This window comes from Moschus berezovskii, chromosome 9, assembly GCF_049115385.1.
Source record: "Moschus berezovskii isolate FMDL1 chromosome 9, NW_MosBer_1.0, whole genome shotgun sequence".
NCBI classification, from domain to species: Eukaryota; Metazoa; Chordata; class Mammalia; order Artiodactyla; family Moschidae; genus Moschus; species Moschus berezovskii.
In genome coordinates, this window is record NC_142468.1 from 89,651,784 (window position 1) to 90,228,499 (window position 576,716).

The window sequence follows — 576,716 nt, forward strand, 5'->3', positions numbered from 1 at the left end:
CCTTATATGCAGATTAAGGTCTCACTGGAAAGTGATTGAGAGTTAGGTTCTCTACCTAAAAAGCTACAGCTTCAAAATCAAAGGAGAAAAATTGGTATAATAAAACAATCACTTCAAGTAATTACCTGAAAGAAGCCAGAGGACCAGATTAAATTAGTGAAGTGTTTTAATTACAGAACATTTGAAAAGAAGCATAGTCCATTACCTTTTAGCATATATGAATAGCAAAGATACCCTGCTATTGGTAAACTAAGTTTGAAAAAAAATCATGTATATGTGTACAATGTGTCCTAAACATAAATTAATCAATATAAATTACTGAGTTTTTACTATTCTAAATGGGAAACTGAAATCTTTGTCAATAAGAGGATTTTTTGAGAATGATTGCCATTTTCAGGAAGTTTTGGGGAAAAGCATATGTTTAACCATAGAGCTATCTTTGAGAGAGAAATGACCCATTGTTTAATATTGAATGTTTGTGATGGTTTGAGAAGCAAACTCAAGTAAACATTTAGAAGCACACTACTGGATGATGATAATTATCTCCTTTTACATATTACCTATTTTATACTGATTTTAATTGCATTGAAATATGTATGTTGTCATATGTGAAACGAATCGCCAGTTCAGGGTCGATGCATGTTACAGGATGCTCGGGGCTGGTGTGTGGGGATGACCCAGAGGGAGGATAAAGGGAGGAGGGAGGTGGGAGGGGGGTTCAGGAAGGGGAACTCAGGTACACCCGGGGCGGATTCAGGTCAATGTATGGCAAAACCAACCAATATTGTAAAATGATTAGCCTCCAATAAAAAAAAAAATTTAAAAAAGAAACTAAATAAATGATGTTCAGTGGCAAATTGTGCTTTCTGCTTAACCACTTTTCACTATCTACTTACATTTACCTTCTGCTGGACACACTGTTGGCTACATATGTGCTGTACTAGAAGCGTCACATAAATTTTTTAATTACACCTTTCCAACAACACCATGTGGAGGAATACTACTACTGTCCTCATTTCACATATGCGAAAACAGAGATTCAGTGAGGGTGTCTCACCCCATGTCTCAGGCTGAATGAAATTTGAGGTTTAAGCTCATTTACCACAAATCCTGGGCTTCCCATTTGGAGCTAGTGGTAAAGAACTGTCTGCCAATGCAGGAGACACAAGAGACACCATTTGGGAAGATACCCTAGAGAAGAGCATGGCAACCCACTCCAGTATTCTTGCCTGGAGAATCCCACGGACAGAGGAGCCTGGAGGGTTACAGTTCATAGGGTTCCAAAGAGTCAGACAAGACTGAAGAGACTTAGTACACATGCAACACAAATTCTATTAATAGCATGTTTTATACAGTAGAAATCAGTCCTGAATATTCATTGGAAGGACTGATGCTGAAGCTGAAGCTTCAATACTTTGGCCATCTGATGTGAAGAACTGACTCACTAGAAAAGACCCTGATGGTGGGAAAGATTGAAGGCAGGAGGAGAAGGGGACGACAGAAGATGAGATGGTTGGATGGCATCACCGACTCGATGGACATGAGTTTGAGCAAGTTATGGGAGTTGGTGAAGGATAGGGAAGCCTGGTGTGCTGCAGTCCATGGGGTTGCAAAGAGTCGGACACAACTGAGCAACTGAACTGAACTGCAATAAAATAGAAAGTTAAGTTGTCCCAGATTGTGTAAGGGACTTACTCTTTTATAACAAACTCTAATGTATTGCTTAAAGCATAGAAAGATAGTTTAACTGACACGTGTTTCTTGCTCATAACATAAACTTGGGCAACTGACAGCATTGTGAAGCATCACAACTACATAATCAAATAAATCAGAAGAGAAAGTAGCATCAGCAGAATTCTATGGGGATGGATCTGTAAGGTGGAGGACTGGTGATAGGTTATGTGTGGGAGAATCTGGAATACAGGAAATCATGCCCCATAGTTTCACTGGAAAGAGGGGTGTTAAGAAATGGGAAAATATTTCCAAGAGGATGTAGACTAACCTCGGAGGAGTTTCAGCTGTATCATTCCAAGAATCGCAAGCATCCTATTTTTCAAGTATAAAAAGATGTATTTTATCCTAATATGTTAGTTATCATCTTCTAGCTTTTAACAATTAATAATCATTTTTATGCATCTGCCACCTTTCTTCTAAAGAGCTCAAAGCACTTTACATTTGTTATCTCATTAATTCCTAAGACTGTCCCTGTGGGGAAGGTAATAAGTATTTTAACATTTAAATGTTTATCTTTAAGAATTTCTCAAGCATACATTAATTATACTTCCAAAAATGTAAATGTTCATTAGTTTTACTGTTCTTCTGGCTTTAATGTGCATAACACATTTGTTCAACTCTTTAAATGTGTTAATCATAGTAAATCTTATTTGGAAAACTAGAAATTAAGTTGCCAAGATAATGTGAGGGTAGAGGTTGCAGGGAGGGAGGAAGCATTTGACTTCACCTTTCTCACTGAAAGAAGTTTGGTCCAATCAGGTGGTAAATGCAGATGAAATGAATGTGCTGTGGCTTCTGTATCTTCTCTGTATCCCATTCTTTCAAAAAAGTGTGCCTCACAAGAGTAAGGGCTGTATCTAAAAGCCTGAGGCAGATTGAGCTACTATTTCTGTCTTTGTTTTTTGCTAATTCTGTGGAACAGAATACTGATGCATTCTATTAAGAGTTACAGAATAAGGACTAGAAACCTGTCTCCCCAGCCCTGCCTTTCTCTGAACTGGCTATACTTTTCTCAACTTTCTAACCAGAAAAATGACCTGCTCCTTTGGGAAGCAGTAGAGATTAATTGACCAATGTTGGGAAAGTGTTGTGAAGATGAAGCATTCTGCATAAATGTTTAAGTATCATTATTACATTGCAACTTCAAATTGAAGTTCTAACTTTGAAATGTAATTATACACTTCCCAAGAAAGCCCTTTCATAACCACATATATAGGTTTATTTTTCACTCTAATAGTCTAACTCATGGTTATGAAACTTTATTGCACTTGATGAAGGGCCCTTGCATTTATTAGTTTTAAACTGCTGGTTTCTGGGGTATTTATGTAAATGAGGGGAAGATACCAAAACAGTAAATAATAAGCATATCACTGCTGCTTAAAAATGTTGGTTAAAAACAAATTTTGTTTTGTTACACGAAAACCCTAAAACATAACATGAAACAATAGAGCTTTGGCATCTATGTGTAAGTGTGTTTTGGTTTGGGGGTTTTATGATGATGGTTCCCCTTCTAAGCATTCCTTTTCCATTCTGTAAATATTTTGTCTCACTTCCACATTTTCCAAAGTTATCATTATACATATCATATATATGTGACTGTATACATATATGGAGAGAAAAAGAAGTGAGTAAAATGCTACATTTTAAGATTTTTTTATTTAACAAAATGTTAAAAAGTATACCAGATGGCTAATTATAGCTCCCAGAAACAAAAGGCCACACCTAAGTTTATTGCAGTTGCCTCATAAGGAATGTTATGATAAAATCATGGTTCCATAAACTTGACAACAAAACAGCAAAATAAACTTCAAATTTAAATTCAAATTTTGATTCATTTAAAAATTCATGCCACTTTGCTTCCCAGTGTGCCTGTGTGCTAAGTTGCCTCAGTCATGTCCAACTGTTTGGGACCCTATGGACTCTAGCCCATCAGGCTCCTCTGTACATGGGATTCTCCAAGCAAGAAAACTGGAGTGGGCTGCTATGCCCTCTTGCAGGGGATCTTCCCAGCCCAGGGACTGAACCCGAGTATCTTCTGTCTCTTGCATTGGCAGGCAGATTCTTCACCACTGGCGCCACCTGGGAAGCCCTTACTTCCCAGCAGAGGACACAAAATACTTCTTTTGCTGCTGCTGCTGCTGCTAAGTCACTTCAGTCGTGTCCGACTCTGTGTGACCCCATAGACGGAAGCCCACCAGGCTCCCCCGTCCCTGGGATTCTCCAGGCAAGAACACTGGAGTGGGTTGCCATTTCCTTCTCCAATGTGTGAAAGTGAAAAGTGAAAGTGAAGTCACTTTCACTTCTTTTGCAGTCATTAAAAAACTCAGAATTTTCTAACAACATATTGTTTATCGCCAGGTTTCCTTCACAATGCCTTTCTACTCATTATCTTGGGTGGTTTTTTTCTCAAGTTGAATATCTATATCCATATTCCTAAGTCAAAAAGTTATATATCATTTGCAACAGCAGTGAAAAATCATAAAGTTCTAAATGTTCAACAGTATTCTTAAAAATTATGGTTAAATAAAGGACCTTTGTTCGGTCATTACAAAAATCGTGTTCCTACACTTAATGTATGATCCAGCCATTCCACTCCAAGTTATTTACCCAGGAGAAAAGGAAGCATATACAAAGACTTACACATGAATGTTCACAGCAGCTTTATCTGTAATAGCCCCAAACTGGAAACAACCCAAACATCAACAAGTGGATAGACAAATAGATTGTGGGATATCCTACAGTAAAATACTACTTAGCAATGAGAAGGAGTGAACTGTGGAAAAACTTTAAGACATGGATGAATCTCAATATAATTTTGCTGAATGAAAAAATTTAATTAAAAAAGTACATATCCATTTACAAAGTATTCTAGAAAATACAAGCTACAGTGTCAAAAAGCAGATCAATAATAGTGCTCAGTGGTGGTAAGTGGGTAGTAGGGAAAGGGAGGATTACTAAGGGGCAGAAGGAAAATTCTGGGGCTTCACTATATTGATTGTGAAAATGACTTCCTAGATGTCAAAACTTATCAAGTTGTACTCCTTTAGTACATGCAGTGTTTGAACGTCAGTTATACCTCAAAAAGCTGTTTTTAAAAAATCATGTATTAGGAGAATACACTATATTGGAAGAAAATGAAATATTTATTACAAAGTAAAAATGCACATTTTAAGAGTCTAAAAACTGTGACTCCAAATTATGACTTCTAAAAAACGTGTGCATATATGTATACACACACACACACACAATACTGTAAGGATAACCCCCCAAATGTTAACAGTGCTTACTTCTTAATGGTGGGGGATTTTCTTTCTGTATTTTCTGTCTTATAATGAACCTGTTTTTAATTAATGGAACAAGTGAAACTATCCATATTTGGGGGAGGTTGGGAAAGCAAAATATGAGTTTCTTCACCATAAGTTCTACTATCCAAAGTGATAATGAACTTAGAGACATGGCCTGGGAATACCATAACCAGCTCACAGCTCCAAGTTCACAAAGCTGTCACCAGATAGTAATAGCATGTTCCCTAGCACCTTGGTAGGGTATTCTAAGCTTAATACCCTTAGTCTGAGTATTCAAAAATTCAAACCATGACTTTTCTGTGATACCTACTCATGTAAACAGAGATGCATAAAAGGACAAATTCTTCTGGCACCTGCACCTGCAAATGTTTGGAGGAACAGATAGTGATTAGGAGGCATTTGTAGTTTCTAAATGGGTATGGAATATATATGGGCTTCCCAGGTGATGCCAGTGGTAAAGATCCCACCTGCCAATGCAGGAAACATAAGAGACTCTGGTTTGATACCTAGGTCAAGAAGATCCCCTGGAGGAGGGCACAGAAATCAACTCCAGTATTCTTGCCTAGAGAATCCCATGGACAGAGAAGCCTGGAAGGCATGGTCCATGGGGTCACAAAGAACTTAGCACAGCACAGAACATGGAATATATATATATAAATATATATATATATATAAATATATATATATATATATATATAAAACACCTGCTGTAGATTTAAATGTCTTAATGGATATTAGTTCCAATTCTTTCTTTGATGGACAAGTAATTTCTCCTGTCTAGTTCTTGGTTTCTGGCATATAAAATAAGAAAGTAGAATTGATATCTAAGCTTCCTCCTAGTTCCAACATTCTATGATTCTATGCCACCATCATTAAACTATCAAGAGAACTACCTTTTATGTATCACACAAGGAGGTGATTTTTTCTTCCAGCTTTCTCTTCCATCTACTGGAAATAATGGATGAGAAATATTTTGCAACTTAGAACAGCCTCTTAAGTTCCATCATCAACTATTCAAGAGATGTGATTTTATTTTTTTTAATTTTATTTATTTATTTTAGGCTGCACTGGGTCTTCCTTACAGTGTGCAGGCTGCTCATTGCAGTGGCTTCTCTTGTTGTGGAGCACAAGTTTCAGAGCACAGGCTCAGTAGTAGTGGCATAGCTGCTTAGTTGCTTAGCAGCATGTAGAATCTTCCAGGCCAAGGATCAGACCTGTGCCTCTTGCACTGGTAGGTGAATTCTTAACCACCACATCACCAGAGAAATCCAAGTGATGTGACATTAAATGACTATAAAATATTCTATAATTTAAAATGGTTCATTGAAATGCTAATGATTTTCTCTTGGAAGGAATTTTTTGATTAAAAATTGTAGCAAGCCAAATATGTGCTTGAGACTGGGATAATGTCTTTCATTTTGGGGGAAAACCATCCCCAAGGGAAAAAATGCAAAAAGGCCAAATGGTTGTCTGAGGAGGCCTTACATTAAATAGACGAGAAAATAAGAGAAGCGAAAGGCAAAGGAAAAAGGGAAAGATATACCTATCTGAATGCAGAGTTCCAAAAAATAGCAAGAAGATATAAGAAAGCCTTCCTTAGTGATCAATGCAAAGAAATAGAGTAAAACAATAGAATGGAAAAGACTAGAGATCTCTTCAAGAAAGTTAAGAGATATCAAGGGAACATTTCATGCAAAGATGGGCTCAATAAAGGACAGAATGGTGTGGACCTAATAGAAGCAGAAGATATTAAGATGAGGTGGCAAGAATACACAGGAGAACTATAAAAAAGACATCTTAACGACCCAAGTAACTGTGATGGTGTGATCACTTACCTAGACCCAGACATCTTGGAGTGTGAAGTTAAGTGGGCCTTAGGAAGCATCACTACAAACAAAACTAGTGGAGGTGATGGAATTCCAGCTGAGCTATTTCAAATCCTAAAAGATGATGCTATTAAAATGCTGCACTCAATATGCCAGCAAATTTGGAAAACTTAGCAGAGACCACAGGAATGGAAAAGGTGAGTTTTCATTGCAATCCCAAAGAAGGGCAACGCCAAAGAATGTTCAAACTACCACACAATTGCACTCTTTTCACATGCTAGCAAGGTAATTCTCAAAATCCTTCAAGCTAGACATCAACAGTACATGAACCAAGAACTTCTAGATTACAAGCTGGATTTAGAAAAGGCAGAGGAACCAGAGATCAAATTGCCAACATCCACTGGATCATAGAAAAAGCTAGAGAATTCCAGAAAAATATCTACTTCTGCTTCATTGACTGTACTAAAGCCTTTGACTGTGTGGATCACAACAAACTGGAAAATTCTTCAAGAGATGGGAATATCAGGCCACCTTACCTGCCTCCTAGAAACCTGTATTCAGGTCAAAAAGCAACAGTTAGAATAGGACATTGAACAACAGACTGGTTCCAAATTGGGAAAGGAGTACGTCAAGGTTGTATATTGTCACCCTGCATATTACCTTATATGCAGAGTACATCATGAGAAACGCTGGACTGGAAGAAGCACAAGCTGGAATTGCTGGGAGAAGTATCAATAACCTCAGATATGCAGATGATACTACCCTTACAGCAGAAAGCGAAGAGGAACTAAAGAGTGTCTTGATGAAGGTGAAAGAGGAGAGTGAAAAAGCTGGCTTAAAACTCAACATTCAAAAAATGAAGATCATGGTATCCGGTCCTATCACTTCATGGCAAATAGTTGGGGAAACAATGGAAACAGTGACAGACTTTATTTTCTTGGATGTGGATGGTGACTGCAGGCATGAAATTAAAAGATGTCTGTTCCTTGGAAGAAAAGCCATGATGAAGCTAGACAGTGTATTAAGAAGCAGAGACATTACTTTGCCTACAAAGTTAAAGCTACGTTTTGCAGTAGTCATGTATGAATGAGACAGAGATGAGTGAGAGTTGGACCATAAAGAAAGGTGAGTGCCAAAGAATTGATGCTTTTGAACTGTGGTATTGGAGAAGACTCTTGAGAGTCCCTGGGACTGCAAGGAGATCAAACCAGTCAATCCTAAAGGAGATCAATCCTGGGTATTCATTGGAAGGACTGATGCTGAAGCTGAAGCTCCAATACTTTGGCCATTTGATGTGAAGAGCCAACTCACTGGAAAAGACTCTGATGCTGGGAAAGACTGAAGAAAGGAGGAGAAGGGGACAGCAGAGGACAAGATGGTTGGATGGCATCACTGATTCAATGGACATGAGTTTGAGCAGGCTCAGGGAGCTGGTGAAGGACAGGGAAACCTGGCGTGCTGTAGTTCATAGGGTCTCAAAGAGTCAGACACGACTGATTGACTGAACAATTACCTAAAGTAATGAAAACCTTTTATTCTGAAAACAGTTTTATCTAAACTGATCTAACGAGTGCCTCCTGTATCAGATCTCTGTGCAAATAGGTGGGACAGAAATGTGAACAGAAGCTTTAAATACCCCTGTATAAACCAGAGCAAATCTTCTTTACATATCTTCTTTGCGTCACCGGTGGCTCAGGCAGTAAAGAATCTGCCTGCAATGCAGGCGACCCGGGGTCAATTCCTGAATCAGGAAGGTCCCCTACAGAAAGCAATAACAGCCCCCTCCAGTATTCTGGCCTGGAAAATCCTATGAACAGAGGAGCCTAGCATGCCACAGTCCACGGAGTTGCAAAGAGACAGACACGACTGAGCAACTAACACTTTCACTTTCACTTTTGCAACAGCGAGACAAATAACTAGAGTTGTGTCTCTGAACTTTTCTTTAACTTGTATCTTGACTTGAAAAGAGGTGGAAGATGTATTTTGTACCATTTTGCTACAAAACAGATTTCCTCCCTTCAGTTCAGTTCAGTTCAGTCGCTCAGTCGTGTCTGACTCTTTGCAACCCCATGAATCAAGCACGCCAGGCCTCCCTATCCATCACCAACTCCCGGAGTTCACTCAAACTCATGTCCATCAAGTCAGTGATGCCATCCAGCCATCTCATTCTCGGTCGTCCCCTTCTCCTCCCGCCCCCAACCTTTCCCAGCATCAGACTCTTTTCCAGTGAGTCAACTCGTCGCATGAGGAGGCCAAAGTATTGGAGTTTCAGCTTTAGCATCAGTCCTTCCAGTGAACACCCAGGATTGATCTCCTTTAGAATGGACTGGTTGGATCTCCTTGAAGTCCAAGGGACTCTAGGGTTGCATAAATGGGCAGCTTTGATACCATATTTTAAAAGATTTCCTAAAATGCACTATTTCCTGGACCACATCCATAAGCAGGCATGCACTGCCTTTCTTGGAAGTTTTCTGACATCCCGGTAGCAAGGCCTGAATAGGGAGCTGAAAGTAGGATGATTCTATATCCCTCTATAAAGCCCATTCTAATTGTTATGACTAAAACATTTCCTTAAACTTCATTGCCAGGACGGAAATCCCTTTGCTTCCTTCCTTCTCATTCATTCCTTCATTCCTTCATTCTACTACCAACTCATAGATTCTTGGCACTAAAACCATGAAGACCAAAACTTATAGATGATGTAAGCTTTTAAAACTACCTATGAGCATTTTTCATAAGATTTGTCTTTCAATATACCTATATTTTTTCTAATTACAGAAACATTTACTCAGGATAAAACAATCAAATAGGATCACATAGCTTCTTCAAAAAAGAAGTAAAAAAAACAAACACAGAACACCTTTTGAAAAACAGAAAAGAACAGGGAAGAAATTTAAAAATCGACAATTATTTCACCACCTGGAGATTAGCAACTGTTAAAGATTTGGTGTGCATGTGCTGTTACTCCTACCTGGGCCGCTCTTTTTCCCATTTCTTCTGCCTGACACTCTCTTTTCCCAGAAATTTCTGGGGCTTCACTCACTGCATTCAGTCTCTGCTCACCTGTCACTAGACCAGAGGAGACCTTCCTGACCACCCTTCCTAATTAGTACTCCCTTACTCTCTATCACCTTCAGTTCAGTTCAGTTCAGTCGCTCAGTCGTGTCCGACTCTCTGCGACCCCATGAATCATAGCACGCCAGGCCTCCCTGTCCATCACCAACTCCCGGAGTTCACTCAAACTCATGTCCATCAAGTCGGTGATGCCATCCAGCCATCTCATTCTCTGTCGTCCCCGTCTCCTCCCGCCCCCAATCCTTCCCAGCATCAGAGTCTTTTCCAGTGAGTCAACTCATCGCATGAGGTGGCCAAAGTATTGGAGTTTCAGTTTCAGCATCAGTCCTTCCAATGAGCACCCAGGATTGAGCTCCTCTAGAATGGACTGGTTGGATCTCCTTCTCTCCTTTATTTTTTTCGAAGAACAATATATTTAATAAAAGATTTGCCTATTTTTAAATTATCTGTCTCACCCAAAGGACTGTAAGTATAAAGATACAGCCCAGCTTCTAGAACAGTACCTATCAGTAGAAAGAGCTGCTCAATTTATATATGTTGATATATACATGAAAAGTGAAAGTGTTGATTGCTTGACTGTGTCTGACTCTTTGCAACCTCACGTACTACAGTCCACCAGGCTCCTCTGTCCATGGAATTTTCCAGGCAAGAATACTGGAATGGGTAGCCAATCCCTTCTCCAGGGGATTTTCCCAACCCAGGGATTGAACTCAGATCTCCTGCATTGCAGGCAGATTCTTCTACTGTATGAGCCACCAGGGAAGCCCATTGATATATACACACATAACTTAATCTTTTATCACATACATATTGAGTTCCTAGGGCTTCCCTGGTAGCTCAGCTGGTAAAGAAGCCACCTGCAACGTAGGAGACCTTGGTTTGATTCGTGGGTCAGGAAGATCCCCTGGAGAAGGGATAGGTTATGACTCCAGTATTCTTGGGCTTCCCTGGTGGCTCCAGTTGGTAAAGAATCTGCCTGCAATGTGGGAGACCTGGGTTGGATCCCTGAGTTGGGAAGATCTCCTGGAGGAGGGCATGGAAACCCTCTCTGGTATTCTTGCCTGGAGAATCTTCATGGACAGAGGAGCCTAGTGGGCTACAGTCCATGTAGTCACAAAGAGTCAGACACAACTAAGCACTGCACAGCATCAAGTTCCTATTACACAGTCTTTTATCTTTGTATGTAATTTTTAAAATAGGTTATATCAGACATATATATATATATATCAGAGATATATGCAGACTGTGTTTTTCACTTAGCAATAAATTACGATGACACATCAGAAATTCTTAGTGTGTGTTAGTCGCTCAGTCATGTCTGACTCTTTGTGAGTGCACAGACTGTAGCCCACCAGGCACCCCTGCCCATGAAATTCTCCAAGCAAGAATACTGGACTGGGTTGCCATTTCCTTCTCCATGGGATCTTCCCGACCCAGGGATCGAACCTAGGTCTCCCACATTGCAAGCAGATTCTTTACCATCTGAGTCACCAAAAATTCTTACCCAATGCCATTCTAATAATGGCTTAAGGATGTTACTAATTCTCTATTGTTAGACCATCAAGCACATGGGCATTTCAGCGCATCCTTCCAATACACATCATGTTACTCTCAACCAGTTAAAATAGTTATAAGTAATATTAACAATGCCTTATAGTCACATGGTACTTTATAGTTCACAATCTATTTTCATATACCATTTGGTCCTTGCAATAAACTCAAGCAAATAGAGCAGAAACTCAGAAAGGTTACATAATTTCCCTAAGGTCATAAAAAAAAAAGAACAGTAATAGGGAGTCCAGATTCAAACCTAGGTCTATCTATCTCTGCAACCTGGGCTCCTCACTTTACATCATCATCCCTGGTTGAAGCCTTCATTTTCCAGATGAGTGATCCATGCTTAGAGAAGGGAGTAATGGAGTATCTCAAAGTTTCTTTAAGATAGAATACAGGTAAAGTAGAACCCAGGTCTCCTGACTCCCTGTCCAAAGCTCTCTCAACTACATGCTGGGTCAACAAATTAGGAAAAAAAAAACCAAATTGCTCCACAGCTACAACGGTGACCAACACATGCTGTTATACTTCTCTGAAGATTACTCCGTATATTTGCTCAGTGCTGCAAAGTGCCAACCCGATGACACTTGCAATCCTGAGCTTATTTGATGTGGTTGGGAAGCAAATGAGATTCCAGTGTCCCTGTTGTGCATAGGTGCTCAATGAGCATTTCCTGCATAGTGGGAAAGTGCCCTATATTTACAGTATTTGATCCAGTTTAACAGCAAGATCTAATGTTAAAATTAGCCTTGTAAAAGTTTTCACCCTAGTTCACATGAAAACAAGATTCTGAGATTATGACTAGCAATTTTTCATGAGTTGATTTATCTAAATAAAACCTATAAGGTTTTGAACCATTAAACATTCGATTTAGAAAAAAAATCTCAGCATACAGAAGAATAAACTGAGAAATGGAACAGATCTGTTTCTTGTTATAATTATGAGCAATATCTCAAACTCAGCATCCTTAGACCACTGAGCTGTGTAGGATAAATGTGCTAATTAATCAATTACTACCCAACAATGTACCCCGTTTATTTACTGAAATGCACCAGAAACGTGTGCAGAACTGGTAATTATTAATCATCTTCAGTAACAAATATGACTCAAGTTCACCTTCATATAATTAATAGAGCATGTAGTTAGTTTTAACATCTTGCTTTATTAGAAACAACAAGAAGGAATAAAAAGAAAGAGCTGAGCTACAGTTGTGGTTCACTGAAGTGCTAGCTTGGACTAAATGTGCCTATGACTCACAGCAGCAGCGTTATTCATACCTGTCCAAACTATGGCCAGATGCTCTCTCCATTAAAAACTAAGTTTGTAAAAACCAAACTTTTTAATGTGAATAAAATTTTAAAATTACAGAAAAGTTGTAAAAGCAGTCCAAAGAATTCTTACATATTCTCTACCCAGGTTCCCCTAATAAAATCCAAGTGTTAGAGCTTGATAACTTGCTTAGAGTTGGGATCTTTGCTTATGGTAGGCAAACGCCTTATTGCATGCCTTTCAAATTTAAAGATATTTCAAAAGTACTGCGATATGCATAGAAATAGTTGTTTAACAAAAAATTCTGCAAGTGATTCCATTATGAAAAATAATTCTTTTTTTTTCTTGAGGATCATAATGTGTGCCTTCAAATTTCCTTTTGAGTCAGACAGACTCCTGGGTATAGACAGGCCATATTTTGGGTCTATAATGCTATTTCCTGTTTACTTACAAATTGTATAACATCTAAAGTGTGTTAGTAACTTTTACATCTGAGTCTAGCATCAGATGATTCTTTTTAATTAAAGTCAAACATGAGGTTTTGAATTCTATCAATGTAGGTTCGGGTCCCAGCTCTGCTACCTGCCTGCCCTGTGACTGGAACAGCTTATTGTAACCTCTAACTTTGGACACTCTATTTCTTCAGTTTGAAGATGAGGAAAATGAAACCCTGATTTGGAATGTTGTTTCAATGAAACAATAAGTAGAAACTTCAATGCATGCTCAGTTGCTCAATAATGTCCGACTCTTTGAAACCCCATGGACTGTAGTCTGCCAGGCTTCTCTGTCCTTGGAATTCTCCAGGCAAGAATTTCTGGAGTGGGTTGCCATTCTCTTCTCCAGAGGAATCTTCCTGACCCAGGGGGTCAAACCTGAGTGTCCCCTGCATTGACAGGTGGATTCCTTACCACCATGCTACCGGAGAAGCCCAGTTGGAAACTACTTAGCATGAAATAAATACTCAGTAACTGGCTAAGTATTATTACACTGACATTATGGCCCTCCGAAGCCACTTTTAGCTTAAAAAAATGAAATATGCACAAGTATGCATACACAAATCAAAAGGTATTTCATATAATGGAAACTGAAAACGTAGATTCACATTTTTTAAGTTTTCCTGAAGGGAAAAACTGATAAAATTTAATGCTGTAGAACTCCAGTATTCTTGCCTGGAAAATTCCATGAACAGGGGAGCCTGGTGGCTACAATCCATGGGGCTGCAAAGAGTTGGACCTGACAGAGCAACTGAGCACATGCATACAGTAAATTAAAGGGCTTACCAGGTGTCTCGTCTCAGTGGTAAAGAATCCTCTGGCCAATGCAGGAGACCTGGAATCAGTCCCTGGGTTGGGCAGATTCCCTGGAGAGGGAAATGGTGACCCACCCCAGTATTCTTGCCCGGAAAATCACAGAGAGAGGAGCCTGAAGGGCTACATTCTATGGGGTCACAAAAGAGTCAGACACGACTTAGTGACTTAAGCAACAACAGTAAATTAAAAACCTGTCCCATCTGAAAATACCAGTGGAATGCCACTTCCAAAACCTAAACTGACAAATCATAAATCAGTGGGTAGACTACTGTATTTCTATGATAAAATGATTCAAGGTCCCTTTAAATGGAGAGCCCCCTCAGGGCATCTCAGTATTTGTTTATAGATCATTAACTACTTGACAGTGAGTCTGGAGAGGGGGCATAAAGACTCACAGCTAAAGTGCTAAGAGTCACTGTCGGTTGAAGATCAGCAATAAAGCCAAAATATCTTAGGAATTTGATATGAAAATCTGATTTCTACTACAAAAATGCTCTATGCTATTCGTGAATAAATCTGTTAGTAGGACGAGGCTCACTTTACGAAGCTGAGACTAATATGGGTTTTATGACAAAGTGAATTTACTGGGTCATGTTTTCAAATGCTTCCCCAAACACTGACTACATATTATAAAGATTGTAACACTGAAAACATGCCCATAAAGTGGACTGTGTTATCTGCCAGCATAAATCATACTTGGTTTCAAAAAGTCACACATATGTCTCCTTGCTACTGGATTCTATCATCCATAGGACAGGAGAATAGCATAGAAATGTTTCCTAATGAGAAGCTTACTGAAAGCTGAGAGACCAGAATTTTGATTCATGTTTCTCATGTATGATGTTAGATAAGTTTCTTTCCTAGTCTGCAGCTTAATTTCTCCAAATACCAAAATTAAAATTAAAACCACTGACCCTGAATACTATGATTTCCTTTCTCCAACGTCCTTCAAACAGACTAATTGTATTCATTTTACCCACTTTCAAAGCCCCCCCCCCAACTTATTCAACGAATAAGAGTGCCTACCATATGCCAAGTTTCTAGGTTCTGGGGTCACAATGGTTAACAAAATACACAAAACCCTCTGGCCTTATAAAGTTTATATTCCAGTGGGGTGGAGGAGGCAGGAAGAACTTGAAAGTAGCTTAGACACAGATACTTTTGGAAGAGATCCCTGTACCCACTTTGTTCACAATAAAATGTCTGACCAGAGTAATTCTTGTCACTCTCTGTAACAGCAGCCCCAGCTGCCAGCCAACTCCTTGAAGGCTTTCAGAACATCAATCAATTCCACAGAAGGACTCAAAAAGATCTAGAAAAAATATAGCAGTTCTTTCCTTTCCTAATGACTCCGGCCATAACTCAGTACCTCCAAGAGAATGATTTTGCATAAAACCAATGTATATTGTCCTTCCCAGGAAGACACAACCATATAGGAATGGAGGCTCAAGCACCGCTTGCCACTGACAGAAATGGAAAAAACGAATGAGCATCCTTCCTGTTGTAGAGAGATCTCATGCACTTCCTCTGGTGCTGAGCTTGGCTTAGAGGGCACTGAACTGTTAGGCAAATTTGGTTCTTGGAGACTCAGGACGGTGGCTCTTTGGAGTATGTTTTTAAATTCCACAACATGCTGGAATATGAACTGGGGCAGCAGCAATTCCACGGTCCTCCTTTTCTTATACAAAAAGTCCTAAAGCTTCAAACTGGAAACTGTAAATGAAATTCTAATTGGAAATATTTCTATCCCTTTTAAGGAATTCCTTCATCTTTTACCAACATGTTAACATATGCACTTAATATCTTGCTTTTAATTCTCCTTCTGAGAATAGTAGTGAATTAAAATCTACATGCCTACCCTACTTTCTTTTAAATCACATTATGAGCGCACACACACACAGAAATATAGTGATCAGGATCTCACAGTATGGTGGTAAAAACAATATAAAGATTCTACATATGTACTACGTCACACTTGGCTCATGTTCACTATATATGGTTTCTGTACATATTTGTTAATAAGTACTAATAGGGCATATTAATAGATAATATTATATACTACAGAACTCATTGTCTTCAAGCTTTTTATTGAAGTATAACATATATGCAGAAAAGGGCACACATCATATGTGTTTAGTAGTTCACAAACTGAATATACCCATTTAACAAGAATCAGATCAAGAAAGAGAATAATCCATAGGTTCATCAACTATAACAAATCTATTACTCTGTTGCTGGTGGTGGTAGTTTAGTCAATAAGTCGTGTCCAATTCTTGCAATCCCATGAACTGTAGCCCGCCAGGCTCCTCTGTCCATGGGATTCTCTAGGCAAGAATATTGGAGTGGGTTGCCATTTCCTTCTCTAGGGGAGCTTCCCAACCCAGGGATAAAACCCAGGTACCCTACATTGCAGGCAGATTCTTTACCAACTGAGCTAACAGGGAAGCCCATTTACTCTGGTGGGGGATGCTAACAATGCGGAAGGCTACGCATGTGAGGCACAGGGAATTTATGAGAAAGATCTGTACCTTCCTCTTAATTTTGTAGTGAGTCTAAAACCACTCTTAAAAAATTGTTTAAAAAAAAGAACTGTAAAAATCAAAGAATGTTTTTTAAAAGACAGAATAATTCCAGTCCTTCAGAAGTCACCTCGTACTCCTCCTAGTAACTGTCTCTGCCCACCAGTAGGGATCGCTACTCTGTCTTCTAACAGAACAGATGAGTTTAGGCCAGTTTTTAGACATCATAGAAATGAAATAAAATAGTTAATACTTTGACACCTGACTTATTTCACTATTCCCTATGTTTGTGAGATTCATGTGCACCACATGTGACTGTAGATGACTCTTGTTGCTGTGTAGTAGCCAATCGTGTGAATGTGCCATAATTTGTTATCTGCTCTACTACTGACACGAATTTGAGTACTTTCCTGGTTGAGTACTACAAATATAAATAGTGCTGCTATGAATATTCTAGTACCTGTCTTTTGAAGAACATATGTACACAAATTCTGTTGGGAATTGCCATGGATTGTTTGTGACCCCATAAACAGTTTTGAAAACATTTAAGCCCTAATATCCAATGTGATAGTATTTGGAGATAAGTCCTCACGTGTGAAGAGGGGATAAAAGTTAGGTGAAGTCATAAAGGTGTGACCCTATAATAGGCCTGGTACCCTAACTGGAAAAGAGTCAGACACAGAGTAGCTCTGCCTACCATGGGAAGAGGGAAACATAAGCCAAGAGGAGAACTCTCAGGGAACCCAACTGGCTGGCACCTGATCCTGGACTTTCCAGTCCCCAGAACTGTGAGAAATAAATTTGTTGTTGGCTAAATCTCATCTGTGGTATTTTGTTATGGCAGCCTGAGCACACTACCTAGGAGTGGTATGGCTGGGTCATAAGGCATGCATTTATTTAACTTTAATTAATAAACTGCCAAAAAACTTTCCAAAGTGGTTGCCAACCATGTATAAAAGTTCTGACTGCTACATATCCTCAGTACTTTCTATCTTTTCTACCTTAGCCCACTCCAGTGGGTGTGCAATATATAAGGTAACATACATTTTATTAATAGTTCCATTTTTCATATGATTAGAGAAACTAAGCCCTTTTCACATTATTGAACATCTAGATGTTCCTCTTTGGGAAGGGTCCATTAAATATTTTGGCCACCTTTCTATTAGATTGTCTTTTTATGATTTGTTCTAGATACCAAATGTTTTGTCAGATATATGTAATGCAAATACTTCTCTCACTCTTTTAATTGCCTTTTTATTTACTCTCTCAATAATGACTTTTAATGAACAGAAATTCTTAATTTTAATATATTCCAAACTATCAACTTTGTAGAACTTATTTTTAACATGTTCTGAACATTTGCAATGTCATAAGTGTCTTTAAAACAAAACAAAACAAAATCCCTTCTTTCTAGGAGCAGTATGATACACCCATGCACATGTTAAAAGCTGTACAAGGTAGCACTATTTATAGATATTTTTCTGGGGTTCTGTCTAAGGGATAGGTCATCTCTCCATACTATGTGGAAAACTAAATATTTGTGCATTTAATGCACTTAATTACTGGATACTAAGCAATTTTTTTAAACACTGACTTAGGTTTTTTAATAACAACTTCTAAGTCCCTTTGAGGGCACTTGAAGAATTAGAACTGAAAATTCATTGCTATGAAGAATTAGAACAGAAAAGAAAATCAAGCATCTGCTCTGAATTGTAGTTTTTTGAGAGATTATCTTATTTCAATTATGGAAGGAGTACTATATAAAGTTAGAAAAGATATGTAGATGTCATGTTCTTCAGCTCTGTATCTTTAGGTTGGGGCAATATTTCATTAAAATACTCTTGAAAACCTAGGTGTGGTACACCATCTATCAGAAATCTTTGGATGAACTTCCTATCTTAGAATAGAAAGAGAGATAATCAAAGAGCCTTGGATCAGAGAAACCTTTACCACTGATGAGGTTTTTCCAGGAGAGTGTCTTCCAACATAAATCCTTCAGTTCCCTAGCTGTTTTACAAGCCTCCATGAGACAATGCAGTGCTACCTATGTAAATTTCCGGTTCTCTTTATCGGTGGTTTTTACTTTATATACTACAGAACATAGGATTTCTCAGACTGAAGTAAGAGGTTCCCCAAATGTTTGATTCAAATTTTATTTTTTTAAATAGATTCTTATACTGTCAAAAGGGAGATGTCACATTTTTTTAACATATTACAAACTCCCCATGCATTAATGTGAAGTTAAGCCATTTCAGCATAGTTCTCAAAATTCATCTCCAGTTGTCATCTTTAGTTGAAGCACATGCCCAAGATTTCAAGGTGAATCACTTAAAAACCACTCTTACTTATACCTACTTCTCCCAAGAGATCAGGATTTTCTTGATAGTAAACAACCAAAACAAACGAGTAAGAAATAAACTGTTATTTTTTAAAAAGAAGAAGAAAAAAATAAACTATCCTCAGTCTACTATAACTGCAACTGTTGTCCATAGCCCTCAACTTGAAAAAATTTTGAGCATAAAACAGCAGGGTCAAGAGTCCACTGGCAGTGGGCCAGCCATGGCATCCCAACCATACTAATTCCCGTTGGTCTTACCTATGTCTCTGCCAGCCAGTCTCCCTTGATTCCTTCTCATTTATAAGCTTGGTTCTGCAGACTTCCTATTTATTATTTTAGCTATCCAACTGCCTTCCAATAAATTCCTTTTCTGCTAAAAGCAAAACAAACAAAGTAAAAACCCAAGACAACAACAAACCAGTCTCATTTTTTAAATTTACCTTTAATATTAAAATTTTGCACTTAATAAATGTTTAGTAATAAAACACAAGTTTTCATCTACTTTATAGGTTGGGGTTCTGACAGATTTTGTTTCAAAAAGAACTCCATCTTTTAAAAATTTAATTTGAATTCCTGTAATGGTTACTGCCTTGAAGGCACTGCCACATGGAGCTCCTGGAAGGAAGTTAGAATTAAACAAATACCACTGTCTTTGTAAGCTTCGGCCTTCAAGAACCAGTCACCTCAAGATCTCCACATCCGATATCAGTTTCAACACAACTTTTCCCAGTCATCTTTTCATTGCCTTTGGTGCTGCCTATTGTAAAAGCAGTAGAAACTAGAGATACAACAGCTCTCTCGTCAGGTGTGGTTCTCAGCATTACAGGGATCTGTGCTTGTTTGTGGGGTGTGTATATGCATGAAGAAGAACTGGACAGATGGGACTTTAAAGGGCCTCCTGAATCAAGCCTTGCCCTGAAAACCTTTGTGCTATTGAGCTTTGGTGTCTGAAAGTTCCCAAGAAAGAGTAAACTGGGTAGTTTCATATTTTTGGTTATTGACTGCACAAACCGATATAATGGAAAAATTGATATATCTGAACAACTGGTATACTGAACAAATTTATAATATTGTGTTAAATGGAAAACAAAATGTTTTCTTCACAACAAATAATGTACTGAAACACATCATCTATAGTTTACATTTGCTAGTTAGAAAGAAGGCCAAAGAAGTGAGATGGCTGAAATCTGAGTAAGTAATATTTCATAGTTTCAGAATTCTCAATAGGAAGAAGGAAACTCTTGCTCAAAATCCTAGGAAACTGTTACTGCTCAGTTATAATTAGTACCTCCTGTATCACTAAGGAGTCTTTTCTCCATTATTTTTATTGAATTTTTGTTACCTCCAAAGTTAATATTGTACCTAGCTATTAAATACAGTTGGTTAAAAATTAAAACTTATCTTTTGTGGGGAAAAAGTTTAGAGAACATATTCAATGTATTTAACATTGAAATGGAGAAGAGATTTAATGTTTAACAAAGACAAAAATATCTCTATATGAACTGAGCAACATCTCCATGGTGAGAAGTACTATATTAAATATAAACCCATTATGTAAAAAGTGTTAAAAATCATGGTACTGAATTTTAAAATGTTAAATATAAACCCATTATAAAAAAAGTTATTTGAAATCATAGTACTGAATAACTTCCCAGATTCTCGTCTTCCAACCATTTCTGTGCAAATCTAACTATATCGTGCCTCCCCATAAAATCTTTTAAAAACTTTTATCTAACAGGGAATCTTATAAAGGTAAGGTTTAAATTATTTGCGTGACTAAAAGGCCCCTGAAATTACTTATCCTACAAGATTTGGTACATGGTTATGGGTGCTCAATCACTGTTTGTTGAAGGAATCAATAAAAACTGGAGAATATAACAGTCGCCACACTATCCTCCACTCCCCTTGAGTTTTCAGCAACAATATTAACAGCAGTGGTTATATGGTGCTTACACATAATTATCTCATTTACATCCAGCACTTTCCAGACACATTTATGTATGCTTTTTTTCCAAACATGAATTTAAGACATGTAAGAGGAAATGCTTCTCTAGAAAACAGATGTATACAAGTTCTTACCCTAAAAAGCTGCAAAACTTGAGAAAGAGTTTTCCTAAAGAACTCCGGGAGTTGGTGATGGACAGGGAGGCCTGACGTGCTGTGATTCATGGGGTCGCACAGAATCGGACACGACTGAGCGACTGAACTGAACTGAAAAGAGGTTAGCAGCAATGAAATTAAAAGATGGTTACTACTTGGAAAATTATGACCAACCTAGAGAGCATATTAAAAAGCAGAGACATTACTTTGCCAACAAAGGTCCATCTAGTCAAGGCTATGGTTTTTCCAGTGGTCATGTATGGATGTGAGAGTTGGACTATAAAGAAAGCTGAGCGTCAAAGAATTGTTGCTTTTGAACTGTCGTGTTAGAGAAGACTCTTGAGAGTCCCTTGGACTGCAAGGAGATCCAACCAGTCCATCCTAAAGGAGATCAGTCCTGAGTGTTCGTTGGAAGGACTGATGTTGAAGCTAAAACTCCAATACTTTGGCCACCTAATGGGAAAAGCTGACTCATTTGAAAAGTCCCTGATGTTGGGAAAGATTGAGGGCAGGAGAAAGGGACGACAGAGGATGAGATGGTTGGATGGCATCACCGACTCGATGGACACGGGTTTGAGTGAACTCCGGGAGTTGGTGATGGACAGGGAGGCCTGGCGTGCTATGATTCACGGGGCCGCAAAGAGTCGGACAGGACTGAGCGACTGAACTGAACTGAAAGAGGTTCGATAATGGGCGACAAGATTATTAGGGCTTAAAACTAAAAGACTCCTGGTCTGGCCGTTTTCCAGGCTCTGAGGGCGATGGTGGTGCACACTGCACGGAGAGATTTAAGGCTTTCAAAAAAACAATTTTCTTTCCTGTTGAAATATCTGGGGCTTATTTTAAAAAACACTAAAGTTTTTTTAAAACACGAAAGTTGAAAAGTGCTCCCCGGCTTTACTGCTGCTGCTGCTGCTAAGTCACTTCAGTCGTGTCCGACTCTGTGTGACCCCATAGACGGAAGCCCACCAGGCTCCCCCGTCCCTGGGATTCTCCAGGCAAGAACACTGGGGTGGGTTGCCATTTCCTTCTCCAATGTGTGAAAGTGAAAAGTGAAAGTGAAGTCGCTCAGTCGTGTCCGACCCTTAGCGACCCCACGGACTGCAGCCTACCAGGCTCCTCCATCCATGGGATTTTTCAGGCAAGAGTACTGGAGTGGCTTGCCATTGCCTTCTCCGCCAATGCAAATCTCGGGACTTGGCTTTTAACTCACTTCCCACAGGACAACTTCTTCAATTGTTTCCTCAGCACCACCAATGAAGGATTTCTTCAGTCCACAACTTGGAAGAGAGACTAGGGCTTGAGTTCTTCCACTCCACTGGGTAAAGTTATTTAATTGTTTTAAAGCTTAATTTTCCTCATACCTGAACTAATAAAACTCACGAATCCCCCCTCACCCCCTCCCTAGGGTTATTAACCACTTTATGAGGTCTTTGGTGACGATTTAACTACCTCAGCGAGCTCACTGCGCCGGCCCTCCTGGCCGCTCCACTCTCTCCCCAGGAAGCCGCGGGACCTTTGTGCGCACGCGCCGCCGCGCCTCGGGGGCTCTCGCGCACTCGCGCGGCGCCCGTAGGGCGTCACGCTACCAGCCCCGGGGGGCGGGCGCGCGCGCGCCTTTGGCCCCGCCCCCAGGGGCGCGCGCCCGTAAGGCGGCCGAGGGGCGGGGACGCGGGCGAGGCCGGTCATGGAGGCCCTACGGAAGGCCCACGAGGTTGTGCTTCGTCTGCTGCTGTGGCGGCCCTGGGCCGCGGGCGCCGCCTCCCGCCCGAAGCCCCGAGCCTCGGAGGTGCTGACGCGGCACCTGCTGCAGCGGCGCCTGCCTCACTGGACCTCCTTTTGCGTGCCCTACAGCGCCGTCCGGAACGACCAGTTCGGCCTCTCGCACTTCAACTGGCCCGTGCAGGGCGCCAACTACCACGTCCTGCGCACCGGCTGCTTCCCCTTCATCAAGTACCACTGCTCCAAGGCTCCCTGGCAGGACTTGGCCGGGCAGGACCGGTTCTTCACTGCGCTCAAGGTCGTCAACCTCGGTGAGTGGCCCAGGGCCGGGGGAACACGTCCCGCCGCCGACGGCCCCACTGTTTGCAAAGCAAGCTGACAGACGTTCTGCCTCCGAGGCCGCGACCCGGTCCCGAGATCGGAGCGCGCTGGCGCGAGGTGACCCTGCCGCGGCCCCGCGCAGGCTCGCCCGGGCGCACGCGCTCGCCACGCTTCGCCCCGTGCTGGGGCGTGTCCCAGACTCTGCCTCCGCGTCCCACCCACTCTGCAGCCTTGCAGGACTGACCCTGGTCCTGGCCTTCTGTACTCCCCTCCCAGCAGCTGCTTGTCAGAGCTAAGTTGTTGCTCCTGGATGGTCCCCCGGAAAGTGGGGCTTATGGACAGGCCTGTACAGTCGGACCCCTCTACATCCGCTCCTGGTGAGAGGGCATTTTATTCTTACTTCCAGCAACTCGTTAATTAGAAGGCGCCTTCCACTGGGCAGTAGGAAGGAGGGTGTAGGGCGCTGAAAATGACTCTGAAGTTTTTATAAAATGCCTGATTATATGGCAGGATTCATTCTCATGAACATCATTTTGTGGGTGCGTGCAGAGTATAAAATCTGGAACTACTTTTTTAAGTTTCTTTGTTCTCTTTACATGAAGTCCCACCAAGTTCGTTTTACTAAAACCACTGAAGGTTTTCATCGGTGGTATTGGCTTCTTCAGATAATAGGCCTAAAAGATATTTAAAAGATTGCCTCCTTAATACTGGTATGTTTTCATGGGAATATTCTAAGTCAGAGTATTTACTCTTGCTGAATGTTTATTATCTTTTGGTTAATGACAGAAGAGGCGTGAACATCGACATGGGTGCATCTTTCATGTTTTATAGGTAAATGAAAAGTAGGCCTCAGGATGTTTGAACCTATTAATAACTGATAATCAAATTAATCCATATTTCAGCAATTCAGAATTTAGCTGTGCAAGCTAACTTACATTACCCAACCAGTTTTTTGAGCCAGAATTAAAGCTGAACACGCGGCCACACTTTTACTATATAGTCTTGACAGTTTCTGAAATTTAAATACATTAGGTGTATTTTTGCTTATAATTACTCACATATGTAAATCATAGGGTTCTGGAGCCATTGCTCCACTCGAACTGTCCTGAGTTCATCCCGTTAAGGAGAAGACTGTTTAGCGATGTGTAATCTTTTAAAATATGCTTTATTATTTGGCTGATGAACTATATAGAGCATGCCCGCTAATTTTGAAGTTGATGTAAAGAAGTTGAAGAGTAGTGATTTAGAAAATTCAATCCAAAATTATTTGGAGAGACTAGAGTGATGACTAGATTCAGGAAGAATACGTTTGTTTTATTGAATAGCATCTTCAGAAACAGAAAAAAGTCATTCTTCCCAAATGTACAGTTAATACACTTTAATAGGTTAGGAAAAGCATAACTGGAGAGTTGTTGGTAAGCTATGTACCCAGTGCCTTTTTTTAAAACAGTTTTCACCATGTAAGAACACCTTACTGATTAGGGCTTAATCTTTTTAGGTAGAAAGAAATCCAAAGAAAATAGGATGCCTAGAACGTTCTCACATAGAAAAGTAGTGAAAGTAGTAAAATCTTTTCAGGAAAGAAACAACAGCTGTAGTTTTTTTTAATGTGTGTGGAAGAGAAAGCTGAATAGTGTTTTAATGGTCTTTATGACCTCTTTAAAATTCTAAAAATTCTGTTTAAAGAGAATAAGAATTTTATATTAAACTGAAAGGAAAACTTTCTGCTCAGGTATTTGCTTTAATACAAATTGGCTTATACTAATAAAATATTTTTTTCTGGATTTTTTATTCACCAGTTTGGTAATGTTTATTTTGTATTATTGTCTTAGGGGAGGGAATTAGATAAATAGGATTCTTTCTTATTTTGTGTTCTGCTATTGTGCCTCTGGATCATCAAGTACGTATTCTATTTAAAAATACTTAGGATTTTAGTCCTCCTCTTCCCTTTCAAATTAGTAATTATCAAAGTAATTCATTTTTCAATTTTGTAAATAATAAAGATTTGTCTTTTACCCATTTGTTCCCTTTCTCGCCTGCCTTCCTTTCAATGGAAGCGACATTTTACTGATGGTGTATCAGTCTGGGTATCCTGCTGGGAAGTAGATTGAGATTTAAGAAAATCAACTTACCATTGGAATGAATGGGTAATTGGAGACTTGCTACAAAGTTCTAATTTTTTTTAAGTGCTTAATTTGACAGTGGTTTACCTACTGTTCAGCTGACTCAAAATGAATTATTATGCAAAGAACTGGGTTTCACATTCATTTTGATGTTATGTTTCAGACATTCTAGAAAAAATTTGATTTTTCATCAAGCCTTATAGATTTTATAACATGTGCTATAAAGAAAATTATGGCATTTTTAACTGTGTTAATTATGTATGTGGCTAATCTTCACATTTAGTGTGTTAGCCTGACTACATTAAATAAGTAGACTGCAGGATAAAAAAAAATAGAGAATTTCTGACTCCCATATCACATCTCAACCCCCTGTCAAACAGCATTAACAGTTCCTAGTTGTTTCTTAGTAAGAGCTAATGTAGTTATTAGTAATCCTTAGTCAGTCCTCCATTTTAGCTGAAAAAATATTGACCATTTGTGTGATTTTTTAAAAATATAAATATTTTACAGGAAACTGATAAATACTGTAAAAACAAACAAAATTTTCAGTGTCACCAGCTATTTCTTAACGAATGTCCTTATCATTGGTTTAAAAGTCATATTTTGTTTATTTTACTATCAATATATTTGGAAAATTAGTAATTATTTCTAGAACCTGTTTTTCTCTCACTCCTTTGATTTTCACCTTTTGAAGTTGTGATAACATATATTAAAGTTTATTTTTTATTTCAACTGCTCCCTCTTCACTCACTTCTACCTGTCTTATTCTTCACTTACTTCTTCCTGTCTTCCTCTTGTTCTCTTGTCCATTCCCCCATACTACACCCCCACTTGCCTTTTTTTTTTTTTTTTGGTTGAATGATTAATAAATAGCTTTATGATGCTAGTTTTTGTGACATTCCTTTGAGGCTTTCAGAGATTTCCTGGGAGGTATTCACAAGGCAAAGAAGGCAGTATGCTGTGAAAGGTTTCACAGGAGTTCCAGGAAACCCTGTGAGTGTAAAAAACTGTGACCCAGTATACTCCTAAAAATAGAGAGGTGCCAGTCTGAATGGGATTTTTTGCCTTTTCTCATTGCCAACTAGTGATGCTTCCCCTGATTAATCTTTGGCATTACAGTGGCTGGAATGCAGCTTCAGGAAATAAGCACAAAGTAGTCCAGTGAACTAATACAAAAAAAACTCTTGCAGAAAAAAATAAGAAAAAAATTTAGCAATATGATTAGTTCTGAACATGTGTTGATTTCCCTAGTAACTAGAAAGAAAGTGATTTTCCAAATTACAACTCTTCTTTTAAATTGACATTTTCTGTCCATTTCCGGCCTATGTATGTTCCACTCATACACGGGAACAGTAAAGTTAATATTTGTGCAAAGCATACAATATTTTTAGTGATTTCATGTGTGTGTGGTTTTATACATATGTTTTTACTGTTATTAATAGTCATTGATTTCAGATAAGTGCCTTACAAAAAATAGGAATTGTGAAAGTTTTTTTTCTTTTCCCCAGCTTACTCTCACGTGCCTGTGAGGGCTTAATGCAACCAGTGACTTGTATATGTTTAGTTCCATGAATCACAAATGGCAGCTTATCACACATGGAAATATTCCAAGGAGAAATATATTCTTGGAGTCTACTCTTAACCTATTTCAAGTAGGTTGAAACAAGGTTTTCAAATCAGTTGTAAAACTATGAATGGGATTATTTCTTTCTCATGCTTGTTGTTATACCAAAATCTTCCTTAGAATTAGGTTTTGCCTTTGATTTTGAAGACAGCTTTTTGACCTAGTTTCTTTTAAATTGTACAAAAATTATTTTAGCCATCAGTATTACTGTCCAACTTATAGCACAATAAGATGATCTAGTAATTTATGCTCAAGGCCAATAATGAAGAGCCTCTACAACTAAATAAATGAATGTGCTCTGTTTGCTTATTTGTGAAAAGACTATAGAATTACTTCGTAATTACTCAGAAGTAATGAATTAATGTTTGTAAAGTACTTGAAGTAGTTTACACCAACCTTATCTATAGTTTTAAAAATCTCTAGATTTCACAATCATAGATGAAATTAACCTCTTAGGTAGAGTCAGTGTTTACTCATATTTTTACAGCTTTATAATTTCTTGATGTTGCTAAAGAGTGCTGTGTGATTTATACCATGACAAATATGAGTACATCATTAATGTTTATTTCACAAATAACATATTCGTTTGTTTTCTAGGTATTCCAACTTTATTATATGGACTTGGCTCCTGGTTATTTGCTAGAGTCACAGAGACTGTGCACACCAGTTATGGACCAATAACAGTTTATTTTCTAAATAAAGAAGATAAAGGTGCCATGTACTGAAAGGGTGCGTTGAAGAACGTAAATATCAATAGATTTTTTTCTCATGTGTATGTGCAATATTTATTTTTGATCCTTTAAAATAAAACTTTGCAAACACCTTTTTCTTCCTACAGTGTGTGGTTCTTTAAGATGAATCATTGCCCTCAAGAGGCAAAGCTTTTCATCTGTTGTAATATATTGCGTACTCTGTTTAGCCAATGGGAAGCACAAACACATAACATTATACCAATTTTTTCCTATAACTAGGTTGAACTAGAGATAAAAAATGATTGTAATTTATAGATTCTTTAGTTGTATATCAACTCTTTGAAAATATAGATACCCACACAAAGAAGGAAGGAGAAAAAAGTCTTTAACACTGGGAAAAGTAGAGAATTTTAGAATATATGATGGAGATAAGATAGCATCATTGGCAAATCTAAAATTGATAAGAATTCTAATTGCAATCTGAAATTTAGACCATTCAACTGCCAGGATTTTAAATGGAAATGTGTTAAAAGCCCTTGGCCATTTTCCTGTACTAGAGGTGTGGGTAAAATGTTGAACCTTCCTTTTACCTAAAGAATCCAATACCACACTATTTTTTTTAATGTAATAACAACTCCATTTAATGCAGATGCAGCAAAATAAATGAAATTAAGACTTATTAAAAGTTAAAATAGCATGCTGATAAAGCTGTAAGAACAATTAAGATCTGGAAAGACCCAGAAAAAATAAATTTGGTAACTGCTTAAAAAAGCAATTAGCTGAAATGGTACATATCCATAGACTTATTGGCCATAGGAAGTGGGCTGAAATTTTAAAGACCTGATGGCAGTTTTGTGTTAGAATTTTATTAAGTTAATTGCATTTTTGAAAGCAAAGTCATTAAAAAAAATTTATCCTTGGGGGTAGTTACAAAATACCCAGACGAATGGTAAATTTCAGAAATTTGGAGTAATTTAGGAAGAACTAAGTAGAACTATTTAATTTCTAAACCAATGGGTGTTTAAGATTTATGATCTCTCCCATAATTACAAACATGCATTATATATCATTTTATGTTAATGTGTTACTGGTGCTCTGCAACATTTACACATTTCTGTAGCAAAATGTTTTATAAAATTCAATCTAGTCAACATTTGGGTGCGTGCTTCTAACAAATCAGGGAAAGTGAATGGAAGTAATTCAGGTGAAGGTACCAGATTAATGGAAGTAACACAGCTGGCTTCCTTAAAGGTAGTCATTTTAAATGAGCTACAGAGAATGAACTGTTCTTCAAATATATGTAGTGTTCACTTGTCTAAAAGCAATTCTAAATAACACCTTAATCAAAGAAGTACTTATAGTCCAGAAGAATATACTTGACACTAGTTAAATGAATGGCTTACACAAAGGAGATAGTGTTACGTTAAGCTTCATTAATAATAAAACTGACTATTAGCATTTTGCAAGGAAGGCTAGAGATTTTCTCTGTAATGGGCAAAGTTAAATAACTATAGCTCATAAGTTTTAAGTCAAATGCTGGTCATTCATTGCTGCTGGTTTCGTCAATACTTGTTGTAAAGGTTTGGTCCCCACACAAGGCTGATAAAATGGTTTTTAATTACTCGACTATAAATACAGCTTTTCAGTAAAGTTGCACTTCTTTTCACACTGGCCTGTTTGATTTCTGATAATTTGTACTGCTGACTCTGCTTACCTGTTTTTCAATAGCTACAATCACAGTGACTTCTTGTCCATACGGTGATAGGTAAGTCTCCTTGGAGAACATCTTTGACAAACTACCCTATTGATCTCTGTAATTCTCTGCTGTTTGCAGCATTAAATAGAGCCTTGATTTCTTGCCTGATGTGCTCACTGTGTAACAATTAAGCAAATGTAATATTTTCTTGTATTACATGAAAATCAATAGACCTCTTGCTCTCATGGAGTTGATCATGGTGAAGGATGAACTCAACAATGGCTAAGGGCATGGTTCAAATATTTAAAGTATCATTCCTTGGATTTATGAAGCCTTATAGTGAACCATTTAGTCTGAAAAATGCTTCTCATTGAACAGCAATGGTTTAAGTTTTATCTTTGAAGTTGAATATTACATCAAAGTATTGTGGCCTAAAAGGGATAAAATATAAATGCTGAAAGTCAGGAGACTGATTCTATTTTTAGTAATAGTGCTGTCTTACTTTTTGATTTCAGGTTAATAACTCCTCCTTTGTGTCTTAGTTTTTTCTACCTGTAATCTGAGAAGGGCAAAATAAACCTTTCTACCTTAAAAGTGTACATTGAATGTGCTCGTAAGCACATGTCAGTTTTACTTCAGAAATGCTGGTTTCATAATCCTCATTCTCATTTTCCATTTATATTTAAAAGGCTTCATCAGTAAAAGGATTTTTAAAATGAGGTGAGTGGAAGGGAGGAGGAGACACATTGAAGGCAGTTTGTGTGAGCCTCTCCGTACATGCTGGCTATATCTGAGATGGCAAGCAGGGTTCAAGTGGACTCTGCCCTTCTGGAGAGCAGTTTTCTTAGGAGGAGTCATGGAAACAGAGACAGCTTTTCTGCATCTACTTTAATGGGACTTTAGTCTTTAAAATAATCCAGGCAAAAGTATTTTTTAAATGAAGATGAAGATTAATTTCGGTTTAAAATCTTGCATCTCTTCTATTGTTCAGTTCAGTCGCTCAGTCGTGTCCGACTGAGCACGCATGCCAGGCCTCCTGTCCATCACCAACTCCCAGAGTTCACTCAAACCCATGTCTGTCGAGTCAGTGATGCCATCCAGCCATCTCATCCTCTGTGGTCCCTTCTCCTCCTGCCCCCAGTCCCTCCCAGCATCAGTCTTTTCCAGTGAGTCAACTCTTAGGTCTGTACAAATCAATGATCAAACGTTGGAAGAAATTTCTAGTAAAAATTCATGGTTCCTGTGTAAGTGGTGAACCACCATAAGGATTCCGTAACAGAAAAAAAAAAAAAGATGCTGTAACAGAGTTGGGGGCAAGAAAGAGGTTACTACTACTACTACTAAAATCCCAAGTTTCTCAGTGCTAATGTCTTCAGTTCAGTTCAGTTGCTCAGTCATGTCCGACTCTTTGCAACCCCATGAAATCGCAGCACACCAGGCCTCCCTGTCCATCACCAACTCCCGGAGTTTACCCAAACTCATGTCCATCGAGTCGATGATGCCATCCAGCCATCTCATTCTCTGTCGTCCCCTTCTCTTCCTGCCCCTAATCCCTCCCAGCATCAGGGTCTTTTCCAATGAGTCAACTCTTTGCATGAGGTGGCCAAAGTATTGGAGTTTCAGCTTCAGCATCAGTCCTTCCAATGAACACCCAGGACTGATCTCCTTTAGGATGGACTGGTTGGACCTCCTTGCAGTCCAAGGGACTCTCAAGAGTCTTCTCCAACACCACAGTTCAAAAGCATCAATTCTTTGGCGATCAGCTTTCTTCACAGTCCAACTCTCACATCCATACATGACCACTGGAAAAACCATAGCCTTGACTAGATGGACCTTTGTTGGCAAAGTAATGAATGTCTCTGCTTTTTAATATGCTATCTAGATTGGTCATAACTTTCCTTCCAAGGAGTAAGTGTCTTTTAACTTCATGGCTGCAGTCAGCATCCGCAGTGATTTTGGAGCCCAAAAAAATAAAGTCTGACACTGTTTCCACTGTTTCCCCATCTATTTCCCATGAAGTGATGGGACCAGATGCCATGATCTTAGTTTTCTGAATGTTGAGCTTTAAGCTAACTTTTTCACTCTCCTCTTTCACTTTCATCAAGAGGCTTTTGAGTTCCTCTTCACTTTCTGCCATAAGGGTAGTGTCATCTGCATATTTGAAGTTATTGATATTTCTCCCAGCATTCTTGATTCCAGCTTGTGCTTCTTCCAGCCCAGCGTTCCTCATGATGTGCTCTGCATATAAGTTAAATAAGCAAGGTGACAATATACAGCCTTGACGTACTCCTTTTCCTATTTGGAACCAGTCTGTTGTTCCATGTCCAGTTCTAACTGTTGCTTCCTGACCTGCATATAGGTTTCTCAAGAAGCAGGTCAGGTGATCTGGTATTCCCGTCTCTTTCAGAATTTTCCACAGTTTATTATGATCCACACAGTCAAAGGCTAATGTCTTAACACACCAAATTGTAAAAATAGTTACAAATTCATATACGTGTATTGTGTTTAGTCGCTCAGTCATGTCTGACTTGTGATCCCACGGACTGTAGCCCACCAGGCTCCTCTGTCCATAGGATTCTCTAGGCAAGGATATTGGAGTGGGTTTCCATTTCCTTCTCCAGGGGATCTTCCCAACCCAGGGATTGAATCCAGGTCTCCCACATTGCAGGTGGATTCTTTACTATCTGAGCTACCAGGGAAGTCCATATTCATCACACATTTGGTCACTAATATTTTCTTATTGTTGGCTTCAGTAGAAAAGGAAACATTTTTAATTATTAAAAGCCATATATATTTCTTTTAAAATACACATTTTATCTTGTGTCATTTCACACAAAACTATAATCACAAAACATCTATAATTTCTTGAAGTAATGTCTTTTAATTCCATTATGAATGAATGTCATTTGAATGAGTGGAGTGACCTAAAGACAAGGATCTGGATTTCATTTCATTTAAAAGCTAATACAGATAACAGAAACCTTATCCTAAAGCTAGTGGATTGGGTATCTTCTTTTTTTCAGCACTTAGCATTCAGACAGTAATGATGTTTGGGGCATCTTAACCTAAACCAGTACTTAGCATTACATCTCACCTGGGTCAACAGTCTAGGGTATCAGAGTTAAACTGTGTTACTGTAAATTAATGGAAAATGTAACTGCACTTTGCTGAAAGATCAATGTCCAATAAAGGCTGCACAATCAAATCTTGTTGCAATGATTGAGGTCTTTAATTGCCTTTCAAAGATAAGGTGGTAATCAACACAGCTTTAACTGATCTTTTTTACTAGTTCAATTACATGCTAATGACTAGTGCCAAGTCAGAATCTTTAACTACTTATACTTATTAAATCTTATTTAGTAATGAAAAATTACTTTAGCTTACCCAATCGATAGAACACACATCTTAATTACTATATTTCACTTTTATACTATTTTATGTGCTTGACAACTGTTTCACAAGCTTTCCCAACAATAAGCAGTGTTATTAGTAGTGAGGACAGGCCATAGGGTCTTTTTCTAACAAAAATTAGAGATCAGATACTAAGGGGAAAATTCTGCTTTAAACAAAGATGTGGATAAAATAGTTCCCAATGATGCAAGCTTAGTCATCCAGTGACTTCTGAAAACTGTCTTGCTAATTGAAAGTACACTTAATACAACTGAGATGAAATAAATCTAGATTGTTTTTACTAAGTGTATTTCTAAGTTCTGTTAGCTTTCTAGTAAGGAAAGGATTTAGTATACAGCCCACTCTAAAAATCTGTTTGGGGGAAGGGTAAATGTTAGAAAAGGCAAATGACTAAATAAATAAATAAACTGAGGATCATCAAAATTAAAATCTTTTGTGTTTTAAAGGACACTATCAAGAAAATAAAAAGCTGACATGGGAGAAAATATTTGCGAATCATATATATGATAAAAGGACTTGTAGCCAGAATATATAAAGAACTCTTCTAACTCAACAACCCAATGAAGAAATAAATTTGGACAGACATTCCTCCAAAGAAAGTATACAAATATTTACTAAGCACGTTAAGAACATTTAACATAAACTATTAGGGAAATGGGAGTCAAAACCACAGTGAGATACCACTTCTTACCCACTGGGATATATATAGATAGAGAGATAAATAGATAGATCCCAGATCTATAATAGATAATAAAAAGTGTTGGCAATAAATGTGGAGAATATGGAACCCTCGTAACTTGTTAGTGGGAAGGTAAAATAGTGCAGTCACTTTGGAAAAGTTTGGCCATTGCTGAAGGAGTGTGAAATTATCATATTACCTGGTAATTATGTTCCTAGGATATATACTCTACAGAGTTGAAAATATATTCACAGAAAAACTTGTACACAAGGGTTCATAGCATTATTCACTAGCAAAGAACTGGAAACAATTCAAATATCAGTAAGTGGATAAAAATAAAATTTGGCATATTCACACAATAGAATATTACATATTCAACCAGAAAAAGGAAAGAAGTACTGAGTCATGCTATAGCACCGACAAAGTTTTCTTGAAAACATTACACTGAGTGAAATAAGCCAATCATGAAAGACCATATATTGTATGATTCCATTTATACGAAATGTCCAGAATTGGCAAATCTGTAGAGACAGATAGTGGATTAGTGATTGCCTCAGTTCAGTTCAGTTCAGTCGCTCAGTCGTGTCTGACTCTTTGCGACCCCATGAATCACAGCACGCCAGGCCTTCCTGTCCATCATCAACTCCCAGAGTTCACTCAAACTCATGTCCATCGAGTCGGTGATGCCATCCAGCCATCTCATTCTCTGTCGTCCCCAGTCTCCTCCTAGGACTGGGGAAATTGAGAGGAAATGGGGAGTAAGTGATAGTGGGCATGGGGATTCTTGGGGGATAATGAAACTGTTCTAATGGCTGCACAATTGTGTAACCATACTCAAAACATTGAATTGTACACTTTCAAAGGAAGAACTGTACAGCATCTGAATTAGCTTTCAATAAAGCCATTAAAAACTAGTAAAGCGGGGAGGGGAAATGGGTAGTTAGTGCTTAATAGGTGTAGAGTTGTAATTTTGTAAGATAAAAAGAGTTCTAAACATAGATGGTAATGATGGTTGCACAGTGATGTGAATGTACTTAACAGTATACGCTTAAAAATGGCTAGTGTGATAAATTCTGTGATGTGTATTTAACCACAAATAAAAATAATTTTTAAAAATTCGTAGTTCAGTTCAGTCATTCAGTCATATCCAACTCTTTGCGACCTCATACCAGGTCCCTGTCCATCCTGAAGTTTGCTCAAACTCATGTCCATCGAGTCGGTGATGCCATACAACCATCTTATCCTCTGTCATCCCCTTCTCCTCCCACCTTCAATCTTTCCCAGCACCAGGTCTGGGTCTTTTCTAAGGAGTCAGTTCTTCGCAAAGTATTGGAATTTCACCTTCAGCATCAGTCCTTCCAATGACTATTCAGGACTGATCTCCTTTAGGATGGACTGGTTTGATCTCCTTGCAGTCCCAGGGACTCTTCAAGAGTCTTCTCCAACACCACAGTTCAATTCTTTGGCACTCATCTTTCTTTATAGTCCAATTCTCACATCCATACATGACCACTAGAAAAACCATAGCTTTGACTAGACAGATGTTTGTTGGCAAAGTAATGTCCCTGCTTTTTAATATCTGTCTAGGTTGGTCATAGTTTTCCTTCCAAGGAGCAAGCGTCTTTTAATTTCATGGCTGCAGTCACCATCTACAGTGACTTTGGAGCCCAAGAAAATAAATTAGTAAAGGATTCAATTAAATTAAATTTTAAAAGATTAGTAAAGGATTCAATACTACTATGATAAACTATGACTGCATAATTTCTATAGAAAATAACTGTATTTAGAAAAATGTTAGAAATTAAAAGAAAAATTAAAAAAACATTTTATATGTTGTATTCTTGGAAATTTAAAAATTTTAGCATAAAACCTAGTTTGAATTAAATAGATGAAATTTCATTTGGGATCATTTTTAGTAGCATTAAGAAAAGGGTATACTTGGTTTGAGTTAATTTAAGAAAAATTCAGGGAGTTCCCTGGTGGTCCAGTGGTTAAGACTCCATGCTTCCACTGCAGGGGGCATGGGTCCCATCTCTGGTCTGGGAACCAAGATTCTGCATGCCTCATGACATGGCTAAAATGTTTTTTAAAAAGATAAGACCAAAGAAAAGTACATAAAATGTTGGTAAATAATCTTTTTAGATCCTAGTTGCTGGATAAAGAATATAAGCTACTACTAAAAAAAAAAAAAAGAATATAAGCTACTACTAGAATGAGGTTTTATATAGTGTTGCTTATAGCTATTTTAGTTGCACTTATATCATTTTAAATACAGTTTATGAACATTGTACTACTCCATTATATTATTAATTTATCTTCAGTGATATTTATAGTATCAATTTAAAAGCTGTAAAACTTCATGAAAAGTAGCCTAAACAAGGATTTTGATAAACCAAAGCTTTCAGATTTAGAAGCAAATCATGTACTTCTTAAGGAAGATTTGAAGTTTTTTGATGTTGATGATGATAGAATTATGAACCTTATAAACTCAGTATTTTTTAGTTAACCTAAATACATAAATCTATTTGAATTCATCTTATGAAAAGAGATATGTCATTAGATATATTATCATTATATGCTTTAGTGATTCATGGACCTTGTTACATACATGCTTTGTAATGTATGAATTATTTAGCAAGAAAAATCACAATAATTTTGTTGTTACTCAAAAATTTATAGGTTGGCAGAAACAATTATGCAGCCCCTGAAGCTGGTATGTTAAGGTAACATCATTAAAGCTACATATGATGATTTTTTTAGTAGTTATTTGACATAACCTTTACTGCTTTCTCTAGAATATATCAGTAATTTTATAACAATCTGTCTGTAAGCAGAACATTGAATTTATTAACCACAGAGTGATTCATTTAATTCTATTTTCATGTAAGTATATAACTTAAAGTCAGATCTAAAATGTTGTCTACTCAAACCCTAAAGCAAAAACAAAAATGTACAAAATAAATATCAGTATTCTAATAAATACTCTTGAATTTAAAACTCCATTTAATGAAAGTAGATATTTTTATTTCAAAAATGTATGTGTTTATGAATTGGATTAAAATAATTCATAAATATAGGAGATTATCTTGCAACCTTTCTTTACACATAGTACTAAGGCTCTGACTATGAGATAAAGGGAAAATTTTAGTTTCTTATGCTTTCAAATATCCAAATTTAAGAAATGAAGGGACCAAGAATTTCAAAGTTTGAAGTAAAATCTAAATAGTGTCACTCATTTTTAGATTACATTAAAACTCAACACTCATCCAGTCATCCTACAAGTCCTTTGCATTGACCACGTTGAAGGCAAACTTTACTAATTGTACCTATCAACAAAATCTAGTAGTTCTGAATCTATACACAGGGTTCATTCAAGTCATACTGAAAAAGATGACTTCTGTATACAGCTGGATGAGAACAATGTGTTACTAAGTTTTGTGTTTCCAGTATTTTTCATATAATGAAGGCTCTATGTCAAATGAACATGTGATGATTCAAAATAAAAAAGAAAATTTGTCTTCTTTTTTGAGAACTTTAAGAAAAGGATACCTCAATTGGAAATCATATGGAGTTTTTTACAAGAATAGTCAACAAGTTTGAAATATTATCTCAGGTGTAATGAACTTACACTGTTCTATGCCTCCTGACATATAAAAGATTGGACTCACATTATCCTTTTGAGGCATCTCAAAAGGCGTGATTGTTTTCTTGTACAGGAATTTTGCTATTTGAAAGTCAGTGAAACATTAAGCAGAAACTACTAGGATGAGTTAGACTTACTCTTTTAAAACAGAACTAAAAGTAGTGTTAGTAATGAGGAGACAAGAAGAATATTTTTATTTATTTGGCAAAAAAAAAGGAACGGGTTACCTCTCGAGGCAGTGAGTCCTGTTATTGTGGATGTTCAGAGAGGCTGCATGACAATTCATTAGGTGAATGTACAGAGAATTCTTGAATTGGGCAGAAGATTAGATTGGTGATTTTGTAAGTTTCCTTTATCTCTGAGATTTTATTATCATTTTTTCAGGCCTGGGTCTGATTTAGCTTGGTTTAATTGCTTTTCCACTATGTGTATAATACATAGAACCTTGTCTTGAAGATGATAAATATGGTTTAATTTACCATATTACCGGTTGAGTAACACTGAGAAAGAGGAGAATGAAAAAGCTGGCTTAAAACTCAACATTCAAAAAACGAAGATCACGGTATCCGGTCCCATCACTTCATGGCAATTAGATGTGGAAACAACGGAAGCAGTGACAGACTTTATTTTCTTGGGCTCCAAAATCACTGTGGACAGTGACTGTAGCCATGAAGTTAAAAGATGCTTGCTGCTTGGAAGAAAAGCTATGACCAACCTAGACAGCATATTAAAAAGCAGAGACATTACTTTGTCTACAAAATTCCGTACAGTCAAAGCTATGGCTTTTCCAGTGGTCAGGTATGGATGTGAGAATTGGACCATAAAAAGGCTAAGAGCCGAAGAATTGATGCTTTTGAACTGTGGTGTTGGAGAAGATTCTTGAGAGTCCTCTGGACTGCAAAGAAATCAAACCAGTCAGTCCGAAAGGAAATCAACCCTGAATATTCATCAGAAGGACTGATGCTAAAGCTGAAGCTCCAATACTTCACCCACCTGATGCAAAAAGCCAACTCATTGGAAAAGACCCTGATGCTGGGAGAGATTGAAGGCAGGAGGAGAAGGGGACAAAAGGGGATGAGATGGTTGGATGGCATCACCGACTCAATAGACATGAGTTTGAGCAAGCTCTGGGAGATGGTGAAGGACAGGGAAGCCTGGCGTGCTGCAGTCCATGGGGTCCCAAAGAGACACGACTGAGCAACTGAACAACGATACTGAGAAAAATTAGAGCCTTCTTAGTATATACAATATACAATATGGAGTTTATCTAACACTTACATATTGTTCATTTGTGCTGGGTCCCAGATCAAGCACTTTACACATATTAACTCCTTTAATCCTCTCATAACAATTCTATGAATTAGGCACTATTTTTATTCCCATTTTTTAAACTGTGGAAACCAAGAAGTCTTACTCAAGACTTACATCAACACACATGATGAGTGTTATTCCAGTTTCTGTAATCTATCTACAGAATCCAAGTTCTTAAGCATTACTCCATACTTTCCTATGATGCACAGAATAACAAAGGGAGATGTTTTAGAGCTTTGCAAGCTCTAAAGCCTCACAAAAATGTGAGATATATTGGTTAATACAAAGAAAATAATATAGATGCCTTTAAACGATCAAAAGAAGGAAATAATAAAACTTACATGATTTTCAGGAACACCAGCCTACTCTACCTTAGGGAAAATGTATTCAGTGGAAATTCAATCCAATGACATTGTAAATTAATAAATTTAATTCATGTTCAGTTCAGCTCAGTTCAGTCGCTCAGTCGTGTCCGACTCTTTGTGACCCCATGAATCACAGCACGCCAGGCCTCCCTGTCCATCACCAACTCCTGGAGTTCACTCAAACTCATGTCTATCGAGTCGGTGATGCCATCCAGCCATCTCATTCTCTGTCGTCCCTGTCTCCTCCCACCCCCAATCCCTCCTAGCATCAGACTCTTTTCCAGTGAGTCAACTCATCGCATGAGGTGGCCAAAGTATTGGAGTTTCAGCTTCAGCATCAGTCCTTCCAATGAAGCATCTAAAATCCATAGTACAATGTTACATCGTAATATGCCAATTACAAATAGTACTTCAAATAGCAAATACTACAGTTTGTCCCAAACTTTAAAAACTATTCATGAACTCAACACTGAACTATTGATGGCTATGAGAATTGTTTCCTAGCCTTTTTGAAAATTTCAACCCATTTCTGTTTAAGGTAATTATTGATAAGTACGATCCCGTAGCCATTTTCTTTATTGCTTTGGGTTCAAGTTTATACACTCTTTCTGTGTATCCTGTCTATAGAAGATCCTTTAGCATTTGTTGGAGAGCTGGTTTGGTGATGCTGAATTCCCTCAGCTTTTGCTTGTCTGTAAAGCTTTTGATTTCTCCTTCATATTTGAATGAGATCCTTGCTGGGTATAGTAATCTGGGCTGTAGGGTATTTTCTTTCATCACTTTAAGTATGTCTTGCCACTCCCTTCTGGCCTGAAGAGTTTCTGTTGAAAGATCAGCTGTTATCCTTATGGGAATCCCCTTATGTGTTATTTGCTGCTTTTCCCTTGCTGCTTTTAATATTTGTTCTTTGTGTTTGATCTTTGTTAATTTGATTAATATGTGTCTTGGAGTATTTCGCCTTGGGTTTATCCTGTTGGGGACTCTCTGGGTTTCTTGGACTTGGGTGATTATTTCTTTCCCCATTTTAGGGAAGTTTTCAACTATTATCTCCTCAAGTATTCTCTCATGGTCTTTCTTTTTGTCTTCTTCTTCTGGGACTCCTATGATTCGAATGTTGGAGCATTTAACATTGTCCCAGAGGTCTCTATTGTCCTCATTTCTTTTAATTCGTTTTTCTTTTTTCCTCTCTGTTTCATTTATTTCTACAATTCTATCTTCTAGTTCGCTTATCCTGTCTTCTGCCTCTGTTATTCTACTGTTTGTTCCCTCCAGAGTGTTTCTGATCTCATCTATTGCATTATTCATTGTATATTAACTCTTTTTTATTTCTTCTAAGTCCTTATTAAATCTTTCTTCCATCTTCTCAATCCTTTTCTCCAGGTTATTTATCTGTAACTCCATTTTGCTTTCAAGATTTTGAATCATTTTCACCATCAAAATTTGAAATTCTTTATCAGGTAAATTCCCTATATCTTCTTCTGTTTGTGTTGGTGGGCAATTATCTTGTTCCTTTACTTGCTGGGTATTTCTCTGCCTCTTCATCTTGCTTATATTGCTTTGCTTGGGGTGGCCTTTCCCTCTTCTTGCAGTTTGTGGAGTTCTCTTTATTACGTAGTTTCGTCGCTGTGTGTGGGGTTGGACGGGTGACTTGTCCGGGTTCCCTGGTTAGGGAAGCATGTGTCGGCATATTACGATGTAACATTGGTCTTCATTTCCATCTTAAAACGCCTAAAAATGCCTAACAGGTTTTTAGATTTGTGAATTTTAGTTGAAATGTATTTTACGATGTTACTAAACCTGCAGAAATATTGAAATATTTCAGAGAACTTATTCACTGTACATTTAATTTATTTTATTTATAAAAGTTATGAACTGTAGAAAGTTTTACTTGTTGGGTCAAATGCTTGTTGCTTCAAATGCTTGTTGCATTTGAAGTGCTAGTTACAAGAAAATCAAATACCTTCAATGTATAAATGCTATTAAGTTTTTAAAGGACTCTGGAGTATAAGTAAGTTTGTTTAAAGAAATTTAGTCTGTTCAACTTGAAAAAAATAAATAAATAAAATTGAAAAAAAAATTAAAAAAATAAAATAAAATAAAAAATAAAAAAAAAAGACTAATGTCCTAAAATAAATAAATAAATAAATAAAATCCATAGTACAGAGACGTCCTTGGTGATCCAATGTTTAAGAACACCTACCAATGCAGTATCTTCCCTGGTGGCGCAGATGGTAAAGAGTCTGCCTGCAATGCGGGAGACCCAAGTTTGATCCCTGGGTTGGGAAGATCCCCTGGAGAAGGAAATGGCAACCCACTCCAGTATTCTTGCCTGGAGGATCCCCATGGACAGAGAAGCCTGGCAGGCTACAGTCCATGGGGTGTCGAAGAGTCAGACATGACCGAGCGACTTCACGTTTATATCACGTTTACCAACACAGGGACACGAGTTTGACCTCTGGTCCGGGAAGATTCCACATGCCAGTAGAGCAACTAACCCCTTGCATCACAACTACTGAGCCAGCACACCTAGAGCTTGTTCTCCACAACAGGAGAGCAGCCCCAGCTTGTTGTAACTAAAGAAAGTCTGCTTGCAGTAATGAAGACACAGTGCAGCCAAAAATAAAATGTCATTAAAAAATACAAAATCCATAGCACATACTTGGTGTTCTACGAACATCTGTTGAACTGTTGTTTCTGCTTCTGCATGGTGCTGAAATTGCTCTCACTGTTCTTTTTCCACTCCTGCCACAACACCAAAGTGTAGACTTTCCCATCACACTTCGGGGCTTGTCTCATCACTCTTGTCCATGCTTCTCCATATTCTTTTCTAAATTAATGGTTATTAGTACTCTTGCCTAGAAAATCGCATCGACAGGGGAGCCTGGTGGGCTGCAGTCCATGGGGTCGCTACTAGTCGGACACGACTGAGCGACTTCACTTTCACTTTTCACTTTCACACATTGGAGAAGGAAATGGCAACCCACTCCAGTGTTCTTGCCTGGAGAATCCCAGGGACGGGGGAGCCTGGTTGGCTGCTGTCTATGGGGTCACACAGAGTCGGACACGACTGAAGTGACTTAGCAGCAGCAGCAACAGCAGCCCTTGCCTGGTGGAGAAGGCGATGGCACCCCACTCCAGTACTCTTGCCTAGAAAATCCCATGGACGGAGGAGCCTGGTAGGCTGCAGTCCGTAGGGTCACTACCAGTCAGACATGACTGAGCGACTTCACTTTCACTTTCACACATTGGAGAAGGCAATGGCAACCCACTCCAGTGTTCTTGCCTGGAGAATCCCAGGGACGGGGGGGCCTGGTGGACTGCCGTCTATGGGGTCACACAGAGTCGGACATGACTGAAGTGACTTAGCAGCAGCAGCAGCAGCCCTTGCCTGGAGAATCCCATGGGCGGAGGAGCCTGGTAGGCTGCAGTCCATGGGGTCGCTAAGAGTCGGACACGACTGAGTGCCGGGAGCCAGCGAGGGAAATCCTACCCGTGGCAAAGGTCAACTGGGGAAGAGGCCTGACGGGCAAAGGCTAATCAGGACTCGAGGAGCCCCCTGGACTTACCTGAGCATCTACCCCAAAGAAAACCGGAATCTGACTGATTTACTATCTTACGCCTCTTACCAAGTCCTCTAATACTTACGGGGGTTTCCCCCCAATCACCTTTCTCTGAAAACATTAATTCAGAGCTGTAGTTTAAAAGTTCTCCTCGGCTTAATAGGAGTGTTCCAATCCAAGCCCCTCTGATAGCTAACTTGCATGACAAGTTTGTCCGGGCTCCTAAAATACAGGAATCTGTTGAAGAAGTTAAAATCACTAGAATAGCACTAGAAAAGATTTCATTGTTGAATCAATGCTTGCTGCAGTTTCCTCTATCTATTGTATCCTTGGAAATATATTAATCCTTTGACTTAACCACATCAGATCTTAAGTTAATAAGTTCCTTTCTTGCAGCTCACTACACCGGTGCCTTATAGGAATGTAACTTTGTTATGTGTCTAGCACCTAACTTTAGGAAAGTCACCTTAAAGAAAAGTCTTTTACTTGCTAACTAACCTATTGTTAGGAGAGAGGGCCATAAACTGTTAGCAGGCCCCCTGGCCAGAAGATGATGTAAACCACCTAAAAACTTTTATCACGAGATATACAAAAATAAGCCCTGATCCTGATAAGGGTCAAGACTGCTGACCCCACGTGATTTTGGTGTGAATCTATACCTCCCTTTCTTTGTTTCTTATGCGCATAACTTAGGATATAAAAGCAGCACTGGAAAATAAAGTTTTGGGCCTTGCTCACTGAAGCTTGGTCTCCCCGTGTCGTTCTTTCTCTTTTTCCATCCTTTTCTCTATTCTCCTTTTTCTGGTTGAGATCCTTGGAGCACTGGGCCCTCTGAGTTTACTTATCTGCCTGGGCTTCTAAGACCCACTCGAGGGGGTGCCCTGGTGGGGTACCTCAAGTGATTCGAGAGGGCGCCTGTGGCCTACGTAAACAGAGCAAGCCCCGTGCTGGGGTTTTATTGGTTTCCAGCGTAAACCAAGGAATCATCAGCCCCTCTCTCTCTCTCTCTCTCTCTCTCTCTCTCTCTCTCTCTAACGCCGACGCCGTTCATCCCGAGGATACCCTGGGTCATATCGGGGCTGGACCCCGATAACTGAGCGACTTCACTTTCACTTTTCACTTTCATGCATTGGAGGAGGAAATGGCAACCCACTCCAGTTTTCTTGCCTGGAGACTCCCAGAGACAGGGGGGCTGCCATCTATGGGGTTGCACAGAGTTGGACACGACTGAAGCGACTTAGCAGCAGCAGCAGCAGCAACCCTATGAGGAAATTGCTGTTTATTTTTAAATTTTCATTGTTATTCTAAATTACATCTTTTTTAAATTAAAATTTCTAAGACATTATTGCAGGTGTGTAGAAATGCAACTTACTTTTAAAAAATTTTATTTTGGAAAAACTTTGGGTTTACTATAGTAAAAAAAAGTGCACTAAAAATGTTGCACTATAGTACAGAGAGTTCCCATACCCAGATCACCCTAATATTATTGTTCAGTTGCTCAGTTGTGTCTGACTCTTTGCAACCCCATGGAATGCAGCACACCAGGCTTCCCTGTCCTTCACTATTTCCTGGAGTTTGCTCAAACTCATGTCCATTGAGTTGGTGCAGCCATCCAACTATCTCATCCTCTGCCATCCCTTTCTCCTCCTGCCTTCAACTTTTCCCATTATCAGGGTCTCTTCCAATGAGTCAGTACTTCGAATCAGGTGACCGAAGTATTGGAGCTTCAGCTTTAGTATCAGTCCTTCCAATGAACATTCAGGGTTGATTTCCTTTAGGATTGATGGGTTTGATCATCTTGCAGTCCAAGGGACTCTCAAGAGTTTTCTCCAGCACCACAGTTCGAAGACATCAGTTCTTCAGTGCTCAGCCTTTTTTACTGTCCAGCTCTCACATCCATATATGACTACTGAAGAAACCATAGCTTTGACTACATGGACCTTTCTAGGCAAAGTAATGTCTCTGTTTTTTAACACACTGTCCAAGTTTGTCCTTGTTTTTCTTCCAAGGATCAAGCATCTTTTATTTTCAAAAGCATCTTTTAATTTCACCATCTGCAGTGATTTTGGAGCCTAAGAAAATAAAGTCTGTCACTGTTTCCATTGTTTTCCCATCTAATTGCCATGAAGTGATGGGACCAGATGCTATGATCTTACTTTTTTGAATGTTGAGTTTTAAGTCTGCTTTTTCACTCTCCTCTTTCATCTTCAACAAGAGGGTCTTTAATTCCTCTTCCCTTTCTGTCATAAAGGAGGTGTCATCTGCATATCTAAGGTCATTGATATTTCTCCCAGCAATCTTGATTCCAGTTTGTGCCTCATCCAGCCCAGTATTTCATATGATGTACTCTGTATATAAGTTAAATAAGCAAGGTGACAATATACAGCCTTGATGTACTCCTTTGCCAATTTGGAACCAGTTCATTGTTCCATGTCCCATTCTAAATGTTGCTTCTTGACCTGCATACATATTTCTCAGGAGGCAGGTAAGGTGGTCTAGTATTTCCATCTTTTTAAGAATTTTTTAGTTTGTTGTGATCTACACAGTCAAAGGCTTTAGTGTAGTCAATGAAGCAGAAGTAGATGTTTTTCTGAAATTCTCTAGCTTTTTCTATGATCCAACAGATGTTGGCAATTTGATCTCTGGTTCCTCTGCCTTTTCTAAAAATCCAGCTTGTACATCTGGAAGTTCTCAGTTCACATACTGTTGAAGACTAGCTTGAAGGATTTTGAGAATTACCTTGCTAGTATGTGAAGAGTGCAATTGTGTGGTAGTTTGAACATTCTTTGGCATTGCCCTTCTTTGGGATTGGAATGAAAACTCACCTTTTCCAGTCCTGTGACCTCTGGTGAGTTTTCCGAATTTGCTGGCATATTGAAGGCAGCACGTTAACAGGATCATCTTTTAGGATTTGAAATAGCTCTGCTGGAATTCCATCACCTCCACTAGCTTTGTTCATAGTGATGCTTCCTAAGGTCCACTTGACTTCACACTCCAGGATGTCTGGCTCTAGGTGAGTTATCACACTGTTGTGATTATCTGGGTCATTAAGACATTAAAACTTTTTTGTAAAATTATTGTATGTATTCTTGCCACCTCTTCTTAATATCTTCTGCTTCCGTTAGGTCCATACCATTTCTGTTAGGTCCATACCCCTGATGTAAGCATTTTACATAATCATTGTACAGTACTGAAAAGTCAATATTGGTATATTACTGTGCTATTAACTAAACTCCAAACTTGATTCCACATCACTGGTTTTTTTTTATTATTTTCCTTTTTTCTGTTCCAGGATTCCATTGAGGATCCCACAATACATTTAATCATCATATCTCCTTAGTCTCCTCAGGTCTGATACTTCCTTTGTTTTTTATGACTTTGAGAGTTTTGAGGATTATTTGTCAGATATTTTGTAGAATGTCCCTCAATTTGGATTTGTCTGATGGTTTTCTCATGATTAGATTGATGTAATGGGTTTCGGGAAGAAGACCCTACAGGTCAAATGCCCTATTTATTGCATCATATCAGAGAGTACATGACATCAAAGATGATGTTAACCTTGATCATTTGGTTTGGATGGTGTCTGCCAGGTTTTTCCACTAGAAAGTTACTCTTTCCATCCTCTATTCTCATCATTTTCCTTTAAATGAAAATCAGCAAATATTGGGAATTCCCTGGTGGTCCACTAGTTAGCACTTGGTGCTGTCACTGCTGGGGCTGAATTTGATCTCTAATCGGGGATGATCTCTAATCGGGGAACTAAGATCCTGTCAGCTCAGTGGTGTGGCTGAGAGTGGGGGAGGGGAGGAGAAAAGAAAAAGGAAAAAGAATCCCCATATCAAGTATTTGAATGTTATATGCCTTGGACAGCAAGGACCAGTCAGTCCTAAAGGAAATCAACCCTGAATATTCATTGGCATGACTGATGCTGAAGCTGAAGCTCCAATACTCTGGCCACCAGATGCGAAGAGCTGACTCTGGAAAAGACCCTGATGCTGGAAAAGACTGAAGGCAGGAGAAGGGGACGACAGAGGAGGAAATGGTTGGATGGCATCACCAACTCACTGGACATTAGTTTGAGCGAACTCTGGGAGATGGTGAAGGACAGGGTTGCCTGGTGTGCTGCAGTCGATGAAGTCACAAAGAGTCGGACATGACTGAGTGACTGAACAATGCAGGGACACTAGGCGCTGAAGGAGGCAAGTGGAATTCTTGAACATAGGAGGCAATCGACATGTTATGAAGTTTGTGGTTCAATGGGAGTCTATAATGTTTGTTGTCTCAGCCTCAGCAATGGTGGTGGTGATGGCAGTGGGAAGGGAAAGGAACAACTGAGGCTCAAGACAGGCAGGAGATACACATGGTAGTTGCATTTATATTAGTCAATCTACTTTGCCTTCAAAACCCACTTATTCACTAATTCATTCAGCAAATATTAAGGTGCCCACTGTATGCCAGGTGCTATTTAGGTACTAGGGACACAGCAGTGATTAAAACATGTACCATTCCCTCCTCTTGCCAAGTTATAGATTAGTGTGGAGACAAACTCAGGAGTGAAACATGTGGCATGGTAGATCGTGATGAGTGTTAGGAGAAAAGTAAACTAGGGAAGGGGACCAGGCATAATGCACACCTGCATGATCGCATCCATGGGTGGGGTGGGCTTGGGGTTGATTTTTAATAGTGAGCGAAAGGAATACCTCAACAAGAAGTAGATTTTTTTAAAAATCATGTATTTATTTGGCTGCACCTGGTCTCAGTTGTAGCACACAGGGTCTTTGATTCTTGCTGCAGCATGTGGGTTCCTTTAGCTGTGACATGCAGGATCTTTAGCTGAGGTATGCAGAACCTTTTCTTTTTTTCAGTTGTGACATGTGGGATCTTTAAATTCTGGCTTGAGGAACCCCTAGTTGCAGCATGTGGGATCCAATTCTCTAACCAAGAATCCAACCTGGGCCCCTTCCCTCTTACATCCCCCACACTGGGACCACAGAGTCCCAGCCACTGGACCACAAGAGAAGTCCCCAAGAAGGTGATTTTTAAGTCAAGATCTGCAAAAGGTGAGGGAGTGAGCCATGTGGATATCTGGATAAAAGCAATGCAGGGAGAGAGAAGGGCAAATGCAAAGGCCCTGAGGTGGGATGCCTGATGTATTCAAGGAACAGTGAGAAGGAGGCTGGTGTGAATGAAGTTTGAGCCCTCTTAAAGCCAGGAGGTGTGGATGGCAGAATGTATACAGTTTTGCAGTTCAAGGAAAGGACTTTAGTTTTTATTCTGTGCAAATTTGGAGGCCATCAGGAGAGTTTTAACCAGAGGAGTGACTTGATCTAACCCTAGTAATTGGGTTGAGAATAGACTGTTGTTAGCAGTGGCAAGAATGGAAACAGAAGTTTAAGAGAGAAATATAGTATGAATACAATACTGGGATAGTATCTGTGAAACATTCAGAAGGGATCAGATTCTGGGTTAAAGATTTGTGATGGATAGCAATGTAAAAAGAGATGGAAAAAAACCCTCTATGAATCAATGTAGTAGTAAAATGTTAATTTTCTTCATTTAAAAAATACTTTATAACAAAAAAAATAACCCAATTAAAAAATGGGAAAAGGACTTGAATAGACACTTGTCCAAAGAAGATATACAAATGGCCAACAAGTATATGAAAACATGAACATCCCTAGTCACTGCTGCTGCTAAGTCGTGTCAGTCGTGTCCGACTCTGTGTGACCCCATAGACGGCAGCCCACCAGGCTCTCCCGTCCCTGGGATTCTCCAGGCAAGAACACTGGAGTGGGTTGCAATTTCCTTCTCCAATGCATGAAAGTGAGAAGTGAAAGTGAAGTCACTCAGTTGTGTCCGACTCTTCGAGACCCTATGGACCGCAGCCTACCAGGCTCTTCCATCCATGGGATTTTCCAGGCAATACTGGAGTGGGGTGCCATTGCCTTCTCTGTCACCAGGGAAATGCAAATCACCCTAGTGAAATATCACCTCATACGCATGAGAACATGGCTTTCAACAAAAATACAGAAAATAACAAGTGTTGGTGAAGATGTGAAGAAATTAGAACCCTTGGGCTACTGGTGGGAATGTAAAATAGTGCAGCCATTGTGGAATATGGCAGCTGCACAAAAAATTAAAAATAGAATTATCATATGATCCAGCAATTCTACTTGTGGGTATATATCCAAAAGAATTGAAAGTACAAATTGAGTTGGTTTTCCCCATAGTACTATGAATAAAAAAGCCATTTTAACAAATTATGAGTTCATAGGAAATCTCTGGTTTTGTGGTCTATTTTTTCAAATAATAGGAAATGAACTTTCAATAAAAAGTGTATGGGGACCTTGAACAAACGATTTATTTTTCACAGACTGATGTGCAGGTGGAAAGGGGCAATTCTTTGACTATCTGGAGGATCTGACTAAATGAATTTCCTCCTAAGCTATTAATTTACAATAACTGAAAAGAGATAATTTATATCATACAATGGACTTTCAAATTAAATATAAAAGGAACACAGGTAGAGAAAATATGCAGAAAAATTGGTATTATATCAAAACTGACAAATATTTAAATGATTTTTTTGGTTGCATTCATCAACTGACTGTGAGAGGGAAATAACACTCCTCACCCGAATTTATACAAACTTCAGTCCCCCAATGTAAAGCGATATGTAGGTTTTTCTTAGAGATAAAGGACGAAACAATTTGTAAGCGAACTTCCATATAGGCGTCATAGATCAACAAAATTGTGCATTTAAAAATCTGAGGCTAACAATTATTTAAAAATAATCAAGGGTTATTGCTACTGCCTGTGATATTACCGATTGTGTAAACATTGCTGTCTAGGTGAAAATTTATGGACTGTCTAGGATATTTTTTGCAACGGTTTAATAGGAAAAGATGATGCCACAACGCCAAATGTCCCTAGGCAGTTTAACCTCTTCACTGAATTTCTTTCCTGTTGCTTTTCAAAAGGGGGCTGTTTGCTATTTTAGGGCAACCGTGGGGTAAAGAACCTCACTGAAAAATCCACACTCACATTGCTCATTTGGGAGACAGATGATCTCTAGATCTGTATCTTGGAAGAAGGAAAAAAGGCAGCCTTGTCCTTGATCATTTGATGCACAAACTCCGCGAATATTTAAGTACACGGGCTGATAAAGCAAAAATTAACGAGAGTTGCAGTTCTATTTTTTCTAGGCTTCTGTACAGGCAAACAGTACTCATTTTTAGTCATCAATCGGCTTTTGGCGGACCCCTGCCCTAGTTCACTTTCCTCCTTCTTTTGTTAGATGCCTTTACCTCGACGACTTTAATCAGGATCGGGAAAGGAAAGCAACGTCTCCGTGGACGGTCGCTTCGCGACCTCTCGGGTCTCGGGACAGAGTATTCCACTTGATACCGTCACTCCAGACGCAGCACCAAGCGCTTGCTCCTCTGGTCCCGCCCCGCGACGCGCGGGGGCGGGGACGGCCGGGAGCTGCCCTCTTCCAACATGGCGTCGCGGGAGGCGGGTCCGCTCTCCGGCTCCCGGGGTTCCGGCGCCGCGCGTTTTGGTTCCGGAGTAACAGTGCCCTCGCCGCTGCCTTCCCCCTCCTGTCGCCGCCGCCGCCGCCGCCGAGACGCTGGCCTCGGATGGCCGCAGCTGAGTCGCGCGCCCCGCGCACTTTGGCTGAGGTGGGGCAGAGGGCTCGTCCCCGGCCTTCCCGGGACGGTCCGCTCGGCTTTCTTTTGGTCCGACGGCCCTGGGACTCCTTCCTAACAGCCCCTCACTGAGTCCCCCCAAGTCGGGGACCCTCAGCTCCCCTTAAGGAGGAGCGGACACCTGCCGCTGTATCTCCCTAAAACGGGGTCCTCTCTTTGCCGTCCCCTCACCCCCACACAGACGGCAGAGAGCTTCACCATCCCGTTTGCCATCTTCTCCAACTCCAGAACCTTCTGACCTCCGCTAGTTCCTCCTGGCTTCTGCCCCTTACCGCGTCCACGCTCAACGGGAGACGTCCCTCAGCCCCCTACAGCCTGGGCCTGGCTCCGAGCCTGCGGGCGGCTTCCGGACCACGTCCTCTCTTCCACCCTCCTGCTCTGACCCTCGGTCCTCTTGTCACCTCTTGGCGCCCCCCACGTCTAACCAGGGGGGAGGGGGCCCCCCTACCAGGATGTGAGCCCCTTTAACCTGTAATGCTGTGGCTGCTCCTTGGCCCCTTCCATGCCATGGAGAACCAAGTGCTGGTGATTCGCATCAAGATTCCCAATAGTGGAGCGGTGGACTGGACAGTGCACTCTGGGCCGCAGCTACTCTTCAGGGATGTGCTGGTGAGTGCTAATCTCAGTGTGTCAGTCCTAAAGAGTTGGGGGAGGCATTTGTGGGGTAGTCAGCGCTGTGATCACCGAATCTTACCCTGGTGGCCTGAGCTAGTGATGTTGCTGGCCTGAGCTAGTGACCATTGCTGTCCTCCATGTGGGGGCAGTTTTATTGCTTCCACAGGCATTGATTAATTGCATGGACTGAAATCTGACAAGTGTTGAGGTCCCTGGGGAAGTAGAGATGAATCAGATTGGACCCCTGCCCTCAAGGAACTCAGCCTGGACTGGGATGAAATTTTTTACACAGAAGCAGCCAACTGAGATACAAAAAGTTGAATCTAGAATGTGGAATGTCCCTGGCCGGATTCCAGGTCTTTCTACTGAGTTCTCTAAACTTGGTAACTAGTGGAAAAGAGAAAGAAGACAAGCCTAACCAATCACGTTTTAGCAAACCTAAAGTGTCCTAAATTTTAAGATAGTGTTTTATGTAAAGAAAGAAGGAGAAGTAAAACGAAGAAAAAATGCAGCCCATTAAACTATGACATGCCATACACTGTACAAAACCCAATTTCAGAGATGTTAAAATAGAGGTGTTATTTCAGAGATGTTAAAATGTACTTTTAAGACTCAGTAAAGCCTTACTTTCATAATAAATATTCAAACTGTATTTCAAATAAAATGGAATGTTAGACTTGGCACTTAGCTTTCTTTACAGTCCAACTCTCACATTCATACATGACTACTGGAAAAACCATAGCTTTGACTAGAAGGACCTTTGTAGGCAAAGTAATGTCTCTGCTTTTTAATATTCTGTCTAGGTTGGTCATAACTTTTCTTCCAAGGAGCACGCATCTTTTAATTCATGGCTGCAGTCACCATCTGCAGTAATTTTGGAGCCCCAAAGAATAAAGTCTGTCACTGTTTCCATTGTTTTCTCATCGTTTCCATTGTTTTCTCATCTAATTGCCATGAAGTGGTGGGACCGGATGCCATGGTCTTTTTTTTTGAATGTTGAGTTTTAAGTTAGCTTTTTCACTCTTCTCTTTCACTTTCATCAAGAGGCTCTTTAGTTTTTCTTTGCTTTCTGCTGTAAGGGTGGTGTCATCTGCCTATCTGAGGTTATTGATATTTCTCCTGGCAATCTTGATTCTAGCTTGTGCTTCATCCAGCCCAGCATTTTGTATGATGTACTCTGCATATAAGTTAAATAAGCAGGGTGACAATATACAGCCTTGACATACTCCTTTCCCAATTCGGAATCAGCCTATTATTCCATGTCCAGTTCTGACTGTTGCTTCTTGACCTCTTCCTTCATGGTAAGGCCCAAACTCCTTGGCATGGTCCTCTGGACCCGTCTTGATTGGCTCATGCCTGCCTGGCACCAGCTTCATCTCTCACTGCACCCACATGAGCATCCTGTCCTCCAGATGTATAGAATTAACCTTGAGTTCTCCAAGGTGCCCAGGCCATGTCCACTTGACCTCTTGCTTTAGCTAGCCCGCTCCTACCTGTCCTTCAGAGTCGAGCTTCACTTTTCCTCTGCGTTGGTCTTGGTCACATGCCCCTCCTCTGTGTACCCACAACTTTGTCCTGGCAAAGTACATGGGTTTTGTGCTAATTTTGTTGGTCCCTTCCACTAGATGATTAAATTCTAGAGGAGAGACTTCTCTGTTTCTGGTGCTACCTCGGACCCTGAAAGATTTGTTTATGAGGGCGCTTCAAAGAGAATGCACACCATTATGGTTTTGTGGACAGCACACTAGGTTTTGAATCAAGAACTTTGGATTTAACTATAACTAGGCAAGTCACTGGGAGAAGGCAATGGCACCCCAGTCCAGTACTCTTGTCTGGGAAATCCCATGGATGGAGGAGCCTGCTAGGCTATAGTCCATGGGGTCGCGAAGAGTCAGACTCGACTGAGCGGTTTCACTTTCACTTTTCACTTTCATTTGCTGGAGAAGGAAGTGGAAACCCACTCCAGTGTTCTTGCCTGGAGAATCCCAGGGACGGGGGAGCCTGGCAGGCTGCCGTCTATGGGGTCGCACGGAGTCGGACACGACTGATGTGGCAGCAGCAGCAGGCAAGTCACTGTTCTTCTCTGAGCCTCAGTTTTCTTGCTTGTAAATTAGGAGGAATGATACCTGCCTCAAAGACTTCTGAAGGTTAACTGAGATTGTGTCTTTGATGAGAAAGACATGAGATTTCTTTGACTTTACTCATTTGAGACAACAGAAGGTATTCTTTTAAGTAGAATGGTGGTTGTTGTTTAGTCAGTGGTGTCCAACCCTTTGCAAACCCATGGACTGTAGCCCTCCAGGCTTCTCTGTCCATGGGATTTCCCAGGCAAGAGTACTGGAGTGAGTTGGCCTATGTTCTCCAAGGTATCATCCCGACCCAGGGATTTAACCTGTATTTTCTCCTGCGTTGGCAGGTGGATTCTTTACCACTGAGCCACCAGTAGAATGAGCCCAAGTAGAATGGTACAGTGTTTGAAACAGACTCTTGAGCCAGGCTGACTGGGTTTAAATCGCAAGCCTTACCGTACTAACTTGAGCAAATGTCTTCTGTGTCTCAGTTTCTTCACTGGTAAAAAGAAAACAAAATAGGGTTGGGGGATAAAAGTAGTGCCAACCTCATAGTTCTAGGGCAGTTGATACCTGTTGATACTTCCAACAACCTAGAGCTTACTAAGTTCTAAGTGTTTTTGTTATAGCAACAGAAGAGATAGGGCCTGGGCATCTCTTAGTTGTACATTGGCTCAAGGATGACTGGCCTAAAAGTAAACCTTGCACAAACAGTTCCACGATTGAGAGCTCAGAGTGCAAGGTGCCTTTACACATGCTAACTCAGATAAGCTCAGGTGGAGCATATTATGTTGGGAAAGCCTGATGCAGGGCTCGTGACAGTGGGTGCTGTGCAGTATATCAAGTTATTTGAACTGCAAGCTCAAATCTTGCAGGACCCCTGGGCTCTCTTTTGTAGGTTTTCCTGCAGCAAGAAACCAACAGTCCGCATCAGCATTTTTGGCTGGGAACCTTAAAATTTTAAGCCAGATGAAACCTGCGCTGTTCCCCTCCATCTGATGTAACTGTCCTCATGTCATTTTTCAAATGAGGACTCGTGAAACCCAGATGAGAAAAATGATAAAGCCACACAGCTGGTTCATGGCAGAACCAGACACGGAAGCCAGAAGCAGTTTGCAGTCACTGAGTCACCTGGAGCGGAGGGTGTTTTGGACTTAGAGTCAGTAGTTGAGGGCACCACTCATAGTTCTACTGAATGGCTGGGACTCCCTGGGCAAGTCGCTGGGCCTCTCTGGTGGCTGTGTCCTTTGTCTGAAATAGTTGGGGACTGGCTGCCTTGTGAAGTAGGCCCAGCTGGTCCTCTCGGGCAGAGGCACCTGGGTTGTCTGTTTTTCAGCTTTCTGTGTGTCCCCTGTTTTTTGGCGACACAGTCCCCAGTTTGGGGACAGTTGTGCAGGAGGTCTGGATTAGTGTGTGGTAGGAGAGCGCATTCCCCCTTTCCTCTGAACCCTCTCTCCCAGGTTCCAGTCTGCATTTCCTCTTATCTGTGAAGTATCTGTCTTAACTGAGCCTGTGATTTCTCCTGCCTTCTAACAACTACTATTTGCTAGTTTATGTCTTTTGTTTGGCCCTTTTATCATACTGTGCGTGCTTGTTCCTTGGTCGTGTCCAACTCTTTCCAACCCTGTGGACTGTAGCCTGCTAAGCTCCTCTGTCCGTGGGATTTCCCAGGCAAGAATGAAAGTGGGTTGCCGTTTTCTTCTCCAGGGGATCTTTCCTGACCCAGGGGTAGGACTCGCGTCTGCTGCATTGCAGGCAGATTCTTTACCAGCTGAGCCATCGGGGGACTGTAAGTACTCTGAATTGTTAGTCCTTTAGGTTTGTCCCTATTTTTGTGACAGATTATAATCTTCCTGACGTCGAGGAGTGAGTCTTATTCTTCTATTGCCTACAGTTTTGTTATCTTTGTGCTCCTGGCATGTTGTGGTTGCTCCCTTATATTTTTGCTTTGCCATTTGTTTGACTGAAGGGAAGGAGAGGAAAATGATCAAGAAATGATCATCATCCAGTTGTGTAAACCCGTGTGCTGTTTTGAAACCTTCTTTGCTGCTGCTGCTGAGTCACTTCAGTCGTGTCCGACTCTGTGTGACCCCATACACGGAAGCCCACCAGGCTCCCCCGTCCCTGGGATTCTCCAGGCAAGAACACTGGAGTTGAAACCTTCTTTAGGTTGGGTAAAATGTTGAGAATAAGACAGGGGCATTTTGAAATTAATCACTTAAAACACAACTGGGAAATATGCATAAAGTTGGATGTGCCTGCTTAGAAAAGACCAGGAGATAGTGTTTTATTTCCAGCTTTTTACCCCTTTGTCATCACGATAGCTCCACTTTATTTGCCTTAACAACAGAACAAGGTGGCTGGTTATGTTCATGTGATTCTCATGATTCTCTCACGATTCTTGCTTTTTCTTTCTCCATGTTGGATGTAAAGTTTGTGTGGCTCCTTGTTTATGTTGATGGGCTAAGGAGGCCGTTGCTGCCCAGCAGTGTGTTCAAATAGTTGTTAGAAATTTGTCATTTGATGGGTATCTGCTATTCTTAAGCAGGAGGGATCCTAAGTTAGTTTGTTAATTCTGTAGGGTTCACACCTCGAGATTGGTTGTCTGAAAGTAAGCAGTTATAACCTAGACTTGGAGAGTTGGGAAGGTGAAGGGTGTTCGCCCTTCTCTCCCCGCTTTTAAACCAATACTGACTAGTTCTCGGTAAATGCATAGAAGGATTAAGTGAACCAGAGATCATCCTCTATTAGTTGTTGTGTGCTGAAATTTGGGGTTTTGTTATGAGCTAAGATTTGTAATGTTCCAGTCACCAGTGACTGTTTTATTTATTTAACAGACACTAATACTGCCTTAACATGTGCTAGACACTGTTGTAAGCACTTTACAAATATTAACTTAGTCCTACAGGATAGGTACGGTTATGATCTCATCTTACACAGAAAGAAATGGAGGCCCAGAGAGATCCAGTCACTCAGTGCCTGAACAGCAGAGCCAAGGTCCAAGCCTAGCAGTTTGGCTCTCCTCTACACTCTAAGGCTTTGCACTGGTTGCCTGTGTATTCCATATGAACTCAGCAGTTTTCATTTACCTGTCAAAAGAAACTTTCTACCTACAAATATCTAGAAAGATTTTTTTCAATACTAAAATCTTTTACAGATACTTCCTCAAAAAGTTGTTTCATTTGCTAAGACTAAAGGAAAAAAAATCTCTTGGCTCTAATGAGTGAGGACTGCCTAAGATAGTTCCTTTTGATCAATTTTATATGCAGAGCTTTACTTAAAACACGCACACATACACAGAGTAGAGACTAGGCTATTATGCAAATTGCCACTGCAGCAAAAGCTTCTAAAGAACTGCGTTTAGAAGGAAGTTGCAGCCACCACACTGCTAAGTGCCCTGCTTGGAAGGGCTGTGGGCGCCCTGCCGAGAAATACTGCTAGCAGCTTTGTCATCTGGTGCCTGGTCCCAGTTGTGGCACAGCCCAGGAGGGACATTGTAGCAGAGCTCCCCAAGAGCAATGAAGTGTGTAGACCGTTTGGGTTGGGCTGGACATCATGGAGGGTCACTTTTCCCAGAGCTGTTTCTCGAAGGTGTTCTGTACCCCTTTAAATAAACCGTCTCTGTAGACTATTTTTCAAGTGTTTTTAACTTTACAGGCTCATTAAAACATTGATACCAAGTTATATGCACTTCTTTTGTAGGCTAAATTAACTACATAATAGATTAACTATTTTGATGTCATTAAATATGTTTTTCAGTTGCACAGAGTAGAAAGTTGATGATTCTTTGTATTAAATGTAGTAGTATAGATTTACATCATCATCATGGAAACTTGTTTTTTGAACTCTTCCTATTATGAGTGCAAGGCATGGTATTGTTATTTATATGTCAAGAACTACATTTGTTGAAGATCTATGGTGTATTAGGTTAGTTCATGTTTATTACATTATTTAATACTTTTTTACATTATCTCCATGGTTCAGTGGTAAAGAATCTGCCTGCCAGTGCGGGTGGTGCAGGAGACATTGGTTCGATCTGTGGGTCAGGAAGACCCCCTGGAGGAAGAAATGGCAACCCACTCCAGTATTCTTGCCTAGAAGATCCCATGAACAGAGGAGCCTGATGGGCTGTAGTTCATGGGGTTGCAAAGAGTAGGACATGACTTAGTGACTGAGCATGAACGCAAGTACCAATAGCATTATAGACCCATACTGGGGGATAATCAAATTCAGGCTCAGAGAGGATGAGTAATTTGTTCCCAGTCACGCAGCTTGTTTAGTGCAGAGCTGAGATTCAGGTTCAGGCCAGTCTGACTCCTGAAACCTCTTTTTCTCCTAACAGTACATTCCTTCTGTAGCTTCCCATAGAAGAAACCATTTTTTTTTTTTTTTTGGTAAATGCACAGCAATGTACTTGTCTATGCTGTTGCTGCTGCTGCTGCTGCTGCTAAGTCACTTCAGTCGTATCCGACTCTGTGTGACACCATAGACGGAAGCCCACCAGGCTACCCCATCCCTGGGATTCTTCAGGCAAGAACCCTGGAGTGGGTTGCCATTTCCTTCTGCAATGTGTGAAAGTGAAAAGTGAAAGTGAAAAGTGAAAGTGAAGTCGCTTAGTTGTGTCCGACCCTTAGTGACCCCACGGACTGCAGCCTACCAGGCTTCTCCATCCATGGGATTTTCCAGGCGAGAGTACTGGAGTGGCTTGCCATTGCCTTCTCCGTCTATGTTGTTGAATCCAGGGTAAAAGCTTACATCATTGATACAGAGTGGAAAGGACTTTTTAATGAGCCCCTCCCCTAGAAAAGGTTTAAACTCTAGAATAGAGATTTAAACTCTGGACCTAGATTGCTGGGCTAAGTGTGATTATGTGCTAATGTTTTTATAGTTTATGCCGACATTTCAAAAATCTTTTCCAGGTTCACATATTTCCTCTAGGATTTGCCACATGTTAGCAGTAAAGAAGATGGCTAATTGTGTTTCTTTATTCTTTCTTTGTTTAGGATGTGATAGGCCAGGTTCTGCCTGAAGCAACAACCACAGCATTTGAATGTAAGTCTGGGTTATATACTTTGACGGTTTCTTTCTGCAGTAATTTTTCAAAGGGTTTATGGGTTGCGTTACTTTAGAAACTGACAAAAGCAGATTATTTATGATCATCATATGGTACATTTAAATATTTATAAATTAATGCAAGTTTAATGATGATACTGAACCGAGTAATATTTTCTTATTTAATCATATCTTGGGTGTACATATTTCTATAATATAGCTTTAATTACCAGCATGACCTTTATCTGCTCTTGCTCCTCACTGTAATAATATTGTAGGACAAAATGAAACGTGTAAACTACCTGTAGGCCAGTGATTATTGATGAAAAGATTTTAATCCTTTGCTACCTTAAAGCAGCCACAGAGTAGAGCAATTCAGTGACTGTTGCGTGGAATAATTCTGCTTCAGTGGGTCTTGGCAAGGCTTTTGGATGGGAACAGCGACACTTCAGGTCTTGAGTTCATTTCCCAAGCCCCCCGCTTAACCAATTGGCTTGGGGCCTGGGGTGGGGGCAGGGTGTACTAGAAAACTGGTTTTGACATAAGCCAGGGGGATGTGAAGGGCTGAGCAGGATGAGAGTTTAGTCAGTAGAACAGGGCCTCTGGTGTTGGGAAGGATAAAGAAAGGTTTGTAACTGTGGCCCCATCTTTTACTAAAGATGTGGTCTGCTTTTCCCTGTGGAAAAATGTACAGTTTCTCCACATGATTGTATCTTTTTTGTTCTTGTTTTCTGAGCAGATGGTTAATGACAGAGAGTACAAGGTCCTCTCTTTTATTTGTGTTCTCTTGGAGACAGTTTGACAATACTTACCAAAATAAAGAATGTTCAAAACCTTTGACTGGACAGATCCACTTTTAGGAAACTCTCCAACAGAAAAACCTACACATGTCTTGAATGCCCTTCAAACAAAGCGTTCATTGTGAAATTTTTTTTTTTTTCTTTAATTTTGGCTGCTCTGTAAGGCTTGTGGGATCTCAGTTCCCTGACCAGGGATTGAACCTGGGCCACAGCAGTGAAAGCATCAAACCCTAACCACTCGGCCACAGGGAATTCCCTGGAATTATTTTTAAAAGCAAAAAATTTAGAGGTAAGCTAAATGCCTAGAATAATTAATTAAGAATTTTAAACATTGACATGGAATATATTTGGGATATACTGTTAATAAGCAGAATACATATGGTATGATCCCATTTTGATTAAATGTAGTATGATCCCATATTTATTCCCTACTTCCACATCCCAACTTCCCAAGCCCTCTGCAGTGCTTTCCAGTGGTTTCTCCTAAAAAGCAGACTTGGGGCTGTAGTGGGGGAAGAGTTGACCGACTGAACACACTTCCTGCTTTATCTCTGTCTTTATTTCTATTTCAGTATTCTCTGTTGAATATTTTTCAGCAATCACTTCATGGTTTTAAAAGCTACTTGAGTCAAACTCTTAAAATAATTAGTAAAGAAGAGTATTGTATTAACCACACTGAAATCCATGTACTACTGAAAAATAGTATGTATATCTGAAATACATGTTAGTGTCGCAAGCTCTTCAGATGCCTTGCGGTAACTCCTTGGGGGTGCCAAGGATTTCATGGATGGTCTGGTAATTAACATTTGGGGTACTTAACTGTTGCCAGATTTTGTGTTAAGAGTGTTTCATGGGTTATCTCATTTAATTTAACCTTCACAAGATCCCCATGAAGTACTTTGAAGGACTGTTATTTGTTCTGTGCTACTTGAGGACATCTCCTCTAAGTAACTTAAGTCTCACAGTTAGTAGGTGATAAAGTGGAATTTCTCATGTGTATATTCTCAGCCACTGTCAAGACTTATTCTAAGAGTTGTCATAATTTTTGATGTTGTGCATTCTGATTGTTTTTAGGTGAGGCAAAAAAGAATCTTACTTTGCTTTTTCTACTTCTCCCTTTCTGTATCCCTCCAAGTGGCTCAATGTACCTGTGCCTTTCTGGCTCAGAGTCAGGGTTCATAGTAGTTTGCTGATTATTTTAGCTATCATTTATTGATGCAGGTCAGGAAGCAACGATTAGAACTGGACATGGAACAACGGACTGGTTCCAAATAGGAAAAGGAGTATGTCAAGGCTGCATATTGTCACCCTGCTTATTAAACTTATATACAGAGTACATCATGAGAAATGCTGGGCTGGAGGAAGCACAAGCTGGAATCCAGATTGCCAGGAGAAATATCAATAACCTCAGATATGCAGTTGACACCACCCTTATGGCAGAAAGTGAAGAACTAAAGAGCCTCTTGATGAAAGTGAAAGAGGAGAGTGAAAGAGTTGGCTTAAAGCTCAACATTCAGAAAACAAAGATCATGGCATTCGGTCCTATCATTTCATGATGGGAAACAGTGGAAACAGTGGCAGACTATTTTTTTGTGCTCCAAAATCACTGCAGATGGTGATTGAAGCCATGAAACTGAAAGATGCTTACTGCTTGGAAGGAAAGTTATGACCAACATAGACAGCGTATTAAAAAAGCAGAGATATTACTTTGCCAACAAAGGTCTGTCTAGTCAAGGCTATGGTTTTTCCAGTAGTCATGTATGGATGTGAGAGTTGGACTATAAAGAAAGCTTAGCACCAAAGAATTGATGCTTTTGAACTGTGGTGTTGGAGAAGACTCTTGAGAGTCCCTTAGACTGCAAGGAGATCCAACCAGTCCATCCTAAAGGAAATCAGTCCTGAGTGTTCATTGGAAAGACTAATGTTGAAGCTGAAACTCCAATACTTGGTCACCTGATGGAAAGAGCTGACTCATTTGAAAAGGCCTCCAAGCTGGGAAAGATTGAGGGCAGGAGGAGAAGGGGACGACAGAGAATGAGATGGTTGGATATCATCACTGACTCAATGGGCATGAGTTTGGGTAAACTCCGGGAGTTGGTGATGGATAGGGAGGCCGGGCATGCTGCAGTCCATGAGCGACTGAATTGAACTGAACTAATTGATGGGCTGCTGTGTGCCAGACAGACAGTGTTCTTGATGATGTACCTGCATTGTTGCTAATCTTTGCCATAATTGTGTAAGGTAGGAAAATTACACTTGTGAGGAAACTGAAACTCAGAGACATAAAGAGATTGTTGAAAGTGATCAGCTAGGAAGTGGTGAAGTGAAAGTCTCTTAGTCGTGTCCGACTCTTTGTAACTTCATGGACTGTCGGCTACCAGGCTCCTCAGCAGACAGTCCATGGAGTTTTTCAGGCAAGAGTACTGGAGTGGGTTGCCATTTCCTTCTCCAGGGGATCTTCCCAACCCAGGGATCGAACCCGGGTCTCCCTTATTGCAGACAGACGCTTTACCATCTGAGTCACAGGGAAGGCCTAGAAAGTAGTAGAGTCCATATCTAAATACAGTTCTATTTTGAGCATGAAACTTGCAGCCTTTGTAACCAAGTATGTTGAAAGCCTGTGAGGGGTGTTAAGTGTGGTTTATGAGTATGATGGAACAACAAGTTCCGTCTTAAATAAGTAAAACTTTGATCAAATAAATATTTATGGTAATATATTTAACACTGAAAAGTATACTTAACACTAACAGAAGAAATGTTTAAACTTCTAGGTTTAACTTCTTAGAGATCTTTACTTTTCCCCCCACAGCAAGGGCAGTGGCTCTATACCCATTAGCTTTTGGACCCGTTTTAGGTGGCAAGAATAAGAACAAAAGTACACAGAAACAAAGTAATGATAGTTCTTCGTTTTATTGTGTTCAGATTGTTGTGGACTTTCCATTATAGACTTAAAATCCTATGCGGGCTTCTTTCATGAGTGTTCTAGGGTAACTTTATTTTCTGTACCAAAGATCCATACTAATGAATGAAATTTATGTGCAAAAAATATTGATGGTTGGAAAGATGTAGTTTATATGCTAATTTGCTGAAATGTTCACTCTCTTTCAGTAGTTTATGGTATGATGGAACAAATCTTGAATAAATAAAACTTTAAAATATTTATGGTAATATATTTAAGGCTGCTTAGTGCAGTGGTTTGGTTACTAATTTGTGTCCAACTCTTTGGGACCCCATGGGCTGTAGCCTGTTGGGCTCCTTTGTCCATGGGATTCCCCAGGCAAGAATATTGAATAGGTTGCCAGTTTCTTCTCCAGGGGATCTTCCTGACACAGGGATCAAACCTAGGTCTCCTCCATTGCAGGTGGTCTCCTGCATCGCAGGTGGATTCTTTACCAACTGAGCCACCAGGGAAGCCCTGCAAAGTATACCCACTGAAAAAGACTCTGATGCTGGGAGGGATTGGGGGCAGGAGAAGGGGACGACAGAGGATGAGATGGCTGAATGGCATCACTGACTCGATGGAGTTGAGTCTGAGTGAATTCCGGGAGTTGGTGATGGACAGGGAGGCCTGGAGTGCTGTGGGGTCGCAAAGAGTCGGACACAACTGAGCGACTGAACTGAACTGAACCTATATAAGAGAGGTGGTATTATATTTAGTGATATAATTAAGTGACGAGAGAAAGGATAGTGTCAAATTTACCTGTTCTACTAAATGCAGAGAAAAAGAGTAAGTGGAAAAGAGAGGAAGCGTTAAGGCTCTCTTACTGAAAGTTCAGTTCTGAGAAATGCCATCTTGATGGTGAAACCCCCAGTCCCCACAGATGTGGTTCATCTCTTGGGGCACTTCACTGGAGCAGGTGATAGGGGTCACGTTTTATTTCACTCTGGCTCTTTTCTTAGTACAGTGGGCCCTGTATATCCACAGGTTCCACATCTGCCAATTGTATGGCACCATTTTATGTAAGAGACTTCATGGTCCATGGATTTTGGTATCCTGTTTGTGATGGAGCGGGAGGGATGTGGTTCTGGAACTAATACCCTTTGCATACTGAGGAACAAGTATACTTTGTGCCTTGTAGAAACACCCTTGTTGAATAAGATGGAATGTATATATGTCCATATTCAAAAGAGAATTGTAAAATGCATGTAACCTAAAGTTAAGTAAACAATTTGCTTTTCTTTTTTTTGATTATTCATGCAGTTATTCAGCCATGGGATATAACTGGTTCAGTTCAGTTCAGTTCAGTTCAGTTGCTCAGTCGTGTCCAACTCTTTGCGACCCCATGAATCACAGCATGCCAGGCCTTCCTGTCCATCACCAACTCCCGGAGTTCACTCAAACTCATGTCATAGAGTCGGTGATGCCATCCAGCCATCTCATTCTCTGTTGTCCCTGTCTCTTCCTGCCCCCAATCCTTCCCAGCATCAGAGTCTTTTCCAGTGAGTCAACTCGTCGCATGAGGTGGCCAAAGTATTGCAGTTTCAGCTTTAGCATCAGTCCTTCCAATGAACACCCAGGATTGATCTCCCTTAGAATGGAATGGTTGGATCTCCTTGCCATACAAGGGACTCTCAAGAGTCTTCTCCAGCACCACAGTTCAAAAGCATCAATTCTTCAGCAGTCAGCTTTCTTCACAGTCCAACTCTCATATCCATACATGACCACTGGAAAAACCATAGCCTTGACTAGGTGGACCTTGGTTGGCAAAGTAATGTCTCTACTTTTTAATATGCTATCTAGGTTGGTCATAACTTTCCTTCCAAGGAGTAAGCGTCTTTTAATTTCATGGCTGCAGTCAGCATCCACAGGGTTGGTGGTAGGCAATTCGGGATCCAAAATCAAATTCCCACACTTGTCCTGAGAGGGCAGAGGGTCTGTAAGTGGCTATATTCTTTCTGATTTCTATTCCTGGGGATAGCGTTTCCAAGGGGATTTAGGGGTGAATGAGGGGACATGACTGAGCGACTGAACTGAACTGAACTAAACTGAGGGGAAGGAGTCCCATTCGTGCCAGACTTACTTTTTGGACTAATGGCCTCAAACCTCTTTTTCTTTTTACCACTTTTAGGTGAAAGTACTACTTTTCAATATATAGTGTCTAGTTTTTTTTTTTTTTTTAAGTTAAGAAGATGATCTTAAAAAAATTTCAGTCAGTATCAAAATAAAGGGAGAAGTCCCCATCCCCAATCCCCTAGTTAGCAGTTTCTTCTGTATCCTTCCAGATATTTCCTTGTATATGATTTATACAATATTGGAGCTAGTTGCCCCTGCCATTATTTAATAGTATATATTTGGTCTCTTTCTAATGTAAACGTATACAAATCAACTTCATTCTTTTGGATACTCTTATGGCTATGACTTAATTTATTTAACCTGTTGATGGACTAGTTTTAAGTTTAAGACGTTTTCAGTTTTTTTAGTAGCATTAGAAAAAAAAAATGCTGTAGTCAACAAGAGCATTGTCTCTTATGACTTTCCACGGTGTAGAAATGGATTTGGAGCTACTGAAACAAAGATTTCCATATTTTATGTTTTAATAGCTGTTTCCATGTTGTCCTCTAGAAGGCAGAGCCAATTTGCACTCCCACCAGCAGTGTTCAAGAATGCCCATTTCTCTCTGCCTTCACCAAATCAACTTTTTAGTTGATGTCAGTTTGAGATGTGAAAAAGATTATTATAATTTTATTTTGTATTTCTTCAATTATAAATGAGCTTGGGCATCTTTTCATTTATATTTTGGTCATTTGTATTTAATTTCTGTGAACTATTTATCACCTTTGCCCATTTTTCTATTTAGGTTATTTGTGTTTTTCTAGTTGACTGAAGAACTTTCCAATATTAAGAAAATTGGTCCTTTGTCTTAGATGTTGTATTTTTGTTTAGTTTATTGCTTTCATTTCAGCTTGTTTTGGTCTTTTTTTCCCTCTTTCTCTCTCTTTTTTTCCCATGGAGAAGTTTAAAATTTTTGCATGGTCTGGTTTGTTATATTTTGACTTCTGGATTTATGTCATGCTTCAAAAGGTCTACCACATTCCAAGATGTTGGAGAAACATTAATTCAGATTCTTTTTTCTTTCTACTTTAATGGGGTTAAATACACACTTTTAGGTATGTACGTAAATATGTATGTTCGTATCTGTATTCATGTGGATTCTTTTTCTTTAATAAAACAACATGTATTTTATTACAAAGGCAGAGGATTTTTTAAAAAATTTTTGTACCATCTCCAGTTTATTTTGGTGCAAGGAGGAGTCAGGTGGTGATCCAACTTTATTTTTCAAGAATTCAGACAGTTGATTCCATGCTGGTTATTGAATAATTTGTCTTTCCCCAGATATGAGAACACTTCTGAGATGAAGCTAAATTCCATAACCATAAAACATCTTGTATGTTTGAGTGTGTGAGCCCTATGTATGCTATAGGAGCTTGACATTCGTAAAGGTCCAAAGATCCCTGCTGATTTTCACATTTTCATTAGCAGATTAATGAGTGCACCAACACATGAGGTGAGGAAAGTCAGCTGTGCCTGCTAATGAGTTTCCTGCGCACATCAGTTACGTGTGTTCCTCTCCCTGGGTCTTCTCTAGACAAGTTACTAGTATAAAATTACAGTTGGGCTGGTGTTGCTGGACAGTAAAAATCTTACTGTTGACTTGATAGGTGTATTTTAAGTCTATATAGACAAATGCTGACTTATACCTATAAATACCATAAGGTCCCACTTTTCTGGGATACTCTGACGTCATATATTCTGATCTATAGCCCTCATATGGGTATCTTCACACTGGTCAAGCCGTGTGTCTGAGTTCTGGTTCAGAAAATATGACTTTAGGATAAATCTTTATTTTGTTTTTAACTGTGACCATTTTATACTCACTCTTCATTGAATAGAATCCTTTTCAGTTGTTTTATAAATTTCTGGGGAAAATGAAGCATTATTTTCTTACACTGTACCATATCGAAGAGCTAACTGTTTGCCTATAAGTAAAACTGGGTAGGTTAATGAAAAATTGTAATTCACATTAGTCTAAAATTCACTGAGTCTAAAAATTAACATGTAAGCTATATACAATGGAATATTTGTTGTCTTTGTTGAATCACTAAGTTGTGTCCAACTCTTTTGCAACCCCATGGACTATAGCCCGCCAGACTTCTCTATCCTGGATTTCCCAGGCAAGAATACTGGAGTGGGTTGCCATTTCCTTCGCCAGGGGATTCTTCCTGACCCTGGGATCAAGCTAATGTCTCTTGCATTGCAGGCAGATTCTTTACCCCTGAGCCACCAGGGAAGCCCACAGTGGAATATTACTTAGCCATAAAAAGAAGCAAAATAATGCCATTTGCAGCAACATGGATGGATGTAGAGATTGTCATACTGAGTGAAGTAAGTCAGACACAGAAAGACAAATATATAATATCAGTTACGTGTGGAATCTAAAAAAGGGGCATACTGCTGCTAAGTCGCTTCAGTCGTGTCCGACTCTGTGTGACCCCATAGACGGCAGCCCACCAGGCTCCCCCGTCCCTGGGATTCTCCAGGCAAGAACACTGGAGTGGGTTGCCATTTCCTTCTCCAATGTGTGAAAGTGAAAAGTGAAAGTGAAGTTGCTCAGTCATGTCTGACTCGTAGCGACCCCATGGACTGCAGCCTACCAGGCTCCTCTGTCCAAGGGATTTTCTAGGCAAGAGTACTGGAGTGGCTTGCCTTTGCTTCTCCGAAGGGGCATGCAGATGAGCTTATTTACAAAGCAGAAGTAGAATCACAAATGTAGAAAACAAATTTATGGTTATCGGGGCAGAGGCGGGTAGTGAGAGGGATAAACTGGAAGATTGAGATTGACGTATATACACTACTATATATAAAATAGGTAACTAACAAGAACCTACTGTATAGCACAGAGAACTCTACTCATTACTCTGTAGTGGCCTATATGGGAAAAGAATCTAAAAAAAGAGTGGTTATGTATTTATGTATAACTGATCACTTTGCTGTATACCTGTAATTCACACAACATTGTAAATCAACTATACTCCAATTAAAAAAAGAAAAACACAGGGGAAAAGACCATCCTGGATGTGGCCTGGAGATACCTTTTAGTGATCCATCAAAATATCTAATAAATGTTTTAAATGGTCCCCATTGCTGGTGGAAAAAAATTAACATGTAAGAGCTAATTGTATATTCTTAGAATTTGAGATGGTATAAAGGGGGCTTTAATTTAATTTAATTCTGAATGCAGAGTTCCAAAGAATAGCAAGGAGAGATAAGAAAGCCTTCCTCAGCGATCAATGCAAAGAAATAGAGGAAAACAACAGAATAGGAAAGACAAGAGATCTTTTCAAGGAAGTTAGAGATATCAAGGGAACATTTCATGCAAAGATGGGCTCGATAAAGGACAGAAATGGCATTGACCTAACAGAAGCAGAAGATATTAAGAAGAGGTGGCAAGAATACACAGAAGAACTGTACAAAAAAGATCTTCACGACGAAGATAATCACAGTGGCGTGATCACTCACCTGGAACCAGACATCTTGGAATGTGAAGTCAAGTGGGCCTTAGAGAGCATCACTACGAACAAAGCTAGTGGAGGTGATGGAATTCCAGTGGAGCTATTTCAAATCCTGAAAGATGATGCTGTGAAAGTGCTGCACTCAATATGCCAGCAAATTTGGAAAACTCAGCAGTGGCCACAGGACTGGAAAAGGTCAGTCTTCATTCCAATCCCAAAGAAAGGCAATGCCAAAGAATGCTCAAACTACTGCACAATGGCACTCATCTCACATGCTAGTAAAGTCATGCTCAAAATTCTCCAAGCCAGGCTTCAGCAATATGTGAACCGTGAACTCCTAGCTGTTCAAGCTGGTTTTAGAAAAGGCAGAGGCACCAGAGATCAAATAGCCAACATCCGCTGGATCATGGAGAAAGCAAGAGAGCTCCAGAAGAGCATCTATTTCTGCTTGATTGACTATGCCAAAGCCTTTGACTGTGTGGATCACAAGAAACTGTGGAACATTCTGAAAGAGATGGGAATCCCAGACCACCTGACCTGCCTCTTGAGAAACCTGTATGCAGGACAGGAAGCAACAGTTAGAACTGGACATGGAACAACAGACTGGTTCCAAATGGGAAAAGGAGTACGTCAAGGCTGTATATTGTCACCTTGCTTATTTAACTTATATGCAGAGTGCATCATGAGGAATGCTGGGCTGGAAGAAGCACAAGCTGGAATCAAGATTGCTGGGAGAAATATCAATAACCTCAGATATGCAGATGACACTACCCTTATGGCAGAAAGTGAAGAGGAACTCAAAAGCCTCTTGATGAAAGTAAAAGAGGAGAGTGAAAAGGCTGGCTTGAAGCTCAACATTCAGATAACAAAGATCATGGCATCTGGTCCCATCACTTCATGGAAAATAGATGGAAAAACAGTGGAAACAGTGTCAGACTTTATTTTTGGGGGCTCCAAAATCACTGCGGATGCTGATTGCAGCCATGAAGTTAAAAGACGCTTACTCCTTGGAAGGAAAGTTATGACCAACCTTGATAATATATTAAAAAGCAGAGACATTACTTTGCCAACAAAGGTCCGTCTAGTCAAGGCTATGGTTTTTCCCGTGGTCGTGTATGGATGTGAGAGTTGGACTGTGAAGAAAGCTGAGTGCCGAAGAATTGATGCTTTTGAACTGTGGTGTTGGAGAAGACTCTTGAGAGTCCCTTGTACTGCAAGGAGATCCAACCAGTCCATTCTAAGGGAGATCGATCCTGGGTGTTCATTGGAAGGACTGATGCTAAAGCTGAAACTGCAATACTTTGGCCACCTCATGCGACGAGTTGACTCACTGGAAAAGACTCTGATGCTGGGAAAGGTTGGGGGCGGGAGGAGAAGGGGACGACGGAGAATGAGATGGCTGGATGGCATCACCGACTCTGTGGACATGAGTTTGAGTGTACTCCGGGAGTTGGTGATGGACTGGAAGGCCTGGCCTCCTGTGATTCATGGGGTCGCGGAGAGTCGGACACGACTGACTGAACTGAACTGAATTTATTGAAATTCTGAAATATCACTATTGCAAAAAGTCCAAAACATTTTTAGTCTTATGAGAGTAGTTGTTAGTGGTAGTAGTAGATATTGGTAGTCTTATTAGTTAGTAGTAGTAGTAGTAAGTACTGGTAGTCTGGCTGTTCTACATGAGAATTTAGAATTTTAAGTCGTTTATCCAAGCACCAGGCTAGTTCCTTAAGGGCAGTAGATAGTGATGCTTGTTTTTGAGGTTTTTTTTTTGCTGCACCCCATGGCTTTCAGGACTTTAGTTCCCCATCCAGGAATTGAACTCATGCCCCCTACAGTGGAAGCACAGAGTATTAATCATTGGACCGCCAGGGAAGTTCCAGTACCACTCACTTTTGAGTCACTAGAAACCCAGCGTAGCACTTGGCACATGGTAAACTCTCAATTTGTGCTTCTGGAATATATGAATGGTTGAAGGAATGAAGTAATAAGGACTCGCCTTCTGTCTTTCATCCATCAGCAAATCCTGTTGACTCTACCTTTAAAATATATCCAGCTTGTAATGACTGCTCAAAATCTCAACTTAGTTTAGGCCACCATCACCTCTTCCCTGGACTAGGACAGTGGTCCCCTGACTTGTCTCCTGTTTCTGCTTTGCTTCCACATAGCCTCTTCCTCAGACTGCAGCCAAAGTGATTCTTTTAGAAATTAAGTGAGATCGCACTCAAGACCTTCCAGGGTTTCTTTCTCACTCAGGAGTGAAGGCCAAGTCCTGCACGGCCCTGCCCTTTCTCATCTGCCCCCAGCTCTACTCCATCATTACTCCTGTGAACTCGGCTCTCTCTCCTCCATCTTATTCTCAATCTGTTCCAGCTACTCTGGCTTTCTTTTCATCTCTCAGGCATGTCAGATATTCTTCTGCCTCTCTGCCTGAAACATTCCTTCCCCAGATATCTGTGTGGTTCACCCCCTCATCCCTTTCAAGTCTTTCTCAAGTAGGATATAACCTCCGTGAGGGCAGGGATTTTCCTTTTTCCACTCTTGTTATCCCCAGTGTCCAGAACATTATGTGACATAATGGGCACTTAGATATTTTTTTTGAAAAGAAAGAGGAAGCAAAGAAGAAGGATTCAGGAGGTGGGAGGCATGGAGCTAAATTGAAACTCATGGATATGAAGATTTGGCCTTAGAAACTATGGCCTCCAGTCCTGACCAGATCTTAGACCCTGAGAAGGGTTCTAAACTTGACAGGTCTTCTGATAATTTCCTGTTGTTGTCTTTTTTAACCTCTATGACTCTGTTTTCATTTCTTTCCTCTTGCCTTAGAAAGATGCCTTTGCTGTAGTTCTAACTGACCCTTCTTACCTGGCACTGAAGTAATATGACATATGACAAATAAAGCACAGTATTGTCTTAAGTTTCTGTGGCTCTTGGCAGAAGCTAAATTATTTCTCTTGAAAGCTGACTTGAGCCCTGCCACTGCAGTGGGTGTAGTATGGCTGAGAGCTCCCCAGAATCTGCTGTTTGTCTGCTGTTTATTCAGTGGGAACTCTGCTTGCCATTCTGACCGCCCCTCACCTGAGGCTGCCTCTCCTCTATCAGGCCTTTATGTTCCTCCTCTTGGTTTCTCTTTTGGATTGCATGTTGCTTCAAAGGAAATCGCTACCAACATATGGCCTGTTATGATTCTCTTTTCCCAAACTCTGCCATTTTGTATATTTGTGACACACTGCAGATTTTGTGAAGATTGCTTCGTAATATTTGTTTACCATCTGCTGCACTCTATTTGGTATCTTGCTAGGATTTTTTTCCTCCATTTTAAGTGACATTAACAGAATCCAGCCAGTACATAGACTTTCTGGTTCTACTTTTGCTTCCCTAATGTGCTGGAAAATCATATTACTATGCTCCAGGCAACTGGAGAAGGCTGGAATTCTCATTGTGAACCAGTGTATCAGGGCACTTCCCTTCCCCCCTTCTTGGTCATATCTAGTAATGCTCTTTTGGTTAGATGGCAAAGAACCTCCATGTGTAAGAGAAAAAGAGTTCAAATTATTTTTTTCTGCTTCTCTTTACTTGGTGCATTGGCTTCCTAGTGTTCTTCAATGTATTTATACCTTTGAGACTCTTTCTTTTAGTAAGTTTTTTATGATTTATTGCTCCAGCTAGTGTACTTTTATAACTAATCCGGTTTGATAGGCCCAGCCAGAGTCTTTGATAGATGGACTGACTATGTGTATTCTACTTTTTATTCAGAGAAGTATTTTAAGTTATTGTCATACTAAATTGCTTGGTATGTAGTTCTACTTCCTTATCTTTTATTAGCTTCTCATTTCTCTCAATTCATTGTCTACTTAAAATTTTTTTCCCAGCTTTATTGAGATATAATTGACACATAACGCTGTGAAAGTTTAGGGTGTATAACATGTTGATTTGATCGTTATATAGAGCAAAATGATTACCACTGTAGTGTTAGCTAACATGTTTATCCTGGTACATAATTAGTGTTTCTTTTTATGGTGAGAACATTTAAGATCTGTTAGCCTTGTTCAAGTATGTAATACAGTATTATTAGCAATAATCACCATACTGTACATTGGATCCTCACACTTTGTTAATCTTATAACTGTAAGTATATACCCTTTGACAAGTATCTTCCTGTTTCCCCACTCTACAACCCCTGGTAACCCTGAATTTCAGTTGTTTAGATTCCACATATAAGTAATATCCTACAGTATTTGTCTTTCTCTAACTTATTTCACTTAGCATAATGCCCTCAGGGTTCATCTATGTTGTCAGAAATGGAAGAACACCCATCTTTTTCATGGCTGAGTAATACTCATGTGTTTGTATTTGTGTGTGTGTGTATGTATGTATGTGTACACATCTTCTTTATCCACCCATACATTGATGGATACTTGAGTTGTTTACATATCTTGGCTATTGTGAGTAATAATACAATGAGTTCAGTTCAGTCGCTCAGTCGTGTCCAACTCTCTGCGACACCATGAACTGCAGCACTCCAGGCCTCCCTGTCCATCACCAACTCCCGGAGTTCACTCAAACTCATGTCCACTGAGTTGGTGATACCATCCAACCATCTCATCCTCTATCATCCCCTTCTCCTCCCACCCTCAATCTTTCTTAGCATCAGGGTCTTTTCAAATGAGTCAGTTATTCGCATCAGGTGGCCAAAGTATTGGAGTTTCAGCTTCAACATCAGTCCTTCCAATGAACACTCAGGACTGAGCTCCTTTATGATGGACTGGTTGGATCTCCTTGCAGTACAAGGGACTCTCAAGAGTCTTCTCCAGCACCACAGTTCAAAAGCATCAATTCTTCGGCACTCAACTTTATAGTTCAACTCTCACATCCATACATGACCACTGGAAAAACCATAGCCTTGACTAGATCTACCTTTGTTGGCAAAGTAATGTCTCTGCTTTTTAATATGCTATGTTGGTCATAACTTTCCTTCCAAGGAGTGAGCGTCTGTTAATTTCATGGCTGCAGTCACCATCTGCAGTGATTTTGGAGCCCCGAAAAATAAAGTCAGCCACTGTTTCCACTGTTTCCCCATCTATTTGCCATGAAGTGATGGGACTGGATGCCATGATCTTAGTTTTCTGACTGTTGAGCTTTAAGCCAACTTTTTCACTCTCTTCTTTCACTTTCATCAAGAGGCTCTTTAGTTCTTCACTTTCTGCCATAAGGGTGGTGTCATCTGCACATCTGAGGTTATTGATATTTCTCCCGGCAGTCTTGATTCCAGCTTGTGCTTCCTCCAGCCCAGCATTTCTCATGATGTACTCTGCATATAAGTTAAATAAGCAGGGTGACAATATATAACCTTTACGTACTCTTTTTCTTATTTGAAACCAGTCTGTTGTTCCATGTCCAGTTCTAACTGTTGCTTCCTGACCTGCATACAGGTTTCTCAAGAGGCAGGTCGGGTGGTCTGGTATTCCCATCTCTTTCAGAATTTTCCACAGTTTATTGTGATCCACACAGTTAAAGGTTTGGCATAGTCATTAAAGCAGAAATAGCTGTTTTTCTGGAACTCTTTTGCTTTTTTGATGATCTAGTGGATGTTGGCAATTTAATCTCTGGTTCCTCTGCCTTTTCTAAAACCCAAGAAAAAGAAATGCAAAAAGGCAAAATGGCTGTCTGAGGAGGCCTTACAAATAGCTGTGAAAAGAAAAGAAGCCAAAAGCAAAGGAGGAAAGGAAAGATATAAGCATCTGAATGCAGAGTTCCGAAGAAGAGCAGGGAGAGATAAGTAAGCCTTCCTTAGCAATCAGTGCAAAGAAATAGAGGAAAACAATAGAATGGGGAAAACTAGAGATCTCTTCAAGAAAATTAGAGATTCCAAGGGAACATTTCATGCAAAGATGGGCTCGATAAAGGACAGAAATGGTATGGACCTAACAGAAACAGAAGATGTTAAAAAGAGGTGGCAAGAATACACAGAAGAGCTATACAAAAAAGATCTTAATAAACCAGATAATCACGATGGTGTGATCACTCACCTAGAGCCAGACATCCTGGAATGTGAAGTCAAGTGGGCCTTAGGAAGCATCACTATGAACAAAGCTAGTGGAGTTGATGGAATTCCAGTTGAGCTATTTCAAATCCTAAGCTGATGCTGTGAAAGTGCTGCACTCATATGTCAGCAAATTTGGAAAACTCAGCAGTGGCCACAGGCCTGGAAAAGGTCAGTTTTCATTCCAAACCCAAAGAAAGGCAATGCCAAAGAATGCTCAAATACAGTGAGTACTGGAGTATAGGTATTTCTGTAAGCTTCTGATTTCATTTCCTTTGGATACAGACCCAGCAGTACAATTGCTGGATCATATATCAGCTGTGATTTTAATTTTTTGAGGAACCACATACTATTTTCATCAGTGGTTGGTTCAGTTTACATTCCTACCGACAGTACACCAGGGTTCTCTTTTCTCTGCATTCTCAGCAACACTTGTTCTCTCTTGTCTTTTTAAAGAAGTGTGAGGGGATACCTCATCTCGGTTTTGATTTGCATATCCCTGATGGTTAGAGATGTGGAGCACCTTTCTGTGTACCCATTGGCCCTTTGTATGTCTTTCTCGAAATTCCTTGTCTTTAGAGAGAAGTGTATTCTCATTTTAAATTTCAAGGCCAATGATTTGCTCTTGGATTGCCATCATGGCTTGGATTTTGCCTTTGGGCCAGAATCATTTATCTTCTCTTAGTGTAATTAGTTTTTCAACTCAGTCTCCTTTCTGACAAGAACAAGGAGTCTTCATTAAAACTACTAATTGCAATTATTAAAGTATGAAGCAGACAGTCCTTCAAAGAGCAATCTGTAAGGGAAAGTAGTTCCTACATAAAATGGAGCCTCTCATTAATCCAGGAGAACTACTAATCACTGTGTCTTATAAACCTGATTTTATCCTCAGGCTTTATTAGAATGCCTCTTTCAAGTTACCTTGTCTCCTTATGAGACAGCACTTTAGGTTTGCATCAAAGCTGCTCTGGCGTTTTGTCCTAAGTTTTTTCTGTCAGCTTAAAGCAAAGCGCCCTTTAGTGTTTCATAGCTGCTTTCTATGGAACTGCTAAGTAAGAGATTATTCTGGTAACTGACTTCCCTCAGTTACCAGATTATTTATGGTAACTGAAATAATCCTTCAGTGATTTCATAGAATTTTAGAATTATAGAATCTTTGGTTTTAAGTAGCCTTAAAGGTTCAAGCCCAGGCTTTGAGATCTTAGAGAATTATTTTTGTTTAGAGAGACTGTGATTAAACAATTTTTTCTGAAATCTGTGCCTTCTCTTTACAAATTATAAAAAGATTCTTCACCTGTTTTTTTAAACTCCAAGTACTTCTTCATTCCATGTGGACAATACCTTATTGAGGTCTCGTGTGTATTGGGATTTGAAGATAGTCTGTCCCTTTGTAGCCACCATCTCTACAGCTAGCTATGGTGTATAGATGAAGTTTACATAAAGCTACTTTGTTCAGACTGAAAGTTTTACCAAGTTCAGGACTTCATCAAGAGCAAATCGTTTTAGTTCACATCCAAACTGAGAATTTAACTTGCTTTTAAAACAAAAAATGTAAAGTGCTTTCATATATGGTGATGTGTGACATTATATTCCTTTATATAATATGTTTTTTTCTCCTTTGTTTCCTGCATTTATGTGACAGCTTTTTGACTTAACCTTGAAAATATTAGTTTCTGGAACCTGTATAGAAACTATCTTTGTTTCCAAAATTAGAGCAGCATTTTTCTCCCAGTTTGACTCTAGCCTGGAAAATGCTAGATTTCTGTGTAGTTCTTTATAAATGTATTCTCCGTAGAAATATGCCTTCTTTGTTACTGAAGGTGACCACTGTGTGCAGTTTATACTTAAGATAGGCAGCTCTTGGTAGGTAATACCAGTGGTGATTGTTGCAGCTCCTAGCTATATAAATATTCAGTGTGACTTGATGATACTGATTTATATCCAGTTGGGGAACTCTACAGGAGTGAACCTGTATCTAGGATCCAGAACAGTTACTTTGGAGGGAAAACCCCAGTGAGAGCTGTTGGCTTGGTCACTGAACAGAACAAATTCAGATGCTGCTTTCCCTTGTACTGTCAGATTGCTATTGGCTGTGAGGGAGAAAATGAAGGTGGCATTGTGCTCTGAAATAGGCTAATTAGGAGAGAAAACAATCTCCCTCTTAGGGTTCCCGTGGCCTGGTCACCAAACAGTGGGCTATCTTAAAAACTGCAGCTGGACGGGAGGGAGGGCCTGCTGAGGTATGGTGGGCTAAGATCCAAGTGCTAAACTGAACTCCCCTGTATTTTCAGTAAGAGTTCTCAGAGCATGTCATGCTAGCTTATTCTCTTTATGGTGAGAGATTTGTCTTTTTCTCCAGGCCTGGGATCAGGTTCTCTGCCTCTGACCCAATCAGCAATTAGATGCCCCAAAGTGACCAAAATAAATAAATAAATAAATAAAATAGTAGCTCGGTTTAGCAAATGCACAACAGCTGAGGCGTCCATCTGAGAGAGAGCCTGTCCCTTCCACGTTGTCCCCTTGGGAGGCTGTGTACGTCTTCCATCAATGTTGCCCTTGTTCAAAATATTTTTGGCATTTTTCTCTCAACTGTACATTTAGAGTCTACCAAGTATTCTGTTTTCCTGTTGACAGATCTTTATCCTCAGAAGGATGAAGTAGCTAGCTAAATATTTAGAAATAACCAGAAGTCATTCTGCCTGACAGATAATATGGATGAGTGAGTGATCAGACGTGGACAGTTTTGTTTGGGACTAAAGACAAGATCTGATATTTTTGCTTGATCTATCTTCAGGTTCTGAAAGCAGTTTTGAAGACATATTTCACAACTATTTTAATTAAGGGAAGGATCAATGAAATCAGTACATTGTTTTGGATGTGGCGCCTTTGATGATCCACTTACTCAGATTTACCCATTTTTGTTCAGTATTTTGTGAAGTCTTATTATCCTCTAGTTTTAAGACCGTTTAAATGATTTCACAGTAGTGCAAATCACCATTTGAAGCTTTCTGTGGTCTTAAAGTACTCAGTATAAGTGAAACAGTCCAGAAAACGAGAGATCAAGTGGGTTATGAGGAGAACTGTATTAGAATTGTTTTGTAAGTTAACCTTACGCTGGACTCTCAGTTCTGTAAAAATGGAATGATAATAATCAAGTCACATTGTCCACATCATAGAATCGTTACGAGGCTTTTAAGGGTGTATGGAGCATAAATCATAGTGCCTTGTGTTATAGTAGTGTTCAGTAAATGATAGCCATTTTTATTATGCTATTATGACATGACAGATTGCCAGGAGAGAGGAAGAATAGAGAAATAGAGGGATAGGGTGCCGTGTGAGAAAGCAAAAAGTACTAATAGTTGAATAAGACTGGCCTTTCTTCAGTTTTTAAAGTTATTCAAGACAAACATGCTCATACTCCAGTTGTATGTACTGTATTTTTAAAATATTTGTTTATTTATTTGGCTGTGCCACGCGACACGTGTGATTTTAGTTCCCCGACCAGGGATTGAACACATGCTCCCTGTAGTGGAAGCTCAGAGTCTTAACCACTAGACTGCCAGGGAAATCCCTATATTTACTTTAACTTAAGTTCATGTCATAAATGACATGAACAATATTTTAATTTTAAGCTGTCCCTAAAATTTATAGTTCTTTATTGAGATTCTGTTGTATTCTGAACAAAAAAACCAAACCAGCAAACTAGTAACATCAGCATCTGCAACATACAGTGTTGAGGATGTGGACATCAAGTTTGTACAAACCAGTTGTATTATGTTTCCAGCTGACATGGTTTTTGTGTATTAAAAAATCTTACCACTTACATTATGTTGCTTTTGAAACAGATGAAGATGAAGATGGTGATCGAATTACAGTGAGAAGTGATGAAGAAATGAAGGCAATGCTGTCATATGTAAGTATACTACTAATGAGGACCTTTCTAAAAATCTTGGTGTAATTGAGAATGCGGTTTCTTGATGTAGTGAAGATGTGAAAGTAAATCACAGTTGCTCTTAACATTTTTCTGTACAATATGTAAAAATTTTAAAGATCTCCTTACGTGAAAGTTAAGGGCATTCTTTTCAAAAGACACTTACTGATCATATCATGAACATTAAGAATAATGCATCTTAATGACTTTTGCATTAGGTATGGTGCAGACTAAATGGACTATCAATTTCCTGTATTTTTTATGCAGTACTTAAAGTAACGGCTCATTAAAAATGAACCCCTGGGCTCTAAAAAATTTTTCAAAATCTACTTTCAACTGGAGATCTCTTTCACCCCTTCCAAACAGACTGTAGTTATAATGTAGCTGCTGGCTTAATGTGGATACATGACTTACAGATGTACTGTCAGTGATTTTATGCACTAACCACCCCACCCTAAAACGAACTACAGGGTTACTTACTGAATCTAAGTGATTTGAATATATCCCCAAATGACTTTTCTTTTGTGTTTCAAATTTCAGTGAAAATTTGCTTTAACATTTGTCTCAGGGCCCAAGTAGATAGACAAGAAAATAGGATACATTTCTAAAAGTTTAATACTAAGTTACTATGGAGAGAAATAGCTTCCCTGAGCCCTGGTTTGTTCTTTTCTCTTATTTCATTTTATTTTTTCTTAATTCATTTTATTTTTTCTGAGCTTGCAGTCTGTGTCCAAAACCTTCTCTAGTGGTCTGGTGAAGAGAGCATTGAACTGGAAGTCAGGAGACCACTGCCCTTCTCTGGCTTCCTGGCCTTAGGCAAAGCACTTAACCTTTCTGTTCAGTAGTCGCCTCATCTGTCAGTTGTGGGTAATACTTGTCCTTTCTCCTGCACAGGGTAATTGTAATGGTCAAATGGGATTTTAGATGTGAAACCCTTTGAAAAGTTAAAAATCCTATACAAATGTAAAGTGGTATTATGGTGGATGATGGAACTGGCACCCTGGCTTTTCAGTGAGTCTCTTATCTTAGCAAATGATTAGGTTGTAGGTTTTTAACCAGGATATTGTTTCATTGTAATGAACACTGTAAAATATCTGTATGGGTTTCCACCAATAGTTTTAATTTAGGGTAGGAGGAAAGAGAACAAGAAGGATGGCACGGTTAACAGCGTGTTGCATTCAGACCAGCACAGAGTAGAAAAGTCAATTTCCCATTGACTTCACATTAACTTATTTGAGAGTCTTTGTGCCCGGAGAATTTAGAGCAGGGCTCATCAGTACCTTGAAAGGCAGAGTAGGATTGTCTGCTGAAAGGTCTAGCACTAATATTGATAGATCAACTACCTCTCCTGAGAATGTGACATGCTTATTTTTAGAAAACACACAAACACAGATGGGTTCTAGTTTTTTCACATGTATCCACTGCAGAGAGAACATTGCTGACATCCATGTACTTTCATTATGTCTGTGACATGACCTCACACAAAATTGTGCTTTCAAAAACGTACTTTTGGGAAGATCTAACAAACTGTGCTCTTTGAGAAGTGTTACTACATGTGATCATAGTGGTAGTCATAATTATTTCCATTTCTAAGTGCCCATTTTACACTAGATGCTTAAGGTATTTAGTTTCCTTTGGTTTTAATAATCACTCAGTAAAGTAGGTATTATCATCCCTCCCTTTCAGACGAGGAAGCTATGGTTAAGAGACATGCCCAAGGTCTTACAGCTATATCAGTATCAGTATGGACTATAAGTTCAGCTTCTCCTTGTGCCAAGGCCCATGCTCCTTCACTGTTTCATACTGCTGCTCTCCCACCCACCTTCTTGCACATTAGTACTGGGAGCTTTCTATGTGTTAAAAAATGAGCTTTTTTTTTTTTTTTTAGTTTTAAAAATTGTAAAAAACAGAGCACATTTTGTAAGATCTTATTGGCTTTATATAATGATTCATGAATTGGGCAACATCCCATCCAGTAGATAGAAAGGCACTCTAAAGACGTGGCAGAGACAGGACAGAAAGTCACTTTAGCCAAGAGCTGATGGTTTCAGGCAAGGTTTCCTTCCTCTGGGGGATAGCAGGGGCCTGTGAGGTGGATGACCTCACTAGCAATGACCAGGAAATTCCAGACTGACTGGTTAAGGTTATATTCCACAGAGAGTTTTATGTAAAACTCACTACATTTTTCTTATGTTCGTTCATTTGCTGTGGATGGTGAAAACTTTTTTCTGTAAACTGGCAGTGGTTCATAGGTGGGTTCTAGGTGATCAGGTCTGAGTTTTCTCATTAATTCACTTGATCTTTATAGATAAGAACCTGAGGCCCCAAGATAGAGCTCCACTCCCCAGACTGTGAATGTTGGAGCAGATTATGTTAAAATGAAAATATCCCTGAGAGAGATAACATGTTTTCAGTTATTTAAAACCTAACTGGATTTCCTTTTGCTCTTATCTCTTGAGGCAGCCTCTACCATCAAATACTCTGTTTATATAGAGTCAGGCTCTGAATAAACTATTAAATAGTGAAGAGTAGAGGAAGCTCTGTCTCAGAAAGCACAAGCAAGATTGGTTGGCTGCCATTTTGCTCTGTCTTGCTTTTTATGGTTGAAATTCCTTTGGGTTACAGTTTTGCCATAAAGAGAACAACTTGGACTTAACCTCACAATAGATTTTGGTTGATAGTCTTCAGTTGCCAACCTGGAATTAAAAACCTGTATTGGCCTTTTATTTTTTAAGTTCAGTTTGGCTCTGAAAAGTTTTGATTCCAGGACTTGGGACCACATGCTGCTGCTGCTAAGTCACTTCAGTCGTGTCCGACTCTGTGTGACCCCATAGACGGAAGCCCACCAGGCTCCCCCGTCCCTGGGATTCTCCAGGCAAGAACACTGGAGTGGGTTGCCATTTCCTTCTCCAATGTGTGAAAGTGAAAAGTGAAAGTATATTTACTGTTAAAAAAAAAAAAAGCTATGCTTTTCATGTGGAATTCAATAAATTTGCAGTCACTTTAGTATTTTTTTAAAAACCATATGGGGAAAGCAAAACTAGACATGTTTTTGCCATAAATCCTTTAATCATTCTTTTTTTAAAAAAAAAGCTACAGTGTCTGAGTTGAAACTTGCAGAATTTTTCCCCCCTTGCATGTAAGCATTTTCTGGCTTTAGGCCAACAGAAGCATAAGTTTGTATCAGTAATTTAAATAGATTTTTGTATTAGACCTGAAAATGTAGCCGTTTTAATTGAAAACTTATCAATTATTTAAATTGCTAGCAGCCCGAGGCTGTTAATTTTATGTGTGCCGTAATAATGGCATACAGTGGTTTTTGGTGCATGTGACACACAGAGTGTCGCATTGTGGTAAGGATTTGTCATGACAGTAGGTTGTATGCCGTTAAATAATAACTAGCACATTAAACCAAAGTCTGTTGTCACACATTAGTACCATTTTATGTGTTATTTAGAAGTTGTATTCTTTTCTTCATTAGATATATTTTTAAGAGATAATGAGAAGAAAACAAAGCTATAATAAATTGTCTTTTAAGAAAATGTAAAGTAATTTGGTCTCCAAGGAGATATTTAATGTATTGAGAGAATTCAGCAGCCAAGTGTTATTACAGCACCATTGTGATCACTCTCTGCGTTTTGTTATGAGTTTGTGTTAATCAACAATCTGTTTTTATAGCGTAGTTTCTTGTAAGTTATGTTGTTAGAATATTCCACTTCTGGGATCATGGCTTTTCCTCTGACACTATTGTATCTTTTTAATTTCTCCATAAAGTATTTTTTTAATTAGAATTTGAAATGCTTTATTAGAAAAAAAATTATACCCAACCTACATATCCTGAAAACTAAATACCTGATCATCGCTAATTATTTAAAGGACCCTGTTAAATACTCCCTTAAAGTAGTTTAAATTTTTTTTTTTGTTCTTGTTTTCCTCTCTGATTTTCTAGAAGGATAGACAATACTCTACTGCTTTTCTCCTTCCATCTCTTTGTATTTGTTGTCTGGTAGTGCTGACCTCATTTCCTTATAGCATGAAATATCAGTGCTGGGCCTTATTTTTGATTCATCATAAGCTTTATTTATCATTGAGACTCAGTTATAGGAGGGGGTTATTTTTAATGTTAACCTCTGCTTTTAGGTGACCTTTCTTCAAGGAACTCAGCAGTACATCTTACTTTTGTAAATGGACCTGTATTTGTTTCTGCTAAATCCTGTGGCTAGTAAAAGGTTTATTACACCTAGTTCTCTTGATACTGAGAGGCTTATATGAGTGGAAAATGGTATTAATAAGAATTATTTTCTTCGTTTTGCCTAATCTCTCTCTCTATACCATTTCTCCACATTGCCAGAAGAATATGGGATGGGTTTAACTGTAACACCTCCCATTATGGCAGACATTGTGTATTATTGGAGTGTAAGTATTCCCTTTAATATACTTGACTGTAGTGTACCTTGTTAGATGTTGGGTACCATGAGGGACAATACTCTTTGACTTCTGTAGCACCTTGTAAATTGGGATATGATTCGCTTTATCCTAGTGTGCATAACTTGGAGTTTGCCTCAGAAATCATAGTTGCTCAGTAGATAGCCAATGGAGATTTGCTGCATGACTCAAGGAACTCATACTGGGACTCTGTAGTAGCCTAGAGGGGTGGGATGGAGAGGGAGGTGGGAGGGAGATTTAAGAGGGAGGTGACATTTATAGACCTATGGCTGATTCATGTTGATGTATGGCAGAAACCAACACAGTTCTGTAAAGCAATATCCTTCAATTAAAACATTAATTTTTTTAAAAAAGAAATCATAGTTGTTCAGGTGGAGTTGGAAGAAACCCTTAGTGGTCTTGTCCAACTGTCTCATTTTACAGATAAGGAAACTGAGGCCCAGCAAGATCAGATTCAGTTTGAGGTTATATTGCTAATAAATGGGAAGGCCTGGACACAGACCTAGGTCCTGGACTCCCAGTCTTCACTCCTGGTTAAGTGATGTTTTTGTTTTGGCATTTATTGAGATCCTACAGAAGACACTTTGCAAATACCACTGTTTTCCTGATAACAAAAAAATAGTGCTGTTTAGTAGAATGTTAGGACTCTGATGCTGGGAGGGATTGGGGGCGGGAGGAGACAGGGACAACAGAGAATGAGATGGCTGGATGGCATCACCAACTCGATGGACATGAGTTTGAGTGAACTCCGGGAGTTGGTGATGGACAGGGAGGCCTGGCGTGCTGTGATTCATGGGGTTGCAAAGAGTCGGACACGACTGAGCGACTGAACTGAACTGAACTGAGTGTACCTGAGTTTGAAAAGGATTGAAAAGAAACAAGTTTCCTTCCTACAGGGCTGAATTTTACCTTAGGATGTGTTTGTTGCCCAGTTAGTTGTTAAACATTTAATAGCCTTAGGGCCTTTACGATTAGGAAGTTTTCTACATAGAGCAGAGATTGGAAGCTCTTTTCCAAACGGTGCTTTTAAACATGCTCCACATTAAGTCGGTCCAGCTTACTTTGTATGCAGCAAAATAGCTTGGTCTTCAGTCCCCTCATTTGTCATGATCCATCCAAACAATTGGTAATACTCAATACTTTCCTGGTAGGGTGGAGAAACGGTGAAAAGAACAAGACAGGAAAACTGAATGCAATAAATAAATGGTGTTGGAAATTATTTAGCTTTTTTTTTTTTTTATTGGAATAGTGTCATGCTCTAAGCTGTAGAGCATGACACTTTGTGACCCTATGGGCTATACAGTCCATAGAATTCTCCAGGCCAGAATATTGAAGTGGGTAGGTAACTTTTCCCTTCTCCAGGGGATCTTCCCAACCCAGGGATCAAACCCAGGTCTCCTGCATTGCAGGCAGATTCTTTACCAGCTGAGTCACAAGGGAAGCCTAAGAATACTGGAGTGGGGAGCCTATCCCTTCTCCAGCGGATCTTCCCAACCCAGGAATCAAGCTGGGGTCTCGTGCATTGCAGGTGGATTCTTTACCAAATGAGCTATCAGGGAAGCCCAAATAAATGCTGTTGGAAATTATTTAGTTTTTTTTTTTAATTGGAATAGTGTCATGCTCCAAGCTATAAGTAAAATTTTTGTATTTTTTTCCCATCCTAGTCAAAAAATGAAACTTTTTTTCAGAGGCAGATTATTTTGACTCTCTATGTTATCTGGGACATATGGATGTCCTTGAAATAGTGATAAGAATGTAGTGGCCCCTTATTTAGCCCCTCTTTGAAATACCTCAGGACATTTTTGATAACAAGAAGCAGAAGCAGATGGAAGTTTGCATCAGATTATTAGGTAGCTTGTGGAAGCAAAGGAAGAGACAGCATAAGCAGGCCTCAGTCAGGGTGACACCAGAGTATTTTCTGGGGCTTTGAACCACCAATATTTTGTCGTTAATATGGCCGTGCTCATGGTTCAGCTCCCTCTCTATAGAGGGCTCCGGATGACCTACAGTTTGGGTCCTCTGGGGTCCTATGTTGAGGCAGCTGACATGAGGGGACTGAAAAATGCAGGACATCAATTAGGCTCTTAGGGGCTGTCGTAGGAGCTTCTCTTCCAGAGAGATGTGGACTGGAAGGAGATGATGGACTTCTAGCAGTCAGGTTGCTGTGGGGCATAACCAAGGTGTTAGGCTCTTATTAGCAGCTCCTAATGAACCCATTCTCTTAGGGCCAGTTTTACTGGAAACAAGAGGGGTGTTTTCTATATATATCTGAAAGGTGAACATAAATTTGCTATAATACAGTAAAGTTAGAGGAATTCAGTAAATTTTCAACTCATGAGTATAATATGTCCCAAAAGGTGTAAATTGTAATTGGAAATTAAAACAAGTTGTCCCTGTTAATATAGGTCTCTCTGTTATATGCTATTTACTCATTCCTCACTGCCTTTTCATTTATTTTTTTAACAACATTTGAGCAATAGGCTGAATCTTTGTTGAACACGATTGGAACTGGCTAAATAAAGTAGTCTACTTGTAAGGGAATGTCCTGTTTGGCATGCTATCTGTATGACCTGATGCTCCTGTTTTATTTAAGTGGTAGGTTCCCTGAAGCTATTTAAACTTCCCCTACTTTGGAAGTATGGCAGAATTGCTACAACTTAGAGATCAGGTGAAAGGCCAGTGTAGACAGTGCCTCAAGCCAACCATGGTGATGACTAGTAAAGCCTCAGCTGAGAGGATCCCACAGGTTTTGGACCCATTGCTGAATACAAGTTTAAATTTCTGCCAACACACATTACCTGAAACTTGGCCAAGTTGAATTTCATCTGCTGTTGGCTATCCAAACTTCAATTCCTATTAAGACCATCTGGAGTTCCCTAACATCCATTACAGTTTTACTGTCCAAAATAAATAGTGTTATCATTAAACTTGGCCAATTTACTGTCTGTTTCATTTTTAAATCACTAATAAATACATTTGTCTGGTAACGTTGATCTATAAAGAGGCCCCAGAGTTGTTCCCTGTTAACCTTTCATTGGAAGACTTTTCATTGTGATTTTCTTTCTCTTCATCTAATCAATCCATGACCATATGTGGACACTTGGTCTAGAGTCATTTAAGAAAGAACATGTGTGCCTTGTAGTCACCTCAAGGCAGAGCAAATGAGTTTTCAGGGATTGAAGCCAGGTAATATAGTTATTAATTTGGTATTCAAAATAGATTAGCTATCATATGTTTTTTTTGACTAAGGAGCTGCTGTATGCTTCTTAAGAGGTGAGCATCATAGAAGGGGTATTTCTTAAATGTAAAGTATAAGAAATAATTGAAAGAAAGTGTAATTGATGACATAGCTGAGTAGTGTTGTAATTGAATTTGTAGCCATCTGACAGAGTTAAGATTGTTGAGTTCTTCACTAGGAAAACTAAATTAAATAACTATGGACTGCAGATAGTTCGTTAGTTTATTAATTATTGCTGTAATTACTGACTCAGCTACATATAATGGGGTATGCTTGCAGTATTGACAAAACAGGAATTTTAAAATTTTATCATTAATAGGGAAAAGCCAGCGTGCTTATTTTTTTATAAGTATATTCTCATATTGTACTGTTTATCTTGTCTGTTAGAAGGCATGCTAAGGAGAGATTAGAAACCTTTCTGTTTTAAATGTATAGAAGTATGATAAATAAATTTGATTTGAGTTGATATGTAAGACTTGCCCCTAAGTTAGAAGACCTGACCAACGAGAATATGTAGTCATCATGTCTGTATTATTTCCTATTGGCCCTCTCCCCTTGAACATATGCAGAGTGGCCATTATGCATATGATTCAGTGCTATACACTCTATGGCTGGATACTCTACTAGCTTCTTAGATTTTTTGGAGACAGGTCTTTTTGAAAATGTGAGGAAAGGTGTTTATTCTTTTCCCAGAAAATTCACACAGTGCAGCATTTCACCTAGGAGTTCAGGAATTTCAAGGATCTCCCAAGGCCCATATAGAGACCAGATTAACACCTCTGGCATAAGACATAATAAAATACATGAGACATGGTCCATGCCCTTGATGAACTTCCAGATGGAGAAACAATGTTCCTTATAGTACCTTTTCACTTGTATTATTATTTATAGTACTGTACTAATTAAGGGGAGTTGAGGGCATTCTGACTCAGCCTTGATAAACAATTAGTTAAATGCTACCTCTGTACTTGGTCTGAAGATTTTGGCAGTTTTGTTTAGTGGTTTCTATGTCACCCTATTGCTATGCCCATTTTTCTTGTATATACTGTTGCTTGGAAGTGGGAGATTCATAGTAACATGGTGCCCTATTTTAAAATATCTTTCAAGTACTTTATAAAAATCTTTCTTATATACCAGCTTCTATGATCGTGATGTTCCTGACACCTCTATGAGGTGAGCAAGGCAGGTATTTTTTTCATACATACAGCTGAGAATACTGAGGCACAAACAAGTTGCTTGCCTTTCTCAAGGTCACATGGCTGGTAAATGTAGAGATGGGACCTGAGGTCAGTCATTGATTTACCCAGTTATTCATAGAATCAGTTTTTTTTTTTTTTGGTTTGGCTGTTCTGGGTCTTTGTTGCTACGTGTGGACTTTCTCTAGTTGCAGAGAGTGGGGGCTACTCCTCATTGCGGTGTGAGATTTACTGTGGTGGCTTCTCTTGTTGCAGAGCACGGGCTCTAGGGTGCATGGGCTTCAGTAGCTGCAGCACATGGAGCTTAGTAGTTGTGGCTCCTGGGCTCTAGAGCACGGGCTCAATAGTGTGGCATATGGGCTTAGTTGCTCTGTGGCATGTGGGATCCTCTCAGATCAGGGATCGAACCTGTGTCTCCTGCACTGGCAGGCAGACTCTACCACTGAGCCACCAGGGAAGCCTCTAGCCAGCTTTTCATACAGTAAATATTTATGGGATGGCAAGTATCTAGCCAAGCCTTTTGCTTGGTGGTAAAGGTGCAGTGAACATATAGTTCACTCCTTCAGGGAGCTCATGGTTCAGTCAGGGAAGTTAACAAAAAAGGAAAGAGTGTGTCATGTGGGAGGATAGGAAAGACTCAGAAATACCAGGCAGAGTGATCAGTGCTCTCATATGCCTAAGCATTTGGTGTTCTTTGAGCTCAGAGGAGGAGCACCTGATCTAGCTTTGGAGACAGATAAGGCTTCCTGAAGAGAGTCGTATCCAGGTGGACTAGCAAGGACAAGAGGACTGGAAAGTGTGTTTGAAGAGAGAGAACAGTGTTTAAAGGCCCAGGTGAAAGGATGCCTGGTGTATTCAGGAGGCACTGCCTGTGACCAGTGTGGTATGGACAGTGCGGGAGGGTTGAGATGAGGTTGCGAAGGCAGGTAGGCTCGATCATGGAGGGGCCTAGCTTGAGGATATGAGCAGTGGGGAAAATGTAGAGTTAGTAAGAAGGTGATGGATTAGACGTGGGGAAGAAGGGAAGGAGTGGTGCGGAGGACTCCCAGATAGCTGGTTTGGGAAGCTAGGTCATGGCGATGTCATTCATCCAGATGGTGGACACGTATGTTGGAAGACAGGCCTACGGCATGAGGGAGGGTGGGAGAGGTGGGGACCTGTTGAATTAAGGGGCCTCTGGACAACTAATTGGGTATGTTCCGAATCTTAGGAGAGAATTCTGGGCTGGAAATAAAGGTTTGTGATTCATCAGCTCCTAATTAGTCTCAATGACTCCTCTGGTAATTGAAACCTTCGAAATGGCTGAAGTTAACTCAAGGAGAGGATAAAATAAAAAAAGGAAGGTTGATGAAAAGCCACGGGAAACTTGAGTATTTAAAGGAGGAATGGGGAGAGAATCACTTACAGGAAACTGAGCAGTGTGGTAAGAGAGGTAGAAGGAAAATGTGGAGGGGTGGTGGAGCCCCTGAAGAAAGAGGAGAAGTCACTAGCCAGCACAAGGATCTGCATTATATTAATACCTGCCTGCCGTCCCCAGTCGCTGACAGGTCAGGTGACATGGCTTCACTCACACAGGTGACAGTGAAGAAGCCAGGCCCTCCACCAGCTCAGCAGTTCAAAAAAAAAAAAAAAAACACGATTATATTTTAATACACAACCAAAATACAAAACACCGTAGTAAATTGATAGCAATAAAATATGGTATTTCATTTGCACTGCATGATGAACAGTTAGCATCCTTAGTCGTAAATGAGAATAACTTACCTTTTGACTCTCAACAAGCAAACAAACATTTTATGTTCTGAGTGCACGGACTAGAATGAAAGGAGTATTTTTCTTGGTTGACTGATAAATCGTTTACTACATTTGTCAAATAGGTGTGATGATATTCCTAGAATAGGATAGGGTTGTGAGAAATTAGATGAATAAATGTAAATATCTAGTATTGTTACCAAGCAAGGACTTATGTGCATGAGGTACAGAATGTTTTTGACAGTGGGTGTTTGTAGTGAAGTGAAGGTTTATTTGCCGGGCACCAAGCCAGGAGAATGGGCAGCTCGTGGTCCAAAGACCTAAACTCCTCCATGGCTTTCAGGTCTGGGTTTTTAAAGACAGTGTGAGGGGTGGGGGTCGTAGGAAGTTGATCAGCTCATGGACCTTCTTCTGCTTGCTTGGAGGTGAGGTTACAGGGTAAGGTTTCAGGAATCTCAACCTTCTGGTTCCAGCCAGTCTGGGTCCAGTGCTTGTGGTCAGCAAGTAGTCACCATCCTCCACCTGTTCACTTTTAAATCTCTCAACCACTAATCATTGCAGTTTACAAATGCCTTCACTAATCTATTGCTGCAGTTTAATTTTGAGTTTCACAGTAACCCTATATAACAGTTTCTATAGAACACAGATATGCATCAGATTGTTAACAACATCCCTTCAGGAGGAACTAAGCAGGCCTATGATTCTGTTGTCCTAATAGTTTACTCCTTGAATCTGCTCTTTGGAACTGAGGGAAGCATAGGAGACTAAAGCCTTTTTCTGCAACAAGAAACAGAGGACACGGAGGGGCTTTTGAACCCAGGAGGGCCCTGAAGGGTCTTACTTAAGTTTCAGTCCCACCTGTTTGTTTGATACTCCTTAATACTGAGGGGAACAGAGGTGGGACAAGAAAGGGAATAAAGTTTTGGATGGAGTAATTAATCATAAACTTGGCAGGGGGGTTGAGGGGCTCTATATCAGTATTGAGCCTAACACACAGTAGGTATTCAGTGAATGGGAGTTATTTCTGGGTGTATCTCTCTTGTTATCTCTTTGTTTTATCTCCTTTCAACAGAGCACTTGTGCCTTGTAAAATTAAACTGTGCTGTTTTGGAACTCAAGTTTTTATGTGACAGATTTCCATGAAGAAAAAAGTGTTGTAATTATTGATTGGATTGTGCTGTTAGAATTAGAATTAGGTTCATAACAAATAGGAATACTGTATGATAAACTTGCAAACAGAACAAAGCCAAAAATTGTACTTGTTATCCCCTTGTTGAATCTGGCCCTCTGTTTCAAATTAATTAGATTTTTGGATAACTATGCTAAACTTTGTCACATCCTTATTAAAATTGTTTAAGGATTTTGAAGAACATCTCAGAGGGACTTTGAAACTAATCTGAGTCTGGTACTGGAGATTCCATTAGCAATCACAAAACTGATTAATCTTTTACTCAGTTAGCTTATTGATTATTGCTGCAATTACTGCATGTAACAGATTCTACAGGAGATACCAGAGAAAACAACATTTTATAACTGCCGCTGACATGTTCAGAATGAATGTAGTCTTTTGTAGTTTTCATACATACCATTTTTGTGTCTTTAAATCCTGGAACACTTCTACTTAGAAAGCGCTGTGCTTAATATTGTTTCACTGTTAAGAGGTTCACTTTTAAATCTCTCAACTACTGATCATTACCGTTTACAAATGCCTTCACTAATTCTATTGCTGCAGTTTAATTTTGAGCTTCACAGTAACACTATATAATAGAGAAGCTATCTTTATTCTCATTCTTAGTTAGAGGAAACTAAGGGTCAGTGAGGTTAAATGACCTCCTAAAGGCTGTGCAGATTAATAAACGGCAGAATTGGTATCAGGCTCCATTTCAGTCAGTATGTATCAGACACCTACTATGTGCCAGGCTTTGTGTTAGGGATAATGAAAGCTGGATAGGATAATAGAGGTTGAGCTAAGAAAGCTTTTTGGATAACTTCAAATTATAGCTCTGTTACTGTTGTCATGATCACTTTGTTACTTTTCTGTCTAAACCATATCATTAATAAATCAGTTCAGTTCAGTTCAGTCGCTCAGTCGTGTCCGACTCTTTGCGACCCCATGAATCACAGCATACCTTGGTGTAAAAGATTTACATTTTGGTTTGGTTGGTTGTCTTTTCATTTTGTTTTTATCTAGTACAAACCTAGTCTTTGTCATTGTTGCTTATTTTCTCACTATCTAGAACAAAATTGGAAAGAATCCCTCTAAAGGGAAAATATATAAAACCGTGAGAGAGGATGAAGATCTAAAAGGAATTTGCTTTATAACTTGTTACGTGCTCTCCTATTTTCTCAGTGTGAGTCTCACAATAATCCTGTGGGTACATACCACCTTTATTTTACAGCTGAGTAAGCTGAGACACCGTGAGCATTTCCTCACTGAGGTCATCAGTTGAAAGCAGCCAGTACTGAGATCCCAGGGCTTGAGTCTCTAACTCGTCTCAATGCCTTGCTTGTCTCTCTGGGCAGCACAGGCCTTGCGGCTCATCAGGACTGCTCCATGCCGGGAGGTACTGTGCATGGCCCACGTTTTATCCTTGTCTGTTGAGGAATGCCATGTGAGCAGTGGCCTAAGCTCCGAGCCCCCTTGGCAGCCACTCAGCCGTCACCAGGCCTGCTCCTGAGAGGTCAGTTGCCTAGAGTGGGCCCATGCCATGAGTTTACCTACTACCCTTTATATAGTTTGTCCTTGAGGGTGAATTACTTTGGTGTGTGGAACACAAGATTCTGTGTTAATATGAACACAGATCAAACCCTGTATTTTAGCAGGAGAAAACGTTCCTTGGATTTGGAAGAATTGTAGAAAGCAAAAAACAAATCCTAACCACTTGCTTTGAAGAAACTGTCAAGTGGCATGCTTATTATCATTACTGTGACTATGTTAATCAGTGTACAAAGAGATGTTTATAGATTGCTAAAAAAATTCCTACAATGGTTATAAAAGTATGTATGGCTTGCCAGTTGATTTGGCGCAGCTCAGAAATGAAAGGGAAACCATTTTTATTTATATATTTTGTGAGGTAAATAAATAAAGTTGGAAAACAGGTCAATTTCATGCATGCAGGGTTTTATAGTAGGAAAAAAATACCTTGCACCTGTTCTGACCCTTTACATGTGAGGTTATTTGTTTTCAAACTTGACCCCAAGCACCAGTTTCAGACAACTATAATTAATTTGTTAGATAAAACATAAGGATATTTTATTTGTTTTGATTTCTAAGGACTGTGGTCAAGTAGTAACTGAAATTACTAACCTATTGTACATAGCAGTTAATTAAAGAGAAGCATTAAGTATAGGAGAACACCATCACTGCTGTTGTCTTGTATCAGTATAAAAAGGCAGTAATTTTTTTGACAGCTACTGATTGGAAAGTTGCTTGCAGCTTTCCAGAAGCAAGAGGGTACATGCCGTGGATCAATAACCAGCAAATTTCCCATTAAAAAGAATACCTGAACAATGTTCCAAATAGCCACTGGCATCTTAATTTTCCATGGAAACCTCAAATACTTGTGTGCTAAGGACAAGTCATTTTCGGACAATTTTTCCAGACTACTTGTTAACAGTTATTGCTGTCCCATAAGGTTGACAGCCTACATGATTGATATTTCATTTACTTGTCATCACTGTTTGAGTAATGGCGAGCACTATATTTCTGTGATGTTAAGGAATATAGTTTCCTGAAAGACATTTTCTTTAGTATGTATTCCAGAGAGTGTATCACATGTTTATGCTGTATGTTTATACACTTTTACATCGTAGAGGGAAAGGATCAGTTTCCTTTATGGTCTGAAAGCTCTCAGAAGGCAGGGTATCCTTCTATTAATCCATAGCTATAAAAAAATCCACTTTCACTTTGTTTTTAGGGTGAAGATTCTTAGACTTGTTAACTTGTGATTCTAAAGATGATATGGAATTTTGTAACTCCCTTTTATTCTAAGGGAAAAATAAACTCAATCTTGTGATAATTTTAGACTACATAAAAGCAATAAGAAGATATATGTACATGTTTTTTAAAAAGAAACTTAAGAATGTCAACAAATAATGATTATCAAAGAGAAATTTTCTGGAAATGTGATAGTTAAAAAGAAAATATGCATGTGTTTTTAAAAAATATTATTTACTTACTTTTGGCCGCGTCAAGTCCTAGTTGCAGCATGTGGGCTCTCCATAGCAACACTCAGGCTTCTCTCTAGTTGAGGTACACGGATTCAGTAGTTGCAGTGTGGGCTTAGTTGCCCGACCTGGGATTGAACCTGCGTCCTTTGCACTGGAAGGCAGATGGACCACCAGGGAAGTCCCTGCATTTGTTTTTAATATAGAAACAAGTACAGAAGGGGAGTTCTGCTCTTTGACAGTCCCTTGAAACACAAAATCAGTGGTTTTCTTTGTTGATATTTTCCACCAGGAACATCATTTTGTTGTTTGTCAAGTGTTAAAAGAAGTCAGGGCACAGAAGCCATCTCCAGGTTAGGTGGAAATATGCTCATCAATTAACATATTAAGGAAAATAAGAGCAGACTGTAATACAGCCTCCTGAATGAATGAATGATGCTATGTGAAAGCTTTTTGAATTTGGGACTTTATTTTTCATGCTCAAATTTTTAAAGTGAAATTTGAACGCTGGGCTGGAAGAAGCACAAGCTGGAATCAAGATTGCCGGGAGAAATATCAATAACCTCAGATATGCAGATGACACCACCCTTATGGCAGAAAGTGAAGAGGAACTCAAAAGCCTCTTGATGAAAGTGAAAGAGGAGAGTGAAAAGGTTGGCTTGAAGCTCAACATTCAGAAAACAAAGATCATGGCTTCTGGTCCCATCACTTCATGCAAAATAGATGGGGAAACAGTGGAAACAGTGTCAGACTTTATTTTTTTGGGCTCCAAAATCACTGCAGATGCTGACTGCAGCCATGAAATTAAAAGACTCTTACTCCTTGGAAGGAAAGTTATGACCAACCTAGATAGCATATTAAAAAGCAGAGATGTTACTTTGCCAACCAAGGTCTGTCTAGTCAAGGCTATGGTTTTTCCCATGGTCATGTATGGATGTGAGAGTTGGACTGTGAAGAAAGCTGAGTGCTGAAGAATTGATGCTTTTGAACTGTGGTGTTGGAGAAAACTCTTGAGAGTCCCTTGTACTGCAAGGAGATCCAACCAGTCCATTCTAAAGGAGATCAATCCTGGGTGTTCATTGGAAGGACTGATGCTGAAGCTGAAGCTCCATTACTTTGGCCACCTCATGTGACGAGTTGACTCACTGTAAAAGACTGATGCTGGGAGGGATTGGGGGCGGGAGGAGAAGGGGACAACAGAGAATGAGATGGCTGAATGGCATCACCGACTTGATGGACATGAGTTTGAGTGAACTTCGGGAGTTGATGATGGACAGGGAGGCCTGGCCTGCTGTGATTCATGGGGTCGCAAAGAGTCGGACACTACTTAGCGACTGAACTGAACTGAAAGTATTTAGAAGATTAAAGCATGAGAGTTATGCTTGCTTGAAATTGGGCTAACTTTTTATCCTGTTAATCCTGTTATCTTTGGATGGGTCATATCTTGTTTGCTTGTTACACAGTCTCTGTGATTTTGATTTCCATTGTCTGTACATTTTATATACAAATATGGATAATGTTTGATTAACTTACTGGCATATAGGTCCAAACTGAATATGAGGCATCTCCATTTTGCTTTGTGAAGTTCAGGGAAAAAGAGCAAAAGGCAATTTGAGAAGTTTCTACTAAAATACTTTGTGTCATTTTTAATATATATCATTTTCAAAACATTTCTAGAGATCCGATACTAACCTAAAGTCTTAATCAGCCATTTTTACTCTTAAAGACAGCGTGAAGGATAACACTATACTGGACTTTCAGTCCTGAGTATCCACTATAGTCAGTTTGATGTGCAAATAGAGAAAAAGAATTCTCTAGGCTGATATATATGTACCAGCAATTTACAAAAGTACTGTGAATTAAACAACCCATAAGTGTCTGTTCCAGTGTTCATACATTACTGAGTAATCTCTTTCTATAATCTCTTTGCAGTATTATTCTACAATAATGGAACAGCAAGTAAATGGACAGTTAATAGAGCCTCTGCAGATATTTCCAAGAGGTAATGTTGAACAAATTCTAATCAACAATGATTATTTCAGCAAACTGTTTCATCAACAGTTATGTTTTCCAAAGGTTTAAATGCACATAACATGATGTTTAGCTCTTAATTTGAAAAAACAAAAGAAGTATTCATTACCATGGGGATTGCAGGCTATATTATAGTTATGGCAGATAAAATATCTAATTTAGTAGAGTAAATTAAACTAACTAGATTGTTTTTTGTTTTTGAAGTGCATACTTACATTCGCTTAAAGAACTCTTTGGGGGTCCACATGGTTTCTAAACCAAGGAAAATGAATGACTTTAATTTTGGATATTTATAAATTGTGGCTCATGATGGTAGCCAGAGCTGCTATTAAGGAGAAAGCTTTCAGCTAGTGTAGAAGCCATGATTTACTAGAGGGTTTTAGGAGAGATATTTTGGTGGAATATTTGGTGCTGGATTTTTGGGGGGATACATCTTCTAAATAATTGAGAATCCTCCTAAATAGGAATTTTATTAAGTCTCAAAAAATATGAGCTAATGAGAGTGAGTCTTGGTGAGTCAAATCATTTGTTTTTCCCTTTAGGTTTGATAGTACTAGCCTTGTAACAGATATGATTGCTCAACTGTATATAAATGTTTCCTCAAAGTTTGAATAATGATGAAAAAGAACAGTTTAATTGTATAAACCATTAAGTCTTTCACCCATTACACATTGCCCTACTTGGAAATCTGTGTTTTCTAACTGATGAAACAGATAAGAAAATTTCTGTGAGTCTTGTAGAAATGGCTTAATTGAAATAATTAGAAGTTAAACTTACCTTCGTTAACTAATACTGTACAAACAATCATGGTCTGAGTTTTCCAATTAAGCATTCTAGACTTTCATTACCTGTAACTCTCTGAAGTTTAAATGGCTCAGTTAACCAGTAGACTGCTATTTGCACTGATGAAGTCTCCAAAGGCAGCTGGCTCGGTCAGCCCACGAGAAGGTCTGGGTTCAAGAGTAATGCTATTCATTTAGCATTAAGGTGGGCAGCCGGCTTAGGAGTATTTAGTAAAGTATTGATAATAACTTATTAAAGAGCTAAGTAAGTAAATAAAACTTGGCCATTGATAACATGTCTGAAACAATTATGATTAATTCAGTTCTGTTGTACCTGAAGACTAAAACTTGAAAAAAAAAAGTTGCCATTTCTATGTATTAGGCCAATAACAGGATGCAAATTATTTCTTAACAAGACAAGAAGATTTGGGGAAATTTCAGAGCTGTTTTTCCATGAGGAATATATTTTTTTTTTTTACTGGCTGAAATCATTTCCGTTAATTGCTTTCCTGCTTTATAACTTTATAGCTTTCTTGTAGCAAACCCTAGTACAGTACCCTGGATTATTATAATTCTAATGCCTTGGGTCTTCATTTCTTTTCCCCCATAATATTTAGTTCTTTTTGTCCAGAATCTTTCCAGGTTCTCTTTGTTTTCTTTTATCTTGTGAACAGTCCCTGTCAGTCTCCCTGTCCATACCATTGTGCCCCTCCCATGATAATAACAGCCATTTTTAGATATCTTCTCTGTTCAAGCACTAATGTTGCTTTGTGTGTTACCATTTCTAGTTCTCTCAAAAGTCCTGCCTATTATTGCTTTCATGTTATAGTTGAGAATATTTAGGTTCAGAGATATTAATTAAGTCTGTTGTTAGTCACCCAATCGTGCCCTACTCTTTCCGATTCCATGGACTGTAGCCTGCCAGGCTCTGTCCATGGAATTCTCCAGGCAAGAATACTGGAGCGGGTTGACATTCCCTTCTCCAGGGGATCTTCCCGACTCAGGGATTGAACCCTGGTCTCTTGCATTGCAGGCAGATTGTTTACCATCTGAGCCAACGGGGAAGCCCACTAAGTAACTCTTGAGACACACAGTTTTTAAGTGGTTAATGTACACTTTGAATAAGAATTTTAAGTTGTAATTTGCTTAAAGTAGGAGGGCTATTTGCTCTTATACAGGTTAAACTATTAGTAGAGTGTTTATGGGGGTAGTTTGGAGAGATAGGTGTGTGGAGAAAAGTATGTTGTAGGGAGGAGATTCTTAAAAGAAAATATGTCAGATATGAGTGTTACATGTAGTCCTAGCACTGAATCTGCTGTTGTTGTTGTCTGTCTTAGTCTGTTAGTCTCCAGTTAACAGAATTAGCCTTCAATGAGCAGAATCTATTAGCTTCCAGTACATTATTAAATATAGTTCTTCCATGCCACATTTAAGTTTTTTAAAGTATGAGACTCAGTCTCCCTGTCTCTGTGGTTTTGTATATACTGTTGTATAACTCTTTTTAGTTTTCTACTTTTTTTACATATTTATCTACATAAAGTATATATTTTATATAATTTTATTTTTGTGTAATTTTATATTATTTAATATATATAAAATTTTATATTAGATTTATATGAATTTGGAATTTATGGAAATTTTTACAGTTAAGAGTGTAGACATTAGGTATGTTACCTGGGTCTGCTGAGTTGATGAGAGGCTCTCAGGCCCCATGTTATAAAGAATCTCTAGACTGAGCACATCAGAGGAACAGGAAAAAATGATTCGTCTGTTCTGACAACAGGTCTTCTCATTCCAAGTGGCACAGTTGTGTTGGATAGTAACTTCCCTGCTCAGGACTGAGTGCTCTTTGTAGTTAAAAGTTACGTTAACTGTTAATAAGCATGAAAATTCACTGGCTTTACAGTAACTTCTGACTCTACAATTTTAGAAAATTAAGGTTACTGTATTTTTTTTAATACTGTTTAGATTTCCAGTTATAAAGATTTAAGAAGTCAATTGAGGAGCAAGGCAGATGGTAAGGTACCAGATAAGAGTTGATGCCTGTCTCTAATTCCTTAGTTAGTCACTTCCTTACTAAATGAAGTTTATAAATGCACTGGTACTTCAGAGGAAATACTCTGAAGTGTTTTCTTAGCAAGTATGAATGGTCCCTAAAGGACCGGGCATCAAGTGTATGTGACTGTTGTTTTGTTCAAAAAGTTAATTTCCATTTTAAGGAAAGAGGATTTGGAGTCTTAATTTTAATGTATTTTAGAAAAACAAAAATGCTTTATTGAGGTTTAGATTTTTTTAAGGAAAATAACATAATAAATTTGAATATGCTTGAAATACACAAAACTAAAGCAACTGATGTGCTTTGTAATTATTACCTACATCATCTCCTTATTTAACAGCTCTATTTCCTGTCAGAAACAGAGGAAATACATGTACATCTGAGAAAGGAGCAAAAAAAAAAAAAATCAGGTTCATCTTTCCCCAAACAATCAATCAAAATCGACGGCCCCTTAGCATATAATATGTAGGACACTGTAGTTTTCAGATGGAAGCAGCCTATAACATGGGCACGAAGCGCTTTATTTTTTTAACATCTGATGAAGAAGTGTTTACTGAATTGGAAAAGTGTAGTACTAATCTGTAACTCAAGATGATGTAGAGAAATTAATGTTATTTTTCCTGGTACTGCTTTATCTTTAGACTTAAATATTAATAAATGTCAAGATTTGTAAGAAATGTGACAAAATTAATGATATCTCTGTATGTTAGCAAATTTGACTACTTATTGCTTTGCAAACTAGTGTTCAAACTTGAACATTTCATAGAATCTCCAGCAATCTTTTTGGCATTAAAAGACCCTCCTGTCTCTCCTCTCCAAAAACCCTAGCTATTTTCATTGTAGAATAAGTGATAGCAGATATACAATGTAATAGAGTGAGGAAAGATTGCAGAAATTTGAATTATGAAAGGAATCGAATCATTTTAGCTCAGTTAACTTGATTTTTATATGTTTTAAGCAGAAATTGGAATTTATATGAGGCAGTGTCAGAAAGCTCTTTGCATTTATAAATGCTCACTCCTGCAAGTTAAAAACCCTGGTTCATAATTCCCACTCTGGGTCTTGGGAGCCACTTTTCAATCATTTCTCTCTGCTAATTTTGGTGTCACCCTCATTTCTTTTTAAACGATTCATTTTGAGCAAATTTGTAAATGGCCCTGATGTGTTCTACAATTTAGTCAATTACTGTTTCAGCCTGCAAGCCTCCTGGGGAACGGAACATACATGGCCTGAAGGTACGAATTTCAATAATTGTTTCAGTAAAGTTAGATGGATTTGTAATGCTGTGTTCCACTTATTGAAATGTCAAATAAAACTGCACTTTCTCAAGCTCTGACAAGCGATCCTTTTTTTTTTTTTTTTAAATGGGATGTGGAGGGGGAGTCATCTGTAGTATTTGTTCAATATGTGTGTGTGTGTGTGTGTGTGTGTGTATGTGTGTATAGGGGATTTGATCCCAAATTTTTGAAAACCTTTTTATTTTTGGAATTGTTTTGTTGGTCTGTGTTTTCAGGATGATCCTGGCTACTGATCTCCACAAAGATTTATTTGAGTGAAAATATAGACTTCGTTTCGGTGATTAATTAAGCACAGAAGCATATTGCACACAGAATACCCCGCTTTTCTTTTGACATGTTTATGCTGGAAACATATATCTATTTAATGTCCTTTCATTGTTCTGCATATTTTAAATTCTAGATTTCTGCTTAAGGCTTTACATTTAAAAGAAAAACTGGCTATTGTATTAGACTCAAGCATTTTATAATTAATTACTTGGACCTCATTTTTCAGTGAATAAGACATTCTGCAATATTCTGCCTGATTTTAGAGCTGGAGGGATATGATCTGAGATTCGCTATTGGCCCTTGGATGTATTCTTAATATACTTTTTTGAACACATTGTTTTTTATATAAAACAAACAGTGAACCGAATTTCTTCTCTAGAATTGAATTCAGTTCTAGACAGTGAATTGAAAATTTCCCATTTATGTCTCCTTTTTTTTCGGCACTATTTAAATATTTGAATAATGGCAGAAGCAAAGTATTATGTAATATACAGGTTGTACATTTTTTGTAACCTATATACTGAATAGACTCCAACCATGGGTCAGTCTAGCAACAAGCTAATTAACCTTCATAGTGAAATGAGAAATTTGTGGCAAATTATAGGTTAATTAGAACTGTGTCCTCAGAACACAGACTGATCAAGGTTCTTTCTTTACTTGTAGGTGAATACCCGGGCTGGACCCTCTCAACACAGCAGCCCAGCAGTCTCAGATTCACTTCCAAGCAATAGGTGAGAGCACACAAGTAAAATGTGCCTGTAAGCATGATTATCTACAGAGCTGAGGGTGGGGAAGAGGCTTGTGGGATGACACCTCTTTTCCATAAGACCACAAAAGTGTGTATGTGGCTAAGAAGAAATCTGACCGGTTAAGTAACCCCAGCTTTGGTATTGACTGAAAAGAAAGGACCTCATAGAGAAAGATAAAATTAAAGAAGTTGAACTGTTAATTTTGGTCTGTGGAGTGGTTTTCCTTCAGTCTCCAGATTACACAGAACCAGAAAATACAGTGTCTTTGACCGTTTCATGCTCTGATGATCTGGTTTGTAGGTTGTATAATACTTATTATTTCTGTCTTACTTGTCCTTCTTTTGGCAGTATGATGTTCCACTGACAGCTTCCCCAGAAAAAGACAAGCAAAGAGTAGGGTAGTGAAATTTAGATTGAGCAGCCATGTTGTTCATTTCTGTTCCTTTGGTTATATAAGAAATTGAGGTGTTTTCGAAGGAAGACAGTTTTCATTAATTCATTCTGATGTTGTCCCAGACTGGGATGGATGCTCAAGACTTGAGCCTCTTCGAAGTGTTCTTCTGACAGGCCTGAGAACTTACTCCTAAAAGATGAAGCTCCTCAAGGAGACTGACCTGCTTAAGCAGAGAGGAATCTCGGTCTTGTTTGTTATACAGTCATTCCGCTGGTAGACAGCTTATTATTGTGCTTGAAGGTGACACTGGAAGGTGGTTGTTCTGTGTGTTTGCATTCACACTGGTGACTGAAAAGCCATCACAGAGCCAGATCACCCTTCCATTGTGTGCTCTGGTCTTCCTGGGTTTAGGGCAGTACTCAGTGTTGACAAAGCCCTCATCTGCTGAGATGTAGCTTAGGCTTCTGCTTTCCCTTCCATGCCCCTCCTTACCCCCTCCACTCAGATCTTGGTTCTTTTGCAGCTGGGCTTTAGTGCAGGTAAAGTCTCTCCTCTTGACTCTTTCTTTGCTCTCCTGTCCCCTCCCCAAAAGTCCTTCCTTGGTTGTTTTCTTATGGCATCAGTAGATCTTACCCACAGCTTTCCTGCTGTGAACACACTACTCTTACAGTGTGTTTCCTCTTTAAACAATTTATTCTGTGTTAAAATACATCCGCTGGATTTTCACCGGTGGATCATCTTTCTCCTGGTCCTGAGGGATAGGTCTTTTAGTCCTCATCCAAGTGCTTGGCCCTGCTCAGCAATGCTTTGCAGCCTTTCTTTTCATGCTTGTTGGGCATGTGAGCCATGGCCCACTGAGTAGAGGCATGGGGACTGAGGGTCACTTGTTACAGTCCACTCAAAGAGGGCAGGGCCTTTAATCATTACCACTACTCCTAGAAAAAATGTTCATACAGACTATGAGCCTTGGGTGAAAGCAAGGATTTTTCCTGGTGTTTTAGGTCAAAGTTCATCATGGTATAAAAAGCTAGATGAAGCTGAGAAAGATGATAAGACAGAAAAGCAGTAGGATAAATTTTCAGTTCTCTCAGATTTGGTTTTAACCAAAACTGAAGTGAATTAGCTTGGCTTTTTAGAGACTATCGTTTATATTCACAAAGTATATATAATCTTTGAGTTGGAAAGAGACTGTCTGATCTAGTGGCTCTCAGCCCTTTGTTGCAGCATCTTCCTTTAGGGATATGACAACTTCCCAGATAGTAATGGTAGTTTACTCCAAGAGAGATTTTTGTTATGGGAGGAGTATAGTTGGAGAAGTCCTACAGGTGATTTTAATGTACCACCCTAGGTTGGCCATGTTCTGTGCCATGTTGGTAACTAATCAAAAGTATTTATTGAGTGAAAGTGAAGTCGCTCAGTCGTGTCTGACTCTTTGCGACCCCGTGGACTGTAGCCCACCAGGCTCATCTGTCCATGGGATTCTCCAAGCAAGAATACTGGAGTGGGTTGCCATTTCCTTCTCCATGTGATTTTCCAGACCCAGGGATCGAACCCAGGTCTCCTGAATTGCAGGCAGATGCTTTAACCTCTGAGCCACCAGTGCCTCCTAGTTATTTGGTGTTGTCCTGCCCACTAGGAATACAGTGTGGTCCTTATCCGCTGAAGTATGCTAATAGGAATATAAGACCACCCTACAGTATGCAAATAATTATACTTTACAATCATTGTTAGGAAGAAAACAAGCAGATTTTAAAGTGAAAGAATTCTGGGCAGGCATGTGTTTAGATTTGAACTGGGTGTCAGGAGTGGGAGGAGGCGGTGACATTCCATTTCGGCCTGAAGGATGAGAAGGACCTTGCCACATCGAGAGCCAGAGAAGGGCATTTCAGCGGGGCGGGAGAGCATCAGTGAAGGTTCCGGGGGTGGTAAAGGAGCTCCATGTGTTTGGAAGGAGGCCAGTTAGGCTGGAACACAGGGAGGGCTAATGGGCTGGGGGAGGGCATGAAGAGGTGGGGAGAGCAGTAGGAGTGATAGGAGAAAAGGAGCTGACAGGAGCCAGATCAACTGGGGCCTGGTGTTTGAGTTTTCCTCTCAGTGTATTGGCAAGCCGTTAGATGACTTTCAGCAGAAGAGCGCCATGGCCAGCACTGTGTTTACAGAAGACTTGCCTGTGGTATGGAGCAGGAGAAGGAGAGGCCCCCATCTAATCCAGCCTTCCTTGGGTTCCTGACTCCCCTCTCCTTGCCAAATGGTCGTCCAGGCGCTTCCTAAACATCCCTGTGGCAATAACGCCCTTTACTGGCTGAAGTACCTATTTTATGTTCATGTAGCAGTGTTCTTGCCTGGAGAATCCCAGGGATGGGGGAGCCCGGTGGGCTTCTGTCTATGGGGTCACACAGAGTCGGACATGACTGAAGTGACAGCAGCAGCAGCAGCCATGTCTCAGAACATTCTTTTTCATGAGCTGAGCTTTGTATCCTTTTAGCAACCACTTGGAAAAGACTCTGATGCTAGGAAAGGTTGGGGGCGGGAGGAGAAGGGGACAACAGAGAATGAGATGGCTGGATGGCATCACCGACTCTGTGGACATGAGTTTGAGTGAACTCCGGGAGTTGGTGATGGACAGGGAGGCCTGATGTGCTGTGATTCATGGGGTCGCGGAGAGTCGGACACGACTGAGCGACTGAACTGAACTGAACTGAACTGTGAAGACTGAGTTTCGCCCTCAGAACAGGGCTGTTCCCTCTTCTAGGTGATGAATCTACCAGTCATCTTCCTGCCAAACAGACTTCTCCTAGATTTCCTGTCTCAGTAAATTCTCCCACATCCACCTGGATGCAAACTCCAGATGACCGGCCAAGCATCCTTCACTGCTTCCTGGGTCTCCCTTAGCCTCATATCGAATCAGTCCCTACATTTGTAGGTTCTGCCTTCCGAATCACTGTGAAGTCTGCCTGCTTGCCAGGATCTCTGTTTCTGCAAAGGTAGATCAGGCTGCTTCGATCATTGCTACAGCCTCCTAATAGCTCCCCACTGCAGTACCTACTCCACGTTGCAGCCAGCGTGATCTTGCTGATGGGTGTTTTGAGACCTTCATTCCCCACTTTACTGATCCATGTAGCCTTTAGTACCAACTGTAGTTTCCACAGAGGTAAGCCATGGACTCCCACATTTGGGTCCTCTGCCCACTCTAGCCCCCTGCCTGCCACTCCCCATACCCCTTCCAGTTGATGCTCCAGCTTTGCTGATGAATACACGGTACCCTTGATGGATCACATTCCCTCTTACTACTGGGCCTTCATATCTGCTGCTGTCTCTCTCCTGCTTTCTTCTTTTAATCCACTTCCTCCTTTGCCTTCATCCTGGCTAACCTTGGTTATCTTTGAGGAACAAAGCTGTTGTCTTCTTCTGAAAACTGTCCCTCATTACTGTCCCACCTCCTAGTCTATGCCAGGTATTGCTTCTATGAATTCCCATTATCTCCCTGTGCTTGCTTTTACTACAGTGGTTAGCACATTGTATTGTAATCACTTCTGTCCCCCAATAAATTCCATACTCTTTGAGGGCAGTGATGGTAGCATATTCATTATTTTTTTAAAAAAGATTATTTTATTGAGATTGATTTACAGTGTTGTATTAATTTCTGTATAGTAAAGTGTTAAGGTATATATATACACACACCCATAGATACTCTTTTTCATATTCTTTTCCATTATGGTTTTCAGTAGATAAAGAACATGTGGTACATATATACAGTGGAATACTACTCAGCCATTGTTGAGCCCTAGTTCCCAGCATGATGGTTCACGCATAGGTGATAGTTAGCCAGTACTGCTTGAATAAATGAGTGGACAGATTCATTTATATTTCCTCTAGGTTTTGTCTCTGAATTAAATTCTCCCAACTCATTCAGCTTTTCTGCTACATTATTTCTAGTCCCCTCACCCTTTCACTCTTCTTTGAATATCTCAGTGTCCCCTTAAAGTAGCATACCCAGCTGACAGTTGTATCACACTTAAATTTTAAAGGATCTTTTAAAGTGATTTTTAGATAGCTCAAGTCACAGTTACCAGATAAAATACTGAGTCAACTGGGGCACAAAGGAATTGCCAGGATATATAAATGTAATTTTTTACCAGATCAAGTTGGTAGCCAGATATTGGCATAATGAATGAAATCAGTTTTTTCCTCTGTCACTCTTAAAGCATGAATTGGTCTTTGCCTTAGGTGGATGACTGTTTATTAAATTGAGCTTACAGGACTTCCCTGGTGGTTCAGTGGCTAAGACTCTGAGCTCCCAGTGCAGGGGGTCTGGGTTCAATCTCTGGTCAGGGAACTAGATCCCATATGCTACAACTCAGAGTTTGCATGTTGCAACTGAAAGATCCCACATGCTGCAAGGAATACCTGGCACAGCCAAATAAATAAAATTGTTTTTTTTAATTGAGTTTACTCATTCACATGGTGTTCCTAGGCCATAATTACTGAGTTCAAGTCCCACTGCCAAGCACAGCCTTTCCCGAACATCTTGGCTTTCTCCTGTAAAATTAGGATGATTAAATTTTCCATCTATCTACTGCTGGTGTTTAGAAGACTGATGAAGTGTATTAAGGAATCACGTTTTGTTTCTTGGATGAAAGGTGTTGTGTAAATGCAATGAATCAAAATGTTATTATTTCAGGTTGCATGACATAATGGAATATCTGTGGAGAAACATTGCCTGGGCATTGTTTGATTATTTCTGTTTTTATAATAATTGCAAATATTAAATTGGGACTATTTATGGGAATTTAAGGATCCAAATGTTTTCCAGAAAAAAAAAAATTGTATTTATGTTAGAGAGACAGACTAGAGTGATCTTGAGCAAGGTCTGTACCTTGGGTTTCTTTATACATAAGAAGTAAATCCCCCCCACACACACCATAGCTAACTCCCACAGGGGTATAGTTATTGTGAGCATTAGATCAGGATACTAAGTAATAGCATTTAGCACAATGCAGTTCACATGCTCATCACTTGGGAAATAGTAGAATCTGTTATTTTCAGCTGGTCTCATTTTAGGCAGTTATTTTATTTTTAAAATATATTTCAGATTTAGTCCTATTCTGCAGAATTCTTAACTGCTGCTTAGTGCATGAATTCTTAGACTTGGGAGGATGTTATTAAAGTTTAGAATCATTGGTTAAAGACACATTTTATAAAGTCTGGGGAATATAGAGACTAGGGGCCCATAGTTTTCATTTAAGAAATTTAAGACGTATTTATTAAGGAAAGTAATTATAACTTGGAATGGTGAGTGTGGTCAAACTTGAAGTCTGAGGTTTTCTCAAATATAACTTATTAAAGGTAACAAATGAATGTGTGTGTGTGTGTGTGTGTGTGTGTACTCCCATATAATAACAGCCAGAATAATGACCACCCTTTATCAGGCACTTAGTATATGTCAAGTCTTTGGGCTCGGCTCAAGGGTGGGAAGGAAATGGAATATATAGAGACATGAGTAAGAGGTGGTCTCTGTTCTCAGGGAGCTTCTAGTCTTGGGAAAGGTTGTGGTGGAAATAAAGACATCTGCAGATAACTCCCAAAGGGAAGAGTTAATTTGGCAGATGGGGAGAGGGTTAGAGTAGATAGATTAAGGATAGAGTTAACAAGCTTTAAATTTCAATTAAAACATTGATGGGAAAAAGTACTATTTTATACACCACTCTACTAGAGTGCATGTGTACAGGTGTAACTCAGGATGAAGCTGGAAGGACTTCATAGCATCCTTTGGCCACTTTCCCTAAGCTCATCCATATAAATTTTTGTATAGTCATGTATGTCCAGAGAAGAACATTTCCATATTTCTTACATAATTCTGGAAACTGACTCTCATGCCTGTAGGAGAAGGAAGGAAAGAGAAGGCAGCGAAAATTGATTTAATGCCTTCTGTGTACAGAACCCAGTGCTAGGCTTTTTGTCATATTTAATCTTCTTGGTTTCTCTATAACATTGATATTTCCCCCGCTTCCCTGGTGGCTCAGAGGGTAAAGCATCTGCATGCAATGCGGGAGACCCTGGTTCGATCCCTGGGTCGGGAAGATCCGCTGGAGAAGGAAATGGTAACCTACTCCAGTACTCTTGCCTGGAAAGTCCCATGGATGGAGAAGCCTGTAGGCTACAGTCTATGGTAGGCTACAGTCTATAGGGTCGCAAAGAGTCGGACACAACTGAGCAACTTCACTTTCTTTTCATAGAAAGAGGAAATTGAGATTTAGAGAGGCTCTAAGTATCTTGTTCCCGGAGAAGGCAATGGCAAGCCACTCCAGTACTCTTGCCTAGAAAATCACATGGACAGAGGAGCCTGATGGGCTGCAGTCCAATGGGGTCACTACTAGTCGGACACGACTGAGCAACTTCACTTTCACTTTTCACTTTCACACATTGGAGAAGGAAATGGCAACCCACTCCAGTGTTCTTGCCTGGAGAATCCCAGGGACGGGGGAGCCTGGTGGGCTTCCGTCTATGGGGTCGCACAGAGTCGGACACGACTGAAGCGACTTAGCAGCAGCAGCAAATATCTTGTTCCAGAGCACACAGTGAGTAAATACTGCGATTATTTCTGCTACACATTTGCTTCTCAGGAAGCTGAATTGTAATTCTTAACTATAATAATAAAAAAAAAAAAACAACTAGAGCTTAATTTATTTTATCTTTTGAAGATCTGTAATCTTTGCTGTGAACATTCTAAGAGTGCATTCTTAAGTGCTTGGGGCTGCTCAACATACAACAGCCACTGAAAGGCTACCCCAAAACAGCAGAACTAATAGCAAGGAGAGGCATCTGAAATAGCCTGTGCAACAGTCTAGCTTCATTATTATAGTAGGCTTCTTTATTGCTCTAGGTTACTACCGGGCTTCGGTCTCTTACTGATGCCCTTGCCATTTGGGTAGTTACTTTAGAAAATATTTCACGTAGGGATAAGGATGTAAAAAGTGTAGTCTATGTCTGCACCTAAAGCAAAAGTGTATTTTGGTCTAGAACGTTCAGTGTTCAGAGGTGATAATGAATTTCCTATTAAAAACTATGCCTTTCCTTTTCAGCTTAAAGAAGTCTTCTGCTGAACTGAAAAAAATATTAGCCAATGGCCAGGTAGGTGTCATTACAGATTAAGATTTTCTGATAGTAGTAACTTAGTGCTGTCTAGTTTTTTTTTAATCCATAAACTTAATAAACAGATAAAGGGTCTGTAAATTTCTTCTTGTCATAAATGAATTACATGGCTTAATTTGATTGGCAGAACAATTTGCAGCACGTTTTTCAAACTGTGCTAATGGGTTTCACTCCCAGCAGATTGAAGTACCATGCATACACCCTGCTGCCAGCTCAGGGTAAAAAAAGTTAATCAGTTCTGAACAAGTGTGTCAACCCATGGGTTGTTGAAATGGCCCTGCGTCCTGAGGTGACTGTTTCTTTCATTATCTTTAGGGAGAAAAAGAAAAACTGTTAACTTTCTCACCTTAGTTCCTTCTTTTGTCCTGAAACTAACACTGGCTTTTTAGAGGAACAGAGTCACAACAGACCTTTGCCATTTAAAATTCCTGGCCTTCAGGAACCCTCAGTTTGTCCAGTTGACTGGTCATCGAAAGCAGAATGATCTACTCCAGTCAGTGAGGGACAAACGGGCCTGCAGGCCAGTTATTTCTCACTAATTTTGATTCAAGTAAATGGACACATCTGAAATAGTATAGTGCTTTTAAACATACTCTGGTAAATTAAGCCACCTACAGGGTCCTCGATTCTTCAATAGCAACATAAATGCGCTTTAATGTTTGTTATAGAGGAAGCCCTTTGATAGCCTTGGAGGCAGGCGCCTGTCCATTGCGATCAAGCCTGCCTATTAGGCTCTATTGACTGAGACATCTGTGTCACCGCAAATAAAAGACTCTTATTGATTTTCTTAACTGCTGTTCACTTCCCGTCCATGTTTCGAAGGCTGAAATCTTAATTATCTCAGATGCTTATTCAGTGCCTTCACATGCTGACCTCTCCAAGCCTCATTGGCATTTCATGAATCAAGTGCTTGTAGTGGAGCATGTCAAGAAGACAAAGCTGGGTCCCCATGCTTGTCCTTTAATATCACCTGTAACTTGGTGGCCTAATCTATGTGTGTGCCTTAAAATGATGACTAAATGGTGGCACTTCTGGAAATCTTATTTATTTAGCATGTAATCTTTTGAATATAGTTAGAAAAAGTAAATTGGTTTGGTTTTGACATCTGATTGTCATCCAGAGTGTGTGAATTCTAGTCCTTAACAGTGTACAGCTAAGGAAAATCTGGTGTTGCATGTAGAATCTTATTGGTCCCCAAATTTTAGATCATGTTTATCTAATAGTACTTTTAACTTTAAGCAGCCAAAGCTTTTGTTTCGGTTGAGGTCCACGTATATATCCCCCTAGTGCCCTGCACGTTTTCAGACACGTGAAACAAAACCTGACTCAAAGCTGAAATGTTGAACCTAGGATATTTATTTATCTCCAACATGTTTGCATTCTAGTTACTAACTGTAACTTATGAGCTACTTGTGTTCTTCAGCTGGAAAACGTATTTCAAAATTGACATAAATTAAGAAGCTTTAACTACATTTGTTCAACCCAGGCATTGGAAAATAACCTGTCATAGAGTCTTTCAAAAATGAAAAACAGTTTATTTCCAGGGCAAAAAAAAAAATAAACATTCTGACATGTCCCTAGTATTCTGAATCTAATGCCATAAATATCTTAGTGCTCTCAGTTAGGAGATTCTCTTTGGTGGAGGATTGTCATGGCAATGATTTTTGACACTTAAAAATTGTTTATTGCTTTCCCTGGGGAATGTGGTAGCCCCACGTTAAACAGCATGGCATTTCCTTACTTTTAAGGATTAGCCATTTTACTTTACTTTTATTCACAAAACAAAGGAACTCCCACCTTTGGAAGTCTTCAAAATACCTCCTCCTCCTGTTAATTCCTCAGTCCTTGGTGCTCTCAGGTAAGTGAAGTGTGAGCGAGACTACATTGCAGTGAGGTAACATGAGCCATTGTGGTGTCAATAAATTTCTGGGCTGAACACTGACACCACTTGCTGTGGAAGATGTAAGTCACATTTAACGATACTTTAACGCTTAAGCGTAGTTTTTTATTTTAGTGGTTTATGCTCTCAAGCATTAATAACGATTTGCCTTTCCACTAGCCTCCACTTAGATTTAATAAGGAATTCATATTAATCATTAAAAGAAAGGGACATGATTCTTCAAGATAATCAAATATTGACAGGTTAGAAATAGCTTTCTGCCTGGGTTCATTGATATAGGTTATGTGATATAAATATTTATTTCTTTTCTGTCACTCAGAGTAAATGCCACCAATTGATTCAGCATTGATATAGTGTCAACAGTTCATAAGAAACATTTGACTGGCTTGTGTTTTCCGATTAGTCTCTGCTCTATAAAGTGGGATTTACTAAATCTCTCCAATTGTCTGCTCATAGAGTGTGACTGCTTTCTGAAACCATTATTGCTTCGGTTTGTGAAGCAAAGGTCTGGTGATAGGACTGGTTTCTGTCAGACCTTTACATATAAAAGTAGGATTAATTGAGCATTTTTGTTTTAATGATTTATAAGCGATAGGTACTGATTCTTCTTAATACAGGCAGACAGTAAACAAAGAATATTTTCTTTGTTGATCCATAATTGAATTCCATTTCATTTTCCTCATTAATTCCATTAATATTATATTAAATCAAACATTTTTTAGGAAGTTTAACATTTAGTCATTGGAATAAAGGCATTGTTTTTCTGTAATCACTTTATGATGGAGGATTCCTTTTTCTTTCCTGCTTGAAAAAAAATCATAAGGTATTTTTGGCATGTTTTGTTGAGCGCTATAAGTCAGTGCCACTGATGTGTTTTCTGGATGTGTTTTTCCCACTTCAGTTGTAGTGCAGTATCATCTGTTTTAACATTGGCCCTTGATTTGAAACTGATTAGAAATGGCCCAGTGGGTCAATTTAAAGGATTAAAAAAGTGCAGTTACTCCAGGGATGTATGACTTTGACCTTTGCATCTCTAAAGTTGTCTTTCCTCTGTTTTTTTTTTTTTTATAATTTGTAGGAGAGAGTGACAGTGTTCTTCTGTTCCTAATAACTCAAGTATAAATGTACTGTGAAGTCAGAAATCTAGAAATAATTCTAATCCTGTTACATGTTTGACTGTTGTTTCGTGAACTTCAGATGCCTTTAAAAAACTTCCTGTGTTTAGGAGAAAAAAAATAGGAGGAAGAAAAATAATATTCAATGTAAAATTAGCTTTGAAAACTGTCTTATTACCAATTACAAAACACTTAGACTCTTACATTTCGATGAGAGAGTGGTGTGTCCAGACTGCATGACAGCTCATCTCCCCACACCAACAAAACCTTCCCGCCTTTCCTGGTGCCCCCCTCTCCCCCTTTCTTTCAGCAGTGTCAGAGCCCAGTGCCACTCATGTCTCTCAGGTCATTTGCCAACATGGCAGTTGACATGTAATTGTAACTCTCAGGGTTTTTTTTCTTCTTCCTCCTTCACATCTGTTATTCTGCCTTTTATTTGCCTTTTTTTTTTTTTTTTCAGTTTGAAACAAGGAAACTAATACTGAAAAGTTATTTGGTATCTTTAATTGTATAAAAACTTTCTTTTACCTCTTATTTGAAGAGTTATGTGATTTCTCTTCTTAAAAACAAACATTGTAGTTGATGAAATTGCTTTTAACTTTTGAGTGACCTTCAGTTGATGATTTTCCTTCCTATGGGCCAGTGACCATTGATGGAGAGGCTGTCCCTCCATACTTACCCGTGAGATCAACTGAGATCGCAGAGCAGAGTATTGTGAAAGACTCAGTTCTCACCTTGGCTAGTTACGTGAGACAAATGAATTGGGTTATAAGCTTAAAATGTTGTAAAAATATGTGATTTTTATGTTATCTGATCTCAACTGTAATATTTAAATACTGTACTTTGTAGGCTTGTAAATCCCACTTTTGTATCATAACGAGCACTGTTCCTATGTTTCATTTTTAAAAAGTTGAATTAATATGCTTTTCTAAACTAAAAAAGCAGATATGTTGTTAGATATTTGTTTATCCCTTTAATGATTGTTTCATATTTAAGATCAATTAAAGTAACCCATTTTGATCAGAGATACACAATTCTTAAAATTTGTTGCAATCAGTTCATAAGCTTGACCCTAATAGTTTTCCTTTTTAAAACTTTTCTGACATGATTAATACTTATATACTCTATAAAAATTAGAAGGTTCCCATAGGCAAAAGGATCTGATATTTTTAAACAGAAAAATCTACCAGTCTATTTACAGTCTAGGCAGATTTCTATATAAAACTTTAAAACATTGTAGAAACACTTAATTTTTTATGGATACTGTTTTTTGAGTGACATAGTTCTAGAACTTATTCTTTAAAACTATTTTTATCTTTATGATATTCTTACAATCTTTCTCATTATCTGAGGGATTCCAAATTCCCACCCTTGCATTTGCCTAAACATTGTACTGGCATGTGTAGGACACTTGGCTGCACACACACCCCCTGCACCCTATATAGCATCCATAACATCCCCGTATCGCTGAAGCTTTCAGCTTAGCCCCTGCCTTTTTTCTGTCTACCACTCCTGGTTAAGTTGGAGTGCTAAGTGGGTGACTGCTCCACTTTTCTTTTCAGCCTAGGGGTTTTAAAGGTAAAAAAAAGACTGATGTTGGGATTATAATGGTTGAAGCTACTTAGAGACCTACCCCTTTGCCTTTTCTGCCTCCAGCAAAATATCACAAAATCAAGCCCCCTCTAAAGTCCTAGGTCTGTCACAGTATGTTATTGGAATGTGTAATATCACTGAGTCTTGATAGTTATGTTTTTCTAAGAGGACACTACTGTTCCTTTTACCTGGAAAGTTCTGATGGTGTGGTATAGATGGAGGGGATGTAATCGGACTGTGACCTCTCTAGGGCCCAGATCCTATAGCTGCATCCAGCTTACCCTTAAGCCTCATTGCTACCAATTCAGAATTTGTGGACATTGAATGAACTTTCTCCTAGAAATTTACTTCAGGCCATTATGAGGATACAAATTGTTCAGCAAGTTACTAGTACAAATTAGGTTGTTGTAGTCATGTTTAGGCTACCTTGAGGAATGTTGTCAAGGAAGTAGCCTATTTGTACCCGCCAATATATACTGATATTTACATATGTGTAATTTATACTGTTTGATCAAGATAAACCCAGTAGCAACTCTGCTAGTTTGTTTAGCATCTCAAGTTACTTTATGTGCAATTTCATACTGCTTTAAAATTTGTCATTTGGTCCAGAATAATGAGATTTTCTTTTCTTCATGCCACATATTTTATGTAGGTTGAAATATGTTTTATTTTCTTTATTAGTGATTTAAAGGAAATGAAGAAAAGAATTTCCCTCAAATAGAAAAATGTTTGCCAATTTTTATGACTCATCTGTCATTTTGCTCTGACCCTAAATATAGTAATTAGCTGGTTGCAAATTACATCAGTTAGATTGCACTACAATTAAATTAGGTGCTGAGATTGGCCTTTATACATTAATCTGTCAATATTCTTTTACAGTTTGGCAGAACGGCTTGGAAAGGAAGCTATTTCTATTACTTCCACTGTATTCCTAATTATCACAGCTCTCTGAAGCTTCAACCTCAGAAATGTATAGAAGAAAAATATTTCTCTTGATAAATGGAGCCTTGTTTTATTCCACTGGTGAAAGTTTAGAGTAGAGGAAAATATTTAAAGCTTTACTATAATGGTCTGAAAGCAAACTATTTTTTTTCCAGGTGATACTGAATTAAAAACTCCATTCATTTTTTGCCCATGCAAGGCAGTGCAATTCCCTGGAAATTGATTTTTTTTTTTTCAGGGCTTAGTATGGCTTTTCCCAAGCTTTAGCTTTTTGGAAAATAACACTTTATTGAATCCACTTAGTGAATAAAGTTGGCAGTTAATTTTTAAGCAACTGGGCCAGTGTGTAGAAAATTACTGAATACCTTAAATAGAATCTGACTAGTCTTAAAGTCATTTGATAAATAATTACTTAGGGAGTTGTTTCAAACTCTAAAACATTATATTGTGGATACTAAAATAATTTCACTTCTATTTGCTATACAAATGAGAGTAGTATTTGTGGTATAACAGTTTTACAGAACCTGGGAAAATGTACATGTTGCTTTATATAATAGATTAGAAAAATGACTTTAGTTTATATGAATCACATGCTTACTTGTTTTTCTTTTATGCATTATAACATTTTACTATATGTGCCTTTTAAAGTGCATTGATTTGGCACTTTTCCATAAGATTTCTACCCAGCTATTGCTGGGTACTAATTTATCATTTCCCCCCAAAAAAGCAGTGTCCACTCTAGGAAAATCATTAACATTATTCAGTTAGTTTGTTTAATGTTAATTAGAGGGTCACTTGAGGAGTTTTCAGGGGCTGATGTATTTACAGATCGTGCATTGGATTACTAGGGGTGTGTGTGTGTGTGTGTGTGTGTCTTGCCAAGTCTGACTTTGGTTATATGCAGTACTGTTTGGCAGTGGTTATTGTAGTGCTGGAGACCGTTCTTATCGGTATCTCTGACCTGACCCTTTTGAGCTATGTTATATCATTCCATTTTGACACCTTTTATCAAACTTTAATGAAATGACCCAGGCAAACAAATTGTCATTAAACTTTCCATCACTTTGTCCCTTGGTATCGTCTTTTATAAATTGGACAGCAAATGTTGTATTGATCTTCTCGTTCTTGCAGCTGAACTTGAAATGACCCAGACTGCTTGTTGTTTATGGCCCAGAGTTGCTTTTCCTTGACATTTCCATCCACAGCATGACACCCTTTTTGTTTTTCTTTCTTTCTTGTGGAGATGAATGAACAAGACATACGGTATCGAGACACTCTTGGTCATGGCAACGGCGGCACGGTCTACAAGTGAGTAGTCAATTTTGTTTAAACTTTCTGTCCGCTTTTGCCAGATATGGGTATCCAAGTTCTCCGTGGCAAAGATGTTTAAATGACCACCAGCACTTAGCTTTTATTTCCACATGTGACTCCAGAATTCTGCAAGGCATCTATTTTCTCAGGAATTGCTTGGAAAAGTGCATTTATATTGCCTTTTTAATATTTCTGAGTCTGCTCTCCCGGGTGAGCATTTAATAGTCCACCATTAGCAAGTGTACCTTTAACTGGCCTGAAGTTTAATGCATTTTTCTTTCACTCTTTTAACACCATTATTTTTTTTTAACTTGCTAGCACCCTATGCTAGTTCCTGCCTGTGTACACCTATGCCCAGTGGAAGACAAACCTTATAAATACCATTGCTTTGCCCTGTGTCAACACTTAGTTATTAAAAAGCCTCTTCCTGTTGTGTTTCCTTCTCTCCTCACCTTACACCCCTGAGAGAATTTCTACACATTGATGAATATGTTAAGTTATAAAATTCTCCCAAATTCTGGTTGCAGTGATCTTAGCCTAAAGGATTGTTCATTTTCATATTAAAAAATGCTAACCATAAAAAATACTTCTCTCGACAGGGAAGTCTTTCTCATGCAGTAGTGCAAAGTTTAAACTACATAATGTAATATCTGGTACTTAATAGTCTGCAATGATGTATGAAAAATATTCCACTAGGAATTAAAAAATCCATATTCTGTAAGAAAGCCCTGAGGGAGTAATAAAGCTTTCCTCCAGAGAGCTGTTTTCCATATATACACTACCCCTGCATCACATTATAATGGTGTTTTTACCTTAGATATTTTACTATTGATATTAATATCTATTTTAAAGTTGTAAAATAATTACTTTATGTTCTTATTGGTTACTGATTTTCTTAGAATTTTGAGTTCTTACTAACCCTGTGAATATAGCTAAAAATTGCCTTGTTGCCCTTGAACATGAAAGGTCACATCCTAAAATTCCAGAATATCCTCAACTCACATGCAGCCTTGGCATAGAATTAGATTTCTCAGGTTAGAAGCTCCTTCAGAGTTATCTGATCCAGTTCCCTCCCTAGGGCTTCGATCCCCTCTGTAGGTAGAGCCAGGAAATGTCCTTTCTCCTAAAGTCCTTTAACATAGTCCTTTAAAAACATACGTTTACATATTTGGATGGTTTTTTCCTATAGATGACTGAGTATGGCGAGTAGTTGGTCTGAATGTTAATTGCTTCCACTATGCTAATTCAGATAATTAAATAATAACACATTTCTTTCACAATCCTTGGGTCTTACCCTCTTGCCCTTAAAATGTGTAATGCCTCATTTGTCTAAAGAATTTGAGGCTACCATCGTCCTTTCCTGGATCTGTACTATCATTCCTTCCCTTACAACCAGTAGTACTACATAAATAGCATTTCTTCATCCTGCTCTTCTCCTCCTCACTCTTATCTGACTTGACTTTTTATCCTATCCTGAAGATTCTTGGGTTCAGGTACCATTAGAAATAAGAAGGACCATGTATACTTGAATTGCTTCTCTTGAGTTCCCTAAAGGGAGCAGTTTTCAGTCTCAGCCTTTCTTCTTCTTAATGCTTTTATGCTAACGTTCAGGTGTAATAAAACAGAAAAGTTTTCTAGCAACTCTTTGAACTCCTTTTACTGGCTTCAAATAGAATCCAAACACATTTCTTTAGACGTCTAACCTACTTATTTGTGCTGTTTCACCAAATGTTTGACTCGCGAGCGTGTTTATATTTTTAAATTGAGGTCTGTTGTGAATTTACTGTCCTGGTTTATTCTAGAGAGGAGAAAACATAAGACCAAACCCCAGCAGATAATTTTTATTGGAAATAATATTCTAGGTGTTAAAATTTTAATCTTTTATCTTAAAACAGGTTTATAAAAAAAGGGGAGAGGGCATACAGGGAAGTAGAAATAACATGCCCATCCAGCAAGGGAAGATTATAACATAAAATTATGTTAGTGTTGCTTTTCTTTAACTGTTATCCTTATTTGTAGTAAAAACAAAAATTGCCATCTCAACCATTTGTAAGTCTATAGTTCAGTGTCATTAAGTACGTTCACATTGTTGTGTAACCATCAGCACTGTCCATCTGCAGAACTTTTTTTGTCTTGCAAATAATTTCCCATTCGCCTGGCTAATGTTTTTAACTAAGAAGCATGGCTAGATGTTTTCTTTTTATTAGAGTCACAGTATCCAAGGGAGGGTGCTTAGCGCGAGTTCTTTAATTTACTAGGACACCACAGTGACATTAGCAACTTCTCCTGGGTTTATTTAGTTGGCTTCCGTTGCTAATGCTCAGAACACATTGTAAGATTCAGCATGTTTTTGACAGTGGTTGTTTATGGAGGATGAATGGCGGTATCATGATCAAGTACTGATCATTTCAGTACTTTATTTTATGTCATAGATTTCTTATGAAAAGAAGACATTTCACTTATTGCCTAGGTGATTCTTAAGGAGAGAGAACATGAAGATATAAAATTACATAAACACTTGTCGTTGATCAGTTCAGTTCAGTCGCTTTGTCATGTCCGACTCTTTGCAACCTCATGGACTGCAGCATGCCAGGCTTCCCTGTCCGTCACCAACTCCCAGAGCCTACTCAAGCTCATGTCCATCACGTCATTGATCATTGATCATTGTCATTGATCACTGGTCTTCATTTCTGTCTGGGCTTCAATTTGTGGTGTTCTCTATTTTTGGCTTTTAGTTCAGCACAAAGAAATGGTATAATCATCAAGAAATGAAAAGCCACTTGGCTGAAGTCTCTATAAAACTGAGTGTTTGATGTGTTATGATTGACTTTCTCCTATACTAAGTTTACCTTAATGGTGTTGACTATAAAAACTGTGATTTTTCAAACAAAAATGATTACATTATAGGCTATGCTACATAAACTAGATGAAGAAAATATTGGAAAATCCACTCATTGGTAACAAAACTGCCTAATGGGCCTATTTATTTTTTTTCTTATAAAGAATAATAAAGCTAATAAATGTGAAGCAAAAGTTGATATTTCAGTCTTATTTGCTCCACTTGAGGAGATGCTGTGAATTTCAAGGGATATGATATTGTGTAACTGCAATATATATTGTTTAATAGTTGATCACATTTTCATCCTTTAAGTTTGGATATTCTCCTCAGTTATACAATATGGAATTCTGGGCCTATATATTTGAAGTAAATGTGGATTCTTTGTATAGCCCCTTGCTGAACTCATGATAGTGATCCAGCCAGGTAATTTTAAATTGTATCTCTTGGATTATTAGTTTGGATGAAATGGATCAATTCTAGGAGAAAATTTTAGGAAAAGTAAATGAATGTACTTTAACCGCTTCATTTCCTAAAGTGCTACAAGTTGCTCCAAAAAATAAATCAGGAACCACACATGTACTGTTACCTTCTGATAGATTCACAATAAATTCTGAAAACTTAGAGGAAGTAGAAAACAGCATGTGTTGTGGTTAAGTATAAGGACTCTGAATTTGAATTCTACATCTGCCACTAACCAGCTTGTGTGACGTTGGGAAAGTTACATAGTTTCTTCTATGTCAGTTACCCTATGCATAAAAGGGGGGTAATACTAATCCCTATCTTATAAAAGTGGGCTTCCCAGGTGGCTCAGTGGTAAAGATTCTGCCTGCCAATGCAGGAGATGCAGGAGACATGGATTTGATCCTTGGGTTGGGAAGATTCCTTGGAGGAGGAAATAGCAACCCACTCCAGTACTTTTGCCTAGAGAATCCCATGGACAGAGGAGTCTGGTGGGTTGTAGTCCATGGGGTCACCAGGAGTTGGACAGGACTTAGCAACTGAGTACACATCTTAAAAATTACTGTGAGGTTAAATTAGATGTTCCATGAAAAAGACTTAGTAGTGTGACTGACACTGAATGTTCATGATACTTACATGAATTTACTACTGTTAATGACAGAAATGAACAATGATAGAAAGAGCATTAATTCCCTCGGCTTCCTGTGCTTACTTGGCCATGGGATTCTTTTTTTGAGAAAGATCTGTAAATATCTCACAGAATTAAAGTTGTATTGAATTAACTTTGAGAAATTCTACAGTATGATACATAATATATTTCTATGTTTCCTTTTGTTCTTTAGTTGCATTATGAATATGGTTCATTATTATATATTATTTCAAAGAGAATGATTTTTCAAAGTTTCAGGGTGTATTCTCTTTTATTGTAGTTTACTTTCAAATTGCTATAAGACAGCTGGTATAATGGCAAGCCTGTTTTACCACTGGTAAAAGCTAGGGCCCACATTCATGTGGCAGAGCCAGCACGCTACACAGCATTTCTTCCTTTCACTCTGTTTTTCCCTGAGGCAGTGTTTTCTCAAGGTCAAGCAGAGTCCATTGCATTTACTAGTATTTTCTAGTGTACCCAGCACAGTCCTAAGGATAGAAGAGATGCTCTGTACGTGTTGGCTGGAATGAGAATGAGGCAAGTGGAGGTTTTTTCCAAGCAGGTTTTAGCAGAGTTCTTTAATTGGATCCTTCCCATATCTAGCTAGTTTTAGAGGCTGCATAATTTTGAGCCTGCGTGATTGTTTTAGAACATTCACCAAGAAGCACAGGGATTTCTAAACTAAAAGCATATGTTTGAATGATTAATTTTCTTTCACATATTAAAAGCTGAGTATTTGGTATCCACTTTGCCAACAAAGATCCATCTAGTCAAGGCTATAGTTTTTCCTGTGGTCATGTATGGATGTGAGAGTTGGACTGTGAAGAAAGCTGAGTGCCGAAGAATTGATGCTTTTGAACTGTGGTGCTGGAGAAGACTCTTGAGAGTCCCTTGGACTGCAAGGAGATCCAACCAGTCCATTCTAAAGGAGATCAGTCCTGGGTGTTCATTGGAAGGACTGATGCTGAAGCTGAAACTCCAATACTTTGGCCACCTCATACGAAGAGTTGACTCACTGGAAAAGACTCTGATGCTGGGAGGGATTGGGGGCAGGAGGAGAAGGGGACGACAGAGAATGAGATGGCTGGATGGCATCACCGACTTGATGGACATGAGTTTGAGTGAACTCCGGAAGTTGGTGATGGACAGGGAGGCCTGGCGTGCTGTGTTTCGTGGGGTCACACAGAGTTGGACACGACTGAAGTGACTTAGCAGCAGCAGCAATTCAACATTCTAGTTACTGTCCTTTTTTCTTGGATAATAAGTCCCGTGGAAATGAAAGTAATTAATAGGCCCAGTTACCTTGAAAACATTCTATGATAATGAGCCAGGAACTCGGGTTTTTTACTGCTTCAGTGCATTGTTTGAAGGAGTCGCATAAGCTTTGGGTCCAAAATTGAGTAGTATCTACCTCTTAGGACTTAGGCCATGCTGAATCAGTTAGCCAACACACACTTAAGGATTGTCTGTTCTCTTTTTCTTTAATGCAGTTATTTAGGCTGAGACTCTTGCTGTCAGCTTTCTGGCCATGTATTCTAATCTCAAGGTATTGGAAAACACTAGTGAATTTTCTAAATCCAGCTGCTTCTTATGGTACAGTTAAGAGTGTAACCTGGGTTTGAGGTAGAATTTTCTCAGTGGTATAATCGGTATCTTATATGCTAACTATGTGGTGTTTCAAAGATTGGATGTATACCATTATTTAGCAATTAATTTGGCCATATCTAGAGACAAGAGAAGAGGGAAGGGTTAATAATTCTCAAAGGTGTTGGTCATTCCTTCTTTCTGTTGTCTTACCTATATTATGAAATATTTGTTGGGCAGTAGGATGGGAATGGTTCTTGGAGATGGTAACTCAGATCATGTGAACTATTAAATTGTATTCTGCCCTTGTGATATGGCTTACAGGCCAACTAAAACATTGCATTTTTGTTTCAGGACTGGAATTGTATCAGCCCATTGCAGTTAACATGATTTATTTCATGAAAATTAGAAGCTGTGGTGGTCAGTTATAGAAAATGAAAAAATACATGAATTGTTGCCTAATTAAATTAAATATTTTAAAACATAGGATTCCTGAAGGGAAAGCACCACCAAAAGGGTCCTTGATGTAAATATTGGGAACCACATAATAAGTACCGAGAAAAACTCTGATTTCCTTTTTCACCAAACAACCCAAAGGTGCCAAATAGAAATGGTCATAGGCCTGACCCCAGTTTCTCTAACAACTGCATCAGTAACCCCACTTCTTTTTGTTTTTCTCCCTGAAGTGCATCTTGTAAATTAAGAGTAATTTTTAAATGGTTTTGATATTGACCCAAGAGCTAGGGGTGATTGTTTGATTTATTTTAACTTTAAATTTCCAATCAAATGAAGTGCCTTTTCCTTGCAGGATCGTATTTTAAACAAGCAAATAAGCCATCATCTTAATGTAAAATTAAATACTTGTATATGGCTGGATTGTATTATAGTATCATGTGACAAGCAAGGACATTAAATATTTTCAGAAAATCAATGAACATTTGTGAAAGGAAATTAATTATGTACACTTCCCTGTCTCAGCATTCACATACAGGCTTGTTTCATACAGTGATGTGCATTGTATTGATTAGAACCTGAAGAATGAACCTGAGCTCCTGACTCTCTGCACCTTTTCCACCTCTGCTGCGCCATCTCCACATTCCTGTAACTTCACACCTGCTCACATTCATTATAGCAATGATGGATTATTGGCATCCAACCAACATGACAGGATGTCACAGGTCGCTGAGCAGAGATTTTCAGACTCTGTTTCCACCCGAATTAACTATTATTGAAATAGTTTATTGAGATTGAAGTATTGATCATTTTCTGCTAACCTTGGCTTAAGGGAAGGAAGAAGGGGCCGGGGTGTTTCTGAAAGACACTAAATTTCATTTTAAAAAATCTCATTTATTTAGCCTTTTCTTCTTCCTTTTTTATAGCCCTTATTGTTTTATTACTTGGAAAAGGGTATCTTGGCTTTATTTTTATGACAGTATAATTATACTTCAGAAATGCACTTGATTACTATGGGTAACAGAATTGTTCTAGTATATTGGTTTGGCCAATATTGCTATACAAACAACTTTTCAGTCAGTTGAGTCTGGTAAAAATCAATACATTATGGTAATATTTCAAGTAAGAATTTGCTGAATCGAAGTATTTCAACTCTCTCTCCTTTCAGGGAAAAATAGTTTTGAAGTAGCAAGACTTCTTTCTAATATTTTATTTTAATAAAAGTGCTTTCTTTATAGAGAAATTTAAAGTCCTCAGCAGAAGTAGTTAAGAACAGATAAGCATTAGCACACTTCTGTTTTTATAGGGTGGAAGAGATCTAGTTTCCATTAAAATCTATTTTCTGGCTGCATTAAGAGCGTATTGCATCCAGGTTTGACTTTGTCTCACAGGGTGTAACTTTTGGATTTTTGTGTCTAGTTCTGGGTACTTACTTTCCAGAGAGATATGAACAGTGCAGAGACCGCTCAGAGGAGCATGGGGAGAATGAACAGGGGTCTGGGGCATGGTGCCTGTCCAGTCTTCCTTCCTTCATTAGTGGGCACCTTTTGAGCATGTGCTGTGTGGAGGGCACTGTGTCAGCTGTTGGGGAGAGCAGGCTCTCATCGGCCTGTGTCCAGATGGAGGGAGACGTCTTGTCAATAGGTAAGTACAGGGCCTCACAGTCTAGGCCATGTGTCTCTGTGGTACACAGGCCCTTGCAGGCCGAGGAAGGAGTGATGACTTTTAGCTCTTTCCTCAGGAGGATTCAGAAAGGGCCTCATGGAGGAACTGTTATTTGAGTTGAAAAGTGATCAGGAGAGTTGGCTGCCTTTTATCTGAATAAGAGAAAATTAAGAGATCCCCTGACAACTGACATAAAGTCTGAAGGGCATTCCTGTAGACAGAGGAGCAGGTTTTTCCGAAGGCCCACCTCAGATTGCTTGTCTTGAATGTCTGTGTGACAGTGCCTTTGGTTAGAGTGAGCCATGTACTCTTCCTGCTATTCTTCCCACCGGCCTGTCCTCCCTAGAGGTCATTTGGATGGATGTCTTTCCAGGGCCAATGCCACTCCTTACCTACTATAGACACTTAGTGTTTTAGGAATTAACCTGCAGAGGCAGTCTTCACGGTCTCAGGATGGACACAAAGTATTGTGCATCACTGGGTGGCTCTGACTTCTACCTTAAGCAGAATGATATGGCTTAGTGTTCAGGACTGCTGAGAAAAGAATTCCCACCTCAACCGGACATGAAATGACTGCAAAGGTTACTCCTGAGTCTAAAGTTCCTGAATGAAATTTAGCATTCAGCTACCATAAAAATCTTAATGTCAAGTATCATTTGGTTTTGTTCTTTTAAATTTTGTCTTATTGTATATTCGTTGAACATATACTCACCAAAAGTCACTCTGTGCCAAAGCCATCCAGTAATGAATAACACAAGTGGCCAGTGCTCCTGGAGCTTGTTCTAGGGGGGCAGACAGACAGCAATCAAGAAAATGAATACCGAAGTAAGATGATATCAGACCTTACAAATGCTGTAAAGAATGCTCAGCAAGGCTTATCTGAGGAAGGGATATTGGAGCTGAGACCTGAAGGACAGGAAGGAGCCAGTCATGGGAGAATATGGGAATCCACAATCCAGGAGAAGGAACTGCTGTGGAGGATGCCCTGAGATGGGTGTGGAGGATGCCCTGAGATGGGTGTGAGGTGTTTTGTCTAGGAGTGTGGTTGGAATTGGAGTAGAGCAAGCTCGGGGGACAGTGGAGAAATGGGAAGGAGCCTGATCATGTGGGATCTTTGAGATCTCGCTAAATCCCGCCAAGAAGCATGGTCGATATACTTGGCCCCTTTTTACTGGTGCGAAAGATAAAGCTTGGAAGGGTTAAGTGGCATGCCTGTGGTCAAATCAAGATTAGAACTCAGTATCAAAACATCGAGTTGTCCACCTCAAATTTCTTCTGACACTACGTCAGTACTTGGGCCGACTTCTCAAGCCACAGTTTTCCTTTTTGTCATCTATACTCTTAAGTTTCTCAATTTTTAACCCAATTTATTTTTCAATGTGAGATCTAAATTAATGTATGATCTTGAAAGTCAGTGATGCACCATCTCTAGTTGTTAATTTTAGAGGCTTTTTAGTAGATGTTAAAACAACCATTACTTCGCTGACAGAATTATGGCAGCATAACTTGTTATTTGGTCTATCCTTTGGGTCTCTTTACTTATCAAAAGCTTTGAATATAATAATTGGATACTGAGATTAATTCTATGGTTGTGCTAGAGGAGTTGGAGCATTTCTTGATTTATAAGACACATTAAATTTTTCTGAACTATTTTGCAGTATCTGATGTGTTAGAAAATCAAAGGCTCTTGGTTGGCATATAGTACAAGCAAATATTTGTATACCATAGCATCTAGGGTATTTACTTAAATTGCTTTTTTGGAAAATAATTCACTGGAAAGTACAAACCTCATTTACTGTGTATAACTTTCTGCCACAGTTTTTTTTTTTTTTTTTTTCATTGCTCTGTCTTTGGTTACCTTGCTATAAGAGACCATGTTCCTGTTAAATTGCTGCCTTACTGTGGTCGAATACACTTAGGTTCTGATTTGTGCACTAAAACTGAATTGGAGGAGCAGGTTACTAAATGAGAGGGGGAAACAGCAATAGAGACTTAAGCTCTGGGTATTAAGCATCAAGTTTTTTTAAAAATTACTTTGATTTTTAAGTGTAACTTTGTATTATGTTATCCTCTTGACCCTAAAATTTCCTTGTTTTTCCTAGTCATTACTACAAAAGAAGGAAAGAAAAAGAATGTACAGTATTATTGCTCAAAGCAGAACTGTGGTTTTTGTTTTGTGAATTCAAATAATGAAGAATGTTCAGACAAAATTAGAACTTGCTTTAGGGCACAATGAATATAGTATTTTAACAAGCTTAGTGTACTTGGAAAATGTACATCGTGTAGGATTCTCAAGCATACTGATTCTAACTACTGACTATAGAAGCAAAATGTAACAATGTACTATAGTTAATAAACAAAGCTCTGATTAAACCATAATTAAGTTTTCTGAAAAGTTATCTAAAAACTATGAATAAAATATATTTTTACATTGTCTGAGCAACCAAATATATAGCCAGTGAAATTTTATAGTTGTAGAGAAAATGATAGGTGGGATAAAATTACAGACTGAATTTTTACTACAACACATGTGCCGAGTTTAGTTTCTGTACACCATTTATTTTTTCTTCCTTTTAACTTTTTCTGGAAGTTAATTTTTTAGTGTTGCAGAGTGTAAGCCTCTGGTAACTGACTGAAAAGGAAAATGAGAAGTTTCTCTGCCTCCCTGGAAGCCTAGTAGAATGTTTTAAGGCCCTGCCTTCGTGTACCCAGGACTCTGTGGATGCTCCAAATCATATGGCTGCATTTCTGTTGCCATCTTGGGCCACCGTCGCATGCCAAGGGTTAACGCCAGCAATGCTGGAATGTAGCTGGGTAGAATAGATGTCACCAACATCGTGTAACCTGTGATGAAATCCTGAAATCAAGGGATTTCTCTGAGAAGTTAAAGCAAGACAAGGGCTAGAACCACCGTTGAAAGTCATGCTTTCTTATTTCTTGATGCTTTCCCAGTGCCCTTTTTAGTAAACAATTACATTTTGATTTTGTGAGGAGCTAAGGTAAGCAAACTATGTGTAAGCCTAAAACTTTCTGATGGCATTTTCTAGCACATATACTACAGCTGTATTTTGTATTTTTAGCATCAGGCACGTGTACCTTTCAGATGATGTGAACAAACAGCTGTCTTCTTTCTTCTCACCTTCCCTGAAATTTGTAATCTTTGAACTAAGTGATTAACCCAGTATTTAAAACATTAATTCCTGTCTCCAGGCTTCAGTCAGTTCCACATATAGTTCTGCAGAAATTGCATCTTTGGGGTTTTTTTCATTGCTCATGATTTTGTGAGTGCTTTTGTGTATGTATTTGAATCGTTGAAGTCTTACAGATGTTTTGGCCTCTGATCTTTACAAACAAGTCTGGTTTCTTCCTCCCATGCAGAGCCCTCTCCCTTTCTCCTCTTGTTAATCTTACTTTAAAAATATATGTGATGTCTTTAAGCCTTAATCTCCTGAATAGATTGGAGAATCCGCTCCTCTTGACTAATCTCAAAGGACTTTGTAAAACAAAATGTTCCTTAATTTTTGGAGAGAATGTTCTAATGCAGTTTATATATTTTTGGAAGTCGCTACAGTTATCTCAAAAAGAAGAGCATGGTGGAATTTGGTTTAGAATCCAAATACTTTATTCTGTTGTCCAAAACATAGAGGCAAAGATTTTTCTTTGCTTAAAGATGACTCTCCCTGGATGGTTTAAGGTATGACGGTAGTTTGAGTGTTGTTCAGTTTTTAGGTTAAAGGAAAAATTCCCTCCTGGTTTGTTTTAACCCTAGTCATGATATGCCAGTTTCATGAAGTCTGTTATGCACAAAAGTGCACAAAATGAAGATAAAGTGCCTCTCTTCAGCCTGACAAAAGCCATTCCTTTGCAGAATGGTAGCTGCAGCGAAAGTAAATAAGTGAATGGACAGCAATCACAGCCTAGTTGATGAAACTGTTCAATTAAAGCACAGGCATTTACATGGTGTAATTTCCCTAAATTGCCAATGAGCCCCTTTAGACACAACCAGTGTTCAAATTGATTTCAGCATTGATTTTGGCTGAAGCTGATAAATTTCTGCTTGTTAGTTAAAGTAATTTTGCAGAAGACTTTGTACTGCAGTATTGAAGTGTTCATTTAGCTGATGGTTAAAAGAGGAGTTATTTACAGAGGCCTCTACTGTTGTTCTGAGATGGGACAATTCCCCAATCATCTTTTACTTTTAATTTTTTAGGCTTCAGTATACCAATCAATAGGTGATTGAAACTGATTAAAACTTATCCAACCAGCTGCCTATGGCAGTTTAATTAGAAGCTGGATGATTCTTAAATTAAAGTTGTCTTATTTTCATTGCATAGCCATCTTCCAGAAGAGTAAGAGACTAACAGTGCTGAAAACTTAAATTTGGCTTTATTAAAGTATCTAGCAACTGTTAAATCACTCAATAGCTGTTCCTGAGGCAACTCAGAAATGTATTCAGAGGCTTTTGCTTTTATAAAGGTTAAAAGTAATAATGTGCTTATTTGCTAGCCAAGAAGATTTTTTTGTGTCAAAGGGATAACCTCTAGGATATTGAGATATGTGAAAGAACCACCATTTGTGATATATATCATATTACACACGCAGGATGAATGTTTGAGCTTTACTTTTTAAATACTGCAGTACAGGATGAAACTAGCCATCATGATGTTCTGTGCATCTCCCTGCTGAAAACCATCCGCTTTGAATTTGTATTTTTTTGTTGTGTGTTGAGGCCTTGATTAAAATCAATCTCCAGTGAAAGAAACCCCACTATTTTCATATAAATACATGTAGACTTTTCACCAGTATTGTGGGCAAGGTTATAGAAGAGAGATTTTTGTTTGTTTGTTTTGTTTTACTCTCCCGGGGAAGCTTCCCCATACTCATTTTCTCTAGTGTGGGACAATTTCTTGAGTTTTTAATGGAAATGGGTTAATATTTCTGTCATAGGGGACAGATTACATCTGGTACTACAGGGAAGAGGGGGATAAATGGCTCACTTTCCAGAGGTGCATTTACTCTTTGACCCACTAGGGTACTATTTAGTGTTCTAGGAGAGGTAATTTAGTAAATTGTACCCCAGTGGCCTGAAAAAGTTAATGCAACTCTGAAAAGTGAGTCATTCAATCGATTTTCCCTATTGCTTTTTAAAAACCAGCACTGACCATATCCAGAGAACCTTGAAGACAACTGGAATTAGAGGATCTAGAAGCGGCCCATTTATGTTCACACAGGCATGTTTGGGACAAGCATTGGATTTGGCTGCAGAGGAATTTGAACCCACAGCCCAGTCCAAAGCTTCAGTCAGTTCAGTTCAGTTCAGTCACTCAGTCGTGTCCGACTCTTTGTGACCCATGGACTGCAGCGCTCCAGGCTTCCCTGTCCATCACCAACTCCTGGAACTTACTCAAACTCGTGTCCATTGAGCGGTGATGCTATCCGACCATCTCATCCTTTGTCATTCCCTTCTTTTTCCTCCTTCAATCTTTCCAAGCCTCAGGGTCTTTTCCAATGAGTCAGTTCTTCGCATCAGGTGGCCAAAGTATTGGAGTTTCAGCTTCAACATCAGTCCTTCCAATGAACACCCAGGACTGATCTCCTTTAGGATTGACTGGTTTGATCTCTTTGCAGTCCAAGGGACTCTCAACAGTCTTCTCCAGCACCACAGTTCAAAAGCATCAATTCTTTGGTCCTCAGCTTTCTTTATAGTCCCAACTCTCACATCCATACATGACTACTGGAAAAACCATAGCTTTGACTAGACGGAACTTTGTTGGCAAGGTAATATCTCTGCTTTTTAATATGCTGTCTAGGTTGGTTATAGCTTTTCTGCCAAGGAACAAGCATCTTTTAATTTCATGGCTGCAGTCACCATCTGCAGTGATTTTGCAGCCCGCAAAAATAAAGTCTCTCACTGTTTCCATTGTTCTCCCATCTGTTTGCCATGAAATGATGGGACTGGATATCAAGATCTTTGTTTTTTGAATGTTGAGTTTTAAGCCAACTTTTTCCAAAAAACGTCCTCCAAAGCTTAGGAGATAAGAATCTTGAAGCAGTCGTTAACCTCACCAAGCTTGGTTGCCTTATCTGTAAAATGGGGCTAATAAGAATATCTGCCTTACACATTTTTGTGCAACTTAAATAGCTTCCTTATATAAAAAACTGTTTATAAACCATAAACCACAATTGAATGTTACTTGTTCATTCAATTCAAGGAGGTTTTTTCATTCAGTTACTTATTTTTCATTCAGTTACTTATTCATTCAATTCAAGGAGGTTTTTTAAAATAGCCATTTCTATATCTCATTTTGGAAAGTGACTATAGCTTTCTACCATGATCAGAGATGATTTTGTAATCAAGCCATTTCAGGAAAGAAGTTTCCCAGCTAGTTAATCCTCAAGATACTCTTGTTTCCCTCCCACATGTGTTTCCTCATTTTTTTCCCATCCTCATCATTAGGCTTTCTCTTGCCTCTGTTTTGCCCATTAACATTCTTTCAGAAGCTTTGATCAAGAGATCACTATGACTATAGCTTGCTTAATCTCAAAGGAACTTGGGCCATGTATTAAGACATTACTCTAGTTGATGTTAAAGGCTTGAATCAGGCTATATAATCTTATGAAAGAAATATGGAGGAAGTGATGACCACATTAACTTTGAGACAGATGTGGGAGTAAAAAGGAGAACCAAAGTAAATAGAAAGAAGAAGAAATCATAAAATGTAGAGTTAAAGTAGCTCTTCTCTGGTTGGAACTCTTTCTAACCCTGCCAAGTTCTCTATATTAAACATTAGGTTGGTTTGTGAGCCCTGTGTATGATCAGCATCTTGAAAGAGTTGTTAATATGTGTGACCTAATAACATGTTTGATTTGATACTTAAACAGTCTGGGGGGCCCTGTTGCTTAACCATAAATCATTTTTCAATCAGTAGTCAGCATTTGTAATGGGTTTTTAGGCAGAAGGAACGTTGCCATAGACTGCTATTTGAACTAGTACAGTTTATATAAAAGCTTTTTACAACTGCTGTTTACTTTGGATTTCCTATTTTAACAGCTAGAGCCTGGCTAATGTGTTTATCTCTTATGGGAGACAACAACTGTCAGTGTTGATTTCCCTGAAACTATTTGAATTTTATTTTTTTCTGTGGATGGCTATTTTGTTATGTGACATATTGGTAAAATGCACCCCCAAAGAAACCTACCAAGAGAATAAATCTCTAAAATGATCAAGCAATAAAACAAAATTTTCATTAACTGAACCATAGCTAGTTTACATTTGGTTCCTGAAAGCGTGTCATTGCATTAAAAGACAACATCCAGGGTTTTTTTTTTTTTTAAATTAATCTCACAAAATAACAAAATATTTTTGTTTTGTTTGTGTATATATGTATTTCTTAAGCCAGAGCTTAACTACTTTTTTCACCATTTTAGTGACTGGCGTGTTTTTTTAAGTTTCCCATTCATTTGGAGAATTTCCAACAATTGATAGTGCTCTATAAATAATTCACAGTAATTGCATCCCGCTTTTCACTAACCTTTTATGCAGTATGCTCTGTGAGAGTGGAACTTCAGTCAATGGCATTTATTCCACATGGTATATGAAAGAATTGCCCTGCCCCCTTCACAGGGCAGTGGCAATGCTGTCATTTTAGTGTTCTTGTGTTGCTATCATGATTAAAAGTCATCATACGTGCAATTACTCTTGAAATCCTGGCTCCAAGAGGCAAGAAAAAGGGAGGAGGCATATTTCCCTAGTCATTTTGATGACTGTTTTACTAACATAGTGACACTTATCACATGTCATATTATAATTTATGCTGAAATATGAAATATTTGCAGTCAGATCATAGGTCAGTCCCCCATTCTTAAATTATATCCTGCCTCACAATTAGAGAAGCACAAGTATTCCCTATTATAAAGTCTTTCTTCTCATAATTGAAAATAATTTGATTAGAAAGTATTTAGAAATTAATATGCAGAATAGTGTCATAGAAATTAGATGCCTACTTTAATTGTATGAGATCGTACAAGCTTTATCAGAAAATATATGATCAGCTCTAGGTTATTTATTTTGTGTACAGGAGTCATCTGGGCCGATTCATATTTTTTCGGTTCTCCTAGAATTTGAAATTCTAAGCATAAATAATTTCAGTAAACATTGTAAAATACAGATGCAATTGATCTAACGCATGACATAAATTCGTGTGGGAGTCCAGATGTTGAAATGTGAACACAGGTTGCTTCTCCCGTATGTCCTGTGTGAATGTAGGACTTTTTAACATTTCATTTTCAAATTTCTCCTTTTCCTTACACACTTTTAAAGATTCTTATAGAAATTCTGTTTAGTTTTTTGGATTAATATATCTTTTAATAAAATCTTATTAGGAACTAGATGAAAGTTAACACACCTCTAACCTGTGTGTATTGTACTAGACCCATCTTCATATAGAAAATAAGACTAGTTGCATTTGTTCCCAAATATTGCTTTTGAAGTCAGTGACGTGTTCTTTTGGATACCTGCCCTGAGCAAGGTACTGCACTTGGCAGTGTCAGAGACGTAACACCAACATTCAGGGCTTTGGGAGTACTGTTCTTTGGGTTTTGTTGCTGGCATACGTTCTGTACCTTCTCATCTCCTTTACTGGTTTCTTCTCAGCTCCCTGATTTCTGGATTTGGAGTTGTTTGGGTCCATTCCTCATACCTCATCTCTATTTAATTTAATTCCTAATTGAGGGACTTCCCTGGTGGTCTACTGGCTATGACTCTGTGCTCCTAGTGCAAGGGGCCTGGATTTGTTCCCTGGTTATGGAACTAGATCCTATATGCTGTAACTGAGAGTTTGCATGCTCAACTAAGAATCCCGTGTGACTCAACTGAAGATTCCACATGTCACAACAAAGATGGAAGATCCCCGTGTGCTTTAACCAAGACGCACGCAGCCAAATGTGTGTGTGTGTGTGTGTGTGTGTGTTAGTTGCTTAGTCGTGTCTGACTCTTTTCAACACCATAGACTGTAGCCCACCAGGCCCCTCTGTTCATGGCATTCTCCAGGCAAGAACACTGGAGTGGGTTGCCATTCCCTTCTCCAAAAGGAACTATAGAAAGAGAGAAAATGAAGTCTCTCAGTTGTGTCTGACTCTTTGCAACCCCATGGACTGTAGCCTACCAGGCTCCTCCATCCATGGAATTTTCCAGGCAAGAGTACTGGAGTGGGTTGCCATTTCCTTCTCCGATGCAGCCAAATAAATAAAAATATTTTAAAAAAATTCCCAAGTGAGATTTTGTAGTTCCATAGCTTTACATACTATCTGTATGTTGATGAAGCCCAAATGTATATCTCCAATCCTGTCCTCTGCCCTGAACTTCAGACTCATATCTAATTACCAGTTGAATGTCTTAGGCATTTCAGAGTTACTCAAAGCAGATGTTTCCTCTAAAATCTGTTCCTTCTTAGTTTTTCTGATCTTTGTAAATGGAAACTTCGTTCTACAGGCTACTCATGACAGAGACTTTCCAGTCATTTTTCTTTTTCTCCCAGACCATCCATTATATTAACCCACAAATCTTGGTGTTTCCTCAAAGCTGTTTGAGCAAGCGGACCACGTCTGACCTACCACCATATTCTAAGCCTCTATTATCTCTTGCCTCCCAGCTACTGTTCTAGTTTCTGTCCTTCAGTTCAGTTCAATTCAGTTCAGTCGCTCAGCCGTGTCCGACTCTTTGCGACCCCATGAATCACAGCAGGCCAGGCCTCCCTGTCCATCACCAACTCCTGGAGTTCACTCAAACTCATGTCCATCAAGTCGGTGATGCCATCCAGCCATCTCATTCTCTGTCGTCCCTGTCTCCTCCCGCCCCCAATCCCTCCCAGCATCAGAGTCTTTTCCAGTGAGTCAACTCGTCGCATGAGGTGGCCAAAGTATTGGAGTTTCAGCTTTAGCATCAGTCCTTCCAATGAACACCCAGGATTGATCTCCTTTAGAATGGACTGGTTCTATCTCCTTGCAGTCCAAGGGACTCTCAAGAGTCTTCTCCAGCACCACAGTTCAAAAGCATCGATTCTTCGGCGATCAGCTTTCTTCACAGTCCAACTCTCACATCCATACATGACCACGGGAAAAACCATAGCCTTGACTAGACGGACCTTTGTTGGCAAAGTAATGTCTCTGCTTTTTAATATGCTGTCTAGGTTGGTCATAACTTTCCTGTCAAGGAGTAAGCGTCTTTTAATATCATGGCTACAGTCAGCATCTGCAGTGATTTTGGAGCCCCAAAAAATAAAGTTTGACACTGTTTCCACTGTTTCCCCATCTATTTCCCATGAAGTGATGGGACCAGATGCCATGATCTTTGTTTTCTGAATGTTGAGCTTCAAGCCAACTTCTTCACTCGCCTCTTTCACTTTCATCAAGAGGCTTTTTAGTTCCTCTTCACTTTCTGCCATAAGGGTGGTGTCATCTGCATATCTGAGGTTATTGATATTTCTCCCAGCAATCCTGATTCTAGCTTGTGCTTCTTCCAGCCCAGCGTTTCTCATGATGTGCTCTGCATAGAAGTTAAATAAGCAAGGTTGTATATTGCTTACAACCTTGACGTACTCCTTTTCCTATTTGGAACCAGTCTGTTCCATGTCCAGTTCTAACTGTTGCTTCCTGACCTGCATACAGGTTTCTCAAGAGACAGGTCAAGTGGTCTGGTATTCCCATCTCTTTCAGAATTTTCCACAGTTTCTTGTGATCCACACAGTCAAAGGCTTTGGCATAGTCAATGAAGCAGAAGTAGATGTTATTCTAAAACTCTCTTGCTTTCTCCATGATCCAGCGGATGTTGGCAATTTGATCTCTGGTTCCTCTGCCTTTTCTAAAACCTGCTTGAACATCTGGAAGTTCACGGTTCACATATTGCTGAAGCCTGGCTTGGAGAATTTTGGGCATGACTTTACTAGCGTGTGAGATGAGTGCAATTGTGCGGTAGTTTGAGCATTCTTTGGGATTGCCTTTCTTTGGAATTGGAATGAAGACTGACCTATTCCAGTCCTGTGGCCACTGCTAAGTGGGTTGCCATTCCCTTCTCCAAAAGGTTTTTGTCCTTAATTTCCTACAAAGAATTCTCTTTACCCAACAGCCAAAATGGTCTTTCTGAATATAAACTCTCCACATGACCCTATGACTTTTTATATCATTCAGAATGATAGTCAAAGATCTCACCATGGTCTAAACGGTACTGAACAATCTGTCTTCCCATTACCTTTCTGACTTTGTCTCCCACACCTAGTCTTCTTGCGTATTCCACTTCCACACACATGTCGAATACACACTTCCACCTTAAGGCCTTGAACTCAACATTCCCTCTGCCCACAGTCCTCTTTTTCTGACTATATTTTAAACGGTATGCTCCTTTACTGCTCACATATAACTGAATAAGAGGTGCATTGCTTAATTTCCTCCTACCTATAATATTTTTCTAAAAATTGCCCCTAATCTTGATCACTGTGTATATCCCTACCTTTAGTCTTTTTTGTTGGACTTCTGCTACGTGACATATTGTGTATTTATTTGATTATTGTTAGTCTTGCCCCACTAGAAAGTAAGCTTCAGGAAAGCAAGAACCTTGTCTGGTTTGTTCTCTACCCCAGCCACAATGCCCACCATTGTGCTTGGCAGTTGGAGATATGCATTATTTATTAAATACGAAAACTAGGTATCTAAGCGGAGAGTGTGTCATATACTCTGGTAGAATTTGGGGATATAGCAGTGAAGAGAATGGACCTTGACCCTGAGTTGAAACTTGCAATAAAATAGAATAAGATACAGACCCTATATTAAGAATTTACAGATTGTTTGGTAACTAGTGTTTACAGTATAGTTAAACGAAGCATATACTAGTGAAGTTACGTAGCACTTTTGAAGAAAAATAGTATTAGTAGCAACAAGTGACATATCATAAAACATCAGAGTAGTTGATGCTAATGGATGAGTTAGCATCAACCACAAGATAGGGAAACATAAACCATAGGATAGGGAATATGATATGTGGAATTTTAGTACATTCTTCTTCTGAATTCCATGTTCAACATTCACAGTATCCTGAAGTAAACTTGTTTCAAATCATTCCCTGTGTATACTCTGTCTGTACTGGAAAGAACACAAGCATTAAATTGAAATAGACCTGAATTTGAATCTTATACATGCCATTCATGAATTCTTATTACCTTAATATCCCCAAGTCTGTTTCTATTATTATCTGTGAAATGTGGCTTATGTTATATACAATATATAGAAATTAGAATAATTCTGTGAACTGTTAGAAATTGTTAGTCCCCCGTTTCATTTTTCTTTCTCCCCTTTCCTGACTACACCATTTACTAATTAACTCACAAATATTTGAGTATCTATGATGTGCTAAGTATTTTGCTAGATACTATATATACATTGTTGAATGAAGTTGATGTGGTCTCTGCTCTCCTGAAGCTAAAAAGTGCAGGATTATATATTTAAGGATGACTAGATAAGAGTCTTCTATTTCTGTTAATAAACACCATAATTTTATGACCTTTACTTGAAATTTTAGGTTTAGCCTCCTCATCCCCATGTGTCATAAACTATATCTGGCCAAAGTCTTCTATCTATGTCCCCTTTTCCACATCTGGTAATACTACCTAGATTCGTATTACCCCTTCTTATGTAGACTATAGTAACATCATGCTAAGTGCTCCTTGGTCTTTCAAGTAGTATTGTGGTAATCTGCAGCCAGAGTAAGAATTTTAAAGTCTTATCATACCTCTTTTCTGTCCAAGAACCTTCAGTGGCATTTATCAGCCAGCAAATTGTGGATAGCAAGCTTGCACCAATAATACTGAAAGCTGAAATACAATGGTATCCTTATAAGATAAAAAGGAAATAACTGCCTCAGTTAAACTGTCATTCAAGAGTGAGGGCAGGGGACTAACCTGGTGGCTAAACTCTGTAGTGTCACTTTTGGGGTGTTCGAATTCAGCCTCTGGTCAGGGAACTAGATCTCACATGCTGCAGCTCAAAAGATCCTGCATGCCTCAACTAAGGCTTGGCACAGCCAAATAAATAAATAGTTTTTTAAGTGCTTTGTGGTTACCTAAATGGGAAGGAAATCCAAAAAAGAGGGGATGTGTGTACATGTATCAGGTCTTCCCAGGTGGCACAGTGCAGGAGACTTCAGAGATATGGGTTCAATAATTAAGTCAGGAAGATCCCCTGGAGGAGGAAATAGCAACCCTCTCCAGTATTCTTGCAAGGATAATTCCACGAACAGAGGAGCCTGGCAGGCTACAGTCTGTAGGGTCGCTAAGAAGTTGGACAACTTAGCAACTAAACAACAATAACAATCCAGTATAGTCGAGGGAGAGAGGTGAAAAGTAAATGAGTAAGGTGGTAGAAATAAATCTATGTGCATCAATAATTGTAGATATATGTTGACTGATGTTGCCAGTTAGTAAACTGGTCAAGTGGAACTTTAAAAAATACAGCTATCTGCTATTTTTGACTATTTTAGAATATATTCCTAAAACATGAAGACAGAGAAAGGTTGAAAGTAAAAGGTTGGGGAAAAGATATTAGGCAAAAACTAATCAATAGAAAGCTAGTGTGGTTATATTAACATAAGACAAAGCTGACTTTAAGGCAAAAAGTTTTGTGGGTTTTTATTTTTTAACTTTAGGGATGAAGATAGAAAGGACTACTATATGATGATAGAAGAAAAAGAATATATAATAGTCTTAAGCTTGTATATAGCTAATAATATAACCTTAAAATACATAAAGCAAAAAAAAAAAGCTTGACAAGGAAAATTTAATAAATCCACAATCATAGTAGAATTGTCTTTCAGTAATCAATGATTACTGAAACAAATAAAAATTAAAGATCTAGAAGACTAACATCATCATTAACAAGCTGATCACATGATCATATAACACTTTTTATCAATCATATTGAGAGGATATACAGGTATAGAAAACTTAAGAACTGATTATATACTAGGGCACAAGGCAAGTCTCACTGAAGTTTGTAACTTACAGATCACTTTTTCTGACTATAATACAATTAGGTTAGAAATTAATAATAATAATCTTAAACCTCTCATTCATTTGAGAATTAAAATGCACACATCTGAATAATTTATGGGTTGTGTAGCACATTATAATGGGACAAAAATATTTGCAACTGAACAGGGAAAAATACCATATGTGAAAACTCATGAGTGCAAGTCATACTTAAAGGATAGTTTTTTATATGTGTGTTAGAAAAGAAAAATTGGATATTAATAGGTTTAGAATCTAAACCAATACTTTTTTAAAAGGGCGGTTTATTCATTCTTTCCACAAATATTTATAAACTTTGCCCAGTACAGTGTTAGGCACTGGAGATACCATATAGAGCAATAACAACAAAATGTCCGTGTTTTCACAGAGCTTGCTTTGTAGTGGTTGGAGACAAATAATAAACTGTGTAGAGTGTTGATGAATTCTGTGAAGAATAAGGAAAGAGAGAATGAGCTGTTCTACATAGGATAGTCAGAGAAGTAACATGGGACCTGAAGGAAGTGATGGAACAAGTCAAGTGGATATTGAAGGAAGAGTGGTCCAGGCTGAGATGTCAGTAGAAAGGGCCTGAGGCAGAAAGATGTTTTGTGGAGCAGAGTGAGTATTGTGAATAAGGGAGATTTGCAGAAGCAGAAAACAGCTTTTCCAGTCTGTTTTAGTGGTTTTACTCTTAAAACACCCAACTACCCTGGAAACTTTCTAGCTTCCTAACGTGTAACAACACCCACTTACTCTGTGCCAGGCCTTGTCCTCCATGCTTTACTTATCTCACTGAACCTCACAAGTCTATAACGTAGGGACCAATTTCCCCTTTTCAGACTTAAGGCTCGAGAGACAAGGTGAGGTTTGATAACAGTCCATGAGCATCAGAACCCAGGCAGTGTCTTAGAGCATACAGCATTCCCTCCTCTCTGTCCCCTGACAGGTTGGCAGTGGTTGCAGAATGCTTCCTTCTTGGGAAAGATTTAGTGTGATGGTCCTAGCCTGATTGAAATAGGGCAGCGCCTTTGTAAGTTTTGAATTATGAGTTTCCCTGCTCTAGAATGCAGTTAAGAGAACTTAAACATTACCACATATTTTTTTTAGTTTCTAGAATATGTGTGTTCTGCCTCAGTTCCAGTCTTGTCTTTGCCATTGACTGTGTATGCTTGGACAAGTTTTTTAACCTGGCTTTTAGATATTTCTACCTTAAAAGGGAGGGATTAGATAAGACAGTACTCAATATTACTGACTTGCTCAATACATTGTCTGAATTTGTACCACCAAAATTAAAGGTTGGTGAATAAACAACTTTTTTGTTTATTCATATGGAACCTATTGTTCCAAGTGGAAAGAGAAAGTATGAAAAGTATAGATGTTCTCTTTTGCTAGTCTCCTTGTTATTTTAAATACTCAAAAAATTTATACCAGGCTACTTATCTTTTACAGTCCTAAAGTGTGTATAGATTGTGTGCTCAATTTTAAGGGCTGGGACTATTCCCAGAAGTTCTGTGCTGGTCACAAAGTGGAATGCTCAAGGACTCAGCACTAAAAGTAACTTATAAGAGTGCTTCCTTCATGCACTCATTAGAACAGGTAATTACTGTGGCAACAGCAAACTAATTTGAAGTGTTAGCTGTTAATTAAAACAATGCAGAGGTACATAGTTGTCTTTAGGTGTAACCAGAGCCTCCATTCAAACTTCATTAATCACTTTACAGTTAATGTGTTGAGGAAGGGCAAGACAATTGAGATGCAGTATCCACTGAAAGTAAACAAATTTCTTGTCTCTGGGTAGAATGCCATTTGCAAAGTTAAGGGACACAATTGACTCCTACCTGGCATTGCCTTTGTCTTCCACTTCTCAAAAATTAAATGTTAATTTGGTACTGTCATTGCACTGTAAACCAAACCACACAGCATTTTTATTGCTCGAAATCAAACCCAAAGTTCCACAGATGAATAAACGTGCATCGTAATTAAATCATCAAGTTTCCCCTTTTAATTCACTTGGAAATAGGAGACCCTTCTTTTGGAATAGATCGGCTTTCTTGATAAGCTAATTAAGTTGCCAAACTGTCCAATGTGGTATCTAGTATGTACTAGATTATTTGCTAATCATTTCCCTCTCACTCCTATTAGTCTATTACATCCAGGTGTTGCTCATTGTCCAGTGTAACAACACTGTTTTGAGTCCTTGTGTATGCATTCAATTATTTATCTTTACATTTCAGTTTTTGTAATATAGAGTGTTTTAAGTGTTGACATTGGAAGACGCTATGATAATTTGAGAAGAAAAATGGTATATGATTATTAAATGTTACGTATTATATTGCCTGGAATAAAGTTGGTAAATTCCTTCAAATCACACTTCAAATTGGCTTAGGCCAACAACTTCTCTGTCACACATTGAGAAAAAATGCAGTGTAAGCTTTTATATATTAATTTATGGCATAAGTTCAGACATATCGTGAATTAAATCATGACATATAGTTTCATACACTGTAAAAGTTTAATGTTAACATAGATAGTAAAGTAAGTGGTAATTTGTTGTAAAACCAGTATAATAAAGGGGTTCCACTTTTGAAAGTGTGTATCACTTTATACAAAGTATAAAATTTTTTTTAATTATTTAAGTTTTATAATTGAATAGTATTTATGTATACTATTGGTAGTATACATAAGGAGGTTGGTGTTTAGAAAAAGTCTTTAGACACTTGTATAGATTAAAGTATTCTCTGGTAAAGTGAACAGTTGATTTTTATAAGCTTGCCTTTCCTTTAATGAGATATATCTGAATTTCTGTACAATTAATTGATAAAATAAAGGCTAAGTTTACCTTTGTAATTGTCTTGACCGTTGTCTACTCAAGTAGGAGAAGCAGAATGAATTTTTTGTAACAGTCCTAAATATGGATATATATACATATTGATATATGTTTTTGCTTAGTCATACCTGAATTTGTAACATTTTATATGTGAAAAATTACAAATACTTGAACCGTTTCTATAAGTCAGTCATTTTAAAAACACTTGTCAATGACTGCACAACTCTGTAAACATATTAAAAATATTGAATTGTACATTTAAAACAAGTGAGTTTTATCATCTATAATTACACCTTAATAAAGCTGTTAAAAAATTTCAGAGCAACCACATGATTATTTCTGCCAAAATAACAGAAAATGGTGTTTTCATTTTTAGTAATGATGGAATATATGTTTTGTTTTTACTTTATGAAATAAGCAATTTTTGTAATAATTCTGTGTGGTAATAGATGTAAACTAGATTTACTGTGGTGATCATTTCAAAGTATATACAAATATTGAATCATTATGTTGTACACCTGAAACTAATATAATACTGCATGTCAATTAAATCTCAATTAAAACAATAAAATAAATGAGAAATGTTTACTGCTAGGTCATTACCCAGTAAAATTTGGGAGCCTGGAAAATGTAGTTTGCAGCTTAGCATGTAAGGATGGGAAATTCCTGAGAAGCTAAATTTCTTTCACCCACACCTTTCCTACCCCAGTTACACCTTAATATTAGTTGGATTAAGAGAAGACCAATTTGATCTTGGCTAATATGTAAAATCTTTTGTGGAGCAAGATTTTAGTTCTTCCAAACTAATATGAACTTGTCTTAAAAAGTGCTTGTTTATGTTATGTGGTTTGTTTTGAAATTTTTATTTAAAGCATACTGTTGCTGGATAGTGGTCAGAATGTGTAGTCAGTGCAGTGCATGGGCACACAGTTCATTTCACACAAAAAGTCTTGATGAGATGTAATGGTATTTTATGTCTGCAAACATAATTCCCTTAGTATTTTTCACAAATGAATGTATTCATATTGCTTGATTTAAATTGTAATTATTTCACTGTGTCTGATCATTTGAACTGGCCTCTGAAGTTTTTTTAGAGTGTAATTTTATTTATTTTAGTTTTGGTTGCGCTGGGTCTTTTTGCTGAGTCGGCTTTTCTCTAGTTATGGCGAGCAGGGGCTACTCTCTAGTTTCAGTGTGTGGGCTTCTCTTTGCAGTGGCTGCTCTTGTTGCAGAGCATGGGCTCTGGAGAGTGCAGGCTTCAATAGCTGCAGCACCTGGCTCAGTGGTTGCGGCTCCCAGGCTCTAGAGCACAGGCTCAATAGTTGTGGCACATGGGTTTGTTGCTTCATGGCACGTGAGATCTTAGATCAGGGATCGAACCCATGTATCCTGCACTGGCAGGCAGGTTCTTTACCACTGAGCCACCAGGGAAGCCTTGTTCTGTAGCTTTCTGAAAAATACTGAGAGATGCTAGCTTGAAGAAAAAGATAACTGTCATACTTGATCCTTGTAACTCTGATTTCTTACATGAATTTATGTCTTAAGCCATGTGTTTTGAGATTATTTTAATGAAATGTAGGGATGCAGTTTATCTGTGTATATAATTGAGATAAACGAAAGGGAAACCTCCCATTTTATGTGGCTCTGTACCGTGCTTAGCAGAGAACATACCACCCCATACCCTGACAGTCTGTTGTAAAGAATCTGGAGCCTGAAGACTTGGGTTTGATGTCTAGTTCTGCCTCTTATTAACTTGTTTGTACCATTGATAAACTGCTTAGCTTCTCTATGCTTCGGAGTTCTGGGCTCTAAAATGTGGATAATAATACCAGAATTATTTTAACACCAGTTATTTTAAGGTAGTACATAATGAATCACTGTGTAAACCATGAACCTCAATAGAAATGTAAATTACCACTGTTATTAGTGTTCTCTGAAAGTATCATATTTCTCTTACTGAGGATGTATTCAGATTTATATTATGTCCTTAGCCATTCTGTAGGTTGTTTAGTAATCCCAAGTGATTTTTTTTTCTTTCCATAGAGCATATCACGTCCCAAGTGGGAAAATACTAGCTGTAAAGGTAAGTGCTAGATAAGTTTTATGAAATTCATGAATTTTTTGATGCTTACTGCTTTCTCTCCCACCGCGACCCCTCTTAGCTTGAATCGTAGATATTGTCAAAGAGGAAATTAAGTGGTTTCAGGTTTGGGTGGTGGCTGGTAGAAGCTCTGTCCCTGGTGGGACCTTCAGAATGCCCGCACTGTGATTTGACTCGTCTCCTGCATTTCTTTCCACGTTCCCTGCTCAGTGCACCACTGCCTTCCTCATCTTACAGTTCAGAAATTTTGTAGTTGTTCACTTCTTTCTTTCTTTCATCTGCCACATCCCGTAAGTCACATGTCCTGTCAGAAATTTCCCCTGAAATGGGTCCGTGTGTCACTTTCTTTCTGTTCTCATCCTCATTGCCTTTGCCTTGTATCAGGCTCACATACCTTGTATTTAGACTTTTATAATAACTTCTTCACTGTGCCTTTCACCTGGCCACTGGAGTTGAGAAGTTGAACCCCAGACCTGATGCATCACTATCTTGGCATCCCTCTTCCCTCAGCCCCAATAGTGTACAATATAAAACCTATGATGTCTGCCTCCCTTCTTTACGGCGTTCTGAGAGACCCTAACACTGCACCATCGAATAAAGTCAAGCTACACGTAACTCAGGGATGTTCTAGGCCATTACCTTAAATGCTTCTCGCTTGTTCCCCTTGTGTTCATAATCCACACTCCATCCCTGCCGTAATCCAAGATCCCAATCCTGCCCATGCTGCCTTGCATTTAATTTCTGGCCTTGGCTGTTGGTGCTTGATTTTCTCATCATTTTTTCTCGGATTTCCCTGTGGAGTCTCTTGAATTGCACCTCTGACTGAACCCTGTATTACAAATTCAAGTCCATAGAACTTCACTTCCAAACTGGGCTTTTAGCTAACAAAATGGTGAGGCCAGCTTCATCCCTCATTCCCCTGAAGATGAGTTAGGCAATCTACAGACAGACCCCTACACACCTTCCAGCTGCACCCTCTGCTTTACCTGCCTGTTGCTCTCTGGAATGCCCAATATCCTCAGTCTCTTAATAATGAGAGCTCTTATTTTTTGAATGACTACTATATGCCTGGTATAATGCTTGATTCTATGTAGCTCTTATCTTTAATTTTTAAATGTTTAAAGTAAGCCTGTTATTTTGGATTTGAGGACACTGAGACTCAGAAAGCTGAACTGTCCAAGGTCACCCAGATGAAAGAGCCAAGACCAAGATTTAAAACAAAATGCATCAACTCCAAAGCACATGTCTTCTGCTACACCATGCAGCCTCTATACATGTTATTAGTACTACCCATCCCTTTGATTTTTATCTATCCTTTCAAGGTCCATCTCCTCCAAGATGCCTTCTTAGCTGTCCATAGTGAGCATGTATTTCTGCGTCTTTTATCTAACCTAGGAAACTAAGAATAAGAGTGATTAAACTGTAGTGTGTTGTATCTTTTAGTAAAGTCAGACCAAAACAGACTTAAGTCTCCTGATTGCTGTGCAATCCAGAGTTGTTCTTCCATACCACACTTTATACAGCACCGAGGATGTGTTATGTGAATTATCAAGTCGAGTTTTAATAATTCAAATAGCTTTTGGTGGGACACTCCAACAGAGCTCCTTCTTGGGACGTTTACTTTGCTATTGCAGCCAAACTAGGTTCACAGAATTGTAGAACTGAAAGAGACCTTAGAGATCATCTATCGTGGCCCCACATTTTAAGAAGGAGGAACCTTGAGTCCAGCCAGTTCCCAGGGTAAGTAGAGATCAGGCTCCACCTCAGTCTTCATGAGTTCACTTGAGTACAGCTCTGTGGTACCAGCTTAGCATTAGTTGTCCTTTCTGTGCCTTCTGAGCTCCATCTTCACTCAGAGAATGCCTCCACCAACTCAGCACTGTTTTCCTTTTTACCTAGTTATTTGTTTATTCCTTTGATGTCAAAACTTTTAGATTGTTGCCAAGGATGTTTTTAAAGATAATCAACTTTAGTTTGTTTATTCCAAGAGAGGGGAGCAATGCTATAAATTACCCCCAAAGCCCCACTATTTGGCCTTTCAACTGTATTATAATTTTTCATAATTTCATACATTTTTAATTATGTTTAACCTAAGTTGATATTAAAATTCTTCTGCATGATTATTTAGTTGGGTATGGCAAGGGACCAACAGTTATCTCTGGAAAGGATTAAAAGGAATTTAAAAGAAAAGACACATTTTTTAAAAGCTGTTAAAATAGAGACCTTCAATAAAGGAAAACAGTAGGGCTTTACAAATATACTGTTCACTAGACCTAACTGTAAAACGGAGCTATAGGACAGGGACTGTATCATGTTCACTTTGTATCCCTTGATTTTATAAAATTAAATGTTAGAACCTCAAGTTGAATGAATGAATGATTTGAGTAGATATAATTATTGTGTTTAAACTTTTGTTTAGCCCCGAACTTCTTGGCAGTGAAGGCAAAAAGCATTTTGTCTATATATTAGTCGTTGTTGTCCAGTTGCTCAGTCATATCTGACTCTTTGAGACCCCATGGACAGCAGCACGCCAGGCTTCCCTGTCCTTCACCATCTCCCAGAGTTTGCTCAAACTCATGTCCATCGAGTCAGTGATGCCATCTAACCAACTCATCCTCTGTCACTCACTTCTCCTCCTGCCTTCAATCTTCCCTAACATCAGAGTCTTTTCCAGGGAGTTGACTCTTCACATCAGGTGACCAAAGTATCGGAGCTTCAGCTTCAGCATCAGTCCTTCCAGTGAATATTCAGGATTGATTTCCTTTAGGACTGACTGGTTTGATCTCCAGGCAGTCCTAAAGGACTACTCATAATCTACGAAAAAAAAGTGTCATTATTTGCTTTAAAACAGGCTGAGATTTTTCATTAAATCTTAGGAGTGTTATTTAGTTTCCAAATATTTGGGGATTTTCCAGATATCTTTCTGTTATTAATTTCTAGTTTAAATCCATACTTCATATAACCGAAATTATTTTAAATTTATTGATATTTATTTTTTGACCCAGAGTGTGAATCTTCGTAAGGGTTCCCTGTGCCCATGAAAAGAATGTGTAGTCTGCTGTATAGGGTGTGGGATGAATATCAATTAGATAAAGTTGGCTGATAGTGTCTTTCCAACTTTCTGTATCTTTACTGACTTTTTATCTATTTGTCCTGTCAGTAAGTAACAGGGTGTTGAAATCTATAGCAATAATTGTATACTTGTCTATTTTTTCCTTGCAGTTCTATCATTTTTTTTACTTCATATTTTTTTGTAGATCTGTTAGGTTACTTAGGGTTTTATAGCCCCTTTATCATTACAAAGTGATCTTCTTTATCCGTGGTAGTATTCCTTACTCTGAAACCTATATTGTCTGATATTAATATAGCAGCTGCACATCAGCTTTATTTTGACTAGTGTTCGCGTGATATAGTCTTTTATTTTTAACCTGTTGTATCTTTATATTTGAGATGGATTTCTTGTAGGCAGCATATAGCTGGGTCTTGTATTTTAATCTAGTCTGATTATCTTTGCTTTTTAATTGAGGTGTTTAGATCATTTACATTTCATGTGATTATGGTTGGATTCGAGTATATTAACTTGCTCTTTGTTTTCTATTTATTATGTGTCTATGTCCTTTAAAAAAAAAACCAGTTGCTTTCAAGTTTATAGTATACATCATTAACTTACTGAGGCCCACCTTCAAGTAATACTGTACCACTTGACCTGTAGGGTGAGAACTCTACAATGGTGTACTTTCATTTCCCTCATCCTGACCTTTGTTACTGTTACTGTGCATTTTACTTACTCGTGTTATAAACCCCAAAATACATTGTTACAGATTTTGCTTTAGATCATAATTTTGAAAGGCATTTTAAATGTAAGAATAGATTTATTTTCTATTTACTCACATTTTTACCATTTCCAGTGTCGCACATTCCCTTGTACACATCCAGGTTTCCATCTGGTATCATTTTGCTTCTGTCTGAATGGCTCCCTTCTTTTGCATTTCTTACAGTGCATGAGTCTCCTGGCAATGAATTCTTTCAGCTGTTGCATGTCTGAGAAGTGTGCATTTGACTTTAATTTTTAGAAAACATTTTCACCAGAGAATTCCAGCTTAATTGTGCTTCACTTTCAGTATTTTAGAGATTTTGCTTTACTGTTTTGTGGCTCACATTGTTTCCAGTGAAAAGTTTACCGTACTGTCATTTAGAAATCTTTATTCCTCAATTCTAATGAATTGACGTCTTCTCTGACTGCTTTTAAGATTTTTTTTAATCACTGTGCATGCCCAGTCACTTCAGACGTGTCCAGCTCTTTGCAACCCCACATACAGTAGCTCTCCAGGCTCCTCTGTCCATGGGATTCTCCAGGGAACAATACTGTAGTCGGTCGCCACGTCATCCTCCAGGGGATCATTCCTACTCAGGGATCTAACCAACATCTCTTACGTCTCCTGCATCGGCAGGCGGGTTCTTTACCACTAGTGCCACCAGGGAAGTCCCTCTTATGCAATTTGATTATGGTGAGTTACTGTGTCATTTTCTTCATGATTCATGTACTTAGGATTTGTTGAGATTTTTCTATTTGTGGATTTTTAACTTTCATTAAACTTGGAAAAATTTTAGCCATTATTTTCTTCACATATTCCCTCACCTTTGGGAACTTAAATTGCATATATATTCATCACTTGAAGTTGTTGTTCAACAACAACTCTTTGCAAACCCCATGGACTACAGCACGCCAGGCTTCCTTGTCCTTCACCATCTCCCAGGGTCTGCTCAAACGTGTCCATTGAGTCAGTGATGTCATTCAGCCATCTCATCCTCTGTCATCCCCTTCTCCTCCTGCCTTCAGTCTTTCCCAGCATCAGGGTCTTTTCAAATAAGTCAGCTCTTTGCATCAGGTGGCCAAAGTATTGGGGTTTCAGCTTCAACATCAGTCCTTCCAATGAACACCCAGGACTGATCTCCTTTAGGATGGACTGGTTGGATCTCCTTGCAGTCCAAGGGATTCTCAAGAGTCTTCTCCAACACCACAGTTCAAAAGCATCAATTCTTTGGTGCTTAGCTTTCTTTATAGTCCAACTCTCACATCCGTACATGACTACTGGAAAAACCATAGCCTTGACTAGACGGACCTTTTTTGGCAAAGTAATGGCTCTGCTTTTTAATATGCTGTCTAGGTTGGTCGTAACGTTCCTTCCAAGGAGTAAGTGTCTTTTAATTTCATGGCTTCAATCAGCATCCGCAGTGATTTTGGAGCCCCCCAAAATGAAGTCTCTCACTGTTTTCACTGTTTCCCCATTTATTTGCCATGAAGTGATGTGGCAGAAAGTGAAGAAGAACTAAAGAGCCTCTTGATGAAAGTGAAAGAGGAGAGTGAGAAAGTTGGCTTAAAGCTCAACATTCAGAAAACGAAGATCATGGCATCTGGCCCCATCACTTTATGGCAAATAGATAGGGAAACAGTGGAAACAGTGGCTGATTTTATTTTTTTAGGCTCTAAAATCACTGCAGATGGTGATTGCAGCCATGAAATTAAAAGATGCTTACTCCTTGGAAGGAACATTATGACCAACCTAGGCAGCAGATTAAAAAGCAGAGACATTACTTTGCCAACAAAGGTCTGTCTAATCAAGGCTGTGGTTTTTCCAGCAGTCATGTATGGATGTGAGAGTTGGACTATAAAGAAAGCTGAGTACTGAAGAATTGATGTTTTTGAACTGTGGTGTTGGAGAAGACTCTTGAGAGTCCCTTGGATTGCAAGGAGATCCAAACAGTCAATCCTAAAGGAAATCAGTCCTGAATGTTCATTGGAAGAACTAATACTGAAGCTGAAACTCCAATACTTTGGCCATCTGTTGTGAAGAGCTGACTCATTTGAAAAGACCCTGATGCTGGGAAAGATTGAAGGCAGGAGGAGAAGGGGACGACAGAGGATGAGATGGTTGAAGGGGCAGACGCGAGAGACGCCCGGCTCCCGGCGGCGCAGACGCGAGAGACGCCCGGCTCCCGGCGGCGCAGACGCGAGAGACGCCCGGCTCCCGGCGGCGCAGACGCGAGAGACGCCCGGCTCCCGGCGGCGCAGACGCGAGAGACGCCCGGCTCCCGGCGGCGCAGACGCGAGAGACGCCCGGCTCCCGGCGGCGCAGACGCGAGAGACGCCCGGCTCCCGGCGGCGCAGACGCGAGAGACGCCCGGCTCCCGGCGGCGCAGACGCGAGAGACGCCCGGCTCCCGGCGGCGCAGACGCGAGAGACGCCCGGCTCCCGGCGGCGCAGACGCGAGAGACGCCCGGCTCCCGGCGCAACCGACCACGTGCAGAATCGTGGCTGAGAGGAGCTGCCCCGTGCCCAGAGTTAGGGCGGTGGCCGAGAGGAGCTGTACCACGTCCAGGAGGCGGTGGCTGCTTGGGCACCAGAGGGCCGGGAGGAGCTGATCCACATTCAAAGCAGGAGGGGCGGCCTTGAGGAGATACCCCTCGTCCAAGGTAAGCTGCAGCGGCTGCGCCTTGCTGGAGCAGCTGGGAAGAGATACTCCACGACCAAGTGGAATATAAGAATCCAGTGTTCTGGGGAGGAAGGAACAAGACGGCGAGACCACTTTCTTCCCCACAAATTCATCAGAAGAACATTTGAACGTGGAGTAAAGTCCACAAAACAACTTCTGAATACTGGCAGAGGACATCAGGCTACCAGAAAAGTAGCCCATTGTCTTCTAAAGGAAAGAGAAGAAATCCAGCTCCACCCACCAGAACACCGTCACATGCTTCCCTAACCAGGGAACCCGGACAAGTCACCTGTCTAACCCCACACACAGCGAAGAAACTACATAATAAAGAGAACTCCACAAACTGCAAGAAGAGGGAAAGGACACCCCAAGCAAAGCAATATAAGCAAGATGAAGAGGCAGAGAAATACCCAGCAAGTAAAGGAACAAGATAATTGCCCACCAACACAAACAAAAGAAGAAGATATAGGGAATCTACCTGATAAAGAATTTCGAATTTTGATGGTGAAAATGATTCAAAATCTTGAAAGCAAAATGGAGTTACAGATAAATAACCTGGAGAAAAGGATTCAGAAGATGGAAGAAAGATTTAATAAGGACTTAGAGGAAATAAAAAAGAGTCAATATACAATGAATAATGCAATAGATGAGATCAGAAACACTCTGGAGGGAACAAACAGTAGAATAACAGAGGCAGAAGACAGGATAAGCGAACTAGAAGATAGAATTGTAGAAATAAATGAAACAGAGAGGAAAAAAGAAAAACGAATTAAAAGAAATGAGGACAATATTAGAGACCTCTGGGACAATGTTAAACGCTCCAACATTCGAATCATAGGAGTCCCAGAAGAAGAAGACAAAAAGAAAGACCATGAGAGAATACTTGAGGAGATAATAGTTGAAAACTTCCCTAAAATAGGGAAAGAAATAATCACCCAAGTCCAAGAAATCCAGAGAGTCCCCAACAGGATAAACCCAAGGCGAAATACTCCAAGACACATATTAATCAAATTAACAAAGATCAAACACAAAGAACAAATATTGAAAGCAGCAAGGGAAAAGCAGCAAATAACACTCAAGGGGATTCCCATAAGGATAACAGCTGATCTTTCAACAGAGACTCTTCAGGCCAGAAGGGAGTGGCAAGATATACTTAAAGCGATGAAAGAAAATAACCTACAGCCCAGATTACTATACCCAGCAAGGATCTCATTCAAATATGAAGGAGAAATCAAAAGCTTTACAGACAAGCAAAAGCTGAGGGAATTCAGCATCACCAAACCAGCTCTCCAACAAATGCTAAAGGATCTTCTATAGACAGGAATCACAGAAAGAGTGTATAAACTTGAACCCAAAGCAGTAAAGAAAATGGCTACGGGATCCTACTTTTCAATAATTACCTTAAATGTAAATGGGTTGAATGCCCCAACCAAAAGACAAAGGCTGGCTGAATGGATACAAAAACAAAACCCCCATATATGTTGTCTACAAGAGACCCACCTCAAAACGAGGGACGCATACAGACTGAAAGTGAAGGGCTGGAAAAAGATAGTCCATGCAAATAGAGACCAAAAGAAAGCAGGAGTAGCAATACTCATATCAGATAAAATAGACTTTAAAACAAAGGCTGTGAAACGAGACAAAGAAGGAAACTACATAATGATCAAAGGATCAATCCAAGAAGAAGATATAACAATTATAAATATTTATGCACCTAACATAGGAGCACCGCAATATGTAAGACAATTACTAACAAGTATGAAAGGGGAAATTAACAATAACACAATAATAGTGGGAGATTTTAACACCCCACTTACATCTATGGATAGATCAACTAAACAGAAAATTAACAAGGAAACACAATCTTTAAATGATATAATAGAAGAGTTAGACCTAATAGATATCTATAGGACATTTCACCCCAAAACAATGAATTTCACCTTTTTCTCAAGCGCACACGGAACCTTTTCCAGGATAGATCACATCCTGGGACATAAATCTAGCCTTGGTAAATTCAAAAAAATTGAAATCATTCCAAGCATCTTTTCTGACCACAATGCAGTAAGATTAGATCTCAATTACAGGAGAATAACTGTTAAAAGTGCCAACATATGGAGACTGAACAACACGCTGCTGAATAATGAACTAATCATAGAAGAAATCAAAAGAGACATCAAAATATGCATAGAAATGAATGAAAATGAAAACACAACAACCCAAAACCTCTGGGACACTGTAAAAGCAGTGCTAAGGGGGAAGTTCATAACAATACAGGCATACCTCAAGAAACAAGAAAAAAGTCAACTAAATAACCTAATTCTACATCTAAAGCAACTAGAAAAGGAAGAAATGAAGAACCCCAGGGTCAGTAGAAGGAAAGAAATCATAAAAATTAGGGCAGAGATAAATGCAAAAGAAACAAAAGAGACCATAGCAAAAATCAACAAAGCCAAAAGCTGGTTCTTTGAGAAGGTGAATAAAATTGACAAACCACTAGCCAGACTCATCAAGAAACAAAGGGAGAAGAACCAAATCAATAAAATTAGAAATGAAAATGGAGAGATCACAACTGACAACACAGAAATACAAAGGATTATTAGAGAATACTATCAGCAATTATATGGCAATAAAATGAATAACCTGGAAGAAATGGACAAATTCCTAGAAAAGTACAACTTTCCAAAACTGAACCAGGAAGAAATAGAAAATCTGAACAAACCCATCACAAGCACGGAAATTGAAACGGTAATCAAAAATCTCCCAGCAAACAAAAGCCCAGGTCCAGACGGCTTCACAGCTGAATTCTACCAAAAATTTAGAGAAGAGCTAACACCTATTCTACTCAAACTCTTCCAGAAAATAGCTGAGGAAGGGAAACTTCCAAACTCATTCTATGAGGCCACCATCACCCTAATCCCAAAACCTGGTAAAGACCCCACAAAAAAAGAAAACTATAGGCCGATATCACTGATGAACATAGATGCAAAAATCCTTAACAAAATTCTAGCAATCAGAATCCAACAACACATTAAGAAGATCATACATCATGACCAAGTGGGCTTTATCCCAGGAATGCAAGGATTCTTCAATATACGCAAATCAATCAACGTAATACACCACATTAACAAACTGAAAAATAAAAATCATATGATTATCTCAATAGATGCAGAGAAAGCCTTCGACAAAATTCAACATCCATTTTTGATAAAAACTCTCCAGAAAGTGGGAATTGAAGGGACATACCTCAACATAATAAAAGCTATATATGACAAACCCACAGCAAACATTATCCTCAATGGTGAAAAACTGAAAGCATTTCCCCTAAAGTCAGGAACAAGACAAGGGTGCCCACTCTCACCACTACTATTCAACATAGTTCTGGAAGTTTTGGCCACAGCAATCAGAGCAGAAAAAGACATAAAAGGAATACAAATTGGAAAAGAAGAAGTAAAGCTTTCACTGTTCGCTGATGACATGATCCTCTACACAGAAAACCCTAAAGACTCTACCAGAAAACTACTAGAGCTAATCAATGATTACAGTAAAGTTGCAGGATATAAAATCAACACACAGAAATCCCTTGCATTCCTATACACTAATAATGAGAAAATAGAAAGAGAAATTAAGGAAACTATTCCATTCACTGTTGCAATGAAAACAATTAAATACTTAGGAATATATCTACCTAAGGAAACAAAAGACTTGTACATAGAAAACTATAAAACACTAGTGAAAGTAATCAAAGAGGACATGAATAGATGGAGAAATATACCGTGTTCGTGGATTGGAAGAATAAATATTGTAAAAATGAGTATACTACCCAAAGTAATTTATACATTCAATGCAATCCCTATCAAGCTACCAACAATATTTTTCACAGAACTAGAACAAATAATCTCACAATTTGTATGGAAATACAAAAAACCTCGAATAGCCAAAGCAATCTTGAGGAAGAAGAATGGAACTGGGGGAATTAACCTGCCGGACTTCAGGCTCTATTACAAAGCCACAGTCATCAAGACAGTATGGTACTGGCATAAAGACAGAAATATAGATCAATGGAACAAAATAGAAAGCCCAGAGATAAACCCACGCTCCTATGGACACCTTATCTTCGACAAAGGAGGCAAGAATATAAAATGGAGAAAAGACAGTCTCTTTAACAAGTGGTGCTGGGAAAACTGGTCAGCCACTTGTAAAAGAATGAAACTAGAACACTTCCTAACACCATACACCAAAATAAACTCAAAATGGATTAAAGATCTAAATGTAAGACCAGAAACTATAAAACTCCTAGAGGAGAACGTAGGCAAAACACTCTCCGACATAAATCACAGCAGGATCCTCCAAGACCCACCTCCCAGAATATTGGAAATAAAAGCAAAAATAAACAAATGGGACCTAATTAAAATCAAAAGCTTCTGCACAGCAAAGGAAACTCTAAGCAAGGTGAGAAGACAACCTTCAGAATGGGAGACAATAATAGCAAATGAAGCAACTGATAAAGGATTAATCTCCAAATTATACAAGCAGCTCCTGCAGCTCAATTCCAGAAAACTAAGTGACCCAATCAAAAAATGGGCCAAAGAACTAAACAGACATTTCTCCAAAGAAGACATAAAGATGGCTAACAAACACATGAAAAAATGCTCAACATCCCTCATCATCAGAGAAATGCAAATCAAAACCACAATGAGATACCATTTCACACCAGTCAGAATGGCTGCTATCCAAAAGTCTACATGCAATAAGTGCTGGAGAGGGTGTGGAGAGAAGGGAACCCTCTTACACTGTTGGTGGGAATGCAAACTAGTACAGCCACTATGGAGAACAGTGTGGAGATTCCTCAGAAAACTGGAAATAGAACTGCCATATGATCCAGCGATCGCACTCCTGGGCATACACACCGAGGAAACCAGAATTGAAAGAGACACATGTACTCCAATGTTCATTGCAGCACTGTTTATAATAGCCAGGACATGGAAGCAACCTAGATGTCCATCTGCAGATGAATGGATAAGAAAGCTTTGGTACATATACACAATGGAGTATTTCTCAGCCATCAAAAAGAATGCATTTGAATCAGTTTTAATGAGGTGGATGAAATTGGAGCCAATTATACAGAGTGAAGTAAGCCAGAAAGAAGAACATCAATACCGTATATTAACGCATATATATGGAATTTAGAAAAATGGTAACCTGAACCCTGTATAAGAGACTGCAAAAGAAACATAGGCATTTAGAACAGTCTTTGGGACTCTGTGGGAGAGGGTGAAGGTGGAATGATTGGAGAGAATGGAATTGTAGCATGTATATTATCATAAGTGACCAGTCCAGGTTCGACGCATAAATTTTCCTCTGTTCATTTCTTTGCATTTGTGCTTTTTTAATAAAATTCTTAAAAAAAAAAAAAAAAAAGAGATGGTTGAAGGGCATCATTGACTCAATGGACATGGGTTTGGGTGGACTCTGAGAGTTGGTGATGGACAGGGAGGTCTGATGCGCTACGGTCCATGGGGTCACAAAGAGTCTGACACGACTGAGTAACTGAACTGAACTGAACTTATGGGACCAGATGCCATGATCTTAGTTTTCTGAATGTTGAACTTTAAGCCAACTTTTTCACTCCTCTTTCACTTTCATTAAGATGCTCCTTAGTTCTTCTTCACTTTCTGCCATAAGGGTGGTGTTATCTGCATATCTGAGGTTATTGATATTTCTCCTGGCAGTCTTGATTCCAGCTTGTGCTTCATCCAGCCCAGCGTTTTCTCATGATGTACTCTGCATATAAGTTAAATAAGCAGGGTGACAATATGCAGCCTTGATGTACTCCTTTTCCTATTTGGAACCAGTCTGTTGTTCCATGTCCAGTTCTCACTGTTGCTTCCTGACCTGCATACAGATTTCTCAAGAAGCAGGTCAAGTGGTCTGGTATTCCCATCTCTTTCAGAATTTTCCAGTGTTTAGTCTAGAGCTAACTTTCCCCGGTCAACTGGAGCAGTAGTCTTCTGAATACTCTATCCCGATGCCTTGGCAAATACAGGTTTTTCATCCTTCCTGGTGGGACCACAAACTCTGCCTAGTGTGAGGTCTGGAGATTGTTTCTTCTGGTTCTTTCTTGGGGTTCTTTCCCTGGCCTCATGTAGTTTCCTGACATCCATGTGCTAATCATTACTCACCTAAAAACTCCAGGTGCCCTCTGCAGCTTTCTGCAGCTGTCTCCTTTTGCTCTTCTGCCAGTGAATTCTAGCTGCCTTGGCCTCCTCAGAACTCCCAGTTCTCTCAGCTTAGGGAGGTGGTTCAGATCCCCTAGGCTCCCCTCCCTGCATGGGTACTAAAAACTCTTGTCTAAGACTCTTGAGAGTCCCTTATACTGCAAGGAGATCCAACCAGTCCATTCTAAAGGAGATCAATCCTGGGTGTTCATTGGAGGGACTGATGCTAAAGCTGAAACTCCAATACTTTGGCCACCTCATGCGACGAGTTGACTCACTGGAAAAGACTCTGATGCTGGGAAAGGTTGGGGGCGGGAGGAGAAGGGGACGACGGAGAATGAGATGGCTGGATGGCATCACTGACCCTGTGGACATGAGTTTGAGTGTACTCCGGGAGTTGGTGATGGACAGGGAGGCCTGGCGTGCTGTGATTCATGGGGTCGCGGAGAGTCGGACACGACTGAGCGACTGAACTGAACTGAACTGAGTTACTAAGCTGGTCATAGGACTCATCTCATTGTTTTTCCACCTCTCAGAGATCACCGTCCTATTTTAGCTGATGTCTAATTTCTGGAAGCCTGTTCATTTTTTCTCTTTTGTTGTTATTATTTTTTTTTTAGTATCTTTTCCATTCTTATCACCATGCTAATCCATACACTTATTTTTGCCTCTTGGCAGACATGTCTCTTGACCAGCTTTTTAATTGTTCTCTAGAAAATAGAAGCTACAGAAGTCCAATAGATGGTACTATCCAATAGTACTATACTAAGCAGGTGTCTGGGCTTCCCAGGTGGTATAGTGGTAAATAATCTGCCGGAGATGCATTGGGTAGGTAAGATCCACTGGAGTATGAAATGGAAACCTGCGCCAGTATTCTTGCCTGGAGAATTCCATGGACAGAGGAACCTGGCAGGCTACAGTCCATGGAGCTGCAAAGAGTCGGACACAAACGAGCATCTGAGCACACACTCACACAAGCAGGTGTCTACTTTGCTGACTCACTGATTAAGAATCCACTTGCCAATGCAGGGGACCCAGGTTCAATCCCTGGGTCAGGAAGACCTCCCGGGCAAGGAAATGGCAGCCCACTCTAGTGTTCTTGCCTGGAGAATCCCATGGACAGAGGAGCCTGGTCAGCTACAGTCCATGGAGTCACAAAAGAGACAAGACTTAGGAACTAAACAACAAAAAACTCTGCTAAGCACTGTACGTACATTTCCGATGTTTAAAGCTCACCGTGACCTTTTGCATTTATTACTATTATGGATCCTCATTTTACAGATGCAGAAGCTGTGGCACAGAATACTTAAATAGCTTAGTCCCGCACCTAATAAGTAATGGTAACAAGCTTTGAACCCAGGGAAGTCTTGCCTCAATCAAGTCCATGCTGTTAGCCTCTGTTCTGTATTTCTGTTCATTTCTTTGGGATTTGGCTTCTTAAAGCATAGCTCTGGTCACATTTCTTCCCTCCTCAAAAGTCTTCAAAAGCTCTGCATTACTTCCAAGTAAACTAAAAGCTCTATGGGATGGAACTCAAGATCTTGCACAATATGTTCTCAGCCTACTTCTAAAGCATTATCTTATGTGTCTGAATTCTGTCCTGCTTTTAAGTTGAATTCATTGCCTTATCTGAACCCAAGTACTTTCTTACTTCAGTACTTTTATTCATGTATTTCTTTCTAATTAGAATGCCTTCACCAGTATAAAGGTCTCCAACCTATCCAAATCCTCAACACCCATCACGGGTCACCTCCGAAGCTTGCTCCTCCTTGAGCTGACTTGAATAGATCCTGTCACATCTGGTAGAGCTATCACTTACCCCCTTCTCCTTCAGGCCTCTCTAGGATTCTCTGAATGTGTCTTTTATGGGTGTCATCACATGGTGACTTCTGGTGTTCTAATAGTATATGTGTACATTTTCCCTAGTACATTGAAATCTCTTTGAAAGTGGGGAACAGGTCTTGTTATCTTCTTGTCTTAGTCATTGATTTATGTAGAACCTTGCATATAGAGTGTAATACAGAGCACTTCATGTCATGACTTGGTGTTCAACACATAATTTGTTGAACAACTAACTGAATAAATAAACTTTAGTCTTTCGTTTGTTCTTTAGTTCATTCATTCATGTTTTAAAGTAATATCCTAAAAGCAAGATCGGTTCACAAGCAAAATATCCCATAGTGTTCTTTGTGTTCATTGCTCTCACCCAGAGTATTTCTTAGCATTTTTTATATTAAGGGCTGAAATGAAAGGTTAAGAGTTAGAAGCACATTTGATCTTTTCCTAAACCCCTCCTGACTTTTGTGTGACTTCAAGCATGTCACTTAAACCTCTTAGTGACCTCAGTTGTGAAACCAGGCTGTCTGGTGTCATAGAGGGATTGCGAAGAGCAGCAAATCACAGTCCTTGTCTAAACAGAATCACCTGCAGGGCTCTGATGCCTGCATAGAATGATGAGGGAAATTTAATTTCCCAAGTCAAATGATCATTTTCACCCATACTTTTAATGTCTTGTGGGATCAATTAGATGAGAGTCCTTGAAAATCTGTTACTTTTCTCTTCCTACTCAGAATATTTCTAGTTTTTGTTCTTGTAAATGTTCTTATTTTTTAGACTTTTTTGCCCAAAGGTTATTGTAGTGTCTAAGCATATTAGTGTTTGCCACTTCAGACTTCAAAGGTGGAAAATATCACTTCAGATATTATAAAAAGCAAGTTGAACTTTGGGAAGAATAGAAGTACCCTGAATTTTTAATTTATATTACTGAATTTAGAAAAAAAAAATTGCCTCAAAGAGAGTACTTTGAAATGTTACTAGTGCTATTTTAAAGATAACTATTTGATGACTGTATCTAAATACGTGTTTCCAACTAGCTTTTGGGGGAGTGACAGTGGTGGGAGAAATGTAGTTAAGCAAGACGATTGCAAACAAGTAGAGCAGAAAACAAATAAAAATACTCTTAGCCATTTTGTAAATAGAACCTTTTTATACTGTTAATGTATTCTGTAAAATCTTTGAAAGAGTAGAGCTTAAAAGATTCCCTTGTACTATATATTTTCTAATTGGGGAAAAACTGCCGTACAGGAAATTTAGCCTTGTATGTAGCATATGCTGATTATCATTCTTTGACTGCTTTGGGTTTCTGCTGCTTTTAAAATAGCATTTAAATGGACCATTTGATTAATCATTTGTATACTGACTGTAATCCTCCCAAATTTCCTTTCTGAGTTGTACATACTGTAAAAGACAATTATGTCGCCACAGATTAAATAAGCGAATTAAAACAGAATAGCGGCTTAATTTGACCTGTGATTTTGCTCTCCTTCCTTTTAGTGGAGCGTGTGCCACTCCAGCAAATAAATGAAGTCATCCATGACAGCTTGTGATGAATTGCCGTATTTATACTGTATATTTTAATAGCCTCACACTAATTTAAATTGAGCACAGAGTAAATTATAATTCAGTCACTTGACTGCTTATATTTAACTTGACAACTCATCCTTATTTGTCCTGGAGGTATAGTGGAGAGCAGTGGAAATGCACTCAGGTATTTCCGTTTCTCCCTTAACCCTTTCTTCAGGAAGTGTTTCATGTTCAAATTCTCTCCAGTTTGAAAAATTGAACTCTTCGTAAAGAGAAGAGAAAATGATCATGAAGACTCGCAGAGTTCATGCTTTCCTTGTTCTTCCAAAAAAAATTTAGTATTTGTCATGCTTTTTTTCCAGTTTTTCCATTTTAGGGTAGATTTTACTTTCCCTCTCAAGTTCCCAGAAATTACTTTATTCACTTTTTTTACCATTATGGAATCTCTACTACTCTGGACTAAAGCAAATTTCAAAAATGATCAAGATCTTTTAGAGCGCAATGGATTGGTCCCACAAATACACTATTACTTGCTACAGTTTAGGCCAGTGTGGCAATTTTATTTATTTTGGTGTTTATGTCTTTGATTTTAAGTTCGGTTATAGAAATCAAACAATTAATTTCCTTCCTGTCTAGCAGTAGCTTCTTATTTAGAGAATTATGGTTGTAAGGTGTGGTATAATTAAGTACCACATCACTCAGTGGGCACCACTTGTTTAAGACCATGTGCTGGGTGCTGGGTACGGAGGGAGGGAACCAGAGAAAAATGCACAAGGCTTAGTTGTTGCCCTTCACAGGCTTACAGCCACTGTACTCTCTAGGCTTCAGTTTTTAGGAGCCAAGGCATTAATGCAAAAGGCAGCATGTGATGGGAGGATAGAGGGTCTGATGAAAGGCTTTAGGGCTGGCCTGATGGAAGTGGGGTGGCATTCAATCTATGTGTAAAGCACAGAAAAGGTATTATGGCCAGTGACCATGGAATGCAGTGAGAAAGCACACCTCGAGTGGAGGGAACCCCTGGACTAAAGACTGAAAGTGGGGGAAAGCACAGGACGTGTGGGCTGGTAGCAGTCGTCTGGTTTTACGTGTAGATTGGATTTGTGGTAAGGAATAGTGGGAGAAGGAACTAGAATAAGAAATTGGAGGTAGATTGTGGAACAATTCCTTGAATATCATGCTAGAATTTCAACTTTATTCCAGACTATGGAAGCCCAATTAAGATAGGTTAATTCCAAGATTTTGGTTAGCCATGTGGAATCATGTTCTTTCTTGACTGGGGGCCTGGAGATGCAGTGTATCTTTACTAGTGATACTGCACACTGAATAAACAGCATTTTTTTTTTTTTGAAACTTTAAATAAAGGATTCTCAACCTTACTGTGGGCTACAAATCAGCTGGCAAGTTTTTAAAAATGCAAAGATATGGGCCCAACCCCAGAGATTCTGATTCCCTTATTCTGGCTAAAGTCTGCGCATCATCAGGCTTTGTTTAAAGTGTCCTTATTATATATAAATACCTTGATATAAAGGTAATTATAATGTAAGGCCAGGGTTGTGCACCATTGCTTTAAGGTAAATGATGCTTTATTCCTTTTAGCAGAATTTTTCAGGCTGGAAGTTTCCCTGTACTTGACATAGAGGGTCAATATTAGCTCTAATATTATATGGTATAGAATTGAAACAACACTAGATGAATTAATTTTGTTGCTAAATTTTATACAGGAGCAAAAATGTAAGTGAATATTGTAACAAATGACTATTGATTGGGAGAAATGTTTAAATGTTTTCTTGGCAGTTTTGCCTTACACTTACAATCTAGTTTGTGAGAGCTTTTATAAATAACCCTGAAGCAAACTCTTGATAGAAACTGCTGTGCCTTCTTGTACTCATTCTACCCTCCCCCAATGGATGTCAGCACTAGAAAATTTGTGTTTTTAGAGATTATCCTTTTCTTTCCTTGCTCTGTCATCAGTTTGCAATTGAAAATTTATGTTTTTTCCTCCAGTATGATTATATATATGTGTGTGTATGTTTATATATATATTCTGCAATTGTAATACTAAATGTAGATCAGTGTTGGATAGTGTATAATTACTGTCTTTGGTAATCCTGAATAAGTTTTTATCTAGAAATGTCTGGAATCAGAAACTCTGCCACAAATCTTTAAAACTATTGTCTAGTTATTTTATTATCATCACTGTTCTTTTTAAGTAAAAAACAATTCCCTTTGAACTGACTTCACGGTAAATGTTAAGTAAAATTTGAATGGTTGATGGTCTTCTTTCTTAAAATAAGTGTTCAAAATAAGCTGGAATTTGTTCTAAGTATGTTTATAAATTATTGTACATTTCTATGTTATGAATTTGACTCAGTGGTTGATATTTTAAGGGAAATCATAAAGCCTTGGAACATACTGGAAAGTGTGTGGTCCTTGGAATCAGGGAGAGGCCCTGATGTTGCCGGACCTCGTGACTCCTCAGAGCTTTGATTTCTTCCTCTTTAGAAAGAAAGGAATTAGGTGAAATAATTTCTGAGGTTCCATCAAACTCAATTTTATAACAGTTGTGGCAAAGAAAGATTACCCAATTGGAAGAGTATAAAAACTTGATGTATTTTAAAAACTCCTTATTTCTCTCATAACTAAAAATCTACTTTAAATATTATTTTTACTTGTCATTCTCTTCTGCTTTGCCCAGTGTCTGAATTACAAGACAATTAATTTTTAATGGTTTCAGGGTCACTCCGGTCTTCCTCGTCTCAAAATAACCAATGTGGCCAAAATAGGGTGTGTAAATTAAGGGTGTTATAACCTAACTGACTTTTGAAGCCATTAATACTGACCTTTGAGACCTGGCTTTTTCCTTGATCCCATCAATCACTTCTATACCACCTCCCCCAATACAAAGTGTTAGACAGATGTGGACACAGTTTGTATTACCAGAGGTTATGGTGGTGGAGAGGAGAAAGGTGGAATGAATAGAGGAAACACCGTAGTTTTTAGTTTTTATATTTCACAGTGAATATGGCTAGATTTAATTTAAAGGTGAATAAACGTGTGAATGTTGATTCCTTTATATGTTTAGGTCATACTACTAGATATTACACTGGAACTTCAGAAGCAAATTATGTCTGAATTGGAAATTCTTTATAAGGTAATTTTTTTTCTTGGTTATTTTTCCTTATAAAGTATGCCTATGGTATTGGCTTGCAGGCTTTTAACTGCTTTTGTCTTATTTTTGTTACAGTGTGATTCATCATATATCATAGGGTTTTATGGTGCATTTTTCGTGGAGAACAGGATTTCAATATGTACTGAATTTATGGATGGTGAGTTTTCCCTTTTATAGTACTTTAAAAGTGATTTTGAGAGTAGAATACTTTAAAACCTGATGTTGATACAGGTATCAAGTAGTATTAAAAATAATTAAAATATACTACCTCCTTTATGCTGTAAAACATCTTAATGTTAAGAGTTCCTAGTGGTAAATATTTATAGTTGAGCTGTAATTTCAAGAATGTAGTTTCATTTACTTTTATTGAAAATTTAAATAGAACAGATTAAATGCTAGTCTAATCAGTGGTTTGATATTTGATTCTTCTATACAATCTGTCTTCACTTGTGAAACAGATGTTCTGTTCTTTTAATGTTTCAATAGCCAAAACAGATTTTCTTTTAAAGAAATCTATTAACCCAATGTCCTATGTCTTTTAGAAAGAAATCGGTTCTTAATTGCAAGATAAGAAATCGTTTTCTAGCACAGCTGTTTAGCCAAGATGTGTTTAGTTTTCTTTGGACTCTAGCCCTTTCCTTCCTTCCTTTATTTTTTATTCATTTCTACTTTGGTAAATCTTTTTTGATCTGACTACTATGGCAAAAATGCAGATTTCTTGGTTCCCTGTCAGTGAAATGATGTCGCCATTGTTATTGTTTACCCATTTGAAATCAGAGCAGTCTTTACATTTCACATATTCAATTTTTTAATGTCCAGCTGATTAAAACTCAACATTTGGAATTCCCTGGTGGTCCAGTGGTTAGGACTCAGTGCTTTCACTGCTGTGACCTGGGTTCAATCCCTGGTCAGAGAACTCAGATCCCTCAAGCCAAGGGATGCAGCCAAATATATATAGTTCATTTAGGGCATTCTCAGTATATTAATAATACAGTTAGTTCATTCCCTATAAGACTTTTTAATTAGCCCACATTGATACCTTGATACTATAAGAATGTGTTCTAAATTTTTTACAGTGGATGTCAAGAGTTAAAAGTCTTACAAACATATTAGTATGACAATTACTCTTCAGGGAGACCAACTAGAAAAAGTGAGTTCACAGAGCCAGCGAGTGTGTGCGTGCTCACTCACTCCGTCGATTCTGACCATTGCAACCCCATGGACTGTGTGTAGCCTGTCAGGCTCCTCTGTCCATGGAATTTTCCAGGCAAGAATACTGGAGCAGATTGCCATTTCCTCCTTCAAGGCTCTTCCTGAACCAGGGATCAAACCCACGTCTCCTGCATCTCCTTGCATTGGCACGTGGGTTCTTTACCACTGAACCACCTGGGGAGCCCTTCATAGAGCCAGTACATGTCATTGTTTTATGGCTTTTTGTCATCCTTTTTTGACTCTTCAATTTGTGTTACATTAAAAAATTATTTATTAAGATGGTATGTTCAAATACTATGAAATTCATCCTTCTAAATGAAGGGTGTGCATTTATGCAGTTCAGTGGTTTTTAGTATATTCACAGGATTATATAATCATTACCACTAATTACAAAACGTTTTTATCACCCCAGAAATAAACTCCCTACCCATTAGTAGTCACTTTGTATATTCTCTTCCTTCGAGTCCCTGGCAACCATTAATCTACTTTCTATCTCTATAAATTTCCCTATTTTGGACATTTCAGATACGTGAAATCATACAGTATGTGGCCATTATGTTTGACTGCTTTCACTTAGCATAATGTTCTCAAGGTTCACCCATGTTACAGCATTTATCAGTACTTCAGGCAATGGCAAGCCACTCCAGTACTCTTGCCTAGAAAATCCCATGGACGGAGGAGCCTGGTAGGCTGCAGTCCGTGGGGTCGCTACAAGTCAGACATGACTGAGCGACTTCATATTCACTTTTCACTTTCACACATTGGAGAAGGAAATGGCAACCCACTCCAGTGTTCTTGCCTGGAGAAGCCCAGGGATGGGGGAGCCTGATGGGCTGCCGTCTCTGGGGTCACACAGAGTCGGACACGACTGAAGTGACTTAGCAGTTAGCAGCATTCCTTTTTTACGACTGCATAATAGTCCATTATGTGGATGTACCATATTTTGTTTACTCTTTCATCCATGGTGAACACTGATGCTCCTTAGAGGGGAAGCTTTCAGTCTTTCATCATCAAGTATGATTTAGCTGTGGGTTTTTGGTAGGTGTCGTTTATCAAATTGTGGAAGTCCCCTTCTCTTCCAAGTTTGTTGGATATTTTTATCATAAATCAGCATTAGATTTTGTCAAGTGCTTTTTCTGTTGAAATGATCATGCGGTTTTTGTCCTTTATTCCATAGTTATAGTGTTTTAATAGATTTTTGCACATTGAACCAATCTTGTATAATCCATTTAATTTGTTGCTGGTTTTAGTTTACTAGTATTTTGCTGAGGATTTTTACATTCATATTCTTAAGTGATATTGATTTGTAGTTTTTTTTGTCATGTCATTGTGTGAGTTTGATACCCAGATATTTCTGTCCTCAAAGAATGAGTGAACAGTGTTCTGTCCTCTTCCATTTTTTGAAAGAGTTTGCTAGAAAGATTGATGTTAATTTTTCTTAAAACATTTGGTGTAATCCACTGGTGAAGCCATCTGGTCCTGGGGTTTTGTTTGTGAGTAGTTCTTATGGTCAGGTGGCATCTGTTGTCTATTATTAGGAGAAGTCCAGTACTTCTGCCCATTGCATCTTGGTACTGGAGTTGCCAAGAAAAACACAATCCAGGCAAGCACTGGACTGAACAATTCTTTAGTCACATAATAAAATGAGAGACAGAGCAAGATCAGCTTCAGTAGTGGGTGTCAGTTCCCCATGGCCAGTAGCAGGTCCCTCCTGGCAGTCTGTGGATGGCAGTTGGCCTGCACATACCCATTTATGTTGCAGCAAAAATAGCCCCCACTCCACCTCACTCCCTTGGAGTCAGAAATGCTAAAAACTGAAGGTATGCCTAAGGTCCATTGAGGCACATGCTTAAACAGGACAAAGAAGTACATATTGAGCCTAAAACAGGGAGAGAGTCCAAAATAAGGAGATAAACCCACCACAGGCTATATGGCCTCTTTATCTCTTAGTAAGCAACTGTTCTAGCCCCAAGGCGCATTGTTATGTGGCCAAGTAGGATTTGTAAGACTGTGTGCATAAGATTGTCTTTTCCAAAAGTTTTTTTTTAATTGTGCTTTAATAACGTATATAATTAACATATTAGCCATTTTAAAGTGTGTATTTCAGCAGCATTAAGTATATGCACATTACTGTGCAACCACTGCCACTATACATCTCTAGAACTCCTTTCCTTTTACAAAACTGAAGCTCTATACCCATGAAAGTATGACTCTCTATGTCCTGTTCCCAGCCCCTGGCAGCAAACATTCTACATTTGTCTCTGAATTGGGCTACTCTGGATACCTCATCTAAGTGGAATCTCATAGTATTTGTCTTTTGGGGACTGGCTTGTTTCACTTTTCATAATGTCCTCAAGATTCACCCAAGTTGGGACATATGTTAAAATTTGCTTCCGGTAATACTGAGTAGTATTGTGATGTAGTTTTTAAAATTACCAACCAATGTCTTTACTAGTTATAGGTTTATTCAGCATTTCTATTTATTCCTGAGGAAGTTTTGGTAGTTTGTGGCTTTCTGAAAGTTTGTTCATTTTATCTAGATTATCTAATTTGTTGGTAAACAATTAGTATGCCTTTATAATCATTTTTATATCTGTAAAGTCAGTATTAATGTTCTCTCTTTCATTCCAGATTTTAGTAATTTGAATCATATCCCTTTTTTCTTCAGGGTAGCTAAGAGTTGATCAGTTTCTTTGTCTTTTTCAAAGAACAAACTCTTGATTTATTTGGTTTTCTCTATTGTTTTTCTGTTGTCATTTACCTCTGGTCTAATATTTATTCATTTTTTCTACTGGCACTGTTTTTAGTTTGCTCTTTTTCTGTATTTTTAAGCTGTGAAGTTAGGATATTGATTTGAAATCTTTCTTATTTAATGTAGGTGTTTACAGCTATACATTTCCCTCTAAGCACTGCTTTAGCTGCACTCTAGAAATTTTGATATTTTGGTTTTGTTTTTTTCATTTTCATTTACCTCAAAGTATTTTCTAATTCCCCACAAAGATAATCCCTTGTGATTTCTTTCTTAGGAGTGTGTCATTTTCCAGTTGAATTTGTCCTTCTGTTGTTGATTTCCAATATTCCATCGAGGTCAGAAAACATACTTTGTGTGATTTCAGTCCTTTGAAACATACTGAGATTTGTCTTATGCTCTAAAACATTGTCCTGGAGAATGTTCAGTGTGCATCTGAAAAATACATTCTGCTGTTGTTGGGTAGAGTGTTCTTCAGATGTCTGTCAGGACTAGTTGGTTTATGGTGTTAAGTATTTATTTCCTTGTTAATCTTTAGTGCGGTTCTTCTATTGTTGAAAATGCGGGGTATTGAGGTGGGGTATTTTGTTGCCTATTTCTCCCTTCAATTTTGTTAATTTATGCATCAAATATTTTGGCATTCTGTTGTTAGATGCATATATGCTGTAATTGTTATATCATCTTGAAGGAGCACCAACTGAACTCTGCCTGTGCAGTGACTATCAGGCAGCTGGTGTTTACTGTAATGGCAGGCTGCTGATTTTCAAGGCTGTACTGAAAGTGGAGAGCAGGCAAGTTAAAATGCCAGTTTGCTGTTCTTACCAAGATTCAAGCATAGTCCTGAACAAATAATTCTGGGGTTGCTACAATCCTTTGGCTAATTTCCAGAGTTCTGAAAAGGTTGATTGTAACAAATTTTGTCTGTTCTTTCATTGCTTTTGCAGAGAAGGGAATTTTCAGAGGACCTTACTATACCCTGCCATTTTCAGTGATATCAACTTTTAATACATTTTAATGCTTTAAATCCTTAACTTAAAATATTCACTTTGTAGTCTATATTTAATACTGTTTCTGAGACTCATCACACTCTAGGCTCTAAAACCCTTCTCCTACTGCTTTTGGCAACTCCCTTTACTCCACGCTAACTGGTCCCTGAACAATTAAATCTCTCACTGAAGTTTTTCCCATATCCTCATCAACTCTTCTGAAACTTGATTCCCCTCCCCGAGATTTTACCTGCCTCTTTCTCGTTCAGAGAGAACAGTGAGCTCTCACAGGTCCTCACTCTTCCACCTGTAACTTAGCCACGGCTGCACATGCCTGATTCACCTCTCACATGAAGAGCTGCTTACGGTAAATCTCTTTACATGTGCTTCCTCTTGGTAGAGTTTCTCCATTAACCACCCTCTCTTTTTTTGAACTTTGATTCTCTCTGTAATACAACAAAGCAGTCCTCAAAAATACGTGGACCAAAAACTGTGCACCATCCTCTGTCAATCCTTCTCTTCCTAGTGCAATAAAACTTCACAGCTTTGTCTCAACCTAGATCTCTCATTTCAGGGTGGAGTTTCATTGTTTATTTTAATCATGTATTGTTTATTTCCAGATATTAATTGAGCATTTTCTTTCAGACACTATTCTAAACCTGGGGGTACAACAGTGAACAAGACTTAATCCCTGTTGGTACAGGACTTAAATTCTAGAAGGGGAGACAGAAGAGAAACATGCAGTATGTCCTCAGAGAGGAGTAAGTGTAGATAGAACCTGAAGCGGGGCAGATGATAACTAATATGGAGAGGAGATGCTCCCTTCGACAGTCAGGGATGGCTTCATTATGGGGGTGGGACTTTCGCAGAGACTTAGTCAGTGAGCCAGCTTAGGGAGGATCTTCAAGGCAGAGGGAGTATCAGGTATAAATGCTCTAAGGTGGGAAGCAAGGTATAATCGGGCCCCACAAGAAAGTCTTGGTGATTTGGGAGGACCTGAGGCCAGACAGGAGGACAGAGAAGTAGGCAGAAGCTAAATTGTGTAGGCCTTATAGGTCCTGGTGAGGAATTTATGTTTTAGCGTGAATTTGTTAGGATGTATTAAAAGGTTTCAAGTAGGGAAGTGATATGATATGCCTTCTCATTAAGTCAAAATTAAGTTCACTCAGAAATACCCAAATATAGCATGTGAAACTTTATATACATGTATTTGAATTATCATCATGGGAGTAAATTGTTTCCCCCACAACCCATGTTGCAAAGAAAGAAAGGACTGTTAATTTTTTTCAACAGGAAGAGGCTAAGAGCTTCTGAAGTTCTTGTTTGTGGCTTCAGATTTCAGTTTTTTTAGTATTAATAATTGTTGTTGTTCAGTCACCCTGTCATGTCTGACTCTTTGTAGCCCCATGGACTGCAGCACGTCAAGCCTCATTGTCTCTCACCATCTCCTGAAGTTAGCCCAAGTTCATGTCCCTTGCATCAGTGATGCTATCCAGCCATCTCATCCTCTGATGCCCCCTTCTCCTTCTGCCCTTGATCTTTCTCAGCATCAGGGACTTTTCCAGTGAGTCAGCTGTTTGCATCAGATGACCAAAATATCGGAGCTTCAGCTTCACCATCAGCCCTTCCAATGAGTTTTCAGAATTGATTTCCCTTAAGATTGACCGGTTTGATCTCCTTACTATCCACGGGACTTTAAGACTGTTCTCCAGCACCACAGTTCGAAGGCATCAATTCTTTGGTGCTCCACCTTCTTTATGGTCCAGCTCTCACAACCATACGTGACCACTGGGAAGATATAGCCTTGACTTTGTCAGCAGAGTAATGTCTCTGCTTTTCAACATACTGTCTAGGGTTGTCATAGCTCGCCTGCCAAGAAGCAATCCTCTTCTGATTTCATGGCTGTGGTCACCATCCTCAGTGATCTTAGAGCCCAAGAAGAGGAAATCTGTCACTGCTTCCACCTTTTCCCCTTCTATTTGCCATGAAGTAATGGGGCCGGGTGCCATGGTCTTAGTTTTTTAATATTTAGTTTTAAACCAGCTCTTTCACTCTCCTCCTTCACCCTCATCAAGACCCTCTTTAGTTCCTGTTTGCTTTCTGCCATTAGAGTGGTAATATCTGCATATCTGAGGTGGTGGTTATTTCTCCTGCCTGTCTTAATTCCAGCTTATAACTCATCGAGCCTGGCATTTCTCATGATGTGCTCAGCATATAGGTTAGACAAACAGGGTGACAGTAGACAGCCCTGTCATACTCCTTTCTCAATCTTGAACCAGTGAGTTGTTCTGTGTAGGGTTCTAATTGTTGCTTCTTGACCCGCATACAGGTTTCTCAGGAGACAGGTAAGATTGTCTGGTATTCTCATCTTTTTAAGAGCTTTCCACAGTTTGTTATGATCCACACAGTCAAAGGCTTTAGCGTAGTCAGTGAAACAGAGGTAGATGTTTTTCCGAAATCCCCATGCTTTCTCTATGATCCAGTGGATGTTCGCAGTTTGATCTCTGGTTTCTTTTCTTTTTCTAAACCCAACTTGGACATCTGGAAATTCTTGCAGGATTCTAAGCATGACCTTACTAGCATGGGCGATGAATGTAATTGTCTGATGGCTAGCACATTCTTTGGTACTGCCCTTCTTGGGAATTGGGATGAGGATTGATCTTTTCCAATCCTGTGGCCACTGCTGGGTTTTCCAGATTTGCTGATATATTGAATACAACACCTTGATGGCATCATCCTTTAGGGTTTTGAATAGTTCTACAGGAATTCCATTTTAATATTTCCTAATTAACAATAATCATGATCATTTTCAGGAAAATGTTGGGATGAATATCACAGTAATGTTGCTTTGTTCATTTGCTACATATCTGTGTTTATTCCACATGCAAGATACTACTTTGTATTGTAGCCCTGTATTAGGATAAGCAGAGACCTTACCCCATGAGTTTTTTTGACTTAATTTCATGAAGATGATAGCCCCAGTTCACCAACAGAACTGTGTAGCAATTGAAATGAGTTTTTTGCTTTTCTACTAGCACTCTTCCTCCTAGTTCTCATGGTGAATAGTAGCATGCAAGAAAATAACTGACTAAGGCTAGGGAATGCAAGAAAGTGACAGGTTACAGTGACTTGGACCAGTGATCTTGAAATCGTGAGGAAAAGGATCAAACCAAACATGCAACAGATAAATGAGTCTCTACATGCCTTGCATATGAGTATTGCAGCTAAGATTAAACTGTCTCTCTGAGTGTATGTCATATAGTCTCATTTCAATGAGACTAAAAAGTTTACATGTGATTCTCAAGCTCTGTGTTGTTATGGGGAAACCTTTTAGATCTTTGGAGTTCTAAGAAGTCCAAGACTCCAGTCTTTCCTGTGTTCTGGCCTCAACGGACTCATGGCTGTGACTAGAACACTCCCCTCTCCAGGACTCAGTTTCTCTCCTCTGTCAAATAAAGTTATTGGACTGATCTTTAATGTCCCTCCAGCACTAATGTTTGATGATTTGATGAGTCTAAGGATTGCCTTTTGGGGATAGATAGAAATGTTAGTAAAACTCAGTAAAAATTCAACTGAAAATCCTCTGCCATTTTTAGCCTGATAAGAATTATTTAATATCATGAGAACTCATGTGGCTTAGTAGGAGCTCTTGAGTCTTTTTTAAAAATATATATATGTATGTATGTATGTATGTATGCATTTGGCTGTGCCAGGTCTTAGTTAGGGGATATGAGATCCCCAGTGTTTGCTGTAGCATTCAAACTCTTAATTGTGGCATGTGGGATCTAATTTCCTGACCTCGAACTCGAGGCCCCTGCATTGGGAGTGTGAAGTCTTAGCCACTGGACCGCTAGGGAAGTCCCAGGACTCTTGATTCTAAGTGGATCTAATGATTATGTCAAAGACAAGATGAATCTGTGATGACAACAAAGCCAGCTATGTAAAGATTTCCCCATATGGATGGCTAAGGAGAGTGGGATATAACTGAGATTAAACAGATATTTACAAAAACCAGTGAATTACCTCAAAATGGGATTCTTTTTTGGCTTGTTCCACTAATAATGGTAATAACCTAATCTTTGCTTTTTTGAATTTAGCTTGTTGACTATTATCCTGTTAGCTAATTAGGCCCTGATTTATAGCCTATCTAAAAGTAAATCTCCTCTTAGGACTTCTTAGTAGTATGTATAGTATATGTGAATAGATTTGCACCTCCTAGTTTTGAGCCACTCAAGCTGTTCACATCATAGGGGACTGGCCTGCTAAACTCTTATTTCTGAGCATTCCAAATACCAACATGTAAAGCTTGGTATTCTTGAGATTTTTTATCCTTGCAACTGCCAGTTCATCTGAGAACATGAAATGTTTTCTGTATCATGTTTTCACTTTTGTTGCATATACAATAAAAATGCCATTTTAGTGAATAAATATGGTTCACCTCATTGCAGAAGTGTCTTTTTCATTCTCTTCCTGGTAACACCCAGAGACAAAGTATAAGGTTTAGTCACACTGTGGTTTTCCAGCTTCTAATCAGAATCTGGAAAAATGCAAGCCAAAGCTGCTGAAAGAAGTGATCATTTTCCTCCTTTAAACAGGATAAATACAAAGCCAGTATCTTTATATATTGAATATATGTAATATTTTTTCCAGGGAAAAATAATTTTTTCTCCAACGTTCAGCTTTAGGAAAACTTCACATAAAAATTTTTGTATTTGCCAAAGAGACTTAACTGTGTTTGAAAAGGATAATATGCTCCGTGTTATTATCTTATGAGGCATACTTACAAATCATCTGGTGGTAAATTGTTAAATGTGAATTTTTAGCCTATAATAGAAACAAAAATGGATTCTTAGATATCTTGGGTAATTCCTTCATGGGGCTGAAAGACTGTAAGACTCACTCTTGACTCAAAGAAACGTACTGCGTGTGGTTAAAATAGTTCTCATATAATCATATCATTAGTAGGAGTAGTGTTTCTTTGCATAACTTCCTGAAATTCTTATACTACTTGTGTAAGATTAAACATTTAATAAGCATACTCAAATTTATACTTCCAAATGAATATTGGTTCCTTTGAAATAGTTTCCTGGGAAAGTTATGCAGTTATTTTAATGATGTTATTGTTGCTGCAAATGGTTTGTGGTCCCTTCTTCTGAAACTGTTTTTAGAGCAACTTAACCTATCTGGTAAAGTTCATAGTGATTTAAATTCACTTATTTATACATCTGACAGATATAGAATATGTACTCTCTGCTCCGTTCCGTTCCGTTGCTCAGTCGTGTCCGACTCTATGCGACCCCGTGGACTGTAGCCTACCAGGCTTCTCCATCCATGGGATTCTCCAGGCAAAAATACTGGAGTGGGTTACCGTTTCCTTCTCCAGGGGATCTTCCTGCTAGTTGTGCTAATTTCTAGTGCTAATTTTTGTTTGATGAAAAAACAAAACAACATGACTCCTGTCTTTATTATGTTTATAATCTAGTGATTTTATTTTTTGGAAACTGCCAAAAGCTCAATTTGGTAAAGGTGAAGGATATTAGTGAATACCATTTTAGTGAAAAATATTATGACTAAGGAGATTTTTTTTAACCCCCTAAAGTAGTTTTCAAAATAGTATTGGAGAATTTCCAAAAAAACAAAAAACTGTTTTGTTCTAAGATAGCTTCTTTGGAATATGTTGATTGCTTGTCATGTTACCTAATTTGAAGGTTAACATACATTTAGATAGATGTTAACATTGTCATTTTACTTTATTAATTTTTATGTGTTTTTTGAACATTATACTCACCTTTTCTGTTTGGTTAATGTGAAAATTCTAAGATAAGGTCCTGGTTTATCTTTGAGAAAACTGTTAACACAAGTGAGATACCTAGATATGATCATCCTATCGATCTTTAGTTTTGTGTATGTATTTAGGTTTACATAAAGTACAGATACTTAGCTGATCCTTCACTACTTTCCTTGTATAAAATGAAAGTGTCTAGTTATGCTTCATCTGGAATTACGATTATATCATAAATAAAATTGGACTAGAAAGCTAATTTTACCCTAGACATCCAATTCATGTTGTAAGTAGAGGAAAAAAAAGTCTCACAGTGGATGTCAGAGGAGGGGCCCTGTTCTGGTAGTTTCATTTGTTGTAATATAACATGTTTGTCTCCACAGGAGGCTCTTTGGATGTATATAGAAAAATTCCAGAGCATGTCCTTGGAAGAATTGCAGTGGCAGTGAGTATATGGCTTTCACTCTATGACATTTGGATGATTTATTTGTGTTCAGTTCAATTGCTCAGTTGTGTCCAACTCTTTGCGACCCCATGAATCGCAGCACACCAGGCCTCCCTGTCCATCACCAACTCCCAGAGTTCACCCAAACTCATGTCCACTGAGTCGGTGATGCCATCCAGCCATCTCATTCTCTGTCGTCCCCTTCTCCTCCTGCCCCCAATCCCTCCCAGCATCAGAGTCTTTTCCAGTGAGTCAACTCTTCGTATGAGGTGGCCAAAGTATTGGAGTTTCAGCTTCAGCATCAGTCCTTCCAGTGAACACCCAGGACCGATCTCCTTTAGAATGGACTGGTTGGATCTCCTTGCAGTCCAAGGGACTCTCAAGAGTCTTCTCCAGCACCACAGTTCAAAAGCATCAATTCTTCGGCACTCAGCTTTCTTCACAGTCCAACTCTCACATCCATACATGACCACTGGAAAAACCATAGCCTTGACTCGATGGACCTTTGTTGGCAAAGTAATGTCTCGGCTTTTTAATATGCTGTTTAGGTTGGTCATAACTTTCCTTCCAAGGAGTAAGCGTCTTTTAGTTTCATGGCTGCAGTCACCATCTGCAGTGATTTTGGAGCCCCCAAAATAAAGTCTGACACTGTTTCCACTGTTTCCCCATCTATTTCCCATGAAGTGATGGGACCAGATGCCATGATCTTAGTTTTCTGAATGTTGAGCTTTAAGCCAACTTTTTCACTCTCCTCTTTCACTTTCATCAAGAGGCTTTTGAGTTCCTCTTCACTTTCTGCCATAAGGGTGGTGTCATTTGCATATCTGAGGTTATCAATATTTCTCCCGGCAATCTTGATTCCAGCTTGTGCTTCTTCCAGCTCATTGTTTCTCATGATGTACTCTGCATATAAGTTAAATAAGCAGGGTGACAATATGCAGTGTTAGTCAGGCATTATTCTCCTTATAGCCTTAGGATTTTTTGTTTTTCTTCAATCCCTACTGACTGTCAGGGTCTTCTTAACTCTCTCATCGTTTTTGTCCTTTCTTCTTTTTGTAGACCAACCTATAATAATGGCATAGAAACATGACAGTTTTGAGGCTTATGGATTTTTTTTTTTTTTTTTTTTGCCACACCACGAGGCTTGCAGAATTTTAGTTTCTGGACCAGGGATTGAACCTGGGCCCCATCAGTAAAAGGGCCGACTCCTTACCACTAGACCGCTGGGGAATTTCCTGCATATTCTGACTTGTGCTAGTTCATGTGTTTGCAGGGATCTTACTACTCTTATTAATCGGTAAAATTTCCACATTCTTCAGAAACAAAGCTGTTTTATTAACATTTTGTAGTTACAGGCACATGATTAGAAAATATGTTTAAAGCCTAAATTATTAAAGTAAAACCATCTGCAAAGAAATACTAGTTTAGTCTTAAAGATTTTTGTATACTTTTTATGTATTTGGTTTTTAATTTTTCACCATCTGTATCTAGGAATTTATTCCTTTTGTAATTAAAAGAAGTTTTCCATTTTTCTATATTCACTAATAAACTAATGAAATATATCAACTAAATTAACATTATTATTTAAACTCCAGATTTCAAATTTGGAGTAACATAGGCTAAACAGTGTCTAGGAGAAGTCATGGGTGGTGTAATAGTAAACAGTTACTAACCTAAAGGCACTCTGATAACTTAAGCAGTTTAATGCAGAACAAAGTGATTATACCATGTACCATTTAATTAAATGGCTGATTTTCGCATTCATTATACATCAAACTGACAACTCAAATCCTTTAATCCAACATGGACCCTTATTTAGTCTTAGTTCATTGTAATTCACAGCTTTCCTTTTTTCTTTCCAATTATTAGTGTGAACTGCCCAGGGTGATGAGAACTTTCTTTTCTGATGCTCTTGCTGCTAAGTAGCTTCTAATCTACATGTTTAGGTAGATGAGTATGAAATTCGAATACTTAAATCACCATTTTAGATGAAAATAAAAATGTTTCATTTCCTCTTTTAATCTCAGGGGGAATGAATGCTTTGTGGCTTTTGGCAGTTCTTGGCTCTAAAGTTTAATAACACGTATAATAAAGGGCAAAAAAAAAAAAAGAGGGATGCCAATTGGAAAAGAAAAAAGTATACTCAATTATCTATCAACTTGGCTAAAATTGGAATCTGCCTTCTTCAGAAGAGAAGCTTGTTCTTCCTGGAGTTCATAAATCTTGCCTCCCTCTAATTGTATAGGGCAGCCACACAAGGCCATTGGTCTTTTCAATTCTCCTGAAGTGGCGAGCCTGTGAAGTGAATGGAGTCAGGAAAAAAAAAAAAAAAATCCAACTACAATACAAGGCTTCCCTATTGGGTAATCGAAAATATGACAGTGGTTTTAGTGAAAAGCGTTTGAAATAAGTGCCAGTTAACCTTCACAGTAACTATAGATTATTGTACATATTTTAAACATGTGCAGGATGAGGTACAGCAAAGTTAAATAGCTTGCCTAGAGTTCTGTAATTAATCAGTAATAATCAGAACCCAGGGCAGTTTAACTCTGGGCCCCATACTCTTTCCCTCCGCTTTCCTAAGAGAATGAGAAAAAAAGAGGAGGAAATGAAATTAAGAACAACATTTAAAAGTAAAAGAGAGAAGTACAAATGAGAGACTATGAGAATAACAATATACACTGCTTCAGATTCTTTTCATGTCTTAGAACCTCATCTCGGCATCTCTCCCTCCCCACAGTAACTTTATTTTCTGAATTCTAACAGTCTGGCATGCTGTACAGGTCCACAGATCCAAGGTTCATTACAGAATAGACCCCTGTCAGCTTTTATAATAAGTTGTTCACATTTTCTCTTGATGGATGCATGGCAAGAGAATATTTTTCCAGAAAAAGAAGTCCATATAAACTGGTTGATTTCAGCCTTCCAACTTGCTCAGTGATTTGTTTTTCACTTTGTTTGAATCTGGCCTTCCTATAAAGAAGAATGCCTTTCTGCCTTTCCCTGCCATCTAACACATTTTATTTTTCCTCTTATTTCTGAAGCAGTGACACTGTGTACTGTGAGTGCTAATGTTGATTGAAGTTGTCCCTGAAACGATGTGCACTTGACATGTCAAGGAGTGCGTGATTGACAGCAGATATAAGTACTTTTAGTGTCAAGGCTTTGTCAAGTCATTGTTGTGAAACTTAGCTTACTGAATACCAATAATACCCTCTAGATTTTCAGTGAACAGATTGCTAGCTCCCTGTACACTTACTTTTCTTCTAAAGGAAAATGTAGTCTATTTTGACAAAGTTGGAAGAATAATATTTTTTTTTAATCTCCAACAAAACTTTTAATTTTAGCAAGTATCATAAAATCAGTATTTGTTTTACTTTTTTCTGCCCAGTAATCTGAATATGGTGGATTGACTTCGCCTAGTATATTTTCTGATTATTCATTTTCTGTGGGACTAATTTTTTAGTGGTGAGCTATCTTTAATGGGAAAGCTTTATAATTTTCAACTAAGCTTATGTTGAGAAATTTAACCTTGTTTCCAGAACTCAGAGGGTGATTACTAAATAAGATGACCTTGTCCTTTTCTTAAAGAAGATATTGTTTTTATTGTTGATGTTATTTTTTATAAGCATTTAAGGAAATATTTTTGTCCTGTTTCTTCCTTCGGTGTTATTGCTATTTTAATAGTTTCTTTTTTTTATTATCTTACTGTTCAGAGTACATGTGTTTTATTGTAATGCCACTTAGACTGAATTCTGGAAGAAATCATTTACTATAGATATGTATTCTGTTCTCTTAAAATAGACAAATATAGAATTGATTATAATACATTAGCAAATTTTTTAGAAGTACATTCCTCTCTGAGAGTAATTAAATATGTTAACTTCTGCTCAGCATTAATTGATATAGATTTTATCTTTTACATTTTTCGTATTTAGAAATTGAGTTTTTCCCTTTATATTTCTATTTTTAATATTGCTCTTAATCTTTTTTGATCAACTAAAATCCTTGCATATTTAGCCCCAACCCTCTTTCCATTATTCTCAAGATATGCAAATTGCCAGTTCTCATCATGGTAGTTTTTCTTATATTCCTGACTCACCAAAAAATGTCTATAATGATGAACATTTAAAAATTCTTGCAGTAAATTTTTAATAATAGTGGTGTGTCCTTTGTATCTGACACCTAGTTATGAATAGTTAGCCTTCAGGTTGTTAAGTTCACACTCATGTGCATACAGGATCAGTGGGTATGAATAAAAACATATGTATCTCCTTTTATAGCAATTTCTATATAAAGACTTTTGAGACTTTTAATGATTAAATTTCCCATATAGAAGGTAGCACTGTCACCCATGGACTTAAGGTCTCAGAAACATCTTCTTTTCGGTATCTTATTCAACTAATTATTCTTAATTCGGGCTATTAAATTTTAAAAATCCAAAATCTAACTCAGATGTTTATATTTTCTCTTTATTTCTTTTACATGCCCTTTCAATATTGTCTACATGATTCCATACATATTCTTGCACCAGCCAGTCAGAGTGGCTTGTGGGATCATCATCTTTGTTGTTTCCTACCCTAATGTCATTTAAAACGTTTTAGGGAAAGTTTTTATTTTGGAATAATTTTAAACTTCCAGAAAACTAGTATTTGGAAATACTAAGAATTCCCAAAGTTGCTTCACCCAAACCCCCCAGTTGTTAACAATTAACCACATTTGCTTAAACACAGGTATGTTTGTGTGTGTGTTAGTTGCTCAGTCGTGTCCAACTCTGTGCAACCCCATGGACTATAGCCCATCAGACTTCTCTGTCCATGCGATTCTCCAGGCAAGAATACTGGAGTGGATTGCAATGCCCTCCTCCAGGGTATCTTCCCAATCCAGGGATTGAACCCAGGTCTCCTGCCTTGCAGGCAGGACCCTTTACCATCTGAGCCACAACATGGGCTTCCCAGGTGGCTCAGTGGGCAAAGTATCTGCCTACAAGACAGAAGACGCAGGTGGACGTGAGTTTGATCCCCAGGTTGGAAAGAACCCCTGGAGAAGAGCATGGCAGCTCACTCCAGTATTCTTGGCTGGAGAATCCCTTGACAGAGAAGCCTGGCAGGCTGTAGTCCATGGGGTCACACAAGAGTCGGACACGATTGAAGTGACTGAGCTCACACTAAGCCTGTGCACCACGACTACTAAACGCACACATGCACACACAGACACACACATATACACACACACATATTTAAAAATATTTTTATTTTATCATTTATTTTGATTTTTGTCTATGCTAGGTCTTTGTTGCAATGCTCAGAGTTTCTCTACTTTCATAAGGTGGGGGCTACTCTCTAGTTGTGGTGCACAGGCTTCTCATTGCGGTGGCTTTTCTTTTCACGGAGCACAGGCTCTAGGGTGCACGGGCTTCAGTGGTTGTGACACATGGGCTCAGCAGCTTGGCGCACAGGCCTAGTTGTCTTGCAGCACGTGGGATCTTCCGAGACCAGACGTTGAATCTGTGTCCCCTGCATTGGTAGGTGAATTCTTAACCTCTGGACCACCAGGGAAGTCCCTATATAGATTATTTTCCTGAAACATTTGAGAATAAGTTGTAAGTATCATGACCTTTTACTCCTAAATACTCCAGGTGTATTTTTCCTAAGAGCAAGTATATTCTCTTATATCACCTCTATATACTGATCAAAATCATAAAATTAGCACTGATACGTCATTATTATCTAACCAACAGTCCTTATTCAGGTTTTGCTACTTGTCTGATCATACCCTTTATAGATCAAAAGAAAATGTTTTCTGGTCCAGCATCCAGTCTAGGATTACACATTATAATAGTTGTCGTGTCTCTCTAGTCTCTGTTACTAGAACAGTGTCTCAGCGTTCCTGTGTCATTCATGACCTCAATGTTTTTGAAAACTACACTGCCCCAACACTCTGATCATATCTTTTTACTTTGGCCTGAGTGCTTTTTCCAGTTTTCCTCACATCAGTGGAATCTGTTGCTCAGAGCCTGGCACTTCAGTAAAGCCCTCCTGACTATTGTCAGGGGAAGCAGCCTTTACTCCATCCATTGCCTGCATTAGTTAAGTTTTTAAAAATGTCTCTCCTTGGTGGGAGGGAGATTCAAGAGGGAGGGGACATAGGTATACCTATGGCTGATTCATATTGATATTTGGCAGAAACCAACACAATATTGTAAAAGCAATTATCCTTCAATTAAATTTGAAAAGGAATGTCTCTCCTTGGTCATAAATGTCATGACTTAATTTTTTTTCATACGCAGAAGTATAGAAAACAAGCGAGAATCTTTGTCCCTTTTTCCTGTCCCTGTCCTTCCCCCCGCCCCGCACACTACCACTGAGAACTTCGGTGTAACTGGGCTTCCAGGTCACTTTATGTGCACACATACTCATTTCTTTCATACCTATCCTCAGAACACTGTGAGCTTATTAAATGAAGGAACCTGTGCCTTGTACATTCAGTATCCCCACAGTGCCCGGCACGAAAGGTGTTCAGTAAATGCTTGTTGGTTAATAGACTTTTGAAGGAAGAAAGTATGGTTGATATGATTGCGTGTTTAAATGTGGAAAATTCCTTATAAAAACCATCATTGACCCGTTTTCTCTTTCTTAAATTTAGGTTGTTAAAGGCCTTACTTATTTGTGGAGTTTAAAGATTTTACATAGAGGTATGTACTGAGCTTACGAGCTCTGACTTATTTGGGGCTAGGGTGGGGAGCTCTCTGGAAACTTTGATTTTTAAAGTGAATTAGAGGATCTCATATTTAAGCCAGGTGATATATTTGATAGTCAGTAAGATGGCTCCTTCATAAATGTTATTTTTTAAAAATTTATTCCTTAACAGCTCTGATATAGATTATATACTTGGTATTATATTTTTGTGAATAATGTTTACGAAACACGTAAAATGGTATTTCACAGTGTTTGGAAATGACAGGATCTTATTTTTCTAAAATCTAGTTAATGAAAAACCTTCGCTTTCCAGCAGTTGCATCCCTTTCTTTTGTTAACATTTCAAATACCCTCATGTACTGTTTCTTAAGAGGCAGCTTCGCAGACCTTGAAAGTGAAACTTTAAGGAATTGGTGAATGCATCAGCAGTTAGTCTCCTAAGTCTATTAACAGAATACATGAAAAGAATTACCAGGTAACTGTTGAATGTTGCAAAAGGAACCTCTTTCTGCACTTTTTAATATTCCCGAAATGTCTGAATTCATTTGTAGCAAATTATTAAGTGAGAAACAGACTATAAAAAAGCAGCTTCAAGTTGGCATAATGTTAGTAACTACTGTTTAAGTTTACACTGTTCAGCCTAGCTTTATGCAGACTTGGAGAATGCACCAGCATACACATTAGATGTGATTAAGGGAAAGTTTTGTTTGTTTTTAAGGTATGAGCTATGAGAGAGAAAACAACTGACGCCTTCCGTTGTAGCATCACATCTGTCACTAAGGGTTTTTTGTTGTGATTCTGGTGGTGGTTTTCATATCCCAGTGATTCCAAATTTTTGTTTAAATTCTCCTTCCTCTTCTGAAGAGGGTATGTAGATATTGACATGTAAAACTTTCAGTTCAGTTCTTGAAGGTGTTTATGGTGATTAAATGGAATCATAAACCAAGTTTTTCTTTAAAGCGGGTCCACTCTATTTCTGAGTCTATAGTTGGTACAAAAGTTCTATGTAGAAAGCGTGAACTAAATGCATCAGTATTATTCTTCCTGGGAATAAATAAACATGTGAATACATCTGGTGGGTGAGAGAAAGTGGAGCATTTTCTCCCCCGGGATTAAAAGAGAACAGTCTCTAATGTAATATGACTTATATTTCTCCCCTGTACTCCTACTGCCTAACACTTGCCAACCCATAAAGTGGTTATAACCATTTTAATAGGAGTTAACACAGTGGTCAATTCTTGTCATTTTATTGATTTTTATGAACATCTGCTATCCTTTTGACAAAGGAACTCAAGGAAGTCATCAGTGCTCAGCAGCAGAACCTTCATTTAAAGGCCTTTGCCATGGAAATGCAAATATTATTAAAGTGACCCTTAGGCTCATCCTGTACTTTGGGCATACAGCATAATTCTGGCTTATAGGGGATTCTCACTAACAATAACTTTCTATGAGGACTCTTAGTAGCACTAAGAACTATAGTAGATAGGGAAATGCTATTCAGTTATTCTGCAGTCATCTTTGTTTTTCTTCTTTAAAACCATTGGTTTTAGCTTCACTTTTTGTCTGGAGGAATAATGGAATTTTTCATTTGAAATGGTGTCTTGATAGACATTTCTAATGGATTTATGTCTGGATATAAAAATAAAGACTAAAGTGTTGGTTAGAGTCTTATACAACCACCCTGTAGTTACTGTGGGCAAGTGTGGTTGACCAGAGCCTCTCAGAGGCAGGTAGCTCCTTCTCCCCAGCTCTGGATGCAGTTTGGGTTGAGAAGGGTTCTTTGATCATTGATGTATGCGGGCGTTAGTGGTTTGATTGATTAAGTTCATAGAGGTTTCAAAAAGGAATCCTAAGCCTGTACTTCTCTTTTCAGTCTGTGCTAGCCAGTCCAGTTCCCACAGAGAGTAGCCACTATAAAATGCCGCTGGTTATGGGTTAAGGTTATTGGTGAGAGGCTGAGTGGGGATTTTGGAGTGGGCCAACTAACCCTCTCAAGGAATTTCCATTTTTTAAATTTACTGGTTTAACTGAAGTACAGTTGATTTATGATGTTGTGTTCAGGTATTCAGTGTGTTGTGTTCAATGTTCAGGTATACGATGTTATGTAGACCACAGCAAGATGATTCATTCATACACAGATTTTACACAAATATACACAGATTTGTACAAAGATATACAGATTCTTTTCCCTTATAGGTTATTACAAAATATTGAGTATAGTTCCCTGTGCTATAGAGTAGTTCCTTGTTGGTTATCTATTTTATATATAGTAATGTGTATATATTCAGTGTTAAATAAGTACCAGTAAGTGAATGCGCGTCTGTGTCTCTTTCGCTGCAAAGACTGATGAATTACAGTGCAGGTGGACAGTTATTCCCCAGTAATTATGGGTACTCAGCTATAGAAACAGTGTGCTGTCGTAGTTTACCTTATTAAATATGTATGTTTAGCTTTTGAGTTTCCTTGTTATTTGTGGAAATTTTACCTTCTGGATTTAAAAGTACATGTTTTTTATTGGAAAGTGGAAGAAGCCAAGTGTCCCTGGAGACTTTTGTAAAGCTTTGTAATGCAGAATTTACTCTAGATTGAGTAGTTGTTAACTTAATATTTTAGAGGTTTTATCCATATTTAATAACTTGGATTTCATAAAAATAAGATTAAAGATGCCTTTATATTTACCAGAAGCTATTTAATTTTCTCCTTGATTAAAAAATTGTAGCTTTCTAGATCAGTTCAATCAGGCAATTAAAGATCAGAGCTTTTAAGTTCAGCTAAGGCAATTAAATAGGTAATATACTTTTTTAATACGCTTATGCTGTATAGGCTTATTGCTGTACCTTCTTAAAAGCGCATATCCTTGTTTTTGCTTTCTCGAAATGAATGGTGAGGGGAGTTCTAGCTGAATATGTTTCATGCTGTCAAATCAAAGACAGTGGTCCTTCTCTGGTGGGGTGTGCGGGGGAGCCTGGTACAAGCGCTGTGAGAAGACAGAGCAAAATGAAGACAGTGAAAGACAAACACAAATAAATAAGCTCAGCTTCCTTTCCTTTGTCTTGTCTGAGTACTTGTGTTCTCCTCTGATAGTTGTTTTCTTCCCTACCAACCGCTGTCCCTAAAAGCCAGGATCCTTATCCTTAGGAACACAAATTTCAAAAGATTAAGAAATGGATTTGTATTCAGTAAGAGGACAAACTGTTTCTCACATTTCAGTGGCTTCCTTGAAGTCTAGTGGTCCTGGATTTGTGACTGTTATAAACAATTATGCATATATAAGTATATAATATATTGTGGAATTTATATTAGAGAAGATAGTTAATGGCTTCCAGACAAGCTGTTGAAAACTGAGCCTTTCCTATAGAGCAAAACCCCATGAGGACTGTAGAGCAGAACGAAGCCTGAGCAACAGCAGTGACAGACCACCCATCCATCCTGTGAGCCTTGTTACTCTGGTGCAGGTCAGTTTGTTTGTGTATTGTGTAAAGGGGAAATTTTTTTAGGAATTGAAGTGTATAAGATCCCTCCAACCCATAGGGGATCATCATATATTATATTCAATCAGGTATTACTGATGTTTATTTTGTTCTTTTCACAATCTAGTTGACGTGATATATATGAAAGTTTTTCTGAACTATCAGATATTAATAGTGCAGGTATGTTTTAATTATATAATAACTATTATTAGAATTAACCACTTTATCCTGTTAATAAGCTTATCTCATTTCCAAATCAATCCAGGGAGAGAGTTTATTCTACTTTGTATTACTAGGTCAAAAATTATGAAAATCTTTTCTTTAAGAAAAGCATGTGATATCACATGAAGACATAATTATTAAAACTGTTTGAAACTTCCACCAAGATTAACTACTGTGGAAAAAACTGTCTTTATTAAAAAGCATTTGTGTGGGGCCTGTAAGCATAGCATGTACTTACTGAGTAAAAACAAAGAAAATGAACAGTGAGAAAGTCTGTTAGGCCAGATCCAACATTACAGCAAACATACATCGCCACTAATGAGGTGAGAGCCCTGCATATTAATAAACCTACAGCTCCAGTCACAGCCATCATTACCCACATCAAACATAAATACCAGATTAACACCTATGCCATTTCTTTGGAAGATGTGAGAATGCCCTGGCAGTAACTGCTCTCTCTTTCCCTGAGGATAAAAAATAGAAATGGAACGGTTATGAGAATAGAACTTGGATTAAGAAAATAAAATTGGCAGTCAGGCTGGGGCAGTCTTACACAGATGGAGAAGTTTATAGAAAGAAAAAAGCCTAGATAGTTGGTGTCCCAGGATATTTTTTGTATATACAATCCTGGTTAGTTTCATTAATTTTCTCTAATATATATATAATATGAAAAAGCTCTCCTATTAGAGAAAAAACATATATATATATATATATATATAGTTGTATTACTCTGAATGTGAATGCTGCCCAAATAGATTTATGTTTGGAGAAACTAAGTCTCGTGGTTTCAATATACATGTTAGAAATTTTATTTTCTATTCCTCTTATTATTTTTTTATAACTCTGGCCTCAGTGCTTATCTTCCAATTGGTGTTGTCATAGACACCAAAGCCAATTTTTAAAATTATTTTTAATTGAAGGATAATTGCTTTACAGAATTTTGCTGTTTTCTGTCAAACCTCAACATGAATCAGCCATAGGTATACATATATCCCCTTCCTCTTGAGCCTCCCTCCCATCTCCCTTCCCATCCCACCCCTCTAAGTTGATACAAAGCCTGTTTGAGTTTACTGAGCCATACGGCAAATTCCCATTGGCTATATGTTTTACATGTGGTAATATATGTTTCCATGTTCCTCTCTCCATACGTCTCACCCTCTCCTTCCCTTTCCCCGTGTCCATAAGTCTGTACTCTATGTCTGTTTCTCCAAAGCCAGTGTTTTTAGTTTGTTCATTGAGCAGCTTTTTATCTCAGCTGTGTTCTAGGCACTTGTCTGTGTAGTTTGAATATATTGATTTACATAAAACAAAAGATTCTGACACTCATGGAACTTATATTCTAGGTTGGGAAGCCATCCATAAATAATGAACATAATAAAAAAATAAATGCAGAGTATGTGGGAGGGTAATTATTAATATAAAGAAAAGAAAAAGTAGATCAAGCTTAGGGGAGGCAAAAGACGGGTTGCAGTGTTCATCACGTAGGCCTCACAGAGATGAGATTGAAGCGAAGGCTTAAAGGAAGAGAGTCACTAGCCGGGAAGGTATACGGGAGAACAGAGCAGAAGACACCAGTGGGATGTGCAGAATGTGTTCATGGAGCAGCAGGGAGGTCAGTGTCACACTGAGGACGTGAGAGAGGGTGCTGTCAGCTGTCGGGCTGTGTCACAGTAACCAGGTAAGTTATAGAGGCTCCGTCGTGAAGATGCGGAGAAGTGGTCAGGTTCTGAATCTCTATGTAAGTGTACAGGTAGAATTTCCTGGCGGCTTACTTAGGGGTTTTCAGAGGAAGAGAGGAGCTAAAGTTGCTTCCCCTTTCACCAATAGCTCAATGTGATAAAAATGTTTCCTGCCACATTTTTTTCCTGCTAAAAGAGAGACTTTCTTTAAAATTAAGGAAAAAACTGGTGATATCAAGTGCTGGCAAAGAATACAGAGTAACTGGGCTCTCATACATTGCTGGTGGGAATATGAAATGGTCCAGCCACTTTGGAAAGCAGTTTGATACTGTCCTCCAAAGTGATTTGGCAGTCCCATGCCACATGGCTTTATGTATAATAGCTCCAAACTGGAAATGACTTAAGTGTCTTTTAACTGGTGAATAAATAGACTGTAGTACATCCCTACATGGAATACTACTCAACAATAATAGGGAAGAAACTGCTGATTCATGCAGTGACACAGATGCATCCTGACTTCCTTATGCTAAGTAAAAGAAGCCAGACTCAAAAGGGCTACCTATTGTGTCATTCCACTTTCATCACATTCTGGAAAAGGCAAAACTATAAGGATGGAAAACACATTGGTGGTTGCCCAAGGGTAGAGGAAGAGCTGTCTATAGAGCTGTGAGGGAATTTGGGGAGATGTTGCAAATGTTCTATATCTTGATTTTGGTGATGGTTATATGACTGTACACGTTTGTTAGAACACTGAAACTTACACATCTAGAGAGGGTGAATTTTACTGTAAGTTATATTGGACCAACCCAATACCTCAGAAATCAAATTTTAAAAAGGAAGAGAAAAAAGGCAGTCTCTTAGTTCTTAGCAGTGCAGTGGAATTTCTACTTTAGAAAGAGGTTTCCCTACCTAAAGAGACAGACCATTCTTTCAAGGGGTCTGGTTGATTCTGTCTTTATTACCATATCTTGTGATGCCTGAAAACTCCTACCTAGGTTTGGTCTAGCAGTTCACTAGCTTAAAATAAAAAAAGAAAGAAACCCTCATGGTTTGCAATGTCAGAAAGAGAGGGGGTGGCAAAAGAAAGAGAGCAGAGGGGAAAGGGAAGGAAAAAAGAAGAAAGTTGCTGTTGTCCTTGGTCAGCAATTTAGAGCATCTGGAAATTGGCAGTTTTAAAAGTTCAATTTCTAAGAGGGAATAGGTTTTATGTAAATTCCCAATCCCGTCCTGCTGACCGATTGCCTCATTGTGTGACCCTGGAACAGCAGGCGACTCCTGTTCTCTAGGCATCAGTTTCCTCATATATATGATGAAAGGATGGCCGGATGGTCATTCAGGTTCTGACAAGCACCAGGATTCTGGATTCTTTGCTTTGTAACAGAAGGAAATATGATATCTTAACAAGGTACAAAGCAAGTGAGGTATGGAGAAGAAAGAAAACAAATTAAAATCCCTGAGAGTAGATTTTTCTATGAAAATTATAATAATAACAATAATGAATATTAATTAGGTGCTTACTCTGTACCAGGCCCTGTTCTAAGTACTTAATGTGTACAAACTATTTTGTGTTCCTTCAAAATGGGGAACTCTGGAAATAACTATTTTAGAACTGCTGCTGCTGCTGCTGCTGCTAAGTCACTTCAGTCGTGTCCGACTCTGTGTGACCCCATAGACGGAAGCCCACCAGGCTCCCCCGTCCCTGGGATTCTCCAGGCAAGAACACTGGAGTGGGTTGCCATTTCCTTCTCCAGTGTGTGAAAGTGAAAAGTGAAAGTGAAGTCACTCAGTCGTGTCCGACCCTTAGCGACCCCAGGGACTGCAGCCTACCAGGCTCCTCCTAAAGAGGCTTAAATGCAAATAATTGAGAATTAAAGCAGTGTGGCTTATCTAAGGATATGGTTGCTTTCTAAATCAAACTGATGGAGTCAAATCAAAAGATAAACTCTTTATGGGGAAAAAGTTTTTAAACTGTAAAGTATATGGAAAATAAAATATCATGAACAAAAAGTTACAGAAAAAAACATATAGAGTCACAACTTAGAAAACAAAGGAATTCTTTTTTAAAAATCTTTTTATTTTGAAATAATTGTAGATCGACAGGAAGTTGCCACGAGAATGTAAAGAAGGTCCCCCTCAAGGGCACCCTTTTAAGGAAGGAATGTGTAAGAGAATTGGAGGCTGATAACATAGAAGAGTGTAGGCAGGTAAATGTTATGTATATTTGCTAATACCTTTTAAGTGAGATCAGTGTAAATTTTAAAACTTAAAGAGTGTTATAAGACTATTTATGTTATATTCCAAGTTATGTTTAATTATATCTTATTAAATGAAAGAAAAGGAATGAGCTGGTAGGAGTAAAACCTCTGAATTCCTTAGGAAATGAACTTTGATGTCAAGGTGGTAATATTAAAAGAATACCTTAGTGTATTTAAAAGTTGGGAATTGTGATGGGAAAAAGTTACGAATGATCATTTGCTGGATTCTTTAGGGAAAGGAACGTTGGAAAACATTACTGGCAATAGGAAACTCACCTGGTTAACTTTCAGTATTATATGAAGAAATGTAACATACACAGATTTTCGTAACCTCTTTTGCAGAGTTTTACACAGTTGGTGCTTACCCATAGGTGAGTTTTATTTTTGCTATCTAGAGGACCAAACACAGGTTTTAAAAAGACTGGTTTGAGTAACCCAAGACATTTTAAAAGAAACCATCCCCAGTTGGTTTTCTGTTGTAGTATGTGATGATGAGAGGCCTGGCATGCGCGGACTCCTTCCCTGGGCTTTGTGACTGCTTAATCAAATGTGTCTAGAAGGAGGCGTTTATGTTAAGCAAGTGCTCGGGGTGGGAGCACAGTTACATCTAGGCTCCTGTTCAAATCCTTTAAATATTATCCTTTAAAGGTATACATGAATCATATGCCAGTGATGTAGTAGATTGTAACTTATGAGCATTGTGTTTTTGGAGGGAAAAAAAAAGGTGAGGCCATTAACTGAGGCAAACAAGCTAGTTCAGTGACTCTGAGTTGTTGGTTCTATGTTGGATATACATAACCTGGCAAGTATCTGTTACTTGCCACACAAATGAGCATCTCTAAAAATTAAGCCTCCTTCCCCACTTTGTCATTCACTATCTTTCTCTTGGGTAATCCCTAGAAATTTCTGTATTTCTGGTAATGATTTTCAAGGCAGGAAACCCCATGTAGCATTACTTTTAAAGTGTTTTTTTAAAGATTGTATGTCTAGGGTATATAAAAAACTATCAAAACTCAACAGCAACCCCCCCCCAAACAATCCCAATATAAAATAAACAAAATATTTGAAGAAACAGTCCATTGAAGAGGATATACAAATGGCAAATAAGCACAGGAGAGGATTTCAGCATCATTAGCTGTTAAGACAATGCAAATTAAAGCCACAGCAAGGTATTACTACACACCTGCCAGAATGTCTAAAATTTTAAAAATAGCGATAACATCAAATGCTGGCAAGGATGCAGAGAAATTAGATCACTAATGCATTGCGATAGGAATGTATAACGATGCAGCCCTGCTGGAAAACAATTTGACATTTCTTAAAAATCTAAACATGCAACTACTGTATGACCCAGCACTTGCACTCCTGGGCATTTATCCCAGAGAAATGAAGACTTACATTCACACAAAAAGCTGGGCACAAATATTTATAGTAGCTTTGTTCAAAACAGCCAAAAACTGGAAACAGCCCTGACATCATTTCTGAATGAATGGTTAAACAAGCTGTGCTCCATTCACACCATGTACTACTACTCAGCAGTAAAAAGGAATGAGCTTTGGATATGCATAACTGGGATGAATCTCCAGAGAATTATGATGAGTAAAAAAAAAAAAAAAAAGAACAAACCTAGTTACAAAAGATTACATACTGTGTGACTCCATTTTTATAAAATTCTTGACAAAATTACAGAAATGGAGAGTAGGTTAGTGGTTTCCAGAGGGTAGAAGGGAGGTGGTGTGGCTGTCAAAGATGTGATGATGGGCACGTTCTCTGTCCTGACGGTATCAGTGTCAATATCTCATTTGTGATATTGTACTATAGATTTTAAAGATGTCACCATTGGGAGGAAATGGGTAGAGGGTAGACAGAATGTCTGTATTCTTTTATTTATAACTACGTGCGAGTCTACAATTATCTCAAATTAAAAAGCTTAATAAGAAAGAATGTGTGGTTGTTCTATGATTGTCTGTGTTGGGGTGGTATACTTAATCAGAGAGGACTGATATTGTGGACTTAGTTTTTCTTACACCCATGCATCTGTGATGGGATTTATCATAGACAGGGTCATCCATTTTAGGACATTTCTAAGAAGGTGAGGACCCAGGGAGATTGTCATGCAAGCCACTTTCCCTTCTTTCTGAAAATGAGTATCAGTGAAAGCCTTAGGGAAGAGAAGTCTGTTCATTACAGGGAGGGATTACAAACAGTCTGAGAGGGTGTTTAGTCCCCTGTAAATACCTGCCCTAAGATCCTTCTGCCTGGCTGAGGATTGGGATTTAAAGTAGATTATGTTGTCTTTGTGTGTTTGACTCAGTTCTTTATGGCACCCAAATATACGCCCCACACCTTAATGGTGAGCCACTGTCCAACAAGCCAACATGACGCCCTCTGTGGTCTGTTGCGTGTCTGAGTGACCAAGCCCTGATCACAGCTTTGTCTTTTAATGAAGTTTTAGGGTTTCTTCGGAGGGAGAGGGAGAACAGCTGTATGCTAGGTAGTTCCTGTTGGCAGAGGGTTGGAGGCCACGGTTAGTTTGTAGCACTGATTGTGTGCTAGTGTGTATTTGTTAGGTGAATAAATTGAACCACAGTTTTCTGGGAATAATTTTTTTCTCCTGCAATGTTTTGTAGTGTAGCTTAATTGGAAGTCATCCTTTGTTCCTCTCTCTGTTACTAAAGTAAGATATTTATCTTCAGATAGAATATTTTGCCAGGAATGCTTAGCAGTTAAACCTTCATGGCTGTCCCTTTCTCCAAAGGCATGATTTAAGGTGATCAGCACCATGGAAATTAAATCCATTCTTTTGCTGTTGGGAAATTAAATTTCTTCTCCATTGGATGCAGTAATTATTACTGTTACTGGTGTTATTTTTTGAGTGCCTTATTTGTACTGTTGTATCAGATCCTTTGCGTGTATCATTTTATTTAAGCTTCTTTATAACCTTGCAAGGAAGGTGTCATTGTCTTCCCATTATCAGATGAAGAAACTGAAGCTTAAAAAGGATAAATAACTGGAGAAAAGTGATAATTGGTTGGTAGCTCTAGATTTAGGGTCAAATCAAGATTTAAGTTCTGCTTCAGCTTCTTAATACAACTCAACTATGTGACCTTGGATCAGTTTTAATCTCTTTGAGATCATAGCACTCTGTCTGGCACATAATAGCTATGTTATAGTTCAGATTACTTCTTATCAAGACAAGCAGCAAGAGGTTAAGCGGGAGAATAGTTAGAACCTTCCTCAGTGTTCTCTCCTGTATCTACTTTATGTGGTAAGTGAAAAAATCTAAAGTAAGCATATGATAAAGATAAACACAGCTATTCAAGGCCCAAACTGGGATAGTAACCTAGCCCACAAATTCAGATGATATTTATCTCATAAACATAATGCTCTTTGCTAGGGTTTAAGAGTTAGGATTGTAAACTCTAGTTGTGTGGCTTTGAGCAAGTAATTTCAATAACTTGAGTCTCAATTTACTCACCTATAAAATGGGGTTAATAATAGACCTATCTCAAGGGTTACGATGAGAATTAAACAAGCTGCAGAATACATATGGTGATAAATGCATTTAGCCCAGTGCTTGGCATATAGCAAGTGCCAGAGAAGTATAATCTGCCCTAATTTTTGTTATGCTTTAGAATAATTTACCACAGTTGGTCTTCTGGACATGCTACTCCAAGTCAAGTCTATAATCAAAGTGTATCTTATAATTTATTTATGTGGTATTCTGTTGCTTCCTTTCCTTCTTCACAAAAAAGATTTTGTAATCATAGGAATCTTATGTCTTGGTGTATCTTAGATTCGTGGGAAGTAGGTAGTTAAGAGCTGGGTGCAGAATATAGTTCCCTTCTGACTCCCAGGAACCTGTTCCTCCATACCTGGTATTTCCCATGCATCAACCAGAGAATGTTGCTGGGTAGGATCTAAGATCCACTGTGTTAGAAGGGAGCCTGTTTTGCTTACTACTAAAAGGAAAGCAGAATTGAGAGGCCTAAGCCTTTTTGTCTCTGGTATGAGTCTTATAAATGCCACGTGTCTCCTGCCTTTATCATATATAAAGAGAGAAAACCAATGTTTGTTGCTTCCATTGAGAACTGAATCATGAGACTCTAGATAATAGCTTCCATTTAGGATGGCTAATTATGCTGCTTAATTTTATTTAAGGCTTTTCCAAGAATATTTGGATGGCCTACCCTTTACTGTGTAGGGGAATGATTAGAATACCTTTTATGTCGCATTGTGGTTTTCTCTTAAGTGTGTTCCTGTTGTGCACAGATGCATTTCTAACGCAGAGTGTCATCAGAGTCTATATTTAATTGTACCTGCTGTTCTCATTCATTAGAATGCAGTCCCCAAGAAATAACTAGATAGATATATTAGTTGTCTTTTCATAAGACAATTAAACATAATAACATAATGAAAGAAGGTTGCTGAAGCACACTGGCATAGTGTTACAAGAGCTTACTAGGAGTGAAGACCTGTAATGTGTCTTCCAGCTCCTGGTAAACTGAGTGGTTTCATAGCATTCAAGCAAAATATTGTAATTGCTTTATAGAGGGAAAAAATTGAAGAGAAGTTTATTTCTGCTTCCACTGTCATCCTACAAGAGAACCACATGCTGTATTTTAAAACTGAGCTCATGTTTCCTTAAGAATTGCATGGAGCCCGTTTCTAAAAGCGTTCAGTGAGACTTCCACATGAAAGCACAGAGCAAACTAAACATTTTAAATATAAGACACAATGGAGACCAGAAGGGAGCAGAAGTCAGACGCATCACCAGAACCAGATATGAATACATCACAGCAAAAAGAGAATCCTCATTTTGCATGAATTTCCTTTTCTGAAAAGAGAAAGCATAGAGTCACGTATGTAAAGTGATTTTCTTTGGAACTAAACTTAAAATTGATGTATAAAGCCCTATATAAAGGGCATTGGATTACTCCAGTCATAGTTCTGTGAAAGGGATTTTATTTATCTGTTTTGAACAGCCCCCTCGGTACCCAGTCGTTTCCTATCGAGGGTTGCCTCCCCCTCTGACCCCTGGTTGTGCTGGGGGTGGGGGCTGGGCAGTGGGCGGAGGAGCCTTTTGTGAAGAGCTGCAGAAAGCACATGCTCCTGTGGGCCTTTATTATCAAGCTTCAGCTTGATGCTGTTTATGTGGGTTGTTTAATGGCTAATTGATGCAGCATGGATAGGTTATAGTTTCCTGCATGAGGCAGTTATGGGTGGCAACATGGGTTTGTCTCAACATGATACCAATTTCCACAGTCAATTTGGTCAATTCAGTGAAGGGGAAAGAAAAAAGAGTCAGTCCAGCCTGAAAATCAGTCAAAGGAGTACTAGAGGTTATTGAGGCAACTATGGTTGGTTGATCAAAATTTTCATGTTTGGACCATTTGTTTTCATATTTTGTATACACAGCCTTAGTCATTTTGGGAAATAATCTTAAATACACAAAATTAACATTTAAAATTTAGTATCTTTTTAAAAATACTTATATCACACTCAGGTCTTCTAGAATGTGTTAGTTTTGAGAGGGAATAACCATTTTACCATTGATATGTAGTATATGATTAGCGTAAATAACTCATGTTTTATAATTTGTTATACATAGAGTAAGAAGGTGACCACAGGGATCACAAAGCACCTGAGAAACTATGGAGAAGTTAAATAATTGTGTTTTGGGGCTGATTTTTAAAACCACTTTATTGTTATGTAACTTATATATCATAAAACTCACCCATTTTAAGTGAGAGGGGTTTTTAATAAGTTAGAGGGTTGTGTTACCATCACTGTAATCCGTTTGAGAACATTCCCCACCATCCTGAAGAAGAATCCACGTGCCCACTTGCGTTCAGTTCCTGTTCCTAGCCCCAACCTCCAGAAACCACTAATGTGTTCTCTGAATTTATAGATTTGCCTTTTTTAGACATTTTACATAAATAGATTTATATAACATGAAGTCTTTTCTATCTCACTTCTTTGATTTAGCATAATCGTTTTGTGGTTTATCCATTTAGCAGCATGGATATGTCAGCAGTTCATTCCTTTTTTAAAAATGTCTTTTTAAAATTGAGGTATAATTGACATACAACATTATATTAGTTTCAGGTGTACAATATACTGATTTAATATTTGTATATATTATGAAGTGATCACCAAAATAAGCCTAGTTAACATCTGTTACCATACATAGAGAATTTTTTTCTTGTGATGAGAACTTTTATGGTTTATTCTCTTAGCAAATTTAAAATGTGTAATACAGTATTATTAAATGTAATCGCTGTGTATTAAATTACATCCCTGTGACATACTTATTTTAAAAACAGATGTTTGTACTTGACTCCCTCGCAAATCCTCTCCCCCGCGCCCCGCTGCAGCAAATACCAGTCTGTTCTCTGTATCTATGAGTTTGTTTTGTTGTTGTTTTTAGATTCTGCTTATAAGTGAGATCACGTGGTACTTGTCTTTTTCTGATTATTTCAGTTAGCATAGTGCCCTTGAGGTCCATTCATGTTGTCTCAAATGACAAGATGTCATTTTTTTATGGCCAAAAAATATCTCATTCTATATACCACACTATATATAGTACATATATATACACCATACTGTATGTATCAGTTTTCTTTATTGATGAACATTTAGGTTGTTTCCCTGTTCAGTTATTATAAATAATGGTGCAGTGAACATGGGGGTGTAGATACCTTTTGGAGTGAGTGTTTTATTTCCTTTGAATAAATACCCAGAGGTAGAATTGGTGGATTTTATGGTGGTTCTGTTTGTAATACTTTGAGGAATCTCCATACTGTTTCCCATAGTAAAAGTGAAAGTGTTAGTCACTCGGTTTTGTCCGACGCTTTGCGATCTCGTGGACTGTAGCCGGCCAGGCTTCTCTGTCCATGGGATTTCCCAGAAAGAATACTGGAGCAGGTAGCCATTCCTTTCTCCAGGGCATCTTCCTGACCCAGGGATCCAACCCACATCTCCTGCACTTCAGGCAGATTCTTTACCATCTGAGCCACCAGGGAAGCCCATTTTCCGTAGTGGATGTACCAATTTACATTTCCATTAGCTGTGACCAGGGTTCCCTTTTCTCGACATCCTTGCCAGCAATTGTTATTTCTTGTCTTTTTGATAATAGCCAGCCAAACAGATATGAGGTGGTATCTTATTGTGGTTTAGATTTGCTTTTCTCTGATGATTAGAGATGTGGAGCACCTTTTCATGTGTCTGTTGGCCATCTGTATGTCTTGTTTAGAAAAATGTCTGTTCAGACCCTCTGTTCCTTTTTCAATCATGTTGACTTTTTTTTTTCTGTTAGGTTGTCTGAACTTTTTATATATTTTAGATGTTAACCCTTAATGAAACGGGGCTTGTCCAATGGCTCAGGGGGTAAAGAATCCACCTGCAATGCAAGAGACGGGAGACAGGAGTTCGATCCCTGGATCAGAAAGATCACCTGGAGGAAGAATTGGCAACCCATTCCAGTGTTCTTGTCTGAAAAATCCCATGGACAGAGGAGTCTGGCGGACTTCACGGTCTAAAGGATCACAAACAGTTGGACACGACTGAGCACACGTGCAGACAGACTTTAATCAGATATCGTGATTTGCAAATATTTTCTCTTATTCATTTGGTTGCTTTTCCAATTTGTTGATGGTTTCCCTTGCCCTGTAAAGCTTTTTAGTTTGATGTAGTACCACTGTGTGGTGTTTTTTTTTTTTTGCTTTTGTTGCCTTTGCTTTTTATTTTTACTTAATTTTTTGGCTGCTATGGGTCTTCGTTGCAGCACATGGCTTTTCCTCTAGTTGCAGTAAGCAAGGATTACTCTCTGTTTGCGGTGTACAGGCTTCTCCTGTGGTGGCTTCTCTTGTTCTGGAGCACAGGCTCTAGGGTGTGCGGGCTTCAGCAGTTGTGTACACAGGCTTAATTGTACCACAACATGTGGAATGTTCCCAGACCAAGGGTTGAACCCGTGTCTCCTGCATTCCAAGACGTGTTGTTTACCATGGGACTACCAGGGAAGTCCCTGTTGCCTTTGCTTTTGATGTCAAATCCAAAAAAAAATCATTGTCAAGACTGATGTCAAGGAACTAACCCCTTCTGTTTTCTTCAAGGGCTTTTATGCCTTCAGGTCCTATATGCAAGTCTTTAATCCATTTTGAGTGAAATTTTGTGTATATTGTAAGGTAGTGGGCCAGTTTCATTTTTTAAAGTGTGGCTGTGCGTTTTTTCCAAACACCATTTATTTAAGAGACTGTCCTTTATTTCTCCTTTGAATAGTCAGATATTTTTGTCTGGTTTTGGCATCAGGATAATGCTGGCCTCACAAAATGAGTTTGGAAGTGTTCCCTTTTATGCTATTTTTCTGAAGAGTTTGAGAAGAATTGGTATTCTTTTTTCTTTGACTGTTTGGTATAGAATTCACTAATGAAGCCATCTGGTTCTTGTCTTTTGTTTGTAGGAAGTTTTAACATTACTGATTCAATCTCCTCACTAGTATTTGGTCTCTTCCAATTTTCTGTTTCTTCATAATTCAATCTTGGAAGTTTGCATGTTTCTAGAAATTTATCCATTTACTAGTAGAAGGATATTTGGATTGTATCCAGTTTGGGATTATTAAGAATAATGATACTGTTCATACACAAGTCTTTATTTGGTTTTGTGTTTTCATTTCTCTTGAGTGGGTGGTATATATCTTTCTTTAAATATTTGTAATCACAATGAATCAGATCACCTAATGCACATCAGTTATGAAAAGAAATAACCATTTTCCATTGATGTATATTGTATGATCAGTGTTAATAATTAACTGATATTTCATACTTTATTAAAGTTAAAATAGGAATGCAATCATAAAGATTATATGGTAAGTTTACATTTAATTTTAAAAGACACTTTGAGGCTGATTTTTATTTAGTTACAGGCTCTTCTAGAAAACCACCTGTGGCATGACACTGATATCCCATTTGTAAGTTCTGCCATTTTTCCAACTTCCTAATAGTTTCCTAATAATCCTCTACATGCGTGTATGCTCAGTCGCTTTAGTCATGTCTGACTCTTTGTGACCCTATGTAGTGTAGCCCGCCAGGCTCCTCTCTCCATGGGGTTCTCCAGGCAAGAATACTGGAATGGGTTGCCATGCCCTCCTCCAGAGAATCTTCCCGACTCATTGATCAAACCTCAGTCTCTAGACTGCTGGATTGGCAAGTGGATTCTTTTCCACTAGTGGCACCTGGGAAGCCCCTAAGAATCCTCTAAGCACTTCAAATGAGCCTGCCTTGGAGTTAATCAAGAAGACTGAAATGGCTAAAATTTATAGAGCAGAATCCTAGAGAGGAAGGAACTGTGCAGAGAAAGAGCTCAGGAAGTTATGTGGAAGTCTCCTTGAGTTTTTGGCCAAGTATCAGCCTCTGCTTTTGTAGGGTGAAATCTTACAAAGCTAGTAGAACTCATATAATGCGTCTGATCTAATATATTAAATGATTCACATCTTGACTTTCTAGGGTAAGAGTTATTGTCATTACTGATTCTACAGAGCAGTAGCTTCCAGTAGGTATAGTGTATGTTTCTCCCATTTATTGTGTTTATTCGATGATTCATTGAGCACCATTTCTTTGACAGGCACTGCTAAGCACACAGTCTCAGTTAATTTTTATAACAAATTTTGTCAATACAGGAAGATCAGATATCACCTTTAATCTATATATCATATACTCACACACACATACTCACTCTCTCATACACAGTTCAGTTCAGTTCAGTCACTCAGTCGTGTCCAACTCTCCGCGACCCCACGAAACACAGCACGCCAGGCCTCCCTGTCCATCACCAACTTCCGGAGTTCACTCAAACTCATGTCCACAGAGTCGGTGATGCCATCCAGCCATCTCATTCTCTGTCGTCCCCTTCTCCTCCCGCCCCCAACCTTTCCCAGCATCAGAGTCTTTTCCAGTGAGTCAACTCGTCGCATGAGGTGGCCAAAGTATTGCAGTTTCAGCTTTAGCATCAGTCCTTCCAATGAACACCCAGGATTGATCTCCTTTAGAATGGACTGGTTGAATCTCCTTGCAGTCCAAGGGACTCTCAAGAGTCTTCTCCAACACCACAGTTCAAAAGCATCAATTCTTCGGCGGCAATCAGCTTTCTTCACAGTCCAACTCTCACATCCATACATGACCACTGGAAAAACCATAGCCTTGACTAGACGGACCTTTGTTGACAAAGTAATGTCTCTGCTTTTTAATATACTACAAGGTTGGTCATAACTTTCCTTCCAAGGAGCAAGCGTCTTTTAATTTCATGGCTGCAATCAGCATCTGCAGTGATTTTGGAGCCCAAAAAAATAAAGTCTGACACTGTTTCCACTGTTTTTCCATCTATTTCCCATGAAGTGATGGGACCAGATGCCATGATCTTTGTTTTCTGAATGCTGAGCTTCAAGCCAACCTTTCCACTCTCCTCTTTCACTTTCATCAAGAGGCTTTTTAGTTCCTCTTCACTTTCTGCCATAAGGGTAGTGTCATCTGCATATCTGAGGTTATTGATATTTCTCCCAGCAATCTTGATTCCAGCTTGTGCTTCTTCCAGCCCAGCGTTCCTCATGATGTACTCTGCATAGAAGTTAAATTAGCAAGGTGACAGTATACAACCTTGACGTACTCCTTTTCCTATTTGGAACCAGTCTGTTGTTCCATGTACAGTTCTGACTGTTGCTTCCTGACCTGCATACAGGTTTCTCAAGAGGCAGGTCAGGTGGTCTGGTATTCCCATCTCTTGAAGAACTTTCCACAGTTTGTTGTGATCCACACAGTCAAAGGCTTTGGCATAGTCAATGAAGCAGAAATAGATGTTTTTCTGGAACTCTCTTGCTTTCTCCATGATCCAACGGATGTTGGCAATTTGATCTCTGGTGCCTCTGCCTTTTCTAAAACCAGTTTGAACAGCTGGGAGTTCACGGTTCACATATTGCTAAAGCCTGGCTTGGAGAATTTTGAGCATGACTTTACTAGCGTGTGAGCTGAGTGCAATTGTGCGGTAGTTTGAGCATTCTTTGGCATTGCCTTTCTTTGGGATTGGAATGAAGACTGACCTTTTCCAGTCCTGTGGCCACTGCTGAGTTTTCTCTCATACACATGTGCCCTCAAATCCTTTTTTGAAATAAATAAGCTATAATAATTAAGAATTTATTTAGTTAGCCTAAATCTGAATTCATGTGATGGAATTTGAAGGAAATTCCAACATAAAAAGATTCCATTTGCTTCAAATTCCATCACATGAATTCAGATTTAGGCTAACTAAATCCTCTGATTTAAGTTTCACTTTATCTGAGTAAAATAATCCACCTTATATCTGAGTCATCAACAAACCTAGTATATAGTCAATGAATTTATCTCTTCCATGTTTTTACTTAAAACATACAGATTCTATAATTCTCAAGAATAGTTCCAAGAATACTAAAATAATTTTTGTCGTTGTTTTGGCTTGTTTTCAGCTTCATTCCAACCCCTAAACAAGAGCACAACAGATTAGGCCAGAAACATTACTTTTAAGAAGACAGTTGTAACTCTGCTTATTTTAATGCAATTTCAAGTTATAGAAAACAAACAACTGAGAGCATACAGCTTTTTATTCAGCTTGCTTAAAAACATCATAGCCTTTCTTCTGTAAGCAAAGCACAAAAAAGATGAGTCTTTAGAGTGACTGATTATAAATGGCAATCATCAGGGCAAATGTAAGTCATTTTGGTTTAATCAGGCCATTAATTATTAGGGTTTATCAATTAGTTTTATTGAAGGCAAAGGAGCTTAAATGAATAGTAGAGCATTGATTTTAACTGAGACATTTTCTCATAGAAAATACAAATGAGATGTGTAGAATGTGAAATTATATACAGGTCCTTTTCATACCACTAAAAAGTAACAAGCTACATCTAACGTAAACCATAAACCTTTAGTGAAAAACCAAATTAACTCTAATTCCTTTGCATTATGCATAAAATAATACGTTTTAGTGTTTCCTAATTTGAGGTTTGCTTTGTGTTGGCCATGAAGTCAACATTATGTCGGATAAAGTGAAATGAAGGTTCAGTGTATAGTTATCCATTGGTGATATCAGGTATTTCCTATCCTCTTTCATTTTAGAAGAATCTCAGTTGTTTTATACAGATAAGGCTGTATAGGAGTCAGTGGAGATTCCTGTTGGCCAGATCCTCTCAGAAAAAGCAGAGGTGACACAGAAAGTACGTGTATTTGCCCACGTGGGCGCTTGTGTATGACAGAGTAAGTATGTGTGTGTATGAGTGTAAGCTATACAAGATTAAAGGTGATATCTGATCTTCCTGTATTGACAAAAGTTGTTATAAAAAATATCTGAGACTGTGTGCTTAGCAGTGCCTGTCAAAGAAATAGTGCTCAATAAATCAACAAATAAATGAAATACATGGGAGAAACATACACTATACATACTGGAAGCTATTGCTCTGTAGAATCAGTAATGACAATGACTCTTACCCTAGAAAGTCAAGATGTGAATCATCTGATATATTAGATCAGGCGCAAATTTCATTATATGAGTTCTACCTGAAGGCAGGCTTCTTCCAGAAAGACTAGTGCTGTTCACAGAAGAAGTAACAATGATCCAATCACACGTGTCTCCTGTCACACTATTTTCCTACTCCTTCAGTGAGATTTCACAGTAAGGTGGGCTTTTTAATGATGATGTGACAAATATTTAAGTTGCAGCAGTTGTCAACCTATGTAGATTATCAGTAGTTATGATGCAGTTCTGTTTAACAATTTGAAGTGAAAAGTGAAAGTCACTCAGTCATGTCTGACTCTTTGCAGCCCCATGGACTGTAGCCCACCAGGCTTCTCTGTCCATGGAATTCTCTAGGCCAGAATACTAGAGTGGGCTGCCCATTTCCTTCTCCAGGGGATGTTCTCAATCCTGAGGTCAAACCCAGGTCTCCTGCATTGGTTCTCTGCAAGTAAGTTAATTACCTGTCATTATCAAGTTTCACACTCTTTAAAGGATTACAATAAAATCACTCAACAACATAATGCAAATATCTGGCATCTAAATAAAAATCAGTGCATGAAAAAAAATTTTTTTCTTCTGATAGTGAATGGAAAACCATAACCAGAAAAATAATCAATCAATAGAAATGAGACTCTCATGAGTTGGATGAACCTAGAGCCAGAGTTATAGAGAGTGAAATAAGTCAGAAAAAGAAAAACAAATATAGTATATTAATGTATGGAATCTAGAAAAATGGTATTGATGAACCTATTTGCAGGGAAGGAACGGAGACGCAGATACAGAGAATGGACTTGTGGACACAGTGGGGGAAGGAGAGAGTGGGATAAATGGGGAAAGTAGTGTCAACCTGTATACATTATCAGGTGTAAGGTGGATAGCTGGTGTGAAGCTGCTGTGTAGCACAGGGAACCCTGTCTGGTGCTCTGTGATGACCGGGAGGGGTGGAATGAGGGCGAGGGGTAGGAGGCTATGGAGGGAGGAATGTATGTATAATTATGATTGATTTGCACTGTTGTATGGCAGAAATCAACACAACATTGTAAAAAAAATTTTTAACTTAAATTTAAAAAATAGGCAAAAAAATAAATTACTAAGGAAGAAAAAGCTAATCAAATGTAGAAGGAAGATACCAGACAGACATCCAAATATCAAAGCTTGGAGCCTGCTTTGTGTGCAGAGTCCAGATCTACTGTGTAAGAGACCTGTTAGTTGTTTATCTGCAGTAATTCAACCCCCATCCACTTTTCTTTCCACACACTCATCTGTGATGCAGAGGCTGGGTCTCTGCAAATCACATTTCAGAGTACCCTTGGACTGGTGGCCCTTTGTTAGGTTTTGCCAGTAGGGGGCAGTAGAGGGAGACTGAGGTGGGAATCAGAACCAGTGGTTTTTGCACCTACCTGGTTTCTGCACCTCCTGCAGCATCACCTCAGCATTGGATCCTGACCCAAGCACCCAGCTTCTATTAGCACATGGAGAACCAGCCCCATATGCTCCCTCACAAATATGACCTGCAACTGGGCAGTGACCTCTTCTTGGAGGTCTGAACACTGACTCTTTAGAACTTCTCTTCTGAGTTCTTAGGACTTCCCTGGTGGCAAAATGGTAAAAAATCCACCTGCAATGCAAAAGACGTAGGTTCGATCCCTGGATCAGGAAGATCCCCTGGAGAAGAAAATGGTGACCCACTCCAGTATTCTTGCCTAGGAAATCCCTTTGACATAGAAGCAGAAATCTCTCTGAGGACACAATAGTTGCTTCCTAAAATTATTACCCTAGTTTCATTTTTCTAGCCCTCCAATTCCTATGTAGCAAATTTCCTATATTAAATTCTTTCTGTTGAAAAAAAAAAAAGAAATGGGACTCTCCCATTAGCAGACAAGGACTTTAGAACAGTTATTGTATTAATAAATATACTCAAGGATTTCAAGGAAAACATGAGCATTATGGGGAGAGAAATGGGAGACAAACTCGAAGGGAACTTCTAGATATGAAAAATAAAACACCTGAAGTAAAAATTTCACTTGGAGTAATTAACAATAGGTTAGAAATTGCAGATCTCGATGTTAGAAACATAGAAATTATCTAAAATTACTGCAAAGAAAAAAAAGACTTTAAAAAAATGAGCAACCAACTCAGTGACCTCTGAGACAGTATCACAAAGTCTAGGATATAAATGAAGTCTCAGAAGGAAAGGAAAAAGAAAAAGGAGCAAAAAATCATTTGAATAAGTAATGCTTCCCAAACTTTCCAAATTTGATGAAACCCATAAATCCAGAGATCTGAGAAGCCTAACAAACTTAACCAGGACATATACAAGACCATAGCAAAATACATCAAAATAAAAACTTTAAAGCCAGTGTTTTTTTTTAATCTTTAAAATATTCAGAGTAAAAGTAATACATTAAAGATTGGAACGGAAAATGAGAGTGACAGCAGACTTCTTTTCCGAAGCTATGCAAGCCAGAAGACAATGGAAACACATCATTAACACACTGAGGAAATGAAAATCCTTTAAATCCAGAATTCTAAGTCCAGTAAATATATTCTTCCAAAATAACAGTTAAATGAAGGCTTTTTAAGGCAAACAAAGAAGAGAGAATCCATTGCCAATAGACGATCATTATAAAAAAATGTTAGAGGAAGTTATTTAGGCAAAAGGAAAATGATACCACATTGATAGTTAGGTCTACACAAAGAAATAAATAGTACCAGGAATGATATACCTGTGGATATATAAAAGGCCTTTGCTTTTAAATTTTTTAAAAATATGATTATTTAAAGCAAAAATAAAGACTGTATTGTGGCATGTCCTCTATGACGTGCAGAGGAAAAATAGGTAATAATATCACAAAGGATGGGAGGGAAGAAATGGAAACATACTGTTCTAATATTCTTACATTATCAATTAAATGCCCCAGTGTCATTTGAAAGTAGACTCTGAAATGTTAAAGAAACATTGTAATCCCTAGAACAGCCATTAAAACAAAAAACAAACCTTCCAATGGGCTGGCAAACTTTAGCCCACAGGTCAAATTTAGCTCACTACCTGTTTTGGTCACCAAGGATTATTGGAGCACAGCCATGCTCACTTATTTACATATTGCCTGTAATTGCTTCTGCCCTACAGTGGCAAAACTGAGTATTGGCCTCAACACCTGAAATGTAGTCCTTTACAGAAAAGGCCTACCAACTTCTGGCTTAGAAACCCATAGTAGAGAACAGTGGAATGCTAAAAAGAGCCAAACTAATCCAGAAGAAGACAATAAAAGAAAGGAACAAAGAACAGATGAGACAAATAGTAAGACAGTAGAGCTGAACTCAACCATATGACCAATTACATTAAGTTTGAATGGTCTAAATACTACAGTTTATAGCAAAAATGTCAGCTTGGTCAAAAAAGTAAGACCTAGTTGATACTGTGTGCGAGATAACTTCCTTAGATGTTAGTGACAGAGAGGTGTTATCCAAACACTAATCATCGACTTTTTAAAGCAAAATTATTACAGGGTTTATGATATATATTGAAAAGGAAAAAATCACCTAAAAATAAAAAATCAGTCAGCAGTTGCCAGAGGTCAGGGTGGAATTGACTGTAAAGAGCACAGGGAATTTTGGGGGGTGATATAAATGTTTCATATCTTGATTGAAGTATAGTGTATGGATGGTGTAGTTATATGGATGTATACATTTGTCAAACTCATTAAACTATATATTCAAAATGACTGCAATAAAATTTATTTTTAATGAATAAAATTGATTTAAAAAGCAAAGTTAATAAAATTTCTTTTCAGATATTCTGAATTTGCCAGCAGTTAAATCAGAAGGAAATATAGTAGGTATGTTGATCTTTTCTAAATGCTGACATGAAGACCAGACTGTTTTAGATTGATTTCTGAATCAGTAGATCTGAGGATTAAACACACAGGCAACACACATATATGTGTATATGCATATATGTATATACACACGGACAGCACACATATGTATATACACACATATATACACACAGACTGGAGAAGGAAATGGCAACCCACTCCAATATTCTTGCCTGGAAAATCCCATGGACAGAGAAGCCTGGTGGGCTACAGTTCATGGGGTCACAAAGAGTCAAACACAACTGAAGTGACATAGCATACATACATAGATCTGAGGTGGAACCAAAAAAAAATTTTTTTTAATATACAGCCAAGCTTGGAAACTCTCTAGTTACTTTATTCTCATTGTTTTTTTATAGGAAGCGAATACCATTTAGAGTATACATAAGCAGTGATATTATCCTGAAATCTCATATATACTATTTTTGGTCAAAATATATACCACAGATCTTACTCATGCTTCTCTCCACAGTGCCTGCTATCATATCTGGCACATGCTAAGGCATCAGTAAATATTTGTTGAATGAGTATTTTTGAATGCTTATAGGTTCTTTCAGAATGAACAATATCATTCACAAATATATTCATTAATAGTGAAATATATTTATTCTGAAATAAATGCCATCGGATGGGAAAAGATGGGGCTCCATCTCAGTCCAAATTCATGCTTCTCCAGGTACACATATTTGCCCATTTATTTAGTGGAAATATTCATTCATGATTTGTTCAATAGATACCATTTCTTATCCATATCAGGCACCATTCTAAACATAGAATTGAACATAACAGATCACGTCTCTGCATTCATGGAGCTTTCCTTCAAGAAGGGAAGACTGAGACAGAATAGATTTACGTGTACTTATATAAGGTGTTGATGATGGTAAGTGTTAAGAGGAGCATTGAAATAGGGAAGAGGGAAAATGAATCTCTGAGGTTGGAAGTATTGCTCTTCGTGGTGGATAGTTGAGTAAGACTTCTCTTATAAGGGTAACATTTGAGCAGAAACCTGGAAGAAGAAAAAAATGCAAAGGCTCAGGCCATGCCTGCTTATGTATGTGGGAGCAAAGTATTCCGGTGATATGGAACCACAGAGCAGGAACACGCCTGAGAAGACAGCCAGTGAGACGAAGCAGAGCAGGCAGGGAGAGTCGGAAGGATGAGAGCACAGGGGTCATGGGGGCAGCTCAGAGAAGGCTTCAGAAATCATAAGGGCTGCATTTTGCATTGAGTTGGGAGACCCCTGGAGGTTTTAGGCAGAGAGATGACATGGTCTTATTTAGGTTTCAGGGTTGTTTTTGTTTTTTTTTTTTTTTTAATTTTTTCTATTTTTCGGCCATGCCATGTCGTATGCGGGATCTTAGTTGCCCAACCAGGGATTGAACCTGCACCCCCTGCAGTGGAAGCACAGCATCTTAACCACTGGACTACCAGGGAAGTCCCTGATTTAGGTTTTAAAAGAATCATTTTAGTGGCGCTGTTCATGACAGGCTGTAGAGCAAGTGTGAAAGTGAGGAGACCAGTTCATTGGCCTTATTGGGGAATGAGTACATATAGTCTGGCAAATATGCCTCTTCATAAACATTGAATAGGTTTTATCATTCTGCTTACTGGACTTTGTAAATTACTTTCTTTCAACTAGTATTTTACCTAAATACAGCTTGAATTTACTGCAGTAGCAACAGAAATTATTCCTAAACATAAAGAAATATAACACTTTTTATGACTTGGTTGATTGCCAGTAGATAATAATAATACTGTATACTTATAGAGTGTTTGACAGTTTAAAAGCTATTTTACATTCATTATTTCATCTAATCCCCACAATTTTTTAAGATGCAGTAACTTTTATTATCTCCCTACAGAGGTGAAAGCTAAAACGTCACATCCCTAGTCCAAAGTCACATTTGGCAGGGTCCAGAAGACTAAAATCCAAGTCTCATGTCTCCACTGAGTCAGGCTTCTGTCTCCTCACCTGAATCCACTGATTTTGTTTAAAGGGATCTATTATGGTCCAATGTTGCTGGGGAGGGGAACACTTAAACTAACAAATTTAGTGTATTGTTTAGGAAGCCATCAACCACTGAGCAAGATGTTATGCTCACACAGTTCAGTTCAGTTCAGTCACTCAGTCGTGTCCGACTCTTTGCGACCCCATGAATTGCAGCATGCCAGGCCTTCCTGTCCATCACCAACTCCCGGAGTTCACTCAAACTCATGTCCATCGAGTCGGTGATGCCATCCAGCCATCTCATTCTCTGTCGTCCCCTTCTCCTCCCGCCCCCAATCCCTCCCAGCATCAGAGTCTTTTCCAGTGAGTCAACTCTTCACATGAGGTGGCCAAAGTATTGGAGTTTCGGCTTTAGCATCAGTCCTTCCAATGAACACCCAGGATTGATCTCCTTTAGAATGGACTGGTTGGCTCTCTTTGCAGTCCAAGGGACTCTCAAGAGTCTTCTCCAACACCACAGTTCAAAAGCATCAATTCTTCGGCGATCAGCTTTCTTCACAGTCCAACTCTCACATCCATACATGACCACTGGAAAAACCATAGCTTTGACTAGACGGACCTTGGTGGCAAAGTAATGTCTCTGCTTTTTAATATGCTATCTAGGTTGGTCATAACTTTCCTTCCAAGGAGTAAGTGTCTTTTAATTTCCTGGCTGCAATCAGCATCTGCAGTGATTTTGGAGCCCGATTCATGGGGTCGCAAAGAGTCAGACACAACTGAGTGACTGAACTGAACTGAAAATAGTGTCTGACACTGTTTCCACTGTTTCCCCATCTATTTCCCATGAAGTGATGGGACCAGATGCCATGATCTTTGTTTTCTGAATGTTGAGCTTTAAGCCAGCTTTTTCACTCTCCTCTTTCACTTTCATCAAGAGGCTTTTTAGTTCCTCTTCACTTTCCATAACGGTGGTGTCATCTGCATATCTGAGGTTATTGATATTTCTCCTGGCAATCTTGATTCCAGCTTGGGCTTCTTCCAGATATATAAAAAAATGTGTAAAGACATTCTTCCCTTGTGAACTTATTACTTGGTGATACCTTTAACAGTAAATATGGTAAGTAATTACTGGTTAAAAAAAAAAGCTGTCACATGCTTAGTTCTAAATGGTACAGACAATAAATGCCTTAGCAATTCAAAGGAAGCAGTGATTTTGGTGGCCAAGTAGATACGTTAACAGGGAAATGGAATACTTCAGTTGAAGGATGGACAAGATTCAGTCAAAAAATATCAAGTAAGGATTTCTAAACCCAGGGAGGTTGAGGTCTGGGACACAGCATGAATGATGGCATGGTAGTGGTATTTTAGAGATTTTTTTCTTTTGAGACAATGGCTAGACCACGCTAGTTGGAATACAGAAGTTGTTTTAGGATGGCTGTATGCCTGCTACTTTCATACACAAACTATTTCTGAAAACTAAACTGAAAGGTAAATGTACAAAATCAGGCAGTAGGCATATATGTAAGTTAAAAAAAGATATTGGAGAGCTGAAAATGCCATCCAGTTCTTATTTACACCTTGCCTTTCAGAACATAATCTAGAAATTTGGCTGTTTTACTATCTTCTCTCTCTTGGTCCACTTAAGTCAAATGTGTCTGATTAAAGCTAAGGATTTGTTCATCTTACCATACCTTGTGATTTCCAGGGAGCCCCTTCTTCCAGGAGCTCAGAATATTTGTTTATTAACTGTCTCCATCAGATATGTGGCTTAAGAGTGGTTTAAGGGTGCTGTGTTGTGCCTAGTTGCTCAGTTGTGTCCAACTCTTTGTGATTCCATGGACTGCAGTCTGTCAGGCTCTTCTGACCATGGGATTCTCCGGGCAAGAATACTGGAGTGGGTTGCTGTGCCCTTCTCCAGGGGATCTTCCCGACACAGGAAAAGGACCAGGATCTCCTGCATTGCAGCTAGATTCTTTGCCAACTGAGCTACCAGAGAAGCCCAGTGTAAGGGTATCAGTATATGAAAAAGCAAATTGTCCAAAAGAAAAATATTTAAACTCAAGGGCCTTTAGTGAGAATTAAATTTGGAAAATAAGACCAGGCTTTGTAGAGCCTAACATTTCTTCCAGTTCAGCAGACATTTATTGAGTGTCTACTGTGGCTGTCTATGATGTGTATTTTTTGTGCGGACTACTGAGCCTGCACATGTAAGACTACTTACATGCAGAGTACATCCTGAGGAACACTGGGCTGGAAGAAGCACAAGCTGGAATCAAGATTGCTGGGAGAGATAGCAATAACCTCAGATATGCAGATGACACCACCCTATGGCAGAAAGTGAAGAGGAACTAAAGAGCCTCTTGATGAAAGTGAAAGAGGAGAGTGAAAAGGTTGGCTTGAAGCTCAACATTCAGAAAATGAAGATCATGGCATCCGGTCCCGTCACTTCATGGCAAATAGATGGAGAAACAGTGGAAACAGTGGCAAACTTTATTTTTTTGGGCTCCAAAATCACTGCAGATGCTGATTGCAGCCATGAAATTAAAAGATGCTTACTCCTTGGGAGAAAAATTATGACCAACCTAGATAGCAAATTAAAAAGCAGAGACGTTACTTTGCCAACAAAGGTCTGTCTAGTCAAGGCTATGGTTTTCCCGGTAGTCATGTATGGATGTGAGTTGGACTATAAAGAAAGCTGAAGCTGAGTGGAGAAGAATTGATGCTTTTGCACCATGGTGTTGGAGAAGACTCTTGAGAGTCCCTTGGACTGCAAGGAGATCCAACCTGTCCATCCTAAAGGAAATCAGTCCTGAATGTTCATTGGAAGGACTGATGTTGAAGCTGAAACTCCAATACTTTGGCCACCTGATGCAAAGAGCTGACTCATTTGAAAAGACCCTGATGCTGGGAAAGATTGAAGACGGGAGGAGAAGGGGATGACAGAGGATGAGATGGTTGGATGGCATCACTGACTCAATGGAGATGAGTTTGAGTAAACTCCAGGAGTCGGTGATGGACAGGGAGGCCTGGCGTGCTGCAGTCCATGGAGTCGCAAAGAGTCGGACACGACTGAGTGACTGAACTGAACTGAACTGAGTTCAAACTGCTTTCAAATGAAAGCACAACCCTATTCTTAGGGAATTCATGTTGGGGTTGGCGGGGGAGGTCAGGGAATATTTTTCTTCCTCCTTAGGAGAGAAGTTATTCAGTGAAAGTGTATTTAATATGATGGTGGTATAAGGTTTATGTTGAAATTGGGGAAAACTGGAAGCAGAGAGGCAAGTTGGTTAAAAAAGCTTATACATGCCTACGCATACTGACCTGTTTTCAGAGAGAAAGCCCGCCTACAAGAAGTATATAGTGTGTCTTATTTGAAAGGGCATGCTACAGAGGCATAATCTACAGCTCACCCCTGATCACTGAAACATAATCATTAACAAAATAATGCTATGTGTTCATGGTTTCCGTTAATTTTTTCTCATCTATTCAGCAAATATTTATTAAACATTTCCTGTATGACTGGCCTTCTTCAAGAACTGGTATCTAGAAGTCAGTAAAAGAGTCAAAGTCCCTGCCTTCATGGAGTGTACATTCTAGTGTCAGTCAGGCAACACTGAACAAGCACACGTATGAGAAGATGCCTGTCACATGGGAGGTAGGGTTCAGTAATTGTTGGTTACTGAGTTTGAACCTGAAGTTTAAGTTAAGTACCTGCTCTTGGCAAGATATTTTTTTGGGGGTACCCTTTTGCAGATTGGAGGGCAGCGTGTGATTAACTTACAGTTTTTTTTAGATGTTACATAGAAATTCTGAGTCTTTTGTTCAGTCTTGGAGTAATTATGGTCATATTCTATTGAATACAGCAAGCTGTCTGTTCCAAACCACTTTTGCTGCTGAAGATGAAATGTTGAAACAGGTGCTGTCCTGTACCAACAAAAGTGCTGTGGTCTCATCCTGCTTGGATGGTTTTTGTTGGCTCCTTGAATCCCTGAAAAGGCTTATTGTTAGCAATGACGATGCTTCACAGAAACCCTTTGTGTCTATTTAGCAGACTGCCTTGGCAAAAGCTATGTCAGTTCTTTTGTTAACTTTAAAAACTCAAAATGATATAAGGGACGAGAGGGGTAAATAAAAGACTGGTAAGTGCACGCATGCACACACATACATACATCTTTTAGGTCAATTTTTAAGGATTATCTGAAGTATGGTTTGTATGTAAAACCAGGAAAAAGCAGTACTGCATTCACGCTTTCATTGTTTCAATCAGATATAACCTGTTACCAGCAAACATTTTGAATGATTTTTTCTTTACTGGCTTCTCTTTGGCCTTACTTTTTAGGTGGGAGACGCAGTTTCACATTAAAAGCAAAGCTAAGCCTTTTTGTACAAATTTTTTGCAAGAAGGCTACATTTTCTTATCTACTTTTTCTGAAAGCTGGAGTAGGATGTTAGGTGTGTTTACTGTTGTTGGAAGCCAAGATTTTATTTGACTTTCACATGAAATAAATAAACTCTTGCTTCTGCAGAAACCAGAAATGGTTGGAAGTGAGGGAGTTAGGACCTTACATTTTGCCTCCAGATAAAATGCTTTGCATTAAATTTGTGATTAGAATTCTAGGTTGAACAGATGATGTCATTTCTGCAGTATGGTTTGGTGTGCATGTGCTTTTCTTAGAACAAGCTTGGTAGATATTGAATTAGTTACATGGGTTTTTCTGGTTCCTTTTTAGATGTGAAGCCCTCCAATATGTTAGTAAACACGAAAGGCCAAGTCAAGCTGTGTGATTTTGGAGTTAGCACTCAGGTAGGTCTCTTTTTCCTCCCGTTCTGTTCTCATCTCTGTATCATCTACTTCCTATTTTCATACTCTCTCTGGATTGAAAAATCACCTAGCTGCCAGACAAACAGAACTCTGCATCTTCTCGTCGGCTGGGATTGTGTTATTCATTTTTAATCTCTGAGCGAGTTGCCTTCATCAGAATATGATTGTTCATTGTTTAATGACAGTAAAAACTGCTGATATTGTAATTACTACTTACGAATAGCAAACTTCATTGATATGCAGCTTTGATATGAAAGCGTTTTGGCCAGACAAAAGGGAGGGCAGAGTGGGAGCTGTGCCTGGGGAGCCCAACTGGCCCACAATAAAAATTAATATTGGGAGCAACAATGGTGGAGGGCCATTACAATGTGCAGCACAAATTTTAATTAATTTCCATTTTGGGCCTCCCCTGAGAACCCCGGAGATAGTGACCCATGAGCGTGCTGTGATGTTGATTTGAATTGCAGCCACCTTTACTCCCAGCCAAACACGAAGACCAAAGCGAAGGTCATCGTTGTATTATGAGTTGTCAAAGTCTGTTATCCCTCCAGCGTATTTAGTGTTCGTTTCATTCTGGTAACGCATGGGGCTTCATTCACATCTTGAGCCATCTGACTAAAAAATGAGTGTGTTCAAATTCTACTTCAAATTGACTTTTTATATCAGGCGGGTTTGGGGTACTAAAGCGATAAGCATCCTGCTTAAGTGAATTGTTGAAGGTTATCTGCTATAAGCTGTAAAGCTGTGCTTGTTTAAATTGGAAATCACATTCAAAAGAAAAGAGATTTAATCATTTTTAATGCCTTTGTAGATAAATTTGTTCCCTTTTACATAATTTTTAGTTGATTTATAGAAATGATGATTGTAGGTTAAATGAGGAATAATTGCCCATTTTATTTCCACATTATCTTTATATTGTTCTAACAGACTGTTTTGTCTCATAGCTGGTGAATTCTATAGCCAAGACGTATGTTGGAACAAATGCTTATATGGCGGTAAGTAAACTTATGCAAAAATAACATTTAAAAGCAACATCTTTATGTACTTGGTAATGTACAGTTCTTAAATTAAATCCACAGCTTTAACCTAACAGATCATAAATTACAAAGTCAATCCAGTCATGATTCGATTTTTAAGTCTTCCTAAAAGATGTGAGGGTTTATATGGGAGCTACCAACTTCTCTCACTTTGTTGACTTAACTGGTTGGTTCGAGTATAAAATTGTTTTGAAGTCTGATCCTACAGAAAAACTGCATCTTACAGCACATTAGCTACTTTGCCTCACTGCTTATTTAATTAACCTTAAAGTATATCAAAATGTCAGTCAATAAGATCAACTGTTTTTTCCAGGAATAAGCATGCTTCTACACCAGATGAAAATTAAATTATTAATTAAAAATAAAATTATTACTTATGGGTCTATGAATGTAAGGATTTAGCAGACATTTTACTGTCAAACATGTATGTCTGTCTTCTGTTTGAGTTCATGTCTGTTAAAAGATAACTTATGAGTCCCTCTGAAACAAATTTACCAGGAATAAGAAGTAGAAGCATAGAACTATTCCAGATACCAGTGTGGGTTTGACCTTTTTCTTTTGCCTGCCTTTTAAGTAAGGCAAGTTATCTGTGTTCATAAAATTGCTTTTATTTATTGGTTTCCACTTTCACTTCAAGAGTAGGGTGCTGGGAAACGACAAGCAGGAAGCTTATTTAGTATTTTGGAGCAACGTTTTGTTTTTATATCTTAGGTTTAGTTTTTTGATGAGGGTTCTAGATTTATTCAGGTAGTCAGTTTCACTCCAAGGTGTCTTTATATGAGTTAAACAAATTATGTATGGAACCTTGGATCTTATTCTCAGTGTTCTTTGTTCATATGTTATTTTGTTAAAAGGGTGTTAATATGGATAGAACCCTGGATCTTATTCTCAGAGCAATACAAAGCATTTTTTAAATCGTGATACCAAAACAGTTAATTTTTGCCTTGCATTGTTTTTAAAGAAAATTCATTTTTTCTCATTTTTCTGGGTAATGTGATAAAAAATTAATCTCTGAAGTCGTCACACCTAGTTTTTAATATGTATTTATTTAGCTGGATCAGGTCTTAGTTGCAATGCATGGGTTTTCCCCATGGCATGTGGGGTCTTAGTTCCCCAGCCAGGGATCAAACCTGCGTCGGAAGGCAGGTTCTTAACCACTGGACCACCAGAGAAGTCCCCATACCTGTTTCTTATAAAACTTAATCACCCTCTTGGCTCTGCCTGCTTAGTTGAGATTGAGCCACCTTTATAATTAACAAAGCCATGCCAAATGTCATGTCAGTGTTTGAAAAAATATGGAACACTCTGATTAACAAACAATTAATGAAATAACTTTTCCACTCTCCATCGTGTTCTTAGTAGCGTTAGCTCTAATAATTAAATTGCGATATGTTTGAATGTACAAATCCAGGTTACAGTTGTATTTCCCAGGTACACATTGAAGAAATGACTTTTTTTTTTCCTTTTTGTGTATGGATATATGTGATGAATCCATCTCTTAATTGAAAATTTGAAGATTAAAATTATGAAACATTAGCTCATATTGGCAAAACTAAAATTGCTTTGCTTCTTGGGCAAGGGAATTCTAGTTATCCACTTTCTAGTTCAAGCTGTAAAAGGTGTAAGATACCTAGAAAGCAAGGAATGTGAAACACAGATCATGAGCTTGGCTCAATTCAACAGACTTTTGTTGACCATGACTTACCTAACTGCTGTGAAGTCAGAGGTTGGGAGTGGGGAAGGTGGAAGTAACATTTATTCTGACGCAGATGTTAACCCCTGCCTGAGGTGTTGTGACGCTATATTAGAGTGCTAGCAACTGAGGGACTGAGTGACGAGTGCACAAAACCTCCCAGAATATGTTTTTCCACTTCTTATTAATAAGTATTTCAAAGTAAATAATTTCAAGAAGTTTCATTGGAAGATGGCCACTCCTGTTTATTTCTGTGTTGTCTATGGCTGCTGGAGCACTGCAGTGGCAGAGTGGGATAGTTTTGACAGTTGCAGCAGAGACCATATGGCCCACAAAGTGAAAAATAACTGTCTGGCCCTTTGCAAGAAAAGTTTGCCAACCTTTGGTCTATGCCAGTAAAAGCTATTTCTGAAACTGAGTACCTTTAATTAATCAATCTGTAATTACTGAGCGCCTTCCATGCAGTTAGCCAGGTATGGTGGTACCACTCTGTAATCCACATAAGACTTGGGCAAAATAGGAAATATGGCATTATATGTGGCCATGTCATGTGTGACATAATAAAGCCTTCAGTTTTACCATGCATACCTTTAGAGAATAAGAAGGCATTTAATATATGAATTTGATGATTCAAATAGTATGTGAAAAGGGCACTTATAAAAGAGAGAGATCACTTTGGGAGGATAAACAAAGAGAATTAGAGGGTGGAGTGACATGAGTGGGGCTGGGAGGTATAGAGGACAAATAATAAATTGTGAGTATCTACAATTAGAGGTCATCTAATATAATGCACTCATTTTGCATCTGTTTCTCTCACTTTATATTCATACCTGTTTCAGTACAGTGATAATAAAGACGATAGTAATAGTGAACACTTAATTAGAACCATGCACTAATCACCCTTTTAAAGCTTCACATATCAGTTCAGTTCAGTCGCTCAGTCATGTCTGACTCTTTGCAACCCCATGGACTGCAGTGCACCAGGCTTCCCTGTCCATCACCAACTCCCGGAGCTTGCTCAAGCTCATGTTCATTGAGTTGGTGATGCCATCCAACCATCTCATCCTCTGGTGTCCCCTTCTCCTCCTGCCTTCAGTCTTTCCCAGCATCAGGGTCTTTTCCAATGAATCAATTCTTCGCATCTGGTGGCCAAAGTATTGGAGCTTCAGCTTCAGCATCAGTCCTTTCAATGAATATTCAGGACTGATCTCCTTTAGGATTGACTGGTTGGATCTCCTTGCAGTCCAAGGAACTCTCAAGAGTCTTCTCCAACACCATATTTCAAAAGCATCAATTCTTTTTTGCTCAACTTTCTTTATGGTCCAACTCTCACATCCATACATGACTATTAGAAAATCCATAGGTTTGACTCTATGGACCTTTGTCAGCAAAATAATGTCTCTGCTTTTTAATATGCTGTCTGGATTGGTCGTAGCTTTTCTTCCAAGGAGCAAATGTCTTTTAGTTTCATAGCTGCAGTCACCATCTGCAGTGATTTTGGAGCCCAAGAAAAGAAAGTCTATCACTGTTTCCATTGTTTCCCCATCTATTGGCCATGAAGTGATGGGGCCAGATGCCATGATCTTAGTTTTTTGATTGTTGAGTTTTAAGCCAGCTTTTTCATTCTTCTCTTTCACCTTCATCAAGAGGCTCTTTAGTTCTGCTTCACTTTCTACCATAAGAGTGGTGTCATCTGCATATCTGAGGTTATTGATATTTCTCTCAACAATCTTGATTCCAGCTTGTGCTTCATTCAGCCCAGCATTTTGCATGATATACTCTACATATGTTAAACAAACAGGGTGACAATATACAGCCTTGATGTATTCCTTTCCCAATTTTGAACCAGTCTGTTGTTCCATGTCCGTTTCTAATTATTGCTTCTTGACCTGCATACACATTTCTCAGGAGGCAGGTAAGGTGGTCTGGTATTCCCATATCTTGAAGAATTTTACACAGTTTGTTTTGATCCACACAGTCAAAGACTTTTAGCAAAGTCAGTGAAGCAGAAGTAGGTATTTTTCTGGAATTCCCTTACGTTTTCTATGTTCCAGGGGATGTTGACAAGTTGATCTCTGGTTCCTCTGCCTTTTCTAAATCCAGTTCGAACATCTGGAAGTTCCTGGTTCACGTACTGTTGAAGCAGAGCTCAGAGAATTTTGAGCATTACTTTGCTAGAGTGTGAGATGACTGAACTCTTTAAATCCTCACAACAACCCTATGAGGTAGATAAATATTGTTCTTTTACAGATGACGACAACAAGGGATAGTGAAGCCAAGTGACTTAACCAATTTCCTACAGCTAATAAGTAGCAGAGTGAGGAGTCAGACTTACATAATGTCCGCTTCCAGGGACTGAACTCTTAACTGCTGTGCCTCTCACTCTATCCAAATTACGTGTCTCTCCAAAACCCTAGATTAGTATATTCAGGGTTTATTCTGGTTTATTCTCTGTATCCAGTCCTTCACATGGTGCTAAATGAATGAATCAGTTCATGAAACCTGCATTCCAAAAATGATTTGTTCACTAATTATAAGCAGACAATTTAAGTTTTTGTATTAAGTATCTTACTTGTGGGATAAAGTATAGAAGACCCTCAAATGACTCAGATACAACCCACTAGACTGATCAAATATTGAAAAGAAAAGAAATAGCCTTGCATGTGTGAACAGTCTCACTTTATTCTCCTATAATCTGAAATGTTAGGTATAAGAAAATTGTAATTAGGACAAAGATAGGGAAGCTTTTCTAAGATTATAAAGTCATTAGAACAAACAAGCAAACAAACAATAACAATTTATGGGCATGTTAAATAGTGGTCCTTGTAGGAGACTTGGAAAGTCATTTGGTCCCACTTCCTCGATGACCTGGAAAATGAAGTGGCATGTTCAAGTACACATTACATCTTAGGGGCAGGCAGGTAATTAGGTTTAATGGACATTTTAATCCAAAGCAAGAAATATTTTCAGCTATATTTTAACAGGATTTCTTCCAGAAGGATTACAAATGGGGTCCAGAAGGTTTTTGGGGTTTATATTAAATCATTTCTTGAAAATTCTAATTACTAGAACTTTTACTCTTGTTTTAAAAATAGAAGTCTCTGAAACTTTAACCTACTATTGAGTCATTGTAATTTATTATAATTTTCTAAAATCAGATATAAAATTTTGACATTATTACTATGAATTCCTAAAGTTTTGAAATTAAGAAATTTTATGCAAATACTTGTTCTTTGGGATCAGAAAGTCAGTCTAAATAACTGTTGCTATCTTCTGAACATTTTTCCACCTGGACTCTTCCCATTCTTGGAAAGTGTCTTTCCCCAGACTGTAACCTGTGCCATCCCATGGTCCGGCCTGGTTGGCCATGCTCATGCAGTGATGGTAGTGATGGCGGTGACGATTGGGAGGAGGCCAGCATTTACTCAGCTTCCCACGTGGCATGTACTGAGTTGAGCACATTACATGGATTTATTTAGTCTTCAGACCACTCCATTAGGTGTACATGTTGTCTTTATTTTACAGGTAAAGAAACCAAAGGTGAAGTAACTTTAGCCCAGAATCTCAGAGCTGTCCAAGTAGTGATGGTCACGATTTAACTAGGACACCAGCTTCTAGTTTCTGGTGGTAGCACATTAGGTTATTTGGACCAACTGTTCTGCTGAAAAATGCTAATTAAAATACTTTTAAAAACCGTCTCAGATGCACTGAAGAGCTAAAAAGACAACTGGGGACTCCCAGGTTGGTTTTCAGAAGGAAACCTGCAACAGAGGGGAAAATAGAATGTTAGAGTACCAAAGCTACTTATTCCTGAGGATATTTTCCTGTATTGCTGAGGATATTTGCCTGTGTTGCAGCTGTGAATGATAAGGGGGCTCCCTTAAGGCAGAGGGTCTCAGGGGATGTCTTCCCCATACTATGCTGGAAGCTTGAAGAGCCCCCTACCCCACCAAGTGCAAAAGCAAACAAACAAACCAGATCCAAAGCTGCTCTTCCCCATCCCAGGGAACAAAAGAGCAACAGGAAGAAAAAGAAAAGGGAAAAGTTGTGGCCACAGACTAACTCTGGCACAAATTTGTACCCTGGATGTTTATATATGTGACCTGAGTTAGAAAAGGAGCTTCATGTTGAGAATGTTGTTTGAAGTAGACCCATCAACCTGAGGCCTCAGAAAACCTCTGCAAAATTTTTTTTTCATGAACAAAAACTGAAAAGCAAACAAAACCAGGCCCACAAAGAAACAGAGCAAACTAAAGAACCAGTAGGAAAAAAGGTTGCAAACAGACTTTAGATCACAAATTTTAAAAGTGACATAGTTGATTTGAGAAAGTCCAAAACAAAACCACTAGATAAAAATGAAAAACTCACACTGGAAGATAGATTGAGTTAGAGCAGTGTGACTGCAGAACCCTGTCTAACCTGAATGTTCTACTGCCACATGGTGATCTTGCCAGATTTAAAAAAAAAAAAAAAACCATTGTTTACTGTGTGTATATATATATATATATATATATATTTTTTTTTTTTTTTTTTAAACATACTGTTGTTTTTCAGTCGCTCAGTCATGTCCAGCTTTTTGCGACCCCATGGACTACGGGACGCCAGGCTTTCTGTTCTTCACCGTCTCTTAGAGCTTGCTCAGATTTGTGTCTGTTAAGTCCGTGATGCCATCCAGTCATCCTGTTGTCCCCTTCTCCTCCTGCCCTCAATCTTTCCCAGCTTCAGGGTCTTTTCTAGTGAGTCAGCTCTTTGCAACAGGTGGCCAAAGTATTGGAGCTTCAACTTCAGCCTCAGTCCTTCCAATGAATATTCAGGATTGATTTCCTTTAGGATTGACTGGTTTGAACTCCTTGCAGTTATTACATACTAACCTAAAGTTTTGTGCATACTTTGTTAATTTTCTGAGTAGCCTAACCCTATGTAGAAATTCCTTCATGGGAAGAAGTAAGGGATGTTATGTACCAGGTGTCGTCCTGCTTTTGACAAGTAAACCCTAGGTCTTGTGTTATGAGAGAATGTAAGTCGCTCAATTGTGTCTGACTCTTTGCGATCCCATGGACGGTAGCACGCCAGGCTCCTCTGTCCATGGAATTCTCCAGGCAAGAATACTGGAGTGGGTAGCCATTCCCTTCTCCAGGGGATCTTCCCAACTCAGGGATGGAATCTAGGTCTCCTGCATTGCAGGAAGATTCTTTACTATCTGAGCCATCACGGAAGCCTGTCTTTTGTTATAAGTAGAGACGGTTCTGGAATGAGTTAACTAAATCTGGGTCCTAGGTTAATGCCCAGTCACTGCAGTAAGTGGAAGGGTGGAGTGTGCATGCCATCTTGGAGCAGTGCTCTTTTCAGATCTTCTGGTTTTTAAATCATTACCGCTCCTTAGTGTTCTCATTAAGAACAGACCAGAGTTTTCCCTCTACACTTAAACTTCAGTGCAGTGCTTCAGATAAGAGTCATATTTTTCCTTTTATTAAGCTTTCCATACTGGTGACAAATGTCATGTCAGAAAGTAACCCAGCTTTTGCTTTTTAACTGAAAAATACTCACAGATCTCTCAGTAGTGTGGTACCTGGCTGTTGGGCTTTGTTTTGTTTTGTTTTGGAGGGAAGAGGACAGAGTGGGCCATCTTGGCTTCAAGTATGAGAACAGATTTGAGTTGTGCAGTCTTAGGCCATCAAGTCCTGGCTCCGTAAATTCAGAATGTATTGGGACTCATCTTGTACCCAAGTTAGTTTCAGCAGCCTGGACACATTTTTCCAGTCCCTACTACTGTACGAATTCTTGAGGACAGACCTGTGGAACCAGCTACCTGCTCTGTGCCAGGCATGGTACTGGATATGAGATAAGAACCCTCCTTGCCTCTTAGAAAGAGACTATCAACTGGATGGATTACAACTCAGTGCAATAAATTAATGTGAAAGATATGAAGAGCATTTTAAAGAAGTACAGAGGCAGGAATTCATAATTCAACCTGAGGAGTGGAGGAAGTTTTCACCTAAAAAGGGTGGCCCTTGAACAGGGCCCTTGGAAGGGCGCTTTCTGTGCACTAAGCAGAGATGAGAAAGGCGGATCGTCCCCTCTGTAGGAAACAAAGACATGCTTAGTGACCGGGACTGAGTTTACTGAAGATTCACCCAGAGAAATAACTTTCTAAAATGAAGGTCTCCCAGAGCCACCTCCAGAGATTGTGATATTGGAAATTCATTTGTAATAAGTACCTCGGGCAGTTCTATGATGATGAGTCCAAGGCTGTATTTTGAGAAATACTGACCAGGTCAAGACTAGTGTGTGGCTCTTCTGACTTATAGTTCGGAGGGGCTGTTTGACACACAGAAAAGAACCTCGGTTTTGCAGTCAGACGTACCTGGTTTGAATCCTGGCTGTGTACTTAAATAATACATTTAGTACTTAATCCATATCTCTACACTTTGGCAAGTCATTTAATCTTACTAAACCTCAGTTTTTACATCTGTGAAATGAGGGGAATAATATTTGTCAGGTTGTATGAAGTGTAGAGGATACAGAGTATCTAGCCCAGTGTCTGGGACAAACTAGGTGGTCATTCAGTGGTAGCTATTATTATCCTTTCCCAGTGGGTACAAATTAAACCTCTCTGTGCCTCATTTGCCTTATCTGTTAAATGGGGATGATAAATAGTACCAGTCTAGTATGGATATTTACGAATCTGAAGTGAAATATGCATGAAGAGCACTTAGAACAATGCCTGGCACATGGAAATTCTTCAATAAATGCACAGAGTAATGACGTCATTGATGATGATGATGGCATTACTCCTATAACTGGCTGGCTGGTTCCATATGGATGCTTTTTATTATGAATTGATCTTGCTAGAATTGGATAATGGGTTCATTCAGATATGACCATGGAACTTGAAAAGTGATGGTAGCGGGAATTAGAACATAAAAGAAAAAGTATGAGGGAATTGGAATGACCATGTCTGTTAGCAGCTTGGAGAAATGGTCACATGACTCTCAGCCCTTGGGAAGAATTATTCTTGGTAGGAAAGGTATTTTACAAATTAAATAAATAAAGGAAGGGAAATAAGACAATCCATCCTGCTACCTCAGGGTAGGGCTTTGTGTGATTTTATGAAAAATGGTCCCAGGAGAAGACAGTAAATATATTGAGATAGCCTGGTAGGTGGGAGTGGGAAGTAGGTTACACAGTTCGGGTCCCCACTGAGCCAACTCACCTGAGAGTATCCGGCCCATATCTTCCGTACCCCTGGTGTATCCCCTGCTGGTGAGTGGTGAATGCCCATTTCTTCCATCTGCAGAGGACCAGACTCACCCTGACTTCAGTTACTACTAAGGGTGGCTCGTGCAGGCTTTTGAAGGATGATGGCTTTGGTGTCTTCCAGGAACTCCAGGGATGGTACCAAGAATGGAGTATGGTACTGGGGGCCAAGAGGTATGGGTCATGATCCTAGCCCTGCCATTACTAGCTCTGTAACCTTAAGCAACCATTCCATCTCAGTGAGACCTCAGTTTCTCTAATTCATTTGTTCCTCTGCTCGTTCAAAAGACTTCTGTGAAGTACCTTCCGGAATGCCAAATCCTGGAGGGACAGAGAAACTACGCAGCAGCCACATCAGTATGGAATTAGTCCTGTTGAACTAGAGAGTGTGCAGCTAATTGTTAGAACAAGTATTTTCTACATATCTTGAATGGAGGACCAAGAGTCCCAAAAGGACCTTTCAAACTGTTCCTTGGTTTATATCAAAAAGAAGCCCGATAAATGGGATAAAATGTTGAGCAGTAGGTGAATCTGGGCAAAGGAAATATGGGTTTTCTTTGTACTAGTCTTAATCTTAAATATTTCCTACAAGTTTAATATTATACAAATAAAAAGTTTTAAATAGCAGAATTCCTAGTGATTCAGACCCACCTCTCAAGATGCAAATACGTGATAATATTATATAATGTCCTGTAATTTGTCACTCGACAACTAAGACCACTGGATTTGGTTTGAGTTCAAGTCTCAGCTCATTTACTAGGTTAGGACTTTGCCTAATATCTCATGAATGTGAGCCTTCATTTTCTTTATCTTAAAATAAAGATAACAAAGTTTCCTTCACAGGAACTTTTTGAGGATTCAATAAGATTATATCTAATATATCTGTATTACCTATACAATTCTATGGATTATCTATATAATACACATACATATAATATTGTCTTTCTGTTCCTAATGTGCTGTGCAGATATTGGTGACTCTGCCTTAGCTGAGCTCACTTGAGCATATGTGTTTCCTGGAGTAGCTTACATCAACTCACAAGCTCCCTTGTGTTTTCTTTCAGCCTGAAAGAATTTCAGGGGAGCAGTATGGAATTCATTCTGATGTCTGGAGCTTAGGAATCTCTTTCATGGAGGTATGTTGATTGCAAATAGATGTTCTTATGTATATCTGTACCGATATATTCTATTAGGAGAAATGAAGATTTGAAAAAAAAAAAAAAATTCCAGTGTGTTATGTGTATATGTAAACAGAGGTTAATCAGTAGTCCTTATTTTGATACCTTACATGACTATTCTAAAGTGCTTTTTCTCACAGATCACCTGTGCAAAACTTACCTGGAGTGCTTCTTAAGAATACAGGTTCCTGGACTCCCATCAAAAAACCAGTTAAATTCACATCTCTAAGAATTAGTATTATTAATATGTTCCCAGTTTGATCCTTACGCACACTAAATGTGGAGAACCTGTGTTTTGAAAAGAGAAATTCCAGGAAAAGTATGTGTGATAGCAGCCTTGTTGGAAAGCATATATGACTTCTAGAGGTGATTACCTTATTACAGAGTACAGCCCTACTCATTTGGATGTATAATTTCTATATGTTTGCTTAGAAAAAAGCCACCTTATTCCAGTTAGAATCATATCATGTGTTGCGGGACAGAGTATGAAATGATTTAAAGGAGGATAGGGATATGTATGTATCACAGTTTTAATGTATTTACTCTTTACAGCTGTATTTAGAATGGACTTTATTTTAGTATGCTACGTGTACCCCAACTAGAACTTTGTGCTATGGTTTCTGTACAGTGATTGTTGATCTATAAGGAAATGCATAGAATTTGTATTAGATGGAGACCTGGCTCAGCATGAATTACAGCAGTATAGAACATAGATATCCACCAGAACTCTTTAAAAAAGTAAAAAGAACTTAAATAAGATCATGGATAGAGTTGCAGTCACAATTCCATCACTTTTTTTTTTAGTCAAATGCTTTTTCTGTGATTTTTGCAATGCATGAATGCAGTTGAATTTCTAAGGCGATATCTTCAGAGTCAATTCACCTGCACTGTAGAAAGAAAGCAAAAATATTCAGTGCTTATTGAACCATATTTTTCTGCTTCTTCATGAAAGGGACTCTAAGAAGAAATACAGTATATATGCAACAGCTGAGAGATTGGCAGTCCTGGTGGACAGATGCTCAGGACTGAGTCTCTCAACAGAATCCTGAAGGGCATGTCCAGTTAGCCTGATTCAGGGGAAACTAGTACCTTTGATTTGTGGAGCTCAGCTCTAGCTGTTATATAATTACCCTCTGTATATTTTAAATCATTGTCATTGAGTATATTTATATTTGATAAAAGACCAGATATAGTATGGAACATTTGAGAAGTCTCACGGTATAAAGATAAGAGTCCTAGACTGGGAATGAAAGACCTGGGATGCAGTTCTCGCTTTGCTACTGCTTTTCTGGGTGGCCCTGTGCAAGCCCCTGTGCTTAACTTTGGGCCTCAGTTTCTTCTGTTAAATAATGATCTCTAAGCCCCTTTCCAAACTAACATTTTATGACTCTAAGCAGTCTTCCCTTGACTTTCTTTAACTTTCTGCAACAACTCTAGAATTGTGTGACTTAAAAACATGCAGAGGCATAACAGTACTGTCAAACAGGGTAACTAACAGATTTAAGATTTACAGCACACCGTTCCTTCCTTTCGTATTCATTTCTTCATCCCATGTGTTGAGCTCCTGCTGTGTCTAATAGATAGGCAATGGGGATATAGTAATGAAGGACACTCCATTCTTGATTCTCATGAAGTTGTGTTTGGTGAGAGGGGTGGAGTGTTTGGGACAGGAAACAGAAGGATAACTTGAGTATATAATTTGTCAGGTGGTGGTAAATCCTATGGGAAAAAATGAAGTGGAGTCCTCCTTTCCGATAAAACAGCCTTTGAGCTCAGGCTTGAATGGTGTGGAAAGAGGGGGCCATCAGGCAGCAGCAAATGATACGAGAGACCTGGGTTGCTTGAGTGGAGTTAGCAAGGAAAAAACACATTCAGAGTGGTAGCCAGGGGCCACATCATATACAGCCTTATAAGCCATGGTCAGGATTTTAGATGTTACTCTGAGAGTAAATTAGCTAAAATATGTTTCACAAGATAGCTGGGTGCTCTATGGAGCACAGACTCTAGAGGGACAATCATGGAAACAGACTAGTTAAGATAGGTAGGTAGATAGGTACTTGATAAATAGAACATATTTATGTTGCATATTGAAATATATGTCTGCCAGCATTTTGCTGAGTGCTCAGGATACAAAGATTAATAAAAAGAGACTCTGTTGTATAGGAAGGGAGATTGCCATTGAGGTATTTGGGATTTTGTCGATCATGTTCATTTATCCTGGAGGTAAACTATTAAATAGTCTCTACAAGACTGAAGAAAACAGACTTGTTGAATTTATAAGATTACGGTGTAAGAAACTGTGAAGAAGTGTCAGCAGGGAGTGTGAGACACCTGGAGGCCCGAAGGAGTGCCTTGGCTCATGTGGTAAAGTGGGGAGTAGGAGAGGACCACTGGTCAAGAGTGAGGGCTGAAAAGAGTTCAGTGGTTTGCTGCTCCCTGCTGAGGAGCCAGATGTTAGAAGGAGGAAGAGATGGCCTTAGAGGATGCAAAGTGCTGTGTGATGATGATCATCACGAAGAGTTGTTGAGCACCTCTGTGTGTGGGGTACTTAACTAAATGCTTGTGAAAGGAACTATGTGACCATAGTCTCTGTATTCTGGGAGCTTGTGACCCAGCAGATAGGCAATGAGAACAAAAGACCAAACACAGGTGGGAATTAAGTTTTTAGAAGAGTAAGGCCCTGGCATGCGTTTTATGGATTTCCCTGGTGACTCAGTGATAAAGAATCCAACTGCCAATGCAGAAGATGCAGGTTCAATCCCTGGGTTGGGAAGATCCCCTGAAGAAGGAAATGACCACCCACTCCAGTATTCTTGCCTGGGAAATCCCATGGACAGAGGAACCTGGCAGGCTACAGTCCATGGGGTCACAAAACAGTTGGGCCATGACTTAGCGACCAAACAGCAATAATGTGTTTTATACCAGATTCATTTGGGGTACAAAAATATGTGATGGGAAATAGGAGTCAGAGGCTTTGAGTCCATAGATGAGAAACTGTGTGTGAGTCAATAAGGAAGAGAACCCCAACGTTCTTTTTTTTTTTTTTAAGGAACAGATGTGATAAGAACGTTACCTGAAGGGGTTGGGAAGTCAGCCCAAAAAAGGCACTTAAGGACCAATTTCTTTGTTTTCATCATGGTGTGCCAGGAATAGATGTGGTAAATCCTGTTCAGAATCACTGTAGATGGAGAGAAGTATGACTCTCAACAGCATTTTAAAATTCTGAGTATAAAATTGTGTCCTGAAACATAGTTAACATCTTCAAAGAGTAATTGCTTCTCTTCTGTTTATCCTCACCTTTAAAAACAAGGTTCCCTTACTATACGTGCACTGTGGAGAGTAGACACTTTAATTCATTCAATAATCGTTGTTAAGCACTTACCATGTAGTGAACCTTGAAGAGTGGAGCACACTAAGATGAGGAAGGCCTGCCTGTGATAGAGAAGACAGACACTTAAAGCCCAGAGCAGTGTGACAGTCATTAGTGAAAATGAAGTACTCTGAGCCACAGAGGTTCAGGCGGGGAGAGCAAGACAGGTTTCTCCAAGGAGCTGACAGTTGAGCTTGGTTGTCTTAAAGGGAGTTGCCCCTTGGAGATGGAGGAGCCCTTCCTCATCCCCCAGCACACTCTAAGATGGGATCTTTGTAAACCTTTCAGGAGAGAGCAGATGTCCAAGTATGCAGGGTCTACCTACTTGTGTGGATACCTTCCTCAAAATGTTTTGAGTCAATCAGTTTATTCCCCCACAGTACCAGGTGGTGAAGAAACAATGGGGGAGGACTCCCCTGGCGGTGCAGTGGATACGAATCCACCTGCCAGTGCAGGAGACATGGGTTCGATCCCTGGTTTGGAAAGATTCCACACACTGCAGAGCAACTAAGCCCATGTACCACAACTACTGAGCCTGTGTGCCACAACTACTGAGCCAGAACGCCACAGCCACGGAGCCCTGGGCTGGAACTGCTGAAGCCTGCGCACCTGGAGCCTGTGCATCGCAGCAAGAGAAACCACCACAGAGAGGAAGCTGTGAAGAGTGGCCCCTGCTCACCACAGCTGGAGAAAGCCCATGCCAAGCAGCAGAGACGCAGCACAGCCAAACATAAATAAAAATTTAAAAAGAAGCAGTGGGATAAGAGTGTGGGAACCTGAGCAAAGGAATTTTCCTGAAATTACACAAGAAGCAAATAGAGACAAAATGGGATCCAGAATTTTCTTTCCCTTCTACTTCTACCTAGCACCCTCCCGTAAATTCCATGAAATCCCTGAGGTTTTTGGTGATGCAGGAGTCAAAAGGCTGCCTTCACTGCTTTAAACTGCTAAAACACAGGTTCACCCTTGCCTGCCTTGCTGCCCTTCCCTTGTTAATGTGCTGCCACAGTCCCCATGGGGAGTCATAACAAGGCCTTTCGCTACACTCTTCTATACAAGATGATGCTACATGCCACTAAGTGTGCCATTTAAAAAGTAACAGGTACGTTTTGCCTTAAGATATCAGACTATCTTTTATCCAGAAGCAACACTGCCCCCGTCTTCTCTCAGTTCAGTATCCCTCTTTCTGTGAGATAAAATGGGTCTTCTCCAGGATTTTGTTAGCTGCATATAGTATTTGGAGCTGGCTGAAGTAAGGTAAAGGATGGAAGTTATCCTTAAGAAGGGAAAAAATGAGATTATTCAGCTTGACTAGAGCATGGTGGTTTTACTAAGATATGAAGATTTCAGCCCCTTTCTGTGTTTTTCTGATTTTCAACTCAGACCTTGAAATCCTCATGTGAATTATAGAACAAAATGGAGGTCATTGGCATGTAAGGGGTTTATAATGGGGAAAAGAACCCACATGGAATTAACTGCTCTTCTTCCTTGAGCCTTTATGACAACAATCAGCGTGAAAATGAAAAAACAAAAAGAAGTGAGACCACTAACAGGCGTACAAAATGTCTAAACTAGGACAAGCTGGGAAGATTGATCCTGCTCTAGAATACTTGTTTGACTCTTATAGAGAGATCGCACCGATTCAGTTGACCAGGTGATTTTTAGGACTGTTCGCCCTTCTTGCTGCTCTTTAAAGACTTCAGGGCTACACTGTAAAATGAAAAAGAGTGTGTACATAGTAAAAACTGATGGTCTTCATTCCTAGGGCCAGGGAGCAGCTAAAACGTTTTAGGGCAGGGTTTCTTCATTTCACAGGCTGTGCAGTGCCCCTCTCTCCTCCCACGGAACGAATGGCTTGAGAGCCCCACAGTTCTTTCTCACTAGTTAGTTACCCCATTCATACTCTTTTTTCTTAATTTATTTATTTTAATTGGAGGCTAATTACTTTACAGTATTGTGGTTTTTGCCATACATTGATTTGAATCAGCCATGGGTGTACATGTGTTCCCCATCCTGCACGCCACCCCGCCCCCCGCCATTCATACTCTGTGTCACTCAAATCACAACACAAATCTGTAGGAGGGATGTAAGCAGTCCTCTTTGGAAAAGCTGAATTTTTCAGCTGGTCCTAATTGGGTCAAAAAATGAGTCAGCACATGCCCTCCTCTATCCTTGCGTTTTTAGCACCCAGGACGGCGCACACACATCTGAAAAGGCACCAGGTCAATCGTCAGGGTTCTTACCCTCACTGATTATGCTATCCAAGTACGTGTCTGGTTTGTGATTCTCTTTGGCAGGCTATTGTAAACTCACTAGGGTGGGGGTGGATAGTCTGACAGGCTTTTCCGTAGGGGTCAGACAGAGCCGCATCTTCAGCGCCTGCATTTTGCTCTTTTCACTTGGGTCCTCCTTGCTCCTTCTGCCTTTGTTCACCTCCTCTCTCCAGCGGTCTCTTGAGTCCAAAGCACAGATCAGCCTGGCTCAATGTGCTTGGTTAATTGGAGTGTCATCCCGCCCTCTGAGACCCCTCTTCAGCATGATCATTGTTTTACTGAAGTGGTCTGAGTGATGTGTTAAATGATGAAAGCAAGGTCCATGGCTTAAAAAAATGTCTCTAGATAGGTGAAGAGCACATTCAGAGAGTCACACAAGGTCATTGTCATCAAAGTAGCACCGTCTTCTGAAGATTTGATGGGTTGCACTGTTCTGACAGAGTTAGAGTTTTTCTTGTGAGCTTCAAAATCACTTTAACCATGTTAAAAATATTCAAGGAGCACTATGCCATTCAGTCTATGTGGAGTATCATTTTCCTCTTCTCCCCAAGATACAATTTAAATACCCATCCTTTATGACACCAACTCATCTCTCCAGCTAAAAGTAATTTCTTCTTCTGACCTTCATCTACATCTTCCTTGTGGCGTGTGCATTTTTCACTTTGTATTATATTAATTTATTGCTATGTCATAGATCCTTATGACAGAATTTAAACTCGATTCTCTCGTAATCTCCTGCCCTCTCTAGCACAATTTCACTGCCCTTGTGGTTACTCAGGAAATCTTTGGGGCTCAATTTTTTCTTACTTTTGTAATGGTTTTAAAGTAGTTTCTGAAAATAAAGATCAGAGTTGAAGTTTGATGAAATCTTTAATGTAAGCACTCACGAACATTTGCTGAATGGATCACAAGTGTTTTGAGTGTGAAGACGAGTTTTGACTCAAACCTAGATTCAAATTCCACTTCAGCCAGTATAAACTATAGATCCTAGGGTAAATCAGTTAATCTCTTGGGGCCTTTAGATGGAAGCTCCATTTCAGAGCTTGTGAAAAGGTCACAATGAGAAAATTAAGCCATTATCCCTTCTCTTTAAGAGGAATTACCTTTTGAAATGTTCACATATGGTTCAAAAAGCCTACAAATTAGGGTTAAGGGCTTTCCTGGTGGCTCAGATGGTAAAGAATCTGCCTGCAATGTGGGATACCCAGGTTCGATCCCTGGGTCGGGCAGATGCCTTGGAGAAGAGTATGGCTACCTACTCCAGTATTCCTGCCTGGAGAATTCCAGGTATGAATGGTCAGAGGAGCCTGGCATTGAAGCACAAGTGTTATCTTCCACTCTCACCGCAAACTCCACTGAAAATGGTCATAAAGAGATTTTTTTAAAGCTTTATTACCATGAAGAAAGGGAAAGGAGACAACTGCAACCAAATTGTGAGTGTGGGACAGCAGATGGTCAACAGTAAACAACTTAAGGGAACCGAGAGTACTGTAATCTGAAGCCAGCAGTAAAGCCAAAAAGAAGCACCTGATTTACTTTAAGCCACCGAGAAGGCTCAGGAATTGGTGGTACCAGGTATCTGAAACTTAAGAGTGGAGGTGAGGCCAGAGAAGAGAATTGTTTTAGTCTGTCTGAGAAACAGTTAAGCTGCTTGACGAATAGTTACGCAGTCTGTTCTGACTCAGCTATTCTTTCCTTAACTCAGTCACCCTCCCAAACCCTAATACACAAGAGGAGTTTGTATGTTAGGGGAGGAGTAAGTAGAGGAATTTCTCTGAGAATAAAATAAGTGATACCTGGCACTCTAGGAGGCTGAGTCTCATTCCTGATACAGAGGCATTAATGAAAGTTTAGATTCTAAATGTGGAGACTCCCAGCCATCCTACCACACCCTGTTTCTGGGACACTGTCAGCCAAGATTACCTTTCAGGTAGAATATCGGAAGAGACCTTCTTGAGGAAAATGTGACCAAGAGGTCTTAAAGATCCAGGTACTGGGAGTTGCCTGTGGAAACAGTCCAGCTAAATGGCGTTACCTAAGCCTATCCTGGGTGTTCATTGGAAGGACTGATGCTAAAGCTGAAACTGCAGTACTTTGGCCACCTCATGCGACGAGTTGACTCACTGGAAAAGACTCTGATGCTGGGAAAGGTTGGGGACGGGAGGAGAAGGGGACGACCGAGAATGAGATGGCTGGATGGCATCACCGACTCTGTGGACATGAGTTTGAGTGAACTCCGGGAGTTGGTGATGGACAGGGAGGCCTGGCATGCTGTGATTCATGGGGTCGCGGAGAGTCGGACACGACTGAGCGACTGAACTGAACTGAACTGAAGCCTACAGGCTCCACCCATAAGTGCAGAGTTTCAGTCAGAATTTACTCTTATTAAAATTTTACTCTTAGCAAAACGTTTGAGGAAGGATTTTAAGGTAAAAACAGACCTAAAATAACTAAAAAAGAAAAAAATGTTGGAGAACTTAAAAACTGCAGAGGAGAAACATTCAAATGAACTATATAATGTTCTCAGAGGGATAGGAGAAATTATGGCATCCGGGAAAAAAGAACAGGCTGCAGTAACAAAGGAACTTTCAGATGACAACAACAAATAAGAGAGAATTGAAAATTAGAGAACCAGGTTAGGCAATCTAACATGAAAAACAGAAGTTTCAGGAAGGAGGAACAGAGAAAACAAAGGGGAGGAAATCATCAAAATAAATATTTTGATTTTAATTTTATAATGTGAAAGAAATATTTATATGTCATTTGAGATGGACTTCTTAATATTCCTACAGGAGAAAAAAAAAGCCCTAACTTCTAAAAAAATGACATATGTCAGTGCTTTCACCCAGAGAAAGTGAATTTTTGTCAGAGAATCGTAAATTATTGAATTCTCTGTAGACATCTATAATAGAATTTTCCCAAGGGAAATTTAGCATAAAATGTACAAATAGTTGATTGTAACTACCTTGTCTTGTGGAGTTCTGAAAAGCTGTTAACACATCTTATTTTTAAAATTTTGCCTTTATCCATACTGTTGAATGGATATCAGATGAGTCTCATTAGGTGTCAAGAGAATGAACTGTGATTTTCTATGTTTATGAGCAAACACATGAAGTATATTGAGCTATGTAAAGTGAAAATAGAGAATATTGAAAAAGTGACACAGATCACTCCACCCAGTACTATTGACAGAAGTTTCTGGAGAAGTGTGATGAAGAGTATGTTGTTTTCTTTCTCTGATATATTTTCAGATATTAAGGCTATCATCCTCACTCTTGAATTGTTAAGAGTTCACATTTTGCATTAGCCAGAAATGCTGGCATTACCACTTATAATCAATGTTATCTTGGCCAAGTCATTTTGTTACTCCAAGTATCAGTCTCTTCTTATCTGTGGAACAAAGATAACATTAGTATTAATAAACATTAATGAACATTCATTAATAAATTAATAATTAATATAGCATTAATTAACTTACATTTTAATATATTAACATAACATTAATAAATTTTATTGAACACTTGTTATGTGCCAAATACTTTACTGGGTGCTGGGGACACACTGATTAATAAAACAATGCATGTTCGTGTACATGAACCAACAATGTGATTAGGAGACAGGTGATAAACAATAATAAACATATATATATATATATATTTTAAGAAGGCACTTTGAGAAGTAAGCTTCTTTTTGAAATAACATCTAGGCAGTGACTATTTACCAGGTGAAAAGAATTATGGAGCATTATCTATACTCAGCCCCTGCCTCTAAATATACTGAAGAACCTACCTCTCCCCAGCTTTCGAAACAAACAAACAAAAAAAACAGAAACGTAACTTTGTCTAGTCAGTCTTTAGCTGCAGCTTTGTTTGCTTTTCTAGCCCATGGTGATTGTGAACCTGGTCTGAGGGGTAACGGATGGCTCTGGATGCCCTCTGAGCAGCTGCTGTCAGCTTCTCTCAACCATAACAGCTTAGCCTGTGGTGTGCTCCACAGATAACCAGTTTTTCCTCCTCTTCCTTTTTATAACCATTGTCAAGAACACGTGTGGACGTTGACTCTTACTATAATATGTTGTCTGCTGCTCCATCTAGTGAAATATCTTACCTGTTGATCTAAGTTTCTGCTGAAAACCATCAGAAAGCAGAAGGGTTAAAGCTGAAGGGTCCTAGGATAAAGGAAATTTCTGTGGGAGATTGTGTAGGAAAGTGGGTAGAAGTGTGGTTCTGGAATTCTTGTCATGGGCCTCTTTCCCTTCCATTGAAGAATATTGAGGAAAAGAGCATGTAACAGTTTCTGTCACTCATGCCCCTGCTCACTCGCACTCCCCTGTCTGTAATTCTGTCTTAAGTTGATTTTTTTCTATAGTCATCTTTTTGTCTGAAATTGTATATAACTTATTGCAAAAAGAAGCTGTTGAAATGACCTTTGGCAGATGATGGATTGACTGGTTCAGTCCTTTGCAGGGTCTGTGAAGGGATCCAGCTGTCTCAGATTACCGTGCCTAAATGTGCATTTTCCAAGGTTGTCAGCGATGGTAGTGCATGGGAAACTGGCAGACAAAGTGAAGTGTTTCCCACCAAATGAGGCATTGTTGAGCTTGCTTTGTGCTCAGAGCTATCGTGAGCAACCATGAGATTGACAGAACAAGATGGAACAGGTGCTAGCAATCCCAGCTAAGCATTTTGTTATTTTGATGGATTTCAGACTGTTTTTAAAGTTTTTTCAACAGCACATGTCCAAATCATGTATAAACACAAGCACACACAATTTGGACTTTTAAAACATTTGAATCAAGTCTTGATATGAAAAACAAAGAAATAAAGAAAAGACAAAGCAGTTGTTTAACAACTCATTTTCCAGTGTTTGAAGAATTGTCAGTAGAGGATAGGCGATCTGCTACTTTATGACTGGCAGGCCGAACTTTCTGAAGCTAACAAAAAAACAAAAAGTCCACGGTTTTCTATTAGTATAAAGAAGAATTCTCTGGGACTTCCCTGGCGGTCCAGGGGTTAAGACTTCACCTTCCAGTGCAGGGGGTACGATTACGATCCCACGTATTGAACTCCCACAAGCTGAAATCCCACACATACCTTGTAGTTAGAAAATCAAACGAAAACAAAAAAACAGGAGCAATATTGTAATACATTCAGTAAAGATTTTAAAAATAGTCCACATCAAAAAAAAAAGAAATTTCTAATGAATAGATCCCTGCACCCTTGCTATTCAACAGTGCTGCTGTCCCTTTAGAAGTAAAAAATGACCCATCCCTAAAAGCATTTAAGTAGTGACTGAAGACTTGTCTCAGGTTTGGGTTTTTTTTTAAGAAGTGTTTTGTAGAAGAGCCAAGTATGAAGTTAGACAAGATGCAGTCCTTTATCCATTTAGTCACTTAGCAAATTTTTGTTGAGTGCCATTATGTGGTAGGCACTGTGATGGTCACTGGGGACACTGCTGAGAAGGAAAGGGACAAATCCCTGCTTTCACAGAGCCTGCATTATAAATATATACTATACTTGACCATAGTAACTTTTTAGACAGAAATAACATCGTACAATAGGGGTAACTGAGTAGTGAGGGGTTACTTTAGAGGTGAGATCTAAAATATTAAAGGATAAGATCTAAAAGATAGCAAGAGTAGAAGGGGTTCTAGTGACATGTGTCAACTCTGAAATTCTCTGAGTGTGATAATTTGAGGAACTGCTGCTGCTACCTTTGAGATACCCAGCAGTAACAACCACTGCTCATAGAGTTCTATCAATACTCAAATCCATTGACCTGGAATTGACTTAAAAATCCTCTCAAAGATCCTCTAGTCTGCTTTACATGCTTTGATCTGACCTGAGTAATAATAACTTTTTTAGCATTTATTTAGAAAAATATTTTACACACCTTATCTTGCATTTAGAGACCACAGTGTCTTTTAACTATTTAGAAGAGAGGCATTAGAACTTGTTACGTCAGACCCCTCCTCCTATCAGTGAGGAAGCTCGGATCCTTGCTGGATTCCAGGGAGGGACTGCGCCTGCAAGTACAGCAAAAGCTAGGACTGGGCAGAAGAGGCCCTGCAGCTGGGAACTCTGATGTGAAGGGAAGTGCGCTTTCCTCTGTTGCTCACTGTTGACATCTTCTTGCTCAGTGTCGTTCTGGAAGGATATTAACACTTTATGTGTATGTAACACCAGTCCATTCTAAAGGAGATCAATCCTGGGTATTCATTGGAAGGACTGATGCTAAAGCTGAAACTGCAATACTTTGGCCACCTCATGCGACTACTTAACTCACTGGAAAAGACTCTGATGCTAGGAAAGGTTGGGGGCGAGAGGAGAAGGGGACGACCGAGAATGAGATGGCTGGATGGCATCACCGACTCTGTGGACATGAGTTTGAGTGAACTCCGGGAGTTGGTGATGGACAGGGAGGCCTGGCGTGCTGTGATTCATGGGGTTGTGGAGAGTCAGACACAACTGAGCGACTGAACTGAACTGAAACTGAACACTTAACAAAGCCATCTGATATTCATTATCTCATTTAAACTTCTTCCCACTGTGGTGGGAAGTGACCAAAAAATCAGCAATTTAAGGTATCCAAGATCATTCTACCAACTTTGATCTGTAAGCATCAAAGTTCCTACTTGGCAAATAAGGAAACTGAGATCTAGAGAAATTAAAGGACTTTTCCAGAAAGGCTAGATGATTAGACCAGGCAGCAGCAGTTAAGTATCCTAACTCTGGATGAAAGTCTGCTTCTTCCAGTAAGCTGTAGAAAAGAAGTAGATCTGTAGTTTTGAAGAAAGGAGTGAGAAATGGTAAATGTAAATGAGCAGGAAATTAGGTAAAGGGAAAGACTGGTTTATTGTGACTCAACTCATCACTGCTTTTCACAGGATTACTACTAACACTACCCTATAGTCGGGTCAGCTTTATTGTATTTTGAAATGTATTAATATGATTGCTGTTGTTTTTCAGAAACCAAGGCCTAGTTTATTTTTCTTAAAGAAATACAAAAATTAACCTAATCGCCAGTATGCCTGCTGAAATAAAGTAGAAGTGGGTAGGTAAGAGTTCCATCTAATAAGCAAACATTTATGTAGTACTGCCCTGTGTTACAGAGAAGTCAATGGCAAGCCACTCCAGTACTCTTGCCTAGAAAATCCCATGGATGGAGGAGCCTGGTAGGCTGCAGACCATGGAGTCGCTAAGGGTCGGACACAACTGAGCGACTTCACTTTCACTTTTCACTTTCACACATTGGAGAAGGAAATGGCAACCCACTCCAGTGTTCTTGCCTGGAGAATCCCAGGGACGGGGGAGCCTGGTGGGCTGCCGTCTATGGGGTTGCACAGAGTCAGACATGACTGAAGTGACTTAGCAGCAGCAGCAGCCCTGTGTTAGCAGTAGGGATAGAAAAACTTTGTCCTTAGGAGATCCTTGACTCTGAGGGGGAAAGATCAATAAAAGTGCAATGGAAAATGCATAGGGGGCTTCCCTGGTGGCTCAGTGGTAGAGAATCTGCCTGCCAGTGCAGGAGACATGGGTTCGATCCCTGAACTGGGAGGATCCCGTATGCAACAGAGCAATTAGGCCTGTGAGCCGCAACTGTTTAGCCTGTGCTCTAGTGTACTCCAGTACTCTTGCCTGGAAAATCCCATGGTCAGAGGAGCCTGGTAGGCTGCAGCCCATGGGGTCGCTAAGAGTTGGACACGACTGAGCGACTTCACTTTCACTTTTCACTTTCATGCACTGGAGAAGGAAATGGCAACCCACTCCAGTGTTCTTGCCTGGAGAATCCCAGGGATGGGGGAGCCTGGTGGGCTGCCATCTATGGGGTCACAGAGTCGGACACGACTTAAAGCGACTTAGCAGCAGCAGCAGCAGCTAGAGCTTGTGAGCCTCAACTGTGGAAGGCCGAGTACCCTAGAGCCCGTGATCCGCAACGAGAGAAGCTACCACAACTAGAGAGTAGCCTCCGGTTGCCTCAACTACAGAAAAGCATGTGCAGCAACAAGAGTCTAGCACAGCCAAAGATGGATAAATAAATAAAATTCTTTGTAAAAAGTAAAGTGCTCAGGACTGGGCAAATGAGCAGGAGAGCTGACATCAATGTCAAGGATAGCATTTCAGTTATCTATTACTCTTAATAAACTACCCAGTATTAGTAGCTTAAAATAACAGTCATTAATTTTTTCTCAGGATTCTGTGAGTCAGGAATCCTAGTAGGGCTCAGCATTCCATGTAGCATCCTCTCATGAGGGTGCAGTCCAGTGGTGCTTAAGAATGGAAGATTCAGGATGCCTTCACTTGCATGCGTGGAATCTTGGTGTGGGGACGGCCACTCCATCTCTCTCTCTCCCCTTCTTGCCTCCTCGCTCCCTTTCTCAAGGAGCAGCAACACACAGAGAGGCCGCAAGTGTGAGCGTATCTCCTGATTATGACTCTTTGAAATGCCTAGAAATACAAGTGTGGCTTAGATTGAGTTTCATAGACTGTACCCCAGCACTGATGTTTTCTCAGGGTACCCATAGCTACCTGACTCCAGTGAGCAGTTTAGAGGTGGAGGACACCCCAATTCAAGCAAGGTCTCTAGGGACTGTTATCAGGATTAAAGCTACCCACTGTTAGAAGACACAGGTCAGCATTATATGAACATACTGAAAAAGTGTCATTTCTTAATTCTTACTGTAAAGATGAGAATGTTTGTTGAATTCATAAGCACATGAAATGTTTTGGGGGGCAGTTAACTCTAATCTTTTTTCCTTCTTGTAACCCTTTAGTCTTTAATAAGAAGTAAGTCAGCTGAATTCATCATAATGCTGAAATATATGAAAATGATTATTCTAACCAGTGATGTACGTCTAAGAGTGCCTTGCTGGTTAAAACGTGGTTGTTTCTACCATTAATTCTGCTGCTGTTGCTAAGTCGCTTCAGTCGTGTCCGACTCTGTGCGATCAGATAGACAGCAGCCCACCAGGCTCCCCCGCCCCTGGGATTCTCCAGGCAAGAACACTGGAGTGGGTTGCCATTTCCTTCTCCGATGCATGAAAGTGAAAAGTGAAAGTGAAGTCGCTCAGTCGTGTCCGACTCTTAGCGACCCCATGGACTGCAGCCCACCAGACTCCTCCTTCCATGGGATTTTCCAGGCAAGAGTACTGGAGTGGGTTGCCATTGCCTTTTCCACCATTAATGCTACAATACTCTAATAAACATAGTATACATATTTCTCAGTATTAGAGGAAGCCTCAGTAAAGCTATCAACCACTAATACTGAGAAGTTTGTATACCGTGTTTATTAAAGTATTGTAGGGTTAATGGTAGAAACATCCATGCACCACCAAGCTGACTGAGCTCTAGGAGACGTCACCGTCAGGGGGCTTATCATTATCAGCAAATGCTCATGGTTAGCCTAATGCAAAATCCTATTTCTGATGTCACGGAGGATGTATGAAAGTTTATGACTTAGAGTTTGCCCTTAAACAAGTGAAACTTACCAGGCATTAGGTATATAGGAAGATGTTACCTGGTGGGATGTGATACACTGCCCAGTGAATAGTATGGACAGACAGGGTATGGATTTTGTCCTCCAAATTATTTTCTGGGACTAACTCCCAACGGAGGAGGAGGAATAATTTGAAACAAGTTCTGAAAGGGTAGGTAGCTTGGCATCATCTGTTCATCTGTAACCCTATCTCAGATTCCACACATGAAAACCACTCTCATTATTGCATCTTGAATTGTTCAAAATTTTGAAGAACATCTGTTTTTCTATTAGAAAAGTAAAATGTTTGCTTTCATCCATCATGACTGAACTTTATCTCTCTTTAATTCGGAGTCTCTCACTGAATTTCTTCTCAATGCACAGAACACCATCAAAAAAGACCTTTGCAGTTGTTTTTAAGAGACTTAGAGATTCAGTTATATACTCAGATATCTTAATTAGCATTGCTCTGAGTGAAGCTACTGATGGAAATCAACTTGAAACAATTAGATTGTCTTCAAAGCCTTAAAGTGGGTCTGTTTAAATGGAGGGTTGGGGGGTGCCTTTTATTTTAAATCAATTTGCTGGCTCATATTTACTATGGCCTAGTTGAAGTTATATATTGCATTTAAACCACAGTGTTCAACTGAAAGATTAGTCAGGCAGAGTTTTTGGTCTACTCTGATGCTGGGAAAGGTTGGGGGCGGGAGGAGAAGGGGGCGACAGAGAATGAGATGGCTGGATGGCATCACCGACTCTATGGACGTGAATTTGAGTGAACTCCAGGAGTTGGTGATGGACAGGGAGGCCTGGCGTGCTGTGATTCATGGGGTCGCGGAGAGTCGGACATGACTGAGCGACTGAACTGAACTGATAGTATAGTATAGACAGACAGATTGTATGTGTGTTTATACATGTGTGTGTATGTCACACACGTGTATTCATATATACATATATAGGCATAGTCACACAGAACTTCTTTTATAAGGGAAAAGGGAAGAAAATGACATGAGTAAAATAGAGAATCATGTGTTTTAGGACAGTAAGGTTAGAAAGACCAAGGACCATTTAAAGATTCAAAACAATAGCGTTTAGCTTGAAATCTACTTTTTATCATCCTTACCCAGCCATCAGAATGAAGAAAGACAGTGTCCAGCTGCAGCAGTAGTTTGGTAGCAGGAGAATTAGAAGTAAAGGTACTAGTGCCTGAGGGGTGGGTCATGAATTAATAATTGCTATGTGGCGGATGAGCCCCGTCAGAAGAGCTGAAAATGAGGAAGTTGCCTTGCAGAGCGCTATCAATCACTCAGTGACCATAACTTCCAGTAATTAGTGTATTTTATGGGCCTTTGCTTCAGTGGCTCGAAAGCACATATGCTCCAGTCACAGCTAAACTTTGCCAGAGTAATATTCCAGGATGATTTATCCTCCTGCTGCACTGGGATATAACCCTATATTAGGTGAAGATTGTGAACTAAGCTGCAATAAAGTGTAAGTTTAGGTACAGTTTGCCCAGGTTGAGACCTCAATGTATCATGCTTTTCAGCATTCATGGTTAGACTACAGCAAGCAATCATTTTTTACAGTAAAACAAATAAAACAATTAAAGGAATAGCATTAAGATATTGTACTTGTGAATTACTGTTGCTCTGGCCCCATTTAAGTGTCCACTGTTATAAACCCATTTGTAATTTAAAAAGAAAAAAAAATCCACTGAATTAGAAACATTTATTTGTAATGCTGTCTTTTCTCCATTATTACTAGTAATCAGTGGAATAAAATGGAGGACCTTCTGAATGATGGATAAACATTTGATTTATTTCTTTGTGCTGCTGTGTTTGGGATCCTTAAGTTAAAACAAATTTACTTTTTATCAGTGGGCTCTGGTGAGGATGAGTCATTCCTTATAAAATATTGGGACATGTTAAGAAGAACTCCTGATGGGAACCTCACAGTTAGGCTCTTTCTACACAAAGGAAACATTATTTGTGAACCCTCCAGAGCACCTGGCACTTTTTGAACAGGCGTCAGGAGTTATTTGCCACGGCTCACCCACTGCACTGGGAGTCTCATGGGGCCTTTGCCATTGCCAAAACATCTGTAGAGTCCAGAGTTCCCAGTAATTTAACAAGCTTTGCCACCAACCTCCAGTATGACCTTGGGCAAATTAATTAAGCTTCCTATGCCTCCATTGGAGAAGGAAATGGCAACCCACTCCAGTACTCTTGCCTGGAAAATCCCATGGACAGAGAAGCCTGGTAGGCTACAGTCTATGGGGTCACAAAGAGTCGGACACGACTGATTGACTTCACTATTCACTATGCCTCCATTGAGCCATAATTCTGTTTGTGTTAAAGAAATCCTTGGAATGATAGGAAAGCACTATGCGAAAAGTATAAATTGAATAGGGAAAGCATATGCATGGTCCCACTGTGTTCTTTTTAGGCTGAAATGTTTCTACACCACTTTTCAATGTAAAGTGATGGTTGTTCTTAAATTTCCTGAAATAGACACCAGTCATAAGCCCATTTCACCAAACATGGGTGGAAAAGTGTTCACAATTTGATGCTTTCATTCCATTTGTTATTCCATCTTTAATTTGCAATGTAGTATAATGCCATACAAGTTAAAACAATAATAGTGAAACAAACTAATTGTCTTTAATTAAAGGGAGTTAGGTTTTTATTTTAATATATTTGATGTAGTGAGAACTGATGATGTGGAGGGTCCCAAAGGTTATCAGGGCATATTTCTGTTGGGCCTGATGTGTTAGTAATAGCCCTCTTCCTCATAGTTCTAGACATGAGCAAATATGTCACTTCATCAGTCTCTGTTACTCGCACTTATGCCCCTCCGCAGGGGTTGCAGATTCCACAAGTTATCAGCTAATGGCGTTATACATTAAAAATTGAAGCTTTCCTCACTCCAAGGCCCTTCAAGGCTTTGTTCTTAAGCCCTAGACACTTTGGAGTGCAGCTGCAAACTATAGGCAGAAGATTAAATTAATTTGTAACTCTTTTTTTTTTTGGTATACTGTATTAGTAAATCCTCCACATTTAATTGAAACCCTCCTTCAAGACGCTTTGTGTTTCTGTGTTCTTTGTTGTCACTTTAACCTCCCAAGCACTGTAGCACTGGTAAATTGCTCCTATATCCTTCGGATTGTTTTTAAACCATTCAGTAAGAGGACAGCGAAATTGATACATGGAAAGAAAAGTAAAATCTTAGGGTAGGTTTTGAGGTATTTAATATTTATTATGGTCCTTTGCCAGCATAGTTTCAGATGATTTAAACTCTCTTTCTAGGACTGTGTAAATTGGTCTTGGGATGAAATCTCACCTAGGGAATTTTATGTAATCCAAAAGTTAAGTCTGATTTTTTTTAAAGTTTCCCTGTGTTTGAATGTTCCAAAGTGGCTGCTGCGATCCTGTAAAATGAGGGTTTAACTGCAGTGTATGGTCTAAAGGCAAAATCCTTCTTCGGAAATTTAACTGTGTAAGATGTGCACAGGTAATTCACAAATTTTAGAACATTTCAGACTATAAAGTCCTCCTTCAGCTACATCACTGGCTATGTTGAAAATGCTTATTTTCAATTTGCAGTTTTGTTGAGAAACATAGAATATATCTACATGAAGAATTTATAAAACTCCAATGCTCTTTGACATAACTGTAAATTTAAAACAAGTCCCCCACTGTTGATATTCTAAGTTGGAAAGTTGGTCACCAAAAACATACCCTGACTTTATGTCCTGCACTGGCTTTCTGGCTACAGTGTATGTTTTCTCTTTATCCTTTATGACTTCATGACAGTAGTGATCTTTACTGTTAACAGAAGCCGTTGTTGTTGCTTTATAAATAAATATCTTCTGCCCTGACTTTTTGTTGAAATGCAAAAGTTTCTATCATGCAGTTGTTATGTATCTGGCAATTGTTTAATCACACCCACACATATATTATGTAAATCGTAAAATCCAACTTATTCAAATAATGCTAACTCAGTAGTATTTCATAGATTATGGACAAATTAAAGGTCGGTAAGATGACGCTAAGGAGCAGTCCTAGTTTTACAGTGAAATGTTAGTAGTTTACTGTTATTTAAGTGTATTCCTAACTGGTAAATGTTTTCAGTGTTTAGCAGTTTACTGAATCTTAAGTATTTGGAATTAAAATGCACTTTTTAGTTTAATGTTAAATAGAATCCTGTCCCTCCCCCATCTCTGCCTCCACTCCTCCAAAATAAATAAAGCTTTTCCAGATCTTTTACAATATGAGCTGTTCCCCTCCTGGGAATGAAAAGGATGTTAGAGTCATCTGATGAATTGCTGGCACGTACATGGATCCACATTTTTCAATATACTTTTTTTTAACTGGACTTAAGCTGCCTAAATTTAAATGCTTCTTTTGTAAAGATGATAAAGAGAGCAATGACTTCTATTGGCTTAGCCCTAATCTGTTTGCTTTGTTGTGATTCTTTTTTTTCTTCTTTAACTGTTAACCTATTTATAAATCTAAATCTACATACAAAGGTCATTGGTTGGCTGAACTTAAACCATTTTACTCAGTAAATTTAATTAAGAAAATACAGTGCAACTCATAAGCAAATGAGTTTTTTCCTAGTTTTAAACCAAACCACCCTCTTGAGTGCTGATTGCCTTGCCCGACCCCTGGTGATACAGAAACAGGCAAAATTAAAAAGGACATTAAAGCTTCATTAAATCTGAAACACATTTAGTACAGTGACATATCTGCAGGCCATTTCAGAGAAGATTACATACTCTCTTTTGTAAGTTTCCTAATTTATAATACCTTGACAATAAAAACTGGGGAAATGCAAGTAGATTAATAGACCAGTAGGGGTAAAAGATACAGAATGGCCCCAGGTCTGTCTCTCTGAAAGAGTCACTCATAGCATATGTGCTCCCTCTTCCCCATAAGGTTTCAGTGTTCAGTTTGAGTTCTGACAGCCTCAACCTTATCTGCTAAGAGCCCTTTTCGTTTTTTACCTTCTCCTAATTGAAGTTGATAAAAAGATTCTAGGGCCTGGCTGTATATTTCCTTCTGTTTTGTCACAAGACAAATAGTACAGAACATAAACATTGCAGCTGCATTAAACCTAAAAGGACAGAGACTTACGTGGAAGTCAGCTCCCTCTCCCTGAGCCTTAGAATGGCTGCTTTTGGTGCCACCCTTACAGTGCCACTGCCAGTTTTCACTGATGCAGAATTGGAATCCTTGGCTTGCCACTGGAACAGCCCAGTGGCAACATGGTGAAAGAGGAGATGATTGTTGTGCATCTCTGGTCAAGAACTAGGAACCATTCTCTGCCCTCTGATTCGGAAGAGGTCAGATCTGGAGGATGCCTTAGAAGCAGTCCTCCCAGGAATGTAGTTGACAAGTAAGACTGAGCTTCCACAGGATATCAGGAAAGTACACACAAGTAGAGCCAGTCCCAAGGATGATGAGTTTGCTTGTTCAAGCACTGCCACCTGTTCCCAAGCAGGCTGGTACAGAGGCTCCCAGCTGAATTTTCTCTCTGTTCTCTTGCATGGAGGTCTCTGACAGAGTAAATCAATGACATCAGTCAGCCTTATTACCTTTTATCACTCATGAGAAGGGAGCCAAGTTGGTGCGTGCACATGCCTAAGTCAGCTATAGTCTCACCTCTCCATAGGACAGTGATGTCTTAAGAATTTGAGGTTTTGTGTTGAAGTGGGAAAAGTTCACATTTTTCATCTTATCCCATTTTTTTTAAAGCCTTCCATTTATCATTGCTTAGTTCTTTTATCTGCAAGAACCAATGGCTAGTGTTGACACTGGCCAGCTAGTCTAGACCTTAGCTGTATGTATGGTGGGCAAGTTTCTTCTGCTGGTAAGCCAGGTAGACAGAAGTCTTCCGTAGGCCCTAATAACATGTTCAGCATATACCAGGGTGAATGGTGCAGCACCTGTGGAAGGACTTCAGATCGAATGTTCTAAATGTTTTCTAGTAGTTGTTAAGCTGTCAGCTTTTTCAGATGAGAGACCCTCCTTTTGCTACTTTTTTAAGTCCAAATGAAAGAGTGTGCAAAGCTCATAATCTGCAGATGGGTGTGGTGATAGATGACAGCCTTTGGTGAGCTGTCACTGCCTGTCAGTTCAGTACAGAATGGGGCAAATGCCTAGCCCACTCATTTCTGCCACGGAAGACCAGAGTGGCTCCTCCTGAATCAATGTACACATTCTCATTGGCCAGAAACACACTGTATTTACAAAATGTAAGTCAAATTGATGGTCATTGTTCTGTGCAAGGTACAGTGGAGGCAGTGGAGAGCTGAGTCGCTTCCCTTCCTAACTAAATAGCAGTATGTAGACAGACATAATCATCCAAACTGTGAAAAGGAGTTTAACATTCACACTCTTTTTTCCTTCACTTTATACTTGAATGGATTAACAACGTCCACCAGATGAAACAATGATAGTGTAACTTTATATCTTGAAAATCTGAGAACTTTGAATATATAAGAAATGAATGCAAGGTAACAAAACTTACCAAGTATTCCAAAGCATATATATATATATATATATATACATCCAAATGAGTGCTGACCCTTTCCAAGTAGTCACCTTTTGTGGTCATATAGGTCAATAGGTTTATTCCTATTACGTTGCTAAAGCACGCACTGGTTTTAGAACTTTAAAAATTAACCTCAGCACCTTCATGTCTATCCTTATTAAGGAACAAAATATTTATTCTTTGAAGTTGGCTTTGGGTTTGTTGACTAAGGCCATTCAAACCTTAGCCAACAAATAATTTACATGATCAAAAAGCAGAGGGGTATAATTTTAAGTTCAGGATAAGATGCAGTTCTAATAAAATGAAGTCATTCTCCTGTTACTTGAAATGATTCTAAACATAGTTTCTGAGGAGTTCAAAAATGTTTGAGCAGTGTCAGTGTCTTTGAAATAAATATACAGCTTCTCAAGATATAGAAAGGTAGCGTGATACGTTGGAAAGAATCCTGGATTAGGTTGCAGGTCTTGGGGTCAGTCCCTACACTTATTAACCACATGGAAATGTCTTCAGTGGGACTCTGGAGTTCTAGTCTGGAAAATGGATTGATGTTTCTTGGATCCATTCCAGCTTCAAAGTCCCCTGTTGTAGCAATTCTATTAAATAGTTACAGATACATATAAAGGATTTTGAGCTTGAAGATGGGCCACATTATGAAGTTGCCAAATTTAGCCACTATTTTCTTTAAATAAAATAGTATAGTCTTATACTATAGTCTTATAGTATGTTTGGTAAATTTGATCTTATCATTGTGTATTAATCCTGTTCCTGGTTGAATCATTTTGTTTCCACAGGTGAGAATTCAAAGACCAAAGTTAAGTAAGTCGCATAGAAACACACAGCAGTTTACAAATCAAGCAAAATTGGAAGCTCTAAGGCTTCATTTTCCAAATTTCAGACCTATTGTTCCAGCTCCACGATCGTGAAATGCCATTTTCCCACTAGTAATAGCTCTTTTCTTTTAACTATAAATAGATGGGGAAAAAATGAAAATAGTGGCAAAATTTCCTTTTTCATATGGCCCATTCCCCATTTCCTACAACCCTTTTTATAATTCTTATAACTGAAAATTCTACAGAACAGTCGGCTCAAATCAATTAAATGTTGCCATTTTAACAAGAGAAAAAAACCAACAGTCTCCTATGATTTTACCTCTCTGTCTAGAAGAAGCTGTTATACACTTGTAAATGTGAATAATGCCTGTACAACTGAGAATATTCCTAAGAGAAACGACATAAAGATAGTGTTTAGTTGTTAAAATTAGAATATTTTATCAGGGACTACAATGTTGTCCAATGTAAATGTTCATTCTAAATACAACTCTCAATGTAATTACAACAATAATTTAGTTTGTGCATCTGAGGTTGTGAGCTTTGTATATTTGCTGGATACAGTTCTGAAATTTAGTACTTGTCTGTCTTAAGGAGATCTGCCCTGCATGCAAATCTATAACTAGACAAATATTATTTCCTTTCCCAGCTTGCTCTTGGGAGGTTTCCATATCCTCAGGTAAGATTGTTCATTACTGCCGTTTGCCACTGTGACATTCATTCCTATGTATGAAGGTACAGGGAGCAATTGTGAACATTTGAGCCACATACAAATAAATCTGTCCTGTTAAATTGAAAAGTGATATCTTAAAGGAGTCATTTAGAAGTCTCTATTGATTTTTGATTTTTTTTAAACTCCAGGTTTTTTTTCCTCTTTGTTAAAGGTTGGAAGCCATCATCATGCTCTTCCTTTGTGTGACACTGGTGATGTTTCCCTCATCCCAGCCCAGCACCGTGTGTTCATACAGAGGCTGGAAGAGAGGCATAGCCTTTTCTTGATACAGTGTTTGAGTTTTTGGATTCAATTGGTTATTTGAATTAAAGGATGGATATGAAGGGTGAAAGTATCTGATCTAGGTCATTATTTTTGCTAAGCAAATAGGTGGACCCCCACTTTTACATGGATGTGATTTTGAGCATTTGGTTTTTTTTTTAATTTGTCCTTTCTATTTACATTTCTAAGAAAATAAGCTGTCCATTATGTTACCATTGCTGATGATAATCTCTGTGGTAATTTCTTTAAGATTTTTATTGTAGAAGGGTGTTAGCACTTAAAATATTAAGCTATTCTGTGGTTTGAAAATGGTTCCCCAACGTGTGGGGAGAAAGAAGTGAAATGTCTAGAGGGATGAAAAATGAATCATTTGACTGTTTTCCTCTGGTTGATGCTCACTGTTTTTCTGGCATCTTGGTCTGTATAGGCCAAAGTGCCTGGAGGCATGTCTGATTTAAAGGTGGTGTTGGTCTCTGCTCTTTAAGCATCTATTAACTTGCTATTATTATGCAAATAAGTGTTGTATTACACATACTAATTTATGCATGGTTAGATTATGCAGATGCATCACAAACATGGTTATTGAATAATAGGATGGGGCTCATTCTCTCTCCCATCTTTATAAGCAGTTTTAAACAAATTCTCCTGATACCCATGTGAACATTTAAAGCCCCTTCACACGCTGAAATGTCTCTTCTGTCCTTTTTCTTTTACAGTTAAAGCCATCAGATAAATAGAGGAGAAATCGTCCAAGTTGTTAGGTTCAAGAGTGTCAGACTCACTTTTCAAATGTGTAGGATTGTTTGTTTAAACATAATCTTTTCCTTAAAGAGAAGCTCTGAAATGTAATCACTTGGCATGCATGCTCGAATTTAGTGACATTTTAGTGTATACAGCCTTGCTGCTTAGCTCTAGGTAGCCCATCAAATTAAAATCACATTTTCAGGATTTATTGCTCATTAGAATATTTATCTTGGTAAGCCTCTTATTCTGTCAGTAATTTTTAAACAATTCACTGTTTGGCCAATTTATGCAATCCCCTCATTTTGTAAATGAAGAGGCACTATACAACTTAACCTCTCAAACAAGTCTTAGTAGAAAGCTTGTAAGCCACCTAGAAAAATACCAGAGTTTGAGAATATAGCTGTATTCTTGAGATTCCTAATGCCTAGAGTATTTAATCGGTGAAATTTTGTAAGTGCGAAGTCTAAGAAATGATTGCCTTTGCATTTGACAAATGAAGCTTTGGAAGACTGGTCGAATTTGGGAAGAGGCTGTCTACCTTCCCAGTATTGAATGTTTTCGGGAATGTGTTAAGTGTATGTTTACTGGATCAGTCAAGTGGAAGTGGAAAACTCAAATGTGCTGCACTCCCTAGTTAGCGATTACTGTTACGCCAGAGTGAGGGGAAAACTGTATTCTTGGGTCATGATAGAGTATTGTCACCAAATTGGGGCTTTGAAATAATAGAAGTAGCTTTTGGTGCCATCAGGTCTGTTTCTCAGGTCTCACAAACAGAAGTTAGTGCACTTCATTGTTGGCATCAGTAATGATTTTTGATGGACTTGGCATTTATTTTACAGGTTTTATACTATATACTGAGGATTGGGAAAGGATACTTTATAAATTCCTTTTCTCCCCTTACCTTTTTTGCCTTCAGATAAAGCACATGAAGAAAAACAAACATTTTTATAGTATCGCAGGGACTGGATTATGAAGCAATACCTTCTGTTTGGCCCATATTATCTCATTTGAACCCCCAGCCACTCTATAAGGTAGCCTCCCCTCACAAATTGGGCAGACAGGATAGCTGATTTGCTCACTGTTGTACTGTAGCTGGTTTGGGGCCATTGAATCCCGAGTATAATGGGCAGGAGTGAATCACAAACTCTCAAGATTGGAAAGGGATCTCAGACAATGTCGAATCAGACCTCTCCGTAATATCTCTGAAAAGCAAACAGTTGAACATGGCTAGTGATAGGAGACTCACTTGTTTACAAAGCAGCCTAGAGTCAGATCTTGATTTACCAGGCTTAAGGTCTACCTCATCTCAGTTGTTACCCACTAGTCTGCTCCTTGAACACAGGAAAGATTTTCACATATCCTTAAGGTCTCAAAGTTTTGCATCCCTTCTGTCCCCAGGGATGGTGCTGAGTCAAATCAGGGCACCAGATCTCAGCTCTCCTCACTAGTGGGAAGCTGAGGAGACTGGCCTCTTTGAGAGAGCTCTAGACCAGGAGCCAGAAGATTAGGGTTAGAACCCAGCTCTGGGTCATTAAGAATCCATCTGCCAATGCAGAGGACACAGGTTAGACCCTGACCTGGGAAGATTGCACATACTGTAGAGCAACTTAGCCCCTGCGCCAAAACTACTGAGCCAGCGCCCGAGAGCCTCAACTGATGAGTCCTTGTGTGTGGCTACTGAAGCCTGTGTGCCTAGAGCCTGTGCTCTGAAACCAAAGGAGCCACCCCGATGAGAAGCCTGTGCACCACAGCAAAGAGTAGCCCCCACTCTCCGCAACTAGAGAAAGCCCACTCACAGCAACAAAGACCCAGAGTAGCCAAACAATAAAAGTAAAAGAAGTAAATCTTAAAAAAAAAAAAAAAAAGAACCCAGCTCTACCATAAGCTCCAGTCACTGCAGGCCTTAATTCTTGCTTTGTAACTCTTGGAGGCCTGTTTCCTCATCTGATTAGAAGCATGCAGAGCAGATGAGATTATGGATATGAAACCACTTGGGAAAGTACAAAGGGCCACCCTACTGGCCCTGATGTGGGACTGTAGCACAAAAGAGAACTTCTGATCGTCAACCAGAGGTTCCAAGAGGATGTGCGCGCAACCTGCCAGCTGCAGCTGGAGCAGAGCGTAAAAGAGCAGAAGGGAAGGAGGGGAGGAGAGGCCAGCTTCCTCCAGCCCAGCGTCAGCGCCACTGACAGCATCGTTAGCAGCGTCTCCTCCTGCCGGTGACGCGGAGTGTACCCGGTGGGGACGCAGATGCGGGAGGGGTGCTGGGAAGCAGATGCGGGAGGGGTGCTGGGAAGACAGCCACAAGAGTCAGCGGCCTGGGAACCACATAAAGGTTAAAGGGCTGGATTTTCGTTGAAAATATTTCGTTGAAATAATCATTCTCCAGGAATTTCATTGTTCGTGGGGTTGGTTTTTATTTGTTATTTGAAAGCACTATCTATTTTAGTTTCCTCTAGGCCTTAAAGTTGTGAAGCCTCATTGGCATGCAGTTTAGGGCTCTATGGAAAAAAAGGCTAGGAGTCATTGTAATTACCCAGTCTTATTACTACAGTTTATAGTAGGAGGAACAATGATGTCGGAACCACCTAGCACCTTTCTGACACTGAGCTCCAGAGCACTTGCTGTTACGTGACTCAGGCTATACATCCCACCTGCAGGAACTATTATTTCCAACCTTCAGATGAGCAGGCTGAGTCTCCAGGTCTCCAAGGCGTCTTGCCTTGGGGATGAATCGGTACAGTGAGAGCTGAGACTTGCAGGTGACTAAACTAAATGACTGGCACTGTGAACTCCGATTTTGGTTGACTGTTCAAACCACTGCCCTTCTTCCCTCTCAGCCCCACCAAGCCTTTTTCCTCGCTCAGCTTCTCTGCCCTTGGCAGGCCTTCTGTGTAGATGAGAAGGGTTGTCCCATGGAAGATGATGACAGAACCATTCCCCTGGAGTCCGCTTGCTTTCCTCACCATGTGTTTAGCAGAGTGATGGGGGATCTGGAGGCCTTGGAGCTCTCACTGACCCCAGTGCCATTAAACTCTGCGTGCCTGTGAAGCATATTCTGCAATAGCATAATGAAAAATCGTGTTTTTAAAACATCTGGTAAAGAGATAGTATCTCAATTTCTTGAACAGTTTAGCTGTAATACTCTTTGGGAACAATGTGCATGTCCAGACACGGGTGGGAGCTATGTGTAGTTTAATCATGTACATCCAAATCCAGTTGACTTAAAAAACACAATGGTGGGCAATGGTTGGTTTAATGACACCGTCATTTAGGAGAAACGAAAGAGATTGCCTACTAAAAATTGTTGTCCTTCATTCAAACTTTACAACAGTGCCCTGCATTAGGGCAATAGTAAATCGTTAAGGAGACTTCTGAAGGGTTGTGTTGGCTCTGACATTTGAAAATTTAGTAAGCAAGATGCCACAGGAAAGTGAAGATAATATGGATACACATGTATTTAAGGTACTTTTGCATGTATAAAAATGTTCTTCTTTTGGCTACATTTCCTGATCTTGGTTAATAAATTACATCAAAATGACCTGAAGTTAAAAAAAGGAAAAAAAATCTGAGCAAATAGTGCCCCTGGTATTGTAAAGCTTTGAATGTTTTCACACCCCATTAATTTATTACTTCTCTTTCTTCATCTTTAAATTTCATTTTTTTTTTTTTCAAAAATTCCGACTCCCCGCTGCTGCAGTGATTTTCATCTTGTTGTTAATTTTCCCTGCTCCATATGGAGCTCCAGACATTTCACCTGGAGGCTGTACTAGATTTTGCTGTAGTGATCGTACTTCCGGAGGCCAAAACTGTCATTTAGGGTTCCTGGTGCATCTGTCTGCGCCAGGCTTTTCACTGGCATGGGAGAGTGTGAATAACAAATTGGATGCACCTGAGATTCAGATGATTAGTGTGTTTTGTGAATCTCTACGACTTGTAAGCAGATAGCTCTGGGGGTGGTGGGGAGGGCTGAACATCAACTGTGGGTGAATCTGTACTCACACCTTACATTTGGGGCTTTTCAAGGGAAGTGCAAACATCCTAGGCAGCCTGAGTGCAGAGAGAGTAACAAATATTTCATCCTGCCTTGTCATTGATTAGAAAAGAGCCTTTAATTTCATTTCACCCCATGTTGTGATTAATTTGCATTCTTTGTCAGAAGTTAATGGAGTTTTTTATGGTTCACTCTGAAATCCTTGAAGACATCAGACTTGATCTGATGTTTATACAACCGCCAGCGGAATTTTTTCATTTGATTGATGGCAAGCTTGATGTTATTCCAAACGGCTTTTTAAGCTGTTTTTAAGAATTATTTGAATAAAATTCAAGCAAGATATTGTTGTAACGATCAAGATTGTCTGTTAAAAATCTGTTTCAAATAAAGAAGATGATAAGTAGTAAAAAGGATCAAAAACATGAGATATAGTACATGGTGATGTTATTTGTTAAAATACATAGGAATGGCATTCAAATAAAATATTGCAATATGTAGAGATCACTTTTATTGAAAAAAAAAATACCATCATCTGGCCAAATAGAATAATTAAGGCCAAGGTAGAAGGAATGTCTGCATCTTTGGGATTAAAAATCTTTACTACCAAGTGGCGATTCTCATTTATTCTGCCACCTTTTGCCACCAATGTACAAAGTAGAGATCTACTGTTCTTAACTCAGGGAGACAGGGTCTGTCAGGCCTGTAAGCTGAACAAAATGATGACATATTACTTGTCTCAATAAAGAGGCATTCTTAAATCCCAGTACAAGTTAAGCATAAGTGGATAAGAGGATTTTAAGTGAAAGATATGTATTCTTAATAGTATAACGACTGGCCTTTTTCACAAGATAGTACAGAAATGAAAATATCCAAAACACCCTACTTGTTCATGGGTTACAGGAAGGTGTGTTCACCCCTTGTACGCTGTGTATCAAAGTATGAAGGAAGCTGTAAGCAGCATGTGCTCAGAACCCCCTGCTGCTGACCAAGGAAATAGGTTTTGCAAATGCTTTTTGATTACTAATACCATTTGTTTGATTGGGGGACTCTTCCTTGCTTCAGCAGGTTCTGACTTTGCTGTGACTGCTGCTAGTGAGACTTACTCATAGGTCAGAAAGCTACTTATCTGAGCACTTTCACTTAAAACAGATTAATTTATTTGCTGTATCTGAAAGTTTGCTAAGTAATTGGGTGGTTTTAATGGAAGTTACTGCTTTCTGATCCTTGTATTAACATGATCTAAGGTCCTTTTTAGTATACGCAATCCATATTATTGACCACAGTTGCCATGTTTTCATTTAAGTGTAAGCAGCTTGTCAAGTAGAAAATATTTTGTTTAACTTGGCTTGGAAACCTGCTATTTTAATATGTGTAAGTTTTGTTTTTTTTTTCAATTGACAGACTGTCTTTTAAACATATGTTTATTTTGTGGTAATAAATTGTGTTCTGAATAGAGTATTTTTCTCATAATAAAGTAAAAATATATGTTCTTAAAACTATTTTAAAATAGTAAATGTTTTTCAAAAGTTAATGTCAAAATGCAAGACTTTTTATTCCTAATTTTATTCATGTCTTAAATTTCTTTTGAGTATATTACTACTGATCCTAACTTTGATAATTTCATGTTGTTTTATATTTATTGTTATATTCACACTATAGCTATCACTATCTTATATATGTGTTAATGTACTGATTACATCTAGACCAACCTAGTATTGAAAAATTAAACCTAAAAAGCTTGCCTTTTTGAAAAAGAGGTGTTCAGAATCTCTCCTTTGTTGCATGAACTTTTTGAATTTGAACATAAAGGATTTTAGTAAATTGTAAGTATCCAATTTTTTCTGTGAGATCTCTAGTCAAAGAGAAAGGTAGCAGTGGGTAATTACCCCAATGTCAAATTATAACCTTTAACTGGCAAGAGTCCAAAAGAGTGATATTCATGCAGTTTTATTTTTTCAAACAGGTTTCTAGCTTACGTGTTTTAATTCATTGTTTATTTTCACCCTCACTATTTAGGATATAGACATTTAAAATATACTGACATTTGAAGCCATAAAATCAGATTTTATGTTCCATAAAATGCAGAAGTGAAGTTTAAGTGATATGAAGATGTTTGCTGATGCACATTTACTTCTTCCCAGGAATTTTTTAATTGCCTCTGTCAAATTTTTCTCCCAATGCCTATTTCATACTTATAAAGATGTTTCATAATTTTATTTGCTTAGCCTATGCTGAAGACGGGAGGTGGGTTCCCAGTATATCTTTAAGATAGAGCAGAAATGGAAGAGAAATCATCCCCCAAATGTGGGTAGCTTAGAAATGTGCAACTTTCAAGATAAATTACTTGCTAATACCTCAGCTAGGTTAGTGATTCCTGTCTTTGTTTTTTTTTTTTAAAGCACTAACCCAATGTTGGCTTGTTTCTATGAAAGTGAAGTCGCTCAGTCATGTCTGACTCTTTGCGACCCCATGGACTGTAGCCTACCAGGCTCCTCTGTCTATGGGATTTTCCAGGCAAGAATACTGGAGTGGGTTGCCATTTCCTTCTCCAGGAGATCTTCCCAACCCAGGGATTGAACCCGGGTCTCCCACATTATGACATACACTTCAGTTTACTTGAACATGTATTTGTCACTGAGCATCTACTGTGCTAAGCACTGGGAGTACAGAAATGAAATATGTTGTCCTTGCTATCAAAGCATCTAATGCAGTGGGCAGAAAAACATAAATAGCAGTTGATATAAAAGGAACCCTACAGAAGATGGTATGCTCTGGCCTAACGAGTCAGAGGTCAGCTCATTTGAGGAAGCCATGGTTTCACAGGGTAGATGATGCTTGAGCTGAGGCTCTAAGGCTAGAAGGATGGAAAAGAACTCCAGGCATTCTAGTCAAGAGAGTCATTTTCTCTGTCCTTAAGATAAAGGTCTGAAGCAGCATGTTGTACTTGGTTTCCTTGCAGTACTTCAGCTCAGTAAGTTAACTACTGCTGCTGTTACTTTTATCTCCCTCATAGTGTGGGAATTTCCTTAGATGACTTTTAAAGCAGCACAAGGAGGGAAAGTAAGAAGGGGAGGGAAGAATGATAGAGGAGAGAGGTACTGTATCAGGATGGAACCAGCACATGCAGCAGAGCCTAGATCATAAAATTGGACTTGAGAATTTCATGACTCCCTTTGAGATGACTGAGAACCAGTCTGAGGTAAGAAATCATTGTTTTTAAAATTTTCATTAATTTATTTAAAATGTTTTGGTTGTGCTGGGTCTTCATTGCTGGACGAGGGCTTTCTCTACTTGCAGGGAGTAGGGGCTACTCTTTGTTGTAGCACATGGGCTTCTTATTGCAGGGGCTTCTCTTATTACAGAGCATAGGCTTCAGTAGTTGCAGCATGCAGGTCTGGTAGTTATGGCTCAAGGCCTCTAGAGCGTGGGCTCAGTAGTTATGGCACATGGGCTTTCGTTTCTCTGAGGCATATGGAATCTTCCTGGATGAGGGATTGAACCCATGTCCCCTGCATTAGCAGGCGGGTTCTTAACCACTGGACTCCAGGGAAATCTGGAAATCATTGCATTTTAAGATTTCTACCCCTAAGGTCTGGACTTCCCAGATGGTGCTAGCGGTAAATCCGCCTGCCAATGCAGCAGACGCAAGAGACGCAGGTTCAGTCCCTGGGTCAGGAAGATCCCCTGGAAAAGGGCATGGTAACCCACTCCAGTATTCTTGCCTGGGAAATCCCATAGACAGAGAAGCCTGGTGGGCTACAGTCCCTGGAGTCACAAAGAGTCAGACATGACGGAGCACTTAGCCTAAAGTCAGTTGGCACATGCCTCTGAGGGGTTCTCTGCCACCCTTTATGAATTTGACTTGGCTAGACTGCTGGGGAATTGGGGGGGTTATCATGATCAATGACCTAATACCTAAGAGATCCCTTTGAAAAATATAAGTTGGTAAACAAGAGCAAGGTAATATTGGTATTATTTATATTTTCAGAAAGTACTTTAGGGATTTACCCATGTAGCTCTGAAAATATATGATCATGTCTCACTCCAGGTAGGACTAAAATGAATTACTTTTCTGATCCCATAAGCACCTTCCTTTACAGTCTTTCTTTTTTCAGTTATAATCTATCATTAACAATCAGTCATTAATATATAGAATTACATGCAGAATATAGTAATTTTTAATTCAGTAACTGGGGACCATTATTCTTCTACAATTTTTAAATAAGCAGTTTAGCCCAGAAATAGAATTGAAGTTTGAAGTAGAGAATCTGGTGCCCAGTCTGGCTTTCACGAGTGACGTCACTGCCTTCTTTCTCTCTGAGACTTGTGATCGGGCAGGCCGGTCATTTTCCTCCCTTTGGTTTCATTGGTGCTACTTCAGGGTAGCATAGAATTGCAGGATGTGAGGCGATCTTACAATGGTCTAGTCCAACTCATTTACTTTATAGAGGAGGACATGGGGGTCCGTAGCTGTTAAATGACTCACTGATGATTACCAGATATTTGGCAACAGAACCAGACTGTCTCCCACTGTGAAGGGCTGGGGTGCAGGGAGAAAGTGAGAAAAGGCACCCAGGGGCGTTGAGCCCAAATGGCTATCCTTATTTTACACGCCCATCCACTCAGGTACTGCCTCCAACTGGCATGTCTTCAGAGATGGAAATTACTGTCCTAGGATGCTCCATACCTGCTAGGTGATTGCTGATGGATACAGATCCCTGGCGGGAATGTGGTCCTCAACAGCAGTAGTAGCAGCAGCAACAACAGGCAAAGACATCTACTTTTATTGTACTCTAGTGTTTCGTTTAACAACATTATGAACTAGAGTGGTGTGGACAAATCTTTGTGTGGACATATTTTTTTAAGATTTTTTTAATGTGCACAGATTTTAAGGTCTTCATTCAATTTGTTACAGTATTGCTTCTGTGTTTTGGTTTTGCCCACGAGGCATAGGGATTTTAGGTTCTTGGCCAAGGATCAAACTCGCATCCCCTGCTTGGGAAGGAAAGTTAAAATTTAGATAGATCTGGGGCTAGGGGCTCATTGGCATCCAAGTTAAAAAGGGGGCAGACCTGGCCAAGCTTTGTTTGAATACAGATTACTTTTCAGATGTTAACAGTTCTGGATTAATGCCTGGGGGCTTGGGAATTCTTCCTCAACTAAAATGTTAATGATGCTCAGAACCTAACCCTCTTTACTGCCAATGAAACAGACAGGCGAAGTTCATTGAACTCTCTTGCTTTCTCCATGATCCAGCGGATGTTGGCAATTTGATCTCTGGTGCCTCTGCCTTTTTTAAAACCTGCTTGAACAGCTGGGAGTTCACAGTTCACATATTGCTGAAGCCTGGCTTGGAGAATTTTGAGCATGACTTTACTAGCCTGTGAGATGAGTGCAATTGTGTGGTAGTTTGAGCATTCTTTGGCATTGCCTTTCTTTGGGATTGGAATGAAGACTGACCTTTTCCAGTCCTGTGGCCACTGCTGAGTTTTCCAAATTTGCTGGCATATTGAGTGCAGCACTTTCACAGCATCATCTTTCAAGATTTGAAATAGCTCAACTGGAATTCCATCACCTCCACTAGCTTTGTTCGTAGTGATGCTTTCTAAGGCCCACTTGACTTCACATTCCAAGATGTCTGGCTCTAGGTCAGTGATCACATTATCGTGATTATCTTGGTTGTGAAGATCTTTTTTGTACAGTTCTTCTGTGTATTCTTGCCACCTCTTCTTAATATCTTCTGCTTCTGTTAGGTCCATACCATTTCTGTCCTTTATCGAGCCCATCTTTGCATGAAATGTTCCCTTGGAATCTGGATCATGGAGAAAGCAAGAGAGTTCCAGAAAAACATCTATTTCTGCTTCATTGACTATGCCAAAGCCTTTGACTGTGTGGATCACAATAAACTGTAGAAAATTCTGAAAGAGATGGGAATACCAGACCACCTGAGCTGCCTCTTGAGAAACCTGTATGCAGGTCAGGAAGCAACAGTCAGAACTGTACGTGGAACAACAGACTGGTTCCAAATAGGAAAAGGAGTACGTCAAGGCTGTATATTGTCACCTTGCTTATTTAACTTATATGCAGAGTACATCATGAGGAACGCTGGGCTGGAAGAAGCACAAGCTGGAATCAAGATTGCTGGGAGAAATATCAATAACCTCAGATATGCAGATGACACTACCCTTATGGCAGAAAGTGAAGAGGAACTCAGAAGCCTCTTGATGGAAGTGAAAGAGGAGAGTGAAAGGTTGGCTTGAAGGTCAACATTCAGAAAACAAAGATCATGGCATCTGGTCCCATCACTTCATGGGAAATAGATGGAAAAACAGTGGAAACAATGTCAGACTTTATTTTTTTGGGCTCCAAAATCACTGCAGATGCTGATTGCAGCCATGAAATTAAAAGACGCTTACTCCTTGGAAGGAAAGTTACGACCAACCTTGATAGTATATTAAAAAGCAGAGACATTACTTTGCCAACAAAGGTCCGTCTAGTCAAGGCTATGGTTTTTCCTGTGGTCATGTATGGATGTGAGAGTTGGACTGTGAAGAAAGCTGATTGCCGCCGAAGAATTGATGCTTTTGAACTGTGGTGTTGGAGAAGACTCTTGAGAGTCCCTTGTACTTCAAGGAGATCCAACCAGTCCATTCTAAAGGAGATCAATCCTGGGTGTTCATTGGAGGGACTGATGCTAAAGCTGAAGCTCCAATACTTTGGCCACCTCATGCGATGAGTTGACTCACTGGAAAAGACTCTGATGCTGGGAAAGGTTGGGGGCGGGAGGAGAAGGGGACGACCGAGAATGAGATGGCTGGATGGCATTACCGACTCTGTGGACATGAGTTTGAGTGAACTCCGGGAGTTGGTGATGGACAGGGAGGCCTGGCGTGCTGTGATTCATGGGGTCGCAAAGAGTCGTACACGGCTGAGCGACTGAACTGAACTGAACTGAACTGAACCATGGAGAGAGCGTAAGGAAGGCTGGGGAATGTGACAGTCTTATGAGGAAGGAAGCTCAGATGAGGAGAGAAAGACCAAAGATGGTAATGCAGCTTGTTTTATTTCCTGTTGAGAAACCAGTTTCAGAAAGCATCATTCTGGCATGAGGAGACCTTGACTAGTTTGGTAAAATACAGTTAACAAAAGAGTGTTCCCAGCTAAAGGTCTCCCTAAAGCCCCTGCTCTTTGGACAGCCATATACCTCCTTGGTAGCCAGGCAACTGGAAATGTTCAGTGACTCAGAGCAGAGGTGACCAGGGCACAGCAAGTGACACACCCAGCAAATAACAAATTAAATCATTGTCAGTATATGGTTTCTGCCCAGTGGCTCATACAGAGCTAACCTGAGTTCTGGTCCTGGCTGTTCCTATCAGTCGTTTGACCTTATTTTTTTTTTCAGGCCTCAGTTTCCTCATCTGGAAAATGACGGAGGTAGCCTGGGTCAGTGACTTGCAAAATCATGGGAAGACAGGACATAGTGTAGGTGGACATCCACTTCCTGACACATGTGTGCTTGCACACAGAAATACATTGAAACAAACTTTGAGTTATTTGGCAAACAAGGACTGAAAAATGCTGGGCAAGATACATCTGTGGTCTCCTTTCATTTTTTTATTTTTTTTTTAACCACACCACATAACATGCGGAACCTTAGTTCCCCGGCCAGGGATCGAACCCATGTCTGCTGCGTTAGAAGCACAGAGTCTTACCTTAACCACTGGACCACCAGGGAAGTCCCTGCTTTCATCTTGTATGAGCAGTTTCCTCCTCGTTTCCACGCCTTCAGCCACCTTTCTCATCCCCATCTCCTAAATCCTCCCTTAGAATTTATTGAAACTTTATTTTGCCTGTATCAAAATATGAGAGGTGTGAACCAAAACTCTGAAACAGAAGTCAAGCTTTCTTTAGTTAATTATAAATCTACGACTTCTTCTCTTTAAATCTATTTTGAATTTACAGTCAAGCCAGTAAGACATTCGTTAATTAACATGGTTATGTGTGACTATATTTCAAGATTTTCTTTTCTTTCCTAATCCTGTAAGAACCATGTATTGGCTGCAATTATAGCTTATCTCAGAATCTCAGCAGGCCAAACCATGTTGTCAGATATATCATGTTTGTTTGGTGGGGTTTTTTTGTTTGTTTAAGGAGCAATATGTGGAGTCTTAGCTCACAAAGAAAACCTTCCTTGCAATGCCTGAAAACATGACTTGTTGTGGGCTTCATGGGGAAGCTGTCTTAGAAATTTACAGCATCCTGAATCCATCAAACTATATTTCATACAAATAGTCAGTGACGTATAGAGGTGAGTGCATGCCCTGTGCTTAAGTCTCATCTCTGCTGCTAAATTTCAGGGAACTTAAAAAGTCACTTTGTTTTCGTGGACCAGCAAGTATATATCCTACCCATCATCTGGGTCCTAGAGTCTCATAAAGTGACTGGCATAGAGTAAGATCTTCATAAACATTGATGAATTGATAATTTAGTCTAATTTTACTTTTTTTCATGTTGGCATAGCATGTTTTAGAATCAGAAGAAACTAAGAATCAATTCACATACTTAGGCTTTAAATTAATAATTTCATCATCTTCCATTGTCCATACTTCGACTCTACCCTGTCAGCATCAATACCTGAAGAATAAAGCCTAAGGAGATTCGATAGTTGTCTTCAGATATTTTAGGATTCTCTGTAAAAAAGGAGGTGGATTTGCAGTGTTAGGAGGATAGAACTGAAACAGGAGGTAGGATGGGCAGTCAGAAAATGGGTGGACTCCCCATTACTGTACGTATTCAAACAGAAACCCGGTCAGCAGGGGTGTAATGATGGAAGGATTCAAGATCAAATGGGGTGGAAGCTGGGTCAGATTAAAGAACCTTTCGGGTGCTTTCAGACACCAAGTCTGTTAGTCTCCTTCAGCCAAATGAAAGACTGATGCATTTTCTATCAGTTACAAGGGAAAGACCACAGGCAGAAACTTCATCAGACTTGTCTAGATGCTGTAATTGGTTTAATCATCTGCTCATTTTGACTCTCAAATACTCTGTCAGTATGAAACAGATAAGAAATAGAAGAGTACAAGAAAGAAGTAATTTTTTTCCAGCCCAAAACTTATACATTTCTCTGTTTTTCTCCGTTGAGCCGACTGTGTGATATGGCTATCAAAAATGTGAATACCCTTGTAGTCTCTATGAGATTCTACCAAGTCCAGTGTCCAGAATAAGCTAGTCTAAGCCAGTGCAAGGTATGTGTTGAGGCATAGGCATTGCCTTTTATGAGGAATGTACCTATACGGCACCACATTCAGAGAAAGGTAGCTTCAAAGGAGAATGTGAAATCATGCCTGGGTGATTCTTCCAGAAGTTTCTGGTTCAGGTCACAGAAAACCCAACTCAAAGTTGCCTCCATCACAGGGGACATTTATTGAAATACATGACCGAAAAGCTAAGTGTTGCTGGTTTTAGGTAGAAGCTAATCCAGTAGTTCACTTTGGGCTCTGATCTTAGTAGGCTTCTCCCTTCACAGACCAAGAATGACTATGGAGCTTCTGAGGTGACCTGCTTCTCAGTTTAGAAGGGAAGAGCAGGTCTCTTTTTCCCCTCAAGCAGCCACAAGCAGTAGGTTTCAGTTTGATTGGACCAGTTTAACTCCCTGAACTCGGGGCATGTAGGCGATGCCGACTAATTTAATACTGAGCTACATGCCCCACCTCTAAAGCTGGGGTTGAAGTCATCTTCCCATGAAGCTCATGGGTTACTTAGAGGCAAGGGGATGTTTGTTAGCTTGCCATTACTAATGGAAGGGAGAAGGATAAAGGGCAGCCAAACATAGCAAATGACCCTAGGAAGAAAATAGGATGTTTGTTGAGGAAAGAAAACATCGTTAAGATATGACAACCATTTTGAAATATGTGAAGCGCTGTCTTTAGACTTAATCACTGCAGCTCCAGACCGTGAGTGTATCTTATAGGAAGACATATTTGGACTCAGAATAAGAACAAATTTCCTAATAATTCAAGCTACCCAAGATAGAGTCACTGGAATCCTGGCACTGGAAGTCCTCAAGCAAAGACAGAATGGCTGTCTATCAGAAATATTATAAAGCTAATTTCTACGTGAAACAAGGAGTTGGACTAGATGACCTCTAACATCGTTCTGGATTCTGTGGCATGTGGAGGATTTAACTTAATAGAGATTCAATCTAAATGGTGACTCTAGAAAAATCCTTTCAGATATTTTGCCACACTAAAATAGCTTTTGCTATATCTGTCTAGTCAAGGCTATGGTTTTTCCAGTAGTCATGTATGGATGTGAGAGCTGGACTGTTAAGAAAGCCGAGCACCAAAGAATTGATGCTTTTGAACTGTGGTGTTGGAGAAGACTCTTGAGAGTCCCTTGGACTGCAAGGAGATCCAACCAGTCCATTCTAAAGGAGATTAGTCCTGGGGGTTGGAATGATGTTGAAGTTAAAACTCCAATACTTTGGCCACCTGATGTGAAGAGCTGACTCCTTAGAAAAGACCCTGATGCTGGGAAAGATTGAGGGCAGGAGGAGAAGGGGACGACAGAGGGTGGGATGGATGGCATCACCAACTTAATGTACATGAGTTTGGGTGAACTCCGGGAGTTGGTGATGGACAGGGAGGCCTGGCGTGCTGCGGTTCATGGGGTCGCAAAGAGTCAGACACGACTGAGCAACTGAACTGAACTGATAGCAGATTTATTTTACCATAAAAAGTAGAATGGTCAACAGGCCTTTCTCAGAAAAAGCAACACCTCCTCCTTCCCTTCCCTTGAAAACAGTTTGATGCAGCAGACATCTCAGATCTTCTTTGAAACGCAAGTACTCAATGGACTCCTCGGCCAGACCTTGTACAGTGAGGGGAAAAGTTAGTTTTGTAACTCACATAGGTCGTGTTGAATTTTGATTCTCAGCTCCTGCTTTTCTCACAGAATTTAGGTCTGAATATTGAAATTCTCATTTATTTGCCCAGGAAATGATTCACTCTGGCTCCTGTACCCCTGGGTATGGGAGGACATGAGCTGTGTCAGTTTTAAATGCACAAGGGATAAAAGAGTACAGGCTGGCCATCAGATCCTTTTCTTCCTACTCACTGACCGTCCGACTCAGCGCATGAATAATAGCTGCACCGCACCTTGGTGCTCCAGCTGTTGTGTGTTGTGTGGAAATGCATTGTCCTTGATGCTCGGAAAGCATTAAGAGCCAAGTGATCTAATTTATGGCTATGATGATTTTCTGCCTGTCCCATCTGAGCTGTGCCCTCCTCTAGGCACCTTGGAGCCTTTCTGTCAAATTCAGGGATATCTATTTTTAACTTTTCAAAACTGGTCACTCTGGAATGCAGCACCCTGGCCCAAGTTTGGGGTGTGAGGCAGGGAGAACATGCCAGTGAGTAGATCTTAGAACGTGGGGATCACAGTGACCTCTTATACCTTATTGAGTAATCCCTTACTAAGTCCTCTTATCACTCATTTTTAAGTCATTTATTTGTGTGTAAATAAGTGATATAACTTATTTTTTCGTTTTGTTTTGTCCTGACAAGCTATGCTGATAGATTCACAGGCATGATTAGAACTTGAACAAGGACAGAGACTGATGCATAGGGAAGACAGAGCACAAGGGAACTATATTTGTTCATTTTATATTGTTGGAAATAATATATTTTATTCATTTATTTTATCTCATAATACATTCAGTTAATCTAAAAATATGAGTTTGCCGAAATTCCCATTTATAGTTAACCAGGGTAAATTTTGTCCTGTTCCTTCTCAAAAGAAACAGCCCTTTGTTTAGGCATTTTTAAGTTACCAAGTATTGCGTATTCAGTTTGTAAGGGATTTCCCTGGTTGCTTGGAAGTAAAGAATCTTCCTGCAATGTAGGAGACACGAGTCAGATCTCTAAGATCCCTTGGAAAAGGAAATGGGCAACCCATTCCAGTATTCTTGCCTGGAAAATCCTATGGACAGAGGAGCCTGATGGACTACAGTCCATGGGGTCACAAAGAGTCAGACACAACTCAGCAACAACAATAACAATCAGTTTGTGGTCATGTGAAAGTGATTTTTTCCCCTCTCTCTGAGGGCTTTTTGAGATTTGGGCACTTTTTTTTTTACAAGTTCTGATGGGTTGGAGGTGATGCGACTCCAAGTTTTAGCCCCCAGCACAATACCAGGTATAGTCAGACTGAATGTCTGTGTTAGTTCTCCCTCCGGTAGGAAAGAAAATCTGTGCCTGAGTGGGAGCCTGGAGGGGTGGAATGGATGTTTGGGCCCCTCTAGCTTATCTTTTCTAGACAAGAGCCCTAAGCCTAGTGAAAGGAAGGAGCTTCTGAAGCCATGAGAATCAGACAGGAATTCCAGGAATCTTTCTGATTCCAAAGCTTATGCCTTCCCCCTCCCATACTAGTTTCCTCATGAGTCAGCAGTCAATTCTAAGCCAGGTTCTGTGACCTTGGGCACTTTTCCCCTCTGAGCCTCAGTTTCCCTAACAGCAAAATGAGTAGATTAAACTAGATCTCAGAGGTCCCTTCCATCTATTAAAAAAAAAAAAAAATTGGGTCATCATTCTTCATTTAGAATATAAAATCTCAGTTTGCTATAATACTTGTTTATATTAATATTTAGCCAGAGTTCTAGCTTAATGCATCTGACTTGAAAAGAGAACCCTTGCAAAATAAATACAGTTCTTAAAATTTGCCATTTAAAAAAAGAATAGAGTTCAGCATCAGAAGCTAGAATGTGATACCAGGAGCACAACAGATAAAAATGGTATTCTTTTAAAATTCCAGCCATATGATTTAATTTTATATTTTTTTCCCCTCTCTCTATTTAAGAGAAAATAACACAAGCTTGAAAAGCAGTAAATATGTAAAGAGAAAATTTGTCAACTGATATTGGAAGATCTGACCCAGGTCACACATAAATCTCTCCGACAAGAGCTGCAGGGCAAGCCATAATTTCAGAGAGTAAAAGAGAAAATGAAAGCTCGAGCTGGTATCTTCTCTAAGTTCCATAGGTGGATTCATTTTAGTTTTCTGATTGTGCTTCTGAATATAATGTAAAAGGGCTGGTAGCAAGGTCTGTCTACCATCGTGTGTGTAAAAAGTACTTCTCCGGAGACAGAAGCATAAGCATAAGCATAAGCCTTCCAAAGTTGCTTTTTTATCACCAGAGTCATTGAATAAATAATTGAGGCCCCGTAAGCAAACTTTTGCATTGGTAATTTCCTTTCCAGGTTCATTTTCCAGAGTCACAGGTCATATTACAGGAGCTTTTTAAATTGCCAGCTGTATGGTCCTCTCAAGGAAATATAAGACCCAACTGATATTTAGGCCTGCCTGTTATGAAGTCATTCTTCTCCATTTAGACACATAAGGGTCTGTCTTATGTTAGAATGAGGCATCCCCTGTTAGTGTGGCTTAAAATCTTGGATCTAACAGCTGATGAACAGAGGAAAAAATAAAAAAGCTATGCCCGAAAGAGAGAAGAGAAGAGGTTTATCTAACTAGTGTTTCAAAATGCTGCTGGTTCTAGAGACTGATCAACAAAGTCTGTGACTGGAGCAATTATCGTTCTCTTTGTCCCCAATTATTAGTTAGACATAGAACACTCAGTATGAGCAAAATGTGTAGGCAGGAACACAGACTTGGACAAGTTAGTTATAAACAGCATCTCATATGTTGGGAGGTACAGGCAGTACATCAGCCCTAACAATGTTATTGTGTCCCTCTGAACTCTGCTCTCAGAGCTAAGCGTTTGGAAGGCAGACCCAGAATAAAGAGAGGCATTCACGAAGCTAACATTTTATACTAAGAACTCTTAGTACCCTTTTTAATGTGCTATAAAACCAGGGGCTTCACTTTTTCATGAACTGTGTGCAAACGCAGAGGCAGTGACTGGAGGTTGACTTTGTTTGGATCTGTTTTATGGTTGCTGCGCCTGTACAGTAATGTGATCTTGAAAAAGGTAAACAACAAAGAGTTTAGCAGTGAAAAATACGCCTAATATAAATACAGTCGAGTACATGGCACTTCAGAATTTGAAAAATATGACCCTGGCATTAAATTTTCTGCTGGAATTAACAGAGGAACAGAATATAGCATTTAAGGCCATATATCTGAGACAGAGAAAGGAGATGATACATCTAATTCTGCGATCTATGTGGCATTCATATAAAGAAAAGCACAGTAGCTTTATTTAATTGAGAAAATGAATCAATTACAATGATGTTGCATCATCAGATTCTTGTGAAATAGAAGATATAAGTCACTGCACTGTATAACAGTGTTAAAAAGTAATTGAGTATCTTAAGCATTTTGAATCAATTTCAGGTACTGGCACTGCTACCTTAATACAAAATTTATGAAGATGATTTCATATAATATGTTGCTATCAAAACCATACAGTAAAGCCTGGTAACAATGTCTCTCTTTAAAAACCTGGGCAAAACAGTATGGTTATAAGATCATAAAACAGACTTTGATATTGCTGTTTCTCCTTTTCTTGTAGTAAAGAGTAAACGTTAAAAGAGTACAGTTTTAAGTGGTCTTAAACCATGCTTTTAACCCAAAGAATAGGGCAAGACTTTTTCCTAGGTCTCAGTCTATGAGGAAAATTCGATTTAGTTCACACAGTGGATGTTACTGGAAACCATGTTTCACAATCCATCCCTGAATTCATTTTGAAACATATCACTTAAAATGTTTTCCTTGGAGAATTTGTAATCTCCCTAACTGCTGGAAATGTGTGGAAAAACATTCTCTTTGATGTCAAAAATGGTTTTCTAACTCTGTGTTCATTACAAGTAACTCTCCTATTGAAGTAGATATATCTCACTAAGAATGTTGGTGGCATGGGTAATCTATGTATACTTAAAAATACAGTTGGCCCTTCAACAATGAAGGGGTTCATCTGGGTTTAGTTTAGTTGGCCCCCCATGTCTGAATATCTGAGGTTCCTTCACATCCATGGATTCAACCAACCACAAACCATCGAGTACTGTAGTATTTACTAATGAAAACTCGCCTTGTGTAAGTGGGCCTGCACATTTCAAACCCATGTTGTTCGAGGACCAACTGTAAAAGCAAGCACCAAAGATATCTCATAGGAGAATATGCCTGGAGTTTTCATGATTTTTTTAAAGGTGTTGTGGCTTTTTACTAAAATCCTAACCACTCCAAGGTGGTAGTTAAGAGCTGTCTTCCTTTTTAATGTAAACATTTCCCTGCAGATCCTTATACAGAAGAACACACTGACTAGAGGAATAAGAAGGCACAGTAATTCATGACAGTATTCAGTTCAGTAGGAACTACCAAAGTAGACTAAGACCCAGCCCACCTCGGATGGAAGTTTCAGGGAGTTGTGCCTGGGGAGGGCATGATGCAGAGCCAAGAGCAGGAAAGAGAGGATACCATGTTCAGTCAAGATAACACATGGGAAAGCACTTTTTAAAACACTCAAGCACTGGGTGAGAGGGTCTTCTGATCAGCTATAGGGATGCAAAAGAAATGAGGAAACATGGCGTCTGCCCTAGAGAAGCTTAACAGTCCAGTTGAGAAGAACCCGTGTGCCAAAACTGATAATTTATCAACTTTACCATGCCAAATATAAACACATGTGAATCCAGTTGTTTTTAAGGAATCCTGTGATGTAGGCGGATATGATGCTGGAGAGAGGGGAGACTGGGAGAGGCCCCAGAACAACCACAGCCAGATCCTGAGGCCTCGGGCCTGCCCCAACCTCTGGGAGGCCCAGTTTTTCCCATCATAGACTAGAAATGACCATCCTTGCCAGACTCAGGGTGGGTGTGTATGTGAAAGAAAAGCACTATTAAAAGCGTATAAGAAACTATTAACTAGTTTACCTATATTTTACCAGCTTGTTGAAGCACAGTCTATCCCAACAAACCACTGACCCCTCAGTAATTATATAAGCCCTGGAATTTTCCTCCTTAGGAAATTTAATACCTGGGACTCCATTTTCACTGAATTTGTAGTAACTGTAAGGCAGTTTTTTTTAGGGGGGTGGTTGGAGCAGGAGGGACACTTAAGTGTTTAATACTTTAACTACTAAGTGGATGTTTTATTAATTTAGTGACTTTATAAGAGCCGTGGTTTACTGGTGTTAGCTGTGTGAGCATCCTGCCTCCAGAACAGGCATCCCTCTTTGACTCAGCTCTCATCCCCTAAAAAGGAGTGTTAAAACTTGCATGCATTTGATTCTCCCAGAAAGCATTGCTGCCCTGGAAACAGGCTGGAGGAACTTTGGAAAAGGTGGAGTCCTCACCCACTCTTGAGTCAGAGGCAAATACTTCAACCACATAATTAAAGTTTTCTTCACAAAATAGGGGATTGTGAGCAGACACTGGCAGGAATCCAAAATTCTAATTTCTGACTATGATTTAATTTCAATTTTAAATAAATCGGTTTTTAATTTAAAAAGAGTGAGCTTCATAACATTAGCAATGATTGCAACATTAAGCCCAGTGTTCACAATCTAGCAATATAAAACATTATTTATATCTGAATCGTAAACAGCCTTTTGAAATGGATTATGGTTTTTCTCCCTATTCTAATACAACCTGGAGGGTACTAAAAAGTGTTGTGTGAAATTAACATTCTGCTGACTTTCGCCTATAAATGAGAAGCGAGCTATTAACATTTGTGTATTTTCATTATGTAAATTGTGTTAACACATGCCCACAAATTGCCACCAGCAATGCAATAATTTTCTCTCAGTGATCATAATGTGTCCAAGTGAGTCATTTTGATTATGACATGCTAATTACATATTGCCTTTTTTCAGATTCAGAAAAACCAGGGATCTTTAATGGTAAGCTTTATGAGTTCAGAAAAAAATTCACTTTTCTTTTTCCTGATGGCTGCTTGCTTTGCATGCTTGAATGCCTTGTTTTAAACTTAGCAAATTGCATTTTGAAGAAAATGCAAACCTTTAACTGCCTGTATTAGATTAGGTACCATTAGAAATAATAGAACATCCTGAGCATCAATGTTTTTATAAGAGTTTGCTGTTGTTGATTAATCTTGCTATATTTTATTGCATTAATGATTTTTTCTTTCCACTCCACTGTAAAGATATTGCATACAGGCTAATACTTTTTCCTCTCTTCTTTCCCATTGCAGCCTCTCCAGCTTCTGCAGTGCATTGTTGATGAGGTGAGGCATCGTCTTATGTGCTTTCACTCCTAAAGTCATTCCTAATGGTGTGGAAAGCTTATATTTTGTTTCCTAATGAAGCACAGTGCCCAACATCCTCAGAGCAAGTTGTGTTGTATGGCTCTGAGCTGTGTTACGTGAACTGGCCTTGTCCTGAATCCCGCTCTTCTGATGCCGGCTGAGGATCTCTGCCAAAACAGACTATCCTACAGGCTGGTCCTTGGGGGTATCAGAAGCCCTAAAGACAAAACACGATAATATTAATTTATCCTCTCTCTGGCCAGATGGGGATGGAGCCGGAAATTAAAGTGGTACCATTTTTTTTCTGTAACAGATATTTTACATCGTTCAGTAGACAAAGGTCAGAGTTGAACAGCAGAAATAAGCTGGATAAAATTTGTCCTCCTTGCTTTACTTACCCAAAGCATAGCAGAGTGACAAAAGTGTTGAAAAGCTCTAGGTCAACAGTTCAGCTTTAATTCCTAATTAGGCAATTTCCCCTGAACATACTCCTGACTTTTTGTGCTTTTAACTGGTATTCTCACATGTTAAGTCACCCTACCTCCGATCATCCTTATCCATCAAGTTTCACTGTCCCTTGCCTTCATGGAGTTAAGCTACCTGAATTTCATTCTCAGTCAGCTTTTCTACTTTTGACTCTGCCTTTAAATTCCTTTTTTTCTGTAAGTTAGCAGTCTTATGGTATACAAGATTCCAATTAAGAAACATTAACGTTTTGTAGAAACAGTTTTTCTGGGCTTGGGCTTGCCTTCTAGCAGTGTTTATTTTTTAAACTTTAATTTTACAATAGTTGAAATGCTTGTAGTGAAGGCGATAAATGTTTCAGATAGGAAAGTTTGAAAGAAAAAATCGTAATTCATAATTATTCCTCTCAATTAAACATCTGTATAACCAGTTATGAGATTTGGGAGAAAAAATAAAGATCCTCCTAGGAAAAAAACAAACACATACACATATCACAATAATAGTAAGAATGGAGCTCCAGCATCCTTAATGGCTGCATCAGTCAGTCCATATATCCCATGCAAGCCATAAACCATGTTAGTGCAGAAATGAAGGCATCATCCTGAAACAAATGGAGGCCCCATTATCTCAAGTATCAGAGACCTCCTGGATCTAATAGCTCATCGATGTCTTCTGTCATCTTAGGTTCTGAAGGCATCCCATCCCCATCAGAATCCTCCTATTAAACTGATTCTCCTGAGCTCCCCCTCCAGGATTTCTTAGGAAAGTGTCCCCAGAAACTTCGCCTACCCAGTCAAGTGCACAGCCTGCCACATTTCCTGGGCTCTACTGTTCTTGGTCTGCCAGACTCTTGGGCACCAGAATATTCAGGTACAGGTGTCTTCTCCAATAATACAGATATTGCTGGAGAGCTCACTTGAAGATTTTCTGGATCAAATGGATATTTACATTCCTTATTTAAAGTAGCAGTGATTGCTATTAAATGTAAAATATTTTACTTGTTTGAGTTGGGTAAAATCTTGAGACTTTGAAATCATCATATGGAGATTTTCTAAGGAGAGAAGGTCTACATGATGAAGGACAATAGCTTATAACTTAAATAGTATGTTTTTCTTTATAGCACTTCTTCCTTAGTTGAGAGAAAACTGTAACTTAGACTTCCATTCCCATTTTATCTAAAAACATTGATATCTTTTTTATGGAGACTTGGGAAATTCACATATATCTTTAAAACAAACATAAGTTGATCTTGGAACCAGCTGATGGTTGGTAATAAGAGTATTAGGAATGAGTTGGCCAGATGACCTGCCGTAGGCAAGGTGCATCATAGCTTCTAAGAAAGGAAGGGTTGGTGGGATCCTTTGATTACTGTGCTTATCTCATGTTTGTCAGATTTCTCATTGCTGTAAAACAGTGTTTCTCAAGAGGTATGGGTAGTTCAAGGACTAACTACATCAGGATTATCTAAGACAGTTGTTTAAAATGCAGACTCTTGGACCAAGGTCACTGAATTCTACTTTCTAGGAATGGAGCCCAGGAATCTACATTTTCCTAGCTTCCCAAGTAATTTTGCACAATAAAGTTTGAGAACCTCTTCTATTAATATAATGGCTAAGTCTGCCCTTGTAGATCCCAGAGGACAATTAACTATCTATCTTCATTTACATCTGACATTTAAGGCTTCTATTTCTGAGTCAATATAACCAGCCAGGATTTGAACCATCTTACTCCTTGGGCATGGAATATACCCCATTATAAAATGGCTCTCCAATGAGCCTATACTGTTGCTCTTAGGAAAAAGTTAACAATCAAAAAGGACCACCCTCAAAGGAATCTAATTCAGATAAGATGGGTGTATTTGGAGTCATGTACAAAATAACGTACTTTATTTTTTATTATGTGGCCATACCTTGAACTCCTAGCATGGCCTGGCAAAGAATGAAGGAGTAGTAAAATATCATGAGGATAGGAGGCGGTGCTAGAGTGGCCAGGGGTGAACCTCAGGAGTTGGGAGTCAGGAGGTGCAATTGTGGGTCAAAGCGAGTTAGCCATTTAGATCCAGATAGAAGACACCAAACGTTAAACCAGAGAAGTAAGAGCCATGAACATGAAATTTGAACCACAGAATAGGAACTGGAAGGGTAGCCAAAGAACCAGGAGGGCGGGGGCTGCAGCTTATCCAGCTTGGACCTGGCTAACTCAGCGTGTGAGTGCTGTCTTAGAGTCACCGTATTTGCCTCAGAGTTGCTTCTCTCAAGAGAACTTCTTACTGTAAAACTCGTAAGCGGGTCCACTCCGAGTCCTTGAATACCTGAATTGTAAAGTACTTCGGTTTGGTGTCAGTCATGTATGTCTGTGTGTGCCATGATGCCTTGGCCATCTGAGGTCTTTGGGAAATAAGGTGGCCCTTACTATCAAGATAACTGATAACTGCTTTAAGCTCTGACGTCAATGAGAAAATATTCATTTTTAGAAAGAATGTTTCTGAAATTTATTTGCTTCTGGCACCCTATTGATAAAGTGTGGGTCACATCATTTTTCACTGATATAAAGGTTTCATTGTATCATAACCTTTTCTTGATGACTCAGGTCCATGTTTTGAACACAGCACTGAACTAAACTTTGATGTATTGATGTCCTATAGGGTTATAGAATTGTGGGGATCTTGCCTTTCTCTTTTAGTGAACTTCCTAGCCATTTTGCCTGTGTTACTTTGCTTTGGCACTCAGCAGTATGCTTGGGCTTTTTGAGGTGAATAGAGCCATTTGCTCCCAGACTAAATGGCCCTACAAGGGTGTGTTGGCCTGCTTCATGCTTTTCTTGTGTTCTCTCTTGTGATCACCTCTGTTTTCTGTGGTGACTTGACTCATTAGTGACTACTAACATTCTTGTCAGTGACTACGTGTTAGCCTGATGATCTGATCATCTTGTCTTCAGTCTTTACACTCCTCACAGTGACTGATGGCAAAACTGAAAGGTATCAAATGAAATTGGATACCCAAGTGCTGTGTGTAAGGTCAAACACACTCATCTGAGAAGAGCAAGTAAGACTGATGAAGTAAAATGAGTGGACTTGTGCTCATTCATTTCAGCTGATAGTTCTCAAAAGTGCCCACTGTATACTAGCCCAGGTTGACCAGGCCATGCTCAGGACAGCCTCCAAGACCAGAGAGAACTGGGCTTCTGGGCAGGGCTCCCAGGTCAACTGCAAATTAGGTGAGTCAGGGTAGAAAGGCAGAGGCACAGTCACAGATCCTGGGCCAGTGCAGCGTGCTGGGACCCAGGAGGCTGTGTAGCCATCCAGAGCTCTCCCTAGTACCTGGGCTCCCAGTTTGACTGGCAACAAAGGACTGACCACACTGGTGATGGTAGATGGGAACAAGAGAGGTTATAGCTGAGTCACTGAAACCCAGGGCTGGCTGGAGCCAACCAGGAAATCAGTGAATTGAGGTGCTGGAAACTAAAAAGACTGAAGTGGGGACTCCCCACTTGAGCCTACCCAGCCACAGACTTGGAAAAGATAATGGTATGGAAATGAATAATTATACTTCATTATAGGGTGCATACTATACATCCCAGAAACAGGAGGGTTTGTTACACCAGAAGAGTATGTGTTCTGGGGGTAGATTAGGAGAGGGCCTTGAGGAGACGTGGCATTTAAGCTAGGTCTTAAAGCATGAATAGAAGTTCACAAGGTCAAAAAAGGAAAAAGCTAAATGTCAGACAGAAGGGCTTGAAACTGTCTTGCAAATCATTTTTGAGTTCATAGATGTGTTTCAGAATGTTCAGGATATCTAAAATATGACAGCCAGAAAAAAATGGATTATCACTCTGAGTGTGTATATATGTTTCAAGCATATTATAGTGAAAAATAAATTTCTCTCTAATATCTGTAGGTGCTCAGCAGGACAGTTAACAAATTTCTGATACATACTTCTGTGTACTTATTCCTTTTACTAGGAAAAAGTGAATTCCTGTAAGTCTTGTTTTATGCCTGATCAGAAGTATCTTCTACATGATAGATTATAAAATCAACACACAAAGATCAGTTGTGAGACTCCTCTGCTGGTCCAGTGGTTAAGAATCCGCCTGCCAATGCAGGTGACATGGTTCAATCCCTGGTCTAGGAAAATTCCACATGCCACAGGACATCTAAGCCCACGTGCCACAACTGCTGAGCTTGTGCTCCAGAGCCCACGAGCTGCAACTCCAGAGCCCTCATGACATGACCACTGAAGCCTGTGCACTTAGAGCACATGCTCTGCAGCAAGAGAAACCACACAGTGAGAAGCCCCCACTTGCCGCAACTAGAAAAATCAGTTGTAATTCTTCATATGAGTAACCCAAAATGAATGATTCAAAAGTGAAACTAAGAAAACAATTCAAGTTAGTTAGCATCAAAAATAATCAAATAGTTATGAATAAATTTAAGAGAAGTAGAAAACTTCTACATTGAAAATTACAAAACATCTTTGAAAGCAATTAAAAGACTTTAACAGAAAAACATCCAGATTCATGGAATGGAAGACTTAGTACTGTTAAGATGGCAGTACCTCCCAACTGGTCTACAGATTCAGTACAATCCCAGTGGATTCTTGTAGAGATGAATGAGTTGATTCCAGAATTTTTATGGAAATGCAGAGGAGTCAGAGTATCGAAAGCAATCTTAGGGGGAGAAAAAACAAAGAGGATTCAAACTTCCTGAGTTTGAAACCTATTACAAGTTACAGTAATCAAGATAAGGGTGGTTCTGGCATAAGAATAATTGTGTGGAATATCCTGTCCAGCTGAAAAGGACTGCTAAGTACAGATCATCATAGAAAAACTTATTTCTGTTTTCTGTTTTTTAACTTTGACATTTGTATTGAGATATAATTTATATAACTAAAATCCATTCTTATAAAGTATACAGCTCAGTTCCAGAACATTTTCATCACTTCACAAAGAAACCCAGTACCTGTTAATAGTAACTCCTAGTTCCCCTCTCTCCTCCAATCCCTGGCAACCACTAACTAATGTATTTTCCTTCTCTATGAATTTCCCTGTTTTGGACGTTTCTTATAAATTGGACATGTAATATCTGGCATTTTGCATTTGGTTTCTTTCATTTAGCATAATATTTCCAAGGTACATCCATGCTGAGGTATTTATCAGTATTTATGGTCAGATAATATTCCATTGTATGGATATACCACATTTTTGTCTAACTTTCATCAGTTGACTAACATTTGGGCTATTTCCACTTTTTTACTATTAGGAATAGTGTTACTGTGAACATTTGTGTACAAGTTTATATGTGGATGTATGTTTTTAAATCTCTTGGTTGTATGTACTCAGTAGTGGAATTGCTGGGTCACACAAAAATTCTGTGTTTAGCTTTTTTTTTTTTTTTTTCATTTTAACAGTGTTTATTGTTTAATATTATCCAAGTAGTACATGTTTAGAAAACCATAGGCAAGTAAAGTACAGGAAAATGCCAGTGTCACCCATAGTTACCTATCCAGTGATGGGCCCGGTTACACTCTTTTTGTACATTTTCTATACCTTTGTTTTGTCTTATATATGTATTAACATTGTATTTAACTTTTTGATGAACTTCCAAACTACATTTTACAGCAACTGTACCATGTTACATTCCCATCAGCAATTTATGAGGGTTCAGATTTCTCCATGTTCTTGTCAACACTTGTTATTTTCAGTTTTATATTTTCTTTTTTTTTTCATTGGAGGCTAATTATTTTACAATATTATATTGGTTGGTTTTGCCATACATTGACATGAATCCACCCCGGGTGTACATGAGTTCCCCTTCCTGAACCCTGCTCCCACCTCCCTCCTCCCCTTACCTCCCTCTGGGCCATCCCCATGCACTAGCCACGAGCATCCTGTATCATGCGTCAAACCTGGACTGGTGATTTGTTTCACATATGATAATATACATGTTTCAATGCCATTCTCCCAAATCATGCCACCCTCGCCCTCTCCCACAGAGTCCAAAAGACTGTTCTATACACCTCTGTCTCTTTTGCTGTCTCGTATACAGGGTTATCATTACCATCTTTCTAAATTCCATATATATGAGTTAGTATACTGTATTGGTGTTTTTCTTTCTGGCTTACTTCACTCTGTATAATAGGCTCCAGTTTCATCCACCTCATTAGAACTGATTCAAATGCATTCTTTTTAATGGCTGAGTAATACTCCATTGTGTATATGTACCAAAGCTTTCTTATCCATTCAGCTGCAGATGGACATATAGGTTGCTTCCATGTCCTGGCTATTATAAACAGTGCTGCAATGAACATTGGAGTACATGTGTCTCTTTCAATTCTGGTTTCCTTGGTGTGTATGCCCAGGAGTGCAATTGCTGGATCATATGGCAGTTCTATTTCCAGTTTTTTGAGGAATCTCCACACTGTTCTCCATAGTGGCTGTACTAGTTTGCATTCCCACCAACAGTGTAAGAGGGTTCCCTTCTCTCCACACCCTCTCCAGTATTTATTACATGTAGACTTTTGGATAGCAGCCATTCTGACTGGTGTGAAATGGTATCTCATTGTGGTTTTGATTTGCATACCCTTCATGACTTAATGATATTGAGCATATTTTCATGTGTTTATTAGTTGTTTGAATATCTTCTTTTCACTTCTATTCAAGTGCATTTTCTCTTTTTAAATTGCTTTTTATTTTTAAATTACTAGTTTTGAGTTGTTAGAGTTCTTTATGTATTCTGGATACTCGATTCTAAATTTTTTCTCCCATTCTATGGATTGCTTTTTCACTTTCTTGATGGTGTCCTTTGACACATGAAAGTTAAAAAAATATATATATATATATTTTTTTAACTTTGAAGCCTTCCTGGTTTGATCACAAGTTAGGAAGCTTAGGTCTCCATACTGTCCCCATCCCACCTCTGGCAACCACATAAAAGTCCTTAGAGTTCCTTAGGTGACAGTTTGAAAACCACTGATTGTAGCCCAAACAATCATTCTGTAAACCTGTATTAATCCCAGAGTTAGGTACTGGGGATAGGGAATTAGTTAAGATCCAATTGCCAGTAGGTTCTGCTCTAGTTAGGGGGACAGGCTCGTAAGCAATCATATATTTCAGTTGAGTTCAGTCGCTCAGTCACGTCCGACTCTCTGCAACCCCGTGGGCTGCAGCCCACCAGGCTTCCCTGCCATCACCAACTTTAAACTGCAGGTAGTGTAAGTGGTATGAGACTTGATGAGCTCTCAGAGGAGCACAGCGACTGCTGTTTTACCTACTCACATAAATGAGCATGTATGATAAGGCATTTAATGATGTTTGCAGCCTATAAATTCTAGACTCTTCTGTCCATGGGATTTTCCTGGCAAGAATCCTGGAGTGGATTGCCATTTCCTCTTCCAGGGGATCCTCCTGACCAGGGATCGAACCCAAGTCTCCAGTGTCTCCTGCATCGCCAGGCAGATTCTTTATCACTGAGCTACCTGGGAAGCCCCCTCATAAATTCCACATATACCCAAAATGTAGACAAGGTGCAGGGGATACACAGAGAAGAGAGCTTGTAATGAAGCGGGTGGTGATATACCAGAGGGCTCTACAGAGAAGGGAAGCCCAAGGGCCAGTAGGAGTTGGCCTCAGAGATACTTGAGGCCCATACGGAGTTCAGTATGGCTGCAATGCTTGGCAAAGTATTAAAACAGATGAAGCAACAGCCAGGTTTAGAAAAATCTTTAAACATTGTACCCAAAAGCATTTGCAGAAATGAAAGAGGAGGGGGTGAAAGGGTTTTAATCAGAGAATCAACAGAACCAGATTTGTTTTAGAAAAGTCACTCTGACAGGCTTGTGGAAAGTGGATTGGGAACAACAGGAATTTACTGTGCTTATAGTCTTGATCAAAATGTATGCAGATTTTTCACTAGGACAGCCTTAGCATGTTTGAAGGGTGTTTAGGAAATAGAATAAACTGAATTTGGTGAGTAATTGGACGTAGGGGAGAGTGAAGAAGCATTTGGCATGGGCAGTCAAGCCCTCACTGAGATGGAGCGTACACACACATAAGGGGGAGATAATTAGCATTCTGTTCATAGGACAGCACCAAGCACCTCCTTCAAAACTGAATTCCAGGCTTACCTGGAGGCTCAGTAGTAAAGAATCTACCTGCCAATGCAAGAGACGTGGGTTCAGTCCCTGATCCAGGAAGATCCCACGTGCCTCAGAGCAACTAAGCCCACACATGACAGCTACTGAGCCTGTGCTCTAGAGAGCCCGTGAGCCACAACTCCTGACACCCGCGTGGCCTGGAGCCCATGCTCTGCAAAAAGAGAGGCCACTGCAGTGAGAGGTCCACACACCACACCTAGAGAGTAGTCCCTGCTCCCTGCAATGCGCACGGCATCGAAGAACCAACACAGTCAAAAATAAAATTATTTTTTGAAAAACTATATCAATTCCTGTTTCAGATTCAGTTATAAGAAATACATCAGCTAAAGTTTTAAGTTCCCAGGCTTTTTTTTTCCCTGTCTTCCTAGTACTGTATCTATTCATAAGTATTTGTTGAATGAAATTTATGTGTAATTATAAGAAGTTACTACCTTTTTTAAGACCTCAGAAAACCAAATCCAAAAAGTAATAGTGTATGATGAGGAGATACTTAGCTAATAAATACAGTCCTTTATCAAAACTCACAAGTCTGGCCTTAACCTTTATGATTTACCAGCTGTTTTCCACTGTGTTCCCCAGTGTCACATTGCTTTCCCACTACACTCTGTTTTACAGATGAGGAAACTGAGGGTCAAAGGACACAGCTCTTTTTACTACACTGTAACTGCCCTTGATAGAAGCAAAAAGTGACAGCTGAACATTCTGGCATCAATGGGAGAGATTATTTTTCAAAACTGTAAAAGAAGACAACTTAGAAAGCATTGCAGACGTGCCCCCAGGGCAGAAGTATATTACAACACAGTTCGGTTTCACTGTCTATAAGAATGACTCCATGCCTGTAAAAAAGAATTGAATTCTCTTCTGCATATTCTGTTTAAGTTGGCAGGGAGGAGATTGACTCCTTTTAGAAAGATTTATGTATACAAAAGGATTGGCTATTAAACCACTATTACCTTTTAAAAATTCCTTCATGGAGAATCACTCCTTCTTAGGTTAACTGAGGGCTGGTTAACTGAGAAGCTGCTGGAGTATGCACATAAGCAGGTGCTTTCTGGGAGTGGGGGTAGGGGTGTGGATGTGTGAACATGGCTGTCTAATAATACCTCCTTGGAATTCAAAAAGTGGTATTAACCAGCTCCAGAGGGAATAATATCCATTCACTTTTTGCCTGAGGGCCTTCACCATAATTCTGATTTCTTAAGTTAGCCAAGAGTAAAAGGAATACCCCCTTCCCTCCTGCTTCCAGCATCCTAGGATGGCCTGTTGCTTTCACAGCACGTAAATTGCAGGTAGTTTAAGTGAGACAAGATTCTATGGCCTGAGCTGTCTGACGACCCATGCCTGCCTGGAGCTTCCCATCACAGTGGCTGACACTCTAACCACTGGCTTAAATGGGTGTTGCTAATGTGGGATTTCATGTTATTTGTGACTTGTACAACTTAATGACTGGGAGGCATTAGAAACTCGGTAAGTTAATACAAGTAGATACATAGTAGTTGTGTCCTCCTGCAGTATTGTTAACTAGATCTCTGTCTCAGAATGTCGGGAATGTATAATTGGGATCCTGAAAACCGATATTCCTCTTTTATGTAAGGCAATCTTTTGAAATCTAATACTTCTTTTGAAAAGTCCAGTATGTTTAAATTAATGCAGTTTGAGTGGCTTGAAGATTGAAAATAGGTTAGCATTAAGGCCATGATTCCTTTAGTAATTACTTTTTCTTTTGGTAATAACTGTTTCTTTAGAAATGACATTAACATTCTACCAAAACACAGCAGTAATCCAAAAGTTAATGTTCTGTTCATTTATAATTATATTTAATTCATATTTATGAGTTGTTGGGAGGAAGGAGAAAGAAGGAAGGAAAATTTTTAAATGTAACAGAAGAAGCAAGTTAAAAACAGAAATTTTCCTGATAGTCTGAAGAATATATAGTTGTTTAAAGTGGGAAAAAATAATTATTTAAATACAGCTATATAAAATCAGATTTTATTAGCTACTGCTGAAAAAAATATATATTCTTATTATTTCTTAGTGGCACTGAATGAATTCAGTGGATAGATTTTTTTCACTTCTTCTTTTTTACTAATCAAATTATTAGCATAAGCATCCCTATGATCTTGATCTTGGTAAGTCAGTTAGATTGGTGTGTTTTTTTTAAACAGGGAAAATTCTGCATCTTCAGACAGTCATTGAACAAGTAGCTTTGTGTTGTTTCCTTTGAATTGTCCACGAAGCCTGATGTATTATTAATGAATTAATTTCTTGGTGGTGAAGGCTCGTGAATAGCTTCTGTGAATGGGCAGTTGCCTAGTGGGGCCAGTTTTGGCTGCTGTCATTTAACATGTGTTGCTCTATTGTGAAGTCTTATCCAGCCGTAGGACAGTGCTCGTTTAATCCACCATGATGGGACCTACACACCCCGAGCCCACGCTGGATGCCAGGGTCAGTTACGCAGCAGCTCGGGCTGGGGCACGGCTCTGCCTCACTGCCGAGTCGCTGTAATCATTTTGCCTGCCGTTAATTTTCCCTAAACCAGGGGAAACGTGTCTGTGAGCTGTACAAATGTTCTCAAAAGAGAGTCCAAACTGGTCGGCTGGGGTGTTGCCTCCATTCCAGAACGGAGGCAGCATTCCAGGGAGTGTTAAGCTCCTTCCTTCCTCCTGGAAATGGAAGCGTCTGGGCCCATGAGATCCCTGATGTTCTGAGGTCCAGAGTAGCAGATGGCATTATGATTTTCCAAATCCTGATGAACGTTCTAACTGAACTTGTTCATTTCACAGTGTGTAGTTCTATTTTTTTCACCTCCTTTCCCTTCCTCCCTCCCTGTTCCTCTCTTTGTTCCTCTCATACTGGCTAATTTTAAACTGAGGCGGTATCTCCTTTAGCCAGCTTTCAATCCCCTTGTCTCTGTGTTTATTGTATGGAACCAGGTATGGCACAATTTGACATATGATTCTCAACCTGCGACTCACAGCTGACATCACCTTTGAATTGGTTTATAAAAATGTGTAAGCAAATACGACCGACACTCCTACACCGTGAAGCCACTGGAAGTTCTGTTCTTTCCTGTATCTATAGCTGGCAGTGCAGGTGGCAAACAGCAGTAATTATTTTAACTAACAGTTGAGTGAACATTCAGGAGGACACACAGTGTGGCGATGAGGACTTTGGATTTCAGCAAGTTCCCTGAGTCTATCTGGATAGCGTTATGGCTTGTTGATTTTTCAGGACACGGACCTGCCAGGTTCTTGCCCTTGAACAGTATGTGGATGTAATTCAGCTGTTTCAATGTTAACCCTTTACCAATGAAAAAAGGAATAATTCCTTTCATTTAGGAATCTGTTAAGGGCTCTTTTTCACTCCTGGATCTTCCTCTTGCATTTTTGTTTAATATAGTTTATGAACTACCTTTAAGATTGCTTTTAATCATCACTTCTACACATAGAACCTGGTGAAATGGTAGTGTGTATATTAACATTATAATTTAGGTCTTGGATCAAACATGTGTAAGCTGGACTTTTCCTAAGGAAAAAAAAAACCTAACCTTACCAGTGTATGAAATTCAAACACTATATAGGGACTAGGTAAAACCACAGGTAGGAATTGCTGAATAATTACCTTTAGACTAGCCTGAGCAGGAGACTTCCCATGAGGGTGAGCTCATTTAATGGTTCCTAAAACTCAATCTCGTGGATGTCAATGGTCATGCTTGATTATTTGCACCAATGTTTTATGAAAAAGCAATAGAAATGCATTGGGAGGCTACAGGGAGAGTGGTAGGGAACAATAACAGGTTTTACTTTTGTAAATGAAATCCCTTTGGTATGAGACAAGCCTGTTTTTTTCTGCTCTGCCTAAGCCATTGAAAAGGAAGACATATGTGAATGTCAGTGTGTCTGTGTGTATATGTGTGTGTACCATTCAGATAGGCTCCTCCAAATAATACTGTGAACTATAGCTTATGACCAACAAGAGACCTAAAATAAAAAGAGAAAAAAAAGATGTTCATTGACTTTGGAAAAGAAGCAATTGCAAATATGGTTTTGAGAGATTAATCCATTGCAAGTTTTCCACCTACCTATTTTCAAGGAATTTTATGAAACACCAAGATCTTTGCCATATGTTTAGAAAATATCTGAGTAAATGTAAGTCTTTTAAATGACAAAAAAAAAAAAAAGGGTTAGTTTTGACATAAATGACAAAGTTTATCTTCTATTTTATCCCAGTACTGAAGAACTGCCAAAACATTTAGGAGAAAATGGGGAGGAGAGAGGGGACTGCATAATCTCAAATTTCAGAGATTCCTTTAGAACTGTTCATTTATATATATATTTTTTTTAATAAGCTGTCTGGTAGTGATGTTCTCTTGGCTACTAACTGGTTCTCCTATGATTTAACAGTTTGAGGGTAAGGTGGATGTTTCAGTGGTGAAAATTCTAGCCTTTTGCCCCTGGTTCCAGGTCCACATGAGACAAGTTAAATGAGCTGATACTGTCAGCCAGGACCCAGTGAATAGAACTTCACACCCAAATGCCCACACGTGTAATTTGTCACTTCTGGCAACCCAGAGCATGAGGTGACCCGGCGTGGAAATTGAATCATCTTTCACTTTCTCTGCTCAAGTCTTGATGTGGAGTAAGATGAGTAAGACAAGGGCTCCGTGGTCTCCAGTTGAAGAGGGTCAGAGGCTTCCTTTTCTGATGACGTCCATCTGCAAGCCTTCCTAAAGTCAAAGCCTCTTTCTCACCCCAGCGCTGTCCATCATTGCATCCTGCAGATGAGATAGAACTGATTGTGAAATCAAAAATAGACTCTAGGGTCAAAACACTTATTGTTCCCTGACAAAGTGGCCACATTTTTAAGTAAACTAAGTGTTCTGAACAAGCATTGATTGAATTTGTACAAGCCTGGTATGGAATTCTGATTTACTAATATATTAACCAGGCTGAATTACTCTCTGACTGAGCACTTGTCTATCCATTTTCTGCCTCTCTCTCTCTGATGAGATGTGACTGCCTTCCTCGCCCCCCACCCCCGGCTCCAGTCTGTTATAGCGGAAACTTACAGATTGAACACTGAGAACCTTCAAAATATTAAAATTGAGCTAATTTCCCAGAATCTACCATTGGATTATGCTTCGGATGGGTAGATTTTTGGTTTGGAGATGACTTCTGTGGAGATTTTTTAAAATATATTTATTTGGCTGTGCTGAGCATTAGTTGTAGCATGTGGGACCTAGTTCCCTGACCGGGGATGGAACCTGGACCGCTTGCATTGGGAATACAGAATCTGGCCACTGGACCACCAGGGAAGTCCCCTGTGGAGGCCTTTAAAGGCGAGGACTCTGTTCTTTCTTTTGTGTGTGTGTCTTCCCCGCACCCCACCCCCGCCCAAGCAAACAAGGTTTCCTCCCCAGTCAAGAGCAGATTTGCCCTGTGGATTCTGCCAGTTGTCTCACAAAGATACCACTTTAAGGCAGTGAACAGGGGAGGATCAAAAAACAACTTGAGATCTGATAAAGCAAAATGTTGTACACAGTCTGATGTGAAGCCATTGGAATCACAGACAGCCTTCCACCTCAGCATTGTGGACAGACATGGAGCATACTAGGAGAGCTATGCCAATTAGTATCAATGCCAGCGTGCAGGACCAGAAATTGTTGAGCCAGGCCAAAGGAACATGAGGCTTGAATTAAAAGATTTAGTTTTAAAATGTTAGAGCATAGCTCTCAGTTCTGGTCAGACCATAGGTGACTGTCTGATGTTAATTACCTGTTGGCTTGATGGCTTGACACCAAGAAGGCTATAAATAGGCTGTTAGAAAGGATGGCCATATTTCGCTTAACTTGTCTGGTTTAATCTAATCACAGCACAGCTGACCTCAGAATTCACCAGTGTGGCCAACACCTTGAGATTCTTGAGAATTTGTCCTATCTTCTTTCTGATTTACTCCCAATAAGTGTAAAATCTTGGTTTGGAGGAATGTCTCTTTTGCACACGAGAAGGGAACATTACACAAATTAAGATGTTCAAGGTCTCTTCACCCCGAGGTGCTTCTCTGGCAGTGAGGATAGAAGAAAGTAGGAGACCAAAGATGGTATATTCCAGCCCTCCAGACTCTCCTAGTTTCTTCCCCCTCATTCTTAGAAGTGCACATCTTATCTCTCTGAACAGCACGAATACTTCCAGGATGTGGATTAAGTATCAGCCATCTTGCAGTGCCCACCGAAGCACCTTTGATATGGTAGAGGGTCAAGAAACTTGTTGAATGAATGAAGCAGTAAATAAGTAATGAGTGGTTGTATCATTTTTATACAGTATTTTGTGTCTCTGCCTATCAGTGTCTGAATTCACCACCACATCATTGTCAGATTCCATTGTCGTCTTTTATTATGAATTAAAGGCAAAAATTAAATCCTCAGGTACATTTGAAAGCAAAGGTTCCTCAACCTGTTTTCCAATTGAATAGTTATACCAGGCTTCTCCATTATTCAAAACAGAACTCTACTAAAAACCTGGACTTCAATGAGTTTTTAAAAAATAACTCCTTACCTTTTAACTTTTAAACTTTCTATTTTGACATCATTTTAGAGTCACATGCAGTTATAAGAAATAATGTAAAGACATCCTATGTATCCTTAACCCAGTTTCCCCCAGTGGTAACAGTTCGAAAGTACAGTACAATATCACAACCAGGAAATTGACACTGATATAATCCACTGAGTTTATTCAGATTCTGCCAGTTATAGTGTGTGTGTGTGTGTGTATCTCTGTGTGTGTATGTGTCTGTGTGTGTGTCTGTGTTTGCACTAGCATGTGTGTGAACATAAATGACACAGATCCTTTAAAGCCAAGAAACATCATGGTTTAAAAAAAAAACTATGCCTTTGAAATAATGATTTCCTTTTTAAGTAAGTCATTTCAAAAGTGTTTTTCTCATTTGTATTGTCTCTATTTGGAGTATCCAACTTACCTGCCTGTTCTCGAGGTAACAGAGTGTAGTTTTTTGCCATGCTTGCTCTGCAGCTGAACTAGCAGCAGCTGTGGTTGCAGTTGGACCTCTCCCCTGCCCCTCCTCATTGCAGATCCACACACATACACACTCTCTCAGATTTTCTGCTGCTCACCTTTCTTTATGCTTGAGTACCTTGCTGACAAGTGCTAATCACAAAATACCCGGAGAGAGTCCAGCTGAAGTTAGCATACATTAAACATTCTGAACTTGTCCTTTTGCTCATAGATTGTGCATAATTAATAATTAAACAGTTGCTGTTGTAATGGGTTGACCTTCCTGAACCGCTCATTATTCACAAGGCAAAGGCATCACTCAAACTTCCTTCCTGTTGTCCTTCACTGTTCCCGAGCTTGCAGCCTGCTTGTGCTCCAGTTGTTCAGCACAAGGGGCTGACCAGGTAGTTCACAAAACCTCTGAGACTTGAAGGCTGTCCTCCGTGAAGACCAGAATTGCTTACTGAAATGGCCACGGCAGTTTTCAATACAAGATCCGCCTTGTGTCACTTTAAGCAGGACACTGAAAGTTGATTTGGGACCAGAATCTCAGGTCATGACTTGTGGTTAAGGTTGTAGCCACTCTTTTTGTTCCATACCTCTGTGCTTAGAAGTTCAACAGAGAAGTGTCCCGCAGAAGCCCTCACGGTGAGGTGTGGCACCTAAGTTCCTAGGGACAGTGACTTCTGTTAACAATTCAGAGTCTGTTTCGGCCAGTGCTGAGCTGTTGGTGTAACTGCTTCTCTAATTTGTGTTTACATTTTTAGAATTTTGCCTGAACCTGTGTTTCACAGAGAACATTTCTGATAAGTAGCAGCAAAAGTAGCAGGACTTTAGAGATGCTCTGAACCCTTGGGCATGGTTCTCTCTTGCTCTCACTCTAAGGTAAATGACTACTTGCCCTCCTTCGGGGCCACGGAGACACCGGAGCAGCTTTCCTGTGAGCCTCCCCGTCCCCTTTGCACAGATTGGAATTAGATAACAAAATAGACAGGTTCTTGGAGATTTTTTTTACATCCTGATCTAAACTAACTTCTAATTTTACTTGCTTTTAAGCTTGTTTTTAAACAAGAAAAGTAAACCTGAAAAATCCTGCAGCATGGTGATCGCTATCATGTCTGTTCCTTTGGGACGTTAACAGCCTGCATGCTTTTGTGGATTTGGAGGATGCTGTCCGAGGACTCCCTGCCTCCATGTTTACATGTAGCATTCTTGACACCCACCCACCCAGGCACTCGTCAGTCTTCTGTATCTCAGAAAATTCTCCTCTGAGATACACAAGAGACATGGATTTTAAAATGAAAAGAAGTATCTGGCATTATGCGTGTGAGATTAGAATTTCCCCTGCATCTTTGATGACTGATTCTTTCCAGGCACCACTGAGATGAAAATCCACTCGGTGGTTCTGCGGAGTTGACTTGTGCTGGCATTTTCACAAGTGAAATAAATTATTCATGGGTACCACCCAGTGTTCCTTAGTTTATATTATGAGGAACTTAACAGGCTACAATATCAGGTCTTAAATAAAATTAAGTACCCATGCAAAGACGTCACAGTTCCCCCGTTTTGTTTCTCATCCATGTTAAAATGACATCTTCATCAAGTTGCCTATAGTTCATCAGTTTACTCTTGGTATCATACTTTGAAATGAGGCCCACATCGGCATCACGTTTTACACCAGGATCTTTGTAGAAAACCAGTCTAGAATTTTAACCGTCTCGGTAAATATTCAGCCACATTAAGACACTAGGCTTTTATTTTCCTAAACATTCATCTCAAAGCAACTGCTGCTCAGATACTTGCAGTACTGCCACGTCCCAAAAAATTTCAAAACAGAATGACTTAGAAAAAATTAACTACCTGGTCAGAGTCCATAATTTTTGTACCTCAGACTTTGAAATATCTTTTTACTAATAGTGTTTGAGGCAGTAAAACGTCACTTCTTGAACTGGGCCTTGTAGAATCTCGCAGGTTGGTTATATATATGGCTTTCCTAAAACAGACTGGGCTGAAATTGATATCATGTTTTATTTTTGCTCTTCAAACGGATAGGACTTCCGTGACCATTTTATGGTCCCTTTCTCGAGGACTTGTCACGTTACTGTGCGCCTTGTTTCTTCTGAGCAGACTGTTTCATCAGCCCCCCATGTTTCATGTCCGCTCTATGTAATGCCTGCATGTAATCCCTTGAACTCGGCAAGATTTTATTTCGCTCCCATTTTCCTTTGTTTTCTTTTCCTCTTGGAAGCCTTTCTCTACTGATGAGAATTTTAACTTTATGATTACTAAACTACCTCTCCTCTGGATGAACAGAGTCAATTCAAAGAGGACAGATATGCAAAAACTAAGAAACATTTGGTTCCTTTTTTTATTTTTAAACCTCTTTGGGATTTTTTTTTTTTTTTGGGCTGCTTTGACCCCCTCAGTTCCCTTTGATTTAATTGTATTTTCCACCAGTTTCCAATTGTTTGAATTGGAAACAAAGCCTTAATAAGAGTTCTAGTTAATTTTCTGTCTTGTAATTACCGATCTCATTTTTCTGATAATTGGCCACAGCAATTATATGTATATTTACTAATCACAGAGGAGGCTGTGCAATTGTATCTATCTGCCACCATTGATAATGACACGCATATTGCAGAGGTGCTTTTATCATCTTCTTTTTTCCACTACATCAAAGCTATTTCCTCTCGTTCTCAATAATGAATACATGCATGCATTTGACACAGTTGTGTGCTAGAGAAATTGTTTGGCTCCCACCAAATGCCGCATGCTCTGAGTTTCTTGCCTGCAGCGCTAGAAGGTTGTATGTAATGATATATTGCTCATCCAAATGGCCAAAGCACTCCAAAGCACAGTGAGATTAAAATAAGTCATTCCTTTGTTAATTTAAATAGGTGCATGTATCATACTTTGCAGGGCACTTTGTGTAGGGATGTCAGGGAGGAAAAAAGCCGCCGAAAGGTATTTTTAATAGCAAATGAGAATAGACGAGAATGGAGTCATTTGCAGCTGCCTACTTTATGTGGCTCTCTTGTTCCAACGGTAGGTCTAATGAGATGACTGTTAAAGTACTCTGCAGTGTAATTTCATTACATCCTGAGCTGTTACACTATAAACACAGTGGCGCTCTCTGTCATTCTTGGAAAAACTCCTAAATTCTTAAAGCCTTCCTTTGCAAATGGTGATGGGGTCTGCTCCCTGTGTTACATGGTGGTTGTGGTTTGCTGCTGTGTAGTTTCCTGCTCTCTTGAGTGACTCCCATCCCCACCCTAGTTCTGCCAGTGGTCAAGATGGGCGTTTTTCATGGCGTCCTTAATCCACTGGCTTTCTCCTGTGATGAGTTTGCCTAGACTGGCAAATAGGCTGAAATTCTTTTTTAGTAAACAGCTCTTCCCCTTTCAAAGCTTTTCTATTAAAATGAAAAAAAAAAAAACAACAACCCAACTCTGACCATGATTCAGTTAAAAGCAAGCAGTTAAGAGCAACTGAATATACTAATAAATGTAAATAAAAAGGAAAGTGTAAATAAATAGCAAACCCAGTAAAAGAAACAAAGGTCAACAGAAGAATAATTTCACAGCTCTTGGTTAATTACACGACCATTTGTGTGTTACTTAAATAATCATTAATTTCTCATTTACACTTTCGTACCTTCTTTCCTACCCCGTGGCTATCATTGTCCTTTTTTCACCTCCCTTCCCTCTTTGCTCTCCTGTTTCTCACCATTATAAAATGTGTGTGGCTTTAAATTTGGCATTTTTAAATAAACGTGAAAGAGATATAGACAGGTTTTTTTTTAATTGGATGATGCCTTATTTTCCTTTCCACATGCTGGTGAATCCTTGTTATATAGTCATCTTTATTTGCTTCTTTGGGATGGGGTGGAGGGTATAAAGAAAGACAAGGAATTGCTGTGACTTTTGATGACTTGTTTTTTCTCCATCCCAGGATTCACCCGTCCTTCCGGTTGGAGAGTTCTCCGAGCCATTTGTACATTTCATCACTCAGTGGTGAGCCTGTTTGCAAACATGCCATGCCCTCAATGTAAATGATACATGCCATTAACTCGCCGGCTCTGTGAGACCTTATGGCTCTCCCTGCTTCCTTTTGGAGACGGGAGGGACTTCAGGGCCTTGGGCAGATGGGGCAGCAAAGCTGAAGGAATTGTTTAAATTATGTAAACATTATTTACACACAGGGTCATAAACGTACTTTAGAGGCTTCTTCCTGTTTTAATAAACTTCTGAGAATCAGGCTACTTCTTTGAGCACAGATACTATTGCTATTCAGTTGTTGTTGTTTTTTTTTAAGAAATGCACAATTTTATAGCCCCTGTTGCACAGACATGTGAAGCTTATTTTTATTAATGGGACCTCAAGTTACCCATAAAAATGCCTATCACTTAGTGGAAAAGAATAGTTTATTAATTTATTGGATTTTCGGTAAATAACTTTTATCTTTGGTTATATTTTAGACAAAATATTGGTGTCCCATTTCAGTGAATTTTGATGTTAGAGAGGCTATGAAAACGTGGTTCCATTAGGCCCACTTTAACCTTTGTAAGAACTGAAAACCACAGGATTTAGATCAAAGGGGCCACAGAATCTCTCAGTCTCTAGGCAACCCCTTGTCGTTTTACATCTGAGGAAACAGGTGTAAGGGTTCTTTTCCAGCCGTCTGCCTTTTTCTTCCCCATAGAATGAAGTTTTCTTTTATTACCGCTTTCACATCATCCACCTCGCCCCTACTGGGACACACCCCTGTGGCCCTGGAAGGCCCAGTTCCCCCACTGCCATCCTCCTTCCTGCTCCCTCACCCTGACATGGAGAGACAGGGAGAGGGAGAAGGAAATTGGGAGCATAGACATGACCGCCCCAAAGCAGGAGACACGACTGATCGGAAGCTGTTCTGCACATTCTGGAACTCCTTCCTAACTGCCTTTCCTTCTCTTTCCCTCCTTCCTAAAGTCCTCATCATTTCATCACCCCTTCAGAGTCACGTCCACTCGTGGAAGATGAGCCCTTGGTCCCTGTGGTGCCACAAGACGTGCACTCAGGAGTCCTTGCTAACCCGGAATGGCTGAACACGCCCCCCTCCCCCTCCCCCATGAGCCATCTGATGCTGCTGCTCAAGTGAAACCAAGAAATATTCCTTAATATAAATGTCAAGCTTTATCACCTTTTTGACTAAGTGTAATATGTTACCTCTTAATAAAAATGTCTTATGTAGTTTATATTCCATAGAGAAAATATGTGGGGAAGAGATTTTTAACCCCCAACTTCTAAAATTTTTATTAGCACTATTTCTGTTTATTTAAAATACTTATATAATATTCCATAGCTTGTAAAAACTACTTTCATTCTGCAAACATTTTATTTCCAAAACATGCCATGTTGTTAAAAAGCATACATATTGGCTAAACACTGGAATCCTAAGCTCATTAATACTAGAACCATTATCTAGAAATATGTATTAGTCTTTCTTTATTTCCTTTATGTGGAATTCCTAGTAACAGAAGCACATGATGGGAATGTCCCATTTTGAAATGTGCACATTGGAAAACAAACCGTGCAATTCCTGAGCTGCCTGGAGCACTGGGTTTGGGCATCACCTGCTCAGAGATGTTGGGTTTGTGCCCTGACCACCCTGCTTATCTCGCTGTGTGGTCTGGGACCAACCTGGGGGTGGGGCCCATTCTGAGCAGATAGGGCCTTGCCTGCCTTCTGTCCAAAAAATTGATCAGCTGTTATATTAAAGTTTTATGGAGACAGAGGGAGGGATAACCTGTGTTGAAATTTCCACAGATGTCAAGCCGAAACAGAAATGATAGTGGGTAATAGCCTTGTTTTCCCAAGAGATACAGCTACTTTGGAATGTCAGATTAGGAGTGTTACCAAATCCACTGGTGAGACAGCTTGAATTACTTGCTAATGGATGCAGTATTTGAGAGGTGCATATGGTTATTTATAGGGAAGGCAAATGTCCTCGGTGTCATTAACAGTTCGTAACTACGGTTCTTATTTACCAAATGATCATTAGATCTCTACTTAAAAAAAAAGTGCTGTCAGCAAATGCAGAGATTGTATGTTTTTTTCTCTTTTTTTGCTTGCTTGTTTGAGGTTCACTCATATGAAGAAAAAGTGTCTATGATTTTCGAGGTAGCAGAAGCAGCAATGTCTTTTCATGACTTCATCCCGCAAATACTCTGAGTTTAGTATAAATTGGCCATCAGTAGGCAGCTTACCCATGGTTACCTCAGTCCCATGAATGGGTGCTTCATCACCTAGCTAAGTACATGCTGCAGCTACTAATTATGCCTGTTGTATGTCAGAAGAAATATTTTACAAGAGGTATGTGATTCTTTAAGCAAACTTAACTTCCCCACAGCTGTTTAATGAATTATCAACTTGCAGAGAAGCCAAAATAAAGACAAGATAATGTAATAACCCATTTATAATTTTGTAGCATTATCTAGATGTTTGACCTCTTTTATATATGATTTGTTATTCAGAATAATAATGAAGGAATGAGATGTTTTCTCATTTGACCTGATCATCACATTTCTTTTATTATTGTCTTATCCCAGTTACCAAAAAAGAAGTATATTATACCCTAAATTTATTTGAAATGATTGATAACCAAGTCAGGAAGAGAACATTGCTGCTTTCCTTCATAATTCGTTTCAAAAGTAGAATTAGGGTAAATTTAAATTGATTATTTATCTATATTACGAGAGTAACTCCAAAACAAAAAAAAAAACTTTGTATTTTTGATTCATGAGCTTCCCCCCAAACCTGATTATTTGAAGGCCAAAATAAACAAAAGAGAATGCATGCTGATGCTGTGGCCAAGAGTTGAACGTGGTAAAATTTGAAAACATTCAAATTCCAGAGCAAATCTCCAGTGGTGGGAATTATGGCACAGATTTACGAGTGGTACGGATAATGTGAGTCTCTCTCTTACAGCATGCGGAAACAGCCAAAGGAAAGGCCCGCGCCTGAGGAGCTGATGGTAAGTAGCTGTTTTTAGTTACAGATTTAAAGTATCCACAGGCTCCAGAAAGCCAGTATAATTTACTTCGTTTGGGTGGTTGCTCTTGAAGCTCACATCCTCATATAGTAGTTTTCACTTCTTAAAAACCCATCACTATTTTGAAGCTTCATGCAGAATCCTTTGCCTTTGCCTCACACTCAAGGGTCACAAGTTAATCTAGGTTACTCCTCGTCCTTATTTGCTATTACAGCTTCTCAGAATTCAGAGGCTTGGTAACAGAAAAGATAGTGAGCATATTAAGTTTTTAGTGCAATCCTAGAGGAAATTCTGAATGTCCCGTGGCATCCTTTTGGATTCTTGTAGAATGAAATTAGATTGGCTGTAAGAGATCAAGTTAATGTGAGTCTTTAGTCTTTGCTCAGAAAGGGGCAACTGTAAGGCTGCAAGTGCTGGGTTCTCAGTTCCAAGGCCGCTTTCTTTGATTACAAATGACAGTTTTTAGTCAAGCAGGGAGAGGAACAGAGTCGTTCCCTAACAAATTCCCAAATGGTCATTTATTTAGTGCAGATTGTTGATTTGACAATGCACAAGCTGTTAGAATAACGTTAGCATTGAGCGTTGGTAAATAATAATTATAGTCTACTCTTTCTGATGTTTTGCATACCATTCCTTGTCTCTAGATTATTGCAATCAGGATGAATTCTGATCAGTTTTCTCTCACCACTTTAAATAATAAGCATTTTATATCAGTTCAAAGGTTTTTAACCTTTGTATTTCATCCTTGTAAATACTCTAAACACCCAAACTTCTGTGTAATACAGTTTTCATCCCCAAATTTAATATAGCAGTATGTTTCCCTTTTACGTGCTTTCCAGGAAGGTAGTTTTCTTCTTCATGTTACCCCTGGAGCAAAATCTCAGTTTTCAGGGCAGTTTCAAGTTAAAGTTCACCCCTAAAACCCCTGCAATTTATAACTGTGCAGGTTGCATGTCTAGAATAAACTCATCTTTTTTTTTTTTTGATATGGAGGTCTCTGATGGTTGGGAAATTCATGCAGTTAGTCACATTTGAGGAAACTTGGAACAGGTTCTAGAGATGGAGACCCATTTACCTTGTACATTATCATGCTATGGCTGGATAGCTCAGCTATTAAAACAAAGGAATAGGGTTTCATAAAACAGATATATATTTGTAAACGCGTGTTTCAATGCTGCAGTGAGTTGGCCACTTATAAATAAAACATCTTCAGATCGTACGTGCACTCATAAATGCATCCGGATGTCTGCGTTGGTGGGGAACACCACTCCAGGGTGGCAAGTCGTAAAGACAGGGCTAGAGGGCGCGCCCTGTCAGTGCCTTGGGAGCAAGCACACGTGGCTGGCTGTGTGTGTGGAGAGAGACAAGGGAGACATGTTCCGACATATCTCTTTACAACTATGCACCCTGGTGTGTGCTGTCCCACATTTTTAATTAATAAATATCAATAAATCAATAAGATACAATGAAAAATTTAGTCACAGGAAGCACCATCCTATACTTAATTTAACATTATTTCTAGCACTGCTCACAGTTTGATTTGAGTGAGCTTATTCCCCTAGGTATAGCAATAGTGAGGCACACCCTGCCTTATAACAGCCTCAGTGAGGGGACAGGAAACAAAGAAGTATGTGTGACACTTCTGTGGTCAAGGGGGTTGAACCCAAATATTGGACCCCCTAGGGGATAAGAAAGAGGGCTATCTGTGGCTTGAGGAACCTGAGTCACATCCTAGGGATCCCCTTAAAGGAGCCAGTCTCTCTCTTCCTTCCAGCATATTAATGGCTTTAATTTTTCCTTTTCTCTCTCCATCTACAACCTATTTGACGGTGCTCCCATCTGGATGCTGAGAGCATTCTCTGGAATGCATGAACTGTGGAGCCCATTTGTCACTGTGGGTGGGGGTCTGCCTTTCACAGAAAGAGCAGTTTATCTCCCAAGCCCGGTGACTCCAGCCAGCAGGATACCAACATGGTCTGCACAGCTTGGGCCATATCGGCTGTGAAGACTGCAGGATTTCTGAGATTTCCCTATGGGCCTGCATTTTCTGTATCATAGGGAGAACATCAGAGGTGAAGTTGGATAGAAATATCGAAAGTTACAGACTCGTCAAGAAACTCTTACATGAACTTGAGTGTGACCCTGACCGGTCTCAGCCTTAGTAAATGAGAATATAGGGAGAGGTGCGCCGAATCACCTCTGGGCCTGGGCTGTGCATGTGGCAGGTGCTCAGGTGGTTTTTGTCATTTTGTTTGGTGCAGTCGCCTTACATATGAGAATACTTGAGTCTTAAAAATCATCTTTGAAGTTTTTGACCATGTCATTCTTAAAAGATGAAATGTAAAACTCAGGTTTAGGCTCTAGAGTGTTAGAACTCATTTAGCCGTTTAGCTATTTAATTCTCTCTGCTTTGCATGGTTATCCCTAAGATGGCTACAATTTTTCTGTTCTAAGTGGAAATGTCTTAAAATTGGACTAAGAAATTCCCTTGATATTCACATTTAGGGGAGGCTAGCCAGGATCCACATGAACTGGTACTGTTTTCTGGTACATAGCCCTTAAGCTACATAAAGAATTAACTCAGAATTCTCATCATTGGCATCCACATCATCTTGGGAGATCTCAGAAGGAGGCAGACAACTGAATTCGGTAGATACATACAGACTATTATGTGCAGAGTCCTGTGCTAGACTCAGCAGAAGATACAGAGTACACCTCACACATACAGTGTTGCAGAGGGTAAGGCACCTATCCAAGTAACTAGAATAAACTAACTACTAGAAAAGAATTGCAGAGGTCTGTGGGGATCCACAGAAATGGGGAAAAGCAATATGGAGAAGGTAGCATTTGAAAAGGGCCTTTGGAGGTTGGATTGAATTTTAATAGAGAGTTTGCAAGGAGTTATTCCGGGCAAAGGAAAGGATGGGCAAAGCATGAGTATGTCGAGTCCCCAGACCTTTTCAGAGCAATGTGAAACCTCCAGTGCTCCTGGAACAGAAATCCCATTGACACTGGCCTCTTGGAGTCACAAACCCACAAAGGTTGGGTTCAGATAGGCAATGTATTCACCACATGCTGGGCAATCTGTTAAGAAATTCCACTTCTAGTAGAAGGAACCCTAGTATCCAGGTCTGAAAACTTTGACTTGACATAGAAGCAGCACACCCACCCATCAGTACCTTTTTTCTTGAGTAAATTCTCCTGAGTGGACTCCTGCTCACTTATAGGGAAGTCTTTCATTCTTGGGGGAGATCTTCCCTCTCCTCAGTGCCTTAAGAGTTATGTCGTGAGTAACTCTTCAAGTTATTGTTTAAAGCTAGTTATTGCTAACTTTAAGCCAAGGAAAACCAGCCATGCAGGCAGCGAGGAACGTTCAGACAGATAGGAACCCCCACACACACACTCTTTCTGCTCCTCCTCTGATGATTCCATAATTAACCCAATTTTAAGTCACCCTGATATAAAGCACAGAAAAGACCTATATCAGTGCTGCTCCAGCTCTGTGACTGAAGACCAACAGGCTTAGAAAACTAAGTTTCCACACTGCAGAAACTCTGAGGAAGTGGCAGACAGTGTTCGGAGGCTTCAGACAACCAAGCAAGGATGTTCCGGCTTTTGGGGGAAAGGGCAGCCTCTGCCAGGCGGAAAGGTTGATGGAATTGCAGCAAGAGAGGAGGGGATGGTGATGTGCAGGCGGTAGGGAAGGTTTCCCAAATGTCAGCCATCAGACTGAGGGAAGCAAGACACTAAGGACCCTACCCTGCGTTCAGGGAGAGAGAAGACCTGAGGTGAAGGCATGCAGATGGGGAGGTGCATGGCTGGCTTGGCTCTTCAGATTGTATGTTTACATATTTTTAAGTAAAAGGCACATGGTGAGCAACCTTTCTTTATAGACCATTTGTGTAAACCACAGAGAATTCCTTCTGAGGAACTAATCTTCCTTCTAGGTTTCTTTATAGTAAAGGTCAGGCTGATTTAGCAGAGGAGCCTCCCTTCCCTGGTCAGCAGCTCCCTAAGTCCCTCCCGACTTTCTGTGTCCTCATCTGAGAATGAAAGGGATGGACTAGATAAGCAGTGCCTGACCTAGGGTCAGTGACTTCCAGAAGTCTGTTAGAGCCCCTGAAATTACTCCAAAATCGTATATGCTTGTGGGGATATGCGTGTGTTTTTTTAAAGAGAAATTCATGGCTGTCATCAGTTTTTCAAAGGGGGACCGTGACCCTAAGTGATTGTTCAGCTCCTCACTTCCTTCCCACTTTGATCACAGGAGCTCTGCTGTGATCACAGGCGAGCTGCTCAGGAGTTGGTCCTTCATTTGGAGGGTGAAATGCTTGCTGGCATGGGGGAGGGAAGGAAAGGGATGGGCCCTCCCTGTGGGACTCGGCCAGCCGGGCTTCCCACCAGCTGTCAGGCAGCCCTTTAACCTCTCAGCCTATCCTGAATGTGGGCCTTAACTCAAGCCAGGACAGTGTGGGCCATGGGCACCTATGCAGTTACAATTTAGGTTCAGAGCGCTGTAGATCCTTCTATGCATTTAGAGTGTTTCCAGAAGCTTTCCATGTCTAAGCTCTATTTAATGGAATCTATGCATAGTAAGTAATCAGGTCAGAAGAAGCCGCCTCCCGGTTTGAGATCAATCGCTGGCTAATACTTTATCTAGGCCACTTTATTATCTCATGCTGATCCGATTGCCATTCTCCTCCTCGTTTGTACCATGGGCTTCGGCTGTGGTACAAGTACGTATCACATACATATTAAAAACATATACCCATTCTATCTGTATGTAAATGTGTGAGGCACAGCTGGATATTGCAGAGGAGTTTGATTTACTAATAGTTATTATCTGTTCTAGCTGTTCAGTGGCAGAGAATTTCAGAGAAACAAGCTGGCGCAGAAATTGTCTTTATGCCATTACTATACTGTTTTAGTAATTGTTTAAAAACATGGGTTTTCTCCTCTGGTTCTCATAATCATGCCTGGTACTTTGTGCATTTCCTGGTACATTCCAGAGCAGGGCATCCTCATTCAGCATTTCCTCAGGTTTGGTTTTCCACTCAGGCACCTGAGAAGAAATACAGAGTGCAGTTTGCAATTGAAATTTGACATTTTGCTTAGAAAGCAAGTAAATAACAGGGCTGGAAACCCCAGAGAAGCAAGTATGGGTCTTGTGGGAGGACTGTCAGTTATAATCAAAATAGTGCTTTTAGAAAGATTTTTGCCCCCTTCGTCTGAATTCCAGCAGCTGCAAACTTGAAGGCATCTCATTTCTCAGAAAAGGCTTTATGTACTGGAGGTGGCATTGTTTGGGGGCTAATAAACACCAAACTGTTCCAGAAAAATCTGTTTAAACATTTAATTACTTGCAAAGAGATGTTAACTTGTATAACTCTAAATTACATTGTCACTGGTAGCTTTTCTGCTTATCCAAAGCCTGATTATAATTACATTTTCAGATAGGCTGGTGTGTTGTTCTCTAAGCGAATCCAGGTATGTGATAAATTGGGCAGGGTCCCTTTTAAAAATCGGAAAAACCATCTTGTTAGGATTTTTATCTCCAGCACTCAAATTCCAGTGTGACTTCTGGGTTCAGACCAAATGGCTTTATTATGGGACTCAAACCCAGAGAATGCACTGGATGGTTAAGGAGATGATTGTAGTCAGGCCGTTGCAATAGGGAGAATATTTCTCAGTGAGGAGTGTCTCAAAGCAAAGGGAGGGAGCCAAGGTTATGGAGGCAGGTGAACCAGGGAGTTAGCCACCAGCTTTACGCAGGGACGGACAGGGGTCTCATCTCTGTGAGAGCAGCTGGTCTTTGGAGCTAACACGGGAAGTAGGGAGATTCGTCACTTGTTACTGCTTTCTGGGAGCCTAGGACTCAGATAAAATTCAGCATTATCACCATATTCTACTAACTGGACCAAAGATGAAGTTCCACTTTATTTTGGTCCAGTGCTTACTGAGTCCCTAAGCACAAACATGAGAAAAGGCACATTTCCACACACAGACCCCTTTGCACGTTGCTCATGGCCATGTGCTTGTAATCTGAGTTTTCTAAGCTACTGGTGATGGTTTAATAAGCGAGTCTGAACTTGGTGCTAGTTTACTACCTTTAGCTAGTTTGCTGCATCATGTGGACCGTGTATTAAAAATAGACCCTGAGGGCCAGACTTACATGTGTGTCTAGCCACCAGTTCTTGCAGACATCATTTTTGCTTTTGGTTTTTCTTTGGGAAGTGCACATCAGCTCATTGGCCAAGACACCCCAAATTTGCAGAGGGAAACTGGATAATATTGAAACTTCAACTAAATATTTTCTCCAAGCACAAAAGATATCACAGAAGCCCGGGGGCTCCACATAGGGTCCATTTGACAACCACGTAATGTATTTTTTATTATTATTATTCTCAAGTTTTAAAGGCCGTTAAAATCATCTGTTTTGTGTCTGCTTATAAATAGGAAGGCACTAGTAAGAAGTTGATTTTAGTTTTTAATTGCACATAATTACAACGGCAGAATCATTGTCTGGATGCTTGAGATCACACTGAATCAGACAGCTTTAATTTGAATTTTTGATGACATGTTAGCACTTCAGTGAGAACAGAGAGATTATAACCCCAGAAAGTAAGCTTTGTTTTTTCATGGATGTGACTGCTTAATCTTTTCACCAGACTTTAGCAGATAAATGCATGTGTATACGTGTGAATGTATTTGTATATATGCACATAACCAGAGATATACAGATAGATCAAAATCTGTCATCCCTTGATCATAGTGATCTGACAGTTTTAATTTCCCAGTTAAGGATAACTTTTTTTCCTCCATCAGTCAAGTCCGATCTCTTAATATGGTGATGATTTGCCTGTTTAAAATTGCAATTTTTGAACTCCTGCCTGCAAGTCTTCTTTCTTATTTTACTGAACGGACTGCCATCTTCCCAGCATCATTTCAGGGCACAATGTGGCTGCACAGCCTTGACCACAGGAACAGTTTGATTACCTTGGATGCAGTGAAGTGCAGCAGTGGAGCCTCTTTTCAGTGTTCTACCACAGTCACCCAGGCTGAGCTGGGTCTTCTGAATGTATTATGCCTTTGTTCCTCCTTTGACGTTGCTCAGTTCACAGGGAGTTTCTGTTATTCGGGTGGCAGCCTCAGCCTAGAATGCCCTCTTCTCCACTGTCCTCAAACTTCTCCTTCCTCCTCCCTGCAGCTTTCCCCACTCCTCTGTTTCGCAGTGCTTGCTCCCTTCTCGGAATCCCTCCACCATTTATTGTCTCTAACTTGAAACAGCACTTCATCATATAAACTATATATTCATGGTAGACTCACAGCTTGGGTCCATGTGATACAGGGGTTCCTAACTCATCAGAATCATCTGAGTGGGTTTTAAAAGAAACTGCCCAGATCCCAACCCAAGTCAGAGAATCTCTGGCATTTGGACCAGAGAGCAGGTCCTGGGGGTTCTTTTTGTTGCCGCTGCTTTTAAAAACTGTCCAAGTGAAACTCACTGATTTGACACCATTTTTCTCTCCTTACAACTAGATTGTGAGTTCCTTGAAAGAAGAGACTGATCTTTAATTCAGTTGCTAGCTTAGTTGTATGTGGCTGTCATTCAGGCATGTTCTCTGTTCTGACTAAAAGAAGAGAAAGCACTATTGATTATTCTTTGCGTGTGCCACTCATTCTAATTCATTGTAATAAAACACTCTATTAGACATAAAGACAAATATGACATCATGTGTCCCTGTTCTCTAGGAAATCAGAGTAAAGTTGGGGAAACTCACCCAAGAGCAAGCCATCCTGGGCTCTGATATTCAGTATGAGTTAGGATGGCTACACTAGAACTACATGATCTGATCAGAGATTCTTATTTGGCTTTCTGCTATGAGAGGTCATATGGGAAAATCATTTGGTGCCAAAATAATAGAATTTCTGGGATATCACATTGTTTGCTTGGATACCATTCACAGCTTTTAACGATCAGTACAGCCAGACCAATCAGAACAGGTACCAGGGCTCTGCTGTCCACCCTGGAAGTACAGGAAGAGCAAGAAAGTGTGAAGCAGGCCTTGTTCAGAGCACCTGTGATCTTTGACGTGTGTTCTGACCACTTGAGAATTCACCTTTGACAGTTCATTCCAAGTCAAAAGGTCATTGGAGAGTCAAGACTTAGAGGGGACCACCTGGCCAGCGCCATGTTTTTCAGGTTAGATTGATGGCAGGGGACCCCAAGGTCTTCTGTCTATCACCATGTCAGATGTGGGCCACCCTGCCCCCCAGTCCTCGGGAATAATAGATTAGGATGAAAAATCCAGTCATTCAGCCACTTGTGGGCGGAATATAAAACAATCCTGAATCCCAGTCTCTGTGACTTTGGAATTGCTATTGAAAGCAGCAAACTTGTTTTCCTATAAGTACAGTCCAATAGGGCTTCTCTGGTGGCTTAGTGGTAAGGAACCCACCAGCCAATGCAGGAGACACACGTTTGATACCTGGGTCAGGGAGATCCCCTGGAGGAGGAATTCGCAACCCCCTCCAGTATTCTGGCCTGGGAAATCCCATGGACAGAGAAGCCTGGTGGACTATAGTCCACGGGGTCGCAAAAAGTCAGACACAACTTAGCAACCAAACAAAACAGCACTCCAATAAATCGATGCAATCCTTATCAATAATGAATGAGTCTAGCCAGGAATTTCAAGGGCTGGAAAATTATTAGAAGCCACCTATTTACAGTTGTAACCAGCTGGATTTGTTTAATGGGTTGTTTGCTTTTTAATTTGTAGCAATTTCGAGAGAGAGCTTGGGGGACCAGGAGCTGTGTGGTTTCAGTGAGGCCTTCTATAGACAGCTATTTGGGGGGTTAGATCTGCCTGCAGATAACTTGAGGTTCACTTAGCCATTTAAGAGACTGCAGAAAGGCAGCGGAGACATCTGGGCCTTCTGTCCTCTATTTAATTTTCAAGATTAGAATTAAACATTAGGCCATGGTCTACCGAGAGACATTTACCGGAGCATGGACTAGTTTCTTTCCAGTATCCTGGTTTACTGTTTCTCCGCTCTCTTAATATAAATGGTCACTGATTCTGAAGTAGGAGAATAAGTTACCATTCGTTTATTCGTGCAAAGGTTCCCTCGACACAAATAAAAATGGAATTTTCAAATGTAACCCGATTAACTCTTTTAATTGTACACCAATAGCTTGTGTGTGTCGCGGCTCCCTCAGACTGCTTCTGAATGACCCGCATCTCTTTCTAAGCTCGGGGGTGGGGGGAGGGAGGTTCAATTAATAGGAGGACTTTCTCATTGTGGGACTGGTGTGGAGTTGACAAAAATTTGTATACATAGGGTACATTTTTCCACTTAAGAGGGCTGTGCTGAGACATTTTTAATTGGATTTTCATGGTGATTGACAGCACTTGATTATGACAGTAACTTTATTTGGCTGCACTGCTTTAGCCTCTTGTTCAGATTTTTCCATCAAAGCTCCTTTTTATCCTCTGATCCCCAGTGGAGCAGCAGTCATTGTGGAGGAGCCTTTTAGCACCTTTGTTGTAGCCATCCCTGGTGATGATTGGGCCCAGCTGGTAGTAGATAAGAAAATGTTCCTTTCACAAAGAGGCTGTCTCTCCCGCCTCTGTGGTTTCAATAATTTTAAGAGCCCCCAAAACCTGTTGAGGATTAGAAGTAGCTTTAGATGTGAAATGAGTGTTAAGTATTAGTAATCGGGAGATTAGGGCCCCAGGGACAATGAGAAATAAACAACTTCAATTAAGGCAAATCTGCCGATGTAAACAAAATTTAGCAGAAACAGATGCCCTAACCATTTTGGGGGCTTGATTTGAGGGCACTAAGGAATCGATTTTTGTCTTGTTTACACTTTCAAACCCCTGTGATATACTGGAAGGCTGAATATTTCATACAGCCTGATTTTAGTTAATTTTTTTTTCGGCGCCTCACAGTAGGCGCCTCTCTGCTCGCAGTGACCAGGCCTGAGTTTATTCAGCATTCACAGGGAGCAGCTAATTGTCTATGAAGGGCCCCCGTGTTTAAATGGGCTTGACAGGAATTTAAATTTTGTTTCAATCAACCCCTGTGCTCACAGCCTGCTCCAGTTTCTAATTTTTAAATTAAACATGATTTTTTTTTTTAAGCCACAGGCTTGCCTCTGGAATACTCTCACTCTCGGGAAGGCAAATCAGCAGCCCTGGAATGCTGGCGTTTGCCGGGCTTGAGGTGCCAGTTCCAGGGCTGGAAAGCTCTCTCTCCTAAACGAGCTTTTCCTTCCCCTGTCAGGGAGGTCAGCAGAGCCCTGGCTGGGCAGCTCGGCTTCCTGCCTTTGGAAATGGCCCCCTTCCAGCTCACCTGTGCAGGCAGCAGAGCATGTCATCTGGAAAGTGGGTTAAGTACCAAAGGCAGGCATGAGGCTAGCTTTTCGTGGGCCGGCTGAATCGTAACGCACTGCATGTCTGGTGAAGATTTGTATTTCAGCAGCTTCTTCTGCTCTTGTGAGATAGGAAGAGAATGTCACACCTGTGCGTCTCAGCACACACCCACCCATCTTTGGTGAGTGTCTACTCTGGGCAGAGCATCCTGGCTGATGCCGAGGAAACAGTTTGTCAGTCTTGCCTCCTGCCTTCAGCCAGCTTCCAGTCTAGCAAGGAATATGAGAACATGAACAGCCAAGCGCAGGATAGACAGACTCGCCAAAGGCCCTCCTGCACCTACTTCTGCCCACCTTCACCTGGCCCCCCACCTCACTGCACTCCTGTACACGCAGCCTATGCCCTAACAGTCTGACAGCCCATTAACACGTGAGGCATCCTCACATGGTCATATCTTTGCATGTGCCGTTTCTTCCATCAAGAATGCGCTTTCCTTACACCCGTGTGGTGAACTCCTCCTCAGCCTGCAAAATCCAGCTGGCTCAGCCTCTGAAGCTTTGCCTGGCCTCCTTCAGTGGGGCTGCTGGCTTCCTGTTGTGTGTGTGTGTCACCCTTTTTCTGGCTGAGTACCTCTATCGGTGCTTTTTTCACACTTTGTGACAGTAACGTGACAGGCCATAAGCAAGACCACGGGTTCCTAGAGGAAAAGATCAGGTCATCTTTATCTTTGTACCTCAGCATTTAGCCCAATCCCTAGCCCCACATTGAATGCTCAGTGAATATTTATGAAATTGAAGTGATATGAATTTAACAGGTACAATGAGCTCTGAGAAAGGCAAGATTTCTTCCAGCCAGGGTTGCCTGGGGAGGCTTTGTGAGTGGGGTCACAACTGAGCCACGCATTGCAGGACATTGGGGTATTTTTGTGAGTGTATTACTCCCTGCACATATGTGAGACACAGCTTATATCTAATATACACACTAGTCAAAATCCATACTATACCTGTTTTCTCTGAAATTACTTGAAATTGGAGCAGCTGTTGCATACAACTTGTGGCTGCAGATAAATTCAGAAAGTCTTCTAATTTTCAACCTTAAAGAAAGAAAAACTTTAGAGAGACAAATTAAGCTTAACAGATCACAGTTTTAAATACACATATATTTACAGAGATCTTTTGTATATCTTATCTCATTTGACATTCACACAAACACTATGAAGATGATCCTTATTCCCGTTTGACTGATACATTGAACTGGGGCTCAGAGAGGATAATTGACTTGCCTAGAGTCACATAGCCAGGAAGAATATAGGACTGTTCTGCACTGCATCAAAGCTAATATGTATTGGTGCATAGTGGGCAGAGGGTTGTTATTATGGTTGTGACAGTTGCAGCTAAGGCAATCCAAAACAAAACCAAAACAGACACCCCACAAAGAAACACAGAATGTCAACAATTTGTGCTTGTTCATCCTTCCAGGACGCTTACTCAGCTCACCCCTTCTATTCCCCTCCACGCTGGCCTCGTCCTGCATCTGGAGGGCTGTGGCTGGAGCAGAGAGCTGGTGTCTGGACACAGCGGCTGGGGCCTGGCGAGGGCCTAAACTCAGTGCAAATAAACCAAGTAGAAAGAGAGGAAGTAATCACCAGCAGTTTGCACCTGTCTGTTGTTTCTCTGAAGGGAAGCTGTGAAAATTTGTGAGCTCTTCCTGCTTTTTGGTTTCCTCAATCTATGGTAAAAGCTGAAGGCAGAGTATGTTCTGCAGTTTTCAGTTCAGTTGAGTTCAGTTGCTCAGTCATGTCCGACTCTTTGCAACCCCATGAACCGCAGCACGCCAGGCCTCCCTGTCCATCACCAACTCCCGGAGTCCACCCAAACCCATGTCCATCGAGTTGATGATGCCATCCAACCTTCTCATCCTTTGTCGTCCCCTTCTCCTCCTGCCCTCAATCTTTCCCAGCATTAGGGTCTTTTCCAATGAGTCAGCTCTTCACATCAGATGGCCAAAGTATTGGAGTTTCAACTTTAACATCAGTCCTTCCAATGAACACCCAGGACTGATCTCCTTTAGAATGGACTGGTTGGACCTCCTTGCAGTCCAAGGGACTCTCAAGAGTCTTCTCCAACACCACAGTTCAAAAGCGTCAATTCTTCGGTGCTCAGCTTTCTTTATAGTCCAACTCTCACATCCATACATGACCACTGGAAAAACCATAGCCTTGACTAGACAGACCTTTGTTGGCAAAGTAATGTCTCAGCTTTTTGATATGCTGTCTACGTTGGTCATAACTTTCCTCCAAAGAGTAAGCATCTTTTAATTTCATGGCTGCAATTAGCATCTGCAGTGATTTTGGAGCCCGGAAAAATAAAGTCTGACACTGTTTCCACTGTTTCCCCATCTATCTGCCATGAAGTGATGGGACCAGATGCCATGATCTTAGTTTTCTGAATGTTGACCTTCAAGCCAACTTTTTCACTCTCCTCTTTCACTTTCGTCAAGAGGCTCTTTAGTTCTTCACTTTCTGCCATAAGGGCGGTGTCATCTGCATATCTGAGGTTATTGATATTTCTCCTGGCAATCTTGATTCCAACTTGTGCTTCTTCCAGCCCAGCATTCCTCATCATGTACTCTGTATATAAGTTAAATTAGCAGGGTGACAATATACAGCCTGACGTACTCCTTTTCCTATTTGGAACCAGTCTGTTGTTCCATGTCCAGTTCTAACTGTTGCTTCCTGACCTGCATACAGGTTTCTCAAGAGGCAGGTCAGGTGGTCTGATATTCCCACATGTTTAAGAATTCTCCACAGTTTATTGCGATCCACACAGTCAAAGGCTTTGGCATATTCAACAAAGCAGAAATAGATGTTTTTCTGGAACTCTCTTGCTTTTTCGATGATCCAGTGGATGTTGGCACTTTGATCTCTGATTCCTCTGCCTTTTCTAAAACCAGCCTGAACATCTGGAAGTTCACAGTTCACGTATTGCTGAAGCCTGACTTGGAGAATTTTGAGCATGACTTTACTAGCATGTGAGATGAGTGCAATTGTGCGGTAGTTTGAGCATTCTTTGGCATTGCCTTTCTTTGGGATTGGAATGAAGACTGACCTTTTCCAGTCCTGTGGCCACTGCTGAGTTTTCCATATTTGCTGGCGTATTGAGTTTATGTGGCCACAAAACCTTCTTTCCTTTTTAGTTTACTATCACAGTTATAGAAATGAGCAGCTTCTAAGTGATATTACTCTTTGAGTTTGGGAGAAATTTCTTTTAACTCAGCAAACCTTACTGAGCACATTCTATACGTGGAATAAGTTGCTAGGTGCTATAGTTTAGTGCTACTCAGATACAGACCATGGATTCATGGTAATATCTGAACAGTTTCTTGAACACAAGATGAGGAGTTTGTGCTGGAATATAAATCAAGCACGTATGGAAGTTTTCTGTTTAATTCACCTGACAGTTTTTTATAGCACAATTTTCTCTGTGAAGAAGCTGTGAGCTGATTTACTTCGTGGCATAGCTTCTTAACTTCTTGCAAACCAGTAGCAAGTGGCTCCCAGACCAACTACTTGAGTTGCACAGCTGTAGGAATACAGAGACTGACGAAACGCCAGTCTTGCCCGCCAGGAGCTTAACAGTGTGGTGAGGAAGACACTGCATCCCCTGCAGCTGGCACAGTTGTTGTTCAGTCACTCAGTCTTGTCCGACTCTCTGCAACCCCATGGATGTAGCCCTCCAGGCTCCTCTGTCCGTGGGATTTCCCAGGCAAGAACGCTAGAGTGGATTGCCATTTCCTTCTCCAGGGGATCTTTCTGACCCAGGGATCAAACCCGTGCCTCCTGCATTGGCAGGCGGGTTCTTTACCACTGAGTCAGCTGGCACAATACAAGGCACCAAGTAGCTGTTCAGTAAGCTCTCTTGACTGGATGATCAAAAAGAACTAAATTAAAGACACTCTTCAGAAGGAGAAAAAAATATTCTCAAACAATGTATCTGATAAGGGATTAATATCCAAAATACATAAAGAACTTATACAACTCAAAAGCAAGAAAAACAAACCAATTTAAAAATAGGCAAAGGAAGATTTCCCTGGTGGTCCAGTGGTTAAAAACTTGCCTGCCAATGCAGGGGAAATGGGTTCAATCCCTGGTCCAGGAAGATTCCACACACTGCAGAGCAACTAAGCCGTGTGTCAGCCCCACTCACTGCAGCTGGAGAAAGCCTGTGCACCACAGTGATGACCCAGTGCAGCCATAAATAAATAAATAATCAAAGTTTGCAACAAGTTAAATAGGCAAAGCACCTGAATAGACGCTTTTCCAAAGAAGCTATACGAATGGCCAGCAAGTACATCACTAATTATGGAGGGAAATGTAAATCACAACCACAATGAACATATCACCCCATGCCTATTAGAATGGGTGTCATCAAAAAGACAAGAGATAAGTGTTAGCATGGATGTGGAGAAAAGGGAACCCTGTGTAGTGTTGGTAGGGTTGCAAACTGCTAGGCTACTCTGGAAAACAATATGGAGCTTCCTTAAACAATGGAAAATAGGGCCCTCATGTGATCCAGCATTTCCATTTCTGGAACTGTGTCTGAAGGAAACAAAAACACTAAGTCAAAGAAATACCTGTACCCCCATGCTCATAGCAACATTACTTAGACAGCCAACACATGGAAACAACCCAAGTGTCCATCAACAGATGAATAAGTGAAAAGGTTGTGAGATAGTTACACATATATACACAATGGAATATTATCCTGCCATAAAAAAGGAAATTCTGACATTAGCAACAATATGGATGAATCTTTAGGGCATTACGGTGTTTGAGGTAAGTTAGACAATGACAAAGACAAAATCTCATATGTGGAATCTTAAAAAATTCATTGGAAAAAGATTTGTGGTAGGTAGAGGCAGAGGAAGGGTGAATTGGATAAAGATGGGCAAAAGGTACAAACTTCCGGTCCTAAGATAAGTAAGTACTGGGGATGTGATGCACAAAATAATGGCTTATAGTTAATGTGATATATTTGAGAGTTGTTAAGAGAGTAAATCCTAAGTGTTCTCATCACAAGGAAAAAAACATTGGGCTTGCCTCGTGGCCCAGTGGTAAAGAATCCACGTGCCAGTGCAGGAGACACGGGTTCGATCCCTGGTCCTAGAAGATCCCACATGCCGCAGAATAGCTAAGCCCATGCGCCTCAACTGTTGAGCCTGTGCTCTGGAGCCCAGGAGCCGCAACTACTGAAGCCTGCATCCCCTAGAGTCTTTTTTCTGATCGTTCTAAGATCATGAGGAAAGAATATTATCTCCTGGACAGCAGGGGAGGGGCTGACTGTGGGCAAGTAGTTAAAGCCTCAGATGGCTGTATCGCTCCTCCTGAGTCTGATCCCCAGCCCCCAGCTGCTCAGCAGGAACCAGCGCATCATTTCCCACCTCCCGACACTTTGCTTTCCCTCCACTCCAGATTGTGACTGGTTGATAGGATTTGTCGTTGTTCAGTCGCTCGGTTGTGTTCAGCTCTTTGAGACCCCAAGGACTGCAACACACCAGGCTCTCCTGTCCTTCCCTATCTCCCCGAGTTTGCTCAAACTCACGTCCGTTGAGTTGATGACCCCATGACCCCACTTGTTTCCATAGCCATGGTTGTCGAAGTGGAAAGGTGTGTGGCTGACAACCAGCAGGACACACTCTGTCCTCTGTGTGAAGTCTGCAGAGGCCATAGATGGACTCTCGATCTTGAAAATGAGTCTGTTGTGAATATAAGATGAGAAGCAACATGGCAGATGGGAAAGAGCATTGATCTGGGTTATCAGAAGACGCGATTTCAGATACAGCCTCTGCCTCTCCTGGGTAATCAACAGTTACTTAGCTTAACTGAGCCTCAGCTTCTTCATCTATAAAATGACAGAGTTAATACCAATCTTGAAGGGTGGGTGTTTTCCCTATTAAAATAGTTTGTGGAAGTAGTGCTAAATATGTAGGGGCACTAAATCCTTCAGCCTCTTTGGGTCACGATTTGTCTCATCTGATGTTCCTGGGCATGTCTGATCAGTAGCTTCTTGAAAGACAAATATGTTTAGTGGAACTTAATGTGATCTAGAAGAAGTAAACATAAGTTAGACACTTGTAGTAGTGTCTAATGAATTGGTAGTTTTCTTAGGGATAGACAGATCTCTGTGAGTTGTTCTCCCCCAGTCATTATAAAGCCTTAACTTTTTGTGTCAGTCCTCTAGTATCAGTATTATGAGCATCTTGTTGGAGTGATTATTATGAAACAGTTAAGTAACAAGAATGTGCTATCTGTGAGGTGCTGTGATGGGCTCAGAAGAAGTGTAAGAAACATCCAGATCTTCAGGGAGCAGACTGGACACCCCCAGAGGAGACACATAGAAAATGCAGGGTGGGCTGTGTGCTGTTGATGTGCGTGGTGCGAGGGCTCAGGACAGGATAGCTGAGGGTGGTCAGAGGACGCAACTCAGCTCCAGCCAGACCTGTAGGATTTGTCTGAAAATAGAAATTAAAAAGTGATGATTCTGGACATCCCTGGAGGTCCAGCAGTTAAGACATTACCTTCCAATGCAGAGGATGCAGGATCCCTAGTCGAGGAGCTAAGATCACATATGCCTTGCAGGCAAAAAATAATCCCAAACAGAAACAATATTATAACAAATTCAATAAAGACTTTAAAAATGGGTCACATAAAAATTTTTTTTTTTTTAAGGAAGGGGTGGCTCAGCGGAGAGCCAGCTCCAGAAGGGTTTTCCACACCAGTGAGGAGTTGCAGCTGCAGGAAGCCATTGTTGGTTCTTAGGCAAGGCAGTGTTGTTGTTCAGTTGCCAAGTCATGCCCAACTCTCTGTGACCCCATGGACTGCAACACACCAAGCCTCCCTGTCCCTCACTATCTCCCAGAGTTTGCCCAAGTTCATGTCCATTGAATCAGTGATGCCATCCAACCATCTCATCCTCTGTTGTCCCCTTATCCTCCTACCCTCAATCTTTCCCAGCATCAGGGTCTTTTCCAGTGAGTCGGCTCTTCACATCAGGTGGTCAGAGTATTGGAGCTTCAGCATCAGTCCTTCCAATGAGTATTCGGGGTTGGTTTCCTTTAGAATTGACTGGTTTGATCTCCTTGCTATCCAAGGCAAGGCAGTGATCCCACCACAACAGGCAAACAGGCTACAGAGGACTGATCTCTGCTTGCTCCATGTGGACCAGGCTCTCTTGCTAAAACTGATTTATAAATAGGGATGTTCTAATCCCCTGGCTCTTTCTGAAATTTCTTGAAGTTCTCCAGCCAGAATAACAGGAAACCCAGTTCAGAGCCTGTCGCTTCTTGGCAGCATGTCATTTGTCTCTCTTTCTGCATCTTCTTTTCAGTGTCCTTTCTGTCGCTATCAGGGAAGATCATTAGTATGCTAATCTAGCCAGCCGTCATTTTAACACTGACCTTTGCTAACCTGCCTTTGCAATTTCAGGAACTACGTTTGACTTCTCTAAAAGTAACCTTAAATTGTAGTCTTGTAAGAATTCCAGAGCTGTATCCTTCACTCCTTCTTCTAATGAGGTTATGACCAAATGCTCATTATAATTGCTTTAGACTCCTTTTAATTTTCAAGCTTATTAATCATAAGAAGAGTTATTTAAAATTGCATAAATTAATCTTAGATTAAAAGCCCATCAAAGCCTCGAAACAATTAAGAATAAGTAGGATTTCCCTGGGGCAGCAAGTTTTATTTTAATACTGTAGTCAGGTGGATATCAGAACCTTGAAGTATGGTAGTGATTAATGTATGCAAAATTTAAATGAGATTTTTTAAATGGCAAATCTAAATCACATATTGACCTAACTGTAGGCTTTAACTGCATTGTCTGTCATATATTTAAACTGTTTACTAATCAACATTTTAATTACAGCGTGTGTTGGCAGACCCTAGGACAAATAAAATCTAGCATTTTAAAATGTTGCTGCAAAGTCTGTTATCCAGAAATAACAAGACTCTTTTATTGGGGAGAATGGAGGAATGAGAAAACAGCAAACTTCCTGAAGCAGTGTCGAGATTCCGCACAGATAGTTCTAAGGCGTGGGGTTGCCCCGTCCTTCCTAGCCCCTACTCTCACCTTGTAATTCTGCTGGTCTCAGACAGCTGCCTCTTCATTCATGGAACGCCTGCTGGGTTTCCTTTGAAGTCGTTCCATGTTTAATTGGGGAAATACTTCCCTTCATGTGTTCAAGCCCTGGTTGCCAAGTGTTGTTTACTTGAACAGTGTGGATAGCCTAGGGTCCCTCGGCCCATCTCCTTTTGTGATGTGGAGACTAGATATTTCCAGAAATTCAATTCCACCTCAGAGTCAGCAGTCTTTTGTCTTGCCTTCCTCCCTGACCACAGGTAGGGTAAGGCAAGCTTTCCCAGCTTTCCCCAGGAAGGTGGTCATGGGCTACATCAGAATCTGGAAAGATTTTTCTCTATTTTACAAATACTGTTTCATTATTGAAAGTAGATGGGCAATAAGGTCACCTTGAACAAATTATTTTATCCCTTGAAACTTCGGTTCCCACATTACAGAAAGGGATGTGTGTGTGTGAGTCGCTCAGTCACGTCTGACTCTTTGTGATCCCAAGGACTGTTGTAGCCCGCCAGGCTCCTCTGTTCATGGAATTCTGTAGGCAAGAATACTGGAGTAGGTTGCCATTCCCTTCTCCAGAGGATCTTCCCAAACAAGGGATGAAACCCAGGTCTCCTTCATTGCAGGCAGATTATCTGAGCCACCAGGGAAGCCCTTATAGAAAGGGATAATAGTGACCAAATTACTGCTTTTTTGTGTGTGAAAATCCAGACAAGATAAAGTGCATGAATCACTTAGCATAGAAGTTAGGAAATAAGTTCCCCCAAAATGTTTGCTCCTGCTCTCATCATTGACTTTCTAAAACTAGTGTTAAAATTGTTTAAAAATTCAAAGAGTACAGAAGGTACAAAATACACCCTCAGCCCCACTCTCCAGAATTAAGCACTGTTAATAGTAACTTGTGTGTCCTTCAAGAATTGTTAATTTTATTGTTCTGTACCTTACTTTTTTGCTTATATCTTTGAGATCTGAGATCTTTCCATATCAAATGAAAGTCTGTCTCAGCCTGTCTAATGCTGCATGGTGTTCCATTATATAGATGTTTCATATTTATTTAACCAGGACCCTGCCATAAAACATTTTGGTGATTTCCAGACCTTTGCTATTAAGCTGGTGACCATCTTTCTATATATATACATACGCCTTTATAAAATGGATATGAGAATTGCAATTCCCCCTCACCTCTTTCGGAGCTTCCCAGGTGACCCAGCAGTAAAGAATCCACCTGTGATGCAGATGTGGGTCCTGTCCCTGGGTCAGGAAGATCCTCTGGAGAAGGGAATGGCTGCCCACTCCAGTATTCTTGCCTTGAGAATTCCATGGACAGAGGAGCCTGGCAAGCTACAGTCCATGGGATCGCAAAGAGCTGGACACGACTGAGCATCCACCTCTTTTGCTACTAAAGTGTTGGACATTAATCTTCACCTATCTGATCAGTGATAAATGGTATGCAGTTGTTTTCACTTGCATTCTTTTTATTAAGCATGAAGGTTTTTTTCATGTTTATTGGCCATCAGTATTTTTTTCACATACTGTGCACATTTTTCTTTTGGATAGGTTGTCTCTTCCTTTATCTTTTTGAGCCTTGATTTCCCCATCTAGAGAGTGAGGGAGGTCGGTGCACAGTCTCCAAGATCCCTTCTTCCTCTGGAGACTGAAGTTCTAGCCTGAATGTCCTGTGGGCAGCTTCTGCACTGCTCCCAGAGGCACCCTCTGCTTGTGACCTTGTCTAGCCCACATTGGGGTTATGGGGCATGTAGCTGCGGGTGAACTGCAGAAGGCTCGTTTCCTTCTTTTGCTCAGTTGTGCATCTTCCTCTCTTAAAAAAGCAGTCTTGGAAATTGCAAGGCAGAGCTGGGATTGAACTTCCGTTAAAGCTGCCTGTAGACATCAGGAATATTTATTTTCTCTATTTGCTTTAAGCCTGGGAAAACTGTGTGGTTTTCTCAACACTGTCCTGATGGAGCCCTGACCAGCAAGCGTGCAATGCCCCTAGCCCTAACATGCCATTAATGATAGGTTAATGTACAGTATAATGTTTTGGGGACTACGGGTTCATTACACTTCTGAGTGTGAGGTCTTTCCACAGAGCGCCCAAGGTCCCATTGCATTATATCATGCAATAAAAATACCCTTTTCATATCACACACTAATAAACTGTATTTGAAATGCTGTCTGAGGGCACTGCCGTCTTGTCTGTAGGCTGTGCACGGGTGCAACAGTTGGGTTTCCTTTTTTTCTGTTTGTGTTTTAGTTACACGCAATTCTGAACTCAGGGAAGTCAGCTCATTCCCGTTTTAAATGAGGGAGCAAGTTGGGTCTTTAGGCCTGAGGCTCAGGGGAGGGCAGCTCAGTGAGTGGTGAGAGTCCTTCCTACATGAGAGCCAGAGCCTTCATTTTCCTCTGCCTGCCCACCCACGCCATGTGCAGCTGTCAGGAGAGCCGGTCTCGGCCTTCCAGACTTAGCACTGAACACGTGCTGCTGCTGCTGCTGCTAAGTCACTTCAGTCGTGTCCGACTCTATGCGACCCCATAGACGGCTGCCCACCAGGCTCCGCCATCCCTGGGATTCTCCAGGCAAGAACACTGGAGTGGGTTGCCATTTCCTTCTCCAGAACACGTGTTAGGTATTGCAAAAATGTCCTTAGAAAAAACAAGTCCAGGCCACTGATAGTCACAACTATAGAGCTGTTTCCAGCATAGCCTCTGTGCTGGGCATTTCTACACACAGCCTTCCTGATGTCCAGGGCAGACCATGGCCTTCCTGTGCAGTTGGTGATGTTCTCCTTGTTGTACAGAGCACAGAGTTCCCAGAGCTAGGGCGGAAAGCTGCATGATGGAGAGTTTCACAGGCCCCTGGAAACCACAGGGAAATTACCTGCCCACATAGACAGAGCCCCTCACACCCAGAACTCATCACCTGAGAGATCAGAGATGCAGCTGGACCGGGGCAGGTGGCCTCTTTTCAAATGCATATAGTCCCAATGCTCTCATTCGTTATTCATACCATCCTGTGAGTTTGTGTAATCAGATAGTTTTCTTCTCAACAGTAAGCTGGCGGCAGAGGTAGTTTTGAACCTTGGGACACATTTAAAAAGGAGACTCTACTACATCAGAAAGGAAAAAGACATTAGAATTCAAGGATGAGGCAAAGGCTGGGGTCAGAGAACCTTAAAAGACTTGTTCTGTACTTTGATCCAGGGCAGACCATAGCACATGTGCTTTGTATGGAATGCAGGAGGGCGGGGGGGTGGGGGGCTGTTGCTGCAAGCTGTGGAGTGTGGGGAAAGAGTGGTATATGAAGTCTAAGATCCTGGATTCCAGCCAGTGTTGAGACTTCAGCCTGAAGCACAGGGCTTACCACTTAGGAGCATCGATATCTTTGCTGTGAAGTAGGCCCACATCCGGAGAAGGCAATGGCAAGCCACTCCAGTACTCTTGCCTGGAAAATCCCATGGATGGAGGAGCCTGGTAGGCTGCAGTCTGTGGGGTCGCTAAGGGTCGGACACGACTGAGCGACTTCACTTTCACACATTGGAGAAGGAAATGGCAACCCACTCCAGTGTTCTTGCCTGGAGAATCCCAGGGACGGGGGAGCCTGGTGGGCTGCCGTCAGTGGGGTCACACAGAGTCGGACACGACTGAAGTGACTTAGCAGCAGCAGCAGGCCCACATCCAGAGAAGGCAATGGCAAGCCACTCCAGTACTTTTGCCTGGAAAATCCCATGGATGGAGGAGCTTGGTGGACTGCAGTCCATGGGGTCGCTAAGAGTCGGGCACGACTGAGCGACTTCACTTTCACTTTTCACTTTCACACGTTGGAGAAGGAAATGGCAACCCACTCCATTGTTCTTGCCTGGAGAATCCCAGGGACGGGGGAGCCTGGTGGGCTTCCGTCTATGGGGTCACACAGAGTCGGACACAACTGAAGTGATTTAGCAGCAGCAGCAGCAGCAAGCCCACATCTCTTCTGACAGGTGACTGGAGATCGTAGGAAATACTCTAAATGAAAACACCTAACTAGTATCTGACATGGGATAGGTGCTCACAACCATTGGCTGTTAGCCGTTATCATATATTATAATGTAACAAAACATATATTAACAAACCTAACAAAAAGCACAGGCTTTGGAGCTGATGTCCAGTTCAGATCCCAACCCTGCCTTAGCCAGATCACTTAACTTCTCTAAACATAATGACACTAATGCCATCCTGAGACTTCATGACATTACTGTGACATTTGAATTAGATGATGAGGTTGAAAGCACTTTGTGGAATGAAAAACTCTACTCAGATGCTGCTAATTGTATTTATACTTATTTTTCTCTCCAAATCAACATGTTCCAACTGAATAAATATCCTTAGAGCAAAGCCACTAAGGGCAGCTTTTAAAGATTCACTGATCTTTCCTCTCCCCACCAGGGAGCTTGTCACAGCCAAATTATAGGCCAGAGCAGTTCTCCTACCCCATCTTCATAACATAGGAGCAGGGGACCCAGAACAATCTGTGATCCCCTGAGTTGGTGCAGGGAACCAGTCCCTGCTTAGAACACTGGTTGAAAGATCAAAGGACCATGTTGAAGGGTGGAGCTGGCCTGGAGAGCCAAGAAGATGACCAAAAGGGAAAAAAATCAAGTTGCTAAGGCTGTACTATAGAAGGCTGGACCTTTGGCTCTAAGCGTAATCCCTTAATTATTAGAAGAAGAGTATTTAACTTTCAAGGATAATTAGTTTTTCTTTTAAGGGTGATAGGGTTGGACTCAACCTTTTGTTTAGATGTGGGTGCTTTAGAACACTTACAGAAACCTCTCAGGGGTTAAATCTGTCTTTAGGGCTACCAGGACTTGAAAAATGTTACCTTGTATCAAGAAAACCAGAAGTGACAAGTTCATTTAAAAAGCCTGGTTTGTCATTGTTTATCTAATTTTCAGAGTTGACACAGAAAATTAGACCAGCTGACACTCACTCTCTGACTGTCTCCCTGGCTCATTTCCCTGGTCCTTTCCTCCCTGACCTCTGGAAGTACAAAATGCTCCAAACCCCCAAAATATAAAACTTCCCACTGAGTTTCCAAGTCGCCCTGCAGTCATTCCAAGATTCTGTCATAGGATGTCATCCCTGATGTTATTATAAAAACAAGATGAGGTTATAAATCTGCTCTGTGAGGTATTTTTTTCCCTTCCACTTTGACCATAAATCTTAGAAGTAATCAAACTTGCTCCAAAGGAAGCCAAGATAAACTTGGGCCCTAAGTGGCCCCATATGTCTTTACTGAGTTCAGAGGTTCTGAAGGCTTGTCTGCCTGGTGACGTCACATGGTGCTACTGAAAGGCAGCCAGGGTGCAAGCTTTTCCCTGTTTAATACTGACCTTCCAAAATGCAAAGGGCAGCAAGTCTCCTGTTCACCACTTTCCATAAATGAGCACCTCCAAATAAAGGAAATTACTCAGATAACTGAAACCTATTCTTTATAAAAGCAAAGGTTTTTAAAAAGATTACAGGCAAGAGGTTTTAAATGTATTGTACACTTCCCTATCCTCTTAAACAGGTTATGTCAGGGTTTGGCTTTTTAGAAAATGTTCTTCGACCATCTTCATAAACAGTCATTTGCTGTATTCTGCTGTCCTGGTGTCTCTTGATATTAACATGTGAGAGCCGTTGTCTTTGCACTGGTTGATCCCAAGTTGGTTCCTTGGTTTCGTTTTTGTTGTGTAGTGTTTCTAATAGGTGTCACTTAGTACTCCTACCCTTGTTCCCTTTCTACCTGCTCTCCGCTCTCCCTCTTCCGTTTGTCTGTTTGTTTTGTGCTTTAGATTGAGAAACCAGATACTAAGTGTGTTAGCATTAGTAGTCTAAACTACAAGAAAATGAACTCAATAAAGGCTTGAGGGGCTAACTCAAAGTAAAGGGTTCAAGTTTTAATGTAACTTTCAGATTCTTAGTCTTAAGTAAGGGAGTCAAATTTACAGTGCCCTGTAGGTATGTAAAGTGCCTCTAGGTTTGAAAACAGGCCATTTCACTAAACAGGAAATACACTGCTCCATAAGATTGCATGTAAATGCTGAAGTTTGAAACAATATGACCACTGTGCTCTTGAATCAGTAATCAGCATAAAATTGTTTTGAATTATTATTTGTGACCCCATGGACTATGCAGCCCATGGAATTCTTCAGGCAGAATACTGGAGTGGGTAGCCTTTCCCTTCTCCAGGGGATCTTCCCAACCCAGGGATCAAACCCAGGTCTCCCATGTTGCAGGCGGATTCTTTACCAGCTGAGACACAAGGGAAGCCCTGGGGACCTATAAGCCATGAATGTGCCAAATCCTTAGACTTTAAAAACCAGATTTAGAGTCAGACCCACAGAAGCCACTCAATACATCCATATTGGATTTGATTGAAGTCTCCCTGTACACTGGAGCATAACTAGCAGAAGAAGCAAGCTTTCAACTAAATAACGTTGTCCTTCTCAACAGTGAAAGCAGACTTTGGTTTCATAAACTCTGCAGCAAGGAGCTTCTCCAGCTTATTTGTAATCAGACGAAGTGCGCCCCCTCAGTCGTTCATTCTGCGCATGGCCAGCGACACCGCCTCAGAAGACACAGGCTACCCTGCTCACCACCTCAGAAAACGCGTTTCAGCCTTCCGTACATTTAATTTTCTTCAGCATTACCTGGCAAACCACAGTAAATCAATAACAGAATAGTTAAGTACCACAGGTTCTTTGTGTTTTGTTTTAGAAAATATTGCTCAAGGCTAAAAGCAAGTTCTATTGATGATTTTTATTTGCTGCCAGGACACAAACTGATCAGAATTTTCAAATGGCTTGTTTCCTTTTTGTGGGTTTTCTTAGAAAAAGGAGGGGCAGTTTCAGGAAATGGTTGCTGATAGCAGAAACTCTGGAGTAACTAGTAATTTCGATCCTGTATTCTATAGGCTAGGCCTGGTAACTTTGCCCTTTGTTATGCTTTTATTTCAGATTTTCCAAAAGGGCTGCCCCAGCCAGTCCCCTGGCTCCCCCACACTCACCTCAGCAGCAGCCCTGTCTACTGAATTGAATGAAGCTCAGATAACTGGGGAATCATAGCTGGAAACCTTAAAAAAAAAAGTGGCCCTTCAGTTATAATTATCTACCCCAAAGTTCAACATCTGGTGTCATTAGCAGTTTTTCCTTCAGGTTTTTGTTGATTTGATAGCATCAAAAACTCTCCACTTTAGGTTCAGTCTTTGTGTGAAAGGTGGTTTTTCCTTACTGAGAAACTAGAAAAGCTGTTACTGAGATGGATTTTGGTAGCACCTTTACTTAATTGGATGTTTTTTGAAATCAGATGAAGCAATAGATAAGAATCATTTTAAAAGTTTAAAGTGTGATATCAGGGCTCAAAACCTGTGACTCACCTACCAGGGTGATTATTTTCGGTACTCGTTGACACCTCCAGGTCACCAGCATCACCACCCTCCCGGCTGCCCCCAGCATCCCTCACACACCCTTCTCCCTCTCCCCTCTCTCCTCTCCCTCCTGGTGAGCCATGACGCTCCATTTTCAGCTGTGTTGGTCTCATATCATTCATAAGCTATGCCCTTACTATTTTAAAGTTTTTCCTACACTTCTGGGCATGTACCATTTTTTCATCCCTAATGATGTCTGCTTCTGTTCTCTCTTTACCAGTTTTGTCAGAGGTTAGTACCAGTATTTTATTGATTTGATCATCTCTATAATGTCTGATTCTTTTGTGTTATTATTACTGTTTTCTTTGGACTTTTTGTTCCATTTATAATTTACTGACTTAACTCATAAATTTCCAGTCTTTTTTCCTTAATATATCCATGTAAATCTACACATTACTTTACCCGCATCCCACAAATATTTATATAAAGTGTTTTCATTGTCATTCATTTCTAAGTAATTTTCAGTCGCAACTGGGATCTCTTTTTTGACCCATGAATTATTTAGAAGTGCTTTTGCTTGCACATACTCGGTGTGGTTTTGTTATCTTGTGACTGTTGTCTTCTTTTTGTGCACCGTGGTCAGAGCATGGTTGATATAACATCAACCAAAATAACAAAGACCTTTGTTATTTGTTGAAATGCCATTACTACACTGTGGTTTTTTTTCAATGTGTTCTCTTTGCTTAAAAGGAATGTGATTCTCTTAATTGTTGAATGAAGTGTCCTTTTTACATCCTTTAGGTCAAATTTGTTAATTGTGTTACTTACATATTTTGTGGCCTTACTAATTTTCTACCTGCTTTATCTATCAATCAATTACTGAGAGAGCTGTGTTAAAGTCTCCCACTATTAGTGTGGTTTTGTTTCTCCTTGCGATTTTGTCAGTACTTTCTTTAAGGTGGTGATGTTAGGTGCCTATGTCAAAATGCTCTGTCTTCATTTTAAAAGGTTTCTTTTATCTTTATGTAGTGACTCTTTACCGCTAATATATTTTGTTTTAAATTTTATTTTTGTCTGATATTAATATACCTATGCAATCTTCTTTTGGTTAGTATTTATCTGCTGTATGTTTTCCTGCCCCTTTGTTTTCATTATTTCTGTGTTTCTTTGTTTTAAATGAATCTCTGCATTTTGCTATTGATGTCTTTCATTTTATCTGACTCTCTCTTAATGCATTAGTTTAATCATTTATGTTTATTGCTTATTGATAGACCTAGATTTTTTTCTGCTCTTCTGTTTTGTACTTTTCTCTCCACAGTGCTTTTCTGACTTCTTTTTTCTCCTTTCTTTACTCTATTAGATTGATTTTTTTTTCTTTCTTTTTAGTCTTCCCATTGGTTTAGATACTGTATTCTATTTCTAGCCTTGTAATGGTTATCCCCAAGTTTTTAACTTAATTTAGCAAAGCCTAAAGGTTAATCACTAAATATACCCTCTTCCCAACAATACTCAGCTTTAGGTTCAATCTCTTAACCTTTATATTAGGTAGAATTAGCTATAACTGCACAAGATTAAAATAAACAACAGCTTAAATATGACAGCAGGATATTCCCCACACATATAAAGACAGGCAGGACATATCCTAGATTAGTTGGCAGTTCATTTCTAGTCAAGGGGCATTTGAGCTCTAGCCAACAGGAACGAGGAAGAGTGGTCAAAATACTCCTTTGTTTAAGGACAGATCTCTGGATCAGCACACAGCTTACGGGCTCATGTGGCATTGGCCAAAAACTAGCTGCAAGGGAGGCTGGGCATGCAGTTGCTTCGCTGGATGACACTGTTCCTTTGTGTGTGTGTGTGTGTGCTTTCCCATTGTGGTGTGCTTATTTTTTTTTTTAATTGAAAGATAATTGCTTTATAGAATTTTGTTGTTTTCTGCCAAACATCAGTTCTGTTCCTTATTAAACTTAGGATTCATATCACTAAGGAAGAAGGAGGAATGAATATTGACAGCAGCTAGCAGCCTCAACCACAGCTTCACTCCACCGAATATAAGGACCCTAAGAATTTCTGATCAGCCCCTTCTCTCATGTCCAGGATTTCATTGGCATCTTGTTCTTAGGTCTTCACAGTTGGTTATCACTCTTGTGCTCATTTTGTATAATCAGTACCTGTTGATACTTACCCATGTGTTTACCAGTTATGTGTTCCTATTCCTGTTGCATCCTGCTTCCTCCTCCTGAAGTTTCTTTTCCTTTTGGAAGTACATTAAGACTTCTGTCATTTGTTCTAGGATTGTCTTCACTTGCCCTCTTTTTAGGGGGGTGGGGGCCTGCACTTCACAGCTTGTAGGATCTTAGTTCCTGAACCAGGGATTAAACCCAGTCCTCAGCAGTGAAAGCTCAAAATTCTAACCACTGGACTTCTAGGGAAGTTCTGCCCTAACTCTTGATTGTTAGTTCAATTGGATTTAAGAGTTTATATTGACAGTTTCCCCAGAGCCTTGAAGATACTCTGTTGTCATCTGGCTTCTCCATGCTGCTGCTGCTGCTGTCACTTTAGTCATGTCCGACTCTGTGCAGCCCCATAGATGGCAGCCCACCAGGCTCCTCTGTCCCTGGGGTTCTCCAGGCAAGAATACTGGAGTGCATTACGATTTCCTTCTCCAATGCATGCATGCATGCTAAATCACTTCAGTCGTGTCCGACTCTGTGTGACCCCATGGACAGCAGCCCACCAGGCTCCTCTGTCCCTGGAATTCTCCAGGCAGTTCTCCAAAAATTCTCCACTGGAGTAGGTTGCCATTTCCTTCTCCAGGCTTCTTCACTGCTGCTGCTAAGTCACTTCAGCTGTGTCCAACTCTGTGTGACCCCGTAGACAGAGGCCCACCAGGCTGCCCCGTCCCTGGGCTTCTCCAGGCAAGAACACTGGAGTGGGTTGCCATTTCCTTCTCCAAGGCATGAAAGTGAAAGTGAAGTCACTCAGTCGTGTCCGACTCTTAGCAACCCCACGGACTGCAGCCTACCAGGCTCCTCCACCCATGGGATTTTCCAGGCAAGAGTACTGGAGTGGGGTGCCGTTGCCTTCTCCAGGCTTCTTGGTGAGAATCTAGCTGGTGAGAATCTGCTGGCTACCCACTTGCCATGGTCTTTATCTCTGGGAGCTTTTAACATCTCTGTTCCTGGTATTCTGCAGTTTCCCTACAATTTATCTAGGTATAGATTTCTTTATAGTTATTCTACTTGGAGATCATTTTGATTTTTGAATCTGAAAATTCATATCTTTCATCAGTTCTCAAAATTTTCAGATGTTGTCTCTTTGAATATTTCCCATCGGCCGCTGTTTCTCGTCTCTTCTCATTCTTTCCTCTGGGTCTCTCTCTTTCACATTAAAAAATTATTTTTTGTTTATCTCTCAGTACTGAGTAGCGCTTTGGATAATTTTCTCAGACCGTTCTTCCAGCTTGCTAAGTCTCTCCTGAGCTATATTCAGCCTGCTGTCTGGCTCATCTATGGGGAGTTTCTGTTGTTTTCCCACTCACTACACGTGCTACTTCTATAGGTTATATTTGATTCTTTTTCAAATCTCTCTTCTCTTTTTCATAATATCTTGTTCTTAGTGTTTCAACTTCTTTTATGTCTTTAGTCTTTTCAACCGTACATTGTTTTGCATTTTCTTCCCAATTATTTTTCTATCACCTTGGTTCTGAGAGCTGTAATCTTCCTGTGTGTTGTGTCTGCTGGCTCTTGTCCATGGGTAATTGTTTCCTCACGTGTTTTGGAATTTTTATTGTAAGCTCATACTGAATGGGGCTTATTGCTGTGAAAATGATTGCATTCCAGAAGTATTGCCTCAGAATGTTTTTTCATTTGCTCCTGAGAGATACTCCAGATTACTGCTAGATCAATATCAGTGTTAGGTTAATCAGCCTTGTGTTCTCAGACCAGAGCAGTGGTACATAGGACCGCAAAGTACACAAGGCTCAGAGTCACCTTACACAGCATCCCCTTTGCTGATGGGCAGACTTTCTGCAGTCCCAGCTGTGCTCAGGGTCCCAGGCCAGCCCCGCAGCTGGACCTTGTCTCCTGTTTCCACTTGGTATTTCACACTTTCCAGGTACTGCATTCCTGGAACTGAGAGCCTCCCTTAGGGCCATGAGACCTTGACCTGCACCCTTACTGAAGAGGTTTTCTGTTTGCTCTTCATTTTTGGCATGTGCAGATCGCCTTTCTTACAGATTCATCTGTTGTGGTTTTGGTGACATGTTCCTTGACAGGGAGTTTGTAGAGGGAGGACCTTTAGGCTTAGTCTCTCCCCACCTCTTCATTTCTCACCATCAGAACCAGTCCATTCTGTTTTGTTCAAAAGCTCACTGAGCTCCCCACTCTGTGGCAGAAATTGTGATGGAACTTACTGTCTCTTCCCTCCCCTCTGCGCACTCACATGCCCACATAAGCATAGATACACAGAGAGAGCCAAGGTCTCAGAGTTTAAACATCAGCTCTCAAAAGGTAAGAGCAAAAGAGGACCGGAGGGAACCATCCTTTTGAGCGTTGTGTCTGTAAACTGCCACCACCACACAGCCCATCACACCAAAAGACAAACCCTGAACATCCAGATGCCTGTAATTGGCCCCCCTATTCACTGCTTGGACCTGCCTCAGAATCAGCCTCTCAGATAGGAGGCCTCAGCATTATTGGAGCAAGAACCCCACTCTCCCTCTGGCATCTTCAGGTCCTGACTTCTCTGGGTATCTGCTCAGCCCGAGACTGGTATAGCCAGCATGCTCCCTGCTCTTCCCGCCCACCCATCTTGTCTGAGTTCTCTACAGGGCAGCCACCACAGCCCCTCTAGATGGGCAGGGGGCACTCTTCTGCCACCCACATGGATCCACGTCCTCCAACATAAACTCCTGGGTGCTGGCACACACAGACACACACACACACACCCGCTCCTTTCCCTTCACAGTGGCCCACTGCAGTTTCCCTGTGCCCTCTCCTGTACCACACTGCTCTGGTCCTGGGGCTGCCCTGTCAGCATAGGCCCTAGAATGACTGGCGGAGCCTCTGGAAACACCTTGCCCTCTCGATGGGCCATTTCCTGGCCAGTTACCCTATGTAGGAACGCATAGATCTGCTCAGGTGAAAGCAGATCTCACCTTGACCCCCTTAGGTGCCTCATGTACAGTCTAGGGTGTCTAGACGTAAGCAGTTTGCTGCTAATGATTGAATATTTGGGAAGAATATTTAGAAATACTATTTCCATGGTATTTGTGAAGAATAAACTCAGGAAGGGTGACTGAAATGGCATGTCACAGCTGAGGACCATTTCTTCATTTCTTCTTCATTTCAAAGAAAATTAAAAGCTAGAAGGGAACCCGCACCCCCAGCTTTAGGAATCAGAGGCTGAGAAAGCACAGTCTCAGGACCAACGCCTTGCCTCTGAGAGCTCTGCAGCAGGGCATTGGCCCGTGGCTAGGCAGACGGTGACGAGCTGACAGGCAAGACTCACACCCTCATCTCACTGCCACTCCCCCAGGTATATTCTACATGGGAGCATAGTAGCCTCCCATCACGCAACACAGTGCGTGTCTGGGAAGCCCTGTCTGCAGACAGGCAGTTTCCTACCCCAGCCCGAAGGCAGAGGGAGCAGAGATATTCGTTAGGGTGACAAGGCCTGCCAGCAGCCTCCCCGTGTTCAAACCCAGCTGAGAAATAAGACTCAGGAAATGGCAGAAAGGAAGCATCAGCTCTCCTTCTGTGCAGTCTGAGTCAGAGGCTGTGCTGATGTGCCGGGCCTTGCTGGGAATTTCCCACAGAGCCCCACAGAGGTGGGCAGCAGTCCAGAGCCTGCCTGGGAGCTCGCCAGAAGAGGGCAGGCCAGAACCCAGCCCACCTGTGGGCACGAGGCCCCTGGGCTGGGCCTGCTGCATACTTCCCGCCAGCCTGACTCCTCCTCCTCCCCGAGGACAGGGCAGAGAGGTATAATGACAACACAGGTCCCTCCATGTGGGATGATGAAGCCATGGGAATGGAGGTGCCCTGGAGTATTTTCTCTTCTATAAGTGAGGCCATCATGGCCCTTCCCAAGCCTCCATGACTCCTGGGCTGGCGAGAGGAGGCCCACTGACTCTCAGGCCAGGGCTCCTTGCCTTAGCCGACACGGGGGCAGATGCAAGAGTTGCTATGGTGGTGCCTCAGCTTCTTCCTGCTGAGTCACTCCTGGGGCACCTCCCCCCCACCCCCTACTGCAGCCTCAGTCCTGGCCACCTTCCTCCCAGACACCCCCTGTTGATTAGCCCAGGCACACACACCCTGAAGGATGAGCATGACTTATTATCTCATGTACAGTAATTAATATTAGGGACTTCCCTGGGGGTCCAGTGGTTAAGACTTCACCTTCCAGTGCAGGGTTGCTGGTTCAGTCCCTGGTCACGGAGCTAAGATCCTACATGCCTCCTGGCCGAAACACCAAAACATGAAATAGAAGCAGTACTGTAACAAATTCAATAATGACTTTAAAAATGGTCCACATCAAAAAAAAAAGATTCTTTAAAAAAGTAACATTATCTTGCCCACTGCCATGCCACTTGTCAGCAGTTTAGCAGACACTGGACAGTCTCTGCATTTTTCCAAAAATTGTTTAACTTCTCTAATCTGAAGTTGTCTCCAGGGTAAGGAGGGATTAGATTGCTAGTTTTGAATCTTTAGCAGTAGAAGGCTTTTTATTGTGTAAAATTAATGCAGGATCTCATTATTAATATAGGGGGAAGTAGCTTTTTTTTTTTTAGCATGAGTGTGTTCAGTTCAGTTCAGTTCAGTCGCTCAGTCATGTCTGACTCTTTGCGACCCCATGAATCACAGCACGCCAGGCCTCCCTGTCCATCACCAACTCCCAGAGTTCACTCAAACTCATGTCCATCGAGGCGGTGATGCCATCCAGCCATCTCATTCTCTGTCATCCCCTTCTCCTCCCGCCCCCAATCCTTCCCAGCATCAGAGTCTTTTCCAGTGAGTCAACTCTTCACATGAGGTGGCCAAAGTATTGGAGTTTCAGCTTTAGCATCAGTCCCTCCAATGAACACCCAGGATTGATCTCCTTTAGAATGGACTGGTTGGATCTCCTTGCAGTCCAAGGGACTCTCAAGAGTCTAAAGGCATCTCTTTATAAAGGCATGAGACCTCTCTTGAAGAACACAAAAATCTGAGAACTGGGGTCATAGGTGGATGGTTGCAGTCTAGTATCTGCATCAGCATCCCATTTATCCCTGACCCTGTCTCAGGAGCCTCATATCGAGGAAATCCAGACTCCCCCAACTGTCCTCTCAGCTTAGGCATCTTTTAAACCCACATAGAAGCTTTAAAAAGGAATAGCAGAAAAGTCTTAGAGTTTAGTTGATGACAGTAGCTAACTGCTGTTCATATGAATTGCTTACAATAAGTCTATAGGTCAGAGAAGAGGACTCAAAGCCTGTAGGAGCTGACACCACTGGAAGGCTTGACCCACACCCTGGTTGGGCATCATGTGCCTGGCCACCGGGCTGGCATGCTCTGTAAGCTCAGTGCACTGGCTCCAGTAAGTGGACGTCACAGCCCTGAGTTCTTTCAGGTGCCCAGTGCACCAGCCCAGCCTTCCTAGGCGTCAACGCATATATTAGCAGTCAGTAATATACACCGATCTAACTAGATCTAACAAGACCACCTGTCCGAAGAACTATAGAAGATCAATTACCATCACAGTGTTGGGTAACACACTGCCAGTATTCCAGGTAGCATTTAAGACTTGAAGATAGTTGAGTGTATATGTTATTTTTTATTAGTTTTTTAAAAACAAATATAGCTTAAAATGTCTTAATGATTTGAATCAAACTGTGGAAACCCCAACACAGCCCACCCCCTATGGCCTTGCTGGTCTCTGAGGTCCCATCCCCTCCCACCACTTCTCCATACTTGAAGACACTGAAGCGTTACCCCTGCCACGAGGGCTGGACCCTAAAGGGACACACAGAGAGCCTTCAAGTAAGGCCGGCAAGCCCAGTGCAGAAGGTGAAGTGATGGGCAGTGCCTTGACCATAGGGCCCCTCTGATCTCTCAGATCACCTCTTAGAGGGCCTGCCTAACAACTGGACTGGTCCTGTAGCTCATGTTGGACTCTTTATTTTGGACTTGAGTGTACCTGGGCTGGGCTGGCTTGCTTTTTGGTGGGAGGAGAGGGAGTGGTTTACTTGCTTGAATTGACTCATGGATCCTTCGCGTTCTGCCCCATGCAGCAGAACGAGTGCACACACTTATTCTAATGTGTGTTATCAACATTTGAGCCCACCCTGGTGGGCCAGGAGATGCCTGGTGGCCAGGAGATGCCTGGTGGCCTCGGGCTCCTCTAGAGAGAGAAAAGCCCTATGGTCCGGGGAGTCCAGAGCAGCCTCAGCTTGTGGAGCCTTCTCCCCGGGCCTGCACACCCAACCTGCTGCACTTCCCAACCTAGCACCAGGCTCCTGGGAAACTGTAATATACTGGTCAATCCAGCTAACTTCTCCTGGTGACTCTTCAGTAATCAGCACTGCATGTTCTCGAGGCTTCCAGTCTCATGCTAGGATAAGGTGGGCTCAAATGTTGATAACACACATTAGAACAAGTGTGTGCACTCGTTCCGGAAGAGATGGCGCCCCTCGAGAGAAGACAGGAGTAAAGGCCTCACAGAGTAGATCTTAGGTGTGGGGTGCAGTCTGCTGCCAGACATCCCTTTATTATGGCTGCCCTTATCTCTAGGGGAGCGCTTCCCTGATAGCTCAGTTGGTGAAAAATCCACCTGCAATGCAGAAGACCCTGGTTCAATTCCTGGGTCTGGAAGATCTGCTGGAGAAGGGATAGGCTACCCACTCCAGTATTCTTGGGCTTCCCTTGTGGCTCAGTTTGTAAAGAATCCAGCTGCAATGAGAGAGACCTGGGTTTGATCCCTGGGTTAAGATGATCCCCTAGAGAAGGAAAAGGCTACCCACTCCAGTATTCTGGCTTGGAGAATTCCATGGACTGTATAGTCTGTGAGATCACAAAGAGTCAGACACGACTGACTTTCACTTTCACTTTTCACTTTATCTCTTGGGTGTGGTCTCTGTAGCTCTGGAAAGTTTCTTCCAGATCCCAGAAAATCTTCATTTTTCTGCTTCCCTAGAATCTAGACCCAAAGAGAAGAAACAGAGAACCGGGTAGGCTGGGGCTGTCCCGTAGACCCCCAGTGCCTGCTCTGAGGGCTGGCTGTCCTACAGAGTGGCTGCCACCATCCAGCCCTGGAGGTGATGAGGAAGGGCAGTGTGGTGGCTGAGGACGCGGGCTGCAGAGACAGGGCCGCATCCAAGCGCCCTGGCCCTGGGCAGAGTCCTCCGTCTTCTGTGCCTTCGCTGCCCCGTCAGTAGAACAGGCATAATGTAATCCTCAGTAGACTTGCTGAGTAATAAATAAATTACTTGATGGCGAGTGCCTGATACAACTTGGATCAGGGAGGACACTGCTTGCCTTTCTTGCCACTCTCTTTTTAGTTTGTCAGTTAAAAACTACCAGTTAAGTCCGTGGAATTCTCCAGGCCAGAATACTGGAGTAGGTCCCATTCCCTTCAGGGGATCTTCCCAACCCAGGGATCAAACTCAGGTCTCCGGCATTGCACGTGGATTCTTTACCAGCTGAGCCACAGGGAAGCCCAAGATACTAGACTGGGAAGCCTATCCCTTCTCCAATGGATCTTCCTCACCCAGAAATCGAACTGAGGTCTGCTGCATTGCAGGCAGATTCTTTACCAACTGAGCTATCAGGGAAGCCCCAGTTAAAAATAATACACTGTAAAAATGAACAGGCACAGAATTTATTATCCCATTCCTACAAATAAAGCCTGGGTTGTTATAGGGGGTGGAGGGAACACGGTACCTCCTTTGGTGACTTATTCAAGGGGTTAATAAAATATATAATAATAAAAAGTAATATTGTACCATATATTCTTTTAAAAAGTAGGGATTTAAAACCCGCTGTGCCCAACCTCAGCGAGCAGAGTGGCGTGGTGTCCTCGTGGCGGAACGCCATCCTAGGCTCAGCCCTTCCTTAGCTCTGCCACTTTCTAGCTCTGTGATCTTAGCTCAGGTCACGTCTGCTGGCATCTCGATCTCCTTTGTCTGTAAACAGGGTGCTGGGTGGTTTCAGGGCCATCTTAGGTAACCCAGGCCTGGCCCACAGCAGGGGCTCGGTGACTAGATGCAGGCAGAGAGGACAGGCAGGTCACTGTTTCCTGCCACAGGGTGGTAGTCGCTTCAGTCGTGTCTGACTCTTTTGCGGCCCCATGGACTGTAACCTGCCAGGCTCCTCTGTCCATGGGATTCTCCAGACAAGAATCCAGGAGTGGGTTGCCATTTCCTTCTCCAGGGGATCTTCCTGACCCAGGGATTGAACCCAGGCCTCCCACATTGCAGGCAGATTCTGTACCTGCCACAGGCCCACGGCTGATGGAGGACCTGCTACCTGCCAGCACTGCGGCAGAGCGGCAGCCACACCAGCAAGTCATTCCGTGATGCACACGCACAGGATTCTCTAGGAAGTTATACAGGGGAACAAAGTGTGGAGACCCCAGTGGGGTAAATTGCTATTTGGGAAGAAACTCGAAACCCAACTGATGTCAGAGAGCAAGGTGTCAGTGAATGAGCACTGGCCTGGGAGTCCAGACACGTCAGCCTCAGGCCGCCCTTCACCGCAGCAGGTTAGCAACTCCACCTCAGGCCCGTGCGGTGGGCACCTGGACCCCTCCTCTCCCTGTCCCCTCTGGCAGAAGCATGGAGTGCTGTCCATAGTGGGAGGGCCATGCTGTTAGTCATCAGGAAAGCGTCTCATCACGATGACACAAGTGGGCAAAATTTTAGGATGTTATTACAAAAGTCGAGGGCCAAACTCTAGCGGAGCCCTGGATGCTGGTGCCCAGGTGAAGGAGGGTGTGCTGGACACACCTTGTGCTCTGGTTCCTCTTCACAAGTTACTGCCAGAGCACCGTCTGCCTGGCGGTGGGAGGTCTGCACCCGGCGACCCGCTTGTCATTGAGTCGTCACTCACCCTCCGCTGTGCCCCACCCTGGGATCCATCCTACCCCTTGTAGTCCCATACTTTCCCTTCATTATGTCTCCATCTTCTGTGGCGAAGTTTGTGGTCCATTTTACCTCAGCCCTCGCCAGTTTAATGGTTGCAGTTGGTCCTGAGAGAATCCGGGAAATGAGAGTGGCTCCCACTGCCAGGTACAGAGGCCAGTGAGCTTGTCTGGGGCTCCAGCCTGCAGAGTGACCGGTCACACACACACTGTGCGGGCAGCAGAGGCCTGGATGTCTGGAGCGGTCACCTTGGGTGGGAGATGCTCTTGATGAGCGGCATGTGGGTGTTCTGGCAGCAGGGGGGTGGGCCACGCCATGCTCCTATTGATCCTGGTACCCCGAGGGAGCTGGAGAGCTTGTCCATGTATGGGTTCCTCTGTCTGGGAGAGGGGGGCATTGTGTGCCTTTACCCAGGTACTCAAGAGGGTGTGGTGCAGGGGGCCACACAGAAACCCCCGGAGGGGCCTGTGAGGGCAACCGTCCGTCAGGTGTAGGAGAGCGTGTGGTCCTGAGCATGGCATCTGGCGTCCAGAGGCCTCGGTGGTGCTTCCAGCCCAGCCGTTGCTTCCGTGACTTCACACCGGTCCCTGAGTGTCTGTTTCCTCATCTGCCAGGTGGCCGTGTGCACCTCCGCAGTGAGCATGGGGATCTGGTGGGAGAATCGGGACTAAGCTCTTGGCAAGGCCTGGCACACAGAGCTCAGTCCAGGGTGCTGGACCCGGTATTAACCAGTGTGCAGTTTCCATCCATCTCCAGGCTTCTGGTAGTTGCAGGCACCTGCTCAGGCCTGTCAGGAGCTACCTAGGAAGTGAGGCCACTCAGGGTGGCAGAGTGATCTTCATGCTTTTTCCCAGCATCGTCCATCAGCTTTTGTTTGTTCGTCAAACTCGTGAGGAATACCTGCTTCGTGCATGTCTGGGACTGGAGGAGCATCTGCTACATGGTAGGGAGGAAAAGGAGCCCACACGCTGGCAGGGTCACAGGGGCTGGGGTCCAGCCCTGAGAATGTACCAGAGGAGCAACCAGAAGCCCCAGCCCTTACCGAGTCATGTGCCCTCCAGGGCTGTTTCCTGTGCTGTAAAACAGGGTTATGGTGTACTTACCCTGCTTCCCACCGAGGGCTGATGGGAGGGGGGAGTCAAGTAAGAGTGACCTGCCACCCTGACACCACTCTCCTAGGGGTCAGGACCTGTAGGCTCAGTCCCCTCTAGTCAGACAGGCCTGAATCCCGTGGCAGAAATCAGGCAAGGGTGAATTGTCTCTCAATGTCTGCCTACCCCAAGGCAGCCCAGGAAGAGCCCCAGACAGTAGGTTTGGGTTTCAGAGACTTGTGATCCAGTCACAGCTCTGGGAGCCGGAACAGGTCAGCCGTGAGCCTGTGGCCTCTGTTTCCTCATCTGCAAAGTGGAGATTATCGTGCCCACCTGTGTGATTTAGCGCCTTCACCCCAGACCTTGAGGTACCTTTGGACCCTGTAGGCAGAAATGCCCCCAGCCTGTCATGATCTCCAGCGTTCCCAACTCTCCATGCTCTTGCTCCCCACATACTGGCTTTCTCTGCGCATCGTCACGTGGTGGACCAGGCGGTGTCCAGTCCCCAAGCTCACCTGTCGCAGCCCAGGCTGCCTGGGGAGGCTGGGCTCCTCCCCGCCCCCTGTCTCTGTGCCCCTCCTTTCTTTCTCCCTGTGATGCCTCTTCTTATCCCCCAAACCCCTCCAGTAGCTGGGGACAAAACCACTTGGCTCAGTCACTCCCGTGCAGGGTGCTGTAAAGCACCAGGGGTACGCAGGAGATGGGGGTCCTGTCCCAGCCAGGGGGTGGGGGGAAGGGAGGAAGGCGGCAGAATCTCCACCAAAGCAGTGAATGCCCACCCTGTCCTCGTCCGCCTCCCGGGACACCTGGGCGAAATGCTTCCTGCGGCGCAGCCCTCAGCCTGGCTGTAACTGGAAGAACGCTCCCCTCTCCCCCCCTGCGGTTCCGCTCTGCTTGCTCCTGAACAGATGATAGCAGAGATGCAGCATATGGCCCCCAAAGTCACCCGGCATTCTGGGAAAGTGACACTGTGCACCCCAGGCTGCAGGGGAGGGGCCCATCGGCTCGGAGCACAGCGTCTCCCTTTGTTCTTCAGAAGGGCACAAGGTCGCCTCCTCTGAGCCTCCTGAAAGGGAAACGTGCTCGCTGACTTCAGGAAGAATTCCTCTCTGGGCGCTGATTTAGGCAGGCATACATGAGGTGGGATTATATATATGGGCGGGCGGGACATATGAGGGCCATGAGAGAGTCCCACCTGGGCTCTCCTGCCTCAGCCCCCACTCAGGCTTGTGCGGCCTGGGGGGATGCCCACCCAACCTGACCTCCCACCCCGCTTCCCCAGCTGCAGTCTGCAGGGGCACCTGCTCCCTTGGGGCGCCCTGCAGGTGTGTTGGGAGCCACGGGCAGATCACAGGAGGTGCCAGGCAGGGCTGCAGGCCCAGCTCCACTGTGGTCTTGGTGAGCCTCTGCCCTGGGTGGCATGCCCTTGGCACCCTCTTAGCTGAGCTTCCTCCCTCCCTGCACCTTTGACACTGTTCGCTGTGCCTCTGAGCTGACCCCACACAGGGTGCTCCAGGGACAGGTTTTCCTGCCCAAACTGGGAAAACCGGGTAAGGGACACGGTGTCAGCCCAGGGTGAGGAAGCCTGGATGTTCTTCTTCCTGTCCCAGGGACATCTCGAGGCTGACTAAGCAACCCCCTTCCCTCCCCCAGCCTGGTCTTTGACTGCTCCTACAGACATGGGACCTGGGCATCCAAGCCCCGACCCAGTACCTCCTGATGAGCGCATAGGGAAAGCCACCTGGAAAGCCCAGCCTCAGGGAGGGCAATGGGGGTGGGGGAGGAGAGGGCACCTAAGAAAAGCTCAGAACAGGAGGGAGCAGGGTAGCTGGAGCTGGAGAGCTGAAGCCAGAGGGAGAAAAGGAGCTGGGGGGAGTGGGAGTCCCCCATTCTCTCTGCTTGCCCACCGTGGCTCCCTGAGTCTTGAGCTACAGAGTTTGGTAGGGGAAGACACTGCCACGCGAGCACTGCTTAACAGACAAACACTTGGGGAAGAGGAGAAGGCTTTGCAGTTTTCCTTTCACCGTGGCTGCCCCTGCTTTTTTCTGACCATTCCCGGGAGCTCCCAAGGAGGCCCTAAGACTGTGAGGAGGGGTCTTGTCTCCTGGACAGCAGGGGAGGGACTGACTGTGGGTAAGTAGTTAGAGCCTGAGGCCGCTGTACTCCGGAGTCCGGTCCCCAGCCCCCAGCTGCTGTGCAGGACCCAGCGCATCCTTCCTGCCCCCCGCACCCCCGACACTTTGCCTTCCCTCCACTCCTAGACTGTGGCTTGTTCTTAAGAGAGCTTGAAACAAAAGAAAACTGGGCTTGACGTAGCCCCTGGCAAGATGATTCTCTGGTTTCCGGGCAGCAACTGGACTGGAACACTGGCAGCTCCGGTGCCCAGCCTTGCCTGCCAGCTGTTGGGAGTGACCCTGGGCTGAGGAACGGCCAGGCTGTGTGGAATTAGGACAGGTTCATACCCTGGGGTCAAACTGCTGTGCCTTGGGCCTCAGCGATCAAGGCTATGAAACGGGACTGAAGCTGCCCCCACCTCACAGGGCTGTTGAGGAAGGCTCTGAACAGGCGACCTGCAAAGTCCGGGGAATGCCTGTCACAGCTTTCTCCTCTTCCCCACAGGGCCACCCATTCATCATGCAGTTCAACGATGGAAACGCCACCGTGGTGTCCATGTGGGTGTGCAGGGTGCTGGAGGAGAGGCGGAGCCAGCAGGGCCCCCCCTGAGGCTGGGGTGGACGCCAAGAGCCCAGGACTGGTCACCGAGGGGAGGACCCACCTGTTGCGCCTTCTCCATTTGCTGTCCGCACCGAAAGAGCTTTGCTGGACTCACCTTCAACACTGCTGGCAGATGGCCTTGCCTTGGGAGCCCTCAAGGGTGGCCCACCCTGCAGAGCCACCCCTCGCCCGCCTCGGGTCTGGAAGCCTGACTGGAAGGGTGGGTGGAGGGCTTGGGGCATCAAAAACGGAGGCCCCTACACCCTGGCCCCCTTTCTTCTTCCTAACCGTCTTCTTTGTAAAAGGTCGGGCCCCATCAGTATCCCTGATGGGAATAAAAGTATTACTGCTTTGTAACTGCCTCCCCGCACGAGGGCTGTGCTGTGCAGTGTCTGTTGCCCACCCAGGGCTGGGAGCGGGGCAGAGATGGCAGGGGGTAGGTGGGGGGCGTGCTTCCTCCAGTTCTCTGAGGAGGCTCGCAGATCAACCCATTTGACAGGTTAAAACCTGAGGTGTGGAGGTCCCTGAACCAAGTCACCTGGCACAGAGTGGCCAAGCCAGCACCCATCCTGCGCCATTGCTGGGCTAGGGTTTGTCCTCACACTCGAGGGCCAGGCAGTCCCAGCTCCAACTCCAGCTCCAACACAGTGATCTGAGCTGGAGCCATGGGTGAAGGAGACCCAGAGCTGGAAAACGACTGGGGTGGGTCTCAGAGGCCCCCTTCCCTCCCACCCCACCCAGCTCCTCTCCACAGCAAGTTGGCCCTCACTGCCCTTGACCCCACCCTCAGCACAGCTCACTTACCTCGGGCCATTCAGAGCCATCCTGTCAAGTAATCCTCTCAACCACCCGCCAGGTAAATGTGTTTTTACAGGAGGCCTCTCCTCCCATTTTACAGGTGAGGAGCTGAGGCTCAGAGAGGCTGGGGTTCCACTTGGAGGTCTCAGTGTTACAAGAGCCCCCTCTGCCTCTCTTCTATCTCCATCCTCCCAGTGCCCTCTGGCGTACTGGGCCATGGCCTTGCTGCCTTTCTCTTTCACACCCCACAGCTCGCCTACCTGGAAGTCCTGCTGTCTTTGCCTTCAAAGTGTATTGATTCCACCGCTTCCCATCCTCATCCAGGGCACCACGCCTGGACGAGCATACAGCACCCCCTCCCTGGCCCCCTGCTCCCACCTCCCCGGCAGTCTGTTCTCCACACGGCCGCTAGAGGGAGCTGGTTAGAACAATGGGATCATGTTCTACCCAGAACCTCCCCACCCAAAACCTCCAGGAACTCCTATTTGCTCACAAGACCCAACCATGGCCTGTATGACCCTATACAGTCTGCCACACACCCCCACCCCGTTATCTCTGACCTCAGCTCCCATCACCCCCCACTCTCACTCCACTCCAGCCACCTGGCCTCCTTACTAACCCTCGGCCCACTCCCCACTGAGGGCCACCACAGAGACACCAAGCTGACCCCCAAACTGCAGGAGCAGTTCATGCTCCCTACATAGCGCAGGGCTGTGGGGAAGCCACTGCCCAGCCCTGGACCCCATCTCCCATTCCCTCTTTGGTTAATCAGGGGCCACGGGGCTAGTGCTCCAGTTGAAGCTGATGGCAGGTTGCTTCTTAGCCAAGAAGCTTAAGATGCAGGTGTGCCTTCTGTGCTCCACGTTTTTCCATCCTCTTCTAAATGGACAAGTGACTGCGGTGGGAGGCGGGGAAGGGCTGAGATACAAGCGGAAGGAGCCTGAATCCTTGAATCACCACATGGAGGAATGTGTCACCCCCAGGAAACCTTGTACTGATGACTGTTCAGTGAGCTTGAACTAAACTGTTCTGCATTTATGTTCCTGGCAGCTAGTATTACACCGCCTCATACAGGCCTTCGTACCAAGTGCAGGATGTTTTCCCCTCAAGTGTATCCACATGGCTCGCTTCTGTCCCATTCAGGTCTTTGCTCACATGGCATCTCAGTGAGGCCTGGCCTGACCACTCTATTTAAAATCGCAGCCCGCCCACAGCTGCTCCCTGGGACTCGTGTTCCCCTTGCCTGCACCACTGCCCTCCATCGCATTAGTTACAAACCACTAATCGGACTCTCCTGTTTTATCTTCCACCTCCTCCACCCCCCAGCCCCCACCCCCAAGTAGAACGTCCGCTGCACAAGGGCAGAGCTTCTGTTTTCTTCACATGGCATCCACTCCCCCCAATCCAGTGCCGAGAACCTGGTCTTGCGGGTGCCCAGTAAATGGGGGCTGAGTGGACAGTGGCAGGGCTGTGGTTCCAGTGCTGCTCAGCTCTTTCCCCGTGAAGGCTCAGCCTATGTGTGACATCCTTTTGTTTCCTGGGGCAGAGTCGTCATGTTCTTGGTAACACTTTTCAAGGTGGTGCAGGCCTCCAGCTGCCCCTGGGCCTCGGGCAGAGCATTCATCCACTTAGCGAGCACCTGCCGCACCCCTGAGGCTGGGCGGTCACAGGATGAGATGAGCCCCGGCCACCGAGGCTGCTGCTCCCCAGGTCAGCGTTCAGGGCGGGGAGAGCTGCCCTGAGCCCATTTGTGGATTTTTTGAGCAAAAGATGCTCCCCAGGGGGACCTGCCCAGCCCAGGCCATGAACCAGCTGCCACCCAGACACAAAGGTCATCCTTACTTTGAGAAGATGCACCCAGGCAGCCTGTTGTCCTCAGATCCCAAGCCCAGGGAGAGAGGGAGAACGAGCAGGAATCCCATGTCAGCACTGTGCTGAGGGCTTCCTTTATCAGCTGTACCATTCACGTGAGGTAGGAGGTACTATGAATGCCCCCATTTTACAGATGGAGAAACCAAAGCACAGAGAGGTCAAGAAACTTGCCCAAGGACACTCAGCAAGTGAGTAGCAAGGTACCGTTTGGAACTCAGAGCCGTACTGTCAACCACACACTTAACCATGGCTCCAGAAGTCAGTTCTACAAGCACTGCTTATGTAACATGTGAGCAGGCTCACACATACCCTGTCCTCTAGAACAGAGTTTGCACACGAACTCTGGTATGCAAGGTTACTATATCGGTACCTTTGGAATGGGGCCCAGGGATCTGCTCGGTGACTACCCCCCTCCACCCCGACACAATGCCCTCCAGCAGCACCGAGAAACACATCCTCTAGAAGGCTCATCAGAGACTTCCCAGGTGGCTCTAGTGGTAAAGAATCTGCCCGCAATGCGGGAGACGTGAGAGACGCAGGTTCAGTCCCTGGGTTGGGAAGATCCCCTGGAGGAGGGCATGGCAACCCACTTCAGTATTCTTGCCTGGAGAATCCCCATGGACAGAGGAGCCTGGCAGGCTATGCTCCAGGGGATCGCAAAGAGTCGGACATGACTGAGTGACTTTCACTTTCACTCTTTCAGAGGGCTCTTTGAGGCCCTGGACCAGGAAACCAGCTTTCAGGATGACCTTGAACAAAGCACGTCTCATTCTGAGCTTCATTCTGACCTTGGACAAAGCATGTCTCATTCAGTAAATGCAGGAGTTGATCCCACCAAGTCCTGGAGTCCCTCCCAGCCCTGATGTTCCAGAACAAGGCTTCTAACTTTGGAGGGGTGACGAACTGCCGTGTGCATACCATAGAAGTGACAGACCCTTGCCCCCAGGATAATGTGCCTCTACACGCGCACACCCGCAAAGTTTGTCCACACCTTAGAGTTCATGGAGTCGTGGAACCCACTCAAGGGCTCCAGGTCTAGACCCGCAGCTTTGGGACAGCCCCCCAGGTCTAAGTTTCTCTCAGTTCAGTGTTGGGAAGATGGGGAGCTGGGCAACCCCTGAGGGGTTCTCCTCCAAAGACCCCTCTGGCTGGCGGGCAGTTCAGTTCAGTTGCTCAGTCGTGTCCGACTCTCTGCAACCCCATGAATCGCAGCACGCCAGGCCTCCCTGTCCATCACCAACTCCCGGAGTTCACTCAAACTTATGTCCACAGAGTCGGCGATGCCCATTTAGGTTTGGTCATCCCCCAGTCACCCTTAGCGGCCCCGAGGCCAAGCTGCCCTTGCTCTGAGGGTCATGGAGGACCGAGACCAGGGAGAGAGGGACAGGGGTGAGCGCCTGCCCGCCCGGCTGCCACCCGCCCGCCCGCCCGCCTGCCCGCCCTTCTCCTCCGTCCAGGGCCCTCCCCTTGGAAGCTTCCTCTGCCTTTCTTGGGCACAGACTGAGCCCGCCGAGGGTCCAATTCATCAGCCTGACACGTGGCACGTGGCAGGTTCTCTGAGGTGGGGGGGCTGGAGTAGGAAGGGTCAGGCCCGCAGACCCCTCCCCGGGCTCATTGCCCTCCTGCTCTGGTCTCTCACGGCTCAGTGACACCCGTTTGCCTTCTGGCCAGAGCCTCCTGGAGACCAGAGCCCCGTGGGATGCAGCCTCGAGTCCCTCAGACTTTCAGGGAAGCCTGGAAGTTGGTGTTTTCTGGAGCAGGTCGATCCTCGTGGAGACCCCAGGTCACACTGGGAGGTGGGCCCCACCCAGGGCTTGGAACCAAGTCCCCTCAGCACTCAGCCGCCCGGACCTTCCTTGTCCTGCCCTTCGATCTTTCTCTTCTGGGCAGTATGGGGTTACAGGACCCCAGAGCTTTGGAGATCTTCCAAGAAAGAAATGGGAACAGGAAGGAAGGGAGGGACCCTTGTTCCCCACGTGTGGTCAGCCAAAAGCCCTGGAGCCCCAAAGCTGTGTGACCCAGAGCCCAGCCTAGTTGGGGGAAGTCAGGCCAGTGCAAAGTGGGCCGGACGCCGTAGCCTGGCTGAGAAAGCCATGGGTGCCCTGCCTGCAGGCCAAGAACTAGGGGCCTGTCCTTGAGCTGAACAGACCTGAAGCTTTGGGGGCAGGCATATGCTTCCTGATCGCCACACACTCGGGACTGAAGGCCAGAATATAATCTCAAAGCGAGGCCCTGGGATACTGCCAGGCAGGCACGCCGGCAGCTCTCCAGATCCCTCTACTGCACAGGTGGGTTAGAAGGGGATGGACGGCTGCCTCCACGTGGGCTGGGGAACCCACAGAGGGCCGAGATACTGCCTCAAGGTGTCTTCCATCCCCACTGACTGCTGCCCACGTTCCCCATGGGAGCAGCATGCTTTAGCTAAATTTGGGCCCTATTAGAATGGGAGCGTGTGTTCACAGTCCGAGTAGAGGGAGGGTGGGGAGGGGAGGACACAAGTCCTGGCATAGGGGAGGGAAAAGCAGGAAACAATGGGAACTGGAGAACAAGAGGGGAGCCAGCCCACGGCCCTCAGGGACCCGGGCAGCCAGCGGGGGCCTGACTCCACCCGTGAGGCCAGGCTGCCTCCATGGATCAGGTTTCAACTTCCACATTGAGGGGTTGCTTTCCCTCCAAGCAGCCAGACACAACTGAGTCCAACCACCGGTGGGAGGCTGAGAAGAGGAGCAGCTCTGCGGGGGCACGTGGAGAAGGTCAACAGCTGCGGTGACGTGGGACGGGGTCAGGGGAGGTGGGATGGCGGAGGGGTGGGAGCCTGCACAGGTGGAAGCAGTAAATGGCGCAAGATGCATTCCCTGTGCCAGGAGCAGAAGGGGGGTGGGAAGGGTCAGCAGCCCTCCGTGGTAGGACTGGGTTTTGATGTACTTCCTGGCGTTGTCATGACTCCTTCCTGGTTGGCAGAAACCATGTCCTGCTCCACCCGAGATGCCCATAAAACCTAAGAGGCAGGCAGGTGTGCCTGGCAATGGGTGGGCCCCACAGAGGGCAGCCAGGGAGAATCCCAGAGACAGCCCAGGCTGGCGCAGGCCACCAAGATGGATGATGAAGTCGGGTGAGGGGAGCGAGCAGAGCCCGGCCTTGTAATGACAAATTTTCTGCTGAACAACTACAAATATTCGCGGTGACTTTGGACTGAGTCAGAAAAAGACTCTGTTTCCTCCCTTAGCGGTATCATTCGTCTTGTTTTGAAGCCATGAGATTGCAGGCACGAACTTATAGACTAAAGTTTGTCTTAATTGCTGTGGTGTCACCACCTCTCTGGCAGATAACAGCACAATGAACGAGTCGATGGGGCTGAGCCCTCCAGGTCCTTCTTCTAAAGTGAGACAAATTTCCCTTCTTTGAGCCCAACAGTCCATCGGCAGCTCTGTCATTTATTTATCTCCCTAACAGTTTGCATTAACTTGCAAGAGATAAAAAGGGATAACTTGCAAGTCTCTCCTGCCCGCAGACTTAGTTAAAAGCATCCAGTCGGGCCGTACTGCTGGTTCTTCCTCAGAGTTTGCCTTTTATCTTTTCCCCCACTGGAGGAAGTGGGGAGTCGGGAGAGCAGTGGGATGCACACTGAGAAAAGCAGACAGAGGGTGGGAAGGGGGAGAGCGTGAAGGAGACCCTGAGTTTCCGTGTCCAGGTCACTTCAGTTCTTAGCAAGAGGAGAAACAGTGCTGGCTTGCAGTATCAGCTGGGCATGGCACACCGCCTTCACGCTCACCTTGTTGGTCCTCCCAGCACCCCTGCAAGGGTGGGCGCATGATTGCCCCACCTCTGTCTCCCACTCCATGTTCCCATCATAGGGGGTGATACCCTAGCCCTTTTTCTTAAAAAAAAAAAGAAAACTGTTTTTTTGTTCAGGTGCACCAGGTCTCAGTTGCATCACGTGGGACCTAGTTCCCTAACCAGGGATCAAACTCAAGTCCCTCCCGGAGCTCAGAGTCTTAGCCACTGGACCCCCAGGAAAGTCCCTCTAGTCTTCAATGAGCTGAGCATTTCCTCTGAGCCTTGGCTCAGACTGTTCCCTCAGCCCTGGACAGCTTTGCCTACCACCCCTTTGCTCCTGCCCAACTCCTGCTCATGTTCCAAGACTCAGATGAAATGCCCTGGGGAGGCATTTCCAACGCTCCCCCAGCTCCCCATCACCACCAAGCCCCACTGTCTTGTCCTCACTGGTTTTCTTGCACCGCCTGTCTGCCTTGCTCCAGTGAGAGCCCCAAGAAGGCAGGAGCTGGGGCACTGGCTGACATTCAAGAGAGGCTCAAGAAATAGTGGTTAAATGAATGAAGGGGAGACGGGTGGGACCAGGGAGCTTCAGAGCAATCAGTGACCTAGCCTCTACCACCCCACCATGTGGGAACAAGACCCTGGTTAACACTGGGCAGCAGTGGAGTGCAGATGCTCGTTAATCTCTCTTCTGTTCTGCATTTTCCTGATATAATGCAACAATCATGTATTATTTGTATAATAAAAAATAATTTGTTTTAAAGGTAGTTTAAATCTCGTGATCAGCAAGGCAGTGGGAGAGGCAGCATTAAATGTGAGTTTTCTGACACCCAAATCAAGCACTTCTCCACCCATGCCACCTGGATCCCCTTTTGGCAGTCCTCTGCCGGAGGCAGTGGAGTGTAACAATGAGCAACAGGGGTTTGGGCTTGCAGACCTGGGTTGGAATCCTCACTCCTCCACTGACTTGCTGTGCGACCCTAGGCAGGATGCCTAACCTCTCTGGAAGGGCCTCAGGTTCCTCATTGGTAAAATGGGGTCATGACGATGTCCTTCTAATGGGTTGTTGGTGTTGTTATCGAATCATTCTCCAGGCTGACTGGGACACGCACAGAACACTTCCCCACGCGCTGGTTTCCTCCCCCATCTCCTCCAGACACCCCTGCCACACTTTCACACAGACCCACACAGCCACTCCTCAGTCCCCGTGACTCCCCACCTTTTCATCTGCTCCCCCTCTCTGGCCCTCCAAGTCTGGAGAAGGACAAACGATGGGAATGTAAGATATATCACCACCAGCGAGGGACACTGCACATCTGGTGTGAGAGCCTGGCCTGGGCTTGCTGGACTCTTAATGGCAGTGCCTGTGGGTGACAACACTGCCCCCCACCAGTGTGATCCTCAGCCCACACCCAGGCCTGCCTCGACTTGCCCAGGAGGTCTGTGCAGCTCGGGGCAGTAGCTCCAAGCTCAGCCTTGGTCACACCCAGGCTCTGGATTCCAGGCTCAGGAGGCCAAGGAGGGGGACAGAAGCACCCTCACCCAACAACCCATGCTCTCATCCATATGCTGTAATCAAGGTCCTGCACACACTCCAGCTTTGCAGAGCCTCTTTTTGAGAGACATCTATAGTAGGCACAATATGGGGACAGCCCCCCCCCCACAAAGATCTTCATATCCTGACCCCAAGAATCCATGAATATACTCACGTGGCTTTAAAGATTATCCTGAAAAGAAAAAGGATTATCCTGAGTTATCCAGGTCAGCCAGTGTAACCACAAGGGCAGAGGGCCACTTTAGAGAAGGTGGAAGAGGGAGGCAGGAGGGGCCAGGCGGAGACGGAGAGAGCTCTGAATATGCTACGCTGCTGCCTTTGAAGATGGAGGAAGGAGCCAAGAGCCACGGGATGCAGGCAGCCTCTAGAAGCTGGCGAGGATGAGGAAGCCGATTCTCCCTAGAGCCTCCAGGAGGAATGGAGCACCTTGCCAAGGCCTTAAATTTAACCCAGTGAAACCCATCTCCAATTTCTGACCTCCAATATTATAAAATAATACATTTGTGTTGTTTTAAAACACTGTGGCGATATGTTATGGCAGAAATCGGAAACTAAATGTCTCCGCCCCATTTTCCAGCCCAAACTGTCTCAGATGCCTTTGGAACACATCCTTTTTGTTTTGTTGAGTCGCTAAGTCCTGTCCAACACTTTGCGTCCTTATGGACTGTAGGCCGCCAAGCTTCTCTGTCCATGGGGTTCTTCAGGCAAGAATACTGGAGTGGGTTGCCATTTCCCTCTTGAGGGAATCTTCCAGGACCAGGGATTGCACTCATGACTCCTCCCTCGGCAGGCAGGTTCTTTACCCCTGAGCCACTGAGAAGGGCATGCATCGTTTTACAAAGCCCGCATTTCCAGCCCTCCGTCATCAGCTATCCTCCCCGCGCACCAGCCTGTGCCTGCTCTTCTCCCTCTCCCTCCCTCTCCCCTCCCCCAGCACCTTGTATCCAGTGCCAATAACTCCTGTTTTCCAGGAGCCTTATTCCCTCCTCAGTTCTCCTCCCCCAACAGAGCTCAGTGCTCTTGTCTCCTTGACCCCTGGAGGGTGACCCTTACAGCGCCTCAGTTAGCTCAGTACCAGGGATGAGGGACTCCCCCAGGACCTCTGAATGCTCCAGTGTGCCGAGCTCAGACTCTGGAGACAACGTTTATTCATCAGATCCTTCCTCAGCACCTCCTGTGTTCCAGGAGCTGGGGAAACAGTAGGAATCAAGACAAGCTAGTCCCTGTACTCTGGGGCCTCAGTGTCCTCAACTGCAAAACAGGGATGATAATATCTACTGTTATTGTGAAGATTAGAAATAGACTGGCTGGGCCCCCTCTCTGGGGAGGCCCCGTCTCTCCTGGGGAAAGGAAGAGAGTCATTTCTCCAGGCCAGAAAATCCAGTGGGGTTCCAAGATAAGTTAATGGGGAGAGGATAATATTTTCAACAAATGGTGCTCTGAAAACTGAATATCCATATGCAAAAGAATAAATCTGGATTCGTACCTCATATCATACGCAAAAAAATTAACTGTAACTGGATCAGAGACCAAAATGTAGGAGCTAAAACTATAAAGTTCAAGAAGAAAATACAAGAGTAAATCTTATGATCTTGGGTTCAGCAAAGCCTTCTCAGTTCTCACACCAAAAGCACAAGTAGCAAAAAATGAAAGATACATTGGACATCATCAAAATTAAAAACTTTTGTGCTTCAAAAGAAACCATTAGAAAGTGAAAAGACAACTCACAGGGTGGAAGAAGTTATGTGCAAATCATGTATCTGATAAGGGACTTGTTTCTAGAATATATAAGGAATGTTCTCAATAATAAAAGTACAAATAATCCAGTTGAAAAATGGGCAAAGGATCTGAATAAACACTTCTCAAAAGATGTACAAATGGCTAACAAGCACATGAAAAGGATGTTCAAAATCATGACTCAGCAGATAAATACAAACCAAAACCACAACAGGCTACCATTTCACACCCACTAGAATGGATAATAAAAAAGACAGATGATAAAAAGTACTGTCAAAGGTGTGGAGGGACCAGAACCCTCCTATATCACTGTCGAGAATGAAAATGGTGCAGCACTTTGCAAAACCAGTCTGGTGATTTCTTAAAAAAGATTAACATAGAATTACCATATAACCAGGACTTCCCTAGTGGCTCAGATGATAAAGCGTCTGCCTACAATGCAGGAGACCTGGGTTCAATCCCTGGGTCAGGAAGATCTCCTGGAGAAGGAAATGGCACCCCACTCCAGTATTCTTGCCTGGAAAATCCCATAGACAGAGGAGCCTGGTAGGCTACAGTCCATGGGGTCCCAAAGAGTTGGACACGACTGAGTGACTTCACTCACTCACTCACCATATAACCTGACAATTCTATGCTTAGTATGTACCAAGAGATATTAAAACATAGAGTCACACAAAAACTTGTACATTAGTGTTCATTGCAACTTCATTCATAATAGTCAAAAAGTAGACACAATGAAAATATTCATCAATGGATGAATAAACAAAATGTAGGATATCCATACAATGGAATATTATTTGGCAATAAAAAGGAATGAAGTAATGATAGATCCTGCTGCATAGATGAACCTTAAAAATATGCTCAGTGGAAGAAGCCAGGCACAAAAGATCACATTTTGTACATTTCCAATTACATGAAAAGTCCAGAACAGGCAAACAGAAAATAGTAGTTGCCAGGGTCTGGGGGAAGGTGGGAAGATAGCTAATGGGTACAGGATTTCTCTTTGGGGTGATGAAAACATTCTTAAATTCATAGTGGTGGGACATCCCTGGTGGTCCAGTGGCTAAGAATCTGTGCTCACAATGCAGGAGGGCCAAGTTCTATCCCTGGTCAGGGAACTAGATCCCACATGTTGCAAATGAGACCTGGCGCAGCCAAATAAATTAAATAAATATTTTAAAAAATTGATGGTGGTGGTGCACAACTCTCTGAAGATATGAAAAAGCACTGAATTGTACACTTTAAATAGGTGAATTATATGGTATGTGAATGACATCTCAATAAAGCTCAACCTGTCCCAGCAAGCAGACTGAACTCCACTAAGGTTCAGGCAATTGTCCAGAACTGATCTGAGGCTGTCAGGGAAGGGAACTCACAGATGTTGAGCACCTACTCTGTGCCATCTGCTTTGCTTAGGGCTGAGACTGTGTGAAGGATTTTCAGGAGCCCAAGAGTGAATCCCTGCTCAAATGGTGCACCCAGGCACACAGTCTAGTCCAAGACCGTGCTATGTGCCATACACTCAGCACCTTATTTAACTCTTATGACATCTTTGTGAGACCCTGAATAGCCCTGACCCAGTAAGGCCAGGAACTATGTTACAGATGCAAGTTCGGAGACTCAACCAGAGCAGACCTAGGATTTGAACCCAAGCCTTGCTGAATCCAGAGTCTGTTCTCTTCCCAGCCCTCCCCCGATCATGTGTGGAGGAGGCCCTGGGAAGGAAACCCTTGCTATCAGGGAGTACTCAGAAAACCTGCCAGCGGCTCCCCACCTGCCTCCCAGAGCTCATTTCCTCCTTCTACAAGAAGCAGCCTTCAGCCTTCACAGGCTGTGCCTGAGTAGCCTTGCCTGAATCCGTGTGGGAAGCGCGAATCCCAATATCCTCCTAGACATCACCAGAGAGCACAGAACCTTCAACTCTTCCTTGAAGAACCAAACTGGCCACGAGACACCAAGGGCACCATTCCATCAGAATGGCCAACAACTCAGCTCACAGCCTTTCCACTCAAATGCTGTTCACTCACTCATTTAGCAAGCATGGTGAGCAGCAACTATGTACTAGGCCTAGTTCTAAGCCCTGGAAATACGATAGCAACAAAACATTTCAGTGGGAGAGGCAGAAGACACCCAAAAGAAATCAAGAGCTATTAACCAGTGAACAGCCCAAGGATGAAAACAAAATAGCATCAGACAGACAGGAGTGAGGGGTCCAAGCAAGCAGATAGGCTAAGAGGAGGCTCAGTGTAGTGTCCAGGAGAGGTCTCTGAGGCCTCTGAAAGGCAGGCACTGGGGAGAGAAAACAAGGTAGGCTGTTCTGTGGGGCAGAAACCTCCAGGGGCCATTGAATTTTCTTCCTATGTATTCCTTGGGTTGATAGGAAATTTTGAAGTGTCTAGAGTCTCCCCTGTGCTAAGAACTTTTGGCAAGAGACTTGGGGCCAAGCTGGGGCTGAGATAGGGGAGGCAGCTGGGAACCCAACTAGAGATTTGGGGCTGAGGGAGAGTCCAGCTGAACTACTCACCCTTCCTCTTTCAAAATACCTCTGCTCAGGCCTTGGGGATCTCTGTCTAGTTGGGGAAACAAGTCTGTCCTGGGCTCCCTCCTCAGTCCCTCCAAGCCTAACTTTCGTCCCCAAGTGCAGAGAGAGCCCCAGAGTGGGCAGAGCAGGACCCTGCAACCTTCATACCATTTTAAGTTCTCCTGGCGCTGCCCTTTCCCCAAGCTTAAGCCACCTACACTTAAGCAGGGTCCCATCCCCTCAGGGCTCCACAAAAAAAGATGTTCCCCTTCAGTGTTCTTGGGCCTCTGAGTCAGCCCTTCAGTGCTACAGATGCACATATTGAGGCCAAGTCAGGGTCCATGGTTACTCAAGTGGTCAGTAGAATTGGATCTAGACGGAGACCTTCCTCCCTCCTTTTGATGTCCCCAGGAGTTGTTCGTTGGGAGGAGTGCTGGCATGGCCTCTGATCCTCAAGAACCCGGTGTGGGCCGCAGGAACCCAGAGTGTGCGGCTTCCGGCCAGTCCCGCCCCCACAACGCCGGAGCTTCAGTCTTCCTATGCCCATAGGGAGCCAAGTGGACACTTCTGAGCACCTTCTCGAAGGCTCGGTGGCCCCCTCGCCTCCCCCACGACCTCACCTCTGTTCGCTGATGCGACCAGCAGGCCCCACCCTCCCAGCCAACTTCATTTGCTCGAGCTGGCCGCCGGGCGGGGCTAGGGTCTATCTGGCCGTCGGATTAATATCCAGATATTAAGTAAACAATAAATTAGCAAAACTACAAGAAAATTTTACAGCCCTTTGCATTTGGCAATCATTGAGTGTTAATTAGAAATTCATTACAATTAAAACCCTGCCTAAACAGGGCCTGCGCGCCTTAATTACATCTGATTTTTAATTCAGAATACGTGTTTACACAGTAAGCGCTACGTACCCCATGATTATCCCCAATCCTCTTTATACTGTACTAATTATGTAAATTAAACCTAATTAACTGACGAAAACTGCCGTTAATTCAACTGGTAAAAGATATGTGCTTGCGGAGGAGGCGCGGCCGCAGCCCAAGACAGAGCTGGAATGGGCGCGGGACGCCCGGCTGCGTGGACGCGACGCCAGGGACTCAGAGGCAGCATGGACCCGACGGGGGCTGGTGGGGTTCACGCCAGGCGCGTCCCTGATCCTGGCCCTCCGACCCTGGTGCACCCATCAGTGGGTAAAATAGAATCCGCGCCAGTGGGGATCAGGAAGGCCAAGGGCACTGACTCCAGCGCATTCCCCAGGCGCTGGACTGAGCTGCAGGACTCAGAGCCCCCTCTGAGCAAGAGGGATGCCGCCCTCCCCCGTCTGAGCCTGAGTTCAAGTCCCAGCGCTGCCCCACACTGGCTGCCTGCATCTGAGCAAGTCACCTGGCTTTGCTAGGCCTGCTTTCCTCCTCGCGGAGTGTTGCGAGGGCGACCCTAAAAGCTCCTCGTGAGCTGCGCAGTGCTTGTCTTCCGTCCATTAAACGAGGCCCTCCAGGCAGCGTGCAAGACAGGATATTTGGGGTCTGGGAGATCAGCCTTCATCCCTTATTGATTGAGGAGCCTAGGTGAGTTGGCTTCACTGCCTGACCCTCGATTTCCTACCTGTAAAATGGGAATAAATGATCTTTACCTATTCCCAGGGTCGTTGTGAGAAAGGGCTCTGCCAACTGAGATGCTCTTTGCGGTGATACTAACTAACCAACTGGACGCTGGTCCAGCGCAGAGTCCAGGCCCGACCCCAAAACCCCTCCTCGGAGATTACCATCTCTCAAGCGAGCGGCGCCGCTTCCCCAGCCTCTGCCCATACGCGTTTAGGTCTTTCTCTGCTTCAGACCCGGTGGAAGAGCAGGGTGGGTCTTCAAAGTCAGAGAGGGCGCAGGGAGCTGTCCGCGGATTGGTGCTGAACGGAGACGCAGGGGTCAACCTGCATCCCCTTCCCCTGCACCCCACGGTGCTGCATCCGCAAAGGGAACTTTTGTCTAAGAAGTCCCCCGGGACCGCGCGGCCCGGCTGCCAGGAGTGCCCTGGAGGCCGTCCCCAGAGGCACTGCTGGCTATCGCAGTACAATAGAGGCAGGAGAGACAGGTCCAGCTCAAGGGGATCCTCCCCAGAGTCTTTCCACTCCAACCCCCACCACCCTGAGGGCGTCCGGGCTCCGGGATCGTTGTCACCATCACACCGAATTCTGAGATGCCTTTTAAAAAATCATTAGGAGGCTAAGAATAATTACCGAACGGGATTGTAATTATGGGGTGAGGAGGCCGGCCAAGGGAGGGGGATGAGCGGTGGAGTCTGGGGGACGGCTCTTGGACTGGGACAGAAAATAGGTTCCTGTTTTCCTTGGAGGGAAGTGGGGTGGTGGGGTGCGGGGGTAGAGATCCGCAGAGTTAGAGCGGGACAGAGGTAGAGCCTGGGAAAGACGCGGCAGTGGAGGGACAAGAGTCGGAGAGAGAAAGGGGGCTGAGCAGGCTCTGGGAGGAAAGAGAGAAAGGCTAGGAAATACCAGAGAGAGAGAAAGGCGGGAGCTGATAAAGGGAAAGAGCAAGAAGCCCTCTAGAAGAGACCCCGCAGCAGAGACTAAGCCCTCAAACTTGGGGTGGGGTAGTTTCGTAGCCCCGGAAAACACGCGAGGAGCGGGTGGCAAGCCAGTTATAGGGACTGGCCGCCCCCTCTCTCCGAGGGTAGGCCTGGGCGATCCGCTCCCACCCCCAGAGGCATTGGGGGAGAAGATAAAAGCACAGGGAAGTGCGGAAGAAGGGGAGATGAACCCTAGAGGAACCGGAGTGTAGGAGTGGAGAGGGCCTGAAACCCAGAGCGAGAGGGAAGACGAGAGGGCGGGGGCGAGGGCGACCCGGCGCCGCTGGCCGCGGAAGATTTATGGCACCGCCCGGGTTCCAAGGACTGGCTGCGATCGCCGCTGCTGCCCGTGTCAGGAGCTGCTGCGGCCGCTGCGCCCCCTGCGCGGGCAGCCCGCCGCGCCCGGGGCCATGCCTGCCATTATTAACTTCTGTTTGATTAGGGTAATTGTTCAAACTTGGACTGGACAGTATGATTAATTACAGTTTAATTAACGTGTCCATTAAGGACACTTAATGCCACAGAGGGGTGGGGGGTAAGGGGGTGTCCGGGTGCGGGCAGAAAGGGAGGGAGAAGGACTGGTAACTCCCGGAAAGACGGAGACTGAGAGAGGGAGAGAACGGACCTCCTGAGTTAGCGGCGGGAAAGAACGGTGAGGACAGAAATCGAGAAAAGCGAGGGGGTGGAAAGGAATGGAGCTCCTGGAAGAGAGAAGATGCCAGGGAGGGTCTGCAGCATCAGGGGCTAGACCCCCACCACCGGGAAACTGAGTTAACAGGAGAGCTAGGGAGGGGTCTAGCTTTCAACTAGTAGTTGACCCCAGATATCACCCAGCGATGACTTGGCTCCTGCCCTGGGCTGTTTGGTGTTGGGGGAGGCGGTGGTTAAAGGCCCAGGACTCCCCCTAAACCCAGTTCTCGAGCCCACGGCTCAGTGAAGGAGAGAGGCGGCTGTCCTGACACCAGTGCATCCAAGTCAGAAGCATGGGCGCGTTGGTTCTGCCCCTTCCCGGCTACTATTCCCTGGCACCTCACACCCTGATCTCTGCTCCGACTTACCAGCGTCACCTCCCTGGCCCGAGAGTGCGGTATGCATTCTCAAGCCCTTTCCTTGAGTCTTCTTAGCCCTTGGTCTAGCTCCTTGCGCCTTAGCCTGGAGAGCTGGGGCCTCCCCCACTTTGCTCTTGGGGGCAAACTTTGTGGCCCCGGGCTCCTCCTTCCTCCCGGTCCCCTTAACGAGCTTGGGCTGCTGGTGCGGGGCTCAGGGAACAGGTGTGTGGCCGCTTACCTGGGGCGCCCAGACCCGGGAGCTGCGGGAAGGCGGCGGGGCCAGGCGCCTGGCCCGCGGGCTAGCTATCCGACCCCGGGAGGGCGCGAGTGACTGCACGGGCGGTGGGTGTGGCGCCCCGGCTCGCAGATGTTAGGCGCGCCCGCCCCGCGCTGGCCTCACCACTCGCGCTGTCCCCGCGCCTTGCCAGTCGCCGCGCTATGCTCTCCAGGCTTCGGCCTCCGCGCCGGGCCCGTCCAGGGCCTCAGGGGCAACCGCACAAGGCACACATCTCTCTGCCCGGGACCCTGGAGCCCTGCGCCTGCTGAGAGCCTGCGCCGCACGGGAGGGGCCGGTGGGGCCGTGAGTGTGAGAGCTGGGAGCCCGGGAGCGCGGCTGTGCGCGCGCGCGGGGAGGGGCCGCGCCGTCACCCGGAGAGCCCGGCGGATCCCCGACTCCCGCCCGCCGCTCCGCCCGCCGCGCACCTCCGTTCACCGCTCGCCCGGCTCCAGCAGCCGCCGCACGGTGAGTACCCGCGCCCGGTAGCTGGCTGACCCCGCGCCTTGTCTCCACAGCTTTTTTTCGTTTAGTTCCGATTTGGGGTCTTGTGGTTGTTTTTATTATTAGACCTCAAGACTCCATCGCCTCACTCCCTGCGCTGCCTGACTCCCGCCTCGTCGCCCTCTCCAATCTCACCCCTCAAGCCCCAGGAGCCGGCGAGGGCTCCCAGAGCCGCCCTGGCCTCTGCTCCTTGTCGCTGCGCACAGCGCTTTGCCCTGGCTTTTGAAATTCGGTTCCGTTCCTAGGGTCCTCCTTCTCCTGGTTCCGGGGTGCGGAGTCTACTCCTCCCACTCGGAAAGACCCCGAGGGGACTCCAGACCCTCAGCTTGGAGAAGATGCGCTCGGCTCAGGGCTCTGCCTTCACTGCATGCGGGCAGGGCACACTTGCCGATTTCGGGAAACCGAGAAGACATCTTCATTTCCCAGAGCCGTGGCACCCCCCTTCCACCTCCCTAGCCTGCCAGAAGACCCTTCGGGAGGGGGGTGTGGGGCTTTTCTTGCTGACCCCTTAGCCGAGGAGTTAGGACAGTGTTTTTGCCTCCTAAAATATTGCAAGGGACTTCGACGCAAAGGAAGGGTCAACTAGTTTCAGTTTGATCCACGGAGATAAAGATGAATAGCTTGATACCTGAAGAAGGTACGAAGACAGATGGGAGAAAGAGGAGTGAGAGGGGGAGACAGACAGCTCAGGGACAGATGTAGGAGGGAGAGAGGCAGAGGGAGAGAAGACCCCAGGCTTTTGAGCTCGGATGCCCTGTCTGGCTGGAGCTGCCCTTTGAAAATGGATTTGTCAGTTTCTGCTGAGTTTAGCGGAGGAGCCCTCAGGACTGGGCTGTCTGGGCCGCAGGACTGCCTTCAGCCGTGGGCCGAGTGGGAGCCTTCCTTGTCTGAGGACACGTGGTTGGGCTGAGCCATCTAGAGGGCCCCAAGCATCAGTCCCCGGGTCCTTCCCGCTGCCGCTGTCCACAGAGCGACTGCCTCCCTGCCTCGGCCAGAGAGTAAAGCTTGGGACCAGAAGTAACTTTTGACCTGGGGCCTTAGGGTGGCTTCAGAGACGGGTCAGGATTCCTCTCAGCCCGTATGAGTCAGGACAACTCCGCATGAAGGATACTCCGGGAAAAAAAAAAAAAAGGATGTCCCCCAAAGAGGAAGCTCAGAACCTAGAGACTGCGTTTGGCCTGAGTGGGAAGGTATATCTGAAGGAGGAAAACTCAGGCAGTGGGCGGCTACAAGCAAAGAAGTGGCTTCTGAGAAACTTCCTTGAGAACCTCTTCGTCCCGTGTGCTGACCCGGAGGGAAACCAGCTTGGGTCTGGACCGCAGCTTAAAAACGCAGGAAATGTGGTTAGGAATTGCTTGACCCGGATCCCATCGATGGCTGGAAAGAAAACGGTTTATATTTCCTGCCGGAATCTTTCTGCTCAACGAACGCGGGGTTCAGGGTGTAAGAGGAAAAGCTTGTGTTTGGGGAAAGCAGTTTTTTATCCCGGGGAGCCAACTGCACGGAGCTGGGTACAGTGAGGGCAACTCCAGGGCTGGGCGCTCACGGCGAGCTCTGGAGAGAGTCGGGTTCAGCACCGCGAACAGCGGTCGTCTCTGTCTCTCTCCGCCTCCCCCACGGCCTCTAGACCCTCCTCCTTCTCCTTACTACCCCCCCGCCCCGCCCCCTGCTGTCTGGAGACGGGCAGTGACCGCCCCTCCCCCTCCCTATTCCTCCCAGCGCTGCCCCCGCCCGCGTGCATGCGCGACTGAGCAGAGGGGCGGCCTGTCCCCGAAGTCCGAGCTTCGGGACCCGGGCGGATAGGGCAGGCTGCGAGGGTGGCCGAAGTCTTACGGATCTGGGCACCAGGAAGCCTGAGTTTGGCAATGGCTTTGCTGTGTGGCCTTGGGCAAGTCACTCTCCGTCTCTGGGCCCCACTTCCTCCCCAGCCTGAAAACAGGATCGGGTTCCTAGCTACCCAGGCATTCCTGAGGTCTCAATTACCCCTACTCCTCCTCCAAACCCCGGGGGCTTTTGTTCCAGCGCCAGCACGCGTCTGAATAACAAAAGGCCCGTCCAGGGGGCGAATGAGCTAGGACTCCCCATTGCCAAGTTTCCCTGCGCGCCCGACTCAGCGCGCCCTGCTGGGCGGGCCCGAGCGGCGTTGGCGCTGAAAATGGCTCATCGGCTCTCTGCTTTCTCTGTTTCGCAGGAGCGGCGGCATGGAGGCTCTCACCACTCAGCTGGGGCCGGGGCGCGAGGGAAACTCTTCTCCCAACTCCAAGCAGGAGCTGCAGCCCTACTCGGGTTCCAGCGCTCTCAAACCCAACCAGGTGGGCGAGACGTCGTTGTACGGGGTGCCTATCGTGTCCCTGGTCATCGACGGCCAGGAGCGCCTATGCCTGGCGCAAATCTCCAACACCCTCCTCAAGAACTACAGCTACAATGAGATCCACAACCGCCGCGTGGCCCTGGGCATCACGTGCGTGCAGTGCACACCGGTGCAGCTGGAGATCCTGCGTCGGGCAGGGGCCATGCCCATCTCGTCGCGCCGCTGCGGCATGATCACCAAGCGTGAGGCCGAACGCCTGTGCAAGTCGTTCCTCGGCGAGCACAAGCCACCCAAGCTGCCCGAGAACTTCGCCTTCGACGTGGTGCACGAGTGTGCCTGGGGTTCGCGTGGCAGCTTCATCCCCGCGCGTTACAACAGCTCGCGTGCCAAGTGCATCAAGTGCGGTTACTGCAGCATGTACTTCTCGCCTAACAAGTTCATCTTCCACTCGCACCGCACACCCGACGCCAAGTACACGCAGCCCGACGCAGCCAACTTTAACTCGTGGCGCCGACACCTCAAACTCAGTGACAAGTCGGCCACAGACGAACTGAGCCACGCTTGGGAGGACGTCAAGGCCATGTTCAATGGCGGCACCCGCAAGCGGACCTTCTCGCTGCAAGGAGGCGGCGGCGGTGGCGCTAACGGAGGGTCGGGTGGACAGGGGAAGGGTGGTGCTGGCGGTGGGGGCGGCCCGGGGTGCGGCGCAGACATGGCCCCAGGTCCGCCGCCGCACAAAAGCCTGCGCTGTGGCGAAGAAGAGGCCGCCGGGCCTCCCGGGCCGCCGCCTCCTCACGCGCAGCGGGGACTTGGTCTGGCAGCGGGAACTGGCGGTCCTGCCGGCCCTGGAGGGCCTGGTGGCGGCGCCGGGGTCCGCAGCTACCCTGTGATCCCAGTGCCCAGCAAGGGCTTTGGCCTCTTGCAGAAGCTACCCCCACCGCTTTTCCCTCATCCCTACGGCTTCCCCACGGCCTTTGGTCTCTGCCCCAAAAAGGATGACCCTGTGTTAGGCGCAGGCGAACCCAAGGGCGGCCCAGGCCCCGGGAGTGGCGGGGGCGCGGGCACTGGGGCAGGAGCGGGCGGCCCAGGAACCGGCCACTTGCCCCCTGGGGCGGGGACTGGCCCGGGCGGCGGCGCCATGTTCTGGGGTCACCAGCCCTCCGGCGCAGCCAAGGATGCGGCGGCCGTAGCCGCCGCCGCCGCCGCAGCCACGGTGTACCCGACGTTTCCCATGTTCTGGCCCGCGGCAGGCAGCCTCCCGGTGCCGCCCTATCCGGCCGCGCAGAGCCAAGCCAAAGCCGTGGCGGCTGCCGTAGCGGCGGCAGCGGCGGCGGCCGCGGCTGCTGCGGGAGGTGGCGGCCCCGAGCCCCTGGACGGTACCGAGCCGACCAAGGAGGGAGGCCTGGTCGCAGAGGAGCGCTGCCCCAGCGCGCTGTCCCGCGGGCCACTGGACGAGGACGGCGCGGACGAGGCGCTGCCGCCCCCGCTGGCCCCGCTGGCCCCGCCGCCCCCGCCGCCCGCTCGCAAAGGCTCCTACGTGTCGGCTTTCCGGCCTGTAGTCAAGGACGCCGAAAGCATCGCCAAGCTCTACGGTAGCACCCGCGAAGCTTACGGCGGTGGGCCAGCCCGTGGGCCGGGGCCGGGCGCAGGGACCGGCGGCGGCTACGTGAGCCCGGACTTTCTGAGCGAGGGCAGCTCCAGCTACCACTCCGCCTCCCCCGACGTGGACACTGCAGACGAGCCCGAGGTGGACGTGGAGTCCAACCGCTTCCCCGACGACGAGGGCGCCCCGGATGAGGCCGAGCCCGGTGCGCCCAGCACAGGAGGCAGCCCGAATGGAGACCAGACCGCAGGACCCCAGTCTATCACTTCGTCCGGCGCCGACGGTCCCACAGACTCTCCAGAAGGCGGCAGCCCTCGTCCCCGGCGCCGCCCGGGGCTATCCCCAGCCAGTCGGGCCGCATTTGGGGACCTGGCGGCCGATGACATGGTGCGGAGACCGGAGAAGAGCCCTCCAAGCGGCGGCTATGAGCTGCGAGAGGCTTGCGGACCGCTGGGGGGCCCCGCGCCCGCCAAGGTGAGCCCCAAGCCCGCCCCGCTGGTGGCGCCTCCTTGTTTACCCCTCGGCAGCTCTGGGTTTTGGGGCAGGCCCTGGCCGGGTGGGAGACGGGAATTTTGTTCTGAGCGGGCGTTCAAGCAGTAGGCCCTGGCTGCTCTGGGTAGGCCCAGCTTCGGAGCTCTGTGGAGCTGGACTCGCTGGGACCCCTGACTGAGGGTTTCGGAAGATCGGGGGTGGCGGTAGGGGTGGGAGGAGCAGGCCTGAAAACTGCGTGTGCTGTGCTTTTGTTGACGGGAGTAGGGAGGAGACAGGCCGAGATCTGTAGTCATACAGAGATAGAAATCAAAAGGTCTGGATGAAAGAGACCAAAAGCCAGAGAAAAGCGCTCACGAGGCCGGGCGGGTAGCACGCCCTCCGGGATGGGAATCAGAGCCCCGGGGAAGCCGAGAAGAGGGAGGCCTCAAGCTGCAGTACTGGGTCCTCGAAATCTTTCAACACCCCAACTCGCAGTTTTCCGAGTCTCAGAATTCCTGCCCCGGGAACCTCAGGGTTCGCTGGCAGGAAGCTGTCGAGACGGTGTGCGGGGCGGGAGAGGGGCTCTCAGGTGGCCGCGGCCGCGGGTTCGGGTAGGGGGTATGCAGCTAAACCTGAATCGTTCGCCATTTGACAGTGGGTGGGCACACCTGTACGTTCCATTCGGTCCATTAAAACACGAATTACTAGCCGGATGCGAAAGGCGTCATTTATGTCCGGGACTGGGCGCGGGCGGGAGAGAAGATGCGGGCGAGGAGGGCGGGGGTGGGCTTTGAGCGGCCCTTGGCTCGGGAACCGCTTTGTGTCTCGGGTAATTTTCTCAAGGGCGCTCGCAATTACCGGGAAACTACAAACGGCGATGCGACCTCCGAGGGCTCCAGGCCGCGCCGCGTGCGTCACGGCCTCTCGGGGCGCTGGGGTCCCGCGGGCAAGCGGACCTCCGCCACCCCTTCAGGTTTTCTCCTGGCTGCAGCGGAGGGCTGGGCGGCTCCGAGCCGCCGTCAAGCGCCCCCCTAACCGCCTGTCATTTCTCGGCCGCCGCAGGTGTACGCGCCCGAGAGGGACGAGCACGTGAAGAGCGCGGCGGCAGCGCTGGGGCCCGCGGCGTCCTACCTCTGCGCCCCAGAGGCCCACGGTAACGCCCCCTGCCGAGGTCGCTGGCCAATGGAACGGGGGCGGGGGGGGGACCGCGGGCAGCGGAGGCCTGCGAAGGGAAGACTAGAGGAGGACAGAAGCAGAGAAAAAGAGGCAGAGGGGAAGCCAAAGAGCGAAAGAAAAAGGAAGCTAAGCGAGCACTCCCAACAACTGCATCTTTTGGTTACTTAACAACAAATCGCCCTCTCCATCGCAAAGATACCGCTCACTTACACCTTATACACTGGGTTAAACCTTTTAAAAATCACGCCTGGCACGTCTTTCAAATTCTCTCATTTATTCACCAAGTGTTTGGGCCGAGAGGTCCGGGCGGAGGGTGGGGTCGCTTGGCCACGCGCATAGGGACCCCTGAAGTGCGCGGTAGCAGCAGCCCAACGCGGAGGTGCGCGCGGGACGCACTGACTCTCAGAGAATGAACTGAGGGCCTCGGAAATCCGGGCAGCCTGAGCCCGGTACGATGTCTCCCCCGCTGTCGCCACCCCGCGGGTCGCCGCCTGGGCCGCGTTCTCGGAGCAGGTAGACCCGGCGGCCACGCGCGCTCGCGGTGCCCCAATATCTGCGCGCGATGTAGGTCGCTTGTCCCTGGTGGGCTCGGCTGCTCGTTTTGCTCTTTTCCAAGGGGCTGGGGAGGGGGCGTGGAGCCGGAGATGAGCAGATCGCGCGCGGGGGAGGTGGTGCCCGGCCCAAAGCCTGAGGGTGCGAGCCCAGGCGCACAGCCGGGAACCAGCGGCGGCCACGACGCTTTTAATTAGGGCTCCGGCGCCCCGACCGCGGCAGCTCTGGCCGTATCCGGGTCACGGTTTCTTTGCCTCTCCTTGAAACTCGGTTTATTGCCTTTAAGAGCCAGATAAGGAAGACAATCACTCGACCGCCGACGATTTGGAAACGAGGAAATGCTATCCAGACCAAAGGAGTATCTCCCAGCCAAGTCCGGCAAATACAGACCGAGGTGAGCCCTAGGACCCTCGCTCTCTCCACCCCAACCCGGGAGCTGGACCCCAGGTCGTCCAGGTTCTCACCGACTCCAGTTTGCGAGGGAGGCTTTCTGTCAAGCCTAAGGGGCTGCCGGATAAACATTTGCTCTCCTCTCGCGGCTGGCAGATAAACATTTAAACACAATGGGCAAGGGTCAGGCCAGGTTTCCTGAATTGCTTACCTCCTTGGTGGGTTTGGGGCTCTCCCGGGTAAGGGAAGGAGACTTACTAGAAGGATATAAGGAACACCATCACCCACGTAAAACGAGGCAAAGAACATTTCCTGCCCTAAGATGGCCTATTATCCCTGGTTCCACTCTCCTCGGAGTGGGGGGTGGGGTCACTCTGAGGGCCCTAAAATAATGGCTTGGAAGGCGGGTAGAACTGGATGCCTGCAGCTGTCTCCTCTAAAGGCAGAGGGTCTGAAACAGGTACTCAACTTAGCTCAGTTACCAGGAAGCTCACCCCTCCCCTCTCAAGGCCTCTCTCAGAACAAAACCCCTCTTACCTGCCCTTGTATCCCAGGCGAAGATGGGCTCACCCTAGATGTCACGGGAACTCAACTAGTGGAGAAAGATATCGAGAACCTGGCCAGAGGTGAGGTTAAATCTATGGAAAGGGGGGAACCCTGTGCTTGGGGGAGATCCTCCCTTCTTGTCGAGGGGTGTTATTCCTGCAGGAGTGAGTATGAGAAGACAAGGCTCTTGAGGCAACAGTCTTCACTGACCGGAAAGGATCATCCCCTGGACACATTACCCTGGCACAGAGGTGGGGGGTGGGAGGGTGGAAGGGTGAAGGGAGTAGGGGGAGGGAACCAACCACCCCCAGAGCTCCCAAGGCCAGGCCTGTCTGAATAGTCCGGTGAGAAAGAAAAATGAGTAATGATCCTTAGAACCTGACGATGTGGACAGTGAGAAAGGACAATCTAGGTCTCTCAACCTCATCTGAATAGCAAGATTTTGAGGAGGCATTTACTTCAGGAGTGTCTCAGAGGTTATTTTCTTTTCCTGGAATCAATGCATAACTGATTCCACCTCACCCTAAATGGGGTGAGGATGGACCTTGTTTGTGGATTGGGGTCCCTGCTCAACTGCAGGGGCTGAGTGTGGCTTGAAGCAGAGAAAGGAACTTCTAACCCCACTTTGCTCCTCTGTCCCTCATTTTTGTGTTTTCTGAGCACTTGCAAGGGGAGGACCAGATACCAATAGCTCCATGGGCAGCCCCTTGCCACTCCTCTAAAGCAACTTTTTAGAGCATCTGTGGGGCTTTCCATACCCAATTGCCCCCTTACCCCACCCCAGCCCAGGGCTGGGCTTGGAAACTGGTGTGTATTGGGGGTGGGGGTGGGGGAAGCATTGGTGGTCTTCCACTGTTCCCAGTTACAGATTTTATGGGTGATGTAATTACCTTCAAAATCCTTCTGCTTTATGAGTCTTAGCCTGGATTTGGGGTCCTGGGTCCTCTTATAGTTATAAATAAACTGTTAGGAATATGTGTATTTTTCTAGGGTGGAGGTCCAAGGCTTTGACCAGATTCTTCCTGGTCTGTATCATTGAAGGGAGAGGTTAGGTTCATCGATTGAAGGGGTGAACTGAGTCTTCCTAGACCTACTCTAAACTTACGGAGTTAAGAACAACTTAAAGCAGATACCATGCTGGTTAGTACCTGGACCCAGGACCTAGAAGTCCAGCAAGCATTCTGCTATTCTGAATTTGATTCTCCTGGGCAACTTAAACCCCTAACCCCATTTTCTTCCCAAATCCTTTGGCTGCACGTGGAGGGCCTACCATTTGGTCTCACCCTCCACTACTCCTATCTCATGGCTACTGGCCAGAGTGGGACCTGGGTTTCTTAGAGGCTACCTGAATCCCACCACCCTCTCCTTTACATCCCACTCTCGCCCCTTCACAGACGAATTGCAAAAACTGCTCCTGGAGCAAATGGAGCTTCGCAAGAAGCTGGAGCGAGAATTTCAGAGTCTCAAAGGTACCCCCATTAAGACCCACCCCACCTGATCGCCAGAGCCTTCTTCCCGCATGCCCTGCCTGACCTGGACCGGGGACCCAGTGCAGGCAGCTGCTGCTGCATCGCATGCAGCCAGAATCAGCGAACCCTTCTTTTCCTAGCAGGGTTTCCCGCTAGGCCAAAGACAGAGGGGGTGGGGTGGGGCCGGGGAGTGGGGAAAGGGGGCTGAGGGAGGGGGTTGTGCGTAACAGCTCTCACTTAATCAATTTGCACAGATAATTTTCAGGATCAAATGAAGAGGGAATTGGCTTATCGAGAAGAAATGGTGCAACAGCTGCAAATTGTCAGAGGTAAGACGGGAGTCAGGTGAGCGCGTGCACGGGCCGTAACTGCCTCTCGTCTGGCAGGAGCAGCAATGTTGGCTTAGTCATTTGGATTTAAATTGAAGGTAATTTAACAATTATTTTTTTTATTTAATATCCTTTGTATACTCTGATTAGCCTCAGAATGGCAAGCGAGCCCAGCAAACGGCTTGCAGGCATCATTACATGGAGTGATTGAACTTCTTATCGCGGCAATTTCCATGGTTTCTAAATTAAAAATCGAGGCGTAAAATTACCTGGGAAGTAATGCCTAAGTTTGCTTTAATTTTGGTTAGATCCGTCTGCCTTTAAGCGCCATCCCAGGCCATTTCCTCCCTCAGCCAAGCTGCAGTTTGGAGCTTTGACGCCCCCTCCCTCGGTCGCCGGGACTTGTTTCTGCCAGGGGCTGAGCGCTGAGAAGAGGGTGAGGCCCGGGCTGTGACCCCAGCGGGCCGTTGGGTGGTCTCATTTCCTCACCGCTGCTTCCTGTGTCTTCCAGATACTCTTTGTAACGAACTTGACCAGGAGCGCAAGGCACGCTATGCCATCCAGCAGAAATTAAAAGGTGCGGAACAAAGGAGAAGTGCCAGGCACTGGCTGTGCGGGTGAACGCATGCATGAGTGATGGTGAAGGGGAAGGCCAGGTCTGCGGAGATAAGTAACTGAGAGGCGGGAAATGGGAATTCATTTTAAGGAGAAATCATTCTAGAACGGTGGGCAGGGAGAAAGAGCCCCTTGAGCTCTGGGCATTGGGAACTCTGTCTCCAGGCCCACACCTGGTTTTGAGCTGATCGATCTCCCTCTTACTGTGCCTCAGTTTCCTCTTCTGTAAAATGGGGCTGCTGAACTAGGGCAGTGGTTCTGAATGGCCGGGATCTCTACTACCTTCCCACCTTTTGATCTCCTGGCTTGAGAACTCCTGAATCTGAAGGGGGTGGGTTAGACGTGGGTACACAGGGGAGCGAGGGAGCCCGTGGACCGCGTGGGTGAGGCGGGCGAGGAGCCCAACATGGCCCAATCGACTGTCTCTCCAGAAGCCCACGACGCCCTGCACCATTTCTCCTGCAAGATGCTGACGCCCCGGCACTGCACTGGCAACTGCTCCTTCAAGCCCCCGCTGTTGCCCTAGGGCCGGCCCAGCAGCGCCCACGCGCCCTCAAGCCATGCTGCTCTCTTGTAAATACCTGCGGCCGCGGCGGCCGAGAGCGAGATACAAGCCATTCGGACCGGACCGATGTAAATACAGCCTCCCGCCCGCCTGCCCTTCTCCCGGGCGCCTCGGCCTTGCCCGCTCCCTCCTGGGAGCCCGAGACCAGGACCCAGCATCCGTTTCCAACTGTAAATACCACCTTGCCTCATGGTTCAACTCCGGGCATCGGGTTTCATGATCTTAACGGAACAAAGGGGATAAGAAAAGGGAGAGGGGGGCTTCTCCTCCCTGTACAGCCTCTGAACCCCAATTGTGAATACAATGTAGCAATTTCGCTGGCCCCGCGCTCCCCTCCCCGTCCACTTCTGAAACTCTTGTTCCTAATGACAAAGTGGCTATGTGCAATGGATATCAATGTATTGTGAGTCTCTTGGTTCAGTAATAATGGGTTCATTTTTAATTTATTTATGCTGTAAGTTATTTTGCTTCCTTCTCCTGGACCTCCTTCCAGTCCCATTTTCATTCCCTCTTGGGTTTTTGCTTTGTCTATTTTTTGTTGTTGTTGTAACTTCTTGATGTAACAGCACTTTAAAAAGGGCGACAACTGACTCACGAGATGGAGACCACCTTGAGCCTGATTGGGGAGATCACCCTGTATCCCTGATTTTTGTTTAGTTTTTAATAAAAAAGAAAAAAAAAACCGACACTTCCTGGGGCTGTGGAGGTGGGAGTGTGGCGAGGGGAGGGGTGCGGAGGAGGCGGGCGCAACAGGTGGGGCGTGGGGCCCGCAGCGCGGCTGCTGGGCCGCCCGACCTGAGACCTGTGTGTGGCCAGGTGGGCAGCAGCGTCTCCACTGGTTCTTCAGGCACACCCAGCTTGCCCCATAGGCAGTAGGCCGTCCCCGCCCCGCGTTTCGGACCCTCCTTGGGGCCTCGGCGAGGAATGAGAACTCCTGTGAGGTCTCTGAATCCCCTCTAGCGCTCGCCGGGGTTGAGAATTCATTCCTGCCCAAGTCCATGCCTGCTCCACCGGAGAAGACTTCTCTGGGGCGCTCAGAGACGGAATTCGCGCCCTGCCGGGAACCCCAGGTTCAACTAGAACTGCCAGGAGGCCCGGGCGCCGTCGGCCCGGGCCGAGAGCTCTGAGGCGGGGCGGGGGCGAAATGTGTGGGACGGGCTGGGCCTCGCAGGCCTGTACAGATGCCCGCCTGCCTCACCGCCAGCGGAAGGCAGGGAGTCCTGGCGGTTCTGGACGTTCCGGCCATTTTAGTCCCAGCGGCTTTGCGGACGTCGAGGAGCCCAAGGAGGAGGGTGAGATACGCTGGCCGCTGGAGTTCCGGGGGCCTGCCGCGGTTTTCGAGGCCTTACCTAGCCACCGGCCTCCCTTCGGCCTCAGTTTCCACAGCGCACTCGCTGCCTGGGCTCGGATAAAAGATGGAAACAGCAGCGCGCTTTTTGAAGAGGGAGGAGAGTGTGGTTCGAGTGGGAAAGTGCACGGTCCTGGGAATCATTCTGACCTGACTTCCAATTTCCGCTCCTTACTTGACTAGCGGTGGTGCCCTGTCCTACCCTTCATTCTTTCTAAAATAATATTTAGGCCGCCGCCCCTGGCGGCGCTTCAACGCGCTCTGCGAGGAAGCAAGCGCAGGGCCGCGCTGCGCGGCCGGGCCCCGCGGGCCCCGACGACCTGCTCTCAGACACCGCAGGACTCTCACTGCGCGTCCCTGGGCGGCCCTGGACGCCCAGAGTGGAGACCCTGGATGCGGGCGTCCTGGGCTCCCACCGAGCCAGCAGCTGGGACCCGGGAGCCTTCGGCTGCGTTGGTGGGGAAGTTTCTTGGCTGGTCGTCCAAAGGGCCCGGGGCGGAGCTGGCGAGCAAGGGCGCGCGCACCGCCTGGGAGAACGGGCCCTGGAGGGGAGATCCGCCGCGCGATCTTGGCAGGAAGCCAGGCCCTGGAGCACCCAGTGCTGGGGCTCGGAGCCCTCCCGTCCCAGGACATTCGAGGGCTAGACCCAGAGGCGACTGAGAGAATGACTGGGTAAATTGTGAGGTGTCGCTGAGGGATGAGCTTGCCTCGAGACGCGCGATCTCCCCCATAGGAACCCTCCAGGGAGAGGGAACGTTTTTATGCGTGGAACCAACCGGGTCAGAAACCGAGGTCCAAGAGAGGAAGAGACGTGGGTCCCTAGCGCGTTCTAGGGGCGAGCGGAGCTGGGACCCGGCGAGGAGCGCAGGCTGGGAGAGTTCGCGCACTTTTCCTTCTGGATGGAACAGCTTTTTGGGAAACGGCAATTTCCTTCTCTGTAAAATGGGATCAACACTTACTACCTACGTAGGAAGTTACTCCTTGGCTGTGCCCCACACAGAGGAACTTGGTAAATATTCCACCTTTCCTTTTCGAATTTCCCAAAGAGGGGGAGAGCGCCGCAGGCAGTTGGGGCCAGCCGGAAAGGGCGCAGCATCTGGACCGGATTCTCTGTGGATTGGAGGTGTAGGCGGATGCGACCTAGAAAGAGCTCGCAAAAACCCTCCTGGGCTCTGATTCCCTTCAGAAGTGGTTTGTTCCCCCCAAATGTTAATAACCAAGCGATTGGTATGGATGTAATTATCAATAATTATACGAATTATTGCTGATTGCGGGGCTCGTAGCTACTTTAATTAGTTTACCAGATTCTAATTAAGTTAAATGAAACATTAATAGGGAAAATATGCTTTGAAAAAAAAAATCCCGATTTTTAATGTCTTTTTCTCGCCACAACGTTGCCACCTTGCGACACATTTTAGGCATTACAGCCAGCGTCCGAAGGCCCCAGACTAGGGAGCCGTGTCTTAGGGAGAAAAAGTGGGCCTTGGGGAATGGGAAGCTTTCGTATTGTTTGTTCCTCCCTCGGCCCCCCGGCAGTACCCAAGAAGGTCGGGCTTTAGAGTCTGAGGTTTGGGGGTGAGGAACCAGGCAAACATGCCTCTTGGATCTCCCAATCCTTTTTCAGCCGAGGAAGGCTCTAGGGATGCTCCTCCAGACAGGTAGTGTCTGTATTCGTTTGTCCCAGCAAATCCAGGGTGATAAACTGAGGGAAGCTGGAGGAGTGGGTGGAGACAGCATCAAGCTACTTGGTTTTTCACTCCCCTGGGAGAAACCAGTAGGTAGCTCCCCCACCTTCATTTCCTCTGAAATTTGAGGAAACCCCTCAGCAAAACACACCTGGAAGGTTTCTGGATTCCTGGGAGTAACCTCTGTGTTCCAGTGGCACTTAGTTAAGGAAGCTAATAGCGTGCTTACCTCCCTGAATTATCCTTGTTGTGGGTTTGTGTTTCCCATAGAACTGTAAGTGCCCTGGCCATCAGAGCCACATCTTGCCCTTCCTTGTGATCCCCAACAGGGCCCAATGCATCACAGTTTCTTATCAGATGTCCAGATGAATGGGGTCAACTTTGTGGTTCATCTAGGTTCTGGAAATGTCTATAGGAAGGAATCCTTAGGTGCTTCTGGACCACAGCTATTGGGAAGCAGTTAAGCTCATTTGCATAGCTAATTAAACAGGCTTACATCACTTCATGGGAAATAGATGGAAAAACAGTGGAAACAGTGTCAGACTTTATTTTTGGGGGCTCCAAAATCACTGCAGATGCTGATTGCAGCCATGAAATTAAAAGAAGCTTACTCCTTGGAAGGAAAGTTATGCTCAACCTTGATAGTATATTAAAAAGCAGAGACATTACTTTGCCAACAAAGGTCCATCTAGTCAAGGCTATGGTTTTTCCCGTGGTCATGTATGGATGTGAAAGTTGGACTGTGAAGAAAGCTGATCGCCGAAGAATTGATGCTTTTGAACTGTGGTGTTGGAGAAGACTCTTGAGAGTCCCTTGGACTGCAAGGAGATCCAACCAGTCCATTCTAAGGGAGATCGATCCTGGGTGTTCATTGGAAGGACTGATGCTAAAGCTGAAACTGCAATACTTTGGCCACCTCATGCGACGAGTTGACTCACTGGAAAAGACTCTGATGCTGGGAAAGGTTGGGGGCGGGAGGAGAAGGGGACCACCGAGGATGAGATGGCTGGATGGCATCACTGACTCTGTGGACATGAGTTTGAGTGAACTCCAGGAGTTGGTGATGGACAGGGAGGCCTGGCGTGCTGTGATTCATGGGGTTGTGGAGAGTGGGACACGACTGAGCGACTGAACTGAACTGAACTGCTCAGAAGATCTTTTGTCAATGGGATTAGTTTGGGGGGAGGGGGCAAGGGTCAGGTAAGGGATGGTCAACCTAGAACAGAAAAGTTTTTTCCTCTTGCAATTGCATCCCAAAGAGGGTGCTCCTTCACTCCCTCTAATTTTGTAAAGTTACTGGGCACATAACTGTCCACCCATTCCCAGCTACCCTGATCTAAAGTCAGGCCTTGATCCTTTGCAAAAAAATGTGACTCCTGTCCTTGAATTCAGAACACCAAAAAAAGCAGAACTGGACCTGCACTCTCTTTGCATTAATTCTAAACAGTCTTTTCTCCCACTCTACACTCCCAAAGAGAAACAGTGTTTGGTTAAGAGCACAAGCGCTCCAGCCAGATTTCCTGTGTCTCAGTCCCTTCTCTGCCACTGACTGGTTGTGTGACATTTGTAGGGCAAGCTGTTGAATATCTCTGTTCCTCAGCTTCCTCATATGTACCATGATGGGGAAAAGAACACCTACTTCATAGAACTGCAGAGCCGCAGAAGCCAGCTAGGTCTTTGGCTTTTACAGCACTAGGAATCGCTCCTGCCTTTCCTAATTTTCACCCTGAAATAGGGTTATGCCACAGAGGACAACGAATGACCAGTTTCTCTAGAAAGAGAGAAAGCCAAATCAACAGTGGTCATTTTCTTGTTAGACATTCCAGAACAGGGCCTTTAAACTACTCACCCAGGGACCCAAGTGGCCTCCAAGGAACCAAGTATCTTTAGGGGAAGAAACGAAAACCAAAAATTGTCCTCTAACTCCATGCACTGGAGGCTGTGAGGTCCCACAGATACCTGTTCTCGGCTGTTTCCTAGAAAGGATCATTTTGCCTCCAGTGAAGAGAACAGAAATGGATCCTTGATAGTACACTGCTCTGCAGCTCTGAGCACTCGCCGCCGATTGGGGCGGCTCAGAGGCCGGGCTACCCATCGCTGTGCCTTGACTGAGGCAAGCGCAGAGCCTGGGAGCCGAGGGGCCGCGTGAGGCAAACCAACCCGGCTGGCAGCGGCTGCAGACACCGCCAGGTGGACTACACGCGTGCTCAGGCACCAGCAAGACGTACGCACCCACATTTTTCTTCTGGAAAGAAATGGATAAATCTGAACTTTGTTGGCATTTTTTTCCTTCTCATTCTTATTCGTTAGGACTGTACTTTTTGCCATTGCATTACCTGGGGGCAGGGCTTTTCAGGATTTGTGCTGCTAAAGGTCTTAGCAGGCCTTGTTTCAGCTACTTACTAATTAACATGATCATGCCCAGGTGGCTTTACCTTAGCATATCCTATGAAATAGTGGCAGTAATTAATACCCACGAGACAGGGCTGTCAGGAATATTAAAATGAGATATCGGTGAAGGCCCCGGCATATAGGAGATGCTCAATAAGGAGTGAGTATTGTCATTATTATTTTAAGATTCAGAGGTAGCATGAGTCAGTCTTGTTCCAAGTTTCTGGTATAGTACAACTGAAGTTTATGGTGGCACTAAGGTTCTGTTATGCTTTGGACGTGAAACGGACCAACTTTGGCAAGGTCATTTCCTTAAGGGTAAGGTACAGTAGAACTCAGGATAATCCAGAGGGAAGCAGAGGCAAGATTTGCAAGGTTGAAGACTGGGGCCCAAGGGCCAGGTGTGAAAAGTACAGCAAGTGATCAATCTGATTGCCCACACTTACTTCATGTCCAGGGACTAAAGCTTCTTTTATGGAAAAGGCTCCCCACTCCAGTATTCTGGCCTTGAGAATTCCATGGACTGTATAGTCTATGGGGTTGCAAAGAGCTGGACACGACTGAGCAACTTTTACTCATTTCACATGTCAAACAAAAAGCAGAAACTCTAGGCGAAAAGCGTTCGCATCAAGGTGCGAGCTGTGCGGACGGTGCACTCGTGGACAAAAATATGGAACGCTTCACGAATTTGCGTGTCATCCTTGCGCAGGGGCCATGCTAATCTTCTCTGTATCGTTCCAATTTTAGTATATGTGCTGCCGAAGCGAGCACGCTAAGCAGGTTAGCTCAGGAGGTATATAAAGCTAAGAATAGAAAAAATCTTACAGTTATGGTAACTAAACTGTATCCTTTCTTTAAGCTTCAAAGTACACGGTAAGTTACGACCTTTTGTACTACACATACGGTCATCACATTGTTTGATTACGATTAAGTTTAATAGTCTCCATAACCTTATTACCTCATATATGCAAATGACGGGAACCAAGGGAAATTGGCCCTAGGCCCGCCCGACCTCTGCGCGCCTCGCGGACTGCGCGGGCAGACGAGCTCGGTCACGTGGTGCGCGTAGCTCACGCGCCTCTAGCTCCTGCGGGACCGAATGCCCAAGGGTCGGTCGCAGCGCCTGGCTGAGGGGAACGCGGCAGCGCGGTGATCCCCGCAACTACTCGTGGCGGCGTGTGCCTCGCGAGAATGCTTTTTTGGGACGAGGGGCCATGGTGCCAAAGATGACCCCCTAGAAGTGCGGCCCGGGACTCCGAACCGCTTGCGAACCGATGGTCGGGTTGGGACTAGTGACCCCGCGAGGGCTGGAGCCACCGACAGAGAACCGGCAGGGACGGGGCGCGGGAAGCCGTGCCCTGCGCGACTGGGGCTGGGCGCCAGCTCAGAAGGGGTCGGAGTGCGCCGCTGCTTGCCTGGGTGCTATCAGAACTAGCGCCCCGCACTTGAAGCCAAGGGAAAGAGGGATTGGGGGGGGCGGTCCTCTTTGGGGTCCAGGCTTTGCAGAGAGTGGCTCGAGGGTGGTGGCAGTCTGGGAAATATCACCACCCTTTGATCCAGTCCTGGGCCAGGCACTGAATCTGATTGATCAGTCCCACCCCGACCCCCTCCTCCCCCCAGTTGTAGGTTAGAAAATTGTCTAGCTGGTTAAACTATCAAGGCCAAAATTATCCTGTCAGTGGTGAGACAACTGGGGATTTGGATGCAAATCTGGTTTCAAAGACTGATCTTTTCCTCTTCATGGTGTAACTCAAGAGAGAAAATATTCGGGACCAGGAGTGTAGTCTGCCCTTTTCCTCTTAAACGATGCTCCCAAAGTCCTATCAACTCAGATTTTCCTTCCTGCCTTCAGTTCCACCAAATATTGACTATCCATGACGTGAGCTTCGGGGCTGCAGGGGTCATGAAGCTTCCATTCCAGCATGGGGAGAGCATTTTTCAGTGCTGAGACAGATGGGAAAGAACATGCAGGGATACAGTGTGGCTGGGGAAGGAGGCCACTTAAGTGGGTGGACAGGAAGGAGGTGACAGTCAAGCTGTCACTTGATGATAGGGAGGCAGCCCTGAGAGGACAGGACGCAGAGTCCAGGCAGAGGAACAGTCTGGAGTCACCTGAGTCAGTTTCACCCATCTGGGCCAGTCCTTCAGAGGAGGCCACTGTGGAGGTAGCCAATAGTTGGTGCTCCACGTGGAGCTCTGGCACCGCACTGCGACCCTGACTCAGCTCCAGCCGGGGAGCACCTGGCCTGGCCTCTGGGGACTTTGGAGCCCCTCCCCACCACCACCACCGTGTTCAGTGAAATGGGAATCAGGTACAGACAGCCCAACTTCTCATCTGACCTCTCTCTAAATAAGCAGTAAGCAAACACAAACCTCAGAATGCTAATATGGCCTTTATTGAGTGAAAAGAGCTAATTTGGGCAATGATGTTTCCCTCAGACTTACAAAAGGGAATTGCAAATAACCAAAAAGCATATTAGCATTGATGGGAGATGATGCTAATCTTCAGTTAGCAGGCACGTTTTTCTTCATTTATTTAGAGGGAGAGCCTTTTGGACACAGTCGATGCACACACGTGTCACCGTGACAGGTACTTCTCATGGGTTTATAACTGCCTTATTGCGGAAACCAGCAGGAGATGGACCAGGCTGATGGACCAAGTTGTTCTCTGTTTCTGGCTGTATGAGCTTGTGTTATTTTGAGCTAGAGGTGGGTTTTTGTTTGTTCTGTTTTTTTTTTTTCCTTATTGAGCAGCTGTGGTACAGAGGACAGAGGTCTGAATTTTAGTTCCCATCCCTCCCTGCTCCTGTCTTGGTGACCTTGGCCAACTTTCTGAACCTGCCTCTCTGGTTCAGTTTTAACTTCTGCCAAGTGAGAAAAGTGCTCTAGAGACTAACATTTCTGTCTGTTTTTACCTGCTGTGGTTTTTGTAACCAGGTGAATGAAGAATTTTTCAAGACAAATTAGCAAGATGTTAAAATTCAACACTAGTTTTGATTTCTGTTTTAGGGGCATGGAAGATCCTGGAGACAGTCCCCAGGGGCTCATGTCGACCTAGGGTCTGGGACCTGCTGGACCATAAACCAATTGCCCCTGCCCCCGCTGGGAAGGCCCAGCAAGGAGGGAGAGGGAGGTTGGGGGAGGGTGAGAGGTTTCCCCTCTTTTCTTTAAGCTACTGTGGAGACTGTTTCTTAGACACAGCCACACAAACTCACATCCACATTCACACCCACACTGACACAACCACACCCCTACCTCTGTTCATTCCAGGTGAGAATACCAGAGTGGGTTGCCATTCCATTCACCAGGGGATCTTCCTGACCCAGGGATAAAACCCACGTCTCCTGCATTGTAGGCAGATTCTTTACCGTCTAAGCCACCAGGTGGAATTTTTTTCTAGTTTTTTTTTTTTTTTCCTCCTTTACTGAGCTACTGTGGGCACTGTTTTTACCAGAGGTCTTCAATCCTTTGGGTTTGCGTTACCAGAGGTCCTGATTAAAGTGTAGTTACATTGCTTGGGAAGGACAGCATCACATCGACTCATTAACTCCTGTTCACTCAGCTTAGCATGAGTCCTTGCCCTTTATGGTCACCATAGGACCTTCTGATGTATTATTTTATGTTAATGTCTCTGAGAGATAAGCACAGGGAGTTTATTATTCCTGTTTTGCTGATGGGGAAACCTGGGTCTAGAGAGGTAAAGGGACGCAGCTAGTCCACAATACTGGAATTTGCTCTCGGATCTCTCTGACTCCAAGGGCTAACTGCACCTGGAAGGAATATGGGAATGCAGTTTGAAGGGGTCTAGGAAGCTCTCTCTGAAAGCTCTTTCTTTGCTGCCTTAACTTCTGCCGTCATTATTTTGAGCTGTTGCTATACACACACACACACACTTTGGTTTGGCTGTGGCAGTCTTCATTGCTGCGTGGGTTTTCTCTAGTTGCAGTGAGCAGGAGCTTCTCTTTGGTGTGGTGGTGGGCTTCCTATTGCGGTGGCTTCCTTTGTTGCCCTAGGCCTGTGGGCTTCAGTAGTTGTGGTGCAGGGGTTTAGTTGCTCCGTGGGATCTTCCCGGAACAGGGACTGAACCTGTGTCCTCTGCATCGGCAGTTGGATTCTTAACCATTGGACCACCAGGGAAGTCCAAGCTGTTGCTATCTTAAGGCATCACTGTGATTTTTGTAGGCTCTGAAAGAAGGTTCAAAAAGAATCGCCAAGTGCAAGGACAAAGTCAGCCCACTTCTCTGTGTCTCTGCCAGTTTCTCTGTGTGTGGATACAGGTAGGGGGAGAATGACACTTCCTCCAAATCCTCTCTGCCCCAGAGTCCAGACATTACTCCCCCCTGGGTTATTCTGAAAACAGCTGTGGAGCAGGCAGAAAACAGCAATGGCTGTGAGCCAAGAAGGGGCATCGTGACGTCCCAGGAATGAGCCTCAGCTCCCTCATTTCTAAAACAGAAGGAATGATTTCCCTGCTTGCTTTGCTGGGTTATGAGGTCCAGTGAGAAATCCCATTGTAAAGTGCTGTATGGGAAAAGGTGGGAGCATGTTCTGGTCAGACACCCATTTGAGCTCCAGGCAATTAAACACTTCCCTTACCTGGTGAGCAAAGCATTTGCACATAAGGAACAGACCTACAAAATATGAGCGCCAAGATGAACCATCACATTGTATTAATATTTTCACACCACTTAACTCTCATTAAAATGTACTTTGCTGAATTTAATATGTGATTTCAAATGACACAACATATTAACTGCTTAATATACTAGAAATTATGAAACTATTATAGTTGATGCCATATGAAATAATTAGACTGAATTAAACTTTAGCAGCCAAGTAAAGACTTCAACTTATAACATCTTAAAGTAGCTTAATCCACTGCTGTAATCCCCAAAATGTACATCCAGAAATTAGGATTTTTAAGTAAAAATGGAAACTTAATCTGTACTTACACCCAGCTCTTCCAGGCTTTGGTGATGAGCAGTATTGTTGCCTTTGGGAGATGAGAGACCCTGGGATCCACCCCAGGCCTCTTGCCCTGGGGCTTGGCTGGGGGATGACTCAGGGGGCTGGAGTAAGGGCTTCTGCTGAGGTGGCAGATGGGTCTTTGACCCTGCTTAGCCAGTTAAGTTAAAAATGAAAACAAACCAGGACTTCCCTAGTGGTCCAGTGGTTAAGATGTCCCCTTCCTATGGCAGAGGGTGTGTATTCCATCTGTGGTCAGGGAGTTAAGACCCCAGATGCCTCCTGGCCAAAACATAAAACAGAAGCAATACTGAAACAAATTCAATAAAGAGGAAAAAAAATTTAAAAAACAAAACCAAGCCACAAACCCACTGTATTGAACATGATCGAGTGCTTCCCTTATGCCGGCATTTACATGTTTTCTCATTTCATCCTCACAATACACCCATGGGATAAGCCACCATTTTCAGAAGAGGAAACTGAGGCTCGGAAAGAGTCATTGACTCATATAAGGCTTTACAGTCAGAATCCAGTGTTTGCTCCTACATCGCATGCAGCCTCCTTGTTATTAGGTGTTTGTGGGTGTATGTGTGGGTGTGTACACCACTTCCCATTTCAAGAATGGCTCACCGACCAAACGCACTAACCTGCTATCTGACAGTGACTCGTGGCTCTATCACATTACAGTCATGGAGGTAGGGACCATGACTTGAGAGCCTCGCTTTGAACAGGGGGGACACAGCCTGGCTAACTCACACAGGAAGTTCTCTGTGAATATTAGCTGCATTCAAAAAGAATGAATTCAGGACTTCCCTGGCTGTCCAGCGGTTAAGATGTCACTTCCACCTCAGTGGGGGCTGATTCGATCCCTGGTTGAGGAACTGAGATCCTGCATGCCCAGAGATACTGCCAAAAAAATAAATAGAGAATGAATTCATTACCTCCTGAGTATTCTAACGTTTACTTACATGTTGCTGTCATAAACAAGACAGCTTCTTAGAGAGGAAGGAATACTTCTATCACAGGGAATACCTAATTTTATAACCACTTAATATACTGGATCCCAATACTCATATCAGCATGAAAATACTGATCTAATCGGCTATTTGAAAAATGTAAAGTTGAATGTGGATATCTAAATATGTTAAAATTTACTGACCAGAAAAATGATTTTAATGGAGGAAAAGTTAACTCCAGCCAACAGATGTTTATAATTAACTGAAAGTATGTATTTTCCATTAAGTATCAAGATTCAGTTGTGCCTCATCTAAGAGAAAACCAGGTAACAATAGCTTTAAAGTGACAGAGGTTAATTTCTCTGTTGCATAAAACAAATTGTCTTTCAAGGTCTGGTCTGATGGCTCCTCTCTGTCACAGAGCCAGGTAAGTTCTTTTATCTTTTAAGGCAACAACTCATGGTCTAAGATGGCTGCAGGAGGTCCAAGTTCCAGGTGTCAGGAAGGCAGCAAAGAATGCATTTTACTTCCTTGAATAAAATCTGCAACTAAGAAAGAGGAAGAGAATGGCAATGAATGGGTAAATAGCAGGCATTGGCATATGACCTGGCACTCAGAGGCTGGTCAATAGTTATTACTTTTCCTTTCTGCAGTAGTTTCCATTGTGGCTCGGATGGTAAAGAATCTGCCTACAGTGCAGGAGACCAGGGTTTGATCCCTGGGTAGGGGGGTCCCATGGAGAAGGGAATGGCAACCCACTCCAGTATTGTTGCCAGGAGAATTCCATGGACAGAGGAGCCTGGAATCCTACAGTCCTTGGGGTCACAAAGAGTTGGACAAAACTGATCAACCAACACTTTCACTTTCCTTTCTGCAGAGCATCAAGAAGGGGAAGGAAGTAATATTCTCTAACAGCATATGGGGTTCCTGGGATTATGCTGGACATTGCACCTGATCTCTTTCAGTGATCATGTCCTGTGTGGGTGGTGTAGCAGCAGGTCAGGCAGGAGGGGATGCTGTGACTTGGGGTGGGGCTCCACCCACATGTGGAGGTAGGAAGTTGAAGGAGGGGTGTTGGAATGTTTGCCTAAGAAGCCCAGGGGCTTCTGGGAAGAAAGAGATCAAACCTCCAATACTTTTTCTCTGAGATTCAAGTTATTAAAAAATTTCAGGATGGATCTGATGGTACTGACCAAGGTCCAGGAGCAGGAAGGTTAACACTATGCCCTTAAATGATAATAAAATTGCTCTGAGTGTATAAAATGGAGTAATTCAAAGGTTGAAAAGAGAACTTAATAGAAAAGTTGGCAAAAGTCTTGAACAGGCACTTTACAAAATGGTGGCTCTGGAGGGTTCGTGTGGAAATGTGCTCAGTGCCATCAGTCACTAAGGAAATGCAAAATAAACTGCCTCACACTTAGCCCTGGCAGGTCTGCTAGTACCACGTGCTGGTGAGGAGCAGAGCAATGGAGATGTGAGAGTCTGTGGCTGGGGTAAGAAGGAATTGCTGTAGCCACCTTGGAAAACTGTCTACACACCTCATAAAATTGAAGATAGGGACTTTCCTGGTAGCCCAGTGGCTAAGACTCCATGGTCCCAATGCAGGGGGCCCAGATTTGATCCCTGGTCAGGGAACCAGATTCCACATACTGTAACAAAGACCGAAGATCCCATGTGCCAAATCTAAGACCTAGCAGAGCCAAATCAATTTAAAAAATGAATAAAATTGAAGATAAACTTATCCTGTGAGTCAGTTGATCCACTTCTTGTTAACAAACCCTAAAGAAACTCATGCACACCTGCACCAAGTTACAGGTAAAAGAAAATCCAAAGCAGTGTTATTTGTAATGGCCTCCAAACTGGAAACAACTCAAGTGCCCATCAACAGCAGAACGGATACATACATTGTGCTTGACATATAATAGATGACCACACCAGCATGAAAATGAATGAACCCTAGTTACATCCAGTTTTAGGCTCAGTGGTATCTCCCCCACCCTACCACATTCATAGGCTAAAGCCCTAACCCCATACTTGAGAGTGTGACTATATTTAATTACATAGGCAATTAAGTTCAAACGAGGTCATAGGGCCAGCGTTCATCCAGTACCACTGACATCCTTATAGAACGAGGGTGTCTGGACAGAGACACGTACAGAGGGAAGATGAAATGAAGGCACAGGGCGAAGACAGCCATCTCTCGATAAGCCAGGAAGAGACCTGGAACAGTCTTCCCTCGCAGCCCTCAGAAGGAAGTAACCTTGCTGACACCTTGATCTCAGACTTTCAGCCTCTTGAACTAGGAGAAAATAAATTTTCTTTTGTTTAAGCCAGCCAGCCAGCCTGCAGTTCTTTGTTATGGAAGCCCTAATAAACAAATATACTTGGCAACATGGGTGAATCTTGTGAACATGATATTGAGTGACAGAAGTAAAACAGAATATATACAAAATTATATTAATACCATTTCAGTGGAGTTCAAAATTAGGCAAAACTGTATTGTTTAGGAATGCAAATATCAGTTCAGTTCAGTTCAGTTCAGTCGCTCAGTCATGTCCGACTCTCCGCAACCCCATGAATCACAGCACACCAGGCCTCCCTGTCCAACACCAACTCCCGGAGTTCACTCAAACTCATGTCCACAGAGTCGGTGATGCCATCCAGCCATCTCATTCTTGGTCTTCCCCTTCTCCTCCCGCCCCCAAACTTTCCCAGCATCAGAGTCTTTTCCAGTGAGTCAACTCGCCGCATGAGGTGGCCAAAGTATTGCAGTTTCAGCTTCAGCATCAGTCCCTCCAATGAACATACAGGATTGATCTCCTTTAGAATGGACTGGTTGGATCTCGGTGCAGTATAAGGGACTCTCAAGAGTCTTCTCCAACACCACAGTTCAAAAGCATCGATTCTTCGGCTATCAGCTTTCTTCACAGTCCAACTCTCACATCCATACATGACCACGGGAAAAACCATAGCCTTGACTAGACGGACCTTGGTTGGCAAAGTAATGTCTCTGCTTTTTAATATACTATCTAGGTTGGTCATGACTTTCCTTCCAAGGAGCAAGCGTCTTTTAATTTCATGGCTGCAATCAGCATCTGCAGTGATTTTGGAGCCCCCAAAAATAAAGTCTGACACTGTTTCCACTGTTTTTCCATCTATTTCCCATGAAGTGATGGGACCAGATGCCATGATCTTTGTTTTCTGAATGTTGAGCTTCAAGCCAACCTTTTCACTCTCCTCTTTCACTTTCATCAAGAGGCTTTTGAGTTCCTTTTCACTTTCTGCCATAAGGGTAGTGTCATCAGACTTTCAGCCTCTTGAACTAGGAGAAAATAAATTTTCTTTTGTTTAAGCCAGCCAGCCAGCCTGCAGTTCTTTGTTATGGAAGCCCTAATAAACAAATATACTTGGCAACATGGGTGAATCTTGTGAACATGATATTGAGTGACAGAAGTAAAACAGAATATATACAAAATTATATTAATACCATTTCAGTGGAGTTCAAAATTAGGCAAAACTGTATTGTTTAGGAATGCAAATATAGATTGTACAAAATGATAAGACAAGGAAGGGATTACTGTAAATGATAAGAAAGGAACACGTGAAGTCTTCTGGGATGGTGGCTAAATATTTTGTTCTCTTGGGTACCGGTTAAAGTGTTCTTTCTAAAATTATTCATTGAATTGAAACTTTGTTTATAATAAACTTCCCAGTGTTTATTTATAATAAAATGTTGTAAAAGCACGAAGGAGAAGGAGGTAGGGAAGGAGGAAGGAGGAGTGGGGAAACAGGGCAAGAAGAACCCACGGGCTGACTTCTTACCAAGTGAGTTTGCCCAAGGATCTGTCACCACAGCCGTCTGGGAATAGAGAGTCTGAGGGTCAGGTGCTGCTTCTGAATTCATCACCAGAGCCTAGAGTCTCACACCCTTCCCGAGAGGAGTCTTCAGTTCAGTTCAGTCGCTCAGTCGGGTCCGACTCTTTGCGACCCCATGAATCACAGGACGCCAGGCCTCCCTGTCCATCACCAACTCCCAGAGTTACTCAAACTCATGTCCATCTAGTCGGTGATGCCATCCAGCCATCTCATCTTAGGAGCTTTGTAACCTAGGGAAAGCCACTACACTTCTCTGAGGTTTGTTTCTTTTTTGGCCTCCCAGCACTGACATGTGGGAATCTTAGTTCCCTGACCAGGAATCGAGTCCGCACCCCTGCATGGGAAGCGTGGAGTGTTAACCACTGGACCGCCAGGGAAGGCATCTGAGGTTTGTTTCTTCATCTTTAGGCTGTGGAAGCCTCACTAAAATTCAGTAAGGCTCTTCTCTTGCTAAGTCGGGTCTCTGCTCAGATGTCACCTCTTCCAGGAGGCCTTCCCCGACCACTTCTTGACAGTGGCACTTCCATTTATTCTTTTCCCCTTTATTTTTCGTCATAGTACCTAATACTGGTGATAGGTATATATCACTGAAATTATGTCAAATATTTGTTTCTTTGTTCACCAAGAGTATTTTTGTCTTGTTTTTGTCTTGTTTATCACTGTATCCCCATTGCCTAAAACAGTGTGTGGCACGGAATAGGTGCTCAGTAAGTATTTGCAGAATAACAAAGACGAGGTAAGACAATGCTCTCAGTGCCTGCCCCTGAAGCCATCCATAAATGCTGGGCTCTGCTTCTCCCTTCTTTAGCTGAGACTCTCACCCATGTTTCCTGGGGCTGGACTCAACCAGCCTCCTATCTCATCCCAGCCTCCTCTCCAACCAATGACTGAGAAAAGACCCAAAACTCACCCTCCTGACTGTTAGCAACATTTCATCTTAGGTAACGTCAGAAACCTCGAATTCTCGGGGCTGGGGTCTCCTGTACGATGATACCTCATCCTGGGTCTCCGCTTTCCCCTGAACCCAATGTGATCCATTTCATCTGCCCCCTCCCCAAACCCCTTCTGTGTGTCCCAGCTGGAGGCGGGAGGTGGAGGGTGGGTGGACCTTCCCCCCAAGGGGCTCAGCTGCCCCAGGGTGACCAGGCTCTGAATACTGACCACACTTGGGGTGTGTGGCTATTTTCCTCTTTCTATAGTTACTACTGTGGGCTCAAAGAGAGGCCTTGTGGACTCCCCATAAAGGCTTCTCTCATTCCTCCACCGGCATTAATTGCTCCCTCCTCCCTGTCCTGGCTGCGTGGCAACTATGTTTAGCACTTACTTCCTTCTGCCCTGTGTTAGTGTTTGTGTTAGTGTTAGCCATGTGCTCGCTTGCCTCCCTGTCCCCTCCTCAGGCCGCAAGCACCTCCCCAGGGCTGGGGCCAGGCTTTGTTCATTACTGTGCTCTGGGTGCATGGCACAACACCTGAGCTTCAACAGACAGTTTTTTAAAAGGGGCTCCTGTTGAAATAAGAGGTCATAAGATCTTAGGCTAAAGATGACATTCAACAACCTTCTTGAATACTTAACCGTCTGAGCTACCGGGGAAGCCCTTCCTAGATATACCATCTCCCAACTTCCCAATTTAAAAGCTAATTAAGGCATAGGATACGACACTTAATCTTAGCCAAAAGGATCTGATAGAGTGCCTGATGAACTCTGGACGGAGGTTCGTGACACTGTACAGGAGACAGGGACCAAGACCATCCCCATGGAAAAGAAATGCAAAAAAGCAAAATGGCTGTCTGAGGAGGCCTTACAGACAGCTGTGAGAAGAAGAGAAGCGAAAAGCAAAGGAGAAAAGGAAAGATATAAGCATCTGAATGCAGAGTTCCAAAGAATAGCAAGGAGAGATAAGAAAGCCTTCCTCAGCGATCAATGCAAAGAAATAGAGGAAAACAACAGAATAGGAAAGACTAGAGATCTCTTCAAGAAAATTAGAGATACCAAGGGAACATGTCATGCAAAGATGGGCTAGATAAAGGACAGAAATGGTATAGACCTAATGGAAGCAGAAGATATTAAAAATAGGTGGCAAGAATACACAGAAGAACTGTACAAAACAGATCTTCACGACCAAGATAATCACGATGGCGTGATCACTGACCTAGAACCAGACATCTTGGAATGTGAAGTCCAGTGGGCCTTAGAAAGCATCACTATGAACAAAGCCAGTGGAGGTGATGGAATTCCAGTTGAGCTATTTTAAATCCTGAAAGATGATGCTGTGAAAGTGCTGCACTCAATATGCCAGCAAATTTGAAAAACTCAGCAGTGACCACAGGACTGGAAAAGGTCAGTCTTCATTCCAATCCCAAAGAAAGGCAATGCCAAAGAATGCTCAAACTACTGCACAGTTGCACTCATCTCACACACTAGTAAAGTCATGCTCAAAATTCTCCAAGCCAGGCTTCAGCAATACGTGAACCGTGAACTTCCAGATGTTCAAACTGGTTTTAGGAAAGGCAGAGGCACCAGAGATCAAATTGCCAACATCCGCTGAATCATGGAGAAAGCAAGAGAGTTCCAGAAAAACATCTATTTCTGCTTCATTGACTATGCCAAAGCCTTTGACTGTGTGGATCACAACAAACTGTGGAAAATTCTTCAAGAGATGAGAATGCCAGACCACCTGACCTGCCCCTTGAGAAACCTGTATGCAGGTCAGGAAGCAACAGTCAGAACTGTACATGGAACAACAGACTGGTTCCAAATAGGAAAAGGAGTATGTCAAGGCTGTATATTGTCACCCTGCTTATTTAACTTCTATGCAGAGTACATCATGAGGAACTCTGGGCTGGAAGAAGCACAAGCTGGAATCAAGATTGCCGGGAGAAATATCAATAACCTCAGATATGCAGATGACACCACCCTTATGGCAGAAAGTGAAGAGGAACTCAAAAGCCTCTTGATGAAAGTGAAAGAGGAGAGTGAAAAGGTTGGTTTGAAGCTCAACATTCAGAAAACGAAGATCATGGCATCTGGTCCCATCACTTCATGGGAAATAGATGGAAAAACAGTGGAAACAGTGTCAGACTTTATATTATTTTTGGGGGCTCCAAAATCACTGCGGATGCTGATTGCAGCCATGAAATTAAAAGACGCTTACTCCTTGGAAGGAAAGTTATGACCAACCTCGATAGCATATTAAAAAGCAGAGACATTACTTTGCCAACCAAGGTCCGTCTAGTCAAGGCAATGGTTTTTCCAGTGGTCATGTATGGATGTGAGAGTTGGACTATAAAGAAAGCTGAGCGCCGAAGAATTGATGCTTTTAAACTGTGGTGTTGGAGAGGACTCTTGAGAGACCCTTGGACTGCAAGGAGATCCAACCACTCCATTCTAAAGGAGATCAGTCCTGGGTGTTCATTGGAAGGACTGATGCTGAGGCTGAAACTCCAATACTTTGGCCACCTCATGCGGCGAGTTGACTCACTGGAAAAGACTCTGATGCTGGGAGGTATTGGGGGCAGGAGAAGAAGGGGACGACAGAGAATGAGATGGCTGGATGGCATCACTGACTCGGTGGACATGAGTTTGAGTGAACTCCGGGAGTTGGTGATGGACAGGGAGGCCTGGCGTGCTATGATTGATGGGGTCGCAAAGAGTCAGACACGACTGAGCAACTGAACTGAACGGAACTGAAGGCATAGGAAAAGACAAAAACTCAGAACCTTTCAGAAAAGGTGGCAAATGATTGGCAGGAGCCTGGGAGGAATTTTCCCTAATGATGTGCTTGTGGGGCTGGGCAAGATGGCACAGTTGGTGGCCAGTGCATGATTGTTTTTTAATTTTTTATTGCTTGGCTGTTCTGGGTCTGCGTTGCTGTATGCAGGCTTTCTCTAGTTGCAGCGAGAGGGGGCTATTCTTGGCTGTGGTGCATGGGCTTCTCATTGCCATGGCTTCTCTTGTTGCAGAGGTTCAGGCTCTAGGCACACAGGCTCAGTGGTTGCTTTGCAGGGGCTTAGTTGCTCTGAGACATGTGGAATCTTCCTGGACCAGGAATTGAACCTGCATCCCCTGCATTGGAAGGTGGATTCTTATTCACTGCACTACCAGGGGAGTCCCCATCCATGCTTTGCCCTCTAAACTGGCCTTGCACCTTCAGACAGGAAGCACGCAGGGGAATGTTTGACCCTCACTCCCTCTCTGGGGTTGCTCAGCCAGAAAACTGGGTAACTCCTTCTCTCGTGAAGGTATAGCTTCCTGAGGTGGTCACTTCTGTCCACCCTGGGCCCTCTTGTTAGCTCATGTCCATCTGGAAACCTCAGAGCAGGGAGTTGAGCGGTACTGGCAAGGGGTCTGTCTGGAGGGCATGTTCACCTAAGTACAGCAGCACAGGAGGAAAGGGTGTGTCTTTATTTTAGTTCAGTTCAGTTCCATCGCTCAGTCGTGTCTGACTCTTTGCGACCCATGGACTGCAGCACGCCAGGCCTCCCTGTCCATCCCAGCTCCCGGAGCTTGCTCAAACTCATGTTCATCGAGTCAGTGATGCCATCCAACCATCTCATCCTCTGGTGTCCCCTTCTCCTCCCACCTTCAGTCTTTCCCAGCATCAGGGTCTTTTCCAGTGAGTCAGTTCTTTGCATGAGGTGGCCAAAGTATTGGAGTTTCAGCTTCAGCATCACTCCTTCCAATGAATATTCAGGGCTGATTTCCTTTAGGATGGACTGGTTTGATTTTGCAGTCTAAGGGACTCTCAGGAGTCTTCTCCAACACCACAGTTCAAAAGCATCAATTCTTTTTCACTCAGCTTTCTTTATGGTCCAACTCTCACATCCATACACGACTACTGGAAAAACCATAGCCTTGACTAGACGGACCTTTGCTGGCAACGTAATGTCTCTGCTTTTTAATGTGTGTCTAGGTTGGTCATAACTTTTCTTCTAAGGAGCAAGCGCCTTTTAATTTCATGGCTGCGATCAGCATCCACAGTGATTTTGGAGCCCAAGAAAGGAAAGTCTCTCACTGTTTCCATTGTTTCCCCATCTATTTGCTGTGAAGTGATGGGACCTGATGCCATGATCTTCATTTTCTGAATGTTGAGTTTTAAGCCAACTTTTTCACTCTCCTCTTTCACTTTCATCAAGAGGCTCTTTAGTTCTTCTTCACTTTTTGCCATAAGCGTGGTGTCATCTGCATATCTGAGGTTATTGATATTTCTCCCGGCAATCTTGATTCCAGTCTGTGCTTCATCCACCCCGGCATTTTGCATGATGTACTCTGCATATAAGTTAAATAAGCACAGTGACAATATTCAGCCTTGACGTACTCCTTTCCCAATTTGGAACCAGTCTGTTGTTCCATGTATGGTTCTAACTGTTGCTTCTTGACCTGCATACAGATTTCTCAGGAGGCAGGTCGGGTGGTCTGGTATTTCTGTCTCTTTCAGAATTTTCCACATTTGTTGCGATCCACACAGTCAAAGGCTTTGGCGTAGCTGATAAAGCAGAAATAGATGTTTTTATGGAACTCTCTTGCTTTTCCGATGATCCAACGGATGTTGGCAATTTGATCTCCAGTTCCTCGGCCTTTTCTAAATCCAGCTTGAACATCTGGAAGTTCTCGGTTCATGTACTGTTGAAGCCTGTCTTGGAGAATTTTGAGCATTACTTTGCTAGCGTGTGAGATGAATGCAATTGTGTGGTAGTTTGAACATTCTTTGGCTTTGTTTAGCTATATCTTACATACAGTATCTTTACTTAGCTGTATTATATATATAATACGTATTATAAAATATCTTTATTTCCTGTATCTCATATACAGTAATATGAATGCATCTGTTCTGTTCTGTTCAGTCACTCAGTCGTGTCCGACTCTTTGAGACCCTGTGGACTGTAGCCTACCAGGCTTCTCCATCCATGGGATTCTCCTGGCAAGAATACTGGAGTGGGTTACCATTTCCTTCTCCAGGGGATCTTCCCGACCCAGGGATCGAACCCAGGTCTCCCGCAGTGGAGGCAGACACGTTAACCTCTGAGCCACCAGGGAAGCCCAATATGGATGCATAGTAGTAATGAAATTGTATTAATTCAATTGCAGGCTCTTTGGCTTTTAGTAGAGGAGGATAATGCCTTTATATTTATTCTGGCATTTGTTTTCATTTTCATGTTTGGGCTTTATTTTCATGTTTTGATCTAAGCTTTCTCTTTTTTCTTGCCTTCTGTGATAGGTATGATTTATTTATTTTTATCTTCTGTGATTTGGAAAGTATACAGCTTATTGTTTTAATTCTGCTGACACCTTCAAGATATTTTTTTGGACAGGAAGGTAGGATTTATTGCTGGGTGTGAGTAAGGAAGAGACAAGGCTCTCATGGTTGCAGGGCCCACCATTTGTACAGGGGGCCACGATTAGGGACATATTTGGCCCCACAGCCATCCTGGGTGAGCTGCTTTTCTGCCACAATGTTTTCAAGTTCATCCACATTAAACTTAGTAAATCCCCACTTCTTGAAGATGTGGACCTTCTAGTGGCCAGGTAACCTGAAGTTGGCCCCGCAGAGTGCCTCAATCACATGCTCCTTGTTCTGCAGCATGGTGTGGATGGACGTTGTGACTTGGCCAATGTGGACGCTGACCACTGTGCCCTTGGGCTTTCCAAAGGCACCTCGGATGCAAGCCTGGAGCCTAGATTGGGGACAGCATGCCAGTCATGAATGTCCACTGGAAAGGGCTGTCTCCAGGGTTCCTTAAGGTAATGCCTACAGGCAACAGGCTGCATACACTCCAGAAGAGGCTGCTGTTTGCAGCCATTGCACACCAGGCCTCCATGGGGAAAAGAACACAGTTGACTTAATTGGCTGCAAACAAGATGGTAAAACATTTTATGGGACCCATGTTTCTTCAACTCTCACATTCAAGAAAAATCTACAATTTTTGTCTCTCTTGAAATATGAGGTAAGAAGTTTTCCAGTTCCCTACTTCCACACTTTTCCATTAAAGGTTTAGTTATCTTATCTTTTTCAAAACTATGTAAGTCTTCTTTATTCAAAAACTGGAATTTGTCATTCAAGTTTTAACCATGTTTGTGACAATTATTTTTATTGAATTCTCTGTGTTTAAGTGGTGACCGTGTATATTGAGTGTTCCGTCACTATGGCTGTACGTGTTACCCCCAAAACCTTAGTGGCTTAGAGCAATAATCATTTATTATCTCTTGTATTTTCTGTGCATCAGGTATTTATTTACTAATTTTTAAAAAACTTTATTGGATATTGGAGTATAGTCAATTAAACAATATTGTGATTAGAGTGATCCAGCCATACATATATTTGTATCCATTCTTCCCCAAATTCCCCTCCCCTCCAGGCTGCCATATAACATTGAGTGGAGTTTCCTTCATCAGGAAGTTAGACAAGGTATGACAGGGATGCCTGGTCTCTCCACGGATGTTGGAGGCCTCAGCTGGAAGACTTAAAAGCTTGAGTCTCTAGCTTGGCCTTAATCACCTGAAGGTTTGTTCACTCGTGTTTGGTGCTGTGGGCCTGGCTGGGGCTGTTAGCCAGAATGCCACACATAGCTCTTGTGTAGCCTGCACTTCCTCAAAATGTAGAGGCTGAGTTGCAAGGGCAGGCTTCCCCCTGCCACCTCGCCCCCAAAAGAGAGTCAGGTGGAGGCATACTGTTTGATGACCTAACCTCAGAAATCATTCAGTGTCACTTCTGCTGCATCCCAGTGGTTGGGGCCGTTACAAAGATGCACCCAGAGCGAATGGCAGTGTGTCAACATCACCGTATAAGATGAACAAGTGGGAAGCTCACATAAATACACACAGAACATATGCATATATACACACATTACCTACATGTATATGTTCGTGTGATTGTATTTGAAAAATATGATTAGTCCATGCATTTCCTTAAATTCCTGATTTTGATTTATGTGTCAGTGGGTTGGAATCTGTATGTAGTTAAATAGTTTGAGTAATTCTTTCAGGAAGATTGCATGAATGAATATCTGAAAGCATCCATAGTCTTAATATGGAACATGGAAACTGCCATCTTCCTTATTTTAAAAATTATGAAAGTATATATGCGTTAGTATACTGTATTGGTATTTTTCTTTCTGGCTTACTTCACTCTGTATAATAGGCTCCGGTGTCATCCACCTCATTAGAACTTGTCCAAATGTATTCTTTTTAATTGCCATTGTGTATATGTACCACAGCTTTCTTATCCATTCGTCTGCAGATGGACCTCTAGGTTGAGAGATGGTAACGATAACCCTGTGTACGAGACAGCGAAAGAGACACAGATGTATAGAACAGTCTTTTGGACTCTGTGGGAGAGGGGGAGGGTGGGATGATTTGGGAGAATGGCATTGAAACACGTATATTATCAAATGTGAAACGAATCCCCAGTCCAGGTTCGATGCATGATACAGGATGCTTGGGGCTGGGCACTGGGATGACCCAGAGAGATGGGATGGGGAGGGAGGTGGGAGCGGGTTCAAGATGGGGAACACATGTACACCCGGGGCAGATTCATGTCAATGTATGACAGACCAATACAATATTGTAAAGTAAACAAAAAAAATTATGAAAGTAATACAGGTTCATTGTAAATAATTCAAACAGTGCAATGCTCCCGCCCTAAAAACTCCCCAAAATAATGAAAATCCTTCCCAGCTCTACCTTCCAGAGAAACATTTGTCTGGCATATATTCCCATAGATATTACTGTCTACATTGTAGCGTATATTATTGTGTGTGTGTTACTATAAAATCCATTGTACCAGCCAAATTGGTTTTTAACTCGCTTGATAGCAAGGATTCCCTTTCTACTCCACTTTTAAGTGATCCGTGCATGTCTCCTCATGAGCAGCCTGGCCAGCTGCATCTGGTATATTCCTATCTTAGATTGTACGATACCTTCATCCTTCAATGGCAATCCAACTGTGTGGGCTTTTCTTGGGTCACAACCTTTGACAGTAGAATGGATGAGTCCAGCCAGCAGCAGGCATGTTAAGGGACCTGCGAAAATTCAGTTCAGTGGTCATCCAGTTGCCTTCCCTTCCCCACTGTGCAGGAAGCCATTTTTTGCTTTTGTTTTTAGGAAGCCAGTTTTTATTCCATTTACATACTCATCTCAGTATTTCTCTAAATCTGCTTGCTCTGTACTTTCACCTTTGAACTGGTTATAGTATCTTCCTGAGCCCCTGGTTAATGATGAGTTAAAGAATACCTGTATATGTGCTCAGTTGTTTCTGTATGAGTCATGGTTGTAACTTAAAAATAATTACCTTTCTTGAAAAGTTGGGAAATGGTGTGTTCAGCATTATCTATAACAACTTAGCAGACATGATATGATGCTACTATATCTTTCTCACCTTGCTTAAAATAGTAACTTCTAGGTCCATTCATGTTGCTGCAAATGGCATTATTTCATTCTTTTTATGGCTGAGTCATATTCCACTGTATGTGAGTACCACAGTCTTCATGCATTTCTCTGTCAACAGTCATTTAGATTGTTTCCATGTCTTGGCTATTGTGACTAGTGCTGCTTGGGGTGGATGTATCTTCTCTGTATAGTTTTGTCTGGGTTTACACACAACAGTGGGATTGCTAGGTCATATGGAGTACATCATGAAGAACGCGGGGCTGGAAGAAGCACAAGCTGGAATCAAGATTGCCGGGAGAAATATCAATAACCTCAGATATGCAGATGACACTACCCTTATGGCAGAAAGTGAAGAGGAACTCAAAAGCCTCTTGATGAAAGTGAAAGAGGAGAGTGAAAAGGTTGGCTTGAAGCTCAACATTCAGAAAACAAAGATCATGGCATCTGGTCCCATCACTTCATGGGAAATAGATGGGGAAACAGTGGAAACAGTGTCAGACTTTATTTTTTTGGGCTCCAAAATCACTGCGGATGCTGATTGCAGCCATGAAATTAAAAGACGCTTGCTCCTTGGAAGGAAAGTTATGACCAACCTTGATAGTATATCAAAAAGCAGAGACATTACTTTGCCAACCAAGGTCCGTCTAGTCAAGGCAATGGTTTTTCCCGTGGTCATGTATGGATGTGAGAGTTGGACTGTGAAGAAAGCTGATCCCCGAAGAATCGATGCTTTTGAACTGTGGTGTTGGAGAAGACTCTTGAGAGTCCCTTATACTGCAAAGAGATCCAACCAGTCCATTCTAAAGGAGATCAATCCTGGGTGTTCATTGGAAGGACTGATGCTAAAGCTGAAGCTGCAATACTTTGGCCACCTCATGCGACGAGTTGACTCACTGGAAAAGACTGATGCTGGGAAAGGTTGGGGGCGGGAGGAGAAGGGGATGACAGAGAATGAGATGGCTGGATGGCATCACCGACTCTGTGGACATGAGTTTGAGTGAACTCCGGGAGTTGGTGATGGACAGGGAGGCCTGGCGTGCTGTGATTCATGGGGTCGCGGAGAGTCGGACATGACTGAGCGACTGATCTGAACTGAACTGAACTGATGGCAGCTCTAGTTTTAGTTTTCTGAGCATCCTCTGTACTATTTTCTGTAGTGGCTGCACCAGTTTGTATTCCAACCAACAGTGTAGGAGAGTTCCATTTCTCCACATCCTCTCCAGCATTTGTTATTTGTAGACTTTTTAACTATGGCTATTCTGGCCAGTGTGAAGTGGTACCTCATTGTAGTTTTGATTTGCATTTCTCTAATACTTAGCAGTGTTGAGCCTCTTTTCATGTGCCTATTGGCCATCTGTATGTTTTCTTTGGAGAAATGTCTGTTTAGGTCCTCTGCGCATTTTTGGACTGGGTTGTTTTTCTGTTATTGATGTTGTCGGATATGATGCTGTGATGGACAGTAGAATGCAAATATACAATATGATTAAAACTGCATTTAATGTTCATAAGAACAGAAGACTGGAAAAGATATGCCAAAGTATATTAGATTGCTTGGTATTTTTCTTTATTATATTTTCCACAAAATTTTACATATGATTACCTTTGTTACAGAAGTCCAGTGAGGCTCCAGACTGATCCTGTGTTTTATTGATGGAGTAATGATTGTTTCTGGATCATCAGGGGCTGGAAGAAAGGGTATCCTGTTCTCTGCACAGCTATTGGAGTCAGCATTGAGTTCTACTGGGGAGTGAGAAGGGCATATGATAAAAACAATAATATAATAATGAGTATGTATACTGTTCCAGGAATTGTGCTAAGCAGTATCTAGTTTAGCCTCCAACAGCAGTGTCTAATTTAACCAACAGTGCTGATGCTGATAGGTGCTCTGAGTATCTCCATCTCACAAATGAGGAGCTGAGGGAGTGAGGAAACAGAAGCCTAGGTAACTTGCCTGACTAGCATGTGGTGAAGCAGGAATTAAAACTCAGGAGCTGAACTTGCTACCCTGCACCTGAGAGAAACAACTGGAAAGGCAACCCTGGGATCCCCTTTCGAAAAGTCACCCCCACTGCTGAGGCCAAGCTGTCCAGTCAGTTACCTGGGAAACACTTCCTGAACCTCCTCTGGATCCCAGGGCCTGAGGATGAGACATGGCTGAGACTTCCAGTAACTCCTGAGCTCAGATGAGCTGGGGGGTGGGGGGCGGAAAGGAAGCAGGAAGGGAGCGTGCATGGGAGCACAAAGGAAGGGAACCCCAAGGGCAGGGGTAGGGGCTTCCAGGAGGAGGTGACAGCCAACCCGCGTCTGGAGGAGGGCAGAGCCTGCCTGCCAAGGGGGTGGTAAGGGCATTCATGAAACAGAATAGCCAGGGCAGAGAGGTAACAGAGACATACCAGAGAAGCACAGGAAAGACACCCATTCTAGGGACTTCCCTGGTGGTCCAGTGGCTAAGACTCCACATTCCCAATGCAGGGAGCCTGGGTTTGATCCCTAGTCAGGGAACTAGATCCCAGATGCCGCAACTAAGAGTTTGCACACCACAACTAAAGATCCCACGTGCTGCAATGAAGACAGATGATCCCAAGTGCTGCAGCTAAGACCCAGTGCAACCAAGTAAATAAAAAATAAATATTAAAAAAGATACACATTCTAGTACTGCTGTTCCGTACCTCCAGCACCCCTCCCTGGTTATAGAAAGCCATTTTGTCCAGTGGAAAGGTGGGCATCTGAATATGTCAGTCAGAGCCCCTTTTGCTTCAGGATGTTTGGACTTGGGTCAGCTCACCCCTCCTTGAGGGCTAATGGTGTAAGATGCAGCCTGAAACAGGTTGAGGTGGTTGTGTGCAGAGGGCATCTGGAGAGTGGGACCAGGCTGAACCAGGTCTGAGCGAGGCCCTACACATCCCTATAGTCCAGCCATCCAGCCAGCGTGGGATTCCATGCCACATGACAGGTCATCTTAATCCCGGTCTCATTTCTTTTAGATGGTCCACATTGGGTTTCTGTCACCTATAATGAAAGATCCTTGCCTGATAGTCTCCAAGTCAGACTGAGGATAGGGTTATTCTAGCTGACCCAGCGAGGCTGACCTATAGATCAGGAAGCCAACGATTCATTTACTGGGAGAAATTCAATTGCTCCTTGGATCAGCCTTTCAAGTCATTACTGCTGCTGGCTCCTTCTAGAGAAAAAGCACCTGGATTGACTCCTGGAAGCCTCTTGAGCAGGCCCCTGTGCCAGCGGTGATTTTTGCAGCTAGTGGCATCAGGCTAGGATTGCGCAGGAGTCGGCAAACAGTTTCTGTTGATGCTAAATAGTAACCATCTCAGGCTCTGTCACAGTTACTCACATCTGCAGCCCCAACAGCCGGAGACAATGCATAAATGAATGAGCATAGTCAGGTTCCAAAAAAGTTTTATTTATGGACACTGAAATTTGAATTTTATATAATGACCCTGTGTCTTGCTGTATTATTATTCTTTTGATGATTTTCCTTCAAGAATGTAAGTGCCATTCTTAGCTCTCAAACCAAGCCAAAACAGGCAGCAAAGAGCCAGGTTTGACAAACTACTCTCCTAGGGCATGAGCCCTCATGCCAAGATGTCCGTCAAGGAGACTGGGCAGTTGGGTCAGCCCAGGAGTACTGCTGGGACCACAGCCCAGGCTTGTTACACTGGAGTCCTTTTCTCTCCCGTCAGTCAGACCACCCTCTTCAGTCAGCACCCTCCTGTAGGCAAAGTGCAGGACCCATATGTGAGCTCAAGTGCCTGGAGATGATACTTCCAGCCTGGCTTCCCAGACTGCAGCCCCGGGTAACCTGGATGCAGCTGCTCCCAGTGCTTCTAAGGGTGGCTGTCCTATCCCAGCCCCTACAAGAAGCTGGTCATTTAATTCATCCACACCACCCTGAACAACCGAGGGACCTGGGTGGGCTGCCTGCCAGAGGCATGGCAGGGTCGTCAGTGACTTGGGGCCTGGCTTGAAAACATAGGCTAGCTCTGGGGAGGGGTCTTAAAAGACCCAGAGGAAGCTGCAGTTCCTGGTGGGCTCTATAGCTGGAGGTTGGGTAGACTCAGGGGGTGGGGTAACTGCAAGTGGCCAAGTGCCAGCTGAAGTTATGGGGAGTAGAGATTGTGAGGGAGAAAAGAGGGCTGGGTCGGAAGAGAGACAGAGCGGGGGCCGCGGAGATAGACTGGCTAACAGAGTGGCCCAGTGGCTGCATCCCAGAATTGCCCCTGTACTGGCCCTTCCCCAACTTGTCTAGGGGACTTCACAGTATCTTCACAGCCACCATCCTGCCTTTCCTGCGGTAAATCCCAACACTTTTCCTGGGTGATCCCAGCACATTGCTGATACGCTCCATCAAACCAAAAGCCGTGACTGAGCACAGGCCATTTCTGGGGCAGGCTGGGCTCCTCCCCTGCACACTGACTTGATGATTTTACTCTTAGAGCGAGCTTTCAACTTCAGGTTGGGGTCACCTTGCTGTCTTAATTATCTGCAGGTTGGAATTTTGCCTCAGGCACTGAAACCCATAGATGCGTGACCTGGGCCTCACTGCTCTCACCTCTTAAGTGGCCCTCCTGCAGCCTGCTCCATTATGACAGCATTGAACTTAATCTGAGTCCTGTGCTCCTGAAAGGCAACTGTGGTGAAGAAATTTCCCCACCTCTTTAAGTTCTGTGGAAACAGGGCTACTTTGCTCTCACGCGTTCCGAGAAAACAACCCATCTGCACCTCTTGCTATTCCTACGCGACAGGCTGATGAGTCTCTGGTTTACCTCGGGCCCCTTCCTTTTCTGTGAGATGATTCTCATGAATGAACCTTTTCCCTACTGCAACAGCCTGAAGAAAATCTCCGTCATTGCCTGGTGCCTTTTGCTTAAAAGATGTCGAGAAGTTGTTGTAAGCATCTACTGGGTGGGGCATCTGGAGTCCCAGGTTCCAGTCCTGGTTCACCCAGACCTCGCTTCCCCTTCTGCCAGGTTTCAGTCCTCTTTGGGAGCTCTCTAAGGGCCCCTTACTTTAAGGATGTGAGTGGCAGCTCAGCCCCTGTAGGGGAAGGCGGGGCCTACAGAGCAGCTGTAATATTGCACGCGGCCGCTAGAGGGCGGCGGCTCCGCGGAAGAAGGCTGTGGGCGCTGCGCCCTCTCGCTGCTGCAAAGGCTTGAAAATGCGCTTTGGAAGGGGACGCCAGGCAGCGTCTTCAGCCCTTAAGTGCTTTTCCATGCTACACGCCGCTGCACTCCAGGCATTTCTTTTTTGCTCCTGCCTCCAGAGAGTCCTCCGCCGCCGATGTCAGTCGGAAGACTCGAGTGAGCTGGAGGGGGCCCAAAAGCCAGTCTCGAGCCTCTGGACCTCCAGCGTTTACCTGGGGACCGTGACCCTTCCCTTTCTGCGGCCCTGTGGCCCTCTTCTCTACTCCAGACAAGTTAAATCGGGAGGAGAGGCAGAAGGGAGGAGCCTGAAGAGCACTGCTTTGCGGGCAGCACTTAACCAGCCACAGCCATCAGCCATTTGGAGCATCACAATGTCCCCTCCACGTGGGCAGGCAAGAGCTGTTACCCCATCTGAAGGACGGGGAAACTGGCTCCCGGAAAGAAAAAGCCGTTAGCCTCTGGTTGTACAGCTAGTAGATGACAGAAGTAGGACAAGAACTCAGTTCTCCAGGTCTTAAACCCAAAGCTCATGGGGCGGCCAGGCATGGTTAGAAATGGTTCGTCAATTGACAAAATTAAACTGGGCCACTCTAGCAGAAAGGTGCCCTGGACAGCCCCTAACGTAGAAACCAAATGACAGCGGCTGAAAGGGCTCAAATTGTCAAATTTTAAGTACTGACTTGGTAAGACGATCACGTTTGCTTTTTCAATTGTATCCCTGGTGGCTCAGAGGGTAAAGCGTCTGCCTGCAATGCAGGAGACCTGAGTTGGAGACCTGGGTTCGATCCCTGCGTGGGGAAGATCCCCTGGAGAAGGAAATAGCAACCCACTCCAGTACACCTGCCTGGAAAATTCCATTGACAGAGAAGCCTGGTAGACTACAGTCCATGGGACAGCAAAGAATCGGACACGACTGAGCGACTTCACTTTCACAGACAAAGTTGAAAAACGAATATAAATACCAAAGCCAAATATAAATTAAAAGCAAAGATAAAACAGCCCTACTATCCACAGTGGACTGTCTCTGTCTCTGGTGATTGGAATAGCAATAGTGGGAAAAGGGTTTTCGTTTTCTCTGTATTGCTCAAATTATTCATTACTCACATATATAAACTAGTAAGGAGAAGAATGGCTGAGTATTTCTGTTTGCAACCCCATGGACTGTAGCCCACCAGGCTCCTCTGTCCATGGGATTCTCCAGGCAAGAATACTGGAGTGGGTTGCCATTTCCTTCGCCAGGGAATCTTCCCGACCCAGGGGTCGAACCCAGGTCTCCAGCATTGCTGGCAGACGCTTTAACCTCTGAGCCACCACGGAAGCCTTTGATAGAAAGTAATACTTCTTTATTGAAGAGTTAGAAAGTACAAAAGAGTATGAAGAAATTCATCAGTAACCCCCCTTCTTCCCTATAGAAGAGTGAAACACAGATGGCTTTCTTTCTAGTTGGTTTCTTTCTCTACAAAATGTGAACAACAGTATTAATGGTAGAGGAATGTTGCGAAGATTGAGGGACAGAATGTAGATAATAGCTAACGTTCCAGAAGCGTTAGCCATATATATATAACAAAATTAGCACCACTGTATATATTTTTTATATGCTGCTGTTTTCACTTATAATGTTGCCTCATGAAGTTTTTCATGTCAACTTTTCTTTTAAAATTATATTTTTAGTGATTGCACAAAATTTCACTATATTTAAGTACAGCTTATTTAACCTATCCCCGATTGTTGAACCATTAGATAATTTGCAATTTTTGCTATTAAAATAACAGCGAGACTAACATCTTTAAACATCTCTCCTTGTCAGCATTTCTGATTACTTCCTTAGATGGATTTCTGGAGGTAGGATTACTGGGACAAAGGGTGCAAATATTTTTCAGGCTTTTGATTCAGGTTACCAAATTGCTTTCCAGAAAGAGCTTGCCAATTCACACTCCCACCTGCAGTGTGTGAGAATGCCTGTCCCACGGCACACAAAGGAGGGATTTTTTGGGGATGGGTGAGATTTGATTATGTTGCTGGTCTGAGGAGAAGGAGCCCTGTAGCGAGGGAAGGTTTCAGTTTCAGGAGAGAGAGGATGTCTAAAGGAGTGAGGTCACTGGGAGAGAGGGATGGGGTTTTGAAGCATATTTACAGGAATTATCTTGGATTTAAGAAGGGACATCTCGTTCTCTGAGACGAGTAGAAAGAGGTGTGATTGGCTTTGGATATGTAGTCACTTTGGATAAGTAGGTAAGGTGAGACACAGGAGAGCTAGTCTCTAGGAGTCCCCTTGGCTCAATAAAGTAGGAGGCTGAGTCATTTATTCAAATGTGAAACGTGAGGGCCAAGGAGGAGACTTGAGGTGGGGCTGAGGGATGCCTTATCCTTTTGCTTCCAGAGAGTAAACGGGTTGACAGTCCGGTTGAAATGGATGGCCTTGAGTTTGTGAGGGCACCGTTCTTTACAAAAATGTTTTTTGCCATATCAGGGCTTTGTTGCTTGGTGCAGGCTCTTCTAGTTGCAGTGAGTGCAAGCTGCGCTCCATTGTGGAGCGTGGACTTCCCACTGTGGTGGCTTCTCTCATTGCAGAGCACAGGCTCTAGACGCATGGGCTTCAGTAGTTGTGACACATGGTCTTATTTGCTCCACAGCACGTGGAGTCTTCCTAGACCAGGGGTCAAACCCTTGTCCCCTGGTGGCACTAAGGACTGTGTGTACTATATAGCCTGCACCCACCTGGGGAAAGAAAAAGTTGTACACTTATTAATTTAAACCAAACCTTCCAAAACATGCGGTAACCGGTGGAAGAGGAGTCATGGCAGTGAAAACTTTCTGAGCGTCTGGAGTTGTGCCAGACTTTTAAGGAATGGTTAATTCCTATTTCATATAAGTTTTTCCAAAGAAATTAGAGCAAAAGCTGCCCAGATCATTTTATGAAACCGGTGTGATCTTGGTTCCAAAATCAGTAAAGACACAGCAATAAATTAAAAGAATAGATTTGTTTCAACTGTGAGATATATATAAATCCTATATAAAATATCAGCTAACTAACCCAGTCATATATTTTTTAAAATATATTTTGATCAAGTAGGGTTTATCCCAGGAATTTCAGTTTGGTTCAACACCAGAAATCACCCCATTAATAAAGGGGGAAAAATCATACCATTATCTCAATTGGTGAAGAAAAATCTTTTGATAAAGCTCATTACCTATTTATAATCCAATAATAACTTAGCCAACTGGATATAGGAGAGACTTTTTTAACTAGGTAAGGGTGATATATCAAAAAACTTAAAGCAAACATTATTAGACATCATACTTAATAAAGAGACTTTAAATGTATTCTTTTTAAGATCTGGAAAAAATAAGGAATCCAACTTTACTGCTAACATTCAGCATGTAATAAGGGAAGTTCTAGAAAAAGCTATTGTGAAGAAAGAATAAGAGAAGCATTAACAGAGATAAAACAATCATCATGTTGTACACCCTGAAGAAACTAAAACTGAAAAAGACATGTGTACACATGAGGAACGCTGGGCTGGAAGAAGCACAAGCTGGAATCAAGATTGCCGGGAGAAATATCAATAACCTCAGATATGCAGATGACACTACCCTTATGGCAGAAAGTGAAGAGGAACTCAAAAGCCTCTTGATGAAAGTGAAAGAGGAGAGTGAAAAGGTTGGCTTGAAGCTCAACATTCAGAAAACAAAGATCATGGCATCTGGTCCCATCACTTCATGGGAAATAGATGGGGAAACAGTGGAAACAGTGTCAGACTTTATTTTTTTGGGCTCCAAAATCACTGCAGATGCTGATTGCAGCCATGAAATTAAAAGACGCTTGCTCCTTGGAAGGAAAGTTATGACCAACCTAGATAGTATATTAAAAAGCAGAGACATTAGTTTGCCAACAAAGGTCCGTCTAGTCAAGGCAATGGTTTTTCCCGTGGTCATGTATGGATGTGAGAGTTGGACTGTGAAGAAAGCTGATCGCCGAAGAATCGATGCTTTTGAACTGTGGTGCTGGAGAAGACTCTTGAGAGTCCCTTATACTGCAAGGAGATCCAACCAGTCCATTCTAAAGGAGATCAATCCTGGATGTTCATTGGAGGGACTGATGCTAAAGCTGAAACTGCAATACTTTGGCTACCTCATGCGACGAGTTGACTCACTGGAAAAGACTCTGATGCTGGGAAAGGTTGGGGGCGGGAGGAGAAGGGGACGACGGAGAATGAGATGGCTGGATGGCATCACCGACTCTGTGGACATGAGTTTGAGTGTACTCCGGGAGTTGGTGATGGACAGGGAGGCCTGGCGTGCTGTAATTCATGGGGTCGCGGAGAGTCAGACACGACTGAGCGACTGAACTGAACTGAACTGAACACCAATGTTCATTGCAGCACTATTTACAATAGCCAAGACAAGGAAGCAACCTAGATGTCCGTTAACAGATGAATGGATAAAGAAGCTGTGGTACAATACACAATGGAATACTACTCAGCCATTAAAAGGAATACATTTGAGTCAGTTCTAATGAGGTGGATGAACCTAGAGTCTATTACACAAAGTGAAGTAAATCAGCAAGAGAAAAACAAATATTGTATATAAACGCGCATATATGGAATCTAGAAGGATGGTCCTAACAAATCTGTTTGCAGACCGCAATGGTGATGCAGACACAGAGAAGAGAGTTACGGATGGGGGAGGGGGAGAAGAGGGAGAGGGCGAGATGAAGGGAGAGCAGCACGGATGCATCCACGCTAACACGTATAAACAGAGAGCCAAGGGGAATTTGCTGTATGACTCAGGGAACTCAGACTGGGGCTCTGCAATAGCCTAGAGGGTGGGAATGGGCGGGGGGAGGGAGAATCAAGACATATGTACACCTAATTCATGTTGATGTATGACAGAAATCAAACCAATATTGTAAAGCAATCATCAATCAATTAAAAACAAACATTTTTTTAAAAACTATCATCATACTGAATTGATAAAGAAGGATGGAGATATATCTATATATATATCATATATATATGAAAGAGAGGTATGATATATATCACATCTTCTTTAATAGAATACTATTCAGCAATTTTTAAACGGCTGAATGAAATAAGGCCATTTGCAGAAACATGGGTGGACCCAGAGATTATCATACTAAGTGAAATAAGTCAGAAAGAGAAAGACAAATACCATATGATATCACTTATATGTGGAACCTCAAATATGATACAAATAATGAAAATGAACTTATTTACAAAAAGAAACAGATTCAGTCATGGAAAACAAACTTATGGTTACCAAAGGGGAAAAGGGGTAGAAGATGGATAAATTGCCTTGGAAAACAAAGAGCAAACAGAAGCAACAGATGGATGTTAAAACTATTAAGAGAATTCAGTAAAATCGCTGGATATATTTACCTAAAATATAAATCCATAACATTTCTCTTCACCAGCAGTAACCAACTTCTAGTTACAATGGCAGCAAAAGAGCCTGTACAATACCTGGGAATGAACTTAACCAAGACTATACAAGAAAACCTACGAAGAAAACCTTAAAACTCTAATAAAGGATATATAAATTAACCTTAAGAAATTGAGGGAAATTTTATGCTCATGAATGGAACGACAATACTATATAGGAGTCAGTTCTTTATGAATTAATTTATATATGCAGTGAAATCCCAATAAAAATTTCAGATGTTTTCCAGGAACTTGTTAAACTCATTCTAAAGTTTATACGGATGAGCAGGATTAAGTCAACCTTACAAGAGTGAACAGCGGCACACTACAAAGTCATGTAAAAAGCCAGACAGACAAAGCAAAACAAAGAATATTTTGCATAAAAACAGACCAATAGAGCATAGGAAAGCATAGACAACTCAAAATCAGACCATGATGTTAGGCATTACACGTAAATGAAGAAGGGGCAGGTTAACCATCTTACTTGATGGAGAAAAATGAAATGGGATTCCTGCCTGACACCAAATAAAAATGGACACCGTAAATGACAAAAGACTTCAGTGTGAAAAGTAAAACTCTAAAGTTAATATAAGAAAGTATAAAAGAGTGTCTTGGAACTTGGGTTGAGAGAGGAACTCCTTATACAAAACCTCAAAAGCACAAACCAGAAGGAAAAAAATGGATTAATTTGTTGATGTCAAAATTAAGGATTTCTGCTCAAAAGAGGATACCATGGACCATAGGTGATATAATGGGAGCAGACATTTATAAAACCTAAAAATGATAATGAATTACTATGAAGAATATACAAGTAAGTCATGCAAACCAAAAAGCAAGAGACTTCAATTTCCAGTTGGGCAAGTAAGGAGATTGAAAGTCTGTTTGTTCAGGAAAAACTGAACACACTGAGAATAAACAACTCTCTCTGGACCTGTCAGAGAACTTGGGACACAGGGCAAACCATTGCTTCAAAAAGTGAGGACGCAGACATGTGGCAAAAATTCATAGACAGAAACCTCCCTGTGAACCAGCTGTAGGACAGGCAAACCTCAGCTGTGCCTAGGGAGCTGCTGGAGGTTCCACATGGACAAGTCCGAGATCTAAAGCTCCAGGAGGGTGCCCAGTCTCACAGGAACATCTAAACTGTTGTGAGTTTTACCTCTAGGAGCTCTACCAGGTTCTCACAGCAAATGTCAGAGGAAAATTGGGTCATGCTTCCAGCAGGGGGAGACAAAGAGTAACCATTTTGAAATATATCAGAAGGTTCCATTCTTCCTAACACCCCAGAAGAGGCTATCTTACCTGAGTGTAACCGGCTGGGGTTTTAGCAGAGTCTAACTCGATGGACATGAGTTTGAGTGAACTCCGGGAGTTGGTGATGGACAGGGAGGCCTGGCCTGCTGTGATTCATGGGGTCGCAAAGAGTCGGACACGACTGAGCGACTGAACTGAACTGAACAGAACCAACCTGGGGCAAGGAAAACCCCAGCTCCAGCCAGCTCTAGCCGTCCTGTGTAATTGAACAGGGGAAAAACACTGAGAAGCACTTGTAAAGTTCACAATCCAGAGGAACAGGCTCACTAAAAAAATGAGACCTGGACTTCCCTGGTGGTTCGGTGGTTAAGAATCTGCCTGCCAATGCAGGGGACACAGGTTTGATCCCTGATGCTAGAACTGAGATCCCTCATGTCACAGAGTGATTGAGCACGTGCACCACCACTGCGGAAGCCTGCATGCTCTGTTGCTGGACATGCAACAGAAGAGTCCACGCTCTGCAACAAGAGAAGCCACCCCAGTGAGAAGCCTGCACAGCACAGCTAGAGTCTCCCCTGCTCCCTGCGACTGGAGAAAGCCCGCGCGCAGCAGTGAAGACCCAGTGCAGCCAGAAGCTAGAAAACAAAAACGGAATACTAAGACCTGATCATTGGACTCTAGGACTCTCCTTCCTACTTCTCCATTTACCAAGTAACCACAGGCTTATTTATTGCAGTTTCTTGTATCCAGTACATCATGAGTGACTTTCCAAAAAATTACAATGCATGCTCAGAGGCAAAAAACCAAAATGTGAAGAGACAGAGCAAGTACAGAACCAGACTCAGATCTGGCAGAGCTGTTGGAATTATCAGACTAGGTTTTAAAATAACTATGATTATCATACCAAGGGCACTTAGATGGATAAAATAAACAACGTGCAAGAACAGATGGGCAATATAAGCAGAGAGAGAGAGACTCTAAAAAGGAATCCAAAAGAAGTACTAGAGATCAAAAACACCGTAACAGAAATGAAGAATGCCTTTGGGGACTTCCCTTGTGGTCCAGAGGTTAAGAATTTGCCTTGCAATTCAGGGTACTTGGATTCGATCCCTGGTTGGGGAACTAAGATCCCACATGCTGAGGGCAACTAAGCCCACATGCCACAACAGAGAGCCCACACACTCCAACCAGTGAGCCCACATGCTCTAGAGACAATGCTCTGCAAGGAGAAGTCCCCAAGCGCCGCAACAAAGACCCAGCACAGCCAAGACTGGATGTGGTTGAGGAAAGAATCTCTGAACCTGAGGATGTGTCTTTAGAAACTTACACAACTGAAAAGCAAAGAGAAACATGACTGGGATAAAACAGAGCAGGATATCCAAGGACTGTGGAACACACCTGCAAGAGGTGTGTTGTTGCTGCTTAGTCACTAATTGTGTCCGACTCTTGTGCAACTCCATGGACTGTATCCTGCCAGGCTTCTCTGTCTATGGGATTTCCTAGGCAAGAATACTGGAGTGAGTTGCCATTTCCTTCTCCAGGAAAGAAGATTCCTAACCCAGGAATCAAACCCTCATCTCCTGCATTGGCAGGTAGATTCTTTACCACTGAATCCCCAGGGAAATCCCACAAAAGGCGTAACATACACATGATAGGAATGCTAAAGAATGAGAAAAAGAAACGAAAGAAGTATTTGAAGCAATAATGGCTGAAAATTTCCCCAAATTAAAACCAGACACCAAAACTCAGATCCAAGAAGCTCAGAGAACTAAGTAAGATAACAACAACAAATAAACCTACATACCTAAGCATGTTATCTTCAAACTGCAGAAAGTCAAAGGTAAATAAAAAATATTGAAAGAAACCTCTACAGAGGAACAAAGATCAGAATTACATCTGACTTCTCAGAAATTATGCAGGTAAGAAGAGAGTGCAATGAAATATTTCAAGTCCTGAGAGAAAAAACACCTCATCAACTTAGAATTCTGTATCCTGAGAAATTATCCTTCCAAAGTGAAGGAAAAATAAAGACGTTCTCAGCCAAACGAAGATTAAAGGAATTTGTTACCAGTAAACCGGTCCTGTAAGAAATGTTAAAAGTTCTTCAGAGAGAACGTGAACATGTTAGTTGCTCAGTTGTATCCAACTCTTTGTGACCCCATGGACTGTAGCCCCGCAGACTCCTCTGTCCATGGAATTTTCCAGGCAAGATTACTAGAGTCGTTAGCCATTCCCTTTTCCAGGGGATCTTCAGTTCAGTTCAGTTTAATTTAGTCGCTCAGTCATGTCCGACTCTTTGCGACCCCAGGTCTCCCTGTCTATCACCAACTCCCGGAGTTCACTCAGACTCACCTCCATCGAGTTGGTGATGCCATCCAGCCATCTCATTCTCTGTTGTCCCCTTCTCCTCCTGCCCCCAATCCCTCCCAGCATCAGGGTCTTTTCCAGTGAGTCAACTCTTCGCATGAGGTGGCCAAAGTATTGGACTTTCAGCTTTAGCATCAGTCCTTCCAATGAACACCCAGGACTGATCTCCTTTAGAATGGACTGGTTGGATCTCCTTGCAGTCCAAGGGACTCTTAAGAGTCTTCTCCAGCACCACAGTTCAAAAGCATCAATTCTTCGGCGATCAGCTTTCTTCACAGTCCAACTCTCACATCTTACCCACGTGGCAAACCCGAGTCTCCTGCCTTGAGGCAGATCTTTTACCATCTGAGCCACTAAGGAAGCCTGTGAAGAGATGATATAGGTCAGAAACTTAGACCTACATAAAGAAAGGAAGAGTGTTAGAGAAGGAATAAGTGATGGTAAAATTAAAAACTTTTCATTTTCTTATTCTTGATTGAGCTAAGATGTATGTGCATGCATGCTAAGTCACTTCCATCAGGTCCGACTCTGTGTGACCCTATGGACTGTACCCTGCCAGCTCCTCTGTCCTGGGATTTTCCAGGCAAGGATACTATAGTGGGTTGCCATGCCCTCCTCCAGAGGATCTTACCAGCCCAGGGATCAAACCCACATTTCTTATGTCTCCTGCATTGGCAGGTGGGTTCTTTACCACTAGAACCACCTGGGAAGTCCCCCTAACATGTACCAGTTTGCTCAAAATAATAACAGCAACTATGTACTCATTGATTATAGTTTATATATAAGTGATATGAATGACAGTAATAATTCAAGGCATGGGAAGAAGGAATTAAGAATAGTTGGCTATTATGAAGTACTTGCAGTACCTATGAAGTGGTGCAGGGACATTTGAAAATGAACTTATGTTAGTCAAAGTGTATTCTGCGAACTCTGCTGCTGCTGCTGCTGCTAAGTCACTTCAGTCGTGTCCGACTCTGTGTGACCCCATAGACGGAAGCCCACCAGGCTCCCCCTTCCCTGGGATTCTCCAGGCAAGAACACTGGAGTGGGTTGCCATTTCCTTCTCCAATGTGTGAAAGTGAAAAGTGAAAGTGAAGTTGCTCAGTCGTGTCCGACCCTTAGCGACCCCACAGACTGCAGCCCACCAGGCTCCTCCATCCGTGGGATTTTCTAGGCAAGAGTACTGGAGTGGCTTGCCATTGCCTTCTGCAAACTCTAGGTAACCTCTAAAAAAAGTTTAAAAAGAAGCATGACTAATATGCTAATAAAAGAGAGAAGATGGAGTCATGTAAAAGTGTTCAATTAAAACCCCAAAAAGCAGACAAAAATTGGAGGACAAAAATAGGAACAAAAAACTAGGGTAACATATAGAAAACAGTAGCAAATAGAGTACATACTAATCAAACTATATCAACAATCATTTCAAATGTCAAGATCCAAATATACTAACTGAAAGACAGTGTCAGATTGGATGAAAAAATATGACCCAATTATGCTGTTTATAAGAAACACACTTTAAATATAAAGGCACAAACAGTTTAAAAGTAAAGGAATGGAGAAAGCTATACCATGATAGCATCAATTAGGAGAAAGCAGAAAAGGACATCGGAGAAGGCAATGGCAAGCCACTGCAGTACTCTCGCCTAGAAAATCCCATGGATGGAGGAGCCTGGTGGGCTGCAGTCCATGGGGTCGCTAAGAGTCGGACACGACTGAGCAACTTCACTTTCACTTTTCACTTTCACATATTAGAGAAGGAAATGGCAACCCACTCCAGTGTTCTTGCCTGGAGAATCACAGGGACGGCGGAGCCTGGTGGGCTTCCATCTATGGGGTCACACAGAGTCGGACACGACTGAAGTGACTTAGCAGCAGCAGCAGAGAAGGACATGGCAACCCACTCCAGTTTCTTGCCTGGAGATTCCCATGGACAGAGGAGCCTGGTGGACTCCAGTCCATGGGGTTGCAAAGAGTAGGACATGACTGAGCGACCGCCACTTTCACTTCACTTTCATATTAATTTCAGACAGAGAAGCCTACAGAGAAAGGAAAGTTACCAAGGATAAAGAGAGGCATTATATGATAAAAAGATCAATTTTCCAAAAAGACCTAACAATCCCTAACAAATATGCACCTAACAGTAGACCATCAATATATCCAAGGCAAAACTGATAGGACTGCAAGAAGTAATAGATGAATCTACTATTATAGTTGGAGACTTCATCATCCCTATTAGAAAGAGACAGGCAGAAAATCCGTAAGGATATAGTTGAACACAAAATATATCAATCAAGTGGGTATAACTGATGTCTACCCAACAACTTCAGAATATGCATTCTTCTCAAGTTCATATGGAACATTTACCAAGACTGGCCACATTCTGGGCCATAAAACACACCTTCAGTTCTGTTCAGTTCAGTTCAGTCGCTCAGTCGTGTCTGACTCTCCGCGACCCCATGAATCACAGCACGCCAGGCCTCCCTGTCCATCACCACTCCCGGAGTTCACTCAAACTCATGTCCACAGAGTCGGTGATGCCATCCAGCCATCTCATTCTCTGTCGTCCCCTTCTCCTCCTGCCCCCAACCCCTCCCAGCATCAGAGTCTTTTCCAGTGAGTCAACTCTTTGCGTGAGGTTGCCAAAGTATTGGAGTTTCGGCTTTAGCATCAGTCCTTCCAATGAACACCCAGGACTGATCTCCCTTAGAATGGACTGGAACAGATATCATACGATGTCTGCCCTCAGATCACAATGGAATTAAACTAGAAATCAATAACAAAGATAGCTGGAAAATCCCAAGATAATTGAACATTATATAAATAATGTCAAACATATATATAATAATGTCAAAGAAGAAGTCTCAAGAGAAATTTTAAACTATTTGGAACTAAATGAAAATTAAAATACAACCAATCAAAAGTTGTGTGATGCAGCAAAGCAGTGCTTAGAGCAGTGCTTGTAGCATTGATGTATGTGTTAGAAAAGAAGAAAGATTTAAAATCCATGATATAAGCTTCCATCTTGGGAAACTAGAAAAGGAAGAGCAAATTAAATTCCAAGTAAGTGAAACATAGTAGGTCCTATAGAAAAAAAAATGGGTCAAGTTTATCAACAGGCAATTTGTAAAAGTGGTCACCAAACAGGCGAATGAATAGAATTATTAAGAATTAGAACCATCAATAATGAGAAGTTTAATTAGGACAACAATGAAATATCACCTTCCACTTAGACTGGCAAACATTGTTGTTCAGTCGCTAAGTTGTGATTGACTCTTTGCCACCCCATGGACTGCAACACTCCTGGCTTCCCTCTTCTTCACTATCTTCCGGAGTTCGCCTAAACTCATGTCCATTGATTCAGGGAAGACTGGAGAAGACTCTTGAGAGTCCCCTGGACAGCAAGGAGATCAAACCAATCAATCTTAAAGGAAATCAACACTGAATATTCACTGAAAGGACTGACGCTGACGCTCCAATTCTTGGGCCATCTGGTGCGAAGAGCCAACTCATTGGAAAAGACCCTGATGCTGGGAAAGAGTGAAGGCAAAGGAAGAAGAGGGCAACAGAGGATGAGATGGTTGGATGGCAAACACTGGAAACTGGAAAATGCCAAGTGTTGCAGGCATGTGGCGATGTAAGCTCTTTCGTGTGCTGCTGGTGGCAGTGCAGAGCAGTCAGCCTTTCTGGAGAGCAGGCTGGCACTACATAGACAGATTATCAATGGATATATGCATAGTCTGCTGCTGCTTCTGCTGCTAAGTTTCTTCAATCATGCCCGCCTCTGCACGACCCCATAGATGGCAGCCCACCAGGCTCCCCCGTCCCTCGGATTCTCCAGGCAAGAACACTGGAGTGGGTTGCCATTTCCTTCTCCAATGCATGAAAATGAAAAGTGAAAGTGAAGTCGCTCAGTCCTGTCCAACTCTTAGTGACCCCACGGACTGCAGCCTAAAAGGCTCCTCTGCCCCAGCAAATCAGCTCTTGGGTGGATATACCAAACAAATCATCGTATAAGTCCATTAGAGAATATGGATTAGAACGTTCACTGCTGTGTCATTTCTGAGAGTGGGCAATCATAGACATCCATTGTCCATCTGTGGAGGAGCAGGTGAGTAAACTGTGGAGGATGCACATGATCTATGTATTGTGCAGCAGTCAGAGAAGCAAGGGATTAGATGCATACCTACCAACACAGTGGACCTTAAAAACAGTGCTGAGTGGCAAAAGTAAAAAAGCAGAGTGAGATAAACAACTCAATAATATTCTTGTCAAGGTAACTCAGACAGTAAAGAATCTGCCTGCGATGCAGGAGACTTGGGTTCGATCCCTGGGTTGGGAAGATACCCTGGAGAAGGAAATGGCAACCCACTCTAGTATTCCTGCCTGGAGAATTCCATGGACAGAGGAGCCTGGAGGGCTACAGTCCAAGGGGTTGCAAAGAGTCAGACATGACTGAGTGACTGAACACAAAGTAAATGCATGTATTTTTGTAATTTACTGTGTATAAGTCACTTAAAATTGATGCAATTTAATAAATGCATAGCAGGGGCAGAGGGAAGGATGAATAAGTGGATCACAGAGGATTTATAGGACACTGAAAATATTCTGTATTATACCATAATGATGGACATATATCATTATACGTTTGTCCAAACCCATAAAATGTAAACACCAAGAGTGGACTCGAATGGAAACTATGGGCTTTAGGTGATCAGGATGTGTTAATGCTGACTCATCAGGTGTCACAGGAGTACCCTCTGGTGGGGGATGCTGTGAATAGGGAAGGCTATGCATGTGTGGGAGCAGGGGTATATGGAGAATCTGTACCTTCCTCTTCATTTTGCTGTGAACCAAGCATTGCTCAAAGAAAAATAAAATCTTTAAAAATGAACATACAAAAAATTTGAAATGGATCATAACCAAAAACTACAACCTCTAGAAAAAAACAAAGGAGAAAATCTTTGATTTGGGGTTCAGTTCAGTTCAGTCGCTCAGTCGTGTCCAACTCTTTGCGACCCCATGAATCACAGTACGCCAGGCCTCCCTGTCCATCACCAACTCCCGGAGTTCACGCCAACTCATGTCCACAGAGTCGGTGATGCCATCCAGCCATCTCATTCTCTGTTGTCCCCTTCTCCTCCCTCCCCCAATCCCTCCCAGCATCAGAGTCTTTTCCAGTGAGTCAACTCTTCGCATGAGGTGGCCAAAGTATTCGACTTTCAGCTTTAGCATCAGTCCTTCCAATGAACACCCAGGACTGATCTCCTTTAGGATGGACTGGTTGGATCTCCTTGCAGTCCAAGGGACTCTCAAGAGTCTTCTCCAGCACCACAGTTCAAAAGCATCAATTCTTCGGTGATCAGCTTTCTTCACAGTCCAACTCTCACATCCATACATGACCACGGGAAAAACCATAGCCTTGACTAGAAGGACCTTTGTTAGCAAAGTAATGTCTCTGCTTTTTAATATGCTGTTAGGCAGATATTTTTTAGAATAGAAAAATTCACGCATGGCAAAAGAAAAAATTGATACATTGAGCCTGATCAAATTAAAAACACTGGCTTTTCAAAAGACACTGGTAAGAAAATGAAAAGGCAAGCCACAGCCTGGGAGAAATATTTGCAAAACAAACATGTGATAAAGAATTGTGCAGGTAATCAACATTTTTGTTCTTCTCGGATCCAAATATTTTTAACTTCTCAGGTTCTTCTTTGCCTGCTCTATGATAATGGAGGTGGGCTGTGCAAATATTTCACCTGGGATGTTATGCCAGTAGAGGAGACCGGAAGGACCTGAAGGAGGAAGGAATTTTTTCTTCCTGTTTCCCAGAGTCCTGCAGGGTGCAGGGTCTCCTGCACTGGGCTCCTACAGGGTGTGTCTTTCTCTGTTGCCTGGCTCCTGCAGAGGGCATCTTCCCCAGCTTCCAGTTCTGGTAGCTCAGGGCAACCAGCAGTGCCCAGCTGCTGGAAACTTCCCTCAGAAGCTTGTGCCACTGACAAGGCACTGACTGTGAACGACTTGTTCCAGCATCTCTCAGGTGACTTTGTAGCAAGTTCCAAGGTTTGGTACTTCCCTGTGAACAATGTCTCCCACTCTAAGGGAGAGTCCTCTGTGAGCCGTCTAGAGGTCATCCCCACCATCGATGGAGCCACACTGTGCTCTTTCCAGTGAGGTGTGGAGCTTCTCCTCGGACACTCCATCTCAGCCCTGCAAGTGGTGCCTATCCCTGTACTTGCTGTTCTGTATTCACATGAGTCCCCTAACTGTACAAGTCAATTCTCCATTATGCCAATCTCCTGTTAATAATTCTCCTGAATGGACCCTTTCAGTTACTGACTTAGACACAGAACATATAAAGAAAACTCAGAACACAATAAAAGTAAAACACGTAACCTGCTTTAAAAAATGAAGGAAAGATTTTTTAAATGGACACTTTATCACATAAGATGTATGGATGGGAAATAAACAAGATCCTCAATATGAAAAGTCATCAAGCAATTGAAAATTAATATCACAATGACATACTACTAAATCACAAAATTGCTCACATCAAAAAATCTCACAATACCAACTACTGCTATGGATGCAGAACACCTGGAATTCTTATACATTGCTGGTGGAATACAGAATGGAATTTGTACACTTTGGAATTCTATTTCTTATAAAGTCAAATATGCACTTACATATATGTCTCATTCATTCAATTGCAATTCCTTAATGACAAATGATGTTGAGCATCTTTTATATGCTTATTTGCCACCTATTTATCTTCTTTAGTGTGGTATCTGTTCAGAAGTTTTAACTATTTTTACGTTGGGTTGCTTGGTTTTTCACTGTTAAGTTTTAGGAGTTCTTTTATATGTTTTGGGTACAAGTCCTTTATCAGATATGTGTTTTGTAAATATTTTCTCTCAGTCTGTGACCTTTTCATTCTCTTAACAGCATCTTTTGTAGGATAGAAGGTTTTTATTTTGATAAAGTCCATTTTTTGTTTTATGAATCATGCTTTTGGTGTTATATCTAAAATTCACTGCTGAGCGACTTCACTTTCACTTTTCACTTTCACACATTGGAGAAGGAAATGGCAACCCACTCCAGTGTTCTTGCCTGGAGAATCCCAGGGATGGGGGAGCCTGGTGGGCTGCTGTGTCTGGGGTCGCACAGAGTCGGACACGACTGAAGCGACTTAGCAGCAGCAGCAAACCCAAAGTTACCTAGATTTTCTCCTGTTTTCCTCTAGATGTTTTATGGTTTTGCATTTTACATTAGGTCTATGATCCATTTTGAGTTAGTTTTTAATGAAAGGTGTAAAGTCTATGTCTAGACTTTTTTTTTTTTTGGTATATGGACATCCAGTGCTGTAGCAGCATTTGTTGAAAAGACTATTTCCCCCGTTGATTTGTCTTTGCTCCTTTGTCAAAGATCTGTTGACTATTATTGAAAGTAAATTCCACCTCAATAAAATTGACTCTACAGAAGGAAAGAATCACATGCCCACAAAACAAAAATTATTTTTTTCCAAATGTAAACAGAGTATGTGTTTTATTTTTTTAAGTCTTGAATATCTTCTGTAAGATTCATTCTTCTTTAACATTTGTTTATTTTGGCGATGTTGGTCTTAGTTGTGATGTGTAGGCTTCTCTCTGGCTGTGGTGTGTGGGCTCCAGCATGCGTGGCCTCTGTAGTTGCGACTCACAGACTCTCTAGTTGTGGCTTGCAGGCATGTGGCATGTGGCATACTTGCCCCGTGGCAAGTGGGATCTTAGTTCCCTGACCAGGGGTTGAACCTACATCCCCTGCATTGGAAGGTGAATTCTTAACCACTGGTCTACCAGGGACGTCACAAGGAGTATGTACTTTAAATACAAATATGGGGGTGTGTGTGGGATGGCCATAGAAAAGAGTGAGTGAATGATTGGATGGAACAAACAAGGGGTCTTGCACCGACCACTGATGATCATTTTGGTCGATAAGTTATTGCCACTAAGTTGTTCTCTCCTTCCTGGGCCCAGAGCAAACCAGCTAGAAACCACATTTTCCAGCCCTACTTTGCTAATTGCTGTGACCATGTGACTAAGCTCTCACCGATGAGATTTGAGTTGAGGTGATGGTGCAACTTCCATTTTCATATTTTTAAAGATGTTTGCTCTGTACTCTTACTTTCTAGTTGGTTGTGGTGCAGAAGATGAGAGTGAGCACTCGCCCCACTCCCTCCCTCTACCAGGACATAAACACACAGCACACACGTCGAATTCCTGGGCACATTTTAAAGAAAGCGGGGGAGTCTTGAAGGAATAAGAAAAGCATGAACATTTTGCTAATACAGATAGCAATAGCAGATACAGATAGCTAATACAGATAGCAATTCAATCATTATATTCTAGAATTCTACTAGAACTCATATGCTACCACCACTCCAAAGTTGAAAATAAGTACCACAGTTACATTTATAACTCACATGAAGTTAAGGTTAAATTTTTGCATTTTGTGTTCTTTTGAATCTTTTTTGCCTCATTTTGTTTTGAGTGTGTCTCTTATAAGAGGCATATGGTTCATTTCTTTTTAATCTAAACCGCAAGTCTTTGTTTTCTAATAGGGAGTTTTAGCTTATTTACATGAATTTACATTTTGTTTTTGGTAATCTTGTTGATGATTGATGCTTGTTTATGATTCTATTTATTTGTCCCTGTCTTCTGTTATACTGACTGTGCTCTGTTTGCTATTATCTTGCTGTGATTTGGAAGATAAATAAACAAATTCCACAAGGATTTAAGTTTTTTTTAAATATATATTTTTTTACTTCAAAAAGTCCCACACATCTTTATTATAAAGCCTATTCAGCGTATATAACCTAACAAAAATATCAGTGTTCCTCTAAGAAATATATTTCTTTGTACCTTAGCAAGTCACATCCAAATGAGATGTTACAGATTCCACATTCACCCTCCTCCATTTTTGGTTTAGGGGTTAGCATGGCAAGAGTCTTGGACTTGGTACAAACTAATTATGTAATTTATCATATACACTGATGATCAGAAGTCCAGCTTTGATCGTCTTAGTTTCTCCTTTGAATCATAGCTGATCTTATTATTAGTTTTATTAGAATCTACTGACAATGCAGTGATTTTCTTGTTTCTCAGCCTTTTTTAACCCCAAAGACATACATAATGAATTCACTAACAAGACACATTTTCATAGACATAAACTCGTTTTGAGGAATATCCAACATTTCATAGACAAGTAAAATAAACATACCCTCAAACTTTTTTTGGCATGCTATTTATAAAAACAGTTATAAACATATGAGTAGTAAAATCAACCCTTTAAGGAATTTTTTAAAACTTTGTCATTTTATAAGGAAAAGTGCATAAATATAACCAACTTAATTTTTTTAATATGCAGCTTTATTTAAATTAAATTGTACCTTTTAATAAATTTTATTTTCACTGCATCTTCACACCATATATAATATTAGGAAGGGAAGGAACTTCCCTGGCTGTCCAGGGGTTGAGACTCCATGCTTCTAATGTAGGGGGCATGGATTCAACTCCTGGTTGGGAAGCTAAGATCCCACGTGACACATAGTGTGGCCAAAATATATATATATATATATATGCATGCATGCTAAGTTGCTTCAGTTGTATCTGACTCTTTGCGACCCCATGGACGGTAACCCTCCAGGCTCCTCTGTCCATGGGATTCTCTAGGCAAGAATACTGGAGTGGATTGCCATGCCTTCCTCCAGGGGATCTTCCCCACCCAGGGATCAAAGCCACATCTCTTATGTCTCCTGCATTGGCAGGCAGGTTCTTTACCACTAGCGCTACCTGGGAAGCCATATGTGTGTGTGTGTCTATATATATATGTGTGTGTGTGTATATATATGTAAAGGAACAAACACGTGCTGTTGCAGAATAAACATGAGCTCATCTTATTTCACTATTTAAAACTATAACAGAATTCAAATCTATACATCAGCATGAATATGATTATGACAAATTGCCCTTGCACCATCAGTTTGTGTTTGATTTGGTAACCGCTTATGTGGTTCCTAATAGAAACAACCCTCCTGCCAGACTCTTTCCTGTGCCTTCTAGATGTGGATGTAGCCCTTGTGTTTGATTCATCTCCCCTGCCTCCTTCCCTATTAAGCATTTATTTATGGGTAAAGTCAAGAAGAAAGTGAAAGTGGTATGAGGATCATGACCCAGGCACCAAGGTCATTAGTAATCCCCACTATTTGTGGTGCCACAGGCAGGGGTAGCTGCTACCAGCTGAGGCCAAGATAAGAGAACTTGTGGGTCACGTGTAGTTTTGGGCGTTCATTGGACCAGCCAAGATAAAGTGCACTGTAATTCAAGGGAGGCAGGGTGTGCCATTATACTTAAATGCAGTCTGAATTTCCAGTTAATTAATTAATTAGTTTCAAATTAGGAAATATGCTAAGCAATCAAAGAAATATAGTGAATGATAAGACAAAGAGCAGTATACGCTCCACCTAACTTAATAAAACATTAGACAATGAAAGCTCCTTCTGATTTAAAACAAAACAAAACCCAAACCCAAACCCCTCTATTTTATGAAGTGTCATATACATCTACTAACTTATTTTCCTGAATAAATAATTTCACAATTCAGTTTTTTTTTTAATTTATTTTTAATTGGAGGATAATTGCATTACAGTGTTGTCTGGTTTCTGCCGTACAACAACGTGAATCAGCCATAAGTATATATGTGTCCTCTCCCTCTTGAACCTCCCTTTCACCCTCTAGGTTGTCACAGAGTACCCAGTTGAGCTCCCTGTGTTACACAGCAACTTCGCATTAGCTATCTGTTTTACATAAGGTAATGTATATGTTTCAGCACTATCTCCCAATTTGTCTCACCCTCTCATTCCCCTGATGTGTCTACAAGGCTGTTTTCTGTGTCGGCGCCTCTACACATTTCAGCTCGTTCAATTAATTTCTTTTGATTAATTTCTTGGGACATCTTTGCTCTGATGATGTCATAATATGGTGTTACAATAATATAACTGCTGCTGCTGCATCACTTCAGTCGTGTCCGACTCTGTGTGACCCCATTGACAGCAGCCAACCAGGCTCCCCCATCCCTGGGATTCTCCAGGCAAGAACACTGGAGTGGGTTGCCATTTCCTTCTCCAACGCATAAAAGTGAAAAGTGAAAGCGAAGTCGCTCAGTCGTGTCTGACTCTTAGTGACCCCATGGACTGCAGCCCACCAGGCTCCTCCATCCATGGGATTTTCCAGGCAAGAGTACTGGAGTGGGGTGCCATTGCCTTCTCCAAGTATAACTGCTAGATATTGTATTTCTTGAGTCATCAAATTCATGAATGAAACTGTCTTTTGACTTTTTTCACTGTAAGATGTTACTGCGACACTTTTTTGTTGAATATGTAAAATTCAACATTCAACATTTCAACATTCAAAAACAAGACTAAAAAGAAAAGCAAGTCTCTTGTCTACCCCTGTCCTCTAATCACTCATGATTTCTCCTCCCAAGAGAGGTAACTATGGCTACAGTTTCTTGAGTATCATTCCAGAAGTGTTCTATGTACTCAAAGGACTTTCAACCTCTATATATGAGTTAGACTGGATAGAACAGAAAAGCCACTATCCTAGCTGAACCACAGAGGAGCTTCTGTTTCTCATTAATGAGAAGTCTGCAGGCAGGCATTCAAGGGTGGACAGCATCCTCCTTATATCATCAATGTCCTACTATTTTCCATCTTTCTGCTCGGTCACACTTAATGTGCGGTTTTTCCTTTCTTGCTCATTGTCTCATAGTCACAAGTTGATTGTTCCACCTTCACTCTCACATCTGTATTTCACTAATCAAGAAGTAGGAAGAAAGAGGGGAAAGTGTATTGAAAACAAAAAGATTTTCAGAAGTCTCCAGCTGCTTCCCATTTATATTCCAGTGGTCTCAGTGATGTCACTAGCCACTTGGAGGAAGTCTGAGAGGTGGAATATTTTATCTGTGCCCATTGTCACTCTCAACAAAAAGTCTCTTACGAAAGAAAGGAAGCAAATATTATATGCTATTCATATGTCCATAAATACTACTTTGTTTTTTTCACTTAACTATATGATTCAGTGAGGCTTCCCTGGTGACTCAGCCGTAAGGAATCTGTCTGCAATGCAGGAGCCACAGGAGATGGAGTTTCCATCCCTGGGTCCAGAAGATGCCCTGGAGGAGGACATGGCAACCCACCCCAGAACTCTTGACTGGAGAATCCCATGGACAGAGGAGCCTCGTGGGCTACAGTCCATGGGGTCGCAAGGAGTCTGACATGACTGAAGCGACTTAGCACACACATACATAGATGGTTCAATATGCCCTACCTCTTCAGGATACACATGTTCAATATCAGATTAATTTATTTAGTTATTAATTTAACAAATGAGAGTGTGTTAGCCACTTATGTGCAAGAGACTTCTTCCAATGTCTGTTTCTGCTATTTTTAGAACAAATAATTTTTTTTTACAAAGTTTTATTAAAGTATAAAGGAGATAGAGAAAGCTTCTGACATAGACATCAGAAGGGGGCAGAAAGAATACCCCTAGAACCATTAATTTTTAGATGCACATGAGACTGGCCAGCATCCATTCAGTGAGGTGCCGTCATGTGACTAAGTTCTGGTCTTTAGAATGAGAGCCCAAATGGTGTGTGCAATGTCTAGGTCCTGCTTTTTAAGGGGACGGTGTGTGCCCACCTCTTCCTCGGTTGCCCTTCATTCTGGTTATGTTGTGGCTTTGGCGGTGTTCCATCTTGCAAATGAGATCCTGCATGTAACAGCAGTCAAATCTATATTCTAACTAACACGTCTGGGAAGGGGCGAGACACTGGCTTGAACAAGCCTAGGGGCCAAGATACAAAAAATGATAAAATTAACTGCATGCCTTTGGTGGCTCACAGGTAAAAGAATCCACCTGCTCAATCCCTGGGTCGGGAAGATCCTATGGAGAAGAAAATGGCTATCCACTCCAGTATCCTTGCCTGGGAAATCCCATGGACAGAGAAGCCTGGCAGGCTGCAGTCCACTGGGTCTAAAATAGTCGGACATGACTTAGGGGACGCAACTTAGCCACTGAGCAACAACAGCATGCCTTTGAGGACCTCAGCATCTCATGGAAAGAAGGCAAGTGAATAACCCAAAATCTCTGAAGTCATGTCAGTGCTGGGGTAGGCCAAGTGCCTCTGTTGCTGTTGTTCAGTCACTGCGTCATGTCTGAGTCTTTGTGACCCCAAGGACTGCAGCACGCCAGGCCTCCCTGTCCTTCACTGTCTCCCGGAGTTTGCTCAAATTCTTGTCCATTGAGTCAATGATGCCATCCAACCATCTCATCCTCTGTCGTCCCCTTCTCCTCCTGCCTTCAATCTTTCCCAGCATCAGGGTCTTTTCCAATGAGTCGACTCTTCATATCAGGTGGTCAAAGTACTGGAGCTTTAGCATCACTCCTTCCCATGAATATTCAGCGTTGATTTCCTTTAGGATTGACTGGTTTGATCTCCTTGTTGTCCAAGGAACTCGCAAGAGTCTTCTCCAGCACCACAATTTGAAAGTATCAATTCTTCACTGCTCAGCCTTCTTTCTGGTCCAAATTTCACATCTGTACAGGACTACTGGAAAAACCATAGCTTTCACTATACAGACGTTTGTTGGCAAAGTGATGTCTCTGCTTTTTAATGCACTGTCTAGGTTTGTCATAGTTTTTCTTCTAAGGAGCAAGTGTCTTTTAATTTCATGGCGGCAGTCAATGTCCACAGTGATTTTGGAGCCCAAGAAAATAAAATCTGCCACTGTTTCCACTTTCCCCCATCTATTGGCCATGAAGTGATGGGACCAGATACTATGATCTTAGTTTTTTGAATGTTGAGTTTTAAGCCAGCTTTTTCACACTCTTCTTTCACCCTCATCAAGAGACTCTTTACTTTCTGTCATTAGAGTGGTATCACCTGTATATCTGAGGTTGTTGATATTTCTCCTGTCAGTCTTGATTCCAGCTTATGATTTATCCAGCCTAGCTTTCACGTGATGTACTCTGCATATAAATTAAATAAGCAGGGTGACAATATACAACTTTGACGTACTCCTTTCACAATTTTGAACCAAGCCATTGTTCCATGTCTGATTCTAACTGCTGCTTCTTGACCTGCATATAGGTGTCTCAGGAGCTAGGTAAGGTGGTTTAGTATTCCCATTTCTTTAAGAATTTTCCACAGTTTGTTGTGATCCACACAGCCAAAGGCTTTAGTGTAGTCAATGAAGCAGAAGTAAATGTTTTTCTAGAATTCTTTCGCTTTTTCTATGACCAACAGATGTTGGCAATTTGATCTCTGGTTCCTGTGCCTTTTCTAAATCTAGCTTGTTCATATGGAAGTTCTTTGTTCATGTACTGCTAAAGCCTAGCATGAAGGATTTTGAGCACTACCTTCCTCAAAAGGACCTTTGGAAGCCAGCAAATCCAGTCACCTATCTCACCCCATTTATCCATTCGTGCAGTTCCCTAGCCATTCATCCCTGTATTCATTTACCTACTTATCTATCCATCTACCGTCCACTGAATCATTCTCCACTCGGTCATCACTTCCTTCCATATAGCTCATGAGGACTCTGTAGTTGGTTTTTGTAGAGTTATTCAGAACCCATTCTGATGTATTTTTCGTAGATTCACATCAATCTGAACGGCACCTTTTATCACAATTTTAACAGATGCCAAGTATGAAGATTATCATACCCATGCAACAGAATGATGAAACTACATATTCATATCACATGATAAATGCTTATTTGTGCTCATTTTTAGAATTTTTAGACAACAGAAATTATATATTCACTAGATAGTCTTTTTCAAGCAGTCCCTCCCACTTCCCTCTGACCTCTCACTTCCCCTGAGCTGGATATGACACCAACTCAGATCACAACCAACCCTGGGACGATGTAGGGAAAGTGTGTGGGTGACTCAGCCTCTAAGTCATGTCTGACTCTTTTGCGACCCCATGGACTGTAGCCCACCAGGCTCCTCTGTTCGTGGGGTTACCCAGGCAGGAACACTGGAGGGGGTTGCCATTTCCTTCTCCAGGGGATCTTCCTGACCCTTGCACCACCTGGGAAGAGGCCAAATCCGGTGTTTGCTGCAGCATCTGTGGTACCGTCAGACTAAGGGATGCCACGAGCTGCACATTCCCTGCTCCTCAGGACTGGGGGAGGCAGCGGGCTTCATTCACCTTGGGAATGCAACTCATTCTCTCTCTTTCTCACTTAGGTCATTTAAACATTTTTTAAAATTCCTTTTAACAATAAAGATGAAGCCAAGGAAGCAGATTATAGCAAGAACACAGTCAAGGTATGAAATTTTTTGTTTCATTTAATGAGAAAATAGAGCTGCTGTTGAGAAATAAGATAGTTCACATATTGACCCCTATTAAGAAATATTAAATGTTATTTGTCAAAAATGCTATATATTTATTTGGCTAAAATATTAAATATCAAACTTCAAACAACTCAAACAAGCAGTTAAGTCTAATAATAATGGAGCTGAACTGGGGGAGTTGGGGGGAGTGAAAGGTGGGGGCAAAGAAGAGAGCGAAGGGTGACATTTTTCTTTCTGAAATCAAAAAAGCTCTGGAACAGATAGAAATTCCGCCCTGATCTTGCTATTGGGGGACTACAAAGACTCAGAGTCCTTTTTCCCCTGGTCCTCAGGCAGGAAATTCACTGTCTGCTCAGATACATGAGGTACACAACTGCGAAGTCATATAACAGAATGAGACGGTGCTTAGGGGACTGTTGTTGTTTAGTCACGAAGTCATGTCTGATTCTTTTGTGACCCCATGGAGTGTAGCCCGCCAGGCCCTCTGTCCATGGGATTTCCCAGGCAAGAATACTGGAGTGGGTTGCCATTTCCTTCTCCAGGGGATCTTCCCAAACCAAGGATCAAATTCTCGTCTTCTGCATTGGCAGACAGATTCTTTACCACTGAGCCACCAGGAAAACCCACCAAGGGACATGATACGCCAATAGTTAAGTGAATCACTTAAATAAGAAATGTGTATTTCTCCAAGGGCTGGCAGACACAATGGGTGGAAGGACCTAGGAAGCTACTTTTCCCTCTTCTTCCATTCCTTCCTCCCAGTTTCACACACTGGGAATACAAGGAGGAAAAAACAGAGAGAAATGTCTACCCTCAAGGCTTCTAGCAGGACAAGACAGACCATAAACAAAAAATAAAAATAAAAATAACACAGTGTACGGGACAGTGATGAGTGCTACAGAAAGAATGAAACAAGGAAAAGGAATCAGAATTATGGTTAGGGTGTAAGTGAAATGTGGTGGTCAGGGAAGACCCCACAAAGAAAGTGTCATGAGTAAAAACTGCAGGAGGCGAGGGAAGAATCCAAGCAGGTAACTGGAAGAAGAGCCTTCCAGGATGAGGGAGCAATAATTCAGTGCCTACTGTGTGCCCACATGACAAGACTGCAATATGTGGCTATTCGCAAAACCATCTTCAACAAACATTTAACACCTCCTACAAAGAATGAAGACTCTACACATGGACATCACCAGATGGTCAACACCAAAATCAGATTGATTATATTCTTTGCAGCCAAAGATGGAGAAGCTCTATACAGTTAGCACAAAAAAAGACCAGGAGCTGACTGTGGCTCAAATCATGAACTCCTTATTGCCAAATTCAGACTTAAATTGAAGAAAGTAGGGAAAACCACTAGACCATTCAGATATGACCTAAATCAAATCCCTTATGATTATACAGTGGAAGTGAGAAATAGATTTAAGGGACTAGATCTGATAGATAGAGTGCCTGATGAACTCTGGACGGAGGTCTGTGACACTGTACAGGAGACAGGGTCCAAGACCATCCCCATGGAAAAGAAATGCAAAATGCAAAAAGCAAAATGGCTGTCTGAGGAGGCCTTACAAATAGCTGTGAAAAGAAGAGAAGTGAAAAGAAAAGGAGAAAAGGAAAGATATAAGCACCTGAATGCAGAGTTCCAAAGAATAGCAAGGAGAGATAAGAAAGCTTTCCTCAGCAATCAATGCAAAGAAAATAAAGGAAAACAACAGACTAGGAAAGACTAGAGATCTCTTCAAGAAAATTAGAGATACCAAGGGAACATCTTATGCAAAGATGGGCTCGATAAAGGACAGAAATGGTATGGACCTAACAGAAGCAGAAGATATTAAGAAGAGATGGCAAGAATACACAGAGGAACTGTACAAAAAAGATCTTCACGACCAAGATAATCACTACGCCATGATCATTCACCTAGAGCCAGACATCTTGGAATGTGAAGTCAAGTGGGCCTTAGAAAGCATCACTACGAACAAAGCTAGTGGAGGTGATGGAATTCCAGTTGAGCTATTTCAAATCCTGAAAGATGATGCTGTGAAAGTGCTGCATTCAATATGCCAGCAAATTTGGAAAACTCGGCAGTGGCCACACAGGACTGGAAAAGGTCAGTCTTCATTCCAATCCCAAAGAAAGGCAATGCCAAAGAATGCTCAAACTACCACACAATTGCACTCATCTCACACGCTAGTAAGTCATGCTCAAAATTCTCCAAGCCAGGCTTCAGCAATATGTGAACCGTGAACTTCCAGATGTTCAAGCAGGGTTTAGAAAAGGCAGAGGCAGCAGAGATCAAATTGCCAACATCCGCTGGATCATGGAGAAAGCAAGAGAGTTCCAAAAAAACATCTATTTCTGCTTCATTGACTATGCCAAAGCCTTTGACTGTGTGGATCACAATAAACTGTGGAACATTTTGAAAGAGATGGGAATACCAGACCACCTGACCTGCCTCTTTAGAAATCTGTATGCAGGTCAGGAAGCAACAGTTAGAACTGGACATGGAACAACAGACTGGTTCCAAATAGGAAAAGGAGTACGTCAAGGTTGTATATTGTCACCTTGCTTATTTAACTTGTATGCAGAGTACATCATGAGGAACGCTGGGCTGGAAGAAGCACAAGCTGGAATCAAGATTGCCGGGAGAAATATCAATAACCTCAGATATGCAGATGAAACCATCGTTATGAAGTGAAGAGGAACTCAAAAGCCTCTTGATGAAAGTGAAAGAGGAGAGTGAAAAGGTTGGTTTGAAGCTCAACATTCAGAAAACTAAGATCATGTCATCTGGTCCCATCATTTCTTGGGAAATAGATGGAAAAACAGTGGAAACAGTGTCAGACTTAATTTTTTTGGGCTCCAAAATCACTGAAGATGCTGATTGCAGCCATGAAATTAAAAGACGCTTACTCCTTGGAAGGAAAGTTATGACCAACCTAGACAGCATATTAAAAAGCAGAGACATTACTTTGCCAACAAAGGTCTGTCTAGTCAAGGCTATGGTTTTTCCCGTGGTCATGTATGGATGTGAGAGTTGGACTGTGAAGAAAGATGATCGCCAAAGAATTGATGCTTTTGAACTGTGGTGCTGGAGAAGACCCTTGAGAGTGCCTTGGACTGCAAGGAGATCCAACCAGTCCATTCTAAAGGAGATCAGTCCTGGGTGTTAATTGGAAGGAAACTGCAATACTTTGGCCACCTCATGCGACGAGTTGACTCACTGGAAAAGACTGATGCTGGGAGCGATTGGGGGTGGGAGGAGACGGGGACGACAGAGAATGAGATGACTGGATGGCATCACCGACTCGATGGAAGTGGGTTTGAGTGAACTCCGGGAGTTGGTGATGGACAGGGAGGCCTGGCGTGCTGTGATTCATGGGGTTGCAAAGAGTCGGACACGACTGAGCGACTGAACTGAACAAAGAATGAGCGTGTTCCTTTCCCGGGAGGTGGTAGGTTGAAGGAACACAGGGGGAAGATTCCAGAGAAACGACAGCAGCATTTGCATTGTTTTGTTTTTGTTGATTTATTTGGCTGCACTGGGTCTTGTTGAGACATGGGCTTCTCCTGTTGTGGCGCAAGGACACTAGAGTGCATAGGCTCAGAGTGGCAGCACGCATGCTCTCTCGTCACTATACTCTGACTGAGTTTCTTTGCTGCATGTGGGATCTTGGTTCCCCCACAAGGGGTCAAACCCATGTCCCCTGCATTGGAAAGTGGATTCTTAACCATTGGACCACCAAGGAAGTCCCCAAATATTTGCATTTTTCAAAGAAGCAGAACCCAGCCAGGGATGATGTACATCCAGTAATTACTTTCCAGTCAGTGTGATGGAGGAACTGCAGAAGGAAGGGGACATAATGAAAATGGGACGGGGAGATTTTCTTACCAAGCACTCCTTCATTCACGACTTAGGGCAGCTGACCTGCCCTCTGCAGAGATTCTGGGTGGAGATGCTTCCACAGGTTCTAAGCAGCTGGGCTTTTGGAAGCTGAACACCAGGAGCAGCTCCCCAGCAGGTGTTAGATACCACTTGAGACTCATTACACTCTCCAGAGCTCCTGAGATCACCAGGCAGAGTTGCCTCAGGCAATGTTTAGAGAGAGAAGGACTGTCCTTCCAGGCTAACCTCTGATCAGACTCTGGAGGAGTCTGCCTCCCTTTTAAACACTACAGAAGGCTGCAGCTAAGCGGTTATTGGCTCTGGCTTCACGATGAATGAATTCCACCTCCTAGAACCCAGCCACCGTCTCAGCGCCTGTTAAATGGGAATAATTCTTTCACCTGTTAAATGGGAATAATAATGGTAGTATTTACCTCACAGGGTGTCTGTGAATCACAGTCCTCAAGTGGTGATATCGATCATTGCTGCTGCTGCTGCTGCTAAGTCACTTCAGTCGTGTCCAACTCTGTGTGACCCCATAGATGGCAGCCCACCAGGCTCCAGCGTCCCTGGGATTCTCCAGGCAAGAACACTGGAGCGGGTTGCCACCTCCTTCTCCAATGTGTGAAAATGAAAAGTGAAAGTGAAGTCGCTCAGTCATGTCTGACTCCTAGCGACCCCATGGACTGCAGCCCACCAGGCTCCTCCGTCCATGGGATTTATTGCTAATTATTATTAGTAGCAACACTTCTTCAAAGTTGTTAATGGATCCCAGCATGTCCAAATAAACAGATTTTTTAAAGGCTCCTGTAGACTAGCAGTATGGAGTCAGTATCTGTACAGGGAAGAGTGGAGGGTTTTGGCCTCACTGTCTGGGTTTGCATCCAGGATCGCCACTGAGGAGCTGTGTGCCCTTCCGTTCCGTTCTGTCGCTCAGTCGTGACCGACTCTTTGCGACCCCGTGGACTGTAGCCTACCAGGCTTCTCCGTCCATGGGATTCTCCAGGCAAGAATACTGGAGTGGGTTACCGTGTGTGCCCTTAGACAAGTTATTTAACCTCCCTGGGCTCTTCTTTCGTCATGTTTCAAGTGAAAGTAATAATAGTACACATTTCACTACTTGGGCTGGGCCAGGCTTTCTAAAGCCAGAGCATCTGGGCTGTCCAAAGGGACTGGCAGTAAGGGAGTATTCTTATACTAACAGAATATTTATGAATACCGGTACTTTAGAATACTACTAGGATAATTACATTATCATATATAGTAACAGCACCTGCCTCAAAGGGCTGTCTGGAGGAGTGAGCGCTTGCAGAGGGCTTTACCACAGTGCCTGGCAATAACTGTGCCGTTTTTTGTTAATCTTATCCCCATTTTGTAGATGAGGAAATTGAGGCCCAGAGAGGTCAAGGGACAGAACGCCCGCGGCATGCAGCTGGTCGTGGCTGGGCTGACACTGGAATCCAGGGGTTCCGCAAGGTGCCTCGCAGCTGCCCAGCCGGGAACTAGACCGCTCCGCTCCCTGCCCTCCCCACCCCACCCCGGAAGGCACCCTGGGAACGGAAAGCTGGCGGCCTGCCAAGTCCCAGGGGCCCTAGAGTCCTGGAGCCCTGCCCCCGCTCCACCCTCCCCCATCCCCAGAACAAAGTGCACTCGGCCGCGGGAACATTCCAGCCCCCACAAGGCGGGGGCAGCCACCGCCCGGCTCCCCCTGGGGGGCTGCGCAGGGCGTCTGCGGCCGCGGCCCCGGCCCCTGCCCGGCGCCCTCCCGGCCTCCGCGCCAGCCGAGTATGTACACGCAATTGCATCGGAGGAATTCTGCCTTCTCGTCCTTCGCCGTCGGGACACAGCGCTGAAAAGGCGTGGGACGCGGAGGGCGGAGCAGATGCCTGGCCGGGCGCGGGTCCCCGCGGGCGCAGAGCCGGAGCCAGGTTCTCCGCGGCGCCAGCGCTGGGCAGAGCCGGCTCCGGGGCGCACTGGGCCCCCCGCCTCACTTTACTTCTTTATGAGAAATTAACACATGCTTTTGTTAAAAACAAACAAAAAAAATAGGACAAGTAGAACTAGGAGAAAGCTAAATTCATCCTACCACTCTGAGACAATTGCCATTAATTTTGGTTATGTCCTTGCAGAGTTATGTACACAAAAATACACAGATGTATATTGACATGAAAGGGATCATGCTGTTATTGTTTGTTTTTAAAGTAACAGACGTTAGGTTTTAGAGCAGTTTTAGGTTTATAGCAAATTGAAGAGAGTGCAGTTTCTCTATTCGCCTCCATCCCCCCGCCCCCGCCCCCCACCATTTTCCATTATGAGTAATGTCTTGTGTTGATGTGGTACTTTTGTTACAATTGATGGGCCAATATTGATACGCTGCTGCTGCTGCAAAGTCGCAACAGTCGTGTCCGACTCTTCGTGACCCCATGGACTGCAGCCTACCGGGTTTCTCCGTCCGTGGGATCTTCCAGGCAAGAGTACTGGAGTGGGTTGTCATTGTTTTCTCCATTAATACACTATTACGAACTAAAATCCGTGGGTTAATTAAGGTTCATTCTTTGTGCTGCAAAGTTCCACGTTTTGGTAAAGGCATAACGTCTCATGTATCCACCACAACAGTACCACATAGAATCATTTTGCTACCCTAAAAATCCCACATGCTCTACTTATTATTCATCCGTCCACGAGACCCCCTTGCGGCCCTTGATCTTTTTACTGTTTCTCTAGTTGTTTTCTAGAATGCCTTATCACTGGAGTCACACATAAGTAGCCTTTTCAGGAGGGCTTCTTTCACTCAACAATATTCTTTTCAGCTTCCTTGTCTTTTCATAGATTAATAGCTCATTTCTTTTTATGGCTGAATAATATTCCATTGTATGAATGTACCACTGTTTGTTTATCCGTTTACCTCTGGAAGAACATCTTGGTTGCTCCCAGTTTTTGGCAGTTATAAATAGGCTGCTGTAAACATTCATGTGTAGGTTTATTATACTGTTTTCTAACTTGCTTTTTTCAGTTAGCTTATGACTGACTTTTGGTGTTATAAATATAGATGTCAATCATCATTTTAAGGCTACACATGGTTCTATCACAGTTTATTCAGCAACCTCTTTTGTTGACCACATAGAGTGTTGTCTCTAACCTCATAAATCTTCTCTCATTAGTTGGCCTACAGTTGACTATATCTTGTAGTTAAGGCTTGGCTGACTGAGTCCTGTGTTCAAATCCTGGATACTCCATGTACTTACTGACTGATCCTGGGCCAAGTTTTTAATTCCCTATGACTTGGTGAAATCTGTGAAATAGAAACAGCTCTTATGGTTTGTTATCTATTGCACACCTATTATGTGTCGTGAGCTAGGCAACGTGGAAATTTTCAAAGACTAAATCATATGTGTGATCTTACCCTCAAGGAACTTTGACTCAGCTCCTGATGGGGCCAATAATGCAAAGCAGAATAATTCTCATTCTTTATGTTGTTTTCTTTGTTCCAGACACTCTTGTGGAGCTAGAAAAAGCAGGGTTGGCATTTGAACAGATGCCTGGTTCTACCTACCATACTACCCTGTCTCTCTGTCCATATAATTCCAATATAAAACAAGATGGGTCCTAAGAAAGTGGAGGATCAAGGCATCCGGTCCCATCATTTCATGGCAAATAGATGGGGAAACAGTGGAAATAGTGGCTGACTTTATTTTTCTAGGCTACAAAAATCACTGCAGATGGTGATTGCAGCCATGAAATTAAAAGACTCTTACTCCTTGGAAGGAAAGTTATGACCCACCTAGACAGCATATTGAAAAGCAAAGGCATTACTTTGTCAACAAAGGTCTGTCTAGTCAAGGTTATGGTTTTTCCAGTAGTCATGTATGGATGTGAGAGTTGGACTATAAAGAAAACTGAATACCGGACAATTGATGCTTTTGAACTGTGGTGTTGGAGAAGACTCTTGAGAGTCCCTTGGACTGCAAGGAGATCCAACCAGTCCATCCTAAAGGAGATCAGTCCTGGGTGTTCATTGGTAGGACTGATGTTGAAGCCGAAACTCCAATCCTTTGGCCACCTGATGTGAACAGCTGACTCAATGGAAAAGACCCTGATGCTGGGAAAGATTGAGGGCAGGAGGAGACGGGAACAACAGAGGATGAGATGGTTGGATGGCATCACCGATTCAATGGACATGGGTTTGGGTGAACTCTGGGAGTTGGTGATGGACAGGGAGGCCTGGCATGCTGCGGTTCATGGGGTCGCAAAGAGTTGGACACGACTGAGCGACTGAACTGAACTGAAGAAAGTGGAGATGAAGAAATGTGAGAATACAGCCCAGTGATAGCTTCCACCTGGGCACATTAGGCAAGACTTTCATGTTAAAATCCATTCTCTCAACACCAGAAAAGCTTATCTACACCAGGCCCAGCCCCAAGCACCAGATGAATAAAGAAGCAAATAAAACCAGTAGGGAGCATATAATCTGGAGAGAGAGGGAACAAAGTCAACATGCAAATGTCAAATGACAGATTGTGATACAAGTCACGAAGGAAGCACTGGCTGCTATGTTGGATAGAGGAGGGTATAGCAGGGGCTTGTCTTAAGGTGGTCTGGGAAGGTGCCTGGAAGGAGGTGACCTTGAAACACAGAAAACTGTGGGGTGAGGAATCAGCCACTTGAGGAGTTGTGTGAAATATTAGAGCAGCAAGAACAAGTGAAGGCATGGAGATAGAAGGGGGTGTTGGGTATGTTCTGAATTCTGTCAGAAGCTAGTGTGGGAGGAGCTCAGGAAGCAAGGGGAAAATGACTAAAGATGAAGTTGCAGAGTAGAAATGGACTGGTTTCTAAGAACTTTCCAACTTAAAAGAACTCCTGAGAGTGCCTGGGCAGCCTGGGACAAGAGGACCTAACCTGTGTGCACCTGTTGTGGACCAGGCTTCATCCTGGGCTGCTCACGTAGTACTGTATTTGACTATTCCGACAACCTACTCTACAGGTGAGCCGACTTAGGCTTGAGTTTTATTCTGGGTGCAACAGGAACCCACTGAATGATTTTAAGCAAAGCAGCATGCTGGGTTGATATGGTAACAAGATCTGGCTGGTTGCTCTGTGAGACTTGGCGTGCAGGTCTGCAAGGGAGGAACAAAGGGACAAGTGAAGGGACTGTGCAGTCAACCAGGTAAGGGAGAAGGGGAGGGGGAGGGAAGGGGGGAAAAAGAGAGAGACAATTCGGCTAGCGTGATGCCCCTGGATGACGGAGAGTGAGCCGGATCTATCTGAGCCATCTGAAGTTGAAAGGAGGTGTTGATGGATTGATAAGTTCAGGAAGGGAGCTGGTATATGCTCATAGTAAATAACTCAAGAAAAAATAAAGAAGAAACCATTTAAAATTCTCTAAAATGCAACTTCCCAGAGAGAACTACTATTAACTTTTACTGGAACATCCTTCTGGCCACCTTTCTATATCCAGATAGGATAAATAAATGGGCTCTTTCAGTTGTAAAACAAAAACAAAAGCACAACGACCCACTCAAGCTAACTTATGTGACAAGGATTGTGCTGGGAGGAGTCAGCGGTATCTCCCAGAACTGCAGTCAGTGATGCTCCATGAGACCTGGAAGGAGTGCAGAAAGTCAAGAATTCAGGCACCCCTCTTTCCTCTCCTTCACTCTGCCTGCCTGCTCTTGTCTTCTCAGCGTTTTGGTTGATTAAAAGGCACATAATCTGCCATAAGTTCCTTCCCTGACTTTGTATCTCTCTCCTCATATCAAGTATCTAACAAGGATGAGCTGACATCACTCTGCCAGAGAGCCCATTTTCTGGAAGAGGACATGGGATCCAGTGTACTAGTGATGAGGTGGTCCATCCTTTATAACATACAGACGCAGGTAGGATGTTAGGTGATGGGAAGATGGAGAAGTGCCCTAGGTTGCTTTTATCTCAAGGAAGGGCTTCCCTGGTGGCTCAGATGGTAATGAGTGAGGTTGTCAGCTGAGAAGCTGAGAGCAGAGTGGGGATAGGTATGGGAGGTTTCTTACAAGATGAGATGAAATAGTTATCTCTGAGAGCAGAGATGTGAATTTATAAGGATTAATGCTGATGGCCCACTTGAGGTTTGTGGTCATGAGTTTGAAGAGAGATTAGTGAGCATAATTGTGTGTTCCTCCAGCCACTTCTGGCTGCTCAGGCATGGGTGTGAGGTGCAGGGAGTTAGCTTTTAGCATTTTCCAGGCAATAAGATGAGGAAGAGTAGGGCAAGGAGAGAGTAAAGTGATGGACTGTGGAATCTAATGGGATAATGAAGCAAATGAGGAGATGAGCAAAGTGATGGGCCGTGAAAGTGTTGAAGAGTCTCCCTGGGGTTGAAGAATTATTTGAATCAGGGTAAAAGAGTAAGACAGCTGGAAAGATTGGAGGAAATGGCCAAAGAGTGGGATGCTGGAAACTAATTTTAAAGGTAGTAACAGTGTTGTTGATGACAGTCAAGGGAATGACCATGGCAGTGAACGGAGGTTGCGTGGAGGATGACATAGTTGGAGGTAAAGAAATCAGGAACCTAAGATGCCAGCCTCACCTGGCCCCTAGGGATTCTCACCTGGTGGTATTCACACCTCTTGTGTAGTCCCTCTCATGTTCAATAGACCTGACTTGTGTAACTAATGACTGTGTAGGACTTCCAAGGCTAGGTTGTGAAAGACTTACAGCTTCTGTCTCTTGGGGGAAGCCAGCTGCTACTCAAGGTGCCAGAACTTTCTCTATGTGGCAAGAACAAACCTATGCTCACTTGCCAGGCATGTTTCTGAGCCATCTTGGAAGGCAGCCCTTCTGTCCTGGTGAAGTCTTCGGATGACTGTGACAGCTCCAGCAGGCAGATTGCACGTCCCCAGAGACTCTTAACCAGAATCACTGTCTAAGGTGCTTCTGAGTTCTTGACCCAGAGAAACTCCACGAGATAATAAATGCTTTTGTTTGAAGTTTTGTGGTAATTTATCACGTTAGCAAAGTAATGCTCAAAATTCTCTAAGCCAGGCTTCAACAGTACATGAACCGTGAACTTCCAGATGTTCAAGCTGGATTTAGAAAAGGCTGGGGAGCCAGAAATTAAATTGCCAACATCCATTGGATCATCAAAAAAAAAGAGAGTTCCAGAAAAACATCTATTTCTGCTTTATTGACTATGCCAAAGTCTTTGACTGCGTGGATCACAACGAACTGTGGAAAATTCTGAAAGAGATGGGAGTACCAGACCACCTGACCTGCCTCCTGAGAAATCTGTATGGAGGTCAAGAAGCAACAGTTAGAACCAACCATGGAACAACAGACTGGTTCCGAATTGGCAAAGGAGTACATCAAGGCTGTATATTATCTCCCTGCTTATTTAACTTACATGCAGAGTACATCATGAGGAATGCTGGGCTGGAAGAAGCACAAGCTGGAATCAAGATTGCCAGGAGAAATATCAATAACTTCAGATACGCAGATGACACCACCCAAATGGCAGAAAGCGAAGAACTAAAGAGCCTCTTGATGAAAGTGAAAGAGTAGAGTGAAAAAATTGGCTGAAAACGTAACATTCAGAAAACAAAGATCATGGCATCTGGTCCCATCACTTCATGGCAAATAGATGGGGAAACAGGGGAAACAGTGAGAGACTATTTTGGGGGTCTCCAAAATCACTGCAGATGGTGACTGCAGCCATGAGATTAAAAGATGCTTGCTCCTTGGAAGAAAAATTATGACCAACCTAAACACGCATTAAAAAGCAGAGACATTATGTTGCTGGCAAAGGTCCGTCTAGTCAAGGCTATGGTTTTTCCCGTGGTCATGTATGGATGTGAGAGTTGGACTGTGAAGAAAGCTGAGCACCGAAGAATTGATGCTTTTGAACTGTGGTGTTGGAGAAGACTCTTGAGAGTCCCTTGGACAAGAAGATCCAAGCAGTCCATCCTAAAAGAAATCAGTCCTGAATATTCATTGGAAGGACTGATGCTGAAGCTGAAAATCCAATACTTTGACCATCTGATGCGAAGAACTGACTCATTGGAAAAAAATCCTGATGCTGGGAAAGACTGAAGAAGGGAGGAGAAGGGGACGACAGAGGATGAGATGGCTGGACGGCATCACCAACCCAATGGACATGAGTTTGAGTGAACTCCGGGAGTTGGTGATGGACAGGGAGGCCTGGTGTGCTGCAGTCCATGGGGTTGCAAAGAGTTGGACATGACTGAGCGACTGCACTGACTGACTGATTACACAACAATAGATAAGTAACACGGAACCCGGAAAGTTAGGATGTTGTAAGAGTCTTTGACGGATGCTAGTTGAAACATAGTTAGGTTCTAATGATGGAGAGGTGGCTTCTCTCATAGCTAAGGTGGTAAATCATCTGCCTGAAATGCAGGAGACCCGGGTTGGATTCCTGGGTCTGGAAGATCCCCTGGAGAAGGAAATGGCAGCCCCCTCCAGTATTCTTGCCTGGAGAATCCCACGGACAGAGGAGCTTGGCGGGCTATAGTCCATGGGGTCACAAGAGCTGGGCATGACTTAGTGACTAAACCACCACCACCAGTGATGGAGAGAGAGCTGAGAGCCAGTCCATAAGTCTTCAAGGGGTGAGGCAGAGTAGCCAGCAGGCTGGGAGAAACTTCAAGAGGAATGGCAGTGGTACAGTCCAAGGACACAACTTCAGGGGAATGGGGATTTGTAGGGAAAAGAAAGGAGTAAGTGTAAAAAAGGTAAAGAAGGGCAGAGAGGACCCCCACCCTCCCTATGGGCCAATATAAGGGAAAAATCATCTGCTACACAAGAAAGAAAAACAATGTCCTCAGAGAGAACCAGACTTTAGTGTAAGCAAGAAGTGGAAATGAATGTTTGGAGAAGAAGTAGATGATCTGGGGCATTTTGATAAGGTTGAACCATGAGTTCCAGAGTCAGAGTGGAGGAATGGGAGAAGTAGGAAGAATGGGAAGTTGAATTAGATTAAGAAGCTCACATCAGTCTGAGCAAGGATGTATATCCATCAATGGATTTTGAATTTTATTGCCTTTTCCATTGAAAATCGATTTTATGGTTATATGATTCTTCTTTATTCTGTCTATATGATAAGTTTTAATCACTAATTTTCAAATTTATACCAAACTTGCATTCTTGGACTAACACAAACTTTCACAATATATAATCTTTTGTATATGTTGTCGAGTTATTTTTCTGTTATTTTGTTTAGAGATTTTTGCACCTGTGTTCATTAGTGAGATTTGCTTAAACTGTTCCTTTCATTTATTATCCTTGTTTTAGTAACAAGGTTATGCTGATCTCAGAATTTGAGTTTGGGTATGTTTCCTCTTTTCTATATTCGGAAGAGTTTGTATAACTGTGGTATTTTTCTTTCTTAAATAGTTATTAGAATTTGCCAGTTAAGCCATCTGGGATTGGAGTTTTCTTTGTTGGAAGATTTAAATTGTAAATTAAATTTCTTTAATATATATAATATTATTCAAATTTTCTATTCCTGCTTTTGTTGGTTTTTGTTTTAATTTTCTAGAAACTTTCTCAACTCCTTTAAATTTTTAAATTTATTTGAAGGCATCAAGTTGTAACTTTATAATGTTTATAGAATCTGTAGCAATGTCCCTTTTTAAAATGACTAATATTGGTAATTCATGCCTTCTCTTTTTTTCTTTATCAATTTTCCTAGGGGCTTTTATACTTTATTAATGTGTTCACAGAATGGTCTTTTGACTTTAATCAATCTTTTGTTGTAACTTGTCTTCTGTTGCATTAATTTCTGCTCTAATCTTTACGGATTCCTTTATACTTTTAAAAATATAATTTGTTGACGGACTTCCCTGGTGGTTCAGTGGTTAAGAATGCACCTGCCATTGCAGGGGACACGAATTCGATCGCTACTTTGGGACGATCCTTCAGGCTGCAGAGCTTGTGCTCTGAAGTCCTTGAGCCACAGTTATTGAGCCCATGAGCCACTGCTCGTGAAGCCCCACGTGCTCAGAGCCTGTGCTCGGCGATAAAGGAGCCACCACCATGAGAAGCCTGTGCACCGCAAAGGTGAGTGGCCCCTACTCACCACAGTGAGACAGTTCTCATGGAGCAGCGAAGACCCTCTGAGACCAAAGAATATATGTGTGTGTGTGTGTGTGTGGTGTAATGTGTGTATATGATGTGTGTGTGTGTGTGCTTGTTGAAACATACAGTTACCATATGACACAGAACGCCACTTCTAAATATACCCAAGAGAAATGGAAACATATGGTCACACAGAAAATTGTACATGAATGCTCATAGCAGCACTGGTCATAATAGCCCCCAAATGGAAACAACCCAAATGCTACCAACTGATAAATGGAAAAACAAAATGTGGTATATCCATACTGTGTAAGTCTGCTCGGGCTGCCAGACCGGGTGGCTGGAGCAACAGAAACGTATTTTCTCACAGTTCTGGAAGCTGGACGTCCCTGAGCAAGGTTTGCAGTTTGGATTTCTCCTCATCTCTCACTCTGTCTTTCCAGTGGCTGCTTTCTCCTTGTGTCCTCACGGGGCCTTTTCTCTGTCCATGTGCATACTTGGCGTCTCTTTTTCTTAGAAGGACACCAGTCCTATTGGATTAGGGCCCTACCCTTATGACCTCAGTTCAGTTCAGTTCAGTCGCTCAGTCGTGTCCAACTCTCCGCGACCCCATGAATCACAGCACACCAGGCCTCCCTGTCCATCATCAGCTCCCGGAGTTCACTCAAACTCATGTCCACAGAGTCGGTGATGCCATCCAGCCATCTCATTCTCTGTCGTCCCCGTCTCCTCCCGCCCCCAATCCCTCCCAGCATCATGGTCTTTTCCAGTGAGTCAACTCATCGCATGAGGTGGCCAAAGGATTGGAGTTTCAGCTTTAGCATCAGTCCTTCCAATGAACACCCAGGACTGATCTTTAGAATGGACTGGTTGGATCTCCTTGCAGTACAAGGGACTCTCAAAAGTCTTCTCAGCACCACAGTTCAAAAGCATCAATTCTTCAGCGATCAGCTTTCTTCACAGTCCAACTCTCTTATGACCTCATTTAACCTTGCTGCTGCTGCTGCTGCTAAGTCGTTTCAATTGTGTCCGACTCTGTGCGATCCCATAGACGGCAACCCACTAGGCTCCCCCATCCCTGGGATTCTCCAGGCAAGAACACTGGAGGGGATTGCCATTTCCTTCTCCAATGTGTGAAAGTGAAAAGTGAAAGTGAAGTCGCTCAGTCTTGTCCGACTAGTAGAGACCCCATGGACTGTAGCCCACCAGGCTCCTCTGCCCATGGGATTTTCTAGGCAAGAGTACTAGAGTGGCTTGCCATTGCCTTCTCCACATTTAACCTTAATTCCTCCTTAAAGGCCCAGTGTCCAAATAAGTTTCTTTGAGGGTTACGGTGTCAGTGTACGAATTTGGTAGGAACGCAATTTAGTCCGTGATAATATTGTTGCATGTTTGTTTATTTTCATTGCTATATAGAAATTTTTTGTGAGAATGTACAATGTTTTATTTATCTCCACTACTATTGATGGACCTTTGGCTAGTTTCTAATTTGAGGTTATTATGAATAGTGTTTCTATGAGCATTCTATGTCTTTTGGGTAAACATTAACATTTCTGTTGGATATACCTAAGAATTGCTAGGTTCATAAGTATTCTGATTTTCAGCTTTACTAGATACTGCCAAACAATTTTCCCATAGATTAACTTACACTCATACCAGCAGTTCTGTTTGTTTTACCTACAGCTTTGTCAACAGTTGGTATTATCTGATTTTTTTTCGTAGTCACTTCTGGAGGTAGTGTGGAATATCTTATGATTTTAGTTTGTATTTCTGTCATTACAAATGAAGTTGAGTACCTTTTCTGAGTTTACTGGCTGTTCAGTTCAGTTCAGTTCAGTCGCTCAGTCGTGTCCGGCTCTTTGCAGCCCCATGAATCACAGCATGCCAGGCCTCCCTGTCCATCACCAACTCCTGGAGTTCACTCAAACTCATGTCCATTGAGTCGGTGATGCCATCCAGCCATCTCATTCTCCATCGTCCCCTTCTCCTCCCGCCCCCAATCCCTCCCAGCATCAGAGTCTTTTCCAGTGACTCAACTCGTCGCATGAGGTGGCCAAAGGATTGGTTTCAGCTTTAGCATCAGTCCTTCCAATGAACACCCAGGATTGATCTCCTTTAGTATTGGCTGTTGGAATATAATTTATTGTGAAGTGCGTTTTCATTTTGTTATTGATTTGTAGGGATTTTAAATATATTTTGACCAAATGAATACATCCTCTATTATTGAAAATATCTTCTTACAACACTATAGCTTGCCATTTTACTCTCTTTCTACTAGCAAATACCTTTATTCTGAATACAGTCCAATTTATCATTTTCTTTATATAGTTAGCCTAGTATTTTGGTCCCATTTTAAAAGTCTTTGTATGCTACAAGGTTGTGAAGATGTTCTCTTATGTTTTCATCTAAAAGTTATTTTATTTTTTTAAAAATTCATATTTAGATCTGGAGTGTATTGTGGTTATTTTTCATGTGTGATGTAAGATGGGGACCAACACTCTTTTTTCCATTTGAGCATCCAGTTAGCACAAGACCATATATTAAGAGTTTTCTTTCTCTAATGTACTGCATGCAGTGTTACTTTTGCTATAAATTAGGTGACTTAATAAGTATGAATTGAACTCTGTTTATTGGTTTATTTGTCTTTGTTAGGATTGATATATTTTATCATTCTATTTCCATCTTCTATTAGCTTGAAAATTAAATACTTTTAAATTATTCTGTTGGTGGCTATTTCAGTTATTATAAATGAACCTCTGGTTTATCAAAATCTAATATTACTAGGTAGTTTTACCTTCTTCCTAGATATTGTAAGGAATTTAAAATACTTTAACTCGGGAGGGGGATTCAAGATGGGGAACACATGTACATCCATGGTGGATTCATGTCAATGTATGGCAAAACCAATACAATATTGTAACATAATTAGCCTCCAATTAAAATGAATAAGTTTAAAGTAAAAAAAATTAAAATACTTTAACTCCATTTATCATCATTCCCAACCTATATATGATTTTTTAAAATGTGTTTTAGTTCCGTATGTATTTCAAACCTCATAAGACATTATTATTGTTTTTGACAATAGTCAGCTAGATTTATCTATAGACCTGCTTATTTTGTTGTTCTTTATTTCTTCCTGTGTCTCTGTACTTCCATCCGATACCTTTTCCATCTGCCTAATAAACACCCTTTAATGTTTACTTTGAGTCACATCTATGTGAATTCTCTTGGTTTTTATTTGTCTGAAAGTCTTTTTTTATTTCATCTTCAATCTTGAAGAGTGTTTCTGCTGGGTGTAGTACTTTAGTACTCTGATTGTATTACCACATTGTATTTTAGACTTCATTGTTTTGTTAAGATTTAATATGTCATAATTATTGCTTCTTTGAATGGAATCTATTTATTCTCCCTTTAAAGATTTTCTTTGTGCTTGAGTTTATGATTTGTCTAGATGTGGTTCTCTTTTTCTGAATCCTCTTTGGGAGTTGGTAGGAATTTTTGTGTCTGTGACTTGATAGCTTTAATCAATTTGGAAAATTCTCAGCCATTATCTCTTCCAGTATTGTTTCTGCCTCATTTCTCCCTGGTGGCTCAGATGGTAAAAAATCTGCCTGCAATACAGGAAGCCTGGGTTCATTCCCTGGGTTGGGAAGATATCCTAGAGAAAGAAATGGCTACCCACTCCAGTATTTTTGCCTGGAGAATTTCACGGTCAGAGGAGCCTGGCAAGCTACAGTGTATGGGGTCACAAAGAGTCAGACACAAATGAGTGACTAACACTTTTACACATGGAACTCCATTATACATATATTAGACCTTCTTAATTGTGGAACAATAGACTGGTTCCAAATAGGAAAAGGAGTACATCAAGGCTGTATATTGTCACCCTTCTTATTTAACTTATATGCGGAGTATATCATGAGGAATGCTGGGCTGGAAGAAGCACAAACTGGAATCAAGATTGCAGGAGAAATATCAATAACCTCAGATATGCAGATGACACCACCCTTGTGGCAGAAAGTGAAGAGGAACTAAAAAGCCTCTTGATGAAAGTGAAAGAGGAGAGTGAAAAAGTTGGCTTAAAGCTCAACATTCAGAAAACGAAGATCATGGCATCCGGTCCCATCACTTCATGGGAAATAGATGGGGAAACAGTGGAAACAGTGTCAGACTTAATTTTGGGGGGCTCCAAAATCACTGCAGATGGTGACTGCAGCCATGAAATTAAAAGATGCTTACTCCTTGGAAGGAAAGTTATGACCAACCTGGATAGCATATTAAAAAGCAGAGACATTACTTTGCCAACAAAGGTCTGTCCAGTCAAGGCTATGGTTTTTCCCGTGGTCATGTATGGATGTGAGAGTTGGACTGTGAAGAAAGCTGATCGCCGAAGAATTGATGCTTTTGAACTGTCTTTGAAAAGACTCTCGAGAGTCCCTTGGACAGCAAAGAGATCCAACCAGTCCATCCTAAAGAAAATCAGTCCTAAATATTCATTGGAAGGACTGATGCCGAAGCTGAAACTTCAATACTTTGGTCAGCTGATGTAAAGAACTGACTCATTGGAAAAGACCCCGATGCTGGAAAAGATTGAGGGCAGGAGAAGGGGACGACAGAGGATGAGATGGTTTGATGGCATCACCAACTCAATGGACGTGAGTTTGAGTAAACTCCAGGAGTTGGTGATGGACAGGGAGGCCTGATGTGCTGCAGTCCATGGGGTTGCAAAGAGTCAGACACGACTGAGCAACTGAACTGAACTGAAGTGAACTAATGACCATTTTATTTGTGCTCGGTGACTGAGTGATGACACTTAGAGATGAATACTGTTGAAAGGAGATTTTATCACTTACATTTCCTGAGGGCAAGGGGTTTGCTATGCCTGGGCCACTAGGAGAAGCACCAGTGTTGGTCAGGAGATAGAAAGGAGCAAGGGCATATATAGGTCACAGCCTTTATTCCCATGGAAAATGCAAGGTGTGGCAACATAAATAGCTTGCTGCTGCTGCTGCTGCTGCTAAGTCACTTCAGTCGTGTCCGACTCTGTGTGACCCCATAGACGGCAGCCCACCAGGCTCCCCCGTCCCTGGGATTCTCCAGGCAAGAACACTGGAGTGGGTTGCCATTTCCTCCTCCAATGTGTGAAAGTGAAAAGTGAAAGTGAAGTCGCTCAGTCGTGTCTGACTAGTAGCGACCCCACGGACTGCAGCCTACCAGGCTCCTCCGTCCATGGGATTTTCTAGGCAAGAGTACTGGAGTGGCTTGCTATTGCCTTCTCCGATAAATAGCTTAGGATTGGCTAATTTGAAAAGTTCCAATAAGTTCTGGAGCATTGGGACTCTCTCTAGTAGTTTAGCACCTGAACCAGGCTCCTCTGTCCATGGGATTTTCCAGGCAAGTATACTGGAGCGGGTTGCCATTTCCTTCTCCAGGGGATCTTCCCAAGCCAGGGATCGAACCCAGGTCTTCCGCATTGTAGGCAGACGCTTTACTGTCTGAGGCACTAGGGAAGTCCAATTGCTATAAAACTTCTCACCAAAACCTCCTAGGTTGGGACACACCCCATTTTGAAAGGCAGGGGCTCGTTGCCTGGCAAAGCAATAAAGCTCTTTTTTACTTCACCCAAAACTCTGTCTCTGAGATCTGGTTTGGCACCAGTGCACAGAGGTCAAGTGCTTTGGTATCACATGGCTATCTGCACTCTCTAGTTATCTTGTTGGTAGACAGAACAGTGCTTACTGGCATTTCATGCCTCAGAGGGTGCAAGAAGCATGTATCTAAATTCAGCCAGTATCTGCCTTCTTGAAGCTCCCATATCCATTTATTTCATGGACCAAGGTGGCCACCTCAAGTGAGCATGCCAGGGTATCTACTTGCTAGCTCCAATGATGTTCTGATCATGAAACTGTGTGTCCTTAGATTCTATATTTGTCTGTTTGGCATCCATTAATGAAGGGCCAAACTAAGCTAACTGCTGCTGCTGCTGCTAAGTCACTTCAGTCGTGTCCAACTCTGTGTGACCCCATAGACGGAAGCCCACCAGGCTCCCCCTTCCCTGGGATTCTCCAGGGAAGAACACTGGAGTGGGTTGCCATTTCCTTCTCCAATGTGTGAAAGTGAAAAGTGAAAGTAAAGTCGCTCAGTCGTAGTGACCCCACGGACTGCAGCCTACCAGGCTCCTCCATCCATGGCATTTTCTAGGCAAGAGTACCAGAGTGGCTTGCCATTGCCTTCTCCAAAACTAAGCTAAAGTTGTTTGTATTTCCCTTGTGATCCAGAGTCCCTACCCTACATCATCACCTCTTTATCTGACTGTCACATCAAATGAATATTCCCCCTGAAATATCCCAGCGTCAGGTGCCAGACTACAAGAGAAGGGAAAGGCTACCCACTCCAGTATTCTGGCTTGGAGAATTCCATGGATTATTCAGTCCACGGGGTCGCAAAGAGTTGGACAGGACTTAGCGACTTCCACTTTCCACTATCTCCTGATCAACACTGGTGCTTCGCCTAGTGGCCCTGTATGGCATAACAAGCCCCCTCCCCTCAGGAAATGTAAGTGATAAAATCTCCTTTCAACAGTTCAGTTCAGTTCAGTTCAGTCGCTCAGTCGTGTCCGACTCTCCGCGACCCCATGAATCACAGCACACCAGGCCTCCCTGTCCATCACCACCTCCCGGAGTTCACTCAAACTCATGTCCACAGAGTTGGTGATGCCATCCAGCCATCTCATTCTCTGTCGTCCCTTTCTCCTCCCGCCCCCAATCTTTCCCAGCATCAGAGTCTTTTCCAGTGACTCAACTCGTCGCATGAGGTGGCCAAAGTATTGCAGTTTCAGCTTTAGCATCAGTCCTTCCAGTGAACAGCCAGAATTGATCTCCTTTAGAATGGACTGGTTGGATCTCCTTGCAGTACAAGGGACTCTCAAGAGTCTCCTCCAACACCACAGTTCAAAAGCATCAATTCTTCGGCGATCAGCTTTCTTCACAGTCCAACTCTCACATCCATACATGACCACGGGAAAAACCATTGCCTTGACTAGACGGACCTTGGTTGGCAAAGTAATGTCTCTGCTTTTTAATATACTATCTAGGTTGGTCATAACTTTCCTTCCAAGGAGCAAGCATCTTTTAATTTCATGGCTGCAATCAGCATCTGCAGTGATTTTGGAGCCCAAAAAAATAAAGTCTGACACTGTTTCCACTGTTTTTCCATCTATTTCCCATGAAGTGATGGGACCAGATGCCATGATCTTTGTTTTCTGAATGTTGAGCTTCAAGCCAACCTTTTCACTCTCCTCTTTCACTTTCATCAAGAGGCTTTTGAGTTCCTCTTCACTTTCTGCCATAAGGGTAGTGTCATCTGCATATCTGAGGTTATTGATATTTCTCCCGGCAATCTTGATTCCAGCTTGTGCTTCTTCCAGCCCAGCGTTCCTCATGATGTACTCTGCATACAAGTTAAATAAGCAAGGTGACAATATACAGCCTTGACGTACTCCTTTTCCTATTTGGAACCAGTCTGTTGTTCCATGTACAGTTCTGACTGTTGCTTCCTGACCTGTATACAGGTTTCTCAAGAGACAGGTCAGGTGGTCTGGTATTCCCACCTCTTTCAGAATGTTCCACAGTTTATTGTGATCCACACAGTCAAAGGCTTTGGCATAGTCAATGAAGCTGAAATAGATGTCTTTCTGGAACTCTCTTGCTTTCTCCACGATCCAGCGGATGTTGGCAATTTGATCTCTGCTGCCTCTGCCTTTTCTAAAACCTGCTTGAACATCTGGGAGTTCACGGTTCACGTATTGCTGAAGCCTGGCTTGGAGAATTTTGAGCATGACTTTACTAGCGTGTGAGATGAGTGCAATTGTGCGGTAGTTTGAGCATTCTTTGGCATTGCCTTTCTTTGGGATTGGAATGAAGACTGACCTTTTCCAGTCCTGTGGCCACTGCTGAGTTTCCCAAATTTGCTGGCATATTGAGTGCAGCACTTTCACAGCATCATCTTTCAAGATTTGAAATAGCTCAACTGGAATTCCATACATGACTACGGGAAAAACCATAGCCTTGACTAGACGGAGAGACTCTTAAGAGTCCCTTGTACCGCAAGGAGATCCAACCAGTCCATTCTAAGGGAGATCGATCCTGGGTGTTCATTGGAAGGACTGATGCTAAAGCTGAAACTGCAATACTTTGGCCACCTCATGTGACGAGTTGACTCACTGGAAAAGACTCTGATGCTGGGAAAAGTTGGGGGCGGGAGGAGAAGTGGACGACCGAGAATGAGATGGCTGGATGGCATCACCGACTCTGTGGACATGAGTTTGAGTGAACTTCGGGAGTTGGTGATGGACTGGGAGGCCTGGCGTGCTATGATTCATGGGGTCGCGGAGAGTCGGATATGAGCGACTGAACTGAACTGGAATTCCATCACCTCCACTAGCTTTGTTGTAGTGATTCATCTCTAGTTCAAGGATGAGGTTGCTGACAAGATTAGGGTGTGTATGCAGGGCCTGCATTCCTTGAATCTCATCTCAGGTGGCCTTCTAATCTTGATGAGCTTCTCTGACTCCTTTAATCTTGCTCAGGTGGTTTCTTGGCTTCTCTTTACTTATCTTTGCATCCCCTCCCTTCCCCTACTGGCAACTGTTGGAAACAGTCCTTTGGAACCCAGAGAAGATCATGGAGGCTGGAGTCTGTTCCCTACAAACAAGCAGAGGACAGAAAGAATTCTGTGTCCAGGAACCCCACAGGGTCCTGCTCAGTTTCATATGGGGAAGATTCCTTGGGAGGAAGGCAAATGGGACTGATAAAGGTAGCACTGGAAGGCTACAAATGGATCCTAACAAGAACACTTATTCTAGACTGGGCTGTAGTTGAAAATACTCAAAGTACTGTAAAAGAGCTGGAACAGACACACTGTTATTGGATGCAAGTTCATGTGCCTGTTAATGTACAGTGAGACCAAACAAACCAAAATGTTAGAGTTTGAAGCAGAGAATGGTTTATTCCAGGGCCAACCAAGGAGAATGGGTGACTCTTGCTCAAAAATCCTGAATTCCCCAATGGTTTTGGGGGAGATGTTTTATAAGAAAAGCTTGGTGTGAAGGCTGCAGGGTGTGTGACTTTCTTCTGATTGGTTGGTGATGAGGAAACAGGGTGATGCTCCAGGAATCTTGTGCTCAGCCCTCCATCTGGTTGGGCGCCTTATTTCCTGCAGAACTCAAAGATATTGTTATATATTCCTTGAGGAGGAACCAGTACCCTGTCCCAAGACTGCACTACTGTTTCTTGACTGCTCCTCCCTTGTTTCAGTATACCCTCCCTTCTCTACTACAGTATGATAATGATGTAAAATTGGCATTGTTGGTAAGATTTTAATAATGATATTGATGGTCAAATGTGTTGGGAAATTGAGTTAAAAGCCTCCCGCCCCGCACTGGCTTTTCCAAAGGCTAGGCATATTCATGTTGGAATATTGCTGTGTATATTGTATAAATGTTACACCAAATGTAGCTGCTCAGATAGGAGTGATTGTTTTGTTATGTGGCCAGAGACAGGGTGGAGTGGGGTGGGAGTGGAGGTGAGGGGATGGGGAGTGGTGGCCTGTGTTTATGAGAAAGAATTTATCTGGTCTTTGTTCAGAGTTCCTGGCACAGAGCTTCTAAAACCCTTGGAATTTCCCTAGAGATCAGAGTGTCTTTGTAATTCAAGAGCTGTTGGATCACATCTGAGTTTATGCTAATAAGATGACTCAGGGTGAGCCTTTAGATAGCCTCAGGTTAGGGACTGGATGAGCTTGTGATATTAGCCTGACCTCTCAACCTCCAGGGAGGGGTTGGAGCATGGAGATTGAGTTCAGTCATGTGGCCAGTGATTTAATCAAGCTTGCCAATGTAATGACCACCTTCCCAGATGACTCAGTGGTAGCGAATTCACCTGCCAATACAGAAGATGCTGGTTCAATCCCTGGGTTGGGAAGATCCCCCAGAGGAGGAAATGGCAACCCACTCCATTATTCTTGCTTGGGAAATGCCATGGACAGAGGAGCCTGGTGGGTATAGTCCATGGGTTTGCAATCAGAGGCGACTGAGCAACTTCACTTTCACTTTTCACTTTCATGCACTGGAGAAGGAAATGGCAACCCACTCCAGTGTTCTTGCCTGGAGAATCCCATGGACAGGGGAGCCTGGTGGGCTGCTGTCTATGGGGTCGCGCAGAGTCGGACACAACTAAAGCGACAGCAGCAAAAGCAGTAGCAGCAGGACATGACTTAGCAACTAAGCAACAAAGCAACAAATGTAATGACACCCCAACAAAAACTGAGACCCTGAGCTCTGAGGAGCTTCCTGGTTGCTGAGCACATCTGTGTACCAGGAGGTTGGTATTCCCTGATTCCTGGGGCAGAGGACACAAAACATTGTGTCTGGGGACTCCCAAACCCCGCCCTATGTCTCTCTCTTCGTTTGGCGCCTCCTTTACAATAAAACTGCAATCACAAGTAGAGTGCTTTCCCGAGTTCTATGAATCATTCTAGTGAAACATTGAACCGAGGGAATCATGGGAACCCTCAAATTCATAGCCAGTTGGTCAGAAGTGCAGGTAAACTGGGGACTCTCCCAGGTATGGCTGGTGTCTGAAGTGAGGACAGTTTTTTTTGGAACTGGCCCTGCTCTGACACCTGTGGCGTTTGCTGCTAACTCCAGATGGTCACCATCAGAACTGCATCTCTGGGTACCAGTTGGTGTCAGAACAGATTCCAATTTTTATTCCATTCCCCAAAGGCTGGCAAAGACTCTACTCAGCTTCTCGGCCCCTCAGATTCCTTTTCTGGACTCATCTGGTGCCCACTGGGGCAAGGCAATGCCAAACTCTCAGCTTACCACTCCAGGTTTTCTTTTTCTGAATTTTGACCCACTGTGTTTTCATTGTCTTGCTTATATCTTCAGTCCTCCAATTAGATGCTTTTCATATTCTGGCCAGATTTTCTAATTTCTCAGTTTTGCCTGTGTAGCCAGTTTATCCATTAGTGGAAACATAATGGATCCCTCTTTTCATAGATTTTTTTTTTGTGGTTAAAAATACATATTAGCATGAAGTTTATAATTTAAACCATTTTTGAAGTGTACAATGCAGTGGCCTTTAGTGCATTTTCAGTGTTGTTCAGTCATCACCACTTACCTAGTCCCAGGTTAGTTACCTAGTTTCAGTCGTCACCACCTCCTAATTCCACCTAGCTGCATTTTCATCGCCTCAGAAGGCGCCCCCACGTCCATCACCAGTCACTCTCCATCTGCTCGCCACCCAGCTCCTGGCAACCGTTCGTCTGCTTTCTGTCTCTGTGGATTTGCCTATTCTGGACACTTCACACGAATGGATCATACAACGTTGAGGCCTTTCGTGTCTGGCTTCTGTCACTTAGCATGTTTTCAAGGTCATGGATTCTTTTTTTACATGTGGTGTTTTCTTGTTTTCAGAATTTTCTGTAGTCACTGGTTTTGATTTCCTCTTTGACTCAGAAGGTATTTAGAGACTGTTTCCTAATTTTTATTCTATTTTTATTATTCATTGGTCACTTTTGGTGTACTATAGACAGAAAATATGACTGATTCTATTTCTGGTTTTTTGTAAATAATTTTGTTTATGGCCTATTGTACCATCAGTTTATATAAGTTTCATGAGGGCATGAAAATAAGATATGGTCTCAATATTCAGGGTATATACATATCTATAGATATGCTCTATTTTCTTATTTAACCTGCTAGTTAGTGATCTCTCATCAATTTTATTAAATATATTATTCAAAATCTCTAAATCACAACTTATTTTTTGTCTGTCTGATTTGCCAAGATCTGAGAGAGGTGAGGTAAAGCAACTTATTCTACTTTTATTTCTGTACTTATTTCAGTATCATAATCTGTAAATTAATCCTTTTGTTATATTTTTACTTTGTTTTTCAATGTTGTTATTTATTATAACATTCCTTAGTGTGAATTCAGCCTGTTATTATTAACAGAATTTTTGCCTACTTTTTGTTTGTATTCACATGCAGTATGTTTCTTCCTCCATTAATATCAGCCTTCCTAGGCTTTTTTATTTTAGGCATATCTCTCATTGATAACATATAACTAGCTTTCATTTTCTTTTAAGCAGTGAGTTGTTATTAGTTTTATTCATCCCTGTAACAGATAGGCTTACTCCTGCTGTATTTTGTGTTCTCTGCTTTTATGCTTCCGTGTGGTCTGTTTTTGTTTGTTGCTTTCTGGCAATTTGGAAGGTATTCAGAACATTTTTAGTTCCACTGGTGGTTACCTCTGTAATTTTAAATAATATGTTTAATCAATATTTTTCAATTTTTTATCTTCAGAAAAGAAACAATATCATCTACATTCTCCTAAGAAAAATAAGAACACTGGTGATTTAAACAGTATTCCTTGCAGCTGCTTTGGAAAGTTGTATGGCAATTCTTCAAAAAATTAAACAAAGAATTACCATATGACCCAGCAATTTCACTTCTGAGTATAGAAGTGAAAGTAAAAACTCTGACATATGTTTGTACAACCACGTTCACGGCAGCATTATTCACAATAAGCCAAAAACAGAACCAGCCTGACTGACCAACAACAGATGAATGGACATACAAAATGTGGGATTTGAATATTATTCAACCTTAAAAATGAAGGAAATTCTGACACATGGTGCAGCATGGGTGAACCCAGGAGATGTGCTTAGTGAATTAAGAAGCCAGTGACAAAAGGCAAAACACCGTAGGATTCCTCATACAGGATTCCTAAAGCAGTCAAGTACATAGAGATAGAAAGTAGGCTGGTAGTTGCTAGGGGCTGGAGGAAGAGGGATGGGGAGTTAGTGTTTATTGGGTACAAAGTTTCAGTTGGGAAGACAAAAAGTTCTTGAGATGGATGATGGTGATAGGTTGTACGACAATGTGAATGTACTTAATGCAGCAGAATTGTATACATTATTAAATGGCTAAAATGGTAAATTTTATTTATGCATATTTTACCAAGTTACACATAAGCAAACACCAATCTCTTTTCCTTTGATTCCCTCCCATCTTCTTATTAAATGACAATTTGATATTCTTTCCCCCCATAACTTATTAGCAACAACATTTTGTAGGACTTTTTTTGTTGCTGTTCATAATAGTTACAACCATAGCATTATTTTCTTGGTCAATAAAAATCATTATAGCTACATATGCTTAATTATATCTTTAAATAGATTTAATGCCCACCACCAGTCTTTTTATACCTTATTTCCCTCTGTGTAAGTTCTTTTCTTTTTCTTTACATGGAAAAACAATTAAAAAAAATTTTTTTTGAAGTATAGTTGATTTACAATGTTGTGTTAGTTTCAGATGTATAGCCAAGTGATTCTGTTTTTAAGTTCTTAACTTGAATTCATCTTTTGGGTTGTTTTTATCATGTCTTCAACTATAGTGAGAGATTTCCTGACAATATAGCGAGTGATAAGAATGTTACTGTGCTGTCTTTGGAGGAGAGTCGTCCAGCCTGGACCTGGGAACAGCTTCCCCATTTTTGCAGGCCCCCGGGTGAAGCACATTTCCCTTTGGCTTCCCTCAACTCTTGCTCACACTTTGTCCGTGTCGTCCCTCACTAACTCTCCTCCGTCTTCCAGCTCTGTTTCCACCATTCCTGAGAGCCAGTGCCCGCTCTTCCTTCCACGTGTTCTGTCTGCTTTCTCTTCTCTCCTTCCCCTTTGCCATCCCCCACGCCTGCCCCTCACTATTCTTTTTCTTCATCCTTTCTTCTCCTCGTTTTAGAGCTGGGTGACAGGCAAGTATGTAGGTTACCATATCAGCTTTTCATCTGGTCTGCGGTTGCCCTCGTCCCTGGGTGGTCAAGAACACAGTCTTCCTTTCTGCACTACTTTGTATTCTGGCTGCTTTTCAGAGTGTGCAGCCCGTGGCCCAGCCTCTCAGAAGCCCCACCCTTGCCAGCAGCCCAGTGCTCACAACTCTGTCCTCTGCTTTCTTCCTCTAGATGACCCGTTTATTTCCTAGTCTGACATCGGGAGGGTGGGTGAGACCACATCTCTTATATCAGTGTCTAGATGGAGCATTTGCTAGTTCAGGCCAAGACATTATGAGTTGTGTTTTTATTGCTTTCCCAATCCTTGTGTGCAGATTTTATTGTGCTAGGAGTTTAAAATGTAATAAACAAGGAGAAAAAAAAAACTTTTTTTTTAAGTCACTCTGGCTAAAGACTCCAGCCTAACAAAATCTTTAACAGACCCTTGTAAGTCCTGTTGCTGGGGAGTATTTGTCCAACAGACCTGGAACAGTTTAAAAAAGGAGGAGTGGGGGTTTGGTTAACATTAAAGAAACACAAAGATTTTTCATCTGGCTCTGGGGGAGACCAGAGTCACAGAGGGAACAAGAAAAGAAAGAGGGGTTTGAGCATTTTTGCAAACAAATGATAAAACTGCCTTTTAAAGAAAGAGGGGGGAGACCCCTTGTCCAAACAAGACTTTTGCCAGGGTAGGAAATCATTTCTGCAATTGTTTACAATGCTCAGGCAGCCCGTCCAAAGTCAACATGGCCTGGGAGCGTTGCCCTGGAGCCTCCTGCTCTTTGCCAGCCGCCTGCCAGCTCGGGCTCAGCTATTTCTGGGACTTAGTTCCCTCCCTTGAAAAACAAACTGTGGCCCTCACTGTCATCCCCAATAAAACCCCCAGTTTCTTCAGCCTTAATCATGTTTTCCAGAAGAGTTGTCCAACTGGGGGCCTGGATGCTAAGTGTTGGGTGTTGGAGAGCTAGTGGGGGGAGAAGCCTTTGACTTGAAAGGTGGAAATTTCCACTGCACTCCAAGATGGCTTCCCCTGTGGCCAAGGAAACCTATTCTGTCTCTATAGAGGAGGCCCTGGCTAATGCATGTCCTGAAATGTATGCCCTTTCCTACAATTCATCCCATAGATCCACAGCAAAGTTTGCCTTTACTAAAAAGCACTGTAATTACTAGTAATAACCCATTATATCTGGCTATCACTTTCACGTAGAAAGACTTCTGCTTTTGTTATCTTATTTGATCTCTGCCATGAGAAAGGCATTAAGCTCATTTATCTAATTTGTTTCCTAGTTTTGTGCTAATAATAGATGGTTTGAAATTTTTTAAGTGAAAATAAAATCTCCCACTCTGACTCCCATCCTCCAGTCTCCACCCTCCCAGAGGTAACCACTGTCGTTCATTTCTTGTGTATCTTTCCAGAAGTGCTTTACGTTTATGTAAGCAACTTGGAGTAGTGCCAGGACAGAGTGTTACACTGAGACAAGAGTCCTGGGCACTAGGCCTAGTTCTGCTCTGATCTGCTGTGTGATATAGTGCATGCCACTTTCCTTCTCTGGGCCTCATTTATGTCACTTGGCAAAGTGGGAACACCAATAGCCAGTGTTCATTAGGCTTGTATGGATTATGTGTGAAACCAAGCAAGACCGTGTGGGGCTCCTGAGCCAAAGCCTTTCCATGTCCACTGTTCCTTGTTTGTAGGGAACGGCCTCCAGCTTCCATGAACTTCCCTGAGTTCCAAAGGACAGATTCAAACAGTTGCTGATTAGAGAAGGGAGGGGGATGCAGAGACAAGGAAAGAACACCCAACAAACAATAATGCAACCTTGGGGCAGGGTCCTGGTGCCACCTTGAGAGATACAGGTAACAATATCTTTTGAGGTTTTATAGAACTAAAACCTCCAACAAATGGGAGATGTCAGCGGTCTTCATTCTAGATGAAAGGAACCGTAGAAACTCATCAGATTACATGAAGATTACTCATCAAATTATCTAAAGGAGTGTAGGCCCTGCACATACCCTAATCTTATCAGTAACCCCACCCTTGAACTCTTTGCTATAAAACTCCTCACTGAATCCTTCCAGATTGGAACACATGGTTTTTGAGGGGCATAAGCCCATTGTGTCCCCCTTTGCCTGGCAAAGCAGTAAAGCTATTCTTTTCTACTTCACCCAAAACTCTGTCTCTTAGGTTTGATCTGGCCCTAGTGCACAGAGGCTGAGATTTCAGCATCACATGTATTAGTTGAATTAAGTTCACCACACTATAAGAAGGCATCATTAGCCTTTTGAATTGTGGTGCTGGAGAAGACTCCTGAGAGTCCCTTGGACTGCAAGGAGATCCAACCAGTCCATCCTAGAGGAGATCAATCCTGGGTGTTCATTGGAAGGACTGATGCTAAAGCTGAAAGTCCAATACTTTGACCACCTCATGCGAAGAGTTGACTCACTGGAAAAGACTTTGATGCTGGGAAGGATTGGGGGCGGGAGGAGAAGGGGACGACAGAGAATGAGATGGCTGGATGGCATCACCGACTCAATAGACAAGAGTTTGAGTGAACTCCGGGAGTTGGTGATGGACAGGGAGGCCTGGTGTGCTGTGATTCATGGGGTCACAAAGAGTCGGTCATGACTGAGCGACTGAACTGAACTGAACTGAAGCAATGAGAAAACTGAGGCACAGAGAAATTAGATGACTTACCCATACCGTAGCTACTTAGAGGAGAGCCTGAGTTTATGAAGCTAGGCAGTCTAACAGTAGAGCTCATGCTGCTTAGACCACTTCACCACTACACTGCCATTCACTGATGAGATTGACAATATTAATCATGGCTATTACTAACAGGCAGGAGGCTGACCCAGAGTGGTTCTTCCCAAGTCTGATATCTATGGTTCTATGTCCAGTTCCTATGAAACTCCGGCCAGGCAGCTCTGACTCACTCAATGCCATTTAGATGGACAGCTGGCAAAGAGCTACAGACAACAGGCAAGGTTCAGGCAAACCCTGATATCAGCCCAGGGTTTCCCTCTCGGTCCCTCCAGGAGCATCAGGACAACTCTTTAAAAATAAATTCTTAGTTTTCTTAAAGGTAGTAATGTACATAATTTAAAGGGAGAAATATCAATAACCTCAGATATGCAGATGACACCACCCTTATGGCAGAAAGTGAAGAGGAACTCAAAAGCCTCTTGAGGAAAGTGAAAGAGGAGAGTGAAAAGGTTGGCTTGAAGCTCAACATTCAGAAAACTAAGATCATGGCATCTGGTCCCATCACTTCATGGGAAATAGATGGGGAAACAGTGGAAACAGTGTCAGACTTTATTTTTGGGGGCTCCAAAATCACTGCAGATGGTGATTGCAGCCATGAAATTAAAAGACGCTTGCTCCTTGGAAGGAAAGTTATGACCAACCTAGATAGCATATTAAAAATCAGAGACATTACTTTGCCAACCAAGGTCCGTCTAGTCAAGGCTATGGTTTTTCCTGTGGTCATGTATGGATGTGAGAGTTGGACTGTGAAGAAAACTGATCGCCGAAGAATTGATGCTTTTGAACTGTGGTGCTGGAGAAAACTCTTGAGAGTCCCTTGGACTGCAAGGAGGTCCAACCAGTCCATCCTAGAGGAGATCAATCCTGGGTGTTCATTGGAAGGACTGATGCTAAAGCTGAAACTCCAATACTTTGGCCACCTCATGCGACGAGTTGACTCACTGGAAAAGACTCTGATGCTAGGAGGGATTGGGGGTGGGAGGAGAAGGGGACGACAGAGAATGAGATGGCTGGATGGCATCACCGACTCTGTGGACATGAGTTTGAGTGAACTCCGGGAGTTGGTGATGGACAGGGAGGCCCGGCGTGCTGTGATTCATGGGGTCACAAAGAGTCGGACATGACTGAGAGACTGAACTGAACTGAGTATTTCGAGATTTATAACAAAAATAGTGTATCTCAGAACAACCCCTTAGCCTTTTCAGTTCAGTTCAGTCACTCAGTCGTGTCCGACTCTTTGTGACCCCATGAATAGCAGCACACCAGGCCTCCCTGTCCATCACCAACTCCCGGAGTTCACTCAAACTCATGTCCATCGAGTCGGTGATGCCATCCAGCCATCTCATTCTCTGTCGTCCCCTTCTCCTCCCGCCCCCAATCCCTCCTAGCATCAGAGTCTTTTCCAGTGAGTCAACTCGTCGCATGAGGTGGCCAAAGTACTGGAGTTTCAGCTTTAGCATCAGTCCTTCCAATGAACACCCAGGACTGATCTCCTCTAGGATGGACTGGTTGGACCTCCTTGCAGTCCAAGGGACTCTCAAGAGTCTTCTCCAACACCACAGTTCAAAAGCATCAATTCTTCGGAGATCAGCTTTCTTCACAGTCCAACTCTCACATCCATACATGACCACTGGAAAAACCACAGCCTTGACTAGACAGACCTTTCTTTGTTGACAAAGTAATGCTCTGTTTTTTAATATGCTGTCTAGGTTGGTCATAACTTTCCTTCCAAGGAGTAAGCATCTTTTAATTTCATGGCTGCAATCACCATCTGCAGTGATTTTGGAGCCCCAAAAAATAAAGTCTGACACTGTTTCCACCGTTTCCCCATCTATTTCCCATGAAGTGATGGGACCAGATGCCATGATCTTCGTTTTCTGAATGTTGAGCTTCAAGCCAACCTTTTCACTCTCCTCTTTCACTTTTATCAAGAGGCTTTTGAGTTCCACTTCACTTTCTGCCATAAGGGTGGTGTCATCTGCATATCTGAGGTTATTGATATTTCTCCCGGCAATCTTGAGTCCAGCTTGTGCTTCTTCCAGCCCAGCGTTCCTCATGATGTACTCTGCATAGAAGTTAAATAAGTAGGGTGACAATATACAGCCTTGATGTACTCCTTTTCCTATTTGGGAACCAGTCTGTTGTTCCATGCCCAGTTCGAACTGTTGCTTCCTGACCTGCATACAGAGTTCTCAAGAGGCAGGTCAGATGGTCTGGTATTCCCATCTCTTTCAGAATTTTCCACAGTTTATTGTGATCCACACAGTCAAAGGCTTTGGCGTAGTCAATGAAGCAGAAATAGATGTTTTTTTGGAACTCTCTTGCTTTTTACATGATCCAGCGGATGTTGGCAATTTGATCTCAGGTTCCTCTGCCTTTTCTAAAACCAGTTTGAACATCTGGAAGTTCACAGTTCAAGTATTGCTGAACCATAACCCTGTAGCTACTTCATTATGGCTTGATCTCCATTATTCAAAATCAGGGGTTTACTTTTTCTGTACAAGGGCAAAATTTTTCTGTAAAGGGCTGCGTAGTAAATGTTTTCAGCTTTGTGGCTCGTATAAATGGTTCTCTATATGCAACAGTTCTTTGTTGCAATGGTTCTACTTTTCTTTTAACTAGAAAGCAGTGTAAGGTTAATTGAGTCAGTATTGATATTTCCCAATAAAACTATGTTTACAAAAACAGATTTGACCTGTGCACTGTAGTTTCTTGATACATGTTCTAATTTTTAAAACTTATAATTTATAATTTTAAGCATTGCTCATTAATTTTCTATTATAGCAGATAAGACTGTACTTGTGTTACTTACTCTCTTGCAGTTATTTCTCCTACCTATTCATCTTAATAGACTTATAGCATAGTATTAGTCACTCAGTCATGTCTGATGCTTTTGACCCTATGGACTGTATCCTGCCAGGCTCCTCTGTAAGAATGCTGGAGAAGGTGGCCATTCCTTTCTCTAGGGGATCTTCCTGGCCCAGGGAATGAAACCTGGGGCCTCCTGCACTGCAGGCAGATTCTTTACCATCTGAGCTATCAGGGAAGCCCCAAGTTATAGCATAATTATCAGTTAAATCAATATTCAATGTTTGCATTATTGTGACTGGGTAAATACTATTCTCTGCTCAGCCAAGTAGTATACCAAGCGATATCTCCTATTTCCTTTCTTAGACAACTTTTGTTTTTATGTGGAATTGATAACTATTGCATTCTTTTCTTCATTTGTATAGTTTCTTGACTTTCAACAGCTTCTCTCAGATAATTTTCTACATGGTTAAACATTTTCTTCCCCCAGTGCCATTGTTTTACTGAAGGCCTCCAGCCTCCTGCTCCAGTGTGATCTGGGTATTCCCGTTGGGCTTGGGTTCAGCTCTTATCCTAGAAAGAAAGGAGAAATCCACTTAATCTCTTTTCTGTGTTGGATTTCTTTTACCTAGATCCCATGTCTTTTTGTCTGACTTACTTCCTCCTCTTGCTGGAGCACATCCTCTAGTAACTACTTTGGAAAATGTATATGGGAGGTAAAATTTTGAAATTTGATATATCTGAAAATGTTTTTAATCTACCATCAGTAGTCTTGAATGATAGCTTTCAGGGTGTAGAATTCTAGATTGGAAATAATTTTTTTCTCTCTATTTTAAAACATACAGGCTATTGGAATTCTAATACCTTTTGGACACTCAGTTCTTTGTCCACAATATGTTTTTCCTTCTCTAGAGGTTTTTATGTTCTCCTTATTCCTAATGTTCTTCAGTTTCACTGTGATGTAACTTGGTGAGGCCTAATTTCTGGTCATTGCGCCAGGCTCTCAGTGCGCCCTTTCAATCTGAACATTCGTATCCCTTAGTTCTGAGAAATTTCTTCATGATGTTTCTTTTATAATTTCCTACCTTCATTTTGTCTGTTCTAGGTTTCTGAAGCTCTAAAAAAATTTATTTGGTTTTAATTGTTGGATTGAAACCTTAATTTTCGTTTATTTTTTGCCTTTTTCTTTTTAATTTCCTTTTGGGAAAATTTCCTAGACTTTAACTTCCAATCCTTCTGTTTAAATTATTTTTATACTGGGTACCATACTTTTGGTGTCTCAAAGCTCTGCCTTGTTCTTTGTTGTCTTTATTGGAGCTCGTTCTTTCTGTGCGTTCGCAGGGTCTTCTCTTACTCTCCTGAGGATGTTAAGTGTGGCTGTGACTGTTTTGTTTCATTCTGCTCTCTGTACTATCCTTGTTTCCTCTAAGCTCTTATTTTCTGTTTTTAATGTTGGAGGCTTTCTTCAACTTTACTAAAAATCTTTGTTTATTCTTATTAAAGAGTGAGTCACTGAAAAGTTTTATGGAATTTCTATATTCACAGAGTGGATAATGGTGGGCCACACTCAAGGGAACAGAGTAGGCAGCGTATTTTTTGGAGGAACTCTTAAGTGTCATTGTCAACAAAGCCTCTTATTTTCAGCATTCTGAATTACCTGGTGCCCCCAGTTACTGAGACTTTCTGGGTTTCTACAGGTGAACGGGCTTACTTCTCATGGTGTCATGAATGTGCAGCCAAAAAGAGCTGGCTCTTCCTACCCTGATAAGACAGACTGGACCCCTCTCTCAGCTTTTCACCCTCCTAGCACACTGACAACTCTTTTCCCACAATTGTTCCCATGCTTGTTCCATTATCCTTGTGTACCTGAATTTGTTGTTACTGCGGTGAGCATCCCCCCTCCCCCAACTGGTCTCTTGGCCTCCATCCTTGTCCCTTTACAGTCTCTGGTGGTGGTGGTGGGGGGTGGTCTTTAAACACACAAATCACAGCACCAGAATGTAGACCCTCCATAGGATACTGCCCTAACCTCTTTGATAGTCAAAGCATGATAAGAAGGGGAGTGAAGTGAGAGACTGTCCAAGATTTAAAATATTTAGGTAGGAAACACTAAAACAATGCAATGTCTGATCCTGAGTTAAACCAAATTATGAATAATTGTTGAAATTTGAATACAGATATGAAAGAATCATTAATTTTGTTAGGAACAAGTGTGATATCATGGTTATGTAGGAAATGACTTCATGTTCAAGAGATACATATTTAATTATGAGGAAATGTCACAATGTCTGCAAATCTGTTTTCAAAAACTCAGCAAAGGTTAAAAGGGTGAAGCAAACATGGGAAGATGTTAATAATTATTAAATCCAGGTGGCAGTGATGCTGAAAACTCGGCCTCTGTGCACGGGCACTGAAACAAATCTCAGAGATAGAGTTTTCGGTGAAGTAGAAAAGTGGCAACCCACTCCAGTGTTCTTGCCTGGAGAATCCCAGGGAAGGGGGAGCCTGGTGGGCTTCCGTCTGTGGGGTCACACAGAGTCAGACATGACTGAAGTGACTTAGCAGCAGCAGCAGAAAAGAAGAGCTTTATTGTTTTGCCAAGCAAAGGCGGACACAGTGGGCTCACGTCTCAAAAACTGTGTGTCCCAACATAGGAGGATTTGGTGAGGAGTTTTATAGCAAGAGTTCAAGGGTGGGGTTGCTGACAAGCTTCAGGTGCGTGCAGGGCCTGCACTCCTTTAATCCAGCCTCAGGTGGTCTCCTCTGGAATGAAGAATGTTAAAACCTTCCATTTGTTGAGGTTCTTACTTCTGCAAAGAGCTCAAACATATTGTTCTGTGTATTCCTTGAGGCAGAAATAGGACCCTGCCCCAAGGCTGTACTATTATTTCTTGGCTGCTCCTTCCTTGTCTCTGCATCCCCTCACTTCCTTGATTGGCAGCTGTTTGGATTGGCCCTTTGGGACTCAGGGAATGTCATGGAGGCTGGAGTCTGTTCTCTACAAACAAGAAATGGGGAACCCAGAAAGGTTTCCGTGCCCAGGAGCCCCACAGGCTCCTGTGTGGTTTCACTAGTGTGTATTTTCCTACTTTCCGTATTTTTGAAAATTTTTTAAAAAGTTGGGGAGGCACTTCCCTGGTGGTCCAGTGGCTAAGACTCCTTGCTCCCAATGTACGGGGCCTGGGTTCGATCCTTGGTCGGGGAACTAAATCTCACATGCCACAACTAAGAGTTTGCATTCTGCTTCTAAGAGTTCACATGCCACAACTAAAAATCGTGCATGCCGCAAAGATTAAAGATCCCTCGTGCCACAACTGAGACCTGTTGCAGCCAAATAAATGAAAGGGGTGGGAGGGAGGGTGACAATGTTAAGCTAGTCAAGCCTTTGCATGGTTTCCCAGCTCCTTAAAGTAAAACCCAAAGCTTTTCCTGTGGCCCTTAAGGCCCTGTGAGATCTGGCCCCTGGATCGCCACTCCAGCTGTTCTTCCCTGTTTGTGGAGTCCCAGCAGCACTACCCTCCTCACTGTTCTTACCAAGTTCATCACTGCTGCCTCTGGACCACTGCATTTACTGTTGCTCTGCCTGGCACATTCTCCCCTCCCCCAACTCCCATCCCATACCCCAGAGTCAGTGAACCACGTGCTTCCTCATTCAGGACTCTGCTTCAATATCCAGCCCGTAAGAAAGAGTTTTCCTGACCCTTTGTCTAACAAAACATTTTCTTCTCCAGAAGAAGAAAGTCGCTCAGTCGTGTCCGACTCTTTGTGACCCCATGGACTATACAGTCCACGGAATTCTCCAGGCCACAATACTGGAGTGGGTAGCCTTTCCCTTCTCCAGGGGATCTTCCCAACCCAGGGATCGAACCCAGGTCTCCCTCATTGAGGGTGGATTCTTTACCAGCTGAGCCACAGGGAAGCCCAGGAATACTGGAGTAGGTAGCCTATCCCTTCTCCAGTGGATCTTCCAGACCCAGGAATCAAACTGGGGTCTCCTGCATTGCAGGTGAATTCTTCACCAACTGAGCTATTAGGGAATTCCTCTTTTTCCTGCTTTTTGTTTATTATCATCTACCTTTTTAAAAAAATGTACCTCATGATATTTAACCATTTAAAAATGTCCAATTCAATGACAGTCAGTGCATTCATATTTTTCTCAAACGATCACCACCATCCATCTCCAGAACTTTTCCATCTTCCCCATCTGAAACTCTGTACTCATTAGACACTAACTCCTCATTCACTGCTTCTCCATCCCCTGGTATCCACTGTTCTACTTTCTGTCCCTATGAATTTGACTATTCTATATAACATATACAGATGGAATCGTACAGGCTTTGTTACTTTGTGTCTGGCTTATTTCACTTGGCATAATTTCTTCAACATTCATCTATACCAGCATTTCCTATCATGTGCATTTTGTCTATTTATTTGTGCATTTACTTATGATCATTATTGTCTCCCCTCCCATCCCCCACTGGAAAGTAAGGTCCTTGGGGGCAAGAACTTTGTTTTGCTGGTTCATCGAGAGCAGTGCCTGGTCACAGAGTAAGCATTCAAAAAATATTTGTTGAGTAACTGGCCTCCTGTTGAGGCAATTTCCTTTTTTTTTTTTTTTTTTGCATAGAGCTGGTCTTCTTCACTGAGCATGACTTGTACTTTCAGCAAGCAATTTTTAGCTCCCACTGTGCTGAACACTGGGAGATGGAAAGATAAGATAGTAAAACACATGTGGCTGAGAGGGTAAAAGTGATGGAATGGATATCTATTTTCAGTGGTGTTTTTCTGCACGTCATTTGCTCCCCTTTTTCTTTTTTCTTTTTAAGTATAGTTGATTTACAGTGTTGTGATGATTTATGCTGTACAGCAAAGACTCAGTTATATACATATAAACATCCTTTTTTAATATTCTTTTCCTTTATGGTTTATCCCAGGAGTTTGGATGTAGTTCCAAACTACACAGTAGGACCTTGTTTATGCATTCTAAACATGATAGTTTGCATCCACTAACCCCAGACTCCCAGTCCATCCCTCTCTCTGTCTCCCGCTTGGCACCCACAAGTCTCATCTCTACGTCTGTGAGTCTGTTTCTATTTTGTAGATAGGCTCATTTGTGCAATGCTTTAGATTCCGCACATAAGTGATATCATGTGGTATTTGTCTTCTCTTTCAGACTTAACTTCACTTAGTGTGATAATCTCTAGGCCCATCCATGTTGCTTCAAATGGCGTTATTTCATTCTTTGTTATAGTTAAGTAGTATTCCGTTGTATATATGTACCACATCTTTATCCAGTCATCTGTCAGTAGACATTTAGGTTGTTACCATGTCTTGGCTATTTGTATATTTTGGAGACTAAGCCTTAGTCGGGTACATCATTTGCAAATATTTTCTCTCAGGTCATAGGTTGTCTTTATGATCTTTTTTAATCGTTTCCTTTGCTGTGCAAAAGTTTGCAAGTTTGACCAGGTCCCATTTGCTTATTCTTGTTTTTATTTCTATTGTCTTCGGAGACTAACCTAAGAAAACATTGATATGATTTATGTCAGGGAATGTTTTACCTATGCTGTCTCCATACTCCCCCTTTATCTGATAATAGCAATGAGATTTTCCTTTGGGGAGTTTCCCCTCCCTATTCTCAGTCTATGTGGTTCTGAGGGATTCATCTTATCCTCTGACTTCAAGGAAATACAAGCAACCCAGGCTTGCCAATAACACCCAGGAACTTTTGTTGCAATCATGGGGGGAAATACAGCTATTCAATTATGCTATAGAACTGAGATAATGTTAACCTTGAGCTATGATGACTTACTTCATTGAAAGTTTATGTTTGAGAATGAAGACAACCCTGAAGAAGTCAGAATTAAGAGATGGACAAAATGAAACTGAGTTCTTATAACACTGCTTCCCTAGATCCAGCCATACCTAAAGGCAAAAATCTAGTTCCTGGAATTGTCAGCTTTGTGAGCCAATGCATTCTTAACACCTCCCCACTTATTTGTTATTAGTCTTACTTTAATCTGAATTGGATGTCTATTTATGACCAATAAGGGAGTTAGACAAAATGTCAAGTGGGTTGCCTTTTGGGCAACATATAAGGAAATCCCTCTGTGGAGGGAGGATCAGGTGTTTGTGGGGTTAGGAAACTCAGGGCGGTTATCCAAGAAAAAGTTAAAGGAACCGAGATATTCACTAAGGAAGAGAAGCTTCCGGGAAACAGGGATATGCATACCTTTTATATGTAAAAAGCTGTCACATGGGAGGGGAATTAGATTTGCTTTATTTTTCATTTATTTATCTTTTAACATATATTTTTATTTTTTGCTGTGCTGGGTCTTTGTTCCTGCATGGGCTTTTCTCTAGTTGCAGTGAGTAGCGGTTACTTCATTGCGGTATTCGAACTTCTTATTGTAGTGGCTTCTCTTGTCACGGAGCACAGGCTCTAGGAGTGCGGGCTCCAGTGACTGTGGCTCAGCAGCTGCAGTTCCCGACTCTAGAGCACAGGCTCAATAGTTGTGGTGCATGGGCTTAGTTGATCCGTGGTGTGTGGGATCAGGGATCAAACCCTTGTCTCCTGCATTGGCAGGCAGTTTCTTTACCACTGAACCATCAATGAAACCTTAGATTTACTTTAAATGATGCAAGAGGGAATATCAGCGCCAACAGATGAAGGTGTTCAAGAAACAGGTGTCAGAAGAATTGAAAGAAAAATTTTGAGGTTTCAGGAGTAGCCCAAAGATACAGTGGTAGCTTGGAAGTGAATGGATCAGAGGCTGGGATGTATACAGTAAGGAAAAAACTCAGCCCTGTATGGGTCTCATTCTAGACAACCCTTGAGTTCCATTTAGTCTGGATTCTCTGCCTGTGCTGATTGATGCAGACAGAGAATAAGTTTGTTATTTCAAGACTTTAAATGTACAACCCCTCCTCCTCACTGCTGGGCCCAGTATCAACATCCTGGAAGTTAATTACAAGATTGTCCAAAACCACAATGGACCTGGGCTAAAAGTTGTGTTGGTCTATGGGTTATTACAGAAGTGGGCTTTTCCAAGGATTGTGAAAAAAGTTTTTCTTATTTGATTAGTCTTTTCTGTAAGACAATATCTGGAACCAAAACATGTGCTTTGGTTTTGTTAAGAATTATATTTAATGTGAAGAGTCCGGGTCACAGCCCTGGAGAGTTTCTGGATGGCAACCACAGCACAGGCCTGAGACAAGGATGCTCCCAACATGCTGCTACTGGGACTTCCCCGGTAGCTCAGTGGTAAAGAATCTGCCTGCCAACGCAGGAGACGCATGTTCGATCCCTGGGTCGGGTAGATCCCCTGGAGAAGGAAATGGCAATCCCCTCCAGTATTCTTGCTGGAGAATCCTGTGGCCAGAGGAGCCTGACGGGCTACAGTCCACGGGGTTGCAGAGAGTAGGACACAACTGAGCGACTGAGCACACAAGCAATATGCTACTGTCCTGGGGCCCACTCTGTTCTTGCGGTAAAACAGGGGGTCTATAAAGAAACATCAAACTCTCATCAGCCTGTCTCCTGTGGTCCCTCAGAGCTTGTTTTTGGGCCAGTACAAAGTCTTCAGAAGATGTTTCTGGATAAGAAGAAAAGCTATAGTGACGAAGAAAATATATCATTATGATGTGGCAGAAACAGTTAGGGCTTTGGAGTCAGATAGAACCAGGTTTGATTTCTGACTCTATCTTGGATCAGCCCCTCCATTTTCCAGAGTCTCAGTTTCTTCACTTATTAAAGGAGGATAATGACACTCTTTTAATGGAGTATTTTGAGGATTAAAGATGGTACTATTAGGTACTCATTACAGAGGATGGATGGTTATTGAAAGAATGAAAAAATGTTTAAATAATGGTAGCTAGTGGTCCAGAAGTACAAAGATGAAGATGCACTTTTGTGGGACAAATTGTCTTCTAAGAATTTGTTTGAATCCTGTTCTTTCAACATGAAAGCTACTGCTGAACATGAAAAACTTCAAGGCAAGATCAATGATGAGGACAAACAGAAGATTCTTGATACATGTAATGAAATAATCAACTGATTAATAAGAATCAGACTGCTGAGAAGGAAGAACTTGAACATCAGGAGAAGGAGCTGGAAAAAGTCTGCAACCCCATTGTTACCATGCTATACCAGAGTGCAGGAGGCAGGCCTGGAGGGCTTCCCTGGTGACGGAGCTCCTCCATCTGGGGGTGCCTTCTCCGGGCACACCATTGAAGAGATTGATTAAGCTAACCTAGCATATGGATTTAGCATCATTCCGCACAAAACACTGAAGGACCTAAATTGATAATAAATTCCATGATGCTTTTAAAGTTGAGTTGCTATAGTACATAACTGGGCATTCCTGACACTTGAATATGGATATTTACACAGGGAAAGGAAATAATATTGCACTTTATAAGCACTGTATTGTAAGTGGAAAATTCAACATCTTAAATAAAATTATATTTAAAATTGGCACAAGGACTTTCCTGGTGGTACAATGGTTAAGAATCTGCCTTCCAATGAAGAGAACATGGGTGTGATCCCTGACTGAGGAACTAAACAAAGATCCCACACTCCGTGGGGCAACTAAGCCCGTGTTGCAACTACTGAGCACACGGACCTCAACTAGAGAGTCCGTGCGCCGCAGCTACTGAGCTTGTGTGCCACAGCAAGACCCCACACGCCACAACTAGGACCGCATCCAGCCAGAAAATAATAATAAAATAAATAAGCGTTTAAAAAATTGCACACACACGCAAAAAAGATTTCTAGAAGACCAAAGGTCCTTCAAAATCCAAAGGTGGCGCTTAAGTGGTTAATTTTTAGGTACAAGGAGGCAAGTGAGAGAGTTATTTTCTTGGGAGGAGGTTAAGGAGAGTATGAAAAATATTTGGAGACTTTCAATGCTTTGTGTGGGAGATTCTGCCAGTCACCCTGCCAAATCCATCTTCTTTCCTGGGCATGTAGCTAGATCATATTTCCCTTCCCCTTTTGCGGTTAACTGTAGCCCTGTGACCAAATGCTCTCCAGTGGAATGTGAGTGGTAATGATATGCAGCGTTGGGGGACTCAGGCCTTAAAATGATGGACATGTCTCCCCCTCTTTTCCCTTCCCCCCAGCTGCAACCCAGATGTGGCTGCAAAACCAGTGTCAGTCATGCAAATAGATTATAAATGGGCTCTGGAGATGGTAGAGCAACAAGTTGGAAGGAACCTGGGTGTTGACAGACTGTGTGGAGCTGAGCTGCCAGCTATCATGGAGTATTATAGGAGAGAAAAATAGACTTTTTTGCCCCCTAAACCATAGTTTTATCAGGTCTCTTTATTACAGCAGCTGAGCCTTGCCCTAACAATGTCTGTTATAGACCGTCTTGAGTAGGCATCCATTTCTGAAAGCTGGTTTCTTTTCGGTAAACAATAGACAGTTGTGATATAGCAGGGAAAGCCCTAGACTCAAGAAATTTGGCTGCATTGTGAGAATAATTACCAATTTGTGCTTTGCATTATAAGTTGACAGCTTTTCTTTGTGAGACATAGTTTCCTTATCTATAAAATAGCAACCACAGAAGAGGAACGTAAGTGAAAGTTTCATAAATTGTCAAAGGCCACACAGGTGTGAGGGCCTCTCAGTGTCCTGGGCAGTGGAGGGCACTAGACTTGCTCTGTTTCAGCCGAGAGTCAAGGTGGAGTCATCTGAAAGGAGCTAGGGAACAAAAGTTGTTGGAATGTGATTTCTTGTCTCCTGGACCAATTGTTATACCGGAGGGCGGCGGTGGAATGTATGTACTCCTAGTCAGCTAATCATAAAAATATGCAGAATTATGGATACAGCAAGAGCTTGTGTAACACTTACATTACAAAGAGCTGTCTGCAGAGGAGTGTGGCACTGAAAGTACAGCCATGGCCATCGTGAGGCCGCCTTCCGAGATAAATGCTGGCGTTTGGCTCTAAATGCCAACATCCTTAGCTAATTTAAGTAATGTATGAGCAGGAAGAATTTTGTGGCTGGGAGCCCAAGTGGAGTTGTATAAAGAACTCTTAAGAGCAGCTAGTAACCTCACAGCAGAAGGCCCGATTGCATGGTGGGAAATGTAACATTTAATCAAGTCTGGGATGGGGAGAGGGGTTGCTGAGAGGGCTGGGGGTGGGGGCTGGGGTCTTGGCAAGAGGCAGGCTGCTAAGGGGACTCTGGCAGGGTCTCCACCACACCACAGATGGTTTTTGTCTCTGTGGTTCATTTTTTCTGAGTGAAATAGGCCCCTTCCCAGATTAGAAAGTCCGCCACCCTCTTATTAAAGAGCCTGGAGGGGCTCAGCCAGAAGTTAGGGGGAAAGACATCTCTCCTGTTGAGATGGAAGGCAGCCACTTACCTCTGCTGTGAAGGGCCCTTAATTCTCTGAACTGGAAAGTCCTTCAGGGGATTGTCTCATCCACTCCCCACCTCCCCCACTGCCATCTCCAACTCTCAGTTGAGCAAATTGAGGCTAGGAGTAGGGAAACAGTGTTCTCAAGGTTGCACAGAAGAGTTAGAGTCCTTGGAGATTAACTCTTCCAATCCAAACCACCCTACTGGCCTCCACCCTGTTATTTCACAAACACAATACCAAAGTACCGAGAAAGTGACAAACTCAGTTTCAGGGCAGAAGGTGAGTAGTAGCCAGTTTCTCTGGTCCAAATCCATGGAATTTTTATCATGAGAGTTCAGCATCTTCTCAGCTGAGGGTGCTGTGCATCAAAGGCTCCTCTCTGATCCAGTTTACTGAGTCTCTCTGCAGCTGTCGGCAGCTGGGGAAGGGGTCTCTGCAGGATAGGAAGTGCTCTGCTGTCCAGACTGGGTCAGCTGCCTGTACTTGAATGAATCAGCTGTGACCAGGAGGCAGGACATTTGCAGATGATGGTCATTCCTACAATAAGCAGATGGATGGAGAAAAGAAGATATCATTCCCGGGAGAAGGGGATGCTAAGCAGATAGTACCCATGGACACAATACTGTAGCCTTGACCTCAATTGTCTTCATCTGTAAAATGGGAACAGTAATTATGCCCACACCATAGGGCTGTTACGAAGATTAAACAGCATTATATGTAAAATCTGCTTTACATAAGCACCTAATACATAGCAGTTCCCTTCTCCCTTTGCATTTTCTTTTTCTTTTTTTTTGCTGCATGTGGGATCTTAGTTCCCTGACCAGGGATCGAACCTGCACCACCTGCATTGGAAGAGCAGCATCTTAACCACTAGACCACCAGCGAAGTCCCCTCCCTTTGTTTCTTCAAGAGTATTTCTGTCATTGGAAGCTATCTCCTATACCGAAATTCACTTTAAAAGAGAAAGTGAAAAGTTGACCAGGAAGCTCCAGTATGAAGAAGGGGAGCAATGTAATCAGGAAAGGAGGTAGGGGGAGGAAGCAGAGAGAATGATTAGGAAGCTATTACAATAGGCCAGGGAAAAGGTGCTTGTGACTTGGTCCAGGGTAGTAGGAGAGAAGATGGAAAGAGAGAAGTGGGACAGTTTTAAAATCACCTGTCAGAATGGCTGTCATCAAAAAGAACACAAATAACAAATATTAGGGGAATGTGGAGAAAGGTGAACCTTTGTACACTGTTGGTAGGAATGTAAATTAGTGCCGCCACTGAGGAAAACAGTATGGAGGTTTCTCAGAAAGCTCAAAATAGAACTACCATATGATCCATCAGTTCCTCTTCTGCCATGAAAGTGAAAGAGGAAGTTACTCAGTTGTGTCCGACTCTTTGTGACCCCATGGACTATACAGGCCATGGAATTCTCCAGGCCAGAATACCGGAGTGGTTAGCTGTTCCCTCCTCCAGGGGAATCTTCCCAACCCAGGGATCAAACCCAGTTCTCCCATATTGCGGGTGGATTCTTTACCAATTGAGCCACAAGGGAAGCCCAAGAACACTGGAGTGGGCAGCCGATCCCTTCTCCAGCAGAGAACACACACACACACACACACAATAGAGTACTGCTCAGCCATAAAAAGACTGAAATTTTGCCATTTGCAGCAACATGGATGGACTTGGAGGGCATATAAGTCAGACAGAGAAAGATAAATACTGCATTATATCTCAAATGTGGGATCTCTAAAAAAGAACAAGCTAACGAATATAGCAAAAAAGCAGCAGACTCAGAGATATAGAGAACAAACTAGTGGTTACCAGTGGGGAGATGGGGAGGGATTAAGGGTACAGACCATTGAGTATAAGGCTATAAAGGATGTATTATTAACATGAGGAATATGTCCAATATTTTGTAATGACTATAAATGGAGTGTGACTTTAAAAAATTGTATTAAAAATAAATTTTAAAAAGAGAAGTGGGACAGATTTGAGATATTCTGACAGTTGACAGCACTTGGATGTGGGGAACAAGAGGTAGATACAAATCAATAAGAGCTCTTCAGTTTAAAGTTTAATTGTTTTTTAAAAAAACTTTATCTGCATTTTCTTTTTCCTGGGTGGTTTATTGACTGATTCTTTTTTTTTTTTTTTAATTGTGCTTACTTTTTGAATTGTCAACAGTTTCACCTGATACAAAATCAAGATCTAAAAGGTGTACAGGGAAAATTCTCCCTCCACCAACCATTAGACCTCCCAGAAAGCAATGTGTATTCTGAATTTAATGCATATTATTCCAGTAATATTTTATGCATATAGAAGCAAATATATATATAGATATACATATATATGGATCACACACACACAATTGAAATATTACTCCCCTTTTATACAAATAAAAACATGTAACAGACATTTTTCTGCACCTTGATTTTTCTACTTAAGAACACACTTTGAAGATTATTCCCACCGTAATTATCTTGCTACATAACAAATTACCTCTGAACTCAGTGACTTGTGACAATATTTACATCTCAGTTTCTATAGAACTGCTTACTTGGGTCCTCTGCTCAGGGCCTCTCCCAGGCTGCCGTCAAGGTGTCAGCTGGGATCAGATGCCAAGTTCACTTGGGCAGCTGTTGGTAGGATTCAGTCCCTTAGGAGCTGCCAGACCCTTGGCTTCGTCCCTTGCAGGACCTGGCTGCCTCTCCAACATGGCAGCTTACATCATCAGGGTAAGTGCCCTGAGAAGAGAGTGAGCAAATTGGAAGTCCCCAGCTTTTTCAAGCCCAATCTCTGAGTGATCTCCAAGGCCTTTGTTGTGTTCTAGCTGTTGGAAGAAAATATTAGGTCCAGCTGTTCCCCATTCCCACCCCAACCACCATAATCATCCACATACACAAGGAGGGGATTATACACGGATGTAAATCCTGGGAGGCAGGATCACCAGCAGCTATTTCAGAAGCTACTGACCACAATTCTCTCGAAGCACATAATAAAAAGCACACTTGGTCTGTCCCAGCCTTCCATCAAATGGATGGGCCCTTGTTCCTTTAACTGGGGTTCTGCTGATAAGCTGACGTGTTAAGGTCTTTTACCCCAAATAGGAAAAGGTGTACGTCAAGGTTGTATATTGTCACCTTGCTTATTTAACTTATATGCAGAGTACATCATGAGGAACGCTGGGCTGGAAGAAGCACAAGCTGGAATCAAGATTGCTGGGAGAAATATCAATAACCTCAGATATGCAGATGACACTACCCTTATGGCAGAAAGTGAAGAGGAACTCAAAAGCCTCTTGATGAAAGTGAAAGAGGAGAGTGAAAAGGTTGGCTTGAAGCTGAACATTCAGAAAACAAAGATCATGGCATCTGGTCCCATCACTTCATGGGAAATAGATGGAAAAACAGTGGAAACAGTGTCAGACTTTGTTTTTTTGGGCTCCAAAATCACTGCAGATGCTGATTGCAGCCATGAAATTAAAAGACGCTTGCTCCTTGGAAGGAAAGTTATGACCAACCTTGATAGTATATTAAAAAGCAGAGACATTACTTTGCCGACCAAGGTCCGTCTAGTCAAGGCAATGGTTTTTCCCGTGGTCATGTATGGATGTGAGAGTTGGACTGTGAAGAAAGCTGATCGCCGAAGAATCGATGCTTTTGAACTGTGGTGTTGGAGAAGACTCTTGAGAGTCCCTTATACTGCAAGGAGATCCAACCAGTCCATTCTAAAGGAGATCAATCCTGGATGTTCATTGGAGGGACTGATGCTAAAGCTGAAACTCCAATACTTTGGCCACCTCATGAGACGAGTTGACTCACTGGAAAAGACTCTGATGCTGGGAAGGGTTGGGGGCGGGAGGAGAAGGGGACGACGGAGAATGAGATGGCTGGATGGCATCACCGATTCTGTGGACATGAGTTTGAGTGAACTCCGGGAGTTGGTGATGGACAGGGAGGCCTGGCGTGCTGTGATTCATGGGGTCGCGGAGAGTCGGACACGACTGAGCGACTGAACTGAACTGAACTGAACTGACCCCTACTGGTGGGGAAGTTCCTGAGAGTAGGGGTCTTGTGCGTGTGGTGCCTGTAGTTGGCACTCAGCTATTCTATGCTCTTTGCGGCGTGTGTAGGGTGGAGAAAGTTTTGTTGGGTCTGTCTTGATCAAGAGTGCACTGGGCCATAAACTGTTGCTTGTTCTTTATGGAACTGTGGGTGCTTTGAATGGATGTTTCAGAAGATTTGAGGAACGCCATTCCAGAGGACTGCAGAAAGCATATTTGAACCTGATTGTCACCTGGAACAGAAACTGTGAAAAGGGCCTGGACCAGCCTGGACTGGACGAACATGATACACAATATTCTGGACTGCACTGATCTTGGACCTTCTGTATTCCTGTAATCATTCTGCAATTTGCAAAGAGCAAGGCCATGACCTTAGGCGGGGGGGAAATGCCATTAACCGGAGAAGGCGATGGCACCCCACTCCAGTACTCTTGCCTGGAAAATCCCATGGATGGAGGAGCCTGGTAGGCTGCAGTCCATGGGGTCGCGAAGAGTCGGACACGACTGAGCGACTTCACTTTCACTTTTCACTTTCATGCACTGGAGAAGGCAATGGCAACCCAATCCAGCGTTCTTGCCTGGAGAATTCCAGGGACGGCGGAGCCTGGTGGGCTGCCGTCTATGGGGTCGCACAGAGTCAGACACGACTAAGCAACTTAGCAGCAGCAGCAGCAAATGCCATTAAAGAAAAATTCCTACTGCCAATCATCCTAAGAGGACAATGTCCTGGGGCAGAAATTGAGGACTCAAGATGTGAACCCTGGGGATAACAGGGAAGTTTCTCTCTCTCTCCTCCTCTGTCCCTGCTTTAAGAAAGTTGCATCTGGGGACTTCCCTGGTGGTCCAGTGGCTAAGACTCCATGCTCCCAGTGCAGGGGACCAAGGTTTGATCCCTAGTCAGTGAACTAGATCTCACATGCTGCAACTGAGAGTTAGCACGCTGCAGTGAAGATTGGTTTCCCCAGTGGCTCAGCAGTAAAAAATCCGCTTGCAGTGTGGGAGACCCAGGTTTGATCCCTGGGTCAGGAAGATCTCCTGGAGAAGGAAATGGCAACCCACTCCAGTATTCTTGCCTGGGAAATCCCAAGGACAGAGGAGTCTGGCGAGCTACAGTCCATGGGGTCACAAAGAGACATGACTTAGCCTTAGCGACTAAACAGCAACAATGAAGATCGAGATCCCTCATGCCACAAATAAGACCCGGCACAGCCAAATAAATAAACTAAAAAAAAAATTGCATCTGTCCTTTGATGGAAGGCACAGTCCAAGCAAACCTTGGAGATGGTGCTAGGCTGGGTCCTGCCATATGGAACTAGCCAGGGCTAACCAGGTCAGTGACCTTGTGAGATTACCTGGGTATCGGCCTGGGATCTGTAGACTCTCAGAAAAAACATATCAATCATGGTCTTGAGTATTTCTCTTTGTTTTACTCTTCTCCCATGGTCTCCAAAATTTTGTCAGCTCATGCTAGAAGCTGTGCCTGGTTTCTGTTAAGTATGATGCATTGAGAAAAGGGCCCTGGCCATGCTTGGGGCTGAGTGGCTATGAGAAAGGCCAACAGAAGGCTCCTTGGCGCAACCATCCACAGAGAGTGGTCATACCCAGGCAGGTGGGAAGTCACAGAGCTGAAGGGGAAGAATAGAAAGAGGGAGTTCTGGGGCTGGTGTAACCCAGCACTGAGGCACTCTCCAAGATTGCTGGAACACTCTGCAGGGGCTGGGTTCCCATAAGGGCCTGTAGGGTTCAAAGTTAGTTGTAACTTAATTATTTAAAGGGAATAAGATAGCTTTATTATCCTTGGCTTGGGAAGCCTGAACATAGCCATTCTCTTAGATGTGGTAGTAAAAGATAACACCAATAATCTAGTGTGTTGACATTTTAATAGAACACTTTACAAAGCATTTTTACATATGTCCCTTGCTAGTAGATCTTCAAATAAATCTACAAGGTAGGTAGAACAGGTTTTTTTTTTTTAATATTTAAAAAAATTTCATTTATTTATTTTAATTGGAGGCTAATTACTTTTCATTATTGTATTGATATTGCCATACATTGACATGAATCTGCCCTGGGTGTACATATGTTCCCCATCTTGAACCCCCCTCCTACCTCCCTCCCCATCCCATCCCTCTGGTTCATCCCAGTGTTCCAGGCCCGAGCATCCTGTATCATGCGTTGAACCTGGACTGGCGATTTGTTTCACATATGATAATATACATGTTTCAATGCCATTCTCCCAAATCATCCCACCCTCGCCTTCTCCCACAGAGTCCAAAAGACTGTTTAATACACTGTGTCTCTTTTGCTGTCTCGTATACAGGGTTATCATTATCATCTTTCTAAATCCCATATATATGCGTCAGTATACTGTATTGGTGTTTTTCTTTCTGGCTTACTTCACTCTGTATAATAGGCTCCGGTTTCATCCACCTCATTAGAACTGATTCAAATGCATTCTTTTTAATAGCTGATTAGTATTCCATTGTGTATATGTACCACAGCTTTCTTATCCATTCGTCTGCAGATGGACATCTAGGTTGCTTCCCTGTCCTGGCTATTATAAACAGTGCTGCGATGAACACTGGGGTACACATGTCTCTCTCAATTCTGGTGTCCTCAGTGTGTATGCCCAGCAGTGGCATTGCTGGGTCGTATGGCAGTTCTGTTTCCAGTTTTTTAAGGAATCTCCACACTGTTCTCCATAGTGGCTGTACTAGTTTGTATTCCCACCAACAGTGTAAGAGGGTTCCCTTTTCTCCACACCCTCGCCAGCATTTATTGCTTGTTGACTTTTGGATAGCAGCCATTCTGACTGGCATGAAATGGTACCTCATTGTGGTTTTGATTTGCATTTCTCTGATTATGAGTGATGTTGAGCATCTTTTCATGTGTTTGTTAGCCATCTGTATGTCTTCTTTGGAGAAATGTCTGTTTAGTTCTTTGGCCCATTTTTTGATTGGGTCATTTATTTTTCTGGAATTGAGCTGCAGGAGTTGCTTGTATATTTTTGAGATTAATCCTTCGTCAGTTGCTTCATTTGCTATTATTTTCTCCCATTCTGAAGGCTGTCTTTTCACCTTGCTTATAGTTTCCTTTGCTGTGCAGGGAAGTTTTTAATTTTAATTAGGTCCCATTTGTTTAGTTTTGCTTTTATTTCCAATATTCTGGGAGGTGGGTCATGGAGGATCCTGCTGTGATTTATGTTGGAGAGTGTTTTGCCTATGTTCTCCTCTAGGAGTTTTATAGTTTCTGGTCTTACATTTAGATCTTTAATCCATTTTGAGTTTATTTTTGTGTATGGTATTAGGGAGTATTCTAGTTTCATTCTTTTACAAGTGGTTAAACAGTTTTCCCAGCACCACTTGTTAAAGAGATTGTTTTTTCTCCATTGAATATTCTTGCCTCCTTTGTCAAAGATAAGGTATCCATAGGTGCATGGATTTATCTCTGGGCTTTCTATTTTGTTCCATTGATCTATATTTCTGTCTTTATGCCAGTACCATACTGTCTTGATGACTGTGGCTTTGTGGTAGAGCCTGAAGTCCGGCAGTTGATTCCCCCAGTTCCATTCTTCTTTCTCAAGATTGCTTTGGCTATTCGAGGTTTTTTGTATTTCCATACAAATTATGAAATTATTTGTTCTAGCTCTGTGAAAAATACCTTTGGTAGCTTGATAGGGATTGCATTGAACTTATAAATTACTTTGAGTAATACATTCATTTTCACAATATTTATTCCTCCAATCCATGAACACGGTATATTTCTCCATCTATTAGTGCCCAAGGGCACAAGGGTGCCCACTCTCACCACTACTATTCAACATAGTTTTGGAAGTTTTGGCCACAGCAATCAGAGCAGAAAAAGACATAAAAGGAATCCAAATTGGAAAAGAAGAAGTAAAACTCTCACTGTTTGCAGATAACATGATCCTCTACACAGAAAACCCTAAAGATTCTACCAGAAAATTACTAGAGCTAATCAATGAATGGATGTGAGAGTTGGACTGTGAAGAAAGCTGATCGCCGAAGAATTGATGTTTTTGAACTGTGGTGTTGGAGAAGACTCTTGAGAGTTCCTTGTACCGCAAGGAGATCCAACCAGTCCATTCTAAGGGAGATCGATCCTGGGTGTTCATTGGAAGGACTGATGCTAAAGCTGAGACTGCAATACTTTGGCCACCTCATGCAAAGAGTTGACTCACTGGAAAAGACTCTGATGCTGGGAAGGGTTGGGGGCGGGAGGAGAAGGGGACGACCGAGGATGAGATGGCTGGATGGCATCACCGACTCTGTGGACTTGAGTCTGAGTGAGCTCCGGGAGTTGGTGATGGACAGGGAGGCCTGGCGTGCTGTGATTCATGGGGTCGCGGAGAGTCGGACACGACTGAGTGACTGAACTGAACTGAACTGAATCAATGAATATAGTAAAGTTGCAGGATATAAAATCAACACACAGAAATCCCTTGCATTCCTATACACTAATAATGAGAAAATAGAAAGAAAAATTAAGGAAACAATTCCATTCACTGTTGCAACAAAAAGAATAAAATACTTAGGAATATATCTTCCTAAAGAAACAAAAGACCTATATATAGAAAACTATAAAACACTGGTGAAAGAAATCAGAGAACAGGTATTATTTAATTATTCTTATTAATTAACAGGTGAGCCCTATGAAACCTGTAGGTCAAATGTGGTTAAATGTCAATAACTTACATGGTTAGCTGAATATTATGATATAAACAAAAACTATGATTATTATTGGAAATAAAAACAGTGATAGTTATCTTTTTTTTAAAGCACCTCACCAGACACAAGATCTGCTGACACTTTTTGTTTTCATAATTTTTGTTATTTTTTGGCTATATCATGCAGCCTAAGGGATCTTTGTTCCTCTACCAGGGATCAAACTCATGCCCCCTGAGGTGGAAACACTGAGTCTTTAACGACTGGACTGCCAGGGAAGTCCCAGTAACTTTTTAAAGAAAATCATCACATATTTGGCATATTGCTAAGCTCTTACCACATTTTCTCTCATTTAGGTCTCATGAGAACTTGCTGAGATGGTTTGATAAGTTGTAACTGTGTTCACCCTGCTTATTTGACTTATATGCAGAGTACATCATGGGAAACGCTGGGCTGGAGGAAGCACAAGCTGGAATCAAGATTGCTGGGAGAAATATCAATAACCTCAGATATGCAGATGACACCACCCTTATGGCAGAAAGTGAAGAGGAACTAAAGAGCCTCTTGATGAAAGTGAAAGAGCAGAGTGAAAAAGTTGGCTTAAAGCTCAACATTCAGAAAACTAAGATCATGGCATCCGGTCCCATCACTTCATGGCAAATAGATGGGGAAACAGTGGCTGACGTTATTTTTCTGGGCTCCAAAATCACTGCAGATGGTGATTGCAGCCATGAAATTAAAAGACACTTACTCCTTGGAAGGAATGTTATGACCAACCTGTTCTGTTCAGTCACTCAGTCGTGTCCGACTCTTTGCGACCCCATGGACTGTAGCCTACCAGGCTTCTCCATCCATGGGATTCTCCAGGCAAGAATACTGGAGTGAGTTACCATTTCCTTCTCCAGGGGATCTTCCCAACCCAGGGATCGAACCTGGGTCTCCCGCACTGGAGGCAGACACGTTAACCTCTGAGCCACCAGGGAAGCCCATGACCAACCTAGACATGTATTAAAAAGCAGAGACATTACTTTGTCAACAAAGATCCGTCTAGTCAAGCCTATGGTTTTTCCAGTGGTCATGTATGTATGTGAGAGTTGGACTACAAAGAAAGCTGAGCGCTGAAGAATTGATGCTTTTGAACTGTGGTGTTGGAGAAGACTCTTGAAAGTCCCTTGGACTGCAAGGAGGTCCAACCAGTCCATCCTAAAGGAGATCAATCCTGGGTGTTCATTGGAAGGACTGATGCTAAAGCTGAAACTCCAATACTTTGGCTACCTCCAGTGAAGACTCACTGGAAAAGACCCTTATGCTGGGAGGGATGGGGGGCAGGAGGAGAAGGGGATGACAGAGGATGAGATGGCTGGATGGCATCACCGACTCAATGGACATGGGTTTGGGTGGACTCCGGGAGTTGGTGATGGACAGGGAGGCCTGGAGTGCTGCAGTTCATGGGGACGCAGAGTCGGACACGACTGCGACTGAACTGAACTGAACTGAACCATGTTCCTACTGGCCCCCCTTCAAGGGCCACAAACCCAGCTGCTGGGAATATTGGCTACTGGTGTCTCACTGCCCCTTCCCTGCCTGGAAGTTTTCCTGGCTGCAAGTTATTGCCTCCACCTAGGCAAGGCCCAGTCCTTTGGGCTGTCTTCAGCCAGTGACTGGTTGATGCAGAGAAGTCATGCCCTGGCCTCCTTGCCACATTCTGGAACACTCTAAAAGGGCCATCCCAGCTCAGAGGTTCCTGTGCGACCATCTGAGACCTTGCCTGCAGCCACATTGTGATCATTTACTCCCTCTTTCCAATCCTGTCCTCTTAGACCTCTTTCAGAGTTTTGCCTGCTAAACCCTCTCCATCTCAGAGTCTGCTTTCAGGGAACCCGAACCAACACAGTTTGGGCCAGAAGTGGTCTTAAGAAGCAGAAAAGGGAATTTGGAGAGGGACCATTTGCCAGCCAGGCATCAGTGAACCTGTTAGAAGTAAGCTTAGTCTGGGATAGAAGTAAGCTTAGTCCCTGGCATGCCATAACCTTGCGATGGTTAAAACTCACTCACTGTTTGTGAATTGGGCTGGGATATGGGTGGAAGGTATTTGCACCTGGCTGGCGCAATGTCTTTGGCAGTTGAAGGAAGTAGTAAATGTAAGGACCGTGGAAATGAAGAACTTTGCCAGGCCCATTGATTTACTCACAAGGGGTAATGATAGTCTCAGAGTGAAAAATCACTCAGGCCAAAGGCAAAAGCCAGAGGATGCCTGGGCAGCATCTGAGGACCTCCCACCGGCAGAGAGGGCCAGGCTTTAGACGTAATGGTAAGAGTAAAAGAGCGCCGGAGAAGGTGGGATTCTTAGTTCTGACAGGCCTTGTGTGCCAAGGTCAGGTCACTGTTAGGAAAGTGGTAGGAGCCTGAGACCTGGGCTGGGCATATGAGAGTAAATGCAACTGAGAGCCTTGACCTCTCAGGTTCTTCTGGACCCACCGGACCTGCAGAAGTGAGCTACTTCTCTTTTTTTCCCCCACTGTGTCCCCAGGGAAGTCCCTGAGAGTTTATCTTTAAAGGTTTTTTTATGATGTGGGCCATTTTTAAAGTCTTTATTGAACTTGTTACAATATTGCTTCTGTTGTTTATGTTCTTTTTTTTTTTTTTGGCCATGAGGCATGTGGGGTCTTAGCTCCCCAACAAGGGATGGAACCTCCACCCCCTGCATTTGAAGGTAAAGTCTTAACCACTGGACCATCAGGGAAGTCCCAGAAGTGATCCACTTCTAGTTGGCAAACAGTGGTTCCCCATTTAGGAAGATAGTACTCTGTTTGAAATGAGGTAGGTGCCCTACAAGATAAAGCTTGTCTCCCTAGGAACTGACTTCTACCTCCTCTCTATCTGACTAACAATGAGTCAAATCCCAGGTGTGCTGGGCTAGCTAAGGGTTAGGGAAGAGAGATTATCTGCTGAATCTGGTTCATAACATTCAAGCATGAAGTGGGCACAGAACTGAATCCCAAGGGGGCCAGATCAAGAGGGGAGGAAGGTGAAGCTGGACAAGAGCAGGTGTTGATATAGAAGTATTCTCCCATGATAGCGGATAGCCTGGCCAGAAACCTAGGAGGTAGTGCTAATACACTTTAAAGATGGATTTTAGAAGTGTAGGAAAAGCAAAGGTCCACATGAGTGAAGCAGAAATGTCAGAGCTGCTGTGGCAGAGGGTGGAGGAAGAAATCAAAAGGCCCAGAGGAGTGGGCATGTCAGAGTGTCTGTAGTACTGGAGGCCAGAAAACCCACCAGCCAACTCTGTGCTGTGGGAAGCCCTGGAGAACATCCTTTATGGATGGCAGTAAGGAAGAAGCTGGGGAGGGAGGGGCACAGTAGGAAATGTTATTACAGAGCTGGGCTCTCTGATACCCATGGGGATTAGAGGATTCCCGACATAATAGCGGTCAGGCGGTGGTGCTTAACCTTTAGAACCCAGGTGGGTGCAATGATTGCAATGAACAGAAAAATCTGAGTGTCAATCCGAGTGGCAGTCAGCAGCACCTGACCTGCAGAGATGGTCAATAGAACACAGTGTTCCTAGAGGCAAGATAAATGGGTGTATTACTCAATTTAGACAATCAAAAGAAATCAAGGATGGAAGATCAGGGGGCTGAAGGCAGCCACTCCCAGTAAAATGTCGAGATCCCTTAACCAGTTTCTGGACCCGAGCCATTAACTAAAGGAGATGGAACATCATGGCAAATTTGTATTCAGTAGTATTCCCTCCAAGTTCTTGCCAAAAAGAACCTGTGACCATTTACTTGTGTAACTGACCATGAGACAGGGGAATGTCCTTGTCCAAGGACTTGGGAGAATTTTTGGCCACAGGGTCTGAATTGACAATTCAGGGTGTGAATTGACAGGGTCTGGTGACCCAAAGTGCCATCACCACCACCCTCTCCATTAGAGAGAGGGAATAACGGAGCCCTGGCCTTGCTCCAGCTCACTGTGAGTTCACGGGTCCAGTGTGGTTACTTACTGTTCCTGGGCGTGTATTGGAAGAGATAATACTTAGTAGCTGGTAGAACCCCCAATATGGGTTCCTTGGCCTATGGAATAAGAGCTAATACAGTAAAGAGGGCTAACTGAGGCCTCTAAAATGCTCCCCCTCCCTGGCCAAGATGGTAAATCAAATACAAGATTGTATCTATCCCAGGGGGAATGGCCAAAATCAGTGCCACCCTATGTGATAAAAACATGCAGGAATGGTGGTCTCTGTCATATCCTCATTTAACTCACTCATCAGGCCTCTACAGAAACTGGATAAAATGGCTGATGGGAGTAAACTACCACAAGCTAACCAAGCAGGAGCCCCAGTTGGTGCTGTTTTGCTAAGTAGGGTATCTTTGCTGGAGCAGATCAACATAGCCTCCAAAACATGGTGCCTGCCCATCGATCATTTTTTTTTTTCTTCTTCTTCTTCATTGATCTGTTTTTTTGTTTTCTTTTCCATCCCTGTCAGAAAGGAGGGTCAAAGCAGTGCACATTCACGTGGAGCAGAGGAGAGAGTACATTAGTGTCTTGCGTCAGGGCTGGGTTAACTCCCCCACCTTCTACCATAATGGGGTCTGGAGGGACCTGGATCATCTGGACGTTCCACAGAGCATCTCCTGAGAGTGCACCGTACCAGTGACCCCATGTTGATGAGACCAGTTGAGGAAGAAGTAACAAGCATGATGCACTTACTCTAGAGGGGAGGATATAAATCCTATCGAGATTTAGGGCCCGACACATCAGCGAAGCCTATAGAGGTCAAGAGGCCTGGGGCATCCCCTCCAAAGTGAAGGATGTAAAGAACAAATGGTGGGACGCTGCAGCCCAGGTGAGACTGAGCCCCCATGAAACTGGCCCCCATAGCTACAGCTGACATCACAGGTCAGTTGAGGGTATATGTCGAAGGGCACTAGACGTATCTCCTCTACCCCGTCATACAGATGAGGCAACAAGGTCTCAGCAAGGTTAAATACATTGTCCATTAACACACAGTTGGCAAGTAGTGGATTTGGATTAAAATCTACATCTGTTTGACTTCAAAACTCTTCTTTAATAGCTAACGAGCCTGGGAACAGAGGGAATATGTGTGGCCTCTTGTTGTATTTTGGGTACCCTGAGAATCAGGCTGTGCGGCAGAGAGGCCTCAGGGGAAGCCTTGGCAGGACTGGGCAGAGAGGCTGAGGGCATCCTGTAGGCTGTTCTTGAGCTTGGCTGGCTCTGTAGGGTTGTCCTTCCTGACTCCTATTCATGGAGGCAGTCCTTGGGCTTGAGAAAGGTGGGCCTTCTCAGCCAAGGGCAAGTCCTTGAGGTGACTCAGCTGAGAGCCATCAGCCTTCAGCACGTCCAGCTGCTGGGGAAGGTGGGCTTCAGCCCTGGAGAGGGCTCTGGGTGATTCCCCACACTATTCACCACTTCTCTCCAGCCCACAGCTAGTGAGCTAGTGGATGAGGAGCGGGAACACACACGGAGGTCTTCTGTCTCTAAGCCTAACGAGCTTAGCCTTGTTTTTCCAGCTCCATCATGTACTAGCCTATCTCAGGGTACACGAGCAAGAACATTGGCTCCAACTGGGGATCGTTGAGTGGCAAGACCAGTAACTCAGTAAAACTTGATCAGTCAGGACAAGGAGGAGGTGTTGTTATGAGGGAATGCTATCTTCATCTGAGAAAAGAGAAGAGATTTCATTTACTCAAAAAAATCGAGCGCTTACTATATTCCAAGTCCTGCTCTAAGTGTGGGAGAAGTTGAAGAAAGCAAATAGATCTCCTTCCCTTTAGAACTTCCTTTCTATGGAGGAGGACAACGGGGAAGTGAGCCCTGGTCCTCCAGGGCTCCAAGTGGACTTGCTTACTTGAGAGGATGAGGAGTGAAATCGGTCTTCTGTCTTTTCATAAGATGTCTGCAGGAAAATGACGCCCAGTCAGTTTCTTGTGTGCTTATCTGCCATATATAAGCAAGTAAGGAAATGTGGGTAACAGTTGCTACATTTGGGAGGCAGCAGAATGGGTGGATGGAGAAGGAAATGGCAACCCACTCCAGTGTTCTTGCCTGGAGAATCCCAGGGATGGGGGAGCCTGGTGGGCTTCTGTCTATGGGGTCGCACAGAGTCGGACACGACTGTAGCGACTTAGCAGCAGCAGAATGGGTGGAATGGGGGAGTAAAGGGGACTTTAATTCTCTCACTCTCTCCCAGCCCCTCTCCCTGCCTCCCCTTTCCTTCACCAGCTCCTTATTGCTCGGGTACCCAGGGTGCAGCCACTGGGCAGGTGGGTGTGTGTGTGGTGGGGGGCTGCCCTGATTTCCCCTCAGCTCTGTTTGAGCTGGAAGGGCACTTGGAGTTTCCCTGCCTAGTCCCCTCTGTTCCTTCACCCTGGGGACTCCTCTTGGCGTCCTCTGAGAAGTGAGAAGCAAGGACTTGGATATTCCATACAATGGGGCCCATGTTTGGGAGAAAGAGTCATTCTACAGACTTTAATTTTGTACTCTGTATAGTTCTGTGCCACTTGGAAGTTTTATAAGCATGCTGTGTATATTGCATGTCTAGTGTTGTTGCTGTGAGTTTCTTTGTTTACTTATCTCTTTCTTTCTTTATTAAAAAAAATTTATTTGGCTGCACTGGGTCTCAGTTGCAGCATGTGGGATCTAGTTCCCTGACCAGGGATGGAGCCTGGGCCTCCTGCATTGGGAACATGGAGTCTTAGCCATTGGGCCACCAGCTTATACCTCTTTTTTGGCCATTGCAGGAAGAAGACTCTGACTGACAAATCAGGCCTGTCTGCAGACTCCTCAGGGTGAAGACCTCTTGGCTGGCACCCTCCTTTATCCAAATTATGAAGGCAGTCGGGCTGCGTACAGGAGCCCAGGCCTCTCTGTCTGGGTTCTCCCTTTGTGGGTATACCCCCTACCCTGTTTCCCTGTAACCCATTCCCTTGAATGATTGTGGTCGTAGTTCATCTTGGTGAGGACTAAGTTCTCTCCAGATGGGCTTCCTCTCCCCTGGAGCCTTTCTGGCCAGGTACTTCATCCTGGGCCTTCTTGCTCGGGGTGAAAGGCTCTGTGTCCTGAGAAGGGAACACTCAGCGGTAGCTGCTGATGCTGGTGATCTGGTGACAGCAGAGTCTCCTTAGAGAGGACCTGTGAGTCACTTGGGGACAACCAGGCTGGTTTTGGAGACAAGGTGTAGGATCCATCATGGATAATTTTGTTTGCTTGAAGTGTCGTTGGTTTACAGTGTCATGTCAGTTGCAGGTGTACAGCATAGTGATTTGGTATTTTTGCAGGTTACACTCCATTATACTGATAGGTTATTACAAGAAAATGGGTATAATTCCCTGTGCTATGCACTAAATCCTTGTTGCTTAGCTCTTTCATATATAGTAGTTTATTTCTGTACATCCCATACCCTACGTTGATCCCTCCCTTCCCTCAGTTCAGTTCAGTCACTCAGTCATGTCAGACTCTTTGCGACCCCATGAATCACAGCACACCAGGCCTCCCTGTCCATCACCAACTCCCGGAGTTCACTCAAACTCATGTCCACAGAGTCGGTGATGTCCTCCAGCCATCTCATTCTCTGTCGTCCCCGTCTCCTCCCACCCCCAATCCCTCCCAGCATCAGACTCTTTTCCAGTGAGTCAACTCGTCGCATGAGGTGGCCAAAGTATTGCAGTTTCAGCTTTAGCATCAGTCCTTCCAATGAATACCCAGGACTGACCTCCTTTAGGATGGACTGGTTGGATCTCCTTGCAGTCCAAGGGACTCTCAAGAGTCTTCTCCAGCACCACAGTTCAAAAGCATCAATTCTTTGGCGATCAGCTTTCTTCACAGTCCAACTCTCACATCCATACATGACCACTGGTAAAACCATAGCCTTGACTAGACGGACTTTGGTTGGCAAAGTAATGTCTCTGCTTGTTAATATGCTATCTAGGTTGGTCATAACTTTCCTTCCAAGGAGTAAGCGTCTTTTAATTTCATGGCTGCAATCAGCATCTGCAGTGATTTTGGAGCCCCCAAAAATAAAGTCTGACACTGTTTCCACTGTTTTTCCATCTATTTCCCATGAAGTGATGGGACCAGATGCCATGATCTTAGTTTTCTGAATGTTGAGCTTCAAGCCAACCTTTTCACTCTCCTCTTTCACTTTCCTCAAGAGGCTTTTGAGTTCCTCTTCACTTTCTGCCATAGGGTGGTATTATCTGCGTATCTGAGGTTATTGATATTTCTCCCGGCAATCTTGATTCCAGCTTGTGCTTCTTCCAGCCCAGCGTCCCTCATGACATACTCTGTATATAAGTTAAATAAGCAGGGTGACAATATATAACCTTGACGTACTCCTTTTCCTATTTGGAACCAGTCTGTTGTTCCATGTCCAGTTCTAACTGTTGCTTCCTGACCTGCATACAGGTTTCTCAAGAGGCAGGTCAGGTGGTCTGGGATTCCCATCTCTTTCAGAATATTCCACAGTCTATTGTGATCAACACAGTCAAAGGCTTTGGCATAGTCAATGAAGCAGAAATAGATGTTTTTCTGGAACTCTCTTGCTTTCTCCATGATCCAGCGGATGTTGGCAATTTGATCTCTGCTGCCTCTGCCTTTCCTAAAACCTGCTTGAACATCTGGGAGTTCACTGTTCACATATTGCTGAAGCCTGGCTTGGAGAATTTTGAGCATGACTTTACTAGCGTGTGAGATGAGTGCAATTGTGCGGTAGTTTGAGCATTCTTTGGCATTGCCTTTCTTTGGGATTGGAATGAAGACTGACCTTTTCCAGTCCTGTGGCCACTGCCGAGTTTTCCAAATTTGCTGGCATATTGAGTGCAGCACTTTCACAGCATCATCTTTCAGGATTTGAAATAGCTCAACTGGAATTCCATCACCTCCACTAGCTTTGTTCGTAGTGATGCTCTCTAAGGCCCACTTGACTTCACATTCCAAGATGTCTTGCTCCAGGTCAGTGATCACTCCATCGTGATTATCTTCATCATGAAGATCTTTTTTGTACAGTTCTTCTGTGTATTCTTGCCACCTCTTCTTAATATCTTCTGTTTCTGTTAGGTCCATACCATTTCTGTCTTTTATCGAGCCCATCTTTGCATGAAATGTTCCCTTGATATCTTTAATTTTCTTGAAAAGATCTCTTGTTTTTCCTATTCTGTTGTTTTCCTCTATTTCTTTGCACTGATCGCTGAGGAAGGCTTTCTTATCTCTCCTTGCTATTCTTTGAAACTCTGCATTCAGATGCTTATATCTTTCCTTTTCTCCTTTGCTTTTTGCTTCTCTTCTTTTCACAGTTATTTGTAAGTTTTCCCCAGACAGCCATTTTGCTTTTTTGCATTTCTTTTCCATGGGGATGATCTTGGTCCCAGTCTCCTGTACAATGTCACGAACCTCCATCCAGAGTTCATCAGGCACTCTATCAGATCTAGTCCCTTAAATCTATTTCTCACTTCCACTGTATAATCATAAGGGATTTGATTTAGGTCATATCTGAATGGTCTAGTGGTTTTCTCTACTTTCTTCAATTTAAGTCTGAATTTGGCAATCAGGAGTTCATGATCTGAGCCACAGTCAGCTCCTGGTCTTGTTTTTGCTAACTGTATAGAGCTTCTCCATCTTTGGTTGCAAAGAATAGAATCAATCTGATTTTGGTGTTGACCATCTGGTGATGTCCATGTGTAGAGTCTTCTCTTGTGTTGTTGGAAGAGGGTGTTTGCTATGACCAGTGCGTTCTCTTGGCAAAACTCTATTAGCCTTTGCCCTGCTTCATTCCGTGCTCCAAGGCCAAATTTGCCTGTTACTCCAGGTGTTTCTTGACTTCCTACTTTTGCATTCCAGTCCCCTATAATGAAAAGGACATCTTTTTTGGGTGTTAGTTCTGAAAGGTCTTGTAGATCTTCATAGAAGCGTTCAACTTCGGCTTCTTCAGTATGACTGGTTGGGGCATAGACTTGGATTACTGTAATATTGAATGGTTTGCCTTGGAAACGAACAAAGATCATTCTGTCGTTTTTGAGATTGCATCCAAGTACTGCATTTCGGACTCTTTTGTTGACCATGAGGGCTACTCCATTTCTTCTAAGGGATTCCTGCCCACAGTAGTAGATATAATGGTCATCTGAGTTATTGGAGAAGGAAATGGCAACCCACTCCAGTTTTCTTGCCTGAGAATCCCAGGGATGGCGGAGCCTGGTTGGCTGCCGTCTGTGGGGTCACACAGAGTCGGACATTACTGAAGCAACTTAGCAGTAGCAGCAGAGTTAAATTCACCCATTCCAGTCCATTTTAGTTCACTGATTCCTAGAATGTCGACGTTCACTCTTGTCATCTCCTGTTTGACCACTTCCAATTTGCCTTGATTCATGGACCTAACATTCCAGGTTCCTATGCAATATTGCTCTTTACAGCATCGGACCTTGCTTCTATCACCAGTCATATCTACAACTGGGTATTTGTTTCGCTTTGGCTCCATCCCTTCATTCTTTCTGGACTTATTTCTCCACTGATCTCCAGTAGCATACTGGGCACCTACCGACCTGGGGTAACCATAAGTTTGTTTCCTGTGTCTGTGAGTCTGTTTCTGTTTTGAATACAGATTCATTGTATTATTTATTAGATTCCACATATGAGTGATGTCAGAGAGTATATCTGTCTTTCTCTGCCTGACTTTGCTAAGCACAATATTCTCCAGGGTCCATTGTTGCAGATAGTTGGGAATTGCATTCAGTGCCCACTCTTCTGGTAATAGCGCCACAATTTTGCCTTAGTGATTGACCTGTCTTTCATCTGATGCATTTTGATGGGACTGGCCATCAAGGGACCCCATCATCTCTGGCCAGAGGATGAGCCATGTCAGCGAAGTTAGGCTGATTAAATACTCTCTCCTAGCAAGAGATAGTCGTTGATACCAAAACAAAAAATGTTTGGGGTCTGTTTATCTCAGTTCCAGTGGCTATACCCTGGCGTCTGCTTCCTGGATTCCTGAGACTGCTGTCCTACCTGTCCTTCTGGCTTCAGTTTCTCTTTGAGTTCTCTGTTGCCTCTCATCTTCCAATAAAGTACTTTCTGGGTAAGTTACCCAGAATCAGTTTCTACTGCTTACCACATAAGACCCCAGGCTAATATGGCACCCACGCCTACTAGGTCTTCCAAGCCCCATTTCCTCTCCTAACAGTGGTTCAGTCTTGACACACATATGTGTGGTTCTGCACACATACGTGTGGTTCTGCTGTGTTTTATTTATACTCTGGATGGGGTGTGGGCACTGGTTGAGAGGTCAGGTCAGGCATGAGGAACTGAGGAGATGGTGGGATCACCTAGATTCATATCCTTGTTCTGAACCATGCTGTCAGGTTGGAATTGCACAGGCATGGAAGGGGGTCTGTGGCAGGTACAGGCAGAGCAAAAAGCCACAGTCGGCATCTGGTCCCATCACTTCATGGGAAATAGATGGAAAAACAGTGGAAACAGTGTCAGACTTTATTTTTTGGGCTCCAAAATCACTGCAGATGCTGATTGCAGCCATGAAATTAAAAGACGCTTACTCCTTGGAAGGAAAGTTATGACCAACCTTGATAATATATTAAAAAGCAGAGACATTACTTTGCCAACCAAAGTCCGTCTAGTCAAGGCTATGGTTTTTCCCGTGGTCATGTATGGATGTGAGAGTTGGACTGTGAAGAAAGCTGATCGCCAAAGAATTGATGCTTTTGAACTGTGGTGTTGGAGAAGACTCTTGAGAGTCCCTTGGACTGCAAGGAGATCCAACCAGTCCATTCTAAGGGAGATCAATCCTGGGTGTTCATTGGAAGGACTGATGCTAAAGCTGAAACTGCAATACTTTGGCCACCTCATGCGACGAGTTGACTCACTGGAAAAGACTCTGATGCTGGGAAAGGTTGGGGGTGGGAGGAGAAGGGGACGACAGAGAATGAGATGGCTGGATGGCATCACCGACTCTGTGGACATGAGTTTGAGTGAACTCCGGGAGTTGGTGATGGACAGGGAGGCCTGGCGTGCTGTCATTCATGGGGTCACGGAGAGTCGGACACGACTGAGCGACTGAACTGAACACACTGTGTCTACTCAAAGTGCCAGCTTGAAGATTGTATGGGGGCAGGGAGACATGGTGTTTGTTTTTTGGTTTGGGTGTTTGTTTGGTTTTTTCCTATTTTAAATTAAATATATATATATATATTTGGGCCTCCCTGGTGGCTCAGTTGGTAAAGAATCAGCCTGCAATGCCAGAGATGTGGGTTTGATCCCTGGGTCAGAAAGATCCCATGGAGAAGGGCATGGCAACCCTCTCCAGTATTCTTGCCTGGAGAATCCCCATGGACCGAGGAGCCTGGTAGGCAATGGTACATAAGGTCGCAAAAAATCAAACATGACTGAAGCAACTTAACACACATTTAAAAAAAAAATTTAAATTAAATATGTGTATATTTGGACATAGAATAGAAGAATCTGCAGCAATTTTTATGTGAACACAAGTGTATTCTAAGAAATGTCTTACCGGCAGAGAGCCAATTCCATATGCATATCTAAACCTCTTGGCAGTATGCATTCTTCTCTGCACTATAAATGGTTCCTTGGAAATTTAGAGAGACACTGGTATCAGGAGCTTTGATTAAACTACACAGGCTGTTCTAATCCAGGTTGCCTCCTCTGTCTACCCTCAGATTCCTTTTCAGGTTGAGCTAGAAGTGGGAGCCTCTCGGAGTCTTGCTGTCCTGATGTTTTTCTCAGACCCTAATTACTGCTACCTTGTTAAAAATGGGCACACTTGTTAAAAAAACTCTTCAGAGGAGAGACAGCCCTTTCTTCCATGGGTAAATGTAGAAAGCTTAAAATCAGTGTGGTGGTTCTTATGATAGAGATGCTAAATATACAGATTCCTATTATGTTCTGAGCATTTCCCACGTTTAATCATTATATCCATAAGGCAAAAATAGTGTTTGTCCCCACGGTATAGATGAAAATATTGGGGTTCAGTGAGGTTGGGTAAAAAGCCCAAAGTCACACAGCTAATTGGGCTATTTTTTTCTTAAATATCATTCTTGTTCATCTCCTCCTTTTAAAACTGTCCTCATTAAATCCACAAAACTCCTCAGCCTGAATGGGTTTATTGTCTGCTACTTTTTCCCTAACCCGGGGTAGGGACTGGACGAGGGGAAGGGGGTGCTCTCCTTACCCAGGGGACTCTGGCCACCTGAATCTGGAGAAAGGCCCAGAGAGGAGGAGGGGGCCTGAAGACAATTTCCCCCCAGTGCCTCTGTCCTGCAGAGCAGTGGTCCTCAATCTTTTTGGCACCTGGGACCAGTTTCATGGAAGGGGAAAGGGGAAGTTTTCAGGATGATTAAAGCATATTACATTTATTGTGCACTTTATTTCTGTTATGATTATATCAGCTCCATCTCAGATCATCGGCATTAGATCCTGAAGTTTGGGGACCTCTGCTGTAGAATGGAGATGGTGGGCTTTGAGAACAATCAGGGCTGGATCTGAGACTCCACTCTCCTGCTGACCATAGATAAGAAGGACAAGGCAGGGGTTAGAGAGGCAGAGAAACCCACCACCACCAACATGCTGCAGTTAGGGTCAAAACCAACTCTGTTCCTAGTGTCTTTACAAAGAGGAACACCAGCTGCTATACCTCCCACCACATCTGATCGAGTATCCTGCAGAATGTTAAACCAACTTTGGAGCAGTTGATGGCAAAGTGGCCACACCTATGCCCAACAGCCTGGCCTTGGCCAAACCTGCCCTCGTGACCTCATTCTGACCCGAACCGCCCACACTGCAGGTGCTCCTGCTGTCCCCTGACTCTGCTGCCCAGGGATCTAGGACCAGCACAGGCAAGGACCACAGGACACCCTTCTTTGACTCTTGGGCTGGAGTCCAAGGTGGTGACTCCTCCCTGCCGAGGTCTCTTTTGGGGTGGAAGTGTTGTCTCCTGCCCCCAACTTTCCCAAGACATCCTGTGCGGCAAGGCCTGATAACATGGCCCATGGGGCAGCCATCCCTTGTGGCCAGGCCTTGAACACTCTGACCTGAGCATGGGACTCTGGCAGCTGGGAATCCATGATGGTGATACCCTCTCCACAGAGGAGCAAGAGTTGGCTACTTTATTGTCAAGTTAAAATAAAATTTTAAACTTCGTTTCCATTATGTGTTTCTTTTAAAGGAAGAAATTCCATCGTGCACTGTAACACTTTTATGCTTTGCAGAACTGTCTGACGGGCACAGCCCAAGCCTATGACCCTGACCTCCTCCCAACCAAACAGCCATCTCCCCACCAATAGTTCCAGAATGTCCCATTGAGTTGATGGTCCCAGTGGCCCTGAAGGGCTGCTGGGGGATGAAGATAAATCACTCCCTTTTCTTGTGTTGCTGTGAGTCTTCAAGGGGATGAGGAAGCCAGGCACCAAGTGGGGAGCACACTCTGGAGGTCTTCAATCAGCTAGTCTGAGTCTCCCTGTCCCTAACTCACAGGGTGGCCCTGACAAATCTCGCTCACTCAACTGAAGTCTCCCATAGGCTCCTATAGGTCCTCTAAGCTCGAGGCAGTTATTTTCAACCCTATCTTTGAGTTAAAACTGAGGTCTAGAGAAGGCGAGTGACATTCTTAAGGTCATAAAGCTGGAAGTGCCAGCACAGGGTTCTTTTCAGTTTGCTCTTCCTTATCTACCATGAACACTCCCCCAGGGCCACTGTTTTGTGAATTACAGTAAAGGAAATGGAGACAAGAAGACAAGTTGATTGACATGGTGACACTCCATGGGGAATAACCCATTACCTTTATTTCAGTTCAGTTCAGTTGCTCAGTCATGTCCCATTCTTTGCAACCCCATGGATTGCAGCACACAAGGCTTCCCTGTCCATCACCAACTCCCAGAGCTTGTTCAAACTCATGTCCATCGAATTGGTGATGCCATCCAACCATCTCATCCTCTGTCGTCCCCTTCTCCTCTTGACTTCAATCTTTCCCAGCATCAGGGTCTTTTCCAATGAGTCAGCTCTTCGCATCAGGTGACCAAAGTTTTGGAGCTTCAGCTTCAGCATCAGTCCTTCCAATGATTATTCAGGACTGATTTCCTTTAGGATGGACTGGTTGGATCTCCTTGCAGTCCAAGGGACTCTCAAGAGTCTTTTCCGACACTACAGTTCAAAAGCATCAATTCTTTGGTGCTCAGCTTTCTTTATGGTCCAACTTTCACATCCATACATGACTACTGGAAAAACCATAGCTTGGACTATATGGACCTTCGTTGGCAAAGTAATGTCTCTCTGCTTTTTAATATGCTGTCGAGGTTGGTCATAGCTTTTCTCCCAAGGAGCAATCATCTTTTAATTTCATGGCTGCAGTCACCATCTGCAGTGATTTTGGAGCCCAAGAAAATGACATCTCTCACTGTTTCCCTTGTTTCCCCACCTATTTGCCATGAAGTGATGGGACTGGATGCCATGATCTTAGTTTTTGGAATGTTGAGCTTTAAGCCGGCTTTTTCACTCTCCTCTTTCACTTTCATCAGGAGGATCTGTAGTTCTTTTTCACTTTCTGCTGTAAGAGTGGTGCTATCTGCATATCTGAGGTTAATTCATTTATTTTTAAATACTTTATTTATTTGACTGCATTAAGTCTTAGTTGTGGCACTTGGGATCTTTCACTGGGGGGTGCGGAACTGTCTAGTTTGTGGCACGTGGGCTCAGTAGCTGCTGCATGTGGGCTTAGTCGCCCTGGGGAATGTGACATCCTAGTTCCCTGACAGGATTGAAACTGCATCCCCTGCATTGGAAGGCAGATCTTTTACCACTGGACCACCATGAAGTCCCAGTAACCCTTTACCTTTAAAAACACTTTTTTGAACCTTAGTGGAAACATTCATTTCTCCATTCATTCACATATCTGTACATGGAACAAAATTGGGGGAGGCATCAAGTAAGTACTGGGCATGATGAAAGGAGTTGGGGTGTAAAGAGAGGGGTCAGCTGTGACTCTTGTCCCTGAGAATTCACCACGCGTAGGATGATGGATGCTGAGAAGCAAAAATACTAGAAAGTCACTTATTTATTCCTTTAATTTGTGAAGGTTGTTTGGTCTTCTGAAAGCCTTTATGGAAAAAACAAATGCCTGGAAGAAGATCTCTAAGGAGGTGGTGGGCACATATGAGGTGAGGGTCTGAGCACAAAGTTTAGCAACTCACAGTTGCATGAAGAGGTGTGTGTGTGTGTGTGTGTGTGCAGGGGGTGTGGGGGGTGCCTGAACACATTCTTGGACATCAGAATCCCTCCCACCACATTCCCCACCGCGTCTCCGCAGTCACAGGAACTTTGTAATCACATCCAGCCCGGGACTTAACCAAACACAGCATTCCATCACCCTCTCAACCTCTTTGTTTGATCCTCCCCCTGGAGACACAGGTCACGAGGAAGAGAAGCGGGGAGGGGGCAACCTGCAGGGAGCTGAGGGGAGTTTCCTCCGAATCCGCCTTTCAGGAATTGAAAACAAGATGCCATTCCCCAGGCCTCCTGAGCCGGCACTCCCTTACATTATGGAGCTCCGTCACAGAAACCCAGGAGGTCACTAGTCCAACCCACTTGGGTTAATAGAGCCCAGAAAGCGGCAGTAACATCTTTGATGTCACACAGCAGAAGGAAACTGCTGACGGTAGCCACCCATAGAGCATGATTTTAGCAGCCCGGGAAAGAGACTTTTGCTTCAGGGACTTCCCAGCAATTACCGATGCTGCCTCAGCTGCCTTCTCTCAGCGTCCAGGCTTTTAGTCCATCATCAGAGATCAGTCTAAAAAGCAAATGCAGCAGGGGAGGGAGCCTCAGAACGGAAACTCATTTATGCTAGGGTATCGATGACTGACAGGCGTGGGTGACTGGTGTCATGGTAGAGGCTGAGATGGTAGGGGCAAAGGAGAGGAGGTCAGAAGAGCCCTGGATCCCGCAAAGGCAAGAAGTGATAGGTTCTGTCTAGAGCGAGGAAGGCACAGAGCTCAGAGGCTTAAGGCACCAAAGAGAAACTTTATATCTGCTCTGTGAGCCCTGGGTCCTGTGCCTGATTTTGTCTTCCCTCTGGGAAGGAAGCTTGAGCTTTCTAAAGTGTCAAATCACTCGTCGAGTCTAATCCTGTTGCCTTCTACAGAGAATGTGTTTTAGATTTATTTTCAGACTGCGTGTAAAGGTATCAGCAGGGTCATTCATGTAAGCTACCTGGGCCTGGAGGATGCCTCAGCATCTCAGGCAGGGCGGCACTTCCTTCCTCCAGCCCTGTGGGAAATGAAGTATTTCTGAGGGTGAGGTTTCTCTTGTGTCTTGTTTTGTTTTTTAATAATTTAAGCTCCCTGCTTTATGTATCTAATCTCTTCATATTTTCAATGTAAAAACAGATCCAAGGAGCATTTTACATTCTCTGAGTGTGTTGTAATTGGTGTTTATCACTTATTTAATCTTTTCCTCTCTTTAGTGTTTTTAATTACTTAAGAAATACATACTCATTGTAAAGGATTCAAAAAAGAGAAAAGTATGTGATGTACCAAGAAAATGTCACTTTATCACTTTCTACTGCTAGAGTCACTGTTAGCACTTCGGTGAGTATCTTTCTTTCTTTTGGTCTTTGCCTTTTTTTGTTTTAAACAAAAAAGGTATCATAGGCTACATCAGCAGTTCTCAAAGGGTGGTTTTATGAATTCCAGAAGATTCCTGAGACCATTTCAGAGGGTCCATAAGGCCAAAGCTGTTTTTATAATTGTGCTAATGCATTATTTGCTTTCTTCACAGTGTTGATATTTGCATGGATGTTACAAAGTACGAAAGTGGGTAAAACTGCTGGTGCCATAGACCAGGGTGGTGGCACCGAACTGTCCTGGGGTGGGGGTGGGGAGTCAGTGTGTCCTTCACCAGCACACTCTCAGAATAACAGAAATTCTATTTCCCTTAAGAACACCCTTGATGGAACAGTAAAGATGACTAATTTTATTAAATTTCATCCCAGGAGTCGCTTTATTTTTAAGTCTGTTAATGAAGAGTACACATCAAACACTTCAGCTGCATTCCCAGTCACAGTAATGGTCTGGAGGAGTAGTACTTGTGCAATTGTTTGACTTGCAAACTGAATTCAATTGTGTGTGTGTGTGTGTGTGTGTGTTAATAGTGAAATATTTTTACTTGAAACAATGACTAACAGGCAAACTATGTTGGGTCAGATTTGGGCATTTTTTCAGACATTTTCTCAACAATTAATGAGCCTGTTGTTACTTCAAGGAAAACTGACCAGTGTGTATTACTAATGATGAAATTCAAACTTTTAAGCAAAAATTAGGATTTTTTTTTAACAAAAAAGGGATTATAAGCTACACAACAGCTCCCAAAGCGTGCTGTTTTAACTTATATTTGTCATTATGAGCTGACAGTTTGCCAACACTTAAAGACTATAATGATGAGATTGGAGGTGATATTAATAAATGTGACTTTTGACATTGTTAACAAAATGTGTCAATATACAAAACATCTATATAACTCAGTGAACAGGTATTTTTTAAATGACAAATTATGATGTTACAAAGTCATACATGGGTAAAAGAATCATTCAAAGTGGAAGATAGACTGATGGATTTTAAAGTAACACTAAGAAAAGTTCATCAATATGGTTTCACAATCCACATTGCAACTAATCCTTGAGAAACCACCACTTGTGGAAATTTGGTGAACTCTCCAAGAAGAATATCCAAAATGATCTGAAAAGGCTATGAAAATTACCTTCCCTTTTCCAACTACATCTGAGTATGAAGTTGGATTTTTCTTCCTGTACTTCAACCAAAACACCCTATCACAACAGATTGATTGCAGAAGTAGCTGTGAGAATCCAGCTATCTTCTATTAAGCCAGACATTAAATACATTTGCAGAAATGTGAGACATTGCCAGCCTTCTTACTAAATTATGTCTTGCCGTAGTTCATTTTGATAAAAAGGATGTGACTTACATAAACCTGTAAAGTGTTTGTTATTGTTATTGGGTTGGCCAATGTGCTGTGTGCTAAGTCGCTTCAGCTGTGTCCGACACTGCAACCCTGGGGACCATAACCCACCAGGCTCCTCTGCCCATGGGATTCTTCAGGCAAGAATACTGGAGTGGGTCGCCGTGCCCTCCTCCAGCGGATCATCCCAACCCAGGAATCAAACCTGTGTCTGTTAAGTCTCCTGCCTTGGCAGGCAGGTTCTTTACTACTAGTGCACCTGGGAAGGTTAGCCAACACCTGAAATAAATTAAGTATATATTTAAATGTCGTAGTTTAAATTTCTAATGTGGTAAATATCAGTAGATATACCCTACATAACAAAAGCTCTTTGGAATCCTAATTAATCGATAAGAGTAAAATGGAGTCCTAAAGCTGAAACTCCAGTACTTTGGCCACCTCATGCGATGAGTTGACTCACTGGAAAAGACTCTGATGCTGGGAAAGGTTGGGGGCAGGAGGAGAAGGGGACGACAGAGAATGAGATGGCTGGATGGCATCACCGACTCTATGGACATGAGTTTGAGTGAACTCCTGGAGTTGGTGATGGACAGGGAGGCCTGGCGTGCTGTGATTCACGGGGTCGCAAAGAGTTGGACACGACTGAGTGACTGAACTGAACTGAAGTGAACTGAAGACCAAAAAGCCTAAGAACCGTTACTTACATACTGTTCTATGTATTGTTTAACACTTGATCAGCGTCAAGTGTCAGTGAACAGGTCTATCGCACTCTTTTTCATTATCGCATGTTTTCTCGTAACTTACTTCACCACTCCCTATTGATGCACAGTAGGACTGGTTATAATTTTCACTGTAATTTACAATGAACAATGATTCTCCTTTGTACTTATATCTTACACATTTCTACAAGTATTTTCATAAGACAAATTCCTGTTGAATCAAAAACCATGTACATTTAGGATATTAATAGACATTTCTAAATTACACTCTTAAAAGATGGTATCATTTGAAACTCCTATCAAAAATGTGCCTTTCTTATCTTCTTAATCAGGTTCAGTTCAGTTCAGTTGCTCAGTCATGTCCGACTCTCCGCGACCCCATGAATCATAGCACGCCAGGCCTCCCTGTCCATCACCAACTCCCGGAGTACACTCAAACTCATGTCCACAGAGTCGGTGATGCCATCCAACCATCTCATTCTCCGTCGTCCCCTTCTCCTCCCGCCCCCAACCTTTCCCAGCATCAGAGTCTTTTCCAGTAAGTCAACTTGTCGCATGAGGTGGCCAAAGTATTAATCAGGTATTTTCTATTTATTTATTTATTTTACTATTTTGCCTCAGAAAAGAGGCTTACGGTGAAAGTCAGTAAGAAAGATAACAAAAACCAGGTAAAAGGTAGGACTGTGGGGAGGTGTTATAGTAGAAATCTAGATAAATGGAAGATACTGTAGCTAAACATTACATTTTGCTTTGCCCTTCCAGGCAACTAAGGCAAAAAGAAACATGATGATTTATTTATCTTGCCTTATCTGAGAGAGGGAAGTCTATGAGAACTCAGAGAAAGATCTATTCCTAACACTCATATGCTAAGTATATCTTCACATGGAGTTTTTATCTTAAAATTTTTATTTTATTTTGGTTTATTCTTTTTATTGAGTAGGTAATACATTTGTATGGTTTTAAAATCTAAATATTAAAACATATACACTGAGAAGTCTCTCATTCCATCCACATCCATCCTGTTCCCTTTGTCCTTTTTAATTTATTCTTTCACTAATTATGTGAAAATTCATGCAAATGTAAGTATTAATATTTATTTTTACTTCTTTCCCTTTCGTTCACAAAAGGTAACATACTCTTTACTTTTGACATGTTGTTTTTTTATTCCACAATCTATGTTGGAGTTCATATGATATCAATGTATTGAGGAGCAGGGTCCATTAAGATAGCCTACCGGCCATATATGGTTATTTAAACTAAAATTAATAAAATTAAAATTTAACTCCTTGGCTGAACTAGCACCATTTCAAGTGCTCAGTAGCTGCATGTGACTAGAGGCTACCATACTGGACAGAGTAGAATATTTCCATCGTGGCAGAAAGTTCAGTGCACCTAATGTATTCAACTGTGTGGCTGTAACATAGTTGATGCTGCCGGTCCCATATTGCTAAACATTTGAGTTGTTTGCAGTATTTTTGGTGTCATAAACTGTGTCCTATTATTGCATGAATTCTTTTGAAGTTGTTTTTAAAAAATTTTTATGTACAAAGAACCCAAATTGTTTATTCACTGGGTAAATGTCTTGGACAATCTATTCAAGGAAAATTACTCAGTCTGACTTGATGAAGACTGTATCCTCTGTGTACCAACAGAAACACGGATGGCCCACACTGAGGCCACATTTCCAGATCAGATTGTGCTGGTTTGAGCTGACACAGAATGAGTGAGAACCCTGGCTGAGTTTTCCCAGGTGGCTTCAGTGATCCTGCCAGTGACCCAGCTTGCTTTCAGCCGTGCCAGCATGGAAAAGACATGAATTTTTATAGGAAGGGCTCTGCAGTAACAAAAGGCATAGTGAGATAAGGGCATCACTCAAGGCAGTGATTTCTCTGCAAGGTGGGACCTCTATGTTCATGAGTCTATCTAGTCCTTAGCTCTGCAGGTCTGGAAATACTCAGACCCAAGTCATATTACCAACACTCATAAGACACTGCTGGGTACCCAAACGTTAGCAATTAGTTGATCTTAAGTGGAGGTGATTCTTTAGGTTTACTGAAATCCTCATGCCTGCTGCCTAGGACTCTACCTTCCCGGAAGGCATCTCCCACCCAGGGGAAATGGATAATTATGACAGATATTTCATCTAGACTTGATACATTCCTGCCCCCAAACCAAGTATGCCTCTCCTTTTATCAGATACCTGTGTCCACTGGGTTCACCATTCTCTATATAGTATTACCCCTCTGGGCCATCTTCTTACAGACTCCTTGAGAGCTAGCCCTCTTCTATTAACCTGCTTTTTCTTTGTCTAGAGCATAGTACGCTTGGGAGATTTCACCTTGCTTGGTGATGGTCAAGTTTCAATGTAAAGTCTTTCCTAAGCTCTTCAATCATATATTAATAACTATAATATCTTTGGTATATACTATTGTGATATCTAGTGGTTTTAGAATGTGTTCACAGATTCTTACCAATCTCATTAAGAGATGACATTTAATCCCTGCCATGTATCTCCTCCCTCCCACAAGTGTGGTTTGGGTTTTGTGACTTGCTTCTAATGAATAGCATATGGTGGAAGTGATGGGTTATAACTTGGGAGACTAGGTCATAAAAGGTACTGTGGTTCCTCTCTGTTTTGATCTTTCCTCTTTAAAATAGATTTATTCTAATTATCTTTTTCAAAAAATGTCTATTTATTTATTTGACTGCGCTAGGCCTTAATTGTGAACTCTTAGTTGCGGCATGTGGGATCTAGTACCCTGACCAGGGGTCAAACCTGGGCCCCCTGCATTAGAAGCACAGAGCCTTAGCCATTGGACCACCAGAGAATTACCTGCTCTGCTGTCTTGGATCACCCTGGGAGAAGCCAACTGTCATGTCTCAAGGACACTAAACCAGTCCTGTGGAGCGGTCCACGTGGTGACCAACTGAGGCCCCGCGCTGAAAGCCAGCAGTCACTTGCAAGGCTAGTGAATGATCTGCAGAGGAAATGAATCCTTCAGCCCAAAGCAAACCTTCAGAGGCCTCCCCTGGTCAACCTCTTGACAATCTCACGACAGAACCTTAGCAATACCACCCACCCAGGCTGCTCCTAACCCACAAAAACTGCATGAAATAATAAATGTTTGTTATTTTATACTACTATGTTTTGTTAGCAGTGACAGATAAATAAATACCCTAGATGGCTGAGATCACCCTTTATGTATTTACATGGCTGCCTTGGGTCTCATTTGGGGCACATGGGATCTTTTCTTTTGTTGTGGAGTGTGGGCTTAGTAGTTGCAGCGTGTGGGCTTCGTTGCCCCATGGCATGTGGGATCTTAGTTCCCCAACCAGGGATTGAATGGTATCCCTGGCCTTGCAAGGCAAATTCTTAACCACTGGACCACCAGGGACACCCCCATCATTGCTTATGAATTTCCTTTTCAGAAGGTAATCTCCCTGTTCTACAGGGACCCTGAAGAGCACAGTAGCCTGTGAACCATCATTTCCCAACCCATAGAAGGCAAACAGGTGTGAAGGGTGCAAAGCAGGGTCTCAAACGGAACGTGTTGTTAATATTGTCATTAATGTCATTAGTGAATATGACAATGAGGAAGCACTGGACATCACCTATTTGCCCTTTTATATTCACCCCTCATCTCTTTTTACTCTGTTCTGTATCCTAGGAGACTGACTTCCATGGGCTATATCTCTTGCACTCAGGCTTCCAGTAAGGTTTTGCAAATGGGAAATAATGGAGATAGGAGGCCAGAGGAAAGTGAGGAGAGAGATGTTTTCCTTGGTTTCCTCTCTGCCAGGTCACTGTGGTTTGGCTTTGTGTCTCTAGCTAAGCTCACAGCTCTGTCAAGGGACCTTCTCCATATACACCCCCATAAACACCACTTCCTCCCTTCTCCCCTCTAAGCTCGGGGATGGTAACTGCTCAGGGTGCTGCACGGTCACGTGGTAGTTTCCCTAAACTTTGCTCTCATACTTTTGTGAATAGTCCCTTTATAAATCTTCTTCCACTGGCGGTCCAGTGGCTTGGACCGAGCGCTTCACTGCTGTAGGCCTGATTTCAATCCCTGGTCAGGGAACTAAGATCATGCAAGCTGCATGATGTAGCCAAAAAAAATCCTCCTCCAATCACATAGATCCCCTGCAAGGATCCTGAGTGACACATATAGCTTAGAAAGGGTGTAGTAGTGATAGTTATGATTGTTTTTAATAATAATCTTGGGTAACAAAAACACATGGTATAATCTGAAAGATTGCTATGAATCAAAATAGATAGAAGATGAAGTTGAGAAACATCTCAGGAAATGGTTATTCAGAATACCTTGAGTCAACTCTGGCAAATTTGTGTATTCTGCCTGATGTCTGCAAGAAGATTCCACAAGTTGGCCTACAGATGACTATTGTCAACAAAATGAAAAAGTGATGACAGATCAATTATCACGAACTTAAGTAGTTCTTAACCACTGACTAGAATCTTTGGAACCCACCTTAACAATTCCATGGCTCAAATATTTTTCTGAATCTCAAGTATTATTCAGTGCTGTAAAATAGGGGTAGACCGGTGTCACAGAAGGGGGCAAGACTTGTGGCAGCAACACATGGCTCCACTTGGTAGCTTCTTGAATTCCTTGTATTTTATTTATTTTTATTTTGGTTGTGCCAGGTCTTTGTTTGGAGAAGGCAATGGCAACCCACTCCAGTGTTCTTGCCTGAAGAATCCCAGGGATGGCAGAGCCTGGTGGGCTGCCGTCTATGGGGTCGCACAGAGTCGGACAGACTGAAGTGACTTAGCAGCAGCAGCAGCAGCAGGTCTTTGTTATGGCATGCAGGGCTTGCTCTGATTGTACCACATGGGATCTTAGTTCCCCATCCAAGGATCAAACCTGCTTCCCTTGCATGGAAGTCCGGTTCTTAACCACTGGACCACCAGAGAAGTCCTGCTTCTTGAGTTCTCATATGTCAGTTATACTATTTTGTACTCTAGTTTTTGGCCTATTTCCTCACTGTTGGCCTTAAAAAACCATAACTTATTGCTTAGAAAGTAATGAACATTGAAATGTTAACAAATGTTAGTTAACTAATAATGTTTGACTATGACTATAAATCTTTCTCATCTCCTATTTTCCCTGTTTCACATTCTAGTCTACTACAAACTAAATAGCCAGATGTCAAATTTTGTTTCAGTGGGCATGATGTGGGAAAGAATGAGTATTGGAAAACAGCTTATTTTATTCCTGAGGCCTTCATGCACATGTGGAGCTCCTTTTGAAGAAACCTGGCCATGTGACCCTGCCGCCATGAAGCAGGGGTGGGCAACAAACCCAAGAAGAGTTGGCTGTATAGACTGACCAGCAGCCAATGAGACAACCCCAAAAGGACAACAGTAACTAGAACCAATCAGACCTTGTCTTTTGGAAGGTTTGAGTATGAGCCTCAAGAGAGCATCCATGACTTCCCTAGTGTCCCGTGGTTAAGAGTCCACCTGCCAATGCAGGAGACGTGGTTCAATCCCTGGTCTGGGAAGATCCCACATGCAGTGGAGCAACGAAGCCTGTGCACCACAAATGCTGAGCCTGTGTGCTGCATCTACTGATGCCCACATGCCTAGAGCCCAAGCTCCGCAACAAAAGAAGCCACTGCAATGAGAAACCTATGCACCGCAACCAGAGAGGCGCCTCCTCTTGACACAGCTAAAGAAAGCCCACTCACAGCAGCGAAAACCCAGCACAGCCAATATTAAATACAATTTTTTAAAAAGAGGCACTGCATACCAAGGAGGCCTGGGAAGAGGCAGAAGTCTACAGAGGAACAGAGAAGGGAGTGAGCAGAAGCCCCAAGGCTCTAGGAGGGGCAGAGAGCAGCTTTGTTGCCTGCTGCTGGAGCATTATAGTCAGGGGTATATAGGATGCCAGGGACTATTAGGCAATGCTCCGGCCATCAGAGCTTCAGTGATCCCAAATGACCCCTACACCATGTCCTGTTTATCTCCAGAGCTGTTTTCAGGAGAGAGAGTTGGTACAGGGTAGGTGCTCCCGTGAATGTGGTGACCTGAACTGTTTTTGTCTCTTTATTTAGGAAGGTAAACTGTGGAGACGTAAGGAACTCAGACTCACTCTAACCGAAGTATCATTACTTTCTTGATTTTTTTTTTCTTAATTTAAGCATTTGATCTATGGAGCCTGGAATATCTATTAAAATTTACTCAAGAAGAGACATACTTTTGAGCTGAGGTCCTATTTTCCAGTTTCTTTTTCTTTCATTTTGAGTCTGGCAGGAGGTTTTTATATTGCCTCCCAGGTGTGGAGACCAGCCACTATGTAGCGCTTGTAAAGAATGAAATGAGTTTGGAAAAAAGTTAAACGAAATTCCTTTCCAAGATGCCATTAGTTTTAAAAGTCCTACTCACAGTATCAGCTAGCGTGACTTTTAGACACTCAATTCAAGGTCATGAAATTCCTCTCCCCACTCCTCTCCGCTTTTCAACCTTTCAGCTACCCCAACTCCCACCCACTGCTTTCACTGCCTTCTGGGCTGTCTTGGCTTCTCTATTCCTGCCTTTCTCTGTGTTCTCTGACACAGTGTAACACTTGCCAGCACCAGGCAATTATTACACAGTGTTGATAGATAAGGAGCCCAAGGTGCTGGCATGAGGGACAGAGAGCGGGGCTCAATGAGGACATTCATTGCCAACTATCACCCACGAGAGGATGGAGAGCATAGCAATGGACCCAGGAAAGCTGGAAAACAAAGGCTTGCTAAACAACCCCCAAAGAAACCGAGATGCCATAAAGGAAACATTTGGCTACAAAAATATTTAAAATTTCTGAATGACAAAATATACCATAAACTCAGAAAGCAAAGGGCAGAATGGGGGGAAATATTTTTAATACAAGTAGCAGACAAAAGGTAAATATCCTTCCTATACAAAGAGTGTTCTACAATTTAATAAGAAAAATAGAAAAGGCCCAGTAGAAAAGTGGGTTAAGGTTTTTAGTTCTTTTTGTTTCTTTGTGTTTTGTTTTTTTTTTTTTTTTGGCTGCACTGCAACATGAAGGATCTTAGTTCCCCTACTAGGGATGGAACCTATGCCCCTTGAAGTGGAAATGGGGAGTTGTAACCACTGGACCACTCAATATGCCAGCAGATTTGGAAAACTCAGCAGTGGCCACAGGACTGGAAGAGGTCAGTCTTCATTCCAATCCCAAAGAAAGGCAATGCCAAAGAATGCTCAAACTACCGCACAATTGCACTCATCTCACACGCTAGTAAAGTCACGCTCAAAATTCTCCAAGCCAGGCTTCAGCAGTATGTAAACCGTGAACTCCCAGATGTTCAAGCAGGTTTTAGAAAAGGCAGAGGCAGCAGAGATCAAATTGCCAACATCCGCTGGATCATGGAGAAAGCAAGAGAGTTCCAGAAGAGCATCTATTTCAGCTTCATTGACTATGCCAAAGCCTTTTACTGTGTGGATCACAATAAACTGTGGAGAATTCTGAAAGAGATGGGAATCCCAGACCACCTGACCTGCCTCTTGAGAAACCTGTATGCAGGTCAGGAAGCAACAGTTAGAACCGGTCATGGAACAACAGACTGGTTCCAAATAGGAAAAGGAGTACGTCAAGGTTGTATATTGTCACCTTGCTTATTTAACTTCTATGCAGAGTACATCATGAGGAACGCTGGGCTGGAAGAAGCACAAGCTGGAATCAAGATTGCTGGGAGAAATATCAATAACCTCAGATATGCAGATGACACTACCCTTATGGCAGAAAGTGAAGAGGAACTCAAAAGCCTCTTGATGAAAGTGAAAGAGGAGAGTGAAAAGGTTGGCTTGAAGCTCAACATTCAGAAAACAAAGATCATGGCATCTGGTCCCATCACTTCATGGGAAATAGATGGAAAAACAGTGGAAACAGTGGCAGACTTTGTTTTTTTGGGCTCCAAAATCACTGCAGATGCTGATTGCAGCCATGAAATTAAAAGACGCTTGCTCCTTGGAAGGAAAGTTATGACCAACCTTGATAGTATATTAAAAAGCAGAGACATTACTTTGCCGACCAAGGTCCGTCTAGTCAAGGCAATGGTTTTTCCCGTGGTCATGTATGGATGTGAGAGTTGGACTGTGAAGAAAGCTGATCGCCGAAGAATCGATGCTTTTGAACTGTGGTGTTGGAGAAGACTCTTGAGAGTCCCTTATACTGCAAGGAGATCCAACCAGTCCATTCTAAAGGAGATCAATCCTGGATGTTCATTGGAGGGACTGATGCTAAAGCTGAAACTCCAATACTTTGGCCACCTCATGAGACGAGTTGACTCACTGGAAAAGACTCTGATGCTGGGAAAGGTTGGGGGCGGGAGGAGAAGGGGACGACGGAGAATGAGATGGCTGGATGGCATCACCGACTCTGTGGACATGAGTTTGAGTGTACTCCGGGAGTTGGTGATGGACAGGGAGGCCTGGCGTGCTGTGATTCATGGGGTCGCGGAGAGTCGGACACGACTGAGCGACTGAACTGAACTGAACTGAACTGAACTGAACCACTGGACCACCAGGGAAGTTCCCTGTTAAGGTTTGAACTGGCAATTCATGGATGAGAAAATGCAAACTTTCAGAAGACACAAAATGATGCTTGATCAGAGAAAGTCAACCCAAAACAATGAGATGTTCTTTTTTGCCCATCAGATTAGAAAAAACTAAAAAGACAGATAGTACCTAAGGAATGACTGCATTCATATATTGTTCATGATGTATCAAGTTAAAACATTAACTAGCTAGACAACATGATTCAATTTCTGTATTTTAAAAAACCCTGACAAAAGAGAGAGTGATCAATAGGTGGTCCAATTAAACTTGAAGAAAAATAAAGGAGACACAACAGTTAACCTAGGAAGTGGAAAGTAAGGTTTTGTGAAGTCTTTGTACAGTTCTCTCTTGTTATATACAGATGAGCTGTGGGTGGATTTTACTTTATGTGTTTTCACTGATTTTCAACCAAGTTATAAAATGTGATGTCAATGATAAAATGTGATATTACAAGGATGCATGTGATAACTGATTGATCTGTGACATGTCTGCTTTGCTTTAGGCACTGTGCTAGGATATTTTAGTATGTTAGCTTCTTTATTCTTACAGCCCCCTGTGAAAGATACTATTAGAACTATTTTGCAGTTGAAGAAGATGGAACTTAGCCCAAGTGACTGGTCCATAGACTCTGGCTGTGGTCATGGCTTATAGGCAATTCAAAGCAAAGGTGTGGTCAACACAGGTGATACCCAAGTTGTTATAAGGACTGGATTTAGAGCTTTCAATGGGATGAATCCCCTTTAAATCACATGATTAGTCCTTAAAGACTGGGTCTCAGTGTATCCTTCCCCAGCTGAGATCTAGTCCCCCTCCTTTTGGCTTTTGACAGTCCCAGCTTCATAGAATTGCCATACTCCCAGGAGACCCACATGAAGGTGAGGGAAGGTAAGGGTTTGAAGTCCCAAGCATTCAAAGGTAACTTTACTTCCCACCCACTTCATCCTGGATTAAGCAGTACAATCAGTAGTCCAGATTATCCACTGTCTACATTTTCAACAATACTTCCAGCTCTTGCCATCTCTTTCTCAGTGTAAGTCCCCACCTGGGAAATACCCAGAATCTCCCTTCCACAAAGCTGGCAGCCCTTTCCCAGACCTTGGCCATGACTCCCAATCTCTGTTGACTCTAAGTTTGTATATAGGAGAGGGGGTGCTAGTCTTCCATGCTGGGGTGGAGGGAGAAAGAGTCTGTTTAGGGCCAAAGCTACCAGGAGAAATTGGAGCCAGGGAAACAGTGACATCTGAGAAGGGTGGGAGTAAGGGGAGCAGCAGAGCTAGTAGTTCTGAAATGAACCTGCATGGGTCATTTAAAAGGCAGGGGAAGGTGGGGGCTTCTGGGGCCATAACACCACTCTGGGGAATAAGGTAGCCTGACAAGTACAAGATACTATGAAAGAGACAGCAAACATCTGACACAGGCCCTCCTTTTGTGCTTAAGTGATCCTAGTGTGCATTTATGTGGGGAGGGGAGTGGAGTCTTCCAAGTTCTGCTGACTTGATTCAAATATCAGGGTGGTGGTGGTGCTTAGTCGCTAAGTTGTGTCTGACTCTTTGTGACGCCATGGACTGTAGCCTGCCAGGCTCCTCTGTCCATGGGATTTCCCAGGCAAGAATACTGGAGTGGGTTGCCATTTCCTTCTCCAGAGGATCGTCCCAACCCAGGGATTGAACCCATGTCTCCTGCATTGGCAGGAGGATTCTTTACAGATTGAACCACCAGGGAAGCCCCAAGTCTCAGTGTACCTGATCTATATTTTTAATTTCCCCACCTTCCAGCTGAGGCTCTTCCCTCCTCTTTGCAAGCCACTGTCCCAGCTTTGCTGGGGGCTGGGCAGATGACCTGAGATCAGTCCTGCCTACCAAATCAGATCTGCTTTCCTAGGGCAGGCAGACCTCCTCAGCTCAGCTCAGGGACCTTTGGAAAACCGCTAGGTGTTACCAGGTCATGGCCTTAAAACGTCTTTTACTGCAACCCTTACCAAGACATACATGTTCTATCATGACTCATTACATAGGCGCTCACTAGCATGTATGTGCACACACACACACACACACACACAAACTGAAACAGAAGCTTCAACAAACAATACTAAATATTCACCCTAATTACCTATGTTGCACTCTTGTTTGCCGTTCTGTCTTTTTTTCATGTTTTGAAACGGAACTGCTCACAACCACTCAGCTGATTTCAATACTGATGGGTTAAGACCAGCAGTTCGGAAATGAACTCAATTACACAGACGTTTTGGAGAGAATACTTCAGTTTGCCATAGCCACACATGCTACAGGAGAAACCAGGATGAAGGGCAGGCTGTGGCCCAAGGTCATCTCTGGATTCTTCTCAGTGAGAGATTCTCAGTTACCATAGGATTGACTGTATTGAGTCATATGATGAAAGGGACCCCTGTCATTCTAGAATAAAAAATAAGATTAATTATTGAGGGCTTTCTATATGCCAGGTATTGTTCTAAACACTTTACTGCAATTAATGCTTTTAATCCTCACGATACCTCCATGCCATACATAGTAATATTAATCCCTGGAGAACAGAAGTTTTGAAAACTTAACTCCAGGAAATAGGTAGTAAGTATGGATATGAGAATCAAAATCAGCAGACTGGGTCCAGAGCCTCCAGCTCCTAAGCGCCACACCTGCCTCCTCCCTATCCCAGACATTCTTGGACCCTTTGTTACTGGTTCGTTTTGTCATCTTTCAGAGAATGCCATCCAGGGATTTCTTTGGTAGTCCAGAGGCCAAGCCTCCGGGCTCCCAAATCCTGCAAGGGGGCAGGATTTGATCCCTAGTCAGGAAACTAGATCCCATGTGCCTCAACTAAGACCTGGCATATATATATAATTTTTTTATTTTTTAAGAGAGAGAATGCCATCCAGTGCTGAGCTCAGCAGGCTCTGGCTGGAATTCCACAGTGGACATAGACTAGAGCTGGCCTGGTCACCAATCCAAGACCCTTTAGTTCTGGTGGCCTCTGCTGAGCTGTCCTTCAACACATAAGCACCTCAGACTCAGGAGATCAGGGCTAGAAGGCATCTCAGAAACTGTTCAGTTGCTCAGGGACTTTCATATGAAGTGAACGGGGCACAGTCACCCCCTGTCCCAGGACCTCCACTTGTCTCTGTTGGAGTTTCTGCATAAGCTCATGCTTGAACATAATAGTTTTGCTGTTAAAACAAACTTGTTTGTCTGTTTGCTTATGGAGAGGCGCTTATGGAGAGTTACTTACGGAATTCACTTTCTTTTGGAAACTAATTCACTGAACATTTTATTTTTGTGGTAAAATATACATAGTGTAAAATTTACTATTAGCAACATTTAGAACCTTCGCAGTGTTCTACAGTATTCACCATTACCTAATCCTGGAACATTTTCGTCACCCCGATGGGAGACCTCAATGTCATTAAGCAATCACTCTCTGTTAACCTCTCCCCCTAGCCCATGGCAACCACTAATCTACTTTCTGCATCTGAGGATTTGCCTATCCCTGGTATTTCATATAAATGAAATCATGCAATGTGCCTTTTGTGCTTGGCTTTTTTCACTTAGTATAATATTTTTAAGGTTCATCCATGATGTAGCATGCATGCATCAGTACTGAATAATATTCCATTGTATGTATATACCACAGGGCTTCCCAGGTGACTCAGTGGTAAAGAGCCTGCCTGTCAATGCAGGAGATGTGGGTTTGATCCCTGGGTCAGAAAGATACCCTAGAGAAGGAAATGGCAATCAACTCCAGTATTCTTGCCTGGGAAATCCCATGGACAGAGGAGCCTGTCAGGCTACAGTCCATGAGTAGCAGAGTTGGATACAACAAATATAACTGGGTGACAAAATAACAAAAACAAGGTATATACCACATTTTTAAAATCTATTTATCATTTGAGGGACATTTGAATTGTTTCCACATTTCATCTGTGAATAATGCTGCTGTGGTCAGTTTTGTATAAGTCTTTGTTTAAACACCTATTTTCAATTCTTTGGGGTATATAACCCAGCACAGGAATAGTTGTGTCATATGTTTAAGTTTCTAAGAAACTGCCAAAGTGTTTTCTATAGTGCCTGTACCACTTTGCATTCATACCAGCAATGTATGAGTGTCCTGATTTTCCTGTGTCCTGGCCAATACTTGTTACTTTCTACTTTAAAAAGTTGTAGCTATCCTAGTGGGTGTGAAGTGGGATCCTGTGAGAATTGGACTGTGAAGAAAGCTGATCGCTGAAGAATTGATGCTTTTGAACTGTGGTGCTGGAGAAGACTCTTGAGAGTCCCTTGGACCACAAGGAGATCCAACCAGTCCATTCTAAAGGAGATCAATCCTGGGTGTTCATTGGAAGGACTGATGCTAAAGCTGAAACTCCAATACTTTGGCCACCTCATGCATTGAGTTGACTCACTGGAAAAGAGTCTGATGCTAGTAAGAATTGGGGGTGGGAGGGGACGGGGACGACAGAGAATGAGATGGCTGGATGGCATCACCGACTCGATGGACATGAGTTTGAGTGAACTCCGGGGGTTGGTGATGGACAGGGAGGCCTGGCGTGCTGTGATTCATGGGGTCACAGAGAGTCGGACATGACTGAGCGACTGAACTGAACTGAACTGAGTGACTAATGATGGAGAAGGACATGGCACTCCACTCTAGTACTCTTGCCTGGAAAATCCCATGGATGGAGGAGCCTGGTAGGCTGCAGTCCATGGGGTCACTAGGAGTTGGACACGACTGAGCGACTTCACTTTCACTTTTCACCTTCATGCATTGGAGAAGGAAATGGCAACCCACTCCAGTGTTCTTGCCTGGAGAATCCCAGGGACGGGGGGGCCTGGTGGGCTGCCGTCTATGGGGTCGCACAGAGTCGGACACGACTGATGCGACTTAACAGCAGCAGCAGTGACTAATGATACTGAGCATTTTTTCCATATTCTTGTTGGTCATTGACTATTTTCTTTACAGAAATATCTATCCGTTTGCCAATTTTGTAATTGTGTTTTTTGTCTTTTTGTGATGAGTTGTAATCACAATAAACTGTGGAAAACTCTGAAAGAGATGGGAATACCAGACCACCTGACCTGCCTCTTGAGAAACCTGTATGCAGGTCAGGAAGCAACAGTTAGAAATGGACATGGAACAACAGACTGGTTCCAAATAGGAAAAGGAGTACGTCAAGGCTGTATATTGTCACCCTGCTTATTTAACTTATATACAGAGTACATCATGAGTTACGCTGGGCTGGAAGAAGCACAAGCTGGAATCAAGATTGCTGGGAGAAATATCAATAACCTCAGATATGCAGATGACACCACCCTTATGGCAGAAAGTGAAGAAGAACTAAAGAGCCTCTTGATGAAAGTGAAAGAGGAGAGTGAAAAAGTTGGCTTAAAGCTCAACATTCAGAAAACTAATCATGGCATCTGGTCCCATCACTTCATAGCAAATAGATGTGGAAACAGTGGAAACAGTGTCAGACTTTATGTTTTTGGGTCCAAAGTCACTGCAGATAGTGATTGCAGCCATGAAATTAAAAGATGCTTACTCCTTCAAAGGAAATTATGACCAACCTAGACAGCATATTAAAAAGCAAAGACATTACTTTACCAACCAAGGTCCATCTAGTCAAGGCTATGGTTTTTCCAGTGGTTATGTTTGGATGTGAGAGTTGGACTATAAAGAAAGCTGAGAGCCAAAGAATTGATGGTTTTGAACTATGGTGTTGGAGAAGACTCTTGAGAGTCCCTTGGACTGCAAGGAGATCCAACCAGTCCATTCTAAAGGAGATCAGTCCTCGGTGTTCATTGGAAGGTCTGATGCTAAAGCTGAAAATCCAATCCTTTGGCTACCTGATGTGAAGAGCTGACTTATTGGAAAAGACCCTGATGCTGGGAAAGGTTGAGAGCAGGAGGAGAAGGGGATGACAGAGGATTAGATGGTTGGATGGCATCACTGACTTGATGGACATGGGTTTGGGTGGACTCCGGGAGGTGGTGATGGACAGGGAGGCCTGGTGTGCTGCAGTTCATGTGGTCGCAAAGAGTCATACACGACTGAGCAACTGAACTGAACTGTAGGAGTTTTTAATATATTCTGATAAAATAAGTTCTTTGTCACTTATATGATTTGCAAATATTTTGTCTCATTCTGTCGGCTGTCATTGCACTCTCTTGACAGTATTTCATCTTATTTATTTATTTTTAATTGATTGATGATTGGTTTGATTTCTGTCATACATCAACACGAGTTAACCATAGGTGTACATATATCCCTTCCGTCTTGAGTCTTCCTCCCCCCACCCATTCCCACCCCTCTAGGCTATTACAGAGCCCCAGTTTGAGTTTCCTGAGTCATGCAGCAAATTCCCACTGGCCATCTGTTTCCATATGTCAGTGTATTTACATATGTTAGTGTGTCTGCGTCCCTGCTCCTCTGTGCATTTGTCTCGCCCTCTCCCTCTTCTCCCACCCTTGTCCATAAGCCTGCTCTCTCTGTCTGCGTATCCATTGCTGCTCTGCAAACAGTACCATCCTTCTAGATTCCGTATGTGTGCATTAATATACAATATTTGTTCTTCTCTTTCTGACTCATATTTTTCTGTATCATAGGCTCTAGATCCATCCACCTCATTAGAACTGACTCAAATGCATTCCTTTTTATGAGCGAGTAGTATTTCATTGTATATATGTTCCACAGCTTCTTTATCCATTCATCTTGACAGTGTCTTTTGATACACAAAAGTTTTTAATGTTGATAAAGTTCAATTCATCCATTTTCCCCCTTTTATTCCCTATGTTTTCAGTGTCATTTTTAAAAACTACCAAATCTGAGTTCATGGTTTTCTTCCATGTGTTCTCCTAAGAGTTTCATGGTTTTAGATCTTATATTTAAAGCTTTGATTTATTTTGAGTTAATTTTTAATATGTGATGATGTAGGATTCAAACTTCATTTTTTGCAATTAGATATTCAGTTTTCCTACCACAATTTGTTGAAGAGTCTCTTTCCCCATTGAATGGTCATCACACCCTTCAAAAATCATTGCCCGTAGATGTCTGAGTTTATTCCTGGACTCTCGATCCTATTTCTGTTCTGTTCTGCTCAGTCGCTCAGTCGTGTCCTACTCTTTGCGACCCCATGGACTGTAGCCTACCAGGCTTCTCCGTCCATGGGATTCTCCAGGCAAGAATACTGGAGTGGGTTACCATTTCCTTCTCCAGGGGATCTTCCCAACCCAGGGATCGAACCCGGGTTGGATTGATCTATATTTCTATTCTTAAGCCAGTTCCATACTGATTTGATTATTGTAGCTTCATAGTAAGTTTTGAAATCAAGAAGAATGAGTCCTCCAACTTAGTTCTTTTTCTAGACTTGTTTTGGCTATTTGCAGAGAAGACTCTTGAGAGTCCCTTATACTGCAAGGAGATCCAACCAGTCCATTCTAAAGGAGATCAATCCTGGATGTTCATTGGAGGGACTGATGCTAAAGCTGAAACTGCAATACTTTGGCCACCTCATGCGACGAGTTGACTCACTGGAAAAGACTCTGATGCTAGGAAAGGTTGGGGGCGGGAGGAGAAGGGGACGATGGAGAATGAGATGGCTGGATGGCATCACCGACTCTGTGGACATGAGTTTGAGTGAACTCCGGGAGTTGGTGATGGACAGGGAGGCCTGGCGTGCTGTAATTCATGGGGTCGCGGAGAGTCGGACACGACTGAGTGACTGAACTGAACTGAACTGAACTGAACCCTTTGCAATTCCATGTAAATTTTAGAATCATCTTGTCTATTTACGTAAAAAGGCCTTTCCGATTTTGATAGAGATGACAGTGAATCTATAGATTGCTTTGCACAATATTACCATTTGAATGATATTAAATCTTTGAATCCATGAGCCCAGAATGTTTTTCCATTTATTTAGATCTTATTTTCTTTCAGTGATATTTTCAATGTAAATCCTGGTCAAATTTATTCCTAAAAATTTTATTACTTAAAAAATTAATGGACTTTGGGGGGACATTTAGGTTTACAGAAAAAAATGAGCAGAAAGTAAGGAGAGTTCTGATAGACTCTCTTACTCTTTTTGATGCTATTATAAATGAAATTGTTTTCTTCATCACCTTTTCTGGCTATTAACTGCTCATTTATGGAAACATAGTGTTTCTGTATTGATCTTGTACGCTGCAACTTTGCTACATCTGTTTATTAGCTCTTGTTGTTTAGCTGCTAAGTCATCTCCAAGTCTTTTGGACCCCATAGACTGTGGCCCACCAGGCTCCCCTCTCCATGGGATTTCCCAGGCAAGAATACTGGAGCAGGTTGCCATTTCCTTTACCAGGGGATCTTTCCAACCCAGGGATAGAATCCATGTCTCCCGAGTCATCTGCATTGCAAACGAATTCTTTACCACTGAGCCAGCAGGGAAGCCCCCTTGTTAGCTCTAATTGCTATTGATATGCGACCCTTTAAAAAAACATTTATCTATTTGGCTGCAGCAGGTCTTAGTGGCAGGTTTTAGTTGCAGCACACAGGACCTTTGATCTTTGCTATGATATGCAGGATCTTTAGTTGCAGCATGCAGTATCTATCAGTTGGGGCATGTGGGATCTAGTTCCCTGACCAGGGGTGGAATGCAGACCCTTGCATTGGGAGCAGGGAGCCTTAGCCACTGGACCACCAGGGAAGTCCTCCACACACCTTCTTTCATCTCCGTTTAATTTTGAAGAAACTGAGTAGCTGGGACTTGCCCACCTTATACTGCCTCTTATGGCTGAGCTCCACTTACCCAGCTTAGCATTCCAGTTCACCACCCCTTGAATTGAACCTGGAACTTTTCAGTGTAATATGTAGACACAAATTCCAGCGAGTTCCCTCAACAAAATTCCTATCCATCCCTTCCAAGTCCCCAATCTCTACCTCCTGTTTACCTTCTTTTAAACATTATCACGAGTCCAGCTAGACTCCCACCCAGACCCTGGTCCTCAGCTCAGTTTTCTGGTTGCCAAGATAATTCTCAAAAAAGGAAACCCTAGAACTCTTTACCCACAACCTTCCACCTGCGACAGAGGACCACTGAGGGCATTGACTGTCTCTGTCCCCCACCCCCAAACTCCATCCCAGTCCCTGGTGACTGGGGTCTCAGGCATCCCAGAGCTCTGCCCTCACTGTCCTGGTGAGGTCAGACCCCTTGCCTGCAACACATGTTCCAGGAAAGCAGGCAAATCTGGCATGCAAGTCAGAATTATTTTAAGGATGAGCCTCCACCTCCCACCCTGCTTGCAATCTGGGTTTCATGCTCACAAAAAGGCAGCCCTAAATGTAAGACTTGCATCTCCAGACCCAGACAAGTTGTGGACAGACAGAGGAGTGGGAATGCAGCCTGGAGTTTGAGTGGGCGTGAAGGGGGGAAGGGGGGACTGCAGGCCCACCAACCAGTGCCCTGCTTAGTTGCCTCGGTGACAGAGGAAGGGGAGCGACATGAAGGAGAAGTGGCTGAGTGGGTTGAGTTAATCTGAACTTCTCAGATCTTAGCACCATCTAGTAGCACCCATCTCCACTTCTCCCAGTAGCTCAGTGCTATAGGGAATTGGAGTCTACTGTGTTCTTTTCACCCCAGTACCCAGCATTCTGTGGTTGGTGTAGAAATAGAATGTCAACCTTAGAGAAAGCTCTGCAGAGTCTCCTGGCTCAGTAGTTTTCAAGCAGTTTTATATTAGTAGCTGCTGCTGCTGCTGCTGCTGCTGCTGCTAAGTCACTTCAGTCGTGTCCGACTCTGTGCGACCCCATAGACGGCAGCCCACCAGGTTCCCCCATCCCTGGGATTCTCCAGGCAAGAACACTGGAGTGGGTTGCCATTTCCTTCTCCGTATTAGTAGCTACAGATCCTTATTTCAAAGGAAATCTTGCCCAGAATCCAATATGCAAACCAAACCCAGTAGGCACTGCTCATTCTACCAGGAAAGAGCCACCTGAGGAATCCAGGGTGGCAACACCGAGAAGGTGAAAATCTCTGGTCTGGGCCCAAACCCTCATAATACAGATGAGAAAACTCAGGTCCCCACATAGTCATTGACTGGATCAAGGATACCCAATAAAACAATTTGTGACAGAACCAGGATGGGACATCACATCCCTCGGACCATGACAGAGCCGGCAGAGAAAAGCAGAAACCTTTAGGTAACAGGGGAGAAAACAAAGAGCACAGCGGTCATGGAGCCTGGGATTTCCGCATCTGCTAGGGCAACACAAGTCCCTTGTTTCACAGAGGAGGAAACTGAGGCTCAGTGACAGGGCAATGGCTTGTTAGCAGAGTGATCCTAAGAGGGAGTAATATTCCCCTAGAAAGAAGGAGAATTTGAAGATTTGACTCTGGCCAGCTCTCGCAGTCTTTGATGAAATTCTGAGGTGCCAGATGGTGCAGGGGGAGGAGTACTGGCCTGGGAGTTTCAACCCCCTCTGTTACAGACAAGCCCTGTGACCTTGGGAGATTTATTTTAAAGAGCCAACAGGATCATCCCCTGGCTTATAAGAGTCCAGAAGCGTAATAGGATTAAATGATGCTTCAGAGTGTTTTATGTTGTTTCTAAATGTCAGGGCCTCCTTTAGGGGAAAGAGGAGTAAACACACTACTCTTTAAAGACTGAATTTGATGGTGGGTTTTTTTTTTTAAAGGCTCTTTATTTTTATTTTGCATTTTTCATGGCTAATTATAAAATAACACATGGCTATTCCAGAAAATGTGTAAAGTACAGAAAAAAAAAAAAAGGAGAAAACAAAATCACCCATAAACATATCACCCAGCACAGCCATTGTTCAACATTGTTGTATATTTCCTTTCAGTCTTTTTTCTATATTTTTCTCCTTGTATAGAGTGTATTATGTTGTAATTTAAAAAATAATCTTACTTAATGATTAACAAAGTGGTTCCTTTTATGGGGTACATCATTGTACCTGGTCTGACTATAAAGAAAAAAATTATAAGACATACCAAAGGCAAAAAGCAAAAACACCACCACCAACAACAACAAACAATTTGAAAAGACAGAGAAAGCATCAGAACCAGACATGCAGGGATTTTGGAATGATCGGACTGTGAATTTAAAATAACTCTGATTAATATGCTAAGGGCTCTAATGGATAAAAGTAGATAGCCTGTAAGAACAGATGGGCAATACAAGCAGAGAGATGGAAATCCTAAGTAAGAACCAAAAAGAAATTCTAGAGATTAAAAAAAATGAAAACACTGTAACAGAAAGGAAGAGTGCCTTTGACAGGCTCATTAGTTGACTGGACACAGCTTAGGAGAGGATTTTTGAGCTTGAGAATATCTCAATAGAATCCGTTTAACCCAAAAAAGCAAGTAGAACAAGATTGAAAAAAAAAATTAACAGAATATCTGAGGTGTGTGGAGCAACAACACGAAGTATGACATGTGTAATGGGAATCCCTCAAGAAAGAGAGAAGGACAGAAGAAATATAACAATAATGACAGGATTTTCTCACATTAATGTCAGATTCAGGAAGCTTAGAGAACACCAAACAAAATAAATATTTAAAAAACAATGTCTTGGCACATTACTTTCAAATTGCAGAATATTAAAGATAAAGAAAAAAGTGAAACCAGAGGGGAAAGACACCTTAACTATAGTGGGAAAAAAATATAAGAATTACATCCAGCTTCTCCTCAGAAACCATGCATGTGAGAAGAGAGTAAAATGAAATATTTAGTGTTGAGAGGAAAAAAACCCAGCCACCTAGAATTCTGTACCCTGCAAAATTATCCTTCAAAAGTGAAGGAGAACTAAAAATGTTTTTTCTCAGATAAACAAAAACTGAGGGGACTTGTTGCTGGTAGACCTGCATTGCAAGAAATTTTACAAGTTCTTTAGAGAGAAGAAAAACAATATATAGTTGTCCCTTGGTGTCTGCAGGGGACTGGTTCTAGGACCTCCCATGGATATCAAAATCTGTGAATACTCAAGTCCCTTATATAAAATGTATTTGCATATAACTTATGCACATCCTCACATATGCTTTAAATTCTCTCTAGATTACTTATAATACCTAATACATTTTAAATGCTATATAAATAGCTGCCAAGGTATGGCAAATTCAAATTTTGCTTTTTGAAACTGTCTGGAATTTTTTTCCCCAAAATTTAAGGTTGATTGATTCCACAGACATGGAATTCATGAATATGGAGGACCAACTTAAGTCAAAACCTCAGACCTCCATTAAAAAAAAAAAGAGCATCGAAGAAGGGATAAACAAAGGCAAGATGAAACTCATTTTTCTTATTCTTAATTGACTTAGATAATAGCTTGCCCAAAATATTAATAGCAACTATGTATTCAATTATCTGCATGCATATATATATATAAAATAAGTAAAATAATAACAACAGCAATACAAGGAACAGGATTAGGAATACAAGGAATTTGATACAAGGAATTATGATACAGGGAATTAGGATATTTTGTTACTATAAGGTACTCACACTACCTGCTTTAGTATTACTTCAAAGTGGACTTAGAGTAGTTGCAAACATATAATTGCAAATTTTAGGGAAACCACTAAAAAATATAACTGATTTGTTAAAAAATAAAAAAAATGAAATCATATAAAATGCTTAATTAAAACCACAAGAGGCAGAAAGAGTGGAAAACAAAAAGATGAACAAAGGACAGAGGCAGCAAGTAGAAAACCAGTCAAATATGGTAGATATTAATCCAACTATATCAATAACCATTTTGAATGCCATTGTTCTAAATGCACCAATTAAAAGACAGATATTGTCCAAGTAGATCAAGAAACATGATTCAACTATGTGTTGTCTATAAGAAACCCGCTTTAGATATAAAGACATATAGATTAAAAGTAAATGGAGAAAAATATACTATGCTGACTTAACCAAAAGAAAGCAAGAATAGCTATATTAATTTCAGACATTTACCTTCAAAGTAAGAGTGTTATCAGGGATAAAGAACAGCAATACATAACAACAAAGGGGTCAGTTCTCCAAGAAGACACAATGGTTTTTGATACGTATGCACCTAACAACAAAGTGAGAAACTATATGAGGCAAAAACGGATAGAACTGAAAGAAGAAACAGATGAATCCACTATCATAGTTGGAGATTTCAACACTCCTCTGTCAGTAATGGACAGATTCATTGGGCAGAAAATCAGTGAGGACATAGTTGAACTCAACAACACCATCCATCAACCGGATATTAATGTTATTGACATCTGTAGACTACTTCATCCAACAACAGAATAAACGTTTTTCTCAGGCTCACATGGAATATTTACCTAGAAAATAAGATGAGTAGCTTTTCCTCTTTTTTTCTTCTCTGAAAGAGTTTATATAAGATAGGAATTATTGGTCCCCTCACACGCTAGCAAAGTGATGCTCAAAATTCTCCAAGCCAGTCTTCAGCAATATGTGAACCGTGAACTCCCAGATGTTCAAGCAGGTTTTAGAAAAGGCAGAGGCAGCAGAGATCAAATTGCCAACATCCGCTGGATCATGGAGAAAGCAAGAGAGTTCCAGAAGAGCATCTATTTCAGCTTCATTGACTATGCCAAAGCCTTTTACTGTGTGGATCACAATAAACTGTGGAGAATTCTGAAAGAGATGGGAATCCCAGACCACCTGACCTGCCTCTTGAGAAACCTATATGCAGGTCAGGAAGCAACAGTTAGAACTGGACATGGAACAACAGACTGGTTCCAAATAGGAAAAGGAGTGCGTCAAGGCTGTATATTGTCACCTTGCTTATTTAACTTCTATGCAGAGTACATCATGAGGAACGCTGGGCTGGAAGAAGCACAAGCTGGAATCAAGATTGCCAGGAGAAATATTAATAACCTCAGATATGCTGATGACACTACCCTTATGGCAGAAAGTGAAGAGGAACTCAAAAGCCTCTTGATGAAAGTAAAAGAGGAGAGTGAAAAGGTTGGCTTGAAGCTCAACATTCAGAAAACAAAGATCATGGCATCTGGTCCCATCACTTCATGGGAAATAGATGGAAAAACAGTGGAAACAGTGTCAGACTTTATTTTTGGGGGCTCCAAAATCACTGATTGCAGCCATGAAATTAAAAGATGCTTACTCCTTGGAAGGAAAGTTATGACCAACCTTGATAGTATAGTAAAAAGCAGAGACATTACTTTGCCAACCAAGGTCCGTCTAGTCAAGGCAATGGTTTTTCCCGTGGTCATGTATGGATGTGAGAGTTGGACTGTGAAGAAAGCTGATCGCCGAAGAATCGATGCTTTTGAACTGTGGTGTTGGAGAAGACTCTTGAGAGTCCCTTGTACTGCAAGGAGATCCAACCAGTCCATTCTAAGGGAGATTGATCCTGGGTATTCATTGGAAGGACTGATGCTAAAGCTGAAACTGCAATACTTTGGCCACCTCATGCGACGAGTTGACTCACTGGAAAAGACTCTGATGCTGGGAAGGGTTGGGGGCGGGAGGAGAAGGGGACGACCGAGGATGAGATGGCTGGATGGCATCACCGACTCTGTGGACTTGAGTTTGAGTGAACCTCGGGAGTTGGTGATGGACAGGGAGGCCTGGCGTGCTGTGATTCATTGGGTCGCGGAGAGTCAGACACGACTGAGCGAATGAACTGAACTGAACTGAACTGAACCGTGGTTTGATGGGGAAGCTTCCCAGGTGGTGCTAGTGATAAAGAATTCGCCTGCCAATGCAGGAGACACAAGAGACGCAGGTTCTATCCCTGGGTTGGGAAGATCCCCTGGAGGAGGAAATGGCAACCCACTCAGGTATTCTTGCCTGAAAAATCCCAGGGACATAGGAGTCTGGTGGGCTACAGTCCAGGGCGTAGCAAAGAGTCAGACACGAATGAGTGACTGAGCACAAGCATGAGCACAATCGTTTGATAACAGTCTCCCATAGAACCGCATGGACCGGTATCTTTTAGTGGATGGATCCTTAACCATACTTTCAATTTCTTTTGTGGCTGATAATTTATGTTTTCCTGTTTCTATTTCATCTGGGTTTCATTCTTCCATAATGTTATTTAGTAGTCTTTTAAAACTTTAAAATCTCTTCTGAGGCAGTAGTTGGTAGTTTGAGCATGCGATGTTAGGTAGCTCAACTGGTGAAGAATCCATCTGCAATACAGGAGACCCCAGTTCAATTCCTGGATCAGGAAGATCCCCTGGAGAAGGGATAGGCTACCCAGTCTAGTATCCTTGGGCTTCCCTGGTGGCCCAAACGGTTAAGAATCTGCCTGCAATATAGGAGACCTGGGTTCGATTCCTGGGTTGGGAAGATCCCCTGGAGGAGGGCATGGCAACCCACTCCAGTATTCTTGCCTGGAGAATCCCATGGACGAGGGAGCCTGGTGGGCTACAGTCCACGGGGTCGCAAAGAGTCAGACATGACTGAGCGACTTCACTTCACTTCATGGTCTTTACTATTTTCCTTTATTCTACTTTCTTTATATTTCACAAGGTTTTTCCCAAATTTTTTTTTTTTTTAATCGGAAGCTCTACTGGGTTGAATGGCATCTTCCAAAATTGATGTCCATCCAGAACCTTTAAATGTGATTTTATTTGGAAATAGGGTCTTAGCACATGTGCCCAAGTTAAGATGAGATCTTACTGGGTTAGATCCTAACCATTAGTTCAGTTCAGTTCAGTCGCTCAGTCGTGTCCGACTCTCCGTGACCCCATGAATCACAGCACGCCAGGCCTCGCTGTCCATCACCAACTCCCTTAGTTCACTCAAACTCATGTCCACAGAGTCGGTGATGCCATCCAGCCATCTCATTCTCTGTCGTCCCCTTCTCCTCCCGCCCTCAACCTTTCCTAGCATCAGAGTCTTTTCCAGTGAGTCAACTCGTCGCATGAGGTGGCCAAAGTATTGCAGTTTCAGCTTTAGCATCAGTCCTTCCAATGAACACCCAGGATTGATCTCCTTTAGAATGGACTGGTTGGATCTCCTTGCAGTCCAAGGGACTCTCAAGGGTCTTCTCCAACACCACAGTTCAAAAGCATCAATTCTTCGGCGATCAGCTTTCTTCACAGTCCAACTCTCACATCCATACATGACCACGGGAAAAACCATTGCCTTGACTAGACGGACCTTGGTTGGCAAAGTAATGTCTCTGCTTTTTAATATACTATCAAGGTTGGTCATAACTTTCCTTCCAAGGAGTAAGCGTCTTTTAATTTCATGGCTGCAGTCAGCATCTGCAGTGATTTTGGAGCCCCCAAAAATAAAGTCTGACACTGTTTCCACTGTTTTTCCATCTATTTCCCATGAAGTGATGGGACCAGATGCCATGATCTTTGTTTTCTGAATGTTGAGCTTCAAGCCAACCTTTTCACTCTCCTCTTTTACTTTCATCAAGAGGCTTTTGAGTTCCTCTTCACTTTCTGCCATAAGGGTAGTGTCATCTGCATATCTGAGGTTATTGATATTTCTCCCGGCAAGCTTGATTCCAGCTTGTGCTTCTTCCAGCCCAGCATTCCTCGTGATGTACTCTGCATATAAGTTAAATAAGCAAGGAGACAATATACAGCCTTGACATACTCCTTTTCCTATTTGGAACTAGTCTGTTGTTCCATGTACAGTTCTGACTGTTGCTTCCTGACCTGCATACAGGTTTCTCAAGAGGCAGGTCAGGTGGTCTGGGATTCCCATGTCTTTCAGAATTCTCCACAGTTTATTGTGATCCACACAGTAAAAGGCTTTGGCATAGTCAATGAAGCAGAAATAGATGTTTTTCTGGAACTCTCTTGCTTTCTCCATGATCCAGCGGATGTTGGCAACTTGATCTCTGCTGCCTCTGCCTTTTCTAAAACCTGCTTGAACATCTGGGAGTTCACGGTTCACATATTGCTAAAGCCTGGCTTGGAGAATTTTGAGCATGACTTTACTAGCGTGTGAGATGAGTGCAATTGTGTGGTAGTTTGAGCATTCTTTGGCATTGCCTTTCTTTGGGATTGGAATGAAGACTGACCTTTTCCAGTCCTGTGGCCACTGCTGAGTTTTCCAAATTTGCTGGCATATTGAGTACAGCACTTTCACAACATCATCTTTCAAGACTTGAAATAGCTCAACTGGAATTCCATCACCTCCACTAGCTGTTCGTAGTGATGCTTTCTAAGGCCCACTTGACTTCACATTCCAAGATGTCTGGCTCTAGGTCAGTGATCACGTTATTGTGACTATCGTGGTCGTGAAGATCTTTTTTGTACAGTTCTTCTGTGTATTCTTGCCACCTCTTCTTAATATCTTCTGCTTCTGTTAGGTCCATACCATTTCTGTCCTTTATCGAGCCCATCTTTGCATGAAATGTTCCCTTGGAATCTAATTTTCTTGAAGAGATCTCTTGTTTTTCCTATTCTGTTGTTTTCCTCTATTTCTTTGCATTGATCACTGAGGAAGGCTTTCTTATCTCTCCTAGCTATTCTTTGGAACTCTGCATTCAGATGCTTATATCTTTCCTTTTCTCCTTTGCTTTTCGCTTCTCTTCTTTTCACAGCTATTTGTAAGGCCTCCTCAGACAGCCATTTCACTTTTTTAGGATGAGTCCTAAATCCAATAAGACTGGTGTCCCTATAAGAAAAGAAATCTCTCTCTAGGCCCAAAGATAGGAACACAGAGAGAACACTATGTGATGATGGAGGGAGTGAGTGGAGTGGTGTGTCTAAAGCCAAAAAGTGCCAAGGATCGCATGCAGTCCCCAAAAGCTAACGAGAAACAAGGAAGTATCCTCTCCTTGAGTGTTCAGAGAGATCATAGCTTCTAGAACTATGAAACAGTAAACTTCTGTTGTTTTAAGTCACTTAATTTGTAATAATCTGTCATGGCAGCTCTAATACAAAAGCTAAGTTCATCCATCATTGGTCTTTCTGATTTTATAATAAGTGCCTAAAAGTTTGGCTTGAAGCTCAACATTCAGAAAGCAAAGATCATGGCATCTGGTCCCATCACTTCATGGGAAATAGATGGAAAAACAGTGGAAACAGTGTCAGACTTTATTTTTTTGGGCTCCAAAATCACTGCAGATGCTGATTGCAGCCATGAAATTAAAAGACGCTTACTCCTTGGAAGGAAAGTTATGACCAACCTAGATAGTATATTAAAAAGCAGGGATATTACTTTGCCAACCAAGGTCCGTCTAGTCAAGGCTATGGTTTTTCCCATGGTCATGTATGGATGTGAGAGTTGGACTGTGAAGAAAGCTGATCGCCGAAGGATTGATGCTTTTGAACTGTGGTGTTGGATAAGACTCTTGAGAGTCCCTTGGACGCAAGGAGATCCAACCAGTCCATTCTAAAGGAGATCAATCCTGGGTGTTCATTGGAAGGACTGATGCTAAAGCTGAAACTGCAATACTTTGGCCACCTCATGTGACGAGTTGACTCACTGGAAAAGACTCTGATGCCGGGAAAGGTTGGGGGCGGGAGGAGAAGGGGACGACAGAGAATGAGATGGCTGGATGGCATCACCAACTCTATGGACATGAGTTTGAGTGAACTCCCGGAGTTGGTGATGGACAGGGAGGCCTGGCGTGCTGTGATTCATGGGGTCGCAGAGAGTCAGACACGACTGAGTGAGTGAACTGAACTGAACTGAACTGAACTGATAAGTCTGTATATTTCCCTGAAAACTATTTTGCATCCCAAGGCAGTACTTCATTCAATTCTAATTTTCTTATGATTTTTCTTCAACCCATTAATTATTTAGAACCGTGTTTTTAAATTTCCAGGTGTATATAATTTTCTGGTCATCTTTATACTGTTGTTGACACCTAATTTTATGTGTGTTGTCAATAGATTATTGCATCAATCAAAGCATTTTTGGAGACTTACCGGGCAGCCTAATAATTTTTGTAAATATTCCATTTGTCTTTTAAAATAATGTGCATTTTCTGTTGGGTTCAGAGTTCTGCACATATCCATTAGATTCATAGGTTGTTAATTACCATGTTAAAGACTGGCTAGCTGACAGACAAACTTGTTTTCACCTTCCTCCTGGGCACACAACAAGGCTGTATTTCATGGCCTCTCTAGCAATTTGATGTGGCCATATGAGTTTTGGGCATTGGAACTTGAGTAAAATTTACAATGTGTCAGTTCTAGGACTGGTTCACAGTTGATTCTCCGCTTTCTCTATATATTTTTTTCAATAATTTTATTTATTTTTGGTTGTGCTGGGTCTTCGTTGCTGTGTGGGCTTTTTCTCTAGTGGCAAGCAGGGGCTACTCTCTGGTTGCCGTGTGCGGGCTTCAGTAGTTGCAGCTCCCTGGGTCTAGAGCACAGGCTCAGTAGTTGTGGCACACAGGCTTGCTTTTTCATTGGCATGTGGGATCCTCCTGGATCAGGGATCAAATCCATGTCTCCTGCATTGGCAGGCAGATTCTTTAGCACTGAGCCATCGGGGAAGCCCCCACACTCTCTCTTTTACCACAACTATCTGCTGGGTCTCAACATTTAGGTGACCACAGAAGCCGTATTTTGAAGCTTGCAGAGTATGTATCAGCTTGAATCCCCGAATGACTCTCTGGAGCAGAGACCCTACCTCAGTAACTAGTGATCTAAGATTGGATTTTACATGAAAAAGAAATAAGCTTATGTTGTTTAACGTTTAAATTCCTGATATTTAAGGGAGGGTTGTTTTTTAAAGATGTTAATGTGACCTAAATTATAAACATTTTTCTCTCAGGAAATCAGTTTCTTTACATTTTTTGTCTTACTCATTAGTCAGATCTGAAGTGTGTGTGTTGGAATCTCTCAATAGAAATGCTGATTTATAAATTTCTCTTAGTAATTCTATAAAATCTTTAAAAAAATTTATTGGCTGCACCATATCTTAGTTGCAGCATGCAGGCTCTCAGCTGCAGTGTGTGGGATCTGGTTTGCTAAGCAGGAATCAAACTTGGGCCCCTTAGGATGGGGAAATCTTAGCCACTGGACCATCAGGGAAGTCCCATAATTCTACAAAATCTTGCTGTATATTTCATAGCTATGCTGTTAGATGCACAAAATCTCATAAGTATTCTAAGTTCTTAGCAAATTATGCCTTTGTCAATATGAAAAAAGTATTTTGCTAATTATTTGCCAAATGTTCTTTTTCAGCTTTCCTCTGTAATTTTTAAAAGTACATTTTCTATATAACAAAATATAACTACATTCTTTTAATGGATTTTTAAATTAACCATATTTTAATAATTATTGATATTCTTATACTTATTTTTTAATAAACTTTTTATTTTGGAATAATTTTATATTTACAGAAAAGTTGCAAAGATAGTACTAATACACTAATAAATATAAACAGTATAGACTTTTCTAAATACTGCACATCCAGTTTCATTTCCTGTGATGTTATCCTCTTACAGTATAGTGGTACATTTGTCAAAGCTAAAAAACCCAGTATTAGTAGGTTTCTGTTAACTAAAGCCCAGATTTTTTTTTTTTTTCAATTTCACCAGTTTTTCCACCAATGTCTATTTTCTGTTCCAGGACTGAATCCAGGATATCACATTTCTTGCACTTATTCTGGATCATCTTATTCGTATTTTCATTTAGGTTTTTACCAACTTCTTCTGCCCCCCTCCACACACACTCTCCTAGATTTTCTTGAAATCATAGAATCACTTAATTTTATTTATTCAGTTTTTTCATCCACTGATTTGAAACTTGCCTATCCTATTTGAGACTTCTAGTGGTTAACAATCATTTTTTATTGTGGTAGAATGTGCATGAAGTGAAGTTTACTATTAACCATTTTAAAATGTACAGCTTTGGGATATTAAGTCCATTCACATTGTTGTGCAACCATCACTACCATTCACCTCCAAAACGTTTTCATCTTCTCATCTGAAACTCTGACTCCCTATTCACCCCTGCTCCAGTCCCTGCTACCCACCACTCTACTTTCTGTCTATGAATTTGACTACTCTAGATATCACATGTAAGTGGAATCATACAGTGTTGGTTCTTTTATGGTTTGGTTGATTTCACTTAGCATACTGTCTTCAAAGTTCAATCATGCCATAGTATCTTTTAGAATGCTCTTCCTTCTTTTAGTCTGAATAGTGTTACATTCTGACATAAACCTTTTTTTAATACGCATTTATTTATTTGACAGCGCAGGGTCCTAGTTGCAACATGTGGGATCTAGTCTCCTGACCAGTAATTGAACCCTGGGCCATGAGCATTGGTAGTGCAGACTCTTAGCCACTGGACCACTTGGGAAGTTCCCTGACACTAATTTTTTAAATAACAATTTTATTGAGATATAATGGGCTTCCCTCATAGCTCAGTTGGTAAAGAAATCACCTGCAATGCAGGAGACGGCAGTTCGATTCCTGGGTTTGGAAGATCCCCTGGAGAAGGGGTAGGCTACCTACTCCAGTATTTTTGGGCTTCCCTTGTGGCTCAGCTAGTAAAGAATCTGCCTGCAGTGGGGAGACCTGGGTTTGACCTCTGGCTTGGGAAGATCCTCTGGAGAAGGGAAAGGCTACCCACTCCCAGTATTCTGGCCTGGAGAATTTCATGGACTGTATAGTCCATGGGTTTGCAACGAGTAGGACACAACTGAGCGACTTTCACTTCACTCACATACAATAACATTTACCTTTGCCAAATGTACACCCAAGTATTTTGGGTGTAGTTTTATAGAGTTGTCCAACCATCATCACTCTCTAATTTCAGAACATTTTCATCATCCTTCTGAAAAAGCATTCCAAACAATTATCACTCCCCATTCTCCCTTCCCATTAGCCCCTAGCAATCTTTAACCTACTTTCTCTCTGTATGGTTTTGTTTTTTCTGGACGTTTCTTATAAATAGAATCATACAATATTTAATCTTTTGTATCTGATATTTTTTCATTTACCACAATGGTTTCAAGGTTTATTCACATTGTAGCATGTGTTTGCACTTCATTTCTTTTTTTTTTTCTGACACATCCCATAATAAAATAATTTTAATCTAATCATTGATAGTATCAACCGTGATGTTTTGGTTTTTTGCTGATTTTTATTAGAGTATAATTGATTTACAATGTTGTGCTAGTTTCTTCTGTACTGCAAAGTGAATCAGTTATACATATATTCACTCTTTTTTAGATTCTATTCCCATATATCATTACACAGTATTGAGTAGAGTTCCCTGTGCTATACAGTAAGTTCTTATTAGTTATCTATAGCAGTGTGTATATGTCAGTCCCAATCTCCCAATTTATCCCTTCTCCTCAGTACTTCATTTCTTTTTTCGGTTGAATGATATTCCACTGTGTGAGTATACCACATTTTGTTTATTCACCCATCAGTTGATGGATATTTGAGTTGTTTTCACTCTAGCTATTATGAATAATGCTTCTATGACCATTTATTTACAGGTTTAAAATTTTTTTAGTTTTTAAATTATGAAAGTATGATAACATATTTATAGGAGACTTAGAAAATACAGAATAAGGTTACATATAGTTCCACTATGTATTACAATTATTTTTTAAGTAGATAAATTAAGATTTTTAGATGGAGTTTCAATATCAAACTCTCAAAAGTTGATAGAATGAATATACAGAGAAGTAGAAGGATACAGTAGACCTAAAAAGCATTACAAATCAATTCAGTTCAGTTCAGTTCAGTCACTCAGTCGTGTCCGACTCTTTGCGACCCCGTGAATCACAGCACGCCAGTCCTCCCTGTCCATCACCAACCCCTGGAGTTCACTCAAACTCATGTCCATCGAGTTGGTGATGCCATCCAGCCATCTCATTCTCTGTTGTCCCCTTCTCCTCCTGCCCCCAATCCCTCCCAGTATCAGAGTCTTTTCCAGTGAGTCAACTCTTCGCATGAGGTGGCCAAAATATTGGAGTTTCAGCTTTAGCATCAGTCCTTCCAGTGAACACCCAGGACTGATCTCCTCTAGAATGGACTGATTGGATCTCCTTGCAGTCCAAGGGACTCTCAAGAGTCTTCTCCAGCACCACAGTTCAAAAGCATCAATTCTTCGGCGATCAGCTTTCTTCACAGTCCAACTCTCACATCCATACGTGACCACTGGAAAAACCATAGCCTTGACTAGAAGGACCTTTTTTGGCAAAGTAATGTCTCTGCTTTTTAATATACTATCTAGGTTGGTCATAACTTTCCTTCAACATAATTAAAATTTATACAATTTTCACACAACAATAGGATACAATTTCAAGTTCCTATGATGGTAAACTGGGAGACAGTGGAACATATCCAGGGACGTAAAACAAGGTGCAAAAATTTCATGGTCTAAAGGTATTGAAATTTCATGGTCTAAAGGTCTGTTCTCTTATCACCATGGAATTATGTTAGAAATCAATATCAAAAGATATTTGAAAATAGCTCATATATTTCAAGTGCAGTGTGACATTTACCAAGGAGATCTTCAACTTAGCCATTGAAAGCATCAATAAAGTTAGACTGAAAAAAAAACAAGATGGTGATTACAGAGAAGAAAGCATTTAAATGAGAAATTAGTATCAAAATGAGAAACTGTAGCCTGAAAAAAAGGTGAAATAGCAATAAAGCATTTTTGACAAATGGCCAGCATAATAATTTCCTGGAGTGTTGCTCATGAGATAATAAATATACTTTGTAATATATAATAATAAAATCATGTAATGATTTATTAAACATAGGATTTATCTTAAACATAAAAAATGAGAAATTAATACTGAAGATCCTCTAAACAAAATCCCATGTATTTGGAAATTAACTGTCCACTTTTAAATGATGGGTGTATCTAAGAAGCCATAACAGAAAATTGGAAAATATTTGTAATAGAATAAAAACAAAAAGAGAATTTACCAGAATTTGTTGCATGCAACTAAAGTTGCTCAATGCAATTCAATACAATGTGGTGTCTTAAATAAGGTATGAAAGCAAATAATGGGCACTAGCATAAAATTTTGTGAAAATTCAGCAAAATCTGAACTTTGGTTAATGTTGTACCACTTGTTAATTTCCTGTTTTTTTTTTTTTTTACAACATAGTATTTCTTTATATTCGCAGAATGGATTAGAAATTTCAAGCCTCATTCAAAAAAATTTTTTTAATCAAGATACTAAATTTTCTAGACTCTTAGCAGTAATACTGGATGCCAAAATACATGGAACTATATCAAAATTTTGAGTGAATATAAGTTAGAAACCTAGCATTCTATTCATACTAAGTCAAACAGGTGGAACCATAATGTCATAAATTTTTTTAGCTAGGCAAAAATTCATAAATTTTCAGATATACATTATATATCTATCTATATGTATATGAAAGCTTTTATACTATGCTTGATAAAGGCTTGAGAAAGAATAACAAAACAGAGAGACAGGGAAATTGGAAAACATAAACTGAAATGGGAACATGAGTGCATACGTACTAAGTTGCTTCAGTCATGTCTGACTCTTTGAGACCCTATGGACAGTAGCCTACCACACTCCTCTGTCCACGGGATTCTCCAGGCAAGAACACTGGAGTGGATTGCCAATGCCTCCTCCAGGGGATTTTCCCAACCCAGGAATCAAACCTGCACTGAATATGAAATAGAAAAAGTGAAACAAACTAGATAAAAGTAAAAGATCATATAATCCAGTTGTTTTTAAACATGGCTGTTCATTAGAAACACATCTGTTTACAGGTTTTTGTGTGGACATATGTTTTTAATTCTCTTGGGTATTTACCAGGATTAGAATTGGTGGATTATATAGTAAATTTTTATATAACATTTTGAAGAGCTGCCAAACTGTTTTCCAAAGTGGGCTGTACCATTTTAGAGTCCCATCAGCAATAAATGAGGGTTCCAATTTCACCTCATCCTCTCCGATACTTATTATCTTTTTTTATTATAGTCATCCTAATGAGTCTGAAATGGTATCTCGTGATTTTGATTTGCAGTTCCCTAATGACTATGGTTTTTCCCGTGGTCATGTATGGATGTGAGAGTTGGACTGTGAAGAAAGCTGATCGCTGAAGAATTGATGCTTTTGAACTGTGGTGCTGGAGAAGACTCTTGAGAGTCCCTTGGACTGCAAGGAGATCCAACCAGTCCATTCTAAAGGAGATCAATCCTGGGTGTTCATTGGAAGGACTGATGCTAAAGCTGAAACAGCAATACTTTGGCCACCTCATGCGATGAGTTGACTCACTGGAAAAGACTCTGATGCTGGGAAAGGTTGGGGGCGGGAGGAGAAGGGGACGACAGAGAATGAGATGGCTGGATGGCATCACTGACTCTATGGACATGAGTTTGAGTGAACTCCGGGAGTTGGTGATGGACAGGGAGGCCTGGCGTGCTGTGATCCATGGGGTCGCAGAGAGTCAGACACGACTGAGCGACTGAACTGAACTGAATGACTAATAATGTTGAGTTCGTTTTCCTGTGCTTGATAACATATATTTTTAAAAATTTTATTGAAGTATTGTTGATTTACAATATTGTATTCATTACTGCTGTGTAGCAAAGTGTCTCAGTTATACATATATTTATACATTCTTTTCCTTTATGGTTTATCACAGGATAATGAATATAGCTCCCTGTACAGTAGGACCTTGTTGTTTATCCATCCTATATATAATAATTTGCATATACTAATCCCAAGTTCCCATCCCCCATTTCTCCTCCCCCTTGGCAACTGCAAGTCTGTTTTCCATGTCTGTGAGTCTGTTTCTGTTTCATAGATAAGTGCATTTGTGTCATATTTTAGATTCCACATATAAGTGATAAGCATAGGGCATTTGTCTTTCTCTGTTTGACTTACTTCATTTAGTATGATAGTCTCTAGGTCCTTCTATGTTGCTGCAAATGGCATTATTTCATTTTTTGTGTGTGTGACTGAGTAGAATTCTATTGCATATACATACCACATCTTCTTTATCCATTTCTCTGTCAATGGATATTTACGTTGTCTCCATGTCTAGGCTATTGTGAATAGTGCTGCTATGAGCATAGCAGGGTGTGTATCATTTTGAATTATAGTTTTTTCTGGATATATGCTCAGAAGTGGGATTGCTGGATTTTATGGAAACTCTGTTTTTAACCTTTTGAGGAACCTTTATACTGTTTTTGGTGGCTACACCAACTTACATTCCCACCAACATTGTAAGAAGCTTCCCTTTTTTCTATACCCTCTCCATCATTTATTATTTGTAGATTTTTAATGATGGCCATTCTGACTGGTGTGAGGTGGTACCTCACTGTAGTTTTTTTTTAATGTTAATACTTAGTGATAATGTACATAGTTTTCATGTGCCTATTGGCCATCTGTATGTTTTCTTTGGAGAAATGTCTGTTTAGGTCTTCTGCCCATTTTTTGATTGAATTATTTCTTTGTTATTGAGTTGTATGAGCTGTTCATATATTCTGGAAATCAAGCCCTTGCTGGTCATATCAATTGCAAATATTTTTTCCCAGTCGGTAGGTTATCTTTTTCGTTTATGGTTTCCTTTGCTGTGCAAAAGCTTATAAATTTGAGTAGATCCCATTTGTTTGTTTTTTATTTCAACTGCCTTGGGAGACTGACCTAATAAAACATTGGTATGATTTATAATAGAATATTTTGTCTATGTGCTCTTCTAGGAGTTTTATGGCATATTGTCTTATGTTTAAGTCTTTAAGCCATCTTGAGTTAATTTTTGTGTATGGTATGAAGGTATGCTCTAACTTCATTGATTTACATACAGCTGTCCAACTTTCCCAATACCACTTGCTGAGTATACCACTTGTATATTCTTGCCTCCTTTGGTGAAGATTAATTGTCCATAAGTTTGCGGGTTTATTTCTGGGCTTTCTATTCTGTTCCATTGATCCTTATATCATTTTGTGCTAGGACCACACTGTTTTGATTACTGTAGGTTTGTAGTATTGTCTGTAGTCTGGAGGGTTGTGCCTCCTGTTTTGTTCTTTCTTCTCGGGATTGCTTTGTCAATTCTGGATCTTTAATGGTTCCTGATAAATTTTAGGATTATTCATTGTTCTAGTTCTGTGAAAAATATCATGGGCAATTTGATAGAAATTGCATTAAATCTGTAGATTGCTTTGGGCAGTATGACCATTTAAAAAATATTAATTCTTCCAATCCAAGGGCATGGGATATCTTTCCATTTCTTTGAATCATCTTTGATTTCTTTTATTAATGTTTTTTAATTCTCAACCTATAAATTTTTTACCTTCTTGGTGAGGTTTATTCCTAAGGATTTTTTTGGATATGATTTTAAAAGAGATTATTTATTTATTTACATTCCCTTTCTGACATTTCATTGTTAGTGTAAAGAAATACAACTCATTTCTATATTAATATTCATTTTTAATGCACATATGCAAATATATTTTTAAAGAATTCATTAGGATCTATGTTCTCACTCAAACAAGGTAAAAATTCTAATAATAAACTTTATTTTCCTTCACTTTTTGTGCAATATTTCTATACATGCTAACTTTGTTGATACCTGAAATTTTAGTTCCAGGTGGTTATTTTATAACTTTTCCAGGAAATTCTTACTATGGTTTCTTAAACTCTTTGTTCACCTTTGGTCTTTGGATGACAGTTTTCTCTTGGATTTACTTTTTTTTCCCCTTAACTGGAGCACAACATCTAATTGGCTATTGTTTTATTTTGTTTTGTTTTCAGAAGGGATCTCGAGAGAAGAGCTGAGTACATTTTCTGAGTACTTTCATATCTGAAAATGCCTTTTATCCTCACATTTAAGTAGTAATTTGACTATTAAATAATGAATACAAATGCCCCTATGGTTGGTATTTTGAAGACATTGAAGTGATGTTGCCAAAAAGAAATGTGATTTCATTCTTTAGCGGTTGATAAATCTGATTTTTAAAAATGAAATTTTAATTTGTAATTTCTTCTTTAGCCTTCATCTTCTGAAATTTCACTTTGATGAATCCAAAGGTGGCTTGAAAATATTTATTGGTACATGATGGACCGTTTAAATCTGAAGACTTTTTAAAAGAATATCTCTGGGTAGTATTTCTTTAAATATTGCATCCTTTCTATTGTGTCTGTCCTGTATCTCTGAAACTCTTTTTAGATAAGTATTAATACTTCTGAATCTATCCCTTATATCCTTAAGGGATCCTTTTACCATCCATCTCTATTATTTGTGCTGCAATCCAGAAGAATTCCTAGATCTTATCATTCAGTTCCCTGATTCACTCTTTAACTGTGTTCATTCAGCTATTAGCCCATTTACTTTTAAATTTCAATAATTATATTTTTATTATGAAATCTCTAATTGTTACTTTTTTACAACCAGCTCTTCCTGCTTCTTAAATGAAACACTCTTCCTTATCTCTCTGAGGATTTATCATTACATTTATTTTTAAAGTCTAGTTCTGGTTAACTTTCTTTCCTCAAGTGTGCCTTTATCTGTTAGACCTTTGATGTCTTTTTTTATAATATTGCACACCTCAAGCAATTGGCAATTGTTGACTGTCAATGCATTTTTGCAGTTGCAGAGTCTGATTAGGCTGACAGCTGTCTCTTGTTGAGCAGTTTGCTTATAGAGAGGGGCAAAACAGTTTCAAGGACTTGTACTCCACGATACTTTGATGGGCAGGACCTGCTGCCCATGGAACCTCAACAGCTGGTCTTCTGGGCATGGATGTTTTTCATTCCTTCCAGACTTTGACAGCCACTCAGTACATGGCCCTTTCTCATTAATTCAAGTACTTACCCTCAAGCTCTTACATACAAGGTCCATGGAGAAATGCAAGGTCAATGGGCCTGTCTGCTCCCCCTACAGTTCCCCCAAACTCCCCCATCAATTTCCCCAGGGGCACTATTTTCTTCTCCCATCACCTCTGGACATGGAACACCTTGGTGTTCTTCCTTCCTTTGGAGTGGCTCACTCCAGCTGTTGCTGCTACTAATTTCCCCTCTAATCTAGTCTTGCCTGCTTTCAGTCTCATGGAAATCCTTCACACTACTGGACAATGACGAAAGCCTATATTTGTTTTTGAATGTATATCTTGTCTTCCTATATTTTCTAAGACTGGGTGCAGGTTCAGTATGCTGTATATACATGTAATTCTGTGTTTTTCCACTTATTATTTTGTTAAAAACATGTTTTCAGATACGCAAGTATAAATATATGCTTGTGTGTGTTTCCTAGCTGTGTCTGCTGACAGGGCCCAGGGGCAATGATACGTTCATTGTGAAGAGTACACTTATTGTCCAAATCTTGGTTTCTAAATACTATTATCCACTAAAAGTAAACAAAGCTTCTTTGGAGAAATGACAGATTCTAGGACTGAGGCATGGATGGTACAAGACAAACCTGGAATATCTTGGTGCATCAGATAGTTTAGAAGTGTCAGGAAAAAAGATGAATTTCTGTCAGAAGAACAGAGGAGTCAGTTGAAACAATCCTCAGTGAACAAATCTGGGGTAACTTGAGCATCAAAATAATTAATAATAAATAATAACTCATAAAGTAAAGATAAATCAGAATCCATGCTGATAAAAAGATGAATAAATCTATAAATGAAGGAGAAGGGAAAGTTTTTCCTTAGGGTAGAATTCCAACTAGTAAAGAAGTTTGATGGAATCAGAAAATCACCTTCTGGCAACCACCATGGTATGAATTGGGCTTCCCTGATAGCTCAGACAATAAAGAATCTCCTGCAATGCAGGAGACCCAGGTTCAATCCCTGGGTTGGGGAGATCCCCTCTAGAAGGGAAAGGCTACCTGCTCCAGTATTCTTGCCTGGAGAATTCCAAGGACAGAGGAGCCTGGCAGGCTACAGTCCCTGGGGTTGCAAAGAGTTGAACATGACTGAGAGACTAACGCTTTCACGTCATAGTAAAACATTTAGCATCAATAGTTGCTAAAATTAGTGGGCAAAAATTTAACAGGAAACAGGATATTTGCATGGTCTCAGAGTATATTTCTATGAGAGGCTTATTAATTACAAAGGGAAGAGTAGTAAGTTTAAAGTGGAGAAACTTGACAGTCAACACTTTAACTGAGTGATTGTTGTTGTTTTTTAGTCTCTAAGTTGTGTCTGACCGTAGCAACACTGTGGATACTCACCCACCAGGTTCCTCTGTCCGTGGGATTTCCCAGTCAAGAATTGGAGTGTGTTGCCATTTCCTTCTCCTGGGGATCTTCCTGACCCAGGGATCAAACCTGAATCTCCTGCATTGGCAGGTGGATTCTTTACCGCTGAGCCATAGGGAAGCAACTGAATGATTGCTTTTGTTGTTGAGTCACTAAGTTGTGTCTGACTCTTTGTAACCCCATGAGCTGCAGCATTGCCAGGATTTCCTGTCCTTCACTATCTCCTGGGGTTTGCTCAAACTCATGTCCATTGCAGAGAAGGCAATGGCACCCTACTCCAGTACTCTTGCCTGGAAAATCCCATGGATGGAGGAGCCTGGTAGGCTGCAGTCCATGGGATCATGAAGAGTCGGACACGACTGAGCGACTTCACTTTCATTTTTCACTTTCACTCATTGGAGAAGGAAATGGCAACCCACTCCAGTGTTCTTGCCTGGAGAATCCCAGGGACAGGGGAGCCTGGTGGGCTGCCATCTATGGGGTTGTCCAGAGTCGGACACAACTGATGTGACTTAGCAGCAGCAGCAGCATGTCCATTGAGTTAGTGATGCCATACAACTATCTCATCCTCTGTTGCCTACTTCTCACTACTAATGTGACAAGTAGGCCCCATGTGCCTCTTTATTGATAAGGACATACCATCACCTCAGTCATGTTTCTGACAAAAATGCATAATCAGCATCTAAGTATGAAGAGTATAAACTTTCCACATTTCATTATGATCTACACAGTCAAAGACTTTGGCATAGTCAGTGAAACAGAGGTAGATGTTTTTCAGGAATTTCCTTTCTCTCTGATCCAGTGAATGTTGGCAATTTGATCTCTGGTTCCTTTTCTTTTTCAAAACCCAGCTTGGACATCTGGAAGTTCTTGGTTTGCATAATGCTGAAGCCTAGCATGCAAGATTTTAAGCATGACCTTACTAGCATGGGTGATGAGTGCAACTGTCCAATGGTTAGCACATTCTTCAGTACCGCCCTTTTTTGGAATTGGGGTGAGGATTGACCTTTTCCAGTCCTGTGGCCACTGCTGGGTCTTCCAGATTTGCTGTCATATTGAATGAAACACCTTGATGGCACCATCCTTTGAGGTTTTGAATAGTTCTACTGGAATTCTGTCACATCCCTAGCTTGTGCTTCCTAAGGCCCACTTGACTTCGCTCTCCAGAATGTCTGGATCTGGATTGCTGACCACAACATTGTAATCCAGTTCATTCTAAATATATGCATGTATGTATAATCTATTGTGCGTGTGTGTATAAAACATTGTTGTTTAGTTGCTAAGTCAAGTCCAACTTTTGTAACCCCATGGATCGTAGCCTGCCAGGCCCCTGTGTCCATGGGATTTCTCAGGCAAGAATACTGGAGTGGGTTGCCATTTCCTTCTCCAGGGGATCTTCCTGACCCAGGGATTTAACCCATGTCTCCTGCTTGGCAGGCAGATTCTTTGCTATTGTACCACCTGGGAAGCCCCACATGTATATAAAATGTATGCGTTATAATGTTACATACTATCATTATCAGTATAATATAATTCAATACTTTGGCCACCTGATGCAAAGATCCAACTCATTGGGAAAGACCCTGATGCTGGGAAAGATTGAGGGCAGGAGGAGAAGGGGGTGACAGAGGATGAAATGGGAGAAAACTCCAGGAGATAGTGAAGGACAGGGAAGCCTGGGATGCTGTAGTCCATGAGGCTGCAGAGTCGGACATGACTGAGCAACTGAACAACAACAGCAACAAATAATAATATAATCCATGATAATGTAATGTGTGCATGAGTTTGCCAGGCATCAAGAAGGCTCAGAGAAGGGAGGTCAGCTCTCTCTTCTTTGGGGGCACACACTGTGCTGAAGGCAACAGGATACATGCCTCGTGATTTTAGCCAAGGTGGCTAAAGCTGGCCCCCACATCCTTACAAGCCTCTTCACTGTCCACCAACCTGTGCTCTGCCTTTGCTCTGAAACCTCTTTGCTTTTCTTCCTGGGAACCTTGCTGCACCTGGAGTTCCCTTCACTTACTCCCCCTCAACTAACATAATCATCCTTCAGATCTACCTCTTCAAAAAGCTGTCTGACTTGGATGTGATGGTGTCTGGGCTCTGTCTGCACTCTCCACCTCTTGCATGGCACTCAACACTTTAGACTTGGCTGCTGCTGTCACTTCAGTCATTTTTAACTCTGTACAACCCCACTGACAGCAGCCCACCAGGCTCTGCTATCTCTGGGATTCTCCAGGCAAGAACACTGGAGTGGGGTGCCATTTCCTTCTCCAATGCATGAAAGTGAAGTCGCTCAGTCGTGGCCGACTCTTCGCGACCCCATGGACTGCAGCCTACCAGGCTCCTCCACCCACTGGATTTTCCAGGCAAGAGTACTGGAGTGGGGTGCCATTGCCTTCTCCGTTAGACTTGGCTCTGCAGCTATTATTGCACTTGTCATGTGTCATCAAGCGGTGAGCTCCTGAAGGGCAGGACCTCTGCTCTGATGTATCCCTGGACCTCTATGTCACCTGTCATAGGTCCTGGCATAGAGAAGGCACTCCCCAAACATCAGGGCAAGTGAGCACATCCACACAATATCCTTCAATATAGCAGTTTCCTATGTCCTCTGCAATGTGCACAGCATGTGTACAAGCTGACTGAGTGTTAGCACCTGAGTGCTTGCACACAAGTTGGTCTGTGGGCAAGTTTCCAAAGGGAAAACAGCAACTGGGCATGTGAGCATGGAAAGGATACTGGACTGGGAATCAGGAAGCCTGGGTTTTACCCCAGCCCTGCCACTACCCAATTGTGTGACCTTGGAAGTTGATTTCTTCCTCCCTGGGTCTTATACCCATCTGTAGAACGGACACTGGGAGTGATCTTCAAGGCTCTTTCATTCTGATACATTCATCCTTTTGGCACAAAGTGTGTCCACTGCTTTGGCAGCTCATGAAAGCCCTCAGTACTCAGAGATTAACCCAGGAAAGAGAAAGTACCTAGAAGCTGTTGGAGGAATGTGAGCTCTCCATTTTCTTAAAAGCTGTGGAGTTTCTAGAGATATTTCCCATGTGACACCTTTTCTCTCTTAGGTTTCATAAATTATTTCACTTATGTACACTTACATACACATGGGCTGTCTTAAAAAGTAATCATGAATATGAAGTGCAGCCCTAGGCACAGCCCAGAAGACTAACTGTCCAAATACAAAGAAGAGTTTATTTTCTATGAGAGTGTGTATATTCCTATAGGAAAGGGCTGAGAAGTTTACATAAAACTGATAGTAATGGTTTCTTCTGGGGAGGCAGAAGGGGTAATGGAGTCAGGGACTCCAAAAAGACTTTAGCCTTATCAGTGATGTTTAATATTTTACAAAGAGAATGTGTCTGTGTATTATTTATATAATTAAAAATTAAATAATAATCAATAATAAATTGGACTTCCCTGCTGGTCCACTGGTTAAGAATCTGCCTGCCACTGCAGGGGATATAGCTTCAATCTCTGGTCTGAGAAGATTCCATATGCCATGGGGCAACTAAGCCCAGGCACCACAACTAATAAGCCTGCACAACGTAGAGCCAGTGCTCGGCAGCAAGCCACTGAGAAACCCAAGCACTGGAACTGGAGAGTAGCCCCTGCTCACCACAGCTAGAGAAAGCCCATACACAGCAACGAAGACCCAGGGTAGCCAAAAATAAATAAATAAATTTTTAAATCATAATAAAGTAAAATGTTCAGTAGTATTTAGTGCTGCACTGCCATAATTTGGGGCCTTGATATCTATATGAGTATATCTCTTTATTTTTATTTCCCCGTATCTCTATCTTCTGTCTAAATAGGAGGATAGAAATTAATTAAATTTCTAGCAACAAGGGGTTGGTTAAACAAAGGTGCTTGGGTTCTCAAGAATATTCTGCAAGCATTAAAACTACTATCTTATAAAAGTATAAATTTTCATGGAATAGAAGCGGATTAAGTGGGAGGAAGAAAAGGAACTAACAACCAAAGCTTTACAACAAAGGACAGGTTTAAAGTAAGAGCAATAACACAGAGAATGCAGTCCAGGAAGAGGAGATGGCAGAGACAATCACAAAAGGGGACACATTTTTGCTGGGACTGGGCATCAAACTTGCTTCTGAGCTTCCTGGCAGCCAGGGAGAAAAAAGGAAATTGCAATTCCTTCCATAATTATTCAAAAAAATGATGTATATCAGTTAGGCAGAGAAAAGAAGAATTACTATGAAATTCTAATTTATCTAAGTATAATTATTATTGTCATGAGGAAACTGAGGCTCAGAATGATTTAGTAACTTGCCTAATATCCCATAACCAGTAAGTGGTATGGCAGGACATTCAACTGGTGTTCTCCCATGCATTACTTTGTTGAATCCTTACAAAGACAGTAAACAATAGGTATTACTGTTCCTATTTAAGAGATAAGGAAATGGTGGCTCACAAAGGTTGAGGTGAAGGAAAAGGCAAAACTAGAATTCAGACACCTGTCTTAGTACTCTAGCTCCAGTAGGCCACCAAGGGCCTCTGAAACACCTCATCTCCCACCATCATACCATCCCCTCCTCTCCAAGGGGTGTCTAAATACCCCACTGCTTGCCTTCTGCAGACATAGTTTTTTTCACTTAATTCCCCATTAATGGCATCTTCCACCATTGCCCTTGTAGGAAAATTATTTTTATTCTTCAACATCTGTATCTATCCTCACCTTCTTTGTTCTCCCTGGTATTTGAGATCATGATTTCCTTTGAATACTTACCAGGATGTACTATAATTTTATGTTTACAAATCTATTGTCTTCTCCAGATTTTGAGTTTCGTGAGAATCTGGACTTTATCTTAATCATCTTTATGCCCAGAGCCTAACATTGAGCCTGGCACATAGTTGCTGTTTTTCAGTCACTCAGTCGTGTCCGACTCTTTGTGACCCCATGGACTGCAGCATACCTGGCTTCCCTGTCTTTCACCATCTCCAGGAACTTGCTCAAATTCATGTTCATTGAGTCAATAATGCCATCCAACCATCTCGTCCTCGGTTGTCCCTTTCTCCTCCTGCCTTCAGCCTTTCCCAATCAGGGTCTTTTCTAATGAGTCAGCTCTTCGCATCAGGGGGCCAAAGTATTGGAGCTTCAACTTCAGCATCAATCCTTCCAATGAATATTCAGGATTGATTTCCTTTAGGATTGACTGGTTTGATCTCCTTGCAGTCCAAGGGACTCTCAAGAGCCTTCTCCAAAACCACAATTCAAAAGCATCATTTCTTTGATGCTCAGCCTTCTTTATGATCCAATTCTTACATCCTTACATTACTACTGGAAAAATCATAGCTTTGACTATATGGACCTTAGTCAGCAAAGTAATGTCTCTGCTTTTTAATATGCTATCTAGGTTTGCCATAGTTTTTCTTCTGAGGAGCAAGTATCTTAATTTCATGGCTGCAGTCACCATCTGCAATGATTTTGGAGCCCAAGAAAATAAAATCTTTCACTGTTTCCATTGTTTCCTCATCTATTTGCCATGAAGTGATTGTGATGGGACTGGATTCCATGATCTTAGTTTTTGGAATGTTGAGTTTTAAGTCAGCTTTTTCACTCTCCTCTTTCACCTTCATCAAGAGGCTCTTTAGTTCCTCTTTGCTTTCTGCCATAAGGGTGGTGTCATCTGCATATCTGAGGTTATTGATATTTCTCCTGGCAGTGTTGATTCCAGCTTGTGCTTCATCTAGCCCAGCATTTCTCATGATGTACTCTGCATATAAGTTAAATAAGCAGGATTACTATATACAGCCTTGATGTAGTCCTTTCCCAATTTGGAACCAATCTGTTGTTCCATGTCTGGTTCTAAATGTTGCTTCTTGACCTGCAAACAGGTTTGTCAGGAGTCAGATAAGGTGGTCTGGTATTCCCATCTCTTTAAGAAAAATGTTGGCTAAATGGATGTGTAATATATATGAGCCTGCCCTTATTATGGGTGGCAAAGGGCATACCATGGTATATGATGGTGTGCCTATCCCAGAATGATTTTTTTTTAATAGAAATGTAGTTGATTTACAATGTGGTGTTAGTTTCAGTTATACAGCCAAAATGATTCAGTTTTATATATACGTTCTTTTTTAAATTCTTTCCCCTTATAGGTTATTATAAAATATTGCATTTAGTTCCTCACACTATGCAGTAGGCCCTTATTGTTTATGTGTTTTATATATAGTAGTGTGTACAGGTTAATCCCAGGCTCCTTTATCCCCCACCCTTTCCCCTTTGATAACTGTAAGTCTGTTTTCTATGTCTAGAATGATTCATAATTTCACTGAAAACACAAGAAACAATACACATGAAGCAAGCAGAGAACAAAGTATATGCAGATGGTGAACTGTGTGGTTTAAACTCTGAGTGCTGATGAGGAAAGGAGGGGTGAGCTCTATACGGCCGAGTGTGATAGAGGAGGATTTAGGAACTTGAAGCAGACTTGGGTGCAGGATAAAGCCCTCCTCTTAGTGGACTCCAAATACTTTTTATGCAGCAGTGTTAGGTGATCAAATAAGTTGAAAAAAGTGTGGTCAGAATGAATACATTGATGGGAAGAAGGAATCTCCATGGGATCATGGAATCTTAGACTTCCTAAACTGGTAAGGAAGGGAATACAAATTGTTCTGCCAAACAAGAGAAGAAAGGAAGGTCCAGAGAAATTAACTTCTGTTCATTTCAACAGATGTTCTTTTTGTAAAATTTAATTTGTTAGAAGCTCAGTGTATTTTTAAATGTTTAAAGTACCTTAATGAATGATTAGAATTTTAATAATTAATAACTTTAATATCTTATGATTGAGAGCTAAAATTTGATAAGCTATTTAATTTCTAAATCTGATATCTCTGTTTTCTGATAAAGTGAAATGGGATTACTTTCAGGACAGGCACTCCCTCCTTGGTGTGTCATTGAGAAGGTCACTGATGGTCATAACTGTCTCCTCCTTAATGTGCCATTGTCCAGCTGAGACATTTCTCAAAACACTTTATTCCTTCTTTTGGGGGGCTGCATCATACAGCTTGCAGGATTTTAGTTCTTCAACCAGGGATGGAAACCATACCCCCTGCAATGGAAGTACATAGTCCTAACCACTGTACTGCCAGAAAAGTCCCTTGAAACCCTTTATTCTTGTCCAGGGTTTCTAAATCTCTTCATATCAATTGCTTTCACTTTTATACTAACACATGTTGTTGCATGAAAACATAAAGCCTTTTCTTGTGTGAAGATATGGGAAACTATTATGGACCCCTACCAAGACGTGGAGAATAAGGGCACACTCTGTAATGATCAGGGTCAGAGCAAGAAGTAGGATTTACCTCCAGATGTTTCAAATGAAGATACTTGATAGAGGGAGATACAGAGACATAAGCAGAATTCAGGAAGCAAACAAGGGATGTTGAGGCTACTCAGAGACCAGCCTTAGGTCTGAAGGACTGAGAGGAGGAGTATTACTGGGGCCCGCTGAACCTGGGACAAGGGACTGCCCATTAGGAGCTCAAGCCACGGAGGGAGGCAGTCAAAGACAAGCCCTGACAGCATGGAGATAGAGGGAAAGAAAAAGATCTGACCCCAAATCGGTTCCTGTCCCGCATCTCTTGCCAACCAGAAGTGAACTGGCAAGTGAGGCTGGGGGTGCATCTACAGAGGCAGACTTAGGGGCACAGAATAGAACAGAGGCGAGATCTGGGGAACGTGTATGTATGTTGCCAATGAGCAGGGGATGGTTAGCCAGTACACTCTCAAAGAGCCAAACTAGAAAACGTATACATGTTGGATGCCATTAGCCACTCTAAAGCAACCCTTAGTAGGCGACCAAAATCGTTGAGTGCACCCAGAACATTGCTGGGAAGCAGAAGTGCAATGGGATTTCAGTTAAGGCACTTCATTCAAAATTGATTGCACTGTATCCAATCTGGAAGTTGTATGGACTCTTAGTAGGAATATGGACAGTTGGGGTGAGGACTCAGAGAATAGAATTTGGCCATGTGTCTCAACACTTTATCAGGGGAGAAGGTGGGTTCACGATCGGCACCCCCTGTGAGCCTGCCTCCAAAGAGTGGTGAATGTAGCAGACTATCATAGCTTAGTGACACCTACCTTGAAACCATCTGCTCCCGCCAATGGCTCTGAACCAGACTCCCCACACAAAGTGAAAGAGGAAAGTGAAAAGGTTGGCTTGAAGCTCAACATTCAGAAAACAAAGATCATGGCATCTGGTCCCATCACTTCATGGGAAATAAATGGGGAAACAGTGGAGCAGTGTAGACTTTATTTTTGGGGGCTCCAAAATCACTGCAGATGCTGATTGCAGCCAGGAAATTAAAAGATGCTTACTCCTTGGAAGGAAAGTTATGACCAACCTAGACAGCATATTAAAAAACAGAGACATTACTTTGCCAACCAAGGTCCGTCTAGTCAAGGCTATGGTTTTTCCTGTGGTCATGTATGGATGTGAGAGTTGGACTGTGAAGAAAGCTGATTGCTGAAGAATTGATGCTTTTGGAGAAGACTCTTGAGAGTACCTTGGACTGCAAGGAGATCCAACCAGTCCATTCTAAAGGAGAGCAATCCTGGGTGTTCATTGGAAGGACTGATGCTAAAACTGAAACTCCAATACTTTGGCCACCTCATGCGACGAGTTGACTCACTGGAAAAGACTCTGATGCTGGGAGGGATTGGGGGTGGGAGGAGAAGGGGACGACGGAGAATGAGATGGCTGGATGGCACCACCAGCTCGATGGACATGAGTTTGAGTGAACTCCGGGAGTTGGTGATGGACAGGGAGGCCTGGTGTGCTGTGATTCATGGGGTCGCGGAGAGTCGGACACGACTGAGCAACTGAACTGAACTGAACTGATAGGTTTTTTTTGTATGTCCTTATCAGCCCACTAAGGGTTCTGCGTCTCTTGACAGTTATATCTCAAGCTAAATTAATAAATTTGCCTCTGGAGTATCTGATGAACTTGGGAATTCAGAATCAGGGCCCAACCACCTTTTACTTCCATTTCCCAAATCCAGTCACATCCAGGTTTGATACCCGAGTGTCCAAAGCTCCGACGTATAGAAGCCCAGATTCTGGAGAGAGGACCTGCAGCAAGGCCTTGCCTCTCTGGACAACCAGCCAGCCTTGCCAGAAAAAACCTGTACTTCACCTTTCCAGGTGCGGTGGGCCACTGACTCTACCTGCCTTTTCAATCCTTGTTTTTATGACGCTTAACCCAAAGCTGGCAGGGGGGTGTAAGACCAAGCATCCCAATCCCTCCCTAATCTTTTTTCAGGGAAGAAGGAAATCCTAGAAAGAGGGAATGACTTTTCCAGGGTCTTAGCACATGTTGGTGGCTCACTTTAGATCTTTTTCGTACTAGGAAGGAGTATGATGAATGGATAGATGGGTGTGTGGACAGATCCCCAGATGCTTGAATGAATGGATGATGCGTGAATGCAGCAAGGATGGAGGGATGGTGCTGTGGCCACTAGTTCTGCTTACCACACTCTCTTTTGTGGTCGTGGCAGAGGCTTTGGGCCACCACTGAGGCCATGGTAGATATTTCCAAGCGCATTGATGGCGTCCCACCTCAGGTATTTTATCCCCTTTTCTGCCTCAGCTCTTTTTTAAAAAAATTGAAGTATAGTTGATTTACAACGTTGTGTTAATTTCTGCTGTACAAGAAAGCGATTCAGTTATGCATATGTATATATCCCAATCCCTCCCTGCTCTTTTTTCAGAGAAGAAGGAAATCCCAGAAAGAGGGAATGAGTTTTCCAGGCTCTTAGCACATGTTGGTGGCTCACTTCAGATCTTTTTCATACTAGGAAGGAGTATGATGAATGGATAGATGGGTGTGTGGACAGATCTTTTTAGCATTCTTTTCCGTTATGGTTTATCACGGGATATATATATGAAATTCCCTGCGCTGTACAGTAGGACCTTGTTGTTCACCCACCCTGTATGTAAGAGTCTGCATCTGCTAACCCCCAAATCCCACTCCACTCCTCGTTGGCCCCTCCTCCCTCTCGGCAACTACAAACCTGTTCTCTGTGTCTGTGAGTCTGTTTCTGTTTCGTCAATAAGTTCATTTGTGTCATATTTTAGATTCCATATATAAGTGATACCATATGGTGTTTGTCTTTCTCTTCCTTCTGACTTACTTCACTTAGTATGATAATCCCTAGATTCATCCATGTTGCTGCAAATGGCATTATTTTGCTCTTTTTATGGCTGAGTAGTATTCCATTGTATATATATATATATACCACATCTTCTTTATCCATTTATCTGTCAGTGGACATTTAGGTTGTTTCCATGTCGTACCTATTGTGACTAGTGATACTACGAACATAAGAGTGCATGTATCTTTTTGAATTATAGTTTTGTCTAAATATATACCCAGGAGTGGGATTCCTGTATCATATGGCAGCTCTATTTTTAGTTTTTTGAGGAACCTCAGTACTATTCCCCTTAGTGGCTGTACCAATGTGTATTCCCCCCAATAGTTCAGGAGGGTTCCCTTTTTTCACACCTTCTTCAGTTATTTGTAGACATTTTGATGATGGCCATTGTGATTGGTGTGAGGTGGTATCTCATTGTAGCTGTGATTTGAATTTCTCTAACAATTAGCAATAATGAGCATCTTTTCATGTCCTGCCTCAAATCTTTTTCCAAAGCTACAGAAGTTCACTCAGCCTAAGTGCAGGGCAGCCTCAAAGTGCAGAGGAGTCAACATCCCCAGGGATAACCCTCTGCTATGGAGGATTAAAATCAATGCTCAAATGCCCCAGCCTCTCATCCTTCAAAGGAACAATTGTGAGATGTGTTCTAGATTATTCTTAAGAGATTTACCAGCAGAATTCAGGCCCACCTGCCCACAGCAGAAACCAACTCACATACTTTACGGATTTTTCACCCTTTCTGTCTCACTACCCCAATTTCCATCACTCTTGCATCCTCAGATCGTCTCCCTAAACCTACCTGTACTTAAGTTCTTGTCTCAGGATCAGCTTTTAGAACACAAATGAAGACTCTGGACTTCCCTGGTGGCTCAGTGAGAAAGAATCTGTATGCCGATGCAGGAGACATGGGTTTGATCCCTGAGTTGTGAAGATCCCCTGGAAAAGGAAATAGCACCCACGCCAGTATTCTTGACTGGATAATCCCATGAACAGAGGAGCCTGGTGGGTTACAGTCCATGGGGTCACAAAAGTCAGACATGATTTAGTGACTAAACATCAACAAGGAAGATGCTGCTTAAACTAGTCTATTTCTGTTCCCCTAGAAGGAAGATGCTGATACCTATTGAGGAATGTATGCATGTCCTCTTTCCAAATCAGAAATCCAGGGTTCAGTCGGGTTAAGAAACCTTCTCAGTTCACCAGACAATAAGTAACTTTGCTGTGCTAAGTGGGGAACAACTCAGAGGACACTTGTTAATCATGGACGTATGGAATCTCATAGCTGGAAGGACTCTTAGAAACATCTAGTGCAGTGTTCTCAGCCTATTATTACCTTTCCAAGGGTGTTTTTATGTTTTTTTTTTAACCCTATCCACTGCTTCCATGAAATTTTAATACCACAGATGTATTATATATCCATTTATGCACTGTGCATGCACACGTGCTTGGCTAGATATTCTTTCAGATACTGTCGACATTTCTCCTTTTCAGCACTTGACATAATTATTGATGGATTGAATAACTTAGTAGAATGAAATATAGTAAAATACAACTTTTTGTTTCATTCTCAAAGCCCAAGTCACACACAAAGTCACTTAGAAATAAACATAAACAACATCCAGGAGGCAGTGAATAGGAGCCAGTAGGCACACGTGAACCAGCTCTTATGACAGGACTTTGTGATGGAGTGAGGGATGAAGAGAAAGTCTTCAATCCATCCCCTGTAGTTTTGTAGTGCTGATCCTGCATGCATTTTGTGTATCTCCTGTGACCCTAATGTCAATACCAAAGCAAACCAGATGAGAGAAAACAAGTAAGCTCTAAGAAATAAGATTTTGCCAGATAGGGCTGAGCTTTGAGGGCCACCAGCCATTGCAATATCTAAGACTTTTTCACCTCCAGAACCAAGGTTCACCTCTTCGAGTGTGATGAGAATGCATGAGTTAGTGCAACACCATCATTTTACCAATTACAAGGATACCAAGTGCTGGAGGAGTTGTCGCACAAGGTGATCAGACAGGGCCGGAATGAAAACCTGCTCTTCAGGCTCTGAGCCCAGAGCTCATTTTATGTGACCTAAGAACCTGGCTCACTGGTCCATGTGAACTGGGCCCAGGATCAGCCAGTCCTGGTGCTCTTTTTGGAAAAGCTGTGTACTTACTCATCTGCTGCGTTGGATCTTGGTTGCGCACACAGCGTCTTCACTGTGGCACACAGGATCTTTCATTGCGGTCTCTTCACTGTGGCATGGGCACCTTTCTCTAGCTGCAGCTCACAGGCTCAGTAGTTGTGGTATGTGGGCTTAGTTGCCCCATGGCACATGTTATCTTCCCGGACCAGGGATCGAACTCAGGCCCCCTGCATTGGAAGGTGAATTCTTAACCACTGGGCCACCAGGGAAGTCCCTGTTGGTGTTCTTTGGGAGAAAAAAAAAAGTCTTCAGTTTGCTGTTGGAATGTACCATGATTATTAAGCTGTGTTACAGTTGCTCCCCAACCCAGTTTCCGCTGGGGCATATAAAAGCGGAGAGCTAATTATATGATAGTAATTACCTGGAAATTATATGTTTATTGGTTTTCCACTAGCAGATACTACTATTTTTGAACTTTGCATTGTTCTGCTCGGTGACAGGAGTCACACTGTCTCCTGCAAGTGTGCCTTCCAATCTCATGATTAGCAGACTTCTAAAAAGGAGCCACTGCCAGCAGCATGGAAAGCCTCCTGGGTCGGAAAGCCTCCTGGGTCAGAAAGGGAGCATGTCAACTCCATCCACGCAGGAGGCACCTGAAAGTCTCCATCCCCCACATCCACATGCACCTCACTTCGTGACAGAAGCCTTTAATAATAAAGTGCTCAGCATCCTCTGGTCTAAATGAAGCACATTCCTATCTTTGCCCTTGGATACTGGGACTAGTATCCAATAGGAAGGGGCCTCATCTGCCACCGGATATATTTATCTACCCTTCAATTATGTGCCTTGGTTAATTGTCCCTTTTCTACCAGCTCTTCTTACGACAGAGATCCTGAGCCTCACCCGTAATTACAGTGAGGAAATATTTCTATGAGCTTTTAAAGAGAAGCCTAAACTGGGTCAAAACACTGAAGGTGGGACGGTCAGGAAGCAAGGGTCAGTGTCAGATTTACCTTGGTGAGTTGGTTTCCAAGCGTTTTCTCCCACTTAAGGGCCCTTGCCTAAAATCTATCATCAGCATCTCATTCAATTGTTATTATTCCAAGTAAGATTTATGGACAACTTCCATGGAGGATTTTACAGTTTACAAAGTGCCTTTTACACGAAGCACCTCACTCATCTTCAGAAATGCTGGAAGCAGTTGGGTGACTCGGTTATACTCAGTCATTGAAATGTATCTCTTGCCTGTGCGGAAGGGCCAGAGGGCAGGCTGGATTCAGTCTTACTGATGCTTCGCTATGGGTAAGGTTGGAGAGGGAAATGGCAGCCCACTCCAGTATTCTTGCTTGAAAAATCCCATGGACAGAGGAGCCAGGCTGGCTGCAGTCCATGGGGTTGCAGAGTCGGGTGTGACTGAGCGACTGAACACACACACTGGGTAAGGAGGCAGCCTCCAGCGCCAGTCACTCTGTTCACCAAAGGACCTCAGCGCCTAGCACAACACCCAACACTCTGTAGGATGGAGGAAAGGTCTATTGAGTGAGTGAGTGCACGTATCTAGCACAGGGATTTATGAGGTCATTGTTAATTATGGGCTGTCTCCTTGTTCAGTACATTCTTACCTCCACGCCATTGCTGATTATGCCTGCTTGGAAGCCCCTCCTGTCTCTGTAAATGTGGCCATCAGCTTTGCATGAATTCTCCTAAGTTAGAGACTCACTCAGGGCCACTCACCCACAGGGATCCTTTCCTTTTCTGCACTCTTCCAGCCCTCCTCACCTAAATCATCATCCCACTCACTTAGCCTTGACATGAGGTTGCAAGTCAGTCAATCAACTGCCCAACCACTTCATTTATCAGATGAAGAAACAGGTCTGCAGAGGTAAGCAGCCTTGCCCAAGCCCCAGATATCCCAGTGAGTCAATGGCAGGGTTGACTCCAGAGTCCTGGTCTTTTGGTTAGCCATCCAGCACAATCAAAGGGTAGGAAGTAGGTTTCGTCACATTTGTCGGCTTTGCTCAGGCTGTGCCGGCTGCCCAGAGTGAGGGATGGAGTAGACTCATGAGGGAGTAGCCCGCCCGGTGGGAAACAGTGCTGAGATTGTTTAATCATGTCTGCCAGACTGTGGGAATGAGTGTGTGGGATGGAGAGTAGCTCATGTGGCAACATTTGGGACCTCCAGTTAACCTGACCTGAATCTGATGCTCTCAGCTGCTCCTTTACTCTCCCAAGTCTTAGTTGATTCCGGGCAACTCCTTTTGCTCATGCTGAAAAGAGCACCACAGTTGAAGGCCAGTCCAAGAGCCAGGTCAGGACCTCTCTCCCGCTTGGCTTGTGATAGGGCTAGGCTGTTGCCTACTCTTCCCCATCATCTTGCCCCAATGCCAGAGATGGTTTCAAAACTTCGAACATGTGTTTGTATAATTAGAAGAGCAACCTTTAAGGGACCAGCAGCTCAGCATGTGGGATCTTAGTTCCCTGACTATGGATGGAACCCATGCCTCCTGCATCAGAAGGCAGAGCCTTAATCACTGGACCATCAGGGAAGTCCCCAGTAATGGAATTTTAAATGACAGCAGAGCCAAGAAAGTTTGTTTTTGTTTGTTTGTTGAAGGATAATTGCTCTACAATATTGTGTTGGTTTCTGTCAAGCATCGACATGAGTCAGTCATATGTCCCCTCCCTCTTGAACCTCTCTCATAACGCCCAAGAAATCTTGTTTGAAAGGTCGAAGGGAGTTTAAGGAAAAGATTAAGCATAATGCAGTAATAATATGCAGCACCAGCTCCACTGAAGGATAAGCAGGTTTGCAAACTCAGGGACAATTAGGAAAATGTTTCTCTTCCTTGTGGGTTTGGAAGAATAGTAGCAAATTCAGACACCTATAGGGGCAACACAGAAAATACATATGAGTGAATAAGCCTGTGTGTAGGGTACTGGAGAGCAGTGGGGACTGTGGTTAATTGAGAAGGCTTGCCCTACTTTGAGGAGTTCAAATTTTCAAATATTTTTGAAAACAAAGCACTCACCAACTAGATATTTGCAGACTTTATTTAGCTTTAGGGATTTAGGCTTAAAACTGTCCATTAGAGATGAGTGTGTATCTGATCTAAAGTTTCCAACTGGTTAATCAGAAAGAGAAAGAAGCCTACCTGATTCTCTCAGGGTGGTGATAGTAGGGATTTGAGGGGACAGATTCTAGAGGAAACTGGTGAGGCCCAACCTATGACTATTTTATGGAACAGAGTGCCACTACTCTCTGTGGTCTGTCCTGCAGTCCTTCTGGCTGTCATTCCAGATTGAATAACCCATTTATGACCAACCTTGATAATATATTAAAAAGCAGAGACATTACTTTGCCAACAAGGTCCGTCTAGTCAAGGCTATGGTTTTTCCCGTGGTCATGTATGGATGTGAGAGTTGGACTGTGAAGAAGGCTGACCACCGAAGAATTGATGCTTTTGAACTGTGGTGTTGGAGAAGACTCTTGAGAGTCCCTTGTACCGCAGGGAGATCCAACCAGTCCATTCTAAGGGAGATCGATCCTGGGTGTTCATTGGAGGGACTGATGCTGAAGCTGAAACTGCAATACTTTGGCCACCTCATGCGACGAGTTGACTCACTGGAAAAGACTCTGATGCTGGGAAAGGTTGGGGGCGGGAGAAGAAGGGGACGACAGAGAATGAGATGGCTGGATGGCATCACCGACTCTGTGGACATGAGTTTGAGTGAGCTCTGGGAGTTGGTGATGGACAGGGAGGCCTGGCGTGCTATGATTCATGGGGTCGCGGAGAGTCGGACACGACTGAGCGACTGAACTGAACTGAACTGAACTGAACTGAAGCAACGATACTGCTGGGGTTCAGTTCAGTTCAGCTGAAAGCAACGATCCTGCTGGGGCAGGGAATGCTTTATAGTGAGATCAAATCCTGGGGTTTAAAGTTGGGGTTTCCTAAAAAGTGGGAGCAGATTTGTGAGGCAGAGTAGAGAGATTTGCAGGTCAGATCTGCAAGGCAGAAGTAAAAAGGAAGAAGCTTTCTCAGAGAAGCGTGAGGCTGGGGCACAGGATTAGGGACTGGCAAGGGCCCAGATAGGACTGAGCTGTGCAGTGTGGCAGCCCTGGGGGCTTGTAGTGCTCACAGACATACATGGGATGACTTCTTGGCCCCAGACTTCTTGGTTTCACTTCTTGGCACTCGCTCTCAATCTATGGGGGGGAAATCATATTTAGCGTACATGCTTAAAATTTTTTCCATTGCTGCATTGATATTGTCCCTAGTTACCCTCCCCTCCCCACTAGTTTAGCCTGATGATGCCTTGGAGAATAAAGGGAGGGGGCAGGAGGGTCAGAGTGGCCTGCCCCTCCCATTTGGAGTAAGCAGCTTGCTCTCAAGGGGACCATGAAAAATTCCCAGGAGGAGGCCTCAACAAGCAGAGAGGAGTACCTGGCATTGGAGGGTCCCTGCCAAAATACCTTCTTTTCTAATACACCCTGGAGGACTTGTAGCACCAGGAAAGGGGAGCCATTGAAATTTGGAGCAGCCTGCCTGGGCTCTGCCCCAACCCTCAGAAGGAGCCAGCCATAATAACTGCTCCAGCTCCCTCACAGGAGGGCTGGGTGACTCAGTGCAGCAGAAAGTATAAAATGCTTGGGAAAATAGAGTCCTAGAAATGCAAACTATTATTTTGAACCCTCCCTTCCCACACTTTTCACCTTCAGAATAATTTGAGTTATAAGAGTACTAAACTCAATCAAACCGACAAATCTCAGGCCCTTGGAAATAGCAGCCCTCACCTTGTACTTGCCTCTCTTCCCTGGGAGGAGACAGAGTGTGGGCCAGTGGAAAGAGCGTGGACTGGGGCTTCTGGCAAGTCTGGGTTTGAATCTCAACTTCACAAACTGTGAAACTTACCCTCTCTGATCCTCAGTCCCCACACCCACCTTCAGCCATAGCAAGCTGCCACGAAGTTGGTAGACACGGTCCCTCTAAGTCCCTGAAACTTTGAGCAACCTGAAGTGGGGCTATAGGTAAATTTTTACATAGGTGGAAAGGAAAGAATGTCTATTGGATTCTCAGATGACTTTATACTTTCTATACAATTCAGCTATTGCCCAAAGGCACAGACCAGGGACAGATGAGCTGTGTCCCTAGTAAGGTAACATTCTTTATTATAGAATATGTATTATTTGCCACCAAAGTCCTGTGCAAACTTACCTCTTGGACCTGTAAAAACAGACTCTCCAGCCCCTGGGAGCCTGAGAGGTCAAAGAATGAGGTCCAGGGAAATGGTTATGTCCCAGGACTTGGGACAGGGGGGCTGCTCACCTCCTGAGGCCCCCTGGGTGTGGTCACCCAGTAGAGCTGATGTTTGCACACCTCTAGGTCCTCTCTCAAGCACCCTTCCCTGTGACTGGGACACCTGCAGCCTTACTCAGCAGCGAGGCAGTGACAGAGCAGCAGACAGCTTATGCCTGTTTCCTAGTGGCTTGTTCTCTGGGACACAGGAAATGGCGTGGTGACAGCCAGTGTTCAGACGCATCTATTAAGGCAGTGAGAGCTCCTAGGTCCAGAGTCACCTCTTTTTCATTGAAAAGAAGGTCTTCTCTTTGGCTGGAGGATAAAGCCTAAGCCCTGAAGCCTGCGCCCAAGGCTTCCCAACATGGCTCACATCCACCGGCACATACTCATTGGTACCCATGGCCCCTGGAGCCCAGAACCCAGCTCCTCACGTGCTTCTTGCATTTGCCCACACACTCACTCACTTCCCATTTCCATCAGCTCAACACCTGCCTCCTATCAACATGTCTGAGAAAACTCCTTTTCACCTCCAAAAAGCAAGATACTCCTTTCATCGCATCTTGAACCATCAAACTTGGCTGATCCACCTGCATATCACTCCCCTGACAAGCACGTAAAAGCTATCAAAACAGAAACAGGCCTAGCATGCAGCTTCATCATGGGGGCCCCTTGGGGGTCATCTGAACCCTTTGGTTTCTGGACCTTGGGGAGGTCCCATGGGAGGGATGGGGAAATATAGGAGCAGCAGGGGCTGGGGGTGGGGGGTGCCAATACCTGCCAGTTGTGGTCAATCTGGCCTCTCTGCTTCACAGATCTTGAGCTCTGTGCTCCAGGACTGAGCCCTTTGCCTTGTCCACCCCAGGACTTTTATTTCCACTTGGGACTTTGGCTTGCTGCATGGACTCTGGACTTGGTTCAACCCTCTGGTTTTGGTGGCTCAACAACCTGTGATGGGGAATTCCCTGCCCCAGCCTCAGATTCTCAGCTCCTACTCCTGTTTCCATCCCAAGAGAGGAGTCAGACCGCTCCTTCCTCTGTGCGTGCCACTTTTTTTAATCTGTAACTTATCATTTCATCTTGTATCATTTCATTTCACCATGACTGAGCCCTTCCCTGGACTGTGAGGGATTTGAAGGCAGAAATACGATAGGGTAGATGTCAAAACATATTTTTTTCCCTTCAGAGTTTTTTCTTTCTTTTTAATGAGGTATGGTTGATTTACAATATTATACAAGTTTCAGCTTGTACGACGTAGTGATTCACAAATTTTAAAGGTTATACTCCATTTATAGTAATTATAAAATATTGGCTGTATTCTTCATGCTGTATAATATATCCTTGTTGCTTATTTATTTTATTTGCATGATTTGTACCTCTTAACCTCCTCCTTCTCTTTCCCCACTGGTAGTCTCTAGTTTGTTCTCTGTATCTGAGAGTCTGTTTCTTTTTTGTTATATTTACTACTTTGTTTTATTTTTCAGATTCCACATATCCATGATATGATACAGTGTTTGTCTTTCTTTGACTTATTTCCCTAAGCAGAATACCCTCCAAATCCATTCATATTGTTGCAAATGGCATAATTTCATTCTTCTTTTCTGGCTGAGTACCTATATATATATATATATGTGTGTGTGTGTGTGTGTGTATGCCATATATTGGAGAAGGAAATGGCAACCTACTCCAGTACTCTTGCCTGGAAAATCCCATGGAAGGAGGAGCGTGGTAGGCTGGCTACAGCCCATGGGGTTGCAAAGAGTCGGACATGACTGAGCAAATTTACTTTCACTTTCATGCCATATATACAAATATATATATATATATATATGCCTGGCAGGCTACAGTCCATGGGGTTGCAAAGAGTCAGACACAACTGAGCGACTAAGCACAGCACACACAGACACAGACACACAGACACACACACATATATATATCTCCCACACCTTCTTTAACCATTCATCTGTTCATGGGCACTTAGGTGGCTTCCATATCTCAGTTATTGTAATATTGCTGCTATGAACATTAGGATACATGCATCTTTTCAGACATTTTTAAATGAATACATGAATAAATTATTCCCAGTCTCTTATAATACTACAAATTATATCTGAGCACCATGAACTACATAGAAAATAATCTTTTCTCATCCCTGACTTCCATTTCAAGCCTCCTGAGAGAGAGGAAACAATCTCTACCTGTCTGGCCCCACTTGGAGGCAAATGAATATTTTAGTTGTTTTCCTTGTAGTTTTCTAGTGCCACTACTTTCTTTGGGGCTTGTCCACTTTACTACCTAGTGTTTGAATTTAGAGTAAGTCTGTTGCTTGGTTATGTATTTTGAACTTTATCCTAAATTAGTCATGGCTCATTGCTATTGCTTCACATTTCACACATTTCATCCGTTGTGTTTCCTTTTTTATTACTTCTATAGGTTTTGAGTTAGGATAATAAAGTCAAGATAAAATCACCCCAAGCCATTTGCAGTTCTGGGAACCTGGCAAGGGCTGTCAGAAGCTGGCTGGATGCCATTAAGAGAAGGAAATGTTCTTCCATATTGCCAGCCTAACAGCTTCTTGCCAAAATTTTAGGAAAATGGTAATATACACCCTGGAGCTATCCTGTATATTTCTATAGGTGGGGAGTTTTTCAACAAGTATTTTGACTATAAATGCCTGTCATGTTTTTTCACTGGATTAAGTTTGTAACTTGAGCTCCATATCATGAAATACTGACATAGAGAATTAATCACTGTTCCGAGCTGAGGTTTCCTTGTCATCGTCACCAGCCACTCATACTAATTTAGTGTATGGAATCCCATTCAGAATATGCTCATGAAAGAAAAATTGGAGACTTTTTTTTAGCCACAGAAATGTTCTTTTGGTGGAGGGAGCCGAGAAGCAGGGAGAATGGCAAGAGCTTCTGAAAAGCTGGTTCAGTTCAGTGCAGTTCGGTCGCTCAGTCGTGTCCGACTCTTTGCGACCCCATGAATCACAGCACGCCAGGCCTCCCTGTTCATCACCAACTCCCAGAGTTCACCCAAACTCATGTCCATCGAGTCGGTGATGCCATCCAGCCATCTCATTCTCTGTCGTCCCCGTCTCCTCCCGTCCCCAATCCCTCCCAGCATCAGAGTCTTTTCCAGTGAGTCAACTCTTCCCATGAGGTGGCCAAAGTATTGGAGTTTCAGCTTTAGCATCAGTCCTTCCAAGGAACACCCAGGACTGATCTCCTTTAGAATGGACTGGTAGATAATCACAATTCTATTCTTTTAAATACTCTGCATCTCCTCTGTATCTCTATGATGCCAATTCATATAAGAACTCAGTTCAGATAATTCCGTTTATTTGTACATGTGTGATGTTTTTCTTTCTTGCTGGAGGACCAAATCTCAAATTTCTTGTGTAAGTATGGAAAGGATGAGGCCATAAGTGTGTCTTTCCCCACCAATTAATTGATCACCAATCAGCCATACCTACTGAACGCTGACTACATGCCCAGACCTCTGTTAGGAAGGATACACAGAGAAATAGGGTACTTGTTTCTCCCTTCTCTTTATGAGTTTATAGGCTAGTCAGATAGTCCTGGGTTCAAAGCCTACAACTTAGTAGCAAAGTGGAATTTTAGCAAGTTATGTAATAATTCTGATCTGTTTCTGTCAACATGGAGATAACGATTGCACCTATCTCACAGGGCTGCTGTAGCAAGTGAGGGAAAGAGTGGGTGTCCGGTGCATTTATCAGTGTTGGCTTCCTTTCCCTTCCCTTAGTGTTTGGTCTGGCAAGATCCAGCAGAAAGGGTCACAGGACCCTGTGTGAAGGTCCTGTTCTCAAGGCCAAGAGCCATTACCTCCGAGGTCACTTGAAAGCAGGACTATGGTGGCTGGCCTGAAGCAAAGGCTGCAAACTGGCTGCCTGCAGGCCAAAGCAAACCTTAGGCATTTCTAATTTGTTGTCTGTGATAGGGGAAAAAAAATTTGAATCTGTTGCCAATGTTTAAATATCAGAAAATATCCATAAAAATCTGGAATTTGGGGAGCCTCTAGAAAATTAGAAGATTCTGGCCTTTGACACTCAGATGGAACTGACCAGAAGCCACCTTCTTTGAATGGGTCACATATTCTCATGGTTGCTTGTGACTTCCCACAGGGAAGTCCAGTAGCTAAGACTCTGTGCTCCCAATGCAGGAGGCCCAGGTTCGATCCCTGGTCAGGGAACTAGATACCACAGGCTACAAGTAAGAGTTCCTGCGCCATAACTAAAACCCAGCACAGCCAAAAGAAAAAAAAAACTTAAGGGAAAGAACCAGGTCAAGAGTGAAAAGCTAGGGTAGCAGAAGCCCCAAGAAGATCCCTCAGAAAAGTAAAGGCTTAGTTCGTTCATTCAACAAATATTATTAGTGAGCACCTTGGTGTACAAGTTTCTGTATTTGCCACAAGAGAAAGAACAGTTATTGAGAAGCTACTTTGTGGCAGGCTCTAACATGCACTGGACAGCACTCTACAACAAAAAAATTATCCAATCCAACCTATCAACAGTGTCAAGGTTGAGAAACTGAGAAGACTCTTGAGAGTCCCTTGGACTGCAAGGAGATCCAACCAGTCCATCCTAAAGGAGATCAGTCCTGAATATTCATTGGAAGGACTGATGCTAAAGCTGAAACTCCAATACTTTGGCCACCTCATACGGAGTTGACTCACTGGAAAAGACTCTGATGTTGGGAGGGATTGGGGGCAGGAGGAGAAGGGGACGACAGAGAATGAGATGGCTGGATGGCATCACCGACTCGATGGACATGAGTTTGAGTGAACTCTGGGAGTTGGGATAGACAGGGAGGCCTGGCGTGCTGTGATTCATGGGGTCGCAAAGAGTCGGACACAACTGAGCGACTGAACTGAACTGAACTGAATATGGATGAATCTCATAAATATAGAGTGCAGAAAACATGTTGTAGAAGAATGTATACAGAATAATACTATTTTTTCTTAAAATTCAAAGGGAAGAAAACAAACAGAAAGCACTGTATAGGAATTCATACATATACAGTAAAATCATACTGAAAACAAGAGAAATAACAGCAAAATCAGTTTCCCTGGGGTGGGAGGACAGCACTGGGGGATGGACTTGGGAAGGTGTATACAAGAAAATGCAATGCTATTGGAATATTATAATTCTTAACAGGGGAGATGGGTTCATGGTTATTAGTTTTATCCTTCATAACTTACATACACAAATTCTTTTAAAAGTATATTTTAGTTTATTTTTTAAAGAATATGCACTATTCTGTTTACAGTGGTATGTCTAGCGACCAAGTTTATGGGTACCTTTCACTTCTAAATTGTTTTTATCTTTTGTGATGCATCTGCAAATGTTTGTATTGGGAAGAAAACAATAAGGACAGAAACAAGGAATAAATACATTAGAGTTTCTTCATTCACAAGGTCTGTGTTTCAAAACCTCAGATATACCTAAATGCAAATACTACCATCATAATTCATCAAATCTAATATACCTCAATTATAAGATACACCCATCATTTTATGTATCACTAAGAATGAACCTGGGTCTCCTGCATTGTAGCCAGACGCTTTACCGTCTGAGCCACAAGGGAAGTCCTATAAGAATGAACAAAAAGTGCTGTCAAATAAACTGACACAGTACTTTCGTATTACTGAAATTTTTAATTTTATTTTACTGAAGTATAGTTACTTTACAATGTTAATTTCTACTTTATACAAAGTGATTCAGTTATGTACATATATACATTCTTTTTCACACTGTTTTCTATTATGGTTTATCACAGGATATTGAATAATATCTCCCTGGGCCACATAGTATGACCTTGTTTATCAATCCTATATGTAATAGTTTGCATCTACTAATCCCAAACTCCCAATCCATCCTTCCTCTCACTCCTTAGCAACCACTTATCTGTTTTCCATGTCTGTGAGTCTGTTGCTGTTCCATAGATAAGTTCATTTGTGTCATATTTTAGATTCCACATATAAGTGATATCATATGGTATTTGTCTTTCTCTCTCTGACTTACTTTACTAAAGTAAAGGGCAGAGGATTGCGAGTCACAGGCCTTCAGGGTTTTTTAAAAATAGGGGTGTTGGGACTTCCCTGATGGTCCAGTGCTTAAGACTCTGTGCTTCCAGTGCAGAGGCCAGGTTCAATCCCTGTTCAGGAAACTAAAATCCTGCAATGCATGGCCAAAAAAAATCCACCCCTGCCCCCAACGGGAGTGTAACAAGAACTAGTGTTGGGAGCAGCCCTCCCCAGGTACAAGTAACAAAAGGGTGGGCTCTCCCTAGAGAACATAAGAACAAAGATAGCCAAAACTTTAGTTATAAAATCTGCCAATCCTGGGGGTCTTATCCAGAGATGTTGTCTTCAAAATTCCTTGCAGTCTCCCAAATCCCTCCTCTAGGCCATGAACCTTTGAATTATGACTTACTGCTTTCTCAATTATGGCAAGCCACTCCAGTACTGTTGCCTAGAAAATCCCATGGATGGAGGAGCCTGGTAGGCTGCAGTCCATGGGGTCGCTAGGGGTCGGACACGACTGAGCGACATCACTTTCACTTTTCACTTTCACACATTGGAGAAGGAAATGGCAACCCACTCCAGTGTTCTTGCCTGGAGAATCCCAGGGACGGGAGAGCCTGGTGGGCTTCCGTCAATGGGGTCACACAGAGTCGGACACGACTGAAGTGACTTAGCAGCAGCAGCAGCAGCTTTCTCAATTTCTAGCCCAATCATTATAGAGTGTGGTTTGCGGACCCTTGTTGATCCTCAAGACCATTCCAGAAGCTCTGTCAAGACTACTTTCAGAGTAATAACATGATATTATTGGCTTTTTCCACAGGTTAACATCTGCACTGATGGTGCAGAAGCAATGATGTGATGATACAAAAGCAGTGATGGGCACAATTGCCGGCACTTTAGCATGAATTGAGGCAGTAGCACCAAACTGCACTGGTAGATGTGGCATTTTTAATCAGTCTGGACTCTCAAGTTTGAAAAAAAAGCCAGATTCACTTAACAGTGTCCTTAATGAAGCTGTGAAAGTATTTCTTATATTATATCTTGACCTTTGAGTACCTGTATTTTAATACTACCCTGGCACAGTGGTAAGGAATCTGCCTGCCAATGTGGGAGACACAGGGACATGGGTTGGATCCCTGGGTCAGAAAGATCTCCTGGAATAGGAAGTGGCAATGCACTCCAGTATTCTTGCCTGGAGAATCCCATGAACAGAGGAGCTTGGCGCATGGGGTCCATGGGGTCTCAAAGAGTTTGACATGACTGAACGTGCATGCATATATTATGAAATGGAAAAGTACAAGTAAAGCATTTCTACTAAATCCTGAAAACAATGATTGTCTTAAGAAGTGTGATTGTTCTGAAATGAAAATTGAATCCCCTGCTTTTTTTTTTTTCTTCCTGAAACAGTGTTTTTACTTGAAAGAAGACTGACAAAGATGTTTATTAAGATAATTATTTGGTAGACAGTCTCTTAAATATTAATATAAACAAAATAAGCCAGTCACTTTAAGGAAAACAACTGATAGCATTTGTCACCAATGATAAAATTCAGGTTTTGAAATGAAAACTAGAAGTTTGGAAAACCTATATTTGCCATTGAGAACTTGACAGCTTACCAATACTTAAAGACTTTTCTGATGGGATTAGTAGCAATATTAACAAATGTGATGTTTTGATATTATGTACTGAACTATGTCAACATGTGGAAGTTCTGTATGACTCAGTGAGCCAATATTTTCCAAATGAGCAAAACATAATGTTACAAAATCACACATGAGTAAAATGATCCAAAGTACATGGATTTTAATATAACAAAGTGGGAAAGGTTTGTGATGTGGTTTCATAATCCACATTGCAGCTAACCTTTAAGAAACTTATTTGATTTAATAAAGTTAAATTTCATGAGTTTTAGAGTGGTAGCAAAAAGGAATATTCACAATTATCTGAAAAGGCTTTTAAATTACTCCTCCCTTCTCCATCTGCATAGCTGTGTGAGACTAGATTTTCTACATGTACTTCAACCAAAGCAACATATCACATATTGAATGCTGAAGCAGATATGAGAACCCAGCTGTCTTCTGTTAGCCAGACTTCAAAGGTATTTGCAAATACCACCCTTCTCACCATTTTTTTGTATAGAAAATACAGCTATTTTTCACAAATGGTATTATTCATGTTAACATGTAACATGTTATATAACAATGTAACAATAACATGCTTGTTATTGTTATTCTAAAATGTTCTCAGTTTTCATTTTTAAAACTGTACATAGCGACAGGTGTAGCCCACATAAAAGTTCTTAGGATCCTTAATAATTTTTAAGAGCATAAAGCAATCCTAAAACCAAATGATTTGAGAGCAGCAGCTCTAGTCTAAAGTGGACCTGTTTCGTTGATCTCCTGCGCATTTTGGTCTCTGGAAGAGTTCCATTTATTGAGTGCCTACTATGGGCATGGGCAAACACTCATTTATAAGTTGGATGAAAGAGTTATGAAATTCACAGGACTTGGGACTTCCCTAGTGGCACAGTGGATAAAAACCCACCTGCCAATGAAGGTGTTTCAATCCCTGGCCCAGGAAGATTCCACATGCGGTGGGGCATCTAAGCCTGTGCGCCACAGCTACTAAGCCTACGCTCTAGAGCCCTCGAGCTGCAACTGCTGAGCCTGGGTACTGCAGCGACTGAAGCCTACGAGCCTGTACTCCACAGCAAAAGAAGCCACTGCAGCGAGAAGCCCGTGCACCACCACAGAGAATAGCCTGTTTCCTCTACCGCCCCGCTAACCACCACAGCTAGAGAAAGCCCACACAAGGCAATGAGGACCTAGCATCACAAAAATTAATCAATTAATTTTAAAAAAATTCACAAGACTTGGCATCTCATCCTTTGACCCGTGGTCTTTACTTTCAGCAAAATATTTACAAAGATTTTCTCCAAGGTATTTTCTTCCTCCTCCTTTCTTTGTACTCACCCATTCATTTAGTAAACATTATAGAACACCTTTTAACAACAAATAAAATTAACTAGTTGTTATCACACCCTTACCCAACCCAGACCCTATACTTCTTATAGTTATCTCATTTAGTCCCTTGACAACCTTATGTTTTACAGGTATTTCCCGTTTTACAGGTAAAAAGGTAAGTGTTAAATGAATGAAGTGAATTGCTCAAGGCTGTGCAGGAAGTAAATGCAGAGACAAGATGGAACCCCAGGTCTAATGAGCTGCAGACCTGGTGGGTTTAGCCTCTATCTTACTAAAATTTGCTTGGAGGGATATGACTACCCTGGTAAAATTTAGTCTCTGTAGAAGCTTATAGACTAGCAGTGAAGATTAAACAATTTTGCAAACATTTGGTATGTCAAAATTTATCCTATCTTGTTCAAGAAAAAGAATTTTTTAAAGAGTTTTGGTGGTTTATATTCATTTACTGCCTGATTCTCCCAAGTGTTTCAGAACATTAATAACCCCTCACTGATGAGGACTTGCCTGGTGGTCCAGGGGTTAAGAATCCATTTGCCAGTGCAGGGGGTTGGGAAACTAAGATCTCACCTGCCACAGGGCAACTCAACCCACAGACCAAAACTACTGAGCCCCTTAACTCTGTCCTGTGCGCCACAACTCCTCTGAGCCTCAGCAAAGGTCAACTAAGACATGATGCAGCCAAATAAATTAATAATAATAATAATCCCTCACTGAGGACTGACCATGTCCTGAGCAGAGCATTGGAGAAAGAGAGAAAAAAAGGGCAAAAATAGGCCTCCCATTCCAAGAGCTCACTGATTAGTGTGTATTGTGGGGATGGGGGGTGGGGTGGAAAGGCTCACAAAAAGCTACAGTATTGGGAAGAAGCAGACAATTGCAATAAAAGAGGTACACCATCTAAGGTGGTGACAGATTACTGAATGGTGGGAGTATGTCTGATTGGGGCAACTAGGCAAGGCTTCTGAGAAGAGATGACCTCTGAAGAGTAGGACAAATTGAGGCAAGAAGAGATGGTAGAAATGGGAAATCTGGATGGACAGAAAGATCCTTGGACTGTCGAAGCGTGGTTCTTCTGGAAGCAAACACTGAGAGAGTGCTAGAGGTCAGCATCCATGGAGGCTGGAATGGGGCACAGGGAGGACAGAGGAAGAAGTAGAACTGCAATGCCAGCTTGACAAAGCCTCAGCCACGTGGGTGGGAAATTCTGCCAGAACTAATGCCTGGCAGTGCTGTCCCAGGTCAGGTTACGATACCCAGGCCTGTAGACCCCTACGTCATTTGGCCTCACTATCGGGCAGCTATAGACCACCCTGGGCTGTGACCACAGGCGAGGTAACCTTGCAGCTGAGGTCAAGTTGCTAAGTGAAAGTGACTTACTCAGAGGTCTCCTTTGGGAAGGATAGCCCTGTGACAATATGGCCAGACAGAGTCAGGGACAAAGGTGTAAATTCATTGTTGGATTGCTTGTCCAGGTCCTCTTCTCTGAGAATGGTCATGCCCCTTCTTCATGGCAATGGTGCTTGATCATGAACAGTCTATGGCACAGTTGGATGAGGTCCCCAGAACACAGCTAAGTGGTCCCAAGGCAGAGGCCTGCCCCAGGAGACTAATCAGAGTCCCTTTCATGGAGATTTGGTATTGAGTCTGAGACATTCTCATTCCTGTCCGAAGTGGTCTCTTGGAAGCAGATGGAAAACGTTAGTTGCGGGTCCATTGACCATGATTTCCATGATGAGTTCTGAGGAAAAGGAGAGAGAGGCAGAGACTAATATTACCAAGAAGCACACTGAAAGAGGCAGGAAATGAGACTTGGTGTTTTTCTTGTCCCTAACTCTAGCGTTTCTTTTTTGAGGTTCCAGAGGTCATCCCTGTAATCTTTGGATGAATCTTCCCCCCCAAGCCTTTTTTATTTTCTATTTTTAAAAATATCAGTCCATTTCCAATATCGGCTCCATGCCACAAAAAGTCCTAATTGGGAGACCAGGTAGAAACTATTAGAGCCAGGAAGATCTTAATAAGGAGGCTGATGATCAGAACGGAAGAAGGGTTGACTTGAGAAACATGCCTTGGCAGCAAACTGAAGGTGGAGGGGACAAAAATGAGAGAACATAGGAGGTGTTTTGTGTTGGGGAGGATGGCAGTCTCAGAAGAGGGAGGTCAAGAAGGAGAGTTGGGGACTTCCCTGGTGGTTCAATGGCTAAACCTCCATGCTCATGATGCAGGAGACCCAGGTTCAATCGCTGCTCAGGCCACTGTGTCCCCCATGCTACAACCTGCAACTAAGACCTGGCCAAACACATAAATAAATATTTTTTTAAAAAGAGGAAGAAGGAGTTGTACCCTGAAGTGGAACAAGACATGGGGATGCCAGTCTGACTTGTGTTGACTGGTGTCCTATAACTGCCTCACTTCGCTCTGACCTTCCTCCTATCTAAACACAACCCTTGCAAACAACTTTCTGACCTGCCCTTTACTCCACCCACTGCCCCGATTTTCATAATTCCATTTCAGTGTAAGTAATCATTCAGCCCTAGGAAAGATTCTATGGCCCTTGCCATCCGACTCTTCAATCCTATTTCTTCATTTGATTATTTATGCCTATAAGTGTTAGTCACTCAGTCGTGCCCGACTCTTTGTGACCTCATGGACTGCAGCCCACCAGACTCCTTTGTCCATGAGATTCTCCAGGCAAGGATACTGGAGTGGGTTGCCATTTCCTTCTCCAGGGGATCTTCCCAACCCAGGGATCGAACCCGGGTCTCCTGCACTGCAGGCAGATTGTTTACAGAGTGAGCTACAAGGGAAGCCCTATTTATGCCTATAACATTCAACAATAATGTGTAGAATAACCCATGTGTGCTGGAACCAGGATACAAAGATAATGAAAGAAGTGACCTTGGATCACAGTCTAACAGTTTAAATAAACCTGCCACGGTAAGAGTAATGCACAAAGACAGAAACATGCAAATCATGAATGAGTGAACACATCCTTGTAACCAAGAACTCAAATCAGGACCCAGAACCACATCAGCATCCCAGAAGCTCCTTTTGGTCACCACCCCTTCCCAAGGACACAAATGTATTTGCAAAATTCCTCTCTAGCAGCAGCTCAAAAGCTGGGTCCAAGGGGTTGAAACTGAAGACAGAGACATTTGTCAGAGAGAAACAGCAATGGTTGTTGGTGTTCAGTTGCTCAGTCGTGTCTGACTATTTGCGACCCCACGGACTGCAGCACACCAGGCTTCCCAGTCCTTCACCATCTCCCAGAGCTTGCTCAAACTCATGTCCATTGAATGAGTGATGCCATCCAACCATCTTGTCCTCCCTTGTCCCCTTCTCCTTCCGCCTTCAGTCTTTCCCAGCATCAGGGTCTTTTCTAATGAGTCAGTCCTTGGCATCAAGTGGCCAAAGTATTGGAGCTTCAGCATTAGTCCTTCCAATGAATATTCAGGACTGATCTCCTTTAGGATGGACTGGTTGGATCTCCTTGCAGTCCAAGGGACTCTCAAGAGTCTTCTCCAACACCACAGTTCAAATCATCAATTCTTCGGCACTCAGTCTTCTTTATGGTCCAACTCTCACATCCATACATGACCACTGGAAAAACCATAGCTTTGACTATAGGGACCTTTGTCAGCAAAGTAATGTCTCTGTTTTTTAATAGGCTGTCAAGGTTGGTCATAGCTTTTCTTCCAAGGAGCAAGCATCTTTTAATTTCATGACTGCAGTTACCATCTGCAGTGATTTTGGAGCCCAGGAAAATAAAGTCTTTCACTGTTTCCATTGTTTCCCCATCTATTTGACATGAAGTGATGGGACCAGATGCCATGATCTTAGTTTTCAATGTTGAGCTTTAAGCCAACTTTTTCACTCTCCTCTTTCACTTTCATCAAGAGGTTCTTTAGTTCCTCTTCATTTTCTGCCATTAGTGTGGTGTCATCTGCATTTCTGAGGTTATTGATATTTCTCCCGGCAATCTTGTTTCCAACTTGTGCTTCATCTAGCCCAGCACTTCTCATGATGTGCTCTGCATATAAGTTAAATAAGCAGGGTGACAATATACAGCCTTGATGTACTCCTTTCCCAATTTGGAACCAGTCTGTTGTTCCATGTCCAGTTCTAACTGTTGGTTCTTGACCAGCATACAGATTTCTCAGGAGGTACGTAAGGTGGTCTGGTGTTTTCATCTCTTACAGAATTTTCCAGTTTGTTGTGATCCACACAGTCAAAGGCTTTATATTGTCAATGAAGCAGAAGTAGATGTTTTTCTGGAATTTTCTTGCTTTTTCAATGATCCAGCAGATAATGACAATTTGATCTCTGGTTCCTTTGCCTTTTCTAAATCCATCTTGAACATCTGGAAGTTCTCGGTTCACGTACTGTTGAAGCCTAGTTTGGAGAATATTGAGCATTACTTTGCTAGCATGTGAGATGAGTGCAATTGTGCGGTAGTTTGAACATTCTTTGACATTGCCTTTCTTTGGGATTGAAATGAAAACTGACCTTTTCCAGTTTTGTGACCATTGCTGAGTTCTCCATATTTACTGGCATATTGAATGCAATCCTTTAACCGCATCATCTTTTAGGATTTGAAATAGCCTGGGGACTTCCCTGGTGACTCAGTGGTAAAGAATCCAGCTGCCAATGGAAGAGACATGAGTTCAATCCCTGGTCTAGGAAGATCCCACATGCTGAGGAGCAACTAAGCCCATGTGCCACAACTATTGAGCCTGTGCTCTGGAGCCCAGGAACTGCAACTGTTGAGCCCACATGCCTCAGCTACTGAAGCGGGAGTGCCCCTGAAGATGTGCTCCGCAACAAGCTTCCATATCAAGAAGCCCGCACGGCAATGAAGAGTAGTCATTGCTGCAACTAGAGAAAAGGTCCATGCAGCAACAGTAACCCAGCACAGCCAAAAATAAATAAAAAGTAAATTATATATATATATATATATATATATGTATTATATATATAAAGCAATAATACATGCAAGAGATGGTGAGACCTATCTTAGGGTGGTGACAGTGGAAAGGAGACAAAAGTTCTGATTTAAAGAGTTGTGAATCTGATGGCATTGATGATATCCTCTCTGCGGGAATTCATGGTATGCATTTCTCCTAAGGCAATTGCGATCTGACCCTGGAATTTCCAATGACTTCCCTTGTAATTTAAAAGTACCCAAGACCTGCTTAAGAATAAGCAAATGCCTCTGCCCTCAATGTTGCATCTCAAAGCTCTGTGGCTTTTAGAGGGAGGTAGTGGCTTCCCTGGTGGCTCAGAGGTTAATGCGTCTGCCTCCAATGAGGGAGACCCGGGTTCGATCCCTGGGTCAGGAAGATCCCCTGGAGAAGGAAATGGCAACCCACTCCAGTATTCTTGCCGGGAGAATCCCATGGATGGAGAAGCCTGGTAGGCTACAGTCCACGGGGTCACAAAGAGTCAGACACGACTGAGCGACTGAACAGAACAGAACAGTGCTTTAGTCTACTTCCTGGAAAATTTAAAAACAACAACAAAAACCAAACTAGATCTTGTCCTGTAGACTACAGATACTTCCTGAGTATCTTCAGCCTGGAAGAGTATTTTTGCAGGTTGGAACTGCTCACTGAGGCACACTGGCAGAGCTATATGGCGTGAACTCAAGCCTGTTAATTTTACAAACACCCACACAATATTATAGGGGAAAATTTTTTAAGCAAAAAAAAAAAAAATACCAGATAATTGCTATACATGTTTCTGCAATCCTGACACAGTAATAACTTGCCTGTAAACACCTTCCTTGAAGAATTGTCTAATAGCATGCATAAGATATGGCAAAGGAAATCGTTTATCCCACGAAGGCTTTAAAAATAGGTCATTGATTCTTCTTGTCAGGCTGTGATGATTCTAGAAGATCGGAGAGAGTAAAGCAACACTGTTCTAAGGATATAGGGTGAAGTAGATTTTTATGAAATAGTAATGTTCCCTGCCCACGGTTGTCTCATCAGTAAAATGAAGGCATTGAACAAGGCCTGAGAATTTTCGATTTTTGACCAGTGGAGGTAGGTCCATAGGCTTCTCTCTTGGTACCAGCATCTCGTCTGCTTTAACTCGAGCTTCTCTGTTCTCACCTATCTAAATATCATTTCCATGTAAGATTCTGTTTGAAGAGGGATTGCAGAACTAGAGTTAGAAAACCACTGGATTAGATGATCTCCAAGTTTCCTTTGTTGTTCAGTTGATAAATCATGTCCAACTCTTTGAGACCCCATGAACTGCAGCACACCAGGCTTCCTTGTCCTTCACTGTCTCCCAGACTTTGGCTCAGACTCATGTCCTTTGAGTCGGTCATGCCATCCAAAAGGTTCCTTTATAGCTCTAGAACTCTAGGAATTTAGAATCCATGTAACATATGCCTGACTTGTGAAAGGTGCTAATGGAAAACACAGTTTCTATCCATAAGATATTCACTATCACAGCAAGTTACATGTATAGTATTCTTTTTTTTTGGCTGTGCTGGGTCTTATTTGTAGCATGTGGGATCTAGTTCCCTGACCAGGGATTGAACCCAAGTCCCCTGCATTGGGAGAATGGCATCTTAGCCACTGGACCACCAGGGAAGTCCCAACATGTATAGTTTTAATGATAGTAATGTGGTGGGGCCTAAGATGAAGGTATATCAAGTGTTTGTGAGATGCTTTTGCAAGAGTTTCAGAGAAGATGACATTGAAGTGCTAGGAGAAACACTGACTGAAATTCCCACCCTGGCCAGGCAAGATAGTAGCCACATGCATGAGTTATCTAAACAATAGGAGTTCCTGGTAAGAAACATGGAACCAATAACTAATTAGTTATTAACTAATAAAAAAGCTACCACTAATTGGAAGAATTCAGGAAAGGTCAAAAGGAGAGAGAAGATACCAGTGCACACATCCTGCCAACTTCCCAGAATCCTTCTTGCTGGAATCCATCTTGGCTGAGCCACGTGTGCGCCACCAGTAAGGACCAAGTCAGAGTGACTGCCAGAGAGAGCCTGGAAACTAACCCCGTTACCATAAAACCCAGGACTGCAAGCCATGTGTCAGAGCAGTTCTCCTGGATTTCCTTACGCTTCTGCTCTCCACCAGAGCACACTTTCCCAAAAAAGTCTCTTGCTCTGTCAGCATATGTGCCTCCTCAGACAATCCATTTCTGAGTGTTAGACAAGAGCCTACTCTTGGGTCCCCCTTCCTGCAACAGAAGTGAGTGTTAAAGAATAGGAGTTCACCACGGTAGGAAAGAGGAGGGCGGTGTTAGAGACCAGCATAAGCAAACTTACGGGAGCCACAGGAGGTACCTGGTTGGTGGACTGCGGGTAATTCATTATGTTTCCTGCATACCCAGGGAGAATGACTCGAAGTGGCCAAGAAGATGCTGAGGGACCAACTGAACAGAGGCACTCTTCTCAAACTCCCAGATCCCACGAACTCTTTTTGGGCTGCTGCTTGATTCTGTAAGAATGTGACCAACAATAGGTTGGTTAATCATTGAATCACTCCTTTCTTCTATTATTTTGCAACTCCATCAGTTCAGTTCAGTTCAGTCGCTCAGTTGTGTCTGACTCTTTGCGACCCCATGAATCACAGCACGCCAGGCCTCCCTGTCTATCACCAACTCCCGGAGTTCACTCAAACTCATGTCCACAGAGTCGGTGATGCCATCCAGCCATCTCATCCTCTGTCGTCCCCTTCTCCTCCCACCCCCAATCCTTCCCAGCATCAGAGTCTTTTCCACGGATGTGTTGATAAGACAGTGGGTGAGTCCACAACAAAAGCCTAGAAAAGGGACAGTCATAACTATCTGCTGGAGGTGTTGGCCCCACACTATTTCTGGGTCCAGGGATATGACCTGCTTAGACCAGGCCAGGGCCAGGATTCTCCTCTATGCCAAGTGGAGGCAGGCCTGCCAGGCCAGGTGCCCTTCAGAAAACAGGACTTTGTGTTGAACTCTGAAGCTTATTCCTCTGGGACAAGGAAGTCTTCCAGGGTTGAGGAGGCAAGGAAGGGACTGAGTGTTCTGGGAAAGAGGGTTCGTGGGTGATGAACTCTAGAGCAACCACTGGTACCCAGTGCCCCAGACTGAGGCTGGCCCAGGCTGACTCAGCTGGTAAAGAATCTGCCTGCAGTGCAGGAGACCCCAGTTCGATTTTTGGGTCAGGAAGACCCCCTGGAGAAGCGATAGGCTACCCCTCCAGTATTCTTAGGCTTCCCTGGTTGCTCAGACAGTAAAGAATCTGCTTGCAACGTGGGAAACCTGGGTTCAATCATTGGGTTGGGAAGATTCCCTGGAGGAGGGCATGGCAACCCACTCCAGTATTCTTCCTGGGAAATCCCCATGACAGAGGCACCTGGAGGGCTATAGTCCATGGGGTTGCAAAGAGTCAGAAATGACTGAGCGACCTAGCGCAGCACGAGGAGGCCAGACCCTACAAACTGGGGCCTGGAAGTCTGGATGAAAGATCTTTGTGACCTGCTTGACTCAAAGGGGATGGACTTGGTTTATAAATTAGGTAGATAGCACCTCAGCAGTGAGTGACCAGGATGTACCTTGATGGCCTTTCCTCATATTTTCTGGCTTGTTAGGGCCTCCTGGGATTCTTGTATAATTCTAGTAAAGAAGATCCTCAATAATAAGCCGCGTTTCTGGAAAATGGATGCTCAAAGTCAATTTAATTTGATTGAGAGAGATAATGAGACGCAATATTTCTTGCATCCAAATATTGTGGTGCAAATGCTTGCCACTATAATGGATTTTCAGTGGGTGTTAAGACACGACCAGACCGGTATTTGGGAAAGATCACTCTGATAAGTCCAAGAGGATGTTTGAGAGGAGGAGGGACTGACTGTGGGGAGACGAGTCAAGAAGCAATTATGATAGTTCAGGTGAGGGAATGAAGGAGAAAGAAGAGTAGAAATGAAGGTTTGCAGTGGGATTAAGAGACATTTTGGAGACAGAATTGACTGGTTTTTGCAGCCAATTTAATAAATTCTAGGAGGGAGTAGGTAAGGATGACAGTAAAGCAGTGGTTTACAACTTGGCTGAACATCAGAATCACCTGGGAATCTTTTAAGCCTCCCCTCCCACAATGCCCAGGCCACACCTCAAACCAATTAAGTCTGAATCGCTGCCCATGGGACTCAGGTGTAGGTATATTTGAATGTAGCCTAGGTTGGGAGCCACTGCATTCAGGGTTCCACCTTGGTAAACAGAGAATTTGAGATGATATTAAATGAGATAGGGAACAAATAGTTCTTTGTGGTTAGGGTGTAAATAGGTGAAGAGTGGGGAGGAAGAGCAAGTTCAGGCAGAAAATAATGAGTTCAGGTTTGGATGAGCTGACTGCAATTAACGACCTGATGTCCCTGAGGAGATGGCTCGTAACTTAAGCTTAGGGGTGGGGGATCACTTATTTAGAAAGAAGGATGGGTAAACATTTAGAACAGCTTCCAGGGGAAATGAGAAAGTTCTGACTTAGAAACAACAAAACAATATATGTGTCATGTCAAGCCATAGGAATGAAGGGTCAGGTGAGATTACTCTGTATCAGTTATGTTGCAGGAAGGTGGGCCCCTTCCAGGACCGAAGACTGGGTTCTTGTCTAACTCTCAGAAATGAATTGCCTGAGGAGATGAGACACATATGCTCACAAGGCAAGAGACTTTATTGGGAAAGAATACCCTGGTGGTAAAGAAGGCTGAGCACCGAAGAACTGAGTTCTTGAACTGTGGTGTTGGAGAAGACTCTTGACAGTCCCTTGGACAGCTAGGAGATCCAACCAGTCCATTCTAAAGGAGATCAATCCTGAATAAACTGTGGTGTTGGAGAAGACTCTTGAGAGTCCCTTGGATGGTAAGGAGATCCAACCCATCAATCCTAAAGGACATCAACCCTGAATAGTCATTGGAAGGACGGATGCTGAAGCTCCAATACATTGGCCACCTGATGCAAAGAGCCAATTTATTAGAAAAGACCCTGATGCTGGGAAAGATTGAAGGCCGGAGAATGGGACGACAGAGGACGCAATCATTGGATGGCATCACTGATTCAATGAACATGAGTTTGAGCAAGCTCCGGGAGATGGTGAAGGACAGGGAAGCCTGGCATGCTGCAGTCCATGGGGTCGCAAAGAGTTGGACACGACTGAGCGACTGAGCCACAACAACCCTGGTGGAGACCTTCAGGGAAGGGAAATGAGGAGAACTGCTCTGACACGTGGCTCACAGTCTCGGGTTTTATGGCAATGGGGTTAGTTTCCAGGTTGTCTCAGGCCTATCATTCTGACTCAGAGCCCTTCCTGGTGCCTTGTACATGGGTCAGCCTAGATGGATTCCAGCAAGAAGGATTCTGGCAGATTAGCAGGACGTATGGACTGGAGTCTCCTCTCTTCTTTTGACCTTTCCCAAATTCTTCTGGTTGTTGGCAGCTTGTTAGTTTCAAGTTTCTTACCAGGACCTCCTATTTATTGTAAGATTAATTCCTGCAAGTGGTTACAATCAGGCCAGGCCAGGGTGGGTGGTTTCAGTCAGTGGTTCCCCTAACAGTTATATTAACCTGGTTATAAATCTGTATAAGAATTTGACCAACAAACTTTCATCTTAATCAGTGGTGTGCTAGAGTCAGTTTGGACCAGTTTGCAAAAGCAGATGGTCAAATTTATAGGAATTTCAGTTATTAAACAGCTATTATTAAAATTAAATAGCATAAATTGGAAAGTATTAAATACATTCTATTTAAAACAAAAGTGATAGATCTTTATTCAGTCCTCATCATTTACTAATTATTTTACTACATGTTGCTGTTAGTAATGTTTTTGAGGTAATTTACATCTCTTGTATGTGTATTGTAGAAATACTATGTAATAGTATGCTACTTCTAACTCTGTATGTGCTGACTTCACATTGATATCTTGGAAATTGGCAAATGCTACAAATTAGGGCTTACCCCTCCCACCTACCCACAAACAAAGCCCATCAGTAAGCATTTACCAGGAAATCACTGGTCTCAATTCATTTCACAAGAATTTTTTGACAATGTTCTAGCACTATTGTATGTGCTCAAATTCTTATTACAGTTTATGTTTACCACAAAACTGTGTATTAGTTTTGAATCTTCTGACTAATAGATTAAGCCAAATATAATTGGTAATGACAAATTGGTGACAGAAGAAAATTTGCACCAAGTTAAGCAAAAAGAGATTTATTTTAAGGATACAGAAGAGTCTCATAGAATCCCAATAAGTAGCCAAATCTCAGAAAAGAACATGGATTGGTGCCAGAACTTTCTCTTTCATTTTGCATCCTCTCCATCTTTCTTTTTTCTGACTGCATGTTGACTTTATTTGTTCCACAGGCCATGTGGCAGAAGTCATCACTCTCAGATCCTGAGTTTGTAAGTCCTATCTGTAAACCAGTCTCACTGAAAATGGAATCTCTTATGAATAGTTTTGGTTCTAGATTCCCAGGGAAGACACTCATTTGCTCTGCTTGCCCGAGATACCCAGCTTTGGATCCCTCAAAGTTTCTTCAAGGCTAAGGGAGATATGGAAGCCAGATAGGAAAAAACTGCATCTCTATGTCCATTTTTTTCCTTAGGAGTAAATGCATCATTTGTACTTAGAGTTCAATGGGTATTGTAAAAGGTGACAGCTGTCCTGAGACCTGCTATACAAAACTTATACGTAAGAAGCATTCATGCGTGCTTGCCAAGTGGCTTCATTTGTGTCTGACACTTTGTGATCCCATGGACCATAACCCAGCAGGATCCTCTGTTCATGGAATAGCCTAGGCAAGAATACTGGAGTGGCTTGCCATTTCCTTTTATGGGGGATCTTCCTGACCCAGGGATGGAACCCTCATCGCCTGTATTGGCAGGTGGGTTCTTTACTATTAGCAACACATGGGAAGTCTATTCCAAAACTTAGAGAAGACCTCATTGTTCTTACTCCAAACTAAGATATCACATACATCTGTCATCTTTGCAGAGACATAAACAGCTCCAGAGGGCATCAGGCAAACAAAATTTTGTTGTTGTTGTTCAGTCACTCAGTCACGACTCTTGGCAAGAGGCAAACACGATATATTAGCCTAAGTGTCAATTCGTAATTTTGATGGCCTAGCTGTTTGCGTTAGTATTATGGGAGGCAATTGAATCTAGTACTGTTTGCTGTAAGACTGAATCCCCATCTTTCACTGAGAATCACCCCCTCCATCATTCACTGTGAACTGTCTAAGGCTGATCAGTCAGTTCAGTCAATATTTGGGACAGTTGTTGGTTTAGGGCTTGGCAGACTTCTTAGTTCATTAACTTCTCATTGACCAGTTCACATATAGAAGACAGAGCACAAATCTGTGGACTTAAGCAGAAGCCAAGGTTGAGATAGGAATGGTGCTCTGTTTATTATCTTCTAGCATTAGACTGTAAACAGCTGAAGGCAAGGCTATCTAGAGTCTAGACTTTAGATTATCCCAACAATCTCATAGTTCTTGACATCAGGCCTTAATATACTAGAATTTGATATTTTTTTAAGAGGAAAAAGCTTGTTCCCAATTCCCATAATTTATGAAACATAGAACACACTTCAGCTTGTGCTAAGCAGTAAGAGTTTATGCAGTGAATTCTGTCCTCACACTGGTCAAAGAAGGTTATATTATTGGTGTTGACCAATTACTCAGCAAATGTTTCTTTTTTTTTCAGGCTTTAAAACTTTTTTTAATTGAAATATAGTTGATTTACAATGTTGTGTGAATTTCTGCCATACAGCAAAGTGATTCGCTTACACATATATATACATTTTTTAAAAATTCTTTTCCATTATGGTTTAGCTCAGGATATTGAATATAGTTCCCTGTGTTATACAGTGTGTGGGGGGTGTGAGTGTGTGTGTTACTCAGTCCTGCATAACGCTATGTGACCCCATGGACTGTAGTTCACCTGACTCCTCTGTGAATCCCTTGTGCCTGCTTCACCTATATCTCACACACTAGGCTAACCTTCCTATGTACTTCCCCAGCCACCAGCTGGGCATTGTTCTCATCAATGGGGCAGGAAGGGCTTGCTCCTCTACTGGTTTCTCTGGTAACTAATGAGCCCACCTGATATCAATTCCCCTGTAACTGGTAATCTCTCCTTCCTCTTGGGAGCAAAGACTACCACCATGTCCTTCCTGCTGTGCTCCACACATGGTGGGGTATCTCTCCAGGACCTTGCTTCAGACGTGTAAACTCCCCCATCCTTTAAACCACTGATGTCTCTGTTACTGACTCCAGGTTCTTTCTTCAGTCTTGCGGTTGAGCAAGCACGGGCCCTTTAGGCCTGTGGAGTGCAGCCCAACAACTCCCCATGTTGTTATTGTTCAGTTGCTAAGTTGTGTCCAACACTTTGTGACCCCCCATGGGCTGCAGCACACCAGATGGTTCTTCACGATCTCCCAGAGCTTGCTCAAACTCATATCCTTTGAGTCAGTGATGCCATCCAATCATCTCATCCTCTGTTACCCTCTTTTCCGCCTTCCCACAATCTTTCCCAGCATCAGGGTCTTTTCAAATGAGTCAGTTCTTCACATCAGATGGCCAAAGTATTGGAGCTTCAGCATCAGTCCTTCCAATGAATATTCAGGATTGATTTCCTTTAGGATGGACTGGTTAGATCTCCTTGCAGTCCAAGGGACTCTCAAGAGTCTTCTCCAAGACCACAGTTCAAAAACATCCAGTTTTTGGCGCTCAGCCTTCTTTATGGTCCAACTCTGACATCCATATGTGATAACTGGAAAAAGACCTTTGTTGGCAAAGTGCTTTTTAATATGGTGTTTAGATTTGTCATAGCTTTTCTTCCAAGGAGCAAGCATCTTTTAATTTCATGACTGCAGTCATCGTCCGCAGTGATTTTGGAGCCCAAGAAAATAAAATCTGTCACTGTTTCCACATCTATTTGACATGAAGTGATGGGACCAGATGCCCTTCAAGCCAGCTTTTTCACTCTCCTCTTTCACCCTCATCAAGAGTTCTTTAGTTCCTCTTTACTTTCTGCCATAAGGGTGTTATCATCTGCATATCTGAGGTTGTTGATATTTCTCTTGACAGTCTTGATTCCAGCTTGTGCTTCATCCAGTCCAACTTTTCTCATGATGTACTCTGCATAGAAGTTAAATAAGGAAGGTGACTAAATACTGCCTTGACATACTCCTTTCCCAATTTGGAACCAGTCAGTTGTTCCATATCTGGTTCTAACTGTTGTTTCTTGATCTGCACACAGGTTTCTTAGGAGACAGGTATTCCCATCTCTTTAAGAATTTTCCACAGTTTGTTGTGATCCACATAGTCAAAGGCATTAGCATAGTCAGTGAAGCAGAAGTAGATTTTTTTGAAATTCGTTTGCCTTTTCTATGATCCAACAGATGTTGGCAATTTGATGTAATATCATATGGTGTTTGTCCTCTTTCTTATTTACTTTACTTAGTCTGATAAGAAAGGCAATGCCAAAGAATGCACAAACTGTTGCACAATTGCATTAATCTCACACGCTAGTAAAGTCATGCTCAAAATTCTTCAAGTCAGGCTTTAACAATACGTGAACCATGAACTTCCAAATGTTCAAGCTGGCTTTAGAAAAGGCAGAGGAACCAGAGATCAAATTGCCAACATCTGCTGGATCATTAAAAAACCAAGAGAGTTCCAGAAAAACATCTATTTCTGCTTTATTGCCTATGCCAAAGCCTTTGACTGTGTGGATCAAATAAATTGTGGAAAATTCTGAAAGAGATGGGAATACCAGACCACCTGACCTGCCTCTTGAGAAACCTGTATACAGGTCAGGAAGCAACAGTTAGAACTGGACATGGAACAACAGACTGGTTCCAAATAGGAAAAGGAGTATGCCACCCTACTTATTAAACTTATATGTGGGGTACATCATAAGAAATGCTGGACTAGATGAAGCACAAGCTGGAATCAAGATTACCGGGAGAAATATCAATAACCTCAGATATGTAGATGACACCACCCTTATGGCAGAAAGTGAAGAAGAACTAAAGAGCCTCTTGATGAAAGTGAAAGAGGAGAGTGAAAAAGTTGGCTTAAAACTCAACATTCAGAAAACTAAGATCATGGCATCTGGTCCCATCACTTCATGGCAAATAGATGGGGAAACAGCAGAAACAGTGGCAGACTTTATTTTGGGGGGCTCCAAAATCACTGCTGATGGTGACTGCAGCCATGAAATTAAAAGACGCTTACTCCTTGGAAGGAAAGTTATGACCAACCTAGACAGCATATTCGGAGAAGGCAATGGCACCCTACTCCAGTACTCTTGCCTGGAAAATCCCATGGACGGAGGAGCCTGGTAGGCTGCAGTCCATGAGGTCGCTAAGAGTCGGACACGACTGAGCGACTTCACTTTCACTTTTCACTTCCATGCATTGGAGAAGGAAATGGCAACCCACTCCAGTGTTCTTGCCTGGAAAATTCCAGGGACGGGGGAGCCTGGTAGGAGGCCGTCTATGGGGTCACACAGAGTCGGACATGACTGAAGTGACTTAGCAGCAGCAGCAGCAGACAGCATATTACAAAGCAGAGACATTACTTTGTCAACAAAGGTCCATCTAGTCAACGCTATGGTTTTTCCAGTGGTCATGTATGGATGTGAGAGTTGGACTATAAAGAAAGCTGAGCACCGAAGAACTGATGCCTTTGTACTGTGGTGGTGGAGAAGACTCTTGAGAGTCCCTTGGACTACAAGGAGATCCATCCATTCCATCGTAAAGGAAATCAGTCCTGAATATTCATTGGAAGTACGGATGCTGAAGCTCCAATACTTTGGCCACTTGATGCAAAGAGCTGACTCATTTGAAAAGACCCTGATGCTGGGAAAGATTGAAGGAGGGAGGAGAAGGGGACAACAGAGGATGAAATGGATGGATGGCATCACTGACTCAATGAGCTTGAGTAAACTCTGGAAGTTGGTGATGGACAGGGAGTCCTGGTGTGCTGCAGCCATGGGGTCACAAAGAGTTGGACACGACTGAGCGACTGACCTGAACTGGGTATGATAATCTCTAGTTCTGTTCATAGTGCTGCAAATGGCATTATTTCATTCTTTTTTATGGCTGAGTAGTATTCCATTGTACTTTGGTTTGTGTGTGTATATAAATAAGGTGTGATATGTATACGTTACAGTCCTCTTTCAGTGAACACTTAGGTAATTTCCACATCTTTGCTACTGTGAATAGTGCTGCTATGAACATAGGGGTGTATGTATCCCTTTGAATTACAGGTTTATCTGTATATATACCCAGGAATGGGATTTCTGGATCCTATGGTAATTCTGTTTTTAGCTTTTTTAAGAACTTCCATGCTGTTTTCCATAGTGGCTGTACCAAATTACCACACCTTCTCCAGCATTTGTTATCTGTAAACTTTTAATGATGGTCATTCTGAACACTGGGAGGTGGTACCTCATTGTAGTTTTGATTTACTTTGCATTTCTCTAATAATTAGCAATATTGAACATCTATTGGTCACCTGTATGTCTTCTTTGGAGAAAAGTCTATTTAAGTCTTTTGCCCCTTTTTTGATTGGGTTGTTTGGGTTTTTTGTTGTTGTTGAATTGTATGAGCTATTTGTATATTTTGGAAATTAAGCCCTTAGTTGCATGGTTTACAAATATTTTTTCCCATTCCTTAGGTTGTCTTTTCATTTTTGTGTATGGTTTCCTTTGCTCTGCACAATCTTGTAAGTTTGATTAGGTTCCATTTGTTTATTTTCCCTTTTATTTCTATTGCCTTGAGAGACTGACCTAAGAAAAAATTGGTATGGTTTATGTCAGAGAATGTTTTCAGTAAAAGTCTCTTGAACTTTCTTAGGCAAGTCAAAAAATTATCAAGCCCTTCAAGGAGCAACTTACATTGTACTTATGGGTGACTGTTGACTAGCTATGTTATGTTTAAACTTTGTTTGTATTACCAATTTTTAGGAAATTCAATTATAGTAAGACATATTTGGCACTGAAACCCTGGGGGCCACAAATGAATCTCTGTGTTTGATGACTCAGAGGGCATATTTGTACCTTCCTTCAACAGAGTTTGAAACCTTGAGTGTTTATTTTGTGTGAGGCCCTGTTCTATCTCGACCTTAGAAACTCAATAAACAAGACAGCCCCCACTCTCCAGGAATTTGCTAGTTTAGCTGGAGAAGGGAGGCTGCAGGGGAAGAGAAGTGGGCTGATGGGCTGGCAAGTGGGGGAATTTCAGCACTAAAGGGGCAACGCATGCAGGTAGGAACTGCCCAGAAAAGGGGTGCGTTACTTAGGCTTCTGGGTGAGTGAGGTTCAGGGGTGAGGTTAAGGGAGAGCCTTCAGAGGAGGTGACATTTTACAGTGAGACTAGATCAACAGGAGTTTTATGACTTGCCTGGTTGACCAGTGGTTAAGACTCTGAGCTTCCAATGCAGGGAGTACAGGTTCAATCCCTGGTAGGGAATCTAAGATCCTTTACACTGTGTGGTGCAGTCAAACAATAGAAAAGATAAAATAGAATTATTCACAAAAAAAAAAAAAAAAGGAGTTTGCAAATGGAGAGTGGGGCAAGATGTCCAGGAAAGGGAAGCAGGCTCTGCATAAGTTGAGATGCTTGAACAGAACTCTGGGGGAGGGGGACGGAAGGGGGAGGGGAAGGCAAGGGGAGGGGAGGGGAAGGGGAGGGGAGGGGGAGGGGGGTCAGGATGGGGAACACATGTACACCCATGGCTGATTCAGGTGAATGTATGGCAAAACCACCACAATATTGTAAAGTAATTAGCCTCCAAATAAAAGAAAACTAAATTTTTTTTTTAAATGAAGGTCCAGCAGGCTTTGGGGCATGGTAGAAGACTCTTGAGAGTCCCTTGTACTGCAAGGAGATCCAACCAGTCCCTTCTAAAGGAGATCAATCCTGGGTGTTCATTGGAAGGACTGATGCTAAAGCTGAAAGTCCAATACTTCGGCCACCTCATGCAACGAGTTGACTCACTGGAAAAGACTTTGATGCTGGGAAAGGTTGGAGGCGGGAGGAGAAGGGGACGACAGAGAATGAGATGGCTGGATGGCATCACCGACTCTGTGGACATGAGTTTGAGTGAACTCCGGGAGTTGGTGATGGACAGGGAGGCCTGGCGTGCTGTGATTCATGGGGTCGCGGAGAGTCGGACACGACTGAGCGACTGAACTGAACTGAACTGAACTGAACTGATATTATTCCTAATATCAGACATATGTTACAGGAAATTTTCTCTCATTATCTTATCTCCTGCTCACCAGGAACCCTATGATGCTGATGTTGTAGCTCCATCTCACAGATGAACCTGAGGCTGGGCATCGTCATATGGCTCCGTGAGCCTTAGACAGTCTGGGGCTGTGCTGGCCTCAGCTCCTTCACCCTCACAGCCCCCTCAGGAGAGAAGTCAGCTGAAAGCGTATCTGAGGTACCCTCATGTCTCTGGGCCAAAAGGATATCAGTCACTCCTCAGGAAGCTGATGGAGGCGTTAAGGCACTGAGTTTCTATAACCCTGTAGAGCAGTGATCCCCAACCTTTCTGGCACCAGGGACCGTTTTTATGGAAGACAGATTTTCCCCACAGACCAGGGTGGGAAGGATGGTTTCAGGATGATTCAAGTACATTACATTTATTGTGCACTTTATTTCTATGATTATGACATAAGCTCCACCTCAGATCATCAGGCATTAAATCCTGAAGGTTGGGGACCCCTGCTGTAGAGTAACTGGGAAGGCAAGGTGGGGGGTTGGAGTAAAGCTAACAGACTTGGCCTTAAATATCAGTTCTGCCATGCGTTCGCAGTTGTATAAATGCGGCCAAGTTACTTAACTGATTCAGTGGGCATCCCACTGAGACTTGAAACAGTTCTTCCCTGCTTCACTGACAGGGCTGGTTTCACACAGCTCCAGAGTCTCCCTCAGTGCCAAGGTGGGGGTGGGTGGCAATGTGCTCCCATCACGTGTGTGGTACCACTGAGACAACCATTGGTCCTACCCACACAGTCCTTTTAGCTCCAGGAATTCTCTGCTATCTTTGTGCCACACTGGGGATTTGGGCATCTTTTGTGAGTCTGCTTATAGTCACCCACCCTAGATGCAGCCAGAAGCCACTACTCCCTGGGTACTGGCTACCTCCCGGGAATCAGAACCAGGCTCCCTGTGGATCAGGGACCTCGCCTACCAAGGAACTCTATTTTTGCCCCTAGATACTATCTATACCTGTAAAAAGACTTCTTCCTTTCTTTCCTTTGTAAACCCTCTAATTTTCCCTCAAACTGCTTGGGTTTTGGGGAAATGAAAGTGAGAAAGCTTTGCCTACTTCTGCCTTCTGCTTTGCATCAGATCTTTCTCAAGCTATCTGAGTTGAGAGCTGACCCTCTGCTTGAATGTGAGGAACAGAGAGGAACAAACTGGGGGGTGAGGTGGGGAAGGGTACTGACAACATTAAAAATCTCAAAATATAAAATCTAGTTACACAGTCAAGAGATGACTGAGGTCCCTAAACTAAAGAAATAGGTGGAGAGAGAAGGCGATAAAGTTGAGAGATGGGAAGAAGAATCGTTCATTTTTCCAATCAATTCAATGTGGAGTCATGGAAAACACGGGTCAATCAAACAAAGTGATTATTTTGTCAACAACAAAGTTATCATTTTAGGTTGACCTTGAATTACATACAAGTAAATAAGTTGATTCATCATCTATTGACTGCACTCACTCAGCTGAACATAGTAGAAGTAAGTATGTACACTTTAGATAGATGAGGCTGGATGGTGGGTACACGAAGTTTCATCATAAGATTTCTTTTGTGTACATTTAAAATTTTGCATTGTTGTTATTTAGTTGCTGAGTCAGATTTGACTCATTTGCGACCCCATGGCAATAATTTCCCAGGCAATAATACTGGATTGGGATGCTATTTCCTTCTGCAGGGAATCTTCCTGCCCCAGGGATGGAACCCACATCTCCTACACTGGTAGGTGAATTCTTTACCACTCAGCCACCAGGGAAGCCCTAAAATTTTGCATTCTACTATTTTAAAAATAAATAAATAAATAAATAAACCCATTTTAAAAGTAACTTTTTACAATCCATCAACTTTCATATTATGGCAAGAAATATTTGAACTAATATTTCAAAGTCACTATGAACACTTTATTCTACCAGTTAGTTGTTCTCCATAACCCTTAGTTCTGACCAAATGAATTTTTAAATCTTAAGAAGGCCTCTTGCTAAAGGATGAAACATGCAGACCAAGAAAGCAAGATATGAGGGGGAAAAAATCTCAAATTGTAATAAGCCATGTCTGTATTTTCTTAGAGGTGAAACTAAAGCCAAAAAGGGAAAGGAGATTATGGAACCTGAGTGTACTTGGCTGTACCCTCAACACCATGGGATAATGGAGAGAGAAGGGGAGCCAGAGCCGGAGGGCATGGAGCTACAGAGAATGACTCCGCCATCAGACTAGTCCCCAGGGGACTGGCAGCAGTTCAAGACAGTGTCCAAAGGGACATGCCATACTCAGAGTCAGACAGGCGGAAGCACCTTTGTTCTGGGTCATCAGTTGATTCAGAACAAGACGGCAGCCAGAAGTTGGGGGTTTAGAGAATACTGGCCAGTTCCTCAAAGGGAGAGGCTGACAAATGTGGGCAGAGTGTCCTGGCCACATGGTCCCAGAGTCAAGGCAGGAAGTGGAGAAACAATAAGGACCCCAGGCAGTTACCCAGCTGAGTGTGGTCCTAAGGGTCTTTCCAGTGAGAAGGAAAGGAGACAACTCAGGTTACTTCATATGATGTTAACAATGTATTAGGAAAGTGATTTGAGCTTTCTGGACTTTTCTTCTCTCCTTTTAACTGTAGCTCCTGACTTCTGAATGGTTTTCTGCAAGGACACAGTCATGCCTTTTGCTTACTGTCACCTCTGACTACATCTAGGCTTCTGTTGCACTGTCTGCTTTCCCTTCTGTCCTAGGATTTCCTAGGAAAAGACTCTGTGATGGATATTTGTATGCAAGAAGATTATTGGGAAGAACACTTATGATCAAAACCTACGAGAAGGAAGAGATAAGGGAGAAGTGAGACTTTGATGTAGTCAATACAAAGGCCTCAGCCACCCCATGGGGAATTCTGGAGCTGCAAAAGTCTCTCAGAGGTGCTTCACATTGAGCCTATGGGACCAGACCTTTGTACTTTCCCACAGGACATTAGATACTGGCTGCTCCTGGTGAAGAGGTGTAATTTGGCTGAGAGAAAGTCTAGGAGAGGAGTGGGTTGTGAATAGCCAATAATGCCTGCATTGGAGGAAAATGAGGGCCTCAACCCTAAAGGGAGATGTGGTGACCCATCACAGCACCCCCTACATCTTCTCTTTGTCCTCTAGAGAGTACTCCTGGAGGGTCAACTGGTCACTCTGCTAGAGAGAATGTGCCTGTTTGCCAGAGTTCTCATGCCTGGCACCCTCTGGACTTCCCTTGTGTCCAGTCTATAAACATGGCTACCATTGACATGGGCCTTATCCTCTGTCTAACCAAATGGGGACATAGGTTGCAGAGCTGACTGACTCAGAACAAGACAGGTTTCTCAGAAAGGCCTATAACAATGGTATCCCGTGATACCAGTGAGATAGGTGTTAGAGACATGTATAACTGTAGCCCAGAAGCCCCAGCAAGGATGCAGAAGATCACTTAATCTCAAATCCCTGCCTGAAGGACTGTGGTGGCTAACACTCTGTCCGTGGTGGTCAGTATTGGCCTGGGAGCTGTTGGAGTTGAGGCTGCACATTGTGGACTTGATGGTCTCCAGCTGAGAGGGACTAAAGAGGCCTTCTAAATGTACAGTTTAGTTTTAATCAAGCCATTGGCCCAGATTTAGTCATATTAGGCCCAGATTTAGTTTGACCTGAGGCCAAACTATGGTGGAGGCAATGGAGATAATGATGACTTCCTTGAAAAGGGCCCTTGAACACATTGCTGCACTCAGTGCATCCGACCCTGCAGCAGCCACTGCTGACCCACACCTCCCCTGGAGACTCCTGGACCCTCATGGGCAAGTCTGGGGCAGTCTCTTGTGGGGTCACTGCTCCTTTCTCTTGGGTCCTGATGTGCACAAGGTTTTGTTTGTGCCCTCCAAGAGTCTGTTTCCCCAGTCCTGTGTAAGTTCTGGCGGCTCTGTGGTGGGGTTAATGGTGACCTCCTCCAGGAGGGCTTATGCCATACCCAGGTCTGCTGCACCCAGAGCCCCTGCCCCTGCCCCTGCGGCAGGCCACTGCTGACCCGCACCTCCGCAGGAGACACTCAAGCTCAAAGGCAGGACTGGCTCGGTCTCTGTGGCTCTCCTGGTATGCATAAGGTTTTGTTTGAGCTGAGCGACTCTGGTGGGCATGGGGTTTGATTCTGAATGCAGTTTCAGCCCTCCTACCATCTTGTTGAGGCTTCTCCTTTGCCTTTGGACACGGGGTATCTTTTTTTGGTGGGATCCAACGTTCTCCTGTTGATGGTTGTTCAGCAGTGAGTTGTAATGTTGGAGTTCTCACAGGAGAAGATGAGTACACGTCCTTCCACTCCACCATCTTGGATAATAATGGGTAAATATGTGGTTAGTACCTACGTACCAGGAACTATGCCTAGCATTGGTAGTCTCTCTCTGGGTCTCATGTTTTTCTTTGTAAAATAAGGGTGTTGGATTAGATAATCTAAGTGGATTAAAATGGTGGCCACATTCTCAGAAATAAAAATCCGAGATAAACTGTCTGACGATGCAGAAAATTTGATATTGAGCATGCCCCAGATAGCGCAGTTGGTAAAGAATTTGCCTGCAAAGTTGGAGACCCCGGTTTGATTCCTGGATTGGGAAGAATCGTTGGGCAAGGGAAAAGCTACCCACTCCAGTATTTTGGCCTGGAGAATTCCACGGACTGTATAGTCCATGGGGTCACAAAGAGTCGGACATGACTGAGCAACTTTCACTTTAGAAAATCCAAGAGGTATTACTTCATTGTACACCTACAGATGGACTTCATCTCCCTGACCCCCAATTTTTATTTTCCCTGAATATTCCAGAGAGAATGGCTTGATCCCTAGAACCAGGAGTGGAGCTATATAGGTTATTCAGTTTCCTATCTTGCTTACCTTTAAAGTCATTTAAGTGTTTACCCTTATATTTTGAATTCCTTAGGAGCTAAATGATCTGAATTTAAATAGTCCTGAACATGTTCCTCTAACACTCTTATTTAAACAAAGCCAAGCCATGGTAGTTACACAGCCAGGTTATTTGCAAACCCTGAAGACTTTATCACGGTTTGATCTTAGGAACAAGCATCTGTACCTCCTAAGTGTTTTGCTTTTGAATAGCCTTTCCCAGATTGGTGCCGGAGTTCTGCACAGCACCATCCACAGTGGTTCAGGCAGATCTGGTAAGGTGGGGTACACTTTCCCCCTGGTCACAGAACCACAGGGTTGAATATTGGGAGGTGGACAAGGATTAGAGGCCCAGTATCTGGCTTGATAGGAAGGGGTACAGGGGTGAGGGGAAAGTCATCAGAACAGTGATTGCTTAGTATGGTAACACATTTTTCAAAGTACTGTAAGAGATATACAGGGAAGGGAAGGAAATTAAAATCTGTTACAAGTTTGTTTTACATTAGGCCCTGTATACATACTTCTAATCAATCAATAGTAATAAAAACAATAAGTGCTTCGGCACACTTGCTGTGGTCTAGGCACAGTACTTAATGGTTTGTGTGTGTGTGTCCTCTGTCCATGAAATTTTCCAGGCAAGAATACTAGAGTGGGTTACTGTTTCTTCCTCCAGTGGATCTTCCCAGTCCAGGGATGGAATCTGCATCTCTTGTGTCTCCTGAATTGGCAGGCAGATTCTTTACCACTGCACCATCTGGGAAGCCCTACTTAATGCTTTATGTTTTTACTTATTTATTCCACACACTTGTTTTAGGTGTAAGTGGAGCCATCAGTGGACAAAAATCCCTGCCCTAGAGAAGATTTCATTCTGGTAGGAGAGGCAGGCTCACAGATGCAATAAGTAAACTAAAAATGAAGTGTTTGAAGATGACAATTACTGTGGAAAAGAATAGAATGGGGATAGGGTGATCATGAGTGCCCACCTTAGGGAGGTACAGGTATTGAGTATTAAATGGATGGTTCAAGTGGTCTCCCTGAGAAAGTGACATTTGAGTGAGATGGAAGCCATCACGGTATTTATAGTTTGTTTTGTTTCATTAATCTCTGTTTTAAATCAGGGGTTGGTCAACTTTTTCTGTAAAGAGCCGGGTAGTAAATATTTTAATTTTTGCCTTTGCTGGCCACTCAATCTCTGTCACAACTACTCAAAAAGCTGCCACTGTACCATGCAGGCACATTGCATAAACAAATGAATGTAGCTGTGATCCAAGAAAACTCTCTTTATGTATACACTGTTGGAATTTTGTAAAATTTTCATGTGTCACAAAATATTATTCCTCTTTTGATTTTTTTCCCCCCAACGATTAGAGAAGGTGAAAACCATTCTGAGTTTATGGACTGTATTTGGCCTGTTCAGTTCAGTTCAGTCGCTCAGTCGTGTTCAACTCTTTGCGACCCCATGGGCTGCAGCACACCAGGTTTCCCTGTCCAACTTCTGGAGCCTACTCAAACTCATGTCCGTCGTGTCGGTGATGCCATCCAACCATCTCAGCCTCTGTTGTCCTCTTCTCTTCCCAACTTCAATTTTCCCCAGCATCAGGGTCTTTTCAAATAACTCAGCTCTTTGCATCAGGTGGCCAAAGTATTGGAGTTTCAGCTTCAACATCACTCCTACCAATGAATATTCAGGACCGATTTCCTTTAGAATTGACTGGTTGGATCTCCTTGCAGTCCAAGGGACTCTCAAGAGTCTTCTCCAACACCACAGTTCAAAAGCATCAATTCTCCGGCACTCAGCTTTCTTTATAGTCCAACTCTCACATCCATACATGACTATTGGAAAAATCATAGCCTTGACTAGACGGACCTTTGTTGACAAAGTAATGTCTCCGCTTTTTAACATGCTGTCTGCTGCTGCTGTTAAGTTGCTTCAGTCGTGTCCAACTCTGGGTGACCCCATGGACGGCAGCCCACCAGGCTCTTCTGTCCCTGGGATTCTCCAGGCAAGAATACTGGAGTGGGTTGCCATTTCCTTCTCCAATGCATGCATACATGCATGCATGCTAAGTCGCTTCAGTTCTGTCTGACTCTGTGTGACACTATGGACAGCAGCCCACCAGGCTCCTCTGTCCACGGGATTCTCTAGGCAAGAATACTGGAGTGGATTTCCATGTCCTTCAACATGCTGTCTGGGTTGGTCATAACTTTTCTCCCAAGGAGTAGCGTCTTTTAATTTCATGACTTTAGTCACCATCTGCAGTAATTTTGCAGCCCCTGAAGATAAAGTCTGCCACTGTTTCCACTGTTTCTCCATCTATTTGCCTTGAAGTGATGGGACCAGATGACTGGAAAAGGTCTGTTTTCATTCCAATTCCCAAAAAGGCAATGCCAAAGAATGCTCAAACCAGCGCACAGTTGCACTCATCTGACACGCTAGTAAAGTAATGCTTAAAATTCTCCAAGCCAGGCTTCAGCAATACATGGACCGTGAACTTCCAGATGTTCAAACTGGTTTTAGAAAAGGCAGAGGAACCAAAGATCAAATTGCCAACATCCGCTGGATCATCAAAAAAGCAACAGAGTTCCAGAAAAACATCTATTTCTGCTTCATTGACTATGCCGAAGCCTTTGACTGTGTGGATCACAATGAACTGTGGAAAATTCTGAAAGAGATGGGAATACCAGACCACCTGACCTACCTCTTGAGAAATCTGTATGCAGGTCAGAAAGCAACAGTTAGAACTGGACATGGAACAGACTGGTTCCAAATAGGAAAAGAGTATGTCAAGGCTGTATATTGTCACCCTGCTTATTTAACTCATATGCAGAGTATATCATGAGAAGCGCTGGGCTGGATAAAGCACAAGCTGGAATCAAGATTGCTGGGAGAAATATCAGTGACCTCAGATATGCAGATGACACCACCCTTATGGCAGAAAGTGAAGAACTAAAGAGCCTCTTGATGAAAATGAAAGAGGAGAGTGAAAAAGTTGGCTTAAAGCTCAACATTCAGAAAACTAAGATCATGGCATTCGGTCCCATCACTTCATGGCAAATAGATGGGGAAACAGTGTCAGACTTTACTTTTTGGGCTCCAAAATCACTGCAAATGGTGATTACAGCCACGAAATTAAAAGACACTTACTCCTTGGAAGGAAAGTTATGACCAACCTAGACAGCATATTGAAAAGCAGAGACATTACTTTGTCAACAAAGGTCCGTCTAGTCAAGGCTATGGTTTTTCTAGTGGTAATATATGGGTGTGAGAGTTGGACTATAAAGAAAGCTGAGCACTGAAGAATTGATGCTTTTGAAGTGTGTTGTTGGAGAAGACTCTTGAGAGTCCCTTGGACTGCAAGGAGATCCAACCAGTCCGTCCTAAATGAGATCAGTCCTGGGTGTTCATTGGTAGGAGTGATGTTGAAGCTGAAACTCCAATCCTTTGGCCACCTGATGCGAAGAGCTGACTCATTTGAAAGATCGTGATGCTGGGAAGGATTGGGGGCGGGAGAAGGGGATGACAGAGGATGAGATGGTTGGATGGCATCATGGACTCAATGGACATGGGTTTGGGTGGACTCCGGGAGTGGTGATGGACAGGGAGGCCTGGCGTGCTGAGGTTCATGGGGTCGCAAAGATTTGGACACGACTGAGCAACTGAACCGAACTGAACTGATGGGACCAGATGCCATGATTTTTGTTTTCTGAATGTTGAGCTTTAAGCCAACTTTTTCACTCTCCTCTTTCACTTTCATCAAGAGGCTCTTTAGTTCTTCTTCACTTTCTGCCATAAGGGTGTCCACATCTGCATATCTGAGGTTATTGATATTTCTCCCAGCAATCTTGATTCCAGCTTGTGCTTCATCTAGCCCAGCGCTTCTCATGATGTACTCTGCATATAAGTTAAATAAGCAGGGTGACAATATACAGCCTTGACGTATTCCTTTTCCTATTTGGAACCAGTCTGTTGTTCCATGTCCAGTTCTAACTGTTGCTTCCTGACCTACATACAGATTTCTCAAGAGGTAGGTCAGGTGGTCTGGTATTCCCATCTCTTTCAGAATTTTCCACAGTTTATTGTGATCCACACAGTCAAAGTCTTTGGCATAGTCAATGAAGCAGAAATAGATGTTTTTCTGGAACTCTGTTGCTTTTGTGATGATCCAGCGGATGTTGGCAATTTGATCTCTGGTTCCTCTGCCTTTTCTAAAACCAGCTTGACCATCTGGAATTTCATGGTTCATGTATTGTTGAAGCCTAACCTGGAGAATTTTGAGCATTACTTTACTAGCATGTGAGATGAGTGCAATTGTGCAGTAGTTTGAGCATTCTTTGGCATTACCTTTCTTAGGGATTAGAATGAAGACTGATCTTTTCCAGTCCTGTGGCCACTGCTGAGTTTTCCAAATTTGCTGGCATATTGAATGCAGCACTTTCACAGCATCATCTTTCAGGATTTGAAATAGCTCAACTGGAATTCCATCACCTCCACTAGCTTTGTTCGTAGCGATATTTCCTAAGGCCCACTTGGCTTCACATTCCAGGATGTCTGGCTCTAGGTGAGTGATCCCACCATCATGATTATCTGGGTCATGAAGATTTTTTTTTGTACAGTTCTTCTGTGTAGTCTTGCCACCTCTTCTTAATATCTTCTGCTTCTGTTAGGTCCATACCATTTCTGTCCTTTATTGAGTCCATCTTTGCATGAAATGTTCCCTTAGTATCTCTGATTTTCTTGGAGAGATCTCTAGTCTTTCCCATTCTGTTGTTTTCCTCTATTTCTTTGCACTGATCACTGAGGAAGGCTTCTTTATCTTTTCTAGGTATTCTTTGGAAATCTGCATTCAAATGGGTATATCTTTCCTTTTCTCCTTTGCCTTTGGCTTCTCTTCTTTTCACAGCTATTTGTAAGGCCTCCTCAGACAGCCATTTTGCTTTTTTGCATTTCTTTTTCTTGGGGATGGTCTTGATCCCTGCCTTCTGTACAATGTCACGAACCTCCGTCCATAGTTCATCAGGCACTCTGTCTATCAGATCTAGTAAGCCATGGTTTTCTGACCCTCACTGACAAGGAAAATCAGAATGTATAATAATTGAGATTCAGTTGGAGCACCCTGGCTGCAGTGTTGAGAAGGGACTGGAGGGAGAAGCATGGAGACACGAGGAGGCCATTGCCATCAGCTGGGCCAAAGGTGATGCTGATCCTTGGACCAGTGAGGTCATAGTGATTACATTCTCATTATCTTCCACCAACCTCTGACATATGTACTGCAATGATCTATATAGAGGAGGAGATTCAGGCTCAGAGGTAAAGTGACTAGCCTAAGGATTCAAAGCATATGAGTGGTAGAGCTTGGATATGAAGCCTAGTTCAACTCCAAAGTCCTAGTACTTAACAACATACTGCTACAGTCCTCTCACATGGGCCTTATTATCCCAAATTGCAGATGAGAGTACTGAGACTCCAATACTCAAGAAACTTGTTTGAGATCAAGTAGGTCTTAATGACTCCAAAGCTATCGCTCGGACTTCCCTGGTGGCATAGAGGATAAGAATCCACCTGCCAGTGCAGGGGACATGATTTCAACCCATGGTCTGGGAAGATTCCACATGCTGTGGAGCAACTAATCCTGTGTGCCACAACTACTGAGCCTGCACTCTAGAGTTGCGAACCTCAACTACTGAGCCTGTGTGTGACAACTACATGAAGTCTAGAGCCTGTGCTCCACAAGAGAAGCCACTGCAATGAGAGGCCCTCACACCTCAACAAGGAGTAGCCCCCACTTACTGCAACTAGAGAAAGCCTGAGCAGAAGCAACAAATACTCAGAGCTGCCAAAAGATGGATAAATAAATACAATCTTTAAAAGAGTTATTATTATTACAAACCAAGACTAATTCTCAACCTAAAATGGGACTCCTGCCCACAGATGCTTCTATTCTGGGTGGGAGGATTCTTTATATGAGAGCCTCTGAACTGTCAATAAAGTGTGTAGGGCATGCAGAGGAGGTGGAATGACATTTACCTGGAGAGGGGGGAAGAGGGGATTGATGGAAAGGTTGCTGTTTGCCATAGGCTTTGAAAACAGCTGGCTAAGTCTTGGACAGTTCTTACTGTGGTCAGGACTGCTGTTGGTTCTTCTCAAAGATACAATAGTATCTTGAAAATACATATATATATATATATATATATATATATATATATCATGTAACATGTATGTTATACATAAAACTTTTAAAAGAAGAAAATAAAAATTTAAATAGTATTCGAAACTCCATGCTCTGAGATAACCACTGGTATTACGTTAAAGTAGACTTATCCATCTTTTTTCCCCATGTGTAAACACACCTTTTGAAAATTGGACTATACGGTATATATTGTTTTACAATGGGATATTCCCACTTCATGTATTTTGAACACTTTCCTACATGATTAAATGTGGAAATTTCATTCTACAAAATCATTTGTAATGGTTGCAAAGTATTCCATTATTCTTTAACTCCAAAAATAGTAACTGAATATCTAACTATCTGAAAAGTACTGTCCTGAGCTCTCTAAGGATACATAAATTAGCAGAAGTGAGAAAAATCCCCAATATTATGTAATTTACATTTTAGTAAGAGAAGACAGACATTTCAAAAAAAAAGAAATGTAATAAATAAATAAGTATAGGGCCTTGTAGGCCATTGTGAAGATTTTTATTTTTGCTGTGAGTGAAGTGGGGAACCATTGCACTGCCTATTGTATGAGCATGTTATTTTTCCAACCAATTCAGGATTGGTTGGCTATTTAGGTTATTTCCAATATTTTGCTATTATAAAGAATATATTTTTATATAGAGATATACAGTAGACACTTTTTTGCTTATTGGTTGTTTGATGTTTTCATCATAAGAGTAGTATATTCTAATTGTGATGTCAAAGAATATAGAGATATATACAGAAATTTCAATGATCTCTTCACTCTCTCTTTTCAATTTCACCCTTCTGACATAATTAAACTGAATTAGTCAGGAAAACAGAAAAATACATGGGTACTTTAACAGAGATAATTTTAATCTAGGATGGAGTTGACATGCTAGGGCCCACAATTCATTCAAGTACAATAGTTGGCCAAATCCCACCCTATCTATTTTTGTAAATAAAATTTTATTGGAACATAGCCATGCTCATCTG

The 576,716-nt window shown here is 42.1% G+C and overlaps 3 protein-coding genes, 1 long non-coding RNA gene and 2 other non-coding genes across 13 annotated transcripts; 3 read left to right on the top strand and 3 right to left on the bottom strand.

The window, feature by feature from the left end:
* The first annotated feature begins 22,666 nt into the window (after nucleotides 1–22,666).
* Nucleotides 22,667–27,658, top strand: C9H15orf61 (chromosome 9 C15orf61 homolog). 3 transcript variants are annotated; one of them, XR_008687319.2, is made up of 2 exons: nucleotides 22,667–23,450; nucleotides 27,418–27,553. XR_008687319.2 is itself a non-coding variant. In XM_055436972.2 (2 exons), the coding sequence occupies exons 1-2, from the start codon at nucleotides 22,718–22,720 to the stop codon at nucleotides 27,543–27,545; spliced, it is 474 nt and encodes a 157-aa protein (XP_055292947.1). In that variant the 5' UTR covers nucleotides 22,668–22,717; the 3' UTR covers nucleotides 27,546–27,658. The 3 variants fall into 3 exon arrangements, 1 of the variants encoding a protein (XP_055292947.1); XR_016038274.1 differs by lacking the exon at nucleotides 27,418–27,553 and adding an exon at nucleotides 26,705–26,845; XM_055436972.2 differs by having other exon boundaries at nucleotides 22,668–23,063; nucleotides 27,418–27,658.
* A 22,112-nt stretch (nucleotides 27,659–49,770) lies between these two features.
* Nucleotides 49,771–328,307, top strand: MAP2K5 (mitogen-activated protein kinase kinase 5). Of its 5 annotated transcripts, XM_055437354.2 has the most exons (22): nucleotides 49,777–50,495; nucleotides 57,574–57,622; nucleotides 76,822–76,889; nucleotides 93,639–93,708; nucleotides 97,770–97,810; nucleotides 98,804–98,871; nucleotides 106,366–106,414; nucleotides 113,229–113,293; nucleotides 139,867–139,906; nucleotides 159,079–159,147; nucleotides 159,241–159,322; nucleotides 170,278–170,339; nucleotides 176,985–177,033; nucleotides 207,757–207,830; nucleotides 208,793–208,843; nucleotides 218,899–218,970; nucleotides 242,161–242,190; nucleotides 264,069–264,095; nucleotides 264,407–264,439; nucleotides 284,037–284,098; nucleotides 287,054–287,099; nucleotides 327,842–328,307. In XM_055437354.2, exons 1-22 carry the CDS (start codon nucleotides 50,361–50,363, stop codon nucleotides 327,944–327,946), a joined length of 1,347 nt encoding a protein of 448 aa, XP_055293329.1. In that variant the 5' UTR covers nucleotides 49,777–50,360; the 3' UTR covers nucleotides 327,947–328,307. The 5 variants fall into 5 exon arrangements, with proteins under 5 accessions (XP_055293333.1, XP_055293330.1, XP_055293331.1 ...); XM_055437355.2 differs by lacking the exon at nucleotides 264,069–264,095 and having other exon boundaries at nucleotides 49,775–50,495; XM_055437356.2 differs by lacking the exon at nucleotides 242,161–242,190 and having other exon boundaries at nucleotides 49,776–50,495.
* Nucleotides 292,065–299,089, bottom strand: LOC148776611 (uncharacterized). Its single transcript, XR_016038275.1, has 3 exons — nucleotides 298,993–299,089; nucleotides 298,500–298,589; nucleotides 292,065–292,179 (listed from the first exon to the last, which is right to left on the bottom strand). It is a non-coding gene; the product is annotated as an uncharacterized LOC148776611 (long non-coding RNA).
* Nucleotides 328,308–346,469: 18,162 nt separating the features above from the next.
* On the top strand, nucleotides 346,470–354,592 carry SKOR1 (SKI family transcriptional corepressor 1). Of its 2 annotated transcripts, none has more exons than XM_088840343.1 (9): nucleotides 346,470–346,576; nucleotides 346,796–348,992; nucleotides 350,052–350,142; nucleotides 351,004–351,111; nucleotides 351,662–351,733; nucleotides 353,048–353,122; nucleotides 353,377–353,451; nucleotides 353,963–354,028; nucleotides 354,498–354,592. In XM_088840343.1, the coding sequence occupies exons 1-9, from the start codon at nucleotides 346,470–346,472 to the stop codon at nucleotides 354,590–354,592; spliced, it is 2,886 nt and encodes a 961-aa protein (XP_088696469.1). The 2 variants fall into 2 exon arrangements, with proteins under 2 accessions (XP_088696469.1, XP_055292886.1); XM_055436911.2 differs by having other exon boundaries at nucleotides 346,470–346,492.
* A 6,127-nt stretch (nucleotides 354,593–360,719) lies between these two features.
* Nucleotides 360,720–360,826, bottom strand: LOC129563663 (U6 spliceosomal RNA). The gene has a single exon (XR_008687403.1). It is a non-coding gene; the product is annotated as a U6 spliceosomal RNA (small nuclear RNA).
* A 15,741-nt stretch (nucleotides 360,827–376,567) lies between these two features.
* Nucleotides 376,568–376,702, bottom strand: LOC129563631 (small nucleolar RNA SNORA70). The gene has a single exon (XR_008687374.1). It is a non-coding gene; the product is annotated as a small nucleolar RNA SNORA70 (small nucleolar RNA).
* Nucleotides 376,703–576,716: the final 200,014 nt, after the last annotated feature.

Coding starts and splice junctions, on each gene's coding strand:
- C9H15orf61 (XM_055436972.2), top strand. CDS start 22,718: ATGGAGGCCCTACGGAAGGCCCACGAGGTTGTGCTTCGTCTGCTGCTG. Junction 23,064..27,417: donor GCTCAAGGTCGTCAACCTCG/GTGAGTGGCCCA, acceptor TTTGTTTTCTAG/GTATTCCAACTTTATTATAT.
- MAP2K5 (XM_055437354.2), top strand. CDS start 50,361: ATGCTGTGGCTGCTCCTTGGCCCCTTCCATGCCATGGAGAACCAAGTG. Junction 50,496..57,573: donor TACTCTTCAGGGATGTGCTG/GTGAGTGCTAAT, acceptor TTCTTTGTTTAG/GATGTGATAGGCCAGGTTCT. Junction 218,971..242,160: donor TAGGAATCTCTTTCATGGAG/GTATGTTGATTG, acceptor TTCCTTTCCCAG/CTTGCTCTTGGGAGGTTTCC.
- SKOR1 (XM_088840343.1), top strand. CDS start 346,470: ATGGCTTTGCTGTGTGGCCTTGGGCAAGTCACTCTCCGTCTCTGGGCC. Junction 353,123..353,376: donor AGAATTTCAGAGTCTCAAAG/GTACCCCCATTA, acceptor CAATTTGCACAG/ATAATTTTCAGGATCAAATG. Junction 353,452..353,962: donor ACAGCTGCAAATTGTCAGAG/GTAAGACGGGAG, acceptor TGTGTCTTCCAG/ATACTCTTTGTAACGAACTT.